The sequence below is a fragment of the Dama dama genome, chromosome 15, assembly GCF_033118175.1.
Source record: "Dama dama isolate Ldn47 chromosome 15, ASM3311817v1, whole genome shotgun sequence".
NCBI classification, from domain to species: domain Eukaryota; kingdom Metazoa; phylum Chordata; class Mammalia; order Artiodactyla; family Cervidae; genus Dama; species Dama dama.
The window spans coordinates 87,387,082-87,898,373 of record NC_083695.1 but is presented as its reverse complement, the minus strand read 5'-3'; the positions used below and the strand labels follow the sequence as shown (position 1 = coordinate 87,898,373).

The 511,292-nt window shown below is 47.2% G+C and overlaps 4 protein-coding genes and 2 non-coding genes across 12 annotated transcripts; 2 read left to right on the top strand and 4 right to left on the bottom strand.

Moving 5' to 3' along the window:
• Positions 1-45,611: 45,611 nt before the first annotated feature.
• HTRA1 (HtrA serine peptidase 1) lies at positions 45,612-103,156 on the bottom strand. Its single transcript, XM_061162821.1, has 9 exons — positions 102,535-103,156; positions 73,224-73,323; positions 72,558-72,762; positions 53,553-53,747; positions 52,520-52,552; positions 50,843-50,957; positions 50,164-50,221; positions 47,756-47,851; positions 45,612-46,332 (listed from the first exon to the last, which is right to left on the bottom strand). Exons 1-9 carry the CDS (start codon positions 103,139-103,141, stop codon positions 46,164-46,166), a joined length of 1,578 nt encoding a protein of 525 aa, XP_061018804.1. The 5' UTR covers positions 103,142-103,156; the 3' UTR covers positions 45,612-46,163.
• A 23,055-nt stretch (positions 103,157-126,211) lies between these two features.
• PLEKHA1 (pleckstrin homology domain containing A1) lies at positions 126,212-179,415 on the bottom strand. Of its 7 annotated transcripts, none has more exons than XM_061162817.1 (13): positions 179,195-179,407; positions 160,971-161,131; positions 155,300-155,356; positions 152,954-152,999; positions 145,395-145,492; positions 139,081-139,206; positions 137,766-137,909; positions 136,132-136,200; positions 133,667-133,731; positions 133,001-133,064; positions 131,252-131,341; positions 129,956-130,026; positions 126,212-128,664 (listed from the first exon to the last, which is right to left on the bottom strand). In XM_061162817.1, the coding sequence occupies exons 2-13, from the start codon at positions 161,109-161,111 to the stop codon at positions 128,454-128,456; spliced, it is 1,182 nt and encodes a 393-aa protein (XP_061018800.1). In that variant the 5' UTR covers positions 161,112-161,131; positions 179,195-179,407; the 3' UTR covers positions 126,212-128,453. The 7 variants fall into 7 exon arrangements, with proteins under 7 accessions (XP_061018800.1, XP_061018801.1, XP_061018798.1 ...); XM_061162818.1 differs by having other exon boundaries at positions 129,986-130,026; positions 179,195-179,405; XM_061162815.1 differs by lacking the exon at positions 129,956-130,026 and having other exon boundaries at positions 179,270-179,415.
• A 34,157-nt stretch (positions 179,416-213,572) lies between these two features.
• Positions 213,573-264,898, bottom strand: BTBD16 (BTB domain containing 16). The gene is made up of 16 exons (XM_061163181.1): positions 264,820-264,898; positions 263,744-263,795; positions 261,691-261,842; positions 255,372-255,445; positions 252,257-252,400; positions 249,347-249,436; positions 247,928-248,042; positions 243,445-243,514; positions 242,368-242,498; positions 233,670-233,789; positions 221,188-221,279; positions 220,226-220,308; positions 218,472-218,549; positions 217,236-217,334; positions 215,219-215,407; positions 213,573-213,715 (listed from the first exon to the last, which is right to left on the bottom strand). The coding sequence occupies exons 2-16, from the start codon at positions 263,759-263,761 to the stop codon at positions 213,647-213,649; spliced, it is 1,524 nt and encodes a 507-aa protein (XP_061019164.1). The 5' UTR covers positions 263,762-263,795; positions 264,820-264,898; the 3' UTR covers positions 213,573-213,646.
• Positions 264,899-270,991: 6,093 nt separating this feature from the next.
• TACC2 (transforming acidic coiled-coil containing protein 2) lies at positions 270,992-472,914 on the bottom strand. The gene is made up of 21 exons (XM_061162812.1): positions 472,837-472,914; positions 467,770-467,829; positions 454,470-454,582; positions 425,535-430,796; positions 424,872-424,985; positions 386,990-387,115; positions 369,986-370,120; positions 318,323-318,459; positions 308,347-309,658; positions 304,227-304,287; positions 302,815-303,109; positions 296,109-296,170; positions 294,974-295,089; positions 293,389-293,560; positions 283,911-284,054; positions 283,383-283,459; positions 281,845-281,888; positions 275,743-275,903; positions 275,416-275,522; positions 274,643-274,763; positions 270,992-271,523 (listed from the first exon to the last, which is right to left on the bottom strand). The coding sequence occupies exons 1-21, from the start codon at positions 472,867-472,869 to the stop codon at positions 271,458-271,460; spliced, it is 8,718 nt and encodes a 2,905-aa protein (XP_061018795.1). The 5' UTR covers positions 472,870-472,914; the 3' UTR covers positions 270,992-271,457.
• On the top strand, positions 371,438-371,541 carry LOC133070872 (U6 spliceosomal RNA). Its single transcript, XR_009696273.1, has one exon. It is a non-coding gene; the product is annotated as a U6 spliceosomal RNA (small nuclear RNA).
• LOC133070829 (U6 spliceosomal RNA) lies at positions 384,346-384,452 on the top strand. Its single transcript, XR_009696233.1, has one exon. It is a non-coding gene; the product is annotated as a U6 spliceosomal RNA (small nuclear RNA).
• Positions 472,915-511,292: the final 38,378 nt, after the last annotated feature.

The window sequence follows — 511,292 nt, the reverse complement described above, 5'->3', positions numbered from 1 at the left end:
ACCTCCAACCATTCATAGGCTTTGCTTTCATGCCCTTGGTATTCACATTGCTTGACCCTTTTTTGCTGTTTAGTTGCTCAGTCGTGTCTGACTCTTTGAGATCCCATGAACTGCAGCACACCAGGCTTCCCTTTCCTTCACCATCTCCTGGCATTTGCTCAAACTCATGTCTACTGAGTTGGTGATGCTATCCAACCATCTCATCCTCTGTCACCCTCTTATCCTCCTGTCTTCAGTCTTTCCTAACTGGGTCTTTTCCAATGAGTCAGCTTTTCCCATCAGGTGGCCAAAGTATTGGAGCTTCAACTTCAGCATCACTCCTTCCAAGGAATATTCAAGGTTGATTCCCCTTAGGATTGACTGGTTTGATCTCCCTGCTGTCCAAAGGACTCTCATGAGTCTTCAACACCACTGTTCAAAAGCATCAATTCTTTAGCACTCAGCCTTTTTATTGTCCAGCCTGGCAAACCCACCAAACCAGCCTCCGACCTCCTCCAACTTTGCCCACAATCCCTCTCTTATGTAGATATCACTTTGGGATCCCTGGTCTTTATCACCAGACTGGTAAAACTCCCACAACCTACCTAGAAGGTTTCCTGTTGTTCTTTTTTTTTTTTTTTTTTTTCCCAAAAAATTCTCTTGATGGTCGGTAACTCTTGGTCAGGAGCGTATGGCTTTCAGGACTTGCCTTTGTTATCCTGGCCTGAGTGAGCCCTGCCTTGCCTTTCAGCTGAGATGTGGACGCTATGAGATGACACCTCAGCTTCCTTGCCATGAGTTGTTAACCCTTGATCTCCTGCAGCTTCATTCTGGAAGGATACCAGGAACCCATGCCTTGTATCGGTCATCAGGCAGGATTTAGGGCCAGATGTCTGCATTAGGCTCCATCCAGATGAAAGTTACACTCAACCTTGAATTTCTTTTCTCAATCCTATAGCTTTTCCTGTTGTGGGTCCCCAATTCCTCCTCTCCCCTTGATGAGAAGAGGCACATTTCCGAGGGACTTCGCTGTTTTCCATTGTCCTACTGGCAGCCCAACAATTGATGAGTGTCAGGTGACAGGAGAAGAGAACCAGGATACACATCTGCTAGGGAACCCGTAAGGCCAGATAGCACAGTGGATTCCTCTTATGATTATGACAGGAATGGTTATAGTTGGTTGTTATTGCTTATTATGTTATGATGGTTATTATGAGAGGGGGTTATGATTGTTTGGATCCTGAAGTGTTAGGTTTAGGATTATAAAAAAAAAAAAAAAAAAAGAGTGCCGTGATTGATTAGTAACGCCTGTCCTGCGCAGAGCCAAGAAAGGAATACGAGGCAGGAATACAAACTATTCACAAGGGAGGAGGAGGTACAAAGGATCCCTCCCCAACAGAAGCACACCGTCTTGTCTTAGAGGCAGACCTGCACGGTGACCACTGCAATAGGGCAAAAGCACCAGTGCAAGTTGCTAAGGCGGGGGCGGGGAGGGGGGTTGGGCTGGGAACCATGTGACTCGATGGCAGAGGCAGTTTCTCTAAGGAAGTGAGACTAAATGCAATCAGGAGTCATTTGGCAACCAAGAATGGGAACAGCAGTGACCTTCCAGGACAGTGTGGCAGTGAGGCTGGGGGAGGGGAATCCTGCCCGAACACTGGAGAGAAAGCCCCATGGATAACTGTTACAAAGGACAGTTATCCTTCCTCATTCTTGTCATTGCGATGACTCCATCCTCTACCCCCTGTGGTCAGCAGTAAAGATCCTAACACAACAAGGGCTTGTGAGCTTTTTGTTCAGAAGATACCAGGAAGAAGGAAGCAGAGGGAACCTACCCGTCATTCCAAAGCCCACTGGGGAGGCATCCAGGTGGGGAGACGGGTGAAGTCAGTGGAGCAGGAAGGAGCTGGAGGTCCTGGGTGTGCAGGAAGAAGACCATGGGGCCACAGGCCACCTGTCCTTCAACACCAGGACCCCATCCTGGCCCAAGGCCCTTTGTGTCCCACGGCCCTTTATCAGACCCTGTTCAGAGAGGGCTTCCTCTTGTACAGAAAGGAGGGTCCTGGGGGGGGCACTCCCCTGTCAGAGGGCTCACCTCTCTCTCCCCGTCCCACTGACTAGAAGTATCTACGTCAACAGCATGTCTGGGTGGAAGGAAGAGCCACAGAGCTCCATTTCCTAACAAAATCTGCCATGAAGGACAGTGGGAAGAAGGAAAACTCATTGAAGCTCCAAGACTCGGCCCTCAGACCCTGTTTCTCAATGACCTTCCCCAGGTGGTTACGACCCTGTTGAAAGCTTGCTCTTGCAAACCCCAGAAGGAAACCCCAGGGCTGGACCTCAGTCCAGGAGGCATGGCCTTCACTGGGAAGAAACCTCTGTAGGGGTCATTCACAGCCTTGTTTAAGCAGCCGAACCCTTTCCTAAACTGAAATTCACAGGGAAGCTCCAAGTAGGAACAGGTCAGTGGAACCATCTGGGTGTGGCCGGGGAGTCCCTGCCGGCTCCGCGAGCACCCCCAAGCCCTGTCCTCCCAGAGGGCAGCCTGTGGCAGGCATGGGGATTCCCTGAGGGAAGCCAGCCCCTCCCTTCACAGGACCTGGAGGCCCAGCGAGGCTCCTGGGGTTGCCAGGGCTCCGTCCGGACACTGTGCTGGGGTCCCCTGGGGGCTCCCCAGAGCAGGCACCTGCCCTCACCTTGGGTCATCTAAGCCCCTTACCCCAGAGGTTGACTCTACTTCCTGCCTGCCACCCTGGGCCCGCCCATCCCTGTGGGGATCTCTGATCCCTGAGCCCGGGAGCCCTGTGACCTGGAACAGACCTGGCTGGGAAGAGTCGGGGCCTGTGGCCTCTGAGGCATCACCGTTTTCTTCCAGACCATGGAGGTCTGGGTGACCATGGCCCCCTTTCAGGGGTCAGGTTGACCCCTAATATCTAATTTTCCTGTCGCTGAGTAGACCGACTTAATTGTCAGCCACTGTTACCGTTGTGCCAACCCCTTGGGCATTGTGTACATGATGCAGTGTTGCACTGTCACTCAGCTTTGCCCTCCAAGAGCCTGCTTCCCAACCAAGCTACCAGGGACCCGCACCCCACCCCAACCCCCAGCCTGAGGACCAAGCTGAGCCTCATCCTTTCCTCTGTAATCGGACGCCTCAAGCTGAACACGTGCTCAGTGGGCGTTGGCTGCTGAAGGTGGCCGTCAAGAGCAGAAGCCTGCTCTCCCACCTTCCAGGGTCACCAGTAGCCTCGAGGAGGGGACACCGAGGTCCAGGGAGAGAAGGGACTGGCAGAGCCAAGCCAGTGTCCAGGGTGGCACAAACTGCCTCCCATGAGAAGGATGGAGGGCAGGAAGACTGATAGAGCTCCCTGGTGAGTACGGTCCAACCTCAGAGTCTTCCAGCCACAAACACAGCCCTCTAGTGGCCCTTGATAATAGATAATAGAAGGCTCATCACATTCTTCTCTTTCTTAGGGCAGCACTGAAAGCCCTTACCATGGTCTATAAGGCCCCACTCAACCAGCCCCCATGGCCTCCCTCCACCCAGCCCTCTCTACCAATCGTCAACCACGGGGCCTTTGCACTTGCTGTCTTCTCTGCCTGGAAGACTTTTCCCCCAGAAAGCTATGAGTTCATCCCCTCCCCTCCTTCAGATCTTTTCTGACATATCGTCTCCTCTGGGCAGCCTTTCCTAACCACCCTTGCACTGCACTCCCTCCCACTTTCCTGGCTACTCCTCTCTTCACAGCTCTTCTCACCAGATGGCCTCCTTATATATTACTTCCTCGTTCTTTTGCCTGTCTGCTCACACAAGCTCCACGAGGCAGGACTTTGTGTCTGTTTTGCTCACTGATGTATCCCCAGAATCTCAGAACAATACTTAGCACATCGTAGGTGCTCAAGAAATACTTGTGGAATGAGTTGACTGAATGAGTGTGGACAGAGAGGAAAGAGGAAGACTAGGGCTCTTTACCCAGATAGCTTGAGTGAGTTCTACGTCAACTGAGTGTCAACCACACGCTATAGATTATGCTATCCATTCATCTATTCAGTCAACAAATAAGTGCTGATCACTTACAATGTTCCAGGCACTGCTCCAGCTAATGGGGCTCCAGTCCAAAGTCAAATAGACATGACCCTTGTTCTCATGGGCTTACCAGGTGACTCTAGTGGTAAAGAACCCGCCTTCCAATGCAGGAGACATAAGAGACTCAGGTTCAATCCCTGGTTTGGGAAGACCCCCTGGAGTAGGAAATGGCAACCCACTCTAGTATTCTTGCCTGGAAAAGTCCATGGGCAGAGGAGCCTGGCGGGCTACAGTCCATGGAGTCTCAAGAGAATGGGACACAACTGAGCATGCATGCACTCAGAGCTGCCCTCATGGGCCTTATAACTAAGGTAACATAGACAATAGGCAAGAAGTAAATCCATAGGGAGAAACATTTCAGACTGGGAGGAGAATTAGGAAGGAAATGAGCAAGGTGATGGAATAGCGAGTATCTGTGGTAGGGAGGACTATTTGTATAGGGTGGTCAAAATCTCACACTAGCTCAATAACTGCTTCAGGGATTCCTCATCTGAGGCTCAGAGAAGTTAAGTAACTTACTGACAGTCACACAGAAAGTGGCAGAGCCAGAGCTTGAAGTGAAGTCTGACGCTAAAGCCTGGTATTTTCCCACTGGACTCCAAAGCCTTTCCCTTTCCCCCAGAAGACTGTTTCTGTTCAAATAGTGGGACTTGTGTCTAATTGCCCTCCACCGCAGGAGGCCCTGTTGTGCAGAAACATTCAAAGGAACAGGTAGAGAAGGAAAACTGGCTCTGGGGTCATCAGAACAAGTGCAGAGTTTTTTTACATATGCCCCACAAAAGATGCTAAGTGGCTTCTCCCTGGAAGAGTGAAGGGAGAATGTTTTTAAAGGCAGCACTACATCTAGACCAACACGGTTAAAAGTGGTATAGGCAGCTTGTGGTGCCCAGTCATCTTGCAGCAAAATGGGGGGAAAAGGTCATAGTTGTGACCATCTCCCTGAAGTTATTTCCTCCTTCACTTTTCTCTGTTAAGGTACATAGGGTTAATGAAGCCCAACACACTGTCTTTCCAAGGGGGTTATTGCAACTGAGCAGGGAACCCTCCCTCGAGAGTCGTCATGCTGAGTAAAATAAGTCAGAGAAAAAAAGAAATTTCATACAGCATCCCTTATTTGTAAAAATCTACAAAGAAATGGCACAAATGAATTTGTTTACAAAACAGAAGCAGATTTACAGACTTAGAGACGCACATATGGTCACCAGAAGGGATAGGTGGGCGAAAGTGACTATTAGGGGTTTTGGGGTGGACATGTACACACTACTATATTTAAAATGGATAATCAACAAGGACCTACAGAATAGCATAGAGAACTCTGCTCAATGTTATATGGCAACAGAGATGGGAGGGGAGTTTGGGGGAGAATGGATACATGTATATGTATCACAACATTGTTAACTGGCTGTACTCCAATATAAAATAAAAAGTGAAAAAAAAAAAAAAAAAGTGAAGGTCCAACAGCAAAGTGAAGGAAACCCAGGGTGTCGGGGAATGATGGGAATGGCTGTTTCAGGCGGGGCTGCCCATGGGTTGTCAGCATCACAGAGTGTTAGCCTTTTCAAGTTCAACTCACCCCAGTGCAATCAGATTCTAGAAAATCCAGTTACACTAATTACACTTGCCAGACAACAACTGGTGAGCCAGGAAGACCAATTCATTCATTTGCAGTAGGAGTCTCCTTTGACTAAAGAACTGTTTTGCTTGAAAGTTCAAATTATATGCCAATAATTTGCTTGGGGAACAAAGAATGAGAACAAGGAAATTGCTCAGTGCCCAAAAGAAACTCTTACTGAGATAATGGAGCCTGTCATTACCCTTTCTTGGGAAGTCTCTGCATAAAGAACTGTTTTGGGTTCCTCTAAATGCTCGTCATTGTGGTCACCCTCCTACATCCCCAACATGCGTCCCCTGATAATTGAGACCTAAAGAGACTCAGACAGACCACCTCCCACCAGAGCACAGGAGAGCTTGGGCCACAGCCAAATTGGTTCATTTCATAGTTTTTCATGTTCAGTTCAGTTGCTTCAAAAGGGTGGCATTTGACAGTCTTTTGTTAACTTAAAAGACAAGAACTCAGTTACTTTAGGAGGAGAAGTCTTGTGGTCCAAAGGGGCTGGTGATGAGTCTGTTGAAGGGTGTCCTGAGCTGTAGGAAGGTCCTTCATCCCCATCTCCTTCAACACCTTTACTTGTGACTGGGGAACAACACAGAGGGAGGGATGAAACAGAAATGGAAGATACCACTCGTATGCATGAAAGTCTAGAAAGACTGAACCACAGGCCAAGCCAACTGTGATTAAATGCACCCGAATCATACCTGTCCTTGAGTGTAAAAATCAAGTGTACTGGTCCTGGAAGGTGGAGGTGGTTGGTTTTTATACAAGTCAGAATGAACCAGAAATATAATAGGGGTGCAGCGGAAAAAGGCACCATGTCTTGGGCATCTTAATTGTTGCTTGAGGGAACCTGAGTGAGGAAGAACCAGCTTCCCTCTGGATGGTCCAGACTGTACCACAAGTAGTAGCTCAGGTTCACCTGGCTATTTATTGCACGAACCCACTGGCTCCCACAGTGTGGTCCCTGGACCACCAGCATCGGCATCACCCGCGCACTTGTTAGAACTGCGGAGCCTCGGGCTGCAGAGTGGGCCCCTGTAATCTGAGCTTCAACAAGCGCCCCCGGGGACTGGGGACTCCGAGGGTCATTCTGCACTAAACAATCCTGCAGGGAGCGCTGCTGACACGGTAGGCTCGCTTTCCCACCCAGGTGAGTAAAGCAGGACTCTGAGCTGCCGGGATGAAGCAGGGCCAGTGGTGGTGGGGAAGATGATGATAATAGTAGCTGAAGTCAGGAACTGGAGCTGGGGGCCGACTGGATGGCAGGGGCGTGGGGACGAAGGGGACAAAGGAGCCCAGGATGACCAGTTCTGCTCCAAGTCACACGGAGGCAGGGAGCCCAGGAGGAAGGGTGGGCACTGGGGACAATGAGCGTTTTGGGGGGCCTCTGCCCCTCTTCCCTTCCTCCTCCTGATGGACTCTTTCTGCTCCCGAGGCCTCAGGGACTTTGACATACACACATACCCTAGTTCTCTCTTCCCAGTCCCTGCTTCCGCCTCAAACTTCTAACTTCCTGCTGGTCACTTCCACTTGCACAAAAGCTTAACCTGCCCCTTCAGCAGATGCAGCCCTGGAGGGGATGGGAGAGGGGCCCCCAGAGAAGATTCACTGAAAGACAAACAGCCCAGGCCCCTGAACTGGGGTGTCCTCTTCACCCAGGGTGGGGCAGGGAAAACCTTAGATGGTTCCAAGGGCAGGAGGTTGGAAGGCAGATGAAACGGAGGGGTCATGAGTGTGATGAAAAAGAAGAGTGAGGCTGGGGATGGAGGAGGTGAACTTGGGAGGCACCAGGGAAATGAGGTCCGGACCTATCACCATCCATGTAGGGGGACTAAGGGAGGGTAGGGGCTCGTGGCTGGGAGCAGAGTCTGGGAGCGTCACGTCAGGCTGAGGTTCTGGAAGTGGCTACGGTCTGGGTGTGGCCATGAGACTAAAGGAAGGTCACTGGGCAGAGGGTGTCCCGGAACCAAGGCTCTGCTGGGCTCTGCACTCTGACATGATCCAGACCTGCTGTTCCCAGACATTTGCTTTCTCAACCCCATCAGGTTTCAAATAACTTTTATTTGAGGGGCCTTTTTGTCCCCACAAAGCTGCCATGTTTTATTTGCTAAATGAAGATGTTTTTAAAAGCCCAGTTTTCATTATCGCTGTTTCATAAACTAATAGATGTTTAAACAAAAAGAATCAGGGATGATGGATCCAATTCAGGGGCTGCCCTCTCCGAGAAGGGGGTCTCCTTTTTGCCACAGATCAGTCCTTCTTCATCTTAGTAGCACTGCCCACATGCCAACGTCTGGGGGCCAGCGGCAGGCATCCCTAGTTGTGAGACCCCAGGGCCAGCACAGCCAAAAGGCCAGCCCTCTACCCCAAGCCTGGCCAGGCTCACAGTCCCTCTGCCCCCTCCAGTCTTTTATCCTCACAGAGCTGGAGTGAGCTTTAAAAGCCATGAAATGAATCCTTGCTGAAAGCCTCCAGAGCCTATCCTAGGGCATTCCTTGTAAGACGGAGCACCACAGCAAAACCTCTGGAGCAGGAACTATGCGTCCGGTCATCCCAGGGCAGTTCTGCTGTCACTTCCTATTCCAGGGCTGCGACAGCTGCAGCATCCTCCCACTTACACCGGCATCCAGGTTCGGGATAAGCTGATATGGCCTCCTCCCCCTCCCATGTCTGGCCCCTGCTCACTGGCCTCCAACCTGGCTGGCCTTCCTGCTTGTCCTCAGCCGTACCTCATGCCCTTTCCCCTAGAGGTCTAGAACTCTCTGCCCACCTCCTTCTCTCTCCTTCAACAAGGAGTATGGGCCTTTCAGACCAGTGAAAAAGCACCGATTCAGAAGAGGAAAGTGGTGTGGGCATCACAGGAGGGGGTGTTGCTGAGGATAAATGATCCAGATCCAAACCCAGACCATCCCCAGTGCTGTGGATCTCCACACCGCTCTGTGCCCCAGGGTTGGAGGGAAAACACAAGGGGAGCCCAGGTCTTAACAGGCGCCCAGCAGGCCCCCGTCGGGCCCCTGGGAAGTGCGTCAGCCCCAAGTCACCACTCTCAGACTTGGAGATGCCGTCTCGGTCCAGCCTGTTGTTCTGATCCTGACAATGGAGGCAGTGGTTACAAACAGCCATCAGAGCGGACCAAGTGGAGCATCCTAAAGGGCCCTCGTCACCCAGGAGAGCGTTTTATTTAAAAAGGAGGACCATCTGTTGCCCACATTGACTGAAGAGCCCAGTGTAGTCCAAAGTCAGCTCAGGCGGCACGTGCAGCCCCAGGGACAGGGAAGCTGTATCCATGGCCCCTTGGCTCCAGAGAGCTGGTTCACATCAGGTTCCAGGCAGTGGTTCAAATCCACTGCTTTGTTCATCAACCACCCTCAAGTCAGTCTTTGCTGTGTCCTTGACAGGGGGTGTTGAAAACCACAACACATGCTGTAAAAACTCCAAGGAAATTGGAACAAAAAAGAGTCGTAAATGGGTACAGGGCAATGACAAGCACATAGCACTCAGCCAAACCAAAGAAAACAAAACTGCCTTAAAAACAGCACAGCCATAATGGAGTTCTTATGCATGGCCAGCGAAGAAGGAAATGTGCTTCTCCACAAAGCTTTCACTCACTCTCAGCTAGTTCCTTGAACGAGAAATGTTTTGTCCATATTTCCTTCTTCCTTCTTACAACACAAGACCCAGAGAGCCAGTGCACATGTGTGTGTATGTGTGTGTGTGCTCCGTCGTGTCTGACTTCTTGCAACCCCATAGACTGTAGTTCACCAGGCTCTTCTGTCCATGGACTTTTTCAGGCAAGAATACTGGAGTAGGTTGCCATGTCCTCCCCCAGGGGATCTTCCCGACCCAGGGATCGAACCTGCGTCTCCTGCCTTGGCAGGTGGATTCTTTACCACTGAGCCACCTGGAAAGCCCACTGCACTGCACACTCACGTGGGCTGAATCCCTCAGAGACCAACCATTTGGGTGGATTTAACTGAATGAACATTTGATCAGGTTGAGAACTGAGCAGTGGGAAGCCCAGTCCGGTAGGGAGCTGGCTCAGGTCAAGGGAGCCAGCCTGGCTTTACCCAAGGCTGGGGGAGAGCTGTGTGTCCTACGTCACCTTTGGGTCACTCCCAAGACATTGGAGGCCTGGGCTCCACGGAAGGGCCCCAGACTGGGAGGAGCCATCGCCAAACCCTTTCCTCTTGCAGAAAGCACCAGGTCACAGGGCGGGTTTTAGCTGGTTCTCATTCAACCAGAAAATGTTGCTCAGAATTCTTTCCCTTCCTCTGTCATTGCTTCACACATTCTCAGGAAAATGGATTAATCCCTCTTGCTTCCTCCGTGAAGCCTTCTTCACACCCACGGGGTTGGCTCCCCTCCCTCTCCCCTTTCCTCTGGCTCACAAGTCATGTTGGGCTGAGCCTTAATTATTCCGTGCATCACCACTTGGGCCCCCCTTTTGAAATCAGGAAGCAGAGCTTCCATTTCTCCTGCACTGCACACCCAGCAAAATCTCAAATAGCACTTGAGGACAAACTGCAAAAACTGCCGTGCTCTCGGCACCCTGAACTTGATAACAAAGCTTCATGTACACCCTTCAGGTGAGACTCAGCCCACTTCACAGATGAAGATAACTGAGGCCCGCAGAGATGAAGTAGTTCCTCCCACAATCATAGTTAATAAGTGAGTAGAGTGGGGAGAGCTCAGGACACAACTGCCTGACCCAGACTCTACAAGCTTCCTGATGATATTGTTCTTGCCTGAGATTCCCAGACAGGATGTGGTATTTCTCTCCTAATTTGTTTGCACCTGCCTTGCTCCTAAACAGTTTGATGCAATTTTCAAAAATACATACAGGGCAACAGCAAAGAAAGAAATGTTTAACAAGACCATAAAAAGTAATGGTAGGCTAGGAAAACAAAACTGGAGTAAGATCTCAACCCCAAATTGAGAAATACCATAAGGAACTTCGCCAATAGAGTACAATTAGAATTGTGACCCCAAGCTTCCTAACAGCCAGAGCAAAGAAGGAAACAAGATCAGTGTAAAGTTGAGCTCACCTGCTGCTCTTAGAGACATTAGTTCTCTTGTTTCCAAGGCCTTGAAAAAATGTCTCCCAAGTGGCCTCGTGGACAGATTACTTAGGTAATCCTTCGATGGTGCTCGGAGTGTGATGAAGAGGAGGGTGAGGATGTTGGCTCTCCTGCATTGCCTCCTCCAACCTAGCTCAGCTCCAGCAGAGCAAAGGTTACACTTAGAATCCTATGGTGGCCCATGAAGCCCAGAGACAGCCAGCTCCTGCATGTCAGTTCACAGCCATCTAGAATTTTGACTTTAATGCTATTAAAATCTTCCATTCTGTCTTATTTTCTAGGACTTGAGGACAAGTTGCAAAAACTGTCATGCTCTCAGCACCCTGAACTTGACAACAAAGTTTCATATATACTCTTCAGGTGAGACTCAGCCCACTTCACAGATGAAGAAAACTGAGGCCCACAACTCCCAACAGGCTTTCACTTTTCTGTGCAAACAGACACACGAGGATCTCAGTCCCAGGCAAGGAGCCCCACATCTGGGTCCCCCGTCCCTTTCTCATTTTCCTCCTCCTCCTCGCTGCTAGCAACCCTTGGTGCCTTTCCTGGGCTGATAAACCCCACTGGGGGTGGGCTTTCTTCTTAAATTGTTGTTCTCTCAAGAACTCTCCTGTAGATATATATGATGGAATATTACTCAGCCATTAAAAAGAATGAAATAATGTCATTTGCAGTAGCATGGATGGACCTAGAGAGTGTCATACTGAGTGAAGGAAGTCAGAGGAGCAGAAATATCGTATGATATCCCTTATGTGTGGCATCTAAAGGGAAATGATACAAATGAACTTATTTACAAAACAGAGACAGACTCACAGACTTAGAGAATGAACTTGTGGTTGCCAAAGGGGGAGGGTGGGAGAAAGGGATAGTCAAGAAGTTTGGGATGGACATGTACACACTGCTATATTTAAAATGTATACCCAACAAGGACCTACTGTACAGAACATGAAACTCTGCTCAATGTTCTGTGGCAGCCTGGATGGGAGGGAGCTTGGGGGAGGACGGATACATGTATATCTGTGGCTGAGTCTCTTTGCTGGCCAACTGAAACTATCACAACATTATTAATCAGCTATGCTCCAATCCAAAATACAAAGTTTCATATAAAAAAAAATCAAATACAGAAACATTCGATGTAGGACCAGAAAAAGGGTCAAGTTTTTTTGAAACTCGATGGGAGCAATTTTGTTTCAACAAAACCACATTATTCACTAGGTTGGATTAATATCCTTCAGTTGAGTGTTCTCGGGTGGGTAGTTCAGTTAGTGTTCTGAGTATACATCTGTCTTTGGTGGGTTGAGCTCTATGAGTGAATTTGAATACTGCATTTCTTCTTTGTATACATTTAAATAACAGCAGAATAAAAATCATTTAAGTCAACACCAGAGGTACTGAATGGCTGAATCTCTTTGCCGTTCACCTGAAACTATCACGGCCTTGTTTGTTAACTGGCTATATGCCGGAGCCTGCCGGCAAACGAACTGGTCGAGAATGCAATTACCAGAGTACCTAGGAAAATAAGACTCAGAAAGATGGGGTTGAGAGGGATGGAGTCCGCTTGCGTCTGACTCCACCAACTTTATTGAAGAATACCACGCCTATATATATGCTAACAGGAGTTACTAAGAATAGATCGAGGGTTTGCATACGTGCAGAGCTACAGATGTTTTAAATTCCCACACTTAAGATCAGTAAAGCATTAATTACCCTAGCGCCCAACATGATTAAGATCAACAGAACTAGATAGAAAACAGGCTTCATCAATAGAACATCAACCAGATAGAAAACAGGTTCAAGCATGACGAGTTTATCGGCACCAGGAAAACAGGCAAAAGGTCACCGGGGTGTTTTTTCCCTGAAGGAGACAAATGCCAGTCTATACTTTAACAAGAAGGGGTGGCAGGACAAAGAGAGACCCTTTGTTCTCTCTTAGGGCCGTAAGGGGCCTGTACGTTCAGGCCGGCTCCCTGCAGCTATATCCCAGTACAAAATAAAAAACTAAAAAAAAAAAGAAAAGAATTCTCCTGTAGAACTTTTCTCTCTTCTCTTCTTGAAAGCAGAGAGATGGGGAAAGTGCTCCACACTCAACAAAAGAGGAGGGCTGGGTCCCCCATGTAAAATATACAGAATGCCATGATGACGGTTGGGGACTTACCTGGTGGTCCAGTGAAATGCTGACTTCCTATAAAGCATGTTAAAAAGCAGAGACATTATTTTGCTGACAAAGGTCCATCTAGTCAAGGCTATGGTTTTTCCAGTAGTCATGTATGGATGTGAGAGTTGGACTGTAAAGAAAGCTGAGTGCTGAAGAATTGATGCTTTTGAACTGTGGTGTTGGAGAAGACGCTTGAGAGTCTCTTGGACAGCAAGGAGATCAAACCAGTCAATCCTAAAGGAAATCAGTCCTGAATACTCATTGGAAGGACTGATGCTGAAGCTGAAACTCCAATACTTTGGCCAGGTGATGTGAAGAGCAGACTCATTGGAAAAGACATTGATGCTGGGAAAGATTGAAATCGGGAGGAGAAGGGGTTGAAAGATGGTTGGATGGCATCACTGACTTGATGCACATGAGTCTGAGCAAGCTCTGGGGGTTGGTGATGGACAGGGAAGCCTGGCATGATGCAGTCTGTGGGGTCACAAAGGGTCGGACATGGCCGAGTGACTGAACTGAACTGATGATGATCATATGGCATGGATTATACTGAAGTCTTGCTGCTGGATTAATAGCCAACTTGAAAGAGGAAGAAGGAAGAAACAGCACAGCAAAAGCATCTCAACTGAGACTATTTCTAATTTCAAAAATGTTAAAAATGGAACCCAAAATGTGTGAGTCAACAAAATAATTTGATTAGAAAAGATTGTTTTCTGGTATTTCTTCCCAATACAAAAGGAGAATTAGACATCAGCTACTCAGTGCCCCTCCCAACCCCCTCTCTAGTCAAAGCTCTTTTCTGCTCCATCCATTGCCTCCTTACAGATTTCTAGTGGATCTTAGAACCTGGCATCTTTGATAACCCCTGTCCTTCCAGTAGTAAACTATAAAGATTGTTTCAAGATAAGAGGAAGTAAGAAAGCCAGATTTTTATAAGTTGGCTTCCTGGTTGAACCAGAAATCACTTTGTCTCCATTGCTTTGTGGCCCAAAGGTGAAGAGGTCCCTCCCTACAGATGGAGATGCTTCCGCCAGGGTTTACTGGAAGCTCTTCATTGAATCATAGACACCTACACAGGGCAGAAGCTCCTTAAATTTCCCTTTTGTTTTTCAACAGAGCTACATGCAGTGGTAAACTAACGAGGTTCCTTTGGACTGGTTCCAAAATCAGAGGCCAAAGAGTTGTGCTGGGGGTGGGGGTAAGGATGGGACTGCAGTTGTGGTTAATTGCTAAGTGGTGTCTGACTCTTGCGACCCCATGGGCTATAGCCCATCAAGTTCTTCTGTCCATGAGATTTCCCAGGCAAGAATACTGGAGTCAGTGGATGGGGTGGGGGGCAGAACCATCAGGGTTTAATACAGATGCTTGGATCCCACACCCCCAAGATTCTGATACATCAATTTTGGCATTGGACCTGGAGATCTTTTGCTTAAACTTCCCGGATGATTCTGATACACACCAAAGTGTGGTAACTGAGAAAGGACGGCTCTGAGCAGGGCCTCCTGGCTGCAAATACAGAAGGAAATTCACATTGCAGCAACAGATTTATTTGGGAACAGGAGAAAGGTGGTTTGGGGGCTTCCCTGGCGGCTCAGTAGTAAAGAATCTGCCTGCCAATACAAGGAACATGAGTTCCATCCCTGGTCCGGGAAGATCCCACATGCCATGGAGCAACTAAGCCCAAGCGCCACAACTATTGAGCCTGTGCTCTCGAGCCCAGGAACCGTAACTGTTGAAGCCCACTTGCCCTAGAGCCCGCGCTCTGCAACAGCAGAAGCCAGTGCAATGGGAAGCTCATGCCCTGCAACGAGAGTAGCCTCTGCTCGCCACCTACTAGAGAAAAGCCCACACAGCAACAATGGCCCAGCACCGCCCAAAATAGATAAATGAATGAATGAGTAAAGAAATAAAAAGAAAGGTGGTTTGGGCTGCAAGGCAACAGCTTCAAACAGCTTATGGAGAAGTCTACATTTAATTCTGTAAGACATGGAGTCCTGGCAGGGTTTTGAGGAGGAGAACAATGGGGGACCTCTTTTATGAAGAAACAAGAAATGACAGTGCATATCAGCATGAATGGAGCATCCTGTTTATCGACCACATCTGCCATACTGTGCAGGGGTCTGGAAATCTACGAGGAAGAATAGAATAACCCCTGCCTCAAGAAACATACAGTCCAGGTGGACAGAAAAATCACTGGCTCATCAGAAAGTAACAGGTGGAAAACTTTCAGTTCCTTGGAGACATTAGAGACCATGGAAGATTTTGACTTTAAGAAAAAAGACTTAGAAAAAAACAGAAAAAAGACTTAGGGAATTCCCTGGCGGTCGAGTGGTTAGGACTCCATGCGTTCACTGCTGAGGGTGCAGGTTCGATCCCTGGTTGGGGAATCAGAATCCCACAGGCCATACAACGTGGCCAAAAAGAAAAAAGTTAAAAAAGAAAAAAAGACTTGGATGAAATCGAAGACCTTTAAAAGCATGAATCTGGGGAACAGGTAAGAGTCAGATCTATAACAGTGAAAGATTCGGGAGATGGTATCTGGGAGTGCCTAGTCATGCATAAATTCAAATCTTCATCTACATTATGTACTCACTTTTTTATAGCTAGAAAACCACTAGGTGTTTTGAATTATTATCTGCATAAATACATTTTATTTAAAAGACAAAAATGAAACTATCAGCAGTTCACAGGTCCCCTGTGCTGTTTGGGGGGTGAATGTACCAGGTGGCTCTGTTAAGCCATCTTCCATGGATTCAAGGGACCAGTTGAAGTTTAGAGCAGTTTAGGGCTTCAGCTGGACCTCATAGGTGCTGTCAAAATCCTTGACATATCTGGGAGGTATGTTCCCAGATCTTGTAAGTGTCTGATCACAAATGACTTTAGAAAACTCTGATGTATTGACAGAACAACAGCCAGAGTGAATTGAAATAAGCTATAATTTGAGTCATGAATTATCACTTGTGCATCAATTTAAAATAGTCTCATTGCCAAATTGCTGCAACAAGTGATAAAAATTTAATTTTCTGGTCATTTATAATTTCATAATGAAAGAAATATTGCAATTAAAAAAAAAACAGCAAAACGTTTCATTTTATTAGAAAGGGAAAAATATGTGAAGATAAGCTCTTATACTTTGTGTATGCTCAGTCACTCAATTGGGGCTTTGCAGCTCCATCGACTGTAACCCAGGAGGCCCCTCTGTCTATGGGATTTTCCAGGCAAGAATGTTGGAGTGGGCTGGCATTTCCTCCTCCAGGGGATCTTCCCAACCCAGGGGTTGAACCCAGGTCTCCTACATTGTAGGCAGATTCTCTACCCCTGAGTCACATGGGAAGCCCCAAATTCTTTCATTTTAATGTTTTTTAAGAAGAACATGTTTGTGTCTTTATCACAAGCCATGGTTGTAATTGCTCTACAATATTCAGATGGAATAAACATCACGTTAATATTGCTTAACCCAATAAAATTCTATCACAAATCTCCTACTCACTACTTTTTTTTTTTTTTTTTTTTTTCTGCCATGCTGTGTAGCTTGTGGGATCCTGGGTCCCCAGTCAGGGATGGAACCCAGGCCCCAGCAGCGGAAGCTCGGAGTCTGAACCACCAGACCACTAGGGAAGTCCCCTGTTCATCAGTGTTGGTGAGAAGGCCAACACCCATCATTCCCCAGGCATCCTCCTGCCTCCTGAGATGGTACCAAGGTCCCAGGCTCTTCCAGGGTGGTCTCAAGTTCCCCCCACCCCATCCCACCTCTTATCCCTGCCCTGTGGTTGGCAGATACTACGTTAATCCTGGTCCTCCTCAACCATACATCACTATAACTTTGTAGAAACAAGTCTTGCTTGACCTGCCTCCTGCCCAGGCCTCCTAGCTTCCTCAGTGGTGGGCAACTCGAGTGTCCAAGCCCCGGGCGTAGTGCCCACATCTTCTCTGGCCCCCAGACTGGCAGCCCCCAAATTTTGGTTTGTGATTTAAAGCAGCCATAGCACTCTCCAGCACTTCTACAGAGCATCAGCCTAAGTTTTCTTTCTGGAACAGGGGACAATACCCTAACTGACGAAATTTTTAAGGGACAAAGACAAAAAATAAATTTGTGTTTTGATCATCCCATAGACTATGTGTATTCGATGTATCAATTGCTTGGTGCTCAGTCCTGTCCAGCTCTTTGTGACCCCATGGACTGTAGCCCGCCAGGCTCCTCTGTCCATGGGATTTCCCAGGCAAGAATACTGGAGTGGGTTGCCATTTCCTCCTCCAGGGGACCTTCCCAACCCAGGAATCAAAACTGTGTCTCCAACTCTTGCATTGACAGGCAGATTCATTACCACTGAGCCACCTGGGAAATGTTTTGATTACACCATATTTGTGTTAGTCACTCAGTCATGTCCGACTCCATGGACTGTAGTCCACCAGGCTCCTCTGTCCATGGAGTTCGCCAGACAAGAATACTGGAGTGGGTTGCCATCCCCTTCTCCAGGGGATCTTCCCGACCCAGGGATCAAGCCAGGGTCTCCTGCATTGCCGGTGGATTCTCTACCATTTGAGCCAAGATTACACCATAGAGTATGGTTATTTGATGTATCAACTGTACAACAACTTTCCAAAGGACAAGTGTGATTTTTAAATGTTACAAAATAATAAAATGAATGGCTTCCTATCTTAACCCAGATTCTAACCTATTCCCCTAAAGGACATATGAGTCTCAAAAAGGCTCCAAAAAGGATTTTAATTATATTTTCTTCATACAGTGGAAGTGTCCTTTAAATTTCACGAGTAACACTGTGTGAATAGAACCCTATTTGTATGGAAACTAGGAAATCAGCCATTTAAAGGAATCCATCAGCTTCCCTGGTGGCTCAGCCGATAAAGAATCTGCCTGAAATACAGGAGACCTGGGTTCAACCCCTGGGTCCGGAAGACCCCCTGGAGAAGGGAATGGCTACTGATTCCAGTAGTCTTGCCTGGACAAAGTTTCCATGGACAGAAGAACCTGGTGGGCTACAGTCCATGGGGTCACAGAGAGTCGTACACAACTGAGCCACTAACACTTTCAATGCTTTCAATCAGGACCCCACTATTACATTGAAAAATCGTTTGTTAGTGATTTGGGGATAAATGTAGCTCAGTTGCTAAAGAATCCACTTGCAATGCAGAAGACCCCAGTTTGATTCCTGGGTCGGGAAGATCCCCTGGAGAAGGGATAGGCTACCTATTCCAGTATTCTTGGGCTTCCCTGGTGGCTCAGATGGTAAAGAATCCGCCTGCAATGCAGGAGACCGGAGTTTGATCCCTGGGTCGGGAAGATCCCCTGGAGGAGGGCATGGCAACCCACCCCAGGATTCTTGCCTGGGGAATCCCATGGACAGAGGAGCCCGGCAGGCTACAGACCACGGGGTCAAACAGAATTGGACAGGACTGAAGCGACTAAGCATAAGCAGGAGCAGGCTTCTGAAGCACCAGGCTGCTCAAAGGTTTCGTTTACTTTACTCTTCTAGATTTGTTAAACTGTTCTTTCCGTTTTGGCCAAGAAACAGAAATTTAAGAGGCAAATTTCTTGTCCTTGTCACAGGAGAGCAGGAAGAACCAGCCTTAAACCCACAGGAAGGCGTGGCTCCTTCACTCAAGTTTTCAAGACCCCTTGGCTTCCCTGCATGGAAACTGCCCATCTACCGTCCCGGGTCCCCTTTGAGTCTCAGGATCCCAGAACTAGCAACGACCTCAGCGAACATTCACATCCAAACCTTTTCCTGCCCCCATTTTACAGATGAGAAAACTGAGCTCCAGGGAAGTCAAGCCACACATCCAAATTCAAAGAAATGGCTCCAAGCCCTCCCGCCTCGCATGGGTCACCCTGCCTCTGCGAAGGCCCCTCAGCTGCTGCAGGCCAGACAGAGATGCTGGTCATCCAGACCATTCAGCTGGGGGACACGTGTGCCGAGAAAGGCAGGTCACCTCAGGCCACTGTAGGGCAAGGGAGGCCTCTCCAGCAGCTTCCAAGCTATTCCCGGGTCACTCAGGTGAGCATGCTCTGGAAAGGCGGAGCCAGCCCTATCGCTGAGAATCCACCGCACCCCGGAAGCCCCAGGACAAGGGGCAGATTATCTGAGTGCTCTTTGTGTGGCAGGGACCAGGGCAAATGCCCTATAGGAGTGGGGGGCAGCTTCCTGTTCCCGCTGCCAACGCTGATTGCCCAACTCCCCTCTGTCACCTTAGCTCCCACACCCAAGCTGCCGGGGCCTGAGGGACGATCCTTCCACATGGTGAAGCCTCAGTCTTCTCCAGCGTTTTCCTGGTCAGCCTCCCTTTCTTGTTTAATCTGCTCTTCTGGAGCTAAAGCAGCTGACCTCCTAGCCTCCCCTTGGCTTGCTTTAGGAGTCTCGGTCCTCAACCTGTCGCCAGCTTACTCCACATCTGGGTAGCCCCATCTCATATTCAAGCGTGGGCCTGCCAAAGAGCCAGCTTGAGACTGCCCACTCCACTGGAACCTGCCTGTCTCCATCTTGATTACTGTCCTGCTGGCCTGTGCCTGAAACAGGCAGCCCTCCCCACGTGTCTCTTTCACAGCTTTCCTGTATCAATCCCACTCTGGTTTTCTTCACCTCCAGCTGTGTCCAGGGTGTTGCCACCAGTGGTCATCAAGAGCTTGGGAACCAACACTCAAAGCTTCAGGGGGTGCATCTAGGGGGCCTTTGTCAGGGCACTGGGCTGGGGCTTGCCGACCACACCATGTTCATCACAGAACATGTGCGTGTAATGCCTGGGAAACTTTGGACAAGAAAGGACTCACAAGAAGTCAACATATCTATCCCCAAGTCTTCAGATTAGAATGTTACTTTAAAGTCATATGACATCCCTTATATGTGGAATCTAAAAAGAAATGACACAAATGAACTTATTTACAAAACAGAAACTCACAGACTTAGAAAATGAAAGTCTAATGGTTTCGGTAGAAGGGGGTGGGCAGAGGGGGTAGTGTTAATGGGGAGGGACAGTTGGGGAGTTTGGGAAGGTCATGTACAGGTCATGCTATATTCAAAATGGATAACCAGCAAGGACCTATTGTATACACAATGCTATGTGCAGGCTGGATGGGAGGGGAGCTTGGGGGAGAATGAATATATGAATCCCTTCACTGCTGACCTGAAACTACCCCAGCATTGTGAATCAGTTACGTGCTGTGCTATGCTTAGTCGTTCAATCATGTCCAACTCTTTGTGACCCCATGGACTGTAGTTCACCAGACTCCTCTGTTCTTAAGGATTCTCCAGGCAAGAGATCCCCATGCACAGATCCCCTGGATCTATTCATGGGGATTCTGTCCATGAAGATCATGCTCTTCTCCAGGGGACCTTTCCAACCCAGAGATCAAACCCAGGTCTCCCGCATGGTGGGTGGATTCTTTACCAGCTGAGCCACCAGGGAAGCCCAAGAATACTGGAGTGGGTAGCCTATCCCTTCTCCAGGGGATCTTCCCAACCCTGGAATCAAACTAGGGTCTCCTACATTGCAGAAGGATTCTTTACCCGCTGAGCTACCAGGGAAGCCCTAATCAGCTATATACCAACACAAAATAAAAAGTTCAAAGTTTGAAAGGAGAAAAAAACTTTTTTGGTTTGAAAAACCTTCGAAAAACGAGGCTCCACTACTCTTAGCTATCCTTTTTCATGGGAAATAAAACACGCAAGTTATGAGAATAAAAGTTGCCAAACCCTTCCCAAAATGAGGAAGTGTCTCTTTGTCCCAGTACTGCAAGGGTGAGGTTCCCTCCAACTCCCTCTGAGACCTGCAGAAACAGGAATGGGATGGATGGTCCGGGTTCAGGCTGGCTGAGAGGCACCTTTGCCCTAAATAAGTACATGCGCCCAGGTGTGCAGGCACAAACACAGGCCAAGAACAAAATAAGATTCAGATAGAAGCTGGACATTAAATGAAAACTGTCATTCAGGATTTTTTCAAAATTCCTTTTGAGTATTACAAATGGTGTGCTTTCTGGGGTCCACTTGTGATATGAATTTACCTTCTGCCACCAAGCAGATTTCATGGTTCCTTTCCTTGTTCCAAGTGGGCCACTCCTTGGAGTGGATTGTAGGCATCATGCTGAGTCTTTGTGTCATGGGTGACCCACCACAGTGTAAGGGACAAGAAAGGATGAGCCTTTTTATTTTTTTTCTGTTCCAATTTAAAAAAAAAAAAAAAAATTGAGGAAGGACTCTGATTGGCTGAATTTAAGTCCAGGGCTCACTCTGAACCAATTAGCAAAGGCCAGTTGCTTTGGGTCTCTAAGAGCATGGGAATTTCTGCTCTAGTGGATGAAGCAGTTTCCAGAATCAAAAGGAAAGCTATCATCAAAAGACTTGAAGGCAAAACACTCAAGACAATAGACATCCACAATAAAGTATTTGTAAACCTGCATGTAGGTGTAGTGAGCTATGACAACACCACTGCCTGGAGACACATTACAAAACATAGTAAATAAATATACCTTGAACAGAAGGTATCAAAATGTCAATAGCTGTTACATTAAGATGGTAGGTGGTAGAAACTGCATATCTTTATATTTTTCTAAAAAGAGTTAGAATTATGTATTAAGTTTAGAAATTGAAAGGCAAAAATAAAATTAAAAATGCAGAATTTATAGCTTCCACATCAGCAAAAGAGGAAAAGGGAATATGAAATTATTTCATCAATCTAATTGAAGGCAGGACTGGGAAAAAAAGAATGCAAACAAGAAGGATGGAAATCACCCGTCATAAAAGGAAATGCTTAAAGTAAGTTTAAATATATGAGAAATCACAAGAAATGTAAATAGGTTATGTTCACTCTTCAATAGAAACAGACTATCCATTCTTTTTTTTTTAAATGAAGCTATATCCTGTCTATAAAAGTCATGTAAAACAGTTTCTAAAACAAACTGACATAGAAATACCCAGAAAAGATACACTGTAGAAATACTAAACCACAGTTTGCATAGCGGTATGAATTTGTAATAAAATACGATATTAACTTGGGCTTTCCTGGGGGCTCAGTGGTAAAGGATCTGCTTGTAATGCAGGAGACCAGGGTTCGATCCCTGGGTTGGGAGGATCCCCTGGAGGAGGGCCTGGCAACCCACTCCGGTACTCTTGCCTGGAGAATTCCGTGGACAGAGGAGGCTGGTGGGCTACAGTCCACAGGGCTGCACAGAGTCAGACACGACTGAGTGACTAAGCAGCCGCAGCAGCATCACATAACTTATAGTAAAATCGATACAGATAAGATAGGATGCTGCATAGTGATGAAAGAAACATTCCACCAAAACCTGATTGCATCTACCAAAATAATCTGGAAACGCATTCAGTAAAAACTGATACAATTGGAAGGTGAAAGTAATAAAACCACAATCGTGCTGGGGGATCTTAACAGGTTTTTCTCAGACACAGATCAAGCAGGTATAATATTGTTAAGAATGTAGAAGAGTGGTTAAAAAAGGTGGGGGGGGCGGGGGAGTGGGTCGAGGGGAAGCTATTAGTTAGCAAACCCTGACTAAAAGCCAATCATTAATGCAATTTCAGATAAATCATTTCGGGTAAAGGCAGAAGTTTTCATGCTGTGACTTTCAGTGTCCTTTATCTTATCAATCTGAAAATAATTAGTGAATAGCATGACTGAAAAAATGGTGTCTATTGAAAACGGCAATTTAATTATTAACCTAATACAAGGCACAGTTATAAAACTTGTCAAAGGGTAACGATTTCCAAAAAAAAGAGCAAGGCCGTCCTTGACTTTAAACCTTTCATTGCTTTGAAAAAACGGCATCAAACTGAAAGAACAAGAAGTCCATTGATATTGGTGTCTGTTGTAAGACCTGCTACTTATTGACCGATGGCCTGGTCATCATTCAGAAACTCTTTCCAGGGCAGTGATTCCCATGTAGAATTTTGTCAGCAACTTGAAGAACAGGAAGACTCAAACAACACTAAAGATTACAACAGAATGCTATGAAAGCCTTCACAGTTAACGTGATATTCACTTGGCTGGCCGTTACCACCGTATCTCTGTTTGATCAGAATGCTTGTTGCTCGGACTGTATTCTCTTATATACTCATGTCCACATCTGCCGCTGATCCAATTTCATGCTAAGCCCTGGAAGTCTTCGGGGAAAGAACTACCTTGCGTCAAACGCCCTGCTTAGTTCACTGAGCCTATGATCAATACCCCAAACAAAATAGATCTTTTATTATTAAAAAAAAAATACATTTTAAATGTTTATCCGACTCTTACCCAAGAGTTCATAGCCCACTGAGGTTCCACTTGAGATCCGTGGTTCTAGAGTCTCATTACCCTGACATCTTTGAAGTTTTCCTTTATAACATTTTGTTTGGACTGTTGCCTATCAGGTTCCCCTGTCCGTGGGCTTCTCCAGGCCAGAACACTGGAGCGGGTTGCCGTGCCTTCCTCCGGGGGATCTTCCTGACCCAGGGATCAAACCGAGGTCTCCCGCATTGCAGGAGATTCTTTACTGTCTGAGCTACCAGGAGAGAAAAACACTTTGCTTTCATTTAAGTCGGTTCCTGGAAGGAAAACTAAAGTGAGTAGTTAACTTGCATGATCCAGTCAATAAGAATTTATAGAGTGCCAGCTCCATGGCAGCTCCTGTGGCAGGTGCTGGGTTTGAAAATGAACAATACAAGGTCCCTGCCCTTAAGGAGCTTCTGATACAATGGGGAGAATTATAAAGCAGATAATAACAATACAGTGTGATAAGGTAACCAAGGAGACTCTGCGGGCACCAAGGAGAGGCCTCTTGCTGGAGGGACTGGCACACAGAAACAGCATTAGTCACCAAGGTAAAACTTCAGCCAAGTCACGAAAAAAAAAATGTAGGTAGTAAGGAAGCAGAGGAGGGGATGGTGGGTAGGGAGGGTGGGTGGGAAGGGCTTTCGGGACAAAAGGATTAGCATGTGCAAGGCCATGAAGATAAGAGAAAGCGAGAACTGCCAGGGAAGCGTAGAGTGGGTGGAGGCATGTGGTAAGAGATGGCAGGTCTCATGTGTGCCCCTGAACATGGAGAACAGGGTGCGCTCACGGCTGTAGAAAAAGGCTTGGCTTCATCTCTACAGCCATTTCTCTTGGATCCAGAACCTGTAATACTCACCTCTTGGCTTTATCTTCTTTGGGGTTTGAATCAATTCTCTAGGCTTTCGACCTGTTTCCAGCTGCCACCAGACACATTGAGAACCTTCTATGCCCATCGTCTACAGAACAGACTTCCAAGTTTGACTTTCGAGGCCGCCCACAACCCCCAACCGAATCTACCTGCCTCCACACACACTTTCTCCTCCCGACCAACCATGTCCTAGTAACAGAGCTTACCCTTCTTCAGCTCTTCTCATTTGATTACAAGAGCCAGCTTTCCTTCTGCAAACTCACTCGCCTCCCAAGACTCACCTCAAGCTGCCACCTTTGGTGGAACCTGAGAATACATCTGCCTGACATTTCACATGTGCCATCTTGGCATTGTCAAATTTCTTGTAAGTTTATCTCTCATTTCCTGAGCTAAACTGTGAGCTCCTGGAGACAGGGGATATGAAGACACACTGGATATTTTAAAAAAAAAATAGATTGGGTTAACATGGGTCAGAACTTGATTTTGGCTCTATCATTGTTAAAACAAAGATTCAAAGCTAGGGAATGTTAAAACCTAGCACCAGAGATGACTTGAGTTAACAAGAGTGCAGGAGAACAGACAAGAACCCATGTTCTCACTGTGAGATTCAGACTATTTCATAATGGTTTCTGCTCTGCCAAGATTATCTCCAGGCTACCAGTCATATCCGCAAATGCATCTGACATCTCTAAAGGCCTGACTCACTAAGCAGAAAGATATGGAGATTATTTAGCTTTGAAAGTGAGCATATAAATCTATGAGGGGAATTTCCCCTTTTACTGTATAAACTTTGGCCTTGTTTGACTATACTGTACATATGTACTATAAATGTACATAGTCATAATAAAAACAGCTCTTAAATTTTTTTTCTAGTGCAAAATGATCAGGAAGCTCATAAGAAATATGTCATAGTGTTGCAAAGAAAAGGAAAAAAGAGGAATGAATTTTTCTCTTTCCCTTTCTTGAGAACAAAGAATATAAAGAGAACAGTGAGCAGGCCTGAACATTCCTAGTTTTTTTTTTTTTTTTTTAATTTTAATTGCTCCTAACTCTGAATGTCTGTAACTAAGTTTGCTTTTCTGCCCCTAACTCTGCAAGAGTTATACTTCGCATCTAGTTTGCTTTGATTCTATGCTAAACACATCCCATAGCTGGGGTTTTGGAGAAGGAAATGGCATCCCACTCCAGTACTCTTGCCTGGAGAACTCCGTGGACAGAGGAGCCTGGTGGGCTGCTGTCCATGGGGTCGCACAGGGTCAGACACGACTGAAGCGGCTGAGCATGCATGCACTGGAGAAGGAAATGGCAACCCACTCCAGTGTTCTTGCCTGGAGAATCCCAGGGACGGAGGAGCCTGGTGGGCTGCCTTCTATGGGGTCGCACAGAGTCAGACATGACTGAAGCGACTTAGCAGCAGCAGCAGCAGCTGGTATTTACCCTTACAACACCCTTCCCCTTGTAGGTGCATATCAGAAAGGAGGCTGCAGAGCGACCGAAAAGCCAGACTCAGTTAGTGGGTTACTGACACCAGTTTATGACTGCCTTTGAAACAATGCAAGAGGAAGAAATCAAGATCTTATCACCTTTGTTCCTCATCACTGGCTCCTGACTTTGAGCCCTTGCCTTATATAAGCCCCTAGACTCCTCATGGGGGGCGGGGGGCACAGTTCTTGGGGCATGAGCCTACTGCTGGCTGAGAATAAAAGCCACCTTTCTATTTCCTCCAAACTCTGTCTCCTATTTTTCATTCAACTTCGGTGGGCAGAGAAGGCCAAGATTTTGGCCAGCAACAGCAACAAAGACCCAGCCAAAAATAAATATAAATAATAAATAAATATTTAAAACAAAACTGAATAGGAGTAGATAAAAGGGACTGAAAGTTATTTCAGTTTGCTTGTTTATGGTGCCTCCTCTTGTCTGGAAGCCCCAGGAAGGCGGGGCTCCTGTGTTCTTTGTTTGTTGTACTGCACCTCACACAGTACATCCACTAAATATTTGTGGAATAAATGATGATTCCTGATTCTCAAACTGCTGTTCTGGGCAGAAACTCTGCCATCAACCAGTAGAAGTGTTTTTATGAGTGTTTTTTGAATGGATCCCAGATTGGTGAAAAGTACTAACTGCCAATGTCATGTTGCATCCTGCCAAATGGCAAGCATCGTGTGCTTGCTCAGTTGTGTCTGATTCTTTGTGACCCCTTGGACTGTAGCCCACCAGGCTCCCCTGTCCATGGAATTCTCCAGGCAAGAATACTAGAGTGGGTTGCCATTCCCTCCTCCAGGGGATCTTCCTGACCCAGGGACTGAACCAGCACCTCCTGCGTTTCCTGCACTGGCAGGCAGATTCTTTACCATTGTGCCACCTGGAAAGCTCGTGTGGTGCATTGAAGTGCTCCATGATTCCTTTCTGATTAATTTCCTTCGAGCCAGGGGTTCCAAAACCTGATCCGATGGACCTATAGGCTTTAGGGCCCCATGAACACTTAAAATACAGGGATGTGTGCTTCTTCCTAGATATAGAATTCAGGGCTTTCATCCACGTATCAGAAGAGTCTGAGCTTTAGAGGTTGATGTTCTCATCTAATCAGCTATTATGAGCTGGAGGCCCAAAGTGCAGAAAGCAGAGAGGTGAATTGAAGCTATGCAGTCAAGCTGGCTCGCAGGAGGGCACCCGCCCGGCTCCGGGAGACCAGACGACAACGACAGTGAGAAGTTTTGTTAAGCTCAGCGCACTGTGCCGCAGCAACGCATTTATCCTCCCAAAGCTTATGAGACAAGTACCGATGTTACCACACACCCACTTTACAGATGAGGAAACTGAGGCTTGGGAAAGTCAGATAAAGCAGCCTGTTATCACTAATAATAAGTGAGTGCTTGGCTTCAATCCCTAGCTGCTGTGCAGCCTGCATGCTTAACCACCTCCTCATTTGTTCTTCCCATGGTCAGAAGAACTGGTAGTCTCCTATGGGAACCACAGAGCACTCTGATTACAAAGAGCCGCTAGCTGCCCAATTTGCTGTAAAGATCAAGTTCAAGCCTGGTACCAGAAGGCCCCAAAGGTGTCTCCAGCAGACTTTGATTTTTAAAAAAAGAAAGGGAATCCAGACAGGTTCCAAAGACTTCACAGTGCTCGGAGCTCTGACCCTGGAGCACGCATATTTCAGAGCCCTTGTGTCTTAATTACAGGTAAACAGGTGGACATAATAGTCTCTGTTGACTCTTTTCAGGTCTAGTCACTTAGTTACGGTCTGCTAAAGGGTGAAAAAACCCACGTTCTCCACCCACTGTCAAGACCAAAAGCTTACAATTCAGCTCAGTTCAACCACAATCTAACACAATCTATCACTTACAAGTCAGTAGATCCAGGCAACTGTGGGTGGGAAAGTGGTCATTTTAAAGATGAATAAGTCATTTCATATACCCCTCCTGGCAAAAAGTAAGGATGCAGGATACTTTTATGTAATCAATAGAGCCCTGAACATGAGGCACAAATCTATGGAGTCAGACGGAAGCATGATGGCAATGACAAAGATGACCACCGTCACCTCCATTTCTTGAGACCAACATGCGGTTGTCATGTTAAACACACTGTCCCCAAACACACTGTACCACAATTCTAGAAGGTAAGTTTTCTTGGCCTATTTTAGAGCTGAAATAAAGTGGAGAAAACTGCCCAGCAGCGTAACAGTAATAACTAAGTGGCTGAGTCAGAGCTTGAACCCAGTATTCTTTGCCCTCTGAGTCCTGCCTTCTTCCAACTCTCTTGTCCTGCAGGCCTTCTGCTATAATGTGAATACCCTCTGTTTCATCTGCTTTGTGTATTCAATACTTGGTCTGCCAAGAAGCATATTCAAAATAGTAATTTTTAAAACACAGAGTAATTCTAGATTTGAGCACCACACAAATTTGTGATCTAGGAAGAGTTAAGGATTGCATGCTGACCTTTCCTTTTCAACATCATTTTAAGGAGTCTTCCATGTGTAGTTACCCATTTACTGAGTCATGAGCAATTCACATCTTCCACCTCAAGTCCAGGGCTGGTGTTCTAAATGCCCTTCACCTGGAGAGGTGCCTAAAACTAGCTGATCAAGCTGGTTTCCTTCATATGAAAATGAGCTTGAGACACCTGCCTAATATCCAACATCACCCAGGGTATTCATCTTTGCTGCTGTTTAGTCACTAGGTCATGCCTGACTATTTGCGATCCCATGGACTGTAGCCCGCCAGGATCCTCTATCCACGGGATTTCTCAGGCAAGAATACTGGAGTGGGTTGTTTTTTCCTTCTCCAGGGGATCTTCCCGACCCAGGGATCGAACCCGCATCTCCTGCACTGCCGGAGGGTTCTTTACCACTGAGCCACCAGGGAAGCCCGTGTTCATCTTTACACAACAATTAATCATTTGCAGTGTTTTCTCACAGCTTAGACCATGCCAATAATGCACGGCACAAAAATAATCTGCCAGAAAGATTAGTTTTCATTGCTCCAGCATGTTATAAAACTACCAAATTGCTGGCATATAGGTTATCGACCACTTAGATTATGAGAAAACACCACGTCCCAAGAGTGTCTTTATTATTAATAACTTTGATTCTCAAACGTTTTTCAGGCAAAGTCCAGCACCCTCTATCTGTCAAACGTCAGGCTCCTAAGAGTCAGATATTGTACTATGAAGTAGTCGACTGGTGACGTAAGAAGTTAAAAGGTAGAATAATAAATGTCTATTTAGGGAAACTGATATCTGCTGGAGATGCCATAAAACGCTTCCTGTTGCTACACATAGTAACTGTTAATAGAGGGCAATTAGGAGATATCTTTTATCCATACTGTTCCGTAATCTACAGAAATTGAAGAGGATAATCAGTCATAAGAATTAATTGGTCCAGCCCAGGGGTACTGAGGTCCCAAACTTCATGCTGATTAACTTCATAAAAGTGCTAACATTGTTGCTATTTTGAAAGCTTTCTGTCCAATAAACAGAAAAGGCACACTATTCTCAAATCTTAGGTACCATCGCAATCAAGGGGTCTGGGAAGGGGTTGGGAATCTTAATGGTTGCTCAGGTGATTCTGATACAGGTGACCTTTGAGACTGCACATTTAACAAAGGGCCCTCCCCACCCCTGGCAGGATGCCCATCAGCAATGCCCTGGGACTGACCCGCACCCAAATGTAAGGAACAGTAATGTGAATAGTTCCCGGTACTTGTTCCTCACTATTCTTTTCAGAGGTGAAGGCTGAGGTCTAAGGATAAAGGCCATTTTAACCTCCAGGAAGGTGGCTAATTTGTTCAGTTGGCAGCGCAAAGGCAGGGATTAAATGATTGTGAATCAGAGGCAGGTAGGCTCAGAGCAGTTTCCCAGAAACTCCCAGAGCTGTGGCCTCACTGTCCCCACCTTATCCCTCCCTCCTGCCTCTCACCAAGTCTTCCCTTCATTCATGACCCTTGGGCTCCAGAGCCTCCCCTCTGGTTCCTCTTCTTTAAGCTTAAAGAAATGTTTATCTTCACTGCTGTTCATTTAAAGAGCGGAGAACAACGACTTTATTTTAAATTTTATTTATTTATTTATTTTGTCTGCATTGGGTCTTGATTGCTGAGCGTGGCAAGTGGGGGCTATTCTTGTTGTGGAGCACAGACTTCTCACTGCAGCGGCTTCTCTTGCTGCCAGGCACAGGCTCTAGGGTGCAAGGGCTTCAGCAGGTACAGAAGGAGAGCTCAGAAGCTTCAATTCGTGGGCTCTAGAGCATCGGCTCAGTAGTTGTGGCTCACGGACTTAGTTGCCCCTCGGCATGTGGATTCTTCCTGGACCGGAGATGGAACCCATGTCCCCTGCATTGGCGAACTCTCACCCACTGAACCCCGAGGGAAGTCCTGAGAACACCTATTTTAATTTTGCTAACCAAAGTTGCTTCATCATCGTTGTGTTTTCCTTGTGTGATGGGGACCCTCAGTCACTAGCTAATTCCTACTCCTCTCTTTTTTACCAGGTCTGGAGCTGGGAGCTCTAAAAATACAAAGATTTTAGATGTGCTTTTCTTGAGGGCAGAGAGATGTTTTATTCATCTCAGATGAGCGCTCAGAAATGGGGAAAGTGCTCAAAATATAGCTACTGAATCAAGCTGGTCCAGGCTTCAGAAACTCATATTCTGGATGGGGACATAGACACAGGGGCAGGGGGAAATTTTTTCTCATTGCTGATGTAACAGACTACCGAAAACTGGGTAGTTCAAAACAATACAAATTTATTACCTTATGGTTCTGGAGGGCAAAAGTACAATATGGGTCTCATGAGGCTAAAATCAAGGTCTTAGCTGGGCTGCATTCCTTCTAGAGGCTCTAGGACAAACCGTTTCCTTTCCTAGTTTCTTATTGTTTAGTCGCTAAGTTGTGCCTGGCTCTTTGCGACCCCATGGACTGCCACATTCCAGGCTTCCCTCCCCTTCACTATCTCCCGGAGATTATTCAAACTCATGTCCATTGAGTGGACGATGCCATCCAACTATCTCATCCTCTGTCACCGTCTTCTCCTCCTGCCTTCAATCTTTCCCAGCATCAGGGTCTTTCCAATGAGTCAGCTCTTCATATCAGGTAGCCAAAGTATTGCCTTAGCATCGGTCCTTCCAATGAATATTCAGGGTTGATTTCCTTTAGGATTGACTGGTTTGATCTCCTTGCTGTCCAAGGGACTCTCAAGCGTCTTCTCCAGCACCACAATTTGACAGTGTCAATTCTTTGGCACTCAGCCTTCTTTATGGTCCAACTCTCACAACCGTACATGACTACTGGAAAAACAAACATAGCTTTGGCCATACAGACCTTTGTTGGCAAAGTTTCTAGTTTCTAGAAGTGCCCATAGTCCGTTTGGTCCTCTCTGCCTAGCATTAACCTAAGTTTTCATCAGCAAAACTTTAGCTAAGTTTGGGGACACTGAAGGGGGTTTACAGAAGAGCAAGGGCTTCAGTTGGAAACACCTCCCTCATCTCTCTGCATCTTCAGGAAATTTCTCACCGACTTCCTGTCAAGGTCTGTATCTCTTTGTCCTCTGCCCTTGCTTTTTCTGGGCTTGTTAACCTCTGTCTCAGGGCAGACCCAAATTCCGGGAAAGACCCAAATTCCTCTTGTCTTCTTTGACAAAGCGGTTCTTTCCTCCTTCTTCCTTTCTCTCCCTCTGGATCAGCAATTTCCCCCGAGTTGGAGCTTTCACCTTTTCAGTCCCAAAGGCCTCCAAAGTTTTCCCCCAAACAAAGAACTGCCGGCTGTGGTGTGAGCCAGCCTGTCCCTAGGGCTGTATGGCAGCCGCAGACAGCACTCGATTCAAACAGCCGCGTCTCCTTTTGTGGTCCAAGCTGTGAAACCACGTTGGCTCTGAGCGGCTGTGAGGTGTGGGTACACAGCCCTGTGAGCCAGCATCATGCTGCCTTCCAGTGTGACGTGTGCCTCCTGGAAAAAGAGAGCCGAATGTCTCAGGAAGAGATCTGGAATAAACCTCCTACTCTTATTAGCTGAGCATCTGGGTTAATGAGAAAGCCCTCACTTTGCTCACCTCTGAAATAGGGCTGATGACACTGCAGGGTGTCATAAGGACCAAATACAAGAGTCCACACATTTCTTTTTTTTTTTTAATTGAAGTATATCTGATATATAATATTATATAAGCTACAGGTGTGCTATATGAGAGAGTGAAAATCACTTGGCCGTCTCTGACTCTTTGACCCCATGGACTATAACCCACCAGACTCTCTGTCCATGGGATTCTCCAGGCAAGAATACTGGAGTGGGTTGCCATTTCCTCCTCCCGGGGATCTTCCCGACCCAGGGATTGAACCCACATCTCCTGGATTGCAGGCAGATTCTTTACCACTGACTCACCAGGGAAACCCAATATAGTGAGTTGCAATTTTTTAAAAGGTTATAGTCTATTTATAGTTGTTATAAAATATTGGCTACATTCCTTGTGTTGTATATATCCTTGTAGCTCATTTATTTTATATATGGTAGGTTGGACCTCTTAAACTCCTACACCTGTATTGTCCCTCCTCCCTGCTCCCCACTGGTAGCCACTAATGTGTTTTCTATATCTGTGAGTCTGTTTCTTTTTTATTACATTCACTAATTTGTTTTCTTTTTTAGATTCCACAGTTAAGTGATACCTTACAGTATTTGTCTTTCTCTGTCTGACTTATTTCACTTAGCACCATGCCCTCCAAGTCCATCCATGTGGTTACAAGTGGCAACAGTTCATTCTTTTTTCTTGGCTGAGTAGTATTCCATCGTGTATGCATATCACAGCTTCTTTATCCATTCATCTGTCGATGGACACTTAGGTTGCTTCCATATCTTGTCAATTATAAATAAAGTTGCTATGAACACTGAGGTGTGTGTATCTTTTTGAATGAGTGCTTTTGGGGTTGGTTTTTTTTTTATAAATATCCAGGAATGGAATTGCTGGGTCCCATGGTGTTTTTACACTTGCCATTTTTTTAAGAGACCTCCATACTGCTTTCCACAGTGGCTGCACCAATTTACATTCCCATCAACCGTGTATGAGGGTTCCCTCTTGTCCACATCTTCACCAACACTGAGAATCAACACACTTCTATCTTCAGCAAATGAGAGTCATTATTGTCATTATTATTATAACCTGGCAAAAACTCTCTGATCCATTTTTTAAAATTTTATCCTCTTAAAATTCCATGAGATAGCACACACAAGTGCAAGCACGCGCGCGCACACACACACACACACACACACACACACGCAGAAATAAAGGTTCCCTTGGCCACTCTCACCTAGCTAATGAGTGGCTGAGTTTGGACCAAAACCAAGGTGCCCCACCTTCCCCCATGCAGAGCCACTCCTTGGCACAGCCTAAACCCAAAAGCCTCCAAGCTGACACATGGTGTGACCAGAGGTGAGGAGGGGAGGAGAGCGGACTTCCTTCTCAGATTACTCAATTCGTCCAGCAACTGGGTGTGGCTAATGTGAGTGCTGACCCCGGCCCGACCCAGACTTCGGCACAGCTCCTGAAGCCTCAGGCTACACCATCCTCCTGGCCTCAGTAACTGTAAGTCGGTTACAAGGACAGATGTTTCCCACCTGGAAGCCGAGTTTCTTCTCTGGATCAGACGCAGTGGGGTCCCTAACAATGTCCAGGTTGAGCCTTTTAACAGGGAGCTTCCCCTCTGCTCCTGTGTTTCACTGGTTCCAGGGTCCTCCTGTACCGACTTCTGAGGCGATAGGGGAGGCTTAGGATAAAAACACAGTACAACAGTGGACACTTGAAGACTCTAGGACAGAAGCCACAGAGAGAGAGGAAGAGTGAACAGATGTGATTGACAGTGGGTCACATGGCCATTTCCGGCTGTAGAATCAGCTTGGCTTCCAGCCTGCATGAATCAAGTCTTGTGGTTGCAAGAAATAGAAAGTGACGGGACGCAACTCACACACAAAGGGAGATTCATTATACATCTGGGGTGTCTCATGGTCTTCAAGGTCCAGGGCACAGCAGGTCCTCAGGAGAGGCTGGAAGGCAGGGGCTCGGACTTCTTGGAACTCTCCTTCACTCATCTCTGCTCCATCAGAGCTCTCCCACTCGCCTCTTGTTTCATTTCATCTTCCCCTCTCTCTCCTTGGATTTCCTCTGCTTGTGAAGGAAACTTTTGGCTGCCAGCAGCTCTCCAATTTGAATCTGCTCCATTAAAGTGACCCACAGCCCTAACCCAGAATCTCTTGGTTCCAACCTAAAAAGCCAACAGATTAAAAAGCAGAGCTTGACACTGCATTTGCATGGTCATTTACATAAGGCTGAGTCAATTGCCTACAATAAAGCATGGGTGTCCTCAGCAATGAACATCAGGGGATTTGGAAAGGAGGGACGTGGAAGCCCTAACCACTCTCAGAGGTTCCAGGACCCTGATCCCCTCACTGTGCCAGGACATAGGAAATAGCTCTTAGAAAAGGCAGCCTGGATGCCCATTCCACTTTCCATGTGAGTTGGGTGAAGAGGTAATCCTGAGAAAAGTGGTGAATGGGGAGCGGATGCTGAGCAGAAAAATTAATAGATGCTCAGTGCAAAGTTGTTAATACTTAAGGCAAACAGCATCCACAGAGGGTACCCCATACTCATTTCTGGCATTTGTTGTAGTCCCAAATATTTCACCAGAAACTCAGTTCACTAGGAATCTCTCATCTAAGGCTGGAAACAGAAGCACATTCAGAGGATGAGCGGGATGGCGAAGGGGTAGGAGACTGCACCCAGGAAAGCTGCATCTCCTTTTTAAATTGTGTCTGGTTAGCCTAGCTATAGGGGCTTCCCTGATAGCTCAGTTGGTAAAGAATCCACCTGCAATGCAGGAGACCCTGGTTCGATCCCTGGGTCCGGAAGATCTGCTAGAGAAGGGATAGGCTACCCACTCCAGTATTCTTGGGCTTCACTGGTAGCTCAGCTGGTGAAGAATCCACCTGCAATGGGGGAGACCTGGGTTCAATCCCTAGGTTGGGAAGAGCCCCTGGAGGAGGGCATGGCAACCCACTCCAGTATTCTTGCCTAGAGAATCCGCATGGACAGAGGAGCCTGGCAGGCTACAGGCCATGGGGTCACAAAGAGTTAGACACGACTGAGTGACTAAGCATGCAATCCAGAGAATGAAAGACAGAATTAAGGATGGACATAGCTGCTGCCCTTGAGTGTGCAACGTGCTGGGGTTCACAGGGGAGTTGGATGACCTGTGTGACCCCTGCAGGCAGAATTGGGGCAAAAAGGTAAAATGTACCAGATTACAGATTTTTTGACCCAATATATGACAGAGCTGCTTTTTAGGGATTGGAAGGAATGGATAGCCCATGGTGCTAACTTGTGAGGGAAATTGGGTTAGAGGAGTCCTAAAATTGCTTGCTCCTTGGAAGAAAAGCTATGACCAACCGAGACAGCATATTAAAAAGCAGAGACATTACTTTGCCAACAAAGATCCATCTAAGGCTATGGTTTTCCCAGTGGTCACGTATGGATGTGAGAGTTGGACGTAAAGAAAGCTGAGCGCCTAAGAATTGATACTTTTGAACTGTGGTCTTGGAAAAGACTCTTAAGAGTCTCTTGGACTGCAAGGAGATCCAACCAGTCCATCCTAAAGGTGTTCATTGAAAGGTGTTCATTGAAAGGACTGATGCTGAAGCTAAAATTCCAATATTTTGGCCACCTGATGTGAAGAGTTGACTCATTTGAAAAGACCCTGATGCTGGGAAAGATTGGGGGCAGGAGGAGAAGGGGACGACAGAGGATGAGATGGCTGGATGGCATCACCAACTCAATGGACATGAGTTTGAGCAAGCTCCGGGAGTTGGTGATGGACAGGAGGCCTGGCATGCTGCGGTTCATGAGCGACTCAACTGAATTGAACTGAAAATTGCTTCCAATCTTTGAGTGATACCCCCAGGGCTGACCCTGTTCACTGGGTCACAAGCCCTCCTTTTATGGGGCCAACCAGAAGGGCTGCATCCATGGCCCCTGGAGAAGATGCTGGACATAGTGTGTCCTGCAACAGGACTCATCCAGGGGGCTGGAAAACCACTCCTTGTCGATCTTAAGAAGAGCCATGGGAGGTGTCTTCACCTGTGTCCCCTTATATAGGCTCTGTAGTGTACGAGAAAGGTTTGAGGACTCCCACTTCACAGACCTTCCCTGGACCTCATCACCGTAAGGGTCCACCAGTCAGGAAACAGAAGAGTTCATCCTGGCATATTCAGACGATGGAGAGCTATGTTGGTGAGATATACATCCAGGTATAGATATATCACAACAGGATACATCTCAAAAAACAAAGCTGCATAAAAACAAAACTATAGAAAAAGACCCACTATGATATCATGAATGAAACTCTTAAAAGCTGGTATAAAACAGTACATGTTGCCCATAGATATATATGCAATATATAAATGTATGAAAAAGTGACACATCAAATTAATAACAACAGTTGCCTCTGGGGGTGAGGAGGGAGAAAGGATTGGGATTGGGCAAAGGTGGTCAAAGGGAAGTTCAGAGGTATTTGTCCAGCGTTCCCTTGGTATTTACAAAAAGCAAACCCAGCAAAATGGGAGCAACTGTTAAACCTGGTTAGATGGAAGGTGGGTGTTTGCTCTACTGAGAGACACAGACAGGAACAGACTGAGGCCCCAAGAGACTAAACAACTCTCCACGTCACCTGGGATGCAGCCTGAAATGCGTTTTTCAGGCTCTGCGCCTCGCAGCAGGTGGGTTCTGACCCAGTTCTGCTCAGCTACCTCCTCTGCCTCACGCTGGCCTGGAACCATCCTGCCCCATGGTCCCGCTGTGTCTGCCCACCCCCCACCACCACCATTCATTGTCTGGAACCCCAGCAACCTCAACCGTTAAGAACAGGGAAGATTCCAGAGGTCAGGAGGGTGACTCGCTCAGCATCCCTGCAAAGAGTGAGTGGGTCACATCAGAGCCTGAGGAAACATCAGCTATGGAAGAGGCCAGGAGGCCCGGAGGATGTGGGAATAGAGCAGGGCAGAAGCTGTAAATCTAATGTTCTCAGCCTGACAACTCACCACCCTGGAGATGCCCGCCTTCCATCTCAGTTCCCAGAATTTCTTGCTGGGAGGAAGAGGGCCCAGCACAGCATGGAACAGGTCTGATCTCCCAGGCGGGGGTTCTCAGCTACAGGACTGGTTAGCAGGCAGGTTCCCCAGCTCAGCTCAAGGGTGGGTCTGTGGGTTCAGGGATCCACAGTGGAGGCGCTCCTCAGACAGGCGTGCTACTGTGGACAGATACACAGTGGGGAATCCCAGATCACAGCCCGGTGCCATGAGGGAGACTAAGTCATTCTGATCATCAAGAATGGGAGAGATGCTTCACAGGTAAAGAGAACTGTGACCGGAGGAGATGGATGTGGCAGGCAAGGAAACCAGCTACGCAAATGAAAGATCAGAGAGGTGCTCCTGGTGGTGCTCCCCTGCCCCTGGGTCTAGTAGTTTCAAAGGTTTCAAAGTACAGGAAGCCAGGGGCAGCAGGATACCCCCTGTCGGCTGAGAGGGACACTGCAAACACCAGATAGCGTGCCAGACATTTCTTCAGCATTCAGCATTCTTCAGCCGTTCGTCGACTCCTCCTTGGCCCGATGGAGAGGCCGTGGGTGAGGTCCCTGCTGTCAGGAGGCTTGTATGTTAGGAGGAGAAAGAAACAGAAAACAAGCAGACAAGTGCGTGAGATCAGTGTGTGTGCACAGAGAAGATAGGGGCTGCTGTGGCCGGAGCCCAGAAGGGAACCGGGAGATGCAGGGGGCTCAGAGCTGCACCCCTGGGCTTGGCGGTGCTGCCCACCTTCATGGCTGGAGGAAGCGGCCCATTCCTGCCCGCAGGCTGGCCGGCTGGTCCTCCCGCTCCCCCCGCCGGGTCCTCTGACATCTCCCTGGACTTTCATGAGGTCAGTTCACCCTCTAGTGGACACATCTACGCCGTCATCCAAGCCACAACATTGAATGGGATTTTCCCTCCGCTCCCAGCCCAGTAATAAACTGTTCAGGGGTTCTGGAGTTCAGATGCCAAATGCCTGCTTCACAGATAGTGGAGGTTATAAAATGAACTGGGAGGAGGGGAGGGGCCCCGTGAGAGAAGGAACCAGGAGGTCCCAGACCTAGTAGCCTCACACCCTTAAAAGTGGGCTCGGCGGGGCCTTCATGGAAGGAAGAGGGCACGTTAGCTAGACAGGGGCCTCTGGGGCGGGCAGACAATGCCAGAGGCCAAAAGGCACCTACTGAGTGTCCGGGAGGGAGGAGATGGTGGCTTCATGGAACAGAGGCAGCTCTGGTCCTCAGAAGCCTCCTCCATCCTGCTTGGGCTCTGAGGGATCTTGTCACAAGGACAGGTGACTGTCGCAGGAGAGGGGTGTGCTCCCAGGGCACAGAAACACACACAGATGTGGAGCACCACACAGCGCCCGCCCCGCTCTGTCCAGCCCAAGGCATAGCGCTCCACACCACCCCCAGCCCCGCCTCGTTAGTCAAGAACAGATTTTCCTCCATCAGAATGTGCTTCTGTCCCAGACAAAGGAAGCATTGGGAAGCAAGTGGCAGAGTAGGTTGCAAGGAACCTGGCTTGAAGCTACATATGGGCCACGTGGGGGCCAGCAACCACACTCCCAGAAGGTGGGATAGGGGCTTTCATTTTATTTCAGGTTGAACCCTGCAGGTTTGAGCCTGCTGGAGCATCTCCTCCTTGGGAGGCTCTAAAAGACAGCCGCCTCTCACCTTCGCCCGGAACACCTGTCTTGAACCTGCGGTCTGAGCCAAAGGAAGCAGAAAGGGGCGATGCTGGAGGCTAGTGTGGGTGAGCGGAACCCAAGGTCATTTTTCTGGGACAGGTGCTTCCTTTGGCTCAAGGGCTTAATTGTGAGTTCATGTTGTTCAGGTGTTTGTTTTTAAACTTTAATTAATGGGCTGTTTTTGAAGGCAGTTTTAGGTTCACAGCAAAACTGAGCAGAAAGTAGAGTTCAGAATAGTTTCATTGCCCGAAAACTCCTCTGTGCTTCACCCATTCATCTCTCTCCCTTTTAACTCCTGGCAGCCACTGACTTTTTTTTTTTTAACTGTCTCCAAGGTTTTGCCCTTCCCAAAATGCCATATGGTTGTAATCATACAGTAGGTAGCCTTTACAAATTGGCTTCTTTCACTTAGTAACAAGCATTTAAAGTTCTCCGTATCTGTTCATGGTTTGACAGCTCATTTTTTTAGCATCAGGTCATATTCCACTGTCTGGATGTATCGCCACAGTTTGTTTAACCATTCATCTACCGAAGAATACATCGGTTGCTTCTAAGTCTTGGTGATTATGAACGAAGCTGTTAAAACCCCCATGTGCATGCTTTTGTGTAGACAGAATTTTTCTTTCTAGATGCTTTTGTTTTCACTCTTTGTGGATTTTCAGCGTAAAGTAATTTTTACTGATGAGAAAACTGTGTGGCAGACATCTATCCCTTGTTCCACCCGAATCCACGAAAGGGACTGGGCTTGGGATTCCAGACCAACTAAGCCACCAAGACAGAAAGAAGCGCTGGGCCACTGTGGTGGGAGCCCGCGCCCAGGTTCAAGAGGCAAAAAGCCTGATTTTGACTCTCTGCCCTGACTTTAGTGTGTCGTTGAATGAGGATGGCTGTCCCTCTGAGCTTCAATTTCCTCCCCTAAAAAGAGGGGCTGCAAAGTTGACAAAGCTGCGCCATCAGAATTCCCTGGGATGGTGGCTGTTAAGCCTTTCAGCACAGCGCAGGGCCCAGAAAACAGTGCTGGACAAAAGGTCACAGGAACAGGTGTACATCCCAGGTGAAAAGAAAAACTGGGGTTTCCCGGTGGTAGGGTGGTCGGGACTTGCTCCCCCAGTGCAGGGGTGCAGATCTGATTCCTGGTCAGGAGCTAAGATCCCATGGCTCGTGGCCACACATCAACACATTAAAAAAAACCACACACACAGAAGCAATATTGTAACAAATCAATAAAGACTTTAAAAATGGTCCACATTAAAAAAATTTTTTTAAAAGAAGAAACTGATGTGGCAAGCCCCTCATTCACTGCCCTGTCTTGAGAGACTCTTTTGAAACTCCTGCTCACGTTGATCTCCTTTCATTAATACAGGAGAGCAGCTTGGACTCTTTCCTACCCACTCCCCCTTTCTCAATTTCAGTCATTAAATGTCGGTGCAATTAATTTACAAGGGGAAAGACAAGGATGATAAACCAGGTAACAGCTAAAAACACTGAGGATTCTAATGAAAACCATCATGTAAAGTAATTAGCCTCCAATTAATTAATTAATTAAAAAACAAATAATGTATATGTGTGTGTGTGTGTAACTGAATCACTTTGTACAGCTGAAATTAACACATAATTGTAAATCAACTATACTTCGATAAAATATTTTAAGCAATGTTGAAGATTCTTGACTGTCAGGATTTTGAAGCAGTTTGAAGTCAGTGCCAAGTGTTTTACTGATCTTCTCTTCTGGGGGTTTTAGGCTGTGTTCTTTAAGCTCAGCATCAGGACCAGGCCTTCAACGATGGAGCACACTTCTTACCCTGGGTATCGTTGCAGAGCTGATGACTCTTCAGAAGATAGCACAACAGAAAAGGCCCAGACATCTGGAGTTGATGCCTGGACTATCTGTAAACAAATGCTAGGCAGGCATGCCCCAGGCTCTCTTTCTTACTGCCCACAGAGTTTATGACCTTCCTGGCCGGGGGTGGGGTGGGGAAGATGGCCATGAACCCTTGAGAGCTTTCCTGGTTTGCAAAGTCATTCTCACCCAACAGCCACTCAGGTATCACTGCTTCAGAGATGGGTCTAATGAAAATTAAACCACACTGGAAACGTGGCTCTTCAGCTTCAGATGTCACAGGACAGCATCAGCCAACGAAGACAAGGGCCTAGTGGTTAAGAGACGGCTTGACCCAGATACTTGGGTTCCAACGCTTGCTGGGTGACATTAGGCTGGTTACTTAACTGCTCTGAGCCTTACTATCCTCATCAGAAAAGTGGGGATCCTACGGTGGTGGAGGAAGAGGAAGAGGAGATGGGGTGAAAGAGGATCAGGCACTTCACCTAGGAAAGCTCACCTGGCCCAGTGAGACACACTTAACAGAGAAATGTTTCCATAGAGCCTTCTGAGCCACTTTTAATTTTTTTTTTAACTAATAACGCATTTGTTAACGTTGTTTCATTTGATGTTTGCTGATCCTTGGCAGGCACCACAGGGAGGCAGTCACCTTCTAAAGGTCTAAATAAAACAACCACCGTGTGGCGGGAAGGCCTCTGCTCTCTGTGAGCTCCACCCTCATTCTGATGGAAGCACAGAGGCCCGCGGCCTCCAGGCAGCAGCTGGCACAGGCGGTAGCCCAGCCCAGCTGGGCCCCAGAAACAGGACTCAGATGGGATCAGTGGCCCAGGAAGCCCAGCGTCCTGCAGACTGTGACCCTCCCGATGGGTGCTTCCAACACTCCAGCCTTATTCCATTCTATTAATGGCCTTGAATTTGGCAGTTTCCTTCTTATGAGCTGTGACTCAGTGCATCCTGAGGGGGCCAGGGGGGTTGGGAGGGCAGGGTCATGTGCTCAGAAGTGTAACCAACAATGCTTGGTTCGAAACAGAGATGGGGGCTTCCTTGGTGGTCCAGGGGCTAAGACTCCCTGCTCCCAATGCAGGGGACCCAGGTTTGATCCCTGGTTAGGGAACTAGATCCCGTAAGCCACAACTAAGGGTTTACACACCTCAATTAAAGGAGTCCCTACACTGCAACGAAGATCAAAAGTCCCTTGTGCCACAACTAAGACCTGCCACGGCCAAATAAATAAATATTACCAAAAAAAGAAAAAAAAAGAGGGATGACTCTGCAAGCCAGCATCCTGATGGTCCTCTCAGATCCAGCTGGTAAATGGTCACATCTCATGAGCCGGTTCTCAAGACAGTTCCTCAGAACTGCATGGGCTCCCAGCAGGAGAGCTGGGCAGTGGCCTGTGGCGATGGCCCTGGGGGAGCTGCGGGAGGTGAGTCGCAGCTGCCAAGCGGGCAGGCACGGGCCAGGAGGAGCTGACCCGGGAGGGCAGGGCCGCACAGCCGAGAGGACAGCGCTGAGAGCAGACCACCCGCCACAGCCCAGCTATCGGCGGCGTCATCAGAGTGGCTGCAAGAGGGGCCCAGACAGCAGGTCCTCTTCATTTTTAAAAAAAAATATTTATGGATTTATTTATGTCTGGCTGTGCTGGGTCTTTGCTGCTGCCCGCAGGCTTTCCCTAGTTACAGAGAGGTGCGGCTGCTCTCTAGTCACACGCACGGGCTTCTCTTGTTACAGGGCACGGCAGTCACACGAGCTCCAGAAGTTGTGGCGCATGGGCTGAGTTGCCCGGCAGGTGGAATCTTCCCAGCCCAGGGATCGAACGCGTGCCCCCTGCGTTGGCAGGCCGATTCTTAACCACTGGACCACCAGGGAAGTCCTGCATTTCTTCTTGAAAATGCCTTTGCACCAAGTCTTACAACCACTCAGCCTGAAGCTCCAGGCAATCCCACCAACTGATGGGTGTTGGCAGGACAAAGTAATAACCTACTTGCGAACCTGGTGCTTTCACATCTCTGACCGCACGTATGAAAGTGAAAGTGTTAGATGCTCAGTCGTGTCTGACTCTTTGCAACCCCATGGATAGCCCGCCAGTCTCCTCTGTCCATGGGATTTCCCCGGCAAGAGTACTGGAGTGGGTAGCCATTTCCTTCTCTAGGAGATCTTCCCGACCAAGGGATCGAACCTAGGTGTCCTGCATTGCAGGTAGATTCCTTACAGTCTGAGCCACCAGGGGGCCCCGACCTCGCTTATAACCACCTTCAAAGGGAAAGGCAGCTTTTAACATCATCTGGAACCTGCCCTGTCCACCTGCCCAGACACCGGCCCCCTTCTGCACAACCTCAGCAAGCCTGGCCCTGTCTTCAGTGGCACTTACCTAAAATGGGCCCAGTGCCCTTGCCTGCCAATCAAAGCACTATCTCCGAGGCTCGGGCCTGTCTGAAGTGTTGACCGGGTGGAGCTGAGCAGCACGCAAGTTCTCGTAAAAACATTCTGCCTTTCGCCACACCCACCAGACATGGGGCACTCTTCCAATTTTCAGATGGAGACATAAAGCCAGAAAATAGCAGGTTCCTGTCCAGAGCTGCTGAAACGACCACCACTCAGCTGGGCCCAGAAGGTGCAGCAAAGAGAATTCTGCACTCAGGGCCTCTCTCTCGAAGCTTCCCGCAGGGCCCGGTGGGGATCGGCCAGTGATGCAAATGTGCCCTGTGATTGGTGGCTTAAGGTTTTGCAAAAGCTGGAAGCAGAGGGCTGGAGCCTGGAGGGCTGAGATTGGGAGGTGGTGGATGGACAGAGGGAGCTTTGCAGGAGACAGAGAAGTGGTTGTTGAAGGGCCCAAAAGGGCGAGGAGGAGACACAAACCCAGCAGAGGGGCTGAGCCCGCAGGGCCCCATGACCACCTTCTAGAAGTGGAGATGGATTAAAGCTAGACAGAGACGGAGGGAGCAGGAGGCTTGGTCCGAAGAAGACAAACATGGACCCGGTGGCACCGTACAAAAGCCATGAGCTCAGACCTCCTGGGCTTATATCAGAGCTCCTACTTGCGAGCTCGGTGTCTTAAGCAAAAGGCCTAACTTCTGAACAGCCATTTCTTCATTGTCAGAGGGGATAAATGCAGTGTCTACCTCGGGGCTGAACTGAGGACTCAACAACTAGCTAATAAATGTATGATGCTCAGCATGGCATCTGTCACACAACAAGCACCCAACAGATGTCAGCTACTGTGAGTGTCATTAAACCCCAGAACAATGGCAGGCTTGTTGATATTGTTCAGTGGCTCAGTCGTGTCCGACTCTTGTGACCCCATGGACTGCAGCATGCCAGGCTTCCCTGTCTTTCACTATCTCCCAGAGTTTGCTCAAACTCATGTTCACTGAGTCGGTGATGCCATCCAACCATCTCATCCTCTGTCACTCTCTTCTGCTCTTACCCTCATTCTCTCCCAGCATCAGGCTGGCAGGCTAATAAAACAATAGCGGCTGTACTGACCTAGTGGCATGTACTATCATGGTTAACCCTCACAACTCCAGTGCAAGAGGGACATTGTTATTGCTCCCCATTTTACAGAGGGGGAAACTGAGGCTCAAAGACAGTTAACAAATATGTGGCTAACATTTACTGAGTAATTACCTTGTGCTGTGTATTAGTTCATTTAATCCCCACAACAGCCGTAAGAAGTCAGTACTATTACTATTCCCATCTGGGAAACAGGCACAGAGAGGTTAAGTAACTATTCAAAAGTCACACAGTCAGTAAGATCTAGACAGTACAGTAAACCCAAGTCCATCTAACTCCAAAAACCATGCTCTTTCAACTCAGCTCTGCCTCCCAGGTTTCAAGGCTAATTCATGTTGCAAAGGCCTCCATCACAGTCCAAAGCAAGAGGAACAAACATCTATTCTAAGGAATCCTGTGAAACCTAAAAGGGTGAGTATGGGGCGCAAGGATAAGCAGCCCCCAGAGAATAGAGGGTCCCAGAGGCCAGTGGAGCCTTGTAACCAAACACAGCATGTGCCTGCAGCATCCCAAGCTGTCCTTTCTGCAGCCTTGTAGGTTGCCACATAGGCAGACAAAATTCAGACCCCACCCAGAGCCCCGTGGACCTTCGGGAGATGTTGCTGAGTGTTTACGGAGGATCCAAGCCCGCCGGCAGCCAGGCCAGTTCCTTCCAGAGGAACCATCTGTGATCTCCTGAGTGGATGACAAGCCAAAGACAGATGCGCTGTGGCCGGGCCGCCTCTGACCACATGCCACCCACATGCCACCCCTCACATCCTCCCCCCCCGGGGCAGCCCCTCGGCCCTGGGGACCACCAGAGGAGCAGACCCACAGGCAGAACATTGGAGTCTGAGCCCCTGGAGCTGAAGGCCATTCTCTGAGTCACCACCTTTAATGAGGAGGGAGGGAACACAAAACCCACGCCAGGAGGGAGAGCGTTTGCTGGCTCCTTCCTGATTCTACGAGGTCATCTAAGCAGGGAGCGGAGGGACGCTCCGTGTCCCACAGAACACCAGCGGCCCAGCTGCCAAGCATCCGTACTGATGAGGGCTTGGTTCTGCTGCGCCTCCACTTCACTTGGGCCTTTGACCTGCCATAGTCTCTCCGGTTACAAATGGATCGTCGAGGTCTAGTGGTCGAGGGAGGATTAAAGCTCTCAGTCTACGGAACTGAACCTCCATCCTGACCAAGTACCCGCTCCTGACTGCTGATCCTTAGAAAGCCTTCATCCTCTGCTCCGGTTGTAAATAGTCCCCTCTGTGATGTGCGCAGGCACTGAGGTCTGTGCAAACTCCCAAGCTCTAGTTTTCCTGGGTCCAGCTTCCCAAACTCCTGGAAGCTTTCATGGAGATAAATGGGCCCACAGCTGCTTGAGGCTGTGTCTGTTCTAGGACGTGTCAGAGGAGCCCTGCTCCAACCCCCCCCCCCCCCCCCAAGATTTAAGGTTCTGTTTCAGAGCCCATGACAGCTGGAATCAGCTTCAGCCTGTGCTTTCTAAAGAATCAGGGCTGCTCTCAGATCGCATCCTGGTCTCCTGAACCGTCTCCCTTTCAGAAAGAGACCTGATCTCTCAACGGAAGCTCTGGGGTTCTGCTCTGTACTCACCCCTCGACCTCGGCCTTGTGCCTCATCTGGCACAGGGCAGAGGCCCAGGGACTTTTTGCTGACTGACTGCATGATATGTGGGGTTGACAGCCTCTTTTTAGTTTGAAAAGCCCCAGATGCAAGGGCAACTGACTTCAAGCCTCCTTCAGGAACCCGGGGTGACCAGGCCCAGTGTTCACAGCGCTTGTGAACCCCCAGGATGACTCTGAAATAACTGGTGAGACCTCAAGCTCAACCCTCACAGACAACATGGTTTAAAGAGCAGGCTGTTGACACGATAATCGATTCAAAGAGACTGTAACCAGCTATTCCCTAGAAAGAAGGACTCCAGGACTCAAGGTATGAACAAGTATTTTAATAACTCAAACTCCAAGTCACTGTGCTCCCAGTTCTGAAGAGATTCCTAAAAGAGGCAACCGTGGCCATTCCGGAAATCAGCGCTCACCCTCCCGTTGTCTCAGCATCTCCCTCCTCTGGGTGCTGACTCAGAAGAAAGCATAAACACGCCTGGTACCATCCTGGCTCCCGTGGGACCTTCCTCTTATCTATGCGTTACAGCAACAGCTTTAGCTGGACTAAGATGGTGACTCGGTTAAAGGAGAAGACAAATGCTGACTGTCCGAGCAGGGACGGTCCAAGCTGGCAAGAAAAAGCACACTGCGTACATAGGATACAGAAGGGAGAGCTTCTGCCTGCGGGTCTACAACGTTTTACATTGGCTTTTGCCTGCGAACTATCAAGAAGGGTTCTGCTGGCCAGTGTTTCTGCGGAACAAGCAACATGGCAGTCAAGTCTTGGGCATCCGGTGCCACCAGCCCCAGAGTCACTGAGCATCGTCCACCGGAGAGTCTCTGAGGGAAACATGGAGTCCAGCTCATGCCTCTGCCTACGGGTCAATTTCTTCGGGAATCACGGTGATCATAATGTCTTCGTTGCCCCGGCGGACAACCATGTTCAGGGTGCTTTCCTTCTTAATGACATCGCTGACATCATTGGCGGAGACCACCGACTGTCCATTGATGCTGATGATGACATCATTTTCCTTGAGCCCCCCACTGCAACACAAAGGGAAATGCGATTGCACTGTTTCCATTTCTCCTGGTGTAGCTGCCAGGACAGGGGAGCAACTTTACATCTACAGAGGCACAGTTTAGGACCCAAGAGCCCAGAGCAAAGAGGATGGGATGGTAGTTAACTTATGTGAGAATGGCTTAAACCACCAATGGGTTGTATTAATTGCCTTTTGGGGTTTTTAGGCCACGTCAGCAATTATGTCCACTGCAGAAATGTGTGCTAGCACTTGTATGATCTTATCACAGGCTGACCCCAGCGGAAGTGAGGACACGCCAGCGACCTGGTGGCCAGCTTGCTTGTCATGGGTATTACAACTCAGAGAGCAGTACCTCCAGGTACGGTTCCACTGTGAGGCACCTGCTTTGTTATTGCTGCTGTAACCTTAACTCTTGTGTGTGACAGCATCAAATAAGCTGTTATGCTCCTTAGTGGTCTAGGACAGGGGTCAGCAAAGTTTTTTGGCAAATGGTCAGAAAGGAAATATTTCAGTCTTTGCAGGCCAGACGGTCCCCATCACAAGAACCCAACTCTTCCATGGGAGTCCAAAAGCCACCACAAACAATGTATAACCTGCTGGGCGTGGCCGTGCCCCAGTAAGATTTCATTTACATAACACCGAAGCTTGAATTTCATATGATTTTTAAGTGTCCTAAAATACTGTTCTTAATTAAATTATTTCGACCATTTAAAAATGCAAAATCTTTCTGTAAAGCAATTATCCTTCAATAAAAAATAAATTAATTTTAAAACAAAAATAAATAAATAAAAATGGAAAATCTAATCTTAACCCCAAAGCAGGCAGCAGACCAGATCTGGCCCCTGGGAAACAGTCTGCTGGCCACTCCCTGGTCTAGCACGTCTCCGTGGATATCATGTCCACACAGTCTATGGGGTTGCAAAGAGTCTGACTCAATTGAGCGACTAACACTTTCACGGGTAATACACCTGACTGCGGGTTGAGCAACTTCTTTCCATGTTACTTTGATGTTCCCTGTGTTATTTTTCTAGAGGTGTGGATAAATATGGCCTGACTGGTAACAGGCACAATTAGAGAAGGCCTCAGGAAAAGATGCCTCTAGCAGCCTAGGCCAGGATCACTGCCTGAGGTCTCAGAGACACTGTTCTTCCAACCCTCTTTCCCCAGCCAGGTCTGTCCCAGAGACTCCTCACAAGTCCATCTGATTCCCTTCTGAAGAGGACTTCTAGCCAGGAAGCACCCTTCTGCCAGCGACCCCTGAGCTGAGCCAGGTCGGAGGCCCTGACCAGCAGAATGGACACAGATGTTGGACCATTCTGTCAAGGGTCCTCACGGTCACCTGAGGGGAGACGAAAAGCACAGTCCCCTGCCCCCTACCTCCAGGAAACACCCGATTATCAGGAAAACGGAGAAGAATTCTAACTCACGCTTCTGCGGGGGTATCAGGAATTACTTCAATGATATACGCTCCCGAAAGCACATCGGGGAAGTCTCGGTGGCGATCCTTCAACTCTTTGGCTTTGCTGCTTGGGAGAAAGAACACCTGGATTAACCATTAAGAACAATGGGGCTCCACTTGGCTTCTCCTCCATCCTTGATTCTAATGTAAAATTCCAATGTAAAAAAATCAGTTTTTTTTAAATATTAAAGTTCCCTTTTTATTATTATTTTTAACTGTTTCTTGCTTTATTTATTTGGCTGAGCCAGATCTTCGTTGTGGCATGCAGGGTATTTAGCTGCACCAGGTGGGATCCAGTTCCCCGACCAGGGATCAAACCTGGGCCCCTTACAGTGGGAGTGCAGAGTCTTAGCCACTGGACCACCAGGGGAGTGCCCCGCCCAGGGATTCTGATTCTGCTGCAAATTGCTTACTTCCTTGAGTCAAAGATTTACCGGATGACAGCAAAAGAAATGTTTTAGCATTATCATTTTTATTAATTAATTGAGAGTAGCTAACCACTTAAGAGCCTGGCGTGTTGCGGTCCATGGGGTCACGAAGAGTCGGACACACACAACAACCACCACCACTTAAGAAGTCAGGACAGTGTAATGGCTGGCCTGCTTTGGAACCCCAGCTCTGCCCCTTGCTGACTGTGTGATCTTAGGCAGTTGCTTAACCTCTCTGCGCCTTGCTTTTCTCATCTGTTAAACAGGCACAGTGCCGTGGGCTTGTCGTGAGGACCACATGATCTCATCTCCCGTGCCCGGCATTGAGCAAGCACATGAAAAATAGTGGGTAGGGTCCCTGTGGCTAGTGACCACTGCCATCACCCATTCACCCCAGCTTTGACACATATTAAAAACTGCTCAGTGCTCACCACACACCAACAAGCCTGCCCGGTTATCCTGATCCCAGAGAGGAGGAAATTGAGGCACTCAGGGCTCGAGTCATCCCAAGGTCACAAGCCAGGAAATAGTACAGCTGGGACAGGAACCCAGGAAGCGGGATCCCCAGGCCCACATTCCTTCCCTTCCCTTCCCTACATCCCCCAGGCGTCCATCTCTCAGAGTTCCAAGACAAGCCCTGATGCACATTTCAGTCTTGGCAAGCCAGCTAAGAAAGGCACCACCATTGATCACACGTGTCTAAACTAATAGTCGTGTGTTCACAATTAATTGATAGCCAGTTAATTACAGTAATTAAGATATTAGTATTTATATCAACAGGTTCTACTCTTTGCCGACTTAACTTCCAAGAGTTTCAACCAGGCCCTTAGGTACCAAGACGCCTACAATCACACCAGGTTTTTTCATCAAGGTTCAAACACCAGTATGTCATGCGCCTGGCAGCCACATACCGCAACTTTCACCAGCTCGGGGAAAACAACCCCATCAGTCATGCCGGCCTGCCTGGCATTCCAGGAGCCCCAGCCCACAGGCGGCAGAGCTAAGGAAAGGCTGGGCGCTCTGGGGCGCTGCGGGAGGGGCTTAGGGCACTCCTGGAATGTGGGTTTCAACAGACCAGGTGGGGAGAGGAAGGCGTGGAGGTGGGGGGCGGGGGGCGATGACCGACACCCGGGCTCATCAGGCCTGCCTTCAAAGAAAAGCGTGGGCTTTCCCGGTGGCTCAGACAGTAAAGCGTCTGCCTGCAATTCTGGAGACCCAGAGTTCAGTTCACTTTCTTTTCTTTCTTTCAAAGAAAAGCAGAATCTTTCAGAAGGAAGGATCTGCTCAAAACCCCAGAAACAAACATGAAGGATAAAACAGCATGAAAGAAAGTGAAGTCGCTCAGCTGTGTCCAACTCTTTGTGACCCCCATGGACTGTAGCCTACCAGGCTCCTTAGTCCATGGAAATTTTGCAGGCAAGAGTACTGGAGTGGGTTGCCATTTCCTCCTCCAGGGGATCGTCCCAGTCCAGGGACGGAACCCAGGTCTCCTGCATTGCAGGCAGACACATTGCAGGCAGTCTGAGCCTCCAGGGAAGCCCACGTGAGGTCCAGGCTAATGACCCCTCCTCTCTTTCCTAATGGTACTTAAACCAGAAATGGAGCTGTCTTGAGGCAGAATAAGGTTTCTCTTTTTGGGGTGCCTGTGAGAGACCTCTGAAGTTAGTCTGTTTTAAATTTAAGATACAGGGACATCCCTGGTGGCCCAGGGGCTAAGACTCAGAGCTCCCAATGCAGGGGGCCCGGGGTTCGATCCCTGCTCAGGGAACTAGATCCCACACGTGGTAACTAAGAGTTCACGTGTCACAACTAAAAGATCCCACGTGCCACAGCTGAGACCTGGCACAGCCACATAAATTAAATATCTGAATTTTAAACAAACAAATAAATATTTGAACTTAAATAAGTGAATTTAAGACACAGACTGAACGGACATCCCGTTACCGACCTGGGTGTGAGTGACATCATTCGGATGCCGATATACTTCTTCTTGGTGATGGCTTTGCCTGGTGGGACCACAGAAGGAAGCAGGAGGTCAGCCCAGTTGGCGGCTGTGCCAGGGACACCAGGAGCAGTGGGGTTCCATCCCCCCAGTTTGTCGTGTAAAGCCAGAGCCATACAGGGATGCTCTCAGCTTGTGGTTCAAATCCTGATTGGGACCCTACCTGCCTCCTCTCACCCCCAGCTAGAAGGTAAACAGCACATCTGACAGGGACCCTGTTGAGCTTCAAACCCCCAGCCTGATGTTGGGCAGAAGAGTCACTAAACATTTGTGGACTGAATGAGCTCCTTGAATCACAGTTTCTCATCAGTGAAATGGGATTAAGTCCCACCTGATCAGGCAAAGGAATTAAATGACATGATGAATAATGCAGTGAAATGATGTACAGAAATCACCCAAGATCATGTCTGGTACATAATAGATTGAACCATATGAAACATGCATGATCATAGGTCAAAAAAAAACAGTCAAACATCTATGCCCTAATGACATGCATTCCTTTCCCTTCTTGATAGGAAAGTGTGGCTGACCTTCAGGGGTCATTTTCCCTGCCTCCCAGTTTCCGAGGGGTAGCCAAGCCCCAGGCCTGAATCTCTGGTGGGCTGCCGGGGGGCGCTTGCTTTACCTTTGGCTTGTCGATCATGGGATTCCGTTAGGAACTTTTTAATCTTATCAGATGGAATTGCGAAGGAGATTCCAGCTGTCACTTTCAGTGTGTTAATTCCAATCACTTCGCCATCCTGAAAAGCAGAAGGCAAATAGCTTGCTGAATCCAGGAAGGTTCACCTGAAGGTAGCCACCGAGAGAGAGTGGAGAATTTGCATGGAAGGCGTCTTGGCGCTTCTTCAGAGACACGATTGGGGTGGGGGCAGCCAGACGGAAGGGGCTTCTGAGAGGCCTGCCTCATGTGCAGCATTCAGCTGAGCTGAGCAATGGAAGAACCAGCACCCACGGGACTCAGGACTGAGCGATCAGCACAGTGAAAGCGCAGCATCAGAAAGTTTCAAAATGCACAAGTGCTCCTTGGGCGGGAATACGTGTCCAAAAGCCCCAGAGTCCTGCTATATATAGCACAGGGAACTCTGCTCAATGTTCTGTGGCAGCTGGGACGGGAGGGGACTTTGGGGGAGAACAGATATGTGTGTCTGTTGGGCTGAGTCCCTCTGCTATCCACCTGAAACTATCATAGCATTGTTAATCAGCGATACTCCAAGATAAAATAAAAGTTAAAAAAACAAAACAAAAAACCTCAGAGACCTCTAGGTGGCTATCCACACCTTCCTGCTTCTCCCATTTCCAGGAATCTTAAGATTCCTCTGCTGACATCAGGGAGGAACCATCTAGTGCTCAGGGCGGACAGACTTCATCACCAGGAAAACAAACCCTCATCTCCGAGCAGCCTCGGGGCTCTGGGAGAGGCGGAATCTCACAATCACATCTCATTTCCTCTGCTTGTTGCAAACCAGCTTTAAATCATGGAGGAAGCCAGTGTGTGTACTTCCATTCAAGACAAATTCACAGTTTGGTGAACACCACACCATAGGAAACCATCTTGGAATAACAGGCTCGCCTCGTGCCATCCAACATTATTTTGAACACTGTTCTCAAAGGTTGTCCAACTCGGGCTTAGAGGGGAAAACTGCCAGGAGAGGGTAGTCACTACTTGCACGCTTCCCTTAGCACTGAGAATTCAGACCCCCGACTCCGAGGGACCATCCAGGAGGTACTGCCATCCTGTGCTTTGCTAAACAAGGCAGCTTAGATTTCATCACCTGTAAATGAGGGCTGGGATAGGGGACTCTGGGCTGCATCCTGGCTCTGAGGATCTGATTCAAAGGCTTCCCTTTTCATGCTTAAATAAAATACAAACTTAGGTGACATCTGTGTGAGTGGGGTAACTCCTCATTCCAAGCCAGGTCTTAAGGGAGGCTCCTGGCCAAGACAAAGCCTGTGGATGAGCCAAGCCAGCTCCTTAGGCAGCTGGGGGGCAGGCCAGAACTGCTGACACTTTCAAAATAAAGACTGGCTCCTTTAACTGCTCCTGGATCAGACCTGAATTCCAATGCCTTTACTTGTAACGTGGAGACAGAGGCATGTCCGCTGGCATAGCATTTCCAATCCAAACACCAGCATGCCTTACTCTTTCCAGAAAAGATAAGAAGAGACGTTTGCAAGGTACAGTACGGTCACAGATTTCAATTTAAAAGGATTAGATAATATGCTTTGGCACGTTCATGTCTGAAAAGAAATCAAAAGGGGGAGAAAAAAAAAGACACGTAGATAGATTTTTTGAAAGCCTTACCAGGTTTACTAATGGACCTCCGGAGTTTCCATACTGAAAATAAGCAAAAATTAAAAGGTTATGAGTTTATATCATTACATGGTCCAATCTACCTCCCTGCCTGGCAGGCCCCTGAGTGCAAATTCTTTCCTGAGATTTCTTCCTGTCTGCCTAATATTTTGCTGGCAAAACAAAGGACCTTAACAATTTTCAGAGAGTTTTAAATGTACCATAAATGGGATATTTATATATTGATTTTTTTTTCTCCAAAGCCCAGAGGCCAACATCAAATTCCCAAAACACCTGACACATTTTCCCTCTCTTGACAATAAGTTGGCTACCCACTTGCTCAATGTCGCAGTCTTTCAAATCTGCGCCATCCCCCTCCACATCTATGTGACCCCTACTTTGCTGCTGGGCCTGAAAATCCACATGGTTTGCTCTATTTCCATTACTTCATGCAGATCACAAGAAGGTTTGGGAATAAAGCCTACTAGAAGCAGCGAGTGCACAAAACACGCTGTGTTTCTTATTTATTAGACAGATGGAGGGGAAAATGCTTTTTGAGAAACGTCAATCCTAAAGGGAAACAGCTGAAGTGGAAAAATGTGACTTAAAATTAAGATTCCACCAAGGAGATTGTGTGGGACAATCCCTGACCTCACTGGACATCGAATGGGTTGGCCTGGTGCTCAGACTCTCCCCCCACATACAGCAGAAACACCTCTGGGGGCTGCAGAGCCTATGCAAAGCTGAGCATCCCTCCTTCCACAAGATTGCACAGGCGGCTCAAGCCAGGGGTGGCTGACCCTGGGGCAGGGCAGTGGGGGGATGGAGAACTCCTCTGGGCTGCAGACTTGGGCAAATCTCAAGTGCCCGTCACAGGAGTCCCTGGAGACTGCCAAAAGGCTGAGGACCAGCCCTTCTGCCTCATCTGCTTTAGGGGTTCAAAAGGGCCCCCTTGGAAGCACCAGGAGGATCTTGACTCCACCCTGGTTCCTGAGCGCAGCCCAGCTTCCCAACTGCAGCCCGACCCTGTGGCAGACGGGCTCACGTTGATGATGGCATCTGTCTGGATGTAGTCCATGTCCGAGTTCCGGAGCCCCAGTTCCTTGCCACCGCGCTGGGTGGTGCTGACGATCCCCGTGGTGACCGTGTTTTGAAGGGAAAACGGGCTTCCGATGGCGACCACGAACTCTCCCGGCCGCAGCTCAGAGGAGCGGCCAAGCAGTAGCACGGGCAGCTTTCCCTGGAAACACAAGGTTGGCGTTGCTGCGTTGGGTTAAGTGAACAAAACAGGTAAACGCACAGATGTCACGGAATGCCAGGCACGGGGGCCGCTCGTATTCACCAGGCCTTGCAGGAAACCAAGGTCAGGCGTGACCTCCCTTCCCAGCTGAGGACTAACGTCCCTCCCACCCAAGATAATCAGGGCAGGTCAAGTGCACACTGCCGCCGCACGCCAGGAAAGACGTGGGATGGATACTGGAGGCCAGCCAGCTCAGGGTCTCAGCATATCTTCAACCTGTCAGCCAGACTTGCTCCGAAACCTTGAGGCCAAGAGACAGAGGGGGACGAGTATAGGATTGGGGCAAGCCTGACCGCAGGCGTGGTAGAGAGCGAAGTCCCAAGGAAGGATCTAGAGGCCACATCCCCGGGGGAGGGGAAGAGTGGATTGGCCCCCTCTTATTGTAGGCACGTCCCTTCTAGGTCTTGAAGAATCAGGAGCTCTGAGGGCTTGGAGCTCCCCTGACTCCATCTGGGGCATCTCTGTGCTAATTCTGGTGATGGGCAGAGGTGGGGTTGGGGACAGCAAGGCATCCAGGGCCACTGGACACCAAGACCCAAGAGGCGGGCTCTCTCCTCTCCTGGTAAAGTCCACCACCATCTCTGCTTCCCCCGCCCAAGGGGGGCTGATTAATCCAACAAAGCCTGCCTGGTCCCCAGTGACCTGTGAAGGCCAGTAGAGTCAGGAGCCCCAAACTACTCTTCAAACCAAAACAGGACAAAACAAAGCCAGCTCGAGTCACAAGGGCTGAGGAGCGCGGGGCTTCTGTCCCGGAGAGCTCTAAGCTCTCCTCCCTCCCTTCCTTCCCGGAGACAGGCAAACCTCCGAGTCCCTCTCGCATTTGCTTCCTGAGTCAAAATGAGCAGCTGCTCCAAGCAACGGGGACCAGCCCAGAAAGCAAAGACCTGGCCCAGGCCTCATGCTAATTGCAACGTAAGAGTCCTTGTGTTTGTCCGCCTCGATAAAGCAGGAAAGAGGAGAGGAGGCTGGGAGGGCGCGGTGGGTGGAAACCAGCGGTGATTGCAGCATCGCCTCTGCCAGGAACAGAGCAGAAACCAGCTGATAAGACGGGGAGGTCACTGGGCCCATTTAACAGATGAAGAAACTGAGGTGCCAAGCAACTGGGTGACTTGAGACAGGCCAGGGGCTTAAAACTACAACACTGAACCCAGACTCTCATCCACTACAAAGGTACTGAGCCACAAAGACCCTGTCTGACCCCAAATAAGGAAGATGCTGGTCAGGAACATGTTGGATCAGAAAACTCCAGGGCTTCCCTTGCATGGTTCAGATGGTAAAGAATCTGCCTGCAGTGCAGGGGACCTGGGTTCAGTCCCTGGATTGGGAAGATCCCCTGGTGAAGGGAATGGCAACTCACTCCGGTATTCTTGGCCTGAAGAATTCCATGGACAGAGAAGCCTTGAGGCTGCAGTCCATGGAGTCGCAAAGAGACACGACTGGGTGAGTAACACACACACACACACACACAGACACACACACGTGAAAAATGATGCCCCTCAGATCACAGACACTAAGAGGCCTAGAAGAGCGCACTGTCCAGAGCTCAGACCAAGCGGCCTGATTAGATTCTGGCCGGACCTTACAACCATTCTGGTCCTCGGTGTTCTGACCTGGAAAATGGGAATAATGCGGTTCACTGATCTCATCGGTTTGATGCGAGAATTCAGCAACTTGGGAACTGAATAGCTCTGTGAATGGCACCTGTCAGTGAAACATCATGTAATTGGGGCATGTAAGCATCAGGTGTGTTACTGTGATTAACGTCAGGGTCTGTGCAGACTCAGTGGGGGAGACCCCACCAACTAAGCTCCCACAGAGTAGTCCACGTCTCCCAGCCCTCACCGCCCGCCCCCCTGGAGGAGGCTGCGGGCACAGGTCTGCCCTGACAGTGACACTGTGCCCTTGCGGCCCCCCAAGGCTGCAGTGCATGGACCCGCTCTGGAGCGGGGCAGGCCTGCAAGGCCCCACTCCCGAGCTCATCTAGAAGTGAGCCAGTGAGCTCAGCAGGGCCTGTTTACCCTGGGCCCGTGCCAGCTGCCTCTGCCAGGGGGATGACTTCATCCAACAGCCGCAGGGGGTGAGCGGACAGGAGTCAGAGCTGGTGATGAGCACTCGGCCACCCTGGGGGAGGTCTGCCGGGCAACACTGCCACTCCTTTGGGACCCAGGGACAGCCTTCAGGGCTGGGCTGGAGGGCTGGACACGGTGGCCATGGCTCCTGGGCTGGGTTCTCCAGTTGCTTTTCACCAATTTCAAGGCGAGAGGTCAAGTTCAAACACAGAAGGTGGGCCCAGACCACATCAGTGCAGCAGCAAGCCGGGAACCACATCAGAAAGTTACATGGGAGGACTCACTGTAGAGTCTTAATTAGCATCCACTCATCTTCCAACCGTGTCCCTTTACCTCCACCCCTAGGAAAGGGGGCCAGACCCAGGGGGCCACATCACAGTGGGTTTCTAAGGAAGAGGAGCCTGAAGACAGCGCTCCCTGGAAGTTCTCCAAGTTCTGGGTCTCCAAGTCTGAGCTCAGACCCAGGGCCGAGGAAAGTAGGTGATGCTGTGGGGAGAAGCCATACAGATAGAGGACAGAGCCCCCAGGAGGAAGGAGAGAATCGAGGGCCCACATACGGATCAGGTCAGTTGCGTTCCCTGCAGAGGACCAGGCCGGCAGCCAGGAACAGGGCCCAGAGGACCCCAGGTACCAGCTGGGCTCCAGGGCAGTAAAGTCACTCACTAGAATGACCATACAGGCTGGGACCGGTGGATACCAGCAATACAAGCCCAGAGTCTCCCCAGGGACCACTCGTCACTTCAACACAAGGGGAAGAAATTCAGCTCACAAGCGGTCATTGAGCCAAACCTGCAGCAGTGGCAGCACTGAGTGTCACCTTGTTTAATTTTTATTCACAGCAACATCTCCTAGATGCTAAGGGACAATCATAGGACAGAAATAAGCAAGTGGACATATCTCAAGGGGGATTCTTAGACTATGAAGCTTGGACTGATGTGGAAGGAATGGTCTTTTACCCCCCAGGTGACAAAACCCTTTTTCACAACTGCCTTGGCAGTTAGTGCATATTTCTCCCCATTTTACAGATGTGGAAACTGAGGCTCAGAGCCGAATTGACTCCTCACAGCTCGCAAGCAGCCTGGCTAAGTGAGAGAACAGGCTTCCCACCTCTTAGAGCTTCGCTCCTTGTCAGTATTAATCTGAATTCTAATTGTAGGCCTAAATCTTTGCAAGGGAGTGACAGGGGCTGGAGATGTGGGCCAGGCCAGATTTACAGCCCTTCAGGAGGTCAAAATGCCTCTCGTGGGCTATTTGGCCTCTGCTCTCTGCAGGTGCCGGCTGGCCCTGTGAGCTCCAGGCTCTCCAGCCTGTTTTAGATACAAGAGGGGCTCATTCTCAGCCTCTCTCCTCATCTCGGGCCTGTCTGCTTGATGTAGCGATACCTCTGCTGGCCAAATTCCTATTTGGTAATTGAGCATTTTATTCCTTAGCTGTCTAGACACACACTCCATGGGGGGACCTGGGGAAGATGCAATGCAGATACAGTGGGAAGCACCAAGACATGCCTCAGCCTTGACCTAGGGATGGTAAAACCCCAGGCCCACCTCCCTCAACCCCCTCCCAATTCCTGGTTTAACCCTGCGCTGCAGTCCACAGGCTAATTCCCACACTGCCCACATCAAAGCTGTCTCCCGGCTCCTGGCAGCAGATACTCTGTCTGAGCCTCCCTCTGCAGTGACCCAGCCACAGGCCATCTTGGAGATGCCAGCCTGGCTTCTGACAGCCGCTGCCCACATCTCCTCACCTCGCTGGAGCCTCGCAGGGCACCTATGAAGAAAACCCGCCGACATTCATCCTCTGCTTGGCAGGCGGGAGGAGCAGGGTGGGAGGAGGAAGAACAGAGCAGACGTACAGCTCCTGTTCCTCATCTTCAGGTTCTCCAGCCGTTGGGGGGGGAGGGGGAGGTGAAATGCACTCAGGCACGCAGCAAAGCAGGGGTGGAGAGCTCATAGTGGCAAAAGCTCAACCCCGAGGCTCCAGACCAGAGCCGAGCAGGAGCCCTTGCACCTCACCAGGAGAGACTCATGTTATCCCAACTCCTCCAGCAAGAGGGGCATCCCAAAGTGAGTCCATCATACTGCCTGTCCTCAAGGCCACGCTCTTGTTCATGAGAAGGAGGAGGCTGGGAGGTCAGTGGGAGAGGCAGGAAGTCTAAGCTGAAAGGCACGTGGCCCTCAGCCTGTAAGTGACTCACTTGTGCTAAATGCCAGCCCCGCAGCAGAGTCAGCAATAGGGGCTGGAAGGCAACACGGATCCCCCGGGTCATCAGCCATGCCACCCAGGTCGACAGAGAAACAGCCCAGACGGGGGTGTCAGAGTCTTGCGTATGGACTCCAGACGCACCATGTCCATGTTAAGTCACTAACGATAAGCCATAGGCAGGATATGAACGGTGTGATAGATTTACTGCTAAAGGCATGTTTTACTGCTAAAACATACATAGCATGATTAAAGAAGGCTCTAACCATTCATTTAGATGACAACAAACAAATGAACCACAACCAGCAGGCCTGGCAGTACCTCTCCCGTGAAATAATGCCTACACGAGAGAGAACCTTCTCAACAAGTATTCACCTGGCACAGAGATCACAAAAGATCAATGAAATCCACCCATGCCCTCCAGGATCACTGTCTGACGGGTGGGTAGACACACAAATCAGGACACACAGCAATAAAAAGAGCTAAAATCCATCTCCCTCCCCAAGGGCAACTCAGCAGAGAACCTTCCGTAAGAGCTAAATATAGATCAAAACTAAAAATTATTTGAGTGCATTAATTAGGGTGGTTTTTTTTTCAGCTGCAAGTCAGAGAAAAACCAATGCAAATAAAATAAACATCCACCTGCTCAAGGGCAGAGCAGTGGGAGGGCTGATCACTTCCAAGGCTCAAGGGCAAAGAAGCAGCTCCTTCCTTCCATCTCATCAACGGCAGCCTGTTCTCATGGCCACAAGAGGGCCACCATCATTCCAGGCAGGACAGGAAGATGTGACAACACCAACTGGAAGTAATAGGCTCTTTGCTCCCTTGTCTGTCTCTTCAGAAGGGCTGAGAGTCCAGAAGGGCCCAGCACATTCCATTCTTCCCTGGGGGTCGTCAGCCACCATCTGGTCATAAGGATACCCTTAACCATCCTCTGGTGGGGGCTGGGGTGATCATGGCCCCCGAAGCTGCCTTAGCCCCTCAGGAAGTGACTGAGTTAGGTGTTAGGGAAGGCGGGGGCAGTCAGGAGTGGACCAAAAACAAACTCAGGGCTGTGCCAGCAAGACGGAGGAGGGCTTCGTGGTGGGTCACCATCAGTGTCCACTGAAGCTTAGGGAAAAATGGTTCCTTTTACAGTGGTGATCCTAATACATGTCTCAAAAGGGTTGTAAGTATGTATTCCTTCAGGCAGATTTTTGGGGAGTGGAGGGAGGAAGAGGAGAAGGAAAGGAAAGCATTGTTTCAGAGGAAAGCAATGATCACAAATCACCAGGGCAGTCAGTGGGAGATACAAGTGGCTTGTAGACAAACCTCCACCTTGTCTGCATGCTCCACATGCCTCATGCTCTGTCCTGAGGGCATGAGAAATGAAGTATTTCCTGCCATATCAGTAAACAAGGATGCCACAGTCATCAGCAGTTGCAGCCCTCCAACATGAGCTAGTGAACCCTAAGGGCACTCAGGAAGGAGACTACCAGCCGTCAGACTGCAGCCACTCCTTACGGTGAGCCCCAAGGCCGCTCACGATATGAAAACGCACAGGAAACACCCAGGATGGCAGAGATGAGTAAGAAAGGAATGATTTCAGTGGACGCAGACTCCTACATCATCCCATACATAAAAAAGGCACTAAATTCCCTAACTTGGGGATATACCCCAAACCATATAGGTTTGCTTTTACTAACAACAATCTTTTGATGTGAAGACTTTGCTGTTCAGTTGCTAAGCTGTGCCAGACCCTTTGTGACCTCATGGACTACCAGGCTCCTCTGTCCTCCATTGTCTCCCGGAAACTCATGTCCATTAAGTCAGCGATGTTATCTAACCATCTCATCCTCTACTGCTCCCTTCTCCTCCTGCCCTCAACCTTTCCCAGCATCAGGGTCTTTTCCAGTGAGTCAGCTCTTCACATCAGACAGCCAAAGTATTGGAGCTTCAGCTTCAGCATCAGTCCTTCCAATGATACTCAGAGTTGATTTTCCTTAGGGCTGACTGGTTTCATAAGTAAGACTACCTGCCTTCTGTTGGAAAACTTCCATATAATCTGGCTCTTCCCCTCTCCTCCTCCGAGCAGTTCCCTCAGGGTCACTTGAGATGCTGTCTCCCTGGACTGAAGTCCTAAAAATTCCCACTCAATAAAATGTAAGTCTCAACTTCTAGGTTATGACTGTTATTTAAGTCAACAGGCAGATGGGACAGGCATCGTACCCGGTCTACACACCAGGGGACCAATGGTCCCATGGTTGATGGCAGTGATACTGAGATGGCAGGTGTTCTCACCAGTCCCCTCTACCCACTGCCCAGATGCACCAGAAAAGAGCTGCGAGCGCCAGACCTTGTCACAGAGTGGGAGACACACAACAGGGCCGTCGGGGAGCTGAAAGGAAGCCAGAACAGAGGCGAGACAGGAAGCCGAGGCCACGCATCCTCAGGTGAGGACCCAGGCCACGCTGCTTCTCCCAGTGGGGGCCCAAGTTACACTCAGCCAAGCCCGGGCTGGGCGTGGAGGCAGTCTGTGGGGCACCACTTGCTTCATGAGCCCTCTGTGTGGCCTGGCCTCCCCCTGCAGGGTCATCACCACTCTGAACCCTGCAGGAAGAAAAGGCCTGTGGTGAGCAAGAGCCCTGCCAATGGCTGGCCACAGGCTTATCCCCCAGCATCCACAAAGGGTGGTGCAGAGTGAAGACACAGACAAAACACACACACACAGACACACACACACAAGGCCACCCTCGGCCCCTAGACAGACTGGGAGCGCAATACATCGGTATTAACTCATTCTGACCTTGGGTCACTTGACAGACTTCTCTGGGTTTCAGTTTGATCACTTTTAAAATAAGGGAGTTGAGCCTGGTGATATCCAAGGTCACCCCAGCTCTGACAATTAGGGATCTTTCCAGAAGACCTGGTAGATTGCCAAAAAACCTATTAGCAGCCAATGGTTAAACTGGTGAGATCAAAACAAGCCTCAGAGCCCTTAATAAATCTCTTCTCATACGATTCCCCAAAGGGATCAGATGATTCCTGCAGACTCTCACAGCCCAAGAGGAAAGGGGATTCCTGGAATTCTCCATACACTGGCTCAGCCAGTAATCATGAGAGCAGACCTCAAAACAATAATCCATCAACATTTCAGCTTCTGGCCACCCTGGGTTTTGCCTAAAAGCCCTTGAGCGCTCCTCTCATTGCAACCTCATTCCCCAAAGCTTGGAAGGAAGGGCCATAAAACAAACCAATAAGACGAAAAGAAAAATTGGCAACTTTTTTTTTAACCTCATGACGCAAGCCAACGACTTCTTTCTCTTCCTCGCAGAGTATAAAGTGCTCCTGTTACAAAAATATTTTTGTTGCTGAATCTGCAGAAGCCACCATGTCCACCAGCTGCCCAGCACATGCATTTCCAAAGGGCTGAGGCTCACGGGCTGGTCCTATGTGTCCGATGAAGTTTGCTTCAAAGGCTGATGTTGCAGGAACTGGTTGAGACTCAACTAAGTGATTCAATGTGGTCTTCTGGAAGCAGTTATGCTAACCTTTCATTTTCTTTAAAAAATATGCAATGGGAGGAAAAGGGCACGTACCCCAATCACAGTAAGGAGCAGTGCCACTGAACTTGCGTGCTTCCTAAGGAACAGCAAAGTAGACCATAGAGTTCAGGGGGATGTCAGCAGCTAAGACTTGCCTGAGACATGGGGATCCATCAAGGAGAGAAGTGAGCCCACGAGGGGCTGAAGGACATTGGATGAACCAGGGCTCTGCTACATAATTTGCAGGGCTCAGGACAAAATAAAAATGTAGACTCCCTTGTGCACAAAGTACATAAAAAGTGCCATTAAAGGCACTAAGATATAAGGTTTTTCTTTTCTTCTACTGCTCTCTCTCTCTCTCTTCATCTGTCCTGATGTTTTTATTTGCTGTTTAGTGTCGTGCTCCCTGGGGAACGAAGTTGTTCATGGGGCGAGTACAGACCCAGAGCTTCAGACTCAGTACTCTGCTCACCAGCTATCAGACAGACCCATGCACCGTGCCCAAGCAGGGACTCGGAAGTTGAGCCAGGCCTCTCCCCATCCCAAAGGCCCACTGCCCCAACCCACAGAGGACAGAGTACCCCCAAGGGTGCTGCAACTTCCTTTGGTGCCAGGATGCACCAGGTACCTGGATGGGGTGGGCAGGGCTTGGCTCTGCCTTGCTGCCGGCAGAATGAGTTGTAGAGTCATCTACCCGCTGCCCATGTCCGTACTCCCTGGGGGAAAGAGGGTGGCCGTGACTGCCGTGAAGGGGCCAGGGGTCCCAAGGGCCAGAGGAGCAGGGTAGCCAAGAACCCATCCTGGGGAAGTGGGAAGGCCACAAGGAAAGGAACAGCATGGAGGCCAAGGCTCCAAGCACCCAGCATATACTCTGCCCATCGGACTTCACTTACAAAGCACAAATTCAAAGATAAAACCAAAAGGGAGAGGGCATCCCTGGTGCCTCAGTGGTAAAGAATCCGCTTGCCAGTGCAGGGGACACGGGTTCAACCCCTGATCTGGGAGGACCTCACAGGCCGCAGAGCAACTAAGCCCACGTGTCACAACTTTTGAGCCAGTGCTCTTGAGCCCAGGAGCCATAACTACTGAAGCCCTCGGGCCCTAGAGCCCATGCTTGGCAACAGGAGAAGCCACTGCAGTAAGAAGCCTATGTCCTGCAATGGAGAGTAACCCCTCACCACAACTAGGGAAAGGATCTCACAGCAACGAAGCACAGCTATAAATAAATAAATAAAATCATTAAAAACTTTAAAAGAGACCTCAGAGCATTAATTGGAGAAGTAAATGGCAACCCACTCCAGTACTCTTGCCTGGAAATGGAAAAATCCCATGGACAGAGGACCCTGGTAAGCTACAGTCTATGGGATCACAAAGAGTCGGACATGACTGAGCAACTTCACTTTTCAGAGCATTAAACCCTCAAGCAGGGTTCTCTTCTGTGAATGCACACGTCCTGTGCCCATAAAGCAGCAGTACCAGGGGAGGAGGAGGCGGACGAAGAATGAGAAGCTTGGGATTCAGATCAGAGAGGGTGGAGGTTATCAGTGATGACAAGGTCAAGGGTACAACCAAGGGAGGGGGGCTGCAGGGAGCAGGTGAGCCGAGAGGCCGGGCCAGGAAGGATCTCCTGCATGGTGCTGAGATCACAGCATACACAGAACTCGGAAGGACAGTGTCATCAAGTTACCGCCATCCATTTCCACAAATGGACATGTTCTTGTTGCTGTACCGGGAGAGGAGGAGAAGAGGTGGGATGTGTGGGGTCGGGGGTGGGGGTGACTGGGATGGGGGGCGTTCAGGTGGGACAGACAAGAGAAGTGATGGAGAAGGAGAGAAAGAGAGAAAAGAAACAGAGGATGGGTACGGAAAAACAAAAGCAAGAAAAAGCAAATGAATCAACCTAGTCCTCACTGTTTACCCACACCACCATAATGTTTAGTCTCCCTTAAGCTATATCAAGAAATGCTGGCATTTCAAAGATCCCCTTACTCTTGCTGTTTAAACTGCAAAATGTCAACATTTTTATACGGAAGCCCAGGGGCCAGTGACTGTATATATTCTCTAGCATCAAGAGGAGGAAAAATATTGTCTCATTGAGTGCAACTTGCCTTCCCCATCCACCAGCTCCTCTGCTTCTATCCGGTGACTTCAAGTTGGCTAATGCTGCTACAGTGGTGTTTGGCCAATAAATATTTATGAAAATCAAGGGATGTGAAAGTGAATATATGAATGAGTAAACAAATCAGATCTTAAAAGATCCATCAGGATCCTAAAATTGGGATTAGGCCAATACTGGGGGTTAGCCAAGGCCTGGCATTTCAGTTTGGGTAACTGACTCTGGATGCAGCCTGGTTTTCTATGAGGCTGCAGGCTTGGGGCTCAGGTAATAGGAGACAACTTATATCCACAAAGGGAAGGGTGTGGCCTCACTCTGTCTGGTAGGTTCAGTGCTCACCTTCTTGGTATCTGCTAAGCTGAATTGAAGGCAGAGGGGACCCCCAATACCCAGGACCACTTAGAGTGTGTGTGGCTCCAGAAGCAGTGAAGTTGCCCAGGATATATCATTTTCATATTATTTATTCTAAAAAATTCTTAAAGACGTATGCATGCTAAGTCACTTCAGCGATTCTATGGACTGTAGCCCGCCAGGCTTCTCTGTCCATGGGATTCTCCAGGCAAGAATACTGGAGTGTGTTGTCCTGCATTGGCAGGTGGGTTCTTTACCTCTAGCATCACCTGGGAAGCCCAAAGATGTATAACTTCCTTTACATAAAAATAATTTGGGTTAGTCAATGACACAGGGCTTATTACAATAAATTAATTCTTACATATTCATGACATAAAATGGCAGCATAAAAAATATTCTAGCCACAGGGCCAATGATTTCTATGAGTCGTCTGGCAGCCAAAGCAAAGAGGGAAATACCATGAGTCACATGTTCTCATTATCAGATTGTGGTGCCTTATTCAACAAAAGTGACTCATTAATTAGCACAATTATTAGAATAACCAGTCCTCAACTCACCAGAATGTCTTATTTATGCCTTGCCATGGAAAATGGTTGGTTTTAGGAAAGCACTTTTGGGAATCTACTTCCATCCTGCCATGAATGAGGCAACCAGCTCATTATGAACCCTCTGGACTTCTAGACTCTAAGGAGACTGACTGCATAAGAAAGTGGAGCTTTCCAGAGTGCGACCAGGAACCCCAAGGCCAATAAGAGACATAGACAATATGCAGAGGAACCAGTTAACTTGTGTTCTGGAAGCCTCTAGTAAACTCACTGGGAAATAAGGTTGCACTTGGTCCAAGGTCCATGTCCTCAGGCTGGGCAGAAAAGGAAAACGAAGCAACTCTAGGCCCCCCTACTCTTTCCCTTGGCTGGCTCTGTCTGTTCTTCACAACTCAGCATGGATGTTATCCGCTCAGACAAGCCTACAATAGCTTCAGAGGGCACCCCAGCCTTCAGTGCCTCCTACTGCTTTCTCTGTTTGTTCCTTCATTGAACCAGTCACCATATTTATTCCAGTCTGCCTGTTTCTACACCAAACAGTAAGCTCCATGGCTTCTGTCCATTGCTTTTATATCTTCAACACAGTGTTTAGTCAAATAGATGTTTATGTTAGTGGCTCAGTTGTGGCTGATTCTTTGTGACTCCATGGACTGTAGCCTGCCAGGGCCCTGTGTCCATAGTATTCTCCAGACAAGAATACTGAAGCAGGTTGCCATTCCCTTCTCCAGGGGATCTTCCCAACCCAGGAATCAAACCCAGGTCTCCTGCATTGTAGGCAGATTCTTTACTGTCTGAGTCCCCAGGGAAGTCCCCAAAATAGATGCTTAATAAATATTTATAGACACCATGTATGAATAAAGAATAAGGGAAACAATGAGTGAATCAGACCATTAGGATTTAAAACTAGATAATAATTCAGAATTCACAAAATTTGAATTCACAAAATTCCTATCAATGTTATAGAGAAAGAGGTTAAAACTAAGGCCTCTTTCTGCTTAATCCATCAAGACCAAAGCATCTTCTTCAGCAAAGAAGCACAGTCCCCACAAGAGCAAATGAGATCAGCTTCTTTGCCCTTTCCCCTGTGTTACCTCAGGCTTCACCTCACTTGGATCTAAAGAGCATATTTCAGTCCAAGCACATTTGGCTCCCCTGGAGCAAGGTGTTAATCATCTCACGCTGGGGTTGGCAAATTTTTTCTGTGAAAGGTCAAAAAGTAATAACTGTTGGTTTCATGGACCAGGTGGCCTCCATCCCAACTACTCAACTCTGCTGCTGACCATTAAGAGCAGCTGTAGACTCTACCAAAGCAAAGGGGCATGGCTGTGTCTCAATAAAACTTTATTTACAAAAGCAAATGGAGGGCCGGATTTGGACTGCAGGCCACAGCTGGCCAACCCCAGATCCCAACACACTGCTACATACACACTAACGAAACTAGCAAGTGGAACCAATGCATGCCTTCCCCCTCAGTGAAGGGGACATTCCCCATGGGACACCTACAGATTCACTCCCAACAACCTGGGAACTGCTTTGCCAGAACCATAAATAATAGTCTTGGTTGAATTCCCTGAAGAGAAATCACCAAAGTGAAAAAAAAAAAGCATTACCATATTAAGAGAAAAACATAGCCAGAGAATTTCCTTAACAATCAACTAAGTTCTTGAAATGGGGCCAGAAAACACACTAGGGCTCTGGTTTTTGATGGTTTGGGGAACTGAAATATTTTCACATTCCATGAGAAGCTGCAATCAGAACAACGAGAAGCCTCGTCCCCATGAGCCCCTGGGTGAAGGCCGACCCAGAGCAAAAATGCCAGCTTCCAATCCAGCGTCTGGATGAACATCATCTAATGAAATATTGATCTGCATCCCCCTAAAAATGGTAAAAAATCAATACGGTAACAGGAGCCTCTTAACATCGAGAAGAGTCTGTGGCCTCTTTAGCCAATGCAATGCCAGCCTCTCAGTTCAGGGAGAAAAAAAGAGGAGAGACCACAGAACGCCCAGGACGGAGGGAGTGGAGAAAAGAATTCAAAATGGAAAAACACAGAAACAAAATACCAGGGTAGCTATGGTACTGGGAGCCGCATTCCAGCTCCTGGTTACTTTACGAGGATGAGTGACAGGCTCCAGAAGACGGGGAGCCGGTCCAGCCCAGGCCCTGTGTTATCTGATTCACTTTTGGACAAGCTCGGGCGGCTGAGTCAGCGCCTTCTGACAATCAGGTTGTCTGAGGAGAGCTGGCTGGAGGCGGGGGTGGGGGCGGGAGGGGGCATGAGTCACGCCCGCAACCCCGTCCCCTCCCTCGCCACCGTCCCCGGGTCACCTGGACCCTCCTCGCTCCGAGAAGTCGGGGCAGGCCCGCCACCAGTGGGCCAGGCTCTGACAGACAGGCCTGGAGAGAGACAAGAGCCACTCAGCAGCTCCTGAGACTCGGGGGTGAGGGTCTGGGACCCTCACTCTCCCAGAGCCATCCGGGTTCTACATTTCACAGTCGGGGGGTGTCAGCTCTTCTGGCCCCAGCAGCCAGCTCAGCAGGAAAAGGACCCTCTGGCAACAGAGCAGACCCCAAGCCCAGATGTGTCACCTTCAGCCACTTCAAACAGCGGTAGGTGGCACCTGGCCCAAAGATGGCCGCGGATGCTGCAGGCCCGGCCTGGAGGTGCAGAAGAAACCCACTTCACAAGACGGGACAAGCCTGCTTCCAAACATCCCCTGGGGGTGCTGGCGTCAGGGAGAAGTGCCCACAGGAAACCTCACTGCTCCCAGGGCTCTGCAGGACCATGGACCACAGAGCCCCCGGGGCCTGGCAAGGCCACACGTTGTCCCAGCTGCAGGAATCAGACGAGCACTGACCTCGCGGAGTCTGGGGTGGGGATGGAGGTGCTGCCTGCAGCCCGCTTGCTGTGGGGTCACCTCCTCTCCTGAAAGTGGGGAGCAGCCACTGCAGGAGCCCCAGCGCCTTCCTGCCCCCACCGCTCCCCCCACCAACTCCACAAGCAGCCGGCCTTGCCTCCTCCGAGCGGAGGACTCTGAATTCACCCTCTGCGCACGGCTGTTGAGCCCTTACAACATGAGAAGTGACTAAGACGGCCGTGGCCCTCACACGCCAGCGGCAGAGAGAAACTGAAATCCGCAAGCAAACACGACAACTGGGAGGGAAATATGAACAGTGACGTGAGATCCCCTCTGGGATTACGCGTCCCCAGAGTGAGGAGGGGGAGACAGGGACATGGACCCTCCCTGGATGGGTGTCAGGGAAGGACTCTCCGGGGCAGAATTTAACCTGAGGCCTGAAGGACCGGGGGCGTCCCCAGTGGCTCAGCGGTAAAGAATCAGCTGCAATGCAGGGGCCGCAGGAGCCCCAGGTTCGATCCCTGGGTCTGGAAGCTTCCTGGAGGAGGGCGTGGCAACCCACTCCAGTACTCTTGCCTGGAGAATCCCCGTGGACAGAGGAGCCTGGCGGGCTACAGTCTGTGGGGAAGGGAAGAGTTGTACATGACTGTAGCGACTTAGCACGCACACACGGAAGGTCGCCCTTGGAGGAGCTGGAAGGGGGACACCCTGGGGAAGGCAAGACCAGGGGCCCTAGAGAACAGCCCTGCTCTGTGGGAGGCGGCGGGGGGTATGGAGTAGTGGAGGGTTAGCAGAATGGGGGAGGTGTGGAGAGAAGAGTGCAGGAGGGGAGAGTGGGACCCCCAACAGGCTGGGTGCACCTTCAGGTCCCTGGTTAAGTCGTTAAGATTTCTCCGTCAGCACAGAGAGAGTGTGAAGGGCTTTATAGAGGCAGACAGGACCCGATCTGAAAGTTGCAGTCCTGGGACTGGGGGTCAGGGCGGAGGGGACAGATGCTTTTCTCCTTCCTGTTTCCTAATCAACACAGCTGGAAAAACAGCTGCAACAAAAGTAACTTTCTTACCTTCTTCAGTATATCCCCAGTACTTATTTCTGTCCTGCACTCTGACCTAAAGAAACCAAATATATATTTTTTCTCTCTCTCTTTTTTCCTGAACTACTCAGCAAAAAAAAAAAAAATGCTGCATGGACAAAACACAGCCTCTGGAGAAAAAGTTTTTAAGTGTTCTGCACACACGGCCAGCGTCATGTTCGACACATTCTGGAATCCGTTTTTATCTGAGGCTGAACTAGTTTGCCCTCAAAGCTGCTTTCTATTAAACTGTTTGCATGCACACTATCCTTCCTTCCTGCAGCTGGCACCACCCCCCCGGCCCCAGGCGAATGCTGGCCCCCGTCCGTGGCCCTGAGGAAAGGGCAGTGGAAAGACATGTCTGGGCAGGCGGGCTGCCTTTGGAGGGGACGCCCTCCTTCTCCAGCCTGGCGGAGGCAGTCACCCTGCTCAGGGAGGTTCCCCCCAAAGGTTCTCCCCTGCTCAGACTCAGCAGGAGAAGTCAGTGCACATAAGTCGCTCAGCAGTGAGGAGCAAAAACGCTCTTTGGTCACAAGCCCAGAAATGTCTCTGGCAAGCTCAAGCCGAGGCGGGTTTACAGAAGATGTGAGGGGGCCTTGAAGAATGAAAGGGAAAGTAGGCTGGCTGATCAGGCTCTGAAAAGGCAGGAGCTCAGACAGCCCGGGGGTCCCGGCGGCAGGGGCCACACTGGCTTCCCCATGTCATTTTCCTGCGGTTGGCATTCAGCTACTGCTCCAAGCGAAGGATCTGCTTGGTCTGATGGATCCAGTATCCCATGGCCCCAGAGGGGTTGGGAGGGGCGCCGTGACTGGTGCCCCCACAAGACTGCCCAGGGGGCTCAGAAATAGATCCAGAAGGAGATGCTGGCCTCTGCGCCCAGAAGACGTGGGCAGTGACCACAGGTGTCCCTAGTAATTTCCATTCATTAAAAGTGGCAGGAATAGCACACTCAGGAAGGAGGGTCTCGGTGTTAGTGACGGAGAGCCCTTCACGTGAAATCCTGGCCCTGGGGGAGGAAATGGGCCCAGATTATAAGACACCAAGTTGACCACTGGGCCCGTGTATGTGGCGGGCAGTCACCCCAGCTTCACTGGGTTATGAGCAAATGGCCCTGGGGAGACTCAGCAATGACCCCACATGGCAAGCGCCATTCAGAATGAGTTCGATCCTCAAGTCCAAGTTTTGTTGGGTCTGTTCTGCCTCCTCTGAGATTCCCTGCTGTTTCTTGCCCCCAAGGTGACACAGTGCAAGGTAAGCTCACCGCTCCTTCCCCGACTCCCAGCACTGCAGACACATTTATAAAATCCTGTGCTGGGGCACAGTAGTCTTCACTGAATCAAGGGGCTCCTCCCAAACTGAGCCTCATTACAAACCAGTCCCTGTCCCCCTCTCCTAAATAATCAATCCTCCAACTAAGGGAACAAAATGGAAAGAGCTGGAAGAGATGTTTCCACTCTCCCCATTTCCAACTACTATCAGCAAAAAAAAAAAAAAAAAGCAGTTTAGTCAGTGGAAACCAGTCTCTTGTGTGGGTGTCTGCAATTTAATATCCTTTCATTTCCGATTCCATTTTGCAAAGCCACATTAGTTCGACTTTAAATTTTCAAGCTCTTTTTTCTGGGGCTAGAAACTCATCTCAAATAGCCTGCTGCTGGCAGGAAGGCTAGCCTCCCGGGAACAGCAAGAGCCAGGTCAGAAACACCCTGCAAAGCTGGTTTATCAAGATAATCCACATCCTGCTGGGACCTGCCAGGGATGACAGGAGAACCCACTCTCCACGTTGGCTCAGAAGCTGAAAAGAATATCCCCCGGCCACAGCAGCTGCATGGGATGCGCCCACGCGTGCCAAACATGAAATTACTCAGCGGGAGCAGCTCACGCAGGGTCCAGACCAGCACCCTGCCTGCAGAGAGAGCCCGCACGGCTGGCTGCCTCCCCAGGGCTCGGTGGCGCTCAGTCCTGCGTGTGGCCACAGGATGTGCTATTCTGGCCAGCCTCCTTCCGGTGAGACTACCACATCCTGGACACCTTGCGAGCTGTATGATCCTACACCGGGGTGTGCCAGCCTCCCCATGGGTTATTTAAAGCCAAGCCATCTCATCACACCAAAAGGTCAGGCTTTATCCCTCCGTCATGGTCACGGGCTTGGGCACTTGGGGAGCCTGGCAGGCTTGCGTGTGTGTGCTCAGTCACTTCAGTCGTGGCCGACTCTTTGTGACCCTATGGCCCGCAGCCGGCCAGGCTCCTCGGTCCATGGGACTCTCCAGACGTGAATACTGGAGTGTGTTGCCATACACTAAGGGGATCTTCCCGACCCAGGGATCAGAACCGCATCTTCTGCGGGAAGCCCCCTGGCCAGCTTAGGAGGCTATAATTTCACCACAGTATTAGCTATGTGGTCTCAGGCAGGTGACTTAAGCTCTTTGAATCCCTATTCCTTCCTATGTAAAACGGGAATGATAAAAGCCATTGACCGAATAGGTGAAAGTTATAAATGAAGGCAGAGCCTGGTCTAGTTTTGGAGCTTATCAAGTAAAGTTAGTATGACTATACTGTGACCCATAAACACATTTTGAAAGATGAGTTGTTACAGAAATCCCATGGTAACCTAACAGAAATAGTATGCAATCGAGACCTCTCTAAAGGTCAGTTACCTACGCTGGGCACAGGGCCTGTTTCTGCCCTGATCAACAGCACAAACGAAAACAGCCTGTGCTATCTCACTGAGGTCTGACCTCACAGCTCAGATCGGGTAAAGGGCCTAGAGAGCCAGAAAAAAAGACCACTCTCTGCCTCTCCGTTATGACCTTTTCCTGGTCCAGAAACAAGATTCCAGTCTATCCCAATTCCTCCTTCCAGATGAAGTCTGAAAAACGACAAAGTGTGGAGAAACCAGAAAATCTCACCAGGCACCTGCCGCTTAGCAAACCAAACCTCTGTTATCAACATACCAACAAGTGGGAACTGTTGATGGTCTAACAAAAATCGGACTTGATTTCAGCCAAGATTTTGGGCTTCCTTGGTGGCACTAACGGTAAAGAACCTGCCTGCCAAATGCAGGAGACGCAAGAGACGTGGGTCCAGTCCTTGGGTTGGTAAGATCCTCCGGAGAAGAACATGGCAACCCACTCCAGTATTCTTGCCTGGAGAATCCCATGGACAGAGGAGCCTGGCGGGCTACGATCCACAGGGTTGCATAAAGTTGGACACAACTGAAGCAACTTAGCACGCACGCATGAAGATTTGGCTAAACAAATCAACAGAACAAAAATGACTACAAGGAGAATATTTCAACAGAAAGCAAGCCATTTACCAAACTGAGCTCTTTACATCTCAATTTAAAAAAAAAAAAAAAAATCTACGCTCAGATAGTTGTAGTTCAGAGTCACACTCTTGCAGGAGGGTCCCATGCACATTAGCATAAGAAAAGTTTTGAGAAGTGTTATGAAGACAAAACCCATTAGCTTTGCTTTAATTCAAGGTTTCCAAAACTTTTTTGAGTGTGAAGTATTGTTTTAAAACACATCTAGTAACTCGGCAAAAGCCCAGTTTGGGAGACGTGGTTTGTTTTCAGAGTAGTTGTTTACATGTTAATAATGGTTAACTTCAAAACCCAGTAAATTCTTTATGCCATGGTGAGTGCATGAAGGAACACAAATCTGTAGCAACAGTTGCCTCAGGGGTAGGAATGGAACGGAAACTCAGTTTTCACTGCTTACCTACTCATTTCTTTATAAGCCTACTGCTTTGATAAAAATTTTGAACATTATTATTAAAACCCTGATCTTATAGCCTGCTTATTCAAGAAGCTTCCATGAGATCCCACCCTTTCCCCACCCGAGACCACACTCAGCATCTCCCAAATGCTCTCCTTTGATCCAGACCTGACTGGCTCGGTCCCACTTGAGAAACTCACAAAATCAGGGAGCTCTGGTGTCTTTGGACCTCTCCGGATTTAGCCAAGCATCAGCCAAGGCACCTGAGAACTTGGTCCTGCAGGTGGGAAACCCACCTACCTGGTGGTCGATTTTGATAAGGGCAATGTCCGCCTTCTCATCCACGTCTTTGATCTTGGCCTCATAGGTGGCGCCGTTCTTCAGCTCGACTTTGACCCGGTGCTTGTTGGTCACCACATGGGCGTTTGTCACAATCAGTCCATCTTCAGACACGATGAATCCAGACCCACTCGCCACCGGCACTTCCCTCTTAGAAAAAGGAAGCCTAGAACCAAAAAGAGTACCCGGTTAAAGCTGAAACATTTAAAATCGACCCTCTGACACATTGATGCATTGGTTCTATAACAGCAACAGACACCTGTTACTAGCAATTGTTACTCTGCACAATGGCTTTACTAAACTTTAAAAAAATAGAATGAAAATAAAATAAAATAAAAAAATAGAATGTTAGACTGACTTTTATTTGCATCCCCAAATTCCACTTAGAAAATATTCTTAGGGAATCTCTTCAGAACCAGAGGCTCTTAAAAACATGTAGAAGGGTCAAGAATGTAGATTTCAATAGGCAAACATGAAAATATCCCAAGGGAGAAGAGCTTATCTTCTTGTAGGACTGTATTCAGTGATACTCTAAAGTGTCTCAGAAATAGTTCTGCTGTTTTGCTTATGGTAGCAGTTTTCGTGGGAGCTTCGGAGACTGGGGGAAAAAAGGAAGGCGCTCTTTACTTGCGAAACAGTTCGATGTGAACCACGGCAGGAGCTATCTTCTCCACGACATCGGCAATAAAGTTGTATTTATGGCGCAGACTATTGGGATCTTCCTGACCTAAGAACAGAAACAAAGACAAGACACTTAAAGATCCTGTGCTCTGTGCTGTGGGTTAGAAGAACCAAAAAACCTAAAGGAGGGTGAAGACAAAATCCCAGACCTGGGCTCAGAAACAAAGATCTTTCCAGCACTTGAGGAAATTCCCACTCAGATGCATGTGCGTGTGTGCTAAGTCACTTGAGTCGTGTCTGACTCTTGGCAATCCTATGGACTGTAGCCCACCAGGCTCTTCTGTCCATGGGATTCTCCAGGCAAGAATACTGGAGTGGGTTGCCATGCCCTCCTTCAGGGGATCTTGCCAACCCAGGGATCAAACCCCCATCTCCTATGGCTCCTGCATTGCAGGTGGATTCTTTACCACTGAGCCCCAGATAAGGGAAGCCCCATATAAGACACCAATACCCACCAAAGATGACCTCTTTGCTTGGCTTCCTTGGTCTCAACTGTTTCATCACGAAAATGTTAAACCAGAGGCATCAGCAGATACCTGGGCCTCCTTTAGTATTCCAAACAGTGGGTCGCCCAAGGGTCACCTTGACATGGTACCATCCACCAGTGTCCCTTCCCTGACTCCCCCAGAACCACAGAGCAGCCCTTCTCAGCATACCAACGCCATCGAGGGGAGGGCTGAAGCTGTTTCTGATGAGATGATACCCATCAGATGTTAGAGATTTAAGAGGCTACTATGAAAAAGCACTAAGGCAAAAGCACAGATAGTGTCTTCCCCACTGTCTGTCCCCACAGCAGTTTTCCATCTTAATCATTCACTCCACTCCTCCCACACCAGGACATCCCAGGCCAAAAGATGCCTTGATTCTACTGGGGGGAAAAAAAGGGAAAAATCCAATGACCAAAATTCTCTATGTAAACATATGCACTATAATTAGGGAATCCCCATACCGTGGGCATTTGCAAAGCCACTTTCAGACAAAGCTATCACAGATCCCACATAGGGTTTCAAGGAAGGCAAGAAGTTAGTTGCCACCAACCTGATGCACACACCCATGGCACCTGACTCAGAAATGAGCTACTGGAGACTCAGGGTACCGAGCCCCCATTCTGTGGGTACTTGAGTGGCAGAAGCAGTCTGAGCCTCTTACTTTGACCCCAAACCTGTGCCACCTGGTCATACCCCAGAATACAAGTCTCTCTGCTTGGACGGCAGAGGGGTTCCAGGTCAGTCTGCAGCCAAGAATCCCTCACCCTGCCTTCCCCTCCTCTCTGCCTCGGCCATGAGTCTAGCTTAGGGCAGCACCCAGCGCTCTGCCAGCCTCACTGCCACCCAGCCTGGGGGGAAGGGACTCACAGGGAGTTTCCAGAAACCTACAAAGAAATTTGACAGAGAAATATAAAAAAAATTTTTAATAGGGCTGGTTGTGTCTTTTCTTATTTTCTTATTACTACATCTTGGTAGTAATTCATTTTTAGCGCATTCTATGAATGTATTGGACCATGATGGGGAGGAAATAACTAGGAAAGGAACCCTGATCCTTCACCACAGGTGGTCTGAGAGGCCCTGGTCTGCCTTCCTCACCATTCACACAGTGGGGTTCACAAGAAGCCTGAAGTTTAAAAGGAAACCACTGGCCTGCAAAACTGCCCCTCATGAACAAAGGATCTGTGCACCCCACCCCCAACACACAGACACACACACACAAGCCCACACCTACACTTACACATTCATGAATACATGCTCACACACACATATGCACACATTCACTCTCATACTCATGAGCATACACACATACACACACTCACAGGTACACACATATATAAAGACATCCACACACACTCATGCACACACATATATACAAACTCCATGTGATTCTTACAGAAACACAGCTTCATATATACACACACACTCTTACATTGACACACATACCCAGTTATGTTCACATATACACACATACATGCACTCTTACACACACACACACACACACACACACACACACACAGGATGCCTCCATGCCTGGGGCACAGCCACTGCTCCAGGCTGTGAAACCTGTGACATTCTCAAATTCTCTATGTCTCTTGGAACTGCATATCCACAGGTATCCCCAGCCGCTGTGTGACCCCACCAGGGACCTCAGTTCTCGGCTCTATACCCCTGGGCACAGAGACATCTTGGGGACCAGCCTGCCTCTCCCAACTTTCCTTCCTGGAAGTGAGAGACCATCAAAAAACAAAGGGCCCCTCTCTGTCCCAGCTCCTGGACTCTGCACTGCTTTATTTCAGGGCTGGAATCCACTCCCTTTATGCACAGCTTGATTTTTCTAAGGTACAGTTAAAAAGGTCTGCAACTACTAGACAAGATTAACTAACTCAGCAAATTTACTGCAGCATCATTTTTGTTATCTTAGTTTTCAGGACCCTTTCATATGGTACTATCAGAAAACCTTCCCTCATGATCCACTTCCTGTGGAAGAGGAAAATTGGATATTGTTCCCATGTGCTTTAGAACTGTGGTGCTGGAGAAGACTCTTGACAGTCTCTTGGACTACAAGGAGATCAAACCAGTCCATCCTAAAGGAAATCAACCCTGAATATACACTGGCAGGGCTGACGCTGAAGCTCCAATACTTTGGCCACCTGATGTGAAAAGCTGACTTGTTGGAAAAGATCTGGATGCTGGGAAAGACAGCAGGCAGGAAGAGAAGGGGTTGACAGAGGATGAGACGGTTGGATGGCATCACCGACTCAATGGACATGAGTTTGAGCAAGCTCCAGAAGTTGGTGAAGGACAGGGAAGCCTGGCAAGGGGCAGTCCATGGGGTTCACAAAGACTTGGACACAACTGAGCAGGTGAACAACAACAACCTTTAGAGACACTGAGGCTCACAGACTAAAAGTGATTTCTACGTAGACACTAAACTTTCTCCATAGAGTGTACGAATCATAGAAAAACCTGAGCAAATATACAACATTTCCAACCTAACACTAGCCCCAAACATATCTGCTGTCCTCCCAGGATTCCAGGTAGTTGTGATGATTTAACTGGTGTGTCTCCCCGAGTTCTCCAATGGGAGAAATAAATAAGGGGATAGAAACATTCCTTCCCAACTCAGAACCTGGCGAACATCACCCAGAGACAGCTGTAAACAAGTGCCTCTGGGCTTCCTTGGACCTGCTCCCTGAGAAAGGCCAAGAGGAGGCTTAACTCCAACAAGACCAGCAACCCCAGGGAAGTGTGGAGATTCTGAGAACCTCACAAGAAGGACAATTACTAGAGCCCTGCCACTAAAAATCATCCCCTTGCTTCCTCTTTCTACTTCCCACAAAGGCCTGGGAGAATCTGCCTACATCAGGGATGAAAATGAGCATGGGTTTTTCCAGCTAAAATGAGAAGCAGTTGCTTTCTTACGCACACTGGAGAAAGGGGCTCCAGGGTCTACCCAGCTGGGACAGCAACATGGGAGAGCAGTGTCCAGAGCTAGCCTGGACACCAGAAGGCCCGGGTTCCAGCCACAGCCTACTGGGTGGTCTCCATTTCCCCGTCTGCAAAATGGGGCCAACTACCTCTAGAATGAGCTGTGAAGTCTATTCCTGCTCCAACCTTCTGTGATCTAATCCCTGTCTCTCCCTCTCATTCCAACACGCTACAGCAAGAGAAGGAGACTGTGGGATCTGAGATTGGGCACAGGACTTGCCTAATTCTGCAGATGAGTAAACAGGACAGAAGGGCAGTGGGAACACAGACCACACTGAGAAGCCCAAGGGACAAGCCTTAATTGTGCAGCTTAGATGAAAAAGCAACGAGTGACCTCTGTTATCATTGGTGGATCCGTGTCAATGGGAGACAGAAACAGAGCAGAGAAACTGAACCGAAGCAGGATCAACCAGTAGTCCATATATGGGCAAAACGTCAAACCAAAGAAGTGTTTGCCTTCTCCAAACACGATTTTCGAATGAGGAATAAAAGGGTCGCTAAGAGCAGCTTGACTCAGTGTCAGAGTCTGGTTCCATTTAAAAAGTTGTCCATCAAACTAGAGGAAGCTGCTGCTGCTGCCTCATGATCTATTTAGAAACCCTGGTTGGCCCCATCTGCTGTGATTTCAACTGTGAGTCAACCATCTTCCTCCAAGAGGGGTCAGCTTGGGTGAAGAATTCCAGAGATGGATCTGGCTCTGCCATGACCCACTCTCCGAGTGATGGAGGCGGACGGAGGGCTGGGGCATCCAAGCCACTCAGCATTGGGGAGGATGGGTCACAGCACCGGCTCTGGTCTCAGAAGGATCAGAGTGTGACACCTGGTCCAGGATTTCCTGGCTGTGTGACCTTAGGCGGAAGACGCCTCCAAGTCTTATTTGGTGGTTAGTCACTGAATTGTATCTGATTCTGACTCTTGTGACCTCTTGGACTGTAGCCCGCCAGACTCCTCTGTCCATGGGATTTTTCAGCCAAGAGTACTGGAGTGGGGTGCCATTTCCTTCTCCAGGGGATCTTTCTGACCTGAACCCTGGTCTCCTGCATTGGAGGAGGACTCTTTACCAACTGAGCTACCAGCAAAGCCCATCTACTTTCATGTGTGTGTGTGATTTTTTTTTTAAGATGTTTTTAATGTAGACCATTTTTCAAAAGTCTTTATTGAATTTGTTACAATATTGCTTCTGTTTTGTGTTTTGGGGTTTGTTTGTTTGTTTTTTGGCCCCAAGGCATGTGAGATCTTAGCTCCCCAATCAGGGACTGACTGACACCCCTGCATTGAGAAGTGAAGTCTTAACCACTTGACCGCCAAGGAAGTCTCCTACTTCCACATGTTTTTGACACTGACTTTATGAGCTACTGTGTATGATAAAGTGCTTGGCCAAGTTATGGCATAGCTTAAAAATTAAAAAAACCCAAAAGAACTGGTGGAGTTTCTCACTAGGCAGGTCCAGACAGGGTTGAGCACCAATCACCTCTGTAGCACAGCAGAAAAGGAAAGGGAGAGATGAACATGTCCAGAGAACCACTCTCCCACTCAGCAAATGTGTGTATGTCTTGGAAACTCCTAACAGGGCCATCATGGCCACCAGTGCAGAGGCAGAGATCAAAGTAAAGCTGTGTGGTAAGCCAGTTTTTCTGGCTTTGATGTGTACCTCCATTCCCCAGCTTACAAGAGCACCCCATAGCCACTGCAGAGCTAGATGAGCGCTGGGTCAGCAGAATAGCCGAGCCTGAACCGAAGCCCAGTCGCACTCTCAGATTCCCTTGGAGCAACCAAGCTGCCCCAGAAGACAAACATAACTCCCTCTGTGAAGTGAGGGACTTGTTTAATTAGGCCAGAACTGACACCGCAGAAGGTAATGAGATTGGGAAACCTCAAGCAGAGTCGAGGCCTGGGCCTTCTAGCTGCTCCCTTATCACAGAAAGCTAGAATTGGCTGGCATTCAATAGTGGCTGGCCATTTATAGAAAGCTGACAACTCAGAAGCACTAAAGTAAGGTATTGTCTACATTCCTGATTAATGTAAAAAAGATAAAAGACAAAAAATGGCCAACATAGGGAGTCAAAGAGGGAGCATCACTACAGATCCTACAGACGTTAAAAGTATGATAAGGAAATATCATGAACAAAATCATGCACATAAATTCTACAGCTCAGATAAGATGGACAGATTTTTTTAAAGCCATAATCTATCAACACTCACTCAAGAAGATATTGATAACCCAAACAATACTATATCTAGTAAAAAAAAAAAAAAAAAAAATTGTAGCTGTAGTTTAAAACCTTTCCACAAAGAAAATGTCAGGCCCATAGGACTTCATTGGTGCATTCTATCAAACATTTAAGAAAAAAAACAATACTAACATTTCACAAACTTTCTCCAAAAACAGAAGAAGGAAACTACCATCTAACTTATTTTATGAACTCAACATTAATATAAAAGACAAAGATATTATAAGAAAATTATAGGCTAATATTCAGTATGAACATAAAACTAGTATTAGTTGCTCAGTCATGTCCTACTCTCTGTGACCCCATGGACTGTAGCCCACCATGTTCCTCTGTCCATGGGATTCTCCAGGCAAGAATACTGGAGTGGGTTGCCACTCCCTTCTCCAGGGGATCTTCCCTATGTAGGGATCAAACCCAGGTCTCCTGCATTATGAGTATTCTTTAACATCTGAGGGAAGCCCGAACATAGACTAAATGTCCTTAAATTTTTCAACAAATAAAATTTATCAATATAATAAAAAGGATACCATATCATGACTAAGTGAGGTTTATCCCAGGAAAGGATAAATACAATTGGTGTAACATCCGAAAATCAAGCAATGTAATTCACTATTCAGTTCAGTTCAGTCACTCAGTCATGCCTGACTCTTTGCAACTCCATATATTAACATATTAGGAAAGAAAACCTGAACAATCATCTCAATAGATACCAAAAAAAAAAAAAAGACTCTACAAAATTGAACATTCATTCATGATTAAAAAAAATAAAGCCAACCTCATCAAACTAGAAATAAAAGAGACTTTCCTCAATTTGACAAAAGGGATCAAAACAAAAATCCCTAAAGCTCACATCATACTTCATGGTGAAAAAATAAATGCTATGCAAGAGACACAGGTTCTATCTCTGGGTCTAGAAGATCCCCTGGAGAAGGAAATGGCAAAGTGCTCCAATGTTCTTGCCTGGAAAATTCCATGGACAAAGGAGCCTGGTGGGCTACCGTCCATGGAGTGGCAAAGAATGGGACACGAATGAGTGACTGAGCATAGCACACACAGCTAAAAATGAGAACAAGGCAGGGACATCTATTCTTACCACTTCTATTCAATATTTTATTAAAGCCTTAGAATAATTAATTAGAAAAAGAAATCTAAAGGCATAGAGATTGGAAAGGAGAACATAGGACTGTCTTTATTTGCAGATGTCATTAAGGGTCTACAAAAAAAGAATCTATAAATATGCTACCTAGAATAAGCGAGTTTGTCAACATCACAGGGTTACAGGTCAACATGTACAATCAATTGTATTTCTAGGCTTTATCAGTAAACAACTGGAAACAACAGTAAACAACTTGAAACAAAATTTCAAATTATAACACCACCAAAAATATTAAATACTTGGGTGCTGTGCTTAGTCACTCAGTCGTGTCCAACTCTTTGAGACCCCATGGACTGTAGCCCACCAGGCTCCTCCATCCATGGAGTTTTCCAGGCAAGAATACTGGAGCAGGTTGCCATTTCCTTCTCTGGGGGATGACTCTGACCCAGAATCGAACTCGTGTCTCTTGCATCTCCTGCATTGGCAGGCAGGTTATTTACCACTAGCACCACCTGGGAAGCCCATTAAATACTTAGGAAAATGTTTAATAAAATATGTGCAAGCCCTGTACACCGAAAGCTGCAAAGCACTGCTGAAATAAAGAAAACATAAATAAATGGACAGAGACATCATATTTGAGTCAGAAGACTCCCTCTTATTAAGCTATCAATTTTCCCGAAATTGGTCTATGGGTTCAACATAGTCCCAATGAAAACTCCAGCAGGAAATTTTGTAGAAACTGAGAAGTTATTTCTAAAATTTATGTGCAAAGCAAAGAATGCAGGATATCAAAAATAATTCTCAAAAAGAGAGAACTGAAAGGTACATTACGTGATTTTATTTCAAACAGAAAAATTTCTAATAACTAGGATTAGCAGAATGATAAGTCATGACATTTTACAAAGACGGAGCTTTCCACTTACCTAGTAAATATTTATTGTTACTGATTTTAACACAACCAATGACCCACTAAGAGTAGCCATTTCCTATAGTTCTATGAGTTTTCAAATAGATTCCCATCCAAAGATAATAAATGATTCATCTTTCCTCTCTATAAACCCCTAGTCATGCACAAAACTCCACAAATGTTGCTTCCTTGGAACCCTCATCTCTGGGGTTTTACAAGTAATACTTCTTAACTATTTTCAACAACCTCCTAATAGGAGGAGAGGGAAACACACACATACTGTTGATAAGTTTTGATGATTATTATCAAAATTAGAATAACAGGGAGTTCACTGGTGGTCCAGTGGCTAAGACTCCATGATCTCAATGCTGGGGGCCCAAGTTTGATCCCTGGTCAGGGAACTAGATCCCACATACCTCAACAAAGAGTAACGATCCCCTGTGCCACAACTAAGACTTGGCACAGTCAAATAACTATTTTTGTGTAAAAAAAGAATTAGAATTACAGACACTTCCATTATAAAGTGTTTAGTGAACAAAGGCCAGGCAGTAAGTGAAGTATTTGACATACGTTATCACATTGAAGAAAAGTGGCTGCAGTGAAAATGAAAATCACAGTGAGGGGGCTATGAATCAAAGGACAAACTTTTACCTGCATTTCTCTCCAAAGATTTGGCACACAACTGCACATGTACTTTAAACACATTAAACCATGTGCTTCTTTCATCTTTAAGGCAAAACAGTCAGGTAAAGATAAGGTGTGAAACAGGAAGCAATCTTTCCAATCCTAATGCATTCATTCTCAAATTCAGCCCAAAGTCACCCCAGAGTACCATGGCAAACTCCCAGGATATTTCACATTTCCTGGGAAAACACTGTTGAACACCTTGAGAATGAGCTCTCAGCAGTTCACAATCTCAAAATCAGATTGCATTATTCTTTCAGCGATTCCATATGTTTGTCAATCTGGATGTCGGGTGGTGGTGGTCGCTGTGATTAAAAGCCAGCACTATACAAACACCAATGTTGAATTGGAAATGGGTGGCACTGTCCAATTTGAATCTAAGATTTGAGAGGCTATGTGGCTCCCAGTGAGTGCACATAGATCGTATGTATTAATTTTATAAGTAACTGTGGATAGTGACTAATAAAACTAAAATGTCACTTTTCTTTCTTGTTTATTTGGCTGTGCCGGGTCTTAGTTGGGGTACTCGGGATCTTCACAATCTTCGGTGCAGTCTGCGGCATCTTTAGTTGCAGCACGTGGGACCTAGTTCCCCCGAGCAGGGATCAAACCCAAGCTCTCTACACTGAGAGGACAGAGTCTTAGCCACTGGACCACCAGGGAAGTCCCTCTTCCTTTTCGTTTTTATGTCCAACGACTACTGCGTTACAAGGACACAAAAACTTATTAAGTTGTTGGGACCTAATTATCTGATAAACAGAACTGTCAGACCCTTCTTTTGGCCCAGTGTTCAGTCACTCAGTCGTGTCCGACTCTTTGCGACCCCATGGACTGCAGCACACCAGGCTTCCCTGTCCTTCACCATCTCCTGGAGCTTGCTCAAATGCATGTCCCTTGAGTCGGGGATGCCATCCAACCACCTCATTCTCTGTCGCCCCTTCTCCTCCCACCTTCAGTCTTTCCCAGCATCAGGGCCTTTTCCAATGAGTTGGCACTTCGCATCACGTGGCCAAAGTACTGGAGCTTCAGCTTCAGCATCAGTCCTTCTAATGAATATTCAGGGTTGATTTCCTTTAGGATGGACTGGTTGGATCTCCTTGTAGTCCAAGGGACTCTCAAGTCTTCTCCAGCACCACAGTTCAAAAGCATCAATTCTTCAGCACTCCCTTCTTTACCATCCAACTCTCACAGCCATACATGACTACTGGGAAAAACCATAGCTTTGACTAGGTAGACCTTTGTCGGCAAAGTAATGTCTCTGCTTTTTAATACGCTGTCATAGCTTTTCTTCCAAGAAGCAAGTGTCCTTTAATTTCGTGGCTGCAATCACCATCTGCAGTGATTTTGGAGCAATTACTAAGACACCCAGTGTGCACAAACCACAAAACTATGGGAACCTCGGCCTGGTCTCCCGGGCTCTCTCCAGTGGATAATGCTGCAGCCCAGCACAGCTACAATAATCAAAGCAGAAGAGGATTTATAGGGAAGGTAGTCAAGGTTTTGGCCTAGAGCCTGCATTTACCCCATGAGGGCCCTAGCAAAGCATTCAGTTGTTAAAAGCTTCTGGAAAATCTGCAGAAGTGAAATATTTAAACTACAGTTGGTTAAAACCTTATCTCCTTCCCTCTATCATCTCCTCCTGCTGGAGTGCTGTGGACATTCAGGGATATGGCTACAGGGAAAGTACATCTAGGAGGATCATTTTTCTTTGGGTTTAATTAATAAATACATTTATGTGCTTTGAAGTCACTTCTGGGTCTGATTATCTACCCTAGGACAGAAATGGTTTGCAGCGGGACTTCCCTGGCAGTCCAGTGGTTAAGACTCTGTGCTTCCAATGCAGGGGGTTCAGGTTTGATCCCTGGTTAGGGAACTAGGGATCCCACACGCCAGGAGACCAAAAAATAAAACAAAAATAAATAACAATTTTAAAAAAATAAATAACAATTTTTAAAAATTTCAAAAAGAGATGGTTTCCTGGGAGACACAGGAAGGCCAAGCTAGACTCAAACCCCAGAACGTTCCCAAGTGAGAGCAGCATAAAAAGCGTTAAACCCACCCCTGTCTCGAGGCCACAGGCTGAGCTATCACTTTCCAGCTCTCCACCCTGCACTCAGCCTCCCAGGTACATCTCCACATCTCCCAGAGTTTCCTCCTCACTTCCAAAACTTCTAAAAATCCCACTTGTACATTCTAATTCAGGCAGGTTGGTTTTCGATGTCTCCCTTCAGTAATTACCACTTGGGGCACATGGACTTACTGCAGGACTCCCACGGCCACCCCCATCTCACCCACAACTCCCTCCATCACGTGGCTATGAGTCCCCAACTCTATCTCCCAAGATTCCTTAATGCACATTCTTCACGTGTGCAAACCTCTCACCAAGCCTCCAAAAACACCATTCTCCACCCCATGTCCTGCATTCACACACACATTTTCCTTCCTGGTCAGCATACAGATTCTCCTCCCCAACAGCAAGTCAAATCTCACCCAACTTTCAATCTTGGCAATAAATAGCACCAACAATAATGCCACTATACATTTATGGAGCATCTACTACGCATGCGTCAAGCGCAAAGCTAGGCACTGAATACCTTTTTTCTCTAATTACTCCTGCAAGCCTGCAGGAGGCTGTTACCCCCAATCTACAGAGATGGGGAGACGGAGGATCACAGAAGTCAAGCACGATGCTCAAAGTTTCAGAGCTGGCGAGCAGCAGAGGCGGGAGGATGACCCCGTCTGTCTGGCTGCCTAGCTGGAGCTCTTCGCTCTGTCTCTGCGGTCTTTCACCCAGCCTCCAACCCCCTGAGGCCCCTGCGGTTGTGGGAACCAGCTTCTCACTTCCAGGCCTGAGAACTCAGAGCCAGGATTTAGGATTAACAAGCCAACCTTCACTTCCAGCAAGAACAATCGCGCTTTCCAAATTCTCCACAGCGTTGATAAGTAGGGCTAATTTGGAAAACAGAACGCAGTGTATTCGAGGGAAAAGAAATAAATCCCCCTTTATTCAACAGGAACAACATGTTCTCAAAATTCAAATCAGTTGCAGGAGCAGATTGGTCAAATCACTGGCATTTTAATGCCCTGTCCCACATTGAGGACCAGCTCGATACTTTGCAGAGCCCAGGGCAAAAGGAAACTGCAGGGACCCCTTGTTTCAAAATTATCAAGAACTCCAGGATGATGAGCAGAGCATTAAGTCAGGAGTGGGGGTCCTTCTGAATAGATGGCACACCCATGAAGCAGACCCTGCCTATATTCCAACCTCATCTGATTTAAAATCCAAAGTGCTTGTGAAGAATTGAGAAGCATCAGTAGGTCCCTGATCTAGAGGTAGCAACAACACAGGCATCTCACTGTGAAGACTAAGAGGTGAATTCTGTCCACAACCAGTGGGCTTGGAAGAGAATCCTGAGCCTGGGCAATGTCTCAGTTTCAGCCCAGGGAGGTGATGAGCAGAGCGAACTGTGCCTGGGGACCTTTTCATGTAACTTGAGATAATGACTTTGGGTGGTTTTAAAGCTGCTTCGTCTGTGGTCCTTCATCACCAGCAAGAGAAAACTAAGATGGGCAGGAGTGATGGTCTCTAAGACATCCCAACCCTGTGAAAGCTCCAGACAGCTAGGGAAATCTACCAAAACTTGAATTAAAGACTACAACAACAACACTGCTTTGCTATGATGCCACTGCTCAGGACCTGCTGGAGATGATGCCTTCATCTGGCTGCACCTAGGCAGACTCAGCCTGCCTAGGAGCCGGGGAAGCACCCTGTGTGCTGGAAGGCAGGTGTCTATCTCCTATGATCTAAGGTGCCTGGCCCAGTTCACTCTCCACGAGGCAAACTGTGCAACCTCAGGCAAGCCCCTCACGTCGAAGGTTCCTCCACTGTAAAATACAGAGGCTCAACTGGGGGGCTTCCAAGGTCCCTCCTGGCTCCACAGAGAAAGGGAAGAATTCATTTGTGATTTTTCACCTAATTTCTTCAACTTTAAATGTCAGCAAATACTGTCATGATGCTTCGTGCATGCTCAATCGTGTCTGATTCTTTGTGACCCTATTGTGGTAGCCCACCAGGCTCCTCTGTCCACAGGATTTTTCAGGCAAGAATACTGGAGTGGGTTGCCATTTCCTCCTCAAGGGGATCTTCCCGAATCTGGCTACAATGCTAGGAGATACAGGAGACGTGGGTTCAATCCCTGGGTCGGAAAGATCCTCTTGAGGAAGAAACAGCAACCTACACCAGTGTTCTTGCCTGAAAAATCCCATGGACAGAGGAGCCTGGTGGGCTACAGTCCATGGGATGACAAAGAGTCAGACACAACTGATCACAAGCACACACACACAAAGACAGTCATCCTTTAAAAACTACTAATCATAGCACAGCCTGGTCCTGACAACTGACAGCATGTAGGGGAAAGGAATACCAGATCACCTTACATGTCTCCTGAGAAACCTGTATGCGGGTCAAGAAGCAACAGTTAGAATTGGACCTGGAACAACTGACTGGTTCAAAATTGGGAAAGGAGTATGACAAGGCTATATATTGTCACCTTGCTTATTTAACTTCTATTTAGAGTAAATCTTGTGAAATGCCAGGTTGGATGAATCACAAGCTGGAATCAAGATTGCCAGGAGAAATATCAACAACCTCAGATATGCATATGAAACCACTCTAATGGCAGAAAGTGAAGAGGAACTAAAGAGCCTCTTGATGAGGGTGAAAGAGGACAGTGAAAAAGTTGGCTTAAAACTCAACATTCAGAAAACTAAACTCATGGCATCCAGTCCCATCATTTCATGGCAAACAGAAGGGGGAAAAGTGGAATCGGTAACAGATTTTATTTTCTTGGTTTCCAAAATCACTGTAGATGGTGACTGCGGCCATGAAATTAAAACACGCTTGCTCCTTGGAAGGAGAGTTTCAACAAACCTAGACAGCGTATTAAAAAGCAGAGATATCACCTTGCCCACAAAGGTCCATATAGTCAAAGCTATGATTTTTCTGGTAGTCAGGTATAGATGTGCGAGTTGGACCAAAAAGAAGACTAAGCGAGGAAGAAATGATGCTTTCAAATTGCGGTGCTAGGAGAAGACTCTTGAGAGTCCCTTGGACTGAAAGGAAATCAAACCAGTCAATCCTAAAGGAAATCAACCCTGAATATTCACTGGAGGGACTGATGCTCACGCTGAAGCTCCAATTCTTTAGCCACCTGAGGCAAAGAACCAACTCATCGGAAAAGACCCTGATGCTGGGAAAGACTGAAGGCAGGAGGAGAAGGGGACAACAGATGGTTGGATGACATCACCGACTCGACGGACTTGAGTTTGAGCAGAGATAGTGAAGGACAGGGAAGCCTGGCGTGCTGCAGTCCCTGGGGTCCCAAAGTGAGACACGATTCAGTGAGTGAACACCAGCAAAGGGGAAAGGACAAAATAGGAAGAAAGCAACTCAAAGTGATGACTGGATTCGTCCAGGGTCTACTTGCCAAGGGGCTGTGGCAGACCAGTCAGGGCAGCCACTATCCTGCACGCCTGGCTCTCCTGCACTTGACGCAGTCCCCCAGGCACTTTGGGTCCAGCCCTCTCTTCCTTGAGAGTACCTGGGCATAAGTGATCAAAGTTCTTCTTAAGGCAAGGGCACAAATGCATTGTACAGAGGTTGGAAATGAAAGCCAGTGGAAAACCTTTCTGTTTTCATTGGAAAGACCAGGAAGAGTAATTACCCCTGAGATGCCAGCTTGGACCCACCACTGCTCTCTGCCCGGAAGCCTTGGGAAATTTCTCTTGGCCACCAGCAGACACAGCCAGCCAGTCTCCCATAGGCTCAGAAACGGTAAATAAAGGAGCAAGCATAGCAGGCTTGTAGTGGGTGTCAGGGAAAGTTTAAATAGCCTTGGGAATGGCTCAGTTGAGTAAGGGGTCTGGGATGCACTCCTCACCTGTCATCAGGCCACCCTCCCACAGACAAAGCACCCCAAGAGGGTGCTCCCCATAGGAGGTCCAGTCTCTGCAGCCCCATCTTCCAAGGACCAGCCTAGATTCAGGCCTAGACTCCAGTGACCCCTCAGAATGCATTGCCAGGGGGTGTACGCCTGAGGCTGTCTCCTTCTTCATCTGTAGAGGGTCCCAGGGCCACATGTCAACATTTCTTTGTCCCTAGTAGGGCGAGATTAAGAGTAACTATGAAGAGGCTACTTGCTTGGTAAATAAATCCAGGCCCAAGTGCACAGAGGACCCCTCATCCCCAGGAGGAAATTATCACTCACACACCATCCACATGGGCCCAGGGGACCAGTCTCACTGGTCCGGTTCCACTCACTGCTCAGTACCTTTACCACGAGGCCAAGTGGAGCCTGGCAAGGCTGGGGAGGGGTGGGGGACAGGGATGTTGGGCATCATACTGCCCTGAGCCAAAGGCCCCCCAGCTCCTGATGGGGCCAGAACAGACCCGAGAGAGGGAGAGGGCTGCAGGCCAAGGCCAGCCGCCGGCACCGTGGAGAGACAGAAGCTGGAAGATTGAGCTTTACCGTGAACGGCGAGCCCCGCCACGCCGCCCCCCACATCGGGACTTTGGATGGTGGGCCTCCACACCTCTGGCGGAGCTCGGGCACCCAGGGCCCCAGCTGGACACCTGTGCCAGGGGAGTAGGCACGTGGAGCCGGACCGGGAGGCAGGCGGTTAAGTAACCTGACACCGCACAGCTGGGAGAGCGGCTGGTCCACATCCCAGGGAGGCACAAGGATGCTTTTCTCACTGAGCAAAGCTCTCTTTGTGAGGGTGCATGATGGATTGAGCATTACCTCGAGGGGCACAGGAGGAGAAGGGCTGGCCAGCTGAGGGGGAAGAAGGAACAGCAGGCAGCAGTTAAAGGAGCCGGGGCACCAGAGGCGCTCAGGACACCTCCTCCTCTCCCACTGACCTTGGACTACCTTCCCCCTGAGGGTCAGGAGAGACATTGACTTAAACAGGTTCCTAATGGATAATGACCCGGGATGTGCAAAGAGGCTTGTTGTTTAGTTGCTGAGTTGTATCTGACTCTTTGCGACCCCATGGACTGTAGCCCACCAGACTCCTCCATCCATGGAATTTCCCAGGCAAGAAAACTGGAGTAAGTTGCCATTTCCTTCTCCAGGGGATCCTCCTGGACCAGGGATCGAACCCATGTCTCCTGCGTTGGCAGGTAGATTGTTTACTGCTGAGCTACCTGGGAAGTCCACAAAGGGGATGGGGCCTCCATTTTGGCAGAGCACTTGCTTGGAGAAGAAAAAAGCATCACCCAGCAAAGGTGGCAAAGATGCCCTGCCAGACACATTTTCTCCATGTTTTCAGTTTGAGCGACTGCATTCTGTTTGCCCCGCTCCATTAGATTCCAAGGACATGTGTCAGCCACGGCTCCAACGTGGAGTCTGGCCCCGCGCTGGTCTGGAGCGTGGAGGCAGCAGAGACAGAAGCGAGACCTTGCACATTCCAGGAAATCAGACCCCCATTCTAATCAGTGCTGTGACTGCAAATTCCAGGGCAGAGGGGCCTGTGCAGCCAGGTTTCTCTGAGCCCTGCAGGGAGAACACACAGGAGGGACAGAGAAGCATCACTTGACTGAGGCCGAGCCGGCCGACTAAGGTCTGAAATCCACCCAGAAATCCTGTGCATCATCAGGGCCACTGTCTGCAAACATCAGGAACCACGCAACAGAAAAGACAAAGCTTTGGAATTGAGGGTCCCGGGCCCAAAGGCCCTCAGCCCCATTCTTGTGAAAAGAAACTGAATATTCACAGGTAGCAACTGTTTTTTGGTTTTTTATTTTTTAAGATTCACAATTGGATGGAGGACCACTACACTCTCTCTTTTGCAGAGAAATAAAAAAGCAAGATGGAGGGGAGTTACGTGTGACCCATTTTTCCGCTCCTACTGAATAAAGGAGGAAGACGGGGCGGAGCCAGGGAGGCTGGCCTCGATTTCCAGCCCACACTGGCACTTTCAAGGCCTGGCAGCTCCTGGCTTTCCGGCACAGTCTCCCAGACGGCTCAGAGTGGGAAAAGCTCGCCCAACGCCAGACCTCAGGCTGCAAACCCGTCCCCCACCTCCACGTGCCCTGAGAGGGTGCCTGTCTGCAGGGACTGGGCCGAGGCTGCCACCGAGGATGCTGGAAAAGACTTGGGCAGGTGAAGTGAAGGAGGAGAGAGACAACCCAAACAAGTCGAAGACAGCCTCCCCGGAGGAGGAGAATGGCTTTCAGGGGGCACCCAGCCAGCTGGCCAGTCAGTCATAAGCAAGGCCCAGTTCTCTGCAGTTTCAACTTTACTGGTAAAAGGTAAAAGGCCTTTTCCAGAACAATGCGTCTATGTTTAAAGGTGCCTGTCATTGATAATCGCTTTTCAGTCTCACTGGCAAAAAAGAAAAAAGTCCTCGCTTGCATACCCATGCTGAATGCTTGGGTTTGCTGGGTATTGTTGCCTTTCATAGGTTTGTTGTTTTTTTTTTTCTGACCTGTTTGACGTATTAGGAAAAAAAAAAAAAGAGTTTCCAATCCATTCCACCGCACAATTTCTTTTTTCAGAAGTCTCCTGAACACCCAGCATGATGTGTCTATTATTATCTTTGGGGAAACGGCTGACTGCTCAGCTCACAAAAACACTATTAACTTTCCTCCTGATAAGCATCTGGCTCCGGTCTTGACCTTCCCAGATTTCTCAGCTCCGTTCTCTTCCTGCTCCAGCTCCTCCTGCTTGTTGTGTCTGAAGTGGCCAAGGCAGTTCAGGCTTCTGCGAAGCCTCCAGCCTCAAGCAGCGAGCTGGGAGGTGACCGGTCTGTCAATGAAGGGCCTGGGACACACTCCTGGGCTGTCAGCAGCCACCCTCCTACAGGCCCTGGTGGAGAAGGGCAGGCCTGGGGCTTGGGGTTAGAAGATGGGAAAGTATGGGGGCAAGGATGTGATGGTGAACCAATACCCTCCATCTGGGTAGGGACCATCCAGGGAGGTACCCCCTCTGCCCATTTACTGATAAGTACTATCCTCGAGCTTCCCAGGTGACTCTGTAGTAAAGAATCCGCCTGCCAAGCAGGAGATGCAAGTTCAATCCCTGGATCAGGAATATCCCCTGGAGGAGGGCATGGCAATCCACTCCAGTATTCCTGCCTGGGAAATCCTGCGGACAGAGGAGCCTGGCGGGCAACAAAGGGGATCGCAAAGAGTTGGACATGACTTAGCAACTAAACGGTAAACCGTCCTCCGGTTAAGAGCAGGGTAACTTGTAAAACTGAGACAAAACTCAGAAGAAATCTTTGACTCAAGTGAGAAGTAAAAAGTGGGTCTTAAGACCTAAGACGAGCCACTTCCCTTCTCTGAGCCTCAGTTACCTCATCAGTAGGATGAGGGGGCTGACTAAACCATTTCCAACATCCTTTCCAGCTCCCAAAAAAATTATATGATCTAATATATCTGAAAAGTGCATTTCCTGATCTTTCCCTTTCAGTACGTAATTCCCATCCTTATAGAATATTCTTATTTTCCATCTTGGCTTCCTGCAGCCTGTGTTCCAGCTTCTTCTGGGCCGCCTCAGCTGTCTAGACTTTCAAAGTGACGTTTGGGGCTGGGATTAGGGAAACCCTAATGAAGAAGAGGGGATAAAATAAAAGTCTGGCCTTCCTATATTCACACAACAGAATATTGTTTGGTCATAAAACAAGGTGAAGCATGGACACCCATAATGTGGATGAACCTTGAAAATATTACAGTCAGTGAAAGAAGGTAGTTACAAAGGACCACAAATGTATGATTCCATTTATATGAAATGTCCAGAACACGGAAATCCATAGAGACGGAAAGCAGACTCGTGGTTCCAAGGGAAAGTATGGAAAGACTGGAAAGTATGGAGAGACTGCTAATGGGTCCTGGGTTGCTTTTCGGAGTGATGAAAGTATTCTAGAATTACACAGTGATGACAGTTGGCACTACTCTGTAAATATATTGACCTGTCTGCTTTAAAGGGGTGAATTTTATGGTATGTGAATAATATCTCAGTAGAATTGCATAAAAAGGGGGGAAGTCAGTTTCTTTTTACTTCTTTAATGTGGCTACTGGAAAATTGTATTTTATATATGTGGCTCCTGTTGTATTTTGGTCTATGTGTAACCAAACATTCCAGTAAACATATTGTTCATTTTTCCAAACAAGCACAAACAGTCTGGCCTCCTCCTGCATCCTGAACTGAGTTGGCATCCGGGAGACTGACAGCAGAGAGCCCTGGGCTGGGAGTCCAGGGACTCAGAGCCTCTGTCACATCCTGGCTTGTGACCTTGGGTTTTCACAGCCCCTCGCTGGTCCTGGCCCCGCAGGGAAAACACAAATGTTGGACCACACAATCCCCATTAGGTCAGACAGCCCTGGTGGCTCAGACGTAAAGCATCTGCCTGCAATGCAGGAGAGCCGGCTTCAGTCCCTGGGTCAGGAAGATCCCCTGGAGAAGGAAATGTCAACCCACTCCAGTCCTCTTGCCTGGCAAATTCCATAGACGGAGGAGCCTGGTGGGCTACAGTCCATGGGGTCGCAAAGAGTCGGACACAACTGGGCGACTTCACTTTCTTTTCTTTCACTTTCAGCAGGTAAAATCAAATTTTAAAAGTTCTTATTCTACCCCAAACATTATTTATCTCCTAAAAGCAGTCGACTTGGGAATAAAAGTCACATAAACACAGACCAGGTAATTTACTGACGAAGCAGAGTGACTGGTTTAGTACCATTGATTCCATTTATCCTGATGGATTTCTTTGGGGACAGTTTCTTCCTGGTTGCCCCAGCTTTCAGTGATTTAGGAGATTGTTAATTCTGTAGCCAATGGCAATGTATATGGGTATAATCCCCTCGAAAATAATTTGGCAACGTACACCATGGGCCATAAAAACTCTTACCCTTTCATCCAGTCATTGTGCTTTTTAGTATCTATCCCCAAAGAATAACCAGATACAGAAAGCCATAAACACAAAAATGTTTGGTTTGGGAAAAACATGGCCCAGATGAACACAAAAAGGACTTGCTAACCAGATGGTGATAACGTTCGGGATAGAAACGATGAAGCTGCTGGAATAACAGTGGAATCCTAGATCTTTTTTATTCTTTTCTTTTTGATGTGATTAAAGTATAACTTCCAAAAACTGGCATAGTGTAATATGCCATCAAAGCATTTCCCAGGATGTCTAAGCAGCACAGTGAAGAGAAATTAAAAAGAGCCTTTATGCTGAGAGAGGAAAATCTTAGTATATTCGTCCCCAAGAAAATCAAACCACAGCGTAAAAGATATTGAAGCATCTCAGCCCTGACTTATCTGGCATGTCCACTAGGATATTTATACTGACTTTTTTCTTTTTAGCAGGAGGACTGTAATTATGGTTCAAGGGCATTAATAGGTGCTTAGAACTCGTGAGAGGAGAAGTCAGTCATTATATGGATAGCCTTTTGATCATCTTCCAATCCAAGCAGATTATTTTTGGCAGGGGTGGAGGAAGCTTTCTTTAGCATCATTTTGTAATGAGACTAAATGAAAGTGCCCACTGTCTCCCTGCCTCATGGAAATGGTGTGCATGGACCCCCGCCTCTCCCAAACAGCCCCCTGATTTAGCAGGAAGGGACAGCTGAGGAGGGAAGGGATCCAGTGTGGAACCCACACCGGCCCACCACCCTCCTACCCCGATGAGCTAAGCAGCTTGTGAGAGTCATGTTCCCTTTGGATGCCTCTCTCTAAAGTGAAGGGTTGGGCTATGGGACCTTCGAGAACCGTCCACACTCAGATTTCGAGCTCTGGGATTCTGACCACAAGCCAACTGGTGGTTCTGACCAGTCAACAGTGCCTCTGTAGGGAAGGAGGTGTCTTTGTCCACAGGATCCCAGAAAACATGAAAGTGGAGAGTTGATGAGGTTAGAGATGGGTCGTGGAAGGTGTGTGCACACAGTTGTACGTGTCAGAGGATGGAGGAGACAGCACTAAGGAGACAGCAGTTCTGAGCTCCAGAAAAGACCCCGGAGACATTAACACCTATCTTTCAGGAACCAATAGACCAAGCAGGCAGGAAATCAGTAAGGATGCATTTGACCCAAACGGCATTATCAATCCACTAGACCTAAATGATGTTTACAAAACACTCCATCCAACAACACCAGAAAATTCTGCTGTTCACATGGACCGTTCACCAAGAGACACCAGAGAACACGTTCTGGACCAGAGAACACATCCTAACCAATTTAAAAGAACAGAAATCACGCAGAGTATGTTCTTAGACCACAGAGAAACTGAACCAGAAATCAACAGAAGGCGAGCTGGAAAATCCCCAAGGGTTTGGAGATTAAATAACATGCTTCTAAGTAACACTTAGGTCAAAGATGTCTCAGGAATAGTTGGGAAATGAGGCAGACTGGGATTCAAATTCTGGCTCCTCCTCCCTCTCCTGAGTAGCCCTGGAGAGTTATCACTCACTTCTCAGAGCCTCATCTACTCCTCAGCTGGACAATGAGATAACACTCCTCTCTCCCTGGGTGGCGATGAGGGATGCACGAGGTGGGCCCATGACAGCAAGGGCACAGCACCCAGCTCCCAGGAAGCACCCAGCAGTGGGAGCTCTCCTGGTCATGGTTCCATCCACAGCACCTGGTTGTCCAGGAGAATACTGACCTTTCTCCCCTCTCCCCCAGGCTAGCTCAGTCTCTGCCAGAGAGAAGCACTTGTGACTGCCGAGTGCCAAGCCTTCGCTCCTCTGTATCCAGTTGGCAGCCATCGGCCTGGGCAACCCCAGCTGGCAAAACCCTCTGTGTCCATCCATCCCCACCAAGTGGTGACGACCACTTGGAATACTGGCCACAAAGAGAGGGCTCTCCTAGTCACGGGGTGTGAGATGACTCAACTGTTGGATGATCGAGTAAAACCTCGCCTGAGACTGTGTGCAAGGGAACTCTACTGCAGATCTTGCCAAACTCGGAGGGAAAAAGAATTCATCAGGCAGACAGGCCTACCGTCTTCTTCTCGAGATCAGATTGCACAATTAACGAGAAAGATGTTTCCTGAGGTTTGAAAATATTGCACAAGGCTCTGACTCATTAAGACAGAGCTTATTCAAATTTGAAAACTATCGCAAATTCCAGCCACAACAATGTGCCCTCTGAAACCACCATGTGCCCAAGGAGATATAATTATCTCCTGATGAGGGACCAGCTGCTGTTACGTGACGCTGGGTAGGACTGCTTTTATGGCAAGTGCTGACATGACAATTTGTACCGGGGATCTTAAACAATAGGCCACCCGTGGACTCTCAACTTATTTATTTTTTCCTTGAGATGTGACAAATCTTTCCTCATAAGGAATTCCCGAAGCATGGAAAACAAACCAAGCATCAATCAAGAGGGTCTCAGGGTTTCTATGCACTGCTCTGTCCTGGGCATCACAAACCCTAGGAAGGGTGAACCAGATGACATTTGGAAAATCCCAGCTGTTCCAGACAGGCATCTCTTCAGTCCAGAGAAGTCACAAGCTTCTTAGGTGATGCAGACAATGACTGGGGGATTCAAAGGGTGACAGGCAAGGTGGTGTCTGAGTCCTTCTGCCCAGAGAAGCTTTTCTAACATGTTTGTTTGCAAACTCCAAGTCAGCCTCCAGGACACAGGCCTGGTGTCACCCTCCTCCTCTGTGATGCCTCCTTTAACCCACACACACCCCTTATCCCCAGGAAGACATCAAGACAGCACCACCTCCACTGAGCTGACTCCTCCTTGGCTATCTCTGTGATAATGATGACAATGATAATTATGACAACTAACACGGACCCAGTTCTAGTAATGCACTAGGTATGGTCCTAAGCACTGAGGGCATATAATTAGCTGCTTCCATCTTTCAACAATCCTACGACATAGGTATGTACGCACCATTATTTTCATTATGATTTTACTGATGAAGAAAATAAAACTGAGAGAGTCTGTCACATAAGAGACGCCATCCCTTTAGAGTGTGGTGATCTGACTCAAGAAAGTTCCAGAAAAACATCTATGTCAGCTTCATTGACTATGCTAAAGTCTTTGACCGTGTGGATCACAACAAACTGTGGAAAATTCTTCAAGACATGGGAATACCAGACCACCTTGCCTGCCTCCTGAGAAATCTGTATGCAGGTCAAGAAGCAACAGTTAGAACCGGACATGGAATAACAGACTGGTTCCAAATTGGGAAAGGAGTATGTCAAGGCTGTATATTGTCACCCTGCTTATTTAACTTACATGCAGAGTACATCATGTGAAATGGCAGGCTGGGTGAAGCACAAGCTGGAATCAAGACTGCCGGGAGAAATATCAATAACCTCAGATATGCAGATGACACCATCCATATGGCAGAAAGCAAAGAGGAACTGAAGAGCCTCTTGATGAAAGTTAAAGAGGAGAGTGAAAAGGCTGGCCTGAAACTCAACATTCAAAAAATTAAGATCATGGCATCCAGTCCCATCACTTCATGGCAAACAGATGGGGAAACAATGGAAACAGTGACAGACTATTTTCTTTGGCTCCAAAATCACTGCAGATGGTGACTGCAGCCATAAAACTAAAAGACGCTTGCTGCTTGAAAGAAAAGCTATGACAAATCTAGAAAGCATATTAAAAAGCAAAGACATCACTTTGCTGACATAGGTCCATCTAGTCAAAGCTATGGTTTTTCCAGCAGTCATGTATGGATGTGAGAGTTGAACCATAAAGAAAGCTGAGCACTGAAGAATTGATGCTTTTGAACTGTGGTGCTGGAGAAGACTCTTGAGAGTCCCTTGGACAGCAAGGAGATCAAACCAATCAATCCTCAAGGAAAGCAGTCCTGAATATTCATCGGAAGGACTGATGCTAAAGCTGAAGTTCCAATTCTTTGGCCACCTGATGAGAAAAACTGACTCATTAGAAAAGTCCCTGAAGCTGGGAAAGGTTGACAGCAGGAGAATGGGTTGACAGAGCATCGATGAGATGGTTGAATGGCATCATCGACTCAATGGACATGAATTTGAGCAAACTCTGGGAGTTGGTGATGGACATGGAAGCCTGGCGTGCTGCAGTCTATGGGGTCGCAAAGAGTTGTACACAACCGAGCGACTGAACTGAACCGATCAGGCTCCTTAAGCTGGGTGTGATACGACCTACTACAAACTCCTTGACATCATGAACTACCCAGCCTTACTTACCTCTGACTCCTTCTACCTGGACCTTTTGAGTACACAGTAGGTGTTCAATAAATGCTCTGAATGAACTTAGAACTCACGTCGTTAATTCCAAAAGCTGAAATCTGAGCCCTTCCAGCAGCAACAGACATGCCTCTTCAATGGAAGCCTTTTGGAAAAGCATGTGGGATGGCTACGCTTCTCAATTTCTCTGTTGACATTAATTTTCTTTCTTTTTAATAGCAGGGTAGATGGGGAAGGAAAGAGAAAAGACTCAGGAGGGATCTTGCTCCATAGGACACCTGCAGCCCAGCCTGGGAGCCCCTGGGAAGCAGGGAGGACCAGCAGGTTCAATGCAGCTCACCTCCTGCATCCAGACGTGTCTCCAGAGTGGTCACTGGGGAACTGCCACAGCCGGCACAAAGCTGCAGTCCAAGGCCACCAGGCCCTAGATGGGCTACAAGCATCAACGCCCACCTTGGCTTTAACTCTCAATAACTTAAGAAAAAGAAATAACTCTTGAAGAAGTCACTCCAGGCTTTAAAACAGGGATGTGTGTGTGTGTCCGACACTTTGTGACCTCATGGTAGCCCGCCAGGCTCCTCTGTCCCTGGCATTCTCCAGGCAAGAATACTAGAGTGGGTTGCCATTTCCTCCTCCAAGGGATCGTCCCGACCCAGAGATCGAACCCATGTCCCTTGCATCTCCTGCATTAACAGGCGGATTCCTTACCACTGTGCCACCCGGGAAGCCCCCCAAGCAGGGATGATGTTACCATAATTCTTCAGAGAGAGAATCATACACCATTCCATCCAGAAAACCCCTCAGGGATCACTGGTCCAATTCCCTCACTGATGAGGCTTTGTGAGGTCAGAGGCTGGCCACCTGGGCAGGTAACAGCCTAGGCAGAGGTCAGAGCCAGGCTTGGCCCACCAGTCCTTCCACCCGAGTTGGCCTTCCAAGGACTCACTGCCTCACCCACTGCCAAGCTTGATCTCTTCTTCAAACTAAGCCTGACCAGGGCTATTTATTCACTTAAAATAAAAGCTCATGGAAAGTCTGATTTCTCAATCCAAAGCATGAAACGATGTCCAGGATTGTACAACTGCTCGTGGACTCAGAGTCCAGCACCACCGTCCTGAGGCTGTCGGACGTCTGACCACAGTTAGCTCATGGTCCTGCCGTAATCACTCACTGAATGCAGTTATTTTAAGCGCTAATGCAACCTATTTACGGCTCCTCTGCATGGAACGAAGTTACTCAAACGCTTGGCTTCTAGACACTTGGCTTACCAATTTTATGAAACCTTAATATTTTAACTATTTGGTGGCTCAGACAGTAAAGAATCTGCCTGCAATGAGGGAGGCCTGGCTTCGATCCCTGGGTTGGGAAGATCCCCTGGAAGACAGCACGGCAACCCACTCCAGTATTCTTGCCTGGAGAATCCCCATGGACAGAGGAGCCTTGGGGGTTACAGTCCATGGGGTCACAAAGAGTTGGACACGGCTGAGTGACTAAGCACAGCAGAGCAAGACCAACAGAGAGCCAACGAAGATGACCAACCAGCATGAGCAAAGTCCTTATAAATTACCTCTAAGCTGGTGGTGGCTCTTTACCAGGAGTGCGTGGCCAGCCTCCCCCAAAAGCCCTTCCTTGTCAGGCCTTGGGTGGGACCAAGATGGGGAGTCCCTGAGCTTTGAGACCTCTGGGCTCGGGGCGTTTGAGGCAGGGGTGGGGTGCTTTCCTGGACTGTGCACGAGGAGGAGAAAAAAGATTAGGCTTCCGATACTTGGGGAGTCTTTTTGGGCCTCTTTCCTGGCTTCCTGTCCGTTTTTCAGCAGAGACCAGTCAGAGATCCTGGCTAGTTTTTTGCAATGTCTGGGACTCCAAAGAAGCTTTTCTCTGCCCAAGAACAGTCTGGGGCCCAGGGCTTTGGTTTGGAAATATCTCTAGTACAGCTCCTTCTGTGCTTTTAAATTTTTTTTTTTTTTTCCAGCAAGAGCTGCCTTAATGGCATCTGGGGGTAACCATGTCCTCCAACGGCTGTGCTGGTGGAGTGAGCGCCGTGATGTGTCCTGTGTTTCATCTCAAGGCCACGGCCATCTGGAGCTCTGTTTATTCCAGCTATTCGCTTCAGCTTAGCTGGGGTTGGCTTATAATCTCGGTTTCTCTGTCAATAGCACAGAGTGATTATGAATGGGCTGTGGACCAGATGCACGGGTTCAAGTCCTGGGCAAGGCACAGCTCTGTGACTCTGTCTCCCAGCTGTCATCCCGGGAGGACAACACCACACCCCTCATGGGGTTGCTGGGAGGATCAAATGGGTTGGCACAGAGCTGGCACAGAACAAGCACAAGATATATGTTAGCCCTTCTTAGCAGATTATTATTACTTGCAATCCCTTTTTTTTTTTTTTTTGTAATCCCCTGATTAGTGTAGTTTCTGCTTTAAACTAATCCAATCAGCTCCTGGTGGAAGACGGCAGCTCTCTAATCTCTGGTATAACTGTACACTTTCCCAGCCAAACCTTGACAGCAGCGTTGATTTCTGAAATAGATGATGCGCCCTCATTTCCAGAACCATGATTAGAGACCCTCTCCAATGTCTTTGTGAAGCAGCTCATAGATGAAAGTGCTCTCTTTTCAGGGCTGGTGCACTGGGATGAGCCTGAGGGATGGGATGGGGAGGGAGGTGGGAGGGGGGTCAGGATGGGGAACACATGTATACCCATGGCTGATCCACGACAATGTATGGCAGAAACCACTACAATACTGCAAAGTAATTAGCCTCCGATTAAAATAAATAAATTAAAAAAATAAAAAATTTTTAAAAAGTGCTCTCTTTTGAATGGGGACATATCCCACCATCCAAAGATCCGCCGCGACTCCCACAGGCTGCTCAGCAGCCCCCCTCACCTCCCCTGCCCTCTCTCTCTCCACCCCAGTCAAACCCTCCTTGTGATCCCAGGACTGGCAGAGCCGCTCCTGCCCAGGGAGCTCCTTCCCCACGTCCTCACGAGGCTCCCTCCAACTCCAGGCTGCTAGTCCAACGACGCCTCCTCCAAAAGACCTCCCACGGCCACTCCAGCTAAAGGAACGCTCCGGCCAAGCCTCGGAGCCAGAGCCAGTGGCCAATGCACCGCACTGAACAATGACGTCAGGTGACCTGCTCATGGGCAAGGCTTCGACTGAATGAAGCCTTGGCTCCCAGGCTCCTGTCCTCAGAGATACCTCTGGAAAGTCAGCGGCAGTAGGCTGGATGCAGGGATCGGTGGGGGGCGGGGGGGGGGGGGGGGGCGGGGCGGGTGGCAGGGAGCAGGGGGAGCGGAGAAGGGCAGCAAAAGCAAAACCTTTCATTGAGGAAAGAAAGACTGGGTGGCCGTGGATTTCCAGTACCTCTGGTTTCTTCTTCCATTCATTTGTTCATTCAACATCCTCCCCACACACACATCTGCCAGGTGCCTCCCAAGTGCCCAGCAGACACACACACACACACACAGTGCCGGATGCACCGTGGAGCTCAGTAAATATTTGCAGAAAGAAAGCTCTGCGCCCTCTGTCTCTCTCTCCTCTCACCACGCTTGTCCTCCTGGGTCTGTCCCCTCTCTGGCTCTCCCTGAAGCCTGTTGCGGGCCTGCTGGCCAGCGGCAGACGACCTGTTCTCCGCATACACACATGGTGACTCTTAATGATTCCGCCAACTCCAAAACTTGCTAAGTGACTCCACCTCGCTGGCAATCAATCTGGGACTCCAATAGTGCCAGTTATTCAGGACCCTGCGCCATGAGACTACAAACAGTAACAGCTGACTTGTTTTTGACAAAAAAAAAAAAAAACATGCAATGTGCTTTTTTAAAGTCCTCGCCTCACACCCAAATTATGGCATGCATCATGCCTCCGTGCCCCAGTGTGGTCTGCTTTCCACCGCTGGCTTCATCCTACCCAGCTTTTTTGTTTTGTTTTGTTGTTGTGAGCTGCCTGGCTCAGGAACATCTGAGAACACAACCCAGCCCGTCCCCTCTGGCCCTGGGACTCTGCGCCACCAGCCTGGGTCACCCCGATGCCTCCCCAGCCACACCAATCTACTCATCAAACAAGGCTGGGCTCAGCCTGCCCCCCCCCCACCACTCCACTCGGGACACACTTCGGGGCCTCCCCAGACTTCCTTTACCCTCCCCAACGTCTGTTCCCCAGCCCGGTAAAGCATTGGGTTGTTTCTGAATAAGGCTGTCTGGGTTCAAATTCCAGCTGAGTGACCTTGGGCATGTAATTCACCCTTAGGTGTCCCACCTGTCAAATGGAAATGACTTCCCTCCTCTTGAGGCTGTGAAGGCCGAGTGTGGTCGCACGTGTAACACACCCGGCCCAGGGACTGGGGCGCCAAGTGGGCACCCAATACACATGCGTCGTGGTGCCCAAACCCAGACTGGGCAGGTTCACTTCCCTCTGGAATAGTCTCCTCCACCCTCTAACTAGGCTGTTTCCCGAGGGCGGAGGTTCTGCGTTTTACCTGTACGGCTCTGGCACCCTCCTCCCCAGGTTGGTTAGCCTGTGCTGGGGGCCCCCGGGTTGGTCCTAGACCGTTTGCCTACCAAGAAAACCTAGCCTAGCTCCCCGGGGCTGGGCTCCCGTCTTCCCGTCTCCATGGGCTGCCCGTGGTCAGGAGGCAGCCTTCAGGCTGACGGCAAGTGCCCTGCCAAGCAGGGCTGGCCCGTCCCCACACCACTGGATTGGCCGGAGCTGAACTCAGCATTGTTTTTCCACATGGTCTCTGGGACTGGAGAGAAGCATCCTTCGGGAAGGTCCCGCGAGAGAGTTAGAGGATGGCTCCACCCTTCGCTCCCCCTACCCCCGCCTCCCGGGCCAGGACGGGTCTTACTGATACAGAAAAGATGCTTCAGGAGGGAGAAAGCTACACTTTTTCCTCACCCCTAGCGCGCTCCCCTCACCCCTGCCTCTGCCTTTTCCCTGATCCACGGTCAGTTTATTCAAAAAGAGCCACTTTCATTTTTGTACGGCTGGCTCAAAACCCAGGAAGAGAGGCTGGCATCAGTGCCCGCTACGCCTCCTTAAAACCGGTGCTTGACCGGGAAACCCTGGGGCGGGGAGAAACCGGGGAGCCTGAAGGGCATGGCCACCTCTTTCAAATAAAAAGTTAAAAGTTCTCAACCAGGAGATCGCTAATGTGAAACATGAATCCTGTTCATCTTAAGGGGGGTGGGGGGGCGGATGAAGAGAAGGAAGGGAAAGCCACAGAAATGAGACTTGGTGGTCCCAACGCCCCGGGCTCACTCAGCACCGGACACTCTTCCCAGCCCCGAACTTCTCAACCCTCTTTATGCCCACATTCCCGTCTTGTCCCCCAGGCCCTGGCGCGGTGTGGTTCCCCGCGGGGCAACCAGCAGGCGGCCATGGGCCGGAGGCCCCGGCACCGGGTTTCCCGGGGGGGTGGGGCGGTCTTCGGGGTAGAGCAGGGCCATGGACCGCCACGCGCCGAACCGACCTTGCGCTGGGCGCAAAGCTCCGTTCCGAGGGAGCCCGCGGATCGCTGCCACCCCGGGGGTCGGTGCCCGCCTCTCCCAGCCAGTGGGTGCCCCCGGAAGACCCAAACAAAGCTTCGCGGCCCCTCTCCCGGCCCGTCCGTTCCTCGGGGGCGGGATGTCACGACCTGGGAGCTCCCAGAGCCCCGGTACCTTGGCCGCAGGCGCCGCGCTGCAGGACGATGACCGGCGGCTGATGCAGCCGCTCGGAGCGACGGCTGGCGGCACGCAGCTGGCACAGGTTGGCGTAGGTTTTGGCGTCGCTGCCGCACACCGGCTCGTTGCTGGCGCACACGCAGAGGCCAGATTGCGCTCGCCGCCGCACCGTGGCCGAGGCTGGCACTCCGAAGGGCACCACGCACTGCAGCCCCTCGCCGCAGGGACCCTCTTGCAGGCCGCACTCGGCCCCCTCGGGCGCGCCGCACACCTCGCAGCAGCCACACGCGTCGCGGACGCGGCCGCCCTCGCAGGATCCCGGCGGCGGGGCGCAGCGCGCAGGGTCGCAGCGCTCCGGACACCCGGCGGCGCCCGGCGCCGAGCGTCCGGCCCGGGCCGGCTGCGCCGAGGCGGACGCTGGGAGCAGCAGCAGCAGCAGCAGCAGCAGCGGCGGTGGGAGGAACGGGGAGCGCGGGGACTGCATGGCGACTCCGACGGCAGCGGCGGCGGCGGCGGGCTGGGCGAGGGCCGGAGAGCGGCGCCGGGCAGAGCGCGGGAGGGACTCGGTACGAGCGAGTGCGCGCGGCCGCGCGGCCCAGCCCATTGGCCTCGCGGCGGTGACGAGCCGCCTTGGGGACGGGCACTGCGCCCGGGAGGGGGGCCGACCGGATGGCGGGGGATGGGGGGGCGGTGCGGGCGGGAGGGGGGCAGGCGGGCGGGCCGGGGACCGCCCGCGGCGGGGCAGGGCGGGCGCTGCGGGGCTCGTGGGCGCGGGCAAGCGGGCGGGGCGGCGCGCGGGTGGGTCCGCCGGCTCGCGGGGCTCTGCCTCCCGGCCTCCGCTTCCCACGTATCCGCTTCTCGCGGCTTTCTCCGCCGCCACTCGGGACCTTAAAATCAAACGGAGGCTTCGCACAGGGGAACCCGCGCGGGGCCGGCGCGCGAGCGCCCGGGAAAGTTCCCGCAAACTGCCGAGTTGGGGACCCGCCCGGCCGCGGTGGGGGGGCCGTGGCTCAGACCCCGGGCCGGGTCACGCGCTCCAGGGCAGGGAGGCGAACATCTCTCTGGAACTGAGCCCCGCGCTCAGCACGCGCGACCGTGACCGTGGACACCTCCCAGCGAAGAAGGCGGGGCCCGCGGGGCTGGCACAAAGCCAGCGCCCATACCCGCCGACAAGCGACAAAAGCAGACAGCAGAAATAGTTAGAATATAGTCATTAGAGTCATTTCAAAAGTTACGGGTGGGATGCGTACTTGTGGCTGCCCAGAAGGGCTGGGGAAGGAGACGCGACAGGCTGCGGGGTGCGGGGGTTGGAGTGGGGGGCGGTGGTCGGAGAGGGGCTGTGTACTGTTTGAATCTTTCACCACGTGCCTGATTCCCTCCAAACGCTATTAAATAAAGGAGCTCGCCTTTGATCCCCCACTCCAGAGTCTTTGGTGCATATCATTTGGGACTGAAGTTAATCTAGGCGTGGCCAGGAGGAGCAGGGGCGACCCCGGAGGTGGTGCCCGTGCCTGGGCGGTGCCAGGCCCGCAGGTGGGCAAAGCTGGCACCGAAGGATCCGGGAGGAGGAGGGCTCCCGCAGCCCTGAACCAGGGCAGAGGCGCCCAGGGGCACTGGGCTGGCCTTAGAGGGAAGGTAGTGGTGGAGGCTTAGCGACTATTTGCTGTTCTTTTGTATTTCGTTGTTCCCTTGGGTACCGGGTACTTTTCCAACAAAAATTGTTTAAATGTAAAATCCGAATATGTATAACTCCCCCCCACCTCAAAGCACCTCCCAAATGTGAGACATGTTAGCGTCCAGGGTCCAGAGGGGTCCCTGGGCCCAAGAAACTGGCCAGCAGGAGGTCCACATCCTGGGGCATGACAAGATGTTTTGGCCTTGTACTGAGTGTCTGGACCCCAGGGCAGTATTTCCTAAAGCCAGGACCTCACCTTATGGGAAGGGAGGCCTGCGCTCAGAATTGACTCAGCCCTGGATTTGGGGGGTAAGGGGTGAAAGATACCTGATTAGAGGCCCCAAGTGCTCAACTGGCTGAGATTACCCAAAAAAGAGGAGTTGGCCTGGTGTCACAGAGGAATAATATGCAAATCCATCAGGAAATGAAAAGACTCTCCCCACTGTAGCCCAGCTAGCAGACGAGATAAACGGGCCCACCGTGGTGAAGAGACTGGTGAAAACTTCTTTTCATCCAATACTTGTATTTTACAGATGAGAAAACTGAAGGCCAGAAGGGGTAAGTGACTCCCAGGTCACGCAAGTTGGGAGTGATGGAGCCACCACACTTTCTAAACAGGCCCTGCCTGTCTGTTGGCCGCATCCTCCATCCTCCAGCCAAGTGGCCAGACTGCAGAGTGAACCAGCTGATTCAAAGCAAAACATGACCACAACTTATCCAAGCTCCTTCCTGGTCAGAGAATAAGTCCCTGAGTGTCTCACTGAGTCCCCATCACCCTCTCCCTCCGATTCTTCACTCCATTCCCCCCACTGCATATATTTTGCTCCCCCAGTGCTGAATAACTTGCATTTTCTGGAACATACCTTCCTGTTTAAGGTTTCTCTGCCTTAGCTCGAGCTCTCCTCTCTGTCTGAAGCATCCTTCCTCCCCCCCACAGGGTAAGTTAGCATGACCTAGTGAAGCAGGTGGGAGCCATGTCATCTGATGGGCTTGAATTCAGAATCCCAGTCTGGCCCTTAATTCTGTAACTTTCTGCAAGTTGGATCTCAGGGACGTTCACCAGGAAAATGGCAGTGACCTTGGGTCTCCCTGGAGGAACTAATCGAAGTGTGTTTTCAGCAATGGAACAACTCCTGTGATGGTTTGCAACCTAAAAGAAGTTTTTGTGCTGGTGATGATCAGAAGTGCAAGCCACAGAGGCCACAGCACTGATCCACTAGGGAAGGAAGACAGCATCTCTTTGCTGCTGGAAACCACACTGGCGGTTTCATCACAAGGGGCCAACCAAAGGAGGAACAGAAGACCAAGTCAAGCCTGAGAAGCAGAACTGGAGAGAGACTCTGGTTTGATTCCTGGATTGGGAAGTTCCCCTGGAAAGGGATAGGCTACCCACTCTAGTATTTTGGGGCTTTCCTGGCTCAGACGGTAAAGAATCCACGCACAATGTGGGAGACCCCAGTTTGATTTCTGGGTTGGGAAGGTCCCCTGGAGGAGGGCATGGCAACCCACTCCAGTATTCTTGCCTGGAGAATCCCTGTGGACAGAGGAGCCTGGTGGGCTGCAGTCCATAGTGTTGCAAAGAGTCAGACACGACTGAGCGACTAAACACAACACAAAAGGCTTTAGAAGGACCAGGATTGCATCATGATCACCTCCCAGGTGTGAGTGCAGCTCACCTTTCTGCTCCGAGGATGAGATGGGTCACCAAGGAGACAGCTTGAGTCCCAAGAGGACCATGGATGCCAAGTTAGAAGATTAAAGTCCCCCCAGAAGGATTACGGGGACCTGAACCATCCACACAGGAGGGGGCTGTGTGTGTGTGTGTGCCTCGTGTGCACGACAGGGTATGTGTGGTAGAGCACAGTACAAGTCAGGTGAAACCTGGCCCCGGGGGCCCAGGCTGACCTTCCCTTTGCCCCAACATCTCCATATCTAGAGAGAATGCTTTTGATCTGAAAGGGTTACTCCCTTCTTTCTTTCTCTCTCTCTTTTTTTCTTCCCCCTCTGATACCATTTATAAAGACAGTTTCTTAAAAAGATACAATTTTTGGGTACATCATGAAGTCATTTCTCACTCACCAGATTGGCACAGATTCCCGGAGAGGATTTTTCCAGAGAAAAGGGGCCAGTTCTGGAGCCACACAGGCGAGTTCCCAGCCATCCCCTCTGCAGGCCAGATTAGCTGCATGGAAGCTTTAATTCCGGACCAAGTCAAGTCTATTCATGAAATAATGAACAATGAAACACCAGGGCTGCCAAAACCTGGGTTAGGAAGTACGGCTTCTGAACTGGAACAGAGCATCCATGTCTGCGCTTCCCAGAAGGAGAAAGATCTCCCGCCTGGGGCCTCCCAGGTACACGAAGGACCCAGAGTAGTGGTGATGGGCAGAGGGGATTCTACACCCTTTCCTCACCCCAAGGACCAGAAGCTAAGGAGCTGTGATGATGCTTTTGACTCTTCCTAAAGTCTTACCACTCGCCTAGCCCCTACTTTCCCGGCCTCTCCATCTCAGTCACATGGAGTCCAGACTTCATGCCCCACGCTCTCCCCCAGGCTGTCCTCTACCCAGGCTGTCCTCTGGCCCCAGGGCAGCAGATATCTGGGGCTCTCCCAGGCAACCATTTTCATCCTCTCCATAGTAACAGAATCCTGGCTAGGACATGCCACCCAGAAAAATAGATGACCTCCACGCTGGTTTGGGCTCCCTCCCCTCTGAGTACCAGCCACACTCCCACCCCTTCCCCCAACTCCACCATCAGAATGCTGTGACCTCTGTTGACCCAGGCACCCTGAGCCTGCTTTTCTGAAGCCAGTCTCACATCCAGTAGGTTTGGTTTGGTTCAAGAGAAGCTTCTTGAGTGTCTGCCACATGCTGGCCACTCTGCTGACCACCAGAGATGTGATGGTGAATGAACGAGGCCCTGCCCACCAGGAGCTCAAAGTCTAGAATTCCCTGCCGTGATGGAAGGTTTCCAACTGGTGCCCTCCAAGGTGGTCACCACCAACTGCACGTGGTTGCTGAGCATTTGAAATGCTGCAAGTGGCAGCAAGGAACTAAATTTTATTTGTCTTTTGTTTTAAGTCATTTAAGTGCAAACAGCAACTTGAATGCAACCCATGAGGTGCATGAAACTAGTGCGGGAGAGAGAAGCATGAGAAGAAAATTGCTGGGGGGCTGAAGGAATTCTGTGAGGGGAAAACTGGGGCGTTAGAAAGATGCTAACTGAGCTCCATCGTGAAGGAGGGGGAAGACCAGGAAACACATTGTGGGGGAAGGGTGTTGCAGAGGGAGGGAATATTATGAGTCCTTCCAGATGGGGAAGTTCTCTAGTGTGGCTGCAAAGAGGAAGGGGGTCACTGTGGGCAGGAGAGGCAGCTGAAGTGGAGGGGGCAGGTTGTGAAGGGCTCTGGCTATCCTCCAAAGGAATTTGGGCTGTCACTGACGCTGATGAAAAGTTCCACGAGGCTTTTAAGGAGATGTGTTTTAGCAAAATTACCCTGCTGCAGTATAGATGGTAGATTGAATTTAAAAAGTGGATTTGGCAACACACATGTTAAAATACAGATACATTATTAGATTTTAGGTGAGGGAGTACTTCAAGTTATATTGAAGATGCAGTTATCATAACCTGATAGGATGAGAAGAGATTCCATCAGCTTTGTGATAGTTCGTTCACTTCAGCAATGACCTCTTCAATACAAACCCCATCTTCAGAAATAGTGCAAATGGTGTGGATGTTTCAGTAGTCTGGAGAACTTATGAAACGCTTTGGAAATATCAAAGTGAAGTGAAAGTCGTTTAGTCGTGTCCAACTCTTTGCGACCCCATGGACTATACAGTCCATGGAATTCTCCAGGCCAGAATACTGGAGTCAGTAGCCTTTCCCTTCTCCAGGGGATCTTCCCAACCCAGGGATTGAACCCAGGTCTCAAGCATTGCAGGTGGATTCTTTACCAGCTGAGCCACAAGGGAAATATTAGGATTTCTAATATCAAATCTCAAAACATTCAGGGCTATTAATTCAAGAAGGATCCCCTAGAAAACAACCCCAGACCTAGTTGCTACTCTGTTTTCCTTCAAGCCTTCAAGATCTGTAATTCAGAATTTTCATTAATTTAGGCTAACCCATCCTCTAAATCAACTACAGGAGATCAACAGCCCATATATGCCTAATTGGCTTTTTCCAATATATTTGCTTTAAAAAGTAAAAGTACACGGCACATGACCAATTTTTTCCACTCTTCGTTTCACATATTGGACAGACACAAGTTCAAATAGATCCACAGGCAGCCACTAACGGGTAATGAATGATGGCTTGTCGATTTGCTGTTATTCAGGAGCAGCATGAAAAGCTGACCAAGGTCACATGTAGAACATGCTGCCTTTTAGGCAAGATTGTTTGCCTTTTATCCCGCCCCCCCCCCACCAGGGGGAAAAAGGGAACAAGCATTTTTTTAGCATCAACACATTCCCAGTAGTTTAAATATCCAAATCTTACAACAACCCTGTAACATAGGTATTATTATCACGACCTTGTTTTTTAAACAAGGAAACTTGAGACTTGGAAAAATCCAGTAAATTATCGAGGTCATAAGTGTTAGAGGGCTTCCCTGGTGGCTCAGCTGGTAAAGAATCCACCTGCAGTGCAGGAGACCTGGGTTCAATCCCTGGGTTGGGAAGATCCCCTGGAGAAGGGAAAGGCTACCCACTCCAGTATTCTGGTCTGGAGAATTCCATGGACTGTATAGTGCATGGGATTGCAAAGAGTCAGGCACGACTGAGCGCCTTTCACTTCACTTAAGTGTTAGAGGTGAGAGTTGTACCCAGATTATTCTGTCTCCTTCCCACTTTGTGTGGATTAACTCTTCCTGGCCAGGCTGGAAAGAGCTTCATGGAGGAAGTGACGTTTGAACGAGGCACAGAATGCGAGTTCTAAGGCACGGAACTATGATGAGGCTGTTGAAAGAGCCGCAAGGAAGGAGCCCTTTTGTCTAGACAGGTAGGAAATAAGAATGGGAAGGGAGGTGGGGGCGAGACTGTTAAAGGACATGTGCTTGCTAAGAAGTTCGTATGAGTCAACACAAACCAGCACCTCGTCATAGAAAACAAACCAAAACGCAACCCCCCTGGTGGTGGGTTGATGACGTCATCTTTAGGTAGAGAAGGTAGCATCCTGTTGCCCCCTTGGGTTAGTCACAAAATGAATCCTGGAAAATATCATTCAGAAATCAGCTGGAAAAAGCTCTTACTGGAAAAAAAAAAAAATCCGCCTTCTGAAAAGGGATTTTCTTGTTTTTTAAGAAAATATTTTTTTAACATTTAGAAGGCTTTTCGGGATGTATAGTATTTTTAAGGATATTTCGTATTTTTATTGATGTATTTATTTTGGACTTCAGGTGCCAAGGATTGAATAAATCATTCTTTTAATATTTTTCCATCCAAGGCCCCAGTCTGGTTTTATATATTTATTTTCATTTATTCACATTATCTATCTCTCCAGCTCCATTCTACCATCAGTCATTCTGATGGTTCATTGTGTATCTGTTTACTTGCACTTATTAGTATAAGTAGGTGTTATTTTGGGTGCATGCATTTTTATTGAAGTATTATTGACATATAACATCATAGTAGTCTCAGGTGTATAGTATAATGATTTAGTATTTGTGTATATTATGAAATGATGGTCACAGTGAGTTGAATTAACATCTGTCCTTCATGGACAGTTAAAAAATTTTTCCTGGGATGAGAGCTTTAAAGATTTATTTTTGTAACAACTTTCAAATATGTAATACAATATCATTAACTGTAGACACCATGCTGTACATTACATTCCCAGGACTTATTTATCTTATAGTTGGAAGTTTGTACATATGTGACCCTCTTTGCCTACATGGGACCAAGGTTACATGTAGAACATGCTGCCTTTTAGGCAAGATTGTTTGACTTTGACTGAAGGAAATAAAGACTTTTTTTTAAGGGAGGGGGCTTCAACCTTTGAGTTATCTCACCATCTAGTTATGTAGGCACTGTTAGTCACTCAGTCGTGTTTGACTCTACGACCCTGTACTGTTGCCTATCAGGCTCCTCTGTCCATGGAATTCTCCAGGAAAGAATTCCCCACTCCAGGAGTGGGTTGCCATGCCCTCCTTCAGCGGATCTTCCCAACACAGGGATTGAACCCAACTCTCCTGCATTGCAGGTAGATTCTTTACCATCTGAACCACAAGTAACCACAAAATAGCAAAGTTCTAGAAGCATTAAAAAGCATTCACTAGGTTTATTTATCAGTAGAATCTCTAAGGTGCTTGGAAGCCAAAGTTTAAATTAACTTGACCTAGAAGACCCAGATTCTTTCTCTTCAAATCTGAATTGTTTTTTTCTTATATATAACTGCCAATTTTTTTTTGTTTTTAATTCTTAAACTAATAGGAACCATGAGATATGTAAAGATGTGAGAATATGAAAGAATTATGCAACTTTCCCCATGTCTACTCTAATTAACCTGGACCAGAAATTGCAGACAGCTGAGATCTTGACTTCCATCAGTGTAACCCCAAGCCCTGCCACCAGCTTGAGTGGTTGCCCAGATGGCCTTATACAGGCTTTGGAATTCCACTCACCGAGTCACATTCTCCCACCCAGGCCATCTTCCTGTTTCCTTTGTCTGGCACATAGTAGGCACATTGGTCATACCTAAATGGTCTAGTGGTTTTTCCCTACTTTCTTCGATTTAAGTCTGAATTTGCCAATAAAGAGTTCATGATCTGAGCACCTTAGTTCAAAAAACTAAGATCATGGCATCTGATCCCATCACTTCATGGCAAATAGATGGGGAAACAGTGGAAACAGTGAGAGACTTTATTTTTGGGGGCCCCAAAATCACTGCAGATGGTGACTGCAGCCATGAAATTAAAAGACGCTTGCTCCTTGGAAGAAAAGCTATGACCAACCTACATAGCATATTAAAAAGCAGAGACATTACTTTGCCAACAAAGGTCCGTATAGTCAAAACTATGGTTTTTCCAGTAGTCATGTATGGATGTGAGAGTTGGATTATAAAGAAAGCTGAGTGCCAAAGAATTGATGGTGAATTGATTTTGAACTGTAGTGTTGGAGAAGGCTCTTGAGAGTCTCTTGGACTGCAAGGAGATCCAACCAGTTCATCCTAAAGGAAATCAGTCCTGAATACTCACTGGAAGAACTGATGCTGATGCTGAAGCTTCAGTACTTTGGCCACCTGATGTGAAGAACTGACTCATTGGATAAGATCTTGATTCTGGGCAAGATTGAAGGCAGGAGGAGAAGGGGACGACAGAGGATGGATGGTTGGATGGCATCTCTGACTGGATGGACATGAGTTTAAGCAAGCTCTGGGGGTTGGTGATGGACAGGGAAGCCTGATGTGCTGCAATCCATGGGGTCGCAAAGAGTCAGGCACGACTGAGCAACTGAACTGAACAGAGGCGCACTGGAAATGTTTGTCATGATTCTTGATTCACCGGCTATAGAGAATGTGTACTTTGAATAACTAGAAACAGAAAAGTGCTGGTCTTTCCTGGACTTCCCTGTGGCCATAGCTACTAGGCCAGGGGGTCTCAAACATGAGCATGCTTTAGAAGTACCTGGATGGCTGGTGAAAACTCAGATGGTGGAGCTCCACCCCCGACGTTTCTGATGTGATGGAGCTAACATCACATGTGAAGTTGGAAACAGCACAGCAGAGATGGCCAGCGCTCACATTTATTTATCTCTAGCAGAGAGGCATCTTTTCCTAAGTCACATAAAGGTGCCCTGGGGGATGGGGCATTCTGAAAACTCTGCCCTAAATCACTGGTGACCTCAGGGAGGGCATTGTCCTCCCTGGAATTAATGGTCCTCATTGATGACAGGAGGTGACAGAGATCCTGATATCCAATAAAATCATCTGTAGAGCTTTTTAAAAATGCTGGTGCCTAGAAATTTGGCAAAACGTGGATACATTCAGTTACGGATAGTGTTGAGTCAATGTTGATTTTCTGATTTTGTTTTTTTTTTAATTGTATTTTTTTGTAAACACCAAGAACATTTTGAATCGGGGTAGAGATGACTAAGAGTGTTGTGATAGTTTCAGGTGAATAGCAAAGGGCCTTTGATCATTTTACTGTGGTAGAGTAAGAGAAACCTGGTTTTTGTTTTGTTTTAAGAAAATATACACTGGAATATTTAGAGGTAAAGAGCCTTCATGTCTGCAAGTCTTAAATGTATCAGAGATGGAGAATGATCAAGTATGTGTGGTTTAGTTTGGGAATCTAGGCTAAGGGTTCTTTACCAGCGGAGCTACCAGGGAAGCCCAAATTAATTAAAAAGCAGAGACATTACTTTGCCAACAAAGGTCTGTCTGGTCAAGGCTATGGTTTTGTGGTCATGTATGGATGTGAGAGTTGGACTGTTAAGAAAGCTGAGCACTGAAGAATTGATGCTTTTGAACTGTGGTATTGGAGAAGACTCTTGAGAGTCCCTTGGACTGCAAGGAGATCCAACCAGCCCATCCTAAAGGAGATCAGTCCTGGGTGTTCATTGGAAGGACTGATGTTGAAGGTGAAACTCTTAATACTTTGCCCACCTGATGAGAAGAGCTGACTCATTTGAAAAGACCCTGATGCTGGGAAAGATTGAGGGCAAGAGGAGAAGGGGATGACAGAGGATGAGGTGGTTGGATGGCATCACCGACTCAATGGACATGAGTTTGGATAAACTCTGGGAGCTGGTGATGGATAGGGAGGCCTGGGGTGCTGCGGTTCATGGGGTCACAAAGAGTCGGACATGACTGAGCAACTGAACTGAACTGAACTGAGGCTAAGGGTAAATGAGAGTTTTGTACTGTTTTTACAGTTTTTCTCTAAACCTAAAATTATTTCAAAATTTATAAAATTTAAGGAAAAAAAGCACCAGTAAGCACATGAAAAGATTCTCAATATTGTTAGTCATCAATAAACCAATGCCACAATGAGATGCCACTTCACAGTCACTAGGGTGGCTAGAATTGAAAAGTCAGATGATAACAAAAGATGGCAAGGATGTGGGGAGATGGGAACTTTTATATATTACTGGTGGGAATGGAAAGTGGTGCAGTCACTTTGAAAAAGAATCCATCTGTTGATCAAACAATTAAACAGAGTTACCAGTAGAGACATCACTTTTCCAACAAAGGTCTGTATAGTCAAAACTATGGTTTTTCCAGTAGTCACAGATGTGCACGTTGGACGATAAAGAAGGCTGAGCGCTGCTGAAGAACTGATGCTTTTGAACTGTGGTGTTGGAGAAGACTCTTGAGAGTCTCTTGGACTGCAAGGAGATCCAACCAGTACATCCTAAAGGAAATCAGTCCTGAATATTCATTGGAAGAACTGATGCTGAAGCTGAAGCTCCAGTATTTTGGCCACCTGACGTGAAGAACTGACTCATTGGAAAAGACCCTGATGCTGGGAAAGATTAAAAGCAAAAGGCAAAGGGGACGACAGAGGATGAGATGGTTAAATAGAATCACCAACTCAAAGAACATGAATCTGAGCAAACTCCAAGAGACAGAGGAGGGCAGAGGAGAGGAGCCTGTCATGCTGCAGTCCATGTTACATGTTGTAACATGGATTATCCCTGGGAAAGAGTCACAAGACCTCCCATGGGGTTACTGGATAAATTGCCCTAAGTGAAAGAAGTCAGTCAACTTTGTATTGTGTATTATATGCTTCCATTCACATGAAAGGCCTAGAACAGGGAAATTTACAGAGACAGAAGGTAGATTTGTAGCTGTGAGGAGGACAAGGGGATAGAGAGGTAATAACCAAAGTGTACAGGGTTTCATGTTGAAAATATTACAAAATTGACTATGGTGATGGTTGCACGTGTCTTTGAAGATACTAAAACCTACTGAATTGTACACTTTTCTAAGGAGAATGGGATGCTATTTGAATTATATATATATAAAAAAATACCCTCTGGGATGTGGTTGAAAATCCCTGGTGTCTAGTTTTCAGGGTCTTCCAAGAACTCTAATGAGCAGCCCAGCTGACGACCGCCAGCCATTCCTATATACTGACGCTATGCAAACACATGTTTAAACCATCCAGTTATTCTATAATCAGGGCAATATCCTTAGAGATCCAAAATTCAGTGGCACTGGGAATTCCATTTGTCTCAGCCACAGCCCTTCTTTAATCAGCCAAACTGTGTTCGATGGGTCATCCCATGCCATTCTCCTGCCCCACTTCAGGACTGGAAGCTTCCTGGATCAGCCGCCTGGCCTGCCCATTGAGCCAGACAGCGCCAGCCACATAGCAGACACAGGGCTTATGCTGGCTGACTTGGAGATGCTCGCTCGCAGCTGAAGCCAGGTATTGCCCTGACGTGGTACACTTTCATCTTGCTTTTCCTTTACTTTCTTCCCTTCCGTGTGGTTCCGTCTTTGATGTGACCTCCAGCTGTCACTGCCAAGCTCCTGGATGCCGATGGTGGGGCACCAGCCACGTGTTATCCGTGATGACTCACGAACAAGGTACTTTTCCACTGGGCCCGCGGTCACAGCCCCTCCTCCACTCCATCCTTCTGTAGTCACCTCACCCTGCGGAGACTTCCGTCTCTCTCTCCTCCTGGACTCCACTTCTTAGGGACAGTTTCTGGGTGCTCAAGCCTAGCCATTGCTGGCACCCTATTGTTAAATTGATTCTCTATTCCTTAAAAAAAAAAAAAGAATATCCACCACTTTTAGAAATCAGACCTGAAAGCTGAGTCTCCCGTCTGCCTTCCTGACCTGCAGCTTCATAGGAGGGGAGGGAGGAAAAAAAACAGAACTCTCAACTGGAGGAAGACGGAGCCCAACTCCTGCGATCATTCAAGAGGATTTCAGGAAATCCTCCCGCTAAGAGCCCAATTTCCCTAGCTTGAGACTCAAAAGGAAACAGAAGAAAGACCCCAGGGGGTTATTATACCCCAAACAAGAAATGCAGGATATAAAACTGTGCGTACTGTTTGCCCCCAATTGTTTAAAAAAAAAAAAAAAGATCATCAGACTCAAACCTGGAAGGAACAAAGCCTGAGTGTTAACAGTGGTCCATTCTGGGTGGAGGCATGATGAGTGATGGAACGTAGTTTCTGCTCCTTTTGATTTTCTGTACTAACCATTGATACGAGGGGAGAGAGGATTCAAACGAAGGAAGGAAATGTCGAGAAAACCAAAGCTCTATAGGGGGGCAACCAGCCCAGTCATGCTCTCCTGATAGCCAAGGGTCCTTCTCCTGGGGCCTCCCAGCTGTGGGCTGTGCTTCTTCCTGGGGTCACTCCTAGTCCCTTAGGCATTTCAGACACCTTGTCGCTCCTCTGAGCTCAGCATCTGCCCCAGCCATGACTGCTTTCTATTTACTGGACACGGAGTAAAAAGCATCTCAAATGCTGAGCACCGAATGAAAACAAAAATCTGTTGCAATGTTTCAAAACTATATTTTCTGACATTTTTAATATGAGGGTGCCTTTATAAGTTTTTTAATCTACAAGAACATCTCTACATCTTTTTTCTCAAGATTTGTTTTGATGTGGATTAGTTTTAAAGTCTTTATTGAACTTGTTACAATATTGCTCCTGTTTTGTGTTTTGGTTGTTTTGGCCACAGGCATGTGGGATCTCAGCTTCCCAAGGAGGGATCAAACCTGCTCCTGATGCTCTGGAAGGTGAAGTCTGAACCACTGGACCACCAGGGAAGTCTTTATACATCTTTAAAAAACAAAAAAGCTTAACGTCTTTCAGATATCTGAAATATCAGATATTTTGGTATCTGAAAGAAAGTCAAAGTATTGCTCAGTCGTGTCCGACTCTTTGCAACCCCATAGACTGTAGTTGCCAGGCTTCTCTGTCCATAGGATTTCCCAGGCAAGAATACTGGAGTGGGTGGCCATTCCTCTGTTCAGGGAATCTTCCTGACTCAGGGATCAAACTCAGTCTCTTAAGTCTCCTGTGTTGCAGGCAGATTCTTTACCATCTAAGCCACCGAGGACCCTTTGGTATCTGGCCATGGCTTACCCCTCCAGTTCTGTTTTGCCTGTTTCACTGTCCCCATTCCTAAGGGCCAGTGCTCTGTGTCCCGATGCAAGGAATTGCCCTTGCAAAATCTACAGAGGTGGTAACTCCCAGGATACCTTTGAAGATGGTGTTTGGATATCACAGCATAGTTTGACAATAATCAGGACTGCTGTGTATTGGCATACAAATGAAAGTGTAGATCAGTGGACCAGAAAGGAGCCCAATCAGATTCATGTAGAAACCACCTGATTTCACAAAGGCATAACTGCAATTAAATATGTTATTTTCAATAAATGGTGCTGGATTAATTGGATGTTCATATGGAGGGTGAGGGAATGAACATTGGTCCCATACAGACATCAAACGTAATTAATCCAAAGTGGATCATAGACCTAAATTTGAAAAATAAAAATAAAGACGCAGGGATTGTATGGAGAGCCTAACCATTTACTATCTGGTCTTTTACAGAAAAAGTTGCCAACCTCTCATTTAGACAGTAAAAGAATAAGTCAAGGCCTAATTTGTAGCATTTGCCAATTTCCATGGTGTAAATACCCGTGCCACGCGGCCAACATGACGTCACTGAAGGTGGAACTGGGGTGAGAGCGGGCACAGCCTCACGCAGTCCAGCGACCCCTCAGGTGCAGGAGTTGTAAATAACCCCTAGAGCATGGGCGAACGCAAAGTGTGGTAAAACTAGAGAGTGATGAGTTTGAGCTTTTATTACCTTTGTTCCTAATGAAATTTATATAATTGTAAGTTTATAAGTCTGATTTTCAACTATGGCTGCTTGACAACAGCCAGCTTGCACAATTCCCCCAAACTCAACAATTGACTCTCCGGAGCCAGCCCCAGCACCTCACTGACTGGGGTGACTCATGGCCTGGCAGACAGACGTCAGCCCTTTGGGCCGGGTCCACACCAAGTTCTGCAGAACTGGGGAGAAGGCCCTTGTCTGTACCCGCTCTGCCGCTTGGTCCTGAAGCAGAAGCATCTCTTATCATCCTATCTCCAAAGGCAGATGTTACTCACAGCCTTCTCTGTGTTCAGAGCCCGCACCCAGCCTTCCTCTTATGGTGCACAGGGCCTCCTCTCTGCAACCTCCTTCCCCCCAAATGCGAACAGCTACTAGGAAGATCCCTGGGGACGGGAAAGACTCACCTGCCCAGAGTCACCAAACACAGGTAGTGTCTCTTCTCAGGCGTAACAGGAACTAGCACCTCACAATACTATAAACTCAACGTAATTCCAATTTTTTAAAAAAAGGATACTTTTGAACTCCAAAATAAAGATCCAGAGGTTTAAAAATTGAATAGAAAAATATTTATGTGCTATTAAAATGTATTATTAACTGTAATTTTTCATATGATTCTGGCAGAGAAATACCCATATTCAGGTTATAGGAAGTTCAGAAATGGACTCTACGATGAGTGATTATCATATCAGGGCTTCCCTGATAACTCAGTTGGTAAAGAATCCGCCTGCAAGTCAGGAGACCCTGGTTTGATACCTGGGTCGGGAAGATCTGCTGGAGAAGAAATAGGCTACCCACTACAGTATTCTTGGGCTTCCCTTGTGACTCAGCTGGTAAAGATCCGCCTGCAATGCTTGAGACCTGATTCAATCCTTGGGTTGGAAAGATCCCCTGGAGAAGGGAGAGGCTACCCACTCCAGTATTCTGGCCTGGAGGATTCCATGGACTGTATAGTCCATGGGGTCACAAAGAGTCGGACACGACTGAGCGACTTTCACTTTCATGAGTGATTAGTGCTAGAACCTGAATGTCTGTGTTCCCCCCAAATTCATGTCTCAAAACTTAAGCCTCAAGGAGATGTGCTAGGAGCTGAGGTCTTTGCCAAGTGATAAGTCATGAGGGTTTCACTCTCACCCCTCTTAGAGATCGCTGGGAGCTCCCTCCACCACATGAGAGCCAGGAGACCTCTGCCTATAAACCAGGAAAATCATCCTTACTAGACACTGAGACAGCCTGCTCTTGGACTTCTCAGCCTCCAGAATGGTGAGAAATAAATTTCTGTTGTTTATAAGCCACCCAGTCTAAAGTATTCTGTTGTAGCCGCCCAAGCTAAGACACTGATAAAAACCTTATTTCAAATCAGTGGGAAGAAATAGATTTTAAATACTAACCACATAGAGAAAACTGGACGAACTCCTGTGCTGGTGTTAAGGACACTGGTCCCATCTTACTCAGTGTCCCTTGTAACACATCCACATGACATAAGCTTCTGAATATTCAATGTCAAGAAGTTTCTCTGGCTCAGAAAAGGTGACACGTTTCTTTCCATCAAACAACAAAAGACTTCTAGAATTCAACATCTAGTTCTTCCATTGCCAGGAGGCTGAGCTAGATGGTGTAAGCATCTTTTTAGATTCTTGGTAAAATTCTGTCTCTATAGAAGATATCAGGCTTCCCAGTTGGTACTAGTGGTAAAGAACCCACTTGCCAGTGCAGGAGACATAAGAGACGCTGGTTCAATCCCTGAATTGGTAAGATCCCCTGGAGAAGGAAATGGCAACCTGTTCCAGTATTCTTGTCTGGAGAATCCCATGGACAGAGGAGCCTGGTGGGCTACAGTCCATAGGGTTGCAAGGAGCCAGACACAACTGAAGCAACTTAGCACACATAGAAGATATCAAACAAAGAAAACTTTTTATTCCTATTTGAGTGTAATCTCTCAAAGCAGGCGGTTTCAGGCAGCCTTTCTCAGTGGGGTTCCTTAACTGAACCCCAAAACCCAGATGGTGATGTGGATTGACTGTTTTCTTAGCTCTCCTAAGGAGATGCCTAGGAGAGAATTCATTACACACAATGGATGCTTTAGGGCAGTTATCTCAAACTACTGGCACTAGAATCACCTGGAGGTATTAAAACAAACTTAACAAAAAAAACACAAATTGCCAGTCCCCTCCCTACAGGCACTGGGGAGGAACAGATAAGTTGCATGTCAAGTTCTCCGATGATGATAATGTTTGACCAGTTTTAAGAGCCACTGCTTTCAAGAATTAGAGTTTACTTTCACTGCAGGCTCAGAAGAGCCATTGGGTGGTTATGGGTGACCTGAAACTCAATGTAAAATTGAATGTGTTGAGTGTGAAAGGGACCCTTGACCTCCAACAGCTGGGCATGACTACTGAAATCACGCATACTTGAGTATTTTTACAGAGCTGCCATTAATACCAGAATCTGTTTAAATTTTGCTTCCAGTCTTATGTACTTCTTTTTGGGGCCAATCTAATCAACAAAGAGCTAGATTGGGGCTGTTTCCATTTTCTAATCTCTTCCAAATTTTGAAGTCATTGGTTTTTGTTTTTTTTTAAAGACTACAGTGGTGAGAGAAAAAGCTATATAATGAGCCCAGAGTTTAAGAACAAAATCTTAAATTGAATTCCAGTTCCAATTAACTGAATTGAATGCTGGCATGGGAAGGGAGAGGCAATCAGGTATTTTGGGGTCATCATGGCTTGTGTTGTGGGGAAGATGTGAAGGCAAGTTCAACATCTCAAGGAGAAAGTTGCATCTTAGTGGAAATTGAACAATGAGTGGAATTAAACATCTGTAAGTGGCGTTCAGGCAGAATGACAGCAAGAATGACAGGGAGGTGGGAAAATCAGGAACCAAAGAATGATTCAGTGGACCTGGTGTGTAGGAGACACAAGGAGCAGTATAAAGAGGTGGAAATGTGACGGCCTGAAGCTAAGAAGTTTAAACACTTTCCATAAGAAGAGAGCTTCTCAAGTGGGAAACCCAGACTTGTTCTCCTGGGATCACTGGTTCCTTATGAGAAATTATACATGTCACACTTGAATTTTTAGAAGACCCTGACATTTGATTTGGGCTTCCCTTGTGGCTCAGCTGGTAAAGAACCTGCCTGCAACTCGGGAACCCAGGGAGACCTGGGTTCAATCCCTGGGTTGGGAAGATCCCCTGAAGAGTGGGCTTACCCACTCCGGTAGTCTAGCCTGGAGAATTCCACGGACTATATAGTCCATGCGGTCACAAAGAGTTGGACACGACTGAGCAACTTTAACTTTTCACTTTCACTGACATTTGATTTAGTGGCTTCCTCATACCTGAATCAGTTCAGTCCCTCAGATAAGTCCGATTCTTTGCAACCCCATGGACTGCAGTACACCAGGCTTCCCTGTCCATCACCAGCTACTAGAGCTTACTCAAACTCATGTCCATCGAGTTGGTGATGCCATCCAACAATCTCATCCTCTATTGTCCCCTTCTCCTCCCACCTTCAATCTTTCCCAGCATCAGGGTCTTTTCCAATGAGTCAGTTTTTCACATCACATGGCCAGAGTATTAGAGTTTCAGCTTCAGCATCAGTCCTTCCAATCAATATTCAGGACTGACTTCCTGTAGGATTGACTGTATTGATCTCCTTGCAGTCCAAGGGACTCTCAAGAGTCTTTTCCAACACCAAAGTTCAAAAGCATCAATACTTCAGCACTCAGCTTTCTTTAGTCCAACTTTCACATCCATACATGACTACTGGAAAAACCATAGCTTTGACTAGAAGGACCTTTGTCGGTAAAGTAATGTCTCTGCTTTTTAATATGCTAAGTTGGTCATAGCTTTTCTTTCAAGGAGCAAGAGTCTTAATTTCATGGCTGCAGTCACCATCTGCAGTGATTTTGGACCCCCTAAAATACAGTCTCTCACTGTTTCCATTGATTCCCCATCTATTTGCCATGAAGTGATGTGGTCAGGTGCCATGATTTTAGTTTTCTGAATGTTGAGTTTTAAGTCAAATTTTTCACTCTCCTCTTTCACTTTCATCAAGAGACTCTTTAGTTCCTCTTTGCTGTCTGCCATAAGGGTAGTGTCATCTGTGTATCTGACGTTATTGGTATTTCTCCTGGTTGATTCCAGCTTGTGCTTCATCCAGCCCAGCATTTCACATGATGTACTCTCCATATAAGTTAAATAAGCAGGGTGACAATATACAGCCTTGACATAGTCCTTTCCCAATTTGGAACCAGTCTGTTGTTTCATGTCCAGTTCTAACTGTTGCTTCTTGACCTGCACACAGATTTCTCAGGAGGCAGGTAAGGTGGTGTGGTATTCCCATCTCTTGAAGAATTTTCCAGTTTGTTGTGATCCACACAGTCAAAGGCTTTGGAGTAGTCAATAAAGCAGAAGTAGATGTTTTTTTTGGAACTCTCATACCTGAAAACCACCACTTTATTTTAGGGTCCTTGTTTGTGTCTGGAATTATGTTGGTGCAAAGTTAAGAATCAGATACTGCAACTTGCCATATAAATGAAATATTCATGTTAGTTCATTTATTCTGAATTGAAGACAAAGTGAGTTCTTGTCCTGCATATTTTGCTCAGCTCATACAAATACACTTGAAAACTTGTCTAATTTTCTAGGAATATTGTTTATTAAAATGAATTCTAGAAAAGATCGGTTCTAAGTGCATCAGTTTTCATGGAGGAAATGAGGAGGTTGTCAGGATGCACCCCCACAAAAGGGTCTAGAATGTTTAATGGGGAAAGTTCACCAACTCTTTAATCATTCCAATTCTTTTCACATTGTTCCAAAATAGTTTAGAAGAAATCTACTAAGTTCTTTCCATGAAGCTAGTTTAACACCGCAAAACCTATAAAGACTAGACCTATACAGAAGAAAAGTACAAACCAGTATCACTTGTATTTAGGCAAAAATTCCTGATAAAATTATAGCAAACAGCAGCAGCTTATTTAAATATATCCTGACCAAATGGTATTTATTTCCAAAATGTAACGATGGATAATAGGAAATGAATTAATATGATTCATCAAATTAACTGATCTAAGGAGGGAAACAAGATTATTTCCATGTTAGTCACTCAAGTCGTGTCGGACTCTTTGTGACCCCATGGTCTGTTGCCTGCCGGGTTCCTCTGTCTATGGAATTCTCCAGGTAAGAATACTGGAGTGGACTGCCATTCCCTTCTCCAGGGGATCTTCCTGACCCAGGAATTGAACCTGAGTCTCCTGCATTGCAGGCAGATTCTTTACCCTTTGAGCCATCACAGAAGCCCAACAGATACTGAAGATATTTGATAAAATTCAACTGCCCTTCTTCATTTAAAAAAACTCAATAAAATATGAATAGTTGAATCAAATATTCCCACCTCAGCCCAAAAGCCAGCACCATGCCCTTCAGTGGGAACCTAGAGGGCTTTTCAAAACAGAAGGATGACAAAAATGACCACAGTGACCTGTTATTTAACATTAACCTGTAATTCGTGAGCACAGGCTCAAGTGGGCTCTCAGTGCTGCCAAGATGTCCTCTATGTCCCTGGTCCCTTCCTTCTCCACAAGCAGGGATAATTCACATCTACTCTCTCCTCAAACCTCGCAATACTGCCTTCCCCATCTCACTCATCGCTGAGGATCACTTCCTGATTCGCTGGGACTGAAGCAAGTGTACTTTCAGAGACTTCCTCCCACCCATGCCTCCACTTACTCTGCCCTCCTACCACAGACAAACATCGATGCTGCTGTATAAACAGCCAAGCCCCCTACTTGTGCGCTAGATTTCATCTCATCTCCCCCCGGACTTGGTTCCAACCATCCTTCCCATCTCCTACATCATCTGTCTTCCTTTTGCTATTGGGTCATCTCATCAACCAAATGCCACTATTCCATCTTAAAACAGAAACAAAAAACTTGACTCTGCTTTTGCTATCAGCAAGCATCCCACTTCTCTGCTCCTGTTATAGCAGAACTCCTCACAGCAGCTGTTCGGTTCCACTCCACCAAAACTGCTCCTATTGATTCCCAATGGCCTTCACATTGACAAACCCAATTTCTCAGCTGGCTTCTTACTAGACCTGCGAGCATCATTGACACATCTGACCCCTTCCCCTTGATGCATTTGCGTCCCTTGGCTTCCAACTGACCAGTAATCATACCTTTTCATTTTCCACCACTGGTTCCTCTTCTGAGCTCTTAGCATTGGAATGCCCCATCCATTCTTTGGTCCTCTTTCCTTCTTTCTTCATCTCTCTAATCCAGTCTCAAAGCTTGAACCACCACCTAGTATGTTGAAGGCTCCCCAGTTTTTATCTCCAATGAAGATTTCCCTCCATTCCAAATTTGTATATCCAATTGCCTTTCTGATGTTTCTCCTTGGTATCTAATAGTCATCTCAAACCCTCACCCTCAATACTTCAGTCACAACCTCCACCTCCAAACCTGTTCTACCTGCAAACTTTGCTACCTCAGATCATGGACTCCGTTTCTCCAGTTGTTCAGGCCACAGGACTTGCCTTTACCTCTAACATATCACTTCCCTTCACTCACCATTTCTAATCCATTAGGAAATCTTCCACCTTTGCAACACAGACAGGCAAAAGGAGAGTGAGAAACAAGGGTAGTGCTAACATGAGCCAAGATGAGAAGCATGGTGTATATGAAAGTCACAAAGGAAAAATGTTACTGGGACCAATGGTCTCTACTTGGAAATAATAATAAGGATCCACAAGGAACAGAATAAGTTAAGTTGTGAAGTTACGAAAGACAGACAAAAATGAGCCTGAGGTGGTTAAGTTCCTAAATCTTGGAATGTGTATGTGTGCTAAGTCATGTCCAACTCTCTGCGACCCCGTGGACTGTAGCCCGCCAGGCTCCTCTCTCCATGGGATTTTCCAGGCAAGAATACCGGAGTGGGTTGCCATTTCCTATTTCAGGGAATCTTCCTGACCCAGGGATCAAACCCACGTCTCTTGCATCTCCTGCATTGGTAGGTGGATTCTTTACCACTGCACCATGTGGGAAGCCCATGAAAAGTTCCCCCCCTTCCCACCCACTCAGCCATTCTCCTGGCTCCCTCACCCAACCCTCACCAATGCTGAAGAAAATCAGTATGACAAGGAAAAAGTACCATAGTTTGGAAGGGAGAAAATGAAACTTCAAGAGAACAACTTAAATTTTATGCACCAACTTGGAGACTTCAAATTTCAAATCAACACTTCCAAATTTACTGTCTTGTCACATAGCTTTTACTTATCAAGAAATTTTTCTCTCCTGGGACCTTTCCAAATCCCCATCATCTTCTGAGGTTTCCTGTGCACATCATATTGTACACTGAAGACACCAATTTGACCTGACTTTATCAGAAGTTTCAAAGTTTCTCCACATGGAAAAACACCTCATTCTTACCTTACACCCAGTGACTATAAACCAGTTTCCACAACTCTTTCCAATTCAAGAATTCGACATCCTAGAGCTATTTTATAATCGTTATTTTGGTGACCTTATTAATTTATATAATGGCAATGTCAGGGCTTAAAATCTTCCAGGGAGGTAATGATCAGGATATTTATCTACTATTGATTCTCAAATATTAAATGTGAATGCATGTATAAAGAAATCTATCATTTGAAATATTATGGTCCTGAAAAACACTGAAAATAAGCTGAAGGAAAGTTCAACTCCTTGGAGATAGTACAATATAAACAGAGCAATTCTGAAGACTTCTACTGTGGCAGCAATACCATAATGGTTAAGATCGCAGATCTAGGAATAAAAAAGTAAATTTTAAACCTAATGTGAATTTAAGCAAACGACTTTTATTTTCCTTCTGTAAAATGGGACGTAAACATGATTATAAAAGGGCAACAATGAGAGATCCTTGTGGTGATGGAATTGTTGTTTTATGGGTAGAACTGAGTGAAGGGTATACAAGACCCCTGGATTATTACTTACAACATCATGGGAATCTATGATTATCTCCAAATAAAAGGTTTAAAGAAGTCACTCACAAATGTTGCATTAAATTTTATATTAATTTCTAAGTCATCCTAGGCAATTACATGTTTTAATTTTCTAAGTGAAATAAAGTGAGATTTCAAATTACTTCAAATTTAACAATGATATAACCAGAAGATGGCGCTATTACTTCATGAATATACCACATCACAGACCTAGTCACTGTCATAAAAATAAAACACTAGGACTTTATGGATCAAAATTGTAAATGCAACTGTAAATTGCATTGAATGCTGTAAATTCAGCAGTATTAATACAAGCCTTAAATGAGGTTTGACAAAATGCGATTTTCGTAAGTCATTAAAAAATAAACAACACATACAAATAATCAATTCTAGACACGCTTAACAGGGAAGTTTACATATGGCAAATACAAACCCATCTAAGTGAGTTTACAGCCATGTCCTGTGTGAAATGTCAAACTCCTCATAACAAGGAAGACTGTTATGAAATCTGGTACTAAGCTGTTACATTATTCCATTTTTATATGAACATTTCCTGCCTCACTGTTAGAACTTTTGATACAGACATAAGTCCAACTTTAACTAGAAGTAAAAAGATGACTGAGAAAGGGATCTCTTTTTTTCTTTTTTGTAAAAGTAACGAAGTTTAGAACTTTCTCATTTTTTAAATTAAGAACATTTAAAACTCTTTTCAGAGAAAGAAATTAAGTTGCACCAGTCAATATATCCTTATCCAGTTTCATCATTATTAGATGCTGGATACAGAGCAAAGGTGGACTGTTTGTTATTAGTAGCAGGTTTGCGAGAAGCAGCTTCTAACACATTTAATGGGGTGTTTCTACGAGTCGTGTCCACAGCCCACGTGTGGATCAGCACATCCTCTGCACTCATTTTTGGTCATCGCACACCCATCTAACTAATAACCAAGCAATACAAGTGCAGCCCAGATGATTCAAATGATGCTTTAAACCCAACACAGTTAATATTGCCTTTGAGAACATGTTTTCTAATTAAGCAAAAATAAGCTCATTTCCCCCAAAACACTCATCTTTCCTTGCACAATTTCTTATCAAGTTATGCCTTTCCAAGGCTACCAACTAATTAGCCTGTTCTTAAACATGTAAATTCACATCAATTAATGAAACATATTTTGTATTCATTTTATTTGTTTACACAAGAACTGAATCAGTCCTGAGAAATAAGTTAGAATTAATTCTGAGTTTATTTTGAAGCATTACAGTGTTTAACCAGTTTGATGTATAAAGATACCAGACATAAAAGTAAACATCGGGAAGCACACATATATTCCCATTCTGAGAGACGACATGTTATATATACAGAAAAAAATGCAGCAAATATTAAGGTATTCAAAGTAATTCTTTGACAATTCGGATGTGACATATTTACAAGAAAAGTATATGTTTTAAAATAATTAAATAATTTTCATAGAATTATAAAAGTATTGAGATAAATATTAGAAGACCCTGACAATCACAAGAACATTTTCCTATGCTATTGAATGCAAGGGTAGTTCTATAAAAAGTCCCAAAATAGAGCTAATATTTTGCCACTATGAAATATATCAAATTACCAATACCAAAATATTAAAATGAACATGCAGTGTGGAAGCTGTACCAAAGAAAACAGCATTAGGCTCCTGAATATTCAGCTCCTGAATATCACCAACTGTCTGCACAAGATTTCTTAGGTGTGCTCATGAGAAAAGAGCTTTCTAAAAGAGCCAACGAAATGGATGCATCTGCAGAGAAAATAACAACTTAAAACCTTTTCATTCTATCATTTTCAAATGTAGCTGCAAAAAAGAAGAAAAATCTAAATATAAGTTTCAAAAATAATAGCTTATGAATAAAAATGTTGAGTGGTGCATTCTTTATGCATTTGGATTTTTAAACTGATGCTATGATAATTCTAGTGTAACAGATAGTAACCTCTGGACTCCACTCTGATTTAAGAAATCCACTCCCACTTTCTCGCTCTCAAACAAAAAGTCATCCGAGAAAATGAAAAGGAGAAACAGTGACATGTATGAATTCAAAACAAAACAGTACTGTAATATGGCAAAATATCATAAAAAATAGCAGCATATGAAATTCAAGACTACTTTCTTAAAGCGAATGTTTAAGACTGAACCGTAGAAACAGTACTTGGTCAAACTGGTCTATTATTCAACACCTGAAACTAACGACGTTTTTGAGAGAAGCTTGTATTTTTGACAAAGCCATGATTAAATGTATACTCAAATTTGTGCTTAAAACATGTATTGCAGATAGTAAAATAACAACATTCTGGTATCTCTAACACAAAATGGTATGCTATTTAGCACATTAACTTATGCTACTAAAAATTAATTTTATCCTAATTGTTTAAAACCAATCACATAGGACTTTTGAGCACATTAATCTCAAAACATTCCTAAACAAGATGAACACTTGGATACAGGATACTAGTGACAAAAAGCAGAGGCTACAACCACATGACTAAGGGCAGTATCTTTACATATAAACGAGGTCTTCCACTGATTCAAATATAGAAGAACTATTTATAAAATTTTGACAAGAAAATCAGACCTCCAAGAAATTTCATACCAAATAATTTTCACTGAATAAAAGCAATGACTGTGCTGCACATCTTGACTAAGATTTTACAAACAAATGTCCACGATATACCTGTCTGAATTCTAATTCTCCCCTTTTCTCCAACAGTACAACCCACAACCCTCACTAACAGTTCAATAATACCCTCTAATCAAAATGCACTGCTCACCTTGAGATCCAGAGCATCAAAAATGGTTATCGTTTCAAAACTGTCCACACTGTAGTATAAATTTTACAGCACCACAGACGTCATGAGTTTAGACATCTTTGTCTGACAATATTTCAATCAATAATATTAACCAGTAAGAATGTGTAGAGACTGAACATCTAATAGGAAGTCACAGTAGCTTTTTTAAAACAACCAAAGTAATTAATAAGCATTTTTCGTGTTTTAAATTGTGAAGCGGTTAAATTGTCAAATTCACTAGGAAAAAGTGTCTCACACACACACACACACACATACACACACACTGTTATCATCCCAATGAGAACAAAGCTTCAGACAGTTGATACTAACAGGGCTTTTTTCTTTCTTTTAAAGAAATTACATTTAGTTTGGCCACTTGCTAGCTCCTTGGCTTACCAGCTTATAAAGAGGACACCGACGAGGCAGGATACTCTATGCGTTAAAACCCACTTCCCCTTTATCATCTTTGGCGAGAAGCCTTGTGAAAAGGACACCGCGGGCTGATGAGGCGGGTCAGGCTCCACGAGCTTCCACCTCACACGTCACTGACTGGAAGGCTTGCGTCATCCAAGTCCACGGGGTCACAATCTTGTTCCTGAGGGCCATTTTTACTTCGAGGTTTTAGCAGAGCTTGTTCAGTCACTTTGGAAGTTGGTTCTCTTGGAGAGACAGTCTGGACCTTGAAGTTCCCTGGCTTGACCTTGGCAAGAGATTCGTAAAATCCTCGCTTCTCCATGGGAAAGCTTGAGACCAAAGAGTTGCTGCGAGAGGCTGCGGAATGTGGGGTGGCTGCTGCGGCACTGGCAGAGCGGAGAGCGTGTTTGGGCTCGGAAGGACTGTTGGAATGCTCCTGCAAAGAGGAGTGGTGGTCAGACACAGGCAATCAATAACGACAGGGTTAGTAACTCAGTGTGAGACTTTATTCTCTGAAAAACAAACAGAACAAGACACACACGGAGCAGAAGCATGAGCCATGCAGCGTACGTGTGCAAGTTCTTTCCCGAAGCAGTGCATTTTTAGGAGTGAGTTTAGAGCAATGACAGCCAACAACCATCTCCACTAAGAAACCAGTTCTGTCACCAAAGTCAAATCTGGCAGCTCTGACACTTGAAAGGCTCGGTCAGCCTAGACTGGAATGCAGTGTACCAACTGCAACTGAACTGTGTTTAACAGGGGGCCTACCAGCTTTACCATTTTTACTTAAGAGTTTATTCTCAATAAACAGTAGGAATTATCCCATATGTTTTAGAAAGATTAAACAATGAAAATGTAGAACATAAAAATAAAAGGCAATTATTTCTTTAATAAGCAGAATTAAACATTTTTCAAACCTATTATTTTGTCTGGTAGCCTCATAAACTTAGTTTTTGCTTCCCTGAATTTCACCTGCAACCAATAATATCATAGTCCTTTTGCTTCTTATTTAACTGCATTTATTTATTTTTGCACATGGCACACATTCACATGGCTTGACACTTTAAAAGACAGCAAAGGGTACATACTTAAGCAATTATTAAAACTGTCATAAAACAATGTCAGTTGTGAATATTCATTTCAATATGCTTCTGACTAAATCAAACCTGAAGTTAACCTTAAATATGACCATACTAAATGCACTGCCATATAGTTCCTAATTTATTGTGTTCATTTGTAACATTGGTGGCTTTGAAAACAAAGTGCTACAACAAACCACCGAAACACTACAGAATTCCATTAGTTGGCTAAATTTCACCTAAGAGCTAATATGCCATGCAAACTACAGTAATGTAAAGTTTATCCAATGCATGTGCACCTGTGAGTTTGTACATATTACCACAAAGGTGCATTTCAAGTCATGTGGTATAAAAAAATTCCCAAATATATTAAATACAGAAATTGAAATTCTTGTGGCAACTCAGGAAATTAAGCTTTAGAAAATAGACAGGGCTTTTTAAATTAGTAAAGTTCTATTTTTTTTCTTAATTTTTTTAATAGACATAGCCAACCTGATGACCGTAGTGAAACAGTTTGCGTTAGTGTTGACAAAGTCAGTTATGGTAACTGCAGAAGGCAGTTTGGTTAACTCAACTTTCTAGAATCAGTTGTGAGTAGTAAGTCCGGCCCTCTAGTAAGAAGGCCTGTGTGCGTGAGAGCCCACATACGTGCTGCATTCCCCAGTTCTTGACGTATACCTCTGTATACAAGGGTTCGACAGCCTTCTGGCCTGCCGCATCTGGAACACAGTGCAAAGCTAAGATTAGAGTTAACCTATCCTGGGGAGGGGAGGAAAAGAGACAGTTCTGCTGACAGTTGGAGCCAGAGAGTCCACTTTGCCCCCACCACAAAGCACAGAACACAAACACCCTTCTCCAGCCTTTCCTCTTCCCAACAGATATTGTTTTTGCAGAGAGTCTCATACTTGACCGCTGAAAAGGTCACATAAAACACAGGTGGTTACAAAATTAACACCTCTAAAAATAATTTCTGAGCTATTCCAAAAAGGATATAGGAAGAATAACTTTAAAAGTGAGAAAAGATGGATTTTTTTGTATTAACTGACCTAGATCATTTCTAACAAGAAAAGATTAAAAGACAGCATTACTGCAATACTAGCAGTGCAGGAAAATACTAGAAGTGCAGAGTATCATCATCGATGATGAGTCTCGGTAATAAAGGCTATCATGCTCTGTTTTAGGGTTAGACTACCTTCTGTAGACAAATATACTGTATTTTAACATGCTTGAAAGTTTTTCATTCCTTAGTAGATTTGTATTTTCAGATCAGAGATCAGTGACCAAAGTATCCTAAAGCTAAATCTTAATTCTTATGATGTACATGGTAAATTAAAAAGCAAAAACATATTCCTTACTGAGAATGTTTAGCTGGTTTAATTATACTACCACAAAGATAATTAACATAGTGAAAAGCAGCCTTTTAAATTAACCAAGTGAAAAATGAGAATGAAATGGAAAGAGAACATTATATTTAAGGTTCAAGCTGCTCAACTGTCTTACGGCACTATTGAGGCAAAAAACCTAAACTGAAATTACAGGAAGTTAAAAAGGAAACTTCACGAAATTGTATAATGGTTCAACTAAAGGTGCCTTAAATGATTACGTCAGATACCACACTAAGAATTGGTAAAATTATACCAAATCTGGACCTACTGACAAGTAAGAACTCCTAAAACAAAACAAGGAAACGTTCATTCTTTAGTTGCCCTGCTTGTGCATTTAAGACAATACAATGCACAGAAAAGTTATGTATACATAACACTATAGGAAGCATTAAATTAGAAATGCATTATTTTTTTTTGCAAGTCCAATCGGTATGAAAGTCAACATGCAGATAAATCTCAAAACAGAAAGAAATCAAAAGGATTAGGGGGAAAGGAAGAAAAATAACTTGACAGGATCGGGGATCCAAGGGAGTATCACCCCAGAGAAGAGGAAACATACAGAAGACGCTGATCTGCCGGGTCCCCGCTGTGCTACAATGGCACCCGAGACTGCTTTAATCCAACTGTGCATCTCTTCAGGGCTATCAGCCTAAGGGGAAGGAAGGATTCGTTCAAGTTTTCCTCAAAATCAGCTCTTGTGTCTATAAATCCAATGTGTTCATCTTGGTAATTAACATACTGTCAACAACAAAATCAGCCCAAGGCAATGGTTTCTAAGAAATTTTAGAAATCACTTTTTTAAACCAGATTTTGCCGGGTAAGTGATAACACATAGAAGTAAGTTCGGCACTTAATGTTCTAAAATGAGACACGTCAAAAAGTGTCAACATGAACAGTTTTGGAGAGAAAACAAGAAGAGGAGGAAGTCAAAGACCTTTTCATTTTGCTCTCCAATTGTCACACTTGTCTGAATTTTCAAGATGGATATTTATGTAATTGTCCAGTAAAAAAAAACCAGTGACATCATTTTATGTTATTTTTCTAAAAACAATTTCTAATTGTACCCTAAAATCCTAAAAGCGGTGTTAGCAGTCATATGCCAAAGCAGGCTGTTCCTTGATAGGTCTGTGGCTTCCAATGTGCATTAGAAACCTTCCGATGACTTCAATTAAACAAGGCCCTCAGAGGGGTGGCGAGGTAGGGCCCCTTCTAGATTAAGTTTAAAAATTTTAAAGACACAAGTAATATTTTTGAACCAATGATAATAACAAAGAGTTTTTAAAAGGAAAAACTCAAAGCAGGCAGAGGTAGAGTATACTTTCGTCCACTACAAACAGGAGCACCAGTCTAGAAATCAATTCGGTAAAAGACAGGTTTAAAAAAGCTCGTGCTCTAATAGTTATTCCTGATCTAGAAACTGATCAGAAGGAAGTAAGAAATCCAGACAAATTTATTCACAAAATGTTCACTAACACGTTATACCACAGTAAATGTACAAAAACTATGTTAATGAATGATCGGTAAAAGTAGAGAAATAGTTTAATTGTAACACACTCATATAAGAGAACATAGTTCTAAAAGGCTTTCAGAGAATTCTTAATGACATGGGGAAAAGTGACCATGATATAGTAAATAAATAGTATATAACACTATATTTCATATGATCCCACTTGGTATAAAAACATATATCCTAATAAAAACAAACAAACAAACAAAAGAACAGCTGCCTGAATGTAGAATTCTGTTTTATAAAGCACCTTTCTCTTCATATTTCTGTATTTTTCTACATTTTCTGCAAAAACCATATGTAATAACTTTTAAAAACAAAACTAAATGTTCTTATAAAAAAAACTTTTAAATAAATTAATGTGTTAAATAAAAAGCGTATTTTAAACTTAGATATAGGATACCTATCCAACATTAGTGAAATAAAATCTACTATTTACTTTTATTATGGATATTTGAGTCTCCCTTTTTAGAAAAGTACCAAAAAGTGATATAATTGAAATTCCAAAATATGTGCAAAAATAATCCAAATTGGAAATACCCACTTAGCTTCTAAATAGCACATTTCCCTTCTTCCATATAAAACTTAATTCTATTCAGTTAACTTATAGCAAAGAATATCACTTTGCTGAACATATGACCTACCAATAATCTTAGATATAAGATCTTTTTTTATTAAGTCAGCAATTGCATTTGTCATATTTTTGCTTTTATGAGCAACACATTTATTTATGCCTATTTCACCTCTAAAATTATTAATTCCTTGCTAGGAGGATCTATAATCTCAAAAGAAGTATCTTACCTGCACATAGAAAGTTCGAGACGATGTTACAATTTCAAAGAGGTTGTCTCTCATCATTATGTCACTGTTAACAAAACAAATTTTCCAATTGTACTCAAGTAGCAATTGTTTGACAGTTTTCTTTTCACTTATTTACCCAGTACCAAATACATGTCAATAAATATTGAAGGTAAAATATTGATTTAATTGAGAAATACCAAAATTATCCTTTTTCAATTTATTCTTGCATTGAATTCTACATATTTTATACAGTTATATGTATTTTTAGAAAGGTGCAAAAACAACTTTAAAATCCAAAGTTTTCAACTGTGAAGAAAGAGTCTGCTCAAAGAAACAGTGGCACAGTTAACATATTTTCTTATTAAAGCTCTATTTTGCCACAACCTTGAAATACTAAAATTAATAATACATCAATCTGTCAAGTATGACAGAAGTTGTTCATATTAAATTCTGTCCTTTCCATTAATAAGCTTAAGAATTATTCCCTAATTTGCAGTTTTCAAACAAAAAAATCTCAATATTTAATCTGAAGGCTTTGAAAGTTTTAGCAAAACTCACTGGCAGTAATATAGAAAAATATCATCTGAAAGTGCATCAATTAAACTGAGGAACTATATACTGTGTGCTAATAGCTGTGTTAGGCACTAAGTCTGAGGTGGTGCTTACCTTTGCTTACATTCCTGGACTTTATGAACCTCCTTAAGTGGTATTACACGGAGAGGTTCCTTTTCCTATTGGAAAAAAAGCAAATAAAGACAGATATATGACATACATTTTTAAAATCCTTTCGATCATTAGTTGTCTTATTTGGAGATCTACTATGAAAATCATGCTTCCTTCCCGAAGCACATCTAAGACATAAATCTACCTTCTTGAACCATCTAGCATTAGAAGGGCTCAAGTATTATAACCTTATATACACTGTGGTTTGAAACAAGGAAACTGACATATAACCCATGTTCACATTACTGATGTCCTAAATGATAGTGTAAGCTGATTAAAAGCCAATAACCATCCATCTTTTCCTCGATTAACCGCTATGGACCCACAGTCAGTACTTAGTCTTTTTTTTCCATATATGAGGGACCAGAGTAGTGAATACCCAGCTTCTCTGAGTTAAATTTGTCTTTTTAACAAACACAGTTTATTAAACATGTACTAAGTGACAGGACATGTGCTAGGTTTTAAATGTGTCACCCTACTTTCCACAACTCTAGAATACACGCACTATTATTCCCCTGAGCAAACAGGATTAGACATACTAATTACTTCAACTAAGGCTACAAAACCAGATACAAGATTCGAGTATGACATAACTAGTTCCTAGTTGGCATGGCATTCACAGTAAACATTTCATGAAATACTATATACTGTATTTCACCGAAAATGACACACCATGAGTTTAAGACATACCATTATTTTATGCAGCACTAACAAAATAATTAAACCATAGTTTTAGAAAGTAGCTCATGTTAAGATAACCTCCAGGACGGCCTCTTCATCTGCTTGGGCTCTGGCTGCCCACACTGGCTACTCTAGCTGCTCCTGCTTCTGTCCCACTACCAGGGACAACTGCGGTGATTTGCCTCACCTACAAAATCTACTCTGAATTGTTTGGGATTGATGGGAGGAAAAGAGGATGAGGAAGGATCCCTCAAATCTTCAGGTGCTTTATTATGCTATAAAATGCAGGTTTTCGAATTAGAGTAAATATGTCTATAATAGTTCTTGTCTTATTATAACTACAGTGGATGACATGTTTATTTCTCTGGTAAAACTGAACTCTTGAAGGCCAGAACATTGCTGACTGGCCTCTTTATTCCCAGTTCCCAGGGCCATAGAGGGCTCAAGGAATACCTGGTATGGGAATGACTCTTCCCACAAGGACTGGCATTAACTGAAAGCAATCAGTTAACCTGTCAACCAAGCAAAAGTGCAGCCTCTAAGACACCAAGGCTGGTACTTTTTGAACCAAGTAACTACTGCTTCCAGTTAAGGCTCTTAGATTTTGAAATCTAAGAAAGGGTCCCATGCTAAAATGGCTATTCCTGTTATGCTAAGCCATTTTTCAATTCATTCAAAATATTTGTTGATTATTTTCTAAGTACCAGGCACTGTGTTGATAAGAGTCCAAAAGAGAATCTTTGCTTTCAAGAAGCTGGTGCAATTAACTGCTAAAGACAAATATACACACAGTAACAAACCACAGTGGGAAGTGTTATGACCGAAGTGGGCATCAGATATCACATATGTAAAGGAAAGGCATACAAGTTTTGCAGAACAGACACCTGAGATGAATCTTAAAACATGCCCTTCCTATTCTCCAGTGCTTTGTTGTCCAAGAGGAGTCACTAGCTCTGTGTAACTATTTGAATTAAAAGAATATTAAATATGACTGGTTTTAACTTTAAAATTAAATACAGTCAGGCTCCTCAGTCACACTGGCCATATTTCCAGCTGTATTTTACAGCCACAGGTACCACTAGATCTGGTCAAGGCAGATAACATTTCTATTAATGCAAAGTCCACCTGGACAGTGCCACTCTGTGCCTTCGTTAAGGTATATGGTTCCTCTGTCAAACGTCCATCAGAGAAGATGTAGAACTGCATTCAATTTATCCAACAATCTACTGCAGAACACAGGTCACATGACAAGAGTATTTTAAATAAGGATGCTACTCAAACAAGTGAAAGAGGGAACTTCAATCTTTGATTCTACCTTCAGATGGGACAAAAACATCTTATGTGAAGAAACATAAAAGTCAATCTGAAATAGGAAGAGAAAATGTCAAGGGAGGGCAGGGAAGAGAAGGCAGAAATACAGAGGGTCAAATGTGGACTTTCTCCCATTTCCTCCACTGCCCCTTTAGAAGAGATGTGTAGACTGAGGGGTTCTGATGTTTTTAATTCTTTCAGAGTAGAATGCCTTTGAAGGTACACTCTTTTTACTTAAGATGTATTGAATAAAAATGCCATTAACCAAAAGCATCACAACAAAATACAGTGAACTGTATATATCTCCAAAATTTAATTATTTTAAAAATAGAAAACAGGACAAGAAATTATATAATTTCCACAGTGTAACACTTCTAAAACCTTTTTAAAGCAACATTTATGACAAAGCAACATACCAGTTCAGATTTGAAGTAGCCTATTGTGTTTTCATCCAATTGAAAATATCTTCTCTTCCAGTTTTTCATCTACCAGAGATGAACACAGACATAAGACTTCTGTTTCTAAGATGTCAAATGTTAATAACCACTTAATTCTTCTGATATGAACCCACAATCAGAAATGTCAAGCACCGGAAAACCTCACCACCCTCCCTTAGAAGAGGAGATACAGGAAATTTCATCTCTTTTGCTACTCAGGCCTTGAACTTCTAATTCAGCTTTGGTGCTCGGCTTTTAGCTCTTATTATATGCTTTTATAATATGGTCTTACATTTTTGATGCTCTGAAAGTTAAAAAAAAAAAAAACAAAAAAAAACAAAGCAAGTACTTCCCTACCCCCTGCATTCCCCACAAAGTTAAGACTGTCAAGAGTTCAACAGCAAGCACAGGAAATGTTATTAAACTACATCAAGCAAAAAATAAATAAATAAATAAACTACATCAAGCTTCTTCATCTATAAAATGCATGAATCCTCAACAGGCACTTTATAATACTACCTAGTAAACTAACACGTTTAATAAAGTGAACCTACTCTGTATAAATATTTTTTGTCAATGAAATATAGTTTTTGTGAAAGCGCTTCAGATTTTCTTTTTCTTTTTTTTTTTTTTGCGCTTCAGATTTTCTAAGGGTATTTTGGATTTAAAAGTACAAAAAAAGGAATGTCTCCTTAAGAGCCCTAATTAACACACAGCCTGATGAGAATTCTGATTTGATCTACAGACATGCAAGAATGAAAAACCTTCATTTCCTGTAGCCTAGAGAGGGTCAAACCATTAGGAGTGAAAGAACTTGCCTTGGTTGGCCTGAGTTCACCAGAGTTGCCAGAAGTTATTCTATGAGATCAAGCTGAACTGCCAGTACACATTTAAGTAAAAAAATTTTAACTTTATTTCTAAACTCTGAAGTTTATTTTCTCATGAAAGTCTAGACTTAGTTCAGCTTTGGAACTGCAGCAATACTGGTGAATGTACTTGCTCTTTCCAGTTTCCTATCGCTGATCTGTTATCTGGGCCAATCAGTAACAGCTCTTACTAATGACCAGGTGCTATGCTGCGAGCTCTCTCATCTACATCTTTCAAAAAACCTTCTGGATGGTAGGCTTTATAATATGATTTTCTACATACACACACACCAAAAAACAAACAAACAGAAACTGAGAGCCTAGAGGTTAAGTCAGTAACCCAAGGTCTCAGCATTTTCAACTCAGGTCAGCCCAACCCTGCACCGAGTAAGTGATCCACACCCCACCCTCCTTTTCTGTCATCTCCCTACTAGAGTTCCCTTTCCCTGACCCACTCCCAAGGGAGTGAAAAAATCAACAGAAACACTTCCTGGAATAAATTTAAATTGTTAGGAAAGCTCATTTAAAATTGCAGGTTAGTTGTAATGGGCATTAACTTACCCAGCCGCCTACAGACCAAGAAAATAATAGCACTGAGTTTTGAATACAGAATAACCCCTATGCCCTCTCCTGACTCCTGGTCAGCAAGCTGGTCTTTCACAAAACAAAGCAAACCATGTGTATGTTGAGAGTTTGCTAATGCATACTCATTTTCCATTATTTCGCATACTTTGTTAAACTACTCACCACTGCTCCTTGTTTTACACAATATCCAGCTTTGATAACTGCGCTATCTGAAGGTGGTTTAGGAGTGAAGTAAGGAAGATGGCTTTGTGACCGCTTCAAATTATTTCTGTCAATAGTTTCACCACATTCATTTACTTCTTCTTTCTAGAATGAAGCAAAATAAAGTCTTTTCTTGCTTGTTTCGCTTAAAAGCATATTGCAGTTCATGTTGTTATCCCAGAAATCTTAAAATCCATTAGTCAGGAAAACAGATCTTCAAGTGTTTTCTAATTAATTTGAGATACTTAATCACAACTTTTAACAACAATGATTAAAACCCAGATTTCTATCTCTCTTTTTCTGCAAAAGTCTTGCCACCAGCATTTTTTTTTTTTTTTTTGGTAGGGGATGCTGGGGTTTAACTTTCTAATTTGAAATAATTATAAATATTCACAGGAAGTTGTAAAAACACAATGTACAGGAGGTCCTATGTGCCCTTCAGCCAGTTTCTCCAAACAGGGAAAACTACTCTACAGCACATTATCAAAACAGACACTGAACATGTCACAGACCTGTTCGTTTCCCCGTTTCACAGGCATTCACCTGTCCCTGTGCGTGTATCCTTCAGTGCAGTTACTACCAGATCTGTGTCCCCGCCACCACCCCAGCACAGAAGCGTCCAGCACCCCAAGGCTCCCCCAGGCTGCCCCTTTAGAGCCTCCATCCCCAACTGCTTGGCCCCCACTAATTTGCTTTCCATCCTTCTTGTTCTGACATTTAGAGAATTTAATACAGATGGAATCATACAGTATGTGGGCTTTTGAGATTGGCATTTGCCACACTGTATTATTCGCCAGGGAATTCATTCAGGTTGGTCCTTGTACCAACTGTTCGACCCTTCTCACTGGGAGCAATATTCACGGTTTGGACGTCCCATTGGCTAAATCACCCATTAAAGGGCACTTGGGTTACTACCATGTTTGGGTGATTAGGAATAAAGCTACAACACAGTCAAGATAAATGATGTGAAATAATTTTTGGTGACTTGGAAAATGTTTCAGACCTAAGGAAAAAAAGCTGTTTACAAAGTATTTACATTTCTAGGGGGCAAAAGGGTCTAAAAGAAAGGCTCAGAAGAAAACATGTAAAGTGCTAAATGTTGTTTACCTATGCTTTCCAGATTTTTACAATAAAAACATACTTTTGAAATAAGTATAAAAGTCTTGTGTTTTAATTACTGCATTTATTCAATAAACATGTACCATTTACTTTTGATAACAAAAAAATCAATATGCAGTAGCTAAACCATCACACAATAGAAGAACTGATTTCTTACCTGAGTTGGGGTAATGATGGGCACACCACCAACAATGTCAGTTCTGTAAGAGACCTGCTTCTTTCCACATTCGCCTTGGCGACTTGGGTTATCAGGATGAGGCTGTGAGTCTAACGGCTTTGGGACCTAAAATATTAAGTCGATGAATCATTTTGCAACAAGCATTATCTGAGATCCTCTTTTATCACAGAATTTCCAACCAATCATAAGTCTATGTATAATTGGTATATATAAAAATTATTTTTAGTGTATATATATATAACCTTTTAAGTTTGCATACTGATTTTTCTTTTACAGTATTTATGACACAGCCATCATTTACTGTGTGCTCACTTGGGCAGGTACTATTTCATATATTTTCCCTTTTAATCCTCCTGTCAATCCTATGCATAGGAGGAGCATCACCACAGCAGTAAGAAAACAGGCTCAAGAGGCATCAGGGAATGTAAGTCTAGATCCCGGCTGGTCCACGTTCTAGCTAAGTTTGTATAACTCTCTTTCACATTTAACCACTATAACGACATCCCCATTTTATCAGAGCACTTGAGAATGTATTACAGCTCTGTGCTGTTACCCTTCCCATTCCTCCATTCCTGCCCAAGACTGTGCAAATCCTGAGGACAGGGGATCCTGTTTCTTTAGATGTTCCCCTAAAGGCTTTCTCCCCAGGCCTTAGGCCAACCCTCCACCCTCTCATCCATAATTAAACTATAATACCAGTCGTGGGCAGAAACAAAAGAATGAAGGAAATAAGAAGGACAGGGAAGAGAAATGAATTCTGGAGGGGAAAGTTTTCTGAATTCTTCTAAGAGATTTTATCTAAGAGGTTGCACGTTTTGGAGAGCTTTTTAAAGACAACATGACTACAGACAGAATTTTACTTGCCAAGATTCGCAAAAATACTTAAGAGTGAAAGCGCTATAGAAAGTTCACTATACCCAGAAGCAATCTGCTAAGAAGTCCCAGTGTTAAGAGGGGGCTAGTGAAGAGCATCATCTACTTCAATTATTCTGACAGAGAAAATGTGGTCATGTTATCCATAAGAACAGAAAAACACATTAAAAGAATTTGAAACCAGAGAGAGAATTAGCTATCCAACATTTGTACTAGCTGCAATGTGCTGCGGAAACGTGACCCATACAAAAAGTGGCTACTCCCTCTTTCAAAAAGTTGAGGGTTTAGTCATATGTGAGAATTTCCTAAGAAAATACCTTTAATATCTCCCTAAAAATATACTAAAATTTACATTGGCTTTTTTTTTTCATTTTTCTTCTAGAAATGATAGTATATTAAAAACCCCTTGCCTATACTGTTAAACCCACTGCTTCTCATTTATCTTTATAACAGAATGCTAAGTACAGCATAATTCCAATGTTATAGCTCAACAATTGACTTAGAATTACATCTTTGAATCAAAATTATCTAAATTGTAAACATTTCTAACAGCAAGAAAAAGATAAGCAAAATACTCATGAATATAGTAACTCCCTTAAAAATTCTGAAAGAAAAGTTAGCTCTCATTGCAGTCATTAAAATAAACACATTTTCAGAACCAAAAAAACCAGTCAGGCAACTTGTAATGAGAATCAGAAAAGTGACCTCACTAGACAGATGGGAAATGTCAGACATCGAACATGCTTGGTTTCACTGCCGACTGCTTATCCCCTCTTCCCTGCTTCCCATCCATGATTGTTGTGATGGTTTTTCTGTGACAGATTTGCATGTATTTTTGGCAAGCATCTGCACATGATCCTAATGATAGGAAATTCTAATAGCAGAAAAAGAAAAGGTAAAAATGACTAGAGAAGAGATGAACAAAATGGCAAGCCTGAAGACTGACACCTGAAACATTCAGGAACAAACTCCAGGATGATAGGAGCTTTCTGAGGGCTCTACCTACAGGCTGAGAAACACAAGTATAAAGCCTTCCACTTTGGGTTACACACATACACCGTCTTGGTAAGACAGAAGTCCTCTATTCAGGTTATTCTATCTACTCCCAGTTGCCAATTAAAATTTTTAAAAAAGTGTGGAAGTTTGGCCATAATTTCAAAACACTTATTTTTAGATTAAAATCAAATACTGATTTTTTAAATCAAAACCTACAGTGGGAAAAGACACTATTTTAAAAAATAGTAGGTTTCTGTTTAGGAATATGCCATATGCATCAATAAAAATAGTTGAAAGTGTACTTTGAAAAGTTGACTTTCCAAATTCTAGTTCTCACAATACTTCCTTCAAGGTTGGTTCCTCTCAGTTCAGTTCAGTTCAGTTGCTCAGTCGTGTCCAACTCTTTGCAATCCCATGGGCTGCAGCACACCAGGCTTCCCTGTCCATCACCAACTCCCAGAGTTTACTCACACTCATGTCCATTGAGGACAGGGAACCATCTCATCCTCTGTCATCCCCTTCTCCTCCTGCCTTCAATCTTTCCCAGCATCAGGGTTTTTTTTTTCCAATGAGTCAGTTCTTTGCATCAGGTGGCCAAAGTACTGGAGTTTCAGCTTCAGCATCAGTCCTTCCTATGAATATTCAGGACTGATTTCCTTTAGGATGGACCTTTAGGTCCAAGGGACTCTCAAGAGTCTTCTCCAACACCACAGCATCATTTCAAAAGCATCATTTCTTCGGCACTCAGCTTTCTTTATAGTCCAACTCTCACATCCATTCACAACTACTGGAAAAACCATAGCCCTGACTAGATGGACCTTTGTTGGTAAAGTAATGTCTCTGCTTTTCAATATACTATCTAGGTTGGTCATAACTTTTCTTCCAAGGAGCAAGTATCTTAATTTCATGGCTGCAGTCACCATCTGCAGTGATTTTGGAACCCAAAAACATAGTCTGCCACTGTTTCCACTCTTTCCCCATCTATTTGCCATGAAGTGATGGGACTGGATGCCGTGATCTTAGTTTTCTGAATGTTGAGTTTTAAGCCAACTTTTTCACTCGCCTCTTTCACTTTCATCAAGAGGCTCTTTAGTTCTTCACTTTCTGCCATAAGGGTGGTGTCATCTGCATATCAGAGGTTATTGATATTTCTCCCAGCAATCTTGATTTCAGCTTGTGCTTCATCCAGCCCAGCCTTTCTCATGATATACTCTGCATATAAGTTAAATAAGCAGCGTGACAACATACAACCTTGACGGACTCTTGTCCCAATTTGGAACCAGTCTGTTGTTCCATGTCCAGTTCTAACTGTTGCTTCCTAACCTGCATATAGATTTCTCAGGAGGCAGGTCAGGTGGTCTGGTATTCCCATCTCTTTAAGAATTTTCCAAGCCAGAAAGATAAAGAACATTACAGCATACTGACACATGTATATGGAATTTAGAAAGGTGATAACGATAACCCTATATGCAGAACAGAAAAAGAGACACAGAAATACAGAACAGACTTTTGAACTTTGTGGGAGAATGTGAGGGTGGGATATTTCAAAAGAACAGCATGTATACTATCTATGGTGAAACAGATCACCAGCCCAGGTGGGATGCACGAGACAAGTGCTCCGGCCTGGTGCACTGGGAAGACCCAGAGGAATTGGGTGGAGAGGGAGGTGGGAGGGGGGATCGGGATTGGGAATACATGTAAATCCATGGCTGATTCATATCAATGTATGACAAAACCCACTGGAAAAAAAAAATAATAATAAAAAAAAATAATAAAATGAGAATTCTTCAGAAAAAAAAAAAAAGAATTTTCCAATTTGTTGTGATCCACACAGTCAAAGGCCTTGGCATACTCAATAAAGCAGAAGTAGATGTTTTTCTGGAACTCTCTTGCTTTTTGGTTTCTCTCCTATTGCTCTTTCTCTCTCTTTTCTAAGTAAGGGGAAAATTGTTTTAATGACAGCCACCAACACACAGTCACACAGAATTCATGAAAGTGAGGAAAGCCATGAACTATGGTGCTAGAGGATGGTCCATTAAGATGGCATGGTACTATAATTAATAGGTAGATAGATAATCACCATTCCCTTACCCACTGTCCTCTAATCACCTCTATTCTGAAACCATATACCTCCAAAACCTAATTTTGAATTTCCAAAACTTACAAGTTTATATATTACATTGTACTCAGCAGACTACTAAATTACACAGTTTACCAAATGTCACTTGGAGTGACTCCATAGAAAGGTAAACTGTACATATATTAAAATGGGAACTTGAAATTTACAAAGAAATCTACATGTAAATTACCAGCAACTTCCATAGGGAAGTATGCTAGATTAAAGATTCTGCACTTAAATGCATATGGAATTAACACTGGTAAGATTTTTTTTTTAAAGAACAGTGAAATAAAACGTTTCTTATTAAAGCATGGGAAATTCTTTCATTGCTATCTTATGAGTTAATGTGTACCTACATAAAACCAATTTTTACTAAGTGATACCGATTCTATACTCAATTTAACATAGTTATAACCACTTCGCCACTTCGTTGACAAGCATGGATTTCTATATCTTAAATTTATATTTTCTAAATGTAAATTATAAAAACACATATACAACAGATTCATTTTTAAACTATAAAAGTTTCAACAACAGCTGCAAGACCACAAAAGCTATTTAAGAGTCCACATACTTTGACACACTACCCAATTCCTAATCAGTTTCTTGTGCATTTGAGTAAGCTTAAAGTATCACTTGTATAAGACAGTTTCATACCATTAATTAGATACAGCAGTTCAAAAGACCTCCCAAATGGTAAAAAGTCTGAGACCATTCAATTGACTACTTTTTTCTCTTAAAGCACTAAGAAACCAATGCTTCTGCTCATTCCAAATTGTAAAAAAAAAAAAAAAAAAAAGAAAGAAAAGAATTACTTCAGTGACATTACTACATACTGTGTTTATAAAAAATTTCCCAAATAGGGAATATTTGCAAAGAGTCAAAAACAATCAGTTAAAACCTTTTAAGAAAATGCACTTCTGAATCAGTCTTTAAAAAATTGCTTTCCTGAAACTGCACAAACCTAAAATAACTTCTGCTTCATGTACAGATCAGATGCAGTGCGTGGGTGTTTTCTGTCATGTGGTAACAAGCTGTTCTGGTGCAAGACCCAAAAAAATCGACCTAACTCTGAGAACAGCTTTAGTTACATTAACTCTTTATTGTGTTATGATATAAACATGGAACTATTCATTTAAATGGAAACAAACAAATGCTGACTGTCAGGGCATATGTTTTTAAAGAGTAAGTCATATTGGGTCAGTAAATAACCTCATTTTAGTAAACACCCTTCAATTTAGACAACCTCACCCAGGACCTCCTTCCCCATTCTTCCCCTATGGGCCTGCTGTGTGTGCTTCTCCAACAGAGTGTAAGAGGGGAAAGGGAAGGAGAGGCTTCATCAGGGAACAGTTCCCGTCACTTGCTCAGCAGCAGCAGTACTAAACTCTCCCAGAAGTTTGTGCTCTGCTTTAGGGTCAGGGAAGGATGGAGGCTCGTTCTCTCAGGAAGCAGTGAGGCACTGAGCTTCAGAGTTAGGCTCCAGAGTCAAGCAGATGGTGTGGCTCACAGCTCCACAACCCAACAGCCATTGAGCCTATAAATGTCACTCGATCCTTCTAAGCCTCACTTTTTCAGGTACTTCAGTGCAAGGCCTGGCACACTACAGACAAACAACACATATTAATGTTCATCAGAAAATCAAGAAGAAAAGCCCGAGTTGGAAGCAGGAAACTGCAGCACAGAAAATGAGTGCCCAGGAACTGGAGGGGAAAAAGCGGTGCGACAAAGTCTCAGGCCTGAGTCAAACCCCCAAGGACCGCGCAGGCAGGACCCTCTGGCTACAGCAGTTCTTCAGATCAGTCCCCACCCTGAAGTCCTTTCTAAGCCCTTCACTGCCTCGTCCTGCTCCTATCTTCAACTCCTACCTACCTACGACCAGTCCCAGTCATGGCTTAAAAGGCAGACAGAATGCCATTTCTATTCCCTGGATAGGTGACAAGAAGTCTTTTAATCTTCCCTGCGGGCGGGCAGGGGGAAAACATATCCAAAAGGTAGAACTCTACCTGCATTTTCCCTTAGAAACACTAGGATAAACAGCAGTTAAAATCTACAGTAATACAGACCTTTATTAGGTACACAATGGGTTAAAAAGGCATCAATGGGTTGATTTTTAAGGGCAAAAGTTACCATGTATTAAAACAAGAAAATACATTCATATTATAACCTGTCTTTTAAACAAACTTTGAGGAACTCTGGGATAAACTGTTGGTAAGCTAAGGACACTCAGTAGGTATATTGTACAATCTGTAAAGATCACGTGAAGATAATAAATTTTTTTCACACAAAAAATACAAATACTTACTGTAATTTTAATAGCTTTGTTCAACACATTCACCCATTCTACTAGGTCCTGCTGATCATTGGCTTGTAGGAAATATTTCCTCATCCCTGCATTCATAACTGTTGAAAGAAAAAACAAACTACAACAGGTGAAACTGTGTACTTATTACCTAGACATATGTCTGCGGCAGCTGAAAAACCTTGCCAGCTTCAGTACTGTGACTCTTGAATTTGACAGAATGTTAGACTATATATGATATTGCTTTCATCACTCAATAAAATAGAGTTATTATCAATAAGACTCTAATTTTTAATGGTCATGTTTCTCACTAAATGTAAAAATACCACAGTATATTTAGCCAATCGTCTAATGATGGACATTTAGACTATTTCTGATTTTTGAAACTATGTAAAATATCCCATGAAACATCACATATGTATACTTTTCCACACTTTGGCTAGCATTTCTATAGGATAGATTTCTTACCATAAGCTTCAGTAAGAAGAAAATTCACATTTAACATGTTTACAGATATTAGTAAACTGTCTTCCCCAAAGGTTGAATCCACCCAATAGTGTATCCAAAGGCCTCGATTATCTAACATTCCTCACTAGCACCTCTTTTGTTTTCAGCCCCGAGATGCTGTGACATTATTTCCCAGACTCCCTTGCCAGCCTGGGCCATGCCTTGCTATAACGGGCGGTACTGGTGGGACACGAGAGGTGGGAGGGAAGTGGGGGAGGGGACTGCTCTTGCCGACGCCCCTCCAGTAGCAGCAGCACACAACCAGTTGTGGCTCCAAGCTCTTCTGCTGCTCCCTACAGCAGCCTTGAAGTCCCCTTAGCAAGTCCTTGGTTCTGGTGATATCACCTCTTCCCTTTCCTCTCTCCAGCCCTGGTGATAGAAGCTGCTTCATACAGTTTTTAATCGCTGGGTTACTTCAGCATTCCCTTCCTGTGCCTTCAGCCTCTCAACATCTGGTCAACCAATTCCCTGTAACAAATCCCCTGGGTTTGAAACGCCAAGTGTGGTGTGTTTTCCTGACTCTCTGTCCACCTAACTGGTAAAAAATCATAGCTTGTCTAAATCTGAATCTCTGATTACTGAGACAAATTAGTTTTGCATGTTTACTGGTTGTCTACACTTGTTTGTAAGCTCTGTTTATTTTCTTTACCCATATTTCTCCTGAGTCATTCATGTATTTTTCCTTGATTTATAAAAGCTTTTATTTATAAGAGGTTTTCTCCTTGGAAGAAAAGCTATGACCAACCTAAACAGCATTTTAAAAAGCAGAGACATTACTTTGCCAACAAAGGTCCATCTAGTCAAAGCTATGTTTTTTCCAGTAGTCATGTAAGGATGTGAGAGTTGGACTATAAAGAAAGCTGAGCGCCGAAGAATTGATGCCTTTGAACTGTGGTGTTGGAGAAGACTCTTGAGAGTCCCTTGGACTCCAAGGAGATCCAACCAGTCCATCCTAAAGGAAATTACTCCTGAATATTCACTGAAAGGACTGATGTTGAAGCTGAAACTCCAATACTTCGGTCACCTGATGTGAAGGACTGACTCATTGGAAAAGACCCTGATGCTAGGAAAGATTGAAGATGGGCGGAGAAGGTGATGACAGAGGATGAGATGGTTGGATGGCATCACCAACTCAATGGACATGAGTTTGAGTAAGCTCTGCGAGTTGGTAATGGACAGGGCAGCCTGGGGTGCTGCAGTCCATGGAGTCACAAAGACTCAGACAAGACTGTGTGACTGAATTGAACTGAAGAACTTTTATATTAACCCTGTCAGTTTTAATTCAAGTACTTTTCCCTGTCTATCATTAGTCTTGTCACTTAGTTCACAGTATTTTAATGAATCAGAAATAGCCTATCAATCTTTTTCTTTAAAGACTCTAGCTTTCATGTGATATTTAGAAAGTCTCCCTGACTCAAGATTATAAAAATAAACCTTTATTTTTCTAGCACTTATGCATTTTATGTTTATAATCTTAACACATTTAGAACTTTTTATGCAGTTTAATTTACATATACCCATTTAGTGACTACTACTTCTATGAAGCAAAGCATTCCTGCATATAGTTGTCAACAAACTATTATAGTCAATGTTAAAATTAAAGCTTATTAATTATATATTACATGATTTATTTTAAAAAAAATATTCTAAGAGCTAAAGCATCTGAACAGCTACGGTGCAGTTTTTGTTTTTAATATACTTTTTTTTAATGACTTCTATACATCTCCAACAAAATTTTAAATAGCATATTAACACTCAGCTGAACGTGAGGCAGAGGGGGAAAGGCTTACTTCTCAAATACACTAGATTATGAAACTAAGACTGAGAACAAGATACTAGAGCAGAGCTTCCTTGAATTGACACACATCTTATCTTGTGAAAGGCTATAAAACAATTAGTCTGGACCTAAAGAAATTTAACACACTATAAATCTGTTCTTTTATATCTTACTAGTGACTGGAGAAATTAAAAATGCCATAAATTAAGATAAGTAACTCACTAGACTATTATATATGTCAATATATAGTTTTTGTTTTTAATCTCCAGCACTCAGTAAAGCATCCTTTATAAGCTTTTCCAACTTAGGCTGAAGCTGCGCTCCCCTCATAATGGCTTTTTCCTGCTCAATGTTATTCTGGGCATCTGCCTAGAATATCTAAAGAGTATAAAATTCTAAGCACTTGGTAATATACTATACCTGCTATAAAGGAAGTGCTTAATACATATATTTTTTGAATAAGTAACATTTATAGAAATGTATCTTTTAAGGGAAAGAAGAGAGGTAAATATACCTCTAAAAAGACTCTTAGCACAATTTGCAGTCTAAATAAAAAATCATGTGCTTTAAGAATAATTTTCATGGCAGCAAGAGGCATAGTGATTTGACAGGAGGGAAAATCTGAGCCTAGAGCTAACCAAACCTAACTAGCTCATGCACTTACTAGCAATCCCATCTTATAAAATCTATTTAATCTCTGACTCTTTGTTTTCCTCATCTATGAAATAGAATGTAACCCATCCCTCCTTTGAGGGTGAAGGTGATGTGTGTAAAGAAGCTAGCACAGGGCTTGGGAGAGAACAGAAACTCCTTGTCACCATCTTCATCACCTTCATGATCATCAGTATCATCTGGAGATTTCCAAGTAAAGAAGCATTGTGAAAAATGTTAGTGCAACTTAGGAAAATTTTATTAACAGTGATGGGGAAAAGGCAGACAGGCAAAGGAAGGAAAAATACTTTTAATAAGAATAATGATAAACTGTATGAAACCTGTTAGGTTTCCACGCTTTTAAAGCAAAGGTTTCATTGTGTATAATGAATGTAGAGCAGAGGCTTGCACGCTTACTAGCTTTTCACTTAAGTACCTCCCTTATCTCATTTCAAATCTTAACCATCAGAGTGAATGTTATCAAATGGATAAAACCTGAAGCACAAACATTAGCTTGATTCAAAATAAAAATCATCTCACAACCAAGGATCAACCACTATGGTTCAAATACGGTTATGGATAAAATAGTTATGAGACATTTTATCATATTTCTTTGCCAATTTTCTCCTGTTTTCTCTGTTCCCTCTTCTTTCTCGTCCTTTCTTTCTCTACTAGTCACACATCAGTTTTCTGAAGGGAGCCTCTAATTTAATCATCTTATCTCTCCTACTACCTGTTTCATTTTTAGCTTTCTTTGACTTGTTCTTCTGAGTTTTTCACAGTCTCATGTTCTTTTTCCTATTTGACAGTTTTCTCCCCTCAAATGTCATGTAATTCTGGGCTGGCCATTCATACTTAAAAACAAGATACCAAAAAACTCCTCGGAAGTTCTCTTGAATATTATGTAAGGATTCTGACTGGTGAGCATCACTGTACAGCAAGCCCCTCTGACAGAAATGCCAGCTGTCAGTACCTATGGCTCTCTTCTCTGGGGTGTTCAGATTCTTGCCCCACTTCCACCTGGCTGCCCGATGCTCTGGGCCTGGACATAGGAAAGAATTGCATTCGGTGTGCAGACTTTTATTTAATCCTCATGCCTCATTCCCCCTCTTCTCTGGGACTACTGTCCCCAGGCACATAGCCTCACTGATTCTATTTCGGGAGGTACTACACATGCCATTCCTTGCTGGGATGGGGGAAGGGTGGCTGCCTGCCTGAGCCAGCTGGAGGTAGGGACCAGAGGGTGTTTCTACAGAGACATGCAAACAGAGTCACTGATCTGGGTCCCACCTCTCTGACGCTTACCCAGACAGGATCCAGCACCTAGTCTGTCCAGAGTTGGCGTGGGGGCAGGATATGGAAATGGCTAGCTTTTCAGGGGCCTCTTCTACTCTGCTAAGTTATTTCCTCCTCCTCCATCCACGTCCCATCTTTATATACTGTGAATTAACAGAAATCTGCTCATTTCAGGGAATATGGTTTGAATGTTTCTTGTTCTCACAGTTAGGGCGAATTTGAGAGGAAAGGGGGGAGGAACAGTCATTGGAAGGACTGATGCTGAATACTGAAGCTCCAATACTTTGGCCACCTGATGCAAACAGCTGACTCACTGGAAAGGACCCTGATGCTGGGAAAGATTGACGCAGGAGGAGAAGGAAGCAGCAGAGAATGAGATGGTTAGACAGCACCACCAACTCAATGGATATGAATCTGAGCAAACTCTGGGAAACAGTGAAGGACAGGGGAGCCTGTTATGCTGCAGTCCATGGGGTAGCAGAGAGTTGGACACGACTTAGCAACTGAACAAGAACAAAAAAAAGGGAGGAAAGTCTTTATGCTGCCATTTTTATGGAAGTTGTGGGTCCATTTTAGAAGTCAGTGCCTCTTTCTGAAGGTAAACATTTTATGAATCCTTCCTCTAACAGAGGCCTCCCAGGTGGTGCAGTGTTAAAAGAATCTGCCTGCCAATGCAGGAGACCCAGGAGACAGGGGAGGGTTAGGAAGATCCCCTAGAGAAGGAAATGGCAACCCACTCCAGTATTCTTGCCTGGAAAATCCCATGGACAGAGAACTCTGGCGGGTTACAGTCTGTGGGGTTGCAAAGACTTGGAAACAACCGAGCAACACTCCCTCTAATAGAAGACTAATAAACTACTGGCAGAGCAATAGATAACTAATCTTAATCTCTGATTTCAATTAAAATCCCTCATTCTAAATACCGCGATAACTGAATGTCAAATCTCTCCCTGTGTACTGCTAGCCCTTCAAATTGTATGTTTGAGATTTTACATTAACGACTTTCAAGAGTGTGTGCATGATATACTCTAAAATACAAAGTTCTCTGTCACGTGACTTGCCCCCAGGAGCCTTTCATTCAACAAGGTTCTGAGGCATTTTCTGATTTAGCAACCAAAAATTATAAATCTGTAAGAAATACATGACTTTTTATAGCTTCTTAGTGGTGATAAAAGCATTACAAAGGATCCTCATACTATATCCTGCTTGTATCACACTTTCTGAGTGGACATATACAGTGCTATCCCTACCATACTGCCTACAGAAGAAACCTGCCCTTCCCAAGCAAAAAAAAACATATTTAACAAATATCTTCTACTTTCATGTAAAATAGTCTCTTCTGAGATCAGCTGGAAACTCCTACTAATTTTTGTCCCTTTCCTCACTAACGTCCACACACTGAGAGCATATAGATTCTCCCAGCTTTAACTATACCCACTATGATAACAGATTCTAACATTCTCCATTCTTGATCTTCAAGCTCCATCCAGTCCCTAATTACTGTCACCAGAGTATTTCCATTTGGATGTTTCTCCACCACTCAAACTCCATACTAAATATCTCATCCTATACTAAATATTTCACCCTATCAAATCAGCTCTCCTAGATCCTCCATTTCTTTCCTTGAAGCAAACCTATTTGACATCTCTGTCTTCCCTTCGGTTCCCACACGTCCAGTCACCAAGTCCTTGTGCTTTTCCTTCTAATGCTCTTCATCCCTCCTCTTTCCCCCAATGCCATTATCCTAATTCAGGCTCGTGTTAGGAACAGTAGTTTAAAAACCACTTAACCTGTCTCCTTGCATCAAACTCTCCTATCAACACAAAAAAACTTCCTTCACCTTCTATCTTCTCTCTAGATGTTCTCTAATCTCTTACCTCTCATTTTCCAAAAAACAACAAGAAAAAATCACTTGTCAACATATTACACCCTAACTTCTGCCTTTTCACTTTTCAGTCTCTTACCACTCTCTCCAGCTTCATTCAGTGTTCAGATCCCCCCATACACCATGTTCTTCTCCCCTGCACACCTCTCTCCAGGGGTCCTCCCACCTTTTCTCCCCAGTGATAAAGGATGATCACGTGAGCCTCATGCAGTGTGGCTCCCTTGACTCCCAAGATTCCCAAAAAAGGATTTGAAGCTCTTCTTCTGTGACTCTATTAAATAGATTGCTACCCCTTTATCCACCACCTGTGATAAATGCAATGATAATTCCCTGGCCCTGTACCTGATTTTGGGCTCCAAAATCACTGCAGATGATGACTGCAGCCATGAAATGAAAAGATGCTTGCTCCTTGGAAGAAAAGTTATGATCAACCTAGACAGCATATTAAAAAGCAGAGACATTACTTTGCCAACAAAGGTCCATCTAGTCAAAGTTACGGTTTTTCCAGTAGTCATGTATGGATGTGAGAGTTGGACTATAAAGAAAGCTGAGCACTGGAGAACTGATGCTTTACAACTGTGGTGTTGGAGAAGACTCTTGAGACTCTCTTGGACTGCACGGAGATCCAACCAGTTCATCCTAGGACTGATGCTGAAGTTGAAACTCCAATACCTTGGCCACCTGACGAAGAACTGACTCATTGGAAAAGACCCTGATGCTGGGAAAGATTGAAGGTGGCAGGAGAAGGGGATGACAGAGGATGAGATGGTTGGATGGCATCACCGACGCAATGGACATGAGTCTGAGTAAACTCCAGGAGCTGGTGATGGACAGGGAGGCCTGGGATGCTGCAGTCCATGGGGTCACAAAGAGTCAGACACGACTGAGCGACTGAACTGAACCGAACCGAACCTGTCTGTGAGATTGCAGCCTGGGAGATTTTCAAGGGCAACAACTGCTTCTTATTACTCTCACAGCCCCATTGCCAAGTAAAGTGCACATATACTAGACCTTCGTTAAATGTTTACTGAGCACTTAATCAAATGTACTTAATCAAATATCCCCAACTACCTTGCTCCCAAGCTGTGCACTTCTCATTTCCCATAAGCTGCAAACTAAATCCTTTCCATTATTTAAGCACTGAACATCAAATAATAATAAAATTAATCTCACTGGATGTGATCACTGTAAATGCCTAGATAATGATTACACATGGGTAGAGTGGGAGGAGGTTGTGACTGGGATGGGACACAGGAAGAGGTTTCAGGGGTGGGGGAGCAGTTTTACTTCTTCACCAGACAGTACTTTCAAGGCAATCTGCCTTAGAATAATTCATTAACCCGCAGGACTAAGACATGGGCCTTCTGTGACTGTTTTCTCTTGCAATACGATATAATTATATTAGTCTAACTTAAAATTACTAATGTATAAAATACAGCTACTCACCAAAACAGAACTCAGCCTTTGGCCTTAGTTTAGTTGCATCGCTAACCTAACAAGAGAGAGAAATGAATCACTCACTTCTTCATATGCTATTATAATCAACCTTAAACACTGTGTGAACTTCCACATGTATGATTTCCCAGTACTCACACACATTTAGCACATAGATCTAAAGTTAAACTTTAAGGCAAAAGAAAAAGAACTATAAATTAAATTTAGAACATGGGTCCCAAATGTTAAGATGCACAAAAACAAGTGTTACTTCCATGCTCTCTTTGAACAAAATTGTTTTTTCTTCAAAGGAAGTATGAAGAAACTGAAAATAAACCAGTAAGTTTTATGTCACACATATAAACATTTTTGGTTTCATGCAATTTTCAAAATACCCTCAAAGAAATACCCAAAGAAATACCTCAAAATACCCAAAGAAACCATGAATTCTTCCCAAATTTCATATTTCTAAATTAACTGCATGAGGAAATGGTGGTGGGTAAGGGCCAAATTGTATATTTAATAAAGTCCAAAAATCCAGAAGACACTAATCTGCAATGAGGAAACCAAAATGGCACTGGATCCTCATTTGTACATTGAAATGCCCTAGGATAAGGGACCCCCCTCTACTACATGCAGCACATGGTCCCATTTGGAAAGTGAACAACTAGCTGCACCTGGTTGCTGCTAGCCCTTTAAATAAAGTAGCTCACATTGAAGCCCATTCATGGCTGTTTGCCATGCTGCTGCCCAGTGTCAGAACTCAGAATTGTAGCATCTGTTCTGTACCTTCAGAAGGAATTCTAAGTTTAGGTTTCCTGACTGATCCCAACTACAAATTCAGAGCACTGAATCACAATGAAGTTTGTTCCAGGGATAAATTCTGAGGAAAAGTGGCAAGTCTAAAGTAGAGTACAAGCATACAATTCAAACTTCAGTATGGGGCAGAGGTGAAACTTCACTACATAGAGAAGGTTATATTTCAAAAGGGAAGCAATGGAGGAGGGGAAAGCAGTGGCCAGTCTGCCTTTTTACTGAATTAATATCTTAATCCTTAAAAAGACCTCCCATTTTTAAAAAGACCAGGCAATAAGCAATTGAAAAGATAGAGGCACATGGGCAATTTCTACCTCAACTGCCTATTCCAATGAAATAGGCCTTTCCACATCACTTCACTAAGAGTCAAAAATCCCTGGCAGCATGTTTACACTGCAGTATATGTATACTGCAGGCAATCAAGGAAACTGATGAGGGGGTGGGGTGTTGGGGGGCATCTACAGTCTATTCTACAATAGAATCCTACACTTCCTAACTATAGTCTCTATAGAATTTAAGTTGCTATCTACCCTGAAGTATTACTAAATGTCTTAAATTTATAGGAACACTTGAGGTATATTTAAACAAAATTTGTCTTCTGAAAATTTACATAATAATGATTTTAAAGTAAAATGGTTCCCTTTAAATATGTAATTTTTGTTGTCCAAGGACTATTTTATTTTTTGGTCAGTGAGAATGAATAGCTCTATTATGATACTGATAACAAAGCTTTTTATTTATCAAAAATATCTTTTTCTTTTAAACAGAGACATACTTGTAAACTGGTCCCCGATGAAGACCTTTGCTAATAAATCCCAATATATGCATAACAGTATGTATATACATATTATTTAATCATACTGTTTTGCTACTTTCATATCTCAAGCCATCACCAAGCTTATTACTTTCTGTAAAACAAAACTATTAATAGTTCCTCAGCATCTCTCTATCTCAGTTCCCAAAACACTAATAAAAGATAATAAGAGGGGAAAAACTACCTAATACGAATCTAAATTTTTGAAAAGAAAAATAGTATTGCAAAAATTTCTGAAAAGTCAACAAACATTGAAAAGAAATTAATAGAGACAAAGTCAAATGAGGGAAAAAATCAACTTTCATCATGAAGATAGTTCATATTCTCCTCAAAGTAAGATGTAAAGAAAAAAAGGTAATGAGATTAAAAATTAGTTTCAATAAATACAGATTTAGAAAAATCTTCACCAGATTTCCCAAACACAGAACCTAACAATTAACAGATCAATCTCCCCTTCTGACATTCATATGCCTAATCATAAAAGTTAATGCTAACCTCCCAATTTGCTACATTCTATAATGTGTCTCTGTATTCTCTCTAAATTTGATAAAATATCCTAATTTTACCAAAGAACATCCTAAACATAGTAAGCAAGTACTGTTTTCAGTGTGATATGAACCAGAACATCATCTTAAATGACAAAGAGAAGAGTCGGCTCCTTTCATTCATACTCTCATTCTAAGGGATCTTCATTCAAGCATGAATGTAAGACAATACAGAGAAACTACCTTTGAAATGTAGGTAAGTTTAATGGCGCCAACACGTGATGATCCAGAAGGTAGGTTCTATAAACAAATTATTAATATATAATTAATGATCCAACATTACAAATTTATTTCACATAAAATGTCCTATACACACCAAAAAAAAAGTTAAGAAATCAGATGTTTAGATGTCACACTTAACAAATTAACTTTTCAGTTCAAGTATTTACTAGGTTTGAAATCAAGTGGACAACATGGATAACAACACTGAATTCTTTCTGTTCCACCACAACGCATTCTGTTATAGCTAAAGGCTATTTTACTATCATTATAACTAAATTTTTTTCATGAGCTTAACAAACCATAAGCAAGATCAGATTTTGTTTCAGAAAGCAATGGGGAAAAAATATTTAAACATAAAACAAATACAAAGGTAAGAAATTTCAAAAAAGTAAATATATACTTTGTTTTATTAAAATTATTAAATCACATATATCTTTAAAAAGACTGGATTTTCCCCCATTTAAATTATGTTAGTATTTATTACACCATTACTAATCTACATTGATACCATTTTTCAAGAAAATTATTGATACTTTTAAAACCATATGCAGGGAATGTATATATTGGCACATTCATAAAAAATGTAATTATTCTTCCCTTCCCAAGTTTGGGTTATGGTATGTGTCTTAAAAGAAGGAGAATCATTTCTGGCTGAGGCTATCAGAAAGACTCAATGGAAGAATAAAAAGCACTGAAGCTGGACTTTATAAAGTTCAAAACACAAAGAGCAGGAGGGAGAATATTCCAGGCAGAGAAACAGATGAGCTTCACCAAGCAGAAGAGGATGTACTGTATTGAAATGGGAAAGAGACCATGCTGGCCTGTAAAATGGGGCCACACGGGGCTGAAGTAGGAAACAGTGGTTTAAGAACTTAAACTAACAGCCTAATCATAGAGGACCTAAACAAGAAACAAAGGAGCAAGGAATTTATACTGTGAAGACTTGGAGGGAATTACCAAGTCTCAGTCTCAGGTCTCAGTCCTCTCAGTGTGGTAGCTGGGTATCAATCCCTGGTTGGGGAACTAGTATCCTGCAAGCAGCCCCCCCCAAAAAAACATATATATACATCATTGAAACCATTAAAGAAGGCTTGTAAGCAGTTCTGTAACCAAAACTGTGCTTTAATTAACGTATCTTGGACTATAATAGACGGGGAAGATGGAGATGGGAAAACCAGATAGAAGAATCTGGAAAAAAGTAATAAACATAAAGACTGATAGATGATTTCAAAAGTAAAAGTAATAGTAGTCCTGATTTTGAAAAGTTTCCTCCACTGTAGATTAAGGATCAATTTTTAATTTCCTTTATAATAATGTACATTAAAGAAAAAAATCTATGGGCTTATTCTCATGAATGATTAGGAGGTACCTGTCTCAAACTTCTGTAAGCTTAGTGGAAACAGTTAATGATACGGAAGCCTAGACATTTAAAAGACGAGATTCTCAATCACAAATTCGTTATTGTTTACATGGACAAGTCTTTTCAAAACTGTCACTTCTATGCAGAGTAAAACTGCGTTATGTTTTGCTTTAAACTCCAGACTATATACTGATACAAGCTTTTATATCATAAACATGTACATAAAATTATAACTTTCAATGTGTATCTTTAAATGGTTGTCCTTATACAAAATGTTTTATGTTTAAAGGGTTTTTTCTTTTCAATTTGGATAAGGAAATGAAATATTAAAATGTCTTCAAGCTCTTCTAACCACTACCAAAGAGTTTTTTTTCCCAAATACTGCTATTCCACAATTCGAAATCATTATTTTTCTTTTAATCCTCCATAATTCTATCATTTGAACTAGCTGAATACAGCTCTAATCCCATGGGTGAGAAAAAGAAATGAGCAACTATATCCTGACTGTATGACATAAAAGGTCATAGATTAATGACATGGTACAATGAAATATAAGTACCCGGCAGACAAAGGATATTCAAAATACCTAGTTTCTACGAAGTGGTATGATTGCTGCCAATTCACAAAAGAAGTGGGTTTCAAATCTGTTATTTGACAATGGACAAGAAATAATAAACTAGTATGACATTTAAGATAAAAAGGGAAACAAGCCATTTGTTATGAGTTCCTCTACTCATTTTGCGAAAATCCTCTTTCAGGTTTTTTCAAATTCACTTTCTAATAAAGCTACTTAATTAATTCTCCACCATGTCTCACACCATCAACAAAACACAGACAGCCCCAAATTGATTCCCTAGTAATACTCTAGAATGGATTTTTAAACCAATGGTTAATGTAAAGAAAGCAGTGATCAGAGGAAGAATGGCTCCCTAAGGACAGGGTATTAAAATCAGTGAAACAGTGCTAGGGCATGTAACATATGCAACCAGGTTGAATCATATGAAATCACCATTTTTTTTTTTTTAGTAGGTCAAAATAGTAGTAAAATGGTAATTTCGTGTGGTTCAACATAATAATCTTAGCAAGACATTTTACTAAAGTTTTCATGACATGTCTTAATACATTTTAAAGTGACACAAAGCTGGTATTGAAAGCTAATACACTGGATGACAGAATGCAGATTGTAAAAGATTCTTATTAGTTGGTATGAAGAGATAAAATTATTAAGAATAAACTGAATAGAAAGACAGATTTAAAATTCTGCACTCCAAAAAAACTAATGGGCTAAGTAATTACACCACAGAAATTTGGCTTTAAAAAAAGAGTGCATGTGAAAAAGATCTAGCTAAGCACATACTTTAACAAATACCCTCCCTGCTACAGCCAAAGCCAATTATTTTCCAAGTATGCCACAAGGCTCCTTACTTTGATTTCCTGCCCCACCTATTGGGTGAGCACCGAATACCCATTTCTCTACATCTTGGCCAAAATCATACTCTTTCTTCCCGGTCAATTTCAAACGTTACTACCACTTCTGGGAAGACATTCACTCCCTCTGCTAGCTACAATCACAACTTCCCTCTGAAATCCAAGTTTATGTAATACACATATTCTATTTTGTTCTTTTCCTTTAGTTCTGTTTAAGTGGGAAGTACTGACAAAAGGAGATATTCTAAGGAGAAGAGCCTATTATATGAAGACAGAGAAACAATCAAGCAGGTGTAAATAACATTCAGGAGAAACTGTACAAGAGTCAACCAGATCTTACGAAAGAGAGAAATCAAGGGAAGCTCATAAGAACTAAGCACTGGTTTGTGTGGGGAGGAAAATCGGAAACTGGAATCTAGTAAACTGTAATCAGAGGGAGTCAAGAGGGGCTAAGTTACTCCCCACCTTGGAAACATGGAGTGGGATTGTGCAACAGATAAAGAGATGGGCAATAAAAAGGAGGAACTGGATTCATGTTTTTTAAAAAAAGGAGAAAAGAAAATAAACATGAACTTTTGATTTCTGCTGACTTGCTCCTTCTCCCAATGACTTCTCCCAATGATCAAGTAAATAAAGGTATTAATCACATAGCTGCATAGACAGGTTACTATCACCCAAGAAAGTTGGACATAGTCAGAAATAAGGAAGTAAAACAGGGTATTGATAAGTTCAATAAGGACAAGGGTAGAGAAGACACAGTTCCTAGCAAAAGAAAAAAAGCTTCATACAAGGTCAGCAATCAAATAATGTAAACTAATTAAAATACAAACAATCCTCCGAAATTTGAAAGACTCCATGTGGATACAGGACTAAATGTATAGAGAATCAGAGGGTGAAAGTAGATCCATAAATAGAAGATACAAAGAACTAGATTTTGGCATGCAAAACAATAACTAAAGCTGTCTCAACTATAATAAATACTTTTTAGTAATGTGTAGTTCAAACAACATAGTGAACATTAGGGATAAATGGGTCTCTTGCATTAAGGAGGAGACTGAATTAATACTAAGGATTAAGATCCCTTACAACTCAAAAAAATTAGTTTGAAGTTTATAATTTCTTTCAATTATCAGTAGAAGCTGTCAGTAATATCAGGTATGCTGCTGCTAAGTCGCTTCAGTCATGTCCGACTCTGTGCGACCCCACAGACCGCAGCCCACCAGGCTCCGCCGTCTCTGGGATTCTCCAGGCAAGAACACTGGGGTGGGTCGCCATTTCCTTCTCCAATGTATGAAAGTGAAAAGTGAAAGTGAAGTCGCTCAGTTGTGTCCGACTCTTCGCAACCCCATGGACTGCAGCCTACCAGGCTCCTCTGCCCATGGGATTTTTCAGGCAAGAGTACTAGAGTGGGTTGCCAATGCCTTCTCCGAATATCAGGTATAGTAAATGATAAATGTATAAACTTCAAACCCAAGATATATGACATTATATTTTCTAAAATAATGGCTGATGATCAACTTCCAGTTACAATGTGTGAGCTTACGTACATTATAAACCCCTAGAGGACTTGATTATCACCTTATTACCTTTCATATAAGAGAATTTTTTAAAAAACTTATCACTATCAAGCTCCAATTCATCATCTCTCCTTGTTCTGTCCCCATTAGAAGAGAGGATGAGGGGATGTTTGCTTCCGGACTGGACTTGCTTTTCACAAAGTCCTGCTGGGATTACTCAGAACCCCGTGGCCTTCAGGGGTACTATCAATTGACTACTTTTTCAATTGTCGAGTATTTATCCTATTCTCTTTTTTCTTTGACTTTTTGAATGAAGTATAGTTGATTCACAATGCTGTGTTAATTTCTGCTGCATATATATATGTGTTCAGAAAATGAACATATTTTCTGCATGAATTAAGAAAATGAAAGAAAATGAATTCATTTTTATATTCTTTTCCATTACGATTTATCTCAATGTATTAAATATAGTTCCCCACAACTCAAATTCTATATGAAGAAATATAAATGTATTCGCAATATGCATTTTGCCTAATCTAAAAATCAATATTGAAGAGAAAAGAATACCAGACCAGTTGTTAGGGGTTCTGGTTCCTTCTCTGTGAAATAGAACAGAACCTCCTACCAGTCCCTGCTCTCCTCAGTTTTTCATTCCTCACCTGTACAGGTCATCCCCTAGACCAGATCAGCTTAAAAGTTTGCTAGGGACTCATCTCTTGCTTTGCACCTACTTCCTTGCAATATACATCTCAATTTGAATTAAGAGTTTCACAGATAAAGAAAATTTAAAACCATTCAACAGATGATCTCCAGGCCAAGACCTCTCACAGATCTTAAAAATGGGATTCTAATTTTTAATATATGACATCTGCCCCCAATAATTTGCAAGGTAACCAAAAAAAATCAAATTCACAAGTGGCTGTCACTCAAGTCTGACACTAAAAGATGAAAGGACTACACAAGTGCAAGAGAGTCAAATTGGTTAAGCAGCTTATTTACCAAAAGATAGTTGTCTCTATCTTAGAGACAGTACCTCAAATCTAAATAATCCAAAAATTTTCTACCAGAGTTAGAGTTGTTTCTCCCAAGGAAGGAAAAACATAATCACATGCATAAATTTTTATCAAACAAACTGAGCTTCATCTTCTGAACTTTAACAGTAGGAGTTGGAGGTACAGGGCAAGGAGAATAGTAGAAATAAGTAGTCAATAGAAATAAACATATGTTGTTTAGGAAGACCAATCCTAACACCTGCATAGTGTGTCAAATACTTTAATAATTAAAATCCATATGCTTTTGAAGAGGGAACCTTTTGGATTTTACAAACCTGTGGATTATCCATGTACCATACAAAACTATCTTCTCTGGTATCCAGTATGAAGTACCTCCGAAGAAATTTCCCACTGTTTTCATTTTCTTCAATGTCTAGAAAACCACAAATGCGATTCTGACGATCCACATAAGGCATTTCTGAGCTTGAACATTACACTGTTAAAAAAAAAAAATTAGCAGTAAGTAATTCTCAGTGGACTTCAAGCATAAAACATGCTATGGTACAGTTTATTCAACAAAGAGCCTACTTTCCAACATTAGTTGGGAGCTCATTAATGTGAATACATAAAAGCAAGGGCAAAAATCACTTGCAATTAAGCTTACTTTGAGTGGTTACTATATGCAACTGTACACTGATGGGGACAAAGGAGAGCTATTCATCTCAGCTGAATAATTTGCTTACTTTTTTTCCCCATGAGTAGACACCATCATCCCCTCTTCATGTTAATAGATAAAAATTTAACACTGAGTAGGGGAAGTGAGTTTCCAAAATTAGTGAACTAGTAGGTAATGAAATAAAACATGAACCAAGATTCCTGGACTCTAGAGCTTGTATCTTAACCGTTCCATCTAAAACCCCTAGAATTATTAAAACCAAAATGAATCAAAATAAAGTAAGCGAACATGATAAAAACAGACATAAGCAGGTATTTTATGCTTAGTCACTCAGTCGTGTCTGACTTTTTACAACACCATGGACTGCAACCCACCAGGCCCTCTGTCCATGGGGATTCTCCAGGTAAGAATACTGGAGTGGGTTGCCATGCCCTCTTCCAGGGGTTCTTCCCAACCCAGGGATCGAATCCAGGTCTGCAGCATTGCAGGTGGATTCTTTACTGTCTGAGTCACCAGAGAAGCAGGTATTATGTGCGTCCTAACAGAAGACACTAACGTTAGCAATGAGGTGCATATAACCAAAAAAATGTTTTATCTCAATCTGATCAAGTCTCTAGATTTCCCTAAGGTCAACTTGTAACTCACAGGAAATAAAGAACACAGGAACATATCAAACTGCACCACAGTTATTCAATCAGCAAAAGTGGGAAACATTAGGACCAAAAGTCCATTTTCTTCAGCAAATAAATTATTACAGGAAAAAGAGAGAGAGTAGAGAGAAGTTACAGATGAAAAGAAACTTCAGAGGCCTATCATATTTTGGTTCTGAAGGACTGAAATTTTTGTTGTGTTGATTAAAGTTAAAAACCATGACTTGGGTAAAAAGCAGTGTTTCCATCCATTTTTCTCTAAGAAACTATAGATATATGATTCCCTCCCGATGTGATGCAAATCTCTAGACTATCTTACTCTGGGCCTTCTAGAGCAAGTGTCAACATCTTGTGACAGATTGAATTATTTATGTAGCTAGTTTTTCTTTAAACTCGTCGCAAAAATTCAGTTAGAATATGCCCTGATACACTGCTTATCTAAATCACTCATCTGTATGCAGCTAGAGAAATGGTGAAACACACCAAAATGTTTTAAACAAAACTATCCATTATGTTTGTATACATGTGTTATCATAAATCTGACATTTGGAGATAATTTTTTAATGAACTAACCCAAAGTTTTTAAATAAAAACTTCTAAAATGTAACCAAAACTTGAAAAATCAATACACTATACTAACACATATTAACAGGTAAAAACGATCAACTTGTGTGGTATACTGCCATGAAGAAAGACACAGGCCAAAGGAATAGAATTAAGAGTCCAGAGACAAACCCATACATCTGTGGCAGATATTCAACAAGGGTGCCAATATCATTCAATGGGAAAGAACAGCCTCTTTAACAAACAGTGCTGGGACAACTGGCTATTCACATGAAACTTATATTTTTCACTCTCTCAGTCGTGTTCGACTCTGTAACTCCTCCTCTGTCTCCAGACAAGAATACTGGAGTGCGTTGCCATGCCCTCCTCCAGGAGATCTTCCCAACCCAAGGACTGAAGACAGGTGTTGGAGAAGACTCTTGACAGCCCCTCAGACTGCAAGGAGATCCAACCAGTCCATCCTAAAGGAGATCAGTAGTCACTGGAAGGACTGATGTTGAAGCTGAAACGCCAATATTTTGGCCACCTGATGCAAAGAGCTGGCTCATTTGAAAAGACCATGATGATGGGAAAGATTGAGGGCAGGGCGAGAAGGGGACGACAGAGGATGAGATGGCTGGATGGCATCACTGACTTGATGGACATGGGTTTGGGTAGACTCTAGGAGTTGGTGATGGACAGGGGAGGCCTGGCTTGCTGTGGTTCATGGGGTTGCAGAGAGTCAGATGCCACTGAGTGACTGAACTGAAACTGAACTGAATTAGTGTCCAATTAAAATAAATTAATTAATTTTTAAAAAAAGAAAGAAAAAAGAATCTGCCTGCAATGCAGGAGATGCTGGTTTGATTCCTGGGTTGGGAAGATCCACTGGAGAAGCTACCCACTCCAGTATCCTTGGGCTTCTCTTGTGGCTCAGCTGGTAAAGCATCTGCCTGCAATAAGGGAGACCTGGGTTTGATCCCTGGGTTGGGAAGATCCTCTGGAGAAGGGAAAGGCTACCCACTCCAGTATTCTGACCTGGAGAATTCCATGGGCTGTATAGTGCATGGGGTCACAAAGAACTGGACATGACTGAGTGACTTTCACTTTCATGTCTTACACCATATACAAAAAATAACTCAAAATGAATTAATCAAAATATAACAGCTAAAATTATAAAACTTTAGGAAAACAGAAGAAAATCTTCATGACCTTGGATTTGGCAATGAATTCTTACATGACAATGAAAGCACATACAACAAAAGAAAAAAATAAGACAAATTGGACATCATAAAAATTAAAAAATTTTTTTTGCATCAAAGGACATCAGGAAAATAAAACAAAAACATGTAGAATGGGAGGAAATATTTGAAGTCACAGTCTAATATCCAGAATATACAAAAAAACCTCTTATTTTAAGCTCAACAACAAAAATACAAATCCAGTTTAAAAATGGACAAAGGATTAGAAAGACATTTCTCTCAAAGAACAGAAGCAAATGGCCAACCAGCACACAAAAAGATGCTCGATATTATTTGTTACTAGGGAAATGTAAATCAAAAACACAATGGGCTACCACTTCACACCCACTAGGATGGATATAATTAAGAGAGGAAAATAATAAGTATCGGCAGGGAAGTAGAGAAATTGGAACCCTCCTACATTGCTGGTGGGAATGTAAATGACACAACAGCTGCATAAAACAGTTTGGTGGTTCTTCAAAAGTTAAACACAGAATTACCACATGACTCAGCATCTCCACTCCCAGGTATATATCCAAAAGAATTAAATCAGGTACTCAAACACTTATACATGAATGTTCACAGCAACAGTAACCACAAGAGCCAAATAGTGTAAACAACCCATGTCCATCAACATGCATAATACATACAATGGAATATTATCCAGACACAGAAAGGAATGAGCTATCAATACTTTCAATCAAATTCCAAGATATTTTATAAAAACTGATGAGGTGATTCTATTCTATAAGTTGAAATGCAAAGACCTAGAAAAGCTAAATCTATTTTCCAAAGAACAGACTTACACTACTTGATTTCAGAGCTACAGCAATAAAGACAGTGTAGGATTGGTGAAAAGATAACAATAAATACAGGGAACAGAACAGCATCCAGAAACAAACTCATATATATACTGTCAACAGATTTGCAACAGATGTCAATGCAACTCCAAACATCTTCAACAAATGATACTGGAACAGTTAGTGAGCCATGTGGAAAAAAATTAACTTGAAATGGTTTGGAAACCTAATATACAATTAAAATTCTAGTACATATATACACACATCTATAAAATATATACTGATAATATTTTATGAATATATGGGATTCCCAGATGGCTCAGTGGTAAAGAATCCACCTGTCAATGCAGGAGATTCAGGAGATGTGGGCTGGATTCCTGAGTTGAGCAGATCACCTGGAGGAGGCAATGGCAACCTGCTTCAGTATGCTTGCTGGGAAAATCCCAAGGACAAGAGAGGGCCACAGTCTGTGGGGTTGCACAGACTCGGATACGACTGAGCACACACCCACATATATGAATATATACAAATATGAATGAAAGTCTTCATGACCTTAGGGTTAGACAAAGATTTCTTAGGTAAGACATGAAGAGCCTAACCCATAAAAATTGTTAATAAAATGGACTTAATCAAAATTTAAAAACTGCTCTTTGAAAGACACCAGTAAGAAGTCAAATGATGAGCTGCAGAACACAAGAAAATATTCAGTACATATTTATCTATCACATAACACATATCCAAAAATAGGCAAGGAACTATTACAATAAGACAAACAAAAAAATTGGAAAATAGGCAAAAAAACTCTGGACAGACAAGTCAACAAAGAAGATATACATAGTTTTTTAAAAATAATAAAAAGAAAAAAGACATACAAATAAAAATAAGCATATAAAGATGCTCATCATCATTAGTGAAGAAGATGTTGCAAATAAAACCTGTGAGATACCACTACACACCTACTAAAATGGCTAAAACAAAAACAAAGAAAACCCTGGCAATACCTAATGCTGGCAAGGATGTGAAGCAAATGAACACTCTCTCATATTGCTGATGGAATGCAAAATGGCAAAGCAACTTGGGAAGACACTTTGGCAGTTTCTTAGAAAGTTATACCTACCCTTAACAATACAACCCAGCAATCCCACTCCTAGGTATTTATCCAAGTGAACTGCAATCTTACATTTACACAAAGTGAAGTGAAAGTGAAAGTTGCTCAGTCATGTCTGACTCTTTGAGACCCCACGGAGTATACAGTCCATGGGATTCTCCAGGCCAGAATACTGGAGTGGGTAGCCTTTTCCTTCTCCAGTGGATCTTCCCAACCCAGGGATAGAACCCAGGTCTCCTGCACTGCAGACAGATTCTTTACCAGCTGAGACACAAAGGAAGCCCATCTATAGGCAAATGTTTAAAACAACATTATTCATAATTGGCAAAAAGCAGAATCAAACCAAATGTTCTTTAACTGGTAAATGAAGAAACTGTTACATCGAATACAATGGAATACTATCTAGCAAGATAAAGGAACAAAGTAGAGATATATACAACGTGTGTAAATGCCAGATGCATTTTGCTAAGTGAGAGAAGTCAGACCAAAAGGCTACAGGGAGGAGAACAGATCAGTGAGAGTGGCTGACTTCAAAGGATAATTTATGGAGTGACGAAACTGTTCTGATCATGATTGTGATAGGATAAACAACTATGCATTTATCAAAAATAGGCTCACATATCACACAAAGTGAGCTGTACTGCATACAAATTAAAGGAAAAAATAAAAACCTACAGTGATATAAAGCAGACATCAGTTGCGAGGGCTTGTGATAGGCCTGACTACAAAAGAACACTAGAGAAAAAATTTTTTGGCAACATAGCTGTTGCATATCTAGACTGTGGTAAAACAATTATATGAATCCATCAAAACTTATAGAACTGTACACTAAAAGGGGTAAAATTCACTGTATGTAAAATTATACCTCAATAATGGCAATATGTTTTTAAAACATATATACTCACCCAGAATGACTAAAATTAAAACAGATTGGCAACACCAAATATTGTCAAAGGTGTGGGGCATCCAGAATTTACGTATTGCTGATGGGAATGCAAAATGGTACAATCCCTGTGGGAAAAGTTCTGGCAATAAAACCAAATATACACCTAACCCATGACACAGCCACTCTATTTCTAAGTATTTACTCAAGAGAAATGAAAATATATTCATGCAAAGAGTAATTTATAAATATTCATAGCTGCTTTATTCATAACAGCTCCAAACCAGAAACAACACAAATGTCCATCAAAAGGTGAACAGATTTTTAAAACAGAGTATATTTATAACATGAAATAGCACTCTATAATACAAAGGAACTCGTAATGCATACAACAATATGGTCAAAATTCATCAATTGTTTTTTGGGGTTTTTTTTATCAATTGTTAATTTTAAAAGTTTAGTGTATGTAATTTAACTCCAGAATTTTTTAAAAATCCAGAACAAAAAATTCACTGATAAATGTGACTACAAATAATTTTTTTTTTAAATATTCTGTGTGACACATCCTGATAGTAACTCAAAACCAGCAGAAAATACTTGCACCTTACATGACAAAAGGCTAACATCCCTAAAGTTCAGCTTGCAAAAAATGCCAAGGGCAATATATCAAAACTTCAACAGAAAAATCAATTAAGACTTGAACAGATATTCTACAAGAAAAAACATAAAAATGACCCTTAAATATATGAAGAGATGCTCAACTTCACTCATAATAACAAAATCCCAAAATAACATACAGAGATATAACAGACATTGCTACTGACATCACAAAAAAAGGCAACAGACTTCATGTGCCTCCTTGTGGAATTTATACCATCTATCACTTACAGGGGGAAAAAAGTGTAAAAATACCTGATACAAGATCTAACTACCAATTTATAGGAAATAGCGAAGACAGAGAAAAGAACATGTTCAACTATATCAGAGTTTCAAACAGAAAAAATTCAAACTCTTGAAAGTTTCTCAGGACAAACGACATGGTTTCTTCAGAAATAAATTCTAAAGGGGTTGGGGAAAGAAACCTGAGTAAAAACATAAAAATTAAAAGACCTGAAAAGACATAATCACAACATGTAGACCTTATTTAAATCGTTAACAACAACAACAGCAACACTGGTTTATCTAAGGAAACTGGATATTTGAATACCATCTCAAGATATTAAGGAAATAGTTAATTTTTTTTCCAGTGCAATGACATTGTGGTTATATTACTAAGAAAATGGATCCTTATCATCTAGAGGTATTTATTCACACAAAGTGTTACCTGAATAATCTGGAAGGAGGGATGGATGAAGGAGGGATGGCTCAGGTTGATATCTGTTGAGGCTAAATGCTGGGTACTGTAGTTATAACTATTCTGTCTGCTTCTGTGGATATTCACAGCTCTTCATTACAAAAAGAAAAGTTCCCCCCAAAATCTATACTGCACAGAGATACCATTTCTGATCTATGAGACTGGCAAAAATTCAAAAGTTTGACAATATGCTATACTAGTAAGGCTGTGAGAAAATAGGAACTCTTTTAAATTGCTGGTGGGAATGCAGAATGGTACAGCCCTACTGAGGTGAATTTGGCATCATTTAACAAAATCAAATGTGCATTTCCCTTATGACTGACAATCCTACTTGCTATTGTAATTCTGAAACTCTTTTATTTAAATGATAGTACTTCATGTACTTCAACAATAGGCCAATGCAAACATATTGATGCTATGACTATATTTAAAATAAAATAAAAAAACTTATTTGTTATTAAGAATTGGGATTTTCACAGTAAGAGAAAAAATATACAAACGCAACACAAAACAAAAAATTCTACACAATGCATCTGAACTAGTATGATGGAAAGCTATGACAAAGCTCAGTTCAGGTCAGTTCAGTCCCTCAGTCGTGTCTGACTCTTTGTGACCCCATGGACTGCAGCATGCTAGGCCTCCCTGTCCATTACCAACTCCCAGAGTTTCCTCACACTCATGTCCATTGATTGAGTCGGTGATGCCATCCAACCATCTTATCCTCTGTCATTCCCTTCTCCTCCTGCCTTCAATCTTTCCCAGCATCAGGGTCTTTTCAAATGAGTCAGTTCTTCACATCAGGTGACCAAAGTATTGGAGTTTCAGCTTCAGCATCAGTCCTTTCAATGAATATTCAGGACTGATTTCCTTTAGGATGGACAGGTTGGATCTCCTTGCAGTCCAAGGGACTCTCAAGAGTCTTCTCCAATACCACAGTTCAAAATCATCAATTCTTCAGTGCTCAGCTTTCTTTATAGTCCAACTCTCACATCCATACATGACTACTGGAAAAACCATAGCTTTGACCAAACAGATCTTTGTTGGCAAAGTAATGTCTCTGCTTTTTAATATGCTGTCTAGGTTGGTCATAACTTTTCTTCCAAGGAGCAAGTGCCTTTTAATTTCATGGCTGTAGTCACCATCTGCAGTGATTTTGGAACCCAAAAAAATAAATAAAGTCTGCCACTCTTTTCACTCTTTCCCCATCTACTTGCCATGAAATGATGGGACCAGATGGCATGATCTTAGTTTTCTGAATGTTGAGCTTTAAGCCAACTTTTTCACTCTCCTCTTTTACTTTCATCAAGAGGCTCTTTAGTTCTTCTTCACTTTCTGCCGTAAGGGTGGTGTCATCTACATATCTGAGGTTATTGATATTTCTCCCAGCAATCTTGATTCCAGCTTGTGCTTCATCCAGCCGGGCATATCACATGATGTACTCTGCATATAAGTTAAATAACCAGGGTGACAATATACAGCCTTGATGTACTCCTTTCCCTATTTGGAAACAGTCTATTGTTCCATGTCCAGTTCTAATTGTTGCTTCCTGACCTGCATACAGATTTTTCAAGAGGCAGGTCAGATGGCCTGGTATTCCCATCTCTTTCAGAATTTTTCAGTTTGTTATGATCTATAGTCAAAGGCTTTGGCATAGTCAATAAAGCAGAAATAGATGTTTTTCTGGAACTCTCTTGCTTTTTCGATGATCCAGCGGATGTTGGCAATTTGATCTCTGGTTCTTCTGCCTTTTCTAAATCCAGCTTGAACACCTGGGAGTTCACAGTTCACATACTATTGAAACCTGGCTTGGAGAATTTTGAGCATTACTAGTGTGTGAGATGAGTGTAATTGTGTGGTAGTTTGAGCATTCTTTGGGATTGCCTTTCTTTGGGATTGGAATGAAAACTGACCTTTTCCAGTCCTGTGGCCACTGCTGAGTTTTCCAAATTTGCTGGCATATTGAGTGCAGCACTTTCATAGCATCATCTTTTAGGATTTGAAATAGCTCAACTGGAATTCCATCACCTCCACTACCTTTGTTCTTAGTGATGTTTCCTAAGGCCCACTTGACTTCACATTCCAGGATGTCTGGCTCTAGGTGAGTGATCCCACCATTGTGATTATCTGGGTCGTGAAGATCTTTTTTGTATAGCTCTTCTATGTAGTCTTGCCACCTCTTCTTAATATCTTCTGCTTCTGTTAGGTCCATACCATTTCTGTCCTTTATTGTGCCCATCTTTACATGAAATGTTCCCTTGGTATTGCTAATTTTCTTGAAAAGATCTCTAGTCTTTTCCATTCTATTGTTTTCCTCCATTTCTTTGCACTGATCACTGAGGAAGGCTTTCTTATCTCTCCTTGCTAGTCTTTGGAACTCTGTGTTCACCTGGGTATATCTTTCCTTTTCTCCTTTGCTTTTGCTTCTCTTCTTTTCACAGCTATTTCTAAGGCCTCCTCAAACCTTTTGCCTTTTTGCATTTCTTTTTCTTGGGGCCAGTCTTGATACCTGTCTCCTGTACAATGTCACGAACCTCCGTCCATAGTTCTTCAGGCACTCTGTCTATCAGATCTAGTCTCTTGAGTCCATCTGTCACTTCCACTGTATAATTTTAAGGAATTTGATTTAGGTCATACCTGAAGGGTCTAGTGGTTTTCCTTACTTTCTTCAATTTAAGTCTGAATTTGGCAATAAGGAGTTCATGATCTGAGCCACAGTCAGCTCTCAGTCTTGCTTTTGCTGACTGTATAGAGCTTCTCCATCTTTGGCTGCAAAGAATATAATCAATCTGATTTCGGTATTGGCCATCCGGTGATGTCCATGTGTAGAGTTTTCTTTGGTGGTGTTGGAAGAAGGTGTTTGCTATGACCAGTGCCTTCTCTTGGCAAAACTCTATTAGCCTTTGCCCTGCTTCATTCCAGAGAAGGCAATGACACCCCACTCCAGTATTCTTGCCTGGAAAATCCCATGGATGGAGGAGCCTGGTAGGCCGCAGTCCATGGGGTCGCTAAGAGTCGGATACAACTGAGTGACTTCACTTTCACTTTTCACTTTCATGCACTGGAGAAGGAAATGGCAACCCACTCCAGTGTTCTTGCCTGGAGAATCCCAGGGATGGGGGAGCCTGGTGGGCTGCCATCTATGGGGTCGCAGAGAGTCAGACACAACTGAAGCAACTTAGCAGCAGCAGCAGCTACTTCATTTTGTACTTCAAGGCCAAATTCGCCTGTTACTCCAGGTGTTTCTTGACCTCCTACTTTTGCATTCTAGTCCCCTATAATGAAAAGGACACCTTTTGGGGGGTGTTAGTTCCAGAAAGTCTTGTAGGTCTTCATAGAACTGTTCAACTTCAGCTTCTTCAGCATTACTGATTGGGGCATAGACTTGGATTACTGTGATACTGAATGGTTTGCCTTGGAAATGAACAGAGATCATTCTGTCGTTTTTGAGATTGCACCCAAGTACTACATTTTGGACTCTCTTGTTGATTATGATGGCTACTCCATTTCTTCTAAGGGATTCTTGCCCACAATAGTAGATATAATGGTCATCCAAGTTAAATTCACCCATTCCAGTCCATTTTAGTTTGCTGTTTCCTAAAATGATTCCCGCCCATCAGAACAAGATCCAGTTTCCCCCTCAGTCAGTCTATCCCATCAGGAAGCTTCCATAAGCCTCTTACCCTTCTCCATCAGAGGGCAGACAGACTGAAAATCATAATCACAGAAAACGAACCAATCTGATCACATGGACCACAGCCTTGTCTAACTCAATGATTAACTATGAGCCATGCCGTGTAGGGCCACCAAAGACGGACAGGTCACAGTGGAGAGTTCTGATAAGACATGGTCCACTGGAGAAGGGAATGGCAAACCACTTCAGTATTCTTGCCTTGAGAACCCATGAACAGTATGAAAAGGCAAAAAGACAGGACAGTGAAAGATGAACTCCCCAGGTCGGTAGGTGCCCATTATGCTACTGGAGATCAGTGGAGAAACAACCCCAGAAAGAATGAAGAGACAGAGCCAAAGCAAAATCAACACCCAGTTACGAATGTGACTGGTGATAGAAGCAAAGTCCAATGCTGTAAAGAGCAATACTGCATAGGAACCTGGAATGTTAGGTCCATGAATCAAAGCAAATTGGAAGTGGTCAAAAAGGCGACGGCAAGAGTGAACATCGACATTTTAGGAATCAGCAAACTAAAATGGACTGGCATGACAAACCTAGACAGCATATTAAAAAGCAGAGACATCACTTTGCTAAGATCTGTATAGTGAAAGCTATGGTTTTTCCAGTAGCCATGTATGGATGTGAGAGCTGGGCCATAAAAAAGGCTGAGCATCGAAGAATCAATGCTTTCAAACTGTGGTGCTAGAGAAGACTCTTGAGGGTCCCTTGGACTGCAAGGAGATCAAACCAGTCCATCCTAAAGGAAATCAACCCTGAATATTCACCGGAAAGACCAAAGCTGAATCTGAAGCTTCAAAACTTTGGCCGCCTGATGCAAACAGCTGACTCAGTGTAAAAGACACCGATGCTGGGGAAGATTGAAGACAAAAGGAGAAGGGGGTGGCAGAGGATGAGATAGTTGGATAGCATTACTGACTCCATGGACATGAATTTGAGCAAACCTCGGAAGATAGTGGAGGCATCTTACACTTAACAAACTGGGCACAGATATACATCCTCGGCAATCTGCTCCCCTCTGTCCTTCCCATCTCAGTAAATAGTCACTCGCTTCTTCCAGCTGTTCAGGCAAAATCTGGGTCACACTGGATCAAGACTTCTTTCGTTCCATGTCCAATCCATAAGCAAATCCTATTTGCTCCATCTTCTAAATATATCCAGAATCCCACCACTTCTCACCAGACATATTCCTGCCATTCTGGCCCAAGCTACCATCACCTCTCAGTTGGATTATTCCAAGGGCTCTCCTGCCCGCTTCACTCCATTCTCCATAAAGCTGTCAGTGATCTCATTAAAACACATAGTCAAGGGTTTATTCAATATTTGCAAGTAAACATTCATTTGATTTAATCCTTATAACAACAATTTTACAGATGAGAAAACCAAAGAACAGATTTTTTGTTTAACTTTTTATTTTGTATTGGGGTATAGCTGATTAACAATGATATGACAGCCTCAGGTGATCAGCAAAGGATCTCAGCCATACATATACATGTATTCATTCTCCCCCAAACTCCCTCTCATGCAGGTTGCCACGTAACATTGAGCAGAGATCCATGAGTCTCTTAGTTCCATGACCAGAGATTGAACCCAGGCCCACTACAGTGGAAGTGTGGAGTCCTAACCACTGGACCTCCAGGGAATTCCTTTCTCTAAGAACTCTTCCAAAGCACAGAAGGTTTTACAAATAACTTGTCCAAGGTCGTGCAATTAGGAAGCAGCAGAGCCAGGATCCAAACCAGAGGAATCTGGCTCTAAGGCCCATGCTCTTCAGTACTGCATAATGTCACTCTGCTCAAAAAAGCTCTGCAACTTCAGCTGCTTATTAGAATTACCTGATGCCTAGACTAGAGCATCCAGACCAACTAAATCAGAAACTCTGGAGATGGGATCTAAGCATCAGTACATTTTTAAAGCTCCCCCAATAATTCCCATGTTCAGCCAGGGTTAAGAATCATTGTTTTAATTCGATCCCATCGCATTCAAAGTAAAAACCAAAGCTCTTACAAAGATACACAGGCTTCCCCTATCCCACTCAACCTGTCCCAAGCCCCCGTGACTGGCTACACATCTAGCCACTGGATGCCTACTACACTAGACAAGCTCCCCACTCAGAGCCTTTTAACTCAAATATCACTTTCTCAGTGAAGCCTTCTTGACATCCTATCGAAAACTGAAAATGCTCCAAATTGTCCTGCCATCCCATCTCCCCTCCCTATTCATTCCTCTTCTTAGTATTTATTGCTAACAAACAGTATCATTTACTTATTTATCTATTTCTTGTCTGTTTCCCAACACTGGAAAGTAAGCTTCATGACAGCAACATTTTTTTTTCTATTTACTATTGTTTCTCCAGTGCTTAAAACAATGGCTAGAATATGGAAGGGACTCAGTAACAATTTGCTGAATGAAATATTAAGGAACCTATAATTATTGTATCAAATATTAATATTTAAGTTTCCAGACAGAAAGCTGCTTTTTCCTCATCTGATGAAAAATTGTTTAGGAGACTTAACTGATTTGCTTAGATGATAGAACAGATAAAATTGTATTATTAAAACCACCACAAAATCTATCCTTCAGATTTACTTGTGTTCTTAGGAGTGGTTAGCGTATACAAACACTCATTAATTGACGCACACAGTTAAAAACACTTCATCAGTCAGCAACCATGAAGTGAGTCAAAAATAAAACAAAAATCAGAAAGAGAGAAAGAAAAGAAAAGAAAATTCTGAACAGTGCGACCTCACGAGGCCCATAGGACTTCAGCACTGTTTGTTGATTAGAAGTTGAGTGGGAGTAGTCTTGTCCCAAAACTGTTGACAAACACAAAGCCAAAAATATACAGTCATCAAGGATCAAACATCCGTGAAGTCTGACACCAACACCCCCCCTTCCCCACACACACACACAACTCAGGGCTGTGGTACCCTAACCAGTGCCTTATCATCATTCCACTCTATACAATCAATTGACAGAAGACAGGGAGAAAAAAGAAAGGTATTCCAAGTGTTCAGGAAGAACACAGAGAAAGGAAGATGCTGCTGCTGCTGCTGCTGCTAAGTCGCTTCAGTCATGTCCAACTCTGTGCGACCCCATAGACGGCAGCCCACCAGGCTCCCCCATCCCTGGGATTCTCCAGGCCAGAACACTGGAGTGGATTCCCATTTCCTTCTCCAATGCATGAAAGTGAAAAGTGAAGTCGCTCAGTTGTGTCCGACTCTTAGCGACCCCATGGACTGCAGCCTACCAGGCTCCTCTGTCCATGGGATTTTCCAGGCAAAAGGGTACTGGGAGGCAGATGCTATCTACCCACAAACTGTGGAAGGGGGCCCCAAGAGAATCATTCACCAAGATCAGAAGCGCCCACGAGGAGCAGAGAGCGTCACCTCCTTCTCCAGTTCGACGTCAGCTTATGAGGGAGACTGAGTGACTGTTCCAGGGCCTGTGTGAGCAGGGGGACAAGGAGACTTGTTGAGAAACAGCAGGCAGCACACAGAAAGGGTGCAGACTTAAGCAGCCTGCGTGCTGCCATCTGACATCAAGAGGAAGTAAGCTTCCAGTGAGTTAAGTGAAAATTACAGCAGGTAGCTGGACTTGAGCTGTCTTTCTGTTATCAAAAACTCTGGATGGCAGAGTGAAACCCATCTCATCCCCAAACACTCATACGAATCAGCGGGCAGACTGAGAGGACAGAAACAAGGAGGACGGAGTGTAGGCTGGTAAAGGTCTACCCGCAGCAAATTTCACATCCAGGGACTATGCAGTGGGGAGTTTCCCTGCAAGATCTCACCAAAATTTCCCGTTTGGAAGCCTACCAGTCAACATTAATGGCCTGCCATTGTTATTCAAGAGAGAACTTTATTAAGATGGTGAGAGATAGTTGCCTTTTCCCATTTTTCTTCTAACCAGTCCCTGTCCAAATAGACCGACAAAGAGGGAAAAGAGGTATCCAGGGAGCATGCAACAACCCCTCCCCACTGCAAGTGCTTTGGGGATAAAGTGGCCAGATATTGGGGTAAAGGAAAAGAGCGGCTTTCATAGACTGAAGGTCTAAACTGAAATAGATTAGACTGGAGCTTTTAAAAGCTGTAAACGATAGAAAAGCTACCACTTGCCCATGGAGTCATGAGGTAGCAAGAGGGAAGATCCAACAAAGCATGGTTCAAAGCAGTTGATGCTGAAAAATATAACCATCTTAAGTCTGGTTCTCACCAAGCTCAATGACCTGAGGACATATGGAACAGCATCACTGCCCTCACTAATGAGAGGAACACCTGATGTGGAAATCCCCATGGGGGATTTACTGTACCTGGTAAGACGCTACATTAGAAGTCCTCTGAGAGTGCTTCCGATTCTAAGTGTCTGTGACTGTCCTTTCTTCAAAAAGAGGTTAAACTTCTTGAATCCAGAATTCAGATTTCAATGGGTAAATTATTAAGGGCCCAACAGAGTAAAACCACAACTTTTTGAACAATAAAACTCTCAGATTGATAATCTGATAAGAGTTTCATGAAGGAAAAAATATTTAAGACTTCAATATTTTTAAAACTCTCACGACTTAAGTAGACTTAAGTGTTAAAAAAAATCCTAAGTGACTTTGATTTTCTTTTATATTCAACAGAAATTTCAGTTCAAAGAATGTTTACAATATAAAATCCTCAAAATACCATCTTCCTGAATCAAAGCAACTCAGCTAATCAAAGGCTTACCAAAATAAACAACAAACACATGTTTGCTTAAATATCTTCTAGGAATTACAAACTCACATGTTCTTTATCATACAGCAGCTACTAGGAAAAAAAATCACTCAGAGTTCAAATGGTTTGATGTCACTCATTAAGCACAACAAAGTCCTACAGCTATAGCAAATACAACAATTTTTATCTTTATATTTGAAAAATCCTACACTTTTATGTTTCTAAAAATAATTAAGCATTACAGACAAGTGTCTAAAGCCACAGAAAGTTTCTACCCTAAGAACTCTTTCCTGATACCAGTAAATAAATTTCCAAATGCTATGGACTTACAAATGCTCAAAAGAAGTAAAGCTAAATTTTAATATTTATCTCCTACCAAAGCCATTTTATTGTATTATTGTAGATCTAAATGCAAGGCAATCATTTTGAAATTTTAAATCAAATTTTAATATTATCAAAAGTAAAATACTCAAGCATGTAAAAAAGCAATATGTGTATATTACCTCAGTTCACAACTTTGGCAGTTACCGCCACAGAACTTGAAATTTTCTAATAAAGGCAGAAAGTAACTACTGTCACATCTGACTAATTACTACATTTTGTTCAAAAAACTATTTATCTCCCTCATTCTTAAATGACAATTATTTAAACAAGAATAATTATTTAACATCAAGCAGTGCGTCAATGTGAAAGTCCAAGTTAAATTACACTAATAAATTACTTCACAGATTTTATTCTAGATTACAAATTGTCATCAGCAGAAGTAACTGTGGGTTTGGCAGTAGGGCTGTAAAAACTTTCAGGCTTAAATAAAGGTCTTATTTTTTTTAAGCTGCATTAAATGTTTTTTGAGAAAATGCCTTATAAAAAGACAAAATGTTTCCACCTCTCTCAAGTACTTTTCAAGGAGTCTTCAACATCACATCCTATATATTAACAACCAACTTGTGAGTATTGCCCACAGTGACTTTTTAAAGAAAATAACTCAATGCTATTCTTAATGTCCTTAAACAATTCTAAAAAGGTCCTTCCGGCTTATGAACTCAAGGCAGCTTCCTAACAATTGTTTACTTATCCTGTTTCACTGTCTCTCCTAGTCCATGACAAACTCAAATTTACACACCAGTTCTTTCCTATTTTGCTATGTTGCTAAAACTTAGGAAAGGGGGGATACAAACCTGCTACTTCCCGCCTTTATCCAAAGCAACAATAAAAATACTAATTAACAAGATAAAGTGAGGCAGAAAGCAATTTTATACAAATCACATCTCAATGTCACAAAAGTTATCCTGTGCTTACCACAAAGTCCTGGCCATATCCTTTGATATGGATATACTCTTCAAGAGAACCCTGTCAATGGATACACTGTAGGGTTTACAGCTCTACAAAACTGACTATTAACTCAAATTCTGCTAAGCTTAAATATTCTTGCTTAAATCGGCAAATATTCTAACATGTCATTTCCCCTGGGGAGATATGGCCAAATTAAGGATATTTTAAACAAATTCTTTGGGGAAATATTTTTTGCCACAAACATGTTAATATGAAAATTTGAGTATGAAAAAAATAGGCTTTTTAATCAGAAAGAATCTTACTATTTTTTTTTAAATAACAATTCTTCAGTCTTTTGCGAAAAAAAAGTTTTACAAAATTAACTTTTCAAGTTTTTGTCTGAATCATATAAAGGGTACCCAAATTTTACTGAGAAGTATTTCAACGGCATTAAACCAACCGAGACAGTTTGGAAGCCGAGTGCTTGGGGGAAATAAAGCCGACTGATCAGTAGTTCTAGGATAAAAGACAAAGGTATAAACCGCATAGTGCGCTATTGGTTCCAGTCATTAAGCACACAGGAAATAAGATTTTTCTAGTTGAAAAACTAATTCACAAATGGCAATGGCTTCCTTAAAGCAAAGAAAATCGTAACAAAACTGACAACGATCAATCGTAAAATAAGAAAACAAGTATTATAGGACTGGAAGGTGAAATAGGAGGAGAAAAAATGGCACAAATTGCCTGCCTCTATCTTCTATAACTTCCTCTTATATCTGCCTCCAAACAACAACGATCTAGTTTCATTGCTGAGGTGCCCAGCGGGGTCAGATGCTCTGCCGTGGGGCACAACACAACTAGAACTCTACCAAACGCCACTTTCATTATGACAACACTCTCCCCTCTGATGGTCTATCCAGGACGGTCAATAGAAAGCATCCGAAAGAAACCACAAACCATTCAGGCAGGTCCCAAAGCGGTGCGACTGGCAGCTGCTGGCCTCTTAAGCTTTCAAGACCTGGGTTCGCCTCCTCCGTCCTACCTGCGTGACCCTGGACGAGTCACTTCCAACTTTTTCCACCCTATGGTCATTGAACCACGAAAAACCACGAATACTGCAGGATGCCGGCGGGGGTACACTGGGCGGAGTCGACTTCTGACTCGGCGAGTCCTAAAGCGAAAGCGCAGGAAAAAGAAAACCGTGCCCCAGGCGGCTGAGCACCCCCTCCGGGGTGCACAACCCTGAAAGTCACCCCCGCTCGACAAGCGTCGCCCGCCGGGAATCCCCACCACCAACCCCGACAGCTGGCCGGCCGGGCCAACCGGGAGGCGAGGGCGCGACGGTACTTTTAAACCGAGTCACCGCAGAGCTCCTCTGCGACGGCCGCCCGGGGCGCTCCCCACACCCTCCTCGGCCGGACGCCGCCGAGGGCCGAGGTCAGGAAAACAATGAGGGCGCGGGAGCCGCGCGGGAAGAGGGACCCCCGCCGCCCATGACCTCACGCGCGCAGGTGAGCCCGGGCCCCCCGCGGCCTCGCCCAGGTGCAGCCGCGCCGGCTGGCCGGCCAACCCCGCCTGAGGAGGCGCCTCGGGGAGCCGGGGACGCCGCGCCGCCGCCCGCCGCCGCCGCCGCCCCGCACTCACCGGCGCCCGCCGGCCCCTCGAGCGTCCCAGCTCGCTTCAGTCGGCGCCGCGCTCGGGGAGCCCGGCCCCGCTCACCCCTGCCCCGGCGCCGCTCCTCACACTCCTCACGCCGAACTTCAACGGCGGGCCTCGGCCCCCGGAGCACCCGCGCCGCCACGGTCCGGGGAGTGGGGCGGGGGGTGTCCCACAGGCACCCACAGCTGCCGGGAGCGGCGCCCACGACGGCCCGCCCGCGCACTGCGCACGCGTGCCCGCGCCGCCTCAGCCCCCCAGACGGCGGCCGAGATTCCGGAGCGGGCACTCCCAGCCGGCGGGGAGAGGACTACAAGTCCCAGCAGGCACCGCGCGGACCCCGGAGGCGCGGCGGGCCGGGCTCTGGGCGTCTCCTGGGTTCCAAGGGGAGGGCCGCGCGCGGAGCTCTGGGCCCTCGCGCTGCGTTGCATCCTGGGATCCGTAGTTTTGGAGGAACGCGAGGCTTGGCTAGCGAGTGGAGCTCAGGGTTCTCTTATGTCACCGCCGAGAACTTCCAGGCGCAAGGATCTTTAAAAATAGGCTTCATTCGCGACAGACAATTTGTTTGCAAGTAATCCCATAAATCAGTCCGGGAAGTGTAAAATTCACAGGCTGCTGGGTCACCTGAGGGAAAAAGTGCTTTACCAGCTCTTCATGCCAATTCTTTTTTCTCCTAACAATTTCTCTCTTCCTAGAACTAGCCCCGCCTCCCACTTAGTAGGACAGGAGGCTTAGGGAAACTTAAGAATGATTAGTCAAAATTCAGTTAGTCGATATTCAATTAGTCGACGGGCTGGAACATAGATGTCTTATTATAAATATTTATTCATAAACCTACCATGCCATGCCAAGTCCCTTGAGAGGCGCTAGACACACGCTAAAGGGTCGTCCTGGCCTCAGGGAGCCTGCGGTTAGTAGCTAGTCCTTAAACCGGTAGGATAAACACAGCTGTTTAGGAAATGGAGAAACCAAGCAAATTAAAGAGATAGTGGGGATGAGTTTCTCAGCAGTTAGGCCTGTGCTTTAGAGCCCACGTGCTACTGAAGCCCTCAGGCCTTACAGCCCTTGCTCCACCACGAGAGAAGTCAGTGAAATGAGAAGCCTGTACAGCGCAACTGGGGAGCCGTCCCGACTTGCCTCAGCTAGAGAAAAGCCCGTGCACAACAAGAAAGACCCAGCACAGCCAAAAATAAACACATAAAATTATATATTTGAAAAGAGAGCGATGGGGGAGACGGAGGGGTTCTTTGGAGAGAATGGTCAGGGAAAGCTCTCTGAGGAAGTGAATTTTGAGCTGAAACCTGAGGGGGAGGGGGGAATCATTCAGACATGCAAAGAGCTGGCAAAGGATTACAGGCCACGGCTTTCGCAGCACATGGCACACATGAGGCTCTCGATAAATATTTGTTCCGTTTGTGTTCTTCTTGCTTTCTTTCGCCTAACCAGTCTTAGATCACATCCTTCCCCCATCAAAATCTTTAGCAACACCTTTCAGAACATCCTTCCTTATGTGAAGATGTCCAGGAGACAAATCAAGCTGCTGGGACAAAAGGCACAAGATACGTGCGGACAAGCCTGGTGACACGGATGGAACCTTGACGACTTAACCCCTTCTTTATTTGTGAACTGGGTCAAAAGTCTCAGCACTTGGCCTGGCCTCCTGACTCAACTCTGTTTATGAGGCAGAGAACCGGATTTGGAGTTTGCCTTCCTCGGGATCCTTGAGGAAGCTTAGGTATTATCTCATCTGAATCAGAGGTGGAGTTAGAAATAGCCCTAGACTTACCTGTGGACATTCCCCTGTGTGACCTTAGACAAAGGGTGACACTCTACCCTTCTGATCCTCAGTGACCTCAACTGCTCAACCTTCCAGAATGTTCTCAGAGTCCTCTAAGCTGATAGAGAGGAAAATGCTCTTTAGACTGCATGGAATGGTCCCGCCCTGGCTCTTTCAGGCTGCTTGTCTTCAGCATTTCCAAGATGACTGTTCTGTTATCTTTTGAGAAACCTTAGCTGGGCTGCCTTGCTGACACCTGTCTTCCCAGGGCCGCATTTCCTCATCTTTACAATGGTTGAAAGGATTTGTCCTCATCGTAGTTTATAAACTGGCCAGAGCCATTTCCTTTTGTCCACACAGTGGGTTTTATTTTTAACTGAATGGGCGGCTAGCATTTAAAAATAGGGAGATTTCACCAGATGTCATTTGCCTGATCTCTCTGGACATTTGAGCTGCTTGTCCCTGGCCAGAGGGTCTAGAAGGGTCTCCAGCTCCAGAATCCTAGAAGATTCTAGATGGGACATATTTAAACTTAAGAAAAATATTCCTTTGTTATTCTAAAATTCAAACTTAACGTCTTGTGTTTGATCTGAAAGTCCTAGCTCAGCGATTAGGCCACTAAAGCAGAGAGCTCTCGCTCCCTCCAGATGGGACCCAGAGCGAATCTTTCTCCTGATGGCTATTCTCATTTGACATCATTGACTGAGTGGTTTTAAATTATTCCTTTGCTCTTTTTGGGTAACAAGTCCCAATGGTGGTTTGATTCTGACTGTCACCTTTACAGACAATGAGGAAAAACAGAGAGGTGACTCAAATTGCCCAAAGACATACAGCAAAGTAAGCCCAGGGCTACTCTGAGGCTGCCGTATAACCAGAACCTGTCAGCATCCTTCTATGTGGCTCTGGATCAGCGAATAAACATGATGGTCCCCTTCCCCCCACCAAAAAAAAAAAAAGAAAGAAAAGAAAAAAGAAAAAGAAAAAACAAAACAAAAAAACACTCTCTGTTTTTCCTCCAGTCTTTTTTTGGATGGAGAGGTTCATTGCATAACAGGGCTTTCAGTGTTATTTAAAAAAAAAAAAAAAGTATGTGGAATATTCCCTTGTTGAAATTACAGTCTGGGAGCAAACCAAGAACATTCAGGACCCACAGACGGCACTGAGAAATGCTGGAATATTCCATGGATACTTGTCATCCAAAGAAAAGGGAGAAGAGGAGTCTGAATTCAAGAATCTGCAGTTTACCTTTAAAACATCCTTGTCATCACCATCATCGTGCCTTGCAGGTGTAAAGCACTTGTTTCCAGCAAAAATATTTATTGAGCCCCTCCTGTATGCTTACCTGCTGGGCTCTTGATCCTCCATACAGACTTTAGCTCCTTTGACAATGCAAATTAAAACAGTGAAGAGAAGTCAGGAGAATAATGCAAAGTCACACAAAGAGACCAAGCACTTGACTTTTCCTCCGTTCACAGACACTTTGTAGCTCTTTCCCTGCTCTTTTTTTTTTTTTTTCTGCTTTATTTTTTTCTCCTTAGCAATGACCACATTCCCACACATTATATGTTTTACTTATTTATCTTGTTTATTCTCTGTGTGTCACACTAGAAGGTAACATTCACACCCACAGGGATTTTATCTGTTTTGTTTTGGTTTGTTTTTGGCCATGGGATGTTGCGTGGGGGATCTTAATTTCCTGACCAGGGATCCAACCCTTGCCCCCTGCAATGGAAGTACAGAGTCCTAACCACTGGACTGCCAGGGGATCCTCGGTGCCTAGAGTAGAAATATCTGTAGAATGATGGATACCACCAGTTCTCTTCATGGACAGAGTCAGAATCAGAAGTTAACGTGAAGAAGCAACTCCAGAAGTAAACTTCTGTTTTTACTAAAAATCAGAACCAAGAGACACCAAAATGCAAACATGAATCACTCATTCTCTGAACCCAGCATTTATCCTTTCTTATCCCCTTCAGAAACTGGCTAGCAGAGAGTGAAAGACAGTTCTTTCCTATTTTTCGGTGTGAAAATGAACCCCACACCCTGGGAGGGGAGTTGTGGGGGTTGCTTTTCAGGTCAAGGAGTCAGAAGACTGGCCTGCCCGTGTACCTGGTCTCAGCCATGTAGTAGGAAGAGTGATTCTCAGTCATTAACCTGGACATAGCAGGATGAGGTGACCTGCTCAAAATACAGATAAGGTGACTGATTCTCCTTCTGAAGCTAATCCTTGTGTCCTGGGGCTGGAATACAATCCTCCTTCAGGGAGGAGCTCTAAGGAACTGCCCATATGTCATACTTACTGAGGTTCAAGAACAGGATTTCCAAACAGGTCAGCAACCAACCTGACTTCCAGGCTCACAAAGGGAAGAAAATTGAGGGTTGGGGAGGATGACTGCCTCCAAGATGTTTGGAAAGCAGGACCACCTGCCCTGGATACACTTTCCTGCCTTAGGACAATCAGGCAACAAAGAAGGAGCCTGGCATGGAATATCGCCTGATGCCACAGGAGCCCTAAGGGTCCCCAGCAACCCCTGTGATCACTGGGGTCTGGTGAGGTCCCAGCCCCATCAGATACCCCAGTTAGGTCATGCATTAACTATTCTGACCACATGTGGCCAGTCTGCAATTCCTATAAGCCCCAAAATTGCAGAGCACACAACGCCTGCATCTTCCAAACATGTGGACTCTTGCTCCAATGTGACATGAAAATTTGCAAAGGAAGATGTTCTGAAGCCAAAGTACTTGTCCAGGGTCCCAACTGAGCAGCTAATTGCCACACTGAGGTGGGGAACATTCTAGAAGGTGAAGGCTCTTTCCAGACAAAGCTGGGGGAGAATTTGGGAATGAGTCCCTCTTGGGCAGTGGAAATTCCTCCTCAGACCCCTGCCACTCACCTATCTAAGGCTAGCTAAACCCAGCTCAGGTCAGAGGCCAATGGTTTCACTCATCCATGTTGCCATTTGTCAGGAGGATGTTTCCATTCAACAAGAATGAATGCCTCAAGCGTTCAAGAAGGCTGATGTGTGCCACCGTGCTGTGACCCCCAGGGGAAGAGCAGCAGATGTCACGGCTTCCACCAGCTGACCCTATGGGCACCAGGAAAGACAAGCAAAAACCCTGGTCTTCTGGAGTCCATCTGAGCTGACTAGCCTTGACCTTGGGCTTGTTACCTTATTTCTCTGAGCCTCACTATTTCCTCAGTGCCTATCAAATGGAATTGGTAACAATTCCTACTTCACAGCCTCATCCTAAGTCTTAAGTGGAATAACACATGTGAAGCCCTTAACCAAATGCCTGGCACATACTACTGGCTCCATCAGTGTGATCTTGTTTGGCCCACTTCCTGAGCCTGTCTGAGCAAGGTGGATGACACATTCAGAGTCTCTCGCCTGGGTAGTGAGTAAGTTCTAGAATTATTTCAATTGCTGTGGACCACACACGTAGCTGGATGGCGAGATAGCGGTGGTCATTGTGGTCTAAGACCTTGGGGAATTCGATATGACTGGGGAGCAGGGCCATGTGGATACGCTGCTGGGGAAATAAAAAGGGCCTGATTTGGAAGGACCCAGGATGCCATTCTCGGGGGATGTGATGGCTGATTTTATGCATCCACTTGACTGGGTTAAGGGAGGCCCAGATAGCTGGTAAAACATTATTTCTGGGTGTGTCAATGAAGGTGTCTCTGGAAGAGACTGACATTTGAATCAGTACACTGATTCAAGATCACCTTCCCCAACATGGGTGGGCACCATCCAGTCCATTTAAGGCCTGAATAGAACAAAAAGGCGGGAATAGGGTAAATTGACTCTCTCTACTTGAGCTGAGACATCCCTCGTCTCCTGCCCTAAAATATTGGACTCCTGATTCTCAGGCCTTTGGACTCAGACTGAATTACACCACTTGTTTCCTGGCTCTCCAGCTTATAGACAGCAGATAATGGAACTTCTCTATAACTATGCAAGACATTTCCTATAACAAATATCCTCCCATATCTATGTCTGTATATCTATCTATCCATCCATCCATCTCCTGTTTGTTTCTCTGGAGATCTCTAATACAGGGGAACTTCAATTTGCTTTCCCAAGCGCTCTTTCCACCCCCCTTCTCCTGGCTACAAAAATATATAAATATAAATAAATTGACGTTAAGAAGATTAGAGCAGGATTGTGATGACTTCATCATTTCCCATCCTCTTTGCTCCTTTAGAAATCTTTCACTTACACCTAAAAACTGGAACCACCGCTCCAAGCCCTTCCCCAGCCACAGTCTTAACAGCAGGGCAACTCTAAAAATAACTTGCCTTCCCCGACCCCCTGGCATGTAAATATGTCTTTGTTCCCGGCTGGGCATTTAATAACTGTACTTTATGGTGAAACAAAAGCTGTAATCAGAGCCCAACAATGGAAGCTGCAGTCAGCGCTGAACAATACCCAGAATTCCCATGGTGATCCCCCATCCGCAGCTGTGAGAACCAGAAGTCTCGAGCATGGATTCCATTCACAATTATTCGCCTGGTCCTAGTCCCCCTGTGGCTTATTCGAATCCCCAGCTTTCCTGCCTCCTCGGCAGGGCTTTCGAGAAGCTGAAAAAGGATGCCAAGCCTGGGCCCCTGCCAAGAGCAGCCCATGCAGGTGTGCACGTGAGGCTGGCCCTGAGAAGCAGGGGGACAGGGCCAGGCTGCCCCGAGGCTGGAGACTTCAGCAGCTGTCTCTGCACCAGCAATTCATGCAAGACTTCCTTCAGATAAAAGAGAGCTTTACACTGATTTTCTTATCCAGCACAGCAGTCTATGCAACCCAGGATAAGCCTGGCAGCTGGCTTCTTCTCCTGCCAGATTCAAGCCCTAGAACCTCTGAAAGAAGTCTTTAAAAGCGACCACTCCAGTGAGTCTTAAGCCTTATTGCATGTCAGGATCACTGAGTGCTTTAAAAGTATTTCTTAGGATGAGACCCCACCCTAGACCAATTGAATCAGAATCTCTGGCAATAAGGAATTAACCTTAGCATTATTTGTTTCTTCTTTGTTTTGCTTTGAAGTAAAACTTAAATATGTTTTTTTCCAGTAGTCACGTATGGAGGTGAGAGTTGGGCCATAGAAAGTGCTGAGTGTAGAGAAATGGATGCTTTCAAACTGTGGTGCTGGAGAAGACTCTTCAGAGTCCCGTGGACTACAAGGAGATTAAACCAGTCCATCCTAAAGGAAATCAACCCTGAATATTCATTGGCGTGACTGATGCTGAAGCTGAAGCTCCAATACTTTGGCCACCTGATGCGAAGAGCTGACTCACTGAAAAAGACCCTGATGCTGGGAAAGACTGAGGGCACGAGGATAAGGGGGCAGCAGAGGATGAGATGGTTGGATGGCATCACCGACTCAATGGACATGAATTTAAGCAAATAGATAGTAAAGGACAGGGAAGCCTGGCATGCTGCAGTCCACAGGGTTGCAAAGAGTCGGACATGACTGAGCAGCTGAACAACAATGATAACTTAAATACAGTATTATGGGCTGAATGTGTCCCTCCAAAATTATACATTGAAGCCCCCATCCCCAATGTGACTGTTTGGGAGCTGGGGTTTTTGTGGAAGTAAATAAGGTAAATGAGGTCGTAAGGATGGAACCCTGATCCAATAGCATTAGTGTCCATACAAAAAGAGACACCAGGACTTCCCTGGTGGTCCAGTGGCTAAGACTCTGTGCTCCAAATGTGGGGGCCTGACTTCGATCCCTGGTCAGGGAACTAGATTTCACATGCTCCCACTAAGAGTTCGCATGCTGCAACTAAGACCCAGTGCTGCCAAATAAATACATACTAAAAAAAAGAGGAAGAGACACCAGAAAGCTCACCTCCCCAAAATGTAAACACTCAGTGCAAAGGTGGCCGTCTCCAAGTCAGGTAAAGAGCCTTCACCAGGAACTGAATCAGCCAGCGCCTTGGTCTCAGGCTTCCAGTCTCCAGAATTATGAGAAATAAGTTCTATTTAAGCCACCCAGTATGGTATTTTGTTAGAGCAGCCGGAGCTAAGACATGTAGTAAAGTCTACAACTCTTAAGCATACAGACCAATAAACTATGTAACAACCATCCAGATCAAGACACTACATTTCTAACACCCACAGAGGCTTCCTATGCCTACTAGAGGTAATCACTCCTCAATTTCTACCACCCGTAGATCAGTTTTGCCTGTTCTGGTATGTCATGTAATTGTAATTACATACTATGTTGTGTACTCTTTGAGGTCTAACTTCTTTTGCTCAACATCCTACCTGTGAAATTTATCTATGTCACTGAGTGTTGTTAACAATTTGCTTTTTTTTCTTGCTATGTAATGTGTCATTTTATGAGTTAAGAACAATTTATCTACTCTCCTATAAATGGACATTTTGGTTGTTTCCCCTATTGTTTCTTTTTCCGTGTTGCTCCCTCTGCCAAAATGGCTCTTCCCTCCAGCTTTATTCCACCCCCTGATCTCTTACAAATAAAATCTGCCTACTCCTACAGGCAAGCACGAAGACCCCAGGCAAAACTCATTGTCTCTGAGAACCTTTCTGACCTTTTGGAGAAATGAGCCTCTCTCCTCTGTGACACCACTGCTGTCCAGTTTGAAATTATTTAGGGGGATCTCTGTCAAGGGACCATGACTTCCTCAAGGACAGGGACCATGTCTTAATTATCTCGATAATCTCAGCCCCCAGCACCATGGCATGGAGATAGGAGGGGTCAAAAAATAGTGACCTTGGGACTTCTCTGGAGGTCCAGTGGTTAAGTCTCTGTGCTCCCAATGCGGGGGGCACGGGTCCAAACCCTGGGTAGGAAACTGAGATCCTACATGCCACACAGTGCAATGAAGGAAAGAAAAAAGAAACCGCCAAAGTGTTTTCCAGAGTGGCTATACCATTGTACATTCCTACCAGCAAAAAGGGGCTTCCTAGGTGGTGCTTCCCAGATGGCATCACCAACTTGATGGACATGAGTTTGAGCAGGCTCTGGGAGTTGGTGATGGATGGGGAAGCCTGGCATGCTGCAGTCCATTTCAGTTCAGTCACTCAGTCATGTCCGACTCATTGTGACCCCGTGGACTGCAGTATGCCAGGCCTCCCTGTCCATCACCAACTTCCGGAGCTTACTCAAACTCATGTCCATCGAATCGGTGATGCCATCCAACCATCTCATCCTCTGTCACGCCCTCCTCCTCCTGCCTTCAATCTTTCCCAGCATCAGGGTCTTTTCCAATGAGTCAGTTCTTCACATCAGGTGGCCAAAGTATTGGAGTTTCAGCTTCAGCATCAGTCCTTCCAATGAATATTCAGGACTGACTTCCTGTAGGATTAACTGGTTGGATCTCCTTGTGGTCCAAGGGACTCTCAAGAGTCTTCTCTAACACCACAGTTCAAAAGCATCAATTCTTCGGCACTCAGCTTTCTTTCTAGTCCAACTCTCACATCCATACATGACCACTGGAAAAAAATATAGCTTTTACTAGACAGACCTTTGTTGGGAAAGTAATGTCTCTGCTTTTTAGAGACATTGGTCTAAAGTTGGTTGAACCTGCCTTCCAGTGCAGGAGACATAAGAGACATGGGTTTGATCTCTGGGTTGGGAAGATCCCCTGGAGGAGGACATGGCAACCCACTCCAGTATTCTTGCCTGGAGAATCCCCATGGACAGAGGAGCCTGGCGGGCTATACTCTGTAGAGTTGCAAAGAGTCAGACACACCTGAAGCAACTTACCGTGCATGCACCTACCAGCAATAAATCAGTGATCCAGTTTCTCAGGGGTACACCTCCCACAGGAAATAATGACCAGTTTCTGGGAGGCCAGACTCCTGCCAGGGACAGTGGGGACACCTGGGGGCAGATCTGGCTTTGGGATGGGAGGCTGGCAGGAACTAAACATGTTCCACGAAGGCACCTGACAGGAAGCCCCAGCAGGACAGATTGGGTGTGAGCATGGCTTGCAGCTGCCCAGGACTCACCGTTGACAGTAACCCCAATGTCCTAAATCCAAGCCCCTGGCTTAACTTGGGATGCCGAGCCCCACATGGTACCTGTGGAGATGAGCTCAGGAGCCTGGGAGGACAGAGCCCTGAGACAGGGTGTCAGTGGGCCCTCAACTCTGAGGGACTGGGGTCTCCTAACTCTGCCATGGCCCAGAACTCTGTCTTAAGAACTGCCACGTGGCCCCTGTCCCTCATGATTGCCACGCCCCTTCCAGTGGGACATTTGGCATTACCCAGGATGCTGGGTGTGTGGGAGTCAGTGGACTTCGTGCTGCAGGGTTACTTTTTCTGATTTCTCTCCTGTCCTTCACCTACATCTCTTAAATAAAGCTACTGATACAGTTCTTAATTCTCTATGGCAACCCAATAGCACTACTTAGAAAGGCCAGTCTCTGAGTTAACAGCTCTTCAACAATTCATGCTTTAGGTCATAGATGATTAGCATTGCTTAGAAATTCTGCTTTCACAAAGACCTAAATGTTTACATCTCTGTGATCTAAGCTTTTTGACCCCCAACACTGTGGCAAAGGGCTGCTGTTCTGAGTTCAAATCGACTGCTTGCTGGCTGTGTAACTGAACCACTCAATCACAAGTTCTGCACTTCCGTTTCCTCTCTGTCAGACAGTCTCTCTGCTGCATAGTGGTTGTCAGGATGGGGCTTAGTGCCTGGCAAGTGCTCGGGAAGGCTACCACTATGGTGTCCACCTGACCATTGAAGAAGCCTCACGCCCCTCCCCTCTCCAGACGCATTCCTGGGTTCATCATCCTTATTTCCTAACAACAACAGACAAGCTTTGCTCTGGGCGCTTTCTTGGTTATCCTGAAATGCCCTCCTCCATTTCATTCTGCTGCCCACATGCCACCCGCCAGACTGTTTGTTTTGGAAGCAAGAGGGCAGCCTGGGAGTGGCAGGCTTGCCCATGCGGTTCCTTGAAACAAAAGCTGCTCCCTAGTCACTGCTGGGAGAAGCCAGCACATCCAAGCAGCTACACAGGCATGTCAGAGGTAGGATACTCTGTGGGCAGGACTGTGGGGGTGTGGGGTGGGTGCTCAGGCAGAGTGGTGGGGGTGGAGGGTTTGCAGGCCAAGCATGTGGTGTCGGCTTTGTCTTGGGGGATTTGGAGAAGAGGCATGAAAAAGTTTTAAATAAGAAAGGGGTGTGATCAGAGTTGTGGGTTAGAAAAGTCCTCTGAACTCTTTGATGAGTCTTTCCGGAAAGAAAGACACCACCTAGATTCCAGTATCTTCTCCTTCCTTTGCCCAGCACAGGTTGTCTGCTGTAGCCAGCCCCCTACATAGATTCTCTGCACCCCTGCCCCACTGGAGTGCTCTCCACATGGCAACATTTTCCCTGTACTTAAGGCCTGGCTTGATTCTTCCTCTTCCAGAAATTCTTTCCTATCCCTCAGCACATGTTTACGGCTCCCTTCCCAGACCCCAGGGTTCTTTCCCACACCCCACAGGCCAGCACCACTCAGAACTTGCTACTCTGTGGGCCTAATTCTTGGAGCATGCAATGCTGTACAGTCAGAAAATTCAAGTTCAATTTCAGGTTCTGTCCGTGGCAACTTGTGATCTTAAGCGTCTCCCTCAACCTCTCTGAGCCACAGTTTGGTCACTTGATCAGTAGGACCATACGATGCAACTCTCAGGACTGGGATGTGCACCAGAAGAACTAAAAGCATACTGTAAATAGTGATTTTTAAAAAAGAAGTAAAATGATCTTTATTTCTAGATAACATGATTGCCTATCCATAAAATCTGAAGAAATTTACTCCAAAAAGCTAGTCAAATGAGTTTAGGGTGGCAGAATACAGGAGCAATACACAAAAAAACAATTTTATTTTTATATACCATCAAGTGAGAGAAGCCAGACCCATACACAGGAGAAACATAAATAGGAAAAGAAAAACCACTGCCCTCCCATAGGACGTCCCTGGTGGCCCAGTGTTTAGGACTATATGCTTTTACTGCCAAGGTCCTGGGTTCAACCCCTGGTCAGGGCACTAAGGTTCCCACATGCCGTGCAGTGCAGCTGAAAACAAACAAACAAACAAAAAAAACCCCACTACTCTCCCTCCAAAAAACATACTCCGTGATTCCAGTTTTATAATAGAAACTGTGGGAAGTGCAAGCTAATTTATGGTGGTGGCGGTGAAGTTGCCAAGTTGTGTCCGACTCTGGCAACCCCATGGACTGTAGCCTGCCGGCCTCCTCTGTCCATGGGATTCTCCAGGCAAGGATACTGGAGTGGGCTGCTATTTCCTTCTCCAAAACTAACTTATAGTTACAAAGAAATTAGAGGATGGAGAGGTAAAGTGGGGCAAGAGGAGGGTTTGCAAAGTTTGAGGTGCAATGAAAATGTTCACTGTTGTGATTGTGTTGTTGTGTAAACAATGATGGTAAACAAAAAAATGGGAAGAGGCATGGGCTGCAAAGCCAGGGAGACCTGGGGTGGGACCTTGGCTCTGGGTCCCACTGGTTGACTGTCTCTAGGCAGGTCAACCAGAGTCTCTGGACTTGCTTTTCTTCTCTGTAGGTGGGGAGCTTAGTACTTGCCTCTGGGATTAATGTGAAGATCAGATATGGTAAGAGGTTGGCACATTGCCTGGCACATAGTGGCCTGGCAATGGGTGTTAGCACCTCCTTATCGCCAAACAACAGTCCTTTGGACATGGGAATACATATGTGTCTATTGATTGCCTGGCTGATTTAATTACAGACCACACAAATAAAGGGATATAGGATGGATAGGTAGGTAGACGGGTGGATAGATGGATGGATGAGTGGACTGGTGGACAACTGTCTGACTGAATAAATGAATAAATAAATGAGTGGATGACCAAACGGATAGCTGAAAAAAATCAAGAAGCAAAGGAATGCCTGAATGAATGAATGAATGATGAATGGAGTGAGCACATCACTAAATGAGTGACAGGAGGGACCTGGCAGTAAACGACTGATCTCCTTCAGGCCAGAAGCCCACCCTCCCCCTGGCCTTCGTGGTATGAGTAAAGCACCAGTTGCCTTGAAGGCTCTCTTAGCGGCGGCCAGGTGCCCCTGCCAGGTAACCAGGGTAACCAGGTTCCTGAAGAGAGGCAGCTGTTGGCTCCTTGGCAGTCCCATCGAGGCCTATCTTGGCAACAAGGACAAATGTTCTGGGGCTGCACGGACTAGAGGCGGGCCCTCTCTGAGCTGCCAGTGGGCAAGCTCGGACCAGGTGCTCTCGCAGCTCGGACTGGGGCTGCGTCCTTGGTGGTCATCAACTTCCTGCTGAGGAAGTGGGCATCGCTTGTCCCACGAGAGAAGAGGCAACTGGCCTGAGCAAGCTAGGGAGGCAGGTTAGATTCCTAGGAAAGGAGGACCTGCAGAGAGGCCCCCATCCTGCTGATTGTGAGCTCGTGGGTCAGGAGATGGCTCCGTCAGTCACAGCAGCCTCTTGGGGCAAAGAACAAAGACCCATGTGCAACAGCGCCCTGACTGAGGAGCCATTCACAGCACGGGCCCCATACTTACAACATCTGTGGGAGGCAGCCTGGCAGTGCTTGCCTCTCTGTCAACCCGTTTATAGATAAAGAGGCCCTGATAGGAAAAAAAGGCTTGCCCAAGGTATGAGAGTGCAACAGCAGAGAATGAAACCCCCCGCCAGGCTCTCCATACCTCCACCCTTCTTGGCTGACTTCCTGCGTGTGTGCTTAATCGCTCAATCATGTTCGACTCCTTACAGTCCTATGGTCTGTAGCCCACCAGGCTCCTCGGTCCATGGAATTCTCCAGGCAAGAATACTGGCGTGGGTAAGCATTCCCTTCTCCAGGGAGATCTCACCGACCCAGGGATCGAACCCAAGTCTCCTGCCTTGCAGGCAGATTCCTGACCATCTGAGCCACCAGGGAAGCCCATCTCTACAGGCCACAGGGGATTCAGTGACACAGCAGGAGGAGGACACCCTCTGGCCATCCCAAAGAAGTGGCTTTTTGTTGCTACTCCTCTAAAATTGTGCTGAACTCGTTGCCTGGGTCACTCCCCAACTGGCTAGCTGAGAAGAATCTGTCTCTGAAGCCTCAGGTCACTTTGTTCAAGTCCTTCTTTCCTCCTCCCTGAGTTGCAGGTAAGTCTAGTCTTCTCTCTGCTGCTGGGCCTGAGCACTTCAGTGGAGAGCATGGCCCTTCTCTCACCACCCTTCACCCCTGCCTCCCTCCACACCTGTCATGTCTAACAAGTCCCCAAAGTGGCCACTGAAGTTCCCATGCAAGTTAGTGAAAGAACTGAGTGGCCCGAGGATGAACAGCCAAATAAGACACAGGAGATGAAAGCAGAAGACTTCTAGAAACAACCGTGTGTTACCCCAAAAGCACAGATTTCTAAAGGTGGGATTCTAGGCAGCAGGACTTGTCTGTGGACAGATAATCAGGCCACGGGCTCTTTTCAGAGGTTTAATCACACAGCCATCACCAATTCCGTCCAAGCAGAATTCTCAAGTGTATCACCTTTCATTTTTCTTAGGACAAACGTGCCCTTTTGTCTGCTCTGTTGGCTTTTCATTCAGGAAGAGTGGGCAAAAATACCCTTTAATTTACCAAAAATGGTTTTGTTTTTTTTTTTTTTAATATTTATTTATTTTATTTATTTATTTGGCTGTTCCCGGCCTTAGCTGCAGCATGTGGGATCAAGTTCCCTGACCAGGGATTGAACCCTGGCCCCCTGCATTGGGAGCACAGAGTCTTAGCCACTAGACCACCAGGGAAGTCCCCCAAAAATGGTTTTTAAATGCATCAGCCAACTCAGGACTATCAGGGAAGGTAATGGTTCTTTCCCTTCATAATGATGGAGTAAATTTCAGCCAAGATGAATTTAAATGATGTTCATGGGCTGTAGGGGTTTTTTTTGTTAATTTCATCCATCATGACTAAGTCACTGAACTTTCACAGCTCCAGACCATTCTTAGAGTATCTCTTGCCTTGTTCAAAGCCAGCCTCAAACAATTTTCAGCTGGATAACAAGAGGTGGGTCTTTTTTTCCAGCAGGGCAGTGGCTGAGAGCTCTGGAATCTGACAGTCCTGGGCTCAGGTCTTGGCTCTGCTGGTGCTTGGCTGTATGGCTTAGAAACTGCCCCTTAACCTCTCTGTGCCTGTCTCCCTCACTTATTTCTCAAGGGCAGATAAAGGTGTTATCTGGAACTTTGCAGGATTATTTAAAGATTAAATGAAATGATGTATGTGAGGGATCTGTCACAGTAAACTCAATGAATCTTAGTTATTGCTGTTATTCTAATACGAAGGCAGCATTATCTTTATTTTGTTGTCAGTATTTGTTGCTGTTCAGTTGCCCAGTCGTGTCCGACACTTTGCGACCCCAAGGACTGCAGCACGCCAGGCCTCCCTGTCCCTCACCATCTCCAGAGTTTGCCCAAGTTCATGTCCGTTGCTTCAGTGATGCCATCCAGCCATCTCAGCCTTTGACGCCCTCTTCTCTTTCTGCCCTCAATCTTTCCCAGCATTAGGGTCTTTTCCAACGAGTCGGCTCTTTGCATCAGATGACCAAAATACTGAAGCTTCGGCTTCGGCATCAATTCTTCCAACAAGTATTCAGGGTTGATTTCCCTTAAGATTGACTGGTTGATACACAAAAATAAACTCAAAATGGATTAAAGATCTAAATGTAAGACCAGAAACTATAAAACTCCTAGAGGAGAACATAGGCAAAACCCTCTCCGACATAAATCACAGCAAGATCCTCTATGACCCACCTCCCAGAATATTGGAAATAAAAGCAAAACTAAACAAATGGGACACTACAAAGGAAACTATAAGTAAGGTGAAAAGACAGCCCTCAGATTGGGAGAAAATAATAGCAAATGAAGAAACAGACAAAGGATTAATCTCAAAAATATACAAGCAACTCCTGCAGCTCAATTCCAGAAAAATAAATGACCCAATCAAAAAATGGGCCAAAGAACTAAACAGACATTTCTCCAAAGAAGACATATAGATGGCTAACAAACACATGAAAAGATGCTCAACATCACTCATTATTAGAGAAATGCAAATCAAAACCACAATGAGGTACCATTACACGCCAGTCAGGATGGCTGCTATCCAAAAGTCTACAAGCAATAAATGCTGGAGAGGGTGTGGAGAAAAGGGAACCCTCTTACACTGTTGGTGGGAATGCAAACTAGTACAGCCACTATGGAAAACAGTGTGGAGATTTCTTAAAAAACTGGAAATAGAACTGCCATATGACCCAGCAATCCCACTTCTGGGCATACACACTGAGGAAACCAGATCTGAAAGAGACACGTGCACCCCAATGTTCATCGCAGCACTGTTTATAATAGCCAGGACATGGAAGCAACCTAGATGCCCATCAGCAGATGAATGGATAAGGAAGCTGTGGTACATATACACCATGGAATATTACTCAGCCATTAAAAAGAATTCATTTGAATCAGTCCTAATGAGATGGATGAAACTGGAGCCCATTATACAGAGTGAAGTAAGCCAGAAAGATAAAGAACATTACAGCATACTAACACATATATATGGAATTTAGAAAGATGGTAACGATAACCCTATATGCAAAACAGAAAAAGAGACACAGAAATACAGAACAGACTTTTGAACTCTGTGGGAGAAGGTGAGGGTGGGATATTTCAAAAGAACAGCATGTATACTATCTATGGTGAAACAGATCTCCAGCCCAGGTGGGATGCATGAGACAAGTGCTCGGGCCTGGTGCACTGGGAAGACCCAGAGGAATCGGGTGGAGAGGGAGGTGGGAGGGGGGATCGGGATGGGGAATACGTGTAAATCTATGGCTGATTCATATCAATGTATGACAAAACCCACTGAAATGTTGTGAAGTAATTAGCCTCCAACTAATAAAAAAATTAAAAAAAAAAAAAAAGATTGACTGGTTGGATCTCCTTGCTGTCCAAAGGACTTTCAGGAGTCTTCTCCAGCAGCACAGTTCAAAGGCATCAATTCTTTGGCGCTCTGCCTTCTTTACTGTCCAGCTCTCACAACAATATGTGACCACTGGGAAGACCATAGCCTTGAGTATACAGACCTTTGTCGGCAGAGTAATGTCTCTGCTTTTCAACAGACTGTCTTAAATTTGTAATCACTTTCCTGCCGAGAAGCAATTGCCTTCTGATTTGATGGCTACAGTCACCATCTGCAGTGATTTTAGAGCCCAAGAAGAAATCTGTCACTATATCACTCTATCCTTTATCTTTTTACCAAGCCGTTTTCCTTTATGATTTGGCTACTCCCTCCCCACAGGGCTTCTCAGGTGGCACAGCTGATAAAGAGTCTGCCTGCCAATGCAGAGGATGCTAGTTTGATTCCTGGGTTGGGAAGATCCCCTGGAAAAGGAAATGGCAACTCACTCCAGTATTCTTGCCTGGGAAATCCTATGGACAGAGGAGCCTAGAGGACTAGAGTCCATGGGGTCACAGAGGGTCAGACACAACTGAGCAATTAAATAACAACAACTATCCTAGGTACTCGGGATATACCAGTGAAAAACACAAAGATTCCCATTCCCATTCCCATTTCTCTGGTTCTCCAGTTCTGTCTGGATGCGGTTAGTGGGCACGGGGAGAGAGGGACAGATAAACAAAAAGAATGAGTAAATTATATGGTACATTTAAGGTGAAATAGTCGAGCCAAGTAAAGGAGACTAGGGACGCCAAGGAGGGGCGGGTGCGGTCAGGCTTGGTCTCAAGGAGAAGGTGATACTTACGCACACACCTCAAGGAGGTAAAAGAATGAACCACACCGCTGTTCTCAGGAGAGGCGCCCAGGTGGGGCTGTTTGTGCGAAGAGCATCCCAAGCGCCTATGTGATGGAATATTTTAAACTTCAGGCATTAAAAAGACACTCCCTGGACCCATGAGCCTTTGAAAGTGATTAGGACCAGAAGAAAAGAATCTATTAGCTTCAAAATTAAAAATGACGATATTGAAATTAATAAACATTGAATTGTATGTCCACCTGTAATGTAACATTTTGTCAACTTCCCTAATTGCTGAGTTTCCCAATTGCGTGTTTGAATGTCTTAACATTTAATAACAGAGATTAGATTTCTTTTACTTCACAAAAAGCTCCCAAACATATATGACTGTTAAGAAATCATAGACCATTTACAGTAAATTATTTATTAAATAATTTATATAATTATAAATTACAGTAAATAAATGATTTATTATAAATTACATTATCATTTGTTATTATTAATGATTTATTTGTAAACATTTATTAAAAGCATATTTATGAAAGCCCTTGTAAAATTGGTAGCAAAATAGACTTGCTTTGATGTGTAATGGGCTAAGTTTTAATATATTTGATGTAATAAGGAGCGGAACCTGTGAAAGTAAGATTAGGTCCAAGATGATTTTAAAACAGTCCTGCATCCAGTGTTGGCATCACCCCACAAGAATGGGTCACATTTCAGCAAACAAACGAAGAAATGCAAATTGTCCAGTCTCAGCCTGGATACTCTGAGTCTCCCTGGGTGGGGGCTCAGCAGTCTGCATTAGCAGCCTTCCAAGTGATCCTGATACGTGCATGCACACTCAGGTTAGAGAACCAGTGCTCATAGCAAGGTTATTTGTGTGACCGGCTTCTTGCTCTAACATCACAGTTTCAAGGCACAGAGGTTACCTTCGAGGTTGGCAAGTCCTCAGCCAGGGATCACTTCTTGAAGGTCTCTGAGAGGCTCACGTCAAGAACATTTGAGATTTTTGAGGACTGGCTCCCGATTTCCAGAGGAGCTGACCTTGCTTGAACAAAAGGATTCTCCAGCTCGCTCCCCTCCCCCTGCCCCCTCTTGGCACCACAGATTTTGAAATTCTAGAATCACTCAGGATGCCCAGTTCTGAAAAAGTCTTTCAGAGGAAAACTCATAGGGAGAGTTGTTTTTTGTTTTTTGTTTTTTTTAGATCTTTTGTGAGATCTGCGTAGACACCCAGTGACCAGGAGAAACCTTCCAGAGTTTTCATAACTTTTTTAAAAATAAATTTATTTTCTGACATGTACACACTGCTAGATTTGTTTATTTAATTTTGCCTGTGCTGGGTCTTCTTTCCTGCATGCGGGCTTTCAGAGCAAGGACTACTCTCCAGTTTGGTGCTCTAGCTTCTTCGCACTGCGGTGACTTCTCTTGTTGCAGATCACGGGCCCTAGGCCCACAGCCTTCAGCAGTTGTGGCAAATGGGCTCAGTTGCTCTGTGGCACGTGGAATCTTCCCGGACCGGGGATCGAACCCGTGTCCCCTGCATTGGCTGCCGGATTCTTATCCACAGTGCCACCAGGGAAAGCCTTCCTTAATGTGTGACTAGAGGAGCCAAACTTGAGAATAAAGAAGGCAAGGCAGTGGCGAGGACAGAGAGATGCCATGGGGGATGATGTTACAAAACAAGGCCAAGGAGGAGGTGGGGAGAGAAAGACCCCAAAAGAGACGCACGTCCCTCTCCCGCTCCATCTCTCCAGCCCCTCAGGGAAGAGTAAGCTGTAATGTGGCAGGAGAACCAGGACAACACTTCCAGAGCTTTCCACTGACCCCAGCTCAGGCCATCCCGATGGAAAATCACTTCACTGGCTTCCTGTGCCTTTTCCACTCGGCTGGTTCCTGAGATTTTCCAGCCCAGTGAGCAGTGGATTTAGATGAGCAGCAGGAAGAAAACAGGAGAGAGGGATGGGGCAGAAAGAGCCTGGAGGACTTCAGGGAAGCCACCCTGGGGGGTAACCAGGAGCTGAGACCTGGGACCTAAGAGGCCAGCGGTGTTAGAATCTGGAGAGGAATGTTCCAGGGAGAGAACAAAAAGCCCAAGGGCTCAGAGCAGGCAAGGACTCAATGCTCAAGCAGCAGGAAGAAGCTCGGAGTGGTGGGAGGTATGGGGAGCAGGTAAAGAGTTAAGGTGAATTCACCAGGGGGCCGGCGGGGGGTGGGGGGGGGAAGGTGGGCTCTGCAGGATCGCTGTGCCAAGGTGAGGAATTGAGATGGCATCCATCATATTCAGTTGGGGTTGCCAGATAAAATAGAGGGCACCCAGTTAAATCTGAATTTCAGATAAGTTTTATACTAAAAAATCATTCATGTGTTACCTGGAATTCAAATTTAACTGGCATTCTGTGTTTTTATTTGTGAAATATATTTTCCAAGTCCTATTTGAAAGGTAGTAGAGGGTTGGCGGAGCCTGGCGGGCTGCCGTCTGTGGGGTCGCACAGAGTCGGACACGACTGAAGTGACTTAGCAGCAGCAGCAGCAGAGGGTTTTAGGGCTTCCCTGGTGGCTCAGAGATTAAAGCGTCTGCCTCCAATGCAGGAGACTGGGGTTCGATCCCTGGGTCAGGAAGATCCCCTGGAGAAGGAAATGGCAACCCACTCCAGTATTCTTGCTGTGCTTAGTCACTCGGTCGTGTCCAACTCTTTGCGACCCCCTGGACTGTAGCCCGCCAGGCTCCTCTGTCCAAGGGGATTCTACAGGCAAGAATAATGCAGTGGGTTGCCATGCCCTCCTCCCATGGGTCTTCCCAATCCAGGGATCCAACCCAGGTCTCCCACATTGCAAGCGATTCTTTTACTGTCTGAGCCACATGGCAAGCCCCAGAATGCTGGAGTGGGTAGTCTATCCCTTCTCCAGGGGAACTTTCTGACCTAGGAATCGAACTGGTGTCTCCAGCATTGTAGGCGGATTCTTTACCAGCTGAGCTACCAGGGAAGCCCAGTGATACCTGTGAGGGCAAGGCAACCCACTCCAGTATTCTTGCCTGGAGAATCCCATGGACAGAGGAGCCTGGTGGGCTACAGTCCATAAGGGCACAAAGAGTCGGACACAAGACTTAGCATGCACAGAGGGTTTTAAAACAATGGAATGACAATTTGATCTAATTTGTAGCCTAATTGGGTCGTTGGGTCTGCTCTGTGGGCTGTGGGCTGGGGAGTGGGGAGGCAGGAGGAGAAGTGGGAATTGCAGATCAGGAGGGCAAAGAGGCTGCTCAACCATGCCGGTAGCCGAGGAGCACAGCTGGGCAGGTGAGTGTCTGCTCACAAGGACAGGCCACCCACTCAGGGTTTGTTGACTAATTGAGCAGAAGGGACCCCAATCCTAGGGCTACCCCCAGTGGGCAGGGCACCCTTGCCATCAGCTGCAGTGCTGATGGGTTAACAAAACTCTCTAAGATACCCGGTGCTTGAGAAGTCTTGGGACACCCAGCATCTTGCTGGGCCACTGGGGTTGACAGCTCTCTGGGTGGACCCAGAAAGAGAGTGGCCAGGAGGAGGAGGAACTCTCAGAGATTCGTACATGAGAGCCAGGGAAAAAGCCGCAATATGAAATGTTAGGTGTGGTCACCTCTGTGCAGGGAGTGGAGTGGTGGCTGTGAACCGGGTCAGTGGACCTTCAGGGAGTAGATGTCCCGGAGGGAAAACCTGACGAGTGACAGGAAGGGCAGACAGGGGCCAAGGCTTCATCAGTGACACCGTCATATGATGTCCACATTCCTGTAGCTTGAGTTCGCCTCCCCGAGTGCTCACTGCATTACTTCTTTGAGGAAGGTGCAGGGGAACTTTGTGTCTTCGGCTCAAACCTCTTAGTGATGCCTGTGCCGTGCTGTGCTATCCTTAGCTGCTCAGTCATGTCTGACTGTTTGCGACCCCCTGGACTGCAGCCCGCCAGGCTCCTCTGTCCAAGGGGATTCTCCAGGCAAGAATAATGCAGTGGGTTGCCATGCCCTCCTCCAAGGGGTCTTTACAATCCAGGGATTGAATCCAGGTCTCCCACATTGCAGGCGGATTCTTTTACTGTCTGAGCCACGTGGCAAGCCCCAGAATCCTGGAGTGGGTAGCCTATCCCTTCTCCAGGGGAACTTCCTGACTTAGGAATCGAACGGGTGTCTCCGGCATTGTAGGCGGATTCTTTACCAGCTGAGCTACCAGGGAAGCCCAGTGATACCTGTGAGGGCAAGGCAACCCACTCCAGTATTCTTGTCTGGAGAATCCCCATGGACAGAGGAGCCCAGTGGGCTACGGTCCACAGGGTTGCAAAGAGACGGACACCAATGAAGCGACTGAGCACGCACGCATGCTGCTGCATGCAAGGCTCCGAGGGGGCTGTTTCTCCACTGGCCACCTGGACAGTGACCAGGCCAAGGCTGAGGTCAGCCAGCAGTCTTGAGACACAGGCTTCAGGGTGCCAGGACATGCCCGGCCATGTCTCCTGGGCCGCAGCCAGGCTGTGGTGTGTCTAGAAATGGGACAAATGCTGCCTACGCCCTCTGTGTCCTGCCTCATCACTGGGCCCCAGAGCAGGACAGCTTGTCCCTATGAGGCTCTCTCCAGAGCCTCTCCCCACTGCCCTGGCGTGCAAATCTGGTGACCAGGCAGGGTCCGGGAGCAGGCGTGCTCCAGTCAGATAGCCGCTTGCCTCGGAGGCACCATCCCTTGGGCAAATAAGCTCATGCAAAGAGACACCTGCGGTCGGCCTCCTTGCCAGCTTATCAGGCACGCCCACCGCCTTTGGCCTCACCTGCTCTGATGACATTACAGCAAATCCTTCTCCTTGTGGAGGACTGTATATTTTCACATCATCCTGTATTTATTTCCTGTGGCCACTATGATGAATTACCACGATCTCAGTGACCTAAAACAACATCCATGTATCCCCCTATGGGTGTGGCGGCCATTGTCACTGGGATAAAGTCAAGGTGTCGGCAAGGCTGGTTCTTCCTGAGGACTCTAGGGAAGAAGCTGATCCTCACCGCCTCTGGCTTCTAGAGTCTGCTAGGATTCCCTGGCTTGTGGCCACATCACTCCAGTGTCTGCTTCCACGGTCTCCTCACCTTTCACCTTTCCAATCTGCTGCCAACCCCGCCCCCCTTAAAGACTCCAATGCCTGCTTCAGGCCCACCTGAATAATCCAGAATAATCTCCCCAGTTCAAAATCCTTAATGTAATCACTCCTGCCATGTCAGGTAACATTCAGAGGCTCTGTGGATGAGGACATGGATATCTTATTGCCAGTATTCTGCCTACCACACACGCCCATCCATCACAGCATCTCGTCTTCACAGTGGCTCTGGGAGGCTGGAAAACTGAGGCTAAGGAAGGTTATGTGATTTTCTGAAAGTCACACAGCTAGAAGGTTGAAGGAAAGGGGAAGTGGACTCCAGGCCTGCGTGATCCTAACTGAACTTAACAGATGACATAGTCATTTAAGAGGCGAACAAGGCACCTGCATCATCAAAGAGGTCTTTGGTGTTTTCCTTCTGAGATTTCTGCTCCTCAACGTGCCCGGACTGGCCTTTGGCCCTCCTTCTTTTCTCGGGGGTTAAGATTTGAGTATCTGTCTGAGCACAAAGGGAACACCTGCAGCCTGTCCTAGTTCGAGGAGTGACCCACATTCGGAGAAGGCACTCAGCAAGCCACGCTGGGTCTCCTGTCTGCACAGCAGTTCAAGGGCTGCTCACACGCACGTTCACATGTGGTTTGGTAAATGATTTTCTCAGTTAACCCATGAGTTAATAAGCTTCCTGTTACTTAAGGAAATGCCCCAGACCCCAGGGACCTTCAGCCTTGATTCAACAGCCAGGAGAAGAGGGGGGAAATGGGGACTCATCTCTTGGGTGCTGAAACCAGCAGGAAAAAAAGACTCTGGGGCAAAGTTTTGTTGTGTTAAGGAAGGCATTACAGATTCAATATTTAGGTGGTGTTAGAGGGGGACAGAAAGTGTTATTCACTCCCTGGGTATCTCAAGGGCACGTAAAGGAACAGCTGCACCTGCCTACCAGGAAACGTGCTCAGGCCACAGTAAGACAGCGGTGACTCATGCAGAGCTTGCCGGGGAAGCCAAGCAGTTGGCCGGGCTGCTCAGTGATGCGGAGATAAAGAGGAGTTAATCACTGTGTTCGAGACTCGCCTAGCCCTCACTGAGGCTCTGGGTGGACACGTGACAGCCCCCTGACGCCGGCTGCCCTCCCACCCCATGCCCACAGAGTCTGGCTTCCTGCTTGGTTTTGTGCGGTGCTGGGCTCGAAAGGTCTCTCCTTCAGGGGGTCCAGGAGTCAATCCGGCCCCTTTTTTGAGGTGAGAAATGGGTCAGGGGAAGATAGCTCTGGCTGGCTGAGAAACCAGGAAATCCTGTTCAGTGAAATAAAAGTTGAAGCTATCTTTGCTTCAAGTCACATCAGCTCTGAGAATGGATTGACCTGCCTCTCAAATGTGACTGGTGGGAAGTGACTGGGACCCAGAGAAGCAGGAAGGCTCAATGCTGGTGGAAAGAAAAAGTGGACCATCCACATTACAGAGCAATTTTACAATTTGCCCTTGGACCCACCAACTTCATATAAAGTGAAAGTGAAAGTCGCTCAGTTGTGTCTGACTCTTTGCAACCCCATGGACTATACAGTCCATGGAATTCTCCAGGCCAGAATACTGGAGTGGGTAGCCTTCCCCTTTTCCAGGGGGATCTTCCCAACTCAGGGATCGAACCCAGAGTATCCCATGTTGGAGGCGGATTCTTTACCAGCTGAGCCACAAGGGAAGCCCAAGAATACTGGAGTGGGTAGCCTATCCCTTCTCCAGCAGATCCAGACCCAGAAATCAAACTGGGATCTCCTGCATTGCAGGCGGATTCTTTACCAACTGAGCTATCAGGGAAGCCCAACTTCATATAAAAGTGTACTTAAAATATGCATATTTGAATGAGATCACATAGGTTTTTAGAATTTGTTCTGGTTTTCCAATTAATAGTATATCCTGGAGATCTTGCTACTAAAATGCTTCAACAATAACTTTTCAATGATTGCCTAGTGAACAGTATTCTAATTCCTACTGTTGGACAGCTGAGATCATGCTGACGTGTTGCACTGTAAATAATGCTGCAAGGAACAACCTGTAACTAAGTCATTGGCTCTTTTCTGGATTTTGTTTTCATCCATATAAACGCCTAATGTGGATTTCTTTAATCAAAAGGCTGCGTTTTTCAGTACTCTATTATTGCTGGGTGATAAGCCACCCCAAAACTTAGTGGCTTAAAACAGCCTTAACTATTTCTCATGATTCTGAGAAATAGGGCTTTCCTGGTGGCTCAGAAGGTAAAGCGTCTGTCTGCAATGCAGGAGACCCGGGCCCGATTCCTGGGTCGGGACGATCCCCTGGAGAAGGAAATGGCAACTCACTCCAGTACTCTTGCCTGGAAAATTCTATGGATGGAGGAGCCTGGTAGGCTACAGTCCATAGGGTCACAAAGAGTCAAACATGGCTGAGCGACTTCACTTTCTTTCTTGTTACTTTCATGATTCTGAGGGTTACTTAGAGAAATCCTTCTCAAGGGAATACCCTTCTGGGGTCATTCACACAACTGTAATCCCCTGGAGGGTGCGATGGGCTGGAGGGTTCCGGGTGGCCTTATTCACAGGTCTGGCAATTGATGCTGACAGTTGGCTGAAGCCTCAGTTCTCCATGTGGCCTCTCAGCCTCCAGTAGCCTAGCCTGGACTGCGGCACAGTGTGGTCCTGGGGCTCCCGGAGGACCAGGGTGGAGGCTCCAAGCCCCTGTGGTCCCAACTCTTGAACTCACACAATGTTACTTCTGCCACCTTGGCCAAAGCAAGGCTCAGGGCCAACCCACATTCAGGAGGGTGGAGAAAGAGACTCCGTCTCTTGATGAGTGGAGAAGCAAGGCCAAGAGGCACAGACACAGGAGGTGGGATTCACTGAGGACCTTATTATAAGCTCAGTGGCAAAGAATTCGCCTGCAATGCAGCCGACACAGGTTTGATCCCTGCGTTGGGTGGATCCCCTGGAGAAGGAAATGGCAACCCACCCCAGTATTCTTGCCTGGAAAATCCCATGGACAGAGGAGCCTGGTGGGCTGCAGTCCATGGGGCTGCAAGAGTCAGACACGACCTAGCAACTAAACCATCCCCATAGTAATTTACATCCTAAGACATTTTCTAAAATGTTTCATATTACCCTCAGAAAGGCAGTGCCGATTGACACTGCCACCAGCCAGCGTCCCTTGGGAATATTTATTTTTAAACAAACTGGGGCAAGCACTTCTGGAAGAATGCACACAGTGTGTGACAGCAGGGGAGGTTTCTGTCTCCGGAGTGGCCACAGTCACACCCTGGGGTGGCCCCGCGGGGACCTGTCAGCACAGCCAGCATCTGGAAGGGCGGTGAAGGGATAGTCATTCCCTTCGGGCAGAGCAGGCCTGAGCTCTGTCCCTCCTCGTCTGTCTGGCAGTCACCCCTGCCCAAGCCCCTCAGCTCTCCCCAGACCATCACAAAATCCTCTTAAGTGTTAAGCTTCCTTCCCGCTCTGCGCCACCCAGGTCTCCACCTCTGTGCCATATATCATTCAGAATGATCTTTCAAGGCACACATTTTGTTTGTAAATCCCTCTGATGTCCAGCCCATCACAGCTCCAACCACATCTGCCTGCTGCCCTGGCTCTGGTCACGTGGCCTTCTGCCTCGTCCTCTAATGGAGCTGGCTCCTCTGCTCATGTCCTTGTCTGGACTGAATTTCCTGAGCCCCCAACTTTTCCTTTTTTAAAAAAAATACAGCTTCAGTGAGATATAATTCATGTATCATACAATTTACCCACTGAAATGTCCAGCAATGGTTTTTAGTATATTTACAGTTTTGCAACCATCACTATCAATTTTAGAACCTTTTCATCATCTCAAACAGAAACGCTGTACCCCTTAGCTGTCACTCCTCTTCTCTCTCCAGCCTTGTCCTCCCTTCACTTCTAAGCAACCACTAAACTACTCTGTGTCTATTTTCCTGTTCCGGCATTTCATATTCGAGAAATCATATAAGGCTTTTTTTGTGTGTGGACTTGGCTTCTTTCACTTAGCATCATGTTTTCAAGGTTCATTCACCTTATAGCATGTATTAGTAGGTACTTCATTCTTATCTACAGCTGAATAATATTCCATCGTAGGCATCACCGATTCAGCAAACATGAATTTGAGCAAATCTGGGAGGTAATGGAGACAGAGGGCCTGGCTAGATGCAATCCACGGGGTCGTAAAGAATCAAACACAACTTAGTGATTGAATAACAACAATGGGTCTACTACATTTATTTATCCATTCATCAGCTGATAGACATATGAGTTCTTTTCACCTTTTGGCTACTATGAATAATGAATATCTTTTAAAAGTAGGAAAATGGATGGCTTTTTAAAATTTTAAAATATTTTCCTGTGTTTTCCACAAAGAAAATACATTTATAAAAGAGGAAATATGATCAAACAGCAGGGATAAAGGAAATGAATAACGAACACTTGTGCACAAGTTTCTGTGTGGACATATGTTTTCGTGTCTTTTGGGTATATACTTGGTGGAATTGCTGGATCATATGGCAACTCTATGTTTAATCATTTGAGGGACTGCCAGATTGTTTCCCAAAGTGTCTGCACCATTTCACATTCATTTTCCTCATCATCATTTCACCACCACCAGCAGCATGTGAGGGTTCCAATTTTTCCACCCAAACCCATTTTAATTCCACTCCTACTCAAATCTCAGCCCAGGTGTTACTTCCGCGTGGCGGGCTCTCACTGGGCCGTGCACACCCTCCTGGGACCGAGGTCAGCTTCTTTGCTTTAAGCTTTCAAAGAAGTGGCTTCCTCTCTCCAGGGCACTCAGGCATCAGTTAGTACAAGGATTCCATCAACACCCATCTCTCCCCACACTGTGGGCTCCATGAGGGTAGAAACTGTGTTGTTCCCTTTTGAAGCCCTGACCCATGCCTGGTCCACAGTGGCCGCCCACGGGAGCTCTGGCACGAACGAATGAGTCAGGGTTGAAAGTACAAAAGGTACGTGACTCATTCAGAGTCACCAAGTAGAGCCCTGGGAGCCTTTCATCCTCTTCCACCCTGTTCAACATAGTCAAGTGTTAGTCGCTCAGTCGTGTCTGATTCTTTGCAAACCCATGGACTGTAGCCCACCAGGTTCCTCTGTCCATGGGATTCTCTAGGCAAGAATACTGGAGTGGATAGCCATTCCCTTCTCCAGGGGATCTTCCCCACCCAGGGATTGAACCCGGGTCTCCGGCATTACAGGCAGAGTCTCTACTGTCTGAGCCAGCAGGGAAGTCCAATATGGTAACCACCAGCCAAATATGGCCACTGAGCACTTGAAATGTGGCCAGTGCCACTGAGAAATTAAGTTGTTGATTTTATTTCACTTTGAATGAAATTTAAATAATTGTCAGTGCAGGTAAAACTGGGGTATCACTGGAACCTTCGACACAAGAGCTGAGTCCTGCATCCTGGACATCAGAACCCTCCTCTCCCCCAACATGCTTCTCCCTGCCCCTGAGGAGGCGGCCCAGCAGACCAGGCAAATGTGTGGGTTGGCCGAAGGGTGAGCCTAGGCATGGCTGGCCACTGTGCTCCCTCCTTCAGGGCCTGGGGAGAGACCAAAATGCTCAGTACTCTGGGGGGAGGGGGATCTCGAGAAACTGGAAGGACCCGATCCTGTTCCTTCTACTTGCACTTATGGCTATTTAAATTTAACTACATTAAGATTTAAAGTTAACTACATTAACTTCTCGGTCACACTAGCCACGTTTCAGCACAGTGGCTACAAGAGGCTACCATATAGGCCAGGGTGGATATAGGGCCTGTCCATCACTGCAGAAGGTCTTGTTGGATAGCCCTGCCCCAGAGGTTTCCCTGCAGAGGGTTTTCTCCTGTCTCTGAGTCCGTCCTCCCTGCCTCCCAGATGTCAAGGCCTCAGAGCCTGAGGGCCAGACTCCCACACATCCCAGGCCATCCCCCTGTGTGCAAATGGGGCCGGGACTTCTCCCAGCGCCCAGTTCCTGGAGAGCCCACCCTCCCCGACCAGCAGCTCTGCAGGCCCCAGCATGCCCCCTTCTCATCCCAGGCTTACAAGCCAAATTTTCCTCTCTCATCTGATACACTCATCTCCAGGACAAAAAACTCTGAAAAGAAGAAAGAGAAAAAAAAGCACCTCTGCTCTAATTCACTCTCATCCTGATGAGCTCATGGGAAAAGACAGTTCATTTCTTCCCCAGGTCCTCTTTTTCCTGGTCATAGGCACAGCCATTCACTTCCATTCTTCTCCTCTCATGGAATCAGAGGACTCAGCGAATGATTGTAACTGGGAAGGTCTACCAAGAGTGCCTGGCTTGACTTTTTCATTTTGCATAATGGGAAGCACGCCCAGAGGAGGAAAGTTATTTGACCAATATCATGGAGCATCCATCTTGACCTAATAAATACTGTGCTGTGCTTAGTCGTTTAGCCGTGTCCGACTCTTTGCAACCCCATGGACTGCAGCCCGCCAGACTCCTCTGTCCATGGGGATTCTCCAGGCAAGAATACTGGAGTGGGTTGCAATAAATACTAAACGACTCCAAACAATAAGGAGGAACATATAAATGTATCAAGGTCCTTCTATGTGTTGGGTGCTTTACCAATCACATCAACTTATTTAATACCACAGGTCTTATGGCCCACTTCAGATTAGACTCTGAGGTTCAAGAAGTTAGGTGACTTATCTAAAGCGACACAGCTAGTAAGGGGGCAGAGCTAGGACTCAAACCCTTGTCTTGCTACTTCAGGACCCAAAGGAGTTGCTATGCAGAGAGTGAATCCTAGGCTAGCTCTGTTGGAGGGGAAGGTCTGGGGAGGTGAGCCAGACGGTGGGTGACGGGAGAACATATAGAGAAGGTCATGGATGTGGCATTTAACGTGTTATGTTGACCAACACTCACGGTCACTGCTTTTGGCATTGTGACTGTGGGTTTCTTAAATCCCAGTCTAAGAAGTTCTCATGTGTAAGATAATCTTAAGAATTTTTTGTCTCGATTGCTACTTCCCAGGTCCAGAGATTCTGTGATGTGAACACTGCTGATGTTTGCATGACCAGAGCCTCACTTGGGATGTAAAAAAGTTCACTTTGAACCACTTAAGCAAGGAGGACCTGCAAGATGGGTTTTTAGGTTGCAAATTTCTGCCACTGAAATTCCGTTTCCCACTTTTGAGGCAGACCTCGCCCCCTAGTGGAAAGGGGTGGACTCTGCATCACAACAAATAGTCCACCCATAGAAGCGGAAATGAAAGTCGCTCAGTCCTGTCTTGACTCTTTGCAACCCCATGGACTATACAACCCATGGAATTCTCCAGGCCAGAATACTGAAGATTCCCTTCTCCAGGGGATCTTCCCAAGCCAGGGATCAAACCCAAGTCTCCTGCCCTGCAGGCAGATTCTTTACCAGCTGAGCCACAAGGGAAGCCCAAGAAAACTGGAGGGGGTAGCCTATTCCTTCTCCAGCGGATCTTCCTGACGCAGGAACCGAACCGGGGTCTCCCGCATTGCAGGCGGATTCTGTACCAGCTGAGCTACCATGCTCAACCCACAGGGGAGTGCCTCATTAATGTTCTCTATTTCATATTACAGGAAGTTTAGTTTTGAAAATAAAATTGGCCAGTGTGGTGAAACAGATTCACAGGTTTGTTGCTGTTGAATTTTTTCACTGGTGGAGGAAGACAGTTGGGTATATGGGGTTCAGTGGGGAGCCCTGCTGGGGAACTGACATGTTCAGATCAGAGTTGTTTCTGGGTGTGACCCCAGACCTCCTGCATCCAAGACCTCCTGGGAGCCTGGGAGTTAAAGTGCAGGTTCTTCCCAATGAATAGCCCTGTCGGGGCAAGTAGCAAGTGTTCAAGAAATACCTGAATGAAGCACCTTAAAAACTTTTTTGGGTTTCCCAGGTGCTGCTAATGGTAAAGAACCTGCCTGCCAGTGCGGGAGACATGAGACAAGGATTCAGTCCTTGGGCTGGGAAGATCCCCTGGAGAAGGGCATGGTAACCCACTCCAGTATTTTTGCCTATAGGATATCCGTAGGAAAATCCTATGGACAGAGGAGCCTGGTGGGTTTTGGTCCACAGGGCCACAAAGAGTCGGACACAACTGTAGCGACTTAGCACGCAGCACAAAACCTTCCGCTTTTTCTCTCTGGGCTGTGGAGGGAAGTGGAAACAGGTGGGCTCTCTGGCCAGACCTGAGGGGAGGCGCCTCCCCCAGCTCTGCCACTCCGAGGAAACTGGGATGCACAAATTTCGAACTCGCTGAAGCTCAGCTGCCACTCTCCCCGAGGTGGAAAACATGCCTACCTTACGGGGAGTTGGGAGGATTCAGGGTGGGCATCAAGTGTAGCATCTTTGGAATTTTATTTATTTATTGGCTGTTCTGGGTCTTCGCTGCTGCGTGGGCTTTTCTCTAGTGGTGATGTATGAGCTTCTTATTGTGAAAGCTTCTCTTACTGTGGAGCACGGGCTCTAGGGCCTGAGGGCTCAGTAGCTGTGGTTCCCGGGCTCTAGATTACAGGCGCAGTAGTTCTGGCACAAGCACTTAGCTGTTCCGCAGCATCTTCCCAGACCAAGGGACAAACGCATGTCTCTGCTCTGGCAGGCAGATTATTTACCACTGAGCCACCGGGGAAGCCCAAGTGTAGCTTCTTTGAACCAGAACTGTCACTCTGGGCCTGGGCCCTCCCCACCCCATATGGAAATGACGTCATCCCCTGTTCCTGACACCCCAGGTCGGGGTGTCTCCAACTGCTGGCCCTGGAGGCAAGGGATAAAGCCCCAGCCCTTTAGGCCGTTCCCCATCCTTTCCAGGGATACCTTTCTCCTACATCCCTGGCTTTTGGGCTCTCACAGTTCAACTGGTCACCCTAGGGAGGCCTTTTTTGGAATTGCTGTTCTGCAAGTTATTCCCAGTCCTGCGGACTCCGGGAAAATCTGACATTGCATATTCCAAACAGCTGAGCCAGGACAGGGGTTTCCCTCAGCAAGTGGGCAGTCGTTCATGTCTCAGCAGCACTTCCTCACAGCCTCTTCCCTCTTGGACATCTGCAGACTTGCTTTTCAGAAGCCTTTAGTTCTTATCGTCCCTGTTATCCCCTGGGACCTGGTAAAATGCCAGCAGGCTGCTCTGTCTGCAGAGCCAGTGATGTCGAGCCCCACCCCCACGTCTGCCTGGAGGCTGCTCCGGGGGAGCTGTTACCTGCCGCGGTGGCTCACAGCACCTGGGGAGATGGAGGCGGAGGCGCTGCCTTTTTCCCCTTTTATAGACAAGGAAGCACCATTCAGAGACAGGAAGCGATGAGAGACTTTTCTGACTTGGCACAATTATTTTGGAGGCAAGGCAAATTTATCATCGCTTCTCCTCCCAAGGCTGTGCTTCTCTGTTTAAAAAAAAAAAAAAAAAAAAAAACCCATCCTATTTAAGAACCATCAGGTTCTAAGAAAAAACTGATTGCATAATTCCATTTTGAATGGGAAGAAAACTCTAAGTGCATCTAAAAATAATTCGGGAAGGTCACCTGCCTAATGTCTGAATGATGGGAGTCCCACTGGATTTTATTCTCTTTGAATTTTCTCATTTTTTCAGACAAGCCTGTATTATTATTATATAGAAGTAGCATTTCAGGTAAAAAAGGAAACGATCCTGTTTATTTTAAAATAAACTGCAGCTCCCTGTGAAGACTCGGATGAATCTCTTAAACATGACATTGAACAAAAGGATGCAGGCATGTAAGAGGGCACGCTGCACAATCCTGTTCATTAAATATTCAAACTAAATGGCCAACGTAATGAATGTGAGAGTCTCAGGATGGTGTTTACCTTCGAGGAGCAGCAGTGCCTGGGAAGGGGTTCAAGGTTGGGGGGCACTTGGGGTCCTGATCATGCTCTGGTTTTTGATCAGGTGGCTGGGATGGGGGTGTGTTCACCTGCGGTGATTCATCAGCCTACATCATAGATTTTTAGCACTGGTTTTGAGTTTTTATGATAATTCACTAAATTCTTATTTATCTGAATGATGGTGTATTTTGACACAAGGAGACTGCCTCACTTGCCTGGCCTTGTCCCAGCCCTGCAGGGGTGGGAGGAATAATTGAAGTCATGTTTTCCAACAGGCTACCCCACTGGGTCACACCTATCAGTTCATCAAAACACCTCATATCAGGGACAGTCTGGAAAGCATAAAGTATCCCAGGGTTTTCGAACAAAATAAATATAATAGAGAGAACAGGGTATCGGTCCTCTGCTGCGAAGGAGGCTCTTTTAGCCCATCTGCTTCTAAGGTGATCATTAGACTAAATTTACCCACCTTGCTGTCCATACAGCATCAGCAATGCTCCATCACGTTCCCAAAGACACCGGATAACACTCTGTCATGGACACACTCTAAAGTGATCCCTTGTATAAGCCTCTCCCCTTGAGTAGAGGTACAACATGTGACCCTCTTGTAGCCCAGAGAACATGGCGAAGTTGATGGGTAATCACTAAGATGACCTTACATTATGCAAGGCTCTGTCTTAGCAGACCTTGTGAGAGAGACTCTCCTGCTGGCCTTGAAGGACAAACACCCATGCTCTGAAATGTCTCTAGAGAGCCCCATGTAGCAGGGAAGTGCAGGGGGATGCTAGAACCTAGGTGGCTTCTTCCCAATAACCAGCAGTCAGGCCCTCAGTCATACAGCTGCAAGGAAATGAATCTGCCAGCAACTTCACGAGTGTGCATATGGATTCTCCTCACTCATCTCTTCAGATAAGAACACAGCCCAGCTGCCACTGGATTGTAGACCTGACCCTGAGCAGGTGAGGCAGCAAAGCCACCTGGACCTTTGAGCCACCACAAGTGCATAATAATAAATATATGTTGTTTTAAGCCAGGAAACTTGTGGTGCTTGACTGCACTGAGATAGAAAACTAATCCACAGAGTGGGAAGAGAAACTCTCTTCCCTTGCTTTCTCCAAACCACAGAGGTTCATTTTAAAAGGTGGGACAGTCAGTAAGTCACTCCATATCTTATAATTCCTGGCTTCCCTTCCTACCTCTTCTCCTGCCAGGGTCAGCGGTCAGTTACGTTGTTCTGTGTAGCAGGCAGAGAATGCATCATGAAAGGGGGAGCCCTGCAGCTCCCCGCTGGACTATGTTGTTACTGCTGGTGCTCCCATCAGAGTGCTCCCAAATGTAATCAAGTCAGGGCTGGACTCAGGGTGTTTTGGGGTCAATGACGGCAACAGGCTCATGGCTCTGGTACTTTCCATCCTCAAACAACACAAATGGGAGTGCTATAGTTTGAATGTGTCTCCCTAGAATTCATGTGTTGAATTCTAACCTCCCAAGGTAATCTCATTAGGAAGTGGGGCCTCTGGGAGGTGAATAGGTCATGAGGGCAAGGCCCTCTCTCTGGGATCAGTGCCCTCATTAAAAGAGGCTCCAGAAAAAAAAAAAAAAAAAAAAAAGAGGCTCCAGAGAGCTCCCTACCCCCTCCACCACGTGAGGACATGGGGAGAAGACAGCCGTCTATGAACCAGAAAGCAAGTTCTCACCAGACAGCATGTAGAATCTGCAGGATTCTTGGACTTGATCTTGGACTTCCAGCCTCCAGACTGAGTAATCAAGTTCTGTTGTTTATAAGCCCCCCGCCCTCACAGTCTGCGGTGGTTTGTTATAGCAGCCCAACAGACCAAGACAGCGAACAAAAGTGCTAACGCAATCATTGCTAACTAGGAGAGTCAGCTGAATATTTGAGCAGTCCCTTTAATGTTATTTTATTTCTTCTTATGTGGACCAATGGAAGAAATTCTTCTGAAAACTGTTAAGATAATGAGAAGACGAATGAAAAACTTGCATAGATAGGGATGCCCACAGTCTGGATTTTCAAGGCCTAAAAGATGAAACAAAACAAAGCAAATGAAACTTTTAGGACAAATGCAATCACCCTCTAGAAGGGTTGAAAAGAGGAAGGCCTAGCAACTGTGTAAGGTGCCTGCTTCTCAACCCCGGCTGCATACCAAGAATGACGTAGGGAAAGTTTTTAAAACAAACCTGAAAAAATTAAGTCTAACTTGAATACAAAGGAGTGCAACAAACTTAAGGATACATCTTGATGGATTTTCCCAGGTGAGCACTCCTGTGTGGTCACCATCCTGATCATAATAAAGAACATTTCAGCTACTTCTGAAATCTCTCTCATATTCCCTCCTGGTCAACATTCCAGCTTCCCCTGCTCCCGCCTCACAGTTCAGTTCAGTTGTTCAGTCATGTCTGACTCTTTGCGACCCCATGGATGGCAGCATGCCAGGCCTCCCTGTCCATCACCAACTCCCGGAGTTTACTCATACTCATGCCCATCGAGTCGGTTGATGCCACCCAACCATCTCATCCTCTGTCATCCCCTTCTCCTCCTGCCTTCTGCCTGCACAAGGAAATTGCTATTCTGATTTCTAACATCATAGAGAATAACTTGAGAAGCTTTGAAAAATACTAATACCTGGGTCCCTCCCCCCGCACAGGAGAAGTGGTCAAGTCTGGGAGGCACTCAGACCTGGGGACTTTGCAAAGGACCAGGTGATTCTGATTGCAGCCAGGACTGGTGTGCACGTACACACCCATTCTCTGCATGGCAGTGAGGGCTTGGATTCACAGCCTCCCAGCACTGCAGACAGGCTCTCCGGCAGTTTCTGGACTGCAGTCGTCAGGAGTAAAGCCAGGTACTGAATCAACCTGGATGCCGGGGCAGCCCATTGAGGCAGATGACCTCAGTTCTCCTCGGATGAGCAATGGGCAGCTGGGCTGGGCCGTGGATTTCGGTGGAAGTGACAGGTGAAGTTCAGGCAAGAGTGGAGGTGCTGGCAGCAAGTACCCTCCACCAAACATCCCTCCTCCCCCTAAAAGTATCCTTCCATATTTATAAAAAGGACCTGCATGCGCGCATGCTCAGCTGCTTCAGTCGTGTCTGACTCTTTTTGACCCTGTGGACTGTAGCCCACCAGGCTCCTCTGTCCATGGGGTTCTCCAGGCAAAAATACTGGAGTGGGTTGCTATGCCCACCTCCAGGAGATCTTCCTGACCCAGGGATCAAACACACGCCTCCTGCATCTTCTGCACTGCTAGCAGATTCTTTACCACTGAGCCACTGGGGAAGCTGGAGAAAGGACCTGGTGTGACCCAAATCAAGCAGTCTGGTTTGACTTATAAAGTTTTCAGTATGCCCAGATTACATTCTAGGAGGTTTCTCTTTAGTGTTATTTGGAGCTGTGATAATCCTTTAAAAACCTAACAAACTTCACCCGCAGATCACTGGAGATGTAAAGTCAGTGATCCCAAAAAATGTGCAGAGGAGAGAAAGAGCAAAAAGAGAAACCAGAGAGAAAAGACAAGCACTCACATGGCTTTTGCAGGATGGCTTGACCAACCCGAACTTCTGCGTGATCTGGTTCGTCCTGAACTCTTGCCACTTGCCGTCCACCAGGGTCTGGGCTCTGATCTCGTACGTCACCAGGCGTTCTGCTCTCAGGCTGATGGGAGTGTTCTCATAGACCGCGGAGGCACATTCCAAGTCAGTGTGCCTTATTCTCTGCAAGAAGGGGGACCCGCCTTAGGTGGGACTGAAACCGGTGACCCAGAGTCAGCGAAACCTGGTTCCTGGCACCTCAGCCCTCCTGTCTGATGTGTGCAGGGAGCAAGCACTTCCCCATGGCCCCATTTCCTGAGCACACTTGCTGTTGAGTCAGTTGGCATTTGAACCCTCACCATGAGTAATGGCCGATGGACTGGGGTTTGGACAACTCAGGAAAATGCCAGGAAGTCAATCCGTATTGAATTGGAAGGTCTTCACATGGCTTTGCCAGAATTTAAAAACCGACATAGTATTCATATGAGCACTTCGACTACTGTTAAATAATTCATCTCTTCCATCCAGTAAAATCCATTATGGACGGAAATGCCTGAGTCACTGAAGACCAAGGACTGGCCCAAGGAAGAGATGTGACCCATTCAAGGACACATAAAGAGGTGTGGCTAAGCTGGAAGCAAACCCAGGATTCTCATTCATGTATCCATTCATGATCCAAATGTACCATCCCTACCTTCTTGATACTGTGATTGGCAGTGGTAATAGATATGGTAGAGCTTCCCTGGTGGGCCACTGGTTAAGAATCTGCCTGCCAATGAAGGGGACAAGGGTTTGATTCCTGGTCTGGGACAATCCCTCATGCCACGGGGCAACTAAGCCCATGCGCCACCACTACTGAAGCCTGAACACCCTAGAACCCGCGCTCCACAACCAAAGAAGCCACTCACTGAGAAACCCGCACGCTGCAACCAGAGAAGGCTCTCTCACAGCAATGAAGACTCAGTGCAGCTGAGAATAAATACATTTTAAAGAGATATGGTAAAATTAAAGATATGGTTTCTCAAGGAGCTTAAAGTTTACAAGACTTCTAATCAAATCCTAAGTGAAGCATAAGGGTCCACCATCAGAGTTGTCACCATCATCATCGGGGCCCTGTTCCAAGTTGTTTGCACAATTTAACACATTTAATACTCACAACAACCTAGGGAGGTAGGTCATATTACCTTCTCTGTCTTAAAGTTCGGGGGAGCGTAACTTAGGAGTTTCCTGGGCTCACCAGGACCATACAGCTCACCAGGCAGTTTGAATTCAGTCTCGACTCTGAAAGCCAGCACACCTGCCTCTCCTCAAAGTCCAGCAGGAGCTTGGAAGTGAAGGCCTTCACCCTCCTGACTCCTCCAGGGTCCTGCCCACAGCTCTGCTTTGCCACCCTAAACAAGACCATTCCCTCTGTCTTTATAGGCACTACGCGCTACCTCCATGAAAGAAGGGCCACCTGTAAAACATCACCCAGCATGTACAAATTGAAAGCAAGTTGAAAGATCTTCCTGGCAGTCCAGTGGTTAAGACTTTGCCTTCCAATGCAGGGGATATGGGTTCGATCCCTGGTTGGGAAGCTAAGATCCTGCATGCCTCATGGCCAAAAAACCAAAACATAAACAGAAATAATATTGTAACAAATTTAATAAAGAATTTTTAAATGGTCCATATAAAAAATCCTTAAAAAAAGAAAGCAAATGAACTGAGCTCCAGATGTGGTTTCAGAGGACTAGCATTTAACCCTGGCCTTAGCAGTGGAAGCCATACAAACATGAAGACATTCAGTTTTGAGATCCTCATCCGTTAAATGGGCTAATAACAGCAACCTCACAACGTTGTTGCAAAAATCAAATGACATCACACCTATCAGCCTGATTAACACCAGGCCTACAACACATTCCAAATGGATTAGCAATTCATGTTTAATCAATTATTATTAATTCAATATGAACCGACTGAATCTCAAAGGCTGTTTCAGAGACATACCTCTCCTATGCTCTGTCCTCCTTACCTGCATATGAAAACTATAGGAGGTACTGTCATGCTTGACTCCTTTTATCTCAAAGAAGAATCCATATATGGTAATCACTTTTGAATGTGTCGTATACTCCTAAATGAGGAAAGGTAAGCAACAAAGTGACATGGAAAAAAATCTTCAGTATTCAAAGGGAAGAGGATATAGCAAAACCAATTCTAGATACAAAAACTAAAGGGATTAATTTGTGATTTAAAACATGACAACAATTTTAGCCTAGGAAGGAGAAGAAAAGACAAACTGTAGTGACTTTACAAATCTTTACAGGTTGGCACTCAGGGGCTATGCTTTTCACTCTGCATGCCCCTTAGTGGGGAGAAGAATGAGTTAAGCATGTTCTTAGATGACCCTCGGTCTGCAGACCTTTAAAACAGAGTGTTTCGCTACAATTCAGTGGCCCTAAGAGACCCTCCATGCCCACATGCATTGCAGGGTGTCCTGGCCACTGCTGTCTGCAGTCTGTCCACTTGGACAGATCTCTGCAAGCAAGGGGCTGGACCCAGCCCATCCAGGCTTGACCCAGGGGGCAGTATCTGAAGATAGATTCAGGGCCCCAACCCCCTAAAATATGAACACTGTTGGGAGCACTTCTTGGGTGGCTTTAGTGAAGATGGAGGGTTGCAGCCATTTCTTGGAGAATCATGCCTGTCAAGGGATCCCAAGACAGTGCAGCTCCCAGCCCCTCGGACTCGTCTGGTGGCTGAGTCCCCAGGTGCTCTGCACCCAAGCTCCCAACTCACAGCTGGTTTGAGTCTGGGCTCCATCAAAATAGCTGCCCAGAATAGCCACCCTGGCAACCTTAAGCACGGGCTCAGAGTGGAATCTCTTCTTGAGCGGTTGGCAGCTCACCATATTTGTGGGGAAGAGGATGACCAACTCATCCCAGGTTGTCCAGGTCTTTCCTGGCTTTAGAACAGAAAGTTCTACATCCCCAGGGAAATGCCTCCAACCCTGAAAACTGAGTCAGCTGGTCAACCTCATGGGGCAACATAGCTGTGTGTATCAAGTTACTGAATGGCCTACGCCAGGGCCCCGTTTTGTGAATTTTACCCCTGAGGGGGTGGCGAGTGTTTAAGAGTTACACCTACAATTTCCTTTTCTGCCTTGGCCATCTTGCCACAGGTAAGACTTGACCACAGCCATTGTACAAAGGTCTCTAACCAAGCACGAGGTGGGATGGTCCTTCCCCTTGCTCAGCCCGGTGGTCAGTACCTGGTTAAAAAGCAGCCCGAATCTCACCGCCTGGGTGCTTAGGTCTTTCACGTGGGCCATGTCGCCCCCATTCTCCAGCTGAAAGGAAAACACACACCACTTACCAGCAACCTGATTCCCCAACATCTTCACTGCATTGATCCCAACGTCCCTCACTGTGTTCAGAAGAGTTCTGTCTCTGGAGCCTATATTCACCCATGAATCCAGTCCACAATACTTACTGAAAACCTGCTAACCAGGTACCATGCTCAAGGATTTCACAGGATGCAAAGATGAAGACACAAAAAATGCCCCAGCATGTTTTTTCTTAGCTGAGAAATAAAATGTGTTTATTGGGAGCCCAATCACAAGGCAGAGCATACTCTTGGCTACAAAGTCAAGAGCAGGTACTGCCCCATATGGCAGGCTCCACATGAGGGCTGGGGTCAGGAGGGAGCAAATTTCAGGAGGATGACATTGGTGGTTGACGGCAAAAGGGAGGAGGTGTGTGGGTCAGAGGGATATGAAGAGGGAGGTGGGGGATTCCCTGAGGAGTCCAGCCCCAGCCCCGAGACTGTCCCCTCTTTCTCTGTCACCCCTCTCCTTCTCTGCTCCATCAGAGCACAGTTCTGAGCTATGTCCCCAAAGAGCACAGCTCCATGGAGGCCTTATCTACTGTGCAGGGGCCACTGAGCCCTGTGGTTTGCACATTACAATAGGTATTTGTTGAGCTGAATTGAATTTTAACTAGTGACTCATAAACCTTCAGAACTCAAACACTGCCCCATTTCATCTCTGAAAACGCACGATTGGAAGCACATAAGAAGCACAATAGTTTGCATGGACAATTCACAAAGAGGGAAACACCACATGGAAAAATACTCACATTTACTAGGAATAAAGGGGATGTATATTAAAAAATGAAATGCCACTGTTCACTTCACAATTGACACAAGTGATGGAAAAGGAAAATGTTGCTGAGCTCAAAGGAAGGCACCTCATTTATCACTGGGGAAGGAGTAATTTGGTCCCAAATTTGCTAATATATATCAAGAACAAAAGTGCACATTCCTTTTGGGGCCAGTATTTTTTACTCTTCAAATTATCCTATAAGAAAATAATTCTTAGTCAAAATAAACCATCATGTGCAAATGCATTCACCATACAGTCTATTTATAATAGTTAACAATCAGAAACACCATGACTTTTCTGCAACAAAGGAGAGGCCAAGTAGCACTGGCCAGTCACCAAGTGGTAGGGTTAGGGTTAGGTTTTGTAGCACATCCTTTTGGTGAAAGAGTTTGCAGCCATTAAAAGTGGTGATAAAAGAACATTTCATTAAAAGATAAAAGAACAATGTATTTTTTTTTTTTTAAGACTGGAAGGTCATGTGCAATGAGACGTTAGTAGTAGTTGTTTTGGGTGATGGGTCTGATGGTATGCGTTTGCTTTCTTTCAATTTCTCTGCATTTTGAAAATGTCAATAACAAGTACCATGACATTTGCATCTGTGAGGGGACTCAGTGTGGAGGGCCGTGTGGCCAAAGGCCCCTGACTTTTCAGGTCAACAGGGCTGATGCTCTAAACACCTGGGCTTCAAGGCAGGGCCACCTCCCTCCTCCCCTCAAGGCTTGGCTCTGTCCACTTCCCCTGGGGAAGGATCCAGATACTTCCCGACCTCAGAAGCCCAGAGGTTTCAAATGCAAAACACATCCCCAGAAAAAGCAAAGGCAATAAATTTCGATAACTGTTTCCTTGCTGAGTTGGCGACTCACCGCATGGTAGTGGTTGGAGGTAATCCGGACCAGCCAGGATTCAGGGAAGAAGTTTATGTGCCTAAGCTCTTCCAGATCCTTGCCTGGGAAGAAGCACAAAGGGAACATTCTTATGGATTTATTCCTAACAGAACCGCAGGAGTCTTGTTTACGGAGGGGAAGAGGAGGAAATTGGGATGCTGAGGATGGGAGAGCATTCCTATCCCATCCTTAGACATACGGGACCCAAGTGAGACATTTCAAGGCACTTTCCCCCAATGTGTTCACAGCCAGCCTCCCCCTGCCCCCCGCCCACAATCCTGCCCTGGAGGGAGGATTGAGATCTGATAAACAAGTGTTTTTGGAGTATCTAGAAGCCGTTTGGACAAATCTATCTGGGCTCCATCAACCATTTGTTGGGTTTAGAGCGACTCATTCAATCTGGATGACTAGAAATGGCTTTGAAAAAGTTCTCCAATGTCCTTCCAGATGCAAAAACCTCACCGATTGGCCATCTGGGCTGCCCCAAACACACTCCCCAAGAGTGCCCACTTTTTTCAAGTCATGCCTTGGGCCCAGAGCATAAGGATGAGGAAACTCTAGCCTGGAGCACAGGCCCACAGTTTTCTGCCAACCCACCGAGCAAGGGAATGACCCAGAGGGGCTGCCGCACTAAGAGGCCAGGCCCTTGGTTAGTTGGCAACAACCCAGTCCTGGGTGCCGAGTGCACTTTCACAACCACTGAGGCCCTTCCATCCATCGTCATGTTTCATAGAAGCTTTGATTATCCCCATTTTACAGACAAGGAAACTGAGACCGGGCGGCTAAGTGACTTTCCCCAAATCACACACCTTGGAAGTGATAGAGCCAGATCTTGACCTCGGCTGATTCTTTTGGAAATGGCTGGTGGGCTTCTCTGGGAGTGCTGAGGGGCGAGGCAGCCAACGGCCTCCCCTGGACACCCTCCCACGGGCAGGGCTTACCTCTGGTGATGCTGTGCAGACGCAGGCAAAGGAAGAGAGGGATCAAGTTCTGTCCCACGTCCCGGTCCAGAAAGGAACAGTTCTTGGGGAAGCTTAGCAGAGAGGCAAAGAGGATAAAAGGCTTTCAGAACCCTCCTTTCTGGAATAGGCTGGAGCTCGTGAAAGTCACATCAGAGGCCAGTGATTCCACCCACCAGAGGCAGATGGTGCCTGGTTCTCTCTTGGGTGGATGGGGAGTGCAGAAGCAGAGGGCGGCTGCCACTGAGGTCGTAACGAGACATAAGGCTACATATCCCTCTGGGCACCACATAGTGGGTGCCTGACAAATACTTATTAAATGATGATGGAACACATGGGACTGTACAGAGGGTTTGAAGATACATGTTCTCACTTGAGTCTCACAAGCTTCTCAAGGGGGCAGACAGGACTAAAACCATCGGCTCCATTTTACAGAGGAAAAAACAACGACTCAGCCAGGACTTGAACCCATAGCTGCTGATTCTTCCTGTACCTTGAGTAACTGGCCAAAGGGCAGTTGAGGCATTTCAGGAGCATTTTCTGGGACTTCCCTGGTGGCTCGGTGGTAAAGAACCCGCCTGTTAATGCAGGAGACACCAGAGACACGGGTTCTGTCCCTGATTCTGGAGGATCTCACGTGCCACGGAGCAACTAAGCCCATGTGCCATGAAGGCTGAGCTGCTCTAGAGTCACAACTACTGAAGTCTGAATGCCCCAGAGCCCGTGCTCTGCAACAAGAGAAACCACTGCAGTGAGAAGCCCCCAAGTGAAAAGCCCATGCAGCAACAAAGACCCAGCACAGTCAAAACTAAATAAAATTGTTTTTAAAGAAGCACTTTCTGGTAGAATTAAAAGGCAAGGTCAGATGAGTGGGTAACTCATTTTAGCAGCTGGTTCCGGGATCAGCTCTCTGCGACACTGTTAATACTAAACTTGGTTAATTTCCACACGTGGCTGACGTCAGGGCCGGGCTGAGATCACACTCACCTTGAGAAGACACGTACACACATCCACTCCTGTTTTGAAACAACTTGCTTTGTAAAATAGTCACTTTTGACCAATGGGGACAACAAGGGATAATTTTCCAAGTCCCTTTGGAAACGTAGCTGTTCCCTCAAGTCAGTTCCTGTATGAGACCAGCCAAGGGCACTTTTAGGATATTTTTCCATGAATCAGGAGTGGTGTCCAAATCACACCCTGTCCCAGCCAGACTGAACGCTTCATTGGCTCTGTGTCCCGCCTCTGCTGGGGGTGCGCACCGCCCTGACTGGGGACCATTTGTTTTCACAAGATCTGGGAATTCCTGGGGCTCTCCAACTCCCCTTCATGGCAGTGATCCCAGGAGAAAAGATCAGGGATGCTGAGGCATTGGGAAAGGGGCTGGAGCACAAAGACAAATGAGTGAATGCAAATTCAATGATTATTTATTAGAATCCACTGGGGACCTGGGCTTACCAGGTGGTGCTAGTGGTAAAGAACCTGCCCGCCAATGCAGGGGATGTAAGGGACATAGGGTTCGATCCCTGGGTTGGGAAGATCTCCTGCAGGAGGGCATGGCAACCCACTTCACGGTATTCTTGCCTGGAGAATCCCATGGACAGAGGAACCTGGCAGGCTACAGTCTGTAGGGTCACACAGAGCTGGACACAACTGAAGCAACTTAGCATGCAATCACTGGGGACCTATCTCTGGGGTGGACGGACCAGGCATAAATAAAGGAAGGCTGATACTTCCAGGAGCGAAGGGCTATTGATCCTGAAACAAGCCCTCCATTACCCAGGGCAGTAAGAGCTGGGCTAGTGGGGGCCATGCCAGTACCCCAAGAAACACGCACCTCTTAGCTGAACAAAAACTCTTGCTTGCCTCCTTTTTCTGACTTAAATGCCACTTCCTTCTCTGCCTCTCTCTTACCATTTAATGGAAGAAGAAGCTGGGCGGCATCATGATGGGTGCAAGTGTCAAGGAGGGAAGAAGGGGCTGATGGCACAACCCCCCAGTCCAGCTTCGTGCTCTGAGGAATAAACCTGTACTCTCGTCAAGGGCTCCCACAGCCCAGAGCAGCCCCAGAGGAGACCGAACTTGCTGGAGCTGCAGGTTAATGTGGTCTCAGCCCAGATGGGAAAGGACTACCTAGAAGACAGATGTCCCCTCCAGCTCAGAAGCCCCCAGGCGCCAACTCCACAGCTTGTGGGAAGGATGCTGGGAGGGTAAGGAGGGACCCGAGGCTCCCTGTGAGAGGCACTCAGACCTAACAACCGTCAGCCAGGACCTGTATGGACAGACCTCCTCCCCGAGAGGATTCTGGAAGGGTTTTGTTGAGACAGGCCCCTTTGGGTCACAGGAAGTGGTGCTGAGGGCGGCTGACTTGGCCAGGTCACGAGTCAGCTCATCCATCGCCCAGCCATGCTTGGGGACCCTGAGCCAGACAGGCCAGGCTCCAGTCCTGGGGCAGCCGGCCGTCAGCCACGGGGTCTCGCCTCCCCAGGCTTCCATCTCCTTCTCCGTCGGGGGGACAGTGGTCACATGTACTTTCCCTGGGAGAAGTAGAGGTGACAGTTCTTGTGAAGCGCTGGGCACAGCTGCTGGTTCCACCAGAGTACTCTGGTCCTCACCATCACCACCATCGTCTCCTCCTCCCAGGGAAAGAGACCTGGACTGGAGCCGGTCAAATGCAGGATCAGGTTCTTGGTGGCATTCGTTATCGCTTGTTGTTGCTCAGTCCCTAAGATGTGTCTGACTCTTTGTGACCCCATGAACTGCAGCACGCCAGGCTTCCCTGTCCTTCATTATCTCCCAGAGTATGCTTAAACTCATATCCATTGAGTCAACGATGCCATCCAACCATCTTGTCCTCTGACGTTCCCTTCTCTTCCTGCTTTCAATCTTTCCCAGCATCAGGGTCTTTTCCAATGAGTCAGCTCTTCGAATCAGGTGGCCAAAGTATTGGAGCTTCAGCTTCAGCATCAGTCCTTCCAATGAACATTCAGGGTTGATATCTTTTAAGACTGACTGGTTTGGTCTCCTTGCTGTCCAAGGCTGCCACCCTCTAACTCGACGGAGCTCCAGGCCACCTCAAAGGAAGAAAACAGTGGCGTCCGCCAGTGGCCTCCGCTGCTAATTCTCTAAATTCCCCAAACATCTGAGTGGTGTGGTCCAACCCCTTCGAATCAATGGGCGTAATCTTGCCCCTAGAGCTGAGGGGGCGGACCACGGCAGAGCCAGGACTCTGTCGAGACTTCTGGAGACAGCCCGAGCATATCAATCTAATTCAGTTCTGCTGGTCAAGGTTGGAGGGGTTGGCGGCATCTGGATTTCCTGGGCCAAGGATGATCACACTCATCAGTCTCTTTATGTCACATAAAGTGGGGAAGCTGGCTGTGCAGTTGGAGCCCCTTCACAGGCTGTTCGGTGGAATCAAAGGCTGGCCTGGCTTCCCCCCAGTGCTGAGCTGTGTCTGTACAGACACTTTGGGGTTAGCAAGGGCATGGCAGCCCCTCCAGTGTTCTTGCCTGGAGAATTCCATGGACAGAGGAGCCTGGTGGGCTACAGTCCATGGGGTCGCAAAGAGTCAGACACGACTGAGTGACTGAGCACACACTAACGTTTCTGAGAAAAGCTTCAGGCTATGGTGTCTGACTCTTAAAAGTCGTTGGAAACCCTTGGAGCATGAGCCTCTTAGGGAGGATGATTCATAGATCCTTGATACTGAAAGATACACTCAGGTCAGCTCTGGGATCTGCTCACAAGGCACTGGGGACAAATCCCTCCTTCTGACCTCCTGAAAGACAGTGCCGGGGACAAGTCTCCATCAGACCAGCGCAGGCTGTCACTTTAGAGCTGTGGTCAGCCATGACCTTCTCACTTCCTCCATCCTGTCATCAGTTAGAATCATTTACCCTTCAGACACAGAGCCCCATTAGCCCAGCACTTCAAATTTTAGCCTTTTAAATGCACACTCTAAAATTCTGACTCATGCTACAGCACAGATGAAACTTGAAGACATTATGCTAAGTGAAATAAGCCAGACACAAAAGGGCAAAAATACTGTATGACTCCACTTCTATGAGGTTCCTGCTGCTGTTTAAAAGCTAAGTTGTGTCAGACTCTTTGAGACCCCATAGACTGTAGCCCGCCAGGCTCCTCTGTCCGTAGGATTCTCTAGGCAAGAATACTGGAGTGGGTTGCCATTTCCTTTTCCAGGGGATCTTCTTGGCGCGGGGTTTGAACCCGTGTCTCCTGCTTGGCAGGCGGATTCTTTACCACTGAGTCAACCTGGGAAGCAGATGAGGTTCCTAAACAGTAAAATTCACAAAGACAGAGGTAGAGTGCTGGTTGCCAGGGGCGGAGGGAGAGAGGAATGGGGATTTATTGCTTTATGTGTATGGAGTTTCAGTTTAGGCAGAACAAGTTCAGGAGAAGGATGATGGGAACCCTTGTATGACAGTGTGAATGTACGTAATGCCCCTGAGATGTACACATAAAAATGGGTAAAATGGTCATTTTTATGTTGTTATGTACTTTTTACCTCAGTAAAAAACTGGTGTTAAAAATTACTTTGTCTCTATGAGAAATGTTTGAATATTTCATATTTTAATGTGAAGTTTGAAACACATGACCGACTTGGGGGCGATAATACGAGATGAGAAGGGGAAAGGGCTTTTTTCCAAAAGGTAACCCGGTGCAGAAGACCAGGACGCCTTCTGAAACCCAAGAAGCAGGAAATGGTCCCCTCAGCTCCTGACACCAGAGTGTGGTAAAGAAACAACAGTTCTGAATGTCACCAGCACCACCATCACCCACCAAATGTCACTGCGATTCAGGGCGTCCTGCCAAGCGCTGTGCTGGGCCTCTGCTTTGAGTCAGAATGAACCTGCGTCAGATGGAGGAGGGAGTATTGTTAACCTGCAGTCAGTAAACAGCAGTAGTGGGACTCAGACTCATGGCTGACACCTTTCAACACACACCTCATTTATGGAATACGTTTGGCTCTGCTGCCTGGATTGTCAACTCTGTGAAGATGGGGGTTTTCATCGGTTCTATTTACTCATATTCACGGTACCCTTTGCAGTATCTGGCTGTCTGCCAGCTTGCAATAATGTTAAGTGAATTAACTGGATGAATGAACTGGTCCTTGCTGACCCACCAGCCTCAGTCCTACTATCCTACCCCTCCGCTTACTTCTAGGAATGCAGTTCCAGCCCAGTGCATGTGCGCGTGGGCACACACACACACACACACGCACGCACTCACAGACCAAGCTAGTCTATGCCAATTTTCCTAAATGCTCATGGGGTTCCGTCTGCTTATTTGTCAGGCCAAGTCCTACTGGTCATATATCGAGACCAGTCAATGTCATCTTGACTAGGAAGATGAAGACGGTCCTGACCTTTGCCCAAAGGCAAAACTGAGACTAGAAATGTTATCTAATAATGACTCTAACTGCCCTTTGCAAGGGCCTCCTGCGTTCAGACACGTATTCCTTGTGTTCTCCAAAGTCTCCACTCTTATGGTTGAAGAGGACGTTTCGGGTTCACCCCGTTTGGGTGCAAGGGCTTCCCAGGTAGCTTCCCTTCCCACTTCCCAGGCGTAGTGGTGAAAAATCTTTCTGGTAATGCAAGAGAGGCAGGTTTGATCCCTGGGCTGGGAAGATCCCTTGCAGTACAAAAGAGTAACCCACTCCAATATTCTTTCTTGCCTGAGAAATCCCATGGACAGAGAAGCCTGTCAGCTACAGTCCATTGGGTTGCAAAGAGTCAGACACGACTGAGTGACTGAGCAGGCACGCACAGTTTGGGTGGAGAGCCAAGAAGCCAGGTGAAGGAAGTGCAAAGGCAGTAGGGAATAGGAATCAATGATATGTAGGCACCTTGAAAAGAACGGAGACTCAGTTTCCTGGAAGCCAAGCTAAGGGGGACGGGAGCCATGTGGTCAGTCAGAGAAGAAATCAAACAGGTAAGAAACGCAAAAGTCAGGACATGAGAAACTCTAACTTGAAATATATGAACCTCCCTGCATAGGGCTTAATGGAGAGACTCTGAGAGAGAACAGCTTAACCACCTTCATGTCCATGACTCATGGAATACTTCCAAACGAATGTTCCAGTATAGAGATCTGAGTTTCACACCAGGGTTGCCCAGTTTTATGGACACTTCATGGTTACATGTGCAAACACCATCCATTAATCACAGGAGATGCATGGCTTCTGCCTGACCTGGCACCCAGCATTATGGTGTATTTCATTCCAGATGCCTGAGGGCTGGGCCACTAGGGATACAGGCTGGGTGGCTCTCCTTGGAGGCTCCTCTCGAGAGGTATATGTGAGAAGGTGGTGCTGGGTTTGTCAGACCAGGGTGCACACACACAGCCAGCATGTGCTCTTGTTCTCTCTGCAAGAAACTGAGAGAAGGAATCTGCCCAGTGTGCAGGTGAGACCCAGGAAGACTTCCAGGAGGAGTCCTTAAGCTCTGTAAAAATTGGGTCAGATTTGGACAGGACATGGGAAGGAGGAGGAGCTTCCCTGGTGGCTCAGACGGTAAAGAATCTGCCTGCAACACAGGAGACCTGGGTTGGGAAGATCCCCTGGAGAGATCTATGGACAGAGGCTACAGTCCATGGGGTCACAAAGAGTTGGACATAACTGAGTGACTCGCACTTTTACTTTCACTAGGAAGGAGAAGACTTAACTGCAGAGGTCAGGGAAATCTAATATTTGGGGCTGGGTGGAAACTGACTTCACTGACTGTTTTCAATGACCTCCTTCTGGTGAGGTTGCTGGAATCCACCCTTGCAGTGTCTGCGAGGGATCCATTTAGGGATTAATAAAGCAGCTAAAGACAAGAATAACAGGTCTGTTCATGACTTGCCCTTAACTCTAAGATCTCAAAGTCAAAGGATGTATCTGAAGAACTAGGCGCCCCAGGTCCACCCAGCTCCACCACCAATTTGCAAATGTAAGCACCTATCCTCCCTGGCCATTCATCCCTGAATAAATTTTACAGACATACTGTTGAGTAAAAGAAGCCAGACATGAAAAGTCTATGCTCTAAGATTCTATTTATATAAAATTCAAAAGCAGCCAAGACAATCTCCTAGTCAAAGAAAGCAGGATATTGTTTACCTTGGTGTGAGAGAGGTGGTGACTGAGATAAGACACATTAGGGGGCTGGTCAAGTTCTGTTTCTTGGTCTGGGTGCTGGTTATGGGCTTCCCTGGCGGCTTAGACAGTAAAGAATCGCCTGCAATGGAGGAGACACGGGTTCAATCCCTGGGTCGGGAAGATCCCATGGAGGAGGACATGGCAACCCACTCCAGTATCCTTGCTTGGAGAATCCCATGGACAGAGGAGCCTGGTGGGTTACAGTTCGTGGGATTGCAAAAGTGGGAATGAGTGAGTAACTAATCAGGTGTGTGCACTTTGCAGAAATTAATTGAGCTATTCACTTAAGGTCTGTGAACTTCACTGTATGTTTTCTATTTTGATGAAAAATGTACTTTAAAAAAAGTGGAAAATTTGCCTCTGGCCCTTCTCCCATGGATGAGTCTTTACAGCTCCCCTGGACTCCTCAGATTGCTAAGTGGAATGAAATGATGACTTTTCCTTCATGGACCAATGAAGGCAACGGTTTTGATTACGCTTTTTGTTTTTCTTACAAGGAAATGTTAAATTTAATTCTGGACAGCCTATTTGTTTTTCTAAATTAACTACTGCCAGGAAAACAGGCTGTGGGTGCTGAGCTGTATGCCTGTGCGTGTGTGTGTGTGTGTGTGTGTGCATACAAGTGTATACACGCGTATGTTCCCTTTCTATATTGATGTATTTAGACAAAAATGAAAATAAGCTTGAAGATGTTCTTAAACATGGTGATGGGCAAATAAATTGCCCCTTTAACTTTCCACTGGTGTCCGCATTAGCGTTAGTTGCTCAGTCATGTCCAACTCTGTGACCACATGGACTGTAGCCCGCCAGGCTCCTCTGTCCATGGAATTCTCCAGGCAAGAATACTGGAGCGGGTAACCATTCCCTTCTCCAGCATCTTACGGATCCAGAAATCAAACCCAGGTCTCCTGCATTGCAGGTAGATTCTTTACCCTCTGAGCCGCCATTGGTGCCCCTGGCATAGAGAAAATGTCCAATAATTATGTTGAATGAATGAAAAAAAATAGATGAATAAAACAACACAAGTGAGTGAAAAAGACTTGGACATACGTCTTTATTTGCAGGTACAGTGGTGCCGAAGGAGTTAACTACTCAAATACCTTCCCTCCTAGCTCAAGACGTTGCCAAGACAGATGAGCAAAGCACTGTCTGGTCCGTTTGGCTCAGTTGCTGCTCCAAACCCTCCTTTCTGGACGCTGGGCCACCGCTGGCCCAGCTGGAACCCGGAGGTGCAGCTCAGCCTCACGCTTGGCTGGTCAGACATTCAGGCAGCTAGTCCTGCCGCTGTCACGTTATGAAAGTCCCATTGCGGAGGTCCCCGTGCTGTGACGGTCCACTCTGACCGCTCTTTTAAACCACTCTGTCATGTAAATAATTTCAACAACAGATGCAACTTTAAACATGGGGCCAAACAGCCAGCTTCCTTGGTTCTCATTCCCAGGCCTGTACTGTCTCCCGAGGCCTGGTCCTCTGCCCCACCTTTCAATGCTCCTGGCATGTCCCCATCTGGGGCGATGGAAACTTCCCGGCCTAGCTGCTCCCTCTGTCTTCCCTGGACTGTGGCGCTCAGCTCTCCTGGTGACTCAATTCTGGCCCCGGGTGACCATGGCTTCCCGCAGGCTCCCTCCTCCACCCTGGGAGCAGAGGTGCCTTCTGACAGCCCGAGCCCTCAGGCCAGCTGCTCCGAGGCTCAGCCCTGAAGATCTTCAGGCCAACACAGAGCCTGGGCACCACCAGCGCCTGATCACATCCTGCTTTGGCATCACCAGCCTGGTGAGACATTATTTCTCGCTGAGCCTCATGAAAACCTTAGAACTCATCCTAGTCTAGTCCACCAAACAGGCCCTACTCGTCAATAAAGATGGAGGGACTTCCCTAGCGTTCCGGGGTTAAGACTCTGCTCTTATCCACTGCAAGGGGCACGGGCTCCATCCCTGGTCAGGGAACTAAGTTCCCACATGCAGCAGGGTGTGGCCTAAATACATAAATAAATAAATAAGGAGATTTATCAGCCACCCCTCCGATTTTGAGTTGTAGCAGACATGCTGTTCTCTGAGTCTGGCATCGGCATAGAAAGACCCACTTCTCTGATGCATGTTTGATGGAATCTCATCATTCCCTAAGCTGTTACATGCTCAGCATGGTGCCCCGTAAACTGGGGTCACAATAAAGGATTACAAAGCCTCCCTTTCAAGCTGCTGATGACGTGATCGGGGAGGCAGAACGCATGTGCCCACCAAGCCGTTCATAAGGAACCAGTGGGTGAAGCTCCCACGGGGTCCCCTCCACGGATGGACAGAGAAAAGGAGGCACAGTTGGCTGGAGTCAGGGTGCTGGGGAGGGCGACTGCTGACCCCTTGGCTAAGGAGTCTGGGGACTCAGTTCAGTTCAGTTCAGTTCAGTAGCTCAGTCGTGTCCAACTCTTTGCGACCCCAGGGACTGCAGCACGCCAGGCCTCCCTGTCCATCAACAACTCCCAGAGTTTACTCAAACCCATGTCCATCGAGTCGGTGATGCCATCCAACCATCTCACCCTCTGTCATGCCCTTCTCCTCCTGCCCTCAATCTTTCCCATCATCAGGGTCTTTTCAAATGAGTCAGCTCTTCACACCAGTTGGCCAAAGTATTGGAGTTTCAGCTTCAACATCAGTCCTTCCAATGAACACCCAGGACACGCATTTGGGAGGTGACACCACTGACCAGGGAGCACCCTTGGTGCTCCCATAGGTGCTCCACCCATAGGTGGGGAGTGAGCTGGGATGGGAGGTGAGCCACCGATAGTCCTAAAAACGGGCCACGGGCCTCCAAGGTGGGAGTGAGCCTGGGTGACCAGCAGGGGGAAGAGCATCTGAGGTCCAGACTGTCTCGTCTTTTCTCCCAAGCTTGCCGGAGGGAAGGGGAGGGACTGAGGGAAGAAGGGATGCAGGGCAGGTGGGCAGGCTGGTAGGACTCTCTCCCACCCTGCAGTCAGAGATACAGCGCCAGGTAGAGGATACCATCCCGACTGCTCAGGTTGGGCAGGGAGGCCATTTGGAAACACGTGAACAGTTTCCAACAGGGAATCCCTGCAGGCTCAGGGGCCTCGGAGAAATGCACACGGAGGACTGAGGTCTGGGACCAAAATGGAATCACTGTGGATTCGGGAGGAATGGAGAAGCTATGACGGTGAGACCCACCCCCAGGCAGGAGGAAGCTTCGAGACCCCAGCTCAGGCAGGACCAGGAATCCTCAGCTCCTTCACTTCCACTTGTTCCTCTCCCAGTAAAAAACAGTTGAAATGAATCACCCACATTCTAGCTCATTTCCTATCTCCTGGTTCTAGACGTTTCCAGTAGGAGAGCTAACCTGGTGCCAAGTAGTGACTTTTCCTGGTGTGCATGACTCACTGGAAAAAGTGCCTCTTGGGCTATTAAAAGAGTTGGGGGGGGGTGTGGATTTAAGACATTCGAGTTCAAAGCAAATTATATAGAAGCTAAGCAAGGACATATCATTCTGGCAATGAATACTGCTTTCTCCCAATAACGAGACAGGAAAAAATGGGCTCTTTAGTTGACGTGGTGCACTGATGTTCTAGGAAAGGATTAACTACTTCGGAACAAGGCCAACGAAACTTGGCTTAAGCAGGTCAACGTGCTGATGAATATGCGGAAGGTGTGTTTGTCTGCTAAATGCACTCGTGCAAAAGGAAAGGAATCTCCTGACTTCCTGAATGCACCTTATCCTGCTTGGAAAACCCCATCCCTGCTGATGTGGGGAACAGAAGGTAAGCCTGCCCATGAAGGTAAGATAGTCCATCTAGGGTAGATCCTCCCGGCGCTCTCTTTGCCCATAGGACCACCACACTCAGCAACCAGCTTAGACGATATGAGAGTATTTACAAGGTTTTAATAGAGGCTAAAAAGACACAGTGGGGTCCCCAGGTGGCTCAGCAGTAAAGAATCTGCCTGCCAAGGCAGGAGACATGGGTTTGATCCCTGATCCAGGAAGATCTCCTGGAGAAGGAAATGGAAGCCCACTCCAGTATTCTTGCCTGGGAAATCCCATGGACAGAGGAGCCTGGTGGGCTACAGTCCACAGGGCACAAAGGCGTGGACATGCCTGAGGGACTAAACAACAACAACGAGATGCAATATAGGTTACTGTTTTCACCTTCACCCCCAGCCCGTTCCTGAGCCCCATACTACCCAAGCTGACATTGCTAATGGGCTGAACAGATGGAAAACATGGGCAGAGGAGGACACGGCAGGGGAAGAAGATGCACTGCAAGGCAGTTTTTCAAGTAACTGGCTAATAGCAACACTGAACCTAGCATTAGCCTCAGGATTGTTCTAAACACCAAACCCAGGGGTTCACTACTGAACCAACTGCAGCATGCACAAGAGAGGAACCCTCTCATTCCAGGAATGGGAAGCGAGGCTTCTTGGTATTTGGCAAGTCTGGGTTCAAGTCAGGCTCTATCCCTTATCACATGTATGATCTCTGACAAGATAGTCATCTCCACCTCAGTTTCCTCATCTGTAAAATGGGAATAATAAAACCAGCTCCAAGTGCGATGTAGATTAAATGAGATTACAAATAGAAAGTACTGATCAGAATTGCTGCATTTAGTAAGCATAATTAAATGGTGGCCATCCTAATCTGTAATAGTTATTTATTTTTAAAGTTAATTGGGGTACAGTAAAATTATCAGAGTATAGTAAAATTATTAGAGTATAGTTGTTTACAATTTTATGTTAGTTTCTGCAGTATAGCAAAGAGAATCATTTATATGTATACCTATATCCCCTCTTTCTGTAATTGTCATTTTTCACTGAAATGTTGAGATTTAGAATTTATAAGCTTAGAGAGTCCAAGAGACTAGATGAATGCTATGAAGTCTTTTCAAGTTCAAATGCTTTTTCATCTGCCCAGAATATTCGGAATGCTACTACCTAGTGAAACACAAGCCAGCATGCTCTGGTCTGATTTAGGTACATTTTAAGTATGAAAAACTCAAGGCCAATACAGAATGGTAATTTTCCTGAGGGAAAAAAGTACCTTTTGTATCACGTCTTTCACTGGACACACAGCACGTGACTGTCACAGTCCTGGCACAGACGCACATGACTGTCTCATCACCGCTGTGATACAGTTTTTAAAGTTACCTAGTGGTGCAGAGTTATCCCATGATCTTAGATCCCATAAGAAAACTTCATTGTAAGCCCTCTGAACGATACTATGAAAAACAGTATCTAATGCTTCCTCCATGGTATTCCAAGCAAAGAAACAGTGTACGTACAATCTGTCAATCAACACTAAGGTACATTACCTGCTGAAAAACATCAACACGGTTTCGTACATCGGAAACGTCTCAGTCTTGCTGTTGAGCTGCAGGTAGACCCACAAAAGGAGTGTTTTCAGAAGGTGAAACTCACTGAAAGTGAACAACCTGGCCAAAACAAAAGATTGAGAAGTCCACTGAGTCGCAAAAACCATGCTGTGCATGTGAAAATGAAAAGTTGAAAGTGAGTTCAGGAAGGAGGCGATACCACCTTGAGTCTGTAGGTGGACTCACAGAGAGGAACCAAGTCTCCGGTCACTCAGCTGGCATGGCTGGGACTTGATCTTCAGCCAGCCTGAGCCTTCACCCACCTGCTGTGCGCTGTAAAATCATGACCATCATTGAATGAGCTCCAATTAGGAGACAGGGTTCTTAAGGTGGTTCCATAAGTCCTTTTATTAAATTCCACCCAGTAGCCCTGCAAAGTTGGGATACGCTCCTTACTTTTAGAGATATGGCTTCCCTAGTGGCTCAGACAGTAAAGAATCTGCCTGCAGTGCAGGAGACCCAGGTTCAATCTCTGGGTCAGGAAGATCCCCTGGAGAAGGGCATGACCACCCACTCCAGTATTCCTGCCTGGAGAATTCCATGGACAGAGGAGTCTGGTGGGCTACAGTCCATGGGGTCGCAAAGAGTCGGACATGACTGAATGACTAACACTTTCACTTTCACACTTTAGAGACGTGGATATTATTGAGACTGACCCTGTTTATTTAAAATTTAATGTTTTGTTCATCATGTTAATTTTCACTGTAAAATATTGCACTAAGATATACTTTATCTCAATGGCTGAGGTTTTTGGTGTCCCTTAAACTTTGCACCCAAGGTGAATGCCTCACTGGTCATATTCCAATCCCAGGCCCAACTGAGGAATAACTTGTCCAGAGTCACACAGTTCTGAGGTCAGACCTGGGCAGGGGTCAGTTCTGCCCCAAATTGGCTGTGGAATCTCTTGCAGGCTTCTTTCCGGCCCTGCAGCTGCAACTCACTCATCTGTAATGTAGCGATTACAGGCATTGCTAAGAGGATACAGTAAGTCCCCTACATACACAAAGCTCTTTCTGAGAGCAAGCTCGGAAGTCCAGTTTGTTCCTAAGTCCAACAAACTTTCGATCCCTGGGTCGGGAAGACCCTCTGGAGAAGGGAATGGCAATCCACTCCAGTATTCTTGCCAAGAAAATTCCATGGGCCGAGGAGCCTAGCAGGTGGGCTACAGTCTGTGGGGTCGGAAAGAGTCGGACGTGACTGAGCGACTAAGACTTTCACACTTTCCTACAAACTTAGCCTAGGTACCCAACAAACACAATTAGCTATTTACCACTGCTTCTATGCTTGTTTCCAGACATCCTAGACTTGAAGTAAAGAGACTGTACCATATACAGTACTGTACAGAATAGTACACAAAAACACGATTCCTTATGGAGGGTGCACACATGTGACAACGTAGGCCAGGCATGTGAACTAACTTATATGACTGGACATGCATGAATGCACATTCACATCTTTGAAAGCTCGAAACCTGAAGTGTGTAGGAGACTGACTATACTATGAAGGCTGTGTGAGGTGAGTCTATGAGTTGTATGAGCTTCCTGTCACTGCTGTAATAAGCTGCCACAAACCAAGTGGCTTAAAACAACACAAATTTGTTGTTGTTGTTCACTAATTCATTTCTGACTCTGTGACCTCATGGACCGCAGCATGCCAGCCTCCCCTGTTCTTCAGTATCTCCTGGAGTTTGCTCAAATTCATGTCCATTGAGTCGGTCATGCCATCTAACCACCTCATCCTCTGCTGCCCCCGTCTCCTTTTGCCTTCAGTCTTTCGTTCCAGGATCCCTAAGTACAAAATGAACCTCACTGGGTTTAGATCAAGGTGTGGGCATGGCCATGCTCCTTCCTGAGGTTCTAGGGGAGAATCGTTTCTTTGTCTTTTCCAGCTCCTAGAGGCCACCGGCATGCCTTGGCTTGTGGCCCCTTCCTTCATCTTCCAGCCAGCAGCATAGTATCTTCAAAGCTCCCTCTAGTTCTGACTCTTCCTCCTCCCTCACCCACACTGAAGAGTCTGGTGAGTCCATTAGGGCCACCCGGGAAATGCAGGGTGACCTCTCCATCCCAAGGTCATCCTACTGCCACTTTAGTCTCATCTGCAAGCTTTATCCCCCTTTGCCGTGCAACCCAACGTTTTCACAGGTTCCAGGGGCTGGGATGTCGACATCTTTGAGGGACCAATATTGAGCTGACTGGGCTTCCCTGGTGGCTCAGATGGTAGAGAATTTGCCTGCAAGGCAAAAGACTAGGGTTTGATCCCTGGGTCAGGAAGATCGTCTGTAGAAGGGAATGGCAACCCACTCCAGTATCCTTGCCTGGAAAATCCCATGGACAGAGGAGCCTGGCGGGCTACAGTCTACGGGGCTGCAAAGAATCAGACACGACTGAGCAACTAACACACACACACAGACATACTGAGCTGACCACACATACCGCTTGCCTAGCACAGGGCCTGGACACAGTAATGGGCTCAGAGGACAGCAGCTCAAACTCCTAGGTGGTGGGGCTGGATCCTGGCTCCAGAGCCCACACTGTGCCTGCAGCCGCACACGGCACCTCAACAAGAAACAAGGGAGACTCTCCTGGCGGTCCAGTGGTTAAGACTCTGTGCTTCCAATGCAGGGGGTGTGGGTTTGATCCCTGGTTGGGGAACTAAGATCCCACATATTGTGCAACACAAAAAAAAAAAGAGAGAGAGAGAATAAATCATGAAATAAGGGATGAGGAGAGGATGCTGCTGCCCATGAAGTCAGCTCTGTAAAGGATGCTTCCCAAACAGCTCCTCTCACAGCCTCTGACTTAGTTCTCCAAAGAGTCATTGCAACGTTTCTTAAACCCATTGATGTTTTCTGTCTCTGACCATGGAGATGTACCCTGGCTTCAAAATGTATCACAGCCTCTTCACCCACCACTTCAGCGGTCATGGTGGGTGGAAGCCAAGCTCAATCGTGACTCCAAGGGCAGCAGGAATGTCACCTTCCCACCTCTCCCACTATTTCTGGATGCAGTAGAACGGTCTCTTTCCTATTCTTTATTTTTAGGCACCTACAGATGCATGGGCTTTGACTATGGCCAGACAGGACCGAATCTGTCAATGTCTGGGCGATAACGGTGAGGCAGGAGTGGAGAGCTCACAGAACCTCCTGGAGCGAGGTTCCCAGAAAGAACTCTGCAAGGACTCCAACCACTGCTGGGCTGGGGAGCCCGTCTTCTATTGCAGAACCCATGCTTGAGGTCCCCACGCCCAGAAAGTTATTTGAGATCTTACTAAAGAGGGGTTTACCAACACAAGGGGAGTAATCAAGAACTCCACAGATAAGTACCCTGGTTACAATTTATGATGATGGATAATTGTTGAAATAAACTCCTCAGTTTTTAAGCCAAGTATCAGTTGCTGTTTAGTCACCGAGTTGTACCCAACTCTTTAGCGACTCTATGGACTATAGCCTACCAGGTTCCTCTGTTCACGGGATTTCCCAGGCAAGAATACTGAAGTGGGTTGCCATTTCCTCCTCCAGGGGATCTTCCTGACCCAAGGATCAGACCTGTGTCTCCTGCACTAGCAAGCAGATTCTTTACCGCTGAATCACCTGGGAAACCCAAGTATCAGTTGGGTTTACACTAGGATGAAATCCAAGCATCACCCTAAAATATAAGTTCCTACAGGAAATAATCAACCAAGGACATTCAAACATATTTTCATTTACCTAAGAGTTCTGATGATCTGAATCAAGATGGAACTCACAGAGATCCTAAACTTCCCTCCAATATAGGTGAACATCTGAGTTGCTCTATATGTGTTTATAGGGGCTCACAAATGGCCACTGGGATGTAATGGGTGTAAAAGTGCCTTTAACAAGACATTGTCCTCTATTTTGTGTGTGTGAGAAAACTATACATAAACAATAAATGTCTCCTTCCAAATATAGGCCAGAAGGAAAGCCGTGCCCAAGTGAACAAGAAGATATGAACAAGGTTACCCATTGCAGCACTGACTGTCCTAGAAAAAAAAGGAAGCCAAACCAAACAAAAAGACATTAGGAAGGGAATGAAAAAAAATTGCTGTCTGTTCATCCACTGGAGCCTCATACAACTAAAATTAAAAACGCTGATTAAGTACAAATATATCAACATGGAAACAGATCGCCAGTCCAGGTTGGATGCATGAGACAAGTGCTCGGGGCTGGTGCACTGGGATGACCCAGAGGGATGGGATGGGGAGGGAGGTGGGAGGGGAGATCAGAATGGGGAACATGTGTAAATCCATGGCTGATTCATGTAAATGTATGGCAAAAACCACTACAATATTGTAAAGTAATTAGCCTCCAACTAATAAAAATAAATGGAAAAAAAAATATCAACATGGAGAGAATAAGTCACATGATGTTCGTGAATAGTAGCAGAATGTCACAATCACTATGAGAAATTTAAACCTTTGCAAAACCGTATTGTGCATAATTTTTGCATGTACATATATGTAGCAAGCATGTAATCTCATGGGTTGGATGCACACAAATCCACAACAGTGGTTTGGTTGACTTTAGGGAAGGGAGGAAGACAAGAGGAACAATGAAAAATAGGGCTGTGAGGTGGGGGGGGGGAGGGCTGGGGAAGGTGACTACTGCTTTGTTGGATGTTTTATTTCTCAATTTATGACAAAATTTTACCATGTGTTCATTTGAGGAGATGGACTCAATTGTATTCTGTATTATTCTCCTACCTTTGTAACTTTTTTTTATAACAAAAAATATGACCATCCATGTGCCTGACCATCAATAAGGAATAAGAAGGTTTGGAGCAGAGCACATCAGTGGACTGATAATAACCATGGGTGTTGAGGCCACTCAGACCTGAGTTCAAATTTCAACTCTCTTTTTGCATGGGGGGAGCAATCCTTTTCTGTGATCTCCATTCTGCAGGGGAAAACCACAAGGAACACCCCCTAAAGGGGTTGCTGTAGGAATGAGACCTGATTGCCCACTCAGAGTATTCCACACACCCCAGTGCTTCATAACTGGTAGGTGGTGGTATTATTAGCCAGAGAAGCGTTGCTGTTCAGTCGCTCAGTTGTGTCCAACTTCTTGCGACCTCATGAACTGCAGCATGCCAGGCTTCCCTGTCCCTCACTATCTCCTGGAGCTTGCTCAAACTCATGTCCGTTGAGTCGGTGATGCCATCCAGCCATCTCATCCTCTGCCATCCCCTTCTCCTCCTGCCCTCAGTCTTTCCCAGCATCAGGGTCTTTTCTAATGAGTCGGGTTTTCGCATCAGGTGCTGAGCTTCAGCTTCAGCATCAGTCCTTCCAATGAATAGCTTTAGGAAATTCTACATTTGAGAGGGAAGCCCATCGGTGCTGCAGATGCCGTAGAGGACGCGGTGGCTGTTCTCAGGAATTCCTGAGCCCTGGAGACTCCTTGTATCACAGACGGAAGTCAGGGAGGGAGACATGTCCCCCCTGGTTGCAGGGCAGGCTTTCGTGCAGAACTAGAGAGATAACCCTCTGAATTCTCCACCCTCCTAAGTCAACACGGACACTGGCTTCCAGAAAAACAGAACTTGGAATGAAGCTTCCATAATATTAGAGTGAGTGAAACAGGGTCACTGAGTGATGACCTCTAAGGAGGAAATTAACTGAAAACCAGAGGCCCAGGAGGTCAGGAAAACCATGTGTGTTTTACTGAAGGCCATTTACAAGATGGAAAGAAAACCCAAAGGAAGATGAAGTCAAAGGGACTTTGGGGAAGGTGAATAGCCTCGAAATTGAAACATCTGCTGAGATGGACGTCGTTTCCAACCCAAACACCACGACCACAAGCCTGGGATGGGCCACAGTCTATGCTAAGTGGGGCCAAGAGACTCTCCACCCCTGACCCCGGGCTGACCTTTCCACAGCTGCTGTGGGGCCATGTGACTTCCCAGGACTGTGCAGATCTTGCTGAGCTCCGGCTGTTGGGAAACCTGGCTTCTGCTACACACGAGGAGATGGTGCAGTCACGAAGCTGGAGGCCTGGACCTTGGAGCCTGGAGCCCCAAGCTCCAGCCCTGTCTTTTATTATCCCTCCTATCTTAGCTAAAATAATTGGACCTCCTGCATAGGGTTGTGGGGATTAAAAGGGCCACCGCATACACCACAGCACACACCCAGAAGCGCTCAGTGAAAGTTAACTCGCCCAAAGGTCTCTTCTTAACCAGTCGTGGTCTGTGGTGCCAAGCCCACCAGACACTCAGATGAGAAGCCCGAGCCTGGTAAATTTCTAACCATGACCCCAGGCACTGGGTGTGGCCTGGGCCCCTCTTTCTGGCCCTCTGTTCCCCACCTCCCTCCTCCAGTTTTAAGGCAGGACATCAGCTTTAAGGACAGCAACCAGGCGGGGAGAGTTCACTTAGGAAGATAAGATGTGGGCACGAGGTCTGGGAGCTGAGAGTGTGGGCCTTCCAGGGCACACGAGCTGATGACATGCCCGAGGTCATGCAGGCTGCCCCCCACCCCGCCTCTGCCCGGAGAGCCTGGCACCGTCGGTGCTGACAGCCACCTCCTGGGGAGGGGCCGAGGAGCAGGACCCAGTTTCCACATCAGTCATGTCTCCCCAAGCCTGTGAGTCTAGACGCTCGACATGTAATGTTCTTGACCTCTTTTCCTGCCCAGCCAGCGTTTTCTAGGGCCTATGCCATTGCTACCATGCTGGCTGTGGTCAGACATTTTTTTCCCCTTTCTTGGTTAAATGCTACCAGTGGGGGAGGGACAGCTCAGACTTTCCAAGGGACTGACAGTGTTACGAAAAGTCTGAAGGCTGCCCTGTTTATCTTTTCTTCAAGGGTTGCACAACCTTTGCTCCATGGAGGGTGGAGAGCACACGCTTCTGGACAGGCCATGGACAGCCAGGGAAAAATGATCATGGGAACCCACCCAGGGCCTGGGGATGCCATTAGGACCCAAGTTCCCGAGGTAATGTTATTTAATATGTGGTCCTAATCAGATCCTGCACTGGAGGAAAAAGGATACTATGAAGGTTAGTGTTGAGTAAAAGATCTTAAGGTATTACATCAGTGTCAAATTTCCTCAAGTTGTTAACTGCCTCGTGATTATATTAGAAAAATTCTCTTTATTGTGAAACATTGACGTATTCAGGGACTAGGGAACATGATGTATGTAACTTGTCCTCCAAGGATTAAAAAATGCATGCTAATAAACACACAGAGATGCAAGTGATAAAGCAAACAGGGCAGAGACTGGATCAAACAGGGTAAAAGGTGCTGAGATAGCCTTTGCACTATTCTTGTTATCTAATTTGTTTGAAACTATTTTCAAGTAAAATATATTTTTAAACACTAATAAAAACTAAAGCACCTTTGGCTTAGGAACTTCACTTCTAGGAATTCAATGTGGGAAAATAATCTGAGATGAAAATAAATATATATCAAAGAATGTCACCAAAGTGCTATTTATATCAGTGAAACATTGGAAATAACCTAAAAGGCAAAGCATTGGCTGGAGTCTAAGGAAAGCCTTGTGGTGGTCACGTGGATAAGACAGAAGCCGAACTGGCAGAGCTAAAGACCTTTGGGTTAGAGATTCGATTGGAAGAGGGTTAAGAGCAGGCACGAGCCTGGGTTAGCGGGCCCTGCGCTGATCCGGGTGGGAGGTATGGAGCTTTGGCCTCTGGCTGGTGCCCACACAGAAGCCCACAGAGATGTGTTGCTCTTGGGGGGAGGATGAAGTGGTGTCCAGAAGGATTCCCAAGGGCATGACAGCTGGCTGAGGAACACTGGGTAAGGGGTGCAATAAAGGACAAGGGCACCAAACGTTAGGTCTTAGCCTTAACTGTCAGAGAGGTCATACAGGCAGTGGAACGCCTGGGTCTAGAGCTGTTAATGCTCCCTTTGTGGCTCAGCTGGTAAAGAATCCACCTGCAATGTGGGAGATCTGGGTTCGATCCCTGGGTTGGGAAGACCCTTGGGGAAGGGAAAGGCTACCTACTCCAGTATTCTGGCTGGGAAATTCCATCGACTGTGACTTTCACTCACTCACTCAGAGCTGTTAAGGGGAGGGGCCAGGGTGGGAGACAGAAACTGATTTAGGGCTAAGAGCTTTTTTTCTTTTCCCCTTTTCCCTAGTTTCCAAATTTCCCATGATGCATGTGTCTTAATATTGACAGAATTTTAAAAATTATTTATGCAATCACTTAATTCATTACCTGGTGGGTGAGACAGACAGAATCTGCCTGCAATGCAGGAGACTCAGGTTCCATCCCTGGGTCGGGAAGATCCCCTGCAGAAGGGAAAGGCTACCCACTCCAGTATTCATGTCTGGAAAATCCCATGGACAGAGGAGCCTGGCAGGCTGTGGTCCATGGGGTCACAAAGAGCTGGACACGACTGAGTGACTAACACTTTGACTTTCACAGGGAAACAGCAGGCACCCCAAGGATCCCTACTCTACCCTTCCCCGTTTTGACCCCTCCAGAGGCCAGGCTGTCCAGGAGGCTGGCACATTTGAGATGGAGGGAGCGCTGCACATTGGGCATGTCCAGCAGCGGTGTGAGTTCGGCACTCCCCACCCCATCCACCCACCCTACCCATCCCCTCCTCCCATCCCCAGCCCCCACCCCAGAGGCACCTCCCTGAGAGCCCGCTCTGACCTGGGGGACTTCAGCACCTTGTGGAGCAGCTCCTTTGGGATCTTCCGGAGGTGGATCTGTGTCCCCAGAAGAGGGACCAAGTTCATCTCCATCCATTTCTCACAGGCGGTGGTGAGGGGCTCTTCCTTGTACTGAGAAGACAGGAAAACCCCATTGAGAAAGGAATCTCTGGGACTTATCCTGGTGGTCCAATGGTTGGGAGTCTGCATTTCCACTGCAGAGGGTGCGGGTTCGATCCCTGGCCAGGGAACTAAGATTCCACCCACCCTAGTAAGGGTGCAGGCAAAAAAAAAAAAAATTTTTAAGGTAGAAAGGAGTCCCTGGTGTTTCGGCGCCCTCTGCTGGAGCGTGACGGTGCAACAAGCGTGCTCTTAGAAGGGCCGCGCTGCAGCCCTGCTCAAACCTCTTCAAAACACATGCACTGATAACATTTTCTGAGTGTTTGCGATGCTCAAGAGGCTGCACTAGCTTGAGTCAAATTCATCCTGCTACCCTATGAGGTTGGTTCATCATTATTCCTATTTCGCCAATGGAAAATCTGAGGCTCCAACATCCCTGCTCTTGCCTGAGGTCATACAACTAGTTAAGCGGTCTGACCTACTTAAGTGGGCTTGCATGCTGAAATGCAACTAGTTACATGGGCTTGTATGCCAAAATCTCTGGACTGAGGTCTGTGACTGATCACGGAAGCTCCACCGGCCTTGGGTCTCACTTTTCTCCTCTTATAATGAGTTAGAATACATCATTCCTTGCCAACCCTGACACACTGCCTGGGCCCAGAGGAGATGCATTTCCCTCAGCTCCATCAAGAATGTCCTGGAACGTTGTCTGCTGTTTTGGTGAGAAAGGCTGTCCTTTTTCCCGCCCTCTTCCCCAGTTAAAGCTTTTCTGTTTGGGGGGATGTTAAAATATTCTTTTAAAGATAAAATGGTTTGTTTAAGTTTTTCACTTGGCAAAATAAAAGGTGGGCACTGTTAGGTTGGTACCATTGGACAGATTTCTTGGAGCTGAAATCCCAGAGTCTGGGTACTCTTAAGGGTCCCCAAGATGCTGTGTGCCCGCCCAGGTTGTTCTCACCTTGCAGCCGGCCAGGTAGAAGTTTTTGATGGTGCTTGGCGTGAGTCCGCTCATCATGATGGTCACACACCTGCAGAGAGAGAACACTGTTCCTGGAGGCCCCAGGCTGCTTTCAGGAAAGTGAGCAGCCCCAGAGGTTTTACTCAACTCCCATGCCGGCGGCTGAGTCCTTTCATGGAAGGGAAGGGAAGGAGCCTTATTTTAAGGTTGTGGACATAGGGCTGGAGGGCAAGACCAGCAAGGCTTGTTGCAAAGAGCTCTGGGCTGAGGGAGGTGAGCTCTGAGATCAAATCTTTCCAAAGAAAAGAGAGTAGCTTTGGCTCTAATGAAAACTATTACTATTTAGAGATTAAGCACCTAAAACCGCCTTATTGTTGTTGTTTGGTTGCTAAGTCATGTCCGACTCTTTGCATCCCCATAGACTGTAGCCCACCAGCTCCTCTGTCCATGGGATTTCCCAGGTAAGAATACTGGAGTGGGTTGCCATTTCCTTCTCCAGGGGATCTTCCCAACCAAGGGATCAAACCCTCGGCTCCTGCATTGACAGAAGAATTTTTTACCGCTGAGCCAAAGGGAAGCTGAAAAGTGCCTTGCTAGGTTTTAATTTCAGCCAGGATGACATGTGGTTGCCTCCTGCTGAAGGCAAGTTTCTCCTGTACAGACCGTCGCCGAGCTTCTTAGAGGTGCCTCCAGTCCTATTTCCTCTCAAAAAGCAACTTTCTGATGAAAATCTCTGTCCTTTTCACACCTAGGCCTCATTTACTTGCTGTTGTTCAGCCGCTCAGTCAAGTCCGACTCCTTTCAACCCCATGGACTGTAGCATGCCAGGCTTCCCTGTCCTTCAGCATCTCCCTGGAGTTTGCTCAAACTCATGTCCCTTGAGTCGACAATGCTATCACAACCATCTCATCCTCTGTTGTCCCCTTCTCCTCCTTCCCTCCATCAATCCCAGCATCAGGGTCTTTTCCAGTGAGTCGACTCTTCGCATCAGGTGGCCAAAGTCTGATTTACTTGGTACATTTATTTATCAAGGATCTGTTTACTGAGCACTTACGAGGTGCCAGGGTGCCAGGCACCCTTCGAGGCACTTGGGTTACGAAGAACAAAGCCAGTGGGCCCAGCACACGAGTAAACATACAGACAGGCGACCACATTATGACAGCTGCATCCCAAAGCCGAGAACGAGCAGAGGCTCTGGTCACTCTCCCCTCCCAAGCCTCAGGCTCTCCTCTGCTGGCAAAACCAGATAGAACCTGCTCCTATGGCCTTCAAGGTCTGCACGACCTGCAGTCACCCTAACCGCCCCACCCACCTTTCCCATCATCTTTCCACGCCCCTCCCCGACTCCAGCCACATTGATTCTCAGTGACCAAGCAGTTTCAGTTTCTACGCTCTCATCGGCACGAAGCCCCCCTTTCTCACACCCTTGACAGCTGGACTCCTGCCGGGCTCAGCTCAAGTACCACCTCCTTTGGAAGTCTCCCTGATTGCTTCTCCCCGCGTTCCCTTTGCTCTGATTGCCACGCCCTCGTTCGGCCTGGGGCTTCTGCCTCATTGAAGCTACAGACTGCCAGGCAGCAGCCCTCCCAGCATACATCCATCCCAAGGGTCTCCTCTGCAGCAGCCTCTGTGGCAGGTTCTGGAAATACCTGTCATGTGCAAGGCTCCTCCCCTCCTGGGGCTCCTGGGCTCGCCATGAGCTGATCTCACAAATCAGCGAGGGGAAACCAGGTGTGAGAGGGGCCCCATCCCTCACCACGCGTGGTGTTCTTCAGGTGCTGGCTTTGCCAGGGGAGATGCGCAGACAGAATTAGCTGGGTTTGAAGCTGGGATGCAGAAATCAGTGCTCCTCATGCCTTCCCCCATGGTCCCCCTCCTCACCATGAGACTCCCTGGCTGGGTGGGCTCGGAATGGTCAGACTTCCCAGATCGGAGGACAGAGCAAGTTCTGGGGCCACGCAGGCCAGCTTCCTCCAGACTCAGAGAGGCTGGGGATTTCCACTTCCAGAAGGTCTAGCGGCACGAGGTAGGTGCTCAAAGATGGGACTTCAGCCTTTCATGCAGGCATGGAAATGTCCTTCCAGCCCTGTGAGCCTGGAGGGACCCAAGTGACCCTTTGGGAGGGTGTGTGTGTGTGTGTGTGTGTGTGTGTGTGTGTGTGTGCAGGTAACAACCAGTAACTATGATCCTAGCTGTGTCAAAGCAGACACTGGTGCACACTTATGTGTGCATCTAAGAAGCAGTGCCCTGTATAATCCACACACACACACACACACACACTTTATCCCCCGAAGATGGGCAGCCTCGGGTGTGGGTGATTCAGACAGCGGCCATCCAGTGGTTTCACACTGGCAGGGATCTCAGCCAAGATGACCTCTGAGAGCCCATCCAGCGCACCTGGGGTGGTGATGCTATCAGAGTGACCTGGGGGATTTCTGCTCACCCACAGACACACACTCACTTGTGCATGCACACTGAGGCTTGCACTGCCACATCCCTGCCAGCCGCACCGTCAGCCTCTCGAAGGCAGGCGAGACCCACCCCAGCTGGGAGTCAGGCCCTCCTGGCCCTGAGCTGGGATCCCAGCCCCACCACAGTTATCTGCAGCATCTCGGGGCAGGCCTGTGAGCCCCAGGCCGGCCCAGGTTTGTCTATCAGCGGGATGATAGTCTTGGCTCAGTATCCGGAGCCCTCCCTGCTCAGGCATTCAAGACAAGGCATGTGGAGGAGGAAGGAAAGGATGAACCTTTTATTCTTTACTCCGCCCCAGATAAGCCAGTGCCAGGGCTCCAGAAGGACCACAGGGTTTGATTCTGGCTCCTGGTATGGCAGCCGAGGCTCACAGACAGGAGGTGGCCGGAGGGAAGCTGGCCTTCCAGGTTTGGGGTCACAGATATCTTCCTGCATGGCACCAGTCACTCAGAAATGCCTGTGTACAGAAGCTGTGATTTTGTAGTGATCTGACATGTCACTAGGCCATGCGCAGCTGAAGTCATGTGATTCACAACAGCAGGGGAGCGGGGATTCTCAGGAAAACCCAGACTTTCCCCCATCACCCGCAGGGTCAAGGTCAGACGCCTTGGTTCTCCTTGAGACTCTCCACACCTGTCCCTGACTAAGACGGCTGACCTCCCATCTCCCAGCTGCCCGCCAGTCTGGCCAGGCCGACATGCTGGAGTCCCTTGTCTGCGTGTCCTCGGCGGCCACAACCAGACCTCTGACAGCCTGCATCCCTGGGTTCAAGCGGCACTGCATCGCCAACGAGGCTTCAAGATGCTCTAGACTGAGGATCTGGCCAGTTATTTCAGGTGACCCCAGAAATGAGGCATTGACTCAAAAAAAAAAAAAAAAGAAAATCTGTGGGATTGAATCTGGCTAGGTGAATTCTATTAAAAGTGAGTTGAAGGTCTTGGGAAAAGACCCTGACCCTGCCTTTTACAGAGCTGCTGATGTCCTCTGTAGGCTAGGATGGGAAGTCCATTCATTCATTCCCTCAAATGAAGAAATGAAGAAACGGAAGCTTACGGTGGTGAAACAAGCCAGGCAAAGCACCCCTGCCCTAGATCTCCTGTCTACTGAACTGCATCAGGAAGTGAGAAATCGAAGAGCTATAAGAAACCACCCCTGTGTTCAGGATGTGAGAGCAGTAAGCACACATCCTTGGAAAATCCCCAGAGAAGGGATAGAATAGTCGAGAAAAATTAATCCCATCAATGCTTTTCCATTTGGGTCACCTACCTTTCATAAGCATTGACGGAATGTAGGATTATTAGACAATACAAAAAAAAAAAGTGTGAAGAGCCAATTCGTTGGAAAAGACCCTGATGCTAGGAAAGATTGAGGACAAAAGGAGAAAGAGGCAGCAGAGGATGAGATGGTTGGATGGCGTCACTGACTCAATGGACATGAGCTTGAGCAAACCCCAGGAGATAGTGAAGGACAGGGAAGCCTGGCGTGCTGCAGCCCATGCGGTTGCAGAGTCTGACACGATTGAGTGATTGAACAACAACAAAAAAAGCGGGGGAGTTCTAAGAAATGCTCCTCCAAACTGCAGGTGCCAATTTCACTTGAAATTAATTTTATATAAACAGAATTTTCCATTTGAGAATCCCCCACCTTTCACACCACCCCACTTCACTCCTTCCCGATGTCCCAGAGACAGTTGGACGGGAGCTTCAGAGGAAGGGACCCTGCCCATCAGATACCCACTGCCTCTCTGGTGTCCTGGAGAAGCCCATGAAGTCGTTCTTAAAGGAACACACTCGTGAATGAAGGTGTGGTTGAATCAACGGCTGAGCCAAGTCCATCTGGCCCAGGGCCATTGAGGCGAGGGGGAGCAGGAAGGGTCGGGACCACAAATGAGAGAGTGACGTCACCACCTCTTCTGAGCAAACCAGAACAGGAAATGTTAGGGGGGCAGGTTCTGGGTCCCTTCGGGCCCTCAGGGTCCTGGCTGCTCTACCAGGAGGCTGGGCGGCCTTACCTTTGAAACAGGCTGCTGAACTGGAGGATGTGAGCGGCGGCCAGCACACCCAGCACGTCATCCAGGCACATCTTCACCTCGCGCATGTAGAGGTTCTTCAGGGCCGTGGCGAAGGCTGGGGAGGCAGCGTCCGAGGGCCAGCCATCAGCCTGGGGGCTCTGCAGCCCCGTGTCCCCCACGTCCAGGTGCCCCACCCCCCCGCCCTTCACCACCAGTGTGCTGGAAGAGTGTCCCGAGCTGGGGACAGGCGAGATGCAGCAGGCAAAATGCACCCACGCTGACCTGGGTGCAGACGCTGCCCAGGCTCCCGGCCCCCAAAGCAGCTGAGGATGAAGCTAAAGAAAACAGGGCTCTTATGAAAAATCTTCTGTGAGTCTGGGCCTCGGGGCTTCTGTCCTAACCTGGGGTCCACGGCCTGGGCAGGGAGGTGGTCACCCCCCAACATGTGACCAAGAAGGCATGCTTTGTTTTCTTTGGAGATGACATACTTAACAGCAGGTTGTCCTCAGATTGTCCGACTCTTTGCGACCCTGTGGACTGTAGCCTACCAGGCTCCTCCGTCCATGGGATGTTCCAGGCAAGAGTACTGGAGTGAGTTGCCATTTCCTTCTCCAGACGATCTTCCTGACCTAGGGATCGAACCCCGGTCTCCCGCATTGCAGTCAGACACTTTACTGTCTGAGCCACCAGGAAGCCTTCCTCAGATTCTGGGGTCTTCAAAAAGGCTAAGGACCCCTGGGCAGAGCCAGGATAATGTGCTAGTCCCCGGCTAGGGGCAGATGGACCCAGCTTATTCGAAGTCCTGCCTGATCCCAAATAGCGCTGGAGTGCGTTCCGGGCACTCCAAAGACAACCAGCCCCATCGAGGCTGGATGATTTCCTGAGGGCACGTGACGGGACTGTTGTATTAACGCCTGTTAATAGGGGTGTTTCTAGGTGGCCAGGATGGGAGGGGGAGGGGCTGAGCCCAAGGAAGCCCTCTGGGCTGCTGGCAGGCAGCCAGGAAGGGGCCCTGGGGAGAAGGGGGGGGCGGGTGGGCGATGCCTAGGGCAAGGTGGGGGCGGCTGGGTGATGACTAGGGCAAGGTGGGGGCGGCTGGGTGATGACTAGGGCAAGGGTGGGCCTGAGAGCGTTGCCTGGGAACCTGGGCCCAGATGGGCAGTGACGTCGTCCCTCCCGGGTGCATCTGGGAAGCCTGCTTCCGCCTCTTTACAAGGATAAGCACCTCTCTTTAGCAGAATTCCCCGCTTCCTTCATTTCCCCAGGTTGTCCCAGCCTCCTTCCCGCCTCCCTGCGCCTCTGAGCTGTGTTTCCTAAGGAAGCACTGCGCACTGTGTGTGGCATTTTGTTCGCTTTTCAAATCTGAGAGGGCTGCTTGTTCAACGACCTTCTCAGAACGCGGGGACAGGGGCACGTTACCAGCTTTGGTGACCAGAGGGTCATTGATCTTCAAGGAGAGGATCACCTTCTTCACGGGGCGCTGTTCTCGGCTCCTCCCGGGCCGTTGGGCTAGGGAGGGAAACGGGACCAGGGTGCACAGGTGTGCCAGCCGCAGCGCCGGGCACGGCGTGAGGTTGCAGGGCCCTGAGCACGACCCTGACCTTGGCGTGGGTCACGTGCTTCGCTTATCTTTGCTTGCTTGTTTGTGTCAGTGCATGAGTGGTTGAAATGATTATTTACTTTGAAATAGTTGAAGACTCGTAAGAAGTTGCAAAAACAGTACAGTTATCATGTCCCCGGGGGCCACCTTTTCCCAATGATCGGACACAGCTACTGTGACTGTCAAGACTGGGACATTCACGGTCACACTGACACCGGCCCTTCCTCTTCCCTCCTTCTTTCTCTCATTAGGCTGTGAGCAGCCTGAGGGCTTCCCAGGTGGCTCAGTGGTAAAGATTCCCCTTCAATACAGGAGGCACAGAGACACAGGTTTGATCCCTGGGTCAGGAAGATTCTCTGGAGGAGGAAATGGCAACCCACTCCAGTATTCTTGCCTGGAGAATTCCATGGGCTACAGTCCATAGGGTTGCAAAGAGTCAGACATGACTGAAGCGACTTAGCATGCATGAATGCACTAAAAATCTTGGAGACATGAGTCCCAGGGCCTGACGCAGCTGGTGGCACTTGCGGGGGAGACATTGGGAAGTTGTGACAGTTCGACCACTGAAGTCTCATTCCTGCACCTGCCCTGATGTCCCCTAGTCGGGCCCAGCCTCTAGCAGGAGGCTGCAATTAGAACAGCTGTCTTAGGAGGGCCACATCTTTCAAGTGAGCCTATTCTATGTCTTGTGTGTGTGTGTGTGTTTGGGCCACACCATGTGGCAATGTGGGATCCTTAGTTCCCCAACCAGGGATTGAACCTGTGCCCCTGCAATGGAAACTTGGAGTCTTAACCACTGGACTGCCAGGGAAGTCCCAACTGAGACCATTCTAGACTTACTAAAGACATTAAAGATAGCTCTGTTTCTCCCTTCCAAATTCTCTTGATTTTCCAAAACTATAATGAGATATACCTCATACCAGCCAGAATGGTTATAACAAAACAATACATGCTGGAAGGAGTGTGGAGAGAAGGGAACTCTCCTATGCTGTTGGTGGGACTGTAAATTGGTACAACCACTATGGAGAACACTATGGAGTTTCCGTAAAAACTAAAAATAGAGTTTTTTCTTATTTTTAGGGTTTTTTCAAATATCATATGACCCTACAGTCCCACTGTTGGGCATACATCCAGAGGAAAACATGAGCTGAAACAACATGTGCAGGCCGATGTTCACTGCAGCACTGTTCACAATAGCTAAGACACTGAAGCAACCTAAATGTCCATCGGCAGAGGAACGGACAAAGATGTGGTACATATATACGGTGGAATATTACTCAGCCCTTAAAAAGAATGAAATAATGCCATGTGAAGCACCATGGATGGAGCTAGAGAGTGTCACACTGAGTGAATGAAGTAAGTCAAAGAAGAAGAAATATCTTAAGACATCCCTTATAATGTGGAATCTAAAAAGAAGTGATACCAATGAATACAAAGCGGAAAGATTCACAGACTCACGGTTGCTGGAGGGAAGGGGTAGTTAGGGAGTTTGGGACAGACATGTACACACTGCTATATTCAAAATGGAAAACCAGGAAGGACCCACTGCATGGCAAAGGGAACTCTGCTCAATGTTACGTGGCAGCCTGGTTGGGAGGGGAAGTCTGGGGGAGAGTGGGAAAAAAACACACACATTCTCTTCATTTTCAACGTACCCACTGTCTGGACCTCCACAACCTTTCACTGGTTGCCCAGGGAGAGCTGTGACCTGGGCGCAGGGGCCACGGGAGAAAGAGCTCGGTGTCACTTTGAAGCCAGTGGGACAAACGGGCAAGAAGGGCAAAGAAGATCCTGAGGACGTGTGACACTCACTACCGTTCTGCGGGAATGCCGCGGCCTGCTCTGGGCTCCCAGCTCCGCCGGGAAGGGCTGACTCAGAGGCTCTGTGGCCGGGAAGATTCCGGCAGGCGGCCAGGTTCCTCCCCCTGGCTCAGAGCAGGGCCATGACGGGGGGCTCCGGCAGCCTGTCTGGCTCTGGAACATCAGCCCTTTACTGCCACGTCCTGGAAATGCGATTCCATCCTGGCTGGCATGCCGGCTGCCCCGGAGGCCTCGAATTTTCCATGGCACCTACTTATGAAGTGTCTGGAGGAGACGCCAATCTATTATTACCTGAGAAGAAGCTGGCAAGGCTGCAGGAGAGGAAAGTGTGGGGCAGATAAGGGGCGACTGGGGATTACTAGGATCAAAAATCAATAGAAAAAAGAAAGAAAGAAGTGACCTAAATAGATTTGGGTATGAGGTGGAATTAAGAAAAGAAAAACAAAAGGAAAAGAACCAAGGAAATTGATGGACACTTGTAAACCTCCAGCCAGCACGCTGAGGGCCAAACAAGCCAAAGATGTGAAAACCATGCCTTCTTTCTAGAAAACCCATCTGCAGACAACACCCACCCATATTCTCAAAGAAGTAGGGACAGCCTCCACCGTAGCTGGTGGAAAAGAATGTGTTCTTGTGAGAATATAACTGATGCTTACTGAGTACTCACTCTGTGCCAGGCACTGTTCTAGAACTTTACATCTGTTCCTCCTCCACACTGAAACACAACAGAACCATCATCTCTTTTTACAGCCGAGGAGACTGAGGTTAAGTCCAGTGATGAGGTCAAACCACGAGCCTTGCTCTTAATTGTCAGGATGACCGTGGTCCCCCAACAGGTACCCAAACACCCAACTGGGGCCTCTCTAACCAGAGGGTCCTTGGGGGGCCCGCCCTGGGTGAGATCCTACCTTGCAGAATCTTCATTGGCTCCTTCTCAGGGTTTGCATTGCCCCGGGCCAGGCCCATCAGGTAGAGCTTGGCCAAGGTCTCAGACTGAAAAAGCTGGGGCTGGTGGAGTTCCCATTTGAAGCCAAGGCATTCGAGAATCACATCTGAGGAGGGGGAAAGAGGCTGAGCCAAGGGTGTCACAACACCCTGACCTGAACACGCGGTCACTCTTTCTCCCGCGTCCTCTCTGCCCGTCCCGTTACTGAGCAGACGAGTGGGCAGGCGGCCTCGCTGGCCTTTCAGGACCCAAGCTCCAACCCCATGGAGCTTCCTGACAGCCAGGCGGATCTGATGAGCAGACTCACAGGGTAACTTAGAAAGCGATAAATGCCCACCAGAGCTGCCAACCAAGAGGGGCACATAGGCTGCCCTCCAACTCGGGGACTGGAAATAAAGCTCCATGGGGCAGGGACGCTGGCTGCCACGCCCTTGGAGGGGGGCTCACATTGTCTCCCCCATTACGGTGTTTCTGAGCCTCAGCGCTGTTTACTTCTTTTTTATTTTAAATATTTATTTATTTGGCTGCTCCGGGTCTTAGTTGCAGCATACGGGATCTTTAGTTGTGGCCTGTTGGGATCTAGGTTCCCGACCAGGGATCAAACCTGGGCCCCCTGCATTGGAAGTGTGGAACCTTAGCCACTGAACCACCAGGAAAGTCCCGCTATTCATATTTAGAGCTAGATGATTCTCTGTGGGGGCTTTCCTGGTGGCTCAGACGGTAAAGCATCCGCCTGCAATGCAGGAGACCTGGGTTCGATCCCTGCGTCGGAAAGATCCCCTGGAGAAGGGAATGGCAATTCACTCCAGTAATCTTGCCTGGAGAATTCCACAGCCAGAGGAGCCTGGTGGACTATAGTCCATGGGGTCGCAGAGTCGGACACAACTGAGCGACTAACACTTTCACTTTCAATTCTGTTTGGAGGGGACGGGCTGGGGCTGTCCCGAGCACCGGGGGGTGTTCAGCAGCACCTCTGGCCTCTACCCAATGGATGTCAGTAGCCAGCCCCCCCACTCCAGAGTTGTGACAACCCCAGACATCTCCAGACATTGCCGAGTGTCCTCTGGGGAGCAAAATTGCTACCTGGTCCCCTGTTGAAAAAGTACTGGGCTTTCATTGTTTATTCGCTAAGTTGTGTCTGACTCTTGTGTGACCCCATGGATTGCAGCCCGCCAGGCTCCTCTGTCCATAGAGATTCTCCAGGCAAGAATACTGGGGTGGGTTCCCATCTCCTCCTCCAGGGGATCTTCCCAACCCAAGGATCAGACTCTTGGCTTCTGCAATGACAGGCAGATTCTTTACCTCTGAGCCACCAGGGAAGCTGGGCTGTTAGTGCCTAATTATTACCCACCAGAAAGGCAACAGCATCAGAGAGAAAAGCCCATATCCCCAGGGAGCAGAGTTCTCATCAGCACTGCTTTCCTCAAGGGAATGGAGGTCATCAGAAAGCCCAAGTTTGTAGGCATGGGCTTACAGTGTGAAGAGGGTTCTCTGCGGTGGCATAAATGATAAAAAAAAAAAAGAAAGAAAGAAAGAAAAGAAGAGACTTGGATGGAAGGCAGATGGAGGATCCAGGGATACCCGGCCAGGTGAGACAGGATGGCTATGGGTAAAGGGGGCTTAGAGGCTGCACTCCTGCATTAGCACAGAGCTGAGAGGAAGGGAGCCACGCTTGGGGTGATCCCTCCAAACCCTAAATCCCAGTGCCGGACAGGACCGGGGGTTCACCAGCCCCACCTCCGTATACTTCTTGGCTTTGTTATTATTTTGACTGTGTGACCTTGGGCACCTGTTTCCTCTTCTGTTACTATTATTGTTATTCACCAGCCTTACGATGTTGTTCGTGGCTGGGAGTCGAGGACCTGGCTTTTCATCTCAAATCTTGGGTCACCCTAGGTGACAGTCTGGCTCTGCTGGATTAGAAGGAATGTTCCCCCAGGACAAGATTGCAGAGAAAGGGCAGAAGTGCAGATAAAGCATGTCCCCCCCCACCCCCCCCCACCCCACTTCTGCTTTCAGGCTGGCAACGCAGGGCTGACAACACAACCCATCGGAACTCTTTCTCCTGAGTCTGGAGACAGCCTCACAGCACTTCTCACCCACCTCCCACCCCACCATCAACCAGAATTGAAAGGTAAAAAGAAATCGATGAGCCTCCACTGGAGAGGGAGGCTGGCTCTGGCCTCAGACGGCCATGCCGTGGGGTGGGGCTTATCCATAAAAGCTTCACCAAGGAGTTGACTGTCCAGGCCCCTCATGGAGCTCAGTGGGACTTTCCCGGCTGGACAGACCCAGTCTGACTTCTCATCCTACTGCAGATAAGTCCTCTTGGACGAATCCTACTACAGATAAGTCGCTTCTGCAGATAAGCAGATGTGGACATCCAAGTCATGACTGCTTAGAGCCCAGAGGGACCCAGAACAGCTGCCCCAGGCTGGATGTGCCTCTGCTTCGTCTTCCAATCCAAAGTCTACTTATTAAACTCGGCAGGTCTATATTCATCACGGCCATTAGCATATGAAAATGTGTTTGCCAAGCTTGATTTCATTCACTGTGCATTTGGGAAATAATTTTTATGGCACCTATTTACATGTTGGGAATTCCCAGGTGAAATAGTGAAGTGAAAGTCGCTCAGTCATGTCCAACTCTTTGATACCGCATGGACTATACAGTCCATGGGATTCTCCAGGCCAGAATACTGGATTGGGTAGCCTTTCCCTTCTCTAAGGGATGCTAGTGGTAAAGAACCCGCCTGCCAATGCAGGAGTCATAAGAGATGTGGGTTCCGTCCTTGGGTCAGGAAGATCCCCTGGAGCAGGAAATGGCAACCCACTCCAGGATTCTTGCCTGGAACATTCCACGGACAGAGGAGCCTGGCAGGCTGCAATCCATGGGGTTGGAAAGAGTCGGACACGACTGAAGCGACTTAGCACACATTACACATGGGACACTGTGCAGTCGGCAAGAACAGAAACTTCCAGATGAGTGACCTGGCCACTGGTTTTCTTCCACAGAGACCACAAGATGCCCCTGAGGTTAGCAACATTCTGGGGCATCCACTGGTGACAGGAACTTACCTGCCTCTCCGCTTTGGATGGTCTTCTTCTTCAAATTCTCGGGGAATATTTTCTGAATTTGTGAAATGCATAACCTCAAGAGAAAAAATACAAACAAACAAACAAAAAAACCCAGGAGTTAACACTGACATTTTTCTTGATCTGCAACAAGTTATCATTCCAATGTAAGCATCCCTAAAGCATTCCTGAACCAAACTTATCATATCTCTCCCATTGGGACAGTTTCCTCAGGTCCCCAGGGGTCTGCCAGTCTAAGAAACTGTAAGCTCTGTCTGATGACCAGCTCAAATCACTCATTTCTGTTATCAGCTTGTGAGCAGCTCTTACCACGGAGGTATGTGAGGTTGCATCTGGCTGCTGAATGACACCTCTTTGGGTGAGTGTCTAAAACAAAGCCTAGCATATAGTAGGTGCTCAATAAATAGCCACTGGAGAAAGGAAGAAAGGGTTCTGGGAATCCTCACATGTCTGGGAAATTAACTCAGCAATACTTCTGGTTAGGGTCATGCATGCCCCAAAGTGTCCACCATCAAACTCAAAATCTACCCAAGGGAGTTCCTCGGGAGCCTAGCGACTAAGATTCTGGGCTTTTGTCATGGAACAGATCCTGTAAGCAAAGCAGCATGGCCAAAAAATAAAGAAGGATCCACTCTGAGCCAAACCCCGATCCTCTGCCAGGACATGGCACCACCAGCCTCCAGTTGCCCAAGTCAGTATCCTGAATGTTGTCTCACCTGATCATCTGCCCAGATCTAATGGGATGTCTTTTGAATTCATCCATCTCTCCTTAGATGAATCCTTGCCCTTGTTGCTATGACCTTCATCCAAGCCACCAGTATCTCCCCCTAGTCGCTGCCAGGCGCCAGGCATCCATGTGGTCCCCTCTGATGCACACCCCACACTTCAGCCTGAGAAACCATCTGAAACACCAATCTGATCTTGCCTCTCTCCTGCTGAGAATCCTTTGCTGTCTCTCCCATTGCTCCCAGGGGCAAGCCAGCCTCCTTAGTGTGGCTAACCAGCTTCTGCCTGTCTCTGTAGCCTCATTTCCCTACACTGCCTGCTCCAGCCCTTCTCAAGAGCCAGAACCCACCACCTCTTGCTTCCCATCTTGTGGACGCATAGCCCCCTCACCTTTTCAGTGGATGAACATCCACTCATCCTCCAGATAAGCGTAGTGGTGTTTCCTCTGGGGAGGCTGGGTGGGAAGCCCTCCCCACCGCCCGTCCCGGGATTTCCCCCTGTTAAAACTCCTTCTGCAGGGTCTTCTAGTCACCTATTTCCCCATGCGCCCTCTGGGTTAGGCTCTGCAGCCTTTAGAGACAAAGTTGGCGTTTATTTCCTGCTGCAGCCCAGGCATAGCCATCATGGATGTGCTTGATAATGTCAAGGACTGGGTGATGACAAAGATAAGATGCTTTCCCCTCAACACTATATTCGTCCCACTGAGCAAAGAAAGACAACAAAGCTGGAGTCACACATTCACAGCTTGAAGACAGTCATTCCAAGAAATCCAACCAGCCAAGGGATACTTGACCACAGTCCAGCCAGGGTCACCTTTGCCATGCTGTTTTCCAATGATGCCAGAAATCTTTGTGGACCAGGGTGTTTGCAGGAGGGCTTGGGTGGGGAAGCCTGTGTCCAGAATAATATTGACCACATGCTGCCATTTCCAAGCAGAAATGATGATTACAAGTGACTCAGTTTCAGGAAGGCAGTGGGAGATGGAGTTGTTTATCCCACAGGAGCAGGGGGACTGACCCAAGCCAGACTCCAAGCCCCTAGTGGCTAGGGTCACACATCTGGCAATAGCTGGCTAAGGTCAGGAGTTCAGGCTGTGATCTCAAAATGGAGCAACAGATTTTGGAAATGATGGGGCAATGGCCATGAACTCAACTATCCTCAACAAACATCCTAGTCATCGGTTGAGCCAGGAGACGCCAGGTAACAGAAGTAATCCCACTGCCTTTTCCTGGTGTCTTGGCTGCTTGCCAAAATAGATCGTTTATCCCGCAGGCTCTGCAGCTCCCAAAGTTGAGGCTCATTTCAGGGTCATTGGAAAAGTTGATGGAATAGATGGCATCTGTGAGTTGTCCTCTTTGCTCTGTGGGACTAAGTGGCCTGGGATGAAGCAGGATGTTGGGAACTTGCTGTAAGTCTGGGGCTCACTCCCAAGATGGAGAAACAAGAGAAGAACAGCAGGGGACACATTTGCAGTCCAGTGGTTAAGACTGTGATTTCCAGTACCGGGGGTGTGGGTTCGATCCCTGGTCGGGGAGCTGTGATCCTACATGCCTTGGGGCCAAAAAGCCAAAACATAAAACAGAAGCAATATTGTAACATTCAATGAAGTGAAGTGAAAGTCACTAAGTTGTGTCCAATTCCTTTGCTACCCCATGGACTGTAGCCTGCCAGGCTCCTCTGTCCACCGGGATTCTCCAGGCAAGGATATTGGAGTGGGTTCCCATGCCCTCTTCCAGGGGATCTTCCCAATCCAGGGATCAAACCCAGGTCTCCCGCATTGCAGGCAGATTCTTTACCAACTGAGCTACCAGAGAAGCTCTAACAAATTCAATAAAAGACTAAGAAGAGAGAAGAAAAGAGGAAAGTCTGTTAAGTTTCTCAAGGACAAAAAGACTTCCTGCAGCAGACCACCCAAAGGGCTTTTGACCTGATACCTTCGAAATGCAAAAATGAAAGGGAGTGAATGTTAGTCGCCCAGTCATGTTCGACTCTCTGCAACCCCATGGACTGTGGCCTGCCAGGCTCCTCTGTCCTTGGAATTCTCCAGGCATGAATATTGGAGTGGGTTGCCATTTCCTTCTCCAGGGGATCATCAACATGCGAAACTCCAACTTAATTTACTGGGAAAAGTCATGCAGACCTTGGACCCGCCTCCGGGTCTCAGTGCTTTCCTTCCTAAGAGGGAAATGAGGACCACGTGGTGGTTGCTAGGGGCATAAAAAGGCTGATTCTTGGTACACCTGGTGCTGAGCAGACACTCAGCTCTCCGATCAGCGTTACCTCATGGATCATGGTCTCTGGTCCACCTCTCCCAGAACTGCTCTCTGATAAAAACCAACGGGTCCCTTTATATCCTTGGCACTTAGAGTGACCTCTTCCCACTCTCAGAGTGGGCTTGGCACTGAGATCAGAACGGGAGGAAACATGAGGCAGGATCACCTTTTCCTAGTGTCCAAGCCCTCAGCCTCCGAGGAGAGGTCCTTCCCCAGCCGTACTCCTTCATCCGGGCCCTCTGGGTTCAGATGTTAGTTGTGCCCATACATACCAAAGAACCCCAGGGACACCGCAGGACACGTGTTAATTGGGTGTTTATCCCCTAGACTCCATTCTAAGCTCTCAGTGAATTATGTCACATAAATTCCCATGGCAACTCCGTAAGAGAACATCCCCAACTTGCAGATAAAGAAACAAAGGCACAAAAAGGTTAGGTTGTTGGCAAGGAGGCGAGCATTTCCTCATCTCTCAGGCTCCTTCTCCCCACAGTCCACACCCCAGTCCCAGTGGAAGGAAGCATGACGAAGACCCGGAAGAGACAGAGAGACGGAGTCGTTGGCATCTCTGAGTGATGGAGCCAAAGGCTCACTGCGTCACAGAAACCCACAGACACGACCACAAGTACTGGCCAGCTGGGCAGAACCCAGGGCACTGACCTACGGGAGGCACAATTACATATCCGAAATAAACGAGAAGCTGGCAGCTAGTTAACTCAGCTTTCCACTGCCAGTGACCCGCTTTACAGAACTAGTGAAATACGGAATGGTCCAGCGCCTGTCAAAGTCAACAGCGCTCCCAAGTGGGAGAAGCAAGAATAACAGCATCGGCACCGAGAACAGGCTTGCTGGTGGGGGTGGCCCGAGGGCTTGGGGGCAAGCTCCCAAGTATGTGTTTGTCCTGAGTACAGTTCAGGACTCCACCTTCCCCGTATCGATCTTGTTAGCTGACAAGTCTGAACATGCAGAAGGGTTACCAGAATAAGTCCTTTATTTTATTACCGAAATTAAACAAAACCTTTGTTAGGCTCTCCAAGTTTATGTTTCCCATGACCACATGGAATAAATCCCCACTGTGAAAATAAAGAAGATGAAATTTCGTGTTTGTTAAAGAAAAGCAGTTCCTCCCACACTGTAGTGGACTGCATCCCTGATCCCAATTACACAGCCTTTTCCTGCTCCAAAGTTTCTTTCCTGCCCCTTGACTTTGATTTTGATCGTGTGACTTGCTTTGGCTGGTGGGATGTTAGCGGACATGAGGTGGTTGAAGGTTTGAGCAGCACAGGTGCCACTGGGCTTGCCCTCTTACCCTCAGCTGTCACCACGACAAGGACATTTCCAGGCTACCCCACTGTCTCAGGAGGACGACCCGGGGCAAATGGAGCAGATGAAATTCACAGTTGAGCTGAGCCTACTTGGACTGACCGCCTGGGTGGTCTGGGCCTAGGTGATCACTTAGGTGGGATGCCAGTCATTGGCTAGGGCTGATATTCCCCCAAGTGGAACGGCCAGGATTAGTACCTAAAACTGCTGCTCAGGCTATAAAGATACATCTCTGTTCATTTGCCAGGAACAACACTGATCCCTGATTTAATCCTCCAGGTTGCTCTTCAAGTGTGTGTATGTGCTGGTCATTCAGTTGTATCTGACTCTTTGCAACCCCATGGACTGTAGCCCTCCAGGCTCCTCTGTCCATGGAACTCTCCAGGCAAGAATACTGGAGTGGGTTGCCATTCCCTTCTCCGGGGGATCTTCCCGACCCAGGGATCGAACTCACATCTCCTGCATTGCAGGCGGATTCTTTACCGTCTGAGCCACCAGGGAAGCCTTAAATCTACAACTCTTCAAGGGAGATGAAATTATCACCGTTTCACAGATGAGGAAACTGAAGCTCAAGGAGGTTAAGCCACTGGCTGAAGGTCACAGAAACAGTGAATGGAGGAGAAGTGATTTCAACCCTGTTAAATAAGACTACTTTGGTGATGCTAGTGATAAAGAACCTGCCTGCCAATGCAGGAGACATAAGAGATGTGGGTTCGATCCCTGGGTTGGGAACATCCCCTGGAGGAGAGCTTGGCAATCCACTCCATATTCTTGTCCTGGAGAATCCTATAGACAGGGGAGCCTGGTGGGCTGCAGTCCATAGGGTTGCAGAGTTGGACACCACTGAACCAACTTAGCCTAGCACAACAGTCCTAAATCCTGGCACCAACGGCCATCACCCCCCAGGCCACCACCCCCAGCTTAGCTTAGCGATTTCACAAACCAAGTCCTAAAGACCTCTGCCGCTGCGGCCCGGTCACCCTCCTCGGGTTTCTGGATCCGTTTGCCTATATTCCCAGGCCCAGCTCCAGCTCCTGGCCCTGGCGCTAAGGAACACAACGGACTTTGGCAAAAAAAACCCTAAGATTTCTTCGGGGCTCTAACCAAACAAAATATAAAATAAATTCAAAATTGTTTAAGGCCATGAGTAGCCAGTGCCAAAAATAGCAACTCATAGCACTCAACTTTTTTTTTTTTTTTTTAAGCTGGGATTATCCGAGAATTTGGAGACCAAATCCAGATGGGTTTTGGTTTATTCACATGTGCAGCACCATCATCTGTGGGGTGGGGGGCAACAGAGACAGGCTGGCTGGTGGGTCTAGACAAGGGAAGACGTGGCTACTCGCTCAATAAATGTGGAACCAGGAGCTCTTCTGGGCCAGACACAGCCCACGCTCAGGTAGATCAGACAGCACTCACAAGGCAGATGCCGCCGGTCCAAGGAGACAGAGGCAGCCAGGCAGGTCCAAAGAGCCAAGGAAATGAAGTGTTCCTTCGGCAAAGGGGTCCAGCTCTGCTTCCCCAGGAGAAGCAGCAAAGAACTTGTAACCTGGAGAAGTGATGCTCCAAGCCATCTGCTTAGAACACTCTGGGAGGGACCAGGGAGCCTGCTTCTCCCCCGGCTGGACATGCATGTTCCTGGGGGTGGGGGCGGGGGGGTTCAAACTCTGAGCTGGGCCATCTTACTGTGTTTGTCAACAAACCAATTGATAAACTGAGAATCCTCTTAGGGTCCCAAGTTCCCAGTACAAAGGAAAATCTAGGGGAAAAAAATTCCCCGTTTCTCTGGACTTGTTATCACCACCCACAGACATTGTCAGAGGAAGTTGTCACCCTGACCCTGTCCATCCTTAAGGGATGCTCCCAAAGGCAGCCTTTTTGCAAATACCCAGGACAGCCTACCTGCCCAACCAGTGGGACCCAAGTGCTGGGCCCTTCCCAGAAAGGCAGTTCACCCTGCCGTGGGCCTTTGAGCTCCCTACCTGTCTGGGTTCTTCAGAACTTCATCAAAGTCTATGTTGGCAGCCTTGCACATCTGGGAGAGCCCCAGCAAGTCCCCCGAGAAAGGCTGTCTGGGGTAACGCCACCGGTTGGTTGAGCCAACGATTCGGCGTTCCAGCCGGGGTTTCTGCTGCTGGAAAAGCAAAGAAAGAGAGAACGTCTTTTTTTTTTTAAACCTCTCATAAATACCAGATTTTCAAACTGCACAGCAGAAAGGAAATTTAAGACAAATTTTAAAGAGCTGGTTAATTTTCAAAGCTGGCCAATATTTCTCCAGAGTCACTTTCTCAAGGCAAATCTATTGCGTTTAGGAAACAGAAGACTTTAAGTCACAAAGTTATCTGGAATTTAGCATCTGGAAAGGAGGTGCCAGGGAGAAAGATACCAAATTTAGGAGACCTGGGGCAGGGATTATTATTATTTTTTTAATCACACTAAAATACACAAAATGTGTACTTCTTTTTTTTTTAATGCTGAAGCTGAAGCTCCAATACTTTGGCCACTTGATGCAAAGAACTGACTCATTGGAAAAGACCCTGACGCTGGGAAAGATTGAAGGCAGGAGGAGAAGGGAACGACAGAGGATGAGATGCTTGGATGGGATCACTGACTCAACGGTTATGAGTTTGAGCTAACTCCAGGAGTTGGTGGTGGACAGGGAAGCCTGGCGTGCGGCAGCCCATAGCGTCGCAGAGAGTTAGACACGACTGAGCGACTGAACTGAACTGAATGAACTGTGGCTCACCTGGTAAACAATCTGCCTGCAATGCCGGAGACCTGGGTTCGATCCCTGGGTTGGGAAGATCACCTGGAGAAGGGAAAGGCTACCCACTCCTGTATTCTGGCCTGGAGGATTCTATGAATGTCCATGGGTTCGCAAAGAGTTGGACATGACTGAGTGACTTTCACTCACCACTATGACAACTATCTAGTTCAGAACATTGTCATTACTCCAAAAGGAGGCTTTCTACTTATCAAGCCATCACTCCTACTCCCCACCCACCCCCACACACACACTCCCTGGAAACCACTCATCTGCGTTCTGTCTCTATGGATTTCTCGACATTTTATATAAATGGAATCCTATAATAGTGGCCTTTTGTGTCTGGTTTCTTTCCCTCTGCATGTTTCAAGGTTCATCCATGTGCCAGAATTTCACTCCTTTTGATGGCTGAATGACATTCCATTGTGTGGACAGACCACAGTTGGTTTATCCGTTCATTAGCTGATAGAATGATACTTGGGCTGTTACAACCTTCTGGCTACTGGCAATAGTGCTGTAAACATTCATGTATGTGTTTCTGTTTGAACACCTGTTTTCAGTTCTTCGGGTATCAACCCGGGATTGGAACAGCTGTGTCACTGGGCAGTGACTTTTCCTTAGACATCTTCTTGAGGTCCTAGGATTCAGCAGTTTCCTTAAGGAAGCAGTCCAATACCGCATGGATGTGAAACCTCAGATGTGCTGGCTCAAGGAAACTTACCCAGGACAAGTGCACCATAAGAGACCCATAGGAATGGGTGAAACTGATTCTAAGCCACCCCAGGGACCAGCAAGGTGGTGGGGAGGCAATGGACCACGGAATGGAGGATCTGAGTTCAAGTCTTGTTTTTGCCATGGACTAGTTGTGTGACCTTGGGCAAAGTATTTACTCTTTTCAGCCTCTTGGGCCTCATAGGTTAAATGGGAATAAGGCCAATGATAATGAGACTGAAGGTGAGGATGGACCATGAGGATGAAGACGCTGTTGAAATGATAAAAGTTTGGGAACTCTGCTTTAGTATAGTGCTGGAAATATGGTGGGTGATTGTGGACTCTGAATCTAGATACAGCCCTGCTGACGTGTGAACAGTGGTCTCTGACAGTGGGGCTCCAAACACACGCCCCCCACCCCCTGCCACCAGCAGTCAGCCAATAAAGCCTGAGGTCCCTGGGGGCGTGGGACCCCCCTGGGGGAACCCGGCGGTACGCCTGTCACCAGGTGCTTCTGTTCCTCACCGTTGCCTGCCCTCCCGTGAAACTGAGCTGCTTACCGGATTCAGCATCTTCATGAAGGATCCTGGAGACTGCACAAAAGAGAAGCACCTGGAAAGTGAAAGAGGTGAATTTTAAATTTTCAAAAAACTTCCAAAGGGTCTCTTCAAAACATTATGGAGGAGATTGGCCCAAAGAATCTTTATTTTGACACAAAAGGAATGAGCAAGCCTCAAATGTGGGTGAATGATCAAATCAAGTGAAAATCTGATTTTTGAAGGCACATCAGTAGAAAGATGATTCTCTGCTATTATGCTGGGAAAGTGGCTCAGATAAAGCAAAACAGCAGCTAATCCACAGTTTTCCACTCTTTACCCAGGTGATGGGAACCAGTGGAGTCCTATATGTGGACTGATCATGTAATTTGTCATTCAGATCAGGGCACTAAAAGGGGTGATATTAACAGTTACATCTGGACAGTGTATGTTGACTAGCACTGTCCTGGAGCATTAGATTGGAAATAAAGTGCAGATCGGGGGGAAGGATAGCAGGGAAGAGATGGGGAGTTTGGGAAAGTTACATACACACTGCTGTATTTAAAATGGATAACCAACAAGGCCCTACTGTTTAACCCAGGCAACTCTATTCAATGTTATTTGGCAGCCTGGATGGGGAGTAGAGTTGGGAAAGAATGGATACAGGTATCTGTACGGCTGAGTGCCTTCGCTGTTTACCTGAAACTATCACAACACTGTCTGTTAATCAGCAATACAAAATAAAACATCTTTTTAAAAAAGAAATTAAGTGCACAGTGAGTGTAATGTGCTTGAATCATCCCCAAACCACCGCCCCCTCCACCCCAGTCCATGGAAAAACTGTCTTCCACGAAACTGGTCCTTAATGCCCAAAATGCTGGGGACCACCGCCTTAAAGGGTTTTGAGGGTCAGTTCCTGGGTCACTCTAATCGGCAGGAGCTACCTGCAAGGGTGCCTCAGCTCTCAGACCCCTCCTGCCTCCCAGCCCAGACACCCCAAAGCCCTCCTCAGCCAGCTGACCACATGGAACCGCATCCAAGTAGTGCCCGCCACTCGGGATGTCCTGTGTCTCCAACACGGATGGAAGTGCCAGCGATACCTGCTGTCCTGAGGCTCCTTGTCCGCCGCGGGTGTGCTGACGGGGGAGCTAGCGGAGCGGAGGCACTCTTGTTACGTCGGGCTCTGAGCGACAGGACAGCTGATGGCCCTTCACCTTCTGGGGCTGAATGCTCGCAGTGCTCATGACACTCGGGGCGCACTGTTTTCTTCCTGAGGGCAAGGAGCTTTAGCAGGGGAGCCGGCCTTTGGTTTCCTCGGGTCTTTGTGGGCACCATGGCAACCTCAAGGAAGGTTCTGAGCACTTCCTGTTCTAGGCTCAGTCCCCTTGCAGGCTGGGGACTGTGGGAGGGATGCAGTCTTACAGACACCAACTGGGGTGCCACCGACCTCCACCTCAATCGCCCTCCTTAGGCATGCAATGTCATTACTGTTTCTATGTGGTGCCAGGCTTCTTACAGCGCCTGGGGGAACGCAATACTTTCAAAGGGGCCACAGTGAGAACCAACCCCGACATCCTCAGGCCTCATCAGTAACATAAGATTAGACTAGATGGTAACAATGACCCTGTAAGCCAGACAGCAAAAGAGACACAGATGTAAAGAACAGACTTTTGGACTCTGTGGGAGAAGGCAAGGGTGGGATGATTTGAGAGAATAGCATTGAAACATGTATATTGCTACATGTGAAACAGATCGCCAATCCACATTCGATGCATGAGACAGGGTGCTCGGGGCTGGTGCACTGGGATGACCCTGAGGGATGGGATGGGGAGGGAGGTGGGAGGGGGGTTCAATATGGGGAACACATGTACACCCATGGCTGATTCATGTCAATGTTTGGCAAAACCACTACAATATTGTAAAGTAATTAGCCTCCAATTAAAATAAATTAATGCAAAAAAAAAAAGATTAGACTAAAAGGTTCTCATATCGCTCCCAGCCTTGACACTCTGGGGAGCTCCTTTCCTAGCTCTAGTATCTAGAAATCCTTAGACAGAAATATTTAAATAAAAATATTTAAACAAAATTTGGAGCTTTTTATATTATTCAAAGCTATGCCTATGACTTACTTTGTTGGTAGATAATGTTTAACCTGCTCTCTCTGAGAACTGTCTAAAAGTCGGGGACAAGGCTGAGACCCTTCATTCCGGGGGTCAAGGTGGAATCTCACAGTGTTCTCAGTACCTTGGTCTGTGAAGCCTGTGAGGCGGGGAGGTGGGACCCTGCCCTATCACACCCATTGAAGTCCTGGACCTCCACCCCAGGGCTCATGGAAATGCCAACAGTAAAAGGGACCTGGAGTCAGGGCAGCTCGTTAAGGCCTGAGGGTCTTCAAGTACAGCCTCTTCTAAGTCACACAAATTATAAAGCAGCAGAGCAGAGTAGCTACTCTAATCTACTGGTAACTGTCCTAGAAACTATAACACACTCGATAAAGGAGAGGCATCTCAAACGTACCTCCCTCCTCACCCGCAGATCTATGGTTCTACCCCCCTGACACAGACTTCCTGTTGTGCAGTCGGTGACAGAGGAGTGTCCGCTGGGGGCGTACCCACCCCTGTGTCCCCCCAGAGCCCAGCACCAAACTCGACCACTGGGACGTGCTCAACAAACATCTTAGCTTGGATAACTGGAGGTACCAGTCCCTACCCACCACTCTGCCTTTGCACATGGATGAGCTCTGTGTGTGTGTGTGTGTGTCTGTGTCTGTGTCTGTGTCTGCGTGTGTATGTGTGCATTTCTTTGTGGGTCAAGGTTCCATCTCGGCAGAAGTTTGTGTGCAAATAAGCAGATTCGCTCCTTCATTGTGGCTCCCTTTTATCCACCCCAAATTTCCCCAGTCACCTGTCCCTGGAGTGCAGGTCCCCATGTAAGATTTCAGTTTAAGTCTGAAAGATCTAGCAATCACACCAGCTCCACTATGGGCCACACCCCCCCATGCTCTTAGGTACCACTTCTTAGGGCACAGCAAACAGGCCCTTGGGCGCCCTCTGGTGTCCACTCTAAGAAAGCATCCCAGGGTGGCACACTCTTCTCTGTCCATGAACAGGACCCTTGGCCTTGGCTGTGTACATCATTTCCTCCAGTTCTAAGCTCGAGCACCCAGGGCCTTCAGCCTACCTGAAAGTCTTCCTCTTTACACTCATCTCTCCACAAATCTTGGGAGCTGAGTTACTAGCCAAAGTCAACAACAAATACAAATTAATGGAAATGGCCCCCAGCATGTTTCCCTAAGGGCTTCCCTGGTTGCTCAGAGGGTGACTGAACAACAAATGCTTCCCTAAAGCTCTTTTCTGGTGGTGTCCAGTTGCTGGGATGTGGAGTGACCCAGCCCCATGGGCTCAGACAAGTCAGAAATCCCAAGACTTCAGTGGTTCCAAGACTTCACTTCAGGGGCTCAGACACCAAACCTCACTGAGCACAGCTCTCAGCTACAACCACATTGTACCGAAATCTCCCATGCCACAGTCACAGGATTCCAGTGTGATGTCCATTTTATTCTAGAACACTCCAGGGATGAGGAGCTCACTACCTTCCCAGAGGATCCCAGATGGTCCATTTCAGCCACTCCATCTGGTGACCCATGTGGACAGGTGGTGGAACACATGGGAAGGAACACCTGATTTGGCTCTGGTTCTAGCACTGTCTTCCCCGATGGCTCAGATGATAAACAAACTGCCTGCTATGTGGGAGACCTGAGTTTGATCACTGGGTCAGGAAGATCCCCTGAAGAAGGGAATGGCAATCCACTCCAGTATTCTTGCTTAGAGAATTCCATGGACAGAGGAGCCTGGTGGGCTACAGTCTGTGGGATCACAAAGAGTCAGACACGACTGCGCGACTAACACACAGGCTAGCACTGACTAGTTGTGTGACCCTGGCCATGACTTTATCCTCCCTCAGTGGAAAGCGTTGACGCAGAGCCTCTGGGGCCAGGCAGTTTGGAGCATCTAGGTCTCAGAGCCTGAGCGCTGGCTCTAAAGTCTCTGGTTCTAAAAGAATCAGGGCCCTGACACTGTGTGTGTGCAGTGGAAGGCCCCAAGGGTATCGGGATCAGCTGGCTCCCGAGGTATGGGGAGCTGTCTGTGCTCCCGGGTCCAGGCCACTGCTGGAGTCCTAAGCTAGCCAGCCCTAAGCCTGCTTACCCTGCTCACTTGGTCCTTCCCTCGGGAACCACAAAGAAGGCTCTTGTTCACGTTTACCCCTTTCTCCCTCTGCCTCCTGATTGACCGGAGTACTTCTCCACCTGGTCCTGCTCCCCTCCTCCTGGGAACTGTAACAAACTATGTTTTCGGTGGCAACTGTCTCCTGATCTGTTGGCCTCATCATCCCTGAATAATAATAAAAGCTACATTTTAAAACATCGACCCAGTCCTGGGGCTTCAGGGAGGGCTCCTTGGAGGAAGTGACATTAAGGATGAGCCTTAAGAGGGTAGGAATTAGCTGAGAGATACAATGATGAGGCAGGGGTGTCGCAGGTGGAGGGAACAGCACCTGCTGGGCTGGAGTGGAGGAGAATGTCCATGTAGTCTGACTGCAGGAAAGGGTGGGAACAGGGACTGGGACGTCAGAAAGGGAGCAGGGTCCAGGTCTCCCAGGGCTTGGAGGGGCCGAAGAATCTGGGTTTTGTTTAGTCCTATCACTTTTGATCTCCAGGTTGCTTTTTCCAGCTCCTAATAAACCCAAGGGCTTCCCAGTGGCTCAGCCATAAAGAATTCACCTGCAATGCAGGAGACGTGAGTGCAAACCCTGGGTGGGGAAGATCCCCTGGAGAAGGGGATGGTTACTCACTCCAGTATTCTGTCCCATGGACAGAGAAGCCTGGTGAGCTACAGTCTATGGGGTCACTAAAGATCGGATACGACTTAGGGACTAAACAACAAACTGCCCAAAAGACTGACTTGTGAACTCTCCAGATTCTGCCATTGCTGTTCCAGGGAACCTAGAAGCCTGGTTGGGGGCCACCAGCCTGGGGAGGCGCCACGGGTCCACCGACTGCAGAGGGAAACACACAAGAGGCCAGAAGAGCAAGGCCACTCAGGTCAGCCCAACAGCACGCACGGGGGCAGCCCCACTGCCTTCCCACCCGTTGAAATAAACGAGCAGGCTTTTCATCGTCTGTAAAAAACAATAGTGGAGCCAGCCCAGACTCAAGGCAGAGCCACCAATCAGACGAATTAAAGAATGGACATGAGGACCACGGTAAGCATCAGAGAGCATCCCCTATCCCTACTTCTCTTCCCGCCACTTCCTGCCCTACCTCCCGGGGAAGGACTCTGTTACCCTGGGAAAAAGCAAAGGACTTTGCAGTCACTGAGGATCCGGAATTCAGTCTCCTGGCTGAGTGATTCAGTCAAGTGCCTGGGGTTTTTAACCTCTCTGAGCCTCTGTTTCCTTCTTGTAAAATGGAAATAAAAATAGTTTTCACACACCAGAATATTTCGAGGGTGAAATAAGCTAGAGAATGCTTATTTCGAGGGTGCCCCCGTGCGTGCGTAGGCGTCAACATCCTTCCACCTGCCCGGAGCCCTGCACATGCGCACACCTCCATCCCGGCCGCGCAGGGACACCGGCCTTGTCCTGCTCAATCTTTCGAATGCAACGTCCTGGAAAGCAGAGGCTTTGCTGAGAAACCTCGGCATCCCACAAGGGCCAAGGAGTTCGTTAAAGGAGCTGGTCGGGCAGTCGGGCCGCCCTGTCTGGGTCAGTCACCTCCAATGCGGAGCAAAGTCCTGCTTCCCCGAGCCTTCCCCCAGATTCACCCGTTCCTACCTGCCGCTTCTTTCTTCTCGACTCAGAAGCCTGGAGTGGGAGGGGCGTCGGCAGGGGGTGCTCCCTGGTATGGCCTCGGGCCCCTCAGATCTCACATCTAAGAGGCAAGTCCCCAGAAACATGCCCCCTCCATTGCCAGTGACCCCTCCCTCTTTTCTCTACACCACCCCCCCCCATGCCCCATCCTCAGAAGGTAATTTTAGTATCTCCCTAAAGTCACCCATGAGAGCCCCAAAATGAGCTCTCAGAAAAGAAAAATGATGCGAGCTCAAGCCGTCAACTGACTTGGCAAATTAAAGTTCTAAAAGATGCTGAGATCTCAAAGGTTGCAAAGCCAGGAGGTCAGGTGCTGGCTTCTCCTGTTCCTCCAGCAAAGCCAAGTAACTTAAATGGTGCTCAGTGGCCAGCACCTGGGTGAACATTTGCAAGCATAGGTGGCATTATATGAGGCTTCTCAGGTGGTGCTAATGGTAGAGAACCCGCCTGCCAATGCAAGAAATGCAGGTTCAATCCCTGGGCCCGGAAGATCCCCTGGAGGAGGGCATGGCAGCCCACTCCAGTCTTCTTGCCTGAAGAATCCCATGGACAGAGGAGCCTGGCAGGCCACAGTCCATAGGGTTGCAAAGAGCTGGACACGACTAAAGCAACTTGGCACATGCATGTGGCATTATATACACTGAGTGTAGGAAAAAAGTGGCTGATCCCAATCCACAGGGGTCCCTGAGGCCAGGCACTGCCCACGGTGGCCCTGTGGGCAGGTATAGGGAGGTGGCTGAGCTGGAGGGTAGCCTTGGACTTCTGGCCTCCAGAACTGTGAGAGGATAAACTTCTGTTATTTAAGCTGTGAAGTGATTTGTGTCGGCCATCCTGGGAAACTGGGCACCTCCCCCACCCCTCTACTCCCCGTATATACCAACCCTCCAACCTGGGGTCCCTGGGAAGGTCAGGAGAAATTAGAGAATCTAACTGCCAATATCCCTCGTTTAATCTCCAAAGTGGCCTAATTATCTGTCACCCATGGTGAATTGCCCACCTTTTCCTATCCCCTTGGACAGGAATGGACATTTCAGGGTTGATCTGCAGAGACTAAAGGAATGAGCAGGAAGAGTGACAGCCTGCTGCTTCTTTGAGCCAATAAAGGGAAATAGATTTTGCCCCCTAAAGTCAAAGAGAATTTGTAAAAACAGAGTCCAAGCTAATTTAATACACCCACTTAATTATTTAAGTAGCAAGTCAATATTTCTCAATTGCTCCATCTTAAAAACACAGCCATGAAAACAAAGGAAACGTTATTTAAATCTGTGGCCAAAAAAGTGAGCCCAGATAGAGAAGAAAGTGAAAGGCTACATCTGATATGACTTAACAAAGGTGAGGAAAGATCCAACCTTTTCCAGAAAATAAATCATAGCCACACTTATTGCCAAGATCCAAAGAAAAAAATTTATTTACAATAGAGAATTTTATTTGAAACATGCATTTTTCTTTTTTTTTTTTTTAAACAAATCAGCAAATGCAGATCAAGTTTACACTCCTTAAGGCAAGAGTCCCTTTGCAAGCTGTACACGATCATATTAAATCCAAAAGCCGCTCACCCTGGAAACTCATGTACAAAGGGCAAGGCCAAGGTCAGCGATTTGTCTTTTATTAGAGAATCAGACAATCTCCCTGATACAGGAACTCTGAGGTCAACTTGCTATGAATTATACTAGGAAAATGCAAACCAATAGCAAGAAATTCTGATAGTCTCCTTAGTACTGCATACAATCAAATCAACTTTATTTAGAAAGGAAGTACAGTAGTGCATACGAAAAAGTGAAAACAGAACCTGTCCACACAACCGGAGGGACAGCAGTGTGCCGACGGTCATATTGCACGCAACGGTCAAGTCCAAACTTTTGGTTCTGAGTTAGCTTTTCCCCATTTTGGCAATCAGTTCATCACAAATCTTGGTGAGTTCTTCTATCTCTTTATTCTGCAAGTGAAGACAAAAAAAAAGAGGTTGCTGAAATGTCCTGGTTGTTGGAAATCAAGCCAATCAGAATGGTCACTGGGCTTTTTTGTGTCCTCCGGGCTGATTGGTCCCCCTGAGGATATCTAAAGCAGCATGAGAAATGACCTGGAGCCAAGTCATCTGTGCATCCCAGCTCTAGCTGTGTGACCTTGGGCACGTTACACAACCTCTCTGAGCCTCGAGTTTCCTTATCTCAAAAGGGTAGATGATAACATCCTTCACTCTCAGAATTAAGTGAGGTAAGAAATGTCAAGCTCCCTAGCACAGTGACCAGCTCAGAGTAATGGCTTAACCAGCATTCATCGTCTTCTGCTTATTTGCCTCCAAGGATGTGGGCACAAAAGGGTGGTCTGCGGTGAGCTCTTTGGTGGGTTTTTTTGAGAAATGCCTCCAGAGGGGTTAAGCAATTCTACTTGGATGGGACCCCTAGCATTATTCAGAGGATGTCAAGTGAGGTGGTGCTGTGGATACAGGGCGTGTGGAGAAGAGTGAGGGCAGATACAGGACATCTTCAGGGGCTTCTCGGGCCACAGCTTGCCCATCCTCTGAAGCCCCATCACGAGGAGCCAACCACGTGTTCATCTCACACCAGAGATCTTCAACACTGTTCTCCAGCAACGGGCATCCAACGGGGTGGCACCTCCATCCAGACGGTGGTGGCTTTGCTCAGATGGACTAAATGCCACGCCTGATGCCGCTCTGGCTCAGCAGCCAGTCTTGATGGGTCCTCTCCTATGGGGCGAGACCTTTCTGTATCCCCAGAATATGTTGCGGCCAGCTTTCCCTTGAGGTCCCCGTGGAAGGCGAGTCTTAAGTCACAAGGCTGTGCTCTGAGACTGCATGGAGGCCCTTCTCTAGAAAGCTCCGGGCCTCCTAAGACACGGTCCAGCCGGGAGCCACGTGCCCTGGGTACCGGGGCTGGGCTCCAGGTGCGGCTCATCGCTGAGCCGGTGCTCTGGAGGAATCCGGCCTCCTTAGCAGAGGAGGTTCAGTCCCGGTTGCAGCTGCAGATTCAGTCCTGCCTCCAGTCCCCACGGGGAGACAGCTCTGCCAGGAATATCACCTCGGCCCACCTCCTGCCTAAGGTCCTGGGAAGCACTGAAATGCCTGTTGGGGGATGGGTTCTGCATGCGATGCAGAACGAGCCACTGATCCTGGAATTCCTGTTATCACCGCTCGGGCTGCTCGCAGTGATGTTTCATCTTCCTGGAGCACTTTTAGCACATGCCTGTCACCGTGCAAACCCAGCGCAGGCCCTGGATTGCGCCCCGTTCTCACCATAATCTCTTAACAGAAACCATTATTATCCCGCTGCTTTTCAGTGAGGAGACAGGCTAAGAGAGGTTAAGCGTTGTGCATGAGGTCACACAGTTGCTCAGACATAGCAAACCTGAAACACAAATTCTGGTCGGCCTGCTTCCCATACAGCTTGGCTATTTCACCTGTTAGGCACAATGCCTAGTGACGGATGGTGCAGGGGCACAAGCAGACCCACTAGCTGTGGATTCTTGGAGGTTCTCCAAGCTCTATCCTGGCACCGTCAGCCACCAGCCAGGAACCTGCCCTATCACGGAGCTCAGCTCACCAGGCAGAAGTCCCAGGTCCTTTATCAAGTCCCAACTGGGCAAAATGCCCAGTGCCTTCACCTAAGAGCTGCCTGGGGTGGGAGATGGGGGGCATAATAGTTCTGAATCTCTTGAAAACAGAGACCACCCCCTCCGTATCACTTGGAGCCCTTTAGGGAAGAACTCATGTGGTTGACCCACTCCTCCTGAGTTTTAGTTTAAGACAAAATTATGTTTGCAGATACATTTATTTTCCTGTTATTCAAATCAGTGCAAAGCTTACTTGCTTTCTTCCTTATCTTCTAGTTGGCCAGAAAAACCTAATATCCATCACCTTCACTTTGCAACTATAATCATCTGAACAGGCCAGGTGCCTTGAAAGCATCCCTCCTGAGGCTGGTTTTAGCTCTGTTGTTCTAGCTAACATCATGATGCGATTTAAACACCATCATACCCTGATGGAAACAGGAGGGAATAACTTTACACCTTCAAGATCTGGTTTAGTTCCCCAGCATTACAAACCCAGAAACCATAGTGAAGTGCCAGGCCTGCCAAGGAGCAGGATGGACGGCAGGGAAGTGTGGGGACCTGAATCTCCTGAGTTCCGAGCTCTTTCCCCAAGACCATGTAGGGGATGTGAGAGGTAGTAGATACCCTGCCCACCTCTGCCCACTGCAGAGGTTAGTACTGCTTGGCCCAGAACCCCTGGGGCCCAGCCAGTCACACTGGAAGCCGGGTGGGTGCTTTGAGAGGAGCAGAAATCATTGGGAGACAAACTGGACTCCTGATGCCACCTGCCTTTAAAGCACCCCCACCAATGCCCATCAAGACCCCAGTGCATGAGAAGCGCTGTTACCCCTGGTCACTGGGCCCTCGATGACCATCCTGAGGCTCAGTAAATCAACCAGAATGGGGGTTCATGTCTGGAAACCCAGGGAGGGAGCCTGCCTGGCTCACACTCACTCAGAATCAGCCTCACGGCTCTCCTGGGGGGGAGAGACTTCTCTGTAGGACAATCAGGGAGTTAGTGTGTAAGGGGAACCAAGTCCTCAACTGGAAATCAGGAAATCTGGGCACAAGCTGAGAAACCTCAAGAGGATCCTCCTCCAATCCACGGAAGTAGGAGGACACCTGGGGGGCCTTTCTGACCCTGGCACTGCCCATGTTCTGCAGGTGTCTCTGCCCAGGGTGTTGCCTGGTGGGCACCATCCTGCTCGCTGGGTGCAGGGGTTAAAGCACTATGCCTGGCACACCATAGTTGCTGAGCAAACGTTTGACAAACGAACGAATGTTGAAAAGGAATGGAAGATGACAGTTTCAGGGAAGGCAGAAAGGGAGCCAGTCTCAGGGCTGGGTTAACCTGGATTTTCCTGGGGGAGGGCAAGGCCGCGCCCGTGAAGCATGAACCTGCCCCAGCAGTGCCTGGCATGTGGCCCAGAGTGAGAAGCCCGGCTATGTGCGTCTGAGCCTCTGGCCAGCCCCGCCCGCTTGGAGGCAGCGACCTCAGCCTGTTACCTTCTGCTCCAGCGTTCTCTCCAGAGCGTCCACTCGCAGCTGCTCCTTCCGTAGGCTGGCCTGGTAGGCAGCCTGCTCCTGCTGGGCCTTGCCCCGGACTTGGGCGATCTCGGCATTGGCCCTGCAGGAACGGGTTGAGGACGGGGTTCGGAGATGATCACTCTTCCCTGGAGGTGCCTCCCACCCTCTTCCTCCCCAGTCTGGAAACGTGTGCTTGCTCAGTCGCTTCAGTCGTATCTGACTCTGCGACCCCATGGACTGTAGCCCGCCAGGCTCCTCTGTCCATGGGGATTCTCCAGGCAAGAATACTGGAGTGGGTTGCCATGCCCTCCTCCAGGGGACCTTCCCGACCCAGGGAGCAAATGCACATCTCTTATGTCTCCTTCATTGGGCAGGCAGGTTCTTTATCACTAGCGTCACCCGGGAAGCCCTTCAAATCTGGGCAGGGGAACCAACCATCTGGCCCCAGCTCCCTCCAACGGGGCCTGAGCACAGGAGCCGATGAGAACCCCCAATCCCTGTGATGCCGAGGTGCTTCCAGTGGGTACCCTGGGAATTGCAACACGCATCCCTCACTTAGCAAGATGGATACTGATGGAGAGTGCGTTATCTTAAACCGTATTGAAAAGTGCAGCTGGATTATCCACTCAGCTGTGGGATTGGGAATTATCCATTATCCCAAGGTGATGGCAGGGGTGCCAGGGAGCTCCCAGCCAGCCTCGGCCAGGGCTGGCTACTGAGGGGCCCTTGGGAGCAGACTCCGGCGGCCTTACCTGTCTAGCTTCTCCTCCGCATGGACCTTCAGCGCCTGGTACCTCTGTTCCTCCTTCTTTACTCGAGACAGGTACTCTTGTGCACACTTCTTCAGCACCTCTTCATTCTGACGACGACAGAGCACGGGGGTCAAGCCCACAGAAGGAAATCCAAGGAGGGCTGGGGACCCCGAGGGCTCACAGATGTGGGTGTAACCCCTGAATGCCGAGTCCTACCCCCCATCCGGCGAGGATGGCCTTCCAGAGCGCCCCCACGGTGCTCCCAACCCGCCCCACCTCCCCTACCACGCGGATCTCGCCGTCCCCCCACCGCGAACACCAACACACCTTGCGGAAGCCCTCCAGGACCTCCTTCATCTTCTCGTATCTCCTGAAGAGATCAGCCAGAGATTTCTCCACGGAGTTCAGGTCGGCCAAGGCTTGCTCCTTCTCCAGGACCAGCTGCTGGACGGTCTGGTGGGAGACCGACTTCTCCCTCTGTTCATCCTCTGGTGGGAGACACAGGGAACAAAATGATGGAGCCCACAGCTTCTGGACCGGGTCTCCGGGGCCTCGGGTGCAGCTCAAGTCTGACCTGTGGGCCATCTTGGGTCTCAGCTTTCAGCTGAGACAGACCCGCTCCCTCGAGCCCCCCCAGACTCCGCCTCTAAAGGAAAAACATCCACAGCTCCAGCATCCCAGACCTGGGCCTGGGCCACATTAGATGGGCTGGAAATGAACCAGTATCCTTTAACCTGATCACTGCAGTCCCTTAAACTATCCTGGAGACCCTGCTGATACTATCTGGTTGTTGACAGCATAAGGACCGATCCATACTGAATTTGGTGTTGACCCAGAATAAAATGTGCTGTAGACTGAGCTGTGAGGGAAGCTCATCCCCCTTCTTAAGCATGATGAAGCTATAGAGATGGTCATAGGAAAAGAAAAAGGCTTCTTCATCCTTAAAACATCCCATGAACCCCAAGCCCACATAACTGTGGCCCTGAATCCTGCTCCACACAAAAAGGGCCATTTCTTTTGATACGGCGGGTGTCTTCTTTAACTCCCAGGAAAATGGAGCTATTTCTGTCGGACTGACTTTCTCAGTTATGCACAAAACAATTAAATTCTGGCCCGGTCTGGAGCAGCTGATCCTGGTGGCAGGCTCTGCACGCCAGCCTGTCATTGGTCTGTGTGGGCAAGGAGCCGCTTGCTCTGATCAGTCCGGAACTTTGCTGGCAGCAGAGTCAGTCGAGGGGAGTACCCCTGCTTGGAGCTCCTGCCCGTCCTCAGGTCCCCTGGGAGGGGCCCCTGGGCCAGAGGATGGACAGCAGCTGTCAATGATGACACCGCCACGGCAGAGCAGCGGCCCGTGTGTACTGGGCTCATGCACATGTCAGGCACTGGGCTGACCGTCCTCTCGATTCAGAGCCCTCAGCCAGCACCTGGCAGTTGGGCTGAGCTCTCAGAAGTCCAAACCGGGTCAACCCCTCCTTCCAGGGGCCCCCCTCTGCACTGGAATAAACCCCCACCCCACATGCTCTCTGCTCTCAGCACCGCTACGCCTCCGCTGGGAAAGCTGGCCTGGAGCCCCCTGTGGCCCCACCTCACTCAGAGACACCTTTTATGAACCCACGTGGGAAACACCTCGTCTCCATGCCCAGAATGGGCTTCCCTGGTGGGTCCATGATAAAAGAATCCGCCTGCCAATGTAGAAGCCACAGGTTCAATCCGTGGGTCAGGAAGATCCTCTGGAGTAGGAAATGGCAACCCACTCCAGTATTCTTTTCTGGGAAACCCTAGGGACAGAGGAGCCTGGCATGGGGCTCCAGAGGGTCGCAAAAGAGTGGGGCATGGCTGAGCAACTGAGCACCCAGCACCACGTCCGGCAGTGACCACTCCTTATTGTCATACCAGACATGTGGGTGTGCACGTGTCTGTATAGAGAATGCATGCTCCACGAGAGCAGGGTCCTGTGAGTCTGTTCTGTCCACGGCTCTGTCCCAGGCCCAGAACAGGGCCTGTGAGAACAGGCCTGCAGGACACAGGACACCGCAACACACGCCTGTTGTCGTGCAGTGAATGAATGAGCAGGGCGGCCCTGAGGCTGAACTCCAATCTCCCGCACAGGAGAAGCTTAGTCCCTTGTTCACTGAAGATGCAACAGAGCCAGAACCAGACCCAAGGCTGTGCTCGCAACTGGGTCTCTACATGGGCCTCTTACTAATGCAACTGGAAGGATCAGTTCAGTTCAGTTCAGTCGCTCAGTCGTGTCCGACTCTTCGAGACCCCATGGACCACAGCATGCCAGGCCTCCCTGTCCATCACCAGCTCCCAGGGTCTACTCAAACTCCTCTCCATTGAGTCGGTGATGCCATCCAACCATCTCATCCTCTCTGTCCCCTTATCCTCCTGCCTTCAATCTTTCCCAGAATCAGGGTCTTTTCAAATGAGTCAGCTCTTCGCATCAGGTGGCCAAAGTATTGGAGTTTCGGCTTCAACATCAGTCCTTGCAATGGAAGGATGGAGCTCCCTTAAAAGTGGGGCGATGTTGCTTTGGGTTCTTTCCCCTTAGATTCTCGATAGATGGGCACCTTTCTGTATCTCGACGTCAGGCGTTTTCCTGTCTGTGTGTGGACAGGAGTGAAGAGCACAGAACAGGGACCACATTGTGGTTTCGGCTCCAGCCCTGACCGTAAACTTGCTCAAAGTCCTCACTTGAGGTCCCAGGGCCTCAGTTCCAAAATGAGGGGCTTTGCACATGTCAGCATGCACCCTGATCAGCTGGGAGCTTGTTCAAATGCAGGCGACTGAGGTCACCCAGCGGGGTCTGATTTGGTTATTCTGCAGTGGGACTGAGGATCTGCACCTGTGACAAGGTCCCCAGCGATGCTGAGATGGCTGGTCCAGGGACCATGTCTGGAGAACCACAGGCCAGGAAGATGCCTGAGGTCCTGCCTCTTGAGAGTTTCTCCTCCCAGGGCAGAGCTGAAGAACCAGGAGCCAGAGTCTGACAGCCCACGTCCCAGTCCTAGCGCTGATAATTCCTGGCAGTGTGACCTTGGGCAGAGTTTTTCAGCTCTGTCCTCCACATCTGAAAACACGGGATGAGAGGATATATCTATGGCATTTGGGGAAGATTAAATATAAAGCCCTCAACATGTAGTAAGAAGTCAGTATCAGTGCTCTGTTATCAACAGCATCACCATCTCACGGAACTGCTATGATATCAAGTTGCAGGGACCCACGAAAAGGGAGCTTTTGAACATATAGTGAGACCAGAACCACCGACAATCTGCTTGCTACATCTAGACTCCTAAAAGAAAGGGCACTTCAAAGTTCCACCAGTAACCAAATGCTTGTTTTTATTCTTTGAATTTTAGCTGCTTCCTTAGTTCTCAGCAAGCTGTATAATACACATTCTGGGCTGGTTTCGGGCCATGTATACATTTCACTTGGCTTGGTAAAGGAGTCATTTATCAAACGGAATCCATCTGATTTCCTGGATCTGAGATTAGACTGCCTCAGGCTTCCTTTCCTCCCCCCCATAACCCTTGTAAAAACAGAATTTCCCTGTTCCCAGGAGACTGAAAAGGAGAGAATGCTTCACACGTCTTTTTTTGTAAATGACAAATGCTGCTAGGTTCTTCAAATCAGGAAATCAGCTCAAAACCCAAGATGTTCTAGACACAACAGTAAAACAATGGCCCTGGAGATTTTTTGGCTTTTTCAGGCAAAACACTGTAAAACCATGTGGGGAATGCAGCCAAAACACAAAAGCAAAAGTAACAAAAATAGAAAAACAAACAAATAAGGGTTGCAATGGGCGGGTGTCAAATTAGGTGAAAAAGCATTTACTTACCAGGCTTGCCTGTTTGTTTTGCAAGCAAAGGGCAAGAAGCAACAGAAAATGGAAGCAAAACAGATAATCAGGGCAGTTGTTAGGAAAGCAGAAAAAAAAAAAAAATCAATTGCAACAACCTGGAATGCAGAAAGCACAGAAATCCTTTTTTGTTCTGAATTCTGAACAGTCGATATTTGAACTTAATGAAATATAGTCTCTCTAGTATCATACGATGAGAATGAACAGTGATAGCAGGACAGATGTTACACTGACATAGAGCATTTGTAAAGGTTAAATGGAAGCCAGGGGGGCCAGGCGGGAACCAGGAAAGGCTAGTGGAGGTGGAGTGGAAGCTGGTTTTAACCTCAGATTGCTGTTACATTTATTCTGGGCCCTGAACTGCCCAGCTCTCTGGGTCTGAGTTTGCCCTTCCGCAAGGAATGCTGGGTGGGTGAGTGGGAACCAGAAGAAAGAGACAGGATCCAGATAAGAAACACGGGTGGGTTTCCTGCTCAGAAAGAAGGCAGGTCCTGCCCACAGCTACAGTGAGTCCCAGCGGTGCTGCAGCCCCACGCTGTCCTCAGCAAGGACGAGGACCCTGAAATCGACCCAGTCGGCGACCTGCAGTAATGACTAATGAGTGACACGCACAGACGGGCCACGGTGCTCCGATGAGACCCGCTCTGGGAACGTGGATGATGAAGAGGACAGTGAGTGGCGATGGGGACACATAAAGGGGCGCCACCAGAGAGACAAAGCTGCTTCCAGCCAGGGATGTTGGGGGGCTGGCAGAGCCACTGGGAGAGTGCTCAAGCACCCCCAAACAGGAAATCGCTCAAAGCAGGTGATCTTAGAGCTCTGGAAGAGATGGACCCTCAGGCCAAACACACCAGGTCTCTTGGGAAGGGAGCGGGTTGGGCATGTGTGGCCTTAATCCCTGGAGTCAGGGTTCCACACGCTCCTCAGATTGTCTAGAACTGAAAACTGTTCTAACGACTGTCACCTGCAGATATGCGGCAAGAAAAGCGTCAGAGGGGAATAAGCTTTCTGTCCCCACTTACGGTGACCACATGAGGATGGGCCACTTACGTCAACTAGAGATTCTGACTCTTGTCAGTTTTCAAGAGGGAAATGTCAGCTTCTATCAAATTGCCAGTCGAGCAAGTAAGTTGGGTTGCTGTGGGCAGCCTGCTGTCAGGGCAAAGGCTCACGTTCTCTTCAACATTGGCCTAACCATCATCATCAAGAATAAAAATAAAAATGTACAACTCCCAGGTGTGGAAGGATGTTTCTAGATGAGCCAGGTAGGTCTGAGTGATGCTTTCACATCCCAAGACTCCGGGAGGTGGAAAGGTCTCACTGAGCTCGCCAAACAGTGTATATTGGAAGATATAAATGCTTCCTTCTGACCATGTTCAGCAGCAGTTTCAGTTCCAAGAGTTTTTTTTTTAATCTCATCCATATGTATCCATAAATTCTTATGCCCATTCAACAAAGAGGTTTCATTTAATAGAAAGCATACACCATGAGGTGGATTCTTAAAAAAAGACCCCAATGGGCTTTCCCCTAAGCTCTAGGAGAAATGGCTGTTATTATAATAAACCAAAATGAAAGCTTTTTTGAAAAGAAAGCACTCAATAGGCAGCTTCTTCAGTGTTCCCAAGGCTCTTGTCATGTTTATCTTGGGACAAAAGCTAGAGGTATGGTATGACTCATATGATGAGAAGTCATCAGCTGAAACAAGCATCAAGTTGGAACACAGAAACTGTGGTCTGCAGTGAGAACATGTCCTTAGGAGTAAAAAAAAAATTTAAATCCAGTATCATGGACGTAAGCAAATGAATAAATAAGCAAAAATTCCACACCTGAAAACCCCCAGAGTCTTAACAGCATTTCTAAATAGTGATCATTAGTGAAAAATCTTGGGCTTGGCACTTCTGCAAGTCTTTTCTTGATTTTTCTTCAAGAGCAGAAGAGCCAGTTACTTGAGGCCTTCTTTTATTGCAGGCCAAAGTAATCTGTCAGCACTGGCTGCCAGGGATGCTGTGTTAAGACAGATTCTGAGGCAGTATCCAACCTCAGGAAGAAACAGCAGTGATCAGTTAATCGGGGCAGGCAGCTGGGCTGTCACATGTTCTAATATTCCTTGTCCTGGACCCTGTGTAAAGGCCATTGGTTTTTTTTTTTTTTTTTTTTTTCTTGCATCTGATCTATATTAGGGTTTAACAATTTGATGTTAGAGATCTAATTCTTTCCCATGAGCAAAAAAGCCTCCAAACATCCTAGGAACAAACCCCAATCTTTTCATTAGGGCTGGGCCCCCATGAGGTGGGCTATCCTGGCTGGGTCAAATGGTGACCATCAAGGTGATGGCCATGGCTCCCCACTGCATACTAAGAGATGTGCGGGCGGGTGCTTCCAGGAGGTCCCCAGACTCACTTGCCTGCGGCAGAGCCTCGTTCTGGGAGGCTCTGGTCCCTCCCTAAAAGGCTTCATGCGCTAAGAGAAGCCTGAGTGAACACACTCTGGGTCTCTACCTTCAAAGCCCTCCCTACAGTTCAGAAACCTCAGGGCGGGCCTGAGCCCCTGCCAGTGAAGACACTCACCTATCATCTGGGCAATGGTCTTCTCATACTCGGCCACGATTTTCCTGTAAGAGAAGTCGAAACAGGTTGGTACTAGGACCACACAATGGTTTTTACTTTCACGCAGGTGCCTGTGCACTAGACATCAACAGCCTGTCCAAGAGGACAAATCTCATGGGTCCCAGTGGCTCAGAGGTTGAGGGTCCCCTCCAACCTCAGCTCTCTCCTTGCAGACCCAGGTAGGTTCATGCTCCTTGTGCATAACTCTGAACACATCATTCCCTTGTATAATACAAAACACTCTGTGTCTCTCCACTGCCCACTGAGAAAAAAATAAGGCTAAAACTTCAGCCTGATAGTCGAAGCCTTCTGTAACCTAGGCCTGATCTTCTTCATCAACTGTACCTCCTTCCATGCCATCCTGTGAACACAGTGGTTCAATAACAGTAAATGATTTCTTATCTGCTCTGAGCTTTCTTACCTCCATGGCCTTGAACATGGTTGTTCACTTGCCCTCTATCTCTACCTGTCAGAATCTATCTGTTTCTCAAGGTCCAATTCAAATGCTCTCTCCTCCAAGAAGTCTTCCCTGATTCTCTTTAGAACCCAAGAACATTTTCTTCTTTTTTTCTTTGGTTTTGGTCAAGTCACTTAACCTAATCTCTGAGGCTTCAAACGGGGCTGGACCATCCCCTTAAAGGCTGTGGGGAGAAACAGATTGTATGCCTCTAGCCAAAAGCACAGTGCCTGGCACATAGCAGGTGCTTCCCATGTGGTAGACATCATACTTCTATGACTATATGCAGAAAATGAAAATAAATCACTCAAGTGAAATTTGGAAGACACCCTAAATGTTTATCCATTGAGACTGGTGATTGCATTAGACCCTCACAAGGACTGTCAAGCAACTGAATAATAAGATTGAGATGTATAAAAATCTGTCTAAGCTATGGTAAGTTAAAAAAGAATGTAGGGTCACATATACTTCTATACTACACTGAAGAAAAAGGAGGTTATACTGATACCTTAACATATTTGGGATCAGAAATGCCAAAGTCTAAGAAGGATACACCTGTGAAAGGATACACCTATGAAATGGTACATAGCAGTTACCTGGCTGTGGCACCAGAGGCTGAGTGGAAGGAGATTTGTTTTTCATTGTAGGTATATTTTGTTGTTGTTCAGTCGCCAAGTCATGCCTGACTCCCTGCAACCCTGCAGGCTGCAATGTGCTGGGCTTCTCTGTCTTTCACTATCTCCTGGAGTTTACTCAAATTCATGTCGACTGAGTCGATGATGCCATCCAGCCACTCTCATCCCCTGCTGCCCCTTCTCCTCTGGCCCTCAGTCTTTCCCAGCATCAGAGTCTTTTCCAATGAGTGCATTATTTAACTCGTGCTCATGGTATTTTAATACTAGTAATATACTAAGAAGCCTTGTGGAATAAAGAGTAACTTCTATAGAGGACACCATTCATGGGGCCACACCAGTTCTAGCTGTTATCAAATCACAGGTAAGTATTCCCCAGGTAACCAGGAAGCCCGGGTATCACAACTGACCTCATTTCCACCACTTCCCGCCTGCTTTCTTCATATTTATCTTTCCACTCTGAGACCTCTCTCTCCTTGGTTATGATCTAGTATCAGGGCGAAGAAGAGGCAAGGTTAGTCCCAGATGAGTCCATTTGGATGTGAGCAATTCATAGACCAAGACAAGGAGACATGAACAAACATGGGATTAAAACCTGCTACACCAAACAATTACTGTACTGAGAGAATTTCCCCAAGCGTGACAGAAATAAGCCATACACCGGACTTTCACAGTGCCCTTGGAGAGCAACAAAAATGTGTGGGCTTTTTTTGTTGTTGTTATAAATTAAACGAGGCCAACAAAGGCTTATTAAACAATAGTGTCCAATATCAAAACCCACAGTTTGCCACCTGTCTCTGCCGGCAGTGGTCAGAGGAGAAGGTCTGTGTCCAGAGACGCTGGCTTTGTGGGCCATGGGGACGTGTGTTTATTTACAACTTTTCGCAGGCACCCAGAGCTGGCCCTGCCTTCTCGGAGGTACTTGCATGCCACAGTACCTCTGCCCTGGCGATCTGGAGCGCAGAGTCCAGGTCGGGCTGCTGGAACAGAAGGCCTGCGGGTTTCTCCACCTCGGCCGTCCCGATGCGGGAATACAAGGCTGTTTTGGAGATGGAGACATCCGGTGGGTGAGCAGCTTCTCTCTGTGGAACGGTTTTTAATTTTAAAAAGTGAACATCATCATGCTTCTGACAAAGAGAACAGCATTCATCCTCTCATGAATGGGTCAGTTGTATGGTTTTGAAACAAAGAACACCGAAAGTATGAGAAAATGCTAAGACTAATGAACGGGGGAATGCCGGATACAATCTATGGCAGCCTATCGTTTTGCACCCGCGCAGGCTGACAAAGAGGCTGGTGGCGGAGGCCTCCCCGGCTCCCGGCCCCTGGAGTCAAGCATGTCTAGTGCCTGTTTATCACTGCTGTTTATCAGACACACAGGCTTTTAGCCACAGCGAGTATTTACCAAGGCCACCTTCCAGCAGGCACCACTTCCAAAACAAAAGCCTGACGGTGAACAATGCTGAATTCTACTCTATGTTTGCCTCGTTCTGAGTAACCACAGATCTGATGGTTTCTGTGAGACCATCCACATTTCAATTTAGGGGGGCATCGGTTAGCTCTCTTTGAAAGTATATAAATAAGTCATACAAAGTTTTTAAGACCTACTATAGTCAACAAGCAATGTCACCTTCAGTGAACTAGTTTCTGGATGCCAAAAGGTAAGCGTTACACTGGAGTTCAACGGTGTCAATGGGAAAATAGAAAACTGGATTACTGACAACATCCATGTGCATGAATGTGTGCGAATAAGACCCTCGAGAAGCACTGTGATTCCCCACTGCCCGCAACTGACACTGGCCGGTCACCAGGGAGGAGAGGTCTATACTGACTGTTCTTCTTTTTGCACAAACGCTCAGCCGTTTCCAACACACTTGAAACGCAGTGTTAGCAACACCACCAAATAGCGCAGCAGGGTTGTCAATCTAGCTCTACTGAAAAGAAACGGCAAACCAATCACACTCCCAGTCCCATTCATTAACCTCCTGGCCCGTCGTGGTTGCCAAGGCAAACCTCCACCCTGGTTACTAGAGTCTGATTCGATGCAAAGCAATGGTGGTCCAATGGTAGGAGGGCAACTGCTTCTTCCTTGGGAAACATGTAGAAGAAACGAAGCCATGAACAGAACAGTGATGTAGAAGAAAGAGATGTGAGGATGGAACAGTGAGGACTGATCATGTAGGTGGAAGCAGAGACTAAAGAACCAATAGTAAGTGGGAAGGCAGTGACCTGAAGGTGCTTGAGCACAATCTCTCTCTTCAGTCACGGGAACAGGTATGCTTACCCTACTGTGGCCTCAGAGACAAGGAACCTGAGACAGCTCGGAAGACGCAGGTGGAAGCTTAATGAATAGGACTGGAGGTCACAGGGTTAGTTAGGACCAGTTAGTTGTACACATGCACGATGAACGAAGCAGTTCACGCTGTCCTGGAAGCAAGCGTCTGCTGCGTGGCTGTCACACCCCAGCCTGATCTTGGCTATCTGGGTTAACTCTCACGTGCAGCCAGAACGACTGCTGCTCAGAGAGGAGAACACAGTTTTGTTTAACCAGACATCAGGGATGCCCACCCATCAGATGGAATGCAGGGATCCTTTAGCCTCAGGTCCTAAAGGTATTCCGTGGCAGGACATTTGAGCAGAACAGCCAACAGCCAGAGCTAACAGCTCTCGGGAGCAGGCAGACTGACCTCTTAGAAGAAAGAGGGCCACCAGACTGGAGGGCAGAGCCTCTCCCGTGTAGGGGTTAATCTGTGATGTTTGCGACATTTTCAACATTCTGCTTGTCAAAAGGGAAACTTCTCAGGAAGTACATGGAAAATTATAATGGCATCAAGACTCAGTACTTACATTTATCATAAAAGTTCAAAAACATAAAATTCTGAAGAGGATTTTTTTAAAAAATTGTGCCTATCAGTTAAATAAAATAATGTGTTCTTTGAAAAAAAAATCATAGTAAAATTTCATAATGGAAAGAACATCCCGGTCCCTCTGATGATGAAAAAAATGAGAATCTAAATAAGATTTGGCCAAATCGTTTCCCAGAATGAGATTCAATTCTGACTCCAAATAAACCAGCTCTCTGAAGTGGAAAAGAAAAATGAATGAAAACTAATTTTACTATACTGGGCAGAAATGAAATAAGATCAATGCAGGAATTAATGACCTTTAAGCTGCCTCATGTCCTTTGTAAAACAAGGACGGGGATGAAAAACAAAAGGATGAGCTCTCTAAGTAAATGCAAATGGTTACTACCAACACAGTGATTCACCATCACTGGTCATCCTGGCCACCTGAGTTTTCAATAAAGAAATACGATGACTTCAGAGTCCATCTAAATTATCATCCAGGTATCTGCAGGTCAATGAAATTCAAGATACACACCCTGGTTTTCTCTTACAACCAAGGATTGTTTTAAACTGAAATTAATAGCTCTGTCTCTTCCTGATATTTTAAGATCAGACTTAGATTAAGCTTTATTTCTCTCACATAATCTCCCATTTGCTACTTTAGAGGAGCCAGGAAGCCCCTAGCATTGCAAATTAAAATGTGAAATGGTATGACTCAGACCACATGGGACCACATGGGACTATGACCTCAATCCTCTTCCCTAAACTTTGATCCCTGTGGGGACCCCTGGAGCACTGTCACCCCAGTGAGACCTACAGATACGCCCAAGGTCCTTCTGGCCCTGCAGCCAGGGGCTGCGGGCCCTGCCCCTCACCCGGACTCACAGTCCTCCTCGTGGCCAATTAATCCCCTGTTGCCAGGCTTACGGGAAGCTGCCATGTCCGGGACCAAGGCAGGATCGCCGTCTCGGGGAACCGGGTGGCACAGCCGTGAGAGAGCACGGGGGTGGGGCCCAGGAGACGAGATCGGGCCACGGGTCAAGGTCACGGAGCTGGGCCAAGGTCATGGAGCATGGACACAGACTGGACGCTTGGGGGTGTCTGGGCCACACGGTGCCGGGTCAGACAGAGAGCAGCCTCACCCTGCTACTGTGCTACCCAAGTCTGACAACAGGCGGTCTCGAGCTCAGGATGACAAACAAGAGGAAGGCGCTTGATACGTGCCCTTAACCCACTCACACAGGGGGCACCGCCAACACCCACTGGCCACTCCATCCCCGTGGGTCAAGACATGGCCTCGGAAAAGAGGGTGGAACAAACACAGAGTGGCTGACATATATCACTGCCATGTATAAAACAGACAGACAGTGGGAAGCTGTAGAGCAGAGCTCAGTGCTCTGACCTAGAGGGGTGGGATGGGGGGTGAGGAGGGGAGGGAGGCTCAAGAAGGAGGGAATATACGCATACTTATAGCTGATTCACGCTGTCGTAGAGCAGACAACGACACAACGTTGTAAAGCAATTATCCTCCAATTAAAACACAGATTAAAAAAGCATGCATCTAAAAAAAAATAAATTAAAAAATATAAAATATAATGTATTCTCCCTTTAAAAAAATAATAAAATTTCTGGGAGGAAAAAAAAGGCATGGCCTCAACCCTCAACATAGGCTGCAGGTGATGACCACAAATTCTTGCAGCTGGGCAGTAAGCTGAAACCCACGTGCGAGCCCTTTGTCACTGCTCTTCGGATGGTCGCTGTGGGTTTGGGGCATCATGTGGTTGCCTGGGGTGGGGGGGGGGCCTGGACACAGCAGGAGAAAAGGCACCTAGGATATCAGGCTGCTCAGCAAACACGCAACTGCCCCAGACCTGACTCCTCCTCCTCCTGCTGCGACAAGCCAGGTCTCTGCCTTTATCAGCTAGGACTCCTGCAGGAACCATACACTAGGAGTAATGCCCTTTCCTGCCCAGAGGAGCCTGTTTCTAGGACTTCCTCTGGCCCCAAAGCTTGCCATTTGTATGATCCTTGATCCTAAGTTACCCAGATACAGCCTTCATTCTTTGTATTGGGTCCCCCTCTTCCCAAAAGGCCAACAGCTTAGGGACCACAACCAGCGTCTGTTACACACACAAATGCAATCCGTCCCTGAGTCCTGCAGCCCTTGGAAAGCCATGCAGATGGAACTCCGAGGTTCTATCCATCCTGGTTCAGTGGTGAATTCAGGGCCATGGCACCGCAGAGCCAGGGACCGGTCAGACCTACCCCCAGGAGGATACCACACTGCCAGAAGCTTGTGGAAGGAAAACAAGTTGGAGTCTGACACGCCAGCCCCTGGCGTTTCCCTCATTTCTAACCTTTTCTGACTAATGAGGAGGAGGAAGCCCCACTGTAGTCCCTGGAAGGCTGGCTTTGCTGACCCTCAGTCTAAAGGGAAACGCGAGTGAAGCTGCTCCAAGGAGCGAATGGAAATCACCCCCGTCATATTTCATAATGCTTTTCATCCCCTCGGTGTGAGTTTTTTTTTTTTTTTAAATCTCTCTTCTGAGAGATTTCATTTTATGTGAAACACAGTTTAAGACCACGCTGCCAAGAAGATGGGGGCTGTGTCATTTGCAGCTGAAATATACAGGCAGCAAAAAGAGTCAATTGGATATACAGCTGCTGTTTTCCCTTCCTATATATCAACAGTTTCCAATGCACTAAGGGACTATCAAGCATCTCACGAACAAGAAACCCAGAGGGACCTAATTGGGTCCAGGCAAATGGATCACCCTAGGGCTAATTAACTATAGGAAAGAGCATCTATTTTCCATGGGCCAAGGTCCCTAGATAATAGACTTCTTACAAAAGCGGTACAGGTTCCTAGGGTGGAGGAAAACACTCATACTCCAGGACCCTATGGAATCATTCTTTTAACACGCCCTTCTGGAATACATAAGGAGGGAGCAGGCGCTGTCTCTCCAAACTACACTCAGGAGATTCACGTGACAGTATTTTCTAAATCAGAATCAGGACACATGGTCTGAGAACAGGCTGTAACTGCCTGGGAGTCAACTGCTGGCCATCTCTGAGAAAGCAGGCAAGGGTACCACGCAGCTCCAAACACTTCATACTCAATAAGAACTACTTAGAACATGATTCTGCCCCAAACTTCTGGACAAGAATAAACTGTATTCATAGTGACCAAACCTCAAGCAATTCATTCTGTGTTTAAGCCACTAACCAAGAATATCAAGAAATAAACCTAAGGGGGAAAAATTCCTTACTGCATAATGTATTCTAAAAATCTCATTTTATGGAAATTTAACCCAGGTTTATGGGTTGGCTACAAAAACAAGAACACGAACAACTAGACTTTACATTCTTGTCTCAACTCTGGGTACCAATGTTCCTGGTATGGACACGCCCATGGGGAGACATCTCAGAGATGTATCTGGAAGGTGGGGGTGGGGGGGTTCCTGTTTGGCTCCAGGGGGACCACATGCAGGGGGCCCTCAAGGCAGGAGCAGCATGAATTCCTGATCCTGTATCAAGGATGAGAGATGGCCCTGCTGCTAGGCGAGCTGTCACTTGAGATGGACGGGCAACAGGCTCCCATCTGGAGATGTAAGCACTAGCTCCCAGAATGCCAGTGAATCACCAATAGGCTTTGGGCTGGCTCCCAGGCTCCGTTTTCCCCATCTGTAAAACGGGATCTGGACTTGCCGTATGAGAACAGATGCTGGGAGCGTCTCACCAGGAAACAGAGGCACCAGTGAAGGTCAGCGCCCATTCACTGATTGCACACCTACTGTGTGCCACGCACGGTGCTGCTCTCTGCACATCACCTACTGTCCTCACAGCAGCCTGCAAGCTTGCCATTAGCCTCTCGACATGGATGGAAAACCCGAGGCTCACCCACTGGTTCAAGGCCACAGAGTGCACTGGGGCCCAGTTCTTGTCTAACAGCCCAGGTTTTTACAGGGCGGCTATCTGGCGGTTGGGTGTGGGGGAGGGAATGAGGCAGCTTCTCAAACTCCAGGGGCACCCGTCAGCCCTGGGGGTGGGCTGAACCTCTGTAGACCACGTGCTGATTGCACGGCAACAGTCACTCATCCCAACTGTTGAGCAAAATGACTCCAAATTTGGAAGCCAGCAAAACAATCTCTGCAGGGACTGTCAACATCATATTCTCCTCTAGAGAAAGGCTGGCCACATTCTCCTCTAGAGAAAGGCTGGCAAACTATAACGAGAAAGCAAAAGTGTGAGTCGCTCAGTAGTGTAGGACTCTTTGCTACCCCATGGACTGTAGCCCACCAGGTTTCTCTGTCCATGGGGACTCTCCAGGCAAGAAGAGTGGAGTAGGTTGCCATTCCCTTCTCCAGGGGATCTTCCCAATTCAGGGATCAAACCTGGGTCTCCTGCACTGCAGGCAGATTCTTTACCATCTGAGCCAAACTATAGGGTGTGGGCCTAATGGCCTAATGCCATTTCCTGTAAAAGGTTTTTACTGGGCCCCACCAGACCCATTCATCCAGTGCTGTCCACTGCTGCTTTGGCAGAGCCGCAGAGCTGAGTAGCTGTCAGAGATCAGACAGATACCCACAAAGCCTCAAATATTTACGCTCTCTACTTGCAGGAAAGGATAGCTTTTTTGTAATCCTCTTGACCCTGGCCTAAGGGTCATCTGACACGTCAAGATCTTGTTTTCGCCTATTTACTACTAAGTAGGATGTAGTCTCAGTATAATCATTATTATTATTCTATAATAATTGTAGAAAACAGAAAAGCTGCACATTACTTTTCATCAACAGAGAAGCAAATGGTTTCTGTAGGAAGAAAAAAGAACTTCAAAGGTTAGGATTTATCTGTGCTGTTTAACTATGAATAGAGTTAACCAGTTTTATATCTGACTTTGCAATCTCATTCCAGGTTCCTCACTCCTCTGACTGTACATGGGTTTCTCGTATTTTCCTCCATTCAAGCAGCTTTCCCACCCATCCTTCTTGGTTCCTTCCTAACCGAGTGGACGAGACCTCAGACATGCTCTCAGTGTATACTTATGCACGAGTTACACCTTTAGCTTTTTTGGAGATATCATCCTTTGTCGAACACCTGCTTGGCCGTGGTTAGCAAAGAAGCTTCTGGACCACACAACATTCTCAAGAGGCAGCACACAGCAGCAGCAAACCAGTACCTTGGTGTCCTGGCGGCTACGGGCAGCCAGGGCGATCTGCCTGGCCAGCTTCAGGGCTTCTATCCGCATGATGGCAAACTCTAACTCCTCCTGCCGGAGGGGTGGGAAATGAGCAGACCGCAGGGAAAATGCAGCGAGACAGGACGGAAATGTTTGTCCACATCCAAGAAACAAATGGGCCACGTGAATGTGTCGTGACAGGTACTCGGGAAAACACACGCGCTGGCTTTCTTTCACAATTAACACCTCAGCAGATCATGAAATAGGTGCTTAATTTCCTTTTTTTTTTTTTTTTCATTAAATCACCCTTTGGAATGTCTGTCAGAAGTATTATGCCATCAAATATGAAATGATTTTTAAAATCGGATCAGAATTTTTAGTGCACTGTTTCCTTCCATTTCTCTCCTTGTGTTCATTTCATGTAAGGTTGGCCAACAATCTCCATGAGTGGATCTGCATCTCTCAAAGGACTATAAGCCATCTCTCTAGGTTTGCTCTGCACGTCCCAGTCTAGGGGAATATCAAATTAAGTGGTCAAATTTAAAGCGCAGGGTAGAGAGAATGGTTTTGGTTCCAGATGCAAGACCTGAGTCCAGATGTTATCTCAATGGGGGTCTGAGATAACCTCATATATATAAACAGCCTGGCTCGCTGGTGAGCTAATACCCTTGGTTCCATGAATAAATCACAGAAAGCTGCTTTTGGGGCTATCAAGACATCTGAAAAATGACTGTTTGGGTCCAATTTCCAAATTGAAATACAAATGGTTTGTTCCATATGGAACAACATGATTTATATCACTCTGGCGTCCCGGGTAGGGAACGCCACATACATCAGTCTTGGAGGGGAAGCGATTCCATCTGGAACGTTCACGGCAATGCTCCATGAACTCCTGCATTGCGGCTTTTGGAGTTTGGAGATTCATTCTCTACTGAGGTTTTTGACAAACTCCCCCAAAGTCACACATGGGCTACAAACCTGAAGTTTCTGAGCAAAGACTGGGGGGTTCTTTTCTGCTAAGTCGGGCTCCAGATAGTCAAGCGCACCACAGAGAGAGGCTGGATGAGCTAGCCTGCTGAGGAGGGCGTCAGCAGAGGCAAAGGAGCCCTCGGGAGCTGTCTGAAGGCCGGCAGAGGAGGACACAGAGGAAAAATAGAGGAGACAGAGTGATAGCTTCTGAGCAAGGCCCACCCATCTGTCGGCTGAACGTTTCTGCCTTAAGGCTAAAGAGAGTATCAGTTAGGTGCCAATACTTCCCTCTTCATCTGGACTGATCTCCACCGGCTGATGACGGGCATCTCGAGACTGGCAGGCCCAACCCCCTCCCCCAAAGCACCGTCTTAGGGTCCTTCCCCACCCCCGCACCACCCTCACTCCATAACCAGCTGCTGGGAGGAGAGCTGTCCTTAGTTACTTGAAAACCTCTGCAGGTGGGAGACAAGCTAGCCGATGGGGATTCCAAACGTAACATGACTCATCAGGAAAATACTTTCCAGTGTAAATATCCAAAGTAAGGTTTTGGGAAAGGTCATTTTCTAAATAATGGAAAGATGTTTTCAAATGAAAAAGATCAGAAAGACTTCAAAATCAGAAGCCAACTTGGCAGAAAGTTGAATTATGCATGAGTCCTTCATGATGTCTATTTGAAAGATGCTCTGAGTCCTGTCTGGACCATGTTTTTGCTCACAATTATCTTTCCAGTGTCCAACAGCCAGACACACAGTAGGTGCTAAATTAAGTACTTGATGCATGAAATAAATGAATGTCTACTCATCCGGAACAACAAAGTAACATGCTAAGTCAATGGCCTCAAACCGTCTTAGGAATTGTGAGGAGGGAGGTAAAAAAACCAAAAGAAAATTCATCTAGAAGGATGATCCATTTTAGATGTGTGGAGGTTGGGGGTGGGGCCTTGAGCTCAGGTTTTTTCGCTCTGCGAAGCCCCACAGGGCTGGGGAAGGAAGAGGTGTTAAGTCCTGGTCTATAAGCAGAAGGCACTTCCCATCACCAAGGCCCAGGAGAACCAACTGTCTCTCAAAAGGAGAGCGTCTACCTGCTCTACCATTCTCTGCCCTCTGCCAGAGGAGACAGAGAGGTAGGGTATAGACAGACGACAGCTCCAAAGCCACAGTCTAGCTGGAAGGGGCTGGAAGTGGAAAACTAATAACCGTGACAGCAAATAATGCACTTAGGTGAGAACTGCAAAACCACCTTGGTCAGGACGGGGAGCCTTCCTCTGATCATTATGGGGTGGGATGACCTAGGCTAGCTTCCAGCCCCATGCCTGGTACCAGGCAAGTGGTGCTTTAAAGACCTGGCCCACGCAGTGATGGAAGCCCACTGGTCCCCGGTTCACCCACAGTGATCTCGGGTCCCTCCGACCCCACTTACAATTTCCATCACTTCTGATGCGGTGCCCAAGGCCATGGCCTCCAGCTCCTTCTGGGAGGACTTCTCTGGCACCTGCAAGTGTGGCTCCTGGTTGGGGGCCAGCCCTCGCGCAACGGGATGTTGGATCTTTGCCCCAGTATTCACAAGGGCTTCGGTCTCCTCGAAACTTGAGCTGAAGAAGCAAAGGGCATCTTTAGAGTCTGCACCGGAAATCCCACCAAAATCAGCCAGGATGCCTCAACTAATATGCCAAGGGATGCTGGACTTCCAGGGTTATAATCCCCGAGGAAAATGGACAGGTCTTAGGCAGCCAAGGGGCCTATTGGCCGGGTGGAGGGAGGTCCAGTCCCACCCCAGAACCTGCTGACCAGATAGAGCCAGAAGTACAGATGGCATCTAGCTAAGGACTCAAAGTGTGAAAGTATTAATTGCTCAGTTGTGTCTGACTGTTTGCAACCCCAGGGACTGTAGCCCACCAGGCTCCTCTGTCCTTGAGTTTCTCCAGGCAAGAACACTGGAGTGGGTTGCCATTCCCTCCTCCAGGGGATCTTCCCAACCCAGGGACTGAACCCAGGTCTCCTACATTACAGGCAGATTCTTCACTGTCTGAGCCACCAGGAAAACCCAAGGACACAAGCTTTGGAGTTAAGCAGACCACTAGGCCCCTGGCTGTGCACCTCAGGAGGGGAGATTAGGGGCTGCAACTTAGTGAAGATCAAGGGAGATGCTGCCTACATGGAACGCACGTGACGCTGTGCGGTCCCAAGGCACCATGACTGCTCTTGTAATAATGCCATCATTTCATTCTCTGGCCCCGGGCAGGTTTTGGAGGAAGTGTGGGAAGTCAAAGTAAGTCCTTTCACTCCTGCTCAGTGACTGGGCCAGCACGGGAGGGCAGGAAGGTCCCAGTCTCAGCGTGAAACCCCACCTGCACCCAACCCAGCATCACACAGCTCAGAACCAGACCCTGAGAAAGGCTTACCTTCACATCTTATTAACAATCAACATTTATCAGGCACTTTATTTGTGCCAGGCCTCATGACCAGTGCTCTCCATACAGCATCTCCGTTCACTCCCCCCTGATGGCTTTTTGGACAGGGACTTCTGGCCCCATCCCCACTGGGGGGTGCCTGTAAGACTGAGCACCCCAATTCATCTTCATAAAATCCCTACAAGGTCAACTGTATCCCTAACTCTCACTTTACACATAAGGGAAGTGCAGCCCAGGAGGGCTCAAGTGACCAGAGAGGGCCAGGAGTGGGATTCCAGCTCGGAATGTTCCAGCATGTTACCTCCTCACGGGATGAATCACAAAATCAAGCGGTGTGTGCGCTGGGAGGTGATGGATGTGAGGGGTGCACACATTCAGTTGGTTAAAGGATCCCAGCTTAGTCCAAAGGGCAGCCAGGGACAAATCCACTGCATCTGCGTCAGAGTGGACGCTGAGATAGAGACGTGGGCTGTGTGTGTGCAAATGAATCTAGGTCAGTAGAGAAGTGCAGGGGCTCAGAGGCCGGGGGACCTCCACGTCTAGCTCCATGCCTAGGCCCTCCAGGGCATCGCTCTCTCATCACGGCAGTCATACCCTGAACACGGCGTTGGAGACTCGGACATCCGGACAGGGGGAGACTTGACCGGGCTCTCCTGAGACGTGTCGAACATAAGGTACAAGGCCTGCTTCTTCGGGGCATCGTTGTCCTGCTGCAGGGATCAAAGTCACATGTCAGCTCAGCCACAGTGGCCTGAGCGCACTACCAAAACAAAAACCAGAGCACACTTTGATGGGGACAGGTAACTGGTCAGGAAGGAGCCTTCCTTGCTCTCCAGCCACCCGGAAGAGAGGAGACAGTGGTACCGGCTAGGAGAGGAGCGGAGGATGGCAGGAAGGGGAAGGTGGAAAGAGAAAGTGCGACTCCACCCAGGGGGGAATGTTTCCGGGGAGAATTGACTGTGTTGGGGCTGGTGTGCAACACACTCACTGCTGCTCAGCCACTGCCTTTAGTGGCCATCCTCTCTGGGTGCACAAGCACGCTGGTCACCCAGGATAAACAGAGGGGTCGGAGAGAGCCCGCCCAGGTGCTGCCCACAGTTGAATGGGGGCATGATGGACTAGAATGATCAGCGTCACCATCGAGGTTCACTGATTTACAGCAACTGTGGTTTAGAAGCAGCAACCCCACGTCTACGAACGACTCAGAGAAAGAAATACAAGAGCAACAAGTCTGGGACCCTGGGTGTCGCACAAGCGCCACCCCCCACCCCCGGGCATCACCACGCCTCTGTGAGTGTTGCCGGACAACAGCACAGCACAAGAGGTCGTGTTCAAGACCAAACGCCCCGGCGGCAGCACATATTAAGCCAGGGGAGACAGCCACCCATCATAATGACTTAAAATGAAAAAGGAAAGGGGGATAGACTTACTGCTCAAAGGGATAATCTTCAATTACAGAAAGCAATTAGTCTGAAGAAACCAGATCATGGTGCACCTTAAAAACAGCCACTCCTTCTACCTTTTCAAAAGGACTAGCTCTTTCTCAGTCAAAGGAAGTAATTCTGCAGGAAGTCTAAGAGCATCCTATCATTTTCTCCCTGAAAATGGCATCTGAAGTGGGCTGAGACAAACCTCAACCCCATCCCCCACTCCAGCCCCGGTTCATTAAAGTGACTCCAAAACAGGGTGGAAAGCAAGTCCCCTGCTGGCTGGAGGCAGAAGAACTTACAGGTAAGGAGGAACCGATTTTCTCCATGTATTCGATTTCATAGGAGTTTCTGTAATCCAACTCTGCAAAAGAAACAAAAGGAGAGGTGAGCACCGGAGGGGGGTGGGGCGGAAACAAAAGATTTATCTGGCTAGGCAAGGTGGGGCCTGGAACAAGGCTTTAAGCTTTCTGAGAATGTCCACTGGCTGAGATTCCCGATACAGTCAAAAGGGGGGGCTCGCCTTAGCTATTTTCAGACAAGTGGTAAACCTCTTGCCATAAAGGAGCTTCGGCCACTTGGGAGTCTGAGAGAGTCCCACGAGAATTAAGTGTCAAGACCAAGCACGGATTTGACTGGGAAAAGATCTGAGCATCCTGCACCGAGTTTTCAGATCAGAGAGTGCGTAAGCCCTGGGTGTTGCTTTCTCTGAAAGTCTCATGTTCAGGGAATCTTCCCAAGTTCTGGTGACATTTTGGAACTGGACCTGAGCTGCCCGTCTGGTTGATGGAAGCAAGGGGGAAGAACAGGGCTGCTATAAGAGAAACTCTGCAAGTTGCTTAGAACATTCCCAATTCTGCCAGTACCAAGAGGCTGGTCTGAATCAAATGTTCAGACACGAAGACTACTAAAGTCCAATTTGGTGGAGTAATGGCCTATTTCAAAGTTGACAGGAGACTTTAAGCTACAAGGAAAACTTCAGATACTCTCACTGGAGACTAGAAATCCCATTGCCTGCCTCGGCTCCCAGGCAGTTACAGGTGGAGACCCAGCTCTGCCACTCCAGCCAAGTCCCTGTCTGGTGAGTGGACTCTGAGCACCCACTAAGTGCCTCAGACTGTGCAGGGCACGGTGGATACAGTAGTGAACAAGACAGAAGAGGACCCTATCTTTGCAAAAACCCCAATCCACAGCTACCTGAGGGCTCTTTTACACTTAAGAAGAAAAGCAAGACGTGACATGACCCACTCAGAAAGCAGGAGTGTCAATGGCAATCCCTAAAGCCCAATGCCTTAATTTTTTTAAATAAAAAATAAACAGAAATAGCAGCAGTTCTTCTGGTTTAAAGTCCCTCATTCCTACATATTCATAAGCATATTCAATAGAAGGGATCCTTTTAAAATGATCCTTTAAATATGAGCTTTAAAATTATATATATCCAGGACTTCCTGGTGGTCCGTCGGTTAAGACTGCAGGAGGTATGGGTTCAATCCCCGGCCAGGGAACTAAGAGCCTGCATGCCGAGAGGCAAGGCCAAAAAAATAATGAGGGACTTCCTCAAAGACTTTCTCAAAACCTGCAAGTGTGTGTGGTTTTGGCTGAATAAACTCCAGTACTTAACCCCGTGGATGACTTTTCAGGAATCTCTGGGATGAAGCAAATGCATCTTTCTGGCAGGCGTGACCTGCTCATGGGAATGGAGATGGTTTTGTGGATTAATGGCCAGAAGGACCTCACACATCCTGAAGGCGCTGACTTGTGCGTCCCTGGGGAGGAACACAGACTAAGCTGAACTGCAGGCTGGGCAGGAGCTGTGTCTGTAACCGTGCTGTGAACCTGTCCCCGGGGTCTGCCTCGACCAAAGACACAGAAGCGTTCATTTATTAAGACTTAGTATCTGCCAAAGGCAGGGGACAGTGAAGGACAGAGGGCCTCCTAGGGCCTCTTCTGGAGGATGCCAGCGCTCATTTTTATTGTTCTGCTAAAGACTAAGTGGAGAAGATACTACGCATCAGTTCTTTCGTCCTCCAAGGTATCACTGCTATGGCCAAGGCATGATTTTATCCTGACTGAATTAACAGAAAGCCTCCCCCTCCGCCACACAAACATGCTCTACAATGGCACAGAGCACCCGGGATGCACCAAGTAAGCTGGGGGCCACCGTGGAGATCCTCCGGGCCCTGGGACCCCGGGTCAGCACTAGCTCTGGTTACCAGCTCGCCTCAGTGTCCCACCTGGAATCTGTACTCATTTTCCTGGAGGCAGATCTGGGTGAGTTTCAGGTCACTGAGCTCATTTATCTGCTTCTTTCCTACCTGCCAAGAGCATCTCAGATATATTCTTTTTTGTTTTTTGGCCACACCACGTGGCATGTGGGGATCTAACTTTTCCGACCAGCGATCAAACTCACACTGCCCCCCTGCAGTGGAAGCGTGGAGTTTTAACCACTGACCACCAGGGAAGTCCCAGGTTCTCAGATATTTTGAGAAAACATCTTACTCAACTCGCTTTTCAAAATCTCACTCATCTGCCTTAAATTCTAAGCCTCAGAGGGTAGGTTCAGAGAGGGAAGCCACATGCAATTTTAGCGCCATTTTTACATCATGCTACACAGAGCTGGCAGACCAGCAAAGGTAAGAGCAATCATACCAAGCGGCTCAATGTCTTTACATCTAAGAGGCAGCTCGCTAAAGCACGTGCTGCGTTGAGCTGAAGAGGCCTGACGTTATTGTTGATGGGTCCTGTCATTCTGAAGGCAGTGCGCCATGAGAGGGCTGGACTGCTGTTCCCACTGGACTCTCCTTGTTGGGGCTTTGCAAGAGGACCAGAAGGAGCCTAAGCAGAAGCCAGAAGGATGCAGCTGAGTCCAGATTGTCATTCCCAGGATCAAGGAAGCCACCTCACCGACTTCTCCAGGCCTACTGACTCATTCATAAAATGGAGTTCAAAGTGCACACATCTTACAGGATAAAATGAATTGATGTAAAGCCCCACAGCTGGTCATGCAAAAGGTAATGGATTGCAACAAGGTCTATTATTGCTCACTGCTAATATTTCTGAAACTTTTAACATACGTGATGAGTGAAGAAGAGGCTTTCAGAAAGGGACAAGGACACTGCTCAGATTTTCCTGGGTGGCCCTTCTCTATGTCTGTTGATCTCAATGGCAACGGTGCCCACCACTGAAGCTGAATCTCCAAAATTTTGACCACCTGATGTAAAGAACTGACACATTGGAAAAGACCCTGATGCTGGGAAAGATTGAAGATGGGAGGAGAAGGTGATGACAAAGGATGAGATGGTTGGATGCCATCATGGACTCGATGGACATGAGTTTGAGCAAGCTCCGGGAGCTGGTGATAGATTGGAAAGCCTGGAGTGCTACAACCCATGGGTTCAAAAAGAGTTGGACAGGACTGAGCGACTGAACTGAACTGAAGAATAGGTTAGGCTTCCTCCTGAGGACACCTTCCCCTCTAATGGATGTAGAAGGGAGAGGCTGATGCCCTAGAAATGGGCCATCCAGATCTGTGAATCTAAAGCCACTACTCCCTTAGGGTCTTAGACCAGAGACAGGGGAGATCTCGGAGGCTCTGTCGCCCAGTGGTTCCTAAACTTTTCATCCCTGGGAACCACACGGACTAAGTTTCTTTTCAAGGCATCACTTTTCAAAAGACCGCCCTAGAAAATGGCATTTGCTAAGCAAGGGTTCAAAGAAAAATGTTTGATCATCAAGCTCCGGTTTTAAGCAATTGGAGACTATCGGTGTCACCACAGAGAGTTGATGTGCTTATAGACCCCAAACTTGCAATTTTAACTAGCTAGGCATCCATCTAAACTAGGTCTATTCAGGTTTTTTGGAATATTAAGACAATTTGAATCTCCTGTGGACCCAGGTAAGGAAGTTCAACACCCTCATTCTACACTTGACGAAAGGAAGCCTGAAAGACGGTCACATAAAGACTGTGGTGGGGAAGAAGAGGCCCTTCGAGTCGGGCAAACCTGGTCCTTCATGGATGAACCCTTCATCACTGAGCAAATCTTTAACAGCTCAGATCCTCCGCTCTCAGGTTCTGTCTGGGGAACAAAACAGGTTCTGTCTGCTCCCCCCGCCACCAGGTACACGTCTGGTGTGGCCAGATGTGATCTCATGAACAGGAAGGACAATTCGAGAACAGGTCTCCATCAGTTTCTACGTCCAGTTGCTGGAGGGAACGGGTACACCCGAGAGATGGACACAGACCACACCTCCTGAAACTGCAGCTCTTCTGGATTCCATGTCCAGTGGATTTCCCATCGCCCACCAGTTACAACTACGGGCAGGGCTTCCCCAATCTTCACAGTCCTTTTCTAAGAAGGCAGATTTACTAGAGTTTTGTTCCAAACTTACACATTTACCTATCTGTAAAATTTTTTGCAGAAAACAATTCTCGAATATGTCAGTGAGCTAGTGAGTGGTCTTCGTTCCAAGTTGAAGATGAAGCAATGGATGTCACCACTGATGGAAGCACCTATTAGCTTAAAATGTATTATTAGGATCTTTCTATTTTCTTGCGTGCTTAGTCACTCAATCATGTCTAAGTCTTTGCAATCCTCTGGACTGTAGCCTGTCAGGCTCCCCTATCCACAGGTTGCCATTTCCTTCTCATACAGATCGTCCCGACCCAGAGATTTTCTATTTTCTATTAAAATAATGCACGTATTTATTTGATTCCTGGTAATACAACCACATACACATACCACAAAACACATATACCTTTTGATTCCTGTCTACAATGGCAAGCTCAGGTTGGCTTCTGTACATTTCTATAACATTTAACAGATTAAACCTCAAGAGATGTGAACCAGTAGGAGCTATCAAAATGGCCAGGTCCCCGCTGGTCCTCACCTACCCCTGCTGCTTCTGGGATGTCCATACACTCCACCCATCTCCCTCACACAGGAGGTGAGTGATGCAAAAATCAGACTATGTGGACACTACACTGTATAGTGCCTAGCCTTCTATCTTCTTCCCACAAAGCTGTCTTCAGCTCCTACTGTGTTCATGGTGCTATGGGAAAAGCTGACTCAGATAGGGTTCTTGTTGTCAAGAAACACACAATCTAGTGGAGAAGTAAGGGATGCACTCGAATCATTGTTACCGCATCAAGCAACCTCAAAGTAGGTTCAGACCAGGCACTGAGGACAGGCAGCGAGGGGGCCACGTCCAGGGAAAGGCTGGGAGTGGGCAGGACAAGCCCGAGAGACAAGGAGGTGGGGGGCATCCTGCAGCAGCCACCGCAGAGGGGCTGGATGGGGGTCCCGTCCAGTGGGACCAGTGGGGTTCCCGGCCCAGGGGTCTGTGCGCAGAGGAAGAGGAGGGCTGAAGTAGAGCTGAGGCCAGATCCCAGGCCCCCAGGGTCACGGTGGAGTAAGATGGTCACTGTTAAGCCTCCCAAGCCCCCGGCCACAGGGCTAACCCGACAGCCAAACAAAGCCTCCATTGTTCAGAAAATATAATGCCCTGAAGTCCAAGTCTTTCATCATCAAAATACAGAAAGGCTTGTCATAAGATAAGCATCCACAGTCTCCCCCAGACTTGAAATGGCTCTCACAGTACCACTCAGAAACCTCAGGGCACACAGCAGGCCACCCAGGCCCCGGGTCAAGAAGAGCCTCCAGAGGAAGCTTTCCAAGTTACAAGGGCGGCAGTGGAGACAAAAGCATGGAGTGCAGACTATGGACACAGTGCGGGACGGAGAGGGTGGGATGAACTGAGAGAGCAGCATGGAAACGTGTAAATTACCAGATAAAACGGCCAGTAGGAATCTGCTGTATGATGCAGGGAGCTCAGATCAGACACCCTGTGAAAAGCTAGAGGGGTGGCTCCGACGGTAAAGAATCTGCCTGCCATGTGGGAGACCTGGGTTCGATCCCTGGGTTGGGAAGATCCCCTGGAGGAAGGCATGGCAACCCACTCCAGTATTCCTGCCCGGAGAATCCCAGGGACAGAGAAGCCTGGCGGGCTACAGTCCATGGGGTTGAAAAGAGACAGACATGACTAAGTGACTACACTTTCACTTTTCACTTTCAGAAGGAGGTGGGAGGGAGGATCAAGAGGGAGGGGACATACGTACACCAACGGCAGATTCATGCCGATGTATGGCAGACACCAACGCAATATTGTAAAGCGATTTTCCTCCAATTAAAAATCAATAAACTTTAAAAATCTCCTTGGTTACACCCCTGCTCCACCCAGGTGGGGGGCAGGAAGTGGCCTGATAGAGATCACGGTTCCTTATTAGCAGCAAAAAAGTGGAGACAGGGTTTCCTTGTATGATTGTCCTCATACTGAATGCTACTCAGTTTTTAAGACTTGCTAGAAATTAAGATCTCAGAAAGGGAAACTTAGATCCATCAACGACAGCCCGGAGTACTGGAATGACGGCTCAAGACTAGGCTCACAAGCCCCACATGAGGTGGGTGGAGGACAGGCCCCGTGAGGACTAGGAATTCAGGGTACCATCATATCCCTCCCTGGAAGGTTCTAGTTGCCGACTTAAGATATATGGATTTTTCAAGCCAAAGAACCAGGCAGACAGCTGCAAGTCGGTACATGTTAAGGGGGAAGAAGATATGAATGATGTAAGTGACACGCCTAGGGCCTGTGAGAAGGACCCAGGGTTCTCATTGGCAAGTCGAGGGGGAGCCTCTGGTTTAGGGCTTGAGCAGAAGGTGCTGGTCACATGGTGGGAGGTCCCTAGGGGCCAATGAACTGTGGGGACCCCGAGAGGCCCCCGGGCCAGTTTACCCAGCTGAGCATTCGACACAAAATCCTCAAGGAACAGAAGCCAGACAGCTGAGAAGGTACAAAGCTCGGGGGAGCCCAGGGCCAGGTGTTAGAGGGCGCTCTGCTAGCTCTTAGCAGGTGCCTACAGCTCAAGGCACAGCTGGGTTCAAGCCTCAGGCTGTGTTAACAGGCAGCCTAGCTCGGGGAGCCCCGGGAGGCAGCGATCCACAGAACAGTTACCTGGCTTGGCGGTTTCCTTCCTGGCCTTTTGCTCTCTAGGGGCAGTGGTCTCCAAGGCAGGGTGGGAGTCCAGCTGGCCACCAAGTTGCTTACCCTCCGTGGGTGAATTGAATTTGGTCTCGTTCACGAAGGTGGACAGGTCCGAGGGCTGGGGGTAGTCCTGTTTGTCAGCCTCCAGATCCACCGTCATGCACGTCCACTTCTGATTGGTGACCGCCAGCTTCTCCTCGTCGGTCGCGTGGACCACTGCCGAGATCACGGGCGGCGTTTCCGGCGTGGCCGCGGGGGTAGGGTCCTACCGGGAGAAGGGAAGCCGTCTCTTCTCTCGTCCCATCTCTGCGCCCACCCCCAGGGTTTGGACCCCTCTACCCAGGACGGGACCCTGTCACATTCCTCTGCTCAAAACAGTTCCAAGGAAACAAATTCTTTCCTCTATGAATTTCCTTTTCTGATGGCTTGTTTCAGGGGGTGATGGCCATGGGTTTAAAAAGGAATCAGGATTTTGTGTTTTGATTATTTGAGACATTCCTGCTCATTCACTTTGAGAAAAACAAAGAAAAATTTTACAACTGGCACTTTTATTAGGACAACTATAGTGTTATGCCCACAAAGGGCTGGACATCAACACCACCGGCACCGCCCAACAACTGTCATGCCTGACACCAGAGGTAGAGAAAGTGAGTTTCAGCCCCATCTCCACAGAGGTGTGCAGCTAAGCAGGGCAGGGTGGAACCCAAAAATGTTACAGCAGACGTGGTACTGGACCCAAGACCCCTCTGGTGGGGCTGGGCGCCTCTCTGCAGCCCCGCCCTGGCCAGGGTTGGCCTGGCTGGGGTCTCACTGGCTTGGATGAGGGCGACAGAGGAGATCTGCTTGTTTTATGACCTTGAATGGCCTGACACACATTCCTGGTCTGTAAAGAAGGTGAGAGGAACTGGTAAGAGACAGACAGGGAGCTGTATGAAGAAAGAGCCCAGCCCCCATTTCTTTAGGGGATGGAGTCCCTTTTCCGCCCCAGTGCGGTGCTGGTTACACAATCCAGTGCTCCTCACGCACGTTCGTTCTTTCTCACTGTACATGCTTTTATCTCCACAGACTTCCTCAACTTGACATTTAAGGATGTTCTCAGCAGATTAACTGGCCAGAACGGACCAGCACGATTCCCAGAGAACTAACATTTTTCCTGGGCATCTGCCAATTCTGCGGACATTCTCTGACATTTCCCCAAGGGAAGTGATCAAAACCAAGTCTTGCAAACACTGAGGGACCCTCCATGAAGGAGACAAGGACAGGGTGTTGGAAACATGGCCGTGATGAGCAACTGACTAGTAGGGGATAAACACCCATCAGTCTTGACTCCCCCCCACCCCCGGGCGAGTGATAAAATGATAAATATCAAGGGATATTTATACCTGAGAAGGTGGATCAGAGAGAGGAGACCGTTTTGGCGACTTTTTCACCCTAAACGTGTCACTGGAAACAAAATGAGAAATGTAAACACAACGGACAGAGGCACGGAACATTCCAGAGCCGACCGAGGCCCACAGTGTGACTGCTGAGTATCTGGCCCAGACCACCCTCCCGTCCACACCACCCCCACACCGACTGAAAGACGTCCACACTGACAATCCATTCTGATTTTTTAACAGATACTGTTGCCCTCGAGGGAAGGATTCATCAAGCCTGAAGTCTTTTGAAGACATGCCATTGTGGAGAGCTGACCCAGAAAGTGAAGCTAACTTTGCCCAGATGTTCTTACTTTAAAAAAGCAGAATCTAGTGAGCAGATTAACACATCTGCATTCATCCAGGAGGGTCTAAACCAACTCAGGTGGGGAGGGGATGTGAGTTCATGACACCCATGAACAGGAGCCAACTCTGGAACAGGAGTTCCAGAACACCCAGCCGACACAGCACTCAAACAGCTGAAGGAGCCGTGCGGAAATAGGAAGGGAAGGTCTGGGTCTTCGGAGGGAACTGGAAGATTCCCTCCTACATGCAGGAACTCTGAGCTTAATGGGTTCCCGCACCTCTGACCTTCTGGGTGGGATTCTGACTAAAGGCAGGGCTAGGGGTGACATCATTTTTTTTTTCCATTTATGGTAGAATACACATAAAATTTACCATCTCAAAGACTCTTAAGTGTACAGTTCAGTGAAGCACATACACACTGCTGTGCAACCAAACTCCAGAACTCTTTTTTCAGAGACGAGATCATAAAAAAAAAAAAAGAAAAAAAAAAAGCCTTTCCTAATCACCATTAACGACTCTGGTCGCTTTTTTCTCCTTCATATAAATAACTGGGGGTGAGGGTGAGGGAGAGGAGGACCTAAGCAAAAGAGACATCCGCTCAGATTCCTGAAAGAGTCAGAAGGAAGGGATTTTTTAGCATAGATGGTTCCATTATGTCCACTGGGTGATCAGGGGGGTCATTTCCACAATCAGAATGGAGACTTCTCCACCTGTAGACCGGCCTCTGCCCCCTGGTCTCGGGCCCCTCAGTGGCCTGGTCTGGCCCCCAGCAAGGCAAGGGCTTGGGGGGGGGGTCCCCTCATCTTACACTCCCCCTCCCCCTCTCCTGCTCTAGACAGTAACTACATGGACAGAGCAATTGGACACCAAGTTCCTCCTTGTGTTTGCTCAGATAAAACCCTCCAACAATGGCATTCAGTTATGAAAGAAATACTATAAATGGTTATTTAGAGCATTTGTGGCATCTGTCATGCGAACAGTGCAATTACAGCTTGAAGCATATATTTATTCATGCATATAAATATGCAACTGTGTATTTTACAGTTGCTAAGTGGCTCTAAAATACTGGAGAAATCCCTGGGGCAGAAGAGACCCTGAGAGACTTCACTCTATCCCAAGGCTGCTGGGAGCCTGGGACCAGGCCAGCTTCTCTTGGAAAGACGTTGAGGCAAAGAAGATGCCTGTCCGTGGGCCCTTGGGAGCGGCCTGCAAGATCTCCCACGGCCCAGAACGCACAGCAGTACAGGCACAGAGGTGGTCCGAGCTGTTGCTCTGTTTCCCTCAACAAGGCAACCCCCAGATGGCATGGCCCGGCGATGGCCCTCACAGCCGTGTGCTCCACCCTGAGCTCACCCTGCATTTCAGGGGGCTCCCATCAGTCTCAATTTGAAACAGCCCAAATGTTTCCGCTTCACATGTAGCCAGAACAAGCAACAGCAGTTCCTGCCTGTGGTCCGACTGGATGGTTATTTTAAGGTGAAGCCACAATACTTTGAAAGCAATCGCCTACTTGTCCCATTTAAAATGGAAGCATGGAATGAGAGTTTAAAAAAAAAAAAAATGTATGGGTTTCAGATGAAGACATTCAATATGCAAGGGGGAAAAAAAAAGGTTCCATTCCTGACAAGCAGGCAGATGTTGGATAATCACGTTTTCACAGCCAAGCAGTTCTACTTATGCTAATCACTATGAAACAGACAAATAACCTCTGCTACTGGGAAGCCCCATGCCCCGTCATTCCCAGGCCCGCCACAGAAATATGTAAGCAGCAGCCACAGAAAGGAAATAAAAAAGAGCTTGGAAGCAAAAGCAAAGGCAGGAAAAAGCACATTTGGCATAAGAGGCAGATTCCGTTAAATTTACTTACAACAGAGAACATACAGACATCACATCTTCAACCATCCTAAGACAAGAAGACAAAGAAAAAGAGAGACAGACAGAAGGAACTGACAAAAAAGATAAATCTGCAGATGACTGGTTATTAAGGGGTTAGGATACAACAGCCATCCAGTGTGCGGCTTGGGCGTGGGGGCTACATCCCAGCTTTCTGGAGAGGAGCTGTCAGAGAACACCTTCCTCCCTTGGTTCCAATTATCCCCTAAAGTGTTGGTGGCTCCGAGCCTTGCCACCCCAGTGAAGGACTCCTACCCATCTGCACCAGAGGTGAGACCTGGGGACAGGCAGGCTTCCCTGACCACAGTCAGCTCTGGTGACAGAACAGAATAGAATAAAACCAAGCTGTCTCGTGGGGAAGGAGAAGGTGGTGGCTTCAAGTTGACTCATCCCCCAAAATGAGAGAAATGGCTTTGTGGTGTGGGCATTTCCATTTTCTCCTGTTTGTGCCTTAAAATAAAGCTTCCAACACAGATTCTAGGGAATCTTTAAGAAAGGCCTGGTTTAGCCGCTGATCTGAAAAAAAAAAAACCAAGTCCACATTTTCGGCCAGGACTGTCTCCCATCCACCACCACCCAAAGTCAAAGTCTGCTTAGAGACCATCTTCTCAGAAAGCCTCGGGTTCTTCTCAAATGTCATATGCTTGGGGGCGGGGGCAGGGGGTGCAGAAGGAGAGGTAAACAGGTTACCCTATCTTGATCTGTACAGGCAGACTCAGAGGGGCCGGCAGTCATGGTCTGTTCTGCTGAGATGCCACCAGAAGCTGGGTTTTCTGGTCAAATTATTGATGATACTTCAGTTGAGAGCAAGGAGAAAGGCTCCAAGCATCAAACCACACTACACTTGGACCAAAGCCCCGAGGATGGACCTGCAGCCATCTAGTTTGGAACCTGGGCTGAACTCCAGAGGCATGGACACGTGTATCAAGAGCAATCCACTTGGCCAGGGTCTGGACAGCACAGCTGATCACTCACGGCTTCCTGGAGACTATGGGGACCACTTGGGGACCACTTCTCCCTTTCAGGTTCCACTGATCTTTTTTGGATCCACAGGGCCTGTGGACTCTCATCTATGAAGATGACTAGATAAAGGGGCAGAAACAACATGGGTGCTTCCTACAGGGTAGATGGGGTACAGGAAGGGGCCCAGACCAGGCCTCTCACTCGGGGGCTTCTTGAGTCTATTGCGTTTGCCTCTTGGGCTTCTTGCTATTGTTCATTCACTAAGTCGTGTCCAGCTCTTTGAGACCCCGTGAACTGCGGCACACCAGGCTTCCCCATCCCTCACTATCTCCCTGAGTTTACTCAAACTTATGTCCATTGAGTCAGTGATGCCATTCAACCATCTCATCCTCTGTCATCCCCTCTCCTCCTACCCGCAATTTTCCCCAGCATCAGGGTCTTTCCAATGGGCTAATGTCTCATTAAAGGGCAGAAACAAATACAGAAACAAATTTTAACAATATTTTAAAGGGTGGATCCCTTAATTTCCAGGCCACTTCAAAAAGCAATTCATGTGTTAAACAGAAAATGCTAAATCACCAACAGGGAGACTGACCAGGCCACCACTGGGCTGCTCCATTTCCATGGATTCCCCCACTCTCTCCTGAAGTTCAAGGTCAGGTCTTCAGCAACAAGTAAAGCTTTAGACCACTAACTGATTGAGGCAAGAGGTCAAGGACTCTAGACCCAAAGGGATGGGAGGATGGGACACGCCACCACCATGGGTGCAGAGCGGAATGACAACAGGTACCCTGATGCAAACACGGTGGCACTGTGGCAAATGGGGGGGGTGCCAGGGCAGCCCAGGTTTCCAGCCGAGTGAGCAACAATCACAGCCAGTGCCCAGCCCCGCCTCTGCCCATACCACCTGCACCCCTGAACTTACGTCTTGAGGGGCGTCTTCTTCTTCTTGGCGGGCTTGTTCAGCCCATCCCCGTCCACTCCATTGGCTTCGATGGCACTGGCTGGGATCTCAAAGGAGGCTGGGGATTTAGAAGGTGAGCTGGGGGCCTTAGAGCACGTCTTAAAGGGATCAGTGGACTCATCACAGGCGTCCGGGTCAAAGTTGTAGGATTGTTGGGGCAGTTTGGGAGACTCCTGCATTTTTGAGGTGGAAGAAAAAGGGTTAAAATTGGGGTCATCCCACTTGTCAATATCAAAGGTGTAGGTACCTTTCGCAATAGGGATGTCATTGGGTTCAGCGGGGGACCTGGTAGGCGAGGCAGGGGTGTTGTCGAGTTTTTCGGGTGTTTTTTTCATCTTTGGCCTCCTTAGGGGCATTTTGGCAACCGGCTTTTTGCCTATCTTTTTGGTGGGAGGCGGGGTTTCCTGCTGGGTGTCCCAACTACCCTTGTCCTCAGAATAGTCAAACTCCAGCCTCACTGAGAGGCCTTTGGCTGGGGAGTCCTCTTGCCCCCCACTATCTGATGGGGTCACCTCCACTGCCTCTGGGACCGTGGCCGGAGGCAGGGTTCTCCTTCCAATGGGAGGTGAGTTCTGCACTCTGCCACCCCCAGAAGTTGGGGGGACAGCCCCTTCTGCACCCTCGGAGTCCAGAGGGCAGGCCGCCTTGGGGGCAGCAGCAGGTTCTAGGGGTGCCTCCTCCGATAAGGCTGATCTAGAACCTTCCGCCCTGGCCGGTTCTGTTTTCGTGTCGGCTATTTGATTCTCTTCGCTGGGGTCAGGGCTCTCTCCGGTGGGCTCGTGTTGCGTCTCTTTCACTGGGGGGGTTTCGGGGGGTTTCTTAGTGGTCTGTTTCTTTTTTAAGGAAGGTGGCCTCGGTTTCTTAGTTCGCTTAAGGGTACTGGAAGCACTGCTCGAACCCGCGCTGTATGCATCCGCGGCCGGGGCCGTGGCCTCGGGGCTGCCTGAGCAGGAAGCACCATCAAAGTCACTGGCTTGCAGGCTGAGCGAGCGGGACAACGTCGACTTAGCGGTGGGGACGGAGTCCGTGGACTTCCTCCGTGAGTTCACCTTGCAGTCCTGATTCTTAGGGTCTGAGGGGCGAGGCTCCAAGGTCTGAAGGTTATCCACCAGCTCGATGTTGTCAAAGTCCAAGTTGTAAGTCCCGCTGCTGGCTATCGGCTTGTCTTCATCGAAGACGGCGGAGAAGGAGTGTGACGGGGGATGGAAAGGACTGCCTTCCACGGAGCTGCCGCGGGGGCCATCGGGGACGGAGACGGGCTCAGAGCCGCATCCTGAGGGAGCGGAGACAAAGCCGTCAGTGAGGGATACGGGACAGTCATCTCGTGCCAGACCACCACCCTCCAACAGCAGAGCCCCAGGCCAGCCCGCCCACCCCTCAAGGCGCACGCTGCTTGGGTACGGATCCTGCTCTCACCAGGCAGCTCCAGGCCCTGGACAAACAGACCCTCAGCTTTCTCATCTGTAAAATGAGAGCAATAAGAGCTGTTTAAAGGATACCTTTAAACACTGTCATCTGAAACACATTACCCGGACTTCCCCAGTGGTCCAGTGGCCAACACTCTGCACTCCCAGTGCAGGCAGCCCAGGGTTCCGAACCCTGGCTGGGGAACTAGATCCCACATGCTGCAACTAAGGAGCCCTCCTGCTGCAACTTTAAAAAAAGAAGAAGAAAAAAAAAAACCTGTATGCCAAAACTAAAATTCAATGAACATCGATGCTCCTGTGTGCCACAACTAAGGCCTGACACAGCCAAAAAACAAATATTAAAAAAATTTAAAACACATTTACCAAGTGCTAGATCAAAGCAAGGCACCCTTCTGGGCATTGGGGCCTCCATAACGAACAAATTCCTTGCCCTCCTGCAAGTTAGGTTCTTTAGCGAGAAGACAGTCAAGAAGCAATAAACAAGTAACATGTATGGGCTGTCAGATGGTGGTAAGTGCTAAGGAAAAAAAGAAAGTCAGGGTAGGAGTGCTGCAATTTTAAAATAAGGTAGTTTGGCAAAGCCCTTCAAGGAGAAAACATTTAATCCAAGATGAGAAACATAGTAAAGGTGTGACCCGTGGGCATATCTGGGGGTAAGCATCTAAGGCAAAGCAAACAGCAAGTGCAAAGGCCCTGGGGTTGGTCCACACATGGGGTGCTGCAGAAATACCACAGGCCAGTGCGGCTAACGTAAAGGAGAGGAGCAGGAAAGGAAGACAGAGAAATAATGCAGGTAAAACATTGTGAGCCTTCAGTAAATATTAGCTGCCATCATCATCCAGCCTGCTCTAGAGTATGCACCGCCTTTAAGGGCAGGCCCCAGGCAACTGCAGAACTAAGCTTATGCATCTGCCACCTGTCCCGACTCTAGGCACCCACTGAAATCTCTCCCTCCAACCCTACCTGCCACGCCTCTCTTCTCAACCTCCCTCTCATCCATTCTCTCTCCATGTTTTGCAGCTTCCTCCCAGCTTCTCGGCCCCCTCAGCCAATGCCAGCCAAGGATGCTGCTTCTTATTTTAAAACATGCTGTGGATGCTCTGGGGTTCCCAGGTGGCGCTAGGGGTAAAGAATCCACCTGCCAAGGCAGGAGACAGAAGAGATGCGGGTTCCATCCCTGGGTTGGGAACATCCCCTGGAGGAGGGCACAGCAACCCACTCCAGTATTCTTGCCTGGAGAATCCCAGGGACAAAGATGCCTGGCGGGCTACAGTCCATGGGGTCGCAAAGAACTGGACACAACTGAGCACACAGGCATGTGGATGCTCCAAATGCTGGTCAAGAGATAGTCCATCACCTCATGGCCCCGCTGCTCCACAGGGATGCAACCAGCCTGGCCTTGTCTCGGCTGCCCTGGGTTCTGCCTGCACCCTGTGATGCCCCACATGCACTTCTGGCTTCACAGAGACCCTGGGCAGTCTAGATGCCAGAAGACGATTGGCCAGAAAACTAAACATGTGTAAATAGATAAAGGGGAGCAAACATTGCAAAGTGGTCTGCAGAAGAAGGAATTAAAGAGCTGGCACAGGGACTTTGGTCCAGTGGTTTGGACACCACACTTCCACTGCGAGGGGTGGGGCATGGGTTTGATCCCTGGTCAGGGAACTATTAATAAGATCCTGCATGCTGCACAGTGAAGCCAAAGAGGAAAAAAAGAGAGAGCTAGCGTATATATGACTTGGGCCAGCATTCCCAAAGTGTGTTTCACTGACAACAGTTATATCCTGCAGTACCCAACCCATCCCCTGCTGGAACAGTTGCCAGATAAAACATAGGATGTTCAGTTAAATTTGGATTTTGGATAAACGAATATGTTTTTTACATAAACATGTCACAATCACTCATTATTTATCTAAGATTCTAAATCAACTGGATGCGCCGTACATTTGTTTGCTAAATCTGGCTGCCCTAATGCCTCATTCCAACAAATGAACAAGGTTTGGGAGATGCTTGCTTCCCTGAGAGCTCAGTTGGTAAAGAATCTGCCCGCAATGCAGGAGACCTGGGTTCAATCCCTGGGTTGGGAAGATCCTCTGGAGAAGGGAAAGGCTACCCCCTCTAGTATTCTGGCCTAGAGGGATCACAAAGAGTTGTACATGACTGAGCGACTTTCACTTTCTTTTTCACTTAACACCCGAACTGGCTTCTTACTGTAGATTTTCTCAGGGCCGCTCACACTCATGGCTGCAACTCCAAGGCGGTGAGCACTTGGCAGAGAACCCCAGGAGATGAAGGGCTGCCCGGGAGATGACAACACAAGGAAACGTCTAGCCTCTTGAGTTCAGGAGCTGGTCTGATTTATCTTTTATCTTCCCCAGACCTGTCACACTTTCTCTTGCCAGCTGAATAAATGCCTCTTGCATTGAGATGACCTTCTGGAAGCAGGTCTGTTCGTCAATCATGGTTTCAACCCTTCCCTTCTTTTCGGCATCCAAAGCCACCCCAGGCCCTACTTGGAGCAGATGTCCTAGAAGATGGAACCTTTCAACCTTTTCCGCCAAAAGATTCGCCATGTCTCAAAAACACTCCTGATTCATGCTCATCTCAAAAGAAGATGTCCCCTCCCTCCTCCTTTCTAAAATCAGTTTCCTCCAGAGACTTGCATCCTCCTTCCATCAGCAGTTGTCTCCTCTTCCTGCCCTGGCCACACAGTACAGAGGGCACAGAAGAACCAGGGAACGAAGAGGACCTGCTGTTTCAAGTGGGCCTTGTGGGAGGAGAAAGAACCTCAGTGCCTCCCATCATTTCCAAAGCAAGGGCCAAAACTGCCGGCCTGCTTTCTCTCAGGCTACTAGGCACACCCCAGCAGCCTTATGAGGCCCTTCAGATGTCAGGAGTTCTCCCCAAACCACGGAACATGCAGCAGATACTCAGCTTAACCATCTGCTCACTCTTTTCCCCAGAAGAAAAGCTCTCTGACTGCCTAACGTGGCTTTCCTCTTTAGACGTGACATACCATAATTAAATCATCATGGGCCAGGAGATCGAATCTTGGTGCAGGGTTTCTAAGCCTCTGCCCTGTGCCCATGTCATGATGGTAAGTATTTTGTCTCAGTGTGTGTGTGGGGCGGGAGGAATATTGTTCATTGCAGGATATCTAGAAGAATCTTTGGCTTCTGCTACAAGATGCCTTCACCCTCCCCAACCCTGAACTGTGACAACCAAAAATGTGTCTGAAAGCTTTAGTTGATCAGTCATGTCCAACTCTTTGCAACCCCATGGACTGTAGCCCACCAAGCTCCTCTGTCCATGGGGATTCTCCAGGCAAGAATACTGGACTGAGTAACCTGTCCCTTCTCCAGGGGATCCTTCCGACCCAGGGATTGAATCTGGGTCTCCTGCATTGCGGGTGGATTCTTTTTACTGCCTGAACCACCAGGGAAGCCCAAAACTGTGTCTCAGTTCAGTTCAGTCACTCAGTCGTGTCCGACTCTGCAACTCCATAGACTGCAGCACGCCAGGCCGCCCTGTCCATCACTGACTCCTGGAGCTTACTCAAACTCATGTCCATCTAGCTGGTGATGCCATCCAACCATCTCATCCTCTGTCGTCCTTGTCTAGAAATTGCCAAATGTCCCCTGGGGTGGGGCACAATAACCCCTGGTTGAGAAGGCCCTTCGGCTCTCTTCAGAAGAAGCCCCGGACCAGAGCAATGGGCCACTGCCACGTTCAGGCCTTGATTTCCCACAGCAAGTGTGGGCCAGCTGGATTCCCAGTTACCCTCACTGGACTTCTAAATGCTCACACACCATATCAGCACGAAGACAATGTATTCATTCATTCCTATATATTGGGGCTTCCCTAGTGGCTCAGTGGTAAAAAATCCTCCTGCCAACTCAGGAGATGCAGGTTTGATCCCTGGGTTGGGAAGGTCCCCTGGAGAAGAAAATGGCAACTCACTCCAGTATTCTTGCCTGGGAAATCCTATGGACAGAGGAGTCTGGCAGGCTACAGTCTACGGGATCGGACTGAGCACACACACACACGCATTCCTATACATCAAATAACCTGGGTGCCTACTATATGTCAGCCACTGGGAGGCATGCTGTGGACACAGAGGTAAGGAAGGTCAGGACCCCAGAGGGATCCACCCCACCAGGGCAGACCTGGACAACGCTTGCCCTGGCTCCAGATTCTGGCTCAGTCTGAGGACAAAGTCAGCATCCTTGTTTCACGACGTTCAAAGGCTCGCTAGGTGGCTCCCAGCTGCAGCAGTCCAGCTCAGGTCACCAAAACAAATCCACAGGCTGAATGAAGAGCTCTGGAGGCCGGAAGCCCAAGGTCAGGATGTCCCCAGTCCTCCTTGACTTGCCAACGGGCATCTTCTGTCTGTATCGCACATGACTTTTGCTCAATATGAACTCACCCCCGACGTCTCCTTCTCTCCCCCGACTGTCTTCAAAGGTCACATCACTTAGCCTCACTGACCGCTTCTAATTGGAGCATTTCCGCCAGCTGCTCTGCACTTCTCTCCCCTCCCCCCACCCCCTGTGAGCTCACCCTGGGCAGGAATCCACGGGCCCAGAGGCACAAAGGTGCTAACACAAGGCACCCTTGCCCTCAGACGCTTAGCTTCATCCAATAGTTCAAAAGGGAAATGGTCCTGTAAAGAGGGAGCACAGCTCTACATCCTCCAAGCATATGAATAATGAGGCTTCCCTGGTGGCTCTGATGGTAAAGCGTCTGCCTGCAATGCGGGAGACCCAGGTTCGATCCCTGGGTCAGGAAGATCCCCTGGAGAAGGAAATGGCAACCCACTCCAGTACTCTTGCCTGGAAAATTCCATGGACAGAGGAGCCTGGTAGGCTACAGTCCATGGGGTTGCAAAGAGTCAGACACAACTGAGTGACTTAACTTACACATATGAATAATAATCAATTGTAGTTAATAAGGGCTTCCCTGGTGGCTCAGTGGTAAAGATCTGCCTGCAACGCAGGAGCCCCGAAACATGTGGGTTCAATCCCTGGTTTGGGAAGATCCCCAGGAGGAGGAAATGGCAACCCACTCCAGTATTCTTGCCTGGAGAATCCCATGGACAGAGGAACCAGTGGGCTACGGTTTATAGGGTTTATTCCCACATCTTACTGGGAAGCAGGTGGTGAGATGCCCCACACATAGATGCTTGGAGCCCTGGGGAATCCTTCCCTAATCCGAGCTGGGATGAAACATGCAAATGACTTAGCACAGGTCTGGTACATGGCGGACGCTAAATGGAGCTATTGTTTAATTATGGGACATATCATTATGTCCTTCCATGGCCAGTCCTGAGTTCTAATAATGCAGCCACCCTACAGCAACCAAGTGTCCTGATTGCCGAAGCATGAGAAGTCGGAGTGGAAAGGATCTTAGAGGACTAATGGGTCACTCTTTTCATTTTACAGATGAGAAAACTGGACTCAGGTAAGCCACATCCCGGCACAGCCCAGAAGAGCCGCAGAGGCAAGGTGGCCACCAGGGTCTCCGCCATCCTCCTGTCCCATGGCGCACAATCATGCAAAGCCCAAAATAAAGTGATGGATTACTTTGCAAAATATAAGTTTCCAGGAGGAAAAATCATGTCCTTGTTCACAGCCAAAGGTCTCATCTATTATTTCCTGAGGTTCTCTTGATACCTTTAGCAACACCCCAGGCCCTTCGCAGAGGCAAACCAAACAACAGATGTTCCCCTCTTGCCCTTTCTCTCCTGTGGTTCCCAGAAGGATGCTTTCTTCTCCTCCACAGGCATGCACGGCCACCTCCCCACTCTGGATAATGTCCCATGATGTCCACAGAAGGGACAAGCAGATCTTTCAAATGAATGCAACAAATCAAACAGACTTCTGTGCAGCTCAAGCCAGGGGACTTTAGGCAGACACAATCCTGACCTTCAGCGTCCTCACTGTATAATCCACATTTAGCCTCACTGTAGTTTTCCAAGGAGGAGAAGCATAAAGTCAGACTCCAACCGGTGCAATCAAAAGGTCTGTGAGGCTGTGACTCATGGCCATGCATGGCTCCAACCCCTTCTGGCGGGGGGTCTCTCTTAATCCTCCATAATATTCAATCTTTCAGAAACTGCCATCTAAGCCAGGGGCGGGTATTGTGCTTGAGTGTGTGTGTGTATGTTAGAATGGAGATTGTTCATTGCTTTACTGAAAACGAAGTATGCAGGAGGAACAAAGACAGGCTGAAGAATGGGGGTGGCAAACCATCCCCAGAAGTGATCGGGACATGAAAAACTGGAAATCCCAGAGGACACACACATGCTGGCAGCAGTGACCACCCTTGGGACGCCGTGTGATGCTCAAGGATGGACCACACTTTGTCTTAGGCCTTCGTTCTCCTTCTAACATCCTTTCTAAGGTATCCCACACATGCAGAATATGAACTTATTACACCCATAAAAAAGGATCACTTGTTCTTAATTGGATGTTTGATGTAAGGATTAAAATGTATTTGTCATTCAGCCACTTTCCACTAAAACCTCAGGGTGAAATTTCTACGATATTGTAGGAAATGGAATTTTTACATACTTTACTATATGCAAGAGAGAACCCAGGGGTGCAAAAGACTCTCTGAGAACTATAAGCAGCCCTTCCTGCTCCTTCCCCACCTTTTTTTTTTTTCATTTATTTTTATTAGTTGGAGGCTAATTACTTTACAGTATTGTAGTGGTTTTTGCCATACCTTGACATGAATCAGCCATAGATTTACATGTGTCTTCCCCACCTTAAAATCAAATAAATTTCCATCATCACCCTCTTAGAGCTTAGCACCTAGACTAACGGCGCCGAATCCGGTACTACTAACTGATAGCTGTCAGAAAAGGGAGACTATGAAAACTGTATTCATAGGATCCCAGCAAAGGTGTCTCCTCCTCTCCCCCCAGCACCAGGGAGCACATGTGCTTAGGAACAAAGTCCCTGGAGTGTCTGCCTTTAGTCAACGGCCAGGCTGAAGCCAGAGCGGGTGGAATGGATCCCACCCATTTCTTTCTAAGACCAACATCAAGGTCAAAATGGCCTTTTATTTTGCCATTCACCTGGCTCCTGGTTAGGGCAGGAGTCTGAACGGACACTGGCCCCCTCCTCCATTCCCCAGCCTCCATCCCTCACCAGGGGCAGCCTCCAAACACAGGTGTGTGGACACCCACTCGTATGTCCCAGCCCCAGACTTGGTTCCTTCTCAGTTAAAGGGTTCAAACATGGGCACAGTCAGCTTCGGGAAGATAAGACAGAAGAAGGGGACTGGGTGGGCCCAGGAAGCGGCTGCTCCCAGGTATCCAGGACATGGTTTGGGGAATCTCAGCTCTACAGACATTACTGTCAGGGCTGCAGCCAAGGAAGGCCAGAGTGGGGCTGTCTGAAGTTCAGGGTCCAGAGGAGGCAGTCCAGCTCTGGAGACGGCACCACCTGGCCCCTCAACTGGCCTGGGGGGGGGCCATTTCTGAGACCATGTGGTCCCTTGGCCAGCCTGCGTGGACATTTCTGGGACCACCTGGCCCCAAACCAGCTCATGGGGTTCTTTCTGGCAATCTCCATCTCTCTCCAGGCCTCATGTTAAACTCTGATGCCCAAGGTGGTCCCACTCCTGCTGGTGTCACTGGAGGCTGCCCACAGATGACACCAGTCAGGTGGGGCCCGAGATCTGTCCTGTCCTCCCCCATCCCCCACCCCCAGCAATCACTGCATCTGAAAGGTACATAAAATTCTTTAAGTCACACCAGGGAAGAAAGGATGTGCGGAAGTGATAGGAAATTTGGATAGTTTGAAGTTAATGAGGAATAAAGGAGTCACCCCTGTATAGATTCAACCACCCATCACTTTCTCTTCTTGCCCATTTACTAATTATCATCCCCAAGCCAATGTGGGCTTTTGTTGTTCACTCAGTCGTGTCCAACTCTTTGTGATCCCGTGGACTGCAACAGGCCAGGCTTCCCTGTCCATCACCATCTCCCAGAGTTTGCTCTAACTCATGTCCACTGAGTCAGATGTCATCCAACCATCTTATCCTCTGTCGTCCCCTTCTCCTCTTGCCTGTGTCCTTCAATAAAAAGGCAGGCCAGATGGGTGACCAGAACCAGTGCTCTTAAGGAGCCAGATATTAGAATCCAAGATTGCACCAGAAAATTCCAAGACCCCACTGTCCCATACAAACCCAGCTCTGGGGGTTGGTTGAAAGGCACCCAGAGGTAAATGCACTATTTCTTCAGAGGCCACCCCTAAACTTCTGCAAAGCAAACACAAAATAAGCCACCGTATTCCTGCATCCTCTGTTTTCACCTCATAAGACAAAGCCCAGCGCTGAGAGGCCCAGAGGCTGGGGATGACCTAAAGAGCTCCAGCGACAGTCCCTGGGGGTGGGTGCCCCCCCTCCAGCCGGGTCCCCAGAGGAGCTGCTGTGAGTGTCCCCCAGGGCTCAGCGGTAGGGCTGCTCCCACACCGCCCCAGGGGCGCCGGGCCCTTGGTTACCTGGTTCTTCCGGGGGAGGCTGCACGCTGACCTCAGGTTCTGCAATGACTTCGGCGGGTGGCGGGGGTGGGGCTGGTGGAGCTTTGACGGGGGTCGTGGACTCCGGAGTCTCAAATGCTTCTTCAGAGTCAGAACTCCTGATGGAGAGAGATGGGGAGAAGCACAGGTTAGACAGGGGCCGGGGCTGAGGAGCAGTGCACGGCCTAATGACCCCTCCCGGGACCACCACAACCAGGCCCGCGGCCCAATTAAATGGTCCGGGGCCAGCCTCGAAGCAGCAGTCTTCCCAGGACTGAATCTCATTATCACCAGCTTTGGGCCCAAATGACAGAGTCTTTGAACTCAGCTCTACTCGAAATACACATTTCTGACCTCAGTGGCAAATACAACAGTAGAATCCTTTGATCAACTTTGGCACGTGTTGCTTGGCATCAATTCAGTCAAACTGATAGGGAAGCATTCCCAGGGACACTTGGCGAAACTGTGGTTCCAACACATTCAAAGGACCCTCACTCCATGAAGCGGAATCTCATTCAGCCTCTTCCCCTCACCCCACCACTCTCTCCCACTGCTGTTCCTTCCCCAGCGCATCACATAACTTGTTATTACAGATGTTCACTTTCTAATCATGTTAATTATATTTCTCCTCTACTGAGCTGAAAAGGCCAAGAGGGCAGCCTTTTTTGTCTTGTGTTTCTTCATCACTGCATGCCCAAGTCCAAACCAGGAGGCAGTGAATAAACATCTGTTAAGTCAGTGAAGGAAGGCATGAAAGCTGGCAAGTCAGTGGAGGATGTGTCAGAATAAAGCTCAAAGCACAGCCTGCTGATCCTAGCAGTATGAAAATCGCCGTTGCTGGTCTGCAGAGACAACTGTTCTCAAGGATTCTTCACCCAGAGAAAGGAACCAAAACCCCACCCAGAGGAACGCCCGCCACGCCACCCTGTAACAGGGGGAAGGTGCTCACACAGCTAAAAAAGCCTTATCCTGGCTCGAGAAAATCAAGGGCAGCCAGCCCTTCTCATCACCCAGCATCCACTAGGGACTCAATTTCGAGCCAGAAAGGATGAGGCGTCCCCAAAGCATTGAGCCAGGCATGTGTCCTCAGGCTGGAGGGCAGCTCCTTACCGGCTCAGGAGGCGGGGGAGGGGGGGGGGTCCGTGGGCCTGGCTTCACCTCACTTTGAGGATCAGCAGCATCACCTGAGCTCACTCCCATCTCAGGATATTTTAAGTTGACCAAAATGCCATTTATTTATTTGCAACAAGGAAGGTAATTAACCAGACGGTGGATACTTAGGATTGCTGCTGGTACAAGCGAACCAGCAGGCAATTTGGCAGAAGATATATAAATCAGAGAGCAATGCATCAGGTACGTGTGAAAGCTGAAACGCTCATAGAGCCGAACATCCACAAGGATCAAAGGACCAGTGTCCTCCGCAGAAGTCAGCATCTTCTAAAGACCGTCTGCCAGCCAGCAGAGAGCACCACGACCAACCAATCCCTCTGCAGTCAGCCAGGACAGGAGAAAAAGAGCCATTTGGTGAGTCTCCTTCAGAAAATCTCCACTGATGTTTTTACAACTTCTTTGTCAGAGACTCACTTTATCGGAGCCAAAGATTCCCCCACTCCCATCCTTCCAAGGACCCTGACTCCTGCAACCAGCCACAGAGCTCTCCAGGGACACAAAGAGGTGAACAGAAACATCAGAGCTGCATTTGAGGGAATCCAATGAACTGAAGCCTGTTTACTATCAAACTTCACAAGACTTAATTTATACAAATGCAACAGGGGCCATGCCAACTTTTACAAACACACATTAATATTAAAAGACTTAGCTTTCATTGGGGGCGGGGGTGGGGGCGGCACGGGAATTTAAGATCCATGTTTGGACAAATACAGATCTAGGTAGCTGAACTTTTGCAGAATCTTTACTGGCGTGAAAAACACAAAGAAGTCATGCAACCAAACATCAAAGAGGAACAGTAGTTTAGATCTGCCTGGTGGGCTCTGGGTATAGACCTGGCCCCCGGTTTTGCATGCATCGGGGGCAATGTTGAAGATATGCACGCAGACAACTTGCCTCTTTCCTGGGTTTCCGTGAAGGACCCGCAGACTGGAATCCCCACTGCCGGTTACCGTCGTCCACATCCACCGGGCCCATTCCACCGGGGCCCATGTCCACCAGGAGGCAAAAGCCATTTCCGCTGAAGAACAGCTTCTGTCCCCAAACTTTCACCCCTAATTCCTTTGCCGATACGTCTGGGTTCTGAATCTCTTTACAATCTCACGAGAAACTTAGCCGTACCACCAGCCAGGGATAGGGATGCTCTGAGCTTCCCCAGCGCCCAGCAGAGATGCAGAGGGAGCTCTTCCCACGGCTTCTGCATCCCCGGGCTCCGGAGACGTGTGGCTTGAGAGCACAAAGGGCCCCTGATCTTTCCCAGCAGCATAAGCAAGCGACAGGGAGGGCCGAACGCTTGTGCATTCAAGCTGCTGAATTCCAATGAGGTCTCCCCAGCTCGCAGCTGCCCAGCGTGCACACCTGCTCAGAGGGGACCACTATTCACCAGGGCCCCGTGTGGGAGGCAGTGTCAGGGGAGGGCAAGGGTACACCAGGCTCCTTGTGAGGCTCCTCACCTTGTTTACTACGAACCTTTTCTGCATCAAAACACCAGAGGCTACCAGGGACCCCTAGAATGGCATTCACTTCCAGCACCGCCTGTGCGCTCTTTTCATATTTTCACACCCTCCCCCAGGAGTGGAGAGCAAGTTAATTAGAGGAGGCGGACGGGAGCTTTTTTAATTAGCTCTTTTCTCCCTATTCGGTTTCTCAGGGGGGGCTCAGAAACATTCCCAAGAGCAGGGATTTCTGCAGTCCACCCACAAAGAGCCTGGACATAAACATAAAGCAGCATTCCAGAGTCCCAGTGCATGAAAGCAGCTCTCCTTGGCTGCACAATTATTTTTTCCTACAAGAAGAACTGAAAGTATGGGAAATTATTCTGCAAAGGCACCACACGTTTTTAAAATGAAAAAGCAAGTAATTTAATTTGCCAAGAAGCTGTGTCAGAAAGAAATGTGCCATTACAGTCTGCTAAAATGACTCTAAATTACAGGAAAATGTATTTACCAGGATATGCAAATACTAGGTTCTCCATAAGTAAATATGTAAATAAATGCAAATATAATAAGGTATATGCACTTCCATAGTGTAAAGGTGTACCTCTTAATGGCCAGGCATGAAATATAATGACTTTAATTTCCAGCATAAAGAGCATTCTAATAGTTATCATATGTTGAACTTTTTTGTTACATATCAAGCACCGAACTAGGCCATTTGCACATTTCTCTATAATCTACAAAAATATCCCGCTACTGGAGAGCAGGCCCATTTTGCAGATGACACAGCTATGGCTTAGAGAGGCACACTCCTTAGCCCAAGGCCACCCAGTTAGTAAACTAGGGAAGTGCAGGACTCAAATCTAGAACTATCTGCCTCTACAATCTGTGCTGTCTTACACTATCATCAGTGGCTTCTAAAGCTTTCCAGCAACAAAACTATTTTTCTAAATGCATCTTATGTGAATTTCCTATGCACAGAGAAAAGTAGTATTTCACTCACTTTATAAGGTCACTGTGTGATATATTCTTATAAAGTCTATAGCCTTTCCTTTCCCTTCTCCAGGGGATCTTTCCAACACAGGGATCAAACCTAGGTCCCCCCGACTGCAGGCAGAGTCTTTACCAGTTGAGCCACCGGGGAAGCCCAAGAACACTGGAGTGGGTGTCCAATCCCTTCTCCAGCAGATCTTCCCAACCCAGGAATCAAACCAGGGTCTCCTATGCAGGAGTGCATAGCAGGCGGATTCTTTACCAGCTGAGCTACCAGGGAAGCTCAACATTGAGAACAATTAAGCTATTTTTATGAACTTAAAAAATATGACCCTGAGGGTTGAGGATGCCAACTGCAGCCCTGGGTCTGTTGATTTCTCTCCTGGTTGCACGTTATTAAGAGAAGTCCTGATGAGTAACCACGAACAGCACCTGTTTTGAACAGCCTGTACTGTGATCATGGGAGATTCTTTAATAAGGCAGTCAGGGCAAGAGAGCTACCTAACCAGGCAAGATCAAATTAATCTATCAGCACAGAAGGCCATATACTGGTGGCAGGCGATACACACAGCGTGTGTGCACAGAGAAGGGAAGATGGAAATGCCTAACTATGGGCGCATAGACTGCTGCCTGCTGAAATCCGAGTCTGCCAGGCTCCCTGAGGTGCTTGTAAAGTTTAAAAATATTTTCTCAAACATTTTTCTCAGCTTTTGGAAAGTCTCTATAGGACCTAAAGTCCCACGGAGCACACTTTGGAAACCTCCTCCACACAACGAGGAACCCAGACCCTTCATAGCTGGCACCGTGCATCGAAACAGAGTATTTTATATTTGTTTTGTTTTTTTTGCGGGGGGGGGGGGGTTGCCTTTATTAACTTTCACTTTGTATTGGGGTATAGCTGGTTAAGAATGTTGTGATAGTTTCAGGTGAGCAGTGAAGGGACTCAGCCATACATACACATGTATCCACTCTCCCCCAAACTTCCCTTTCATCCAGGCAAAAGAGAGTATTTTATGGCAGCTGTCCCCAAACCGTGAGGCCTATTAACCCATAGTTTTGCTTTGGTTTAAACATACTACGTTTTATTTCTGTAAACGACAAGAGTGAAGGAGCATAAGACCAACATCCACATAATAATAATATAACATAATATAATAAAGTTATATAATATAGACATAGTTAGTACAATACAATACTGGGCTTCCCTGGTGGCTCAGATGGTAAAGAATCTGCCTGCAATGTAGGAGACCCAGGTTCGATCCCTGGGTTGGGAAAATCCCTGGAGAAGGGAATGGCATACACATGCATACAATATACACAAATATATGTGTGAATATGTGTATCTACAAATAAAATATTGGAACCTTTTAATAAAGAACTATAAATGCCATCTTCCAGCATATCATTAACTGGCTTGTTGTTCACGCTCAGTCGTGCCCACCAACTCTTTGCAACCCCATGGACTGCAGCACGCCAGGCTTCCCTGTCCTTCACCATCTCCCGGAGTTTGCTCAAACTCACACCCATTGAGTCAATGATGCCATCCAACCATCATATCCTCTGTTGTCCCCTTCCCCTCTTGCTCTCAATCTTTCACATTTTGCTTAAGCTTTACTACAGATCATTCAAGGGAGAACAAATTTCAGAGAACATAGACTCTTTCACCTTCAAAGCGGAAAGAAAATTTAGAGACTATTTCCTACTTCAATACACTTATCACATTTTTTTATGCAGGTGAGGAAACTTAGGCCTGGAGAGCTGAAGTGCTTCCCAAGGCCCATTCCTGGCAGAAGTCCCACAGAACTGGGCCTGCCTGCATGAAACTGCTGCCAAATAAGAGCTTTAGTTCTAAATATAACTAATATAATTAATATAATATAATTAATGCCCCTCCTATTCTGGAAATCTAAAATTACTCATACTTACAGGATATCAGACAGTGATTATCAAAATACAGTTTGAGCTTAAAGACGGCTAAAGGAAAGGGGGGGGGTCCCACATGAGGATCAATTTCTAGAGCAACTCCTCAGAACTCCAGTTTGCACTTCTCACCGTGAAAGCAATTCAGGGGCTGTTAGTTCTTGCCACCACCCACCAAGAGGAAAAGGACACAGTGCAGACACTTGAGAGGTGGGGGGGTCGTCCCAGGACACAACCCCAGCCTCTGAGCTCCTGGGGGAACCACCTGAGCAAGAAGTGTGAGCGCCCCTTCTGGTGGTCCTCCCCGTCGAAGACAAACCCAGGGAAAGGCAGAGTGTGGGCCCAAAGCCTGGCCAGGGAAGAGGGCTTTCATCCTCCGGGCCAGAAGACCAACTGCCATCCCAGAGACAGAGGGAGACCTTCCAGGAAGGAACCCAGGCTCTTGGCGCATCAGACCACTTCATTCATCTCTGCACCTCGTGTAAGAATCTGATGCATTTGTGAGTGAGCGGATATCTTAGAAACTGCTGTGCCCTAAATTCTATTCATCAGAATATTCCGCTGTGACAGCCTTGTCAAGAAAATCTGTCTCTGCCCCAGTGTACACGCACACACACACACACACACACACACACACACACACACACTCTTCCCTCCTGCTTAAAACAACTTGGCCACACTGGTCATTTTTTTCAGGCTGACAGAAAAGCATCTTTCGCTTTAATTTCCCCATCCTGGATATAGAAACAGGCTTTTGCTCAGCAACATGACTCCTCAGTAAATCAGTAAAGGGAGACTATGATTTCGACACAGTCAAAGGCTGAGATGTTTCCTGGTCTGTCAGGTGACCGAGGAGCCCACAGTCAGGTGCCGTCTTCTGTGAGCACAGCTCCCAGGCATCCTAGCCAGGCAGCTAGGATATTCTAGCCTGATACTCTAGGGAAAGTCCCACTGATGCTGACACCTGCATCCTAAGATTCCCAGTACCTAGCATGTGTTGGGTTATAAGGCAGATGCATTTTCAGATTCAAGTAGCTTTCGCCTGGTGGTTACGATGAGAGGTCAGCAAGGCTCCCACGGGTATCAACACACTGGCTGCCTCTGGGACAGGCTGCGGCCCCGACAAGGGAAATGCAATCACAAAGGGGAAGAGAATCCTCAGAGACAGAGGGGTCCCGTAGACATGGTGATGGTCAGTTGTGAACTGACTAAAGTAAGAAACAGGAACCAACTAGATAACTAAAGCAACAGTGGAATTTATTAAAAGGCTATGGTGGCTGAGGAGTCAGACTTGAAGAGACAGGGATATGCATCCAATTGGCCCACCTTGGGTCGTATGTTCATCATTTAGCTAGAAGAAGGTGTGAGTGCTGAGTGCTCAGTCACTAAATTGTGTCCAACTCTTGTGACCCCATGGACTGTAGCCCGCCAGGCTCCTCCATCCATGGGATTATCCAGGCAAGAGTACTGGAATGGGTTGCCATTTCCTCCTCCAGGGGATCTTCCTAACCCAGGGATCAAACTCGCATCTCTTACATCTCCTGCATTGGTAGGCAGATTCTTTACCACTGAGCCACCCGGGAAGCCCAGAAAAGGGTGAGGAACCCTAATAAATAAGCAACCCATAACACCCCCTGGAGAAGGAAATGGGAACCCATTCCAGTATTCCTGCCTGGAGAATCCCATGGACAGAGGAGTCTGGTGGGCTACAGTCCCTGGGGTTGCAAAAGAGTCAGACATGAATTAGCACAATCCAGACTCAATGGAATGGGGGAGACAGACTGCCCCTCAAAGAAATCAGAAGTTGGGATGAATGGAACGCAGTCCACAGGCTCTCACTACACTATAACTATGTCACTTGCTGTAACTGTGTCAGCTTAGACAAGTCACTTGACCTTCCAGGCCCTTGGATTGTTGCCCAGTAAGTGGGGATAAAAACGGTGAGGATACCGCTTTCCCCTTATTACTGCAGCCCCGATTCTTTATTTTTAATCTTTATTTATTTATTTGGCTGCACCAGGTCTTAGTTGTGGCACGTGGGATCAAGTTCTCTGACCAGGAATCAAATCTGGGCCCCCCGTGCTGGGAGCTCGGATCCTTAGTCACTGTTACCAGCAGGGACGTCCCTGCAGCTCCGGTTCTGCCCTTGGCTTCCAAGCATTAGGAAGTCTGGGAAATGTGACTTGCTAGCTAGTTAAGACTCCATCTGGTCAGAGGTCCCGAGTTAGGCGTGAAGGAGAATCTGGAGGCCACATAGAGAGTGGGACGGCTGTCCTGCCAAGTGGTCCGTGGGCACAAGTGTGTCCAGGAGAATGTGGACCCTCCCGGAGCTGCCCCAAGCTGGACTCCACCCTTCCATTGAGGTGCACACAACCCACCTCGCCAGGGACGGGAAGAAGGCTTGCTGTGGCATTGTACACATGTGGCTGTGTACACAGGTGCCCAGTGAACCCTGCTACCCCCTCCACACACACACACACACACACACACACACACACACACACAACACAAGCTTTGAAACTGACTTAACTGCAATGACACCAAGCACTTAGCAAAGGGTAAGGGACTCACTAGTGGCCTCAGGCCCCACTGCACGTGGTAAAGAATCAACACTGAATGGGCTCTGGGCTCTTGATGCCACAGATTTGTAACTGGATCGTGCTGTGCCTTCCTGGAGAAAGGCCAGACTGACTCAAGTCTTGGGAAAAATAGAGAGAGAAGGGACTCAGGCAGCCCTTTTGTATTCTTGCTTTCATACACTGATAGCCCTGAAATCCCATCTTTGTAGCCTAACTCTTTGCTTGAGTAACCTAAATTGGCATCTGTAAACTCAGATTCTCAAAAAAATCTAACTGGAAATTAGACATTTATGGTGATGGAAGTCGCTGAGTCGTGTCCAACTCTCTGTGACCCCATGGACTGCAGCCCTCCAGGCTCCTCTGTCTGTGGAATTCTCCAGGCAAGAATACTGGAGTGGATTGCCATTCCCTCTCCAAAGACATTTATGGATGCTACTGAAAGAAAAAAAAAAACAAAACAGATTGTAAAAGACATAAGGCGGAGCTTCTGACGGACTGTCATTTAAAAGTCCTTCTCTTCTAACAAGAACTACAGAACACCCTACCCTAGTGAGAAGCCACTCAACATGCAGGCAGTATCTTGAGCTGGCCAAGAGATAGCTAGCTTCCAAGAAAATACAAAAATGTCTCTGCTCAACCAAGTCATATGACCCAGAGCTTGCACTAAAGCTCTGGCACTCAGGGAAACCTCTCCTGGTCTTGTTCGACAATATACTTAGCTTTCTTTCATATACTATCCCAACAGTTGGTGCTATGGACAGAATGTGTGTGTCTCTCCAAATTCACATCGAAACCTTATCCTCGAGGTTTCGGTATTAGGAGCTGGGTCCTTAGCAGGTGATCCAGACATGAAGGTGGAGCCCTTGGGAATGGGACTAGTGCCCTTATAAAAGACCCCAGAGAGCTCCCAGCCCCTTCTACCACGTGAGGACTCAGTGAGGAGACATTCAGACACCACATCTGTCTATGCTTTGAGCGTGGACTTTCCCGCTCCAGAACTGTAACATTTGCTGTTTAAGCCCACCGGCCTATAGTAATTTTTACAGCAGCCCAAAAAAAGACAATTCAATAATCTGGTTTCTGAAATCAAAACAAATTAGAAGACAAAGGGTGCTGTTAAAAACAGGCAGATAAATAACATCTATAAAGAATAAGTGAAAAAAAAGAGACAGAAAAACGACAGGAGAGGATGTAAAAACTCTAAAGGAGCAGTCAAGTCTGGTCAACCACTAGGACTTCCACCAGCAGCTGGCAAGTATTAATAACAGACCCCCCCTCAGAATCACATGCTGTTTACATGTACAGTCAGGAAAACTGCAAGCTAAATAACAAGTAGAAAAAGACAGCAGATTAAGGAAAGTACATACAGTATGAGCTTATTTTGGATACAATAATTATATATAAACATAAACAAATACACATAAACACATATGTATATTTAATACCTATCCACCAATCCATCAGGGCTTCCCTGGTGGCTAAGACGGTAAAGAGTCTGCCTGCAATGCAGGAGACCCGGCTTCAGTCCCTGGGTTGAGAAGATCCCTTGGAGAAGGAAATGGCAAACCACTCCAGTATTCTTGCCTGGAAAATCCCATGGACGGAGGAGCCTGGCAGGCTACAGCCCATGGGGTTGCAAAGAGTCAGACAAGACTGAGCAACTTCACTCACTCCATACCTATGCAGAGACAAATATATACATATACAGGCAACATATACACAGGAGTCCTGGGTTGGGAAGATCCCTGGGAGAAGTGAAAGGCTACCCCACTCCAGTATTCTGGCCTGGAGCATTCCATGGACAATACAGTCCATGGGGTCGCAAAGAGTCGGACAAAACTGAGTCAATTTCAAGGCTAGGCAACATATATATGTTGTGACTGTAATCAGAAAAAGATGTTTAAACAGGAGGACACATTTGGCTGGGTATAGGGGAAGATGCAGGCCGGAACAGGGCGGAGCCCGACCACGCTGCTGGGAACACCTGGGATCTTTCCAGATCTGTTTTGTTTGTTCTCCCAGATCTCATTCTGGTCCAGGTCACAAGGAATAGACCACAGATGGGGTCTGATTAGCTGGATTATGTGCAGGTGACACCGGTAGAAGGGAAGGAGCTGACAGGAGCCTGGAGAAAGCAGACGGGCAGCCAGAGTGCAGCACCACGCCCACCCCACCCCCACTGCACGGCTTGGGCCGACACGCCCACCTGGGGGCAAGCCCCCCGGGGCTCCACTGCAGGGGTGCCAGGCCACAGTCCAGTGCTCCCACAGCCTGCAAGAAGCTCCCATCCTTCCGCGCTCTTGCACTCAACAAGCATTCTTCTGGTAACAAGGATGGGGATGCCCCCACCAGGGACTCCGAGGCCTAGGCTGCTCATCTCAGCCGACACTGTGCAATTAGCACCTCGGAATGTCCTTATCCACCCTGTCACGTGATCCTCACAACAGGGCAGGCGTGTGGACTTCACTCCATGCCAATTTCAGCAGGACCTCTCAGGGGCTGGGCACCTGGGCAGCTGAGTCAGACCTGCTTCCCACTCCCAAGAAGCATGCTGCTTCTTCCCACTCTCAAGGCTCGGTGACTTGTCAAAGGCAAGACTCGAGCACGTGTCCTCCATCTCTCACCCTAACCCAGCAACCATCCTCCACATCCTAGAGGCTCCTGGGCATCGACAGGCTGTGCTCCTCACGTGCAAGTCAGTCCCTGGTACATTTGTATGCTGCCTGTTTCCCAGAGCATCCTCACTTCCAAGGTGACAAATGAAACGGAGTTTCTGCATCTGGATCCATAACCGGCCACTGGGGGCAGCCAGCAAGGGCCAGCCTGGGCCTCCTGCCTCTGCACACCCCTCCCCCTCCTTTCGTTTGTTGTTTAGTTGCTAAGTCATGCCTGACTCTTTTACAGTCCCATGTTCTGTCCGTAGGATTTTTCAAGCAAGAAGACTGGGATGGGTTGCCATTTCCTTCTTCACCCCTTCCTTTTGGCCATACCTTAATCCCCTCCCTCGTTCAACCAGCAGGTGTCTAAGCTTAAGGTTCTGGGAACCTACAGGGAGTGATGAGGGGAGGTCACGGGCCACCCAGACCTCCGGGGTCAGGAAAGTGGCCTCTGCCAGGGATCAGAACAGTGACCCTGAGTGAGGCACGTAGAGACCCTGAGGTTCTGACAACTGAGCACTTCCGAGTGCCTCCAGAAGTAGTTTGGGTTTTGCTGTATTTCTTTTATCTGAACAACATGTTCCACAGTCGCTTTCTGCTAAGCAGAAAGATGCATTCGCCAGAAAACCTCTTCTTCCCCAGCTCTGCGAAATGAATGATAACTTGTGGTCCTCTGTGGGTCTTGATGAGCCTTAGTCATGATGCTGCGCATAGAAACAGATGCACAAACCTGGACTCAGCATGGAGTGGCCAGAATACTTAGGTAAAAAGTCCGACATTTTAAAAGTTTTAAAAGCTCACTTTTTACCACAGTCTGCAAACAGTGCTTCTGTACAATAGAGAGGAGGACTTCAATCTTTTGTCCCTTTCTTTCCCATCTCTTTACACGATAAAAAGTAGAAAGAACAGCTTGTAAACAGCATGCCAGTTGCAGAGAATAAGTATTGTTCAACGCCTTGAAAATGTGCTTTTCCCTTGAGGCACTGCCTGTTTCAGTTTATCGTCACGCCCTTTCTACTCATACATAATGCAGCGACATCAATCCAGTCTTTGACCCACTTATTAAAAATTCTGAACTGATGAAATCTAAATGAAAGCACTTTCTTCACGTATAATATATGAATTTATGATTCTGATCATTTCGTAAACACAGCAGAACACGCACCAAATATACAAAATGAGATCAACAGATTTCGTTCCAAAATTCCTGCTCTGCCACCTGTTAAGCAAACTCAGGACAGTTTCCGTAACATCTCCGGGGCCTCGGTCTCCTTGTCTATGCAGTATGGGTAGTAGCGGGTAATAGGTGGTGTACCACCAGCCACATGGGGTGGCTTTGGGAAGTGAGTTTATAACTGGAAAGTGCCACGCACAAGGCCAGGAAGTTAGAAGATATTTACCCTTGCCAGTCCTCGAAGTGTTAAAATTCTACAACCAAGATCATTATATCCATCACCTAAATCAGAGAATTAGAATAAGTTAGAGAAACACTAAGCGTAGTCTTCTTTTCTTAAAAGCCCCCTGTAGTCAGGGAACAGCTGTACCAGTGATTTCTGAGTTTACAGAGTCATGAGAAAAGAGTGTGATTTTCTTGCTCTTCCCACACACCTAACACCAACCCCCACCCCCAGACAAGCACTGCTAAAATGGCTGTGGGCAAGGAATTGTAAAATGAAGCAAGAAACTCCCCTCGAGTATTTACTGAATTAATTCACAGCCACTGGGAGAGGATCTGTAATCTACAAAATAGAGGACGTGCTGACACTGGTTTGTTTCAGGCTCTGGGCCGCACTTGGAGCTTCTCTCTCTCGCGTTCCCTAGAAGGCAGGCTTCTCAGAGACAGACATGAAGAAGGAGGAAGGACCCAGTCCCCACAGAACCGGGGAAAGAAGGTTCCGGACAGAGGGAACCACCAGATGAAGTGCCCGGAGGTGAGGAGTTTGCCAAGGGCAAGGAACGGGGCTAAGGCCCCAGAAACGAGCACAGTGGGTGGGTGGGAGAAGAAGGTTGCCTTGAAGAGCTGGACACTGGTCGAGGGTTCTACTCAGGGCAAGGGCTCACCTTGACTCATGTGTTTATGTTTGTTTGCTTGTTTAAGTTATTTTTGTTGTTGTTGATGTAGATCATTCTTAAAGGCTTCCCTCATGGTTCCGAAGGTAAAGAATCTGCCTGCAATGCAGTAGACCCGGGTTTGATCCCTGGATGGGGAAGATCCTCTGGATTAGAAAATGGCAATCCACTCCAGTATTTTTGCCTGGAGAATCCCCATGGACAGAGGAGGCTGGGGGGCTACAGTTCACGGGGTCGCAGTCGGACATGACTAAGCAACGAACACATTTCTACTTTCACTTTCACTGGTAAAGTCTTTATTGAATCTGTTCTGTTTTGGGCCCCGAGGCATGTGGGATCTTAGTTCTCAGACCAGAGATGGAACCCGAATCCCCTTCATTGGAGGGCAAAGTCCCAACCGCTGGACAGCCAAGGAAGTCCCTGGTTTATATTTTTAAAAGGTCATTCTGAAGAGACTCATCAACTTAGAGAACAAACATATGGGTGTCAGTGTGGGAAGGGATAATTAGGAAGCTTGGGGTGGACATGTACACACTTGTATATTTAAAATGGATAACCAACAAGGACCTACTGTACCGCACGTGGACGCCAGTGTTCTGCGGCAGAGAGGGGAGTTTGGGGGAGAATGGATACATGTATCTGAACGGCCCAGTCCCTTCCCTGTTCACTTGAAACTATCACAACGTTGTTAAATAGGCTATGTTAGCTGCTCAGTCATGTCCAACTTTGTGACCTCATAGACTGTAGCCCGCCTGGCTCCTCTGTCCATGGATTTCTCCAGCCAAGAATACTGGAGTGGGTAGCCATCCCCTTCTCCTGGGGATCTTCCTGACCTAGGGATCGAACCCGAGTCTCCTGCACTGCAGCCAGATTCTTTACCACCAAGCCCACCTGGGAAGCTGCAATACAAGATAAAAAGATTTTTTAAAAAAGGTCATGTGGTTGTTCAGAGAACAGCAGCAGAGGCAGAAGTAAGGTGGGGGGAGGAGGAGATGATCAGATCATCAAAGAGATAGTAGAATCCAGAGAAGAAGGGCTCAGCCCAGCAGATGAGCAAGGACCACGGTGGTGGGCAATGGCCAGAGCTTCCCAGGTGCCTATGGGAAGTTCAGAGCCGGCTGTCAGGGATGGAGCAGAGAATGCTTTCAAAAACTCCTGGTTAAACCTGTCTTTTTAATTGCACCATAACAGATACAAGGAAAGAGTTTTTCTCGACTTCGAGAGACTCTGAATCATTTTTTACACCAGTTGATATAATAAGAAAAATAGCAGAGTCATATTACTAGTTTAAATATGACAAGGCTGGTAAGTAACCTCAGATTTCAATTATGTATAACAAAGCTCCAACGAACAACACAATCTCCCTCAGCAAACAGGCAAACTGTCTCAAAGTTAAGGTATTTGTGACAATAAGCCAATTGGGTTAAAATAGACTCTCAGGGCTGGCCTTCCTGCCACAAACAACTCAATTTCATGATAAAAGGACCAGAACATGGTGCAAATCTGACCATAGTCACCGGTTATTTCTGTTCATCTTGCCTTGAAGCCCAATCACTTACAAGCATGCTCCAGCCTCCTCCCTCTCTTATTTTTAGGGCAAGATGTTAAAGGCCAGCTTTGTGCTTTGTTTTTCAAATCACTTGCATCAAAGGCTCAGAGTTCTCCATTATCTCAAGGCTCCTGCTATGTAAAAGTCCTGTGCTTCTGGTTTCAGCTGAAAATCTTAAGGTAAGATGAATTAAATAATTAGGGGCTTATCTCTTCTTTGTCTCAGGATATGTGGATGGATGAAGCCACAGGACATATGAGTAGATTAAGTATTAGAAGAAAATCAAAGAATCAGGAATTTCCTTCATGCCAAGGCTGGGGGGAGCATGAATGGAGAAAATGATACATTTTGCCCAAAACTAAGATGGAAAAGCTCTGACTCTAGACATTTCCACACTCGCACTTCCTTCAAAAAACAGCAGAGGGGTCTCATTTGCTTGCCTTGGGTGATGAGGATCAGTGGGACCACTGAGAGAACTGGTCAGCTGAGATCACACTCCTGGATGAAAACCCACCAACCGAATCCTCATTCCACAGCCACTAACCTCAAGTAAACAGAAATCTTACAACAAAGACATCAGGGATGGAAAAAGAGCATTTCAGCCAAAGAATGAAAAGTACTCGGATATGGAAAAATAATCAGACGCTTCCTAAGCACCATTTCAAGTCGGAGGCCCCACTAACCCTCAATTTCCCCCTTAGACACTATTTTCATCCTAGGCCTTGGAAATCAGGAAATCAAGTCCTGAATATTCACTGGAAGGACTGATGCTAAAGCTCCAATACTTTGGCCAACTGACTCATTAGAAAAGACCCTGATGCTGGGAAAGATTGAAGGCAGGAGGAGAAGGGGATGGCAGAGGATGAGATGGTTGGATGGCATCATCAACTTGATGGACATGAGTTTGAGTAAACTCCAGGAGTTGGTGATGGACAGGGAAGCCTGGCGTGCTGCAGTCCATGGGGTCACAAAGAGTCAGACACGACTGAGCGACTGAACTGACTGAGGCCTTGGAAGCAATGCCTCAGAATGAGCCAAAAGGAGAGCGAGAAGGGGCGGGTATTTGTCACTCAGAACAAGGACTCCAGGGGCACAAACGCTTGCCTCTGAGCCCGTAATAGATGCTTGACTAAGGGATGCCTGGAGGTCCACTCATCCATCTTTTTTTTAAGACTTTTTTTTGATGTGAATCATTTTAAAGTCTTTATTGAATCTGTTACAATACTGTTTCTGTTGCGTGTTTTGGCATTTTGGTGATGAGGCACGTGAGATCTGACCAGGGATGGAATCCACACCCCCTACTGGAGGATAGAGTCCTAAACATTGGACCGCCAGGGAGGTCCCTCACCCATCTTATCATGGGATATCCAGTGCTCTCCACCTTAGATGTTCCAGGTCCCAGACAAGAGAAGATGAAGACTCACTCCTAACACATGGACACGCTGTCAACAGGGTCCGTGGAGATCTCGCAGACATGGAACGCTGCTCTGTCACGTCCCCAGCCCCACTGAAGGCTGAGGTCTCCATCCTGGTGTCTCGGACGCCCAGGTGCTTGGCTGGGGTGTGTGGCATCGTCCTCCCCAGCAGATATGGGCTCCCTGCAACCCCTGGCCCCCAATTCCTCATGTGTAGCCATCACTCTGTCACGTGGGTCTTTTCTATCTTACAACTTGACTGCTCCAATTTCATAGACTTTCATCCCCAGGTTCCTTTTCTTACCAATAAAAGGTTACATCTGGGTGTGGGGGAGATATTCCCCAGGGCCCCTGATATTTGGGCAATCCATAGCATCTCCAGGAAAGCCGGTACCCATTTACCCCTACATCTCTGGCCCAGTCCACCCACCACCGTAGACATTTAAGCCTCAAGGTTTAGAAGGGGTGGTCACATTTGGAGAAGTGGGAGAAAGCCAACATCCAGGAAATTACAAATATCATGTCACGTCAGAGTATGTTGTTATTGTTCAGTCCCTCAGTCGTGTCCGGTTCTTTGCGACTGTAGCAAAGTCAACCCCATAGACTGTAGCACTCCAGGCTTTCCTGTCCTTCACCGTCTCCCAGAGTTTGCTCAAACTCATGTCCATTGAGTCGATGATGCCACCCAGCCATCTCATTCTGTCATAGTGTACATTAATACTTTGAGCACAGACTGGGAAATATAACATGTAATATATAACATAACAGAGAAGTAAAGAGCAGTATTAAGGCTCCTCCTTCCCGGCAGGCTGGCTCTAAGATTTAGCATCTTCTTTTCCACTTCACAGGCACTAAGGGGTTTTCCTGTTGTTGTAAACCATTCAGACAAGTGATATTAATGTAGGGCGCTAGTGGTAAAGAACCCGTCTTAATGTCCCTTCCAATGCAGGAGACATAAGAGATTTCATGTTTGATCCTTGGGTCAGGAAGATCCTCTGGAGGAGAGCGTGGCAACCCACTCCAGTATTCTTGCCTGGAGAATTCAATGGACAGAGGAGCCTGGCGGGCTACAGTCCATTGGTTTGCAAAGACTCAGGCACAACTAAAGTGACTAAGGATGCACACACGTGCTACACAAGGTACTGGCATTTCAGGGCTTTATTCAGTAGACTTCAAAGGAACTATGAAGTGAAGTGAAGTGAAAGTCGCTCAGTCATGACCGACACTTTGCAACCCCATGGACTATACAGTCAATGGAATTCTCCAGACCAGAATACTGGAGTGGGTAGCCTTTCCCTTCTCCAGGGGATCTTCCTAACCCAGGGATCGAACCCAGGTCTTCTGCATTGCAGGCGGATTCTTTACCAGCTGAGCCACAAGGGAAGCCCCAAAGGACCTATGCTATATTCAAACCCACAAAAAGACAGGAATATTTCATATAATTTCTTCACATATATTCTCTTTCTTAAATGCAGAATTCTTTCGCAACAAGAAGGGGATAGGGTGTTAACCCCATTTCATGGATGTCATAACCAAGCTGGCAATGCTTTGCATCCAAGAACCGGGAACAGGTCTGCACTGCAGGCAGTGGTCCACTAACTGTTTCTTCAGGTGATATTTGTTACCATTGATGTATTTGTTACCCTGACCCCAGACAGTCCCCGGAGCCCAGGGGCAGGGCCAGGCGATATAGACAGACTCACACAGAGAGGGCAGACAGCAGAGAGGCTGCCCGCTGCAGCCTCTACCCACTGTCTTATTGGGACCAGCTGGCCAGTGACCTCAGGGCTATGACTCAATCCTCCGGTGGCCTTGGAGGCTGCGGGCAGCCCCAATTCCACGCAGTCTGGTGGGTGGTAAGAGCTATGCCCTGTAGTGGGGCCAGCGATCATGGTGTATGGTCCACAGGGTGAGCTCAGACCCGTTCTCCCTCATCTGTTATTGGAACAGTTGGGTGTGGGGGCCATGGAGAACAAGCACCTCTCCACTTCTGACGTCCAGCTTCTCCATCCTCAAGGCAGCACGCTGAGCACCACCTCTCCCCAGAGTCGGCCTTGCCCTTCTCACCTGGCGGTCCTTCCCACTGACCCCACCTCAGCGTATCCCCCAGAACCATCAGCAGCAAGTCTCTGGGGAAATCGCAGATAGAAGCTTCCGGCCACACATGACTACGCTCCTCCAGGTGCCTGGGGTCTTCTTCCAAGCCTGGCCCTGGGACCCCGAACATACTCACTCTAGGCACCAAAACACCCGGGAGTCGTCCCAAGAGCAGGCTCACCTCCCACGACACCCCTGTTAGGGCCCCAGACACAAGCTGAGCCACTGAAGGTCAGTTCATCAGTCAAGTGAGGACCAGCACAGAGGACTACCCCCCCCCCCGCCCCATCTCCCCACCTCCCAGCGGGGTCGGAACCCCAGCAGCTGATAGCCCATGAGGCATCCCGAGGCTAGAGGGGCAGCTCCAGGAGGAACTCAGCTGCTGTAGATCAAAGAAGGTGAGTCTAAGAGCTACAAACTCTGATGCTTTAAATTTTTTAGATTTTTGGCCAGTTTTTTTTTTTTTTTTTTGGGCAGGGGGTGGGGGCGGGGGGGGAGGAGATCCCTTTTTCTAAGCCATCCTGATAATGACCACCTGTCAATTACAGGAAACTTTTCCTCCTTTCTATTTATTTATTTATTTTTTTGCTCTGAACCTTTATCTTTTAAGCCATTTTTTAAAAATTAAAGTATAGTTATTATATGAATAATTTACAAAGTTGTATTAGTTTTAGGTATATAGCAAAGTGATTCGGTTACATACACATCTATATACATTCTTTTTCCCTTATAGGTTATTACAAGACAATGAATATAGTTTCCTGTGCTATGTACAGTGGGTCCTTGCTGGTTATTTATTTTATATATAGTAGTATGTACCTGTTAATCCCAAACTTCTAATTTATCTCTCCCTGCCCTCTTTCTTAAAGTCAGTTTGAAGTTTTGGTTTTCCTCGTGCCAGCAAACGTGCCTAGCTGAGGCCACAGGCAAAGCCCTTCTGAGAAAGAGACACACTCGGGCTGGGGTCCCAGTCTGACCTCTGCACCACCCACGCACCCCCACCAGCTGTCTCTTACACACTCTCTGGGCACCCCTGCCTCTTCCTTCTCCCCAGGAGCAGAGTTCCTTGGAGACGGATGCTATGAGTGTTGACCTCACTCCCCCAATAGCCCTGCCTGGCTTCAGGGTCAGTCTTTCTCCCCTCGGGCATTAAAGGAAATGAACACAGTCACAGGATCCTCTCTGAACAAAGTCGGGCTGGGAAATTCCACGCAAGACTACATGTATGCAGATGTTCCCAAAGTAAAGCCAGCCTCTCCTGCCTCCTTCCTGGAGGGAAAATACTTCCAGACCGCTCCCTTTAAAGCAGAACAATTAATAATTAGCGCATCCCACCAGAGCCCTGACAAAAGAGCAACTATCAGAAGCTGCAGCCCTCTTTGATCCAGATTGCTTCTGAAGTCCCCAATATCCAGAGCCAAACCCCATTAAAGATGGAGGCTGCATGCGAGTTAGGGGTGGGGAGTTGCAGAAAGGATGGCTCCTCCTGGGTGGGCAGCCGCTCATGGGCTGGCAAATATCAGCGTGATTTTCACCCCTGGCCTCGATTAACAGTGACTGGGTGTTTAATAACGTCAAATTCAACGTAGATGAACTTCAGCCACCTCCCACTTGAATAAACAGGGTAAACACCCACTTCCCTTAGAAACTGACCTCTGGAACATCCCTGAGATGATGCAAGGAATCAGGAAAAAAAAGACATCTGAGGGCAAAGACACAAGCCGAGACTGGCCTGGACCAAGGGCCCCGTCAGTCATTTTTATCCCCAAATAAACTATCCACTACATTTTCTCAGCGGGTAGAGAATTTGCACTCTTAAGAGATTTCACTGGGAACACACCTCTGATTTCAGTTCACCAAATGATATATCTAAATATATTGTTAGGGATTTCCTTGGTGGTCCAGTGGTTAAGAATCTGTCTTTCAATGCAGGGGATGTAGGTTTGATCCCTGGTCCAGGAACTAAGATCCCAAACGCCGTGGAGCAGCAAAGTCCAAGAAATGCAATTGGAGAGGAGTCTGCATGCCACAACAAAGAGCCCATATGCCGTAACTAAGACCTGAAGCAGCCTAAATAAATAAATAAATATATACTTTTTAGCAAATTGGAAGTTAAAGGGAAAAGATTAAAAGGATTACCTGACTGAGTCTGAATCATGACCAGCAGGAAAGGCCTGAGTGATATTTCATGAATGATATGTGCTCATGAGATAAACTTTCTGTTAGGACAAAGTCCCTGTTGATACCTAAGGTCCTGATGCTTCCAGCTCTAAAATTCTCAGGCTCTGGAACGCCAGCAGCACCTTGAAGGAAATGAAGCTGGGATGCTGACCGCAAACTGGGTCCAGCAGTTGGCCTGAGCAGTCAGTCCCAGAAGGACACAGAGCTGCTAGGATCCGCCTCAGAGCAGGGCTGGAACAAACCCTGGGCAGAAAGGCTACCCCCACCCCTGTTTCCACCCCACCCTCCCCGGCCCAGAGCCAGGAGCTGCTGCTGCTTCCATTTAAGGAGAAAGCAGGAAACACTGAAAGCAGTAAAGGGAACATTCCTTCTAAATCAGGAAGGTTGGCAAGTACAAAAAACCTGCGGGAAGTCCACCTCTCCAACAGGTAATTTATCGCACAGCCGTGGGATGCACTGTTGCAGAAGGCCCACCTTCCCAACCCCAGGAGGTGCTTACCTTTGCCAGGGCAAAGAGTGAGAGAACAAAGGCAATTTGCTGCTCGCAGCCCAAGCCCAGCTTCCCTGAAAGCCTCTGCTCTGCCTTATCTACCTGGCAAGCAGCAGCTTCCTCATGGACAAGGAGAGGAAAGCAAGGAAAAGAGACCAGCTGAAAGATGCACAGAGACACCCTTAGGTGCACAGAGGTTTGGGAGACAACAGACGTCTAAGAGAAACAAACCATCCAGGAGGGGAGAGGAAAAAGCTATGGTATGTGTCCAGCGGTGACCTGAGTAACCTGCAGGCTGCAGTGCATGCTGGGATAATCTGCAGGAGCACTGAGGCAGGGATGTGGGCTTTCCAGGTGGCTCAGGGGTCAAGAATCCGCCTGCCAATGCTGAAGACACAAGAGACTTGGGTTCGATCCCTGGTCCAGGAAGATCCCCTGGAGGAGGGTATGGCAACCCACTCCAGTATTCTTGCCTGGAGAATCCCATGGGCAGAGGAGACTGGCGGGCGACAGTCCAGAGTATCGCAGAGTTGGACATGACTGAGCGGCTATGCATGACGCATACATGTGCTTCCTTTAACCTGGTGCTCTGGCAGGACCCTGAGATGTCACACGGGGGCCACAGGAAGGTTGAGGGTTGAACCGGCTGTCTTCCTGGGTCCAGTCCCACAGGACTTCAATGCCTAGGGTCCCGCTGAGTCTCTCCCTGCCCCTGTAAGTCCCCCATTAGCACAGCTCAGCATGGAGCAGTTGTGCCTGGAATTCTTTTTGCTAGTGAGACCTTCATTCATTTGTTCATGCATTCATTTATTCAACAAATTACTTACTGAAAAAAGGTATGTGGGTACACAAGCATAAACAAGTAGAATTATAATAAACCATAATGGAAAAGGCCCTGATGCTGGGAAATATTACAGACAAGAGGAGAAGGGGGCAACAGAGGATGAGATGGTTGGATGGCATCACTGACTCAATGGACATGAGCTTGAGCAAATTCAGGGAGATAGTGAAGGACACAGAAGCCTGGCATGCTGCAGTTCATGGAGTCACAAAGAGTCAACAAGACTTAGTGACTGAACAACAACAATGGAATCAGGCTTCCCTGCTGGCTCAGCAGCGAAGAATCCACCTGCCAATGCAGAAGACTTGGGTTCAATCCCTGGGTTGGGAAGGTCCCCTGGAATAGGAAATGGCAACTCCCTCCAGTATTCTTGCCTGAGAAATCCCATGGACAGAGGAGCTTGGTGGGCTACAGTCCATGGAGTCAAAAAAGAGTCAGACACAACTTAGCAACTAAACAACAAACAACAATAATAATGGAAAAGAATATGAAAAAAGAACATATGTATATCTGAGTCACTTTGCTATACAGCAGAAATTAAATACATTGTAAACACATTATACTTCAATTAAATTCAAATAAGCTAAAAGCAGCAAGGAAAAAAAAAAATCAAGGAGGATGCCCTCACACTGCTCACATCCTGATAACAACAGTTCAAGACACAAATCAAGTAACTCCACCTTTCACTAAGTTTTACAAAGGCCTCAAACAAAAGGGTGATACCCTGAGCTGTGATGTCCGTCCACTACAACAGCCGCTTGCCATGTGTGGCTATTTTAATTTAAATTATACTAAATAAAATTAAAGATACAGTTTCTTGGATGAACTACCCACATTTCGAGTGCTCAAGAGTCATGTGTGGCTAGTGGCTACCATATGGGGCAATAAGAATATAGGATCTTTCCATGGTCACAGGTTCTTCTGGACAGCACCAGAGAGTGAGGGCAGAAAAATCTACCGAGAATGGAAGCTGAAGAAGGAGCCAGCCATCCCAGCATAGGGCAGAATGAAGGAGCCAGCCATCCCAGCGTAGGGCAGAACGAAGAAGGAGCCAGCCATCCCAGCATAGGGCAGAATGAAGAAGGAGCCAGCCATCCCAGCATAGGGCAGAACGAAGAAGGAGCCAGCCATCCCAGCGTAGGGCAGAATGAAGAAGGAGCCAGCCATCCCAGTGTAGGGCAGAATGAAGAAGGAGCCAGCCATCCCAGCACAGGGCAGAATGAAGGAGCCAGCCATCCCAGCATAGGGCAGAACGAAAAAGGAGCCAGCCATCCCAGCATAGGGCAAAATGAAGGAGCCAGCCATCCCAGCATAGGGCAGAATGAAAAAGGAGCCAGCCATCCCAGCATAGGGCAGAATGAAGAAGGAGCCAGCCATCCCAGCATAGGGCAGAATGCTTCCTAGGCAGCTTGCTGCATGTGCAAAAGCCCTGGGGCAGGTGACCAGAGAATTAACAGGTGACCAGTGCGTTAGCAGGCTCCGACATGGGGTTGGATTTTAGACTAAAAGCAACAGGAAGCAGATACAGGGAAGAACCATCATCTGAACTGTTTTAGGAAGCAGGGAGGTAAGGGAAAAGAGCAAGGCTTGACCACCAGGTTTCTGCTTAGAGCAGGTGGGAGGTGAGGTACCATGTGCTGAGATGGGGAACTGGGGTGAGGCTGGGTCACTTTATATACACTTTTTTTTGTTTTTGATACAAGGAAGATCATCCATTCTATTTTGGACAAATTAGGCCTGAGCACTCCATGAGAAACCCTAGAGGAGATACAAAGTAAGCATCTGGATAAGCAGGGGTGCTCAGACAACAGGGAGGATATAAACGGGGGCATTCTGAGTACATGGCAGTATTACATCCGTGAGTATGGAGGAGACGTCTTAAAGAAGCAAAGAAGGTGGCCCAGGCCGAAGACTTGAGGACTCTAGTGTTGATAAATGGCCATGAGGTCATGAGGGGTGAGGACACAGGACCAAGCCCTATACAATCAGGTGCCAGCAAAATACAACTCACTGTCTCTTTTTGTAACTAAAATGTAACTGGGACGTTTTGATTTACTAACTGTCCACAGCTGCTTTCACACTCTCAGGGCAGAGCTGAGTTGTTGCAACGGAGACCTCACACCCTGCAAAGCCAGTCTGGCCCTTCACAGAAAGCGCCTGTCAACCCCTTGATTTAAGCATGGAGGGCTCTCAGTCTCCTTATCTATAAAATGGGGGCGGAAGTCCCTGGGTCGAAGTAATGGACATGTTTCTGTAACGGGGAACACCTGAGTCTACTAGGCTAAGAGAGGAGCTCTTCATTCTTACAGCATCCAGCGTTGTTTCCACGTTTGGCAAAAGCACACAGCACCCACCTGCTCTCTAGAAACAAGTGCTAAAGTGAATTTGTAAATATAAATGGAACCAGTGTCATCCAAGCTACCACTTACAACGTAGAATAGATATATACTGAACAGTTCTAAGTCAGTTCTTTGTGGCCAGCCAGTCTCCCTCAGACTCCCATCCAACCTGAAACAAAAGCATGAGTCCATGAACAACCGGTTTTCATGGAAAAAAGTTGTTTACAAAGCCTGCGTCCTCATCACTAATCTTAGGGGAAGAGGATGGAATTGTTCACCATCCTCTGCTTACCCCAGAATGCTGCCCCAGCTCAGGCTATCCATCTGGCAAGAATAGCCAATCATACCGACTATTCAGACTACACTGGTTCCTGGGCAACCAAAACTATAGCCACAGAAATGGGCTATTGACGGTAGAAAGAAACATGAAGACAGGGACAGAGGGTCAATGGGGAGAGTGCCGTGAAGCCAATGACCTAGACGGAACACTTGCCCACAGTCGCTTAATCCATCTTCCAATCCTAGCTGCTCACCCTGCCATCAGCAGGTGCCCTGTCCCAGGGCCCTAGCAGAAGGGGGTGGCATGGCCCCTGAATCACTGGCAGCTACCTGGAAGGCCTCGGAATGTTCCTGCCTTCAGCCCACCTTAGAGAGAGTCAGCAGATGAGCAGAGAGAAGGTAGGAAGGGCCAAGATCCTTCTGGACACAGGGCCCATGATGGAGATATTCAGAAATGATAACCAAGGATAAGTACCTGCTACGGACTCACTGCTTGTGTCTCCCCAAAATTTGTTATATTGAAACTCTACCCCTCAATATGATGGTATTAGGAGGTGGGGCCTTTGGGGGGTGATTAGGTCATGAGGGGACTTCCCTCATAGTTCAGTTGGTAAAGAATCACCTCCAATGCAGGAGACCCTGGTCCGATTCCTGGGTCGGCAAGATCCAGAAGGAGAAGGGATAGGCTATCCACTCCAGTATTCTTGGGCTTCCCCTGTGGCTCAGCTGGTAAAGAAGCTCCTGTAATGTGAGAGACCCCGGTTCGATCCCTGGGTCAGGAAGATCCCCTGGAGAAGGGAACAGCTACCCACTCCAGTATTCTGGCCTGGAGAATTCCATGGACTGTATAGTCCATGGGGTCGTAAAGAGTCGGACATGACTGAGCAACCTTTACTTTCACTTTCTAGGTCATGAGGGCGGCGCCTTACACAGGCATCAGTGCCCATGTAAGAAGAGAACATGAGTGCTTGCTCTTCTCTGCTCACCTTCACTGCCTTGATGTCTGAGGACAAGATGAGGACAAGGAGACAGCCGTCCATAAACCAGGAAGCAGGCCCTCACTACACACTGACACTGGATTCTGCCGCCTCCAGAAATATGAGAAATATGTATCTGTTGTTTAAGCCGTGTCCTTTGTGGTATTTTATGTTAAAGCAACCTGAACTAAGATAGCACCTTTGGAACTCAGGCAACGCCCATTCTACAAACGACTTTACAGCCTATTCAGTTTCAGGGGGAAAACTGCTCATCCTTTCATCCAACAATAATATCCAAAATGAAGTATCTGCTTCTAAGAACTGACAGGCCCACAGTCAAGATGCTGCCATTGAAGCTAAATGACTTAGCCGAGGGTCATCTTAAGAAATAAGACTTTGAAAGAAATCCAATGAGACCTAAAGAAAGCTCCTGCCAGGAGCCCCAGTGGCCCTTTCTGGACTTCTGAGCAACGGACATGCTGGCAGTTTTCAGATACAGACGCATTCCTGCCTTTCCTGCTGCTTCTGTCTTCTCATGGTCTTCACAGACATGGAACCACACCCCTAAAAAGCCCGAAGAGGCAGGCTGGGCAAGCTCAGAGCCGCTAGACCCTCTCGACAGCCCCCAGATTGAGAGGGTGAGGAGCCACACGGGGATGGAAGAGACCAAAACTCCCCTTTCCCATCTGTGACCACAGTCGCCCAAAGAGCTCCAAGCCCATCCCAGAAGCACTCACCTGGTGCAACTGGTGCCCAGGGCCTCCCTGGTCCTGGGCACTCTCTCGGCTAGAATTCCGATACCACGTGTATCTCAAATCCCAGCCCAAACTCATCAACCTTCCCCCAGATGCGCTCCCAAATCCCACTTCCTTGTCTTGGCAAACGCCACATCCTCTCCTTGGACATCTAAGCATAAATCCTCCGCTTGTATTCCCCGCTGTCTTTATAACCTTCCCTCCCCTGCTCATCAATCACTGCAGCCTGTTGCTTCATTCTTCATCACTTCCCGCCATCCCTCCCAGCCCTTCTAGTTTGCTGCTCACGGGTCCACACAGGCAGCAGTTTCCCTATTTGTGATTTTGGGTGTTTTTTTTTCGGGTCATGAGCGGCGCCACAGCCGAAGTAGGTTGAACTTGCCCATACAACCACCACTTTTACCCTCAGATGCCGATGGCCCTTGGCTGTCCCTGGAGAGCCAGGGTGTGGGGATCTGCAGGAAGCGGAGGGAGCCCCCCGGGATGGGGGTCTCCGGCTACACAAAAGACAGAGCACTTAACGCTGCTTTTCTTAGCAGAAGCCGAGCCTCGAGGGGCTGCAGCGGAAGGAGGGCGCAGCGGCAGGGTCTAATTGATGGACTCAGATCACACTGACTCAAGTACTTCCCGTCCCTTTCCTGTGTGTGTCCCATCCGTCCGTGCTGAGAAGTGTTTTCTGCAGTGGAATTCTCCTCTCCCTGACCTCCTACCCTCTTCCCCCGCCCCCGTCTTTTATCTGGAAACAAAGGCTACTATTGCTACCAGGACTTCTTTTCCAGATAAGAAAGCGGCAGTTCGAGGAGTGTCCAGAGGTTTCTCAGGAACCCAGATGGAGGGACTCACCCGGATGGAGAAGCTCTGGGCTTCTCAAACTTTCCTGCCTAAAAGTCATCCCGGCGTCTTTACAAATCACTGGTTAAATGGAAATTCTGACTTCGAAGCAAAGGTGGGCCCTTTGATTCTGCCTTTCTAAGGAGCAAAGTGGGAGGGTGATGCTGCCCTCCCGGGAGGGGTGGACCATCCCATGAGTCACAGGGATTTCAACACGTGAACCTCCATGCCCGCCTCCCCTCCCGATCCCATGTGCCATGCTGCACCTCCGGTCTGCTGCTGCACCCCAAGGGGGAGACACAAGACTCCCCATCTCTCTCTCCCCATCCACTGCTCTCCGGGGACAGAATGAAGCTAGGAGGTGGGGCTGCAAAAGCTGCCCAAAGGCACCCCAAACCTGAACCCAGAAGCACAGAAATCCTGCAACTAAAAGAGAAAATATTCTGCAGGGACTTTCAAAACATCCCCGTCTTTTGGTTTCACTCTTACACCCAGGTCCTCCTTGATTTGATCTTTCACAGGGAACCATCACAGAAAAAGAGACACATGTTCCGTCTAGTTCCCAGCTCTCGACTGTACCCCGCCGAGGAAGGCTGTGCTCCCTGAGTTCCTCTCCACCCCTGCAGCCCTGACAGCATTATCCTGCAGTGGGAGCTTCTTTCCTGCCACGGACCACACATGGCTACCCTGTCTTCTTCATCTTCACAAGCATGTGACTTTAGGTGCACAGAAAGTTACTCTCTTAATACACTTTTTTAAATCTCTAGACTGGAAATAAGCAAACTGATAGTAGAAAAACTCCCAGTTATTCAGACAGCAGAGACACAATTTTAGAGAATAGTTGCCAGGTATGGAACCAGCCCCAATCATTTCCACTCTCTCCGTTTTTAAAAAACAAGTGTTAGAGGATGGAGGGTGGGATTCTGTGAAGGAGTAAATATACTATCTTAAAGATTTAAAGACATTTCAGAAATAGTTTCAAGGAGAGAAGACTCTGGCTAGTAGACATGACCAGTTCATCCAGGCAATATTTGAGAAGGAGCTTCCATTACAATGTGGACGTCTGGCCTGGAGTTTTATTTAAACACCCTGGTAGGTGGGCTTCCCAGGTGGCGCTAGTGGTGAAGAACCCGCCTGCCAATGCAGTGAGACATAAGAGATGTGTGTGGGTTTGATCCCTGGCATGGCAACCCACTCCAGCATGCTTGCCTGGAGAATCCCATGGACAGAGGAACCTGGTGGGCTCTAGTCCACCGAGTCGCAAAAGAGTCAGACATGACTGAAGCAACTTAGCACACACTTCCCTGGTGGCTCAGCGGTAAAGAATCCGTCTGCCAATCCAGGAGATGTGAGTTCGATCCTTGGGTTGGGAAGATTCCCTGGAGAAGGAAATGGCAACCCATTCCAGTATTCTTGCCTGGGAAATCCCATGGACAGAGGAGCCTGGAGGGCTACAGTCCATGGTGTCACGAAAGTCAGACACGACTTAAGTAACTAAAACAACAATAACATCCCCCTAGGATGGACTTGGGACACCTTATCCCAGCTTCTATCTAACAGAATCTCTCCCAACTCAGCCCTCAGCCAACAGAAGCCTGGTCATTTATTAACTCAACTGGGAAAGAGGGCGGGGATGCTGGGGACACGTGAGCTGAATCCCTGATGGCTGAGGAGCGGATTTTCCCAAACACATGGTCACAATATCTTTTTCGTGTCTCCTGAAGGCTTTTAGACAGATCTGAGCCCGGACAGCTAGCTAGCTCAGTAGCCAATTAGCGCCTACCACTCTTTAACTGATTTTCAGTTTAGAGACTTCTCAAAAATAGGTTGGAACTGTTCTTTTCGGCTTAGGCTCAAGTCCCGGGTGGTAGTACATATTTCCATGCATGGAACAATACTATACACAAACGAAAACCAGGGCAGGCAAAGCGCAGGGCTCGTGGCACTGAAAAGCCTCCAACACGACGCGCCTCCTTTGTAAGATGATGCTGTCTCGAGCTACAAGGAGGAAGACAAATGATCGGTGCACACCTGCTCCTTAGAATGGTTCGCTGCTAAAGAGCTGGAGCCTGGAAAAGCACGAGGCTCAGCCTAGCATTACATCACCGCGCTGAGCCAGGTCCTCATTGAAACCCCAGGCAGAGGGACGAGTAAAGAAGCCCCACATGGCACCCCGCGTCCCCACTACAACACGCAGGCCAATCCCCGGAGTCCTTTCATCTACACATCAATGGCTCCCATGACCACTTCACCGCCTCCCCACCCCCAAACCCCCACAAAACACTCTTCTCTGAAACACATTCTTCTCTTTGGGAAAGGAGAGCAGGTAAGGCGGGGGTGACCTGCAGCCAGATCTATTCAATAAGCCCCATCCTCCAGACAGGCCCAGGTAGGTAATGGAGATGACCATTTAAAAACAGGAATCCTAATAAACACCCATCCAGTATAAAGGCCCCATTGGCTCTTGGTTTACAGAAACTGGATGCACAGTCAAATGCTGCTTCCACCAATGGGCCAATGACAAGACTGGCTGGCTTTACTAATAATAGCGAGCAGCCTTGTCCTCCGATGTTCACCAGTGAGCGTGTGGACGCTTGGGTTAATCCGACTGAACGTCTAGCAACGATGCTCCACGCCATCCGTCTAGCTATGTGAGTGGCTGCCCCTAAACTGGTCTGTCTCCATGGGCACGGCACTGCCACCCTAAAGGATTCTTCCCATGAGGCCCTTGTTAATGCCCGGCTGTTCCCTTTGCAGGAAATACCACTGTGCCGAGGGGGGGGCGGTGTTATGATGCAGGGAGAAGCCCCCCAAGCACGCACTGGGCTGCTGAACCACCATCAAATTCCAGGGGCGTCATTTCTGCCCTCAATAATCTCCAGGGGCTGCCAGATGCTCATTCCAGAGGGGGGCGCGAAACGCTACAAGGGGAGCCACCAGGTAAAAACCACGCTAGGCTGCCCGAGAACGTCAGGGACAGCCCCAGCTCCAGGCTGCACGGGGCATCAGGGGAGAGAATACTAACAAAGCCCCAGCACCCTCTCCTCCTGGGAGGATTCCGGGGGCCCTCCGGGGCGACGGGCGGAGCACTTACATTGCCTCGGAAGCCTCCTGGTTCAGGTCGCTGGCTGGGACTGGCTGCAGAGACTGCGACCCTCCCATCCTCGCTGCGCCCTGGAGTGCAGGCTAGCCGCGAGCAGGGCCAGCGTCCTGGCACGGTACCTCCAGCGGGAGCCCGGGGTGGGCCGGCCGGCGGCCGGGGCTGCTGCACTGCAGATGGGAGCAGCTGTTGGCATCCGGGGCGGCGGCGGCGGGGAGCTGCGGCTTCGGGGCCCGAGCCGGAGCCCGGGGAGCGAGCGCCGCGGAGGTGTGCGCGCGAGGGTGGCCGGCGCGCGCCCCCACTGTGTGCGCGGGGGTGGCCGGCGCGCGCGACTCTGCCCGGGGCGCGCGAGTGTGAGCGTGAGCGCCGGCGGGGTCCGAAGGGATCTGCTCTTAAAGCCCCCGGCAGCTTGGCTCCCGCGTAGGACACGGTGATGTCATCATCAGCGATCAGCCCCCGACGCCTCCATCTCCACAAAGCTCCAGCACTGGCTCGGGAAACCGGGCCAGGCGGAGGGAGGGCGAAGACCCTCCCTCTACCCCCGAGTCGCCTCCCCCAGCCTCCCGCAGCCTCGCCCCGATCGCCGGCATTGTCTGGCTTGGAAATGCAAATACACTTCGGGCCCGGGAGTCGGGGGGCCCCAGGGGGGAGGGCCGCGGTGGTCCGGGCCAGGCGGACCATTGTGGGGGGCGGGGGAGGGTATCCTCTTCCCGGCCGGCTCACCCCTCCCGGAGGGAGGCAATGGACTCTCCCAGGGCTGGGCGGGCAGGTAAACAGGCTGCAGCGGAAAATGTGCTAGACGCTTGCAGTGTCCCGGTGGCTTCTGCCTCCTTCAGGCTGAGGCCTGTACCAGGGAGATGCGAGGGCCTGGCTCCCGGGTCCCCCCACCTCACCTGAGCCCAGGTCCGGCCTCCAAGGACACAGTTTGAGGGTAGGGCGGATTGGGGCAAGCCTGCTACTGAGTCTGCAGTACCCCCCTTCCCCCATCTTTGGCCACCACAGGAAGCTCCACGGAGATGCCCCTTGCAAAGGCTCACTCCCAACCATCAGAGGTCAGACCAGCTGAGAGGGCCCATCCGTGTCAGGCCCTTAAGACCACAAGAGTGTCCAGGGAGAAGGCAGCTCTCCATGACACACCATCTAACCATCCATCTCCATGACTGTGAGCCCAGACCGGGGCCTGCAGGAATGTCTGTGACACCCCATTCAGTACCCCCAGCCCTCACCCCCATTCCTCTGCTGAGGCAACCTGTGCCCCGCTAGCCAGGCCTCCTCTCCCAGCTCTGGCTGCTCCCAAACCCTCCAGACTTGCTTGGGCTCCTGGGCCTCCTCCTCTCAGGCTACTCAAGAAAGATTTCATCTCCTTTTGGTTCAGGAGGTTTGGAGGCCCACCTGGAAACTGACCATCCATCCCCATTCTGAGCTCCAATCAGACTTACAATGGAATTAAAGTGGAACCTCTGAGGAAATAGCAACCCACTCCAGGATTCTTACATAGGAAATCCCACCAGGAAAGCCCAGCCTGGTGGGCTACGGTCCACAGGGTCGCAAAAGAGTCAGATAAAACAGTACCTGAGCTACTGAGCACATCTGATGTGTAAGCTGAAAACTCATCTCCATTTTCCCAGCATATCTTTACCCCACAGCAGAGTCAGCCTAAAATGCATCTATATTGTGGCCAAAACAAAAATAAAATGGAAACAAAATTGCTCAAAACATTGTGAAATGTCCTCCATATACTGTTTCCTAAAACTGTGACTGAGGATGTTTGGACGGCTACTTTTGAAGTTGTAACTCAAATGTCAGGATGGTTCCAGAGCTATATCGTGGGCTGACTTTCCTCTGCTGATATTTAAAATTAGTGTCCAACAAGACCCAGAAAGTCAGAGTTGTTTCCTGGGCTGCAACAACATGAAACGTCCAGGCAACACTGAGAAGGTTGACTTTCTCGAATTTATATGAAAATAGCTAATGATCGTGTCAGTCACCCCTGAAGGTGACTGTCAGGGGGTGGCCAGGTGAGGCTTGCTCCTGAAAGCCTGTCCCATAGCCTGTCACTCATCGTCAGTGCCAGGAGTCATCTGGTGGCAGGAATTCTGAACTTTGCTCCTCCGGTCATTCTCAGCACCCCGAGGGTTTGTTTTTTTGTCAGAAAACAGACCTCTTGGGCCTCAGATGCAGCTGGAAATCCAAAGAACCTTACCAGGTGGAGCGGAAAACTTCATAAGTGCTAACCTAGGGAAAGCTATGACAAACCTAGACAGCATATTAAAAAGCAGAGACATCACTTTGCTGACAAAGGTCGGTATGTCAAAGCTATGGTTTTTCCAGTAGTCATGTACGGATGTGAGAGTTGGACCATAAAGAAGGCTGAGCAATGAAGAATTGATACTTTTGAATTGTAGTGCTGGAAGAGACTCTTGAGGGTCCCTCAGACAGCAAGGAAATCAAACCAGTCAATTCGAAAGGAAATCAACCCTGAGTATTCATTGAAAGGACTGATGCTGAAGCTGAAGCTCCAAAACTTTGGCCACCTGATGCGAACAGCCAACTCATTGGAAAAGACCCTGATGATGGGAAAGATGTGAAGGCAGGAGGAGAAGGGGGCGACGGAGGATGAGATGGTTGGATGGCATCACCAAATGGATATGAATTTGAGCAAACTCGGGGAGACAGTGGAGGACAGAGGAACCTGGTCTTCTGCAGTCCATGGGGTCCCAAAGAGTCAGACACAGCTTAGCAACTGAAGAACAACAAACGTAGACTTGACCTTTTGAGGAAAGTGACCACTTCCCTGAGCATTGATGGTATGTATGGCCTGCAGCCAAACCCAGCCCTAGGAAAATACACAGGGGAAAAAATGAGAAACAACAATTAGAACTCATCCACTAATTTTTTTTTCACAATACACAGAAGCACAGAACCTTCCAAGTGTCCTGATCCATAACAGGTAGGGGTCTGCTGCAATAACTAGAGAGGGCTTTGAAATGCGATGGGAGTTCAAATCCTGACTTCTCCCTCGTTTGCTGTGTGGCCTTGAGCCAACTGCTTGGCGGTACTGAACCACTGCTTCCTTAGCTGGCAAGAGGGAGAAAGCATCTATTTTGCAGAGTACTGAGAAAACTGAATTATATATATGAAAGCCCGGGACCAGGACTAACTGGTGCTTGAGCAATGTTACTCTTCCTTCCTTCTTGATTAGAAACTTTTTCCCCTAAGCACAGCACCACATAGAAAATGAGGGGGCATTACGGCGAAGGGCTTTTATTCAGAGTCTCAACAATCGTAAAGTTAGGACCTAACGACACTTCATTTATGTGTCACTGACACCGTCACAGTGATGTTAACAACATGGGCAAGAACCAGGGGGAAAACAAATACAATCTGGATGCCGTTGAGGTCAAGGCAATTGAAATCCGTGCATTCCTAGTTTGTGTAATAAACTTCTGGAAGAACTTTTCAGACTCTCATTTAAGACATTTGATGTTTACTTTACACACAGTTTAAAACAAGCCTGCGGACTTCCTTGGTGGTCCAGTGGTTACCACACCGCACTTCCACTGCAGGGGGCATGGGTTTGATCCCTGGTCAGGGAACTAGGATTCCTGCCTGCCACACAGTGCAGCCAAAAAATAATAAAAATAAAATAAGCTTGGTTATCTAGTCATTCAGCCTACAGAAAAAAAGGAAAACGTAAAAAACATGGAGAGGGGGAGTGATTAGAGAGGAAAAGAGCCGTGCTGCATGGACTGAATGTGTCTCCCCCCAAAATGTCATATGCTGAAGCCCTGATATCCAGTCTGATGGTATCCAGAGGAGCCTTTGGGATGTAATTAGGGTTAGATAAAGTCACAAGGGTCTAGCATCTCCGACTCAATGGATATGAATCTGAGCAAATTCTGGGGAACAGTGAAGGATAGGGAAGCCTGGCATGCTACAGTCCATGGGGTCGAAAAGAGTCAGACATGACTTAGAGACTGAACTACAACAACAATAGGAGAAAGAGACACATAATCTCTCTGCTGTTTCAGAACACAGCAAGAAGGCAACCATCTGCAGACTAGAAGCAGGGCTCTCTTTAACAACCTGACCATGCTCGCACCCTGATCTCGGACTTTCTGCCTCACAACTGTGAGAAATCAATGTTTTTGTTGAAGTCACCCAGCCGAAGTTCTTTGTGTTATAGCAGCCCAAGAGGACCAACCAAGACAGGCTGTTTAAGATACAGTGCTAAGGGACCAAGAATAACTAACAAGAAGGGAAAAGATTAAAAAAAAAAGAAAGAAAGAAAGAAACAACTCTCCAAGTTGGACCAAGGAAATTCGAAACAATTTCAGGGCCATTTAACCCAGCTCAAACCGCCGTAGATCCTGGGTTCTTGTTATCCACAGGAACTGCTGATAGCACAGAAACCACTGGCGACATCCCACTCTGGCCTGTTTACTGCCTCCAATCCTCTCTCCTTCACCCACCCCCACCCCAAGTGATGGCCAAGGAAGCTAAATAATGGGTTTGCACAATAAGAAAGCACAGATTCCACCCCAAATTATTAAAATGCAAGCAGCCAGCCTTGCAGTCACACATCTCCTAGTGTATTCAAACCTGCACAGGGCACTGCCCTGGGGCCAGGCCTCTGGCTGGAGCTGAGGCTGCAGACACAAGCTGTCAGTGCCCTCTGCTTGGCCCCGACCTTCCTTCCCAGACGTGCTGCTTTCAGGGGGCCCGCTCCTCCCTTCCTTACCGCCTCTTCATGCCCAGCCCACACTCCAGACTCTACCCTGGCCACCCCGTGAGGGGCAGAGACTACCACAGCAGGGCACCCCCTCTCTCCACCAAATCAGGGATGCCCAAACTTTCTAACCACGGCCCTTGTTGCTAAGTCGTGTCTGACTCCTGCGACTCCATGGGCTGTAGCCCGCCAGTCTCCTCTGTCCATGGGATTTCCCAGGCAAGAATACTGGAGTGGGGTTGTCATTTCCTTCTCCAGGGGATCTTCCCAAATCAGGGATGGAACCTTCATCTCCTGCACTGGTAGGTGGATTCTTTACCACTGAGCCACTAGGGAGACCCTGAGGTCCCTCCCTCTGTCGGCCTCTGGACCAGAGCATGCGTATTCTAGGATGCTAAAGGTAGGCTAAGCCCACTTAGATGGGCTCCTCTGCCAGCCCTCCTACTGATGTCCCCAAGACATCCTAGAAACCTAGATAAACCAAAGAATGCACCCATCATTTCTAGAACAATTAGAGATTCCACATATACTAGTGCACTTAGCATCTGCCTGGCCTATAGAAGATGAGTCTGTTCTCAAGTTACTTCCTGACACATACGTAGCAGAAAGTTCAGCAAACCTGCCCAATCCCTGTAGCTGAGAGATAAGATATATGATACAGACTCTGAAATCCCACTCGGGAACTCCAAGGAACTGAACCACACATAGTCAGAAAGGGTAAGTAATTTGAAGCACCTCTGACACCCCAAGGAAAACACACTTAAGCGGCTTTATCTTTGTCTCCAGCCTCAGGGAAGTCTCCAGTTGCCATAGCAGCAACGCTCTCCAAACAGGACCAATGGACCCCTGTGCTGCTAATTAGCCTGTGCACACTTGCTAAAAGAAAGTAGGTCAGATCACAGGAAAATCCATCTGGAGAGCACTGGGAATGTAAATACAGATGGAAAATGGGCCCAGGCAAGGTCCTGTTTCTTCAGGTCTCTCACGATCACCATCATGGGCGAGGGGCAGGGGGGCGCAGCTAGTCAGGGGATGACAAAGGGGCTGCACAAAAGCACGCAGACCTTCTCTTTAGGAAGCTGACCTTTCCCCAGGCTCTAGCATCACCACCCGCTTGCAACTTGTTCCTTCATCTGAGACCCAGAAAGTCCAGCTTGTCACTTACTGCCTTGCCTAAAACTGCAAGAGCCGCAGACTTTCCTGGTGGTCCAGTGGTTGGGACTCCACGCTCCCAATGCAGGGGACCCAGGTTCATTCCCTGGTCAGGGAATTAGATCCCACACGCCGCAACAAAAATCGAAGATCTCAACTGACACCCGGCATAGCCAAATAAACAAAATTTTAAAAAAACAAAACAAAACTGTAAGATCTGGGAGCTGAACTCAGACCCCAGTACAGGCCTATGTTCAGCAACCGTAGGTAAACAGGAGCCTGAGACAAGCGAAGCTGACCAGCGAACAGGAGACTGGCCTGCAGGTCAAGAGTGGCACACTGCTGGCACTCTGTCCATCCAGGTTTTATGTTTTGGGGTCCGTCTTCCTGGGCTTTTGGAGACACAGCTTTTATGTCACAAGGCCTTGCTCCAAAAGTTGTCCACTGCCTTCAGGAGAAAGTCCCAATTTGATATCCTGGCCTTGATCCCAACACTGGGTCCATCCTACATTGGAGCAGGGCCAAGGTCCCGACTGTGCAACCTCAAGCCGAGGAGGTGCCACTCCCCAGCCTCTGCAGGACCCCCTATTCCTCCTGTGCATCAGGGGCCAGCTTCCGGCCAGCTTCTACGAGGGGCAAGTCTCCTCCAGCCCACAGATGTCCCCCCTGCCGCTCCACCGCCAGCAAATTTTAGCTTTGGTGCTTGCTCGCCTCGTCGGAATCTCACTGTATCCTGTAGCTGGTGTCCCTGCTCTCCGGCCTGCCTGGCAAAAGTCTTCAGTTTTCCGATGAATAGAGAAAAGGGAGGAGCTTGTCAGGCTTCCCAAGTGGTTCAGTGGTAAAGAATTCATCTGCCTATGCAGGAGATGTAGGAGACTTGGGTTCGATTCCTGGATCGGGAAGATCCCCTAGAGTAGGAAATGGTAACCCACTCCAGTATTCTTGCCTGGAAAATCCCATGAATGGAGGAGCCTAGAGGGCTACAGTCCCTGGGGTTGCAAAGAGTCGGACATCACTGAGCGACTGAGCACACAGAAGATTGTCAGGTTCCCTCATTTTCAGATCTGACCGTCTTCTACACTCCCACATTAAATCCCATGTCGTCACCCTGGGGAGTCTGAGTGGTTAACCTGGGCTGAAGAGCCAGCTCAGTAGAACCCCATCTTCTCCAGGGTTCTCTTGCTCACTCTTTGAAAAGGGCTGATCTTCTCTGCTTTTTTCACCTCCTTTGTCATATTTACACCTGAGATCTTTCAAAGATCCTTTCAAGCAAGGACCACTCCAACAGCTACTCTTCATGGGGGAGAAATTAATTTCTGTTATCATGCAGCCATGAAATTAAAAGATGCTTGCTCCTTGGAAGGAAAGCTATGATAGACCTAGACAGCCTATTAAAAAATGCAGATATCACTTTGCCAACAAGGGTCTGCATAGTCAAAGCTATGGTTTTTCCAGTAGTCATGTACGGATGTGGGAGCTGGATCATAAAGAAGGCTGAGCGCCAAAGAACTGACGCTTTCAAACTGTGGTGCTGGAGTAGACTCTTGAGAATCCCTTGGACAACAAGGAGATTCAACCAGTCAAACCTAAAGGAAATCAATCCTGAATATTCATTGGGAGGACTGATGCTGAAGCTGAAGCTCCAATACTTTGGCCACCTGATGCAAAGAGTTGGCTCACTGGAAAGGACCCTTGTGCTAGGAAAGATTCTGAAGGCAGGAGGAGAAGGGGATGACAGAGGATGAGATAGTTGGATGGCATCACCAACTCAGTGGACATGAGTTTGAGCAAAACTCCGGGAGAAAGTGAAGGACAGGGAAGCCTGGCATGCTGTAGTCAGTCCATGGAGTCCCAAAGAGTCAGACGTGACTCAGCAACTGAACAACATGATACAAGGTAAAGGCTGAGGATTTTGCTATTAGGTCCAGGAAGGCAACCCAGAATGTGCTAGAAAAGGAATCAGTAAAGAAAGATACGACTCATCTTTTTTTTTCTGGCTGCACTGGGTCTTAGTTGTGGCATGAGGGATCCTCACAGCTGAATGCAGGCTCTTTAGCTGCAGCATGTGGAATCTAGTTCCCTGACCAGGGATCAAACCCCAGACCCCTGCATTAGGAAGGTGGAGTCTTAACCACTGGACCACCAGGGAAGTCCCAAGACTCATTTTTATTTTAAAATTAAGAATTCAGGATACATTTTACATCTTTGATTCCTACAAGAAGGAAGGAAAGCAGGCCAACACTAAAACCCAGGGCTATGCAAAAGTTAGGACAGCACTGTGTTAAGAAGTCTCATCACATATGAAAAAGAAATCAGTAACACAAATACCACATCCAAAAGATTAAATGAAAGCCTTAAAATCCTTCTTTCTTTACCAAATAAATTTAGCTCTTTTGAGATGAAAAGGGTAGAAGATACTCTTGAGATAACATTTTAGAAAATATATCCTACCTCATTTCAAGAAATGATTCAAGCTTGCAACTCAAGACAGCAAAAGAATCTTGAAAGAAAAGTTAGATAAAAGCCAGAGAGAGTGAGCTTATCCTGAAAGCTTACCTGAGCCCTGGCTGGAGTCAGCTGCAGGCCTGGATCTAACTTCCCCAGCAGCCAAAGCAAAAAGGAAATCAAGACTGAATATTCACTGGAAGGACTGATGCTGAAGCTGAAGCTCCAATACTTTGGCCACCTGATGTGAACAACTGACTCGTTGAAAAGGACCCTGATGCTGGGAAAGACTGAAGGCAGGAGAAGAAGGGGATGACAGAGGATGAGATGGTTGGATGGCATCACCGACTCAGTGGACATGAGTTTGGGCAAACTCTGGGAGATGATGATGGACAGGGAAGCCTGGTGTGCTGGTCCATGGGGTCTCAAAGAGTCAGATGTGATGGAGCGACTGAACAACAGCAGCAAGGCAAAAAGGGAAACAGTCATTTTCAGTTACACGATTCATAAAACCCAGCAGATTTTTTTTAACTGCCATCCCATGGATAAACAGCTTTTTGCATGACTGCCATTCTCAATATGTTCATTCCTATGGGTTCTCCATCAGGAGATGGTGTATACAGTAGAGAGTCCCCTTCAACAATCTCCTTCCACCAACAGGATCTTCAGTTATATGTGGCTACTTCAGCAAGCACATCAGCAGCTACCCAGCTCCTCCAGCGATTAATAAAATCAGAAGTTCTAGGAAGGATAGGGACTTCCCTGGTGGTCCAGTGGTTAAGACTTTGCCCTCCAGTGCAGGGGGGTGAGGTTTTGATCCCTGAACAAACCCTTGGGGAGCTAAGATTCCCACATGCCTCATGGCCAAAAAACCAAAATATGAAACAGAAACAGTATTGTAACAAATTCAATAAAACTTTACATATGGTCCACATCAAAAACAATGTTGAAAAAAATAAATGAAGTTCCCTGAGGATATATTTCTTGTTGGCCCATCCTACAGAGAGGGTCCCCCCCACCCTCGCCCCAGCCATCTATGCTCCCGAAAAGACTCAAATGTTTCTATAGTTACATAAGGCAAAAGTTACATAGAGGAAGCCAAGGTCAGCCTCCGAAGATGTTCTTCAACAAAGCAACCACTTCTGGACTCAGCTGTCCCTCACTTCCTCCTGGCATCACAAGTCCTTGCCAGTTGTCTCTTGTTGACTGTGGGGAAACACACACCACCACCAACTGCAAAGAAAACTGCAAACCTAGCAGAAACTGCAGGACACCATTAAGGGGACGAATCTGATCCCGAGGAAGTGCTCAAAAGCCGCCCAGAGCCGCTGAGAAACGGCAATCTGTGAACAACCCAAGAGGAGAAACTCTCAACGATGAGGAAGAAGGTAACTTCCAAGAGTGGACGTCCAGGAACAGAGCGAGCCCTTCAGAAAACTGCTCAACCGTGTGTATTAAATGAAACATTTATGTTAAAACTGAAGCATTTATGTTAACAGTGACTCTGTTCTTGAGATGCAGGAGTCAAGTGTGAAGAATATGCGAGTCTGAAAATCTGCCAGAAAAATATGGCCAAAATCCTTTGTTCATGCTAAGCATTAACATGTGGTTATCATTAAAGTCCACATTCTGTTAAATATAAATCATTTTCATAATTTTTTCACTTCTTTTTTCAACATCAAGTCCCAATCAAACATTTTCCACACAATCACCTTAAAACTTAGATTCAGTAAGTGGATTCATGTTAAGTGGCCTTTCTTGGGGAACAATTTTCTTTAGATAATCTGGACTCCTTCCTGTAGCTACTTTTATCAACTGAGTTTAAGATCATAGGCAAAACCAAACAGGTAGACCTTTGGCCAAATAAAACTCCAACCTCCGGAGTCCAAGCTTCTGCTCAGAAATAGTGGAGTTTCATTCAAACCTGGGAATAGAAAACCAACCTGGATGTCTGGGGTCAAAAACATAACCAGTGAAATTCCTCTTTCTTCCCAGAGAACTATTTCCAAGAAGAACCGAATATTCCAAAAGCACTGTAAAAACATTTCAGTCCTTGTTAGAAGAGCTTAAATATTGTACTTGATTGGACTGTTGATGTGTTAATCCACAGAGTTCCTCTAGAGCTTAAGCTTACTGGTTTTAGAGGCTACTGTGTACCAGGAATAAGAGGCCCTTTAAGGAGAACATTCAGGGGTAAACAGAGATGGAACCTCCCCCGCTACCAAAATGGACAGCAAAGCTGCTTTCCGAAGCCAGGCTGGAGAAACGGCACGGGCCAGAGTGCTAGACTCTGTGGCCCTTGCCTCGCGGGGCCCCTGGGACGACCCCTGCCCTGCACCAGCGGCCCCTTCAGGAAGGCGGGTGGGCTGTCAGCTACTCTGGAATCACTGACTTCCTTTCCACGCCCGACGAGCGGCTTGACACAGCCTGACACGGGGCTGCCCTACTTGTGAGCTGAGCAGTGGAGACCGAGCACCGAGGCCCAGAACTGCTGACTCAAGGCTCTGGGATAGAAGAGAGATGCAGAACGGCTGGGCCAGAAATAGCAGCCGTGAGCATCTTCTGAGAGATAATTCACATAGCATCTGAGAGCAGAGGGGGTGAATGAGTGTGTGCGTGTGTGTGCGTATGCAGGCCTGTGTGCGTGTGCAGGCCTGTGTGCGTGTGCAGGCCTGTGTGTGTCCACCCATGTGCTACCAAACGCTAAAAATGCGTCCTGCTTTTCACAACCACCCCACAGGCCCTGTCTGTAATTCCCAAGGCACTTGCCCGTCTGTCACTGGATGTAATTAGTTTTTACCCGTGCCTGAGGAGAAGGGATTATTTTTCCCCAATACTCAGATTTTTAAGAATTGATCTCTCTACGGGAAGAGTCTTTCTATGACAACAGACTGACCCAATTCTGCCTCATCCCGTTGACCTTAAGAAAACGTGTGAGAGACATTTCTAGGTCTCCTGACAGCTTTCAGAGACTGATGACTTATAAAAAGTTCAGTGCAGAGTAAGTGCATGGTATATTCAATTTTTTTTTTTTTGCATCTCTTTAAGCCATTAATCCAGAAAAAGATGAAGGGGTCCCACTTCACGTGAACATTTCCATGGGGCAGTGACTGTCCATCCTGGGAACATGCCTCTGGTACCCTAGCATCAGGGGTACCAAAGGGGTGTGGCTTCCTGGTTTCTGGAAGGTCAGCTTCGCTCTCCAGAAGGGCCTGCTCTGACCCTTACAAACCAGGGGGTGCCGCCGTCCCCAGGCACCCCCAGCACCCAGCTGTTCCTTACAAAGCAGAGGTCTGGGCCAGGTCCACTCCTGGAGGGCTGAGGCCACGCCTCCCATGTGCCCCACTGAATGCCCATTGCCGGTACTCGGAGACCTTCAACAGCTACGGATGGACAGACGGGTGGACAGATCTGTACTTAAGAGACACAGAGGAGAGAGGCAGAAACCAAAGTCCTCTCCCAGCGAGGCCAGAGCTGAAGGAGGATCAGCGGAGTGACCCCAAGGACGACGTCTTCTCACTGGTATCCCATGCAAGTGCCAGCCCCGCCACCAACCTCGTCACCCTCCTCGATGGCAAGTCCTGATTTCTGTCTGTGTGATGCTGGGAGAGACGGCTAGGCTGGGTGCCCAGGAATGAGGTCTGACTTAAACTCTTCCCCAGACACCTATATCAAAAAGGTGAGTGCGGAATGTTTTCACTCATCTGAATCCTTAAACTGACCCAAAGAAGTTACTTGACCCTCCTGTTCCTGTTTTCTCATCTGTGCAATGGAAATAATAATCCTCGTACCTCCCCACCAACATGGGCAGTGTAAGAGTTAAATGAGATGATATGTGAAAAGTTCCTAGTACGGCTGCGCCAGGCAGACGGCAAGTGCTCCATTCACATTACCTGCTGCTGCGGCTGTTTTGTGAAAAAGCAAGAGTCACTGTGTCCAGTGGAGGACTCAGTGTCCCTGCTTCATTGACTTTTAAAGGTTTTAACAGCATCTCTGGGACACCCAGCCCAGAACGCCTCCTTCAGGAGTCAGAAGCTGGCAGGCTTACTGCAGGAGTCCCAGAGATGACCCAACCCAAATGCCTCCCACTGCAGTTTTTCACTAGGAGCTTGTGACCTTAGGCAAGGCCCTGACCTCCCTGAGCCTCAGCTTTCCCATCTGTACAATGGGGACAATAAAAATGGGGAGCCGTGTCATGGAAACCTGAGAAAGGCCTCAGACCCTGTGGTTTCGCGAAGCCACCAGGGGATGATGGTGCTCAGTGAGATGGTTTTAGACAAAGTCAAGATCAAGGCTGCTGAGGTAGGGTACAGGGTGGGCAAGTCACTCCCAAGGAGCCAGGAGAAAACACCAGGGGCTCTGTGCTGGGTGGAACCATGTGGGCACTGCACCCCTTCCACCCTGAGCCCAGCCCGGGCAGGATGGGGAGGAAATGCTGGCAGAGGGCCTTGGTGACCGGGAGACTCGTCCAGGAGCCCCTGCCCAGAATCACAGCCCAGTCGGGAGCGGCCATTCCTGCGGGGTCCCATTCCGAAGAATGTGCCTGTGTCTTTGGGGGCACCACTGTATCCCCAGCCCCCGGCTTCAGGCCAGCCCACAGCAGAATGAACGAATGCAAGCCCGAAAGACCGACTCCTATCCTCCCCAATCCCACGGCCACTGCCCTAGTTTAGGCCACCATCGCCTCCCTTTGGACCATGGTAAGAACTCCAATGGTCCAGAGACTTCCAGCCTCTCCTCGCCATCCACCTGCCCCTTGGCCTCCAGAGACAGTTCCCCAGACTAAATCCGGTCCTGACTCTCCCCTGCTTAAAAAGAGGAGACAATCCTTTCACTTCGTGGAACTTCCCAGCCTGGCTACAGATCTGAAAATCCCTGCCACATCCTCCTCCTGGTCCCGCTAGGCTTCTCCCGACCTGCTGCTGGAAACTGCTGAGCCTCCCACCAGGCCTTGCATGTGTGGTTCCCCCTTCCCGAGGTGCCTTCCAGCCCACTCTGCTGGGTCCTCTGTTCTCAACTCTGCTGGAGAGCCCACATGCTGATCACACTGTGTCTGTCTATACAACAGCCTTCTCTGCCTGCCCCCGTTCTCCCAGCACCCCTGGGAATTAGGGCAGTCGATGTTGATTAAACGACAGATCAGTTGGTAAAGAATCCGCCTGCAATGCAGGAGACTCAGGTTTGATTCCTGGTCGGGAAGATCCGCTGGAGAAGGGATAGGCTACCCACTCCAGTATTCCTGGGCTTCCCTCGTGGCTCAGCTGGTAAAGAATCTGCCTGCAATGCGGGAGACCTGGGTTGGGAAGATCCCCTGGAGAAGGGAAAGGCTACCCACTCCAGTATTCTGGCTTGGAGAATTCCACAGACTGTGTATAGTCCATGGAGTCCCAAAGAGTTGGACACGACTGAGTGACTTCCACTTTTCACCTGTGGAGCACCAGGCAACACTTTTCACTGACCTCATTTACTCCTCATAGTTACCTCCAAGAGGCGGGTACGACCCAGACTGATTTCAAAGATGGGTCAACAAAGGCTCAGAGTGGTCGGGTAACTTGTCCAAGGTCACTCAGCTCACAGATGGGCCAAGAGCCCATCTCTCCGACTTTATGCAACCTCCCCTGCGCCGAGTCACACACGGATATGACACAGAATCCACCCAGGATGTGTGTGCTGAGTGGGTGGATGGACACAAATGAGTGGAGGACTGGATAGGGGGATGGCCAGACGGACAGACGGATAGAAACCAAGCAGAAGACACACTACAGGATCGCTAAGTCTCAGAGAACTCAGCCAATCCTGCCGCTGAGAGAATGGGGCCTGTGACGTCATCTCCTGAGTCAAAGTATAACAGAAATGGACTCACCAACAAAGGCCCCGACAACTGGAGATGGGGGGCTCTGAGCTGAGCATGTCCTGACAGGAGCCCCTCTCCCACCCTACCTCCCCGGGCTCCTGTCTCTGTCCCGGCTCCTCCTTCAATTCCGGGGTCTGCTTCTCCACCTGCTCCTGGCAAACCCCCTTGAACCTCCTGCTGGGTCTGAGGGCTCAAAGGCATATCCTTGGTTTAGAAGAAAAGCAGCCCCTTGAAATGCAAAATCTACAATTATAAAGCGGTAGCCAACCTAACATAGGGTCTGGGACACCACTGGGAGTGGGGAGTGAGCTTGCAGGCTTCTTGCTGCCCTGACCCCTCCCACCACACCAGAGCTGGGCCGGGCAGGCCCTCACTGGCTCCTCAAACTTCCAAGGCCTCCCCCTGCTCCTCACTGAGCCCCAGATCAGGTCAGACTCCATTCCAGGCTTTGGAGAGGGTCCTGGGACTTCAGCCCAGAGCAGGGGTCTCCCAGCTCTGCTTCAATAAGCAGGGTCAGGGAAGCGCTGTCTGGTGGCCCGCTGTCCGTCTCCCCCCAGCAATGGGAAGAAGAATTTGAGGGCTGGAGCATAGGGCCTGCCCATTCCATGCGGGTGCCGCGCAGACTGGGGAATTCACCTGCTGCACTGCGTTTGGAGAGGGGGTACCAGCCTCCCTCCCTCCCTGGGCTCCCAGACACGCCTGCCGCAAACACTGGGAAGCCGAGCAGCTCACAAACACGGGGGCCTGTTCATGAGACTGACCGAAAGCCAGGGAGGCCCAGGTCAGATGGCCTCTGCTGGTCCCGCCAGGATGGGGTCTGATTGGCAAATAGCCACGCCCAGGCTGCCCTGCAAGAAGCGGGTCTGTCAGGCAGGAGTGGCTGAAATGGACGATGAGGCCGGATCAGACCCCAGTCTGCTTGGTGCAGTGACTCATCATCAGCAAACCCAAGAATCGTCCTGACCAGCTTCCCTGGTGGCTCTGCGCTGAAGAATCCGCCTGCAAATGCAGGAGATGTGGGTTCGATCTCTGGGTCGGGAAGATCCCCTGGAGGAGGACACGGCAACCCACTCCAGTACTCTTGGCTGGGAAATCCCATGGACAGAGGAGCCTGGTGGGTTACAGTCTGTGGAATCACAGGAGTTGGACACCACTCAGCAATTAAACCACCACCACCACCTAACCTCTGAGCTGTGAGTGGACAAATGAACTGGCTCTGCGTGCAAGGATGTGAAATATTTCTCAAGGGGTTCACTCCCCAGACCTGGCAGGAGGAGGGGACCACCCTAGGTGGGGCCAGGGAGCAGGGCTTTCTGCTCCCTCTCCTGCTGGGCAAAGCTTTCAAATCCAGGAGAAGGATTGACAGAGAGCCAAGAGCTCTTGGGGGCTGCTGATGGCAGGCAGGGGGTGGGGACATCTCACCACACACCCTGGTGAGCCCAGACCTCCCGCCTCTCCCCAAACCCCTGTCTGCATTCAGGGTGGCATTTTTCAGGGGTGTTGTTCCCTGGCCTTCTTGTATCAACATGGAACCAGCTTTCTCCTTGAAAGAAGCTCAGCTGCCTCCCCCCCGTCTCATTCCTTCTGGGCCATCCAGGCAGCCGTTGGCCAGGCTTCCAAGTTACTGTTTCCTTAAGGACAACTGTCCCTGGCAGGCAGAGAGGGAGGTCGGCTCTGATGTATACTCAGGTTCACGTCTGCCTGGCCCATGCATCAACACAGCAGGCTCTGTGCCACAAGCCCCCCGAGGTCCCAAAACCCATGGTCAGCGGTGGCTGCCTTGGCAAGAGTGAGGGCTTTGGACCTGCATTCCTGGAAATGCTTTATCTTCAGACTCTGTGCCTGGCTTCAGCCTCTCAAAGCTCAATTAATCGCTGCATAACGCCTTCCAAACAGCTTTAGTAGGTCAGCGTGTCTGCTGAGCACAAAGGCCACGGACGGGCCGTGCTGCAGAGCAAGGAAGGCCGGTCGGAGCGCTGCCACCTTGGTGGACAGTGACCCTCCCAGGACGCGCTCTTTGCTTCGGGCAGGGTTGGGAAGCAGAGAAATTGAAGCTCTCTTTCCTCCTCCCTTCCCTTGGACTCTGTCAAAGTCACATCTGTTCTCCCTGAGGCTTGCAGCCTAATGATTAGCAATGGGCATGGGGGAGGGGTGGGGTGGGAAAACCCCGGAGAAAAGCCATTTGCACTGGAAATGTGGGTTTATGTCATCATTTCCACAGCAGCCATCAGAAGCAGGAGGAGGCTGCAGGAAGTCACCCGGCGTGCTTGCAGGAACAGAACATCTGTCGATTCTGTAATCAGATGTGGCCTCGGCTTTCTTTGTTAAGACGCCAGGTCTCACTGCCCTCCTGGTCCCCTCAAAGCCCAAAGAGGGGAAGACAAAGCCACTGCAGTTGCCTGAGCATGAAGAAAACATGAAAAGAGCGTGTGCCAGCTCCAGCGAGAGAGGCCTGGCTGGAAACGGGCACTGGTGGTGGTTTAGTTGCTCAGTCATGTCCAACTCTCTGTGACCCCGTGGGCTATGGCCTGCCAGGCTCCTCTGTCCACGGAATTTTCTGGGCAAGAATACTGGAGTAGGTTGCCATTTCCTCTTCTAGGGGATCTTCCTGACCCAGGAATCGAACCCAGATGTCCTGCATTGAAGGCAGATTCTCTACCCACTGAGCCACCAGGTAAACCTCGAAATCATACTGATGAAGGATGTATCTCTGAATCATGAGACCAGCGGGGACCTCAGACTCTAACCCAGACCTGCATAACAACCTCCATCTCAGTGAAATGAAATTTTCATCTGTGCATTTTTGAAACTTGCTTTGAAAACTTCCAAGGACCTGGCAAAGGCAAAAAGACAGGATTTATGTGGATCCCTGGATCCAGGCCAGCGTGCTTTTGTGAAAAGCAGCCGTGGAAAGGGTGGAGGGTGGAGCTGGCAAAGCTGAAGGCACAGTTGAGATGTACTTAGGGCGATGGGACCACAGCTGCCCCTGGTCCCGTCCACTCCTGGGGGCCCTGGTCCGCCCTGAAACCACTCCTGCCCTGCCAAGCAGCTGGAGAGATCCTTCAAAAATGCAAATCTGCTCAAATCTCTGCCTGCCTTGGGGCTTCTGGGCCTTCTTAAAATAAAGCCCTAAGCGCCAACGGTTCAGTGGTCAAAGTTGGAACAACAATCTGAGTAACCGAATAAAGTAGTATTATACTGTATAACTCATAAAATAGATACCCTTGAGTCCAGAGTGATATAAATAAATGACTGAATACATGAATAAACGAGGGAGAAGAGACGAATCTCCCATATAAATTTCCAAAAAATTTTGCATAGATAACCCCCGTAAAAGAAGGGGCACAACGCTCCAGTCTTGAGCTGTGCCCACAGGGACTTCCTTCCAGAGAGGACAATATGGAAAAGGGGGAAAGAGAAGCCTGACAGTGGAGAACTCTGGCAAACACGACCCCAGTCGAACAATCAATGTCAACGCGAACAGACATAAACCACGCTGAGTAAGCACCCTTGACATGATGTGCTGAAAACGGCATTTAACCTCTGTGATCTTCCCCCCCACACCCCAAAACTCTAATCAGGAGAAAAATGTCAGACAAATCTCAACTATGGGACATCCTAAAAACACCTGACCCATCCGCCTCAACACTGTCAAGGTCACCACGAACATGAAAGTCTGAGAGACTGTCACAGCCAAGAGGAACCTAAGGAGACATGGAGACTAAATATCATGTCATGTCTTGGATGGGGTCCTGGGACAGAAAAAAGACATTAGGGGAAAAAAAATATGGAAATCGGAATAAACTCTGGACTTGAGTTAATAATCATGTGTCAGTATTGGTTCACGAATTGTATCAAATGTACCATGCTATTGTTAAGGTGTTAATACTAGGGGAAACAGTACGCTTGTGTAAATGGGAATTCTCTATTCTATCATCTCAGTTTTCCGGTAAATCTAAAAGGATGCGTAAAAGAAATCTATGAGGGCTTCCCTGGTGGCCCAGTGGTTGAGGACCTGCCCGCCGATGCAGGGGACACGGGTTCAATCCATCCGAGGTCCAGGAAGATCCTACGTGCCACGGGGCAGCTAAGCCTGTGTGCCACAGCTAGGGAGAAGCCCCCACTCCCTGCAACTGGAGAAGCGTGCACACAGCAAAAAAGATCCAGCACACTCAAAAATAAAGAAATATTAACTAAAGAAATTTTTTTAAAAAGAAATATATTTAAAAAAAATTCCACCAAGAAAAATGATAAAGCCCCCCAATCCTCCCTATGAGCCACGGTGTGCCAACCACCTGCCTCTGTGCCCTGGGCCACCCCCGCCTCCTCCACGGGCCCAGCTTCGACAGGACCCTTCAGCTTTGCTCTCGTCTCTATCTTCGAGATTTCTGCAGACGCTGCACTTTCCCCTGCCCGTGCATAGTTAAGTCTGCCCAGCCTTCAGCTCTCAGCTTGGAAGTCACCTCCCCTGGGGAAGCCTTCCCCGGTTACCCAGATGGAAAGAGGTTCCTCTGCCACCTGGCACCCCTCTTCTGACCCATTTGCGACTGCTCGCTCAGCTGTCTTCCCCAGCGAGCCGTAAGAGCCACAGGGGCAGGGCCTGTCTATGGCCCAGAAAACCCCAAGTTCATACTACTGAACCCTCACATGCATGAATGAATGAGATTCAGAAGCATCCCAAGAAGACTAGCTCCAAGGAACAAACCCCAGGGGTGAGGTGAACCAGATGTACCTTCTGTGCGAGGTTTAAAATGTGGAACCCAGGTGACCTCAGGGAGGGGACCCTGAGCAGATGGGTTAGGTACCAGACTGTACTTACGGCACAGTCTGGATGACATAGTTGTTTTTGGTGCAGTTTTTGTGTGTGTGTGTGATTTCGTCAAAAACTTACTCCAGCCCTTGGATAAGCTTGGTTCTTTTTCCTTTTTTAATGTTTCAAATTTTACTTTTTTAAAAGCTGTAACCTAAAGCTAGAGGCTACCCTGAGTGGCAGTTATGGGCTGTCATAACTTTTTTTTTAATTGAGATATAACTTATTGACGGTGAAATTCATCCTTTTCAGATGTAGAGTTCCAAGAACTTTGACATATACAGTCATGTAACCTCCACAACCATCAAAACATGGAACATTTCTATCACCCCCTAAAGATCGCCCATGGCCTTCTGTAGTCAAATCCCAAACCTAGCTACCAGCCCTGGCAACCATCGACATGGTGTCAATTCCTTACAGCTTTGCCTTTTCCAGAATATCAAATAAATGGACTCACATAACATGTAGTTTTCTGAGTCTGACCTTTCCCACTTAGCATAATATAGTTAAGATTCATCTATTCTGTTGCATGAATCAGTGGTTTGTTTCTTTTCTTGCTGAGCGGCAGTCTATAGGATAAATAGACCAGAATTTGTGTATTCATTTACCAGCTGGTAGACATTTGGGTTGTTTCAGTTTGGGGGTGATTATGAATAAAGGGGCTGTAAACATACAAGTTTTTAGGTAGACACATATTTTCATTTTTCATGGATAAACATCTGAAAGTGGCTTTCCTAGATCGGGTGCTAGACGTATGTTTACTTTTTAAGAAACTAAAGGGCAGACTATTTAAGAACCTTACTTCTTTCTCAAACACATTTTTATCAAGCACCTACCATGTCCAAAGGCAAACCAAGAGGGTCTCCCCAAACACCCACGAATGAATGCTCATGCAATCTCACCACCAGAAGCCAGGCTTCCCAGACCTTTCTCGCTCAGCCTGAGGCCAGTAGTTACCGGAACCAGGAGGGGTAGGATGAGGTTCCTGCTCTGCCACTAAGGAGCTGAGGGACTGCAGATGAATTATCCCACCCATCCGTCTGGGTCTCCGGACCAACAGAGCGACAGGTAGATCTCAGGAGATGATGGGAGGGAAAGAGCATCTGCTCCAAGATGCACCATCCAGATGAGTGGGACTCAGACTAGCTCCATCCCCACCTAATGCCTCCCCAGTAGGAGACTTTCTGAGGTCACAGGCTACCCATTCTCAACACATCCAGCAGTGTTTAGCTCTACACAAGAAAAGGCTGTCCAAGAACATTCTTTACAGGACTCAGTAGCTAAGCAGAAAAGTTTCTAATCAGCATCAGTTGTTTTGCATAGAAACAGGATTTCTCACTACTTGCTGTGCGGGTTAATTTTAAGCGACGACTTGGCCATCGCACTCAGATATTTAGTCAAACAGCACTGTAGATGTCACTGTGAAGACATTTTTTTAGATGAGTCATTATCGTTCAGTCACCCAGTCCTATTCGACTCTGTGCAACCCCATGGACTGCAGCACACCGGGCCTCCCTGTCCCTCCCCATCTCCTGAAGTTTGCCCAAGTTCATGTCCATTGCATCAGTGACGCCATCCAGCCATCTCATTCTCTGATGCCCTCTTCTTCTGCCGTCAGTCTTTTCGAGCATTAGGGACTCTTCCAATGAAAGTAGCATTTAACCCAGTAGACTCTGAATAAAGATTACCCTTCATAACGTGGGTGGACCTCACCCAATCAGTTGAAGGCTTTAAGACAGAAAGACTGAGATCCACCAACCAAGAGGGAGGTCTGCCAGTACGTAGCCTTTAAACTCCAGTTACAACATCAGCTCTTCCTCAGGTCTCCAGCCTGCTGGCCTGCATTGCAAATCTTGGATTTGCCAGTGTCCACATTTGTATGAGCCAATTCCTTAAAATAAATGTCTCTCTAAAGAGGCAGTGCACGCTAAGTCGCTCAGTTGTGTCTGACTTTTTGTGACCCCATGGACTGTGGCCTCCCAGGCTCCTCTGTCCATGGGATTCTCCAAGCAAGAATACTGGAGTGGGTTGCCATTTCCTATTCCAGGCTAAAGAGGCAGACCTCAGAGGTATTACAGGTTTGGTTTCAGACCACCATAATAAAGCAAGTATCACAATAAAGTGAGTCACAAGAATTCTTTGGTTTCCCGGTGCAAAAAAGTTATTTTTATACTGCACTATAGACTAGTAAGTGTGCTGTACTACGTGTAAAAAAAGCAATGTATATACCTTAATTAAAAAAAATACTGCTAAAAAATGCTAATCAGTGAAAAATGCTAATCACTGAGACTTCAGTGAGTCATCATCTTTTTGCAACAGTAACATCAAAATTCACTGATCACTTCTCTGATGGTCCAGTGGCTAAGGGGCCTGGGTTCCATTCCTGGTTGGGGAACCAGACCCCACATGCTACAACTAAAAGTCTGCATACCACAACTAAAGATCCCGCATGCCACAACTCAGAGCCAGTGCAGCCACATAAATAAATAAAATAGGTAAATATTAAAAAGATCACTAGTCACAGATCATCATCACATATATAGTAGTGAGAAAGTTTGACGCGGCACAGAAACGTGAAGTGGAAAAACACCGTTGGAAAAATGTCACCAACAGACTTCTCAACTCAGGGTTGCCACAAGCCTTCACTCCGTAAAAAACTCAGTATCTGCAAAGCACAATAAAATAAGTTATGCCTGGATATGTGAATATATATCTGATTGGTTCTGTTTCTCTGGAATACGCTGACTAATACACCAACGCTCACACAGGCATCCCCACAGTTACATGGAGAGTTTGCTCGCAAGGGTAAACTTCAGATCAACCACAGGCCAAACGATCATACATGGCATCATGGGTACAAACTGTCAAAGCCTTCTTGGCACCCTCCTAAATGCAGCTCCCCCAGGGCTTATGGGGCAGAGACGGCCAGGCCCCTCCTCTCTGGGGACAGCGGCTAGGAGGGAGGGTTCTCTACAATACCTGCTTAAGTCCTTGGCCAGACGTTGGCAGGAGGGAACGGAAGCTTCGACTCCATCACCAGCTGGGGCGGAAGGCAGAGATGCGTATTCTGAGGCCGGGGCAGTGAGATCCACGCGGGCAGCAGCTGGGATGGTGCTGGGGACACAAAGGGAGAATTATTCCCAGTGGAACTCGGCTCATTAATGGCACATTCATCAGCCCCCCTCACCCCTCCCAACCCACCCACACACATGGCGTGGGGTATTTAAAGACCCAGCACACTGCTGGCCGGGGCACCCCACAGGGTTCCCCAGGCTTCTGCTTAGACACAGTGGAGGGGGATGCACCCTCCAGTGAAGCAGCCCCCAGGCCAGGCCGTGAATCCCCCTCCCCATGGAGACTGCAGCAGATCCCGGGGTTTCTTTGACGGAGCAGCTGGGGTGTCAGAACACTCTGAGCTGTCTTGAGTTCTGTGTGTGTGTTTCATAGGATCATTTCTAATCGCTTTTTAATAGGCAATGAATCTCTGTGAGTTGAACATTAAAATGCAATTTTGCAAACTCCCCAGGATTTGCCACCACAAAATCTGAGGCTGAGAAAAGTCAAGGTGGAGCGGCTGCTGGGGGTAATCAAGGAAACTGCAGCAGGGACCTTTCGGGATGCCTTTTCACCGGTGAAGGCCTTTCAGAGCAGAGCCCTTGTCCCTGGTTCAATGGGTGAGTGCCCCCTGCTGGACACACAGGGAAACGCCGGGAGTGCAGGCTGGTCTCCAGCAGGTGGGAAGGCAGGAAAGACGGCCACCTGCAAACACGCCCTTGGAGCCAAAAGGCACCAGGCCTGGAGCTCAAAAGATGTTTTCATTTTCCCCTCTGGCAAAAGCAAGATGAGCAATGCCGCCCACAGACTTCCAGGGAGGGTCAGCCCTCCCAGCCTCTCCAGCTGTCCAGTCGGCTGTCCAGGGTCGGGCTGGAATTAGAAGGGACTCAGCACCAAGAGCCTGAAGCCCAGCCAGAGGTCGAAGCCGAGGTTACAAGTTTCACAGCCTCGTGGCGGGGACTCATTTCTTCCCTGTGGGCGTGAGTTCCTGCAGGAAGCTCCCCCACTGCAGGAAGGTAGGAGGCTCAGCCTTCCGTGTCGAGATTCTGCTGATCTCCACCTCCTCCGAGTCCACCTACGAGGTGGCTTCCTGGCCTGAAGGACGGGTGTGGAGCCCCGTCCCCTGCCCAGGCGAGCCATGCTGAGTCCTGGCTTGTCTTCACTCATCAACAGCTACAAAAACAGCAGCAACTCAACCCGGCTGATGCCCGGTCCTGCATGCCTGATCCTGGATGCCCAGGTGTGAGGGGCTCTGTTCTAGGTGCCTGACCCTGTGGGCCTGGTCCTGTGTTGGGAGCTTTACGTACATAACCTCAGGAGCCCCTACAACAACCTCTGAGTCATATGCCATCATCCTCACTCGACAGAGATCAAAGCTGAGGCTCAGTACTTGCTTTGGCAGCACATAAATGATACAGAGAGGATGAGCATGACCCCTGCGCAAGGACGGCACGCAAACTTGTGAGGCGTTTGATATTTTTGAATGAAGAGACTAGAATGGAAACAAATACATAGCCAGTGGGAATTTGCTATATGACTCAGGGTCCTCAAGAGTGTCCCAGGTGGCACTAGCGGTAAAGAACCCACCTGCCAAAGCAGGAGACGTAAGAGACGTGGGTTCGATCCCTGGGTTGGGAAGATCTCCTGGAGGAGGGCGTGGCAACCCACTCCAGTATTCTCGCCTGGAGAATCGCCATGGACAGAGCAGCCTGGGGGGCTACAGAGCATAGGGTCGTGCACACACAGGCAGACACCACTGAAGCAATTGAGCACGCATGCACATACGCAGGGAGCTCAAACCGGGTTCTGTGACCACCTAGAGGGGTGGGATGGAGTGGGAGGTGGGATGGAGGTTCAAGAGGGAGGGGACATATGTATACCTATGGCTGATTCATGTTGATGCATGGCAGAAACCAGCACAACATTGTAAAGCAATTATCCTTCAATTAAAAATAAATAAGTTTTTAAAAAAACCTAAGGTTCAGAGAGGTGAGGTCACTTGCCCAAGGTCACGGAGTGGGAAGCGGAGCCAGGATGTGAACACAGACTCTGAATCCTTAGCCACCTCCATGTCCACTTTCTAATGGACTCCCCAGCACACACCTGGAAGCCCCTAACTCCTCCTCAGTGACACGCATCACCAGGGACTTGAAGACCACGAGGGAGACTGAATTCCCTGAGAACAGGGGCCGGATCTGCCAAGAGTCATTCCAGGCACCCAACGTCTAGCTGGGCCACCCCCAGTGGGCACTCAGACAGGCAGAGGGGGGTCCCGAAGGGCTATGACCACAGAGGCTTTGGGGAGCAGGAGCAGAGCTGGAACCCACAAGACCTTCGCCCCTGGGCCTCATGGAAACAAGGAGCAAAACAGACCAGAGAGTAATGACCTCGGGTAAGTCCACAGCAAGGCAATCCACACGTGAACAAAAATTATAATGAGTTCGTGGACAGGACCAGCAAACGTGCAGAGTGGGGTTACAGATGACACAATGCCTCTGCCATTCAAACCGCTGTTTGTAACAACATGGGCACTGGCTGAAATATTTTGTAAATGTACGTGCTCAGTCACGTCCGACACTTTGTGACCCCATGGCCTGTGGCCCACCAGGCTCCTCTGTCCATGGGATTTCCCAGGAAAGAATATTGGAGTGGGTTGCCATTTCCTTTTCCAGGGGATCTTTTCAACCCAGGGGTCAAACATGCGTCTCTTGCATTCCTGCATTGGCAGACATGTTCTTTACCACTAGGGCCACCTGGGAAAGTATTTCATAAAGAAAAGACTCCAATGAATAATGCAAATTACTGGGGGCTGTTAAACTCCTTAAGAAAGCCATTTCACCATCTGGAAACTAACATTTATTCCTATTCATGAGCAGTGAACAGACTACTCACAAACCCAAACTCCTAGTCTAAAATTTATTTTCTAAAGAAATTACACTGGCCAGGCCCCTTCCTCTGCACACCCCCTGAAGATCCTATTTTGCTGTTGTTCAGTTGCTTAAGTCGTCCTACTCTTTGTGACCGCATGGACTGCAACACGCCAGGCTTCCCTGTCCTTCACCATCTCCTGAGAATTTGCTCAGATTCATGTCCCTTGAGTTGGTGATACTATCCAACCATCTCATCCTTTGCCACCCCCTTCTCCTTTTGCCTTCAATCTTTCCCAGCATCAGGGTCTTTTCCAATGAGTTGTCTCTTTGTAACAGGTGGCCAAAATATTGGAGCTTCAGCTTCAACATCAGTCCTTCCAATGAATATTCAGGGCTGATTTCCTTTAGGATTGATTGCTTTGATCTCCTTGCAGTCCAGGGGACAAGAGTCTTCTCCAGCACCACAATTTGAAAGCATCAGCTTTTCAGCACTCAAGCCTTCTTTTTGGCCCAACTCTCCCATCCATACATGACTACTGGAAAAATCATAGCTTTGACTAGACGGACCTCTGTCAGCAAAGTGATGTCTCTGCTTTTTAACATGCTGTCTAGGTTGGTCATAGCTTTTCTTCCAAGGAGCAAACATCTTTTAATTTCATGGCTGCAGTCATCATCTACAGTGATCTTGGAGACCAACAATATAAAGCCTGTCACTGCTTCCACTTTTTCTCCTTCTATTTGCCATGAAGTGTCTTATTTAATGCAAATTTAGGACAGGTGACACGGTCTGTGGTTCTGCAGTTTACGACTCCCATCAAAGTGCAAGGAAAGGTTTCCGTCTTTGAAAATGCTGGCAGAGGACAGGCTCTGCACGCTCAGAAGAAGGCCAGGCCCGCAGAGGAAGCACAAAGGCCAACTCACTGTGATGAGGATGCCCTGAGGCTGACTGTCCCTGCCCCTGAGAATGCCCTGGGGTCCCCTCAGTTCTCTGGCCTGGAGACCAGGGTGCCTGCCCCCTCCACCCTTCACTCCGGTGGCACCTGATCGCCAGGGCCACACCCATCCTGCATTCGCCTGTTCCCATCAGCTAAAAGCACCAAACAAATGAGTCAACAGCTCTCTTAAGAACGGGGGCACCCCTCCCTCCTGGTCTGCAGCTTGCCCTTGGCCCAACCCCAGAGGCGGGGAGGTCAGGTCCCAACAGGGAAGGGCTCAGTGACTCACGAGTGAAGCTCTGGCACATGGGCACCTACTGATGCCTCCCAACCCCACAGAACTCCTCCTCTTCCCTCCTAACCCTCCCCCCGCAATTTCTCCCCATCTTGGCAAGTGGCCCCACGAGCCATCCAGGCCCTGGACCAGAAGTTGAAGCTGTCCTGGACTCTCCCCCCCATCATCGCCCTTTGTGCTGAGTCACCTCCCTTTTCCTTCCAGAATCTGCCCTCTTTGTCCCGCTGGTCCAGGCCAGCAGGCTCTCTGAGGGGGCTCCGGCACATCCTGCTCTTCATCCCCTGCATCCATCTACCCCAGACACCAGAATGCCCCACCTAGAGTCCTGATGAGGTCCTTTCCTTGCCGGAAGCCCTCGCCCACTTTCCACTATCTTACACCTAACAAAATGCAGGTGAAATTCCTGGGTTTCAAAAGCTGGGGCTCCATCAGCCTGCCTCTGTTCCCTCCCAGGTTTACCCTGCCACTGTCCTGGCCCCACCAAGCCAGTCTGGGGGCTCCTGGGAGCTTCTTGCCTCTGTGTCTTTGCCCCTGAATCCCCGCCTACCTCTCTCAGATCCCCTCCTGTACTAAGTGACTTTAGTCATGTCTGGCTCTTTGTGACCCTATGGACTGTAGCCCACCAGTCTCCTCTGCCCACAGGATTTTCCAGGCAAGAATACTGGAGTGGGTTAGCCATGCCCTTCTCCAGAGGATCTTCCCAACCCAGGGATCGAACTCGCATCTCCTATGTCTCATGTATTGGCAGGCAGGTTCTTTACCACTCGCGCCACCTGGGAAGCCCTCCTAACTCCCTTCCTAGCTGACTCCATAAGCGAGGAAGTGCTCCCAACCCCCAGCAAGGGTAATGATGCCCGTCCTGCATTGCTGGGCTGGGCTGGGCCTGGCATCTGCGTCTCCTGCTGTTTCCTACTAACTCATCCTCTTCTCTGATAGAGTCTCGGCCACGGTGGTCTCTCCAGCCCCCAGCACAGAGCCAGGCCGGGAGCAAGGACAAAACATCAAGCAGCTCTGTCCCTCCTGCCCCTGGCCTCCCAAACACGCAGGCCACTGACAGCGGGACAACTGTCCTCTCTTCTTGGAATCCCAGAGTGCAACCAGCTTGAGGTGGGACCAGCAACATAAACTGCAGGAATGCAAATAAAAGCGAAGTGAAAATGCAGGGCCCTGCATTCCAAAAGGGTAAGACTTTCAGGAGGGTGATGGCAGAGTGTTGAACCAAGCACGGGGCCCCGGGCAACTGCCCAAGTCACATGCCCTTGAAGCTAGCCCTGGTTCTGGCTTCCAAGGGGAAGCTTCCATAGGTGCCCCCCTTCCCCCGAAAAGCCTCCTGAGCTGCCAAAGGGCCGTGCTGCTGGAGCAGAGATGAGGAGCAGTTAACCAGGCTGGCATTCCCTTGCCAGCTCCTGTCCACTCAAGCCTCCCATGAGCAGCAGTGACTCGTCTTAGAGACCTCATCCCCAGGGAGTCGAGTCCTTTCCGATGTCCAGTACCACTCCCAGCTTCAGTGGGAACTCCGGGACAGCTGCCAAGCCCAGCATGGAGGAGGGCAGTGCCCTGAGATGGGGTCCACAAGGCATTCTCAGCCGGCTCCTGCAAGGCGCTTACATTCACTTGCCCTTGACCTCTGTCCTTATAAAACAGGGCAGGAATAGGACTATGAAGGCCCTTCCGGTTGTAAAAGTCCACTAATCCCTTTTACCATTTAAGGAGTTAATCAATATTTCCTATGCAATAACAAAGAAACTGAATTCAAATTCTTGTCAAGTTTTTGTATTTTTGGAAGATGGAGGAAACGCTGATTTAATTTAAGCCCTGCCTCCTTTCTTTTTTATTTTAAAGAGGAGTTAACCCCAAAAAAGGCAAATACGCTCACCATACTGTTAGCAGACAGAAATGGCCTATTGATCAAGGCATCTTTCCTGAGAGGCCCAGCTATACGAGACCTCTGAATCCTTCTCAACACAGATCCCTAGGGAACCACTACTAATGGGTCAGGGCTGGCCATCCCTGATGCAGGCCCTCACCAAGGTTGTCACTAACAACAGCTGGTCCCATTAAGCACGAGGGACGCAGGCTCTGCCCGCACAGGACCAGAGAACACAGAGGATGTTGCTTCGGGGCTTGCACGCAGCCAGACAATCCTCCAGACCCAGCTGTAGTGATTTGCTGTCACCAACTGTTGTCTTTTGAGTCCCTGTTCAGGGCTTTTGAGTCCTTCTTGGCAGACCCCCCACTGACCTGATAGCAGATTTCATTTCGGAGAGCAGCTCACGTTGCCAAGTTAAGCCCCTGTCCAAGGACAAACACCAGAGTGACCCTGGCTGTCATAGGAGGGTGATAACAGCCCCAAAGATACGAGCGGCGCGCATCACGTCCTGTCGGGCCAGATGGGCGGCAGCATCTTATCTCCCATTTCACATCGCCATCTGGAAGGTATTAGCCCAATAGCCCCTTCCTCGCAGGCCCCTTGATTTTATTCTTCTTGAATCCCCAAGCGCACACGATCACGTAATAGGACAAGAGCTAAGGCCAAGACTCAGCTCAGACTGAAAGTGCGATGTAAGCCAAAGAAAAAAAAGCAATTGGAAATTGCTGGCTTGGAGAGCTATGCTCTGTCCATAGAAGCACCAGACAATCAGTCCAGCAGAGGCCTGGGGTTTGCTACAAGCAGTCGCCGAGATGGGAGATCCAGGATCGTCCTCCTACGAGACACAGCCACTGAGAAGCAGCCAAGCCAAAGTCAGGAGGTGCCCAGAGAGGCTTGCAAATTGGCCGGAAACTCCAAAGCAGGCACATCAAGAGATCTCCAGTCACCAGCAGCAGCCCACATGGCATGTAAACAGCCCCTAAACACCACTGACCTTCAGATGTCCAGCCGGCTGTAGGCTGGCTTCGCACATGTTAAACCTGAGCTGGCTTGTCAATTGCAACCTAGCACGTTCATACCCTTTTCACAGAGCGAGTCTGTGCTCAGAGGGGAGAAATTATTATTAAACTTGGCTGAAGCAAAACTTAATCAGGAAGGAAAATATTAACTAAAGGAAAAGTAGTAAATACCATCCCAAGACCACAAGAGGCTTTGATCTGGGTTGAACCATCCAGCCCATTAATTCCCACCATTGTCTTTCCCAGTCCTTTGCATCCTCTCTCCAGGTGCAAGACTCCTTGCGTGGTTACAGAGAATGCAGAGATGCGGATTCAGAGGACCAACCAGAAACTGATATCAGATATCCAAGATTTAACTACTTATTCAGAAAGTCAAAACCTATCTACGACATAAAGCAGCTCCAGAACCATGAAAAACCAGACCAAGAACAAGATCCTGTGCTACTTTGAACCGTAGGAAATTGCCAATATTTTGACACTTGCCAGCGTGGTAATTCATGTGCTTCAGCTTAATAGCACCCAGCTCGACACTGGAAACTCAAAGGTTCTGAACAAATATATAGATGCATCCAAGTGACTCAGCCTGCTGGGTACTGATTACATAAATTTGTCTCAAGAGCATATAAATACCTTCAACATGTACCTCTGAAATGGTGTAAAGGAATCCCGTTATTCAGAAGAGACTTGAAAGTGAAAGTGAAGTCGCTCAGTCGTGCCCGACTCTTTGCGATACCATGGACTGTAGCCCACCAGGCTCCTCCGTCCATGGGATTCTCCCCCCCGCACCAGGCTCCTCCGTCCATGGGATTCTCCAGGCAGGAATACTGGAGTGGGTTGCCATTTCCTTCTCCAGGGGATCTTCCCAACCCAGGGATTGAACCCAGGTCTCCCACATTGCAGGCAGACGCTTTAAGCTTTAACCTCTGAGCCACCAGGGACGCTTAGGTGATTCCTTTTCTAAATTAAAAAAACAATAGTCCCACTTTATCATTCAGTTTTAACAAGGTACTTGCCTAAATAAAGGTTCAGCTAACCTTTCTGAAGTAGTTAAACCCACTTAGGCACATCCATAGCAGAAAGACAAAAAAAAAAAAAAAAACAACTTAAAGTACAAACAGAGGAAACCAAAATAAACCGCACTATTTGGAGCGAAAGGAACAACAGAAGCTGCAAGTCACTATGAATTCCCTGTGCTTTCAACTTTGGAAAATTCTGAAGCTCCGTTTCTGAATCGGGAAACTCTGGAGAGGCTGTCACACAGAGCATGACTCTCCCCTGTCCCTGGCTCTCCTGTCTGAAGTCAGAGATCAATCAGAAACTTCAGACCCCAGCTGCTGGGTCAGGAGTTCCCCACCCTGAGGAGCTGTGAACAGCCTGACAGGTGAGGAGAAAGCATCTGGATACAACTGCCTCACCCAGCGGTTCTCCAAGTGCGGCCCCCAGACCAGCAGAAGCAGTAGCACCTGGGAATGTGTAAAAAATGCAAAGTTCTCAAAAAAAAAAAAAAAAGCAAAGTTTGTGGGGGCAGGGGGGCCCTCTCCAGACCTCCTGAATCAGACACTCAAGGAATGGGACAGAAATCTGGGCTGGAACCAGGTTCGAGGCATGCAAACCTTTGGACCCCGTGGACATGACTCAGGTGAATAGTTTCCCAGCTGTATCCAGGCAGTCCTCAAGATCTAAAGAGATCCCACGGCTTGGAGTCCTGCCTCTGGAAAAAGCACCAGCGTTCCCAGATGTAACCAGGGTGCCCTGATTCACTCTGTTTAACAAATGGTAGTACAGCTGCATGGTTTCAATTGAAAAGCAATTCTGCTGCTTTATTAAAAAAAATAGAAAATATTGAACAGATGGGAGTACAAGTGGCCACAGGCAATCTAGTCATTTGTAGAATGCTCCAGAGGGTCTGGGCTTGGCTTTCTATGCCACCCGGGGATGCCGGAAGCCAAACAGAAGCCCAACCACTGATAGCGGGTTCAGAGGCTATTCCCCGAGGAGCGGGCAAGTCTGATGTCCTCCTGCGGCTTTAATTAAGGGGCGGGGAGGGGGCGGGCATTGAAATCCTGTCCATTGTATTTGAGAACTGCTGCAAGGACCAGGGTGTCCTGTCTGTTCTTATTCAGAAAGAAGAGTTCTTAAAAGGGAAAGATAGGTAGCGGCAGAAAGGAGGGAGAAAGCTCTGCTTTCTCTCCAGGGGCTTAAAGAAAATGCTTTAGCCCCACTTTCCTTGTTTTAGTGAATTTTTTAAACATGTTTTTATTTAAATTTAATTTTTTAACTTAAGGTCCCAACCCTGCTTGGGCAGCTGGCAAAACTCCAGGGAGGATGCTCCAGACTGCCCTCTGCTGTTTTATTCCCTCCCTGCCTCTCCTCACCTCTCCTGCCTCTCCTGGCCCTGCTCTGAACAGGAACTTGGGTGATGCTATGGTCTGAATGTTTGTGTCCCTGGATTCCTATGTAGACATCCCAGTGCCCAAGGTGACGGCATGAGGAGGTGGGACCTTCAGTAGGTGACTGGGCCATGAGGGTGGTGCCCTCATGAAAGGAATTAGAGACTATATAAAAGAGACCCTGCAGAGTTCCCCAGGCCCCTCTGTCCTATAAGGGCACAGTGAGATATCTGCAACCAGGAAGAGGGCCCTCACTTGAACCGAGCTGGCACCCTGACCGTGGACTTCCAGCCTCCAGAACTGTGAGCAATACTTTTTGCTGTTTTGTTTGTTTAGCTGCATCTCGTGGCATATGCAGGGTCTTCCCCAACGAGGGACTGAACCCATGCCCCCTGCACTGAAAGCTCAGAGTCTTAACCACTGGACCACCAGGGAAGTCCAATAATTTCTGCTGTTTGTAAGTCACCTAGTCTGGGATATTTCGTTATGGCAGCAGGAAGAGACTAAAACAGATGGGGTGAGGAGGCAGGGCCATTTCTGAGGTTTAAAAAGCCACCACCACACACCCAGAATACCCTTCTTAATTACTCCCACGGAGCAGCAAAGTTAAGTACAGTTGATTCTCTTTATTTGCAGTAATTACATTCTATAAAGTCACGTAGACACTGAATTAGCAAACACTGAACCGCTGTTCCTAGGGGAAATACACGGGGTAGGCTCTTGTGAGCCACTGGTCACAGTATTTTTGTCAACCGATCAAAATATAACCTTGTTTTATGTGAGTTTCTGTTTAAAAACATTTTATTTACTATATAGTTAATATATATTCCTTAATATAACTTTATATATATTCCTTGGGGTTTCCCCGATGCCTCAGTGGTTAAAAAAAAAAAATCCGCCAGCAATGCAGGAGATGCAGGTTTGAGCCCTGGGTGAGGAAGATCCCCTGGAGGAGGGCAAGGCAACCTACCCCACTATTCTTGCCTGGAGAATCCCATGGACAGAGGAGCCTGGCAGGCTATAGTCCATAGAGTCACAAAGAGATGGACATGACTGAAGCAACTTAGCAGGCATGCACACAATATATATTCCTTAATGTTGAATTCATAGAAAACAGCACTATAACGCACACCCAAATGAAGTTTATCTAACACAAGCATTTTCTACATCAGGCTTAACATAGCCTTCTTGTGCTTTGAAACAGCAGTACCACCAATAAAATGCACAAAATCCGGAAAAGCATGGCACCAAATATGGACAACCCCTTTCCCACCAATTTCCCGTAAAAATAGGACAATATGACTCTGGACAAAAGTCCAATCACACTGGCAAGGCACCAAAATCGCTAGTCGACACAGAGATCTACCAAACCCTTCCACGGGAAAATAAAGCCAGAGGGCTGGCCAGGCTCTCAGTATGGATGTAATCAGTCCTTAGTACTTAGTCATCGGTTCCTTCCTGCATCCTGTGTTCACGCTTGGTCACGGTCACAGGTGACACAGCTTCTTTACAGTCTTCCTTGAACTTGAGAGAGGCCAGTGATGGAGGCAGGACTCCATGGCATAGGGGAAGGAAGGAAGCCAATTCGAGGCAGCCAGTGGAGAAGTTCAGAACCGGGCTCGGTAGCCAAGCTGGACCTGCTTCAAAGCCCAGCTCTGCCACTCACTAGCTACATGTCCTTGAACGTGTTGGTATCTCTGAGCCTCGGTCTGCTCATCTGTAACAGAGCAGTCATAACAGAACCCCCTCCCTCCCGGGGGTGTTGTGAGCATTTACAGTGAGCAGTCTGCACCGCCCCTAGACCACAGAAAGAGCCCTCAGCGGGAGCTTGAAGAGCAGACATCACTGGACTACGGTGGGGCCTGGACAAGCCATTTAAAATACACAGTCTCGGGGCAGGGAGAGGACTTTAGGGAGACCAGTAACACCCCCAGTGGACTTTAGTTCTCCTGAGAGCCGCCCAGCCAAGTCCTCCCGTAGCCTCTTCTCCCACGGCCCCTGGGTCTCCCTGGAGCTCTGAATAAGGATGATCTCAGCCCTCTGCAGGCCCCACTAAGGGTGAGCCCCTCCCACTGCAGCTGGAGGTCCCTCGGCCTTGCTAAAATGGTGAGGGAGGACTTCCCTGGTGGTCCAGTGGTTAAGAGAGTGCCTGCCAATGCAGGAGACGCGAGTTTGATCCCTGGTCGGAGAAGACAACAAAGCCCATGCATCACAACTTCTGAGCCTGTGCTCTAGAGTCCAAGAGCCGCAGCTCCCTAGAGCCTGGCACCCTAGAGCCTGTGCCCTAAAACAAGAGAAACCACTGCAACGAGAAGCCCGTTCACCACAACTAGAGAGTAGCCCTCACTTACCAAAACCAGAGAAAACCCATATGCAGCAGTGAAGACCCAGTGCAGCCAAAAATAAATATACATAAATAAATTTTTAAAAATAAAATAAAAATGGTGGGGGTCAGGGATCACCATGGGGGAGGGGAGGAAGCCAAGCAGGGCGACAGTAAGGCCTGCCTGACTTCACCCTAGAAGCTTCTGCATACTCCTTAGGTGCTGAGGGTCTTGTTCCCCGGCTAGATTTCTCTTTAACAAGTTAAACTCACACATAAGAACTATGGTTGGCTCCCACCAGTAACAGAAACACTCAGAATTCGATGTCAACGTGCAGCCAGCCGCCTTAGAGCATCTGTTTCTGGCCTAGAGCTTCCTGCTGGGTCAATCCCATCCTGACATTTCTCCTCCATGAGGCAAACCTCCTCCCAGTTTATGAAGAGGTCGCTCGACACTGTCCCAGCGGGACAGCAGGAATGGACGGCCTGCCCCCCGAGATAGCCAGTGCGAGGTGGTCAGCACACACTGACCCCCAAGCAGACGGAGGAGGCCCTCCCCATCACTTCCCTCTAACCCGGTTCAAGTTCAGCAACATTACCCAAGGGCCGGCCAGCCCAGGCTGGGTGCTGTGGTTCCGGAGATCGCAACTGATCCATTCACAGAGAGGGCCTCTGAGACAGATAATTCATGGGTATCTGAGAAGGGTAGTGACACCCGGGGCAAGGGTGGCCGAAAGAGTTCAGAGGGAGGCTCAGGTCTCAGCCTGGGGAAAAGGGACTCCGAGCCTGTTCCATTCACTATGGCTCCCCAGTGCCACGCACTAGGCAGCCAAAAGCAGCAGTTTCACTGATAAGATATAATTAAAATGTGTGTAGGGGCAATTCTCTGGCAGTCCAGTTGTTGGGGGGTGGGAGGCAGGGCTTCCCAGGTGGTTCTAGTGGTAAAGAACCTGCCTGCAAACACAGGAGAATTAACAGAGGTGGGTTCGATCCCTAGGTCAGGAAGATCCCCTGCAGGAACCCACTCCAGTATTCTTGCCTGGAAAAACCTATTAACAGAGAAACTTGGTGGGCTATGGTCCATAGGGTTGCAAACAGTCCGAGAGCGCTGAAGCAACTTAACACACACACACACACACACACAGTCTGAGAATGCTGAAGCAACTTAACACACACACACACACAAACCATCTGAGAGCGCTGAAGCAACTTAACACACACACCCACACCCACACACACACACACACACACACACACACACACACCAGTTGTTAGGACTCCAGGCTTGCACTGCTCAGGGCCAGAGAAACTTAGTGGGCTATGGTTCATAGGGTTGCAAACAGTCGGAGAGCGCTGAAGCAACTTAACACACAACACCCACACACACACACACACACACACACACACCAGTTGTTAGGACTCCAGGCTTGCACTGCTCAGGGCCAGAGAAACTTAGTGGGCTATGGTTCATAGGGTTGCAAACAGTCGGAGAGCACTGAAGCAACTTAACACACAACACCCACACACACACACCAGTTGTTAGGACTCCAGGCTTGCATTGCTCAGGGCCAGAGAAACTTGGTGGGCTATGGTTCATAGGGTTGCAAACAGTTGGAGAGCGCTGAAGCAACTTAACACCCCCCCCCCCCCCCCTCCTCCGCCAGTTGTTAGGACTCCCGGCTTGCACTGCTCAGGGCCCAGGTTTGATCCCTGGTCAGGAAACTAAGATCCCACAATCCCACACTGAGGTTAAAAAAAAAAAATACAGTCAAGGCTCTTTGAAAAAGCAGAGACATTACTGTGCCGATAAAGGCCCATATAGTGAAAGTTATGGTATTTCCAGTAATCATGTATGGATGAGAAAGGTGGACAATAAAAAAGGCTGAGCCCCGAAGAATGGATGCCTTTGAACTGTGGTGCTGGAGAAGACTCTTAAGAATCCCTTGGACAGCAAGGAGATCAAGCCAGTCCATCCTAAAGGAAATCAAGCCTGAATATTCATTGGAAGGACTGATGTTGAAGCTGAAACTCCAATACTTTGGCCACCTGATGCGAAGGACTGACTCATTTGAAAAGACCCTGATGCTGGGAAAGAGTGAGTACATGAGGAGAAGGGGACGACAGAGGATGAGATGGTTGGATGGCATCACCGACTCAATGGACAAGAGTTTGAGCAAGCTCTGGGAGTTGGTGATGGACAGGGAGGCCTGGGTGTGCTGCAGTTCATGGGATTGCAAAGAGTCGGACACACGACTGAGGGACTGAAAAACAGCGAACAACAACTGTATATATACATTCAGGTTCAGCTTCCGGGAGACCTCTGGGACGGCAGTGGCTCCGCCCTTCTTCCGGGGTAATTTGCATACGACCGTTGATTTCCAACAGCGATCTGCATTATAATTGGTGAAGCAACAAACATTTCTCAGTTTCAGGGAATAACTCCCTTAGATTAAGCTATTATTGCATTAATACAGTTTTTAAAAAGGGAAAGAATTGCTGAATTGGTTTTTAATGGAACTCACCCTCAGCGAAAAGTTGTTAATTCTACCCACTATAAATACCTCTGGAGTCAACCCAAAACTTGTGCTCGCTTCGGCAGCACATATACTAAAATTGGAACGATACAGAGAAGATTAGCATGGCCCCTGCGCAAGGATGACACGCAAATTCGTGAAGCGTTCCATATTTTGCTTCGCCCCCCCCCCCCCCCCCATATCTATCCCCCATTTCCACATCCATAATCTATTCACCTCTATACCGGTGCTGTAACTCGCTCATAAGCAAGGTAACTTAACCCATCGAGGGCCCCAGGATTCAGTCTGCAATTTCTCCTCCAAAAGCTGTCGAACTCTCCCCAGTTTGGAAGGTTTTTTCCAGAAAGACCTGGGGTAGATTGTAGGGACGGGTACATCAGGAAGCAGGCACTACCTGGGCAAAGGTATGGGGGCAAGGCTGTCTAGGGACACGGGGTGAGGAGAACCCACACAGTCAACGAGGGTCCAGGATGGAGTCCACTAGGGTCTGGAGGCAACCTGTGGGCTTGCCCTGATCCCCAGTGGGTCCTTTCAGTTCAGTCACTCAGTCGTGACCAAGACTCTTTGCCACGCCATGGACTGCAGCACCCAGGCTTCCCTGTCCTTCACCAACTCCAGGGGCTTGCTCAAACTCTTGTCCATTGAGTCGGTGATGCCATCCAACCATCTCATGCTCTGTCGTCCCCTTCTCCTCCTGCCTTTAATCTTTCCCAGCATCAGGGTCTTTTCAAATGAGTCAACTCTTCGCATCAGGTGGCCAAAGTATTGGAGTTTCAGCTTCAGCATCAGTCCTTCCAATGAACACTCAGGACTGATCTCCTTCAGGACGGACTGGTTGGATCTCCTTGCAGTCCAAGGGACTCTCAAGAGTCTTCTCCAACACCACAGGTCAAAAGCATCAATTCTTCTGTGCTCAGCTTTCTTTATAGTGCAACTCTCACATCCATACATGGCTACTGGAAAAACCATAGCTTTGACCAAATGGACCTTTGTGGGCAAAACAATGTCCCTGCTTTTTAACATGCTAAGTTGGTCATTTTTCTTTCAAGGAGCAAGAGTCTTTTAATTTCATGGCTACAGTCACCATCTGCAGTGATTTTGGAGGCCGAAAAAATAAACTCTGTCACTGTTTCCACTGTTTCCCTATCTATTTGCCATGAAGTGATGGACCAGATGCCATGATCTTAGTTTTCTGAATGTTGAGTTTTAAGCCAACTTTTTCACTCTCCTCTTTCACGTTTCATCAAGAGGCTCTTTAGTTCCTCTTCACTTTCTGCCATAAGGGTGGTGTCATCTGCATATCTGAGGTTATTGATATTTCTCCCAGCAATCTTGATTCCAGCTTGTGCTTCATCTAGCCCAGTTTCACATGATGTACCCGGCATGTAAGTTAAATAAGCAGGGTGACAATATAGAGCCTTAACGTACTCCTTTCCCAATTTGGAAACTATCCGTTGTTTCATGTCCAGTTCTAACTGTTGCTTCTTGACCTGCATACAGATTTCTCAGGAGGCAGGTAAGGTGGTCTGATATTCCCATCTCTTTAAGAATTTTCCAGTTTGCTGTGATCCACACAGTTAAAGGCTTTAGCATAGTCAATAGAGCAGAAGTAGTATATACATACATATATATAAATACATAGAATAAATACACACATATGTGATATATTATATAATTATACATTATATAATATATATACTACACATATATATCAATATAAAGCAGAAGTATGTATATACATATATATACACATACTATACATCATAGAGACATACATATATATACACCTGTGTGTAGAGAGAGAGAGATTACATGTGTTTGTGTATGTACGTAAAGGCATCTGAGCCAAGTCCCAAGGCTGGCTGTGAACAAGCCTGGTTTCAACAAACTGTCAAGTCCGCAGGCAGAAGCACGACGAACACACTTCACATGGAGAACAGTGAGGGGTGGGGTGCGGGGCACGCAGGGCAGGGGGAGGGCAGGCGGCCGGCTGGAAGATGAGGAGAAGTCCCCATCCAGGCCCATTTGCTGAGCGAAGGCACAGGATCTGGTCCCTTTCCTGTGGGTTGCTGGCTCCTATATTCTCTGCCCACCTCCCAAAGATAAAGAACATAAGCATCTACCCTAGCTGATGTCCTGGGAGGCCAGAGGCAGCTAAGTCATTCCTGGGAAAGTATAAATAGCATGATGTCACTCCTGGAGGACTTCTATTTAAATAAGAGCACAAGGGGACAAATCTCTAAAATGGCCTTTGTGTGTGGGGGGTATAGGGAAACCTCCTTCCTGGGGTCCCCTCAGGTCATCCGTAAGGCCCCAGGAGAGCTTCCCAAAGTGGCTCAGATGGTAAAGCCTCTGCCTGCAAGGCAGGAGACCCGGGTTCAAGCCCTGCGTTGGGAAGATCCCTGGAGAACGGAATGGCTACCCACTCCAGTGTTCTTGCCTAGAGAAGTGCATAGACAGAGGAGACTAGCGGGCTAGTCCAGGGGGTCGCAAAGAGTCGGATACCACTGTGCAACTTGGCCCAGCCCCACGCAGGGGACTGTGCACCGGAGCTGGGGGGTGTGGGAGCGGGGTGGTGGTGGTGGGGGGAGTTGGAACTACAGACAGAAGAGTGGAGGGGAGGACAGGGAGGCAGCCTCAGAGACTGGGCCCCGGGGTCCCGCCATCAGCCGCGGGCCCCACTCCCACCCTACCTCTGGGCTGTCAGATCCGTGGAGACCTGGCCGCTGACATCACTATGGGAGGACAAGGTGGCTAAGATTGGGTTTTCCAGGTCTTCAAGGGCAGCTGGCTGGATGACATAATCTGGTACAAGTGAACTGGGGAGAGGAGAAAACCAAGGCTCAGAAACTTTCCTGAACATCTTCAAATGTGTTTCAACTGCACATTTTCTCTGGGTCCCACGCAGGGCCTCAGTTTCCCTTCCTATAGAGGAAGCAGTTGGGCTACTCCAAGCATGGCCCATGGCGGTGCTGATCCAGGAGGCGCTGGTTACTGCTCCACGAAGACACAGCACAGACACACCTGGGGTAAGGACCGAGAGGCCTTTATTTTTTATTTTTATTTTTTCCGAGAGTCCTTTAGAGGAACATGATGTTCATTCTGTCTGTTGACTCCAATAGTGGAAGTGGGGGCTTGTCTTTTGTAGGTTTGATGGGCAGTTCTCAAACAGGGGTGACTTGTACCAACCAGGGGACATTTGGCAATATCCGAATACAATTCTGGTCATCACTACCAGAGGACCAGGTGCAGCTGGCATCCAGGGATGCTGCTGAATAGCCTACAATGCACAGGGCAGACCCACAAGAAAGAATTATCTGGCCCCAGATGTGTCAGTATGCCAGGGTTGAGAAACCCTGGCCTTGAGCTCTGTTTTGCTTTCTAGTAATTCATTTAAATATATTTTCAAAAGTTTAGACCTTAAAGTGAGTTAGAAATTTAAAACTACACTGGCCCTTTGTCTACTGAGAAGGTTGGCATTAGACAACCTCCAAGAGCAGGCTGGCTTTGAAAGTTCAGAGGGACACTGGACACTGTTGCTGGTCACACACATCCTTCTAGTCTTCTGGGAACCCCCTTCCATGACCAGTTATGTCTTAGCTTATCAGGGAGGGTCATTAGTTCTTTCTGATGAACTTGGCTCTGTAGCAGACAATAACAAGACCGTTCCTTCAGTCCTCAAGCAGACACTGACTGAATAACAACTATGCTATTACAACTGCCCTGTAAGGTGGTCCCTGCCCTCATGGAGCTTACAGTCTCGGGCAACAGCCACACTTTAAAAAAAATTAAAAAAAATTTTTTTAAATGCTTATTCACTGTTTCGGAGAAGGCAATGGCACCCCACTCCAGTACTCTTGCCTGGAAAATCCCATGGATGGAGGAGCCTGGTGGGCTGCAGTTCATGGGGTCGCTGTGAGTCGGACATGACTGAGCGACTTCACTTTCACTTTTCACCTCCATGCACTGGAGAAGGAAATGGCAACCCACTCCAGTGTTCTTGCCTGGAGAATCCCAGGGACGGGGGAGCCTGGCGGGCTGCCATCTATGGGGTCGCACAGAGTCAGACACGACTGAAGCGACTTAGCAGCAGCAGCATCATTCACTATTTACAACAGCCAAGACATGGAAGCAACCTAAATGTCCATCAACAGAGGAATGGATAAAGAAGATGTGATACATATATACGGGACATATTGCTCAGCCATTAAAAAGAATGAAATAATGCCACTTGCAGCAACGTGATGGACCTAGAGAGTTTCACAGAAGTAAGTCAGACAGAGAAGGAGAAATATCACATGACATTCCTTATCTGTGGAATCTAAAAAGAAATTATACAAATGGGCTTACTTACAAAACAGCAAGAGACTCACAGACTCAGAGCAGACTTAGAAAAGAAACTTATGGTAAACAGGGGGAAGGGATAGTTGGGGACTGTGGGAGGTCATGTACACAATGCTCTATTTAAAATGGATAACCAGTAAAGACCTATTGTATAGCATATGGAACTCTGTTCACTGTTATGTGCTAGCCTGGATGGGACAGAGGTTTGGGGGAAAATGGATACATGTGTATGTATGGCTGAGTCCCTCTGTTGTTCACCTTAAACTACCACAACATTGTTAATCAGCTATACTCCAATATAAAATGTTTTTGGTATTAAAAATAATAATAATTTTTAAAATAAAATAAAAATGCTTATTTATCCAGTAAAAACCGTTGTTAACTGCTAAGACAGAAAAAACACAAATGGCTAAGAAAACATAAACTAGGAGGTCCCAGCCCGGAGTGGGGATCAGGGAAAGTGTCTTTGTAACGTTATAAGCTGAGGCCAGCCAACAGCTCAGTAACAGCTAATGTTTACTGACACGTGCTATGTGCCAGGAACTAAGATCTAAGTGTTCACAGCCATCACCATAGTCAATGCTCACAACCACCCTGTGAGCTGGGTATTATCATTATTCCCATTTTACAGATGAGGAAACTAATGCACAGAGAAATTTGTCCAAGGTTGCACAGCTGGTGAAAGGCAGAACCAGGATACAAACCCAAGCCAGACGCCAGGAGTCATGCCCCTAACCGCCCCACTGCGTTATGTCCCAAAGGCGGAAGGGTAAGGGAAGGAGCCCCCGCAGCAGAGGGAGCCGCAGATCTGAAAGCCCGGTCCAGGAAGGAGCGTGGTGTTCTGGAGCAATGAGGAATGGCCACTGCAGCTGGAGCACAGATCAAGACGGCCAGGAAGGGGTCAGGAGGGCCAGAGCCAGACCACAAGGCCAGGGCAAGGGGCTGGGACTCAATCTTAAGCTGAAGAATTAGCCCAAAGCCTCAAATGCTCAGCCCCAAAGTGCTTCCCTTGGCATCGAGACGAAAGAGAGGCAGAGAGGCCCAGGGTGAGTGTTCTGAAACTATGTTCTAAATATGACCGGACTGGCACACACTTGTGCCCACACCTTTCTATTTACTCCCATGGATCTCGTGACACTTCCTTCTTCCTTCACGGTTCCCACCCACCATCCCAAGCCCTCTGACCCTGGAGCCCTGTGATGACCACACCCGAGGAGTCAGAGGGAGATGGACAGAGAGGGAAGTGAAGGAAGGGGTGGGCCTGGAGGAGGAGGCCCACAGGGGCTCAGGATGTCTCTGCTGGACCTCGGTTCAGAGAACCCTTAACCACAGGCAATATCGACCTTCCAAAGTCATAAAACCTGAGCGGAAAAACACGGCCCAGGAGTTCTGGCAACACACCCAGAAAGCCATAAAAGACTCTGTTTCTTTGGACACAACCATTCTACTTCCAAGAATTTATTCTAAGGAGATGATTAAGGCTGTGAGCAAAGATGCCAATCACAGCTGTGACCACAATAGGGGAAAAAAAAAAAAGAAACAACGAGAATGTCCGCACTAGGGGACAGTTAGTTAAGTTGAAGCACAGTCACAGAACGGACTCATTTGCAGCCATGTGAAAAAAAAGAAGGTTAAAAAATTGAAAATTTTAAAAATTTTTAAAAGAAGGTAGATCTCCATGTAGTCAAAAATAAAGACACCCATTATTAACTAAAAATAGGTTAGAAAACTACTGGCAGCATGATCCAGACTTCATGCGCATGTGTGTATGAATATATATGCATCTGTGTGTATGTGTACACACATACATGTAGGTACAAAGACCCACACAGGAAGCGACTGGCAGTGAACCAACCAAGCAAGGTGGACGGATACATCAAGGGGTTAACGGTAATTCTCTTTCAGCAGTCAAGTTAGCAGTGTTTCTTTTCTTTTTCGTTGAGTTTATTTCTATTTTCTAGTTCTATTCTGAACACATGCGGCTTTTATAAGCAAAAGAAATAAGAAGGCATCCTTGAGGAAAATTTCGAGTGCCAGGGAGCAACTTCAATTCATAGCTCAGTGGAAAAATCTCAGAGACGGGACAAGCAGAGCAACGCTTGTAAACTCACACCTATAGTGATTTCTCTACTCAACACCTCCCGTCCCAGGGAGGACCCAGGCTTGCCAGCCTCATCCCGGGACAGAAACCCAGCCACACCTCTCTCAACAGGCACCACTGGGGAAAATTAAGGTTCCGGTGGAGAATCTGTCAGGTAACAGCATCTCCCCACACAGTCTATGAGATGGCATTTTAACTTTTGCGGACGGAGTTAATTTTCAAAGCATGCTGGACAATTGCTCAACGCTGGTTTTTTGTTTTTTTTTTTTTAACAGAAAATCCTGAATATAATTAAACACTTTGTCAGTGACACATGATCAACGTCTTGAGCGACTATGATGTAAGTAGGGAGGTATGCCGTGGCCCTAAAACACAATTGTATACGGAGTCAGGAGGGCTGGATTCTAGACCAGCCCCACCTTGGGATCTCAGCCAGGTGACTCCTCTGAGCTTAACTTTTCCATCTGTAAAAGGGAAGGCCCTGAACAGCACCCCGGCTGAGGACTCTGCAAACTCAGGCTGGTCTCTCCCTCACAGGCTGAGCCAGCCATCTGCCTCCACCACCTCACCTGACTATCTTTTTACTTTGTGCCTTCCAATTCTCTGCTCCTAATGTACTACAGATAAAAGGGCATTAGAATAGTGTGCAAATCAAGAGTTAATAGGCTCGGGTGAAGGCTTATAGGCCTCCCACGTTGTTGTGCAGTCGCTCAGTCATGTCCGACTCTTCGCGACCCCCTGGGCCGCAGCACACCAGGCTCCCCTGTCCTTCACTATCTCCCAGAGTTTGCTCAAACTCATGTCCATTGAGTCAGTGATGCCATCCAACCATCATCCTCTGTCACCCGCTTCCCCCCTCAATCTTTCTGAGCATCAGGGTCTTTTCCAATGAGTTGGCTCTTCGCATCAGATGGCCAAAATATTGGAGCTTCAGCTTTAGCATCAGTCTTTCCAACGAACATTCAGGGTTGATTTAAATATACATACGTGTGTATATACATATTCAACTGAACCACGTGAGATTGTTAAAAGCAAAAACCCATCAAATTCACACTGCACCATCAGCCCCGGGATCTTCCTGTCTTACTTCGCAGGGATCGGTCATGCCCCAGATGGGCTTAAGGACAAGGGAGAGCTGACTTATGAGGACGGAGGGGAATTCTTCTCAGACCAACTGTAAGTGGCTATAAATGGCTTTCAAATTCTACGAGTGGTGGTGCTGGGACCAGAGTGTCTGAAATATTTTTCAGAGGAGAAAAAAAAATATCTGTCAGAGATTTTAACTGCCAGCTGCTGCTACCAGCTGCTGGGGCCAACCCTTTATAAATTTAGTCAGGCCAGCAAAGGGTTGATTTTCCAGTGGAATGTCAGGGAGGGAGGCTTGCATCAACAAGTGCTTCTCCAAAGGGCCATGAGTCACCTTCCTTCAGAGGCTGGGGCAGAGCGGGCTCTGCTTCGAAGAGGCAGGCGTTCAGATTCTGGTCTAAAAAGCCAACGCCTTCAGTTGTACGCATGAGACCTATGCAAAAGGAGCAGCTCTGGCACCAGCACCAAGAGAGCCTAAATGGGGATCAGATTAATAATCCTCATATTTTCCTGGTAGATCAGATGATAAAGAATGCATCTGCAATGCAAGAGACCCGGGTTTGATCCCTGGATCGGGAAGATCCCCCTGGAGAAGGGAATGGTGACCCACTCCACTATCTTTGCCTGGAGAATCCCATGGACAAAGAAGCCTGGCGGGCTACAGTCCATGAGGTCACAAACAGCTGGACACAACTGAGCAACTAAGCACGCAAATTAATAATAATAATAACAGTAACAGTAACGGGGGTGGGAGGACACTTTGGGAGATGATGGATATGTTTATCGCCGTGATGGCAGTGATGGTCTCACAGGGATATACTTATCCTCCAACCCGTTGAATTGTATACATTAAGTATGCATAGCACAGCTTTTATATGTCATGGAATTCTCCAGGCAAGAATACTGGAGTGGTTGCCATTCCCTTCTCCAGGGGATCTTCCTGATCCAGGAATTGAACCTGGGTCTCCCACATTGCAGGAAGATTCTTTACTGTCTGAGCCACCAGGGAAGTCCCTCTTTTATGTCAATCACGTCTCAATAAAGTAGTTTTTAAGACGAGGAGGCTTGCACACTGCAGAGTTGATAGGCTAAGTGAGAGCAAGACAAGCTGAAAACCTAACACACAAAAAAAAACCTGAGAAGGCTGGTAATCGAAAAACAAGCTGCAGCATAAAAAAATTGGGCTCCTTTCAGGCCGGGGCGATCTGGGAAGGGCCTGTGAGGGGACGGGAGTAAGCCAAGTGCTTCAACAGACAGACGTGTGCAGAGGGCTTTCCAGATTAAAAATGCTTCTCCCTCCCTCTCTCCCTGACGGTTTGGGCAGGAAAAGAAAGAAGTACCGGAGAAGGGACAGGGCTACAATGGCAGGGAGGATGAGACTGGTGTCTTAAGGAAATTGTTACCCACATGGAGATTAGCAGAAAAATAACCATATCAAGGATAAAGGGAGCAGGTTCTCACAGTCAGGGGAAGACTTGCCTATACAAAGGTGATTTAGGCTTGAAAGAACTCTCAGGGCTGGGCTGTAATCAGAGGTATCAGATAAACACTAGCTATAGATAAAACGCTTGCTCTTTGGAAGAAAAGTTATGACCAACCTATACATCTGTGTCTCTTTTTCTGTCTTGCATATAGGGTTATCATTACCATCTTTCTAAATTCCATATATATGCATTAGTATACTGTATTGGTGTTTATTTTTCTGGCTTACTTCACTCTATATAATGGGCTCCAGTTTTATGACCAACCTAGACAGCATGTTAAAAAGCAGAGACATCATTTTGCCAACAAAGGTCCATCTAGTCAAAGTTATGGTTTTCCCAGCAGTCATGTATGGATGTGAGAGTTGGATTATAAAGAAAGCTGAACACCAAAGAATTGATGCTTTTGAACTGTGGTGTTGGAGATGACTCTTGAGAGTCCCTTGCACTGCAAGGAAATCCAACCAGTCCATCCTGAAGGAGATCAGTCCTGAATGTTTATTGAAAGGACTGATGCTGAAGCTGAAACTCCAATACTTTGGCCACCTGATGCAAAGAGCTGACTCATTTGAAAAGACCCTGACGCTGGGAAAGATTAAAGGCAGGAGGAGAAGGGGACGAGAGGATGAGATGGTTGGATGGCATCACCGACTCAGTGGACATGAGTTTGAGTAAGCTCTGGGAGTTGGTGATGGACAGGGAGGCCTGGTGTGCTGCAGTCCATGGGGTTGCAAAGTCGGACACGACTGAGCAACTGAACTGATAGATAAAAGGTGTGTGTGTGTGTGTGTGTGTGTGTGCGTGTGTGTGTATATACATTTATCTCCCAGCTCTGTCTGCTGAAAGAGGTCATGTCAAAAGGACATCAGAACCACCTCAAAGAGGATGTCACGGGCCAGATCAGGGCCTATTTGGGCATTAAAAAAAATACAGATAGTAATAAAACCCACTCAGTAAAGTAATAATCTATGAGTCCATAAAAAGACATGAACAAATACATAAAGGCAGAGGGGTCAAAGTTCCTTTTTACTGTACAGTGTCAACTGGTAAATGCAGAAGAAGTGATGAAAACTGAAAATGCCCCGAGTAAGAACCATCAGACTGGTGGTGAACTCAGTCAGGAGCTATCAAAGGACTCTAAGGCAGGAGGACAGAGGTTTAAAGAAGTGAAGGGCAAGTGCGTGGGCTTGGAGGACTCTCCCACCTGACCGGGGGGTGGTGGGGAGTGAAGACTCAAAGTTAGAGAAACGCTGTGGGCACTGACTCGGCCAGGTGTTGACCGGGATTACGTCCTCAGCGGTGGATGGTCCTCACCCTGCGTCACTTCTGTGGAACCCCTGCCCCAAGCGACAGCCAGAGTCTGGTTACAAGGAAGCTCTGGAGGACACTGGTTGAGGGGTTTTTCCCAGAATGAAGGAGCTGTAGTCCAGAAGGTCATGAAAGACAGCAAGAGACAGAGGAGTCCTTCCAGACTGAAGGAGAGTCTGCGGGCATTCTCAGAGTGTGACACATGCCTCTGTGTTGGACCCTCGATCGGATGGAAAAGAGACCATGTGGATGAATCTGAATGGCTCCTGATGACTGAGTGATGCCGGGACCTATCACAGTGATTTCCAACCGCATGGCTGGATCGGCGCTGTGCAGGAGAGGGGCCTTGTTTGGGGGGAAATTGGTCACTGGACTGTTCAGTTTTGTCTGGACGGGGAGACCTTTGAGTCGCAAAAAGTGTTAGTTGCCCAGTTATGTCTGACTCTTTGCGACCCCATGGACTGTAGCCCAGCAGGCTCCTCTGTCCATGGAATTCTCCAGGCAAGAATACTGGAGTGGGTAGCCACTCCCTTCTCCAGTCTGCAACTGGCTCTCAGATGATTCAGAAAAACAGTGATGATGATGGATAAATAAATGTATCTCCATCCACACCTACACATACAAAAGGGGGGACAGGAGGGTAAAACGGCAACAATTGAGGAATGTGGGCAAAGGGCGTAGGGGAGGTCTTTGGGCTGCTTGTGCAACCTTTCTAAGCAGGAAATTATTTCAGAAGAAGCAAACAAAAACGTTCTGGAGTACAGGCAGGCAGGCAACCAGCCTCTCCCAGCACCCGCAGAGCTCGTCTGGGCTCGGGAGGGCAGAGCATGGTCACAAGGGGAGCAGCGCTGAATGGGGGTCCGTAGGGCGTTCATTCACCTAGACAGCCAGGCCCGGCCAGCCTGCAGAGAAGGCCTCGAACATCAGGCTGAGGACAAGCTGTCCTGCAAGGGGTGGGGAGAGAATAACTGGAGCGGGGAGGAGATGCAGGAGCCGTGGAGCAGGGCCAGGGAACTCGGGGCGGAACCCTGGCAGGTGCAGAGGAGACGGGGTGAGTCCTGCGTGGAACTTCACGACATCCGCCCAACACCAGGTGTGAGGGAAGGGCCCTGGGGAGCGATCCAGGCCAAGTGACAGACTTCCCGGGTGGTCCAGTGGTTAAGACTCCACACACCCAACGCAGGAGGTTCAGGTTCAATCCCTGGTCAGGGAACTAGATCCCACATGCTGCAACTAAGGGCCACTACAGCCAAACAAACAAACAGATGCTTAAAAAAAAAAAAAAAAGACCATGTGGGGTTAGAGCATCTGATTGGTTGGAAGGTCACCTTCACGGATAACACCTCAGACCCCACCCCACCCCGTACGATTATTTACTTCAACTTTCAATGAAATCAGCTGCTCAAACTAAATAAAAGTACATCGTTCTAAGGAACAGAAAACCATGAGTCGGTAGTTTTGCTGTGCTTTTTCTTTTTTCTAACACAGAGTGAGTAACAGATACCTCAGCAGGGCCAGGCAGCCCCCAACAAGTTCAGGTCAGCCCCCACCCTGGGAGCTGGGGCAGCGCTCACCGACACAGCTGTGCAAGCCTGGAAGAAGTTTCCTCCGAGGTCGGCCTCCCCACCTGTCAGCGAGGGCCAGGGCCGTCCTGCCTGGAAAGGGCGTGAGGAGGGTCCACGGAGAGCAGTCAGGCAAACGTTTCTCTAGCAAAGGGCCCAGCACGTCATGCAAACACAACAGGGCGCGCTGTTTTCCCCAACAGGACAGGTGAAGGTGCTTTTCCAGGGTACCCTTGCCCCTCCCCCGGCTGCCCCCGGCCAGTGAGCGCCCTCAGCGGTGCACTGCTCCTTCAGCCACCCCAGGCCCCGTGTGCACGTCGGCTGGGGCCGTGGAACCGGCATGGCAACAAGCAAAGGGAACCAGGGCTTATGAGCACCTACTGTGTGCTGCTGGGCACCGTGCAGGCCCTCTGCCACTGTGAGCCATGGGACAGCCCATTTCGGGAGGAGCAAATGGAGCCCCCACCCCGGGTGGGAAAAGTCCCTCCACGTGTGGCCTCGCTGAGCTGAGCTCCATCCGGCTGCTCCACAGACCTCAGGCCCACAGACCCCCGGCCTCAAGCACCACCTCCCAAGGATGCAGAATGAAGACAGTGGGTGCAAAGCTGCCCAGCGGGGTCGGCCTCCCCATGGAAAGTCTATCAGCTGCCAGCAGGAGCACGGGCATGGCTCTGATCCAGGGGAGGTGGGCAAGACTCTTCCCTGATCCAGGGGAGGTAGGCAAGACCCTCCCCCGACCTGGCCTGCACGTGCCTCCTCCGTAAAGAGCTTGGACTATTGGGTCTCCAGGGTCCCTGCCAGGCCTCTGATTTTCTGATCTGAAAAACCCGAGGCTCTAGAGGTGCAGCCCTCTGGGCTGGCTGAGAAAGGGCAGCTTGGAGGAGGCTCTGGGCAGTGCCCATGGTGGCACAGCCCCAGCTGGCCTGGCGCCTTGGCCAGAGGCCAGGATCCTGGTCAGGATGTATGGATGGGAGGTGGAGGGGACCAGCTCCCCGGGAGACCTGCTGGTGGGGAGGGGGTGCAGAGGCGGAGCCTTCCTCTCATATATGACTTCAGCACTCCTTAAAATTAGACTATCATTCCCACACCTCTCAGGGTTAATGAGCTGGAAGACGGGGGGTTTATGCAAAGCTCAAAGGGCCTCCCCTTTGAGCTATTCTAGGAGGACAAGACGAGGAGAGAGCAGTCACTGTTCTTTTTAAAAGACAAAGAAATAAACCGATCCAAGCGCTGGGAGAAGCTGCACACGCAGGTTAGGTGATGACGTCACTATCCTTCTGATCAGAGAGCACAAAGTGAAGGGGTACGCCTGCTGAACAGGCCAGCACCTCAGGGGCAAGACCTCAGCCAACGCTGCTGACTTCTCCCAAGAGCCAGGGCGTGAAACCCGACAGGTGCCCCGACTTCACCAGGACACCGGGCACAGAAATCAAAGAAATCCACCTAAGGCATCCACTGCGTGCACGAACAAGGCAGCCAGTGCAGACAGGCAGCACAGCTCAGGCAGACGTGAGCCTGAATTCAGCTCTGCCATTGACCAGCCTGCTGCAGTCCTCTGTGAGCCTCAGTTTCTGAATCTGTAAAATGGGGCCGTGTTGAATCACTTGGAAAGATTATTAAAAGAAATAAGAGGGCTTCCCTGGTGACTCAGTGGTAAAGAATCCTCATGCCAAGGCAGGAGACACAGGTTCGATCCCTGGTCCGGGAAGATCCCACATGTCTTGGAGCAACTAAGCCCCTGCACCACAAACACTGAGCTTGTACTCGAGAGACGGAGCCGCAACTACCGAAGCCCGTGGACCCTAGAGCCCGTGCTCCTCAACAAGAGAAGCCACTGCAATGAGAAGCCTGTGTATCACAACTCGAGAGTAGCTCCCGCTCGCTGAAACTAGAGAAAAGCCCACACAGCAACAAAGATCCAGCACAGTCAAAAATAAAAAATAAATAAATAAAAAATTTTTTTAAAGAAAGAGCAAAATGTGTATGTAAAGCATACTGTGGATCTCACAATGGGTCCTCAACAAACAAGTGTCTGACTAATATAAGCTGGACATATGGATGTGTGGAAAGTAACAAGGATAGAAAGATGTTAACTTTGCTGCCACCAGAGCTGCCTAGCTGCCATTTAATTCAGGCCAGAGCCAGCTTCCTCTCTAATTTTTCTGAACTGAGAGCAGGCAACTCAGCTCAATTAAGCTGTGTGTTAGTCGCTCAGTTGTGTCCAACTCTTTGTGACCCCACGAACTATAGCCCTCCAGGCTTCACTGTCCATGGAATTCTCCAAGCAAGAATACTGCAGTGGGTTGTCATTCCCTTCTCCAGAGGATCTTCCCCACCCTGGGACTGGACCCTGGTCTCCTGCATCGCAGGCAGATTCTTTAGAGTTTGAGCTACAGGGAAGTCTACAATTAAGCTGAGGAGTGCACAAATGCCTTGATTATAGACAAGGCAAAATGTTAGTTTTTTTTTTTTTTTTTTAGAAAAAAACTTTGTGGGGACTTCCCTGGTGGTACAGTGGATAAGAATCCACTTCCCAATGCAGGGGACATGGGTTCGATCCCTGGTCCGGGAAGATTCCACATGCCATGGAGCAACAAAGCCACAACTACTGAGCCGGCACCCTAAAGCCAATGCTCTGCAACAAGAGAAGCCACCACAATGAGAAGCCCACACGCTGCCACGAAGAGTAGTCCCCCGCAACTAGAGAAAGCCCATGTGTAGCAATGAAGACCCAGCTCAACCAAAAGTGAAAAACAAACAAACAAACAAAAAAACCTCTTGGAGTCCTCAATACCTTATAATGATGACAGACCTTCCCTGATTCCCAACCACACAAGTAGCAACACTGCCTCCGAAAGCTCTCCCTACTCCCTACCCACGAATGCAATGAGAGGTCTAGACCTCATGCAAGGAATAAAGGCTTGAACCCGCCCTTCCAGAGAGGAGTCAAGGCAGAGAGTCACCAACCCAAGAAGGAACTGCTGGAAATGCATCCTGCCCAGCACAGCACTGGGTACAAGGAAGCTGGGAGAAGTGAGTCAGGGTCTTGTCAGCCCTGGAGGAGAGGGACCCTAGCACACACAGCTAGACACGAGACAACCTGTGAGCTGGACGCAGGGAGGAGGGGAATGAAGGTTCCCTGGCCAGGTAATTCACAAGGTAAGCACGCCTCGGTCAAGATTTGAAGGAAACATTGGACCTTTTCTTGTTTGCTGTGAAGCATGCAGCTGGAGAGCAAGCAGCCAGGGGAAGCCCACGGGTTGGAGGGAGAGGCGTCCTGACAAGAAGGAAGAAAAAGATGCTCCTGACACTGGCATGACCCAACCGCCTCTTCTCAGTTTGGAATGGGCCCCCATCAGGGAAATGTCATGATATGAAACCAACCTGTACCCTGAGGAGCTTAAACCTGAGGATGCCAGCCAGGAGCTGTATGCTCTCGATGACCCAATGGGAGAGCTCTGGACCTTAGAGGACCACTGAGACACAATCAGTCAGTGATAGGAGTCAGAAGGACTGTAAATAGCCAAAACTGCATATGAGCCAGTAAAGCAACTGCTTTCTCTTTCCTTTTTTTCCCCCAGACTTGTTCTCTGTAAGCAGAGCCAACATGCATTTCCTATTCTTTTATTTTTACTTGTTTTTTGGGGGAACGTATAAACAAGCAATTAAAATGGGGGTGACAAAATGCGGGAGGATGGAAAGAAAGAAAACCTACATAACCAGCTTCCAAATAAAAGAGATCTGCATGGAAGAGCACACTTCCTCGTTCCCAGTTAAAAATAACGTGTGCTCAGTCGTGTCCGACTCTTTGCAAGCCCATGGACTGTAGCCTGCCAGGCTCCTCCTTCCATGGAATTTTTCAGGCAAGAATAGTGGAGCAGGTTGCCACTTCCTCCTCCAGGGGATCTTCCCGACCCAGGGATCGAACCCATGTCTCTTGCATCTGCTGCACTGGCAAGAGGATTCTTTACCACTAGCGCCACACGGGAAGCACCTCCTTTCCAATTAAAAACAATGAGCAACAAAAATAAGTTTCAGAAGGGCTTAGGAAAACTAACTCTTCTGATTAAATCCCTTTCAATCATAACAAGGTGAAAAATACTTGCATGACTTTCCATTTGACAGCACTTCATAGTGTGCCAAGTATTTTCATGCACATGACTTCTCTTGCCCCCAGAGATCTGTGAGCCAGGCGGGCAGGGTAAGTATCCCCAGCCTTTAAAAGGGGGAAATCATGATTCAGAGAGACTCTTCATGACTTGTTCAAGGTCACACAGCTGGTGAGAGTGGGGCAGGAATTCTCATGGAGAATCTCTGCCTAAATTTGGAGCTAGCTCTATCCTGCCGTTCTCCAACGCAGGGAAGAAAAAGTCTTGGGAACTTTGCTTTCTTTTAACTGGCAGCACTGACTACATTTGCTAAATGACAGACTGAAACTACAGACCAGAGAGGACCAGATAAGAAGGGAAGGAGGGTGCCGCGGATACCCAACAGATCTGAAATGAAACCCCCATCACAGATCATTGCTCTGAGGTCCCTGGAGAATTTCGCCTGCCCTCTACTCTATTTTTAGAGGCACTTCCCCACAAACTTGTTTCTCTAGCTCTTCTTTTTCATGCCCTCTTTCTTCTCGAATGATTTCATAATTCATGGGCTGTTTTGTCATCAGGATGAGTTGCTGTAGAAATGATTATTGAGGCTATAAACAAAGGACTGTGACCTCAGTGGGGGCAGGGAGGGCAAAACGCAGCCACCAGGATGGATTTCACGCGCCTTGACCACAGGTCACAGCGAGAGAGACCAGGGCACCCAGCCCTTCTCCCTAGATTTTCTCCTCCACCGGGACTTGTCAGCGACACCACCACCAGCTTCCTAAACCTTCTTCTGAATGTGCAAAAGGTGCCAGAGCCTGCTAGATTCAAACCACAGTTAATTCAAGAACTATCTGCTTTTGGCTGTGAAACTGAGTCAGACACACACAGGAAACACACACACACGTGCTCTTGACTCCACCCTCAGTCTCTCCCAGCCTCACCCACTCCTGAAGCCTGGGGCCCAGCATGCCCACAGATCGGCATCTCTCATCTTCCCAGTTAGAACTGGTCTCTCCCTACTCCTCAAGCCCTTGCGGTGTCCTTTACAGGGGGTGCTATCAGCATTTGGGGCGAGGCGGTTCTCAGTTGGACAGGACTGTCCCATACACGGCATCCCTTCCTCTTACCAGATCGGGCCCGCTCTAGTCACTGAGGCAACCAAAACATCCTCATGCATATCCAGACATCCCTTTCTGGGACACTATCCTCACCATAAAGTTTGGCCAATGTGTGTATGCTCAGGTATATCTCACACACACACACACACACACACCCCTTTGGCCATTGTGCACAGTATATCACACACACCCACCCACCCCCCCCACACACACCTCCCAGCAAGTAGGGACAGGCTTACTTACTTCAACCACCATTCACCCCCCAGGCCCCTCCTCACTCTTGTGGAGTGGTACCACAAACTAGACAAGCATCTGGCAAGCACTGTCTGTCTCCATAGCAACGACAAATGTAAATAACCATGGTACAAAGTGGGATGAAACCAAAGAGGCTGCAGGGTTCAGCCGCCAGGCCAGCATTCTGTGGTCTAGGGTTTGAGTCCCACCTTCACGTGTGACCGTAGCCAAGACCCAAGACTTCTCTGAGTCTCCCTTTTCACATCTATAAGATAAAACCTTGACCTTCAGGTTTCCTTCCAGCTGAAATATTCTAAGTGGCCAAACTTAGACAGACAAAAGGGATGGAGAACAAAAGGGGTGGATGGAGGGACCAGAGACCAATTCTGTCTAGCTCTCCCAGGGGGAGCCAAGAGAGGCACCCTGGCTCTAGGGGTTTCCATAAGCAGTAATGCCTCTGTATATCACACTCCATGTTGCCCGGCCTATCTGAGACTCAGGAAGTTAACTTCTGATGAGAAACCAGTAACAACAGCCAAAGAGGAGGCTCTGGGCGCTGAGAGCTGGCTGTGGTGTCTGCACAAGGAGGCAGGTCCCTGACCTATTTACTGCTCTGACTCTCCTCCGAGGAGAATGCCCAGCCCCAGACACTGCCTGTGAGAAGCCCCGTGGGAATTTAGTCCCTTCTCACCTGGCCAGCACAACTGGCCCCATTCTCTGCAGGAGCTCCCAGCTCCACATGACAACAGGGAAACCGAACAGTCCAAGAGATCACTCTCTCCACAGTTCCCAACCAAATCCTTCCTCTGCATTTCATCAATTGTCCAAACCGGCCCCCTGAAAACACTAGTGAAGACTACCTCTGAAATACACAAGTGAATCTGGATGGATGGAACCCCCAGATGACACCCAGCCTTGGGACAAAAACCCTGACAAAGTCATTTCCAAATACAGTGAAAACAGCTTCTGAGATGTGGCCTCCATAGGGAATCCTAGAGAAAGAAAAAGTTCTCCACCAAATAACAGAGCTGCACCTTCCTCTAGCATAAAACAGAAAGGAAATTCACTAGGACCCTTGCTTTCCCATGTACTGTGATAGAAATGACTTGGGACAGTCATGCGTACACATGCATGCCGACATATGAAGACGTGCGCCCCCCCCCCCCGACACACACACTCGGGCATCAACCACGACTCCTGGCCACCCTTCCCAGGCTTGGCTTCTATTTCCATCCCCCCAGGCCACCTTGGGGACATTTGTCTCACTGTGTCTATTTCAACTGCAGCTCAACCCACTCTCATATTTTCCTGTCCGAGCACTTGACGGAGGCAAAAGATAACAACAACAATAATATCACGGCGATGATGCCGTTTTCAGAAAAGACAGGCCCCGCGGAGGACAACAAACATTAAGGGAGCACCATGGAACAACAGCTTGCCGCAGGAACCCCCGCTGTGAATCACTACTTTTGAAGTCGCCTTTCCAGGACGCCCCTGAAGGCCAGGGAAGACCCGGCCCCCAGGCCGCGGGAGCCAAGGACGCCAAGGGGCGGGGGCCGGGGGTGAAAGGAGGGGGGGCGGGTCACGTGGTGCTCCGGAGCCCCGAAGTGCGCTCGCCCGGCTGACGTAACTGTTTGAGAATTTAAAAGCCCCAAACTCGGAGGCAATCCAGTGCGAAGTTTTATGGCTCATCCACGCGCCGCGGTGGCCCACCAGGGGAGCCCCCCGCGCTACCGGGTGGGACCACACCAGCTCGCCGGGAGCCCGGCGGGGATGGCGCGGAGCCGGGGTCAGACGGGAACCCCGACCACGGATGGGGCCCCGGGCCGCGGGCACCGATTCCCTCCACCATGCGCGGGATCGCAGCCGCCGGCTCGCACCCCGACCTCGGGCGCCGCCTCACTCGACGGCACGAGCCTCCTGGGCCGACGCCGAGGGCGTCTGCCCGGCAGACACACACACAGACTCCGCCGGCAAGGGGACACATGTGTGTCCAGTCCCTTTCCTCCCCTTAAACAGCCCCCGGTGGGGGGCGATGACATGAGCTTTGGTTACTTCTAGCACGCCTTTGTCTGGCGGCCAAGGTCCGGGGGACGCGGGTCTCCTCCCCGACCCCGGGCGCTCGCCCTCCCGCCCGCCCTTGGCCGCGGCGCACTTACCAGTTGGGGGCGATTGCAGATGGCCCGCCAGGGAGCCGCCTTCCTTCGGGGGGACGCAAGTACCCCAGAATCGCCCCCCCCCCCCCCCGAGAGGCTGAGGTTTCCGAAGCCCGGGGCGGCGGCAGCGGCGCGGCGCGCGGAGTCTCCACCGCCCGGCTCGGCCCGGGAGGCAAACTTTCCCGGGGCAACGGCGCGGGGAGGCGCGGCTCCCTGAAGGGCTCGGGCAAAGTGGCGGCACAAAAGGCCAAGGAGTGGGGAGAGCGGCGGCGGCCGGCCAGGCTCCTCCCCCAGCTCTCGGCGCTCCGGGCCGGCCAGCGCGCAGCCAGCTGCTCGCGCAGGGCGCCCGCCGCCTTCTCCTCCCGGGCCAGGAATGCGCGGGGCCGGCCGCGGCGCGCCCAGGCCACCGAGGGGCCCACGTGGCGGCGCGCCCACTCGCCCCGCGGCCGCACAGCGCGCAGGGGACAGAGGGCCAGCGGGACGGACGCGCGGCCCGGCCGTGGCTCCCGAACGGCACTGCCAACTTCCTCCAGAAGTCTGAGTCATGACAACTTGTCACAGTTCTTAAGTTTTTCCACGGCGCTTTCCACTACGCAGGGCACCTCGGGGAAGGCACCGGCGTGTGAACCCACTGAGAAAGCCAAGTACCCCAAATCGGAGGTCCAGTCGCGCTCGTGGGGGCGGACGCGAGGAGGGGAGATGCCGGCCCGCTGCCCTCTGGGGCCTCAGAAAGAAGCTGAGGGTGTTATGGGGCCTCACTTGTTCCTGGAGCCAAATTCTGGCCCTTGTTTCTTCACCTGCGGAGTCCTAACGCTGCTTAACCACCGATCCTTAGAGCACACCGCACTCTACAGTTTGCAAAATCTATTAACATGCCTTCTCCTGGGCTGAGGGACCCTCTAAAATGGTTTAGTTGTTAAGTCGTGTCTGGCTCTTTGCGACCCCATGGACAGTAGCCGGCCAGGCTCCTCTGTCTATGGGATTCTCCAGACAAGAATACTGGAGTGGGTTGCCATTTCCACCTCCAGGGAATCTTCCCCATCCAGGGATCGAACCTTAAGTCTCCTGCATTGCAGGCGAATTCTTTACCAACTGAAGTGGGCAGAGGCTAAATCCAACCCCCGGTTCCCGGGCCTTGTTGTCAGGAAAGGAATTGCCATTTGTGGATTTTGCTTTGTTTCCTCAGAGGGCCCCAGATCAGCACCTTGGCTGACATAGTCCTCTCACCCAGAGTGGCGCTTACCTGCCTACACCACTAAAAGGAAGCACCTTTTCTCTGGAAATTTCTGCATCTAGGCCCCCATGGGGAAGAGCCTGTGGCTATAGGTGGACGCCAGGCTTCAAAGCATTGCTATGTTTTATATCCTCTGGGACCAAAGGGCAAGAGACTCACAAATGACTCCAGGCTTCATTTCTTCCTCTTAAAGAAACAGATGCCCAAGGCTTGATGGCCCAAACAAGAATTCTCTGCAGGATAAAGAAATACACGTTTGGGACTTCCCTGGTGGTCCAGTGGTTAAGACTCTGCCTTCCAATGCAGAGGGTTCAGGTTCAGGCCCTGGTTGGGGAACTAAGATCCCAGATGCCCACAAGGTTAAAAAAGAAAGAAAGAAAGAAAGAAATACACTTTTCAAACGGTAAAGAATCCACCTGCAATGCAGGAGACCTGGGTTCAATCCCTGAGTCGGGAAAATCTCCTGGAGAAGAAAATGGCAACCCACTCCAGTATTCTTGCCTGGAGAATCCCATGGACGGAGAGGCCTGGTGGGCTACAGTCCATGGGGTCTCAAAGAGTTGGACACGACTGAACAACTAACACACACATGCTTCTAAGAGTCACATTTCTGATGCAAATTTAAATAGATTCCTTCTTCATATGCTTATCATGGACTCCATGGTTTACTATTATAGTGCCTATTTCACTGTAATAATTGACACTCAAATAGGCTAATTTGTTAGAATGTATACCATCAGCTATTGCTGACACAAGAATTGGAATGCCCAGTCTTCTGTGTGCTGACCCTGATCCCAGGTCATACCCACTTATGTAAAAAAGGCGCTCCACTCACCACCTCCTAAGCTTCAGCATTCCAATTAGGTATAGAGCTTCCTTCCCAGGTGGCTCAGTGGTAAAGAATATGCCTATCATAGAGGATACGAAAGAGACATGGGTTCGATCCCTGGGTCAGGAAAATCCCCTGGAGAAGGAAATGACAACCCACTGCAGTATTCTTGCCTGGAGAATCCCCATGGACAGAGGAGCCTGGCAGGCTACAGTCCACGGCCTCGCAAAGAGGTGGACACGACTGAGCACACTGGGCGGTGAGGGTTGGATGAGTCTGAGATACAGCTGGCTAGGCTAGGTCTTTGTTGCAGCATGTGGGGTTTCTCTAGCTGCCGTGAGCAGGGATGCCTCTCCTGTTGTGGGGCACAGGCTCTAGGGCAAGGGCTCAGCACTCGTGGAACACGGGCTCAGTTGCCCCGAGGCATGTGGAATCTTCTCAGAGCAGGGATTGAACCAGTGTCCCTTGCATTGGCAGGCAGATTCTTAACCACTGGACCACCAGGGAAGTCTAGGAGATTTTTTTTTTAAACTTAAGAGAACAATATAATGAACTCTATCAAAGTTTCAATATTATCAGATCACGGCCAACTCTGTTGTATTCACATACTCTCTTCTCCCCTGCTATTCAGATTATTTTAAAGCAAATCCTAGATATCATCATTGTACCAGTTAATATTTCTGTTTGAATTTCCAAAGGGCTAGGGCTGGGAAGGGAATTTTTGAAGGCTGAATTTGTCTTCTCCTCCTCCTGTCAAGAGGTTCAACACTGCTGAAGGATCATCTACACCCTGTAAATATTGATAAGTGACAACCACAAACACCAGACCATGGATCTGAAGCCTACTGCATCTAAGATTCCCAGGATTATTGTTGAAATATTGCCAGAGCTTCTGACTAAAACGGTCAGGAAGGGCTCAAGAATGTGCATTTTAGCAAGCATATTCTAGATGATTCTGGTGGAGATGCTTTCCAAATCACACTGGGAGAAACTCTGAATCTGAACTTTTGTGGCAGAAGTCATTTGTTTCCTCCAAAACGTATGTTCCCTCTCCTGTTTACATACTTACTAATGTTCAAACAATTAGCTTAGATATGGTCATGTGACATATCCTTGGGCCAATGAAACAGAAAGGAAAGCCCGCTGTGCTTCTGGAGACATTTTTCTCACTCTTTAGAGGAGATACAAGACTGTGAATGTTATGTTCTTCAGATATGTTCCTGCCACTCAACACTGTCATGTGGGACCTCATACTTACAGCTGCTGCAGCCAGTTTGAAACAATGAAAAGGACTTTAACCAACACACTGAATTCAGGGAGAGGAAGATAAAAAGAGCTACTCTCGAGAGTCCTTGGAAAACAAGGAGATGAAACCAGTAAATCCTAAAGGAAATCAACCCTGAATATTCATTGGAAGGACTGATGCTAAAGCTGAAGCTCTAGTACTTTGGCCATCTGATGTGAAGAGCCAACTCATTGGTAAAGACCTTGATGCTGGGAAAGACTGAAGGCAGGAGGAGAAGGGGATGATAGAGGATGAGATGGTTGGATAGCATCATTGACTCAATGGACATGAGTTTGAGCAAACTCCGGGAGATAGTGAAGGACAAGGAAGCCTGGTGAGCTGCATGCAGTCCATGGGGTCGCAGTGAATGACAACGAACATTTTTTCTTGTATTGGGTTATCTGGTACTTGCAGCCAAAAGCATGCTGAGAAGGCTGTCAACTGTGACACTGAGAAGCACTCAGTTACAGAAAAGACTGTAAAACCACAAAGCAAATCAAAGATCCTTTGCCAACACAGTCCTCTAGAAAACAAAAGGAGAATCAGCACCTAAGAAACACCCCCAGCCCTAGCCACCAAGCAATGCCCTGTTCTGTGCTTGCAGCTTCTTTTACACTCTGTTGTGGCAACAATATTTTGCTTTAGCTGAGAAGTGACAAGGCAAGTGAAAAATGGGAAGCCGAGCTAGAAAACTATGCCCAAATTGGCCTGATACATAAATTATACCATGAGCTAATCAAATTTCACTGAGCACTGTCCCAGGTGCGCATGGGGGTTGTAAAACTTTATAAGACAGGACCTTGCCTGTCCAGACAGGCTCATGTTGGAGGGGCAAGCAGCGAGAGTATGGGATCAAGAACACTAGCAGACTCCAGGTGCAGTCAGTGTTCAGATTAAGAAGAACCGAGAGTGCAGTGTGTGTCTAAGTTAGTCAGGAGACTGAAAGGAACCTGCATCCTCTCCAATTCTATTCATTCTGTTTCACTTGTGTCTGCCCCACTGAGCCAGCGGCACCTCCCTAGTCTGCCCATGGCACGATTTCATACGTGAAGAAACCTGGGAAACAAAGGCAGAGACTGAAAACATGCAAGGCTGGCCGGTTAACTGAATATGTGATGCTGAAGGGCAGAGGCCAAACTCTCCCTCTGCAAAGAACACACTAGCTCCCTGCTGGGGGTGTGAGTCTAAATGGAAGTTCATATATCTGACTTGTTGATGACACCCACATGGAAGACTGGCTACAGCAAATTGTCTTCAGAGAATCCTAGGGCATCCACTCAGGGCACCCATCCGTGGCCAGACAGCACAAACTCTCCTAGACTCGAGGGGTTTCATTCAGTCTTTCAAAATCAGGTACTGAGGACCGGCTGCATTCCTGGCCCTGCACCAAGTCAGAAGCCTCATGGTCCCTCGCCCAGTTCTATAGATGGTTGATGGAAAGGTCACCACGTGACAGAAACATAAAAACAATATTTAAATCCGCCTTGGAAGAGGTATAGGAAGATTTTCCAGAAGAGGGAATACTTGAGTTTTTATAGGGTAAGGAGGTGTTACCATAGTAAAGTTTCTTATATGAGGATATTTTTAATAGTTATACATTTAAAGCATGTTAGGAAAAAGTTATTAGTGCGCCAAACCTGTAACTTCACTGACATTACCTAAAACAAAACTAATGTAATATGTTGAAATAAAAAAAAAGAATCAATGTAAAGAAAAATAGTAAGTAGATAATAATACAAGTGATATACAGATATGGTAAAAAGTCTTGAAAGTGGTACAGGGGTGACACACACTGATGAAAGACTGAGCCAAAAAAGAGGGAAATGGACTTGGAGAAGAGAAATAGAATGTTCTGGGTAGTGGGAATGAAATCTCCTCTTGAATATAACCAGTAACTGGCTGTGATAAGAAGGCATGTGATTAAGTCATTCAACAAGTATTTCTCAGTGGGCACCTTCTAGGAGCAGGGAGATAGGAGTGAACAGAGGAGACAAGATATCTGCCCTTGTGGAGAATACGTTCTAGATAAATACTAATGGTCAGCTACATTAATTACCAAATGAGAGGCAAAGACAATTAGGGCCGTGCGCTGTTATAATCCTTTAACGCTGTCTCTTGGACCAGACTGTCAGCTCAAGGGCAGAACAAGACTTCCCATGCCCTCCGGCAGCTGTGCTGACTCTCAGCCAGTGTTTGTCACCCACTGTCCTCCCTTTCGGCTGGCAGGAGCCCCCTCTTCTGGGGCCAGCCTCCCCCAGCCCTCCCTACTGCCCAGACTTCCCTGTTCCCTGAGGCCCTTCTTCTCCAGCGTGACAATGTCTCAGGGCTCCATCCAACTACCAGAAACCCAAAGCGAAAGGGCATTTTCACCTAGAAGAGTATCCTGTCATCTGCCAGCTTTGAGGGGTGACAAAACACCACCCACAAGACAGTGTGCTCTCTGCTGTCCCCACTGAATTATCAGATGATGAAAACCAAAAAGGCAATTAAAAAAAGCTTTTTGAGATGACCACGCTAATATTAGCTGACATCTGTGAGCACCTGCTACCCAGCCAGCACTCTGCTAAGGGGCTTCCATCTCTCCTCCGACTTCATTCTCACAGGAGCCTACGTGGGGGGCACTGCTATCCCCTGTGCAGACAAAGGAAGAAACAGACTTGGAGTGATGACGTCTCTTACCCAGGGTCACCCCAAGCAAAGCCAGGTTCATGCAGAGGCTGTGTGTCTAGGAACCCAAACTCCCTAACCCATCCACGGTGACAAACGGCCAGCTTCAGGTTATTTTTATATACTCGGAACATGTGGGCAAAGGAGTATGCCATGAGGAACACAGGACCAGGGCCTGGCTCGAGCATGAGAGTTCAGCTCTCACACTAATAATATAAGATCCACTTCTGGGAAAAAAAAATTTTTTAGAAGGAATCCCTGCTTTGGGCTTCTGAGCTACAGCCTCACATTCTATGAATGGCTGTCCAGGCAGGGAGTTCTGAATTGCAACCCAGCAAAACGTAGTGGTAAGGGCAAAGTGAAACACTAGATTCAGCCTTCAAAAATTCAGCCATTGCCTCCACCCATGCTAAGATGAAATGTCAGCCTGCACCCGAAATCTATGCAGAAAATGCGTGCGGGCAGTTCCGTGTGACTTCTGAGCCTCATCCAGGATTTCTAGACATGGCCTTGGAATTTTCCTTGAGTGCACATGAAGCCCACTGTATTACACAAGCGCCTGAATCACTTCAACATGTACTCAGCTGCACCTGTATTTGAACTTGACTTCAGTCAGTCATGGAGAAGGAAATGGCAACCCACTCCAGTACTCTTGTCTGGAAAATCCCATGGATGGAGGAGCCTGATAGGCTACAGTCCATGAGGTCGCAAAGAGTCGGACACGACTGAGCAACTTCACTTTCACTTTAACTTAAGTCAGTCAGTCAGTTCAGTCACTCAGTCGTGTCTGACTCTTCTCGACCCCATGGACTACAGCACCCCAGGCCTCCCTGTCCATCACCAACTCCCAGAGCTTACTCAAACTCATGTCCACTGAGTCGGTGATGCCATCCAACCATCTCATCCTCTGTCGTCCCCTTCTCCTCCCACCTTCAATCTTTCCCAGCATCAGGGTCTTTTCCAATGAGTCAGCTCTTCGCATGAGGTGGCCAAAGGATTGGAGTTTCAGCTTCAGCATCAGTCCTTCCAATGAACACCCAGGACTGATCTACTTTAGGATGGACTGATTGGATCTCCTTGCAGTCCAAGGGACTCTCAAGAGTCTTCTCCAACACCACAGTTCAAAAGCGTCAATTTTTCAGCGCTCAGCTTTCTTCACAGTCCAACTCTCACATCCACACATGACTACTGGAAAAACCATAGCTTTGACTAGAAGGATCTTTGTGGGCGAAGTACTATCTCTGCTTTCTAATAAGCTGTCTAGGTTGGTCATAACTTTTCTTCCAAGAAGTAAGCGTCTTTTAATTTCATGGCTGCAATCACCATCTGCAATGATTTTGGAGCCTCAAAAAATAAAGTCTGTCACTGTTTCCACTCTTTCCCCATCTATTTGCCATGAAGTGATGGGACCAGATGCCATGATCTTAGTTTTCTGAATGTTGAGTTTTAAGCCAACTTTTTCACTTTCCTCTTTCACTTTCATCAAGAGGCTCTTTAGTTCTTCTTCACTTTCTGCCATGAGGGTGGTGTCATCTGCATATCTGAGGTTATTGATATTTCTCCTGGCAATCTTGATTCCAGCTTGTGCTTCATCCAGTCCAGTGTTTCTCATTATATACTCTGCATATAAGTTAAATAAGCAGGATGACAATATACATATGCTCCTTTCCCTATTTGGATCCAGTCTGTTGTTCCATGTCCAGTTCTGACTGTTGCTTCCTGACCTGCATACAGATTGACCTAGTCCTAATTTTAAGTAAGTCTGACTAAATATAAAGCAAGCCCTGCCTGCTATTACCACCTTGCTGGGCAGAAAGGCAATCTTCCCTAGAAGTCAGAATCGGATGTCTCTGTCACATCAGGGCACTGGTTGAAAAGAGAGTATTTGATGAAACTAGCACAGCTGAACAGGGTCCCAGGTGATGCCCAGGCTGTGGGCCTAAGGAACCACACCTTGGGTAGCACAGCCCAGAGCAGTGGCCCTCCAAGGGCAGCCTTGCCCACCGGGGACATGGAGTGTCTGAGGGCATTTTTGATTGTCATGACTTGGAGGATGTGACTGGCATCCTGTGCTGCCGGACAGTCTACTATGTGCAGGACAACTGTCGCCATCAGTTACCCCACTGAAGTGCTGGATAATAGTGCTGAAGATCAGAAACTCTGCCTAGAGCACCTAGCCTTGACCTTCATGGAGGAGGCTCTCAGTTTGAACAAATGAAAAAAATGAATGAATGTATGATTTACAACTACAATCATTTTGTTATTGTGTTACTGAACTAACCTGGCCAGTAGACCTGGATTTCTCTTTTGAGGGAAGCATCAAAGAGACACACCCTCTATCTGCTGGACAAGACACAACCAATCTACAAACATCTGTTGAAGGTCTACTATGTGCAGTCTGTTGCACTAAAAACTAGGACCTTGTCCTCAAAGACCTCATCCTCAAACGGGGACAGACCTGCTTTGGGTGCTGGCCTGTGCCAGCCCCGAGCGAGCACTTCCCATACACCATCACACGATCCTCTGGAGGGTGGTACTGACTTTATACCCATTGTACAGATGAGGAAACTGAGGCCTCAAGAGAGTAAGTAACCTGATCGAAGTCCTAGAGTGAATAAGTGACCAATTTGAACCTGTATCTGTCCAGTTTAAAACATCTAATCTCTTCTGCAGAAGATGAAATCCTATACCAATTATAACACAGTTGCTTTGTCTTAAAACTGTGGTCAGGCTACAGAAAGAACTCTTGATGCTTGGGTAGTGCAGGAGTTAGGGGTACTCCTGGGGAGTTGGAGGATGAGAAGGCTTCGTAGGCACTACATTTGCCTGATCGTCTATGGTCTCAGGAGAAAGAAAGAGGTTCCCCAGAGAGCGGAGACGTAGGGGGAGGGGCGAAGCAGGCAGAAGCTTTACCCAGCGATGAGTCTGGCCAACATCTCTCAGCCACACTGGAGTTCCTGCCTCTAATGCCTTTAATGTCTGCCTTCCCCTGGTGGCCAAGACTCTGCCATGCAATGCAGGAGACGTGGGTTTGACCTCTGGTCAGGGAACTAAGACCCCACATGCCATGAGCAACTAAGCCCACGCACCACAACTAGAGTCTGTGTGCCTCAATGAAAGATTCCACGCGCTACACTAAGATCCAGAGCAGCCAAATAAATGATTTCTTTTTAAGTCTGGACTTGCCTCTGCATTTACACATTCCTCCAATTCTTATACCAAAAGAAAAGGGATTTAGAAGAGAAAATATAAAATGCCCTTCGTGAGCCTTGTAGAGCCAGTGGCTTTTCAGGACTGCCGGGAAGAAGTAGGAAGGGGTATCACTTTCCCATTTGGGGCAGTTATAGCTGCGGAACACAAAATGTAAAGCCAGTTTCTGAAAAACAAAAATGTCCTCCCCCGCACCGCCCCCATGCAGGACCGTTTCTGCAGAACAGTTTCTCTCCACTGAAGATCAAAGATGAACCAAAGAAGAGGTATAAACAGCAATTCAACAGGGAGTCTGGTGGCTTCTAATATAAACTTCCCATCTTCATGCAAAAACAAAACTAGACCCTGCAGAGATCATTAAGAGTGTTTTATCTCCCAGGGATTCATGGCTCAACAGTTTGTGAAGAAACCTGACACAGACTGCGGTCTCCTCTGAGAGTTTCCTCAGTAAACTGCTCACGGACACGCTGGGACAGAAGGAGAGATCTCAGGTTTCAGCAGAACTCTCTCCTGAGTTAGCTCTAATCAGAGACTTCCCTCCCCACCAGCATCTGCACACTCCCCAAATCATAGCGAATTAGAGAATCTGTGAGCCCTTGTCCGACCAGCTTCTCACAGTGGTTTTCCTCCAATCCGACAGCAAATGCTACTGGCCACAAGCAAAGGAAAGCCAGGCCCAGCAGAGCTCAGAGGTTGCAGTTTAAATCATTCTGCAAAACAGCTGGAGCAAGCCTGCACATGCAGGGGCTTCCTTGGTGGCTCAGTGGTAACATATTACCCTGCCTGCAAGGGACACGGGTTCCTTCCCTGGTCCGGGAAGATCCCACATGCCACGGAGAAAGTGAGTCCATGTGTCACAAGCAGAGAAGCCCAGGCGCCTGCAGAGCCCATACTCCGCAAAAGAGAAGCCCCACAGTGAGAAGCCCAAGCATCACAACAAAGAGTCTCGTGCCGCAACTAGAGAAAGTCCACACAGCCCAGAAAGACCCAGAACAGCCAAAACTAAATGAATATGCAAAATTATTTTAAAAAGACTGCATATGTAGCTTTCTCAGATACAACTAGAGGACAAGATTACTTTAGAATGCTGCCACCACCTCCAGAAAACCTTCTCTAATGCCAGTTCATACCAGGTCCACGTGGGGTGCATGTTGTGTAGAGGAAAGGGGATATCTGCTCACTAGAGCGCCAGGGGGTTTGCCGGAAAGAGCGCTGGTCTCGAGGCCAGGAGAACTGCATCCAGTATGAGTCCGTGGTTCCCCGACAAGTTTGTGCGGGCCGTAAGGAAGTCACACATCCTCTCGAGGTCTCAAGTTTCTCATCTGTAGAATGAGGAGTCCGAAGATCCTTCTGGTCCAGATGTTTCATGGATGTAAGTATGTAAATGACTATGTAAATGCAGGTGTAAATGACTATGAACGCCTGAGCCAGGGGTGGGTGGCACCCATCTCAAAGGGTGAGCATCCTGCTAAGGGCCTAAGGGACTGTCTGCCCCAGACACACTTCATAGGTGGCCCCCTGAAAGGCAGTCTGGCCTAAACTGAGACCTCAAGCCCAAGCTTGGCTTGTCCTCATCCAAAATTCTCACTTTCTGACAACTCCGGCTGTGCCCATTTAAATACCAGCTGCTTGGTCACCTGCCAGGAGGGGGTCTCCTTCACCAGCTACTGTGCTACAGCATCTGGCAGGCAGGCAGGGCCAGACAACTTTCATCCCTGCCCCTTCCTCTAGGAGGTTTGGGATGGGCCAGCCGCTCCAAACGTCGTGCCAGAGAGCTGGGCAATTTGCCCCATAAGATGCACCCTGAGCTTGCGTTCCTCTGGTGCAGCCCTGGCTGGGCTCCCCCACACAGACACTCCCTCCCTGCCACAAATGTTAGGTTTCAGCCTCTTTGCAGCCAATCTTGGCAAGAGGTTAACCCCAAAGCCCTAGTTTTCTCAAGGCAGAGAACCTTTCCCTGTGAGTGCCTGAAGGCTTGCATTGCATCAAATACAACATTGAGACACTGTGGGCCACCCCAATGAGGAGGCTACAGGCCGTGGGATGGGAGGCAGCTTTAGAAGGTAATGACACCTTCTGAAGGATCCAAGGCAGATGGAAATGAACTTCAGCAAATTTCAACCAGTCCCTGTGTCAAAGCACGAATGTTTACCAGGAACCTGCCTGAATAATAATAGCATTATTATCACTCAAAGTGAGTGAAAGTGTTAGTAGTCGCTCAGTCGTGTCCGACTCTTTGTGACCCCATGGACTGTAGCTCACCAGGCTCCTCTGTCCATGGGAGTCTCCAGGCAAGAGTATTGGAGTGGGTTGTCATGCCTTCCTCCAGGGGATGTTCCCGACCCAGGAATAGAACCTGGGTCTCCCGCATTGCCGGCAGATTCTTTACCGTCTGAGTCACCAAGGAAGCCCCTTATCATAGTAATAATGAGAGTAATAAAAATTACCCCTGATATTTAAGTAACTACTGCATGCCAAGCAGGAACTCTACTAAGCTTTTGACACACATCATTTTTTATGTAATCTCCCTAATATCTCTCTGTGGTGGCACTTAATAATATACACATTTTACAGATGAGGAAACTGAGGCTTAGAGTAGCTAAGGTATTTAAGAGGAACTGAAGAGTCTAATGGCAGCACCAGAAGTTAGACCCAGCCATCTGCCTCCAGAGTCTCATCTGACCTGGTTTTCCAGGACAGAAAACCTCCAACTGAGAGCGAGGTGGGATGAATTATTCAGCAAGGGCTTACGGAGCACCCACTGTGCGCCGGCCAAAGTATCGGGTGCTGGGTAACCACAAGCCACGTCTGCAAGTCTAACCTTCCCAAAGAAACAAGATCGGGACTTCTCTCAGCCAGAGGCTGAGACCCACTCTTTACAGAGATGACCACCACCATGTGTTTGAGCAAACATTCTGAGATGGAGAATTCAGGTTTATGACACCCACCTCCTGATCCAGTGTCAGAGGACACCGAGGCCCCAGGAGGAGAAGGAAGGGCCATCTGTTGGGGAAGGCACGAAGGCAGCCGTAAGCAGACAGGAGCTGGTAAGCCACCCGACCCCTCGGGAGAGAGGCTGCTGAGCACCGGGCTGGGAGTCAACAAACCACGCACATCACTCCCCGGCAGTGTGTCTGCCCACCGACTGCCCACCTACCAAGTCGCCCCAGCCCTCTCTCCAAGGGAGGACTGTCCCGTGTCCCAGCTCCTCCCTATCACGGGAGGCTCTGGCTTCCCTTCCAAGCACGCAGCCTGGCGCATGCCTGCTGGAGGACTGGGCCGGCTGTGGGGGTGGATCTGCCTGCCGAGGCCCCCACGGCCCAGGGACCTTGTCTATGGCTCTGTAGTCACACCTCCTGGCCACGGAGGGCTGGCTTGTGCAGGCTATTCTGTGTCTTGCCTCCTCTAAACCCGTTTAACCTTCCTTTAAGCCCCGGGAGACATCAGTGGCCCGCTGACCCAAGAAGCAGCTGAGGCTGGCGCAGTGACCTAATCACCCAACATGGCCCAAGATGGGGGAGGCATTTCAACTCCAGGACCTAAGGCTTCCCTCCCTCAGCCTCACTTCTGGTCCCTCCTCCTTCGCCCTCCAAGCTCACCACTCAGGGGCCGGGCTTCCCTCCACCTACGGATGTCCCAGGCCGGAGGACTCAGCGCTGACCGCGTCTCCGGCGCACTGCGGTCCTCTCTTGCCCAGCCCGCCCACTCCAGGGCACAGATGTTCCCCCTCCCCTGAGGGTTTGCTTCCCGAACACCCTCTGACCGCCTTACAAAAGGAAAAGGCATTACAAGTCTCAGTAATCAGACCTGTTCCAGTGCCTTCCCTGGAAACAGAGATACACTTGCGCACGTTGGAGTCAGCAGGCTGCTAAAATATTTAATGTTGGATGACTTAACAGGCCTGAGAAGAAAGGGAGGCTGAGCTGCAGTTAGCTGGGGCCACTGGCCCTGCACACCCCACAGGAAGCCTCTTTTCCACGCTGCTTGTTTCTAGGGACAAGATAGGGACAGATGGCAACTGGCAATCGGTTCTCTGCTGTGGACCCACGTCAGCTCCCTTCCAGCCCGGAGGGGCATCCCTGTAGGTGCAGTCGGTGGGGATGGGTGGGCACAGAGGGTTCTAGATTAAGTGTCTGAAGCCAGTTGATTGGATTATCTGAGCCCCCTCACCAGGCCTGGACGTGAGGTTGCACTGGCCAACCCGAGGCCTCTGGCCAGCCCAGTGGTGAACCTCCTTGGTTCAGGAGCCAGGGAGATGCCTCCTGCTGACCCGTGTTCTCAGGCATGTGTCCCATGAATACACCCCAGTCTCCACTCTGGAGACACAGCCACCTGGCTTTCTCACTGGCAGAGCCAGGGTGGGCGGTGAGGAGGAATCCAGCGCTCACTGGACACGGCCAGGTGTCTGAGCCTTGTAAGCGCTTCACCCAGAAACTCTCAGAATCCACACTGCTGGCGGGGATGATTCATCTCTTATGTACACGAGATGAAACTACGTCTTCAGGTTGGGCTGTGCCACGCAGAGTACCACATGGCTATGTCAATTTCAGTTCTAATTAATGCAAGTTGGGACCTCCCTGGCAGTCCAGGGGCTACGACTTCGCCTTCCAATGCAGGGGTGAGAATCAAAACATGAAACAGAAGAAATATCGTAATGAATTCAATAAAGATTTTAAAAATAGTCCACATCAAAAAGAAATCAATAAAAAATTAATCAAAGTTAAATAAAACCCAGTTTCAGTTCCTTCAATGACCGTGAAACCACGTCATCCTGAAACTGACCCCAGGTTTTCAAGTGGCCTCATTTCAGGTGTTTAATAGCCACACGTGACTAGTGGCTGCTATACTGGATACTGGAGACACAGAACACTTGCATCATCATAGAAAGTTCCAGTGGACAGCAGGTCTTAGAGTAACATCTCCAAGATTCCTTCTGGCTAATATTACTGACCAGAGATCCAAAAATGGATTTGATGTTTGAAGAACTCTCCAGAAGAGAGGTTCCGGACCCAACTCTAACTCTCATTAGCCCGCTGATTTTGGGCAAGCCATGTCACCTGTCCTAGCATCCACTTCCTCCTCTACAGAAGGGCACTAAGGCTCAAGGCGAGGATGAAGTAAGATGCTGGATGGAGACGTACTTTGGCTCAGAGGGAGGAATTTACACTGAGTAGTACTTATTTTGTGTTGGGCACTCTAAATAAAGTGGTTCATTGAATCCTAGGTTCTATATGCCCCCACTTTACAGGTAAGTAAACAGGTTCATCAAAGGTGATGCCTCCAAAGTCACAGGACTAGAACTTGAGCAGGAACTTATCTGTAGACCTCGAGGCAGAAGCTGGTCTCACACCATAGAACTCAATTCTACAGTCTTCTATCTATAGCCTAGAAGCAGGTTCAGGGTGGAGTTGCTGAGAAGAACAGCCCCCTCCCCCAGGGCAGGTCCTTGGGTCAGCTCAGATGTCCAGGTGGGTAGCCTGCCACCGGAGGTCAGAATCTAATCCCAGTTCTCCTGTTAGGTGCCCCCTGGCCCCCTCCCTATTCCTAGTCTCGACAAGAACGCACCCAAATTTCCTTCCAGATAGCCAGCTAGAGTCTAAAACATCCATTTCTCAAACACGGCTGCTGAAACAAACCTGAATCCCCGTCTAACAGAGTGGCGGTAATGAGAGGTTCCAGGAAGAAAAACGGGTCGGTCTGGACACATTCATTTGGAAAATCACCACCTTGCTCTGAAATTGGCCCGGAATTCTCAAATGGCTCTTCCCCCGCTCAGATCCACATAACACAGGCCTCAGGGCAGAGGGGCCCAGAAACTCAGAAGGGCGGGAAGCCAAGGCATCAGGTCCCATCAGAGGCACCTGGAGGCAGAGAGTCAGCCCCTGGCCTCCGAGGAGGCTGCCGCCTTCAGGGCAGGTGTCTCCTAAGCCAGCTTTCCACAGCGACTTGGCGTTTTTCCAAAGGACGGGTTCACCTCTAAAAAAAATCGCTTTAATTATGGAACACAAAACCTTCAGAACATAAAGGCTGAATTTTAAAAGGTCCTTTGACTTTTATAATACGATGGTTCACAATGATTGAAGCTGTTGATCATAATATAAGTCCACATCATTTGTAGAGTCGTTAGTTCTGCGGTCCCTTTGAACCATTAGCAAGTCCCTGTGAGCCAGGCAGCATTAGTGGGGCTCCCAAATGACACAGACAGACAGAAGCAGAAGCACGCACAGTCTCACCCAGCCTCACATCCCCCATCCCTGCAGGGTCTGTCCCCATTTCATTTGGAGACCTCGGGCATTTTCTTTGTTTGCTTAATTTTCGAGATGTATTTTTGAATAAATACATTTAAAATGGGAATAATGGTTACAATTTGCATTTTACACTTACCATATATCAGGCATTATACTAGATCGCTTTGGAAACATTCCATTTTAATCTTAATTCCAACCCTAACAGGGAAATGTTATTTTTCCCATTTTATGGATTTGGAAACTGAGGACTGAAAAGTCAAGCAGCTTCTCCAGGTATCACACAGCCAGGAAAAGGTTTCTGGGATATGAACCCTCTGTCTTACTCTATCGTCTATTTGGGAAGAAAACTGCTCCAAGGGAATGAAGTGTCAGACTTGTAGCTCTGTAATAATAGCCCTGTAATAGCCCAAAACTTCTCAAAAGAAAGTCTAAAATAGTCCAAGCAATGTCATATACAATCAAACCCAGAAGGATGGGAGTGGGGACGGGATAGGTCTGTCGTCCTGGCTTTATGTGCTAGGCTTACTAGCTTCTTTTCTTTTCCTTAATTTATATGACTATAGTCCTCTTCAAAACCTTATTCTTAAACTTGAAAACATGTCATGTCACAGCTGCTAATTTTAGAAAGAAGAGGAGAGAGAAGGAAGAAGCAGAGTAGGAGGAAGGGTGGCAACCCACTCCAGCCCCGCCTTCAGGTCCAGCCAGGGCCTCTTGGGCAAGAGGCCGCTGGACCTCTCTGGTCCCCCCCTCCTCAGCTCCTCAACCAACTGCCCCTTGTGGCTGAGCCTAGGTGGACTCAAAGACCTGAAGCATCTGGGAATGATTTAATTCTCTCAAATGCACTAGTAATTGAAAATGATACCTTTCCAGCCAAATCCTCAAATGGAAGAAAAGAGAGACCTCTTGAAATAAATATTCAGCAAAAGCAAGCCTGGTGATGTCCACAATGGATTCAGAACTACACATCTGATCATCAGTGGTGTGAAAGCAAAGTGGCAAATTCTAACAATAGACTTTCCATCCCCTGAAGACAGTTGGATGGATACAAAGTCAAAATCATTCAAGCCTCTTCTGTAGAACATTCTAAAAATAAAATCTATGGGTTCCAGAATCTTCCACAGGGAGGGACCACACGACATATATAGAAATCCACAGCCAAGCTGTCTGTCATCGCCAGTTTCTCGGAGTCGGATGTACATGTACCCCTTAGGTGGAGGTGAGCAAAGCCACAGGGTCCCCACAGCACATGCACCAGCAGGCCCAATCTGACTTCAAAAGGTGGGAAATAAAGCAGCAAAATACCTGTGCTCCCTGCACCTACATGGAAATGAGATTGAGTTATCAAATGATCCTGTTGCCAAGACAGAAAAGAGACACTTCTTAGGTACGGAGTCTGATTGGTGGGATCAGCTCTAACCAAGTCAAAAGAATCTCCAAATTTCAGTAGATTCAATAGAACTGAGTCACCCGATAACCAAGAGAGTAGAAAATCTGGTTTTGACTTGCTTCTTCTCATGGCAACTCAAAGCATTATTTTTATGTTGAAATACAATACAAGACACAATAAAAAAAAACACACATGAAGTTTTACAATAAAACACAATCTCAAAATTTTTAAACTTGAAGCAGATCTTTGTGGGCAGTAGAGGGTAAGAAAAAATTCCCTCTCCTCTGCCATGAAGACATTTTAACAGACAAAGAAGTTAGTTCTGGAAAAGAAAGACGGCCAGGCTGGAACCTCAACCCCAGGAAGATGAACACTAGCCACTCAGTTCACTGCAGGATAAAAGCCCGTCCCACAGAATTGAAAAGAGGAAACCTAACCTCTGGCTGAGCCGGAACATACCACGGATGCATTTGATCACTTATCTTAGCCCTCACTGAAACTCAGGGAAGCAATTACAGCTGTGATCTCCCCGTTCTACAGATGGGCAAACTGAAATTAAATATGGAACCAGGAAGGGGCACAGCTGGGTGTGAACCCAAACTCCACCACCAACCAGCTCCTGGTAGCATCTGCCACAGCGTGACCACACAACCTCCCCCACACCGCTGCCAAATTCACCTTCGTGTGCAGCCCCTGCCGCTCCCAGGACGCACACACCCGACTTTGGCCAGACCTTCTCTGAGGCCTGCTCAGATCCACAGCGTGGCTCCCTCAGGGTGAAAGGGACCGGAGCTACTGAGCTTCCCCCCAAGGCAAAGAAGCATTCCCAGCACTGGGGTTAAAGTAGGAATGAAGTTGCTGGGCTGAGAGAGGAGGGCCTTTGGGGGCCCCGTGGGAAGGCTTGGCCTTATGGATCATTCGATGACTCTGAGAGCTCTGGGAGGAGCTGGGGTGTCCCAGGCGGCAGCCACACGCTGTATGGAACTGGTGAGGGCTTGGTGTGTGACCAGTCCAAACAGAGATGTGCTGTGGTTACAAAATACACCCCAGCATGCAGAGACTTCATATGAAAAAAAGAATGCAGAATACCAAGTTAATAATTTGTATATTGATTGCATGTTGAAGTGACAGTATCTGTCAGATATTGGGTTTTGTTGCTGTTGTTTAGTTGGTAAGACACACCTGACCGTTTTGCAACCCCAAGGACAGCAGCCTGCAAGGCTCCTCTGTCCACGGGGTTTCCTGGGCAATAATATGGAGTGGGTTGCCATTTCCTTCCTCAGGGGATCTTCCCAACCCAGGGATCGAACCCACATCTCCTGAATTGGCAGGCAAGTTCTTTACTGAGCCACCAGGGAAGTCCACATATTGTGTTACTTAAAATGTATTATTAAAATTAATTTTAAAATTTTAATAATTTCTATTTGTTTTGAATGCTGCTACTAGAAAATTTAAGATTATATTTGTAGCTTATGTCCTATTTCAATTGGACAGTGCTGGTCTGTACCTTCTGGAGACCTTTGATTGTTACTTAGGTATAAAGTAGACTCTGTTGTGGTCCATTTGCTCAGATGTGGCTGCCCCTGTAATTGCCCTCGAGGGAGGGGAGCCAGAGGTCACCCCACCTGGAATTCTTTTTGGAAATCCTCAGCCAATGGGAGAGTAGCAGGCCTTTTTCCTAAGAACCCAAAGCACAGGAAAGGTGAGCCCTCTTCCATCCTCATTTCCTTCAAGGACCAGAGCAAAGCAAGTGATCCAAATAGAAGTGGACCATGGGTTGGGAAGATTCCCCTGGAGGAGGAAATGACAACCCACTCCAGTATTCTTGACTGAAAAATCCCATGGACAGGGGAGCCTGGCAGACTACAGTCCATGGGATCTCAAAGATCTCCTAACCACTGGACCTAAAGAATTCCCTATATTATTTTTTTCACACTGAGAGAGTCAATCCTTAGATAGACTGATAAGGAGTCTGGGGCCCTCGAGGAGGAAGGGGTCCAGGGCCCTTGAGAAGGAGAAAGGGGTCCAGGGCTCTCAAGGAGGAGAAAAGGACAAACTTTTTTTCCTACATTCCTTAGCCTTAGTCACATAAGATGTTATTTTCTTTCAGCCCAGAGCTAATGATTACACAATAAAACAAAAGATGTAGGTTGTGGGAATGGGTATGGTAAGACCTTTCTACTGTTAGTTCTAATCTTGTTAATTTGAAAGGTATGTTGAGGGAGTGGGTCTGGTAAAAGCATTTAAGGCTTTAATTAAGACAAGCGAGTGGGGCACTCTTCATCCCCCTCGTGATGTCTGTGTCAGAAACTTTCTCTGTCCCTTTTTAGACTTTAATAAAACTCTGCTACACAAAAGCTCTTGAGTGATCTAGCCTGGTCCCTGGTCCCGAAGCTAAATCTTCTTCAGAGATCACAAATCCGACATTGCTCACCATAAGCTATCAACACTAAATCTTCAACATCTGAGATGCGTTTTACCCTCACAGCACATCTCCGGACACATGTGACCAGGGCTGCCAAAATAAACAACACAACTCGAGAATCTGAAAGTCTATCACCCAACAAATCCTCAACCAGAGCAAAGTGCACAGAACACCCATTATATTAAGGTCAATATCTACTGCTCTGTAAACTATGATAAGTCATACACTTTAAGCCACTAAGATTTATGTCTGCAAAGAGTTCTGATGGCAGCAGGAAAAAAGAACTCTGAGAATTTAAACAGAAAAAAACAAAAAAACAACAGTGGATGAAACTACCCCAACATAATGTGTTTGTGCACATACTAACATCATAAATACCTGTAATCATTAGGTGGTGGGGCTGTGGATTTTTTTCTTTTTCCTTATATTTTTTCTACATCTTACACATATCTAATGTTAATTTAGAAAATATAATTTTTAAATTAAAAGTGATTAAAACATCGAGTCATGAAATATTTATTGAATCACTATATGCCTGGTCCTAAGATCTTCTTGTTCTCCGGGAAGGTTGATAAAACATCCGGGGACTGAAGAAAGAGCTAATATATAGCATTTGTGGGGAGAGGAAGGGGAGGATTTTTCAAATTAGACATCTTTTCCTACACTTTTACTGGGAATGTCAAAAATACATATGAGCAAGGGCTGTGGGGAATTTTGTGCTAAGTCAGCAGCAGAGACAAGTGTCCAGTGCAGATTAAACTTGCATCTGTCTTGGCAACAGGACTTGCAACCCTGTTGGCCCAGAGTTATGAGAGTTGCCCTCTTTTGGAAGGCAAGGCAGTTGGGTGGAAGTGCTCAGACTCGAAAAACAGGTGATCATGCATTCTTTTGGTGTGTGCAAAATATGCATTAAATCATTTACAAAATGCCTGCAGCTGTTTGGTAGGATACTCTGGGCTAGCCACAGGTACTAATTTAAAATCCAACCCCTCCTTGCTCACATGAGCATGTGCCTGCGTGTGTGTGTGTACACACACACACACACACACACACACACACACACACACAGAGCTCTGGAGGAGCCAAAGAGCTAAGGATGCTGCAAAGCTTGTTCAGAATGTGTCTATGCCCAAAGCACCTCCCTCTCCCCTGAAGGATGTCATTTCCCAGCAGCAGCTCATGCCCAGCCACGGGTGGCGTTTCACTTAGGAAAGAACAGGCAGGTACACTGCAAAGTGTGAAGGTGTGGGATTCCTTGTTGCATCTGTCATTTGTCCTCCTCCCGAGATCTCTAGGGGCATGACTGCTGTTGGTGATTAGACATTCCTGCTGAAGATTAAATCAGACTTGAATCTGTTTACCTCAAAAGGTAATGAACTAGATTAGGAGGTGTCAGGCTCAGAGAGTTGGGAGATATGGGGCATGTTGTCTAAGGGGTGAAGGGTTTCTTGGAGGGGATGACAATGTTCTAAAATTGAATACTGAGATGAGAATTGCACAACTCTGTGATTATATTAAAAGCCACTGACTTGTATACCTTAAATAAGCAAATGAGATGGTATGTGAATTACGTCTCAATAAAGATGTTAAGAAAAACAAAGATAAGCTCAGATGTGAAAACAACTCCTTTATACAAGCAATGAAGATCACAGTTCTCTCAGGCACTGTATAAAGAATCGGAACGGCGAGGTGTGTCTTTCTTAGATTAAGACGCATACATTAGCAGTACTATCCTTTGCAAAACATCCAGCATGTCTCTCCCAAAGGAAGGCAGGGTTCTCCAAAGGCTGATCCCTTTTCACTGACCTTTCTGCTCCTCCCGCACTGTTGGCATCATCTGAAATAACCTTGTCCGTGATGTCTGGAGCATCCTTCTCAGGAACCAAAGGTAACGTGGATGGGCCAGCCTTGGGGCTCTTTCTGGGATAATGTAAAGAAAGCAATACATCTTAGAAAGGGCACTTCTCTCCATGTGCTATTGAAAAGCCCATTTCCCAGTTTAAGCTTTAAGTGGCTACTTGGTGAAAATCTCTAGGAAAAAAAAAAATTAGCTTCAGGCAGTGAAAGGCTTTGAGATGCTTTGGGATCGTTTAGGCCTCTCTGCATAAATAAATCCAGATTCAAAAGCATGTATCTGGACACCAGAAAAACATTCTGACTGACCATAACCTATGACCCCACAGTCCACTGCTGGCCTGTAAACATTTCATGCTTTACAGTTTCAGTTAGAAGAATTAAAGAATACAAGAAAAGGAAAAAAGATGTGTTAAACAGACAACTCCCACGCCTCCGAACCATTTCTCACGTTTTCAGACTCTCAGCACATCCAGAGATTGTAAGCAGGGAAGTTTAAAAAATTAGATACGGAAAAATGTAGCTTCTTTAAAGCCACTCATCACTTTGACTTTTAAAAATGGGAATCACTTTTACGGCTGTCCCTGCATTAGTGTGTGAATTTATTTTAAGTACCTTTCAGCGTCCAGTGCTTCTGGATCCAGGTTTTGCTGCTTCAGGTCCCGAGTTTCGTCAGGTTCTGGGGGTGAGGAGACACCCATCTTCCCATCTTCCGCAAAAGCAGGGAGCTCAGGCCTGGGTTGCTCCTCGGCCTGTGGGGGCCCAGCCGGGCGGCCCCCATCTGGGGCGACCTCAGCATCCATCCTCAGAGCCCCTTCTGAGCAGCCTGGGTACCCAGGGCTTCCTGGCACAGCCGAGGCAGCAGCCACACCGGAGAACATTCTCGTAGTACCTGTTTCAGGCAGGTCCTCAGACACACGTGCCCCGGTCCCAGCTGTGCTCAAAGTGACGTCACCCTCTGCTTCCCCAGCAGCTCCAGCTTCCAAGCCGGGCTCCAGCAGATTCTCTGCCACTTCCCCAGCTGGGGGATCCGGGGCGCCCTGGGTGCCCAGGGCATCTTGTGTTTCTGAGACGCCAGCTGCACCTACACGCCTCCTCTCACCCCCAAGCGGGTCTGGGGTGCAGGGCTCACTGATGGCCTCGGGCAGAGGTGGGACGTCCCCGTGGGGAGATGCTCCCTGGGCAGAGGTGGATCCTGGCGTGTCACCCAGAGCCCCTGGGTAAGAAGAGCCCCGGGCACCATCTTCTCTGGGTTGACTGTCCCAGTGGGCTGTTTGCTGGCACTGTTTTCCAGAAGGAATCCTGTCATCTGGACCTGAATCCCCTTCTCCATGGCTCTGGGGAGCCACCTGCAAGTCAGCCCCGGAAATCTTTGGAGATGCTGCTTGTGAAGACAGACCCGAAGCTGATTCCTGTGGGCCATCTGGCTGCTGTGAATGGGCCGGGACTCCTCCAGGTCCAGGCCACCAGCCTTCCCCGGCCCCCTCCGGCTTCTCGCTGTCCGCCAGCATCTGCAGGGCCTCGCTCATTTCCTTCCCGACACTGGCGCCCAGCAGGTTGTGCTCTGCAGCCAGCCAGGCCAGCCCCGGCAGCTTTCCTGGAGCTAGATCCTGGGGACCCAGACGAGAAATCTCAGCCTCCACAGTCAGCTCTTGCTTCTTCCCCTTCGAGTCCACCCAGAGACCAGCGGGAAGGGTGGGGAGAGGGGCGATGGCCACTCCTTGAATTGCATCTGGAAGCTTCTCTGGTCTTGGCACCATGAGGCCCTTCTCCATCACCCTCTTCCCGGCTCCCACCTTTTCTCCCTTTGTGCTCTGAGGCTGATCGGTGGTGAGGGCTCCAAGTACAGACTTCTCGAAGATCTTGGTGATGTGCTCCCTGAAATCAGGCAACCCAGCGAGCATCCCAGTCTGCCTGCAGCTGGCGTCTATACCAGCTGATGCTCCCCGCCTGGGATCCTTGGAAGGCTCTAGCCTCCTCTCCTCGCTGCCCTTGGTCTCTCTTGCTGCTTCCCCTGCCTTGCTCTCCTCACTGACAGGGCATGCTGGAATTTCACTGGGCTCAGCACTTGCACCGGGAGCTCCTGACCACTTCTCCTCCCCTGTGGTCTGCTTACCCTTGGCCAGAAACGGCATCCTGTCCAGGTAGGGCACGGAGTCCACAGGACCCTCTGATGTCCCAGCTTTGGGGCTTCTGGGGCTGGCTGGCGCTGCAGAGATTCCCTCACCTGCAGCTCCTGCTTGCAAGAGGGAGGACTCAGCAGAGCCCTCTGTGGAGGAGGCCTTTTCCGAGGCAAGCAGGAGCTCCCGAGTGGAACAAGGGCTTTCACCAGGGGCTCCGGGGCCTTGGGGTGAGACAGCTTTCACGACACTATCTTCCAGCCCTTTCCTGGCAGCACCCTCGATGTGCAGGTAAGGAGTGCCAGGGGCAGCCTCCTCCGGGGGTCCAGACGGCAGGAGCCTCTTTGAGTCAGGGGCAACCTGCGCTGCAGAAAGATCCACCAGGCTCCTGGGACTCCCAGCCAGCTCCCTAGCTACAGGCCAGACATCCTGGCAGTTGGCCGAGAGCTGCTCACCTGTAGCAGGGGTAGAGGCTTCCTCCCCAGGGGAGGGGCGCTGCTCTATTTGGAGGGAGCCTGGCTCCCCCAGAGCCTGCCACATCCCCAGGGCTCCTCTGTCCGCCTTCCCACAAGTCTCAGCACCATCCGCACCTTGATCCTTGGCTGATGGGAAAATCCCAGAAAGCTCCGGGACCTCTGCATCCGAGGCAGTGAGGTGCTCCATTTCCTTCTGTGGGACCAACCCCGGTTGCTGCCCGCCCTCCTGGGTTTCTTCACCTGCCTCTCTCACTGGGGCATCCTGGGTGGGTGTGGCTCGGGGGCTGGCAGGTGCTGGAACCGGCCGGCAGTGAGCTGTCTCTGGGAGAGCTACTGAGTCAGGCCGACAAGGCGGGGCCCCCACGGTGTTTCCACTTGCCTTCTCTGTCTTGCCCAAGTCCTGGAGTTGGGGCCAAGAGTCAGCTGCTCCTGAAATGCCTGCGTCCTCAAGACATGCTTCTTCATGCTGGCTGCCGGCATTCAGCCCATCAACCAGCTCCTGTTGGGACTCGTGTGGCCCCTGCCCAGTACAGCTATGTTCCTTTCTGTTCAAGCTACCTGCAAGAGAAGGGTCTTGGAAGGTGTCCACTGCAGGAGATGAGCTCCTGGACAGCTGACTGATGCTGCATTCTCCGTCTTGCCCCTTCTCCCTGAGTGCAGGCAACTCAGGCCTTGTGGGTGCTGACAACTGCGACTTCTCGGTTGCGGGATTCTCCAGAACTGTGTCCCCAGGAGCTGAACTCGGAGCATCAGACAGACTGCCTTTGCGAAGTTCACTTTGAAGTTCTGTTTCAGAAGCCCGTTCCTTTCCTCCATGAGTGGATAAGCTCACATCTTCCCGAGGTTCCACAGGTATGTGGGTTTGAGGAGAATCTGCACCCAGGATGTTAAAATCCATATCACCTGGATAAGTCTCTTCCTTGCTTTCGCACTGTTGGGATGTCTCCCTGAGCATATCAAAGACTGATGCTTCTGGGTGTGTCTGGGATATCTGGAGATGGTTCTCAGGACACAGTAAGGGTCTCTCGGATGCAATCACTTCTATGCTGCTGTCCCCCAGGTGGGATAAGTTTCCCTGCCGATTTTGCTCTGGGCTGAGCGTTGTGAGCCCACAGTCCACTGCCCAGTTCTCTTCCTCGGGGGGAGGGGGCCCATCAGCATGGACTTCCTGTCCAGCTGCGTCATGCCCCAGCCCATGGGGGTGAGGGAGTGTCAGCGAGCCCTCCCCCTCCCCATGGCCGGGCCTCTGTGCGGATGGGTGGCTCCCTGACTTTATTTCAGGCATGCTCTCCACCTCCTGGGCTTTGGGGACGACCTCTGGAGCAGGAACCGACAGGAAATCCGATTTCTCAGATTCTAAAGCAGGAAGAGAGTCCATTCTTCCCAGTCCCTCCACGTCCTGAAGGGTGTCGGGACATTTGGTCTGCGGTCCCGGCCCCGCCCAAATGGCTCCCCGGGGAAGAACACGTTCACCAGCTCCTTCTGGTCCAGAGAGTGGGCCAGGATGCTGTTCAGGGAGCTTGTGCAGTGAGCCTGATGCGTGGACCACTTGGGATTCTCCCATCATTCCATGGGCCACCACGTTCCAAGCTGCATCTTCTGAGGGAGAGTCGGACCTGTCCGCATGCCCAGGGATCTCCTCTCCGAGTGGCTGTGCTAGGACTGTGTTTGGAAGGCCTGTGGTCTCATCTCCAGGCAGCTGTGAAACCTCGTCCTTTTCCACCTCTGGATCAGGCTTGCAGCCCCAGGCCTCGGGTTGCTCTGCCTGTAGATTCCCAGGATCTGCACCATCAATGGGCCCTGGGGCTGCTCCCTGTCCTCTAGGATCAGCCCCAGAGTCTCTGCTTTCCTTCTCAGCCACAGCTGGGTCTTCAGGGGCCTTGGCTTCATCCTTCGGCCCTAGTGACCTGCTGGCACTCTCATCTGATACGCTGGGAGTGGGGAGAGCTGGAACCTTTGGTTGGACTTCATGGCTTAGCTCCCTATTCCCAAGCTCTGCCCTTTCCTCCAGGGGGGCAGGAGCAGGAATCTCTCTGGGGCCTCCTTCCCGACCCTCTCCTTCTCCTCTGAGGTCTGATGCTTGCTTCTTCAGTCCTGACAACCCTGCTTCTACCCTCTCTGTAGCCAGATCTGTGAGAACAGGCATCTCGGTCACGGAAACCATCTCCCTGACTTGTTCTGCAGCCACGGAGGCCAGAGCCGCTGGCAGGGAGGGGAGGCTTGAAGCTGGACCCGCATCCTTGGTTGCGGCATGTGGGGCAGGCTCAGGGCTCATGAACAAAACTCCCTCCGGCTGGTCAGCTGTCGCCGCCCAGGTGACTTGACCGGGCTCAGCATCTTGGCTCCCGGTCTGCGAGTGACCCTGAGCATCACAGGCACCCAGAGTCTCCTCCCAAGAGCCCTTGTCCCCTGGCGCCAGGGCAGGACCCGGTGAATCCCAGGGCAGCTCTGCAGGCGGGAGCGCTCCCATCGGCTGCTGGCAGCTTTCCTGGGAATCGGCCTTCCCTTCAAGTTCGTGGGCGGCCCCTGAACTGGTCCCAGTGGGAGGGCAGGGCCCGAGGAATCCCGCCTCATCGGTGAAATCCTGAGGAGGCCCCTCCACTGGGCATTCGGGGGCTAGCTCTTGGGAGGTTGAGGTCACGGGTTTTAGGGGAGGCTCCTCCAGGCTGGCTGAGCCCTCTTGGCCTAGTTGGGCAGCAGGGGCCTTGGGGGCTCCCTGCAGGGACTCTGGCCATGGAAAGCCAGCTGCAGCCTCTTGCCCTTGGGAGTTGAAATCACCAGGCCGGGCATCCTCCCCACAGAGCCGCACCTTCATCGGCTCTGGAGAAGCAGTTGGTGGAACTCCTGCCAACTCATCAGTGGAGCTGGAGGAAGACAGTCTCTGCCCTTCTTCGTCCTTCGAGCCTGTCTCTCCTCCGGCACCAGGGACGACAAAAACCACCTTGTTCTGAGTCGAGTTGTCGTCCTGAGGGACAGGGGCTGCCGGCGCCTCTCCTGGGCCATTTGGAGAAGGTTCCCTCTGAGGGTGTTGAACCAGGGGCCAACCTTCATGTTCCCCTTCTGGGCTCGCCAAGCAACCTTCCGGGGAGCCCTCGGCAAAGCGCATGGAGGACGAGGGACTCTCCCGTTCCTGGGGCTCTGGTGCACTGGGACGTGGAGAATCTTCTGCGCCCCTGGCTGCCTGTGGGTGCTCTCTCGGCTCAGTCACCTCCGGGGACACGAGGCAGGGGTCTGGGCTGGCAGCACCCTCAGAAGCAGAGCTGGAACCTCCGTGCCAGACGCTGCCAACAATGAAAACATTTAACGTTTCATCAGTTCTCATGGAGGGCAAGGAGAGCGTAGAGCACAGGCAGAATCACCCCGCCCCTCTCCCACCAAAGCACGGAACACACCATCCGCATGCGGCTCATCCTCCCCATGAAGAGAGCCCCCTCCCCATCCTACCGCACCCATAACCATGACTTTCTCCAATAATCAATGCAGAGAATCTCAAACATTCAGTCTGAGGTTTTCCATGCTGGTCAGTAGTGAATAGGGAAATTAAATAGCAAGGAGATCAAACCAGTCCATCCTAAAGGAAATCAACCCTGAATATTCATTAGAAGGACTGATACTAAAGCTGAAGCTCCAATACTTAGGCCACCTGATGCAAAAAGCCAACTCACTGGAAAAGACCCTGAGGCTGGGAAAGATTGAAGGCAGGAGGAGAAGGGGATGACAGAGGATGAGATGGTTGGATGGCATCACCAACTCAATGGGCAGGAGTTTCAGCAAAGTCTGGGAGATAGTGAAGGACAGGGAAGCCTACCTGGCATGCTGTGAGGTCACAAAGAGTTGGGTGTGACTCAGTGACTGAACAAAAACAATTATGGACTGAGCTGTGTCCCCCTGAAAATCCATATTGAAGTCCTAATCCATAATGTGACTGTGTATGTGGACATAGGGCCTTTAAGGAGGTGATTAGATTTAAGTGAGGTCATAAGAGTGGGGTGCTAACCCAGGAGAGCTTACGTCCCTGTAAGAAGAAGCGGGACACCAGGAGTTACTCATACAGACAAACAGGCCATAGCAAACACAGCAGGAAGGTGCCATCTGCAAACCAAGAAGAAAGGTCTCAACAGAAGCCACCTCTGCCAGCACCCTAACCTTGGCATTCCAGCCTCTGGAACTGTGAAAAAACAAAACTCTGTTGTTGAAGCTACCCAGTCTGTGGGATTCTCTTATGGCATTGTGAACAAACTACTGCAATGGATATGTTGGATATCATTCTACTGTCCTTTCAACATTTTTTTTTTTTTCCTTTCAACATTTTTAAGGCTTCAAATTTTCCAAAATGAAAAGTTGGGAAAATACTAATGGATGAAATTTATTGAACATCAGTGCTTTACATGGATTATCTCTCATTTAACCCTACCAATAGCCTTGCAAGGTGGATATTACTATTGCCATTTTGCAGAGAAGAACCCTGAGAACAGAGGAATTAAGCTTGAATCTGACGGACCATGATCTTCTTATTCATTCTATGCCTCCAAAAGCAAAAACTTTTAAGGAGGGAGACTGAATGTTTGTGTCCCCCAAAATTCATATGTTGAAAACTAATCCCCAAGATGATGGTGAAAGGTTGAGGTTGCAAGCCATGTGCTACACTGGGATTTGTGGCCTCCGAAGGAGAATTCAATCTGGGGACAGAGATGAGGCTTGACTACAAGGAGCTTTTGTGTAGCAACGTTTTATTATTAAAGCATAATAAGAGATAGGGAAAACTTCTGACACAGACATCAGAAGGGGACAGAAAGAGTGCCTGCTTGCTAGTTTTTAGCAAGGTGTTTTATGTCTGTTAGTAGGCTGTTAATCAGACAAGAGAGACACCTCAAGGCTGAGGGAGTCTCACCAGGCCCCTCTCCCACAACATGCATTTCTGAGATAGAATGGAACAAGGTGTGTCATCCCTGGCCATAAAACAATTGACATGAATATTGGTTTGCCTCACCATTATCAGCCCAAGGTCTGAGAAAAGAAAAAAAAAAAAAAAAAAAGGTTCCTCTTAGGCAAACCGGTTTGAAGAAAGGCACATATCAAAGCAAATACATAGTTTCATTAACATAGCTCAAGAAAAACACTTCTGTAAGAAAAACCCATTGGTTATCTCAAGGTTTGAAAAAAATTCAGTTCAGGCAGAACCAAGTGTCCTCAACAGAGAAGGGGGAAAAAAAATGTCTGCCACTTGCAGTTTATTTCCTCCCACCATTTGTGGACCTCTGGCCTTCCTACCTATTAACCCTCTCAATGGTATTAGGAAAGAAGGGTCTTTGGAAGGTGTTAGTCATAAGGGTGGAGCCCCCATGAAGGGATTAGTGCCCTTTAAAAAGAGATGCTGGGAAAGATTGAGGGCAGGAGGAGAAGGGGACAACAGAGGATGAGATGGCTGGATGGCATCACTGACTCAATGGACATGGGTTTGGGTAGACTCCGGCAGTTGGGGATGGACAGGGAGGCCTGGCATGCTGTGGCTCATGGGATTGCAAAGAGTCGGACATGACTGAGTGACTGAACTGAACTGAAAAGAGATTCCCAGAGAGTTCCCTTGACCCTTCTGCCATGTGAGGACCCCCAGAGAAGGCATCCACCTATGCACTAGGAAGTGGGTCCTCACCAGATTTGAAATCTGCTGGCACCTAGATATTAGATTTCTAGCCTCCAGCATCACAAGAAACACGTGTCTGTTGGCTAAGCCATCCAGTCTATGGCATGTTTATAGCAACCTGAATGAACTGAGGCAGAAGGCAAGAGGCTCTTTGCCTGACTCCATTCTAGCCTCTCACCAAGCCCCTCACCTATGAAGTATACATGACATCACATGACAACCTCGAAGGAGGTGTGTACAGGTGTCATTACACCAGTCATCCTGATTTAATGCCCATCTCTGCACATCAGTTCAGTATCAGTTCAGATGCTCAGTTGTGTCTGACTCTTTGCTACCCCATGGACTACAGCACACAGGGCTTCCCTGTCCATCACCAACTCCCGGAGCCTACTCAAACTCATGGCCATTGTGTTGGTGGTGCCATCCAATCATCTCATCCTCTGTCATCCCTTTCTCCTCCTGCCCTCAATCTTGACCAGCATCAGGGACTTTTCAAATGAGTCAGTTCTTTGCATCAGGTGGCCAAATTATTGGAGTTTCAGCTTCAACATCAGTCCCGCCAATGAATATTCAGGACTGATCTCCTTCAGGATGGACTGGCTGGATCTCCTTGCAGTCCAAGGGACTTTCAAGAGTCTTCAACAGCACAGTTCAAACGCATCAATTCTTCAGTGCTCAGCTTTCTTTATAGTCCAACTCTCACATCCATACATGACTACTGGAAAAACCATAGCTTTGACTAGACAGACCTTAATGGTAAAGTAATGCCTCTGCACATATGACACTGAAAATATTTCAGATGGACCCGAGAGAGAGTTGGCTACTATCTGAACAAGATTAGCATTTTCAGACAAAAAGCAGGGCTCACAAGAGCAAAGAAGGGAAAACTAAAGAGGGTTAAGTTACATGAATCTCTCCAACCCACAAGTGGTCACTAGGGCAGACATGCCCATGGAGAGTCCTGGCCCTGTGCTGATGGACAGGAGTGAAACCACTAGAACTGCAGGTAACATTCCTTGACTTGACCTCTGCAGAGCGGAATTTCTGAAATTCAATGGATTGTTCCAGAACCAGCAACTCTATACTTGTGAACCTGGCTATTTTCCTTTTAATAGGCATTTTATGCTTAACTGTGTTCCACTCATTAAGTGGGGGGTCAAATCATTTAGTAGCTAATGAGATTAATGGCATGAAATTCAGAAATGAAGCATTCCTACTGATGTCTGCCTGTTCAAGAAGCACAGAACACAGCTCCCTCTGCGCTGGCAACAAAAGAACAAAGCGGCTTTACTGATTTGCCTCTGAGAGCAGTGGCCAACTCAGGAGAGTGTGTGACTTCCCTTCAGGCTGCCTGAAGTCATGACCGTCTGGGGACAGGATGAAAAATTCACTCCACTGGGGCACCTTGAAGACCTGCGGGTCTTATAAGAGAGCGACCAGGAATAACATTCCCCAGAATATGAACACGGACTCCCTTCAAAATAAGGACCCAGTCTTGGCTTTCTTTCACCTGAACTGAGCACCTGTAATCTCTGTGATTGCCCATCAGAAGCCAATTTTTAAACCAGATTAAAGTCACTCACCAGGAGGAGATTTGCCCAAGGGCAGGAAAAATTCTACAAAGTGATCTGTAAGGGCCCTGTATTAATTGGAGCTTGCACAATGTCCTTTTGTGCTTCAAGATGGAATAAAAAGTGTGTAGGATGGAGGTTCAGCTCAGAATCTAAAGGCGAGCTCTTGTGGGCTGGGCAGCGTGTTCTAAATGCAAGGCTCTCAGTCCAAAGGGGGGAGGGCACTGCCTTTGAGCTGAGGAGGGCAGAGCACAGCATGGACCACAGCCTCCCCGGTGCAGCCCTGAAGCCCCCCGCCAACAAAGGGAGAGGCACGGGGTCCGGAGACCTGGGAGGAGGGCTGATTCGCTGCAGCAAAGGGCTGAGCAGATGATGGAGATGCAGAGAAGGCCCTCCCCACCACCCGAGCTGGAGACAATCACATCCAGATGGGTTCCTAAGGCGTAGTTCCGAAGACGCACACTCAAGCCAACTAGGAATGCTTGAGAAGAGGAAGGAGACTGGCTGGGGGAAAAACAAACATGGTCTCTGCACTACCAGGCTTCAAGGGAACCAGCAAAACCATAAAGCAAAATCGCCAAGATGGACAGCTGCCACATCCTGCGTATTTACTAAGGCCAAGCCCACGCTAAGCACTTTTCAGTTCTGATGACATTTTATCCACACAGTAGCCAGGCAGAGTGGATGTCACCCCGCCCCTCGGTGCACAAATGAAAAAATATCCACACAGAGCTTCCAGACCAGACCTGGGTCTCACGCAGAGCTCCTGGTGCAAAGTGAGATCAAGCCCCGCCTGGCTCCAGGCTCCTGCCGCCTCTGGCTGCTTCGTACTTGCTGGCCTCGCCTCTCCTGGACCAGGGTGGCAAACTCTTCTCCCACCCAGGCCGGCCCCTGCACTCTCTTCTCCAGGCTGCAGCCAGAACTACGGCTTAGACATGAAAGCCTGATCCCGTCACCCTCGTGGGAAGACCCTCCGGTGATGACTTCAGTTTGCAGTCAGCTGTGCCCCCAGCCTGCCTTTCCGGATGCAATCCACACAGAGCTCTCCATCCCTGCATCTCCCTGGAGCTGGAGCCCTCCTGCTTCTCCCTGAGAATCTCAGACCCAGTCTACTTCTCAATGAAGCCTCCCTGGCCTGGCCTCTGGGATCAGATCTCCTTTGACAGACCCATCATGTGACGGCACTAGTCATGGCTACCATCAAGAAGGATGACCATTTCTCCTCCTTCTGGAGTATGATGAAGACTGGGCCTTGCTTCTTTTAAGTACTGTATCCCTGGTGCTTGGCATATAGCAAACATTGACTGTATGAATGTGTCAGTGGATGGATGGATGTGTGCATGAATAGATGGATGTATGGATGGATAAGTTGTTGTTCAGTCGCTCAGTCATGTCTGACTCTTTGCGACCCCATGAACTGCAACACAACAGGCTTCCCTGTCCTTCGCTATCTCCCTGAGCTTGCTCAAACTCATGTCCATCGAGTTGGTGATGCCATCCAGCCATCTTGTCCTCTGTCGTCCCCTTCTCCTCCTGCCCTCAATCTTTCCCAGCATCAGGGTCTTTTCCAATGAGTCGGCTCTTTGCATCAGGTGGCCAAAGTATTGGAGTTTCAGCTTCAACATCAGTCCTTCCAATGAATACCGAGGACTGATCGCCTTTAGGATGGACTGGTTGGATCTCCTTGCAGTCCAAGGGACTCTCAAGAGTCTTCTCCAACACCACAGTTCAAAAGCATCAAGTTTTCAGTGCTCAGCCTTTTTTATTGTCCAGCTCTCACTGTCCATACATGACTATTGGAAAAACCACAGCTTTGACTATACAGGCCTTTGTCGGCAAAGTAATATCTCTGCTTTTTAATATGTCATCTAGGTTTGTTGTAGCTTTCCTCCCAAGGATCAAGCATCTTTTAATTTTGTGGCTGCCATCACCATCTGCAGTGATTTTGGAGCCCAAGAAAATAAAGTCTGACACTGTTTCCACTTTTTTCCCATCTATTTGCTACAAAGTAATGAGACCGGACTGAACTGAACTGAACTGAACTGAATGAGACCGGATGATATGATATTTGTTTGGGTTTTTTTTTTTTTTTTTTTGGATATTTGTTTTTTGAATGTTGAGTTTTAAAACCAGTTTTTTCACTTGCATATCTAGAAAAAGACTAAAATCATTAATGGAGACATCTTCTCTTGACGAGCAGCAAGCTTCTACCAAGATGTGTGCTTGACTGCACATAACCCCCTTCACTGAAATCATATATAACACTGACTTTCCCCCAACTCTTTGGAGCAGTTCCTCAGAGTTCTCTGAAATTCTGTCTCCCAGCCTATAGTCCTCATTTTGCCCCCAAGCTGAAAAATTGATGCTTTTGAACTGTGGTGTTGGAGAAGACTCTTGAGAGTCCCTTGGAGTGCAAGGAGATCCAACCAGTCCATCCTGAAGGAGATCAGTCCTGGGTGTTCATTGGAAGGACTGATGCTGAAGCTGAAACTCCAATACTTTGGCCACCTCATGCGAAGAGCTGACTCACTGGAAAAGACCCTGATGATGGGAGGGATTGGGGGCAGGAGGAGAAGAGGATGACAGAGGGTGAGATGGCTGGATGGCATCCCCGACTCGATGGGCATGAGTTTGAGTAAGCTCTGGGAGTTGGTGATGGACAGGCAGGCCTGGCGTGCTGTGATTCATGGGGTCGCGAAGAGTCGGACACGACTGAGCGACTGAACTGAACTGAACTGAAAACTTAACTCACAACTCTCATGTTGTGCTTTTTTTTTTTTTAGTTGACAATGGGATGAATAAATAAGTGAAGCAATATATATTTTTTAACTGACACCATAACTGCTCACTTAGGTTGACTCCTGCACTGAGGGTATGGCTCACCATTCCAGAGACTTTAGAGAAGAAATTTACATTCTGAGTGATCTGTACAAAGAAACTCTCAAGTTAATAAGGCGATGACAACTGCCATGCTTTAACAACCATAACATGGTATTTCACAGAGAAAGCACCTCCTCAGAAACTTCTTTGTGATCCTAGCAAATTAGGTCCGGTCTACATTCACGGTCCTAACTTTTTCCAAACAACACTCCCTACATGAATGCCAGGGAGCCTGCTGACCTTGGCAGCCCCTTCAGACTCAGCTGTATCTTTTAAATGCAGTTTTAACTCTTTTCTGTGCTCATTCTGTGTTAGAAAAAAGAAAGACCACAATGCTTGAGCAATTCAAGCAATAGATGAAAGGAAAATATTGGTAGGGTCTAAAGAGTTATTGGGGAGAAAGAGGTATGTGCGAGGGTAGATAAAACACCAAAGCACTCTTAATATTTAGCCTACACTTTGCCATGTGAACTTTTATATGACTTTAAGGTCAATGTGTTGGCATACTCATGAGACTCCATAATCCAATGCGAAGAACTGACTCATTCGAAAAGACCCTGATGCTGGCAAAGGTTGAAGGTGGGAGAAGGGGACGACAGAGGATGAGATGGTTGGATGGAATCACCGACTCAATGGACATGAGTTTGCGTAAACTCTGAGAGTTGGTGATGGACAGGGAGGCCTGGCGTGCTGCAGTCCATGGGGCTGCAAAGAGTTGGACACAATTGAGCAACTGAACCGAACTGAACAGAAAGGTCGATGTGTTGGCGCACTCATGAGACTCCATTATCCAGCACAGTGGAGGTGAGTACAGGCAACTGAATTCCAAAGAAAGTTAAAAAACTGTCCTGTCATCGATTTTTCTCAGCAACCCTCATATGGGGGTTGACCCAATTGTGTGGTTCCCAGCTTCAGTGCTGGGCTTGAAGTGTGACCCACAAGCCTTCCCTGTAGCTGGAATGAATTCTGTGTCTCTTCCTTCTGTCTGTCACTGTACTTCAAATGTACATTAGCACAAGAAAACAGAAATCCACTTAAATACATTTCTGGCATAATAATTATTTCTGGTCATTTGGATACTTCTTAACAGACAAACATCAAAAATAAAACTACAATCCCATTAGAGGAGATATCCGGGGTGTTTTTTTTGTTGTTGTTAGTTTTTAATCTAATAAGATATTTATTGGATAAAATTAGTAAGATGTGATCACAAAGTGAAATTTCCATAAACATTATTCACAATTAGTTATTAAATGTCTTTAATGCTGTATACAGGTAGTTCTTTGTTTGCCTTAGGCATATATATATATATATATACATATATATATATGGTTTTCCTGATGGCTCAGATGAATAAAGAGTTCACCTGCAACGTGGGAGACCTGGATTTGAACCCTGGGTTGGGAAGATCCCCTAGAGGAGTGCATGGCAACCCACTCCAGTATTCTTGCCTGGAGAATCCCATGGACAGATGAGCCTGGTGGGCTACAGTCCATGGGGTCACAGAGTCGAATACGACTGAGTGATTATGCACAGCACAGCACATATATTCCTTTTCAGATTCTTTTCCATTATAGGTTATTATAAAATACTGACTAGAGTTCCCTGTGCTATAAAGTGGGTCCTTGTGATTTACTTACTTTATATATGGTAGTGTGTATATGTTAATCTCAAATTCCCAATTTACCTCCACCACCCTGCCCAGCCCCCACTGTGCTCTTTGGTAACCACAGTTTTGTTTTCTTAGGGATATTTATTTTTATGCACAATAAAAAAAGATTTTTAAAAGTCTAATAAGCACAAATCAAGAAAGTGGGCAGAATATTTAACTGAGAACATGAAGATCTCCTGAACTGCAAGTTAAATCCTACTAGTCATCCTTGGAAAAATGAAAATGACAGTTTTGCCCATATGATTAGATTATAGGGTATTTATTTTGATACCACAAGGGTATTTTGAATAAGAAAGAGTAGTAAACATATTTTTGTGATATTCCTTCTTGATAAGGCTTCTAACATATTTTAGAGAAACTTTCATCCCTTAGCCAACAAAGTACAAAACAGGGAACATAATGCAGTTTTCTCTTGATGACTGAAAAATCTTTCAGAGAATTTGGGCCACCCTCTGAAAAAGAAGATATTACCAATGCTGCCTGTGTGAGACTGAGTTAAAAAATGTGACTAAGGATTTCTTGTTAGAACAATACCCAGCCATAAGCCATTTTGCTGAGATGTGTCTCTCTGTAATCCCATTGGTCTATATGGCAGGGGGGCAGGTGGGGGGTGATGAGTCAAAATTAGTGGGGGCCAAGCTGGCTCAATGTCAAAGACATAAAGACCATCCTAGGCTCCTTCCCAGCCCTAGCACAGCAGCAGTGACGCATTTTGGAAGATTAACTGCTGTCAAAGTTGGCATTTGAGGCTGTAAAAAAGACACGGGAGACAGCAAGTGTCTGCGATACAAGCTGCTCTTGAAGAGAAAAAAGAAACAACTCTTGCTCCTGGCATCCTCTTATTATTTTTTTCTAGAAGGACTCCCCACCGCTCCCAAAATAAATGCCAGGTGTTTTTCGCTGCATTTCCATTTAAAGAAAGAAATTTGATACAGTAGGTTTTCCAAAGTTTTCAGGGAGCCAGGGTTGGAAAATGTCATATAAAGAATTATTAACTAACAGGGGGTTGGGTTGATAGGAGATTGGCTTCTTTCAGAGTCGTGGGAGATGCAGGGTGGGGATCCCTGGAGATGGAAAGGAACAGAGTAAGCCCTGCTATTGCCTCAGCTTATGGCCTGGAGAGTGTCCCAGGGTAGGGGACCCCAGCTTGAGCCTGTTAGTCTCCCTGACTTAAGGAGATGAAGCTGGATGTCAGCAGTGACCAAGGCATCTAGAGTTCCCAAGACAAATTACCGAGAAGCAAAAGCTGCACAAAAAGAGAACTCCAGAGATACATAAAATACTGATTGGTGTGTATGTGTACGGAAAAGACATGAGACAAGGTATCGACCTCCTGCAAGGTTTATAAGAGAGAATCCTTAAAGTTAATACAGGGCTGGGAATAGTTCCCATTCCTACCAACCAGGGTGGAAACCTTCATAATTGATGGGACATCTGTTAGAGTACTAAGAAGGGCTTTGCCTCAGTAGTGGAGGAAAACTAACACTGCTCTAGTCCCTCCTAACAAAGCTTAAAAGCAAAACCCCAAGAGATTAAGCTGTTCCAAATAACTGCATCCCAGAGCAGAGTTCAATAATATTTATAGGAACAGAACCTGGAAGCATAAAGTCCACAGTGTCTGGCATGCAAAGAAGCAGGAAAATAGACTCATATTGAAAAAAAACTCAATTCATCAAAGCCAACCCAGAAATTGGGCAAATAACAGAATTAGTACACAAAGACTTTTTACAAAGTAATGTAACTGTAGTACATATGTTCAGGATGCCAGAGAAAAGTACATGTGCTACGAATTGGACATTGAGTGCTATTGGATGCTAGAGTGTTAAGTACATGTTAAGTATAGACATGGATGACAGTAATATAAAAAAGACCTAAATCAAACTTCTAGAGATGAAAAATACAGTTCCTGAAATGAAAAAACACACTGGGATGGATTAAAAACAGATTAGTCATTACAGAGAAAATTAGTGAACTTGAAGACATAGCAATAGAAATTCTCCCAAAATGAAACACAGAGAGAAAAAGACTTGAAAAAAAGAAGAACAGATTCAGATTATGGGTGAACTGTAGGACAACTTCAAGGAGCTGGAGGTATGTGTACTTGGAGTCCCAGGGAGGCGGGGAGATTAAAAAAAAAAAAAAAAAAAAACACTTGAAGAAATAATGACTGCAAAATCTCCAAATATGATGCAAACTTTAAACCCACAGACCCACAAATCTAACTATTAATAATTTCAAGCATAAGAAATAAGAAGAAACTTATGTCAAGGCATATTATAACCAAATTGCTTAAAACCAGTGAAAAAGTAAAAAATATTAAAGTCAGTCAGAGTGGGGGGTGGGGGAGGGGGGGCGGGGAACAAAAGAACAAACTTAAGGATGACATCGGATTTTGGTTGGAAACAATGCATGCTACAATACAATGGAGTAATATCTTTAAAGCAATAAAAGGGAAAAAAGAAAAACTGTCTACTTAGAACTCTTTGCCCAGTGAAAATAAATTTCTAAAACACAGATGAAATAAAGATTTTTTCAGACATACAGAAGCTAAAAGAATTCAATACCAGCAGATCAGTATTTCAAGAAATGTTGAAGGCAGTCCCTTAAATCGAAAGAAAATAATACCAGATGGCCATCAGTATTTATATAAAAGAATAAAGAGCACCAGAAATGCTAACTATGCAGGTAAATGTAAAGTCATTTTTCCTTATTATTTAAGTAGCTTTTAAAAGATAATTGGCTGTGTAAAGCAAAAATAACATATATTGTAGGATTTGTAACACAATAGTAGTAGTAAAATGTATGTCAACAACAGCACAAAGGCCAAAAATGTAGAAACGCAAGTATACTTTGGCAAGATTCTTCTAATATATGTGAAAGATGCAATATCACTTAATAGTAGATTGTGATACATTAAAGATACATATTATAGATCCTGAAGCAACCACTTAAGATAACACAAATACTGTAGCTAATAAGTCTAAAGGGAAGTAAAGGAGAATCGTAAAGATAATGAAATTTTGTAAAAGGCCAAAAAGGAGGGGAAATGAACCAAACAAGAGATGGACAGCGAAAAACAATAGGACTGTAGATTTAAACCAACCATATTAATAGTCATGTTAAATGTAAATATTATAAGCACTCTGGTCAAAAGTTGGAGATATTCAGAATGCATTGAAAAAGCAAGATCCAATTTATACACTGCCTACAAAAAAAGGCACTTCAAACTTTGCTTAACAAGGACAAATCTGTTAAGAGTCAGAAAATGAAGTGGGGAAAGACACACCATGAAAACACTAATGTCTCTGTATTACATCAAAGTCCGTTTTAGAGCAAAGACATTACCAACTGGAAAACAGGTTAAATGAAAAAGAGGCCAACTCATTAAGAGGATATAATCATTCTGAAAGTTTATCTACCTAATAACCGAGCTTCAAAGTACATAACACAAAAACTGATAAAAGGAGAAATGAACAAATCCACAATTAAAAGGTAATAGCTCCATACACTTTTCTCAATAATCGATAGAAGAGATACACAATCAGCATAGATACAGAAGACTGGAACAATTATCAACCAGCTTGACTCACCAACATTTATTAAACACTAGTCAACCGTGGCAGAATTAATTTTTTTCAAATGTAAGTGAAACATTTATAAGACAGATGATATTCTACACATTAAAAAAATCTCAATAAATTTTAAAAGATTTAAATTAGTCAAAGGATATTATCTGGTTACAATGGAATTATATTAGAAATCAATAACAGAAAGGTAACCGGAAAATCCCCAACTATTTGGAAATCAAATAATACACTTCAAAATAGCCTATGAGTCAAAGAAGAAATTAAATTGATAATTAGAAAGTATTTGAACAAAATGAAAACACAAATATCAAAATGTGTCAGATACAGTTAAAGCAGCATTTTGAGTGGCTTTTAAGACACTCAAACACCTAAACTAAAAAAGGAAGATTCAAAGAAATGACCTGTTTCTACCTTAAGAAACTAAGAAACCATAACATGTGTTATACTTAACACTACTAAACGGTACTACTAAACACTACATTGGTTAAGGTGGTAAATGGAATGCTTTGCCTTTTTAAACCACAATAAAAACAATTTAAAAAAATCAGTAAGTAGCAGTGTGTAAAAGAAACCAGACACCAAAGTATATATACTATTCAATACCATTTATATGACGTTCAAGAACTGGCAAAACTAGTCACCGGTGGTAGAAGTTCAAACCGTTGCTATTCTAGGACAGAGGTACTGACTGGGAAGTGACAGAGAGAATGTTCTGGGTGATGGACACAGATCTGAGTGTGACTACAGGTGCGCAGGGGTGCAAAGATTCATCAAGCTCAGATTTACACACTTGAACAGTATGTATTTTATACCGATTAAGAAAAAGGTAATAGGGAAAAAAAGAAACTACGGAGACCAAAAATACTGATGCTGGCCAGGGGAGGGAGGAAAGGAAGGAGGGAGGAAGGGATGAATAAGTGGAACACAGGAAACGTTCCATAGAGGCTGAGAAACCATCCTCTATGATATAATGGTGAACACATGACAATGTATAATACAAAGAGTGAACCTTAATGGAAAGTACAGATTTTAGTTCATAATTATCAATACTGGTTCATTAACTGTAGCAGATGTACCACACTAATGCAAAATCTTAATAATAAGGGGGAACTATACAGAGAAGGGATGGCTTGAGGGAATTCTCTGTACTATTGTTTTTCTGTAAAATTGCTCAAAAAATAGCTTATGAATTATTCAAATATATTATAAATTTATATAACATTTATATTTTATTTTAACATGTTTAAATAATTTTATATTTAAATACATGTTTATTTTCATATATATTTAATAATTTATAATTTTTTAAACTGACTCACTTGAAAAGACGCTGATGATTGGAATGATTGAAGGCAGGAAAAGGGGATGACAGAGGATGAGATGGTGGGATGGCATCACCGACTGAATGGACAGGAGTTTGAGTAAGCTCCAAGAGTTGATGATAGACAGGGAAGCCTAGCGTGCTGCAGTCCATGGGGTTGCAAAGAGTTGGACACGACTGAGCAACTGAACTGAAATGATGTATAAATATATATGTATATATGTACACAGCTATCCCAATCAATCAAGAACTAGAAAAAAAACAAGAACTCTGAGGGAAACACACTAATATTTTAAGCACAGTTGTCTGTAGGTGGTGATTTCTTTTCCCCCCTCTACTTTCTAATTTCCTTTGTTTTCCAAATACTATTTCAGAATGGAACAGCACTATTCTTTGCTTCTTAAAGGTTCTGGGCTGAAACCACAAGAGTAGAAAGCAGACACACACCTAACTCAGCACATGACCTTCTTTCCCAGCCAGTGACAAAAGTCAGCGAGCTCCCTCCTTCCCTCCCTCCCTCGCTCCTCCCCGTGTTTACTTCCTGCCAGAGATAAATAGTGAGTCAGAAGTCAGACTGGCCACACCCGGCCCTGCCTGACACACCCTGCCTTGGCAGGAGCCTGTTACTGATCCGGAATCCAGGACTTCACAAAGCTTCGTTTAAAGGAACAGAATCCACTGCTTTAGGAAACACGGGTCCCGGTAATAAAGCGCCGGCCCTGGGCCGCTGCTCATAAAACTGACCAGATCTTTTTTGGTTTTTCTTTTTTCTGGGTCTGAGAACTGACCTTCTTTAAAATAGACTGGGGTTTCCTTTCTAATTATGGAGACCACAACACAAATCTTTTCAGGCACCTGTAAGAACTCAGCCTACTGACTGTGGGTCTGAGCTTTGGGTGGCATTTCAAACCAAGCTGGATTCTAGTCCTCAGCATGCCAGGTTCTATCTGTGTGACCTGGGGGCTAGCTAGTTCCTTCACCTCTCGAACCTCAGTTTCCTCATATAACCCCTCAGGTCACCTGCATTCCTCCACACAGAGTTGCTGGGTAAGGTATGTGTTTATGCCCTGAGTCCACTGACCAGCCTTAGTCCACTGACCAGCAGTGGCCTTAGTTCAAAAATAATCGATAAGGAAAAAGAATCTGAAAAAGAATCTATATATATATATACATACATATATATACAGTAGTTGGTGGTGTTTAGTCACGAAGTCGTGTCCGATTATTTCTGATCCCATGGACTGCTCAGTTCGCTCTATCCATGGAATTCTCCAGGCAAGAATACTGGAGTGGGTTGCCACTTCCTCCTCAACGGGATCTTTCCAGACCAGGGACTGAACTCTCAATCCCCATCTCCTGCACTGGCAGGCAGGTTCTTTACCACTGAGCCACCAGGGAAGCATACACACACACATACATATGTATATACATACATATATACATATATACACACATATATACACACACTGAATCACTTCACTGTACAACCAAAACTAACACAACATTATAAATCAACCATACTTCACCTGGTGGCTCAGATGGTAAAGAATCTGCCTGCAATGCAGGAGACCCCGGTTTGATCCCTGGGTTGGGAAAATCCCCTGGAGAAGGGAATGGCAACCCACTTCAGTATTCTTGCCTGGAGAATTCCATGGACAGAGGAGCCTGGTGGGCTACACTCCACAGGGTCGCAAAGAGTCAGACATCCCTGAATGACTAACATACTTCAAATTAAGAAATAAAAATGATTTTTTACAAGTCAGTCCACGAGAATTCCCTGGTGGTCCAGTGGTTAAGAATCTGCCTTACAAAGCACTGGACTCTGGTTCAGTCCTGATGGGGAATTAAGATCCCCTACGCCACAGGGCAACTAAGCCCACGACACAACTCGAGAGATGCCCAGGGCTGCAGCTAAGCTCCAATGCAGACAAAACAAATAGATTAATAAATATTTTTTAAAATACACAAAATAAAATTTAAAAAGTCAGCACAATAAGTCCCCTACAGAGGATCCTCTAAGTTTTTAATTGTCAAGGTCCCAACCCTCCAGTCACAGAGTTGGTTCCCCTGGCAGGCAGCCCCCACTTTTAAGTGCTTTCCAAAAGTTGCTTCATTAGCATAACAAAAGACACCTTCTTTATTGCTCTCATCACTTAGGAAATTCCAAAGGTCTTAGGAGCTCAGTGCCAGGGCTGGGATGAAGACCAAATATATGTTTCTTATTATCAATCACAAGACCACAGGTATACAGCAGGAAATGAGCCATCTGCGAAGCACAAAGGAGAACACTGCTTTTCTCTCAAATGTGGGGGGCCACCCTAGTCTCCCCTAGTCTGAGACAGGGTTTGTGATAGTCAGTTCACTGTCTTGTCAGACTGGTACCTGTAGCAACAGGGTTTTCTCCTGGACACTGGGTCTGTGACTATGGACCTTGGCAGGTAGACCTAATCAGGCCAGTTTTTCATATCTCAGCAAATGTCTCCGTTTACTTAACTGCTCAAGCCCAAACTTCAGGAAACTTCTTGATTCTTCTCTCCCTCCTAAATCCCACCCTTCAGCAAGTCCTGGCATCTTTAGCTTCACAATACGCAAGATATTCAAAGCTGCGTATGTTTCTCCATCTTCACCGTTATCACCTTAGTCCTTGGATCATCAGTGGGTCAGTATCATCCACAGAGGGCTGAAAACTGGCTCTCAGGAGGCAGAAAAAATAATCTTAGATATTACATCTGAGCATATTTATGTGCTCAGATACTAGGTCATGTCCGACTCTTAGCAACCCTATGGACTGTAGCCTGCCAGGCTCCTCTGTCCATGGGATTCTCCCAGCAAGAATACTGGAGTGGGTTGCCATTTCCTCCTCCAAGGGATCTTCCCTACCCAGGGCCTCAACCAGAGTGTCCTGCGTCTCCTGCATCGGCAGGCGGATTCTTTACCACTGGAACCACCTGGTTTGTGACCCTGCAAAGACCACAGTATACAGACATACACAATTTATCTATGGGATTGAACTTTCTTGGGGAAAGGGAAGGCAACGAGGAATGAGCTATCTACAGAGGTTCCCGTAGGAGGGCAGAGAAAAGGAGATAATGAAAATAAGGATGGGTTTCTCTGTCCTAGCTCCAGGCACCCCTGCAGATTTCAGGGTCCTGCAATGGCCTCTCTCCTCAGACCTCCTGGCCTGCAGTCTTGCTCCCTTGCATTCTCCACACAGCAACCGGAGAGGTCCTGCTAAAACGCATATTGGTTCTTGGCATTTAAATCTGGATGTCTTACCATAGCTGACCTTCAAGGCCCAAGCCTGGCTGATCTGGCCCCTGCCCACCTGCTGCTTTTCCTTCATGAGCCTCCTTCAGTCTCTCTAACAAATTCATTTCCCTCTCAGGTCTTTGCACTGCCTGATGCTCGCCCCAGATCTTCCCATGCCTGCCCTCTTTCTGTCATTCCAGACTTAATTCAAATATCATTCCCCTCCTTGACCATCTAATCCAATGGTCCTCAAACCTTAGGGTGCATCAGAACAACCTAACTGCTTCCGGGGAGGGCTCACCCCAGAGCCTGGAGAAGAGCCCGAGACTTAGCATCTTTATCAAGTTTCCAGCTGAGGCAGAGCCTGCTGATCTGGGATCCCCACTTTGACAATCACCAGTCTAATCCAAACGAGCCACTCCCTTCTTCCTTACTATCTATCCCAACAACCCACTTGGTGTCTTTCAGAGCTGCGACACTACCTGAAAGGGTCCGTCTTCCTTCTGTTCTCCACTTCTGTGTCTGACTTCCTCACCACAACCTACTCATCCACGGGAGCCCAAGTCCCCAGGCTCCAGGATTATTGGGTGTGTCCCCAGTGCCTTTCAGAAAAACAGGCCGCAAGTGATTCCCAATAGACATTTAGTGAAAGAAAGACGGAGAGGAGAAAACAAGAGGGGGCAGGAGTTTAATGTATGCTGATTATCCCTGATTTCTGAGCCATACATATATATATAAATTAATATACGTATATAAACTTCACAGAAGAGCAAACAAAAGTCAGCTATGGTTACTGGCCTGAGAGTAACCCCTGGGTCAGTGTGTCTCAAACTTAATCAGGAGAGTCACATGGCCTTTTTATTAAACACAGATTTGGCGACCTCACCCCAAACCTACTAGAGCTGCCTCTTCAAGGGAGGGGGTCAAGAAACTGGGTATTTTAACTCACAAGAAGGTGAACCTGGTGGTCGATCACTATTTACAAATGTCCTGGCTGGAAACAATCACCCAGGGTGTTTATTCAAAACACAGATTCCTTGACTCCACATCTAGTGATTCTGATTCAGAAGGAGTAGGATGGGGCCTAGGAATTTATATACTTAACAAACACCTGGGTAAATTCTGTGATCTGAGAAGTCTGGAAAACACCGTCCCTTATGATTTCACTTACTGTCTTTCAATCTTTCACCCCAACCCTGATCTGTTCCTAAGCTCTTAAATATAGTTTTAGAGTCACACCACACATATACACGGAAGCAGCAGCAGAGGAATGAGCCAAGCTACCTGAGAATAACCTGTGTAAATAACTGAAGCCACCATGACGATATTATAGCGTTTGAGGCCACAATGCTCCATCATCACCCCATTAACTCTCACTCCTCTCCACGCCAGGGGCCAGCTTCCATAAAGACCACACCAGCAGGGTTCCCAGGAAGCATGATGGACTTTTCTTCAATGTGTCTAAAATTGATCACAGTTTCCCTATAGCAGTTCTCACTTTGGACATTCTAGTTTCTAACGTTGCATCCTTCTTTTAGGTTCTTGGTCCAGAACCTTAGCATCTTCTTAGACTCTGTCTCCTCTGCCTGCATCCATATCATCTCCAGGTTCTGTGGGTTTGAACCAAGGAAGACTGTGAGGCCTTTCTGGGTACAAACCACTCCCTTGTTCCCTGCCTCTTGTTTGACCTTCCCTGAATTCCAAAGAGCAGAGTCAAGCAGCTAATGATTAGAACAATTGAGTCACAGGACTCCTGGTTCCTCCTGAAGGGATATAAATAAAAATATCCTGGTGGAGGATGGTGACTGCGTGCTGACCAAAAGCATGTTGACACCAGACTGGCTGGAACCAGAAAGCTGGTGACTGAGATTCCACAATCATCACCCTGTTGTTGATGCCAGTTGCTCAGTCATGTCCGACTCTTTGTAACCCCATGGACTGCAGCATGCCAGGCTTCCCTGTCCTTTACTATCTCCCAGAGTTTGCTCAAACTTATGTCCATTGAGTCAATGAGGCTATCCAACCATCTCATCCTCTGTTGCCTCTTTCTCCTCCTGCCCTCAGTCTTTCCCAGTATCAGGATCTTTTCCAATGAGTTGGCTCTTCACATCAGGTGGCCAAAATATTGGGGCTTCAGCTTCAGCATCAGTCCTTCCAGTGAACACTCAGAGTTGATTTCCTTTAGGATTGACTGGTTTAATCTCCTTGCTGTGCAAGGGACTCTTGAGAGTCTTCCTCAGCATCCGTTTGAAAGCATCAATTCTTCAGTGCTCAGCCTTCTTTATGATCCAACTCTCACATCCATACATGACTAATGGAAAAACCATGGCTTTGACTATATGGACCTTTGGCGGCAAAGTGATGACTCTGCTTTTCAATACACTGTCTAGGCTTGTCCTAGCATCGCCCTGTTACCTATCATCACCTGCAAGAAAACTGTTCAGGATCAACCCTCATCCATAATATTGCCTTTAAAATCCCTTCTCTGAAAGCCATCAGGCAGTCTAGATCTTTCGCGCGTTAGATGCCCATTCTCCTTACTTGGTGGCCTGAAACTAACACTGTGCTTTCATCCAACACAACTCAGTGTCAGTGGATCGGCTCTGCTGCAAGAGCAGCAAGCAGACCCGAGTGTAGTTCAGTAACAGGTTCCACCCTGGGATGGCTTCCCAGCCTCCATCCTTCTACTAAAGCGCATCCTCTAGGGCCCTTCCAGCCTCCCAGCTCCAGGGCATTAATCAGGTCCCAAATTCTTGGAACACTTTCCTTGCACGCTTAAACCCTTGTTTAAATACAAACCAACCAACCACAAAGCACTTCCCCAGCTTCCTGTTACCTGCAGGATAAAATCTCAACCCTTCCCCTGACCTCCAAGTTCTCCTCATTCTGGCGTCACTTCTCCAGCCTTGTTTTTAGTGAACATCCACCCCCAGATCTGGGCTCACTTCCTGCTCTGCCTCAGAGAGGGCCAACTGGGAACTCTGCCCCTATCTGGAATGGCCTCTACAGTCATCCCTTCGGTTGAAGTTCCCCAGGACCCCAACAGCACAGACCCGCAGCTCACACAGCTCTCCGGCACAACGTAGTGCTTCTCAAGTGCGATCCCTGGACCAGCAGCACCTGGGAACTTGTCAGAAATGCTCATTCTCAGGCCTGGCCCCAGACCTACTGAATCAGAATCTCTGGAGGATGGGTCCAGCAACCAGGGTATTAACCAGCCTTGCAGGTGATTCTGATGCCTGCTCACATTTGAGAGCCAAAGAAGAGCAGTTAAGACTGCTGGCTGTTGAGTGTCCACTCTTCTTTCAGGGACAAAGCAGTGCCAGAAGTTTACCCAGGAATCTCTTAGGGACCCTCCTTGAGAAAGCTCAGCTATCTCTGAAATATTGCTTGGTGCCCGCCTCTGAGAATGAGCAAGTATGATGGTGAAGCACAGGAAATGGCCACTATCTAAGATCTTCCTTAACCTGCCAAAACTGTAATTTCCTCTGGTGCAATCTTATGGCGTAGAAGGCAATGGCAACCCATTCCAGTACTGTTGCCTGGAAAACTCCATGGACGGAGAAGCCCGGTAGGCTGCAGTCCATGGGATCAGGAAGAGTTGGACAAGACTGGGCAATTTCACTTTCACTTTTCACTTTCATGCTTTGGAGAAGGAAATGGCAACCCACCCCAGTGTTCTTGCCTGGAGAATCCCAGGGACGGGGGAGCCTGGTGGGCTGCCGTCTATGGGGTCGCACAGAGTCGGCCACGACTGAAGCGACTTAGCAGCAGCAGCAGCAACAAACTAATGGCTTCATTATCTGGCGAAAGTTTGTATGATAAGATCCATCATGTTTCGAGTGTTCAAAAGGCAAGGGTTGTTGGTACCCAAGGAAGGGAAGGGCTCCTAGAGACTGGACAGTGGAGCTGGAACCAGTCCAGATGCGTTTCTAGGGCAGCTGTGCTCGAGGGTGGGCACTGTGAGCAGTAAGAGGAGCGGCCTAGGGTCAGGCTCGTCGTGGGTGGGGACCGGGGCTCAAGCTCGAGTCCAGGGACTTAGGCAGGGCGGAGCATCTGGGAGGCGGGGCACCTGGGAGGCTCCGCCTAGCCTCTGCACAAGTTTGGCCAATGCAGGGCTAAGTGACAACAGCGACACCCTGTGGCAAGTGGAAAGCAAAGCAGCCAAACTGAGGGGACTCCCTATTGGATGAAGAAAGAACCTTTTTGGGTATGTATGAAGCCGTTTTTGTGTATTCGAAGGGTAGAGAGCTTCCACAGGGATACAATGGACTTTCTACCACTAGGGCTTGGATGGCATAGTGCTTCAAGCCTCAGTTTCTTCCTCTGGAGAGTAGAGATGACAGCTTGTGCAGGACAAATCTTTGGCTATATATATATATACACACATATATATATATACAGCAAGCAGGATCTTAGTTCCCCAGACCAGGAATTGAACCTATGCTCCCTGAAGGGGAAGCACAGAGTCCTAACCACCGGGAAACCAGGGAATTCCTTACCCCCAACCCCCCTCTTCGCTAATCATTGGCAATATTAACCTATGCCTTTCTGTTTATATTCTTCTCTTGTGTCCAGGTCCAGCAGGGCCACTGCAGTCCTTTCTGTTTTTTTCCAAGTAGGAAGCAGAAATAGTTTGAGGTCACTGGCTTTTTCTATCTTTTGTAAAAATCTGTAGTGTGTCCCTTGAAGAAAACATGCTGGCTATCTGTTGAGGGAAAAGGAGAAGATAAATGCATCCGAGGACGATGAGGAGAGAGCAGGGGAAGGTCATAGGAAGTAGGGAATCTCCCAGCCTCCCTCCCTGCTTCCTGACTGTGTCCTCGGGTTCAAGGTAGGGTGAGCCCAGAGTGCCAAAGGGAATAACCAGGGCTCCCAGCCTCGCCAAAGTTCCCCCTGTGCCAGCCTGTATCGTGAAAGCAGCATAGTCTTAGGGCCCGAGGGACAGCAGGGCCTGAACCATGGACATCTCAGTGATGACGGGGAGGGGCCAGGTGACAGTCTCAGCAGATCAGGTCAGGAGAGGGATTCCCAAGGACGGCTGACAGGAGCATTCCCATCAGCCTAGGGGAGTAAGGACTCAATTGGAAATGAATTCATTTAAAGAAAAAAAATTTCATCTTGTATGCATAGAGCATTTGGTGCCCCGTCTGCAAAATGAATGTCAAATGCTAGGGTGATCGTTACTGTGGATGCCAAGGGTGGCACGCCCCACTGAAACATCGCACGGGGCAACCTGGGCTCACACTCTCTTCCTGTAAATATCCTGTTTCCCGGCTGCTTCTTGCTAGTTTCTGAGTTAGTGCAGAGCCCTGCGCGATAGACATGGGCACATTCATGGAGGAGAATCATGTTTTTAATCGCGAACAGAAAGTTGCTATTTTTGAGCTTGGTCTTAGAAGGCACCTCTTATGGTCAATTTGCATGCCAATTAGAGACAATTCGTCTTCAAGGCAAAGTTAATTGACTAAAGCTGAGGAACAAGAAATGAAAGACCTTTGAGCTGCTGTTACTCCCCAGTTCAGCTGGGACACAGGCCCCTGCAGGTAATTCCCAAACCTCTCAAGGAATCCCAGAACCACATGAAGAAGAGCTGGACATTGGTTATCAGCCAGCAGTGACTTCCCTTGTGTAAGATTCCAGATCATTAGATTCATGATCAGGGGGAGCCAATTTAAACTATCATCCAGTCAACTTAGAGCCAAATATTAAACCCTTTGTCCTGATGTTTTTTTAAGAAGTTCATGAAGGCGGAACAGCCATGGAACTCTGGGAAGCAAAGGAGGCTCCCATTCTGCAAAGAACTGAGATCAAAGATGCCATTCAAGTTCATGCCTCTCTCAGCGAAAAAAGAACCCTCTGCCCCATATGATCATCATTTCCCTAAAGAAATTCAATGTTTATGCAAGACGTTCAAAGTGCCTCCCCCTCAAACCACATAATCAGTTGTTGTTCCGTTGCTAAGTCGTGTCCGACTCTGTGCGACCCAGTGGACTGCCTAACCAAAGCCACCCGGAAAATAACACCAGCAGGCGTGGAAATTCCTGCCACCAGGGGCCGCTCTTACTCACTCATGACCTCCCACAGTTCAAAGCCAAAGCAAAACAAGTTGCTCAAAGTGTTCAAGTGAAAAGTGATTGCAAAGCTTTTGAAACCCAAAGTCAGTGACAGGGACTTGGTGGTGGGTGGCGGGGTGGTGATGGAGCAGGGACAGTGTGTATCACTCAGTTTTGCATTTTTGGTCCTTGCAGCTTTTGTTCATTTGTTCCTTTAAGGCCTATAACCACAGCCTCCCAGAAGATGGCTTCAATTTGTTCAGAAGGGTTTTTCTAACTAGATCATATGTTGAACTCACAGACAATTATCATTGCTTCCAGTGTCCTGACCTGTGTCTGTTCTGGGGACAGAATGTTCACATCTGCTCACCCTCTGCTTCTGAATAATGCCAAACCTGTGGGTGCTGAATAATAGCCCCAACGGGGAAATCAGGACCCGATTGTGAGTCAGAATGAGAAACGCCTGACCAGTGGGTCACACCTGCACTGGCCATGTTCCACTGTGGCAGGGGAGCCTTGCTGATTTCTGAAATTCATCCACCAGCCTCCCTGGGACTGGATGATTGCTCTTTGAATCCTCTGTCTCACCTCTGGAAGCCCACCTTGACTTCTGTCTTGGAATTCAGACTCCAGCTTCACCACAGATTAGCCACACCCTCCTAAGGCCCTTGGCAGCCTTCATCTTTTTTATTGTAAGTTCTGAGAACAAGGATAAAAGACCTGGAATGCTGTGGTATGGAAGCCTATCATTACTAATTGCATCTCTGGGCAGGAAAATATTAATTTTCCAATCAGGCAGGTCTAGGCAAATCACAAAGAGGTCTAGGAACCACTGCTTGGAACATCTCACCACCGACAACTACATCATGGATTTTAGGATAAAATTTCCGAAGCAAATGGAGCAAAACAAAAGCTGAGCAGGCCGAGAGCTGGCCACGCCTCGGGCTGGCTCACACCTCTGGACCTGGTCCTACCTGGGCAGGCCTCCTGGGTCCGTGCCTCTGGGTGCCTCCTCGGGCTTCCTTTCTCCTCTCTGACTGTTCCCGGGTGGCTGCACGGATTCTGGACTTCGCGCCGAAGAAGTCCTCTGGGCCACAAGAAAGAGAAATTGGAAAGGAAATCAAGCAGGAATCTTTGAAAACACAGAGACTTTATCAATAGGTCGCTGATCACAACACTGAAGAGCCAGGGGTGTTTTTGTTTGTTTGTTTGTTATTTTGCTTTACTGTCCATCTGAGCACTGACTGTGCCAGGCGCGGAGCGAGGCTTTGGAGGCACACGGTGAGCAAAGCCCTGCTCTCACCTGATGGAGGAGAAACACAGCAAACCAGCGATTTGAGCTGAGCAGGCTGACTGTTTCAGTAAAAAACACACTGGGGACACCCCTCACACTTTGGGGGCCATCTGCTTCCTGGAGAAAGTGGGATATTGAATCTAAGACCTTAGTGCGTTTTGTTTGTGGCCTCACCTCGAGGAAAATACACTTCCTGCCCCTGCCACGGTTTGCACACCAGAATTCAGCTGGAAACCTGAAAAAAATACTGAAAAAATACTGGGGCCATTCACTGAGGTCTCAACCATTCTAAGAGTTGGTCATCATTTCTTAAACGGCACAGAAAGCTTGTCTGCTGTTCAGATGATTTTTCAAACTAAAATGCAAACATTTAAAGCACAGTCAAAACATCTAATCATAGGATAGAAAGAGATGAGATGTTTTAAAAACTCAATTTAAATGATGCTCATTTAAGTCTGATACAATATCAGAAATGGGGGAAAGGACTTCTAGGAATCCCCAGCAGTATTCCTCAAAGCAGCGGTTGTCTTCTTTTTTTTAAAACAACTTTTTACGTATTTATTTTGGTTTTTGGCTGCCCTGAGAGGCTTGTAGGATCTTACTTCCCCGGAGAATTGAATCCATGTCTCCTGCAGTGGAAGCACAGAGTTTTAACCTCTGGACCACAGGGAAGTCCCCAGTGGTTGTCTTTTGTCTTCTCGGCAGGGTTCCTGAACCCCTGCTCCCCGAAACCACACACACACTTTTCTCTGGAGCCAGATCTGCCTTCTTCTAAAGAACTGCTCTTCTGTCCCTCTGTCCCTAAGGTTCTCATGGAAACGTCAATCCTAGTGCCCCTCACCGCTGCCCATCCGTATATGCACAAGACTCGGGTTAAGGCTGGTCCTTCCTCAGGACTCCCCAGAGAACCAGAGGGATGGTAAACCAGTCGCTGGCTCTGTTAGAACATGAACACAAGAGTTACTGGCAGTCTGTCTCTGGCCATTGTGGAGGAAGGCAGGCTGCAGCAGAGAGTACAGACTCAGCTGATAGAGAAAAGCCAAGACAAAATGTTTCCGCAGCTGGTCTATTTCACTGAGTGGTTGGCTGTTCGTATTCACCCCATCGTGTCCAGAGGTAAACTATAAAAGATGCTTCAGCTCTCGAGGGCTCAAACTTTCCAGTGCTAAATAGGAACACTACAATTCAAAAAATCTTCATTCACTCTTGCTGAGACAGAATGAAGGGAAAGAACACAACAATAATAACAACATCTGTTTATTGAGCATTGACTAAGTGCCTGGGTGTTCATTGGAAGGACTGATGTTGAAGCTGAAACTCCAATACTTTGGCCACCTGATGCAAAGAGCTGACTCATTTGAAAAGACCCTGATGCTGGGAAAGATTGAAGGCAGGAGGAGAAGGGGACGACAGAGGATGAGATGGTTGGATGGCATCACCGACTCAATGGACATGGGTTTGGGTAGACTCCGGGAGTTGGTGATGGACAGGGAGGCCTGGTGTGCTGCGATTCATGGGGTCGCAAACAGTCAGACAGGACTGGGCGACTGAACAACAAACATATCCCTGTAGCTGATTCAGGCTGCTGTTCAGAGACCAACACAGCAGTGTAATGCAGCCATACTCCAACTAAAAATAAAAAATTAATGGTAAATCTTCTTATGGGCTTATTTTTGATTTATCATCCCATTACTCAAATTTCTACATGAAGCCACTCCAGATAAAAATTTAAAGTATTTTGAGCTGTATTATCAGCACTCGTGCTGCTGTCTTAGAACAGGGGTTTTAAGGGGTTATGAATCTGGCCAAGATCACACAGCAGGGGAGTCTGGTGGACCTGATCCTCTCTGATTCCAAAGCCAGGGAGAGGCATCTCAGTAGAGGAGGGGAGCTGGGGTCGATTCCTCACCTAAGAGGGGAACTGTGGACCCCAGGCTGGCGTGACCTCCATGCTGGCTGACCCAATCCCTGTAATGAGCACCCTGCTCTGTCCTGTGGACCTGAGTCTTCTGATCTGTGAGTCTTGAACAGAAATCACTCTCTAGAGCAGTATCAACACAATACAAACTTCCAGTCACAGTAAACTCCAATTCCAAAGTGTCCCTGACTCTTCTGAAGAAGGCTCTTTATACCATCTTACTACCTTTGGGTGCCTGCTTTACCATTTAACTATGATGACTCCAGAATCATAATACAGAGTGAGTGACATTTTCATATCAGGGTCCTGCATTTTTAAAACTCTAACCCAATTCCTGCTTGTCTAACTGTCATACAGGTCTCAGCTCCAAATACCTTCTGCAGCCAGGCTTCCCTTTCAATCACCACATTATCTGCAAATAATTGAACAGATAAATCTCCTGCTCTTTATTCCAGGATCAAGGGTAATTTAAAGTAATTCTGGAAAGATATTGATGTGTCTAACAGCTCAGACAGATGCAAACAACAGATGGAATCAGGAGGCAGAGCTCTGCTCTCACCCAAGGTGGGGAGGGGACCACGCGCTGAATTTCCTCCGGCAAAGGAAATATGACAAGGACTCAGATTTGTCTTCAGAAAAGAAAACAGGGTAGGCCTTTATCACTTTTCAGCCCCACCTGTCCTCCTCATAGAAAGCGAATCTGTAAGAAGAACGGCAGTTCTCTCCAGCAAAAACAGAGCTGATTGGAGTCAAAATAAAGGCAACTGTACCACCTACGGGGACAGCACACTGCACTGGGCAGTTATTTCACATCCTCTGGTTCTTAGAAAATCCGTGTGTGCTGGCAGACAGGTCAAACACTGTTTTCCACTTCTCAGAAACAGAAGTGAAGGAACTTTTGCCAGGTCTCCTGCCTTGAAGTCCAATACTCTTTCCACCATAATAACACCCAATGCCTACATCGCATATTTTTTGGTAGAATAATCATAGCAGACATTCTTATGAACACTTTCTATGTGCCACATACAGGTCTCCACTGATTTTCAAGCTTGCTTTACATCACTTCTCTTTTACAAAAGACCTGTACATGTTTTTCCGAAGCCCAGGCACAACTACTGACTCCACGTGCTGCAACTAGGAGTCCGCACGCCTAGAGCCCTGCTCCACAACAGAGGCCTGTTCAACAATGAGAAGCGCATGCGCCGCACCAAAGATTAGCCCCTGCCCCTCCCCGCGACCCCTGCAATTAGAGAAGGCCCGAGTGAAGCAGTGAAGACCCCAGGGCAAACAAAAATAAATAAATAAACAATTTTTTAAAAAAGAAATCCCAAGGGGATTTTTGCTTTTATTGAAAAGGCACAAAGCAAAAATACCTTTCAGCATTTCTTTTGCAGCAAAGCTGGCATGGAGACAGCATCAACGCCTAGCAGCAGCGAGAGTGGCCCCGCCAAGCTCCTTGGCTGGGAGCCACACTCAACATCCCAGCAACAAGTCGCCATATCTCTCTCTGAACTATGTCTGTGAGCACCTAGGCTTTATCCAGTTTATTTTGTGCATCTATCAGCAAGAGATGTCCTAAGGTAATCATTTCTTTGCTTTAAGCCATATCAGCTTACAAAAGCTTTCCTAGGAATTTTCTACATTCAGAAGGCGGACAACCGGGGGAGCCTGCACTATTATTTTTAAGTGCATAACATATTTGAACTCATCTGGTTCTTACAACAACCCTATTTTACTGCTAAGATCACTTAGCACAGAGAGGTTAAGCCACTTGCCCCAAATCACACTATTTGGAAGCAGTGAAACCAGGACTTGGACTCAGACGGTTTGGCTCCAGAATCTGCACCCTTGACGCCCTGCCTTATGCTACCTCACCAGGCAGTGGGAATCCTATGACTCCCATCATCTTCCTGCCATGCTCCAAGGAACTAAAACAACTGGACATCTATGAACACTCCAGAGGCCTGGAGTCAATGCCCAGAATAGTCCCCTGGCACAGGGAGGCATTCCAGAAATACTTGTTAAATGTATGAAAAACAGATCATTCCTGTTTAGTCTGCTAGCCACTTCTGCAAATCGAGGGGCACACAGCTCTCACCTCTGCCTCATTTCCTGCAGTGCCTTTGAGCTCGTCCCTCCCCCGTCCCTCCCCCTCTCCCCACCCCCATTGCTCCCCATCCAGTTTCCCCATCCTAGCAACAGTACTAAGGCCTGTTGCTTACAGGATTCCTAGGGGTCTGTTGTGTCAACAGGCGTCACTACAAAACAGGATACGTTTCTAAAGTTACTCCTTACACTTCCAAATAGCAGGCTGGAAAAAAAAAAAAAAAACTGGCAACTCTCCACATGACAAACAGACTTGTCAGGTTGCTTCTTCAAATCTTTCCTTTGCTGCCATTGCTTGAGTAAACAAACAGCCTTTCTTTGGCTCAGGAATACTCCAGAGCTCTGGGTTTATTTAAAAGCAGTCTTCAAACAGTCACAACTTTCCAGTCCTGAAAAATACACTTTACTCAAAGCTAAAGTGCTTCCCCACTAAAAAAGAAAAATTCCCCTGACCTTACCTCTTAAATAAGCTCCACCTCTCTGGACCACGGCTTACTGGTCATGCCAATAAAGAGGTTTAATTAACACGGTTAGATCATGACCAGGGTGTCTTGCCAAGTCGCCCACTCTTGGAATGAGCTTCTGGGGAGCAGTGTGACTGCAGGTGAATGCTGGGAAGTAGACCAAAGGTCATCCCCATGGCATTAGGAATCGGATTTCAGAAACAACTGCCGGGCTGCCAAATATGGAGGGGGAACACATGTTCTGCACTAGGGCCAGTGGGCCGCCCATCTTCCCTGTCAAGCGAGGGCAGAAGCTTAGACCAGTTCTGCTAGATCATCCCAACCATTTTTCACCTCTCCCGCTCCCCTTGCAGGCACTCTGTCAGGCCAAGAAGAGGGAGGCCCCCAGGTGGAATTTTAGGCTTCCCCAAATGGAACGCTTTCTCATGAAGCATGGTGCAACATGGTAGGATAAATGAACGAGCTTTGGAGTCAGAGAGAGCTGGGTTTGAACCCCCACTCTACCCTGAGAAAGTGGAAAAAATAAGAGAATTGAGTTTGCATGGTGGTTTGGGTGATTCCGTCTCATGTTCAGGAGTCTAGAATTCAGGTTGATACAGAAGATTTTAAAAGATAAGGTGTGGACCTCCCTGGCGGTCCAGTGATTAAGAAGCTGCCTGTCAACGCGGGGATACAGGTTCAATCCCTGGTCCTGGAAGATTCCACAGGCTGCAGGGCAACTAAGCCCACGGGTCACAACTACCGAAGCCCACACGCCCTGGAGCCTTCGCAAGAGAAGCCACATCAGAGAGAAGCCAGCGCACCACAAATACAAACAGAGAGGACCCTCTGCTTGCCACAACTAGAGCAAAATCTGTGTGCAACAACAAAGACCCAGTGCAGCCAAAAATAAATATATTTTTAAAAGATAGATGTATTATAAAATATATATATATATATTTTAAAAGATATGGTATAAGATACTAACTTAGGGGAAGTTGAGGGAAAGGGTAAGGGAATTCCCTCTATTCTCTTTGCAATTTTTCTGTAAATCTGAAAATATTTCCAAATAAAACCTTTAATTAGAATAAAAGAGTCATGGTTCCTACCCTCATGGAACTCGCAGCTTAGTGAATGAACGAGAGATAACATTCAATGAATAATATCTGTCTCCCCTTCCTCAAAATCGTTGGCATCAAAAGTGGTAAGAATTAGCCCCCAAGGACCCAGGAACCTCAAAGATGCCGGAGTTCACAAGTTCTGACACCTGGAGCCCGAGGGGAGAGGAAAACCTTCGGGACTTCAAAAAACTGTTCAGTATTAACGTCTTATCTGTGCTTAATATTTTAGTATCAATGTGATTTAAAGAGAGATACATAAGGTCAGAAAACCCCAATCATTTCACCCCAATCCCCGACCTGCCCACCCCTGTGAGTGACGAGAGAACTCTGTCAATATGGAAGAAAAAAAAAAAAAAAACCTGTCCAAATAGAGCAGAGTCCCTTTATTCAGAACTGGGGTTGTCAGATGGACTGTAACGTCCTGTGATTTTTTTTTACATGATTGCACTTGAAATACAGATATAAATCTTATTTTTTGCTCCTCTAGGATTTCTTTAATACATCTATTCATTTTCATGCTAAAGTAGCATGACACTTGATTTAAGAATAAGGGTGCAACTGTCGGTGGAAATGTAAGTTGATACAGCCACTGTGGAGAACAGTATGGAGATTCCTTTAAAAACTAAGAACAAAACTACCACATGACCCAGCATTCAAAAAACTAAGATCATGGCATTCGGTCCCATCACTTCATGGCAAATAGATGGAGAAACAAGGGAAACAGTGACAGACTTTATTTTCTTGGGCTCCAAAATCACTGCAGATGGTGACTGCAGCCATGAAATTAAAAGATGCTTGCTCCTTGAAAAGAAAGCTATGACAAACCTAGATGACATATTAAAAAGCAGAGACATTACTTTGCCGACCAAGATCTGTATAATCAAAGCTACGGTTTTTCCAGTAGTCATGTACGGATGCGAGAGTTGGACCATATAGAAGGATGAACGCCAAAGAATTGATACATTTGAACTGTAGTGTTGGAGAAGACTCTTGGACTGCAAGGAGATCAAACCAGTCAATCCTAAAGGAAGTCAGTCCTGAAATTTCATTGGAAGGACTGATGCTGAAGCTGAAACTCCAATACTTTGGCCACCTGATTTGAAGAACTGACTCATTGGAAAAGACCCTGATTTGGGGATAGATTGAAGGCAGGAGGAGAAGGGGACAACAGAGGATGAGATGGTTGCATCGCATCACCGGCTCAATGAACACGAGTTTGAGCAAGCTCCAGGAGTTGGTGATGGACAGAGGCCGGGCATGCTGCAGTCCATGGGGTCACAAAGAGTCACACAACTGAGCGACTGAACTGAACTGATGACCCAGCAGTCCTACTACTGGACATATACCCTGAGGAAACCGTAACTGAAAAAGACACATGCACCCCATGTTCACTACAGCACTGTTTATACTAGCTAGGACACGGAAGCAGCCTAGATGTCCACTGACAGATGAATAAATAAAGAAGTTGTGGTACATATATACAATGGAATATTATTCAGTCATAAAAAGGAACGCATTTGAGTCAGTTCTAAAGAGGTGGATGAACCTAGAGCCTATTATACAGAGTGAAGTAAGTTAGAAAAAGAAAAACAACTATTGTATATTAACTCATATATATGGAATCTAGAAAGATGGTACTGATGAACCCATATGCAGGGCAGCAACGGAAATGCAGACACAGTGAACAGATGTGGACACAGTGGAGGGAGGAGAGGATGGGATGAATTGGGAGAATAGCACTGAAACATATACATCACCATATGTCAAATAGATAGCCAGTGGGAATTTGATGTGTGACACAGGGGGCTCAAATCTGGGGCTCTGTGATAACGCAGCGGGGTGGGAGGGAGGGTCACAAGGGAGGGGACACATGTATACCTATGGCTGATTCATGTTGATGTATGGCAGAAATCAATGCAATACTGTAAAGCAATTATCCTCCAGTTACCTTCTCCAGGGGAATCTTCCCAACCCAGGGATCAAACCCAGGTCTCCCACATTGCAGGTGGATTCTTTACCAGCTGAGCCACAAGGGAAGCCCCCAATTAAAAATAAATAAATTTAAAAAAGGATAAGGGTGCAAGAAAGCAACTATAGTCCAATAAAAATAAAAAAAGAACAAGGGTGCAGGAAGCCAGGTACAGGGGTTCAAAGCCAAACTACAGTGTATATTTAGCCGTAAGCCTTCAGATTCTCTGGCTCTAGTATCATATCTGGAAAAGAGGAATCATATTTACAGGGTTGCTTCGAAGGTTAAATAAAATAATATGTGTGAAGCACAAGGTCCAAGGCTAGATCATAGTAGACACTCATACATGTTAGTTATAATTATAAAGAAGAAACTGATTCAGAACTCATTAACTAGGAGCCCCAGTGCCTTTCTCAGATTGGAGTTAGAACAGTTAATCCTATTCTTCAGAAGCGGCATCCGGCCAAACCTGGAGCCATGCAGTTCACAAACTTTAATAATGACTCCAGCAAAAAATTAGCACCAACCCCCTGGGCTGGGCCATCAGATGTCATACTAAACAAGCTCTCTCCACTGTTACCAGCATTGCAGTCATGCTGTTTAACTGTCTTTATTCAATTTATTTCTCATTAAGCACACTTAAATCATCCCAGGTGCCCACTTACTGTCAGTAGACTATTAGAAGATGCTGTTCTGCCAGGGCTGTCATAATGTTGAGTGCCCTGGGTTCCTCCGGAAATAAGAGAGACTCCCTCCAAGCTGAACTTGGGATCCCAGGCATTTGTAGATTTAAACATATGCACATACTTGTGTACCTGTGTGCGTGCTCAGTCACTAAGTCACGCCTGATTCTTTGCAACGCCAGGGACAGTAGCCCACCAGACTCCTTTGTCTATGGGATTTCCCAGGCAAGAATACAGGAGTGGGTTGCCATTTCCTCTCCAGGGGATCTTCCTGAACCAGAGATCGAACCCTCCTCTCCTGCCCCGGCAAGCATCCTTTACCATCTGAGCCACCAGGGAAGCCCATGCAGATACTTAGCAGCCATTTACCTAGAAGCAAAATAATAATCACACAGTGCCTGAGCCACAGCTGACCTCAGCCTGTGGAAGCATGCCCTGGGGTGCCTCGCATAGCACAGATTCTCTTGTCCTCCTGGTCCTCTGCTCCTTGAATGTCAGAGAATCTGAAGCCACAGTGCTGAGGTCGCTTTCAGGAATGAACCTCAGACCCAGCTGCCTCATGGGCCCTGAGCCAGAATCAGGAAGACCTTCCCCAGTGAGGTCTGGGCTGGGGAGGCCTGTGCAGTGACTTGCCCTCAACCCTCCTTACCCCGCTTGTTTCCTGCTCATCCTCCAGCTCCCCCAGAGAGTCTTCCGGGATACCCAGGGCCAGCTCAGGTGTCCTTGCACCCATCCTCTTGCTTCACAGCATTGACCACAGTTTCTATAGTTGAAAATCCTTTTTTTTTTTTCAAACTACAGAAACATCCAGACGATGGAATTGCTTTAAAAGAGCATTTTTAATGATCATATATTTTTAAGTCAAGCCATAATATTAATAAAAAAATAATAATAGGATTGACTGTCTTTCTTTTCCTCCCCATGCTGTCAGAGCCATAAACGGGTACCACGACAGCCCCAAGGCCAAGAGGAAGTTCAGAGGTGGTAAAGCCGGCTGGGATGGGCATTGCCCTTCTACTCTGGAATCCATGTGCTCAGAGCTCAGGTGTCTCTGCAGGGCTCCCCAGAACCAAACACTCAGGAAAGAACACGGAATCACTGTCATGCCCGCTTTCAGGTGTTGGGGCTGTGGGCTGACGTGGCCCTTATCTCACCATAAACCCTTCTGTGAGAGTCCAGATGCATGAAACCCCAGGAAGGGCTGTTGGAGGGAGGCTACCCTCATTACCACACCACCTCCACCTCTGTTCTGAAGAAGACACACCAGTTAGGACCCTGAGACTAACTGGCACGTTGGTCAGCAGCTCAGCCTCAGGCCGCTCCGCTGCCCTTGGCTCACTGTTCGTCACTCTAGTGACCTCCCACGGCACTGCGCCCTCCTGCCCCCAAGCCGGCCGCCCTCCACAGCCTTGGTTAGACACACAACTTCCTTCTCATTCCCAGCCAACACGTCTGATGCCCACAGGAAGACGAGTCACCAGGAAGGAAAGGCCTCTGAGTCACAGCTGTGCATTTTAGTAACTCTGGTTGCTCTGGGCTTCCTGAGAGCAGTCCGCCTGCCAGGAGGCCTCAGTGAGTCAGTCAGCGGAGGGAAGGAGTGGGAGTAACAAGTAGGACTCAGCATGCAGGAACAGGCATCCAGGAGGGGCTGAGTCTCCTCTAAGGTCAAAAGGCCTCAGTCACTAAGGAACCTTCAATAAATGGATGAAGTTGGTCCAGTCTGCGTGTGTGAATTTCCCCACCAATGACTTCTCTTCCCTTGGGAATACAGACAAGAAACCAAGGCCACATGACTAAATTCCAGTCTGAAGAGTGTTTGTGCTGATGAAGGAAGAAATAACTGTGCTCTTGGGCAGATTCCAGATATAGGACAATTGTGATGTTATTAAACTTGACTTCTTAAGGTAAAACGGTGAATAATTAATTTGACACATCAGTTGCATCCCAAAAATGCCAGTAGCAAAAAATCATTAAGCTAATTTGCTGGCCTACTGCCAAGAGACTATGAGAAGAGGTCCTACCATGGCTCGTACCCAGCTTCCCTCGGTAACTACATGAAGGTCCAGTCTCCCCAGGTACCTGTTATCCCCCCAGCTTCCACGATTAGTATACCTCCTGCCTCCTCTGACCTCATCTCCACCACCCACCACATGCACCCCTTTCTCTGCACCCTTATCAGCCATCCCAGCCCTATCTGCTTTTGTCCTCTCTCCCTTAGTCCACAGTGGTGGAAATGTCTGTCCTCTAAGCCCACTTCTGCTCCAGCCCCATTCCCTCTCAAACGTTCAAGGTCAGCCTTCTTTCTGCCGACCTTTCTCATCCATCCTCCACTGGTCCCTGTCTCTTCCACAAGCCCACTGGCATCCAGTATCTTCAGTATTTAATTAAAGCTTCCAGGCAACTTTCTCCACTAGCTACTGTCCCAATATTCTGCTCTTTTTCTTAGGAAAACTTCCTGGATGACCGACACACCTCTCTCCACTTCCTTGTCTCCAATTCCCGCATCAGATCTGCCCCCTGCAACCTGCATCCCAGTCCTCACTGGACCTGTGCCTGTCAAGGACCTGCAGGGCAACATGAGGCTTTCCTCATCTGGCTGTCACGTCATCAACTCAACAGACAGCTGTCTGCTCCTTGTTCGTCGGCAGCGTCTGATGCCACTATACCCTGTCTGTTCCTCGACACTCATGATCGCTTAGGTCCCTCATTTTCCTTTGTATTTAGTCAGTTTCAACTCCTTCAGAAATACCCCCCCACACACACACACACACACCCTGGTTCTCCCACTTCCCCCTGGGCTTATGTCTAAATGTTGAAGCATCTCCAGTTAATCAAGTCCCTCACTCTCTCCCAATGGACTTCCCCAGTGACTCAACCAGTACAGAATCCACCTGCAATGCAAGAGACACAGGAGACTCGGGTTTCACCCCTGGGTCAGGAAGATTCCCTGGAGGAGGAAATGGAAACCCACTCCATTATTCTTGCCTGGAGAATCCCATGGACAGAGGTCCAGTCAGATGCATTTAAACATTTGTGCTGATGACTGAAATATACATCTCATGCCCCATCTCTTATGTATCCAAATGCCCACTAGATCTCTTCACTGTAGTTCCCAATAGGCATTCAGATTTAATGCCAAACCAGAACCTTTGATTTTCTCCCTTCTCCCTAAAATTTCCTCTCCTCCCATCCTCCCCATCTGAAGAAATGACATTCCCATCTACCCAAAGGCTCAGGCCCAACACCTAGGGCTCCCTCTTGGTTCTGGTCTTTCTCCCATCCTATAGGTTCGATCCCTCATTAGGCATTTCTCTCTGCCTTCAAAATACATCCCCAATCCAGGAACCCTCTTCCCTGATACCTCATTCCAGGCCATAATCATCTATCTTTTTGACCTCTAGATAGCCTCTTAATCAACGTCCCTTCTCTACTCCTGCCTTCTGCCCCCTAAAGACCGCGCTCAACATAGCAACCACAACTTTTTAAAATCTCCAATCAGGAACTTCCCTGGTGGTCCAAGGCAGGAAGCTTGAGTTCAATCCCTGGTCAGGGAACTAGATCCCACATGCTGCAAGTAAGAGTTGGCATGCCACAACTAAGACCCCTCCGTGCAGCCAAATAAATAAATACATTTTTAAAAGTAAAAAAAATATCTAATCAGTTCAAGTCATTCCTCCTCTGAAAACTCTCGGGGGCAGTTTCTCAGAGTAATCTGGGAAGCTGGGATTCTGGGCTAGGCCTACGTTTGGCTCAAGTAAAATTCTGTTCTTATTATTGATTACTTTCATCAATAGCACCAAGCAAACCTTCTGGAAGCCACCCTTGGTGGGCAGAGCTACTCTCCTTAAAGCAAGGAACACACCTTAAGGGTGACTAACACGCCTCCCTCTGGGTGTGCGGATGTCACAGCAGGCTACATTTTATCCCCTCACACTGACCGCACCCACAGGCACACACCTACCTTGACACTGTCTCCAGGAAAAATCTCCGTGAAAAGGAGGCAAAGCCCCCAGCTCGCCCTCCTTCCCAGTGGATGGCAAACACTTCAGGAAGAGCTCAAACTAGGGGACTCAGCCAGCTGCACGATGCACACCCACACTGAAGGCGCTCGGGAAGGCAATATTCCTTAGGACAAACCAGCTTTGTCCACTGGTGGCAAAGGGTGGCCACCATCCCATACTCAGCCTCCCTCCAGCATAAAGGAAATCAAAGCAGAAATGTTTGGAAGGGTAAGTATTGGCAGTCGCATTACCTTGAGAGCATAAGCCATATTCAGCATCTCACAGCATAGCAACCCAGCCAGATCTTGGGTGTTGGTTAGTTGCTAAGTCGTGTCCGACCCCGTGGACAGTAGCCCGTGAGGCTCCTCTGTCCATGCTATTTCCCAGGCAAGAATACTGGAGTGGGTTGCCATTTCCTCCTCCAGGGGATCTTCCTGACCCAGGGATCGAACCCACGTCTCCAGCATTGGCAGGCAGGTTCTTTACCACTGAGCCACGAGGGAAGCCCAGACTGTTTGGTAGACACACTAAAATGTTAGTTTTAAAAATCCAAACATATATTGCAGATTTTTACTGTATTTTATCACTTATTTGAGGTGGGCAGGAGGAGGCAATGAGAGAAGGAAGAGGAGGAGAAAAACTAAAAACGCAAACAAACACAGCACGCCCAAAGTCTGCAACCAATTAGAGGTTAGGAAGGGGTCTGATAGCAAACCATGCAGAGCACGTCTCTTGGTACCTGCAGAGGCTCAGGGTTTGGAGGCCACAGGATGACGTTATTCAAGCCAGAGTCCTCTTGCTGAAAGCAAAGTGTCTTGCTGTTAGGATGGGCCACAGTGAATGGTAATCCTCCCAAGAACCAGAGAGAAACCCTAACTTGCTGGAGGTGCTCCCACCTTGCCCACCACTACCCAGGGGAAGTTAGACAACAGAAGGAGAAGGACCTGCAGCCCACGGGTGTCTGAAGGAGGCAAGGACTAGGCAGGACTAGGAAGACCCATCTCTCATCCACTGCACTGGGGATGTTGCTGGTTCTCAACGCCTGCTCCTTAATCTGCGAGGAGAGGTTCATTTGGACCTGCATCTTTCCCTCCAGGAGTTCACTTATAAGCAGGATGCAGGCACCTCCAAGTGCATCTTCACAGAGAAAAAGCTTCTGAGAGAGAGGACTGGGAGCAAGAGTGGGATGGGAGAAGGTGTGGAGGCAGAGGAACTACTTTGGAGGTGCTTGCAGTGACCCAGTTGTGAGGATATAGAGTTGTGATGACGGGAATGAAGAGGAAAAAAGTTGTTAGAAGGCAGGACTTCTAACACATATTATATGGATGTATGATATACATGTATGTATATACATACATACATGTATGTATGATATACACATACATGATACACACGTATATATACATGTATACTTATACATGTATGTGTATGATATACATGCATATCCATGTGTGTACACATCTATATCCATGTGTATTCTAACACATATTATATGGATGTATGATATACATGTATGTATATATACATACATGTATGTATGATATACACATACATGATACACACGTATATATACATGTATGTGTATATATACATGCATATCCATGTGTGTACACATCTATATCCACGTGTATTCTAACACATGCTGCATTTTTTGTCTTTTGCGAAAGTGCTCTAAGCTACACTGATGGGGCTGTCATTGGCCTGGAGCCACCTTTCCCCATCAGGCATGGGGACATGACTCAAGCTGTCCCTCATTCCAGGACACAGCGATTGATCCTAGCCAGAGAAGGCACGTGACAGATCAGGGCCCATCAGATTCCTTAGAGGAAGCTGATCAGAGGCTGGACCATCAGCTGGAAAAAGCGTGGAGCTGCCTATAGTGCTGGGGGCACCTCCCTGAGGACTAGGACGTCAGAGAGGAAAGCAGAGCAAAATCCAGAGAGAAGAGATCTCCAGCGACATCTTTTGAACCCCAGCGACTACTGCAGCCAGACCCTCTCCGAGGACCTCTCAGTTCTTTAGGACAGATGAGCCCCTTCTCTGCTTGTGGCTGCTGGAGATGGGCTTCTGTCTCTCATAACCAAAAGCAGTCCTGATTAAACAGAAATTTGGAAAACTAAATGGCCAGCCCACTAGTTAATCAGTCAATCACAGGGCAATGTACTAAAGGCAGAGAATGGGAACAGGTGGAGTTAGAGGTGATTCCTGTTTCTGTCTTGAATGGTAGGATAGGTCATGGTACCCAAGAGAGAGAGTGCAGAGGGGAGGATCAGGGAAGGAAGCCGAGCTCAGGTTTGAAGAGCTTGGGGTGACTGTGAGTCATCCACGCAGAGACATCCAGGAGGTGGTAGAAAGATGGGACTGGAGTTTCTGCCCCATGGGGGACCCTGAGCTCTGAAGCCAAATGTACTTGTGCTTAATTTCCATTTGTTTCTCCCAGGAAGGCAAGCCTTGTTCTAATCCTGGAGTCCTAAAGGCAACCCGTGATGCCCCATTGGGTCACACTTGGCTCAGGCTGGAAATGTAAAAAATTGTGATGCCAGGAAAACATCTGCCTGCTCCAGGAAGGTGGGCCGTGGGGAGGGAGCCTGGGGTTGGGAGCTGGCAGGAGATGAGGAGTGTGGGTGAGAGTCTTTAAACTGCTGAGCATTTTTACCCCTAATCAATAACAATCTAAGACACTAAAATAGTCACTGCTTGCAGGAATATAGTGAGATGGGCCCTCACAGCCTGTTGAGAAACATATAAATTGTCACCACCTTTCTAGAAAGCACTTTGTATAGAGATACAGCTATAGATATAGCTATTAATATATAGTAAGAGTCTTTCAAAAATACCCTCCATTTGTTGCATCAGTTCCATTTCTATGTATCTATTTGAAATAAACCAGCCTTCAATTCTGGACAGTGAGGTTTAGTATAGGTAATGGAGAGAAAACATAAGCTACTTTAACTGTGTCTATATTCAGGTAGAAATTCCTCTCAGCTTAGGGAAGATACCAAAAGCACTATCTATAAAAAGAAAAGCTGATCTATTGTACCTCCTAAAAGCTTCTCTGTAAAAGAACTTGGTAAGAGGATGAAAAGTTAAGCTACCAATGGAGAAAATACTTGCAAACCACAATTTGAAAAAGGATCAGTATCTAGACATTATAAAAATTCTCAAAACTCCACAGTAAGAAAAATCCAGTTAGAAAATGGGCAAAAGACACAGATATTTCACCAAACTGAATAAACAGATGGTAGTAAGCATGTAAAAGATGTTCAACATCATCAGTCATCAGGAAAATGCAAATTAAAAGCATAATGAGATATCACAACAGACACATCAGAACATCAACACCAAACAGTGACAATACCAATTGATGGCCAGAATGCAGAGAAACTGGCTCACTCAGACACTGCTGGTGGGAATGTAAAGTAATTCAGGGATTCTAGCAGATGGTTTGGTGGTTCCTTATAAAACTACACATGCAATTACCACATGACCAAGTAGCTGCACTCCTGGGCTTTATGTCCAAGAAATGAAAAGTTATGTTCACCAAAAAAAACCTGTCTACAAATGTCCATAACAGCTACTATTTAGTAGTAGCCCCAAACTGGAAACAACCCAGATGTCCTTCACTAAATGATGGTTCAACAAACTGTAGCAGGGAATGCTACCCAGCAATAAAAAAGAATGAACTACTGACATACACAACAATCTGGATGAATCTCCAGGAAATCATGCTGAGTGGAAAAAGCCAATTCCAGAAGGTCACCTACTGTATGATTCCTCTTATGTAACATGGTATAATATTCTCCAGCTCATCTCTATAGAGATGGAGAACAAATTAGAAATTGCCAGGGGTTAGGAATAGGGCCCCAAGGGAGGTGGGTGTGGCTTTAAGGGCAACAAAAGAAATTCTGCCTCTGGAAATATTCTGTATCTAGATGGTGGCAATGTCAGTATCTGGGTTGTGATTCTATACTCTAGTTTTGTAAAATATTGCCCTTGGGGTAAATAAGTAAAAGGTACCTGGGATCTCTCTGTATTACTTCTTTTTAAAAAAAAAATTTTTTTTAAGATTTTTTTTTTTTGGACATGGAACTCTTTTTTTAAAGTCGTTATTGAATTTGTCACAATATTGTTTCTGCTTTCTGTTTTGGTTTTTTTGGTCACCAGGCATGTGGGATCTTGGCTCCTCAACCAAGGATCAAACATGTACCCCCTGCATTGGAAGGCGGAGTGTTAACCACTGGACCACCAGGGAAGTATCTCTTTGTATTATATCTTCCAATACCATGTCAATCCACCACTCTCTCAATAATAACTCCAGCAGAGGTTGCCAAGTGGGAATGTGGGCCCAGTGTTACAGGACCTTCCTCTCTTTTAGATAATCGAACAGAAGCCCCTGTTTGCTACAATCCCCACCTCTCCTTATTACCCCCCTCTAGCCATTTAACACCATCACTGTTTCTTCTCTGCCCCTAAAGATTAAAGTTGGCCACCTTTTCTTTTCTTCTCATTTACTTTTTTAGGGATTTCCCTGGTGATCCAGTGCCTGAGACTCTGTGCTCCCAATTCAGGGGGTCCAGTTTCAATTCCTGTTCCAGGAACTAGATCCCACTAGGAGTTAACACGCCCAACTAAGAGTTGGCATGTCACAACTAAAGATCCTGTGCACCACAACTGGGACCCAGAACAGACAGGCAAGTAAATAAATATTATCTTTTTACCTTTTTTTTTTAGCCACACTGTGCACTGCTTAAAGGATCTCAGTTCCCAAACCAGGGACTGAACCCAGGCCACAGCAGTGAAAGCCCAGAATCCTAACCACCAGGTCAACAGAAAACTCCCTACCTTTTCTTTTGATGATTCCTGTTTTCCTGCTTGAGAAGATAGTAGGGAAGAAAAAAAGCTAAGGGAAAATGAATTGCCCAAGATTGGCTTTTAGGTTCGGTTTTCTCATCCAAAAAACTCTGTACTATTAATCCAAGATTTCAGTTGTGTGTCAGATCAATGGGAAAGTGTTTCCCTAATTTTGCTTACCAGGGCATTGAATTACAACTCTCAAACTTAAGATAAAATCTGTATTTATTTTAATATCCCAATATTACACACAATTAAGCAAAGTCTATTCCTCAATTCTGAAAACCTTACCTAACATGGAAATGATAGTTCACATTTAATGTCCTCAACATTGATAGATTTTAAAACTACTTTTTCCAGACCATAAGTTTGGTTTTTTTTTTGGGGGGGGGGGGGTGGCCTGGGGAGGCTGTGGTAGGGAAGTGTGGAAATGGTTTTATTTTAACCTCTGCTATATCCATGTAGGTTAGTGGATGGGGGAGGGGCAAAATCCGGGGTGGGGGGGGGGATGTGCCAAACTCTCCTATGTCAGTTTTAAAAGCATAGAATAAGAAGTAAAACTAGTTTTTATATAATTTATAAAATCAGGGCTAGACTTACTACAAAGGGCTTCCCTGGAAGCTCAGATGGTAAAGAACCTGCCCGCAGTACAGGAGGCCCAGGTTCGATGCTCAGGTCGGGAAGATCCCCGGGAGAAGGAAATGGCAACCCTCCAGTATTCTTGCCTGGAAAATCCAATGGACGGAGGAGCCTGAGGGGCTACAGTCCATGGGGTCGCAAAGAATCGGACACGGCTGAGCTGACTGAGGGACTAACATACACTTAATACGAACACTTCTGAAAATGGAATGAAAAACACCTACAGGCATACAGAGAGGAGAGGAGAGGCTGAAAAGTCCAGTCAGTGCCGCTCAGGAGCCCCGTGCAGGCCAAGGGGAGGCCCCGAGACACCCACCTGGCTGCCTGAAGTGCTGTTCTCGTTGCCCATGACGACGCAGGGTGCTCAGCGTCCCTCCGGGTTTACCAGTGCCGACTGGAAGAAACGAAAGGGTGTGCACATCCGTAAAACTGAAGCAGGTCTGGGGCTTCTCTGCCTACTCATCTCCCCGAACTTAAAAACCAGATGATGGGGAGTGTTTATCTCTAGAGTCACATCATGGAAAACTGCTTTTGAAGGGTTTTCCTTTGCGAAGTGCCACCCAGGCGTCTTTCCCAGCACAGGCTGGTGTTTAACTCCCACCCACAGTTGGCAGACACTTCTGAAAGACGAGTTTGTTACTGAGTCTCTGACTTAATGCCAATGTACACATATACGGATATATACAAACGGCGTGACAAAAGGGGCTGGTTTGCCAAGGAGAGCATGAGGCATGCTGCTGTCAGAGCGTTTTCTGTTTCCAATTGTGTTTGGTTTGGAAATCCAGAGCGTGGCTGGGGTCCCACCGTCGGGGACAGCAGAGCTGGGTGCCTAACATTAGCAGGCGTGAAATCCACTGCTCCTCGGGAACATGTGGTATTGATATTTTTTTACTCTAAACACTTGTTTCGGCAAATCAGTTTCACTTCTGCACATATTTCTCTGAAGGCAGCATGGTCTTCTTGCTGAGGGAAATGGGTTGTTGTAGCCAGACAGTGAATAAATAATCATGTAAGGCGGCTTGCTGCCCGGACACCCAGAGTCACTGCATCGGGCTCACTTGATGACACTGCTTATTAATCATCATTGTAATGAAGCTGCTTCCCACACAGCCCACGGAGAAACCCAGGATGTCTACTGGCATCACCCAACAGAGTTCCAGCTCTGAGACCCCGTAACAGAAGCAGGAGTGGGACTATTTGTTCACTTTTCCAGGTGGAGAAACCAAGTTACAGAAAGCTTTTAAAATTACAGACTTTTCAATTACATGCATCCCTATGTTCATAGCAGCATTATTCACAATAGCCAAGCCATGGAAGCAACCTAAGTGTCCACTGACAGATGAACAGATAAGGAAGATGTGGTACTTGATACACACTGGAATACTACTCAGTCATAAAAAAGAGTAAAATAACACCATTGGCAGCAATATGGCTACCAGGTAAGCTTTTATATATAGAACAGATAAACAACAAGGTCCTACTATATAGCACAGAGACCTATATTCAATATCCTATGATAAATCATAATGGAAAATAATATTCTAAAAGAGAATGTGTATATGTATGTATTGGCTTCCCTGGTGGCTCAGTGGTAAAAAATCTGCCTGCCAATGCAGGTGATGTGGGTTCAATCCCTGGGTTGGGAAGATCCCCTGGAGAAGAAAATGGCAACCCATCCCAGTATTCTTGCCTTGAAAATTCCATGGACAGAAGAGCCTAGCAGGCTACAGTCCATGGGGTACAAAAGAGATGGGTAGACACAATTTAGCGACTAAACAACAACAACACATATATATATATATGTGTGTGTGTGTGTATAACTGAATCATTTGGCTATGCAGCAGTAACTAACACAACATTGTATTTTTTTAATAAAATAAATGCCTTTTTAGAACAATTTTGTTTTTATTTTTGGCTGCATCGTGTGGCATGCAGGATCCTACTTCCTCAACCAGTGATCAAACATTGGGAGCATCGAGTCTCAATCACTGGACCGCCCAGGGAAGCCCCACCGTATCATTGTATTAAAGCAACTATGCTTCAGTAAATAAATAAATTAAATTACAGACTTTTTGAGCTGGAGCCTTAGAGATCACCAATTTAATCGAGTGGGAAAACAGGCTGCAGAGAAGGCCAGGCATTTGCCAAAGACCCAGCTGGAGAAGCCAAAGCTGGAAACAGACCCCAGTCTCCTTCCTTCTGATTCAAGATTTCTTCCATGACAGGATGACTGTCATCATGGCATTTCCTCAGAAAACTTCAGTGATGGACTTACTCAAAATAAAACATGTCCGTTGATTTGCTTAGCCATTCAACCAACACTAAGTGAGTAGCTACCACATACTATGTGTAATTAACAGTCCCAGGAAAATAAAATATAAATTTTTGAACAAGTCCAGTTAAAAAGCCCCCAAGAGAATGGATACATGTATAGGCAAGGCTGAGTCCCTTTACTGTCCACCAGAAACTATCACAACATTGTTAACTGGTTATACTCCAACATAAAATGCTTTTTAAAAATTAAATAAATAAAATGCCCCCAACAAAGAAAATTATAAGTGGCATCACTGTAGTGATCAACTCTCTCCCTCCTAACTCTTTAATCAAAAAGTTGCAATTGCTCAATCCTTTTTTGCCTTTTGCTGTTTATAAGATGGACCAAAAAAAGGAAACATATGCTCACTTATAGAATGTAAAATGTTCATTTATTTAAAATCAATGACTTCAGTTTATTTTTTCTGTTCATTTGCAAAATGATGCCTCCTTAGGAAACAATGGTGACTGTTAGAATCCCTGTGCCCTTCTCCATTAAAGTAACTTCCTTGTATCTGTCAGGCTGAACCACTGCGCAGCTGGAATTACACATGATTCAATGCAATATTAATTTTTCAAACTCAATCACCAAATAAAATTCAATAAATTTCCTTAAGAATCAGAACATCTAAATTAGGTTTCACTTTTTAAAATTTTTATTGGAGTACAATTGCTTTACAATGTTGTGTGCGTTTCTACCCTACAGCAAAGTGGATCAGCTCGACATATTCATTTATCCCCTCTTTTTTAGATTTCCTTCCTCTGCACGTCACCACAGAGCACTGTGTAGAGTTCCCTGTGCTATACAGTAGGATCTCATTACTTATCTGTTGAACTAGGTTTTTTAAACTAGCTTTTAAAACTGCCTCTGGCTTGGTGTAAATTTCAAAACCTCCTGGAAGGAAGCCTGACTGTGTCTGCAAGTCTCTCCCAGTGACCTCTAGAACTGCCCCGCGTTAGGCTTCCCCAGCACCAGGGGGGGAGGTACCACTCTGCCATCTACTTACGGTCGGGGATAGTCTGTTGACTTTGGAGGCCGAGGCCCACGGAAAGTCTGCGTGTCAGCTACTGGACTTTCTCTTCCTCCATTCAGAAGCGGGCGAGGTCTAAGCAGAGGCGCTGACCCACCTCAAGCCGTCGGGCACGCAGCCCAAACAGTCTCCACCCACGACGCTGACACAAACCAGCTGCACCCCATACCTGGGCAGAGCCTGCGAGTCCTGCGGTGAATACACAGACATCAGCATTTCCCAGCCCACTGAGGCTGGCCTTTCACGCGGAGGATTTGCCCCGTTTGTACATGAGCTGGGCTCTTGTCAGCAAAGGCTTATCCAAGCCAACACTGGCCCCTGTGATCTGATTGGCCGCACCTAGGGGAGCAGGGGCACCAGGAGTCACTCGCGCCCTTACCGTTTAGAGAGGGGGACAAAACTTTCCTTCTAGAAAATGCTCCAAGGGCTTCCTGTTTGCACCTGGGAAAATTCCACCGTAAATAACGTGGAAAGACAAAGAAAACTTGTGGAAACAGGATGACGCCAGCAGTCTGGCACCTGTTTATAGTGTGATGCGTGCAGAATGTACTTACCCAGGCGTGGCTTGAGTTTCAACAAGTGAAGTTATAAAAAGCCCAGGCTGCGGGTAGGCAGACCTGTCCGCCCAAGATGGAGGAGGCTCTGCAGCCCGAAGGTGGGACTGGAGATGGGCGGACCCCCGAAGACCCTTGTGTCAGGCAGCTTCCTTCCTCCCTCAGATTCCAGTGATTAACAATCAGCCACTTATTTGCATGAATGAAGCCAATTTTAACATATATGCATATTATTTTTTGTGGTGGCAGACTTTCATTCATTCTGCAGAAAACCCTTACTTGTGTCTCCACTGTGTGACTCCTCCAGGGAAACAAGTCAGCATTTCATCAAAGGTCTCCTGGAGACCAGGTGTCACCAAGCTCAGAGGAGTGTCAGGACCTCCTTGGAGGGGAAAGTTGGATGTGGAGGGGGATCTCAGGGCCCCACTTCTGGTTCAGACAGAGCCGAAGTGTGTATGTTTCAACAGGCAATGGATAAGCAAGTTGAGATCTATTCATACAGTGGAATATTTATTCAGCCATAAAAAGGAATGAAATTCCGACACATGCTATAACTTGGACAAACCTTGAAAGTACTATGTTAAATGAAAGCAGCCAGACACAAAAGGTCACATATTACATGATTTTATTGACATGAAATATCCAGAATACGTAAATCCAGAGAAGCAGATACCAACATTGTGAAGATGTCAAATACCACTTAATTGCTCACTTTAAAATGGTTAATCCATTTGCAGCAACATGGACGGACCTAGAGATTATCATACTAAGTGAAGTCAGACAGACAGAGACATACATATGATATCACTTATATGTGGAATCTAATAAAAATGATACCAAGAAACTTTTATAAAACAGAGATAGGGACTTCCCTGGAGGTCCAGTGGTTAAGATTCTGTGCTTCCATTGCAGGGGTGGTGGGCAGGGTTCGATCCCTGGTCAGGGAACTAAGATTCCACATGCTGTGCAGATTAATGTATACACACTACTGTATATAAAATAGATAACTAATAAGGAACTACTGTATAGCACAGGGAACTCTATTTAGTACTCTGTAACAACCTATATGGGAACAGAATCTGAAAAGAATGGGTAACTCACTTCACTGTACACCTTAAATTAACACGACGTTGTGAATCAACCATATCTAATAAAAATAAAATGGTTAATTTTGTGTCATGTGAATTTCACCTCAATTTTTAAAAGTGAATGTGTTTCATATCTTGAGATTCTGCATAAGATATTGCTTGAAAAAAAATAAATCTACTACTGGGGAAAATTTTGCAAATGATTGCTTTTGGGTTATTAATACTAGAGTTCCATAAACTTGAGATTTCAAGGGATAAAAAACAAGAACATTGGCCTACCCTCATCCCCCACTCCCATCAAAAAAATCAAAAGAGAATTCTTCTAGGGAAGAGAAACTTTTTAAGCAAAATATCTTAGATGAGCCCATTGGGAATGAAGAAATATCCCAAGCAAGTCTTCAACAGGTGAGCAAACGTAGCAAAACCCTGACAAAGAGAAGGAGGGAATGGGGGGCTCACTTCCAAGGAGAGGGCTGAAGGACGGAGAGAGGATGGCCAACCAAAATGGCAGAGTCCCGTAAAGACCGTGAAGGTGGGGGATGTTCGGTATTCAATTTTCAGCTGTGTACACTTCAGCAGTGCAAATCCCCTCCAGGAACCTCTCCCTCGGTCAACTCTGCAGCCTCATCTGTTCCTGTGACCACCACCAGCCCCTGGACCACAACTACCGGACATTAAGCATCGTTGTTGACACCTGTCTCACCACTGCTGTCCTGACCACCACCAGGCATCAGAGTCACTGCCACTGGGGAAGAGAGTGAAGGAGAAAACAGACTTTTCCACTTCCATCCCAGGAACTAGTGCTCGGCCTCTTAAAAAGATAGATTTCCCAGACACAGGGGATGGATCCAGAGGCGGGGCACCATGGAATGCAGAGTGCCTTCATTCCTTAGCCGTGACCCCTTGTCCTCAGGGCAGTACTCTGACAGGACCCCAGCAGCAGTGTTATCACAGTCTGCACATGCTCATAGCTGATCAGCTTCCCTCTTTGTGCTGTTTTCTTCCAAGCTGGACATTCAGCAACTGACCAGTCTCCGCTTCCTGCCACAGATGGCGAAAGATTCATGTATGTGAGCTCCATCATCTGTCTCTGGGACAACCTGCTTTGGAGGCAGGATAAGGTTGTGATTATGAACCAGCCCCCGGGACCAGAACACTGCCCTGGGAACTCCAACTCCACCACCTACCTGATGTAAATGATTTAATTTCTCTGTGCTCAGTTTTGCCATCTCTAAAATGGTGACTGTGGTGAGATACGTTCCATAAAGCTCTTGCAATAGATTAAGCACTTGATAAATTTTTGGCTATTATATTATTCCTGGCAGTGGGTCTCTTTGGAGCCCCCAACAGGCAAATCCCACAGCAAAACAAAGCTTATGCTGCCTTCTTTTTTATCCCTTCAGAAAAATCACGAATTCAGGTGTTACTAACTAGAAATAGGTTTATCAGCTAAACTGACTCGTGCATTAAGAGACAGATGTTGGTGAAGACTACGTATAACATAGGCCAATAAGAAGTACATGGTTCCAAGAACACTGACAAGGCAATTGACATTGAAATATTTACTGGGCAAGTGACACATCGCTCCAATTCTGTCCCTCTATATGATCATCACTAGGTGCCCAATGGTAATTTAACTAGAGTTACTCTATGTCCCTGGGTGAATGAAACTGCAGTTGTTCAAAAATGATCCACGATTTAAGATTCTAATTGTTTCACGGCAGCTTGTCACAAGCAAGACTGAATTCACAAAGGTTTCTTCTACCCACCTAGTCTCCTGTCGATTCTAATATAAACTTTGTTTTAAAAGATAGTTGTTTGTAAGAATTTTTATTTTTAAACTGGTGTATTGACTGGTGTCACATCATCACAGCTGCAAATATAAACCAGGACAGCCTTTTTTTCCTTTTTTAAAAAGATTTATTTGGCTGCGTCTGGTCTTAGTTGTGGCATGAGGAATCTAGTTTCCTGACCAGGGATCAAACCCCTGCATTGGGAACACAGTCCCAAACACTGGACCACAGGAAAGTCCCAAACCAGGACCGTCTTCGGTTCATTCACTCAGTTACTCATCTATTTAATAAATACTGAGCTCTTTCTACATGCTAAGCACTGAGGTGCTTATGTTCCCCTGCACTTACAGCAAAACAATTAATATGAGGCAGGTATGTTCTTTTTGTACGGATAAACAGTTGAAGTCCAGGAGAGAGTAAGAGGAAGGATGAGTCTGGTTGGCCCCAACCCCAGTATTCAATGAACAGTGTAATGCTGTCACCCTGGAAGATTTTCACCTAGAGTCCAAAGGTAACTGACTGCCTTTATCGCTCACTCATTTATTTCTGCAGTAGCACATGGAGTTTCTAGCTGTTGTCCACTGAAGCTTCTTGGGAAGGCCTCAGCTTATGAATTCCACTCACTAATCTGGAGGAGGGTAGAAGGTAAGGTTTGGGCTGGTGATGAACAATCATGGCTCGGGCAGCCTAGTGGGGGTGGGTAGCCAGAAGCATTGCTGAGAGGAGCCAAGAGCATCACTGGGGAAATGGGACTTGGAGTCAAGTCCAACAGAGGAGGGGATAAAGCCAGGAGAACCAGCACGGCAGCTAAACTGTGCAGAGCAGCATGTGGGTGGAGGACGCGGCTCAGAACCCAAATTGTGCTGTCTGGGCTGATCCCCCACTTTATCTGCTGTGTACAGGGTGGGAGGCACAAGGAGTTGGAGAAACGAAGTTGAGATCATGCAGGCCTGGTTTCATCGATGATAATGCGTGGACTCAGAGAGGTTTCGCCGCCAAACTCCCACTGTTCTGTGAACAAGCTCCTGGGATGTGTTGATTCATCAATCTCATTGAGTTTTCTGTGCAGGGCTTTTAATTATTTATTTTAAAAACTCTCTTTTTGTATATGGGAGGAAATGTATGTATTTTACAGGCTTAACACACTTTGATTCTTCTTCAGCATTGAATCGTCTCGACTGTTGACCTTGGAGATCACCTTCTCCAACACAGATGAGGAAGTGGAGGCCTAGAGGGTGGAAATGATCTGCCTGTCCTCTCACAGCAAAACAAGGGTTGGAACTAGAACTGGACTCAGACCAGGCTTGCTTTCAAGAGGCAGGCTGCCCTGGCAAGGCCTCTGCAGGCTCCGGAGTGGTCTCCAGACCAGCCTAGCAAGATCACATAGACCCACCTTTCCTGCGTGGCACTGCTCTGGGCACAGTGGCCTCCGGCCACTCGGGCCCTGCGTCAGCCCAGGATGTGGGGGCGCTGACTGGGAGGGAATGCTTGCTCGCTGGCAGCGAGCTCAGGGTCACCTGACCCAGCAGCTCCTTTGGCTGCCTGGCAAACCCAGTGACCTCAGCCAGCTGCTGTTCCCACAAATGGCCCCAACCCTCACTCCGGGCAGGCAGTAACCTCAGCCTCTTCCTCCAGTGGCTGAATTCAGTTCTTCTAAGTCCCTACCTTCACAGCTGAGCACGGAGCTACTTATAGCTCTGTTATCATGTTCCTGTTTTAATACAAACAAATACCCGTAGCCTGGGAAGGGGATTTATTAAGAGGCACTGCCTGCTTTCTGCCCTGGCAGAGGCCCTCCCCGAACACCGCGGACCTGGCTGCCCCAGCTGTTTGAGTGAAATCACAGCTCTTCCTTCATATCCTCCCTTGGCCTCTTGTCTTCTTCTCTCTCCCATCTCTGAAAGTCAAAGTCGCTCAGTTGTGTCTGACTCTTTGTGACCCCATGGGCTATACAGTCCATGGAATTCTCCAGGCCAGAATACTGGAGTGGGTAGCCATTCCCTTCTCCAGGGGAATCTTCCCAACCCAGGAATCGAACTGGGGTCTCCTGCATTGCAGGTGGACTATTTACCAACTGAGCTATCAGAGAAGCGCCACCCACCCCCCCCTCACATCTCTGAAGCCACCTGGAAACTTTGATGTGAAAAGTCGAGTCTCACGGAACTTAGAAATCACCTGTTCTCACACCATGGAGATCAGACACAAGACTCTGCTGGTGAGCGGCTGGGCCAGTTATTAAGTTCTTGTTTCTCAGCTCCAAATCCACTCTATTCAGATGCTGGGAGACTCTGAAAACCCCACTTCTGCTTTGCCAACTGCTCCTTGAGAATCTCTGCCAGGGGAAGCCAGGGCCCAGAGGAGCGAGGCGGAAGTAAGGCACACAACTTGCTGTCTGCCTCCCGCTTCTGGGAGCATCACCCCAGGCTCACCGCTCCCCCTCAGCAGCCACAGTCCCCTCCCGGGGCAGCAGAGGAGTCCAGTTTTCCCAGCTCTCAACTGACTAGAAATCCCTCCACAGAGGTCTGAGGTCACCTTCTGTGGGGCCCCTCCTCCACACCCCTAAATCATAACACTTCTCTGTGCTCCCTAAGCCCTAAGTGTGACACCTGCTTCCCGCAGTGGTTGCCTTCCACCATCCCTTAGAGTCTGCCTTTGTATTTACCTAGATAGCAATCCTTTATATCAAATTCTTGCTGTTAAAATAACTGGAACATTCTGCCTTCTGACTTGACTCTGATATGATGGCAGAGCTGAGATCAAACCCAAGTCTTCTTTCTCCTGGTTCCAGACTCTCTGCCCTGAAACCCAATAACCATGGGTCCAATTAAATGAAAAAGTAAAGCAAGTTCACTCCATCGGCAGTTCTAACTTTAATGGTGGCTTAGTGCTAAGTCGTGTCTGACTCTTTGCAATCCCATGGCCTGTAGCCCACCACAGCTCCTCTGTCCATGGAATTTCCCAAGCCAGGATACTGGAATGGGTTGCCATTTCCTTCTCCAGGGGATCTTCCCAACCCAGGGATTGAACCCAGGTCTCCTACATTACAGGACATCTCTTGCATTGCAGGTAGATTCTTTACCAACTGAGCCACCAGGAAGGGAAGCCCTTAGTGAGTTATTTAGGATTCCCCATCACCAACAACGTACTCGGACCCAATTACAACCTGGGCTTTCTGTCATCCAAATGTCAATCTCTATTACCAGCTATTAGAATTCAGAGGGACTACAGCCCTGGCCTCTAAGGCTCCCAAGCTCTTCACATAATGGCACATAGAATTTACTGTTGTTGTTTAGTCGCTAAGTCGTGTCCGGCTCACTTGTAGACCCCCATGGACTACAGCCCAACAGGTTCCTCTGTCCATGGGATTTCCCAGGTAAGAATACGGGAGTGGGTAGCCATTTCCTTCTCCAGAGGACCTTTCCGATCCAGGGATCGAACCCGCATCTCCTGCATTGGCGGGTGAATTATTTACTGCTGAGCTCCAGGGAATCCCCCGCACACAGATTACAATCACATGAATATAGCCCCTGATTGGGGACAAGGCTCCTGGATGGCTTGTCCACTGCCCAGTTCCCACCTGGTCACATCTAGAATTGAGGATATCAAAATCTTGTAACCTGCCTGCCCAGCAGAGGGCCATTGGCCTAGAGTGGAGAAGCAGAGACCCAATATAAGACTTTTGTTAACAGATGCTGAGCATCAGGCCAGAGAGTTTAGGTAACTGGCCCTAGTGTAAAGAGCCTCACTCTTGGTGGAGCATCCCAGCGCTCCTCCATCCTGCAGAGGGACAGCCTGGGCTCCTTCCCAAGTCAAGCTCAGTATTCCTTCAGAGAAGGGATGGTCTTCCTGTAGCAGAACAACTTGATTTAATCTGTGTAGATGCAAATACTGGCAGGAGCTGAAGCTCAGGAAAATGAGTTGTTTACCTTGCTCCCATGTAAAATGACAGTATTTGGGGTTTGCTTCTTGAGAGGGAAGGTCAGAGTAGAGGTCACAAGGTCAGAGAAAGGAAATGGGGGCTGGAGGAGATGAACCTGGGCTTTGGTGTGGGACAGAGAAAAAGGTAAAGCAGCAGTGGAACTTCCCCTGAAATGGGGTAACTTGAATAATAAGAAAGTCTAACATCATTTTAAAGTTGCTTTCTGTTATCATATTGCAAAGTCTCATGCACAGATGTGAGAGCTGGACAATAAAAAAGGCTGAGCACCGAAGAATTGATGCCTTCGAACCGTGTGCTGGAGAAGACTCTTGAGAGTGCCTTGGACAGCAAGGAGATCAAGGCAGTCAATCCTAAAGAAAATCAACCCTGAATATCCATTGGAAGGACTGATGCTGAAGCTCCAATACTTTGGCCACCTGATGCAAAGAGCTGATTCATTGGAAAAGACCCTGATGCTGGGAAAGATTGAAGAGGAAAAGGGGATGACAGAGAGTGAGATGGTTGGATGGCATCACTGACTCAATGGACATGAGTTTGAGCAAGCTCCAGGAAATGGTGAAGGACAGGAAAACCTGGCGTGCTACAGTCCATGGGGTTGCAAAGAGTCTCAAACATGACTGAGCAACTGAACAGAACAGATCACAAAGTCCTTTTCTCTCCCCCAAATTTTCATGCTACGTTCAGCAGTGCTTTGCAAGTACTGTGTCTTGCTTTGTACGGTCTTTGGCTAGGATTGGCGTTTGCAGCTTGAAGAAAGGGCTGTGTTTTATTCATATTTGAGTCAGTACAATATGGAACAAAGACAGTGTAAAGTAGGAGCCTGAAGTAGAGGAGACAGAGAGTATCATAAACTTCTGGGGATTCACGGAAATCTGAGGGTGGACTTTGGAGATCTCATAGGCACGGATTTGAACTGGAGTCTAGAAAGGCAGGGAGGCCTGCAGGCGTTGTGGTAGGGCTGGTGGCAACCTCCAAAAGGGCTCTCACTGAGGGGCACCTCCCAGAACTACTGTGCCAGTGCCCCTGGCCCTGTGGAGAGCCATCCTGACCCATGCCTCTGCAGGAGACCCTCCAGGAGACGAGCAGGTGAAGAATGTTACGGCACTTCTCAAAGCTGCATGTTGTTTATGGTATTATGGCGGATGCCATAACTAAGTTCTGTGCCTCTGATCTCCATGCCCCATCAAGGAATCATCTGGACCCAGAGAGGTGTTCATGTTTGTTCATTGCTCATGTCATTTTATCAGACTCTCTGCATTTCAAATCACATCTTAACCATCACAGGCAACTGACAACTATGCCTATTCTCTAAATCTCTCCAAGTAAATTATTCCAATTTTGAATTTAAAAAAGAGCAGGGAGACCCCAGCTGACCTCTGGGTGAGCATGTATTTATAAACTTAAATAAAATCCACAAAAATAAAAGTCAGGGATCACACATACTGTTGGTATTCTTTTTGAAACTCTTTTCCATTTGACAGTAACATATCAAAAATATTGTCCCATGGCTACAGTATCGTATTTAATAGCTACAGTGCATACTAAATGGTTGCCAAATTTTAGCTGTTTAAAAACTCACATCTCTTTCCTTACAACTTCTTTCTGCCTGGGGTGGTGGAGGAGGTTATAGAGTGAGGCAGGTGGTGGTGGGGAGATGGTTAGCCTAGACCTGCCGCCCTAGGTTAGATCAGGCAGGAAGGTACTGAATCCACAGACTTGAGAGTGGGGGATAGACTTAGGAGCACAATGAGGTTGGCAGAATCAGAAATGGGGGAAAGGACAGAGCCAGCACAAGCAGTTAGGGTGGAGAGGGGAGGATTCTTGTGTCAGGAGAGTTCTGGAGCCCTACGCTGCTTTTTAATGGGGAGACCTGGGGTCTCTATTGACAGTCACATCCCAGGATATTTGACACAGGTCTTGAAAGGTCTAGTTCATGAGCTGGAATCTGGTTCTTTGGGGACAGAAGCCAGGTATTCATGGTGATGATACCCTCTAAATTTTGAACCTCTAAACTAGAACCTAGGGATAATCAGGGAATCCCTGCTTAATTACCTGCAGTGATGGGAAACTCACTCCACCCTGAGGCATCTTATCTGGAGAGAGGTATACTGGTTCACTGGACAGTTACTTATATTGCTCCACAGTCTAGATTCCACTCAAGATTCCATGAGAACTGAACTAAGGGCTCTGGGCAATTGTGACTACAACTTGGGCATGGGCTGGGCAATAGCCACTGCTGAGGCCTGAGGACCAACAGGGCCAATCTAGCTGACTTTATGGACCATTATCTTAGACATCTGTATAGACCTTTACTCAAGCGCCAATCTAAATCTGCCTTGTTCTGAGACTGCATTCAATCAGCATGTTCTCTTGTCTTCATGACTGATGAGTGGTAGCTGTCAGTTAGCCAGCCCACAGCTGACCACAGACACATGAGGGATCGTAGCTGAGACCAGCCAAAATTGCCAATCCACAGAATCAGAGGCTAAATGAGTGGTTATTCTTGTCAACCACCAAGTTTTGGGATGGTTTACTACATTGTTGTTGTTTGGTCGCTAAGTCATGTCCAACTCTTTGTGACTCCATAAACTGCAGCATGCCAGGCAGCCCTGTCCTTAACTTTCTGCTGGAGCTTGCTCAAACTCATGTCCATTGAGTTGGTGATGCCATCCAACCTTCTCATCCTCTGTCATCCCCTTCTCCTCTTGCCCTCAGCCTTTCCCAGCATCAGGGTCTTTTCCAATGAGTCGGTTCTTCGAATCAGGTGGCCAAAGGATTGGAGTTTCAGCTTTAGCATCAGCCCTTCTGATGAATATTCAGGGTTGATCTCCTTTAGGATTGACTGGTTTGGGGGGGGGTCCTTTTAATATTCCTTCATACCAGCCTGCACACAATTCTGCTTGGCCATCTTGAAAACATCACAAAGAATACTATATAAAAGAGGATTGATGGATGGATCAAATCCCTCTCAAGCGGTGAGATGATAGCTTACAAGAGAAACTCCTTGACGGATGGCCACTAGTGGCATCCTGACTGTCATTGCCGTATAGTTCCCTGAGGACGATGCTCTGAGCATCCCATGTTACCATCCACTCATAGAGCCTTAGCCCAGAGTAGAAACACGAAGCTGAGTATTGATTTGCAGTAAGGGGTCTCTTTTTCTTCTGCCAAAACACATCTTTGCTGATACACTTAAATATAAGGTTCCCCTTACTCACAATTTCCATACAGTCCTTCTCTGTGGACTGGATACTAGCAAAACCTATTTCTTATGAAAACAAGCTGTTGAAACCCACAAAAATTCAGACATCACTTTGAATCCAAAAGCTGAACTGTGCTGTCATTTTTGGAAATTAAATATGGTATCAACCTAATTGGGAACTGTAGGCTAAGGGGAGAGTGGAAGGAGGCTGGAATGAGGGCTGGGAAGGCTGTTTCAATGTAAACAACACGACAGAGATAGTGAGTGTAGATGCAGTACCGGTGCCAATCACATCAGAGCCAAAGATATTAACACGGATGAGTCATGAGTTAGAACTAAACTAAGAAATGGAAGATATTTGCCTTCTCAGATGGTAAAGAGTCTGCCTGCCCTGCAGCAGACCCAGGTTCAGTCCCTGGATTGGGAAGATTCCCTGGAGAAGAGAGTGGCAACCCACTGCAGTATTCTTGCCGGGGAAATCCCACGGACAGAGGAGCCTGGTGGGCTACAGTCCATGGGATCGCAAAGAGTCGAACACGACTGGGAGATTAACGCATAGTGACATGACAGTTAGTAAGACTTTGCAAATGTAATTGTTAGGCTTTAGAGAGAGTTTTGGCTAACGTCAGGAACTTTCATTCTGTAAAACAGAAAATAGCTTTCTAAAACCTCTGCTCTTCAGATAAGTTTATTGTAAATTTATCTTTAAAAAATTAGGGGACTTCTCTGATGATTCCAGTGGCTAAGACTCCTTGCTCCCAATGTAGGGGGCTGGATTCAATCCCTGGTCAGGGAACTAGATCCTACATGCCACAACTAAGACTGGTGCAGCCAGAAAAATAATTAATTGATTTTTAAAAATAAGGATAAAAATAGCTTTTATATAATTTTTAAGGTCCTAATAAATAAGATTTTGTTAAGTAACATTCTTTTCAGCAAGAACAAAAGAATATCTTAATACTATTTTCCTGTCTTTTTTTTTTTTCCCTGAAGGACTGGAGAGTGCCCTCACGTCTCAAACCAGCCTCAGAGAGGGTAATTGGGTAATTTGATCACTCTGTAGTCGAAGAAACCACTGAGCTACAGCCAGCCCCTATTTTCCTGTTTTTAAGTTAGCTTTGGGGACAGCTGAAACAATAGAGGCATCCTAGCCACCTGCCTCCCACTATTTCCGTCCCAAGTGATACAAAACAATGAGAAAGAGAAAAGAACTATAGCAAAAACCAGGCCCTTAGTAAGAAGAAGGAGAAGTTTAACCACTCTTCATAATAACTGTAAATAAAAAGAGAAAAGCCAGACAGTCCCAGGGCACAATTCCTCAGCTCCCAAGTTCACCCCAGCATGGAGCTTTGTAGAAAACACAGACCGACCTAGCACCCTAGTGATGAAATAAAAATTCCCACTTTAGGGACTTTGCTGGTGGTCTAGTGGTTAAGATTCTGCACTTCTAGTGCAGCAGGGACAGGTTTGATTCCTGGTCAGGAAAGATCCTGCATGTCACATGGTGTAGCCAAAAAAAATTCACTTCAAGGCAAGATAAGAAAAACTTAAACAGAAAAATTTTCTCTGCCCACTTGAGCTTCCTCCCTCCCCTCTGGGATGCATCATGTATCTGCATTATACCTCAACAGACTTCCCCCCAGCAGCGGCAGAAATACCCATTCAACCATAAAGACCAATTTTTCTCCTTCTGGCACAAGTCAGGTAACTCCTTAGAATAAAATATTTCTTTCTCAGTCTTGTAAGGGGTTATGATAACCCACCACTTACCTTATACATGTGGACATCTTTGGTGAACTTTATGTATAATGTCGATATATCATTTCCCTTAAAGATAGTGATTGGTGCAGAACAGACAGGTCAGATAACCTGGGAAGATACTGGGTAGCTCCTAATGGAAGTTCTTTGCTTAACTCCCTACTTGCATATGTGTGCTACAGTCATGTCCGACTCTGGAATCTTAGGAACTGTAGCCACCAGGCTCCTCTGTCCATGGGATCCTTCAGGCAAGAATGCTGGCGTGGGTTGCCATGTCCTCCTCCACAGGATCTTCCCAATCCAGGGATCGAACCTGTGTCTCTTACATCTCCTGCATTGGCAGGTGGGTTCTTTACCACTAGCACTATCTGGAAAGCCCAAATACTTACTTAGGAACTTATTAGTGTACTAGGTACATTACCTGTATTCTGTCTATTTTCTAGATTCTTGGTTCTTGCATTATCAAATGTGTGACTGAGCCTCAGATAAAATTAACAATGATTAGATACTTGAAATGATTGATCAAATATATAGTCCTATAAGACCACGATGGTAATAGTCTAACTTCTAGATAAGAGTCAACAAGAAGAAACCATTTCCTGAACAAAACAGACTAATAGGACAGATGGCCCAGAGACTTTTGACTTCTGTTAACAGGGCTAGTCCAGCAACAGCACATTGAGTGACTTATCAACAAAATCATCACCTGAAACAGGAGTGAGAATTCCCAGTGCAGTGGGACAAATTAAACATGAAATGCCTCCCAGACCTTGGGAGGAATTAAGATGCTTCTGAAAGATAAGCACTACCCCAGTTCTGCCAGACACAAATCATTAGCCACTGCAGTCACTGACCTACACACGATACACCTTGAAAGGAATTCAGGGCAAAGATCAGGATGAGACACTCTGTTCTCTGGGAAAACTGACAAAACAGGCCTTCAGATAGTTAGATATCCTCAGGAGAAAATTTTTATGAACCTGGATTCTTGCACCTTCCCTTAATTAAAAAAAGCACTAAAACTGTTAACTAAAATGTCTGCTCCTGTGGCTAGCAGCAAACTTCTGTTCAAGTGTGTCCCTGATTGCACGTATCCTCTTCTGCAAAATCACATACATATTGGCCTCCTCTTTTACCTCTTCAGAGCAGTTCTCAGAGCTCTCTGGGAGGCTGTCTCATGGATTATAATCCTCAATTTGAACGGAATGAAATTTTCCTCTTTCTCAGATTGACTTTGAATGATTTTTTTTTCTTTGCTACCAGAAAAACGGTGAAGACAGAAGGAAGATGAAGTTGGTTTAAAATTATTGTCAGAATGATTAAGTCCACTCTAAGTCAGAAAATACCAAAAAAAAAAAAAAAGTGTGTGAGCAAGTTAGAGCCTGGACTTCAAGGGGGCAGGGCCTCAAAACACAGGGCCTTTAAAGAGACAAACATGATGTGAAATGCAGTGCTCTGGGGGAGGGAAAAAAAGCAAAAACCACAGGAGAAGCACTCTATGGCAACTGTGTGCTGAATGGGGAAAAGAAGGAGCAGGAGAAAATTTAGAGACCGACAAGGAAAAAAGAGAACCACGAAAGCTTCCCCACCCTGTGCCACCAAACTTGGTAGCTGTACAGACAGGACAGGGCAGTATTAACCCAGCAATCCTGGGGAGCATCCCAATGTTATAAAAATGCAAAAGAGGCATGTCAACAAATTATACAGAACTATTGCAAAACAGGAAATATCAAGAGACAGCATTTCATATATAGCACCTGGGGAAAGTTTTTCCCCCACCCTCCAAACAGCTAGGAAGTAGAAGAAAATTGTAAGTCAATCCACCAACCCTGAATATTCATCGGAAGGACTGATGCTGAAGCTCCAATCCTTTGGCCACCTGATGAAGAGCCAACTCATTAGAAAAGACCCTGATGCTGGGAATGATTGAAGGCAAAAGGAGAAGACAATTGCAGAAAATGAGATGGTTGGATAGTATCACCTATTCAATGCACATGAATTTGTGCAAACTCTGGGAGATAGTGGAGGACAGAATAGCCTGGTGTGCTGGGGTCCATGGGGTCACAAAAAATTGGACACAACTTAGCGACTGAACAATACCACCACCAAACAGAATTAAATGTTCTTAAACAAGCATTCGAGCATACGTCAGTTCAGTTCAGTCACTCAGTCTTGTCCAACTCTGCGACCTCATGGACTACAGCACACCAGGCTTCCCTGTCCATCACCAACTCCTGGAGCTTCCTCAAACTCATGTCCATTGAGTCCGTGATGCCATCCAACCATCTCCTCCTCTGTCGTCCCCTTCTCCTCCCGCCTTCCATCTTTCCCAGCATCAGGATCTTTTCCAATGAGTCGGTTCTTTGCATCAGATGGCCAGAGTATTGGAGTTTCAGCTTCAGCATCAGTCCTTCCAAAGAATATTCAGGACTGATTTCCTTTAGGATGGACTGTTTTGATCTCCTTGTAGTCTAAGGAACTCTCAAGAGTCTTCTTCAACACCACAGTTCAAAGGCATCAATTCTTCAGCGCTCAGGTTTCTTTATAAACTCTCACATCCAAACATGACTACTGGAAAAATCATAGCTTTAACTAGATAGACCTTTGTTGGCAAAGTAATGTCTCTGCTTTTTAACATGCTGTCAAGCATATGTAAAACACTTCAAATTGAAAACTCAAAAATTCAGTGAACAAAAGTCAGGGAGAAATGTAAAGACAGTTGACTGGACTCAAGAAGGAAATAGAAAATGGCTGGATTACCTCAGAAAGAAATAAATCACAAGGCACCCAAGAAAGAATAGATTCGAATAAAAAGCTAAAAAAGGGCACTGAAGAAAACCAGGAAGATGATGAAGAGAAGGAGAAATGACACAAGAAAGAAGCAAATAAGACTTCCCTGGTGATCTCGTGGTTAAGAATCTGCCTGCCAATGCAGGGGACATGGTTCGATCCTTGGCCCAAGAAGATTGCACATGCCAAGGCACGACCAAGTCACGAGTCACCACTACTGAGCCCATGCTCTGGAGCCCGTGCTCTGCAACAAGAGAAGCTACCTCAGTGAGAAGCCTCCACGCAGCACCCAGAGAGCAGCCGCCATGCCGCAACTAGAGAAAGCCCACACACAGCAGTGAAGACCTAGCGTGGCCAAAAACAATAAATAAAATTAAAAAAAAAAAAATTCTAGTTGTGGCATCAGCCATAATTAAAACTATTTTTTTAAAAGACGAAAGAAGCAAATAGGGTCAGAGAGAAAATATGGACATGGGAGACAAAGAGAGAGTAATATCCCTATTGTTGAAGTCTTTGAACAAAAAAACAAAACAATGGAGGAGAGCAGATATTTAAAAACGTTGATCCAAGAAAAAATTCCTGAAATAGAAAAATACCTGAATCTACACATTGAAAGGAATCACTGAATACCTGGGAAAATTTACCCAGAACAATCAATTCCCGAGGCAGCAGAATTTGGTAAGTTATTATATGCTGAAACCTGTTTTATTCTAGCCTTGAGATATGAAGAACAGGTTGACTGAAGATAAACTCCTTCATTCACACTTTTAGTTCATCGGGTTTTGGAGGGGTTTTAAAAATGCTATTCCATGATTACTTTGCTTTGTGTGTTGATTTTTAATAATATGATAGCACTCTACTTCTTTTGGCCTTTTAAGTTATTTGATATTTCTCTCTGGAGGTCATGAGAATTTTATCTTTTATCTTTGAAATCTAATAGTTTTACTTTTTGATAAATGGGGACCAAAACTCAAGCAGAAAACCTCACTGTTGCTAAGTTAAAGAAACAGAGTTTGAGTCTGCCAGAGATGATAGAATTGAGGGGGGAGCTCTTCAGGGAAGGAGCCGCAGAGGGAGAACCCCAAAATCTGCACACAGATTCCTCTCAAGTCTCTGAGCGATTCCTAGAATGCATATTCACAGGGTGAGCTCCAAAGAGCTCAAGAAAAAGCAACAGCTAGAAGCTGAAAGATCTGAGAGGCAGTTTTAGCAACTGCCCAGTGTTGAGTGGGTAGTTTGCCATCCAAAGTCCCATGGAATTAGAAGTGTAGTGTAGTTAGTCACCCAGTCATGTTCAACTCTTCTCGACCCCACGGACTGTAGCCTGCCAGACTCCTCTGTCCATGGAATTCTCCAGGCAAGAATACTGCAGTGGGTAGCCATTCCCTTCTCCAGGGTTTCTTCACGACCCAGGGGTCGAAGCCGAGTCTCCTGTATTGCCAGCAGATTCTTTACTGTCTGAGCCATCAGGGAAGCCCCCCATGGAATTAGAGGGGCTTGGTAAATGCTTTGCACTTCTCATTAAAACCCTGGAAGAACTACACCATGTAAATAAAGACCATATTTCAGGACTAAACATTATCCCCTAGGAATAAGGGCTAAATCAAAATAGATCTACCTTAACAAGGTCTAAAACTAAGCCACCACATGATCAAGGCAATCTTCCAGTAACTTAACTGCCTGTAGAGGAAAATGCAATACTATTTAAAGGAAGAGAATAGAATCTATTACCTACAGATATTATGATACCCAGTACATAATAACAGACTGCTGGATATGTGAGGAAATAGGAAAACAGAACCTATAATCAAGATGGAGAATGATCAGTAAAAGCAGACATACAGATGTCCTAGGGGTGGAAGTAGCAGACAAGAACTTAACTCTTAAAAACAGGACCAAAAAGGTAACTATAATGGTGAAAGACAGAAAGTTTCTGGAGGACATATATAATGGAGAATATAGGAGAGTTATGGAAACTTGGGCGGAAGGGGGGTGTGAAATAGAAAAGTACCTTAAGAGACATATCAACCCAAAGAAATTTGTGGTTCTTGTTTGAGCCCTGATTGAAATAAACTGCCTTAAAAGAGATAACCAGTGATATTTGAATACCAACAGGACTTTTAATATTAAGGAATTATCTTTTATTTTTAGGTATGATAATGTTATTATTATACACATATTAAAAAGAGTCCTCATCTTTTAGAGGTATGTACCTCAATATTACTGATTAAATGATGGAATGATTTCCTTGAAAACAATATCATAGGTGGGACAGACATTAATGGCAAGTAGAGTAATAAATGAAATAAGATTGTCCAGATGTAGATAATCACTGAAACTAGTAATGGGTATATGAGGATTCTTATTATATTCTCCTTACCTTTGTGCATGCTTGGAAAGTCCACAATAAAAAGTGAAGAAAGGGAAGGAGATTGGGAGAGAGGGAAAGAAATTCTTCCTCTTTCATGCATGACTCCAGTTCTCCAACAACCCCAAATGAGTCAATTTTTGCCCCATCCACAGTGATGACTGCAGGCAGATCATCCCTTTCCAAGCATGCATGAAGGTGACCTGCTCGTAATTTGTTGTTGTTGTTGCTCAGTTGCTAAGTTGTGTCTGACTCTTTGCAACCCCGTGGACTATTGCCCTCCAGGCTCCTCTGTCCATGGGATTTCCCAGGCAAGAACACTGGAGTGGGTAGCCATTTCCTTCTCCAGGAGATCTTCCTGACCCAGGGATCGAACCCAGGTCTCTTACACTGCAGGTGGCCTCCTGCACTGCAAGCGGATTCTTTGCTGAGTGAGCCACCAGTGCTATGTGCTGTGTGCTAAGTCACTTCAGTTGTGTCCAGCTTTTTGCGATCCCATGGGCTGTAGCCCCCAGGCTTCTCTGTCCATGGGATTTCCCAGGTAAGAATACTGGAGTGGGTCGCCATGCCCTTCTCCAGAGGATCTTCCCGACTCAGGGATTGAACCCGTGTCTCTTATGTTTCCTGCACTGGCAGGTGGCTTCTTTACCACTAGCACCACCCAGGAAGGCCCAAGCCACCAAGGGATGAGGCATTTGCAAAAGCATCTCAGCCTTAGACAGCCTGGGGCTGGTGCTGGGGGAGAGGGAAGTACACTCAACAGATGTCAAATCGTGATGCTTCCGCCAGATGATGCACACAATACCCTCACCAAATGTTCTTCAAAGAACTGGAACACAGAAGAGGATGATCTTGTGACTGACAGGATTCAAGAGCTGTTATCTCATCTGTTTGCTATGAAATACGAGATGCAAAATAACGTCATCAGATCCTAACTTGAACCTATGTTTCAGCAGAAGTGTAGTCATAGGGATGGGATTTTGAGTGACCAAAAGTGCATACAGAGCCATGTTTTTTCTTGTTTGTTTTTTTTCCTTGTTTTTTTGTTTCTTTGTTTGTTTTGGCTATGCCCCTGAGCTTGTGTGATCTTAGATCACTGGCCAGAGATTGAACCCAGGTCCTTGGCAGTGAAAACACTGGACCATCAGGGAATTCCCAGGGCCATGTTTTCTAAATTCACTGAGTCACCTACAAAATTGTGTCCCTTCAAAATGAGAAACCTGGTCCTACTTAGAAATGATCACTCCAGCTTCACCCACCTCCAAACCCTTCCCAGTCCTTTCGTACCAAAGGAGCACAAGCAGAAAGAAATAATATTTCATGGTTTAAATCTTGCAACTCAGGATTTGATCAGCACCAAAGGCAACTATTCAGAGGTGAGTTGGACCTTGGTAGAGTCTGGACGTTTCCTTGATGCCCCGGAACCCTGAGCCACAACCAATTTTAGGCATTCCAGAACTTCGCACAGATAAGCAGCCTGGCTACAGAAAGTGAGCCCTCTTTGCTAGAACAACATTAGCTTGCGTTGCTGGGTTTAATCTCTTTATAATTCTTTGGCACCACTTCTGGCACTGGGCTCAGCCAAGCTGTTCTCTGACTTGAGTGTGGAGCAGAAATTCACCTTTTTAGGTCACAAACTCAGAGCACCCACTCACACCAGTGACTCCACTGTGTCAATTTTAAACATCTCCATTAACATTTATGAAACGTTAGCAAAGTGGCAGCTATCCTGAGTTGCCCCTGCTGTACGCAGGCATTGCCCAAAATTGAAACACACACTCAAACTTGCCTGCCAGGCTAGGACTGTAAAAACACATGGATCTCCACCTCTTCTGAACACAACCAAATCAAGAACCCTAGGACAGGGGTCATGGGTTATTCAGCGACCGTCAGAGGGTGCAGCCAAGCCCACAGAGACTGTCTCTCTGTGTGAGTTTCTTGGTTGGTGTCTGGCTGCTCCTCTGTTGTCTCACCACGTGGAGTCTTGGTCCCCATGCCCTGCCTTTGGTGTTGGGATGGGATCTCTTGTGCTGAGCTGGACAAATCTCACCCAGGCTTGTCATCTCCTTGGGAATCAGAGCGTTGGACCAGAGTGAGCATCACAGTGAGTTTGGTTTTCTGCTGGCCAGTACTCCACAATCTGATCAATGGCGTTTGTCCTGGCTCTCTCCCTTCCCTATCAGCTACCCACTGCCGTCCCGTACTCCTGGCCTATTAAATCCACATCCTTGCCTTCACTTGTCACAGTCACCCAACTTACACTTCTCTACTCCCACCAAATCACACACTCAAGCAGGAGACTTTCAAGGGCTTGCTTTTATCCTTTGCTGTGAAAACTACTCTTTCATCCTTCTCCTCTCTGCCTACCACATACTGAATGAGCATTCGTAATACCCAGGTCCTTGGCAGTGAAAGCACTGGACTGCCAGGGAATTCCCAGGGCCATGTTTTTTAAACTCATTGAGTCACCTACAAATTTGTGTCCCTTCAAAATGAGAAAACCGGTCCTACTTAGAAATGATCACTCCAGCTTCACCCACCTCCAAACCCTTCCCAGTCCTTTCGTACCAAAGGAGCACAAGCAGAAAGAAATAATATTTCATGGTTTAAACCTTGCAACCCAGGATTTGATCAGCACCAAAGGCAACTATTCAGAGGTGAGTTGGACCTTGGTAGAGTCTGGATGTTCCCTTGGTGACCTGGAACCCTGAGCCACAACCAGTTTTAGGCATTCCAGAACTTCGCACAGATAAGCAGCCTGGCTACAGAAAGTGAATCCTCTCTTGCTATTTAATAGGGGTCTTGGAAGACAATGAAGGAGGCTACAAGCCAGGAGGCGATGAAGAAGGAGAGCTTAGCTCAGTGCCAGAGACCCCGCAGAGCCTGTGCATGCTGACCTGAGGACTGGGACTGGGCGCCCAGCACAAGACTGGCCCACCCTCAGACTGGAATGAAGCAGGTGGTAACTGAGAAGGAGGTCTGAAAAGAGTTGCCACAACCCCGAGCTGTGTCTTCTCAACTAATCACCCCTTCTCTTTTTAAATGAGTTTCTGTTTCTTGCAACCAAATGTTTCTGGATTAAAACCACACTCAAAAGTTGCCCATGACCTTCACACTCTGGCCTCTTAGTCCTCGTCTTCCAGCATTTCCATAGCACCTGACACTGTCACCCCACCCTCCTCTACAAACTCCCTCCGCGTAGGACTTTTCTGAAAGGTGCTGCAAAACCTCGTTCTCTTTTTCCTTCTCCAGTGCTCCTCTTCCCCTCTTTGTAAAGCCTTCTAATGAGATTCAGGATTCGATCTTCCAGCCTTGGTTTCTCCTAGAAGATTCCTCAGGTCCCCTAGCTGCTTCTACTGAGCCCATGGAGAAGGCTCCCGATCTAGACGCCAGCCCTGACCTCTCCCTTCCACCTCCACCGCATTTTTAACTCTCTGACGGATATCTCCACTTGGATGATGCACAGTCACTCAACCTCCAGAAATGCACATTTGATATCTCCCAGCCAATCCCTCACTTGAGTTTCCCACTTCCGCTGAGAGGCCCGCATTCTCTCAGCCACGTTCCCTGGGGCTCTCACGGTAACTCTACACTGTGTGGTGATTGCTTAGTTAGTCTGTCTCCCCACTAGCCTGGGGGCTCCACAAGGGCCTGGATTATGCGACTGGTGCGCAAACTATTGCCTCCTTCCCTCCACTGTTTCCAGGGGTCTGGTACGTGGGGATCACTTAAATGTTTGCTGAATGAATTGATGATTATCTTTTATTTGCCCCTCTGCTTCATTCGTCTCGTCTCTCCAGTACACGCTCACCAAGCCCTCTGAAGTCTTCCTTTCTGAGGTCTCTTTCCTTGTCCCCTTCCTGCCTGTTGCCTTGGGTCCTGGGCCAGACCCTCATCACTACCCATTAGCGCTCTTGCAGAAGTGAGCTGGTCTCCCTGAGTGCAATTAAATGCCTGCCGAGTGAAATTCTGGGAAGATGGTGGCAGCAGTTTTAGGTCTTCCCAAATCCCCTCTTGTAAACAGACAGAACAAATTGGATGGTAAAAGCAAAAACCTGTGGACACTCACAGCAGAACTGGATTGTAAGGGTTCCCCTGAACCTCAGCCATCAACAAGGCCCATCTGGTTTCGGCATCTGTGCAGGAGGACGCAGAGAGAAGCAACCGGGCAAGGTCGGCTAGACCTGAGAGCAGGAAACCCCCCGGGGAGCCGACTGGTCTTCACTGGAGAGGATGGTGGCCCAGTATGGGAGCAGCAGCTAAAACTGGGAGGAGCTTTGTCCCCTGCATCCACACAAACTCAGCTATTACACACTGGATTATACTTAAGAGTAAGTGGGATGAAGAATTTCAGTCTGTACATTTCTGCTGCACGGAACGTGCTGTGAAATAAAACACACCCACTCACACACACACACACACACACACACACACACACACACTCCACTGTGTTTAACTGAGCTGCTAGATTCTCTCATGAGGCTAAGTTCACTGCCTTACTTCAGTGTGATCTGACGACTGGGTTATAGCTGACACCAAGTCAAACTCAGAAACACTTGACTTTTGTTGAGATCATGTGGCCGCTCAAGTTGGCAGCCACGACGTCAGAAGCAGGTCTGAAAAGGTACTTGTGTGAGTCTAGGGAGACGCTGTGCAAACACGTCAAAATCAACAGCGTTGCCAGCTTTAAAATAACTTTTTGTCATAAAGTCTTGGTGTCTCAGGCCCTCAGGGCTCTCTTAAATCATCATTCTACAGGCTCATAAATACTTGAAAATCCAGTTTGCCGTCGGCAGAATCATCACAGAAGCCAGAAGAAATTTCAATAATCACCTAGCCCAAACCTTATTTTACCAGGGAAGAGACGAAGGTCTAGGTTAATGGGGACTTGTCCTACCAAAAGCAACAAATCATTAAGTGGAAAGAAAAAAATACGGTTTATGTGACTTTGGAGACAATCAGAAGGGAAGAAATAAGCACAGATGGGCCTTCAATTTCCCTTTATAAGGGAAAAAAGAAAGAAAGCAATGCATATACCCCACTAATCTCAGCAGCCAAACCAGTTTAAAGCACATGTTGCTCAAAGGAATAAAGCCATCAATCTGAGGCTTACTTACCCAGTATCCTTTCAGCATGAGGGGCAGAGAGGGGGAGAGGCCCTCTCTTCCTGATGTTACGGCTCTTCAGCACTGCCCTCCGCCTGCGGTCTGTCTTCCCAGCATCACATGGACGCGTTCTATAAATGTGCCTTGGCTTAAGGTTGGGAACGCTGGCCTGGGAGCCGGCAGTGTGTAAGCAATCTGACCCAGGCCAGAGGCAACTTTCCAGAAACCTCTGCCGCCCAGAGGGAGGACAACAAGGGGCAGAGAGCGTGCAGGTGCTGGCAGCCCGAGGTGCTCTGTTTTTCTAAGTGTATCTGGGATCTGAAGCCAGTCTCTATGGCTTCGAGCTGCAATCAAATTTCCCTGGGGGCAGTTCTATATTTTGCTTACTTTTCAAAACAAAACAGTCTTTAAAAAAAAAAAAAAAAAGCTATAAAATGAGAAGTGCTTTTGGTAAATGGGGACAGGTCACTGTCAACTTCTACCGACCTCTTCTACCTGGTAAAATCCAGTTGTCTTTTTTGAAAATGTCACTAGGCCCCTTTGGGAAAGGCGAAGTGAGCAAGGGCTGTTAATGCCAATTCTAAATGGCAAAGATACCTAAAAAAAATCCATTTATTGAATTATTTAATGAATTAAATGTGCAACTATGCAGTGGGAAACTTAGCAACTCTTAGAAATGATGGAGCGCTCTTTATGTGCCAACACCAAAAACTCCCCAAGATACATCATTAAGTGAAAAAAAATTAAGAGGCAGCACAGTGTGTCTAAAGGAGGGTATAAGTTTGCATGTGTATACTACATTATGTATAGTATATAAGTTCTATGTTTTGAAAAACTCATACTATACTGTATTAAGATATATAAATTAATGACTCTTTTTAGAAATTCACAGAAAAAACTAGTGACAGTGGCTGCCTCCGGGGAGCTGGGGGGGCCGGGGGTGGGGTGCCGGGGGGGGGGGGAGGGCGGGCCAGGATGGGCCAGGGAGGGGTGGAGACTGGGGTCCAGAGAAAGAGGAAGATTGCCTCCTTTTCTGGTCTAGGAATTTTATCTCATGTGAATAGTAATTTTTTGAAGAAAATTTGAAGGGTGATCTAATTTTCATTAGTGTAAATATTTAATTGTCAAAATTATTCTACTATTCAGAGCACTGAATTCAATTGATTTTAATCCTACTTCTCATATATTTAAATATTTTGATTGAATTGGGAAGGAATTCTTTAAGAACATGGAGTTCTGTGATATATGTGTGTGTGTCTAAAAACCCTATAGTAGCAAAACACCTGAGTGAGTTTTGAATGAGGCGTCTGAAGGTTGGATGTTTGGCCCTGATTCATCTCCTTTCTAATCTGGACTTGGATCAAGTGTCCGAACATTATATGTTCAATTTCATCAGGTGTAAAATTGTCCCCCCGCCTCACCTTCTCCACGGGCCTACACAGTCCAAATAAGACAAGGACAAAAAAACCCTCTAAAAGCAGAAAACCCCTATTCAGGAATAGGATGGTTCAGGGTGATCACATTTGATCGTGTTTTCTTGGAAGTTCTTGTGTAATTCAACCCTCAAACATTTTAAGTCATATTTTCCCTTAAGAACAAGCATGGAAGTCAAGGCATAGTTTAAGAGGACCTGGGTCCACAGTCATTGTGGTTAATGTGCATCTTAGTGCTATCCGTAATTTTCTCAGCATCACCTCCCATATTGTACAGGATGCCTTCTAAACAATCTCCTGTCCTGCCATCATGAGCTGTTTTGGCCTCCTGACAGGTTTCCTATCAAATCTAAGTTCTGTTCCCAGTTCGTTTACCCAGAAGCATTGCTTTAGTCCTCACATTAGTGCCAAGGCATCATGATTGGGCTAAATTGCCTTGATATATTAAAAAAAAAAAACACCTTTCAATTACACTAAAACTACTTTGCCAACAAAGGTCCTTCTAGTCAAAGCTATGGTTTTTCCAGTAGTCATGTATGGATATGAGAGTTGGACTATAAAGAAAGCTGAGCGCAGAAGATTTGATGCTTTTGAACTGTGGTGTTGGAGAAGACTCTTGAGAGTCCCTTGGACTGTAAGGAGATCCAACCAGTCCATCCTAAAGGAGATCAGCCCTGAATATTCATTGGAAAGACTGACGCTGAAGCTGAAACTCCAATACTTTGGCCACCTGATACGAAGAACTGAGTCATTTGAAAAGACCCTGATGCTGGGAAAGATTGAGGGCAGGAGGAGAAGGGGACAACAGAGGATGAGATGGTTAGATGGCATCACCGACTCAATGGACATGAGTTTGAGTAAACTCCGGGAGTTGGTGATGGACAGGGAGGCCTGGCGTGCTGCAGTCCATGGGGTCACAAAGAGTGGGACACGACTGAACGACTGAACTGAACTGACTGAAAATCACAAGCGAAAGTCCCAATGCCTGCGACCAGCATAGTCCCTTCCCTCAGTCCCGAGGAAAACCGCAGACACGTCTGCTTACCAGCGGAAGTGGCGCCACCACGTGGCTACTGCGTCCATGCCGTTTTCATCATTTGTCCCGTCAGCTTTGAAAGAATTCTTAACCTAAAAACTAATTAATTAACGAAAGAAAAAAATATTGGTTTTAATTTGAGGATATTTAACATATTTCAAAATTTGCTTATAAAGTAAGGTTTTGTAATATTTTTATTTTGTATTACTTGTCTAATTCAAATTCATGTAAGTGCAGACTTGCTGAAAATTATTAGCATATGGCCAAGAACACAAAGAAAACAAAACATTCCCCAGGAAATGCTTAGAACTGCTGATTATTTAAAAGTTCTAAAAGGGAAGTAAATTTAAACTAATGTTTATTATGACAGTAAACAGGTGGATTGATGAAAATAAAAAAGATAATGTTTATGGTTCATTATCTCCTTACGCAGTGAAAAAGAAACTCCCATTACGGAAGTAAGTGGAACACACACACTTAACTCTTTCACTTAAAGGTACTTCATTAAAGTGATCGCTAAAGGATGTTTTTTGTTTTTAAGCGTCTTAGGGCAATGATGAAGCAAACTAGATGGCACACCAGCCAAGAGATGGTTCCATGTTTGTGGGTAACGGGAAGGGGATGGAGGTCTGATGACAGGGGAATCAGAGCTGAGGTGTCCCAGCCCAGAGCTGGGGGGAGAGGGGCAATGAAACACCAGAAACGTTGGAGAGAGCCGAAAACTCCCAAGAGAACCAAGAGAACTGGGGCTGAAAAGAAAAACCAGGTGTAAGTGACGCCAACGCCCCATTTCACCCCCTCCTGGTGCCTATCAGTTAGACAAAGGCAAAACCGAAACCAAAAACCAAACTTGCCGTGTATTCTGGAAAAAGAAACAACAGGAGAGTTCAAGGTAAGTTTAATAAAATAACTTAAAAATAGATTTAAAGAAAGATTTAAAATATGAAAGCATATAAGAGACCTGGGGAGTCAGTCCATGAAGTCTCACATCTGATTAACAGGAGATCCAGACTTGGAACAAAAAAGCAGAAGGAAGAAATCATCAAAGAAAGAATACGAGAATAATGAACGTATTCCCCAAAGTTGAAGGAGATGAATCTCCCGATTGAAAGGGCCCAGCAGGTGTCTGGTACAATAACTAAAACTATTTCTCACTGTCCTGTGAGTTGACAGGGCTCGGCTAGCCAATTCTCATGTTGGGAGAGGGCTCTTGCGTGGCTACAACCAGGCTGCAGCTAAAACCAGAGTCATTCCAAGGCTCCATGGATTTGGGTTTTCAAAACGCTCACTCCCATGGCTGGCAGGTCCCACAGACTTTGGCTAGCAGCTCAGCAGTGGCCGACCTATGGCCTCTTCGTGTGTTTTGAACTTCCTTACAGCATGGCAGATGGGTTCCAAGAGCGAATGCTCCAATACTCAGGAAAGAGAAACTGCCAGTCTTTCGAATCCAGAAACGGACACAGTGTCACTTCTGCTATATTCTACTCATCAGAGAGTCACAGGGCCCAGATTAAAGGGCAGGAAACATAGATCTTCCCTTTCAATGGGAGAAATATCAAAGAGTTCACAGCCATCTCAAGTTACCACCACCCCCTAAATGCTTCTAGAAATAAAACATATTAGGTCACTTACGAAGTAAAGAGAATCAGAACCAAACTCATTTTCCAGCATTTCCTTCCTTGTGTACCACACTCCAGTTAAACGTGCCAGACTCATTTTATCCTTGAAGACTTTTCTTTGCCATTGTCTCTGACTAGAACACATGTTCCCCGGATCTTTGCATGACTCACTACTTCTCACAATTCAACTCTCATCTCAAATGTCACCTCCTCTGAGGTGTCCCTGCCCATCATACCTAAAATAGCATTCCTAGTCAGCATTTATATCCTTGACCTTATTTAAATTCTTCATAGCACAAACCAAGTCTTTTTTTCTTATTTTTATTATGTCTCCTTCATGAGAGTAGCAACTTTGTCTTTTTTTTTTTTAAGATTTTTTTTGATGTGGACTATTTTTAAAGTCTTTATTGAATTTGTTACCATATTTTCTCCATTTTGTTTTGTTTTGTTGGCTGCAGGGCATGTGGGATCCTAGCTCCCAGATCAGAGATCAAATCCACAACTCCCTGCACTGGAAGGTGAAGTCTTAACCACTGAATGACCAGGGGAGGCAGGCAGCTTTGTCATATGCAACATTGTATCTCCAATGCCTGGCCCACTACCTGGAATGTTTGTTGAGCAGCTGTTGAATCAGGATCCATCTCAAGCAGAAAACAAAGCAATGCCTTTAAGTTTCTGATTAAAAAAAAACAACCCACCATTTTCAACTCAAAATTCTATGTCCAGTCAAATCATCAACCAAATGGAAAGACAGATTAGAGACATTTTTCAGACTCATAAAATTTTCCCCTTTACCACTCTTCTAAGAAAGTGCCTCCACAAAATCAGGGCATAAATCAAGAAAGGTTTTAAACGTGGAATCCAGAAAACAATGGATTTAACAGAAGAAGGCAGGAATGGGAAGCCCCATGAGGACAACTGTCCACAAGACTGGAACTGCAGCTCATTCAAATTGAAGCGGGCAGATAGAGGGTGCTGGGATGGAAATCTCCAGATTAAAAGAGAACTCCAGTAGAATAGCTGAATTGAACAAAGAAGTTGGAAAAAGATGACAAAATATTTCTTCAAATAGTGCAATCAAAGCAATCATAAACTAGGAGAAATCTAAAATATAAGAACAAAACATAACCAGTAATCATATTGATCACTAGCTCCTTGCTAAACAATACTCACAGAAATCCAATAAAACATTGCTTGTCATTTTCAGATTTGGAAACTGATCTAGGAAGAAGCACAAATGGTTCACTTAACAACTGCAGTGCCACCCCTCTGCCAGGGACAATCTGTGTGTCATCTGCCACCAGCGATGGTATCCTCAGTGTCAGCCAGGTGGCGAGTGGTCCAGCTCCGAAATTCCACTTCCCCTCTGAGTATTTATGCAAAGAAAACAAAAACACTAAGCTGGAAAGGTGTATGCACCCTTATGTTCACTGCAGCATTATTTACAGTAGCCAAGATATGGAAACAACATAAGTAATGATCAATGGATGAATGAATTAGAAAACGGTAGTATACACTTAAAATGGAATATTATTCAGTCATTAACAAAGAATGAAATCATGCCATTTGTGATGACATGGATAGAGTTCAAGGGTATTAAGTGAAACAAGTCAGAGAGAGGGAACAAATACCATATGATCTTTCTTCTATGTGGAATTTAATACATACACACATCAAGCTCATAGATACAGAGAAAAGTGGTTTGCAGAGGCAGGGTATGGGTGGGAGAAATCAGTGAATTGCTTTTTTGGTTAATTAAATTGAAATATTTATTTATTTTTAAAGTTTTTTTTTTTTAAGATTTATGTACTGATTTTATTTTTTGGCTACAGTAGGTCTTTGTTGCTGCGTGAGGGCTTTCTCTGGTTGTGGTGAGCAGGGGCTACGCCTCATTGCGGTGTGTAGACTTTTCATTGCTGTGGGTTCTCTTGTTGCAGAGCATGGACTGGAGGCACTCAGGACTCAGGAGTTGCAGTGCCTGGACTCAGTAGCTGTGGCTCGAAGAATTAGTTGTTCAGCGGCATGTGGGATCTTTCTGGATTGGGGATGGAACCGATGTCCCTTGCGTGGCAAGGTGGATTTTTGACCACTGAACCTCCAAGGAAGCCCCTGAATTGAACTTTGTAAAGAAGAAAAAAATCTCTACAAATTTCTGACCCCAATTCAGTGAAACTAGAGACTAATTTCAAAGAACGACAAAAGCAAACAAAAGCCAATTAAAAAAAATTTATAACACCCCCTGGGATCACCAATGGCAACCCACTCCAGTACTCTTGCCTGGAATATCCCATGGACGGAGGAGCCGGGAAGGCTGCAGTCCATGGGGTCTCGAAGAGTCGGACATGACTGAGCGACTTCACTTTCACTTTTCACTTTCATGCACTGGAGAAGGAAATGGCAACCCACTCCAGTGTTCTTGCCTGGAGAATCCCAGGGACGGCGGAGCCTGATGGGCTGCCATCTATGGGGTCGCACAGAGTTGGACATGACTGAAGCAACTTAGCAGCAGCAGTAGGATCACCAAAGAATTGATGCTTTTGAAATGTGGTGTTGGAGAAGACTCTTGAGAGTCCCTTGGAGGGCAAGGAGATCCAACCAGTTCATCGTAAAGGAGATCAGTCCTGAATATTCACTGGAAGCTGAAACTCCAACCCTCTGGCCACCTGACACGAAGAACTGACTCATTGGAAAAAACCCTGATGCTGGGAAAGATTGAAGGCGGGAGGAGAAGGAGATGACAGAGGATGAGATAGTTGGATAGCCTCACTGACTCAATGGACATGAGTTTGAGTAAACTCCAGGGAGCTGGTGATGGACAGGGAAGCCTGGCGTGCTGAAGTCCATGCAGTCACAAAGAGTTTGACACGAGAGAGCAACTGAACTAAACTGAGGATCCTTATTATTAATCCTACTTACTGTATAAGAAAACTAAAGGTCAGGGTGGTGAGGTAACTTCCAGAGTCCCATAGTTTATAAGTGCAAGAGTAGAAAATCTGAAACTCCCTCTCTCAAGGGTTTCCCAGGTGGCATGAGTGGTAAAGAATCTGTCTGCAGTGCAGGAGATGTGGGTTCAATCCCTGGGTCGGGAAGATCCCCTGGAGGAGGGCATGGCCACCCACTCCAGTATTCTTACCTGGAGAACCCCATGGACTGTAGACCTCCAGGCTTATCAGAGTTGGACATGACTGATGTGACTAAGCACACAGGACCCTTAGCTGAAAAAAAGGAAAAATATAAATTAAAATTGATGCCTATTTTTTAAAAAATTAAATAAAAATACTAGCTCTCAAGTTTAAGGTATATAGTGGAAAACTAACACTATGAATGAATTAATTTAAAATAAAGAAGGAAAACAAAATGAGGAAGACTCAGTTCAGTTCAGTCGCTCAGTCATGTCCAACTCTTTGTGACCCCATGAACCATAGTACGTCAGGCCTCCCTGTCCATCACCAACTCTCGGAGTCCACCCAAACTCATGTCCATTGAGTCAGTGATGCCATCCAACCAGCTAGTCCTCTGTCGTCCCCTTCTTCTCCTGCCTTCAATCTTTCCCAGCATCAGAGTCTTTTCCAATGAGTCAACTCTTCGCATCAGGTGACTGAAGTATTGGAGTTTCAGCTTCAACATCAGTCCTTCCAATGAACATCCAGGACTGATCTCCTTTAGGATGGACTGCTTGGATCTCCTTGCAATCCAAGGGACTCTCAAGAGTCTCCTCCAACACCACAGTTCAAAAGCATCACTTCTTCGGTGCTCAGCTTTCTTTATAGTCCAACTCTCACATCCATACTTGACCACTGGAGGAAGACTAAAAGTAAACTAAATAAATGTACTCAAGATATTATGAAAGAAGAACTAAATTAACCTTCAGAAATTAGAAAGTAGGAGTGCTATGAAGATAAAAGCAGAAATTAAATTTTAAATTAAATAAAAGGGAGCGAACAAATGTATACCTATGGCTGATTCATGTTGATGTTTGGCAGAAACTGACACAATTCTCTAAAGCAATTATCCTTCAATTAAAAATAAATTCAAGATTAAAAAAAATAATATATTTTAGGGACTTCTCTGATGGCCCAGTGGCCTAGACACCATGTTCCCAATGCTGGGGCCCAGATTTGATTGCTGGTCAGGGAACTAGATCCCACATGCCACAACTAAGACCTGGTACAGCCAAATAAATATTTTAGAAATAAAAATAAATTTTAAAATAAATATTTAATATAAATTTGAATTTAAAACAAATAAATTTAAAAACAAACTAATAACAGTAATTAAAACCTAGTTACAAACAATATTTACAAAGAATAGAGAAAGTCTTTAAAAATTTAGATTAAGAAAAGAATAATACGTGTTAACTAACATGATTCACTTTTTATGGCTTTTCTATTTTGTAGAATTTTAACTTTTCAGTATTGCCTTTGATCCATTTTCATGTAACTTCCATGAATATTTGAAAGATGTGCATTCTTCTGCATGCAAAGTTCTATACATCAAATCAAGTTGCAAACTGTCCACTTTGCACACAGAGTGGTCAATAAATAAGAATAAAGAAAAACAAAGCTGCTCTATTTTGAAGCCCTTTATAATACACATCAGGCTTCCCGGGTGGCACTAGTGGTAAAGAACTCGCCTTCCAATGCTTGAGTTTGATCCCTGGGTTGGGATGATCCCCTGCCGAAGGGCATGGCAACCCACTTCAGTATTCCTGCCTGGGAAACGCCATGGACAGAGGAGTTTTGCAGGTTACAGTCCATGGGGTTGCAGAGAGTCAGACACGAAGAGACCTAGCATGCACGCATGCATAATATGCCTTAGATTAACTTTCCTAAGCTAGGTTCCAACCAGTATTAAGTGCAAATTATCCACTCCACTTAGTCCCTTAATCACCTCCCATGCTTATTTTTCCTTCCTGCCTTTTTTCCTTCATATTTCCCACCAGGGAGTTCCTTAAGTAACACAAAACTAACAAGAACAAAAATACTTAAGCTAAAGTATATGTATTTCTTAGCTTGTGCTAAGAACTTTAGATAGGATAATATTGACTGATTTTAATATTTTATAATAACTCTCTGATGCCAAATTATTGTCCTCATTTTAGAGGTAAGGGCAGTAAGTCAACACAGTTAAGTAATGTGCCTAAATTAGTAAGAAATTAGCTCAAGTCTATTTTACAATGAAGCCTGGTTAACCATTATGCCTACAGTCTCATCTGTTTCATTTGGTCAAGAGAGGATATCTCTCCTGTGATATTTGATAGCTTTGCCCAGAAGGAAAGACTGTGCTATTCTTCTATGGTCAGAGAAGTGTATCAGCTAAAGAAGAGAGTGTGTGTGCGTGTGTGCATGTGCGTGTGTGTTAAAACTGGAGATCCAGAATATCAACCTAAGTGAGCATTCCCAAAGAGTGCTGGAATGTAATGAAAATTTCATCCCCTTTGCAATATTTTCAATATTAATTTCAACCACTAATTACAATGTTCAGAGCTTTGCTAAATTGCCTTACTCTTTATATCTTAAAATACATTGAGAGAGTAGTATTGAAACATGAACATTACCATATGTAAAATAGCCAATGGGAATTTGCTGTATGATGCAGGGAACCCAAAGCTGGTGCTCTGTGACAACCCAGAGGGGTGGGATGGGGAGGGAGGTGAGAGGGCAGTTTAAGAGGGAGGGGACACATGTATACCTACGGCTGATTCATGGTGATGTATGGCAGAAACCATCACAGTATTGTAAAGCAATTATTCTCCAATTAAAATGAAAATTAAATAAATACACTGAGCGTCAGGTTTGGTGTGTTTTTAAAAGAGTACTGTGTATAAAAATAATAGGACAAAAAAAAATAATAGGGCAATAGACTAAAAACTAGTAGACATATACCATGTTTCTGATGTGAGTGAAATAAATACAATGAGAATTTCTGTGTATGAAGAAATCATTATATTTAGGCAAATGTTTGCATTCTTTTACACAATTGAGAAGACCAATATTAAAATGTAAACCAAATAAGTTTTCTGTGCCAAAATTTTTTTGAAAACTATCTCAATTATGTTTTGAGACTGGGATATTTAAAAGTTAGCAAATATTATTCATGAAATCAATCAGTAATTAAAAATGAAAATAATAGCAATTTTGCAACATTGTTAAAATCCTTATTATGAGGCAAAATAGCATAGCTAAGGCTGATTTTTAAAAAAGAGAAAAAAAAATGATAAGAATATTGAGAGGAGAAGGAGGGGATAAATGAAATGTTCAAAATAGACCGTACTCCTGGGATTTCCCTGGCGGACCAGTGGTTTAGACTCAGAGTCTAAATGCAGGGGGCGCTGGTTTGATCTCTGACTGGGGAACTAAGATCCCACATGCCTTGCATGCTGCCAAAAAAAAAAAACCAGTAGCAGTAACCAACTCTTGGATGAACAAGTGACTCTGACACAACAGGGGCCCCGTTGCACTCTTGGAAAATGCCAAGACAGCATTCACGATAGTGAAAAGGTGAGAGCAACCAGAGTGTCCATCAGCTGATGAATGGGTAGACCAAACATGGTCGATCCACACAGTGGACTATCATTCAGCCAGAAAAGGAACGAAGTACTGGCGTATGCTACAACATGAATGCACCTTGAAAAAATCATGCTAAACGAAGGTAGCCAGACACAAAAAGACAACACATGATTGCATGATTCCACTTCTATGAAATGTCCAGAAATGACAAATCTGGAGAAACAGAAAATAGGTTCCTGGTTGCCAGCGGCTGGGGGAGGTTTGGGGGTAAAGGGGAAGTCTACTGATAGGCCTGGGGTTTTTTCCTCAGGTGATGAAAATGTTCTAAAATAATTGTGGTGACATTTGCAAACTCTGTAAAAAAAAAAAAACACATAGAATGGTAAAAGAATGGATTTTATGATATGTGAATTATATCTTAATGAGAAGGAAAATCTTACTGTAGTGCTCCGAGGTGAGCACTATATATTGAAATTGTTCTGCTCTACCAAATCATCTGGTTTAGGGGTTGGTCCATGAGCAGCATCATAGGCATTGCCTGAGGGTGAGAAATGGACAATGGGAGGCCTTCTCCCAGGCCTTTGGAAATCACAATCTGTACCTCAACAAGGCCCCTTCCCAGGTAATTCATATGCACATTCAAATTAGAGAAACCCTGATCCAAAGCATTAATGAGGTCTTAAGAGTCTAGTGTTGAGTGACAAGTTTGTAGCATGAGTGATCATACTAACACACTTGATTTCAAAGGCATGAGAGAGATCAGGAAAAAATGTTAGAACAAATTTTGTTTAATTTAGAAAAAAAATTGTTTAATTTGTTGGCCTTTATTTCTTTACAAGTTTCTCTTTTCTTTGATAAGCAGTAACTTGCTTTTTAAAAAAAAAAAAAACTATCCTTTTTATTTATTTGTAGAATCTTAGTTCCCCAACCAGGAATTGAACCTATGCCCTTGGCAGTGAAAGCTCAGAGTCCCAACCCCTGGACCACCAGAGAACTTCCTACAAATTCTCTTTAACGTTAAACAAAGAAAGAAAAGAAATCGGGGGTGGGGGAAGTTTTGGATAATGGTGTGAAGTCCAGGGCTTAAGCATGCTATATTATTTGTGGGTTTTTCTTTTTTTGCCAGCTAGAAATCACTTCAAGTGTGGAACTTTCTCTGACCAGCTGCTGTTCTAAGTGCTGTTGACTAGCATGGCTGTGGGCTCTTTTCTAAAAAAAATATGGCAATGCTTGTGGGGTGCAGAGGTTAATGCTGCTGCTAAGTCGCTTCAGTCGTGTCCGACTCTGTGCGACCCCATAGATGGCAGCCCATCGGGCTCCCCCGTCCCTGGGATTCTCCAGGCAAGAACACTGGAATGGTTTGCCATTTCCTTCTCCAATGCATGAAAGTGAAAGTGAAAGTGAAGTCACTCAGTCCTGTCTGACTCTTAGCGACCCCATGACTGCAGCCTACCAGGCTCCTCCGTCCATGGGATTTTCTAGACAAGAGTACTGGAGTGGGGTGCCATTGCCTTCTCCGGAGGAGGTTAATAGACAACCATATTTAAACCTTGAGACCCTTAAACTCCTATATCCTTGAAAATGTTGATTTGCACCTTTTGATTACTAATTTGTACTTATTGTTCCACAGTACAGATTGAAAATTAACATTTTAAAGTTTAATTTATCTTCCAAAATGATACAATTAACATATCACTGAAGCAGTACAGATTTAATAACCTATTTCTTTTCTTATTCCTACTCCAGGTAAGCAGTATTAACAGTATACCATCAGCCCTCAGATCAGAGGTTTCTGCATTCATGGATTCAATCAACCAAGGATAAAAAATATTTTGGAAAACAATTTTTTTCTCTGGAAAGTTCCAAAAGGTAAAATTTGAATTTGCCAAGCACTGGCAACACTTAGGTAACACTTACATTGTATTTAAAGCTATTTATATAGTATTTACATACTTCATTGAATTATCTTGGTACTTTTGTAGAAAATCAGTTGACCATGCATGTATGACAGGCTTCCCAGGGGGCTCAGTGGTAAAGAACTTGCCTGCCAATGTAGGAGATGGAAGAGACTCATGTTCACGCCCTTGGGTAGGGAAATCCCCTGGAGAAGGAAATGGCAACCTGCTCCAATATTCTTGCCTGGGAAATCCCAAGGACAGAGGAGCCTGGCAGGCTACCATCCACGGGGTTGCAAAGAGTTGGACATGACTGAACATACACATGCATGCACACG

What these genes read in the sequence shown, in the direction of transcription:
- PLEKHA1 (XM_061162815.1), bottom strand. Translation starts at nt 161,111, where the DNA reads ATGCCTTATGTGGATCGTCAGAATCGCATTTGTGGTTTTCTAGACATT. An exon ending in GGTACATGGATAATCCACAG is followed by an intron (nt 155,357 to 160,970) that starts GTTTGTAAAATC and finishes ATTTGTTTATAG; the next exon opens with AACCTACCTTCTGGATCATC. An exon ending in CCGGCAGATCAGCGTCTTCT is followed by an intron (nt 128,665 to 131,251) that starts GTATGTTTCCTC and finishes TCCTCTTTGCAG; the next exon opens with GAGCATTCCAACAGTCCTTC.
- BTBD16 (XM_061163181.1), bottom strand. An exon ending in TCTACCTGGCCGGCTGCAAG is followed by an intron (nt 242,499 to 243,444) that starts GTGAGAACAACC and finishes CTGTCTTCTCAG; the next exon opens with TACAAGGAAGAGCCCCTCAC. An exon ending in AAGGTGCTGAAGTCCCCCAG is followed by an intron (nt 233,790 to 242,367) that starts GTCAGAGCGGGC and finishes TGTTTTGGCCAG; the next exon opens with GTTGTTCACTTTCAGTGAGT.
- HTRA1 (XM_061162821.1), bottom strand. Translation starts at nt 103,141, where the DNA reads ATGGGCTGGGCCGCGCGGCCGCGCGCACTCGCTCGTACCGAGTCCCTC. An exon ending in CACATCGAACTGTTTCGCAA is followed by an intron (nt 72,763 to 73,223) that starts GTAAAGAGCGCC and finishes TTTTGGTTCTAG; the next exon opens with GCTTCCTTTTTCTAAGAGGG. An exon ending in TTATCAAAATCGACCACCAG is followed by an intron (nt 53,748 to 72,557) that starts GTAGGTGGGTTT and finishes TTGTGTTTCCAG; the next exon opens with GGAAAGCTGCCCGTGCTACT.
- TACC2 (XM_061162812.1), bottom strand. Translation starts at nt 472,869, where the DNA reads ATGGGCAACGAGAACAGCACTTCAGGCAGCCAG. An exon ending in GAAGGAAACCGCCAAGCCAG is followed by an intron (nt 296,171 to 302,814) that starts GTAACTGTTCTG and finishes TTTCTTTTGCAG; the next exon opens with AGTTGGATTACAGAAACTCC. An exon ending in GCGGAGGAGAAGCTAGACAG is followed by an intron (nt 274,764 to 275,415) that starts GTAAGGCCGCCG and finishes CCGTTCCTGCAG; the next exon opens with GGCCAATGCCGAGATCGCCC.